At 39.9% G+C, this 494,988-nt stretch overlaps 11 protein-coding genes and 4 long non-coding RNA genes across 32 annotated transcripts; 9 read left to right on the forward strand and 6 right to left on the reverse strand.

Moving 5' to 3' along the window:
- Positions 1–19,713: 19,713 nt before the first annotated feature.
- On the forward strand, positions 19,714–21,965 carry LOC107218387. The gene is made up of 4 exons (XM_046743122.1): positions 19,714–19,772; positions 19,907–20,006; positions 21,115–21,174; positions 21,574–21,965. The coding sequence occupies exons 1-4, from the start codon at positions 19,714–19,716 to the stop codon at positions 21,637–21,639; spliced, it is 285 nt and encodes a 94-aa protein (XP_046599078.1). The 3' UTR covers positions 21,640–21,965.
- Positions 21,966–26,227: 4,262 nt separating this feature from the next.
- On the forward strand, positions 26,228–27,838 carry LOC107218397. Its single transcript, XR_001525568.2, has 3 exons — positions 26,228–26,363; positions 27,335–27,391; positions 27,590–27,838. It is a non-coding gene; the product is annotated as an uncharacterized LOC107218397 (long non-coding RNA).
- Positions 27,839–29,248: 1,410 nt separating this feature from the next.
- LOC107218398 lies at positions 29,249–32,281 on the forward strand. The gene is made up of 2 exons (XM_015656256.2): positions 29,249–29,464; positions 29,785–32,281. Exons 1-2 carry the CDS (start codon positions 29,423–29,425, stop codon positions 31,912–31,914), a joined length of 2,172 nt encoding a protein of 723 aa, XP_015511742.2. The 5' UTR covers positions 29,249–29,422; the 3' UTR covers positions 31,915–32,281.
- Positions 32,282–41,962: 9,681 nt separating this feature from the next.
- LOC107218388 (polyamine-transporting ATPase 13A3) lies at positions 41,963–57,325 on the forward strand. 3 transcript variants are annotated; one of them, XM_015656241.2, is made up of 18 exons: positions 41,963–42,389; positions 43,781–43,895; positions 46,864–46,934; positions 47,107–47,274; positions 47,427–47,497; positions 48,175–48,435; positions 48,508–48,712; positions 48,877–49,075; positions 51,055–51,166; positions 51,389–51,578; positions 51,769–51,969; positions 52,171–52,356; positions 52,836–53,210; positions 53,444–53,585; positions 53,874–54,022; positions 54,911–55,139; positions 55,799–55,880; positions 56,000–57,325. In XM_015656241.2, exons 2-18 carry the CDS (start codon positions 43,880–43,882, stop codon positions 57,060–57,062), a joined length of 3,720 nt encoding a protein of 1,239 aa, XP_015511727.2. In that variant the 5' UTR covers positions 41,963–42,389; positions 43,781–43,879; the 3' UTR covers positions 57,063–57,325. The 3 variants fall into 3 exon arrangements, with proteins under 3 accessions (XP_015511727.2, XP_046600418.1, XP_046600420.1); XM_046744462.1 differs by having other exon boundaries at positions 41,963–42,385; XM_046744464.1 differs by lacking the exons at positions 41,963–42,389; positions 43,781–43,895 and adding an exon at positions 46,181–46,337.
- LOC124295218 lies at positions 49,073–51,200 on the reverse strand. The gene is made up of 3 exons (XR_006905131.1): positions 51,067–51,200; positions 50,837–50,977; positions 49,073–49,551 (listed from the first exon to the last, which is right to left on the reverse strand). It is a non-coding gene; the product is annotated as an uncharacterized LOC124295218 (long non-coding RNA).
- Positions 57,209–61,892, reverse strand: LOC107218392 (testis-expressed protein 10 homolog). Its single transcript, XM_015656246.2, has 5 exons — positions 61,181–61,892; positions 59,926–61,087; positions 59,505–59,742; positions 59,227–59,381; positions 57,209–59,116 (listed from the first exon to the last, which is right to left on the reverse strand). The coding sequence occupies exons 1-5, from the start codon at positions 61,385–61,387 to the stop codon at positions 59,013–59,015; spliced, it is 1,866 nt and encodes a 621-aa protein (XP_015511732.2). The 5' UTR covers positions 61,388–61,892; the 3' UTR covers positions 57,209–59,012.
- A 456-nt stretch (positions 61,893–62,348) lies between these two features.
- LOC107218390 (ATP-binding cassette sub-family B member 6) lies at positions 62,349–70,202 on the forward strand. Of its 3 annotated transcripts, XM_046744467.1 has the most exons (13): positions 62,354–62,501; positions 62,839–62,997; positions 64,919–65,327; positions 65,615–65,814; positions 66,224–66,386; positions 67,097–67,308; positions 67,527–67,673; positions 67,761–67,984; positions 68,175–68,455; positions 68,613–68,713; positions 68,799–69,142; positions 69,336–69,493; positions 69,673–70,202. In XM_046744467.1, the coding sequence occupies exons 3-13, from the start codon at positions 65,019–65,021 to the stop codon at positions 70,063–70,065; spliced, it is 2,532 nt and encodes an 843-aa protein (XP_046600423.1). In that variant the 5' UTR covers positions 62,354–62,501; positions 62,839–62,997; positions 64,919–65,018; the 3' UTR covers positions 70,066–70,202. The 3 variants fall into 3 exon arrangements, with proteins under 3 accessions (XP_015511730.1, XP_046600423.1, XP_015511731.1); XM_015656244.2 differs by lacking the exon at positions 62,839–62,997 and having other exon boundaries at positions 62,349–62,501; XM_015656245.2 differs by lacking the exon at positions 62,839–62,997 and having other exon boundaries at positions 64,973–65,327.
- A 224-nt stretch (positions 70,203–70,426) lies between these two features.
- On the forward strand, positions 70,427–76,321 carry LOC107218393 (pelle-like serine/threonine-protein kinase pik-1). 2 transcript variants are annotated; one of them, XM_015656247.2, is made up of 5 exons: positions 70,427–71,166; positions 71,680–71,822; positions 72,015–72,635; positions 72,837–73,276; positions 73,631–76,321. In XM_015656247.2, exons 2-5 carry the CDS (start codon positions 71,711–71,713, stop codon positions 73,970–73,972), a joined length of 1,515 nt encoding a protein of 504 aa, XP_015511733.1. In that variant the 5' UTR covers positions 70,427–71,166; positions 71,680–71,710; the 3' UTR covers positions 73,973–76,321. The 2 variants fall into 2 exon arrangements, with proteins under 2 accessions (XP_015511733.1, XP_015511734.1); XM_015656248.2 differs by lacking the exon at positions 70,427–71,166 and adding an exon at positions 71,173–71,364.
- On the reverse strand, positions 74,065–79,630 carry LOC107218396 (NEDD4 family-interacting protein 1). 5 transcript variants are annotated; one of them, XM_015656253.2, is made up of 7 exons: positions 79,356–79,623; positions 78,917–79,113; positions 78,611–78,775; positions 77,633–77,782; positions 77,429–77,570; positions 76,931–77,116; positions 74,065–76,720 (listed from the first exon to the last, which is right to left on the reverse strand). In XM_015656253.2, the coding sequence occupies exons 2-7, from the start codon at positions 78,941–78,943 to the stop codon at positions 76,617–76,619; spliced, it is 774 nt and encodes a 257-aa protein (XP_015511739.1). In that variant the 5' UTR covers positions 78,944–79,113; positions 79,356–79,623; the 3' UTR covers positions 74,065–76,616. The 5 variants fall into 5 exon arrangements, with proteins under 5 accessions (XP_015511739.1, XP_046600430.1, XP_015511740.1 ...); XM_046744474.1 differs by having other exon boundaries at positions 78,917–79,217; XM_015656254.2 differs by having other exon boundaries at positions 78,611–78,772; positions 78,917–79,627.
- Positions 79,631–80,664: 1,034 nt separating this feature from the next.
- LOC107218395 (putative oxidoreductase GLYR1 homolog) lies at positions 80,665–119,210 on the forward strand. The gene is made up of 10 exons (XM_015656251.2): positions 80,665–80,763; positions 80,859–80,895; positions 83,780–83,868; positions 83,951–84,077; positions 84,324–84,425; positions 85,058–85,249; positions 88,647–88,820; positions 114,921–115,031; positions 115,169–115,613; positions 116,129–119,210. Exons 1-10 carry the CDS (start codon positions 80,729–80,731, stop codon positions 116,326–116,328), a joined length of 1,512 nt encoding a protein of 503 aa, XP_015511737.1. The 5' UTR covers positions 80,665–80,728; the 3' UTR covers positions 116,329–119,210.
- LOC107218389 (leucine-rich repeat and immunoglobulin-like domain-containing nogo receptor-interacting protein 3) lies at positions 93,357–103,915 on the reverse strand. Its single transcript, XM_015656243.2, has 3 exons — positions 101,353–103,915; positions 99,962–100,244; positions 93,357–99,741 (listed from the first exon to the last, which is right to left on the reverse strand). The coding sequence occupies exons 1-3, from the start codon at positions 103,104–103,106 to the stop codon at positions 99,094–99,096; spliced, it is 2,685 nt and encodes an 894-aa protein (XP_015511729.2). The 5' UTR covers positions 103,107–103,915; the 3' UTR covers positions 93,357–99,093.
- A 6,033-nt stretch (positions 119,211–125,243) lies between the features above and the next one.
- LOC107221296 (AF4/FMR2 family member lilli) lies at positions 125,244–331,665 on the forward strand. Of its 9 annotated transcripts, none has more exons than XM_046744522.1 (18): positions 201,915–202,103; positions 205,997–206,458; positions 226,345–226,522; positions 266,467–266,952; positions 269,207–269,266; positions 273,934–274,032; positions 279,002–279,038; positions 305,508–305,541; positions 319,940–319,994; positions 320,230–320,285; positions 321,700–322,189; positions 322,426–324,036; positions 324,662–324,798; positions 325,068–325,262; positions 325,522–325,599; positions 325,686–325,782; positions 325,891–326,185; positions 326,311–331,665. In XM_046744522.1, exons 3-18 carry the CDS (start codon positions 226,394–226,396, stop codon positions 326,418–326,420), a joined length of 3,969 nt encoding a protein of 1,322 aa, XP_046600478.1. In that variant the 5' UTR covers positions 201,915–202,103; positions 205,997–206,458; positions 226,345–226,393; the 3' UTR covers positions 326,421–331,665. The 9 variants fall into 9 exon arrangements, with proteins under 9 accessions (XP_046600474.1, XP_046600473.1, XP_046600477.1 ...); XM_046744523.1 differs by having other exon boundaries at positions 206,041–206,458; XM_046744518.1 differs by lacking the exons at positions 201,915–202,103; positions 205,997–206,458 and adding an exon at positions 125,244–127,686 and having other exon boundaries at positions 324,665–324,798.
- Positions 331,666–345,311: 13,646 nt separating this feature from the next.
- LOC124295108 lies at positions 345,312–346,374 on the reverse strand. The gene is made up of 3 exons (XR_006905010.1): positions 346,348–346,374; positions 345,688–345,770; positions 345,312–345,337 (listed from the first exon to the last, which is right to left on the reverse strand). It is a non-coding gene; the product is annotated as an uncharacterized LOC124295108 (long non-coding RNA).
- Positions 346,375–352,326: 5,952 nt separating this feature from the next.
- Positions 352,327–421,184, reverse strand: LOC107217447 (zinc finger protein rotund). The gene is made up of 6 exons (XM_046743587.1): positions 420,840–421,184; positions 419,408–419,659; positions 401,982–402,050; positions 401,843–401,894; positions 391,749–391,924; positions 352,327–355,530 (listed from the first exon to the last, which is right to left on the reverse strand). Exons 1-6 carry the CDS (start codon positions 421,167–421,169, stop codon positions 354,403–354,405), a joined length of 2,007 nt encoding a protein of 668 aa, XP_046599543.1. The 5' UTR covers positions 421,170–421,184; the 3' UTR covers positions 352,327–354,402.
- A 33,098-nt stretch (positions 421,185–454,282) lies between these two features.
- Positions 454,283–456,281, forward strand: LOC124295104. The gene is made up of 3 exons (XR_006905007.1): positions 454,283–454,349; positions 454,992–455,089; positions 455,158–456,281. It is a non-coding gene; the product is annotated as an uncharacterized LOC124295104 (long non-coding RNA).
- The last annotated feature ends 38,707 nt before the right edge of the window (positions 456,282–494,988 follow it).

Raw genomic sequence — 494,988 nt, forward strand, 5'->3', positions numbered from 1 at the left:
AAGCCTCGATCCATTTCCGTCCGGGTTCCATCCGAAGCACAAACAAACTCACTCACTCACTCACTCGTCAACCGGGCTTTTTCTGATATTCAACCCCGGGGCACCGCGTTCATAAACCGGCATTTCACCACCAGATTAACGACCACTGCACATCAATGCCGCTTTCATCCTTCGCAAAGAGCGAGAAACGGCATGTGTTCGTCACTAACATGCATCCCCGCTGATTGTGACATCCTCGACCGACAATTTAATTACTCGGTTTTGATTCCAATTCAAAGCAAATATTCACTCGAAAGTTGGTACAGTAATGATGACTATAACAGTTCGATTGATCGAGGTTCATCGAGCCAACTTTGACGTACTATGTCCAAATTCTACCAGACGTTGATGATCGTCACGATTGACGTGTGCTATGTTTCTGTCTTGCAGAATCAAACTTGATACAAACAGCACGATTAACTTCGTCGTACATTGGGAGCGATGTGAAATGATTGAGGTGCGAAACGGAAGTAATCGAGTCTTCCGCTCGACGTTGGTTTATAAAAGAATGCGCCGGGTTAGCAGAAAAGTCGGCAGCTACATACGGCCGACGAAGCACCTATCTATTTGTAGCGTGACATGATGGCCAAGGTCAAGTGACGTGACAGTAGAACGAGTGTAGAAATAAGGGGACTCGGCGGAGAGTATAGACTTACGATCCATCTTGCGGTGTGACCGGTAATCAGCGATGCGTCACATTCGGAGGTTGACACGATACTGAACAATCTGTCCTTGAGTTGGTCGAGAAATTGACCGTTGATCTGTGTCGAGTTCGCTGAGGGTGTTGATCGACACACTGTAGATGAAGGTGAATCTCTAATCTGGAAAAACAAGACACAACTCAAACAAATTCCCTTCTTCATTGTTAAAGGCGGTCTGTGAAACCGAGGCCAGTATGCCTCGATTGTAACTCTGCGTTCGTACTTCGTATAGAAGGTGAGAAGGAGATTCAAAGGTAGATATTCCGCATGTTTGTTGTCTGCAGATGTATTATTGGAAGCAGATGAATTCAAACGATGCCTCTGGTGATCGGAACGGCACCGCGCACCTCGACTTTACCATTTCACGCTGACAATTAGCAAAGTTTCATACTTGATACACGCTCGCAGTGGCAACAATTTTCGAGTAACGACCGGCCGGGGAATCCGCAAAGTTCGTTCCTCAGTATTATCGTCCGGCGTAGCATGGTGCCGTATATCCGAGGCTAAATAACTAATTCGCACACTCGCTGTTTCTGGATCGAAGAGGAACTACACGGTGATCGATAGTGAATAAAAGCGGATGGTTACCGAGCTCGAGAAAATTGCTTCCGGATTTACTTTTCGCTCAAGGCTCGAGTCGATTCAACCGCTCCAATTTCATCCCCGACTAATTGTGTAAAGTACCATGTTACACACGCGGAAGATCCTCGATCGTTTGAATTCGATAATTTAAACGAGGATCGTCGAGGGGGAACGAAGGCAATGGGGAAAACCGGTCGTTTGCGGCGTGCTTGACGACGTGGAGGGACAGAAACGAGCCGCGGGGCGAAGGCAACACAAATCAAAGACGCGGTGACAGTTAATTCATAACCCGTACGAGCTCCCGCCGCAACCCCGTACCGACCCCTGTTTCAATCTGCAGGCCTCCCTTCGGATTTGCGTGCAGCTCTGTTGCCGGAGCACCGTGCACGAACGACATGCAGACTTCCCACCCCGTTCGCCTTTACACGTGAGCGAATTGACTTCGAATCCAGGGAGCAGGAGGTCGCGTGTCGGCAAAAGCACCGACGACGTGCCGATTAGGGTTTTGCATCAATGCGGAGAAATTACAATAGGTACATAGCGGCGACTCGTCTTGCCGAGGAGATGGAAGTTCCGGTAAACACTTGGCGACGACGTCTTTGTTACAGGGTTCAAGAATTGAGACTTAATTCCGCTGCGTGCATCCCGTTTGCACGAGGAATGCACGCCGTTCGCCGCGAAGAGGCAAACGCCGGTGAGCGTACAAGACCGCTTTCTTGATGGCGTACCCGAAACTTTTACGGGATTAATTCGACGTCTCCGTACGCGAGCCGGAAGTTGTTGCGCAACCGACACCGGTAAGTAGTTTACGAAAGTGGTAATTTGCAGCGTATACATCGTGCAGGTATGCATGTATGCATGTACACACCGCCGACGCCTCTGAAACATTAATTCGGTATTCGTCGTATTTAGGCGACCGAAATTGTGCCTATATACATTACATATGTATGTTCTACCGCAGCCATGCCATTTGGCGGATTCGAGTTTGAAAATTTTACCGCAACACTGAGAGAAATTTTTAGTTCCAGTTACCGCTCAGTACTTGACCATTTTCATTTTTTACCACAATTGAAAAATATAGTTCTAGGTAGAAAATGAATATTAGTTTTCTAGCCGTTACCAAAAAGTCTAGTATCCGTTACTATTCTTTCTCATTACGATCACTGTTACTATATTTTCTTGTTGCTGTTGCGAAAATTTAATGCTTGTGCAACGATAAATTGACGTTAAAGACTTATTTAACTAAAAAAGTAGAGTAAACCGAACAAACTGATTTTGCGTTGCAATTACCAAGAAAGGATCGACGATAGCGCAAAATGGTTACGCGTACCTCGTTTTTCGTAATCCCAACAATATTCAAACAGTGTTTTCAACGATACCTGTTTCACTGAATTTTTCTAGTTACTGTAACAAATGTAATTTTTCTCAGTGAATATTGGTAGACATCGTTTTCAGATATTTTGACGTCGGAAAAAAATGTCAACCCCTACGTATCTGCTGAATAAAAAATATTTTTACTTGTGTCTTCTTATTTTTTTTTCTATTGGAAAAAGGTTATTTCTAATACACCAGAATGGGCCTGACTGATCGGCGGTGATAGTTGGATATCTTTCTGATGAGGCATGTATGAGAAATCTGTATTAATTTTACAAGGTGGTTATACAATTCTACACTATTGTTTCGATTCTTTGGTCCGTTAAATTAAACTAAATATACTTTTACGTCTGAAGCTGGCTTTTATAATTTGATTTTAGCGCATATTCGATGCGATGAAAATCGTAGTGTATAGTTTCAATCTTGTAAATACCAATAATTTCTTTTTTCCGATAATCGTTGTCCGGCTCTAATTCAAACACGACAATCTGTGTTTATGTTTCAATAAATCATCTTATTTGTATGTATTATAAGTACTTTATTTGTATATGTATAATAGTAGATTCTATCGAATCATTTACGGAAGAAACAACTTCTCGATTCTATCATTGCAAACATTTCACTGGCACGTTTCAAAATTTCAAGCCGATGTATAACGATTACAATTGTTCGGCAGAGAGATGAAAGTCCTGTGAAACGTAGCCACGAGGAAGAAAGTTAAGTTTCACTTAATTGCTTAAGAAGGTCACCTGGCCAAAGATAGATACTTTGTGATAACTTTTTTTACGAGACAGTCGCACTTTGAGTATTCACGAAATTATTACGTTCATAAATTACGAAGATCTAATTCGAAATACAAAATATCAAATATTGAAATTATTAGCAAAAACTTAGGTATGGATGCTTCGTTTCGAATCGCTTCGGAATATTTAAAAATCGAGTGGATCTGTTCGATTTCAAAAGTAAGTAGGGTTGAACTTTTAATTTTTCATTATTGCATTGATATTGACTGTGACGAACAAATAGCCATAATAAGTTAACTACGGATAAAGAAAAAAAAAAATCGGTCCGGCGCCTTTATGAAAAATAGTCTCTTGAATAGAATGAGTCATTGTAGAATAAAATGGAACGAATTAACCAGATTTTTTACCATTTTAAAACAATTTAAAATTACGCATCGAAATCTGAGGTTTTGTGTATAATCCCCCTACTTTATATTTTTGCATTCCTTCAGAGGCACTTACGAACACAATAATTTTATCGATAAAGACTCAACGTTCTACTAACGTAAGTCGTAACAAAACGAGTGAAAAGTATAATCGCATTTCGTCCAACCAACCTCCTTAATAACAGGTATAACAATTAGATTTCCTATATAGAGACAGGTTGCATTACATTTCCTCCTGCAGCTGGTCACGAATCGCTACTGAAACATGAATTATACCAACGAATAAAGAACTCAGCATAAATTAACCGCGTCTTTTCTTATTAAATATAAATCTTGATTCGAAGAGCTCGGTGAGGGCGAACAATTTAACAATTTGCAACAATTTCAGTAATCTTCTTAATTGAGGCAGCGCACACCACGCTGGACATACACCGATACACTCTACCAGCATACTTATAAATTCCAGCAAAACGGGAGCAGTCGTAGACTCGAAAGGGGTTGGTTGGCACCGTGTACGCAGATTGCCGGTGTTAAGGTCCTAATCAGCGCTCTGATAGGCTGGTATTAAGTAACGGCCCCCGTGTCAGAGCGGCCCATTATCTCACCCCGCGATATTCCATCGGCGTACGTTACACCCTTGTGTCACGGAATCACGCTATTTCTGTAAACCCGTGTACGAATTACTGTTCCAAGGATTTGAATCTATGGGTAGTTCTCTTCGGGTACAGCACACTTTTCGAACTCCGTTTTTCGTTAGTCGACGATTCCGCTCAAGGAATTCCCGGATATACCTCGAAGTACAAAAACCTGAATGTGTGATCTTTTGGAATAATGCAAATGTCGTTCAGAAGGGGTGGACTTTCAAAGGATCCTCCGTATGAAAATCCTCAACTGTCGAATCTCGCAGTACGGTTAACGTATTAAAATGTATTGTAAGGTCCGGATTCTTAATTACGGTTTGAACGGGTAATTCGTTTTTTTCACCTGCACTGCAACATCAGTAGGGAAAAAAGGATAAGAAAATTGCACAGATACTTTTCAAAATAACTTTCTTTACTTTCTACTTGGGTTTAATTTGAAAGATCGAAGAGTTTATTGAAATCATTCGTATTATTATAAATACGGGTATAACATATGATGGTATGATCGAATTGTATCGAATGCAGCTTTCTCAACAAGTTTCATTAAGTGAAGCAGTTGTTATTAATATACCCGAAGGAATGAAATGCAGATTGTAAATCGATATTATACAGATAAGCCGATGAGTGCGCGGGTATGGCAAAAAATCAGCCGTATTATGCTACTAAAATGCAATCGGCCGCAAACCAAACGATACAATCCTGTTATAAGTATAATGAAAAGGCAATTCTGACTAATTTGCGTTTATTTGGTAAATTCTGTATGATTCTGAAGAGGCATTCATTCGTTTGACAGTTATTTCTCTGTGTACATACTCGTCGTCAAATTTTTTATTTTTTTTTTGTTTATTTATTCCAACTCATTCGTTCAACCCGACGACACTGTGGCCACGTATTATTGGCGATGAATCAATGAATTCATACGAACGTTATTATACCTACAGCGAAATTATTTTGGCTCATTGTCAGCAAAGTAAAATTCAAAATTCGGTAAAACGTACGGTGTAGATTTTACCAGTCATAAGTTTCCAAGAGTCGATGAAAAAAAATTTTATTTATTTTTCGCTTGTCAACAATCGCAAAAATACGTCGAATGCCGATTATTCGAAACTAACGCATTTCCGTTGTTGCACACCTACAAGGTAAAAAATTTGCGCCTATAACTGCTGTACACGGGTGATTAAGAAAATTATTAAACTCTATTTACCCGCGAAATACGCGAGGGTGTTGTTTGCTTGTGTGTCGAAGTGTTCGTCGGAAAGACTCAATATTTACCTACATACGACGAAAATTTACCCGCGTTGAAATAACTATAGAAGTAAACATACTTATGTGGGCACACTTTTCGTGTTTACGCTTTCCTTGTTCATTTATTACTCGTTAAGTAAACTTTACAGTTAGATTGTAATACTTGTATATATTAAGTGATATTTGAAAAATTTATACGACATTATGAACTAACCTGACCAATACATATTTATAAATTTATCATTCATTAGCTCTGAAATCGCAAAAATCGTGCCGCTATAAGTTTGTCTGCAAGTTCTGGACAAATTTTCAAAGATTCAGTGCACATTTCGGAATATACAAATGGACCTTAAGAACACGAGATGGAAAAAATGGCAATATAATCTTTGGCTAATTGTAAAATCTGCCGAAACGTAGCCAATGTAATCGCCTCGAAGGGTTACAGGTCACGAAGAACGGCTACGTTCGGAAATTTGACAGCGTTTTTTTTTTACTCTCTACCGGAGATGCGAAATATATTCCTCAAATTTTCGTGCATAATTCCCGGCATTTGAGGTGCCGCAAAAGTGGCGTTAAAGCCGTCGGCTATTTGCGTGGATAATATCTCGGCGAGTAAAATAAACGAATTTCAATGGAAGGTCCATACCCGCAGCATCATGAGGGGGTTTCAATTACAACATTAATCGGCCACTTTTTGTTATGCATAGAACGATCGCGAGGCACGGGCTAAATTGGTGGGACTACCCCCTAAGCCAACGGAAATTCTGGAGCCAGGGAGCAAAAGAATTAGCATTTCATCCGCCCCGTGGATTTGGCCAACAATCTTGCGGGAATTGGCTGGGGCCCCTCGCCCCTCACCCCCTCCCCACCTTCCCGACAGCCACGTTCTCCGAGAATCGTCAAATTCGTTCTTTATTCGGTGAAAAAATTTCGCGCGAATATATCGCATCCATCTCACGTCCGCGAATTAGCATCTATAAACATTACACTTATAAGTAGCCATAAAATGTGCCGGTTTGTATATATAAAAGATTGTATATATATATATATATATATATATATATATATATATATATATATATATGTATGTATACAAAGCTGTCTTATTTATACACGTTGTACATTTGAAGATTGGATTTTAAGATATGGCCTAGTGTGAATGTTATAACTGTCGGACATTATTTTTTCCTTTTTTCTATGTTACCACAAGTTTTATCACGCGCAACTTTGCCAAATAGAAAACTCGCAGTTGCATGTGTCTGACAGTTTCTTCCTGATCGTTTTAACCTTTAAATCTATTTTCTTTTTCTTTATCCCTCACTTTTTCTATCGATCTGTTTAGTTAAAAATAATACCGTCGGCAGTATAAGTATGAACACACTGTCTGTTACAGAAGAAGAATTGGCTAAGCTACAAAAAAACGTGATACCAACAAAATTTGAAATGAATAATTAAACAAATATTTGAGGGGAAAAACGAGCTGCGATGAAATTGGTTAAAAATATTGAAATAGTTGTGAAAAAGAAGTTGTAAAAATTCTTCCGTATAGCACTAGTCTTCGTTGAAAGATTCTCTGTAATATTGGTAAAAACAAAAAAAAAAAAACAAGTTACGACGGTGGAAAGAGTTAACGAAAATCGCAAAACCATAGACAACTCACAGCAGGTGGTGTATGAAAACGTGAATCGTTTTTCCCCGTAAAGTGTTTTAATGGAGTATAATTTGCGATCGAGCAGCGGTGCGAGGGGGTTAAGCGAAATGAGAATGCTGATGAAAGAGAAACACTCGAGGAGAATGAGTTTTTAAAATAGTTCTTGACGAGGGGATAAAAAGAGTTTTGCGATCACGTGTGGGACACGCGTGTGTGTCACGGGGTGGACGAGGGAGGGGCGAGCCAAGGAGCGGGGGAGAGGAGAGGAGAGAATCCTTGAAACGCACGTGCCGTTGACTGAAGTAAGGGGCTCAGAGGGCTCGTGCTTCCACATTGATGCAAAAAGCATCCCACAAACATACGACCTTCTCTCTTTCTCTCCGAGCGTGGGAAGGAATCGGGAAGAGGGAATGAAATAGCGTTGGAAGAGAATGAGAGAGAGAGAGATGGGAGAAGGTATCGAGTGGCGGAGGAACTGGGGGTGGGAATGAGATGGGAGGCAGCTTTGCCTAATGGCCTGGATCACACACCGCAGATCAACGCTGAGTACCCGTCGCTTAAACGTTACTTCATATTTGAATAATCATTATATGCACCGTCGTTCTTCGCAAACGAATTCATTATTCCCCCGGCGGAGGGCACACGGAGCTACAGACTTCCATAGACGTGACAGTTTATAGGTACCCGATATTCCAACCTATGTAACACAAAGTTTGACGTTATCACGTAATATGTTCTATTACGTGGAAATTATCGCGATTCGCCGAGATTTAGCAGGATTAAACTGTTCGTGTTCGGTCGAATTTTTCCAGCCTTGGAATCAGGATCGGAAAGTTGCGATGAAAGAATATGAAAATTACTTCATGCTCTGCTCGAGAATACAATTCTAAGTTATTTTTACCGTCAATTTACGATCGATAATAGTTTGCGATTACGTTGAAAATTTCATAAAAAATTATCCCACGGAATTCTTATATGCCGTAAAAGAAATAAGCTGGGCGAAACTTTTCGAGATAATCAATCTTGCAGAAGCTCTACAACCGCTGGAATGAATAAAAAATCAAATTTCACAAGCTAAAAAACAGCAACTGATCCGAAACTATTCCCCGTGACGAACAATCGATTATCCCAATCAGCACAGGCAGCTGTATTCCAAACGATGCTAAACTCCTGATAACTGAACTATTATATATGTACAACCGTTTCTGAAACGGCTTTGGTTGCAATTATCAAAAGACCGAGTATCGCTTATTTCGCTTATTTCACCGTTCCTAATGAACGAGATACACTTGTAAGGAACGATTATCCTGGAGCTTGCAGGCTGGAGCTTTTGGTAGGAAGATATTAATGTTGATTTGAGGGTAGTTTTGCGAGGCAAAAGGGGTAGATATTTCGGATACAGAGGACGGAGGGTGGGAGTGCGGGGGCGGGCGGCTGGCCGCGTCGGTCGCGCAATTTCAGTTTGTTTGGTCGTTGAAAAAGGGCGCTTGTGGAAGAGGGTTTAAGAGGAGCCGAAGAGCCAGAGCTGGAGAACTGTTAAGAAGCTTACACTGATGACGGTGGGCCCTCGAGCGAGAGACGTGATCAACAGAAGTACCGACTATCTTCCCTCAGACGCCGTCACTCCGTTCCCACCATGCTCGACCCTCCTGGCCTGCGACTGGTATTAATAATTGATACCCTGATACCTATCTTGCCTCGAGAAACTTAGCAGAGTCTTAACTGTATCTCGCGTCCCGCTGCAGAAGAATAAGTCTTCTGTTTCGGTGAGGGAATCGGTACAACGGAACGGGACACCCCGAACGGGAAACAAGGGCTCCGTTCATCCTTGTATATAAATCCCGAAGAATATTGTCCTGGCGAGGTATATAAACGCAATATTGGATCCCCGTTACTTTGCGCGACTCTCTGCAGGATGAAAGGCGAAACTTGAGGCAAAAGTAGCCAGATGGAAAAAGATCGAGTCGCTTATTCACCTCGCCAATTCCCACAAGTTTTCCTTCGATTTCGCGATACGTGAAATTGATCGAACCGAATTCGAGCGACTCGAAATGAATTTGAGTAAAAATTTAAGGCGTGCAAAATTTGTTTTTATCACTATTGGAGTCGTTCACTGAAGAAGAGGCCGAAGGTTAAACGGGAAGAATTTCTGGTCAGATTTAAAAATATATCGAGAAACGACGAAAACGTTTAGAGCAATTTGAGTTTAAGGGCGTTATTATTTAGAGTTATGAGAATCTTTTAAACAATTTTTTCATTGAAATTAATAACAAAATGGTGGCATGGCGCATATCGGTAGCGAACGACACGGAACTCGAGGGCTTTTGCGGTATCGCATCTCCTGACGTCACTGCCCAACTTGTAACAGATAGAAGAAATTTATTGAGTTACAAACTCCTTTTCGGGTTCGACCTCGTAGCCCAAATGTTAAAAAAAAGAATTTAAATATATACTATTATGAGCAAAAAATTTCATTTTTCAACCGAAAAATTGTTAAGAAAATTTTCATCAACAAATTTTGGGATTGAAATGAACTAATTGTGAAACGTAAATAGCAAATACGAGTATACTCAATAACATCGTAGATTATCAGCTATGAATGTAATTGCTACACCTATGCTTCAAATTTTCATAGTATCTTTGAATTTTTTCAAAATGCCGTACGATATTCCAATAGGATGTATTCAGTGCCATTTTAAGCTCTCCCTGTTTTCTCTAAAGAAGAAGCTGATAGTTTGATGTTATAATTATTTCGTTCAAAGACGAATGAATAATTATAAGAGTATAATTTTTGAAATTCAGTCTGCGAAACAAAGATCTCTCCTGCAATCCCATCAACCACAATAACGCGACAAAACAATCATGATTGTATATCGCGCTTGTATTACGTCGAAATTTCATTTCTTACACTTACTAGAATACTTGCATAAATTTGTATCGTTACAAATACCGTTCAAATATTGTTCGAATTGCAAGAAAATATGATACAAGTGACTATTCGATGTGATTATAGCTGTTATTACTATATTTCCCGCTTATTCCAACATTAAATCTATTTGTTTATACAGGGATATTTGTTCAGTTAAATACGGCCTTGAAATAGATTTACTGATGCACTAACACAGAATTATTGCAATTGTCACAATGAAATATAGTACGAGTGATCATAATGAAAACGAGGAGTATTATATACTAGTTTTCCCGTTACAATAACAGAGTTCATTTACATATTATACGAAGAACTATGCATACTATTCGATGTCGATAGAAAACGAAAATAGTTAAGAACTGTACAGTACCTACAGTCACACTCTTTCTCTCTCTTTTTCCCTCTCGTTATGAGTCGGGTAAACGTATGAGACAAGAAATTGAAAACCGTCCTTACAGAGCTGCAGAGTTACACGCGTATCGGTTAGTTAGCCATAACTCAAGTAAGTCGCCACGGGGGGTAGTGCAGAATTTAATAACCATACCTAAAAAGACGGCGTAAGGAGGATATGGGTAGGGGTGGAGGTAGGGGGGGGGGAGGGCCGGGAGAGGGAGGGTGGGGACAGAAGTTGGTCGGTACTTCCGGATGCCTGCAGGAACGGCGCACTTGGTAAGACATGGATGTAATCTTGGTGACTCGTACGTTAAGACGGGACACATTCCAGGGACTAACAAATGCTACCCCACCCCGAGCAGCGCTTAAAGCTCGCCCTCGTCATTCCCCCTCGGAAATTTCACCCCGCAATCCATCCCCTCGCGTCTCGTTTCCGCAGAGCCTCTACGACATAATTCTAATTTTATTGCTAGCGCGGGCGGCAGTGCCGGAGAGTTTTGGAAGGCAAATTTATGGGCAATTTTTCTTATTAATTTTCATAAGTTCGACATGTGAGCCGCCCCCCGATCCTTTCGCGACAAAGCGCGGGCTCCTCCACCTCCTCCCTCCCCCTCACTCTCTCTTCTCGCCGTCCAACTCTCGGGGAAAACGGTGCTGTGTCCCACCACCCGTCGGTTATTGAAAGATGCTAAGATCTGCCAGTTTTGCCTCGCCAACTTTTTACGAGAATACTTCGTCCCGGAGTTTTCGCATCTAGTTACCACAGTATGAATCAGGGACCCCCGATCTCCGGGCTCGCACGCTCCTTTTCAAACTTCCTAAATTAAACGATTTCCTCTCGATCCATGCCGCCTTCGCTCAACCCGGAAGGACAACATCCCGGTACATCGACGATAAAGAAGTACAGACTGATGTACACGTGCGGTGTATACCTGTAGGTACCCTTGTCAAACAGCTTTTGAACTGTTTAGTCAAGTCGACGGCACTTCGTACCGCCGCTTCTTCATCCTGAGATTTTTATCACCCCAAGTCTAATCGTAAAAGGTTCCGAGCCAGCGTTATAAGGGGATGTTAATTTTCAGCGTACTACTGCGACTGTAATCAGCAAGTTTGATTCGATCTAACCAATGTCAAGTTGAATCGGAAAAAAGTTCCACCAGCAAACGAATCGTAACTAAATCTAGGAGAAGAAAATATTCCAATAGTCTTTGACGAGTAATTAGCGTTCATCGGTTTGAAACCATATTCGGTTTTCGACATAAACACGATTTTCATGATAAGAAATGTTTTCTACCTCAAATGTATAAATAATCGTTTCCAACCACCGAGTGTCCGGAAATTTTCGCTAATTGCGGCTTATTTTGCTTTCTCGTGGATTCCTTGCTGTATGGATTTCAGACAGATTTCTTCAACAAAATTGTTGTATAAAACAGACGATGAATCAATACATAAACAAGCGAATAATCAATTTTCAGTAAACCTTAAATAATTTCTAAAGCTACCGAAAATCTCAATAACTATATACCTCTATTTAATCCAGAGAACGGGGAATCAGTAGAAAATTACGAAGGTGTTGAGACCAGAAAAATTGATGTGACTTCCTTGTAGCTCCGACGCTCACTGCGAAGTTGGTTTTGAAATACTGTGATTTTTGCGCGGTTTGAGAAACAGGGCGAACAATAAATCTCGCCCAGAGGATTGAAGAATGGGGAATGAAGACGTCGACGTGGCGATGTGACGTTCGAATTCGGAGAGGCGCCGTGACGCACGGCGTGGGAAAGAAATGGTCGATACAAGTAAATGTCGCGAGGTTAAAATTGCATGCCAAACTTTGCCTGATTTGTTTGTAACGTAGCAAATTGGGAACAAACAACAGAAACGGAGGCACTGGCATAGAAACAGACAAACATACGGGCTGTTATTCAGGTATGTTCACCCCCTTAGATAAACGCGATGCAATGAATAAAAGAATAAAACTCACGTCGAACAGTTGCGATAACACAAAAACTTGTCGTGCAAAATCTTATGAATTTCAGGGAAATAAGGAACCGCGTACAGTATTGTTAGACTTTTCTAACTTCAATATACCAGCATTCCAAATCTTTTGAAAGTTTTGCAGTGACTTACTCACTTAGCAGTAATACTTAACTACTAAGGATAATGATGTCGTGAAGTTATTTGTTATCACCACGTTCGTCGGCCTGATTTTGTTCGCTAAGAAATGTTCACTCCCTGATTGATTGGCTGGAGATTCTTTTGCGTAATAAGATCGTGAAAGTTTTCCATAAAACCGACTAAATGGGGCCAACTGGCAAATTAACTTATTGTGAATCGGACAAAAACCACCACTTTATTGGGTTAAAATAATCCGGCAAATGTTTGCGTCATTTGATGTAACAATTTGATTTTAACAAACCCCTCGTACCGATCAATGAACGCACACGAGTGAATTAGAGCTGTCAGTATCGGGTATTTAATTTGAGTCTTTTTCATCCACGACTCTAATGACAAGAGCCAAAATCAAAAATTATTACACTGGAACTGAAATTTTACCCAACTTAGTTGACTTTAAAACTTGAACTGCTTGGTGCAGTTGACAGATTTTGTGTGATTAATGTTTGATTCACAATAAAATCTTTCATTTTATTCTCATTCAATGTATAATCGAACGGGCCTCGCGTCTATCCAACCGTTCGTGTCTTGAAGACTGCATGCACTTACCAGTCTTATCACGTTATTTTTAGACGAGAGCTGTAATCTGCAACTAACAATAAGTGAATAAAAGAAAATAAGTCACAAAAGTTGTCGAAGGACTTTTAAAAAAACTTTTCTATCAATTACCTGATCAATAAAGAAAAATCTTCTTCTTTTTTAACCATCTCGTGAATTGTCACGGGCTTTATTGTAACTCACGGTGCAGATGTGAACCAATTTAACCTCGTCTAACTGACGTTTGAAACGTTTAAAAACTTTCCGAGTCACGTTCAGGTGGATTTTATTAAATTTCGCCGGTTTGCATAATTAGCCGCGGGATTATCCCGTTCCAACTTCAAACGGTGCAACAGCGACCTTCGGAGAGCAAAACGAAACGGGTAGGAGCTGTATAATTATCGTATGCATTAAGCGGAGAAGGGTAGCCGAAAATTTTGGCATAGTATTTCAGCCTGCAGCCTACTCAGGCACCGTAAAGTCGACACCGAGACTCAAGTTCCTAACGAGAACCTAATTAAACAGGTGATATAAGTCGCAGAGCACCATAAATGAAATATTTTATTAACTAGAGGCGCAACCTCGAGAGATAATCGCAATGGAACAAATTATCCGGTCACGTGATCGTTCTCTGTTTTCTCAAGTCGTTTTCATCCTCTATCTCACTCCTTCTTTCTCGTCATTTTCCGCATAATCCAATCAAACCATAACTCCTCTTCTGTCCCAAGGATTAGCCGATAATCCGCCGAGTGAAAAAAAAGCCACGAGCTCTGTGCCACTTCGTTAAAATACGCCGTACTCTAGCTCATAGCTATTAGGTTCACCGGAACGGTTGGAAAACTTGGAAATGAAGAACAGAAAAAAACTACCTTTGGTAGAATGAAAATATCATTCGGGAATCAACAGCGCAGCTGTTGCGTTCGATAATCGATACACGCAATTTGAAATCCCTCAGCGAATGAAAAGACGCGATTTAAAAATTTCGTATCAAGTTATGACGCATAGAATATGGATTAAGCTTCTGCGATTCATCGATTAATCGTTATAGACTTCGATTTATTACTCATTCAACTGATCGGTCATCCGTTTTATTCAAATTTCGGTAAGTCGTTTCTTCGATTAATCTATTAGTAGCACAGAGCTGCGATATTGATTAATTGCTCAATTTTCGGATTCACGCATTTCTCTTTCCTTTCGAAATTGAATCAACTTTTATCACGTTTATTTCGAAATTACGGCCATACTAAATTAAGCTCGCTAAAATCCCGCGTGTGGTGGATGAAAATTGCCAAGAAATAAGCTGACCAAATTTTTTCTGAACAAGTATTTCATCGCCGAGAACCAAGGAGAGCTGTAAGGTTCGCAAGATTGCTCGAACAAGGGGCCGAAGGGTACTCGGACGAACGGGAACGGGCGTATAATTTTTGCAAATTTTTCTCCCAACCTTCGCTGCAGCTTTACGGCCGAGTCTGATACCCATGCACACCGCCTCGTGACACGAGAGAAGTTTACGTCCCGCGTGTGTCTAGTATTGAGCTGTCAGCGCCGACTGTGTTCGGTCATACATCACAAGAGCGCTTGTTCGCCCAAGTCGACCTCCTCATCCCCGGAGGTCTCGGAGAGGTCGCCGAGGTCCTGGGGGATACCCGAGAGGGCGAGTATTGAGAGTTTGAGCGGGTCTTGGCGCCCCGCATTTTCCTATAACGGATGCGCAGCGTCCGAAATCGTCTTACGACTCTTACCTTGTACCAGAAAAGGAAGCGATGGAAGGATTTAAAATTATCCTGGCTTAATACTTGACCAAAAGGGCAAAGTTTTCTCGTCGCTGTATCAGCGAAACGCGCATTTCGCTATCCTCAAATTATATTTATTCAATAGACTACGAACTAGTTGCTCGAATTTCGAGGTAACAAATTTTGAAACGTATCTATTGCTGAACCCAGTAATTACAGCTCGGACAAGATTTTTTTTAACAATTGCACTGTAAGCTAGTCTAGTTGCGTTCAGCTAAAAAAGTTCCCTCAATGTTTGAAAAAAATCTAAAACACTGCAATTTAAGTTAGATTTTGAATAATAATAATAATGTATTTCTTTATAAATAACAAAAACGTCGCCTGTAAATTATAATTATTGAATATCTCGACTTTTTGCAACCAGTAACAATTTCGAGAAATAATCCGTCTCGAACGGTTTTCAGAAAATCCAATTAACGATGAAATGATTTTTTACTAAAATCTCTCAAACTGTACACATTTTCCGAATTTCAAAAAATAACCAAAAAATCTGATGTCGATCGCCATTGTTAAAAGCAAGGTGCTTACGGTTGATACTGTGTGTTTAAAATTTTTCCCCGAAACACAGATAATTTTTTAATCATTTAACTCGATTATTTCTTCAATTATACTCTGAACTTATCTTTCGTCTTATCATGTTTTTCTCGCGACATATTTATGACTCGGTTGTACGTGTCACGTAGATACCTAAAACAGTCAGAGGCATCCGATCGTATCAATACCTAGGCAATTTCTTCCTCTGCTTGTGAGATTTTGCGATGTTAAATCCGCGCCGGTGATAACGAATTCAGATTCCGATGCAGGGGGGGAGGATGACGAAAGGGAGGCTTGAATACCTCGAATATTTTCTTCCCTGACATTTTTTCTTCTCCTTTCGATCCTCGTTTCGATAACATATACAAGCGAAAGCAACCTCGTGAATTGTCGACAATTCGTGGCAACGCGTATAAATACATACGGTGTGTTCTCACATGCAGCACCTACACGCGCGCACGTAAGTTATCGTAGAAAAAATACACGGGGGAAAGCCGTTCGCTTTGAAAAAGAGCCGATTCAACGGCCCTCGTTGTACGTAAGGCGCAATTGTCACCCAACGTTATCAGCGTTACGCGTCGTTCAAGAACTTCAAACACCTGCGACAAGCAATGATGAAAAGACAATGTTACGCCCCTGTCGCCTATCGAACACACGGCCGTACTTCCCCGAACTTATTCTACTTTCGGTTTTGTGGTTTTAACCCTTCGTCTGAATACTTTTTTTTTCCATCTTTTGTCTGTACACTGTTTCGAAGTGTTCTAGGCTTTCAAGAAATCAGAAGAAATTCAGGGTTTCTTCTCAAAGTGTTGACTACATTATCTAAAAGTCGGTAGAATCAAAAGTTTGGAAGTATTGTTCATAAAAATTGATACTTATAAAATGACTGTTCCCTATAAGACTCGTTGTTCACACGGAGGGTTAAGATAAACATGAGAATCACAAAAATTATTCTAATAATTGGTTTTCGTAAAAAAAATCACCTTTTCGTTGGCACTATGAGTGTTCAAGCTTGCGGTAAGTCTGGGTATAATTTATCCACCGTAAGAAATTTTTGTGAAGTGTTACAGATTTCTTTGCATTTCCGTTTTTTCAGTTTTCCTCCGTTTTCAAGATACCGAATTTTGATTTTTTTGATGTTCAAACTTTTCAAACAATCGTATTTCAAAATTAAGACCTTGTACGACAAAAATTTATGCCACAAAACAGTTGCCTTTTATCTTACCTATATGAAGAAATATTTACAATTTTTTGGACTCACTTAATAGATGATTAACGAAATAAAACCTTTTAAAAATTTACATATATTTACATGAAATTTTGTAAATTTCATAAGACAGACTTTTATGGATAAAAATATTATGCTTATAATTATTTAATTCAATAAATCAGTGGGTGAATCTGAGAGGAGCATCGTAAACGAAAGCTTCAATATCCATTCTACTTTTAAAATTGCTTCAAAAATTTTTAATACTCTAGTCGATTCGTTCGATTTTACTATAAGTTTTCTGCACCTGAAACACTTTTTTTTTATTCACGGTGTCGTAGTTAAATATTTAATTTTACAACATCACGTACATCTAAAGCTCTTATTTATAATTCCATTATGTATTTCTTATCTTTGTATTACCTACTCAAGAGATCTTCGTAGTTCACGAATATCCTACCTATCTCGTAGTGAAATTGTTAAATAATAGTATCGACATTTGAGTTATCAGTATCCTTAATACCACAGTTTCGGAGATATTTGACTATCCAATTTAAAGAGGGACACCCTTTGCACACAAGTAAATCGTGTGCAGTCGTGAACACTGAACTTTAGAGCCCGTTACGCCTACGTGCGTGAAGAAGTGAAACGCAGTTAAATCCGTCTATCTCTCCGCAATAACCTTTGGGGGATGGTTTGTGATGTATGGAAATGAATAAAATAGGATCTGGCGAGGATGAAATATCATCCAGACTTGCGCACTATTTCATTGAAGTCTTGCAGGAGTTTACTCGATTTTGCGGAGGAAACGGAGCACGGCGCTGGAAGACGAATAATATCAAGGACTCTACGGCGGATCATTTAACGAATTAACAATTATAATCACCCATTAGTATTCCGATAGTTAGCATAAGGATTTCTAACCAGTCCGCGGGCTCGGTGATGGGCACTAAAAACTTTTGGAAAACTAGCTAAATCTTTGGGCAAAATCATCCGGCCAGAATGTTTCCCACAACTTTGATAATATCTTAATTTGTAATCGGCCGCTGAGACAGTATAATTACAAATTTAAAATACTTGTACCGAAAGCAAACAAGCTTGCGGTTATACTGGCGCTTCATCTAGACTGATTAACATCAATTATCTAATCATTCGACGCATTCGAAGGGAAAGTTTAAATCGGGATGAGAAATCCGTTGATTTACTTTTGTTTTTCGTCTTTGTCCAAAGACGAGAAACGAAATCACAATCACTGTCATGACACAAGCAATTATAATAATAAATAATCGCAGCCTAGCTGATACCGAGTCGAAGGTCCATATGCTTGAAGGTGAATTCTGTTCCCGAAAAGGTGAACGGAGGGTTTAATTTTTTATCAACGACGAGAGATGAAATTTTGTTATTCCGACCCATGGAAATGAAGGATCGTCCACGAATGAAAAATTCCGAACCTTCTAGACCGATCCATTACTCCAGAGAGAGGTTGAGTAAATAATTACCTTACAGCGCCACGCAAGTAATCGAACCAAGCGTATATTTCACGCGGATCTCTGCGAAATACCAGAATTATCGTGCTGTTATCGCTACGACAAGATCAAATTTTTGAACTCAAATATGACGGTAGACGGTGCAGAAAAGAAATATCGCTGTGAAATTTATAAATGACAAAGATTGCCCATCGTCGTTTTAAGTCTCGAGATTGTTGTTCCGGCAACGCCGATATCTTCTACCTTCGACGCGTGACATCTGCCTTACCATCAACCAAGTGGCGTTGTTTGTCTGCATGTACCTACGACCCGCACGAAATTCGATAACTGCCAAAATTCCTTTGCTTTATTTTACCTACAAAAGAAAAGCAGATATTTCCGAAGCGACTTCTTCGTCTCCGCAGTCGGATGATCTTTGGAGGGCTTAACCCTCAGTCCAGTTGCCAAATACTGTTCGACATATCCTGTAGTTCGCGTGGAATTCAACCGTTTCGTGCAAACTTATCTCCTGCGAATGCAACCGGTTTTCACGTCGAGCATTCCGCTGATATTCTGCAGCATCGAATACGACTTTCTGCTGAGCCAACTGTCGGCATTCCCTCTGCAATTCGGAGTCATTGATGACCATCTGAAAACAAACAGCGGTTGCATGGAGTCCTGCCCATGATCAGCAGCCAGTAAAAGAAAATGAGATGAAGCGATGACCACCTACAGTATCTTTGTTTTCACTGATCATGCACTGTTATGTAAAATGAACGTAATTAAAAAAATTTCCATCAACTTGCGATGACTCTGAACTATTGCAGAAAAAAAGTCCGTTTCCTTGTACCAAGCTCGACTGTAATATAAGATCATTATTATGAGAGTAAGAACAATTAGAAATGCATTCTTTCAACAGCGGTGTCGTTTTGAATTTTGTTTCCTTTATTATTATTATTATTGTTGTTTGTTGTTATTATTATTGTGCTCCATTGGAGATAAAACAAGGTGCAGATCACGTTCGGTAGTTTCTATTATACACAAACAATGCAAGGTTGATTAAAATCAGATCAGTTGTTTCGCGCCAAGTCGAAACAAAACAGAATACCCTGAAATTTTTATCACTATGTTAAATATAGATTGAACAAAGGAGTAGCTTGTAATTGTCTTTGAATTTTTCACTGAGAAAACGTGCACGCGACAGCATAATTAGTCGGATTCTCGCCATTGCATCGGTGCAAGGACTTTGTCTCGGACCGTTAAGCAATACGGTTTCATATCATGAGGTGGCACCGGCCAGTTTTATCGCGGTTGTGTGTTCTCGTTACTTGCTCATCCGAGTTGGCCGGGTGAAGAATGATAAGCGTTGCGCATGGCACGTTTCGAGAGTTGCACACGGCCGTGGAACGGCAAGAAGAGGGAAGGGATTGCGGTTCGATAAAAGCGACACCTTCGGCCGGTGCCACATCAGAAGCCACCGAGAAGCAAACCGACAGTGTCGCAGTTTCGTTCAGCTACAAGAGGAAAACCGAGAAACACATCAGAAATGCCGGGTCCCAACGAAAAGTGCAAAGGTGCGTAGACATATACATTTTCCTTTATACGTGTAACCATTTTCAATAACCGTTGTAGTTTTTCGTTGAACTAAAACGCCGACCAAGTCTTTCCGCAAAGGAATTCAGCTGCAAGCATTCTTCGTTGCACTGAGAAAAAAATTTATTTCCCGGTAACAATTAACATGTATTTGAATATAGGAAAATAAATGTTTTGATATCAAATTTTAGTTGAGTCAAATAATGATCTGTAGAAATTTGTTAATAATTATTTAACAAATCATATTTGGCTCAACTAAAATTTGTGAATGATAACTAAACATTAATTCAACATATTCAAATATACGCTTGTTAACGGTGAATAAACTCTTTTCTCAGCTTACTTCATCATAATTTTCAAATTCTTAATTGATAATTATTTACGTTGTAAGATTTCCGTGAACAATCTTTGTAACCGCCTTGCAGGATATTCGGTTTAGCGATAAGAACAAACGCGCATTTATTTCGGCCTGCTACCGATACACCAAACCGGAAAAAGCATAAACTTCGTCTTTGAGGGCAGTCGAGCGATCAAGACAATGTTTGTTCGAGCGAAAGAAACACCTGTGCTAAGCAACCGATTTTGTCTGCAACTGTTTAGCTACGCCTTGCAAGAACCTTTTGTCGAGTTTATTTCTGTACAAGAATTATTTGCACGATTCGATAAAACAGTATAAATTTAACGAAATTCAATCGTAATGATGTACGAACAATGCTGCCTTTATGAACGAGACTGTTCGTCACCGGATAGCGTGACTATTGATCTGTTCGCGTTTCTGGAATGTCCGGTTAACGGAATGCATGCAGGATGCAGGCAATCACTTGCGTTGAAATGATGACACGATCATCCTGTATACTGCTTTACAAACTCGCAGCATCAGGGTTGGGTACTTTTTGATTAATTATTTCCGATCTGAAATTTTATTATGATACTCTGTCTTTATGATGCCGAATATTACTAACTTTGGTTCGTAGATCTTTGAACAAGACCCGAAAAATCATTAGCCAAGTTTATTTCATTCGTATTTACCAAACTTACGACACTTTTTTCAACAAACGCAGTTTTTGATATTTTATTGTTATTTTTCAGGTGACTGCCAGGGGTCATGCAAATGTGGATCAGACTGCAAATGCTGCGATGCACCCGGAGGTAAAAAATAAAATTCATTCATCCAATGAAGTACGTCGTGAACTATTGGCGAAAATAATCACTGAAATTACCTGCCACGATTTCTTTGCACTCGATTATTTCGCGAGAGCATTCCAGCACCTTACAAATTTTCAGCGAAGAGCCAGAAGCAAAGCAATTGAGTTTTTGTCGAACATACGGTTGAATTGTGACGAATAAACGTTATAAAAGTTCTATTTCGTCGTACCAAGGCGTAAAAGAGAAACTATTGAAAATTAGATAAGATAATTTTTAAACACTCAAATATTTACGGTGGCAATATAATTTTCTTTATTATTCAGAGGTTCATAATTGCGTTTCCTTTTTATTAATTCTTACTCCCACAAATATTATACGAAATCGTGAATTTTCTCTTTTCAGACAAATGCGGCTGCAAGTCCGGCAGCGACTGCAAATGCCAGGATTGCAAATGCACATAAGAAGTAAGAAATAAAATGTCGATGACGGATGCCGGTTGGATTGAGAAAATGGATTTGAACATACTCGCGCTAACTCAACACAACGTAACATAGTCTTAATATGTACGTCGATATGGTCTTTACCTTTTTCATTTGTGCTTGTATTTCTGTTCGAAAAACTTCTACCAAATAATATGCTTAATTTTATTTAACTGGCCATGAATCATGTTGTCTAAACATTATACTTACTTCAACGTGATTTCACTTGAATATCACAAGTATCACAATAATAATATGTAATAAATTTATCTACCCTGAACATTATGTAAAACTAAAATAAAAGTATTCCACTAATCGAATGGTTAGTCAATAGAGAAACATCACCGTCATTGGAACCCAACAACTATGATTATTATAAGCTGATTAAAAACAATCACAGCTATGTTGACAATTGCGATACGCAATGCTAGCTTGTTGTAGATTAAGAGGAAGATAAACAAATAGGAAGGTAAGGAAGTCGTGCTGGTATAATGAACAATCGACTATCGAATAATGGCCACAACTTAACAACGATACGAAAGATAAAACGTATGCTTACTGTAAAATTAACAGCAAGACCGATCGAGCATCTCAAGTGATTTCAATGAAAGATAGGAAAACTGTATGCGGAAGCCTTGAAGGCGTCAAAGAACCGTAGCATACCTTGAAGAAATAAAAAACAACCGTGCATAAATACGTTTCTTTCAGTTTATAAATAAAAAAACCATACCCGCTCCGCCGACGATTGACTCGTGAAAGAATCCGTGTATCGAAGTCAAGATTACAGTTTTTATTCCGAGTCAAACGGGTGCCGAGCTGACCGGTAGATTACACACGAGTTCAATAACCGTACCTGACATCATTGCGCGGAATATAATGGGCGGACATAAAAAAAAATTCCTCAAGCAAACATCGTACTGGACAATGAATACAGCCATTCAGACGATAATGCCGAATGTGGAGTCACAGGGTAAACGTAACGGTATTGTTAATCAGAGAAAAGGTTAAAACTTGAAATCCGACTGACTTTCCAAGGTCCTCAATTAACCTCTGTCAAAATATTTATACACACAATTGCTTCCGGTAGAGGAATGGCTAGGTATTGGATTCGTTGATGCACATTTGTACTCCAAGCATATAGAGATTCATGGCCCTAATGAATGTCGATCGATTCTGAGTAGACGTTGGAAAATTGTACAATTTTTACGCTGACACAAGAACGCTGAAGGACTGCAATTCTGTCCGTTGAAATATGCTACACAACTGATTGTGAGAAACACAATGTACTCCTCTAGAACACCTGCCGTTCGTCTTGCCTTGCTCACATGCCGATCGTGGATTGAAAGGATGCTATAATTTATGTCCACCTCATCGATCATGCTTCAATGAGAAACACCTCGGTACACTTTAATTACATCATAAAAAATTCATTATACTATTACTTTTTCACAAAAAAACCATAATTCTTGTGTAATTCTGGTGAGTAATCGCTGGTTTTATTCGTCAATAAATTCTGCACAGACCGTCTAAGTCAAATTGTGAATGAACCACAAGTTTAACATATGAAAATTATTACGTTATCATTATGTTATACATCGCACATGTCGAATTTTCTTCGCCAACTGACAAGCTCAAGAAATAATCTGTCTCGGACAATTTGTAGGAAATTCGTTCGCCGATAAAATTAACTACTTTTCAACTGAATCGTTCGAACTGTGAGGATTTTTATGTAAAAAAATTAATGGAATGATGTGATTTCTCTGAGACTAGTGTTTATGCATAATAAAAATTGAGGGTTGAAACATTTTTTCTGAATCACAGACACTTTCTTGGATCAGATTCAACTTTCGATTTAATGCATTTTTACTTTAGACCTTTAAATTTCCCGCCAATTCTGTGTCTCGCGTAGTCGCGGATATATCCATGTTATCCGCATATCTTTAGTATCGTCGACGGCTTCAAGAAACCACTTCAGCGAATTGTGTGCTAAACTTCAGTTGATAACTACGAGCAATCGATTGCTGCTGCGGTTGGCTGTGTTATCGGTAAACGGGAGTCCGTGCAGAAAGCTCTTCGATATTGCCCTCAAGCTTTCGTGGCGCCGATTGCGGATTCCTCGTGGCAGCTAAGAAATTGTTAATACTTGCCCAGCGATACTGGCGATAATTCTTCGCTGAGGGTGAAGGTCAATTTTCCGAAAAACTAACGATAAGAGATCGACGGGTCGAAATCCCGAAAGTCGGAGGGTCATAAATACGAAAAATAAAAATTGAGAAGACGAATATGTAGAAATAAAATCATACCAAACAGAACTCTTGAGAATAAGAAAAATTACGAAGGGAAACGTATCGATTTGACAAAAATATCGAATACTGGAAAAGTTGAGTGTACAAGTTCCAGAGTCGTACTTTTTAAGGAAATTCACAAACGCGGATTTTATCAAAGCAAAAGATCAAAAACTCGAGAGGTCAAAATACCGAATCTCATTTATTGAGAAGTGTGAAGGGCCAAAATAGCGAAAGCATATCGGCTAAGAGTTTCAGTAAATAGATGGCGATGGTGTCTACCAGCACTATACTGGGCCCATCGGAATCTTGGTCATTCTACGTTTTGGGGACCCAAATTTTACTTGTTTCAAATTTTTACTAACGACACATTTCTTTCAAGTCATTGACTTTTCAAAGTATTGGCCGTTCTAAATTTTCACATTCATAAATATCCATTTTCTATATCTTTACATAATGTGTTTCGTTAATTTGGAGTGCAAACTATTCTGAAAAACCTTTTTCGGATGAAAAAAAACCGTTCGGATAAATGATCTTTCGATAAAACAGTTATTCGTCTGAGCGATTTATCAAAAGTACACGATGTCAATAAAAGTGCACACCGATTGGAGTAAAATTAAACAACATCGGTGTAAATTGTTCGATTCTCGACACCAAGTAGTCGTAAAATCAACACCAAAATAGTGTGAATTTCTGTAAAATATTTTCGGTTTTATATTTAACACCGCATTTCTAATAGTGTAAAATTTTCGTATCGCTGATCTTCGGTTATTTTATAATTCATATCTTCAAAATTTTGAGTTTTCGGCCAGTCAATTTTTTGATCTTCAGAAAATTTGACCCCCATCCAATTATTGTTTCTGCCAAAATTTGAAATTTCATTTTTTATCATTAGAAACTTTTGTAGAAAACAAATTGTCATATTTTCCAGACTTTGATGTAACGCGTTTGAAACAGGTGCTTTTATTCGAATATGTGAGCAAAAAATTGTGGCACGATCAACAAACTGACAAAGACAATTTGTAACGCTGTAACGCTCAATTGTCATTTGCCCATTATATATTTTTGATAAGCCTATACCATCGAAACAGTAAATCTTCATTCTCCGGAAGACGAGTGCTAATATTTTCGAAAGCTAACGCGAACTACGGAGACAATGAATTTTTAATCACTCGACTCGTGACCATCGGTTCGCTTCTTTTTCATTTCTCTCAAAGTAGGCTAGGCGATCGAACTTTCACCACTGCAAATACACATCAAGCCACAACGAAATGTTATGCCTTATACTTTACTGCGTTATTATCCCAGTAATCTATTCCGTAGAATTGATTCGAGGCGTAATATTAAAAAAACTCAACATCGTATGGTTGTTAAAATGAGGCCGATATCCTTCATTCTGATACGATGCCTATCTGTATGGAGACGATTCGTCCAATGGGAGTAATTATAAAAGCGGTACAAAAATACACGCTACTAATTTCCCGCTGTCTGTATGGGAACCACTGCGTATGATGTACACTCACATAATCATTCGATAGATTCGCAGCCATATCCGTTCGTACAGCGTTTACAAAATCAATTCAAAGGTCAATTAATAGGACGGTAAACCTGTATCTTCGTACAGCTGGAGTTCTCTTTAAGGCTTCTCTTTGTTAACCGTTACTCCCATCTTCAAAGACGATTTAATCTAAGAGGGTCAATAAGAATTAACTTGGGTTGACCGGAATAATTCAACTTCAGCCGCCTTGTGTCGACGCTCTAAAGAACGACGCATTTTCTTAAACTGAAGAAAAAAGTCAGCGAATCGAAGGAAGCTCCTATAAAAGATTTGATAAATCTTTTGATTACGCGTAGAATTCAGTACCTTTTTAATTCTGATTCAATATCCATTACTGAATAATTTTCGCCCAACCTTCCTCTATTCTTAGAATTTCAGTATATATATATTGTCATCGCCAGTGATAAGTAGATATAAATCAAAGTGATTTTTTTCAAAAAATAATTCTCTCGACAAAGAAATAAATTTTCTTTCTGGAAAATTACAACAACGTGATTGAATCTGTATTTTTCAATCTATGGCCTTCTTCGGCAAACACGGCTGTCAGGGTGTTATCGCATAAGCAAATAACCGTACAAATAAATCCTCGAATAAGTTTTTTTGTAAGTCAAAGTATACCCAGGTATGTGCAACAGCACAATGACGTGTTCGAGCAGATCATCGCGCGTTGCACTGCGGTCAAGTCGTTGCACACGAGACGATTATTCTCAGCCGAATGGAGGGGGGGGGGTCCGCAATATAAATACGATCACCGATCGCCAGATTCGTCAGACGCGGAAGTAGAGAAGTGACTCGAACGTTTGTTGGCGATTCTAAACCGAGTCTAAATCAGCATCAACATGCCGGCACCGGGTTGTGACAAGAGCAAAGGTAATTATTTGTCCTTCTCATTCGTACGAGTTGAATCAGTTATGGAAATAGAATTTGCTTGAAGTTCGTAACGATGATGTAACTATTGATTTTTAAGGGTAATCATGATATCGCAACTTTAGAATCGTATGAAATTCGGTGTAAACAGCGATAAAGCCAAATATTACTCATATCTGGCTTTATCAAACACTTCAAAGTCATTCCCAAGTTGCAAAACGGTGAATTTTTGTCTCAACGTTTCGTTGTTTCAACGTTACTAATTTTTGCATAGTGAAACAAACTGGTTCGCATACGTAGAACTGATTGTGAGAATACTGGAACCCGAGCTGTTCCTCGTTTTGTTATTCCATGTAGGAATACAATTCCTAAATCAGATAATGTGTTTTTGCGATAAAATATTTTCAAGATACAGAAAAGTTTCATTGAAATTATTTTATAGACTTCAACATTCGTATATCATGTTATCAATATTGTTGGAGACAAAAATTATTCGAATAATTCGAAGAATAAAGATAATATTATGTGGGAAAATTCGAATTCAGTACGATACGTGACGGCCGAAAAAATGGCTTGTTTTAAATAAATTTTTATTTAACGACTAATAAAAAAATTTCCCCTCCATCGTGACAATGATATTTCGGTGAAGGGTTATCTAAAAATAATAAACAAAATCTTATCAATATCTGTACAAATGTAACTGTCGTTGGGCGTGGCTGGTTTTTCTTTCTGGATTATTTACAAAATGGTGACAATTAAAATTTTTTTTCACCATTTGACAAAGTTAACGAGTGACTGTTGTAAAGTGAATTTGTTCAATTCGCTCGTCGTCAATTAAAAATGAAAACGTATTCTGAACTCGCGATAGTGAACAGTGGTTAAATGGAATGGAATTGAAATAATATATATAAACCTCCCGTTTACCAAATCACTAATGAAATAAACCCTAATTAAAAAAGTATCTTCCATTCAAGGTTCGTGCCAAGGCTGCAGCTGTGGAGGCAGCTGTAAATGCAACAGCGGTGGATCAGGTACATATTGAAATTTGTTTCACTTCATGGATTCATTTTTCAGAGATTAGACCGGGTAACTCGAAGTACTGAATCAACTATAAATATTCGATGAAAAGTTAACAACGCGATTATTTACTTCACTATATCGACGAGCGTAATTTCGTAAGTAAGCCAACATTATACTATTATTTATTTGTATATTTGCGTGCATTTCAGGCAGCTGCAGTTGCCCACAAGGTGGAAAATGCTCCTGCACCGGATGCAAATAAACGACCCTCCGAGACGTTTTGGAACAAGATTTTTTCTCAACATGGATGCTATCACTAGGATATCGATTAAACGCAATGGCCACATTGTATAGTAAAGAAACCATATCAAAATATATTATTTGACTAGCTGTATACAGATAATGAAGAATTATTATTCTGTGATGTTGTTTAAAAATAAATGATTAAAACCACATAATACTCCATCGCTTCATCAAATTCTACTGTAGTTTTTTTTGTTTTTGTCTGGTAAATAATTGTATTAATAATTGAATGTTTAATTGCACACATTACGCTGCAATTTGCCTATTATATGTATAATTCCCCAAAAAGCACCTCTGGTGCAAAAACCTTTTGCCAAGTACATTAAAAATCTGCTCTCATCCTTTACCAAAAAAGATTCAAATCACATATTAGTTCCAAGTCTGTTAATTCATAATAAAAGCATGATCGACACTTAATCCTTAGCTTTCACGTCACTCTGGAATCACACTGCTGCCACACTGGGATCAGACTGATCTTAAACTATGAATAAAAAACAAAGTAACTCGTGAACAATAACAATGATGAAAATTGAGAAAAAAAAATTAAATTAGTACTTGAAACTTGGCAGGCCTCTTTCAAGGCATGATGCATACATAAAACGATAATGATAAAATTTATTTATTCCTCAAGGTAATTTTCTGAAAATTTAATTTTTTTCTGGCTTTTCATCACTGCATGAGTTATTATTTATTGAGTATTAACGATCGCAGATTATCCATGGAAAGTGTCAATTGTTAAAAAAATCTTACTAGTCCAGATGGCAGCGATCAATTGTCACTTATACACCGTGTAATTGTTGATTCGTGGAAAAACGAACTAATAGAATCCCTTCAATTATTTTAACATGCATGGCTGTAACGTTGAATTCTGGTTTTCAAATTTTACAAACGCCGTATTCTGTCAACCGGTAAAAACATCTTCTCAGGTTGAATAATATTCCAGTAAATGTCAAAGAATTCATCCGGGACGCAAATAAGGCACCGGATGCAATCACAACTTAATCGAGTTAAGTTTTAACAACAAAAAATGACGTACAAAGTATTCAATCAGTTGCATCTCAATACAGGCATTGATAACTAAACTTAATTCATAGCAGATTGTTGTCTAGAGGTTCAGACTATACATTAACGTTATTACGAAAATCAAAATAGTGTAATAACTACTACCTAAATTACTGGCATCTTTAGTTTCCTTCACGCAGATGCCTCCGAGATTTTCGTCAAGAACAAATTCTGGTTTTTCGTCGTCACGGAGTTGACGACAAAACGAAGCCGATCGAAGGATTTCCAAACGCTTATTATCGCCGCGCTTTAACTTGTATCTCTTTAATCATACCGCGCACTTTAACGACACACAAAAACCTATTATTATCTGCCTGCGACATGCCGATTATAACAGATCAATGCTCGATTGAACAACGCACTTAAAAAACTGATTTTCAACTTTTTTATCACCTCCCCGAATGCAGCAGCGAATCGTTGTTGATAACTTTGAATTTACGCCTGACGCCGCTACCGACGACAACTTCACACATCGTTGTTTGCGCATGCGCACAAGTGGCGTCACGTGGGGGAGCAAATAACAGAAGCAAATGTAAACTTGAATCAACGAGTGGCTAGCATTCTTTGATTCACCGCTTATGTTCTTGTATCATATTCACAACGAATAATTTGTCTTCAAAAGATGATGTGACGATTTTAAGGACGCTGGGTGTCTCGTATATTGAAGTAACACAAATATGTTTGAAGGCGAAGATTTCGATCTGGCCGATCTGGACGAGGTAACTAACCCCAAATTTATTAAATTTCACATGAAATTTTGCACACTCGCGCCATTCAGTCCAATTCTACTTCACTTGATTAATAATCTTACGCATTTTCTTTACACTCCGAGCACTTCAATGCTACCCATATTTATTAACAATGACAGAAAATTTACGACTGAAATCCGGATAAGAAGCTAGGAGTTAATAAATGCTTCTCATAATATAGTTTTCAATGGTTTTTTTTATTATACGTATTTTTTTCACTCCTCTCTCACCAAACGTTTTTCCAATAATGGCTGTCGTCAAACCTTGGCTAATAATGTTTTCAATTCTAGGACTTCCTAAACGACGCATCGCAGAAAGTACGAGAAAACCAATCTGAAGCCACATCCGATAAGAAAACAATCAGTTTCAAAAGATTCAAGAGTGACGAATATCTTCCAGTGGATGGAAAGTCTGAAACTACTGAATTTGCAACAACCAGTACCAGTGTCGTTGGGGAGGACAAGACGGATAGGACAAGCTTGCTACTCGAAAGACTCAAACAGCGCAGAAATGTAGCCTCGGATAGAAATACACAGCGGAACACAGCTGGCGCTGATAGCCAAACTTTACGTTCAGAAAAATCAAATTTGTTCAAAGAACCACTGTCGCATCAGACAAACACTGACTCTAAACTGAACGCAATTTTAGAAAGACTTGGGAAGGCCAACCCGAAAAGCAGTAGATCCGGGAGTTTGTTCAGCTCTGTAGAAAGATCTAAACTTACCAATACCAATAACTTTGACACGGTAAACAGTTTCAAATCGAAACTACCTGATACTGCTGTAAAATCTCCAATGAAAGTGGGTAAACCGAGTTACAACAAGCACGTCACTTTGGTTAGAAAATTTCCAGGACCTGCCGGCCTACTACCAGATTCGTCAAGCGAAACAATTGCACCGTTTATCCCTGATTCGGCTCATCTCGAAAATAACAATGATAGTATAGATAACATGAAAGCAGTCGATGACAACACATCTGTTTTCTCAGAATATTGCTCACAGAACACCACGAATTTATTCTCCGAAGGCGCATGGCAATTACTACTGAGCGATGTGACTGAGGGTTTTTTCGACAATCATGAAATATCAACTATAAAAAAGAAGCTTTTGGCTAATTCGTATAAAAATTGTAAAATACCATTTCTAGCAGGGGTGGTACAACGGGTTGACTTTAGTCGACCAGATCCTTTGGTAGTTTTGAGGGATTGCACCGGTACCATCGAAGGAACGATATCCAAAGACATTTTAGTCAAATATCCTTACTTCGTAGACATTGGTACTGTCCTGTTTTTGGGCAATGTTCCATTCCTGACTGTAGGAACTTACCTGAAAAAACATCACTTCATTGTTATGCTGAAAAATGTTATAAACGTGTATACAAAAAAGGCTAAAACTTTCACGACGTTGGAAATGAATGCTAGATTAGAAAGTTTGAAAAATCAAAATCATTCCTTGAAATCTGTTGATAACCGAGCATTCAATAGTTTATGCTCTTCAAATTCTAATATAGGAAGTAGATTGTATAATGATCGTGGAAAGACATATGAAAAATCGAATCCACAATCTTATTTCAGCAACTTGAGAAATGGCACTAATCCTGATGACAACTTAAATTATACTGCCAAGCACAGAAATAACAATGTTAGACAATCAGTAGAAACAAGCTATTTTTCAGCTGTTACAAAAAAACAAATAAATTCAGAGGATGCGAAAAATTCGACAAGTAAATGCGAAAATCCACCTTATTTAGATAATGAGGAAAGTTCTCACACGATGAAAGAACATCAAATTTCTTCTAAGTGTATTATTAACAAAAATGTCAAGTTTGCCGTCGAGTCTAAAGACTTTGATGATGAATTTTCTGCTTCCTTTCTTGATATTGATGACGAACTGGTTTCGCAAGCTATGACAAATATTGATTCAGTTGCTCATGAAGAAATCGAAACAAAAAGTACAATTTCAAATGAACAGCATACAGATGGATCGAAAACAAATTCTGTACAGTGTGTTACTGTGCAGTCAAGTGCCAACTCAACTAGAGAAACTGAATCTGTTCCAAAAGCTTTCAGCTCATGTATTGATAATCTAGACAAATCTGTAACAAACAGCGAAAAAGTAACAGCTTTTTCAACAGTTAATGGAAAATTAAACGCCTCCAAAGTTTCTGAGACTAAGCTCAAATTAGCCATGTTTAGAAGCAATGATGACTTGACTCCACCCGATTATCAAAATATAGATATTATTTCAATTCAAAACGATAACATAAGAAAATTTCAAGAAAAAAATCCGGAACGAGATAAACCAACTTCCACATCTAACTTTATGTCCGGTATAGCAGATGATTCGGACGAAGAATTTCTTTCTCAACTGGACGTGGAATCTATTGTTTCTCGCTACAACAAACTGAGTAACGTGAACTAATAAAATGGAGACTTGATTAATTATGTCAGAAACCTTTGCAAATAATGATGATGACCTAAATTCTATATTAAGTACACAAGCTATTACAGACATCTGGAATGATTATTGTTAAAGATGACTGTAAACTCATCCTGAATGCAGGAAGCCTTACCAAATTGTGATACTAGAAAAATAAATACCACGTAGGTTACTTTCATATTAATATTATGCCTTTGTGTACAGGTTTTTCATACAACTAGCTTTTATTTATTCCTTCAATTTCAGATGAATCTGTTCTGTGGTATGAAATAGTTCGATTATTTGTAATCATAGCTATAGTATTATAATAAGCTTATTATTCTGAGAATGAAAATAAGTAGATACATTCGCAAGAAAAAAAAACAATGAAACCTAAATCCATGTCAAAAACAGCGCAAAAAGTCTAATCAAATAAAATGACGTAAAATTTATAATCGAACAGCACTAACGGATTAACCAACCCACATACAATTTATTCATGTATGACAGATATTGTCATCTGTCTTATACTGATTTAATTTTTGAGTGAAATATTGTTAACGAATGAAAGGATAAGTGATCAAAGTGTTGAAGGATCAGTACAATATCGAATTTTAAAAGAGGCGAAAATCTATTTCAGAGAATTTTAAAATGTAGAAAGTAGAAGTACAGACAGGTCAAATTGTATAGAATTATGCGAATAAATAGAAATAAATCAATCGAAAACGTAGAATCCTCAGAATTCAAAGAAACTTGGGTTTTCAAAGTATATTTTTAAGCAATAATTCTTTTCTTCAATGTATTTTTTTATGGAAACCGCGAAACAGTCGAAATGGGACAAGTTGTCGCGAAATTATTGTCACAACTTGCCCCAACCCGCGATTTTGTTTAAAAATGTTCACATCTTGCTGACCTGCTAATCAAATATCAAATAAAAGCTCAAGAATCACCTTTCCGATTATCTTACTGCGAAATATTCCAAGGCAGCCAAGAAAATGAGAAAAAAAACATATTTAGAAGATGGAAAATAATTACTTACCACGTTCAACTTCACTTTTTCAATCATTGCGAGGCCGCGTATGATGCGATATTCTAATAAACAACATTCATTTTTTTTCAAACAATTGAACTACACTTCGATCTACAGCGCTGCCATTCCGACATCTAGCGGCAGAGATATGAATCTTGTGCCACTATCCCCGGTCTCCGTACATACATACCATACATAAATACAGCAGAGCGTCAATTATCCGAACCTCAGTTATCCGAAACGGCAATTAGCCAAAAAATTATTTAGTTCCTGGTTTTTCGAATAACAGGCCGAGTTTCCGTGGTAAAACAGGAAAATTGTGGACTTTGTTCCAAAGAAGTAAACCAAATGTGTGCACACACTTGCCACTTACAAAAATATATCAATATTAGTGTAGACACTTGTTTTTCAATACACACATTTTATACACGATTATCCGAATGCTTCGCGATCCCAATTAGTTTGGATAATCGACGCTCTACTGTACATGCATAAATGCGCAATATATACGCACACATAGCTATTCATTTGAAAATGATTGGAGATTATTCCTTAAACTTCAAAACGTGGAAATCTAGTGAAGATTCAACTTTTCGTTTTCGGGATGATTACAATAACTTCCTTTTTTTCTCTGAAAATAGAGAAACGGGAAGTTGGAATAATAATTAAAATATTTTGATTTTGATAAAAATTGATACTCCGAAGGTCTTTCGGGTCCCTGATTTCGAATCTAAAGTCAGATTTACCAAATTCTGACTATTATTATTATTATTATTCCAGCACGAAGCGATGAGGTTGAAAATGAATAGTTTAAAGGCAGGCTCATGGTTCGCCGAAACCCGCTTGTTAACAATGGTATATGGGGCATTCCACGCCAATCGGTAAACAAAAATGTTTTCAAAATGAAACATTTTCACGCAGTATTCAGAATGGGACCTCGTTGTTTTCTATTTTTTTACCTGGTAAAAGTCTACTATAAAAATTTTGAAGCAAGTCATGAGTGTATTGTTGAGCCAGAGAAGAAATTAAAAAATGAGTAATCAAATCGGATATGCGGTATTTACTATAATAAATTTTTTAACAGGTATACGAAAATATAAAGACCGATTAAAAAAACAGTAAAAATGGTTTAAAATATAGAAAAAACCAAGTCCCACTCTGAATCTTGCGTAAAAATGTTTTATTTCAGAAACCAAAAGTTTTTTTCTTGTTTGAGTTTTTTTGAGATGGGTTTAAAAAATTATACGGTAAAGACGTGGTGAAATTAAAAAACGTAGTCGTTAACCGTTTGCTGAGTTCACGAGGAATGCCCCATATATATACATTAGAGTAGTACCAAGGGCTAGAAGCATAGCGCAGTTATTACATAGCAAGCTAGTTTCTCTTTTCGCGCAATGGTTCAGCCGAATGAACTAATCGTAAGCCGAGTGTCTTCTAGGGCGTGAACTTGAATCGCTGTATCAAGTTCCCGCATCCGTTGACGTGAAGATTAAAATATCACGGATATCCGTAGTCGTTCATTAGTCAAGATCAAGGGGAAACCGGTCTTTATAAATTCTGCCGTGGATGGTGGTCCATGATTGAAAAGTTTCATGTAACACGAGCGCCACTTCAATTATCAAATTTACATTTCAAATTGTCAGCGTAAATATAGAGACGTAAATGGCCAATTGACATACGTGTACGAACGTATTATCCACATATAAACCTGCGCAAAATTCGACGTGTAGACGCGCCTTGCACTCTGTGATAACGAAAGAGTGATTTTCATGTACATACGCGTGGTCAATACTGCGTAAGAGATCGCGTCGGAACGATGAATTTAAAGCTACTCTTTTTCTTCGAACAGGGATAATAATTTTTAAGAACTCAATTTTTTCATTCTTTGCTTAATATGTAATTTAGGATATGAATGCGAAAGATTGTCCCAATTCGAATTGAAGATAATTCGGCATTCTGTTCGAAGATGACGAGACAAGCGTACTGCGATACCTACATCGGGACATCGTTTAACTCGGGGATTTCCTTTTACGATATGAATTTATGCCGACATGACAATGAGTGTGAGTGCTGATATTTGTAATTCCCCGCAAATATGCAGAAATGAGCTGCACACGTCTCATTGAAATGTAGTAAAAATTCTTTCGACAAAAGTTTCACCGTCCATCGACAAAATTAATGTTTGTAAAACATTGTTCTCAATTGAAATTGCTACAGTCAAGCCAGCAAAGGATGGGTTTATCCTAATTTTGATAGCGATGATTCGAATTTTAGCTGGTTCTATTATCGTGATATTAATATTTCCTTCTCTCTATATTTAATTCCTCCAACATCTTTGAAATAAGTATGAAACTAAGTTATGACTTATCTTTTTCATCGGAAAATAGTTATTTCAAAATTGAAGTGTTTCAAAATGTTGACAAGCCACAGTTTTGCATTAATTTGCTATAGCAATACGTCGGCTAAATAATTTTCTCATTGACAAAGCTATACGTATACTGATAATATCCAGTATATTGTAATATTATATCCGCAATTCCGCCGACAATTTTCGTGTACAATTGTCCAGCAGTTATCGCGATCTGCATGCTTTCCTGACCGTGGATAAAGTGCAGCGAGCAACGAGCCGCGACTAGCTATTCGCTCTCATTTCGCCACGTACGTACAAAGCTGGCTTATTGGTAGGCAATTAAGTGCCAAAGTTGAGCCAAATGAATCCCTCTTCGCAATTGCATAGATGTATTTTCAAATGAAACGTGCATCCAGTTTGTTTCATTGATCTCGTGCGAAAACGAGAACATTTCTTTAGTCGTAATTTTTCCTTCTGGGGAGTTCTAATAAATAAATCCTAGTGGGAACTAATTGCTCGTCGAAGAATTTATTAATTAACCAAGGACAAATTTTATCTGATCCGTGTAACCGAACGGACTTTTGAACGTGGTAATTTATGTCTTTATTGTCAAATTAACCGATGTGAAACGAACACCGTTAAGCAATTTTTTCTCACCGTTCTAACATCCAGTACTACGATATTCTTTTCGCAATTCCCATGCTGTCGAACCTCATAATTCTTGAGATCCTCAACGTCCGCCAGATTTACGGTCGTTAATTTAGTGTCGGTTGCATATTACACGTGATACCTGCATATACAATTCCTAAGCTCATAATTGCGACTCCCTACTTCTTGCTGTGCGATTCCATCAATGATGCAACGCTCTGCAATATCCGCAATGATTTAGCAATTACCGCTATGTGTAATAGAGTTCTGTAAAAAAAAAACCTTATACATGAAGAATAGAGCATAAGTATATTGTGAGCTCTGTAATTCGTGCCGTAAGTGTCGTAGAAACACAAAAACATGACTGGATTTTGAGATTGTTACCAGAATTGCCGACATTCTACAAAAACGGTTATACCAGTATGGTTTTATCCTGTGTTTCAAGCCCGCAAGATATGTCGATTTGGTGCGCCATCATCGAAAACTCAGGGTCAGCGGTGAATACAGATATACAAGCCTTTCCTTGTTTATGAATTTAGGATCCAACTTTTATTACTTTTGTCGCGATACCGGGAAATGGTTGCGCATTTCTGTAACATGAAATGTAGAAAAATATGAAAGTGTGATTGCGGTTAGTTGATAATTATCAACTGCGGCATAACTCCAATTCAAACGACAGAAACAATAAAGTGATATGGTAAAAGTAATCTTATTTGCTATTCGTGCGAGTTTTACGCATCAGCAGCAAGTTGTACCTTCCTGTCTGCGTTATCAGCTCGGTATACCACGAGGTCCATAATTTAGAGGACATTACAATGGAATTAGATACGCCAAGCTTGCGAGGTACGGATGTCTGGTGCAAATTTTTTTCTACGTTACAGCGATAAAATAACGATCGTTGCACTCAATCTGCAGTCTGGAATCTCCGTAAATCGGGTTCACCTGTACACTCTAGCACCGACAGATACACGGATTCTGAGTATCGCGTGTTGCATCGCAGGTGTGATACAGATAACGCAGACGCATGCAGTATTAAAATGATAGCGTGTCGTCCGATATTCGGGTGTAAGTGCGTTAGGAATTAGTGCTCTGTTTGTACGACAGGTAGAAACGTACGCTCCGCGCAATGCCGTTCAAACACCATGATCATGTCGATCCTGCACTTATGCCTCGCTATACATACTAGCGTGAAATAAGCTGATTTGTATTCCTGTTAGACACGGTTACCATCGAGATTTCACTTTCAAAGCTTCATTGTCACCAAGTCGAACACAAGGTTGGATCAGCTTACGTGTTCACGGGAAGTTTGGAACCAAGGTCACTTGATATTCAGTAGCGAACTTATCGGTTACCTCACTTGTCGCATCGACCATCCGGCATATCTTCCAAAAGTGAATAGCGGCTAACCGCATAACAGTCTCGGATGGTGCTTTTCCATAAGTATTGTACGGATCGTTTGGACTTACTTATGAACACTAAGCACCGGTGTGTATGCCTGTATCTGGACAAGTGATGGCCTCAATTTTCCTCATATTGGCCTGGATCAAGCCCCTGCGACACATTGACGTCAGTGGTAATTCGCCGATTTATGAGTCTATCGGATACGCCTGGAACGCTAGATCATTCCCCAACGCTTTACGCCAATGACGGGATCTATTAGGGTATTAGATCAACCTTGGCGAGCGCTGATTTCGTTCGGGGGATATCTGTACCCTGCACCTACCTCGCTTAATCATCACGGATGACAATTTGCTCGCAGGCATATATGTGCAGAAATATATTCGCTGCGAAATGTCTGAAAATATTTGCACATTATTCTCGCCGTCAATTTCGTTTCTCGCAGGTACTCGAGAGACTCCTCGACACCTGGCACACTTCAACTTTTCAACAAACCCAACGACATGTCAGCTGTTTCGTACTCGATCATGCTTCAACCGCACCTAGGTTCCAGTTAGCTCTCCCCTGTCTACCAAAGTGCCAAAATTTGAATCGAGGCACATTAAGTACACTTAAAATTTATACTACTTAATCGCTTGTGGAAAAAACCGTTCTTATCCCCTGACAGGCAAGCAATTCCCCTGTGAGTCTATGCGCGATCACTCGATTTTCACATCGAATTCAAATAACGGAGTGAAAACTTGGTGCTCACCTTTTTTTTGCAATCTGAGTAAAAAATTTATAGCGGTGAACACGCTTCCGACGTTTCATAAGCAAAACCATGGCTGCCCGGCAATTTCTACGTGGCTGACCACGTCGATTTAACTTTACCTTAATTCCAATGTTCCGCTGAAAATGATTGCGTACTTTCATATTTTACACTTGCATCACTTGTTCATGGCTTGCTGTTACCGAAGCGATAGAATTCTTCATAATTACCTTGTCAAATGGCGAATAACATTACCATTATCAGACCGAGGCGCGTTTATGTTGCATTATATGATTATGTTGAGAATTACAGTCTGCCGGTCGCATAATACTTAATTGTGCTGTTATATCGAACCTAAGGTCATTTAAGAAGTTTTCAACGCGATAAAAAATCCTTATCCATTGGTGCATCTGAAAGTATTTATTGAAGGTTGCAAAAAATTTATACAAAAAATGCTGTGATCATTTCGCCGTAGTGAATTGTTGCAAAACCGATTACGAACCAAGTAAATGTCCAGCTTGAATGATTATTGGCATCGCTCGCTCGCCTTGGCGTTTAAATATGCAAGTTCTGCGCTAATTAATTCCTAAGTCAAAACGATGAATCGAGGTTTACTATCAAGTTCTCGACGCGAACAATGAATGATATTGAAATTTTATTTACGTACATTTTTCTGTCACAGAGTTGTACAACCAATCTCTAAGCATGCGCCAGTGTTCGGTCTACATGGCTGTCAAATCGAGCAAGGACGCTCGAATATTTCGATATTCAAAAAATAATACTCGGCTTAGTGCTTTATCGACCGGCGTGAATTTTTAAATGAAGGTTTTAGAAACGCAATTGATTATGTACCAAGAATTTCGTCACGTGTCTTCAGTCAAATTAGGCGCTCGAGTATAGGAGTTAAATACAGAGTTACTACCTTTCATTTCATATTCTCTCGAGCTTTCTTCACTAACAACTTATCCTCAATCCAATCTCACAATCAAATTTGTCCTCTCAACGCAGATCTTGATTAATAGTACGACGCTGAATATTGTAATATAATACGAAGTGAAATTGCCACACGTGGAACACGGGCATTCACCCATGAACATACGTCAAGTGTTTTTACCGACTCGCATCCCGCGAGTTCGAGTGGCAAGTGGAAGCAAATAGCTGTCTCATACCCGGAAGGGAATTCAATGTTGCCAATGAACTTACGAAATAATCGCACATGGTGTACACCCGTCACAGTTTCAGGCGCATGATACTTCAATTTCATTTCCTTATTTTTATAACGTTCCTCGCAAGCGTCAGGCCGTTCATTATATGCAAAAGGATAACGGGCGTCTTTTTATTCATTCCTGAACCTCTCTCTTTTTTGTCATCGATAAGCACAAGGAAATCGAAACGAATTGGCTTAACTTCTGAACGCTTCAAAGCTTGTCGCAATTGTTGAAGTAACCTCATACAACTGCTTAGTTTTTTACCAGAAATGTACAAAATATATGTTTCGCAACACCCGGTAGACGTCAATGTTTCGATCCTGTATACGTTGTATTTTGGTGTTCTGCCTGTACTACTTACGTGGCAAAGAATATTTGGGCTCCTTTTAAACATAAGTCTTACACTTTACAACTTACATTACGTTAATTTATACTTGATCCCTGTAATTACTTGGCTTAAGGACACGGGTCACTTGCGACTGGAAACCAGTCGAGCGGGAATGGCGTCCATGTTTTAAAACTTCCGTAATGTCATACTTAGTTGCATACAGTTACGTAGAATTATACCGCAGTTTTTCCCTGTTAAAATTAGGTGTGATATGATTAAACATAACTAGTGTCCGACCAAAACACAATTTTCAACCGCAACCGAAGCCGAAACTTGTGTGGTTAAGTTAAAATTTAGTTTAATTTTCATTACACCCTGAAATCTAGTGTTTTCCCTACCTTTTCAACAGATTATTCTATTAGATTAAATAATTGACTTCAATTTGTTAGGAAGCCACTTTATTTTCGGAACGCAACGTAGATGCAAAATTAATTTCGAACATCCTCGACGACACGAGCGCTAGTTTTGGCCAATTTTTCGCCAACACCAGCATTTTTGGCCGAAACTGGCCAAAACCGAAACCGAAACCTCGGTCGGTCTTTTCACTGTCTGCACTTTTATAATATCAAATAAAACTTCGTATCAATATACATAATTTTGCAACGATTTATTTTTCTTGCGTACTTTCTGAAGCTAATTTTAGATTGCTGGTGTGACAATGAACATCACTTACGTACATACATACATTGACGTACGACAGCATAACATACGGCGATAAATACGACTGAATAGTAGATATATGCCTTATATATTCACATGCAGATATCCCTGACTCACTTCGTTACGGTTTAAAAAATTAGGTTTTTTCCAAAATGATTTCACTACGACTTATTAATTATACCTACTTATTCCCATAATGTATTTTCCATCGTGATTATTTCAAAAGGAGATACAATTATACGGAATATAATTGTAATTTGATCTGTGACAGGATCAACAAACGTTGGTTCAACAATGCATTATAGTTGATATTGAAATATTTTAGAATGTGTGAGAAACGTGTTTTCTCGAAAACTTTATAAACGTAGAAATACGACATCCGTAAATTTTATCCACGATATTCGGCAGGTCTTCAGAGTCAACGCTGCGAACGATGTCTTCGCGTGTAATTATTTTACGAACTCTTCCAGCTGTGGCGAGTTGACTTTACCAAAATAGCGCAGAAGGAACGGTAAATATATATCTATATCCATTAAGTTACATATTTAATTATCTAATATTTCTTTTGTTGATTTTTCATTTTTTTTTTTTGCTGTGTTATGTCGTAACGAGTTAATGACCTTATTATACGCAGACATATATTAGTTGAACAATTATCGGAAAGTTTGTAACAGAGCTAAATAGCATCGGAAACTATAATCCGTTCACATGTCATTTACAACGGAATTTAAAAAAAAACGTTGAAACGTAAACGGGGTATCGATATGCTGGAAGTAATTGTCTACAATTTTCACTCTTCTCATTTATAATTAGAAGCAAATGCCTTACAGCAGCTACATGCAAATTATCTTGTCTTATATCACATCACGGTCACAGAGATTATCGTAGGGCAAAATGTTACATGTTTTAAACTTTTTCATCTACTTGGTCCCAAGTCTTGAGATTTTTAGGCCAAACAAATATAAGCAATTAGACACGTGTGTCAGAAATGTTTTGCTCGACAGTTGGAACTATTAAAACATAACTACACCCGCTCTTCACTCGTGATAACTGCAATTTATTGTTATTATCTTGTAGACTCTTCTCACTTTACATGTTACTGAAAGAGAATCGTAAGCCATGCTGGTATGTTAAGTACTAGTCGAATCATTTTGAAATCCATTGATGTACTTTTCCTCATTTGCGGATCCAGCTTAACACGTTAGTAAACGAAGAATCTGTCAAGATTGCGGTAAAAGGTTTTTCCTGTACACGTAATAAACGTCGATGATAATTAGATGGAAGATCTGTCGTACCATGAGATAAGGTTGGATCTTGTTTAGAGGGTGATTAATCGATCAACGAAGAAACGCACAATATTATTTTTCACCAGGAATTTAGTCATTTCCGAAAGTCAAAGTGGACGACTGGTTATCGGTCGTCCTATTTGTCGCGGTCAAATGCTTTTAGCTGTAACGATTCGTCCGCATCGCGACACACGCTGAACCTCTACAAGCAAGCACACAGACACACACAAACACGCGCAAGCACACATTCGCAATGCCACGGGAAAACCAAAGAGTGGGGCTGATTTGAGATGACAGTTAAACAGTTTGGAGAACAGTTTGAAATGTCAGTTTTACGCGGTCTTCCAAGCGCGACAGGAGCACCAGTTTGACTTTGAATTCGCTACCGCTGTCAACTCTCCTCGGACGCATTTTCAACGCTTTCACAAGTCAAAAAAACGCTCGTATCACCGGCACCGTGCATCGTCCTTTCACCAGTGGAGCAAACAACACGTTTTGAAAGACGAAAGGCACGCGCAAAATTCGCACAAAATATAATTGAATCGAATTGCAATTGTGTCCGAAGTGTATAAAAATTGTTTGCATTTTTCGGCCGGTTCGCCACTAATTGCAATTGCCAAATCCCCGGAAATTTAATCAGGAATGAAAAGAGTGAACGTGACAAAAATCTCCGAACAGTTGGCCTATCCTTGTTGCAAAGGATATTATTAGCCAAGAAGAACTAGGATTACGAACGACGATCACTAATTCTCGTACACGTAAGTGAGTACTGTCAGAATTTGTACACTTTTCGAATATATAAACATGTGGCAATTCGAGTGTATCAGAAAAAAAAAATCTTCCTTGCTTCCAACAATCGTCAGACACTAAACAAACGTACCTGTGTCAAACGTCTGCAACACCAACCGCGAAGCGTTTTACGAATCCACGAAATGTAAACACGTGCGGTACAAGTGGTTGTAACGTACAATTTGTACGATCACTGAAAGAGTGATAAGACGCGTGTACCACGTTCCACCCCGCCACACTTCGATAAGTCCAATCTTCCATCCGCGGCTCAAGACATTGGCTTCAAGGTTTAACTAACGCCTCTCTTGACCTCCCGTAGCCACCGTAAGGATCGTTGTCCGCATATTCGAAATGGGTCAAAATCCGTGGTTCGCCAAAGAATTAAACGCGTCGGCCGAGACGCGATGCATTTCGCAATTGAGATGCATGCATGCGGCTCGGTGTTGCACAAGGAAAGCGTGTTTCCAGTGGGAGTGCACGCATCGGGTTTGTTGTGCAATCCGAGGTCCCCGACTGTGCGACTCGCGGGAACTCCCATCGGTGATTAATCCCATTGAACCTCGTCGGGAATCGTGACTGATACTCGCGATCGTGTAACTGGATAACGGAGGACCCTTTGTAGAATCGCGGTATGACACACGTGCCGTACAGGGTGATCCATCTGTGACGGAAACTTGTTTACCGAGGATACGTCGTCCCGTTGAATCGCGATTTCCGTGCGGTAGAATGATAAACAAACGCGAGATTTCGCGGACCAAGAATCGTCGGAAAATTGATATGAATTGATAACCATTCGTTGAATCCCGGATGAAGAGATTGACGTTTTCCTCCGAGGCGTCACGCCTTAGAATTATACCGAGCTTAGGGTCTGATCGGACAAGGTACGGGACAAACCCCGTTGGTTACCAGTAACCGGATTAACGAGCAGGACGAGTGATAACAGCTGGCTGCTCGGTACAGTGGACGTGGTTGGATATGTATAAGAGAACGTGTGATAACACGGAATGGTGTCTTGGTCTCTCTGCAATCACGTTTCGCGCAAGTTAGTTGTTCAAGTTGTGGCATACAATAATCGTAGACGCGGAAATATAAACTCCTCTATAGCTGGCGGTAATCGAGGTGTCGATTAATCTTTTGTCACACTAATACGAATTTTTTTGGTACATGTAATACCGGAATCTTTTGCCACATGATTTCGCGTGATAAGATCTGAAAGATTTTTATAATCGGTTCGTGTATTGTTATATTTTGTATTCACAATCGCAGTGAAATTAATTGTATAAACTGAGATAGGTAATGCATTTCTTGTCAATAATACGTACTCGCTTAAAATGTAAATTAAACAACCATAATTTGTTGAGCAGCCGTACGGCGAGTGAAAGTCTTCTGCAACACGGCGGTTTCCTTCTGCAGGGAAGGTTCACCGACTTCACAGGAGATTTTTACCGAGTAACTGTGGAGTTATGAGCAACTCAAATGGTAAGCGGGAAGAAAAAAAAATTAAACAGTGATTAAATTATATTTTGACAGCCGTAATGTGAATACTTATATTCTCGCCTAAAGCGGGTGAAGCAACGATGCGAAAAAACTGAATATGCATCGAAAGTTAATTCGTACGGAATAGTGCAACCGTCTTACTTGCGATGATTCGAAGTCGAACCGTTCATCAAGAATAAATCGGTCTAGCACTTACTTTGTGCACACATAAAATGTCTGGTCAGATGTCCTTCGAATAATACCTTATACCTCGTGTTGTGGATGTCGCAAATATAGACACCAGTGCGTAGTTCATAATGAGTAGGTACTCGAGATAACGCCAAGTGTAATTTTACACGGGTAACAATTGTCCAATTATTGGTATACAATCATATTCCGTACCTTGCCAGTTACTCGTTGCATGAAATTTCTCGCGATGAATTCGTTTTTGAACGTTCTTTATTTATTCATTATTCCTTTCTTTCCTTTTCTTTTTCTTACTTCGAAACCATTGCGTGTCAGCATGCTTCGCACGTAATCGAGGAACGTGATTTTACTAAAAGAAACAACTCCGCCACGTAAGTGTATTTACGCGTATGACACGAGCTACAATCGGCGCACAAATTGCTTGCCGTTTATACATTTTTTTTTTTATACCACCTTGTTATACATTGAGTAATAATTTTTTGTCAAACACGCGGACCGTTGGGTTGTTTTTTCAAAAAACTATCAAGTACATAGCAAATTACTAAGTACACTTGGCGTCGGTTTGATCAAGCGTGAATAAGATATTTGCGGTCGTGAAAGTGTGCCTTGGAAATATATCAGGGCAGAGTGAATGTTACCCGGTTATCTTATGATCACGACCGTTGCAATTTGCGCCGACCATCTAAATCGGGCGAAATCGATGATGATTTAAAAGAAGCAATCGATCCATCGCATAACGATTGATCGAGATAAGTTCTCGTTGTTCAACCAGTGAAGTGAAAATCTTAGGAATGACTCGAAACTTCAATGGGATAATTATGTGCTCGCGTCAAATATACGCGAGTGAAACTATTGAACGATATCTTGAGATATTTCCACCTATATTTTACGACAGCGTAATCGAACCGTTGCGAACGTATAATTTAATTTGAGAGATTAGCCAAATTAATATTCAAGGGCAGTTTATCGGAAACTGTCCATCAAGAGGCTATAAAAGATACTTGCCAGGCTATCTAATTGTAAGTTACACGTATCATAAAATAATTACCCACTTTTTGCAGCCCGAGTCGTGTAATATCGCGCGAGCAGTAAATTAATAAAAGAGACTCGATACTGATTCGTTAATGAGTTACTAACGATTTTCACCGCATCATTTGTGTTCAACCGGTTCAGCGGTTCCAGGAATAAACAATTGCTAAATAACTGCATATATTTGTTTTTGTTTACTTGTACGCGTTACTCGAATGCGTTCCATTTATCTCACCATAAATTCACACTTCGTATCTTCTTTTCACAATATATTATATAATGCAATTGCCGGATGTTACACAATGAGCGTTATAGTCGCAGTGCGTCGATATAGTTGGGCGCGAAGTGGATACAGTACCATTTCATGATGGAAAACCTGCATCACAGAGAGGTGTTGCACAAGTAGAAAATTGCTCGTTTAATCAACTTCTAAACGCGTCAAAAGTACCCTGGCTATGCAGGCGCCTGTAGCGTAAAGTTAATTAATTAAACCAGAATTACCTGTTTTCCCTGGAGAATATACCCATGCATAGGTATCTTACACGTTCACCGTGCACTCGAGCCGAAGTATTTTCTGTTCTACTTCTCTTCCATTTTTGTCATTTATCTAACGTCGCTTACTAATGACCAGGCTGCAGTCCGCTGCTGCAGTTTCCCTTCCTTATCCCGCAAACTGGATTTGCATTTTGCATCCGTGGAAGCGACGGTAAAATTATTGACGGCAAGTTATCAGCCTCGTTGAAAATTCGACGATTTTAAAAGGACACAGATACACGGATATATAGAAACGATTCGTACCGGTAAAGAATACGCCGTCAGTGTCATCGATGATTTAATATTTGCACACACTCTGTTTGTCTACGTGTATAATGTTTCTCCGTCATTGACTGTCAAGCTGTTTGATTAGCTGTCCATTTATCAATAAGATGCGGAACGGACCGTGACAATTTATCATCCACATTTTCCCACATATGAAAGCTGATTTATAGACACGTGTTCAGGCGATTAGGTGCATGCACGCTGTCTGCGGCCAACACCAAGATAGCGTCGACACGACGAGTAATTACCTGGTTGAATAGAGCACGGTTTGCTTCAGGGTTGCGATCTTACGTACGAGGCCTGTCTAGATAATTTATACGAGTTTATTCGTTCGAAAGAAAAATTGTGAAATCACGATAAGAAGATAAATCAAGTTTGATCTGCTCACACGTAGGTACATCTCGGACTTCAAGGATCGAATAAATAATTCTCCGCAGTCTGTCAGACAAGCGAAATGTTCGCGCGATTAGTTGTTCATCCTGACGGGGAATATTAGTTGTTAAAATCACAAGGCTCGCATTACGCGTGTACTAATTTTAAGAAAACAAATCTAATGTTCACAGACGGTTGCGCAGATTCTGCATTTTATCACCTCTAAGCTTGGAGCATATTTCTCCGTCACGCTTCGCGTGTTACGCCTGAAGCAGCCGTACGATGTTGTTTCTTTCGGCCAATTGTACAAAAGCTATCTCTGCCACTTCCGGGAATTTGCTTTTAATATATAAATTCGCAAATTATCGATGATTTGATTGCATAATTATTGATCCGGTCAACACATTGCAATATTCTAGACTATTTAAATTTACTTTCAATTTCAGCATCGATACCTGACCTTTAATTCGCCTCTGATGAAATAAAATTTGCTCCTCCGACAGGTTCCTTTTGATATTTATGTAACGAATTTACTGTTTTATAGACTTGAAAAAACGTAAATATCACTCTGAATCTCACCTTCAGACACTCAACAGCGGGCATGATGATGAAATGGTAAGTAAAATTAATTTTGCTACATGCGGTACAACGATTATAGCCGCAATCACTTTATCACCTTGTTTTGAAGGTTTTTCTTTTTCTTTTTGTTCTTTTCGGAAAATTCAATGATAACGAGTCAACAATAAGACATCGACGATATTCGTTAAAATCCCTTTCACGTTTTCAGCAAGTGCTCGGTTTCGAGAGGAGCACGGTGGGGAGCTTCCTGACTTACGTGACGTTTATTGTAACTGTCGGTTGCGTTAGATTACTTTTTCACTGGTATCCACAGCTGTATTTGTACGCAACTCATAGAAAATGTCCTCTGAGCCGAGCTACGAAACTATTGATTATCGTAAGTACGACATTACGTAATCTCGTCGTAAGATGTTCACCTATTTTAACAGGTGTTACTCGTTAGGAGCACGTGAAAAGCGCGAACGTCAACTTATATCTCCGAATTCGAATGTATACTCATTTACTTGGTATTTTTCTCATTTTCCCCAGGACGATTATCAGGGAAAGTACAAATCGTACTTTGTCAAAGATCTGAGGACCGTCTCTACGAAGAATTTGAGGTAACGTAACGAATGATGTCACCTTAATTTTCACACATTTTTTTGATCTGTTCGATAAACCAGGACCTATTCGAGTTACCTCCAAACGAGGTCTTAATAAATACTTGTTTATACTCAAACTGTTTTCCGGAGTATCTGAAAATCATCATGTAAGAACAAAAGTAATTTACGCAAGGAATTGAAACACGTAGTGTTGAACAGTTTGGAATGGTTATTGACAGCTTGTATTAATTACTGGATCAAAAATTTTATTGAAATAAAATTTCAAATTCATAAACTATATTTTCTAGTCTCTACTAATTAGTTCTTCGTAATCTTAGCTTTTATGCCATGAAATGATGTCACTTCGAATATTGCCATAACGACATTACATTGCCTCCGTAATGACACGATACGGGTTTACCTAGATTTAGTTACGATTTACTTCCAAATACTAATAAGGAAATTCCATATGTCATTATTTTGTTTTGCTCTCAATCTTTTTGGCACCAATCTTTACATTCCTAGGCCGAATGAATAATTTCTTTACGTAATCATCAGTCCAAACAGAACCCTGAAATTTTGAACAAATTTAGAAAATACTGGTGTATAACTGGGTGTCTGGGTGTATGAAAAAAAAAAATATATAAAAATAACACTCCATCAGTAAGACAATACTGTCTTTTGTACATCCATAGCGAAAAATCGGTGAGTGAGACGCTGGGTAAAATAGAAGAAGATCTGATAAGAAAAATCGAAGGGCGAAAGTTGACAATAAAATTGGAAAATGGCACATTACGAGAAGTCGAGGAGTACAAGGCATTCTGGTGTAAAAAACAATGCTACATTTGGGACACGAAGAAGAGTGAATTCTCAAAGCTAATCGGCCTAGACAAGCACGTACTATGCGCCGATCTTCACGAGGCCAAAGGTTTATCCAGAGAGGAACAATTGTTGAGGTAATATGCAAGAATGTTTTATTATTCAAACGACAACATTCAAACGTTCAAACATTTTTTCTGTACAATCAGGAGGATCGTTTACGGCAACAATGAAATACTAGTACCAGTGCAGAGCATAGGCGTTCTACTATTGTTGGAATGCATAAACCCGTTCTATATTTTTCAAGTATTCACCTTGGCAGTGTGGTTTGCCGAAGGATACATCTATTACACGATCGCAATTATCGGCATGTCTTTGTTCGGTATAATCAGTTCGATAATTCAGACGCGCAAGGTAAGTTTCAAGCGTGTTGAAATAATTTTTCAGCCGCGAGCTACCGGAAATCTGATCACTTCTGCTGTACTTTAATTATTATCGTACATTCCTGCTAATTCTAATTACAAGCCGCGGCGATTAACGTTTTATCCGTGAAGTTTTAATCGCATGTTTGGTATCAGAATCAGAAGAATCTCCATGGCACCGTCGCTTCCTCAGAGAATGTGAGAGTTTGGAGAGGACCAGGAGTGTTCGAGACCATTTCGAGCTCGGAACTGGTCCCCGGGGACGTTATTGAACTGCCAAAATATCAAGGGATCGTTGTCTGTGACGCGGTTCTACTCACAGGGCAATGCATACTGAACGAGTCCATGTTGACAGGTGAGCAATGACCCATAAATGCACATAGGAGGAGCATCGATTCAGATATCAGGTTCAGACTTAAGGAGTTGAAATGTAATCGGAGCGAGAGATCGGTGTTGTCAATTATCTACGACAATTATAATCGACATTTTTTAATTGTCGAATTGACTTTGAATTGCCGGTTTAATCGAGAACTCGCACTTTAATAATTGAGCACTTTGGTATTTTTATCTGATGATGATAATTCCGATCTAGTGTTAAGTTATTGACAAAAAACTTCGTATCTTCGCTGTGTCAAGTGTTTCGTATCTACAATGGCAAACGGGCATTCATGGAAATCAAGATGTTTATGAAAACGGTCGTTTTTTTACTCTCCGTCTGGATTAATTACTGCACCCCACTCTTCCATGACACACCGTCCCGCTCGATAATAATGAGGTACTGTTACTTAGCGGTCCAAGACGAGTACGCCGGTGTCTGCTTCACGTTAAATGCTGCTGACAAAAAATATTATCGTTGCGTTATTCGACGGTATCTAGATGTAAACATGGCTGCACACTCGCTATTGTATGAGCAGTTCCACGATTGTTCTAAAACTGGTCCTTACGGCAAGCAATTTTATTTAAATTCAGTAAATTTTCAGAACTGCAGAAGTTATTCTCCTGGGAAATTTTCGTTCGATAATTTCTTAGAAATTCGTATATGCGAAACCATTTATCCGAATCTCAGTTAGGTACTGAAATTAGTTTAATGCACAAAAGTCCGAAGTTTGGGGAGAAAAATATTAATATAATAAATATAATATATACTCATGCAAGCTGTGAAATGTTGACCGAATCATGCAAATAGACACTAATATCCAGTTTTCAGTGGTATTCTCTCACTCTGTAAAATTCCGAATAAGTATTTGTTGTTCTATATAGTTTTAACCTTATCTTGAAGACCTTCGAAAGTTTAGTGTACCATCTACTCTGCAAGATATTAAATATTGAAGCATGTGTCGCGTGCATTTATGCCGCCTGCGGTAAAGTAAGCGACGAATTTATCGCGTGCCTTTTATGAGTATATTATTCCAGTACGACACGCTTTTGTAAGTATTCGATCGTTGCCCACGTCAATCGAGGAAAAATATAAACGGAAGAGAGTACGATGAAACCGATGATATCTAATCTTTGTTGTATTCTTGCTACATGGCTGCTACATAATTCTTGAACTTGTCGAATTTTTCGAAGTAGAACAGATTTCGCACAGCACGTGTACGGTACAAAAAATGGCCTTATGGCGATCGGACCTTATCAAGGCACTTCCCCAAGAGAATTTCATGCGCAGCATATTAATGGGCAACGAAGATCGCCAAACACATTCTAATAACGTGTTTAAGTGAAATAATGTATTCGAAGCTTGCAATAAGTTACACTGTGCCTATACTGCAGGGGCAAAAGTGTACGCGACAAGCTCCAACATTTAATCCTTAGATTGCTCACTTTACCAGACCAGAATAACATATAGACTTTGAACTTTTGCCTGTTAAAATAATTCGGGGAACTACGAATGCAACAGATGGTTACGGAGATACAAATTTCTTTAAAATCATCAAACAGAAATTTTGAAGATACATAACTTCAACGGTTCTGAAAATCTTTAGATATCGTTTGCAAATATTTTTTTTTTGGAAAATTCAACGACGTCACTATGTCTGAATAAAATCACTCGTCATGCGGAACAGTTGACGTGGAAATGCCCATATAGTAATGTAAAACGTGGCAACGTTATACGTACGGAGAGGTGAAACCGGAGAAATGTTCATGCAACTGCCAGATTCCAAAGATACCGATACCTCACGACAATGCGAATGGCGAAATGCTCGAGTATTTCCATTCAATGTGACTCCCTCCAATTAATCGGCGTTTGACGGGTTAGCTAAAAGCAGGAACGGATGAACAACTGCATTCTACAAATTGAATATGCAAATAAAATGGCAGTGACTTTTTCTTCAGGTGAATCCGTACCCGTTACAAAGACACCTTTGCCTCGGCACGCAGTTATCTACGATCCAAAAAGCTGCGCCCAACACACGCTGTACAGTGGAACGTTGATAATACAGACAAGGTAAACAGCCATCAACTATTAACAGCTATTGAAATTGTGAGCAGTATAATTTAATGCCGGGGATTAGACTTTTTTGCTGTCGCGATATTCCGTATCGAGGTCCGTAAGATCTTTATCTTCTGACCATTAGACCATCGGGTCAATTTCTGTTCGTTGACAAAGGATCGACACGACCGACTAATTACCGTACGTAGCTCGCTGAGTATGATCCAATTATTAAAGGTACTACGGCGGTGGACCGGTTTTAGCCAAGGTTGTCAGAACTGGACTAGAAACGAGCAGAGGAGCCCTGGTAGCGGCTATTTTATACCCACCACCTGCAGATTTCAAATTTGACCAAGACTCGTACAAATTCATCGCCATTCTAGCTGTCATAGCAACGTGCGGTTTCACCTACACCATTGTCAGCAAGGTAAGCCGGTCTGCAAGGTTTTGCGATATTATCTTTATTATTGACTACCGAAATTGTCATTATATTATTATTGGGTACAGTAACTCAGGTCCAGTTGCGTGATATTCGAGATTTTACTCTGTAACTGTACTTGTAAAAATTTAGAAGGGACAACTTGCAAAAACCTTACGCTGTCTGTCGTTCGATTCAGATATCCCGTGGAACGACCGCCGGAGATATTGCGATAAAGGCGTTGGACATAATTACGATTGTGATTCCACCTGCGTTGCCTGCGGCAATGACAGTCGGGAAGTTGTACGCTCAGGCGAGATTGAAATGCGAGCAAATATACTGCATTAATAGCAGAGTCATCAACGTTGCCGGGAGCTTGAACTGCGTTTGCTTCGACAAGGTACGAACGTATTAGGGTCTGCATTTGACAACGGTATTACATAATTATAAAGATTAATTTTCACTTCTGAGATCAATTTGGACTTTTTTTTTGGAAAGAACGAAGTCAGCTGAACAGCTTATGGCGTACCAATGCTTGATCCAATCATAAGAGTGTGCGAAACAGAACAAATGAACATCAATCTTCTCCATCTCTGATCAGACAGGAACTCTGACCGAGGATGGATTGGACATGTGGGGAATCGTGCCAAGTAAGGATGGAGTTCTCGGAGGACCCGTCAAGGATGTGCCATCGCTGAAAACTCATCCGATATTCGAAGGCATGCTGGTCTGTCACAGCCTAACGTTGATCGGGGGTGAGCTGTGCGGAGATCCTTTGGACGTCAAGGTACCTAACACCATGCAGAGCTCAGCTTCTCGAATCGCAAAAGGCGGGCTCCAACCTATCAAACGCAATTCGCCGATGGGGAAGTCTTTGAGATCGTTTGATATCTCTGAAATCCAACGGTGAATCGTTTGAATCCTTGCAGCTCAAAGTCGTGTTCAGATTACAAGTTTCTGAGAAGCCGTGAAGTTACTCGTCTGGTAAACGATGTTAAGTAATAATTCCTGGACTGAAGATATTCTGGCACATTTAAAAATTACATTCGCTCGCGCCTCGGGTGGTATGAAAATAGTATGATAGATCATTTTCGAGGATTGTGTCAAAATTTTGTTTCCTTAATCGCATCTGAATCGATATTACCTCAACCATTGAAATCGAGGGAGGAGGCCAAGCCAATGATCAGCGCTAATTGGAATGTTCGTATTACAATGAGCTTAAACACATTCCCGTAACATCCTTTTCTTCCCTTTCTATCTTCGCAGATGTTCGAGAGCACCAGATGGATTCTCGAGGAACCGGAAATAGAGGACATCAGCAAGTACGACCAGCTGGTGCCGACCATTGTGAGACCTCCAAAGAACGAGAACCTTACAGAAAATATAAACGGAATTTCGGAAATAGGGATCGTGCATCAGTATCACTTTTCTAGCACGTTACAAAGGATGTCGGTGATCGTCAGGGTGCTGGGGTCCGACCGTTTTTTGGCGTACACAAAGGGATCCCCCGAGATGATACTCAGCTTGAGTAAATCCGACTCCATACCAAGGAATATTACCGAAGCTTTGCAGCGGTACACCGAACAGGGGTACAGAGTCATTGCTCTTGCTCGTACATCCGTTGAAGGCAATTACGCTAAGGTGAATATAGATAGGACGAGGAAAGGAAAAGGAGTTTGCTGGTCTTCCAGATGGATTTTTCACAAAAAACAAATTGAAATCCAGTTTAAAAGAAAAGAATCAATCTTTAAAAGAGTCAACCCATTATGCTGCAGTACAGTAGGCAGTCGTGCATAAATTCTGTCGATTTGTTTTCTTTTTTCAGTCTTGGTATAATACACAAACGCATATATTCCTATGCAATGGTTTTTTAGATTCAGAGAATGTCAAGAGATCAAGTGGAAAAAAATTTGGAATTCCTCGGGTTGGTTGTACTGGAAAATCGTTTAAAAAAGCCGACGGTCGAGGTCATAAAAGAGCTGAGGGAAGCCGAGATCGGCGTCGTAATGGTAACAGGTCAGTTTACCTATGGAACAAAGCTTATGTTTGCCTATTTTTTTTTTTTTTTAATAAATATTTTAACGTCCAAAAAAATAAGATTTTCTATGATGCTGCTTATTACTGTGAAACATGATTGCCACGGCGAAAAAACAGCAATTACAGGATCAAGCAATTTTTCAATGCCGAAAATTATTTGACAATGCTGATATTGAAAAATTAATGTACGAAAATTTGCTCGTGGGACGTATTAAATTACGTTAAACGTAGAATAATATAACTTACATAGTTTTAACAAACTTTCAGGAGACAATATCCAAACTGCTGTCAGTGTTGCGAAAGACTGTGGTATATTATCGCCTTTCGAAACTGTAATTGACGTGACCGTTGTACCAGGAAATTTGAAATCTCAGCCTGAAATATTTTTCAACGCCCAAGGAGCGCCCGCCAAAATGGTAAGGGAGAAAAAAAAACTCACAATAAGAATAATTACAGTAACGTCCATTCGGCAAAGTCCAAGAACAATCTTATTTTTCACCCAGCGTATACTTTCCATAACAGGAAACGACTTAATTTGCTCCATGCATAATTCCTAGCCTTGAGATTATGTTACACGTGTCATAAAAAGAGCGGAACCAGCGGTGCGAACGCATAATCGCATGTTTAGGTCGAAGAATCGACGGTAAAAATGACAGCTTTCGTATTCTCGATATCCGTAGCAGCGCTAGTTCTTGCTAGGCTACAAACATAACACAGCATCATTTGCGCTGCTGCTAGTGAAAGGCTTTGTTTAATCAACCGAATCGGTTCGGTCAAGTAAAAAAGAATACTCGCTCACATCGAGCACTTCTCATTACAGATCGGAATAGAACACGAGAAATAGCCGACATATGTACATAAAATCCAATTTCCGAAAACCATCGGTTTTTCTTTATAGAAATGCTGGATTTTGAAAATGCCTTGTAGTTTTCTTCGGTGATTCTCAATCTTCAGCAAAGAACTGTACGTGCAAAATTTTTCGTGTTCTATAATTTTGAGAAAAAAAATAGATCGCTGCGTTAGAGTGAATATCGCTGTTTCAGTTTTCGGATAAATTAGCGTGAAATGTACTTCTGAAAGAAAAGGAAAGCTAATGACGTGTTTGCAATTTCTGTTCCTTCTATAATTATTTGAATCATCAAGTATCACAAATACACAAACAGTGCTTGAAGAGTCCAGACTAACTTTGAACATGCACCGAAACTGTACGCTGTGAAACCCTATCCAATTTCCAATCCAACCGTTAACAATGCAATAGTTTGGCCAAACATTTAACAGTGAATGATCATTTTCTTGTGATGCAGAAAATACAGAATAAACAATTGATGATACGAACACTGGATGCAATCGAGCGAGGAATCGACGTTGATGGCTACAGATTCGCTTTAACTGGTCAAACTTGGGCCCTACTACGAGAACACTATCCCGAAATACTTTCACGAATATGTGTCAGAGGTGCTGTATTCGCTCGAATGACCAGCGATCAGAAACAGCAACTTGTCCTGGAACTGATGCAACTCGGGTACTACGTTGGTACGTGACTCAAATTGCGTTACGCACGCGTATTGTGCTTAAAAACTTATACATCCTTAATCGAATATTTTCCAGTCGCGTCAGTATTTCGCTAATTATTTTGCTGAAAAACTCCGCAGAGAATATTTTAGAAAAATTGTGATTCCAGCAGATAAATTCATGGGGTCCTTTTCGAGATATTTTCGCTAGGAAAATCTTTACACGTTCATTTCTCTGAAACATACTGCATTTTACAAGCGATTCATTGTCAAAATTTTTATATTCATACAAATTTTACCTTTAGAGTGAGACCCATCGATGTGTGAGGTTGTTGAAAAAATTATTTTTACTTATAATTAGTTACACATGTGCAAAGGAAAACTTGACTGGATATTGAACGCTGTTGGTTATTTCATAGAGTTGTTAAAAAATAATGATGAGTCTGAAGTTAGTAACGTTAACGTAACGTAACGAAACATTGGGGGGAGAAATTACTATTTTGCAAGCTTATAGTGACTTTGAAGTACCTAGTTATATTTTTAAATAATGAATACATGATATTTCCTTATTATGATTTACTGAATTTCAGACAGGCCTGCAACTGTAAAATAACGATTTTCGATAACTTTAATCACTACAGTAACGTTACTAACTTCATTCTCATGCATAATTCGTTCCAGCAATGTGCGGAGACGGCGCCAACGATTGCGGAGCTTTGAAGGCAGCCCATGCAGGAGTGTCTCTTTCGGAATCCGAGTCTAGGTGAGGAAATTTTTCTCCCTATTCTTTCCACGTGACATCGAGGTCGATTACGTTATTTTTCAAACTGGATGGACCGAGAGTAGATTTTTATTCCAATGGTATTTTCCATGTTTTTACAGCGTTGCGAGCCCGTTCACATCACGCACACCGGACATAAGATGCATGCTCCAAGTGATAAGACAAGGAAGAGCAGCGTTAGTCACATCGTTTGGGATATTCAAATTCATGGTTGCCTATTCACTGACGGAATTCTTGTCCGTAGTAATACTGTACTCGATCGATTCCAATTTGACGGATTTGCAATTTTTGTTCATCGACATTTGCTTGATAGTGAACTTTGCGTTTTTCTTCGGCAAAACACAGGCCTACGAGGGCAAACTGGCGAAAGAACCACCGAGTACGAGCCTGCTCAGTTTTACACCCTTGCTATCTCTGATATTCCTGATGTTCATTATGACCGTGTTTCAAAGCGTCGCGTTTTACGTTGTTCAACGCTTCTCGTGGTTCGTTCCTTTCAAGTATTCCGAGAAAGTCGGCTACACGTGTTACCAAAACTATTCGGTCTTCTGCGTTTCCATGTTTCAGTACATAACAATGGCGGTCGTGTTCTCGCGTGGCCAGCCCTACAGAAAACCGATTTACACGAACACGGCATTCACGATGTCGATATTACTCCTGATCGGCGTATGCGTTTACATAACTCTGTATCCGGCTAATTGGGTAATAAACGCGTTACAGTTGATCTTGCCTCCGAATTACGAATGGCGGTTTGGAATACTGGTGCTCTCGTGCGCAAACTTTTTCGTCTGCTTGTTCTTCGAGTCATTCGTGATCGAATATCTTATCGAGAAAAAGCTTCGGCCGAGATTTTACCGACCCGAAAAGTCTAAGAAACAATATTTGGCCATCGGCCACTATCTTAGGAACACTTTAACGTGGCCCCGGCTGAGTCCACTGCGCCCGGTCTTGCCAATCACTCCAAGCGTCGGAAATATTTCTGACATACCAGGTAACGAAAGCATTTCCGGTGTTGAACCGATCACGAAAAACGGTAAATCTGGTACTTTCACCGCAATCCCTGCTGCGCAAGACGTAAAAGTCCAAAGTGCTAACGGGATAGAAAATGTAGCATTTGTCAATGATGAAAAGGAAGATAAGGAAAATATGATGACTAAATGCTGAGCATAATTGTCATACTAATTGTGGGAAAATCCGACAAAGTGAATACGACATAATAAATTTTCACCCACGAAGAATTTCTTCTTTTTTTTTTTTGCATCAACGCCTGGCGTTGTTACAATACGATTGTACTTTTTTGCTAACTGCAGCCGGTGATGACTGGTGCAGTCTTACGATAATACAGGAGTCACACCGACATACCCAGAATGCAACATCATTAGTCGAAAAAATGAAAAAAAAAGTCATCATATTCTCAATTCGAACCTACTGGTGGATAAGTATATAATATACGCACTGTATATAAAAGAGAGAGAGAGTAATGTATGTACATCATGCAAATATAAGATCTCATTGAACTGTAATTTTAGTTTATCAAAGGCGAAATTTTATTTGAATTTCATTTTTAATTCATCATGAACTTGACCGATTCTTTTTTTATAACTAACTAAGCCAACATCACATTGCTCTTTACAACGATGAGTTTTAAGGGACAACACCACTGTGACCCCCTGTTTTTTTTACATTTTTCAATAATTTTTTTTGTGGGAAAAATAAGAGATATTCGAAAAAATTTTTTTGCGTTTTTTTCCTTGTTTATTAATTCTTCAAAAAACATTTTTTACACATTTTTCAGGTGCTGTTGTCTCCACAGTGGTTCGCGGCCCGCAGAAAAACTCTCTTCAACGTCGACTTAAAAAAAATTCGCAGTGTTTTCGTTATTTTGAAGTGAAGTACATAGGGATTTGGAAAAAAATTGATTTTTAAAAAATAGACACGCTTTTGAAATTAAAGAATGATTTTTGAGCAAAATTTCTCGTCGAAATAGGCTATAACTTTTATTATTATTGAAATATCGAAAAAATCCTATGTAGTTCATTAGATGATCTATTTTCGTTGATACAGTAAAAATTTGAAGTCGATCGGATAAAAATTGCTCGAATTTTGCTGCGGGCCGCACTCAAAAAAGTGGTTTCGAGAAAAACACGTTCAAAGTTTTAGGTTTGTTAATTTGTCCAACTCTGGAGGCAAAAAAATCGTTGATATTGCAACTGATATCGCGGTATTAGTGTTCAATGTTGGCCTGAGAAGCCTCATGAAAGTTCTGGAGACGTTGGGGATAATCATCGGCCCAAATTGCTTCAACTTTTGCGTTGAAACCGACGCAGCGCGGAGCGCTGCACCGCTCCGCAAATATTTAATATCTACGAAAATAATTATTTTTTGGACCTGGGTCCAACGGCATCTTAATCTTAAAAGTATTTTAGATTTTTTTAAATGGTTTTCAAAAAATCGATTTTTTGAAACTGTCACAGTGGTGTTGTCCCTTAATTTTGTGCTATTCAATATAGCACATTGCCTACATGGTCAATGAGATGCACTAAATATAATTCACGCGTAACTCAAAAGTAATTAATGTCGGTTTATATATATCATAATTTATTGAGGAGCAGAGATGATTGAGTATTTTTTAAATTAAGTATATAATATACGCAGTCTATATTATAATGTAAAAATTATAGATTTCGATATAATTTTTGTAAAATTGCATTAAGAAGTAGTTTTTGTACAGGTAAATGATGTGAAAAATATTTCTGGTTATACTGTAAAGATATACAGAAAGAGTAAGCCAACGGAAGATATTTAGAAAATAAAAATCTATTTATTTATACTCGTCGAAAATTTCTCTCCCAAAACAAATACTTGCCATCTACCAGACGGGGAATATACTTAAGTCACAATGATTAATTTTAATATAATTTTTCCACTCTTGCAGTGCTAAGATGAATTACTCAATGGAAGAAAAGCTGTACAAAACGTTCACAAGTGTGCATTATTTAGTATTTCTATTCAAAATTTGTACAAAATGATAATGCCACTATATGTGTATCGAAAATAATGTATATCACGTCGATTACCGACTATCGATGTGAACGAAATAACGGTAAGTAGGTTTCAGTAATACACTTGTCCATCTATGAAGTAAAAGAGGTTGCATATTGAAAGACGGGAACGTTTTTCATCATCGGATCCAATGATTTCAATTTTTTTCGCATTTTCTGCAAAGAATAATTTCGAAAACTCTCAAATAGATGTTAAACTGAACATCGTGTTATTTTCTGTAATAAAATTGATCACAGTAATCGAGTAGAAAAAAAAGGTTGCTTACCAATAATTTCTTCGTGTTTATCTCGAAGACTATTTTCAATCCATTTCCTGTATTGCAGTACAACTCTGTTTAACATCTTCAATGTATCCTCGTGGATACTGTGTTTGAGCAAAAAATTTGGTAGCGAAGCAATAAACTCCTTAAATGCAACCTCACTAGAATACAACAAATGTACAAAATCTATGAAACACGTCCAAATTGTGCAGTGCAAGAGTTGCGCTGAACGTATGGATTTGGAATTAGACAGCATTTGCACAGAAGAGAATTAAAATAAGAACCTGTGTAATTCCGTAGCATCATGATCCAGAATAATTCTTGTAAGAACTTCAAAGAGCTGAGATCGCAACTCTTTTTTTGCATGCTTCGATTGAACATTGACCATAGCTCGCAATATTGATCCCAAATTGATTTTGTTATGATACCAAACCTTGCTCGCTCGAAGGAGCAAACACTTTACAGATCTGATTAATTGCAGAAGAGCAAAATTATCCCCGCTCGACCAATCTTCCAGTCTCTCTGCCAGGTATCAAAATTGTTAACATGATAGAAATGTATTCATTATTGAATGATTCACAATTGTAGAATTGTTGGTTACTTAATTACACCTTGATTTTATAATTACCTTATATTTCGTCGAATCTTTCATCCATACAGAAATAAAAATATTGTCAAAATTAACGATGCAATTATGGTACGTACCAATCATATATTGAAGGACACGCAGAGCCGGATCTTTAGCAGAGTGAGTGTTACCGTTTGTGAAGTTTTTTGATGATAACCATACGTATACGTGACAAATAGCCAAATTTTGTTCCAAGCATTTGGCATTTATATACACTGGTGTAAAATCGTCTTGTCTTTTCTTCAACTTTGTAAATGTCTTTGTCTCACAGTAAGGGAAATTCTCAAGAATACTTTTTTCAAACATATTACGAAAGTTATTGTTAAACCAAACTCCGATTGTATTTTTACCTAATTCTACTTCAAAGATATCCACATATTCAATTAACAATTCCATTATTTTCATAATCGTATTCAATAAACTTGAAGCTTCATTAGTTATGACGAGATTTGACTGTGCAGTTCCATTTTGCTTCGGTGCAACTTCTATCCAGCTTTCGATCATCAACAGCATCAAAACTTTAGTGAATTTTTTCATCTCTTCAAGGTCCGAGCCATTGCCAACTTGTATATTCATTTCCTGCCCTCTAGTAAGATTTAGCTGATGTATCCGCAAATAGTTTTGTCGGAAAAGTGGTACGTGTGTTAAATTTGTGACGTTTATCTCTTCCGATTTATAAGTGAAATCGTTGTTTTGTCGTTGTTGACACTTGTTTACACTGATCATAGACGTCAAAATATTGCCCAATCTACTAAGAACGTTAATTCTCCATCTGATACTTGTCTGCTTAGAGTTTAAAGTTGTTGTCAACTGTCTTTCCAATCTTGACTCTGTTCGCAATTTGGAAATCATGTCCATGAAATTTGGTAAAACTTTTTGACTGCTACGAGCAAGTAGTACTCCACAATTCTCAGCTAAAACATCCAAAAACAAGAGAGAATCTTCCTTAATATTCGGATCAATATGCGTCATGGCGCAACTCAGGTACGATATTAATATATCGAAAAAAGGTTCCAGCTGATCATTTGATACTGGTTTTAAGATTAAATTCAAAGCTTTCAGAGAATCTCTTCGAACGCTCTTCTCTTTGTCAAGTGACAAAGCGGCAATGCTTTGAAGCAAAGAATGGAGTTGCGAGCTCAAAATCTTTGAAGAGTGGTGCGACAAGATATCTTTTAAGCCCTTTACTGCCTCCAGACGAACAGAACTGTTGTAATGATGTAGTCGTGTTATGAGTTCCTGTAAATTGCATTAGAGACAAGTTCTTCAGTGATCAAAAATAAAAAGAAAGAGCTCGAAACGGATCAAAGTAAATATAATTTTATAGCATACCTTTATATTTAAGTTTCGTCGACTAACTATATCTGTTTCATTTTGCGTCTTTAACTGGTCTCGAATAAGAATCTTTTTAACTTTAAATGACGTATCTGTAACATTGAGGCCTTTTGGCAGGTGCTTAGTCTTAGTCGTCTTAGTTTTCAATTTAACTTTCGCCTTTTCTGACTTCAAATTTTTCTGATGCCTATGGCCTTTTCCCATTTTTTGGAATTAATTTTCAATTTTTACGTGCGCAAAAGCAAAATATGAACAATCTCGCGAAGCTCCACTTGTGGAACACGTTACACGTGGTGTATGTTGACTATTACAAGTTAAGTTAGGTTAGGTTACGTTAGGTTAGGTCTGGACGTATAGAATTTTTTGTAGACTTATAAGAGAATTTTTCAGGTTCACCCTCTCACGTTGAATTAACGAGATTAATTTCACACATTTGAAAGTTGTTGAAAAAACTTTCACCGGACGGAATTTTGAATAATGTGAGGTTAATTATTACTGCTGACAATTCGCGTTATCAGCTGTGTGCGATAATTCGATGAATTCGATTGACTAAACCTTATCCCCGTTCTCCCCGTTTGGCCGAAGGTTGACTAAATTTAGTTTTATATATTGACGTATCATAATACAAGTATTGAACCTAAAGCTGCGGGTTTACATTCGCAAAACCGAGTTATCTTATAAATTATCGCTGGCGGCAAAGGTGATGAACGTCACTTGGACCAATCAGGAACAGCTACACGCGTTCGCCGTTATTAAAATGCAGGTATGCATGTTTGAACAATGCACCGACGGTTAGCAACATTTTGAATTATAAAATGGCTGTTTACCGTGAATTGCAATTGAACTAATTAATACGGGACCAAATATTGATTCCCCATTTACGGTGGCAACCAATTAAAAAAAACTGTAATGAGGGTAATTTTATATGGTTGCGAACCTGCCTTATCATCTGCGATAAACTCAAGTCATACCTGTAAGTCATACCAACACACAACCGTAATAATACATGATTGCTTGTGTATTTGCAGGTAAACATGGCGGACCAATGAATGAGTCCGATCAGTGTCGCTGCGATAAATCCCACCAACCGATGAACGGTTACCGCTCGTAGCTTCACGTGGCTTCACACGCAGAACTACTAGGTAACTGAAAGTTACACATGAAGCGTATCTTGACTTGACCGATACGTGTGTGAATTATCACAGACACATGCCTACGTGCGATCGCTCGGAAGATGACAATTCGAATGTGCTTCAGAGCGAACTGCGAGGCTATGATCACAGTTGATTTGAAGTGTCGTGAGTGAGTGCGTGAAAAGGTAAACTTCCAACATTGTATTTTTATTTTTACAATTACGCACTACCGAAATAACGTCTTATTAGAAATTGTTGGCGAAGAAAATGAGTGAATAAATGTACAAAGAGCGAAATTGAACAAACTTTGAAAAAGTGTGGTTCATGCACCTGAAGTGCATAACATTAACACTTGCTGTATTCATGCATGACTGGTGTGTTAATATTTAAGAATTTGCGCGTATTTGGTATGCATGGACAAGTATATTAAAAGGAAACATGTCATTACACCTGTACCTAATAAAAATAATTGAATCTTCTTTTTAACATGATCGCTGCAATTGAATTCGCTGCCCGCTTCAGACCCGTCTTGACTTGTTGCGTAATCGGTGGTCAGTGATTGTGCTACATGTGCAACTCTTCGATTAAAGCTTAACTTAAACTATGTGGATTATTATCACCTTGTCGTCCCTCCGAGAACGTTATTGACTGCTTCTATTTTGAAAATAATTACCTTGTAAAGTATGATACGCTAATCTTATATCTATCGATTGTTTGAAAGTACATTACGAAGCGAATTATTCTGGGTTTTGTTATAGAATGTATGCAAACACCGACAGAATTAAATGAAATGATACGATCCGTTGGATATATCTAATTGAACGGAGCAAGGGTCAGGCAGTAAATAAATATTCATACTTTGATTTGTATTTATCTCAATTCGATATGACACAATACCCGAATTACATGACATAAATATTTTTCAATATTTTCTAAGATTTGATAAATCAATATATACTATCGATAATATACAATATTCATCGCTCACATAGATATATTTGAATTCTACTTTGTAAATTAATTATTTTAGAAATATCAGAATCAAATTCAGCATTTGACCAATCTGTTATCTGACAGTCTGATCCTATTATGACTGACGATAAAGAGATATAAGAACTCATTATAGAAAACTTCAATACTTTTCAATACTTAATCATCATGCCTACCAATGTATTATTTTACAGTCAAGTTTAATCTTTCAAATTATCAGGTCCGTACTTATATTTGAAACAGATCACACACAGTCTTCAAATTCATACAAATTAGATAATATAGATAAAATGGAGACATTTGGCATAGCATAATTTGTAATATCACTTATCATATGAAATTACTTGTTGTAGCATAAATGATATGGACAAATTTGATCTTTAAATTTCAAAGTATGTGCAAACAAATATTTGGTAGTTGGCAAAAAATAGTTTTTACTTGGGATAAAAAAAAGAGTTCCTTGATAAATTAAGTAAAGTATATCACTAAAAAAAATATGACTAACGGCTGATAAGTTGTTACCAGTTTTGAACTTGAAACTATTTCTTATGTCGAATATATTTTATTTGTACACCCTCGTTTATATGCAATTATAATATTTCATTGTAGCATCTTTAAGCCGATTAATAGAAATAACAAAAAATTTAATTCTCATAGACTCAAAAATCTTTGTCACCGAATTTAAAAACCCGGAAAGTCAAAGTAAAGAAAATTAAAAATATAGAAAATCGAAATACAGAAAGAGAAAATATATAAAAGTTGAAACATAGATCAGCAAAATCGAGAATCTGCATACAAGTCTATATCATCGTGAGGAATTCTGACGATTCTGCAGTTTGATATTCTATATTCTAACCTTTCTGTTCTTTTGCTTTACTATACTTTGAATTTCAACATTTTAAAATTCTATGAATTAAGTTTTCATTTCTTTGGAAATTCGATTTTGTGGTCCTTCGATTTTTTGATCTTTCTATCTTATTACCCCTACCAGTTTGTACTTGGAGTTGGCTTACAAAATTATAATACAATTCACTAACTTCCAGTGAAGAACATCCAGAATCGCAAATCAATAAACTGATAACTCTGACCTCTGTTCCCAAATTACGCAAAATAAATTGAAATTTTTTTCTTATAAGTATGACTTTTTCCTTACATATTTGAAATTCGTCGCGAGAGGCACATTTCAGACTTGTGTGTATGACTTGTTGACATGTGCACATTAGACATCTGTATGTGGCTATCAATGTGTCTATATCTAAATTGGCAAAAATAATGTAATGTACGATGATATACGCACATTAATAGCCACATACAGAGGTCTAATGTGCACATGTCAACAAATCACACACACCGGTTTGAAATGTGCCTCTCGCGACGAATTTCAAATATGTATATATTCAAGGCACACGAAAACAAAAACAATTTCGAATACAGGTGATGAGACAAATTAATGACAGTATAGTCAGGGCGGCTCGGTGGTCTAGTGGAGTAAGTCTCCGGTAAAGCATCTCTAGATACCAGGTTCGATTTCTGGCTCCGTCGTTAATTTTTCAATTGACCTGAAAATTTTCGAAATTGTACTCTTTTTATGACTTTTTCCTCTAACTTTCAGATGGCACCAAAATGAGGCACACTGTTATCACTGGTATTTGAATAAAATTTACAGCAAAATACAGCATTGGATCATCTGAAATAAGACATTCCATATAATCATGAATGCAACAATGACCTTTTGCCCACCAAACATTACCCTCAATGAAATTTGGGTAAATCATGGCACTTCAAAATGTTTCATGGACACTGTCAGCACCTGTTTCATATCTTCGTATCTCATGATATTTGGGACAATTCAATTATGGATGTACAAAAAATATTCGACAGAAATAAACGAAAATTTACTGGGAAAAAGTACATTGTACAATGTTCAGAAATTTGCCTTATACTTCTTACCGTTTCTCAGCGTGGTTAGAATAATACTTCAAGCCACTGTATTGGATGATAAAACAATATATGGATACATGGTACGTATAATATGGTTGAATTTAATATTACCACAATAATGATGGACAAATCATTTTATCGCTCCAATACCAATTCATTAACGATTTTACTGATTTTTTATATTAATCCGTAATAAATTCATGAAAAATCTAAAATGCCAGAGATCGGTGCCAGTTTAGTGTTCAAAAAAATAAAGTAAATTAATTTGTACCGTTATGTAGATAAGCAGTACATTCAGTATTTGAAATTTCAATCTTTAGTTTGTAATGTGGATACTTGTTAAATTCGACTGCCATACATGTTTCAGATATTATCCACAGTTCTGACCGTCGTAATTTATCCATATTCAGTTCATATCCTGAGAGTGGAGCGCTACAAATTATTACCCAGTGTTCCAACTCGAGGTCATGGATTGGTACTACTAGGATTCTGGACTCTAGCTTTTGTATCGGAGAACTTAGTCTTCATAAATATTGGTAGGCTGGAATGGTGGTTCCACTTGAATTCGTAAGTATTCGTACATGCTGCTGAACATATCAAAGTTCTACTTTAATTTGTTGTCCCATTATGTCATTGGATTTATCTTGCATCTTTGGTTTTGTTTATTCGTTGCATTATTCTAAAATATTATTGGGATAATGCCATGTACTTTTTTTTATTAGTCAGTTCGTACAGAGTGAGGTGTTTGAATGAAAACACTGATATCTTTTTAATTACTATAGATATAGAAAAATGATGAATCTAATGTTACACAGTTTATTTTATCACGAAATTTCATTAAACACATCTTATCGTTAGTTGGTGTTTTAGAAAAATATAATATCAAGGGTTATTGGCAATATAATTACAATGAAAAATATACATAAATCGACACATTAATGTGTACCAAGGTGTGATCACATCATTTTATTTGCAGGTTGACTGACCAAATAGAAATGTCTCTATTTGTATTACGGTACGTCACTAGCTTGGTAATTTTTGCATTGGGACTGAAAGCTCCAGGAATAACTGATATGGTTCAAAATGATTATCGCACAATCAATGACAATGCAAATGTACGACCAAGATTCCGCCAAAATGTAAGTTGTTCAAATATGCAAGATCTTTGTCATCAGCAAGTATTATTGTCACTATCAATAGCTTTGTAAAAGATGGTGGATTAGATGTTCTTAACTCTCATACTGTGTGTGAAAAGATTAAAATGTAACAAGATATGCTTTTTTTCTTGTGCTGTATCTATCGTTGAACATTGTTTTCAAAGAAAAATCTAAATCTGAAGTATTAGTGTGACATGCCAGTAATGTCAGATATTCATTTTTTATAACATATTTCTAATACGTCAGTATATCTCATATCCACCTCTGTAATCACATTTCACAGATTTACAATTATATTAACCGTATATTTATTATATTATAATAAACGTTATTCTTGTCGGATGATTTGTTCTGTAGTCTTAGCAAACCTTTTATAGAAGCAACATACAGTTCAATTTATACTAAACATATTGCCAGATCTGTAGCACACGCCAAAGATATGAAATATCTAATTTGCAGAAAAATTGACCATGCCACTTGTTTTATCTCAGCAAGAATTCCATTATTGAAACTTGTTGATTTTTATGACAAAAAAAAATCAATACTTATGGCACCAAGTTTAACATTAAGTGTGTAATCACTGAAAATAATACATGTTGTATATCAAATTATATAGCAAATAGCAGCAATGTTTCTATCAACTTATTGTCCCTCTTGTCACGAACATCCATAAAATTGACGTACCTTTGCAGCGCTTAGATGACAACTCGTCGACATGGAAAAATGCATGGCACAAGATCAAAACACTTGCTCCGTTTCTGTGGCCAAAAACAGATATTCTTCTACAATTCAGGGTGTTGTTTTGTTTTATTTTGCTTGCCTCTGGTCGAGTGGTCAACTTGTATGTTCCAATATACAACAAAAAAATTGTAGACAGTGTTGCGGAAGAACCAGTTATATTCAGGTCAGTGTTCTAGAGCAATTTTATGCGATATTGATTTTCTCGTTCGCCAACAAGCCGTATAAAAATGGAAACTGATGAAAAGTACCGGTCAATTGTTATGTGAATAATTACGTGAATGTAGCTAATGTCTCTTTAAATCAGGTACATCTATTTCCATACTTCGAAAAGGCTTCAGTCACAAATTATATATAGTATCAAAAATTTTCATTCATTTTTAGATGGGATTTGGTACTCATATATGTTGGATTCAAGTTCTTACAAGGCGGTGGTACTGGAGGCATGGGTTTGTTGAATAATCTCAGATCATTTTTATGGATCCAAATTCAACAGTATACGACCCGTGAAGTTGAGGTCGAATTATTCAGGTAACCTTGATTTTTTTAATATAATTTTTCTATAACTCGTTTGAATAAACTGCATATTTTTATTGAACACATAATTTCCGATTACAGACATTTGCACAGCTTGAGCTTACGTTGGCATTTGGGTAGAAAAACTGGAGAAGTTTTAAGAATTATGGATCGTGGAACAGATTCTATTAACAACCTATTGAACTACATTCTTTTTTCAATTGTACCGACTATTGTTGATATTGTAATAGCTATTGTATTTTTCATAAGCACATTTAATAAGTGGTTCGGTATAATTGTTTTTGTAACTATGACGTTATATATTGGTAAGTTAACAGTCAGTTCCGCATACCTTTCGATTCACGTTTCACTTCAGATTTTCTGGATTATCATATTAATCCCTTCATAAGTAGTTTCCTAGATTTCTGTCACAAGACACCTATGTAAATATTCTGCTGTGGCAATCGAAGCTACATAACAAGTTACAACTATTAATGACATTCATAAAAATTTCAGCTGCAACCATTGGTGTGACGGAATGGCGAACAAAGTTTCAACGTCGAATGAACCTTGCTGATAATGCTCAGAAGGCGCGCAGTGTCGACAGTTTGTTGAATTTTGAAACTGTCAAATATTATGGTGCAGAATCTTACGAAGTAAAGAGCTACAGAGAAGCTATCTTGAAATTTCAAACTGAAGAATGGAAGTCCATGATAACTTTAAACATTTTGAACACAATGCAGAACGTTATTATCTGCGGTGGCTTACTCGCAGGTTCCTTACTCTGTTTGCACATGGTAATTGTTTTCACTTCTCTCCAAATACGAATTTGTATCTTACTCAAATTACCTGTTATTAAACTTTTTCACTTATTAATATTATTAATCTTATTAATGGGTCACTATTATTTACCAAAGTTTCTAGCTATATTTATCCACGCTCGATTTATTATAGGTTGTTACTAATGACGGATTGACTATTGGTGATTACGTGCTCTTTGCTAGTTACATTATACAATTGTATGTTCCTTTGAATTGGTTCGGTACCTACTATCGGTAAGATTTTGAATACGAAAAAATTTTAGGATCACTGAATATAGCTGTTGAAATTGGTGAACTGATTCAAATATTTTAATTGCAGAGCAATTCAAAAGAACTTTGTAGACATGGAAAATATGTTTGAACTTCTGAGAGAAGAACAAGAGATCATTGATGCGCCCGGTGCTGGACCTTTGGTTATTAAGCGAGGCGGAGTGGAATTTTCAAACGTGTCATTCGGATATACACCTGAAAGAGTTGTTCTACGAAATATAAGCTTTGTAGCTCCACCTGGTAAAACCATAGCATTCGTTGGACCATCTGGAGCAGGAAAATCAACAATTATGCGATTACTGTTCAGATTCTATGATGTAGAACAAGGAGCTGTTATAGTCGATGGACAAAATGTCAAAACTGTTCGACAAGATACATTGAGAAGTGCCATAGGTAACTATTTCAGACAATTCAGACGACATTTGAATTACAAACCTTCATGGAATTGTCGTGACATTACAAATTTCCAAAATTGTACTTATGTTAATACAATTATTGTAATACATTGATTATAAGATTTTCTATCTATTATTCATCATTATAAGATTTTGGGTCTGTAATCTGATTGGCGTATTTTTATATTTAGGTGTTGTGCCGCAGGACACTGTATTGTTCAATAACACTATCAAGTATAACATTCAGTATGGAAAAATTGAAGCACCAGAAGCTGATGTCATTGCAGCAGCTAAGAATGCAGATATTCATGAAAGAATTCTAAGTTTCCCTGACGCATACGAAACAATGGTTTGCTTACTTTAATGCTTGTTAACAACATTACAGAAAATGTCTTTGTATAAAATCTTTGGACTTTTTAACAAAATTTCTGTAGAATGTTTTGCTATCTAAAAAATTTTCCTTAAAATATTCGTTAAAAATCTCAGGCTTTGCTGTAAGACCAATGGGTATTTTTTATTTCGACACAGGTTGGCGAGAGAGGATTGCGATTGAGTGGCGGTGAAAAACAACGTGTTGCAATTGCTCGAACAATTTTAAAATCACCTACGATTGTTCTCCTCGATGAAGCTACCAGTGCTTTGGACACACAGACAGAGCGTACAATTCAAGCAGCATTAAATCGCGTCTGTGCAAATCGTACAACCATTATAATTGCTCATAGATTATCAACTATAATTCATGCAGACGAAATTTTAGTTTTGAAAGATGGGGAAATCATTGAAAGGGGTAAACATAACGAATTAATTTCGTACGGCGCAGTGTATCACAACATGTGGCAAGCGCAACTACAAAACAATCAAAACGGTGAAGTTGCTGTAGAAAATGGTGATATAGATGACGATGATAAAAAGGCATCCTAGATCCAATAGATCAAAATTGATGACATAACTTGTACGCATGTACATGTACTATGTGTATATTTGTACAAGTAGATAATTATGTCATGCCTATGTATACGTATTTATCTTAGAGCTTAATATAGTATACTCAAGAAACACTTTCTGATTTCTCATTTGTAGATTGTATTTTCTGTCACCTTGAGATATACATAAAACATTTGTCTACATATGTTCGTACAATATTTCCCGTTAACGACAAAAGTTTTGTTCGGGTTAAAATTTTGTGTCAAAAAATTATCCACGTGTAGATCTTTTGTTAGAGAACAGACTTTTGTTATTTGGCAGATTGAATAAGAATCGATGACGAAAACGAATACTTATGGCTTCCGGTAGCACAACAAACTACGATTTTTATCTTCCACTTTCCAAAATCTGTTTCTAATGTGCTCTTAAGTTAGTTAAATCCTATTAGAGGAAAGTGATATTTGTTCGTGATATTCATTTCTTAAAAAGCCTTTCAGAACTGATTTGAATTCAAAGTTGAATGGTGATTTTGTGATGAAATATGTTCTACAGATCACTAGATGATCTCCCTTTATTCTTCAGCTTTGATACATACAAGCCTTGGTTTGAATAGATTTTTATGAAGTTGCCAAGCAAACTGACAATATGTAAGCAGCGATTTCACGACAATCTTAATATGATCCAAGTTTGGAATATTTATGTAAGTCATTAAAAAAAACTGACTTCTGTTTTAAATGCATTGTTTTCGGTTTCTTTCGTCACACAGTCGTCTGTACAGTTGATAGATTTTCACTGAACTCTAATACTTATGCATGCATGCACAGCGTAGTTACCGGTCGGATGATCTCTGCAGGGTGCAGTTTTTCACGCGGTCGTCTATTTCCTCAAGTCTAAAAATAGCACTGTGGAAATTATGGGAAAGAACCAGTGACTTCATCATCCCCGCTTGCCTGGAAACCAGCCAATCAGGCTGCGACTTGCTAGTTGCAAAGGTCGGGGTTTTTGGAGACTGAAGACGTTCGACATTTGTATAGCAACCTGTTACGCGTGACGTCACAACTAACTGTCTTCAGTCAACGTCTAGTGTGTAATTGGAAGGTAAAAAAAATATGTTTTGACGTGAGAGTAAACCAGGATTATTTCGTTAATTCTATTAGATTAGTATGCAAGATATAATATCAGATATTAGTAAAATTTAAACACGCAATGTAAAATTAAATTTATTTTCAAACATTTAACCATATAACGAAATCCAGTCTGTCGCGCGAACTTCTAACCTATCTGACTATTTCTAGGGTAATTAACTCGCAAAACACTTTTATTTGATTCTTGTGACACTTTGTTGAGATTCTTCGCAGTTCATCGTCATGTTCGCCTACGTAATCAACGCAACTAACCCAACACAACCATCTTTTATCTTGTTTCACTTGCCATGTTATTGTTTGTAAACAATAGAAACTGGCACCAGATATTGCTCATGGCATTAACAGCACATAAGGCCTCCAAATTCCAATAATTGCCCACTGGCAACTTGTTACAAAGATGGATAGTTTCTCAATCCAAATACAATCCCTCACATTTTAATTCAATGTAATTTTCATCATGATCTAGTGCTTTTGGCTTTGTCATCGACTATCCTGAAATGGCTGTGCAGCATGGACAGACTAATCTTTATATCGATGATTTGCCTTGGCTTGAAAGAGAAGAATTATGCAGAATTCTCAATCAGAACAATGAATGGGAAGAGCTAGCAGGTAACGTTTTTACCCATAAATTTGCTATAAATCAGGACCAAGTCAGGTTTGGCTAATTTTTTATTAACAGTCGGAAGCAGCGTATCAATAAATTTAGACTCGATTTAAGATAGAACCGAACGGCTGAACTTGATACCATGTCGTACTATAAGTTAGAGTGAATAGTGAAAAACAATATTCGTCTTTCTTTAGGCAAATGGATGAAATTTGATGTATCTACTGTTCAATGTTTAAGAAAGAACGAAAATCCGACAGATAAGCTTTTGAAAATGTGGACTACTTTCAATCATACAGTACAGGAACTGTTCCTTTTATTATATAAGATGCAACACCATCAGGCAATGCTACTTCTGAAAAATTTCGTCAATCCCAAGTACAGCAAGCTTATCACCAACCGGAAAAGGCCTTCAGCACAATTATTGAATTGCCATGTAGCTGACGAACATTCAAAAGATCTGAAAATAGGAACTAACAATTTCAATCACATTCAACCAGCTTCAAGCGATGTGCAGAAGCTTTGTATTTATCAAACAATGTACGAAAGAGTGGCAAAAATGTTAGACAAGTTCCCACTGCCGAATGATCTAGATCCAAGCAATTCGGATAATATGCTTGTACCAACTGGTGTAAATCAAAATCTTGCTCCAGTTCCAAGACCTGTAGTGGATGGTTCTAAAAATAATAATCAATTGAAGATATCACTTATTGATACCGACCTACCTCAACCATCTTATGAAGAATTAGCAAAAGCTACGCATAATTGGAGCAAACACAACATACTGGGAAGAGGAGGTTTTGGAACAGTTTTTAAAGGTCAGTGTGTACCGTGTTATGCATACATAATTCAATTCAAAACAGATAATTCTTAGGTGAATGATCTCTGGACAGTTGAAAATTTTACTAGAAAATAAATTCGTATACATAGGATTCAAATCAACTTACAAAAAAGTTTTAAAAATAAATCATGTAACTAATTTGTCAACTGGTACTGACTTTAACACTTCTCAAATCTAGGTATATGGAAAGGCACCCCAGTAGCCATTAAAAAAATAGAACAACGAGGTTCTGATTCGAAGGAAAGCTACTTGATCCAGGTAGAACAGTCTTTAAGAGAATTGAAAATTTTGTACGCCCGGAGACATGACAATATCCTGCCACTGTATGGTCACAGCATAGGCGGAGAAGCCCCATGCCTAGTATATCAACTCATGCCAAATGGATCATTAGAAGATAAACTTTCCTTGAGACAAGGATCCCAACCCCTAAATTGGTTGCAACGACATAATATAGCCACGGGTACAGCTGGAGGCTTACAATACCTGCATACTATTGGCCACAAGCCACTCATCCATGGAGACATAAAAAGTGCCAACATTCTGTTAGATAAAAATTTTGAGCCCAAAATTGGTGATTTTGGATTAGCTAGAGATGGACCTGAACAGGATTACATGAAGGTAAATTTTTAGTTGAATAGATGTGTAATCATAGCGATACAATCGTCGTTAAGCTCAAGTAAAATAGTGAAAAAGGTCTTGGGGTGACATTTTTTTTTTTTGTCAAAACCTGTATTCTTGTACTGCCTATATATATATGTACACCAGAGTGAGTTTGATACTTGTGCTTGGTTCGATCATTTACCTGATGTAAATAGACATTTCGAAATAATAAACTCTACTTTGTAAAAATCCAGCCCACTAAATACATAATTGAACACAGATATGATAAAATAAAGTATTACAAAGAATTGCCCCCATTTGTTCGACTAAGTTTAACCAATTCACTAATATACAATTGTCATTGTTTTACAGGTAAGCCGAGTGCAAGGAACCAGACCATATTTGCCTGACGAATTTTTGCGCGATAGGAATTTGTCAACAAAAGTTGATACTTATAGCTATGGTATTGTATTACTAGAATTAGCTACTGGATTAGGAGCATACAGTAACGCAAGACCAGAACATAAATTCCTAAAAGCTTATGTGGACAGTTTCGAAGAAAAGGACATACGTCTATTAAAAGACAGTACCGCTGGTACAGAAAAAGATAAAGTTTTCGATAATCTAATAGTTTTAGGAAAATGGTGCGCAAACACATTGCCTAAAGATCGGCCGCAAATGGTTGATGTTCACCGCAAGCTTGAAAGATTATAATGTTTCCCAAAGCACGAAAACGAGTCCTGTATTTCATTTACTGACGCTACGAAAGCTGTTGATAACGCAGAATAGGATTTTTTCCTGTATGCTAGAGTTTGAAAGTAATAACCAACAATAACAAACGTGACTGTCGATTTAAAAGTGTCTCTTACTATGAGAACTTTATATAAAGGCAACACATTAGCAAGGCACGTCAAATTTTTTAACCAGAATTCCGACGAGACTGTCAAGATGTAACTAAATATACCAATATGTTTTGGTATCAAGTTGCTAACGTTCCTAGGTTAAGAAGAATAAAATATAAAACTCACGAGAATTCACAGTGAACTTAACTAGATCGACGAGGTAAATTTCAAATAAGCGTATTGTAACACCGATTGTGTATGATTTTGTTTCAAGATGTATGTATTAATTCAACTAAAATAAAAATACTCAGGAAAAACTGCACAGTTTCATGACAAACTAAATTCTGGTACTGATAAATATCTTGATTTTATAAATATAAATGTCATCGATACTTGAAGAACTATGGACAATCATCATGCTGATATCGTTACACAAAAAAAGTTGAAAATACAGGTCTGGACTGGCAAAACGACTAACACTACTATTCTACTTCACTGTAATTACATTTAATTTGAATCTTCACTGCCATATCGAATAGAAGATTTTAAAAATATTTTATAAAAAGCTGAAAAAGAAGTAGCTTGTTACTATTGAAAGTCTGGAAAAAAAGGCCAGTAAAAGTACGTTGAATTTCTGTTAGAATACACAATATTGCCTGTTGTTTTCAGTTGACTTTCTAACAATGTTTTAATATACGAGTTATGTTAATGTGTTTTCATTATATACAGCAAAAAGTAAAGAGGAACAACGTACAAAAATTTCAATCTCAATTATCCACACTGTCACGTATGCACGAATGCTCATCGTAACAGTGTCAACGCAAGTGAATTTTTTATACACCAATCACCGGATAGATGAACATCTTTGGTAATAACAAATATGTAATTTTGATACTAGGAAAGACTCGATTTCATTTTATCCGATAATCCAAACTAGGTAATGGGAACAGTGTTATACATACATTGACACTCAGCTGTTGCCATGACAAGTAGAGGGACCCGTACTTATTTAATCTTGCAGAGCCAGATAGTGGGATCATCCGTGACCTTGTGTCCATTCACAGTGCATATATCTTCAATCAAGTCACATTGACCTATATGAGATCCTGCATAATTATCCGGTGTTGACCATTACTATGAGCGCTATTAGCTGGACAGAACTCCCGTCCAAGGTCACAATACAGTGAACATTTTGAAATACATCGTAAGACCCGCTACAAATAATATATTTTTTACATCCATACAATATTCTTTCTGTTTCTTCTCTTTTCACATCTTATGCGATAATTAATAATTATTATTTATGAATACGTAGTTACACGTGAAATTTGAATAGCTTAAAGCCCACCTATTTTTGATTTGTAAAAACAACCGAACGTGTAAACAGATAATCATTTAGCACTATATTTTGTATTTTCTTCTATTTGTAATTAGTTTATGCTTCTCGTTTTTGTAGAAATCTAAAGTGCAGAGTACGATATGTACTAACAGTAAGCTCAGCCTGCACGTATACATGTAATACATAGGGAAACACATTGAATGAGTTAAACTATTTTACACGCTATATAATAATATATGTATAATAATATACCACAGGAGTAGCCAAATGTCTAATCATCTTTGTTGGTTGTTTAAAATATACAATTGTATGCGCGTAGCCTGCTTTTCTTAGACAAAGTATACGCTGTAAGTATACAACAATTAGATTCGTTTTCAACAAACTAAAATATAACATATCGCATTGCACAATACATCATTAACATTACTAATAATAATAGTAATAATATAATACATATATTATATCATTCGCTTAAGCCTAAGGATTTTGTATAATATATTTATATTTATATAAATCAGTTATCATGTGTGCACAAGCAATTTAGGATATCCACATTCCAATTTTTGTATACATGGATTAGTATCTAAAAGCGTACATTAACGCTATAAAAGATATCGTACTCACAATTATAATTCAATATTTATACACATGAATAGGTGAATTTCTCACAACTTTAGGCAGGGTTAATGCACCAAAAGCAAAGGGCCACATATCTGATAATGTATTGAAACTCAATTGTTACTTGTTACTCGAATAATTACTGTAGATAGTACTGCGCCTCAATATGTTGGTATTTTTATTGATGTTTGAATGACATTAGAACGCAAGAAACTACGTTCATTTCTAACTTTGAATTATAAATCAATCTATCTTTTACTTTGTTTGCGCAATAAAAATGTATTTACCTGTTTTCGGTTCAAAATTAAAAATCACTTATTGCAATTCCAACGGATGCCACAGTTTTTTGTCTTCGTGTTTATTTTTTGTTCCATTATAACGCTGATGAAGTGTAGCATAATCTTTATAGACTGACTTTCCTATTTATTACATTTACAATCATTCAACGATCTACACATGATGTAGATTAGATAATCTAAAATTTTATGAGAGTAGATTTTCTTTCATACAATTACAATCTCCAAAAATCAGGTAAACTGCGGTGCAGACGTGTGAAATATCAATAAAAAAATAGTAAACGCTCCTGAGCACTGCCTGACAAAAGTCTCCATCCTCGTTTAATATTCAGATATTGAATAATGGCACGTACACAGATTAAGACTCCTGCAATATCAACAACAACAATTAGGGTAGTAAGAAATTTTTATCTCAAAGTTTTATTTTCTCAAATATTTTGTTTGTAAGCACTGTGACAATCATAAAATAGTCCCAGTTTCTCAATATGAAAGATTTGTTTTTTTCTGTTAGGTACCAATACAAGCTTTGTTTGCGCCGGTTTAATCTAATAATTAATATGAGTAATACGTTACATACCGAATGCCATGATTAGCCACCATAACCATGAGTTTTCACGTGAAGCTAAATCAGTGGAATGTTTAACAATAAGTGTCCATTTCGCCAGTGACAGGCCGAATCCAGACAATGCTCCATACCGAGAAGCGATTGTGTGACAAAAACACATCATCAACAGGAATCCAATCCAGTTGAAAAGGAATGCAACTGTAAGAAAATTGTTTCACCCAAAATTGAGTGATTTAATCCTTATCAAGCATATTTAAATATGTAAGAAACGTGATTATTTAGAAAGAAAAGAACACAATATTCGATACCTCAAGTTTTAATATGGGTTACTGTCCTCATAGTTAAGTGAACTTGACTTATTCTAAAAATTTCAGAAGGTAAAATTGAATATCATCACAAGGTAAATTGACTTAAACTGAAATATCCAATGATTGAAATATACGAACATGCTGTGAAGAATGTTGTCACTAGTGAAAATAACACTGATCAGACAAAGCATAATTTTCTTACCCATGAAAGCTGTGAAGAACATAAAGTCTGTGCCAAGCAAACCACTTTCCGAGTCACCTTCTGCTGCTTCTGTGTCCAGAGCTAGAAACACCCGTGGTTGTTGTGGTGGTCTCATGCTCCCTGACTGAAATAATTGTCCAAACTAACTTTGACTTCGTATCGAAGAATTGAAGAAACTGGCAAAGAAATATATACTCAACCAACCACTATTTGTGGGCGAGGATGTGGCGTGGTCTCACCCTGCATAGTCTTTTCCCGCTGTACTTCTTCATAGCTTGGTAATTTGGTGGCGACTTCATATGGCGGTGGTGCAGAGAAATCTGGCTTTGGCGGTGGTATTTCGTCAACGCTCATCTATAAGATTTATATTATAATATTCAGTACCCAAGATTATCACAATAACCAATATTTTCTCTATTCCAACTGAGAAAGCTTTTTTGCCAATATATAGGACAAAGTAAATATATTTCTGCTGCTTCACTTACAACGTGTGCATGGATCTAGACTCATTCTAAATAGAAACAATAAAATTTAATATTTCATGTCCAAGAGAAAGACAAGTTATAACTTCAGTTACTTCGATAAAATTCCCTAAGAGTTTCCAATAAAGGAAAAATTCCTAGTTTTTCAACATTTCCGGATGTAAGTAATATCAAAGTTGCAAAACATTGGTATTACTCAGGATTGAGATATCTGTCTGCATGTATGTGTGGGAATACCACATTATCAGCCTATCCGGTACAATTTAACTTCATTAAGCACAGTATAATAAATGTTACAATACACACTTGTTACTGAAATTATCGAATTTGCAGCATGACTTAATATTACGTGTCATCATTTCAAATATGTTCTACTGAGAACTAGCATTCAGCAATTAAATTGGCGTAAAAATTACAGCAATGTGTTTTAGATGATTTACCATAAGACAATCGTTATACTGACCCTGAAAAAAGATATGACAAGAAATTTACATTCCATAGAATTCAACACTGCAATACATTTCAGCTCTCCAGTCATTAGATGCCCTGTAAATATGAAATTACTAAAGGCATTTAACACAGGGAGCAAGAATCCTCATGTCGTCAAACTTGAAGCGCGAATGACGGCAGTTTCACAAACAGCAGAATACCACTACAAACTGTTTTCCCACACAAAAGCAAAGAAATGATGATTATTTACCATGACTGGAGTGGAAGGTGCAGCTTGACCTACAGGCACTACACTAGTCCGATTAATACTGTTGTTATGGGGGTGTACTTGGATTGCTGGTAGAGCTACTGTAAGTGCAGGTACTTCGCTTGGGACTGATGAAACAGCAGAAGAGTCATTTGTGGCCTGCGGCTGCTGAAAACATTATATTGAATTGGGTTTAATAATATGGAAGTGTCTAAACGGCTACGTATGAAGAAGAAAGTGTGAATATCCTGTGCATATATGATGTGGAAGTGAAATATTAGCAACATGCGAAAACGCCACTTAATTTACCATGTTGTAATGAATGTTGTTATCCATCCCCGCGCGGAATCACGCACTGATGTTTTCAAATTTATTTTCTCGATTGCTCAATGAAACGTCGAACGTGCCAAGACGATATGTTATTCGGGTTCGCAACGGCAGCAACGGCAGCAGTAGTAGTAGTAGTAGTAACAGTAGTAGTACTTCATACAATCGATGGCTGACAGCTGCAAAAATTGCTTCTCCGGTAATTGGTCCAAAAATGCTAAATCCACGCCGGCGCTTTCACAACGAGTCTAGGAACGAGTCTAGGCTCAAGGCACGGACTTGCCTACGGTGGATAGTGGTTTTTTTTTCACGTATGACTCGTTTAGCGTGATAACAGAATTTCATTCCCAGGATGAGAGCTAGGTAATTCGCTACCACTCAGATTGTATAATGTGTCATATGATTCATTGCGTATGCATACCTGAATCAATCTAATTGTAAATATTCCTAAAGTTGGTTACTGTCACTTATGATACTACGTTGAATGACAGCGGGTTTACTCCAAGATTGGTATAATCACCATTGACGGTATACAGCAAAATTTCACGCAAATTTCTAAACCCGCGATACTGGAATATTCCACGACAAACGAAAGTTGACAGTGATCGTAATGGTGTACACATACAATAATACATGCGGTCACACGCAACGAGGTTTCGACTGCCACCTCTTCAGTCAACGCCCATGAAGCCGAACCCGCCGATATTTAAATAATTGTCAGTTTGAGCGGATGTAGAAAAAGAATACTGGGGGAATAAACTTTTGTGTAACAGATGAATATTGAACTGGTGGGTGAACGTTTTTTCATACTAGATCATTGATTTACTTTAACATTCTTGAAAATGATTCGCGTAATGTTTGTTCATTTTCACTCAGCTACCGGTTGTACTTTCACTAGCTTACATCGTTACCGACCGTCGATGGATAAGGTTAAACGCTGTCAATTAGCAGATATTGTTCAATTAGCTACAGCGATTGCTTTATATATTCTCATTTAACGAATGATTTCAAATTTTGGTCAATCAAGTAGGTCGTTTAGCTTCATCATTTCGAGAAGTTTCCATGAAGAAATTGTGGTCTTGACCTTCTCGTACTTACCAATGCAGCAGATTAGTCCTATCATACCTACCGAAACGGTGTTCGTAGCATACTTTTAAGATCGAATGGTAACTTATCGACAGTGTTGATTTTAATACATACATACGTAAAGTGATAAATTTAAATCAAAGTTCAACTAGCACTTAAAGCTGTGATAACTACGAATGCATCATCTGCCTTCATATAATTTATTACTATAAACAATAAAAATAACTAGCAATTTTCTCAGTCGCACCATATGATCAATAGGTCTGTTGGATTGTACCTTTTAGTCATGTTCGAGCTAGCTCCATTCAACTGTTGCTGAGTAACCTTTCGGCTTACTTTAGACCAATCACAATCACAAGAAAAGCAGAGCTATAACGGAACAAGCCCAGTGGCTGACTCGACGGAAAATATAAGAAATGAGCGCAGCCGGAAGTTGTCCTCCATTTATCAATCCGTATTTATTATTTTGACCTCTTACACCATTATAACAATATGCAAAATATGTTTGAATTAGTAATTTTTACAATTATAGCCACCCGGACAAATAAACATGCCATAAACAAAGAATAACTTCCAAATAATGTGAGATTTAGTTGATCGCTTGAGTTTTGGTTCGGTGGTGTTAATTTGAACCTAGTCGTCATACACAAACGACGCTGTCTCTTCAGTCGCTTGCCGATCGTCAGTGGAGAGTGAGGTTTTGTCGAAATGGCTGAAGTGTTCAAACTTGGTGATTTAGTATGGTGTGTATGAACTCGTGATAATACAAGTATAATTATCAAAAATAGCAAGTAACCATAAAATAATAGTGTGTAATTGTAATGTTTCTCAATTTCAGGGCAAAGATGAAGGGATTCTCGCCTTGGCCGGGCCGGGTAAGTTGTCAGGCGTATTAGTAACGGATTTCTTTCACTTGCTGTCCCGCCGCTCCTACATTGCAAGCATTTTGGCGGGATATCGATAAACCGTCTTACCCGACGCGATTCCACAGCTTTCACCCTTCCACGACAGTTGTTTTTACGCTCAACCTTTTTCCCGCCACACTCGTAACCAAATTTCAAATTGGCGCGCAAAAATTGAAAATATAACCTAAATCCAAAATTTCACAATTCTAACCTTCTGCTGTTTTATCATGCCTCTATTTCTACGATTTTTCCTTGAATCGTAATTACAATCAGATCACGCTGTTTTTTCACAACCAAATTGGAATATAGATATTTTTTTGACTCAATCACCTGTAGTACACGTTATAACACAGCATCGGATTTCTTTGATCACTGTAATGTGCGCGTGATTCTATTCTCTTCTAAACGTAATTAAAGCAACCAAACTATTTCGTTCCTATTGCATATCCATGAACCTTTCGTTCATGCTAGATATTTTGATGAATGACTCATAGAACTTACCAATTATCAAGCATAAAATTTTCTCGATGATGTTCCAAACTGCCTATTGCATGCAATAATAGTTCAAAACCACCTTCACAAAATACAGCGTCGTATTTGTTCAATCGTAGTTACGTGTGAATGAGATTTTTGTATCTATTTGCGTGATTCCACATGACGATAATATCCTTATAAATGCACAATGTGGAAGATCAAATTTTACTATGTAATACCGACTATGCAAAGTATTACATCCATTTTTATTGCGCTTCCAAAACCTTAACGACATTGATTCCAAAGAGTTAATTGATAATAACAAAACAAAATCTTTCGTGATACATTGAAATTGCGTAATGTGAGCATTCTTTCGTCGTTGGGTTAGAGTATCTTATTAAATATTATAATCTTATATGGAATTGCCTCATCCCAAAATACTATAATATTATCAAATGCAATTAGATATAATACACTCTTTTAACAGTCCATTTGCGCTAAAAAATTTGACAACTGCTTATTAACTCTTACGCTGTTTGCATGGCAGAGTGACTATATGTAAGCCACACCTGGGTCATGTAAAAATGTCAGGACGATTCCAACCATCCATTGGCAATAGAAACAGATATTTACAGCATAGTTTGTACCTCATATGCGTGTTGTTTTTTCTGATAGAAACGGAGTACAATAACTCAAATATCCTAGAACAACGGTATAGTGGAAATTGAACTCGTCCGAACTTCTGCTACTAGTATGACTTTAGTATGACTCTCATACAGTCAGTTGGAGTGTTTCGTGTATATTTCCATTGCAAATTATAAAGAAGCAAGAATTCATTTTTCAAATATCAGCACCATTTAGATATGCCTTGGGATGATAATTCAACACAAATTCGAAGCGTAATGGTTTAAAATGAATCAGAAAATTGCATTATCATAAATGCGACAATTTTACGTTATATTTCGTCTTTGATATTTTCATAAATGTACATACATGCAATTGACATTCTTGGAACTGGATAGAATTCTACTGCTGTGTGATGATTTACATTGTCTTCATAATCGAAGCATAATTGAGAACTACCGTTTTACTGCTGCAACTTTATGATTTTAAAAGTTTTTGTGTATAGGTAATTTAACAGATATTGTATGTACAATAGTCAAATCAAAGAAAACTGTAGCTATACAAAGATTCTATCTTTTGAAGGAGGTTAAAGTTTTTTACGTTGGAGCATCTTTAGAAAAACTCGTTATTTCGCAACTCTAGGATTGTCGGAAATCACTAAACTGCGATATGGTATTAAGAAGCTTATATTTTGTAAATTGAACCCCTTCGCAGTTACTCTGAAACTGGAAAATAGTGATTTTTTTTCCAACGTGTTGTTGCATTAACGTAACCAATTTCAACATTATTGTTTTAAAAAGTCCCACTCACATTGTACCATGCCAACTATGCGATAAGCTTTTGCAAAAACAATTCACTCATCTATGATTCAGAGCCCTTAACTGGATGATTGTATTAGAAAAAAATGTGAGAAATTTCTACATGAGAGTTGATTTATATTCAGCATCATGTTACGCGTGTGAGATTCTTTGAGTAACGAATACCAGTAAAAAGACACTTTTGTGGAGAAAATAAATGTATTGGAAGTTCCGATTGATCAAGCTTTATCCGAAACTCAATTTTTCACTTTTGTCTGAGTCCTGATGATGAACAAATATATATCAAGATTACCCTGCAACTAGCAGATAATACAGGCGGAAAGATTCCAGGACATGACCAATCGAAACTTGGCAGGATTATTCAGGGAACTCTTTCAAATATATTCTTTGATATTTTATCATTTATATATAGGCTCCCTCCCTGGAAGCTTACCAGACATATTACCTGCTGGATATTAACTTCTAGTTTCAGTGTCATTACATAAAGTAAATACTTAGTCTTAAGTTTGCCGTTCCTTAATCTTGGATATTATAGCTGGCCAAGTTTCATTTACACTTTCAGACCTTATGATTGAGTTTTCAATCGAGCCTGAATGATTGCGAATTTCAGGTACATGAAAATAATTACTAATAAAAGTAACTCGGTTCAGTTAATAGATTTAAATGTGAGATTTTGCATTACAAACTTCCCAAATAATATAATCTGCTTATTTCTCGAATATGATCGAGAGTTGCATTAGTTTTGTTGAAATAGTCAAAGCATACAGAAATAATCAGTTTAAATAGCCCAGAATCAGTAAGTATAGAATTAATTTTGCAACTGGATAGACGATTCTCGACTCGATGTTTGTTTATTGAAATCTGATATAATCAGTCCTTTCGTCAAGTGCAAAGGCTTTCGTTTCAATGTCAGGTATCCTAATAATAATTTTCCGTAGGTATCAATGCCATCGAAGGACTTGAAGAAACCAGCTAACGCCAAGAAGAGTGCCGTTCAATGTATATTTTTCTTCGGAACAAATAATTAGTAAGTTATCCATGCAATCATTAAACACACTGGGAATTCATATTGTTCTCGCATTTTTTACCAATTATCTTATTTTCCCCAGTGCTTGGATCGAAGAAGCAAATATTAAACCGTACCACGAGTATAAGGAAACGCTCATCAAATCCAACAAATCCGGAGCATTTAAAGACGCTGTTGAGGCGATCGAAGAGTTTATTGCAAAGGGAGAGGTGAGCGCAGTCGTTTTCTAGGCTCATAATCGTGTTTGTAGTAATGAATGTTACTTACTTTAAGAAAGTTTAATCTAATTGTCTAGGTGTACACTCAATAATCTTGACATAACACTCATTAATTGTATCCTAAAGGTAAATGAAGATTGGCTTTAAAAAGTATGCTTTAAATCAATTAGCACGTGAATTATTTGCAAACATACAAATCAATTTCCATCTAAATGTTTTTTTTCATTTCTGTTCCAGGTATTCGAAGATGGTTTGGATCCAGATTCTTTATTCGATAGGCTTAAAGAAGACTCGGCGATAGTGGTTGAGAAAAAAACACCTAAGATCAAGCTACGCAAGGTTAGTTTGGCAGAAAATTCATTACACATATTGATATTTTTTATTATTCTATAACATCGCTAAACTTGATATCAAAATTTGAATTTTTATTTTTCAAGCTGATGATGATACAGTAAAAAGTCTTAATCACTACTAAAGTTATATAGAAAAAAAGTTAGAAAAACGCCAACATATAATGCATTGAAAAACTTTTTATATCATCGTATACCTATACTGTTTATGGGCACTTGACAGGTTTTGAAAACTCTGAAATTTTACCGGTGACTCAGTGTTTTGGTTTTTTTCGGTTCACTTTTGAAGCAAGTTATCGTTTAAACTATTCATAACTTGACATGACACATAACAAATTGTGTACGGTAAATAATAATTTCGCAAACTCACACGCAACTTGTTAAGCATATCACAGCTGACTATATCAGTAATTCAAAATATGAGTAACAGTTCTTACATTTTTTTATTAATACATAATGAAAAAATCGCTAGAATATAACGGAGCAGTGTGCAGAAGTTTGTTTTAGCAATACATCATAAATTGCTACAAAATTTCTATACAAGATTGAGAATTGAGAATTGATTTACCATCTATTTCTTCTAACTAATATCGTTGATAATAGAATGGTAATGTTTTTCAGGAGACACCAAAGACCAGAAGATCGGAAAGCAGTGGCGGAGATGGACGCAGATCTGCTAAAAAGCAGCGTCGAGAGTCGAGCACCAGCAACAGTAACAGAGTGGGCAGTGTCAGTCCTGGATTGAACCATGCTTCACCTCCCAGGAAGTCTGCCTCTACGCTTCTTGACAGGCCTGCAAACATCGCCAGACCTGTAAGTTGTTCAATCATTTCTTTAATACTGCCGGGGGATGCGTGTTACTTTGAAATTTGTGAGATTCGGGTTACACTCTTTCAAAATCAAAAAATATTTCGCCAAACAAAGTTTGCCGGGTGTTCCAAAAAACGAATATCATTTTATTGTTCGATCTGGAATTAATCTATACAGAGAAAGAGAAAAAATTTTATATGATAAGTAACTTCACGATCATGAAATTTATAATGCTTTGATGTGAAAAACTTGACGTCAGATTCACGTCTGGAAATATAAATATCTGCTAAACTTGATAGAGAATAAAAAAAATTACTTGTTCCATGCGATTTTAAACTTTCATAGAAAATTTCAAACGCGTAAGAATCTTCTGTTGTAACAAAGTTAATTGACCGAATCAAATTAATCGGGCCGATCACGGAATTATGAAAGAGATTTTAATTCCAAATTCGAGAGCCTCATGAGTAGACGTTGCATACTGCTGCATGGCTGTGGTTCCTGAAATCATAGCGTTTTAAAATATTATCAAAAGTTGGATCAATTTCTATGACTAAAGCAATGAAATTGAGTAAAATTATTAAAATACAAATTATAAAATGAAAATATTATTCAAAGCTGATGGCTACCCTTTTTAAAATAACATATCACCATCTAAATTTATAAACAATTGACTTCGACGACTTTGGTTGAAATGTAACGTATAGTTTGGATTATAATTAAGCAAGCTACTTAAAGTGACTCTGTGTGGTGAACTAACCGTTGTGAGTTGACCCCCCACCCTCAATATGAGTAGCTCACAGCACTGAATCCTCATTATGAAAGAACTCTGCATTTAAATGCAGACTGGAAAAAGAGCTGCTGACTTACGAATTCGAGTATCTATATCTGCTCGAAAATTTCGAATCACTTCGGCGGCTTTTTTTTAAATTTATTTATTTATTTTTTTGTTTTTTTAATAAAGAATCTCCGTTTCTTCTTCAATTTTTACAATCGTATATGTACGCATATGACCTATGAGTACACATATATATATATTCAATCCAGTTTTACTGTTAACATCAACTCAAAATAGTTGTGTTCATTTCTTAAACGTTCTAAAACGCAAGTAATCTTGAAGCATTTTGTAATCGTCGATTACACACTTTGTGTATACAGTAGAGTGTCGATTATCCGAACTAATTGGGACCGGGAACCATTTGGATAATCGAAAATTCGGATAATCGAACAGTGTGAAAAAAAAGCTAATTCATTCAATGCGTATGTATTTCAAACAGATGAACTATCTTCTTATTCGATACATAGTACTTTTGGTTAAAATTTATAACGCTTATGTAATAGAATATATAGCGTATAAAATATATGTATTGACAAACAAGTGTCTATACTAATACTCATATTTTATAAGTGGCAGGTGTATGTACATATTTGGTTTACTTCTTTGGAAAAAGGTCCACAATTTTCCACTGTTTTATAACGGAAGCTCGGCCTGTTATTCGAAAAACCAAGAACTAAATAATCTTTCGGACAACTGACGTTCGGATAATCGGCGCTTTACTGTAAATTAATTAGTTTGCTACTAATGTTTCTATTTCGCAGATTTTCGGCTTAACTATTGTAGGTTTCGTTATTGTTATAGAAGTATCCGCGTACAAAAGAGTTAACAATACAGATGCGCTGTCGTGCTGATTGCAGACTATAAATTAAATTTGACCACTTCTGCATGTTTTTTTCACGGTTTTCGTTCACTTTCTTTTTGCTTTTTTTGTATCCAATCCTCCATTGTAATTTGCAGTCGTCAAATCGTTCACAATATTATTGTTGTTATTAATTTAAGCCGGATAAGTCGACTTTTTCGAAGTTTTTTTACTTTACTTAACTAATTTTTGGCAATAATTTAAATGATACAATTAAATACTGACTCGCGAAAAATAAAATCCACTCGGTAGTGATCGGTGCGTATATTCTCTTATTCTGAGATTTGGCATATGCTACTGATCGACCTTGTATATCGTTACGAAACTGTAAATATATGTGGATAAAAAATTGACTCATTTATTTGATATACGTCGTTTATAGTTACTTGAATAAATTTGAAAACACGAATAAATAACGTAATAATATAAGCACTAATTGTACATTGATATTTTATAAAATGACGATAATAACGGACATGAGATTTATTTGTTGGGGTTTGAAGTTGCGTTCAATTTTTTTCTTCGACTTTCATTCCATTATATTGAAAACCTGATCCAAACTAAATTTTCAGAACAATGCATTATTGTAGTACTTGCAGTTTTGCTGTTGGATGTACAAAAAAAGTTATGAAAAATTTTTCCTCGGCCATAATTCGATTCACCCCGTACGCGTTTAAATATTTCTAAATTCTATTTTAATTACAACATTCTATTATTATTGTTGTTTTCGTTGTTATCGGTTTTACGGAAATAGATTTTATTATGGAGACGGCAAGTAAATTTTCTCTGCTTCGTAAATTTCAATTTAATTCGATGCACTGTTTACAGAGATCGTCAATTTTTCATTTCATCTTCGTTGCAAGTCAGAATAGTAAATTGATGGTTCTGAATCGCTGATTTATCGAAACGAACGTATCATTTGGTAATATGCATAGCCATGCTTATCGGTAGAAAAACAACAGTCCCAATATATTAGAAGCTGACCAAACACCAAAACTTAACGCGTATATGTCACGGTAAAGTTAAAAAAAAGGCCGTGCGTTTATCGCGATATTGAATGAAGCACAAACCGCGACTCCGAAACACCCTAAACTTGCAAAGTTTGTCTTGGAATTGCTCTAACATTGCGAAAGAATGTATAAAATCCCAAAACCGCAACTGAAATAAATTAGGCACGCTATTAAATTTGAAATTAATTTAAAATCGGTAAAGTCATTTTGCCATTTCGATTTCCGCACATAAAAATTTGAACTAAATTTCGCGAATATTTACTGAAAATTGCAGAGAAATTACCATTTTTTTAGCGCAAAGCTTATACCATTTCTATTTTACGACCGAATTTTTAGATTTTTTTTTGTTTATACTAACAAATCCATCGAAATTCTCCAAGTCATTTCTTACAAACGAAAAATGACCTTGTACGAATGATTTCCACTACATAAATTAATTCTATATCGCAGTACGTACGCTCAAATATAATGAAAACTGACTTAAAAATCATCAAAAAGAAGATTTTTCTCAACCGCCAAAAAGCCCTGCCACTGCATTACTACTGTGTTGGAGGCAAATGTTACACAAGATACGTATTTGCCCCACATTACCTGACGATCCAACACTTTGTTTCATTTCTCTTCGTCTCGTTGCTTTGTTTTCTCGCATTCATTCCGTGATCCGATTTTATCTAACAAAATTCGTTGAACCGTCAGGTGACACCGCCGTTGGACGTGGAGACGCTCTCGCAGACTTTGAAAGAGAAGAACATCCTCCCATCGACGTTGAAGTTCGGATTCCTTGGGCTGGGAATCATGGGCAGCGGGATAGTCAAGAACTTGATAAATAGCGGCCACACTGTGATCGTCTGGAACAGAACACAAGAAAAGGTACGTACCTTCGTAAATTGTGACAATATCCTCGATCGTATCCCAAGGCTAAACTCAAGTGTCGTTACTACACTTGTTTCTCGCGTTTGTTTACCGTGCCGTCTACACAGTACATCTGTCCACATTTAACTATCCGTCATCATAACTTGACCCCACTTTTCCCGTATCTTCCGCGAAGAAAAGGGGGAACAATAAATCTTTGTTTCTCTCCTCGTTTCAAACCGTAATGAGCGTAATGTTAAATTAAGGTGCAGGCAATTTGTACTGCCATCTGCAACCAGGATGGAATACAATTGTGCCGAATATATTGTCACTTTTTTCTTCTTTTTTTTTCTTTGTTGCTGTTATCGCACCCTTTTTACTTATTGTTTTTCTGTTTTCCCTACAACCGTCAACATTAATTAATACGTATCATACATTGAACGATAGCCACAATGCTTAGCGTTACGAACCTCAACTTTTGTTGCCTATTTACAACATACGAAACATGACTATTCTGGTGGTCGCGATTATCTATACTGTACTAAGTGCTTGGGGTTTCTTAATCTTATTGATAATATCTAAAGCGTCGTGTTTAGTGCCAAGGAAAAACACTGAGGACCAGAACAATGACTGAACAGTTTAGGGAATTTCACACTTTACGGTTTATGTGAACTTTAACATTGAAAAATCACTGGTGATTGTTGTAATTTAACGATCGCGTTGACAAACACTGGGAAAATGATGCTATCCATACAGTCGTGCACGTACCGAACAGCATATTTTCATATTAGGTCTGAAAAGTATTTCAAACAATCTCTCGTTTCGGATTTTCGATGCATGTTTTGATTAAAATTGTTTTTTTCTAATCAAACACGGCTTGGTCACTTTCGAATATGAAAGATGTGGATCAAAAAAACTTGCAAGTAAATAAATTTTTTAGTAATGCGAACTAGAGTTGATGATGAATACTCACAATCAGTGGGAATTGAAAATCATGAATAATGTATAAGAAAATCTGATTCAAGTTCTGAACGTATACGCGTATACTGCCAATTGACTGCTGATTGTGAGTATGAAAAACGTTCGGTATAGGTGAAAAAATAGCATGCAACGAAAAGACCAAAAAATCTTTGCCTGAAGCTTGAAAATCTACAAGAAAAGTAAACCGTGAGAAATGATCAAATGACTGAAATAACAAATTTCGGTTCTACAGCAATCTTAAATAAAATGTATTTCCGCGAATTACAACGATACTGACTTAGAATTATTCTCTGAGCGCCGAGACGAAAAATAATGAATTACAATGATAAAAACTTGTGCGAAAAAGTTACTTTTTCACGGGCGATATACGCATGACCGTTACATTACTCGCGTAGCGTTTTCACTTCCCGTAACATAAGCGTAAGTGAAGTAAGACTCACCTTACTCCGATATGGCTGGGAGGCATCCTACCGGAAAGGCTAGGCGTTCGTTAAGCCGAAACCCTGACGCATACAACTCTATCTTAACGTCGCGTTGTGTAAACTGTCTGTACTTACCATGGCGATATAAATGCAAGTAAACGCATTAATAGATGCCTCGTCGTGCCGCTGGTTTGAATATATCTATATGTACGTGTGTATACCTAGATAGCAACGGATTCTATTTCTACTTACGCATGTGTCAATTGTATAAGATTATCGGAATAACGTGACATGCCAAAGCAATTTGAAATCTATACAATTCACAGAGGTTTACGATTTCCAGACTTTGATCCACTTGGGTCAATTTTGCTTCTTCCGATCTGCTTGTAGAAAATTATCAACAATAAAAACTTAACGTTGGACAAAATTTTCTTCCTTTCTTTCTCTTTCTTTTCTTCCAATGGCTTTTGAAGATATAGATAAACAAACCGCTGGTTTTCGCCAAACGGATGAACATCTTTAAAGGAAATGCGACTTCAACTTTATAGACAGTAAAACAAATTCCTTCGAAAACTTGTTGTAGTCGACATGTTGCTGCTTGTTACAGGGAGGGGAAATTAATTTCACAATACAATTGAGAAATTTTGTGAAACGGGTAAATACGAAATAAAAATACTGAACAAAACCAATCATTTTATCACCTGAAATTTTTTTCTCCAAGAATTTCTCACGATTAGCTTGACGAATATATACATTTCTTTATTTATTCTGGATAATAGTTTTATCGTTGGCATGATTCGATTCGACAAACTGCACGTTTCGCAATTTTGTAAAACTGCAGTGAGTTCGTTAGCTCGTGAATGAATCCGGCACATGAAATTTTGGTACAAAAGATTTAAAATCACTGATCGAGGGGAAAAAAATCTAAAGGAACAGAAAATAAAATGATTGACATGTCGATTTTCTTTCGTGGACAAACACCGACTTAAGTTTATTCGTGTAATAAGACACGGTATACCAAAAGACGCTTTACGTTGCGCTTCTTGCTTTTACAAGAGATTTTCACCGGGTATCGAAACACAGGCCAAAGCATTTTGTGTATTGTGCCGTTGTTTTTTTTTTTTTTTTTTTCTTTTTTGGCTGTCACAAAAATTAACACGGCTATAGTCTGTATCTGCACATTCTAAAAAGACACTTTGAAAGCGTCGGTGGCTGTTTGAATTTGCCAACACAACGCGTGTTATTAAGTATACGCTATCACAACCGTTTCCGGTCATGCCAATTCAGCTAATTTGCCATCCATCCGTCTATACAATTGCCGATTGTATGACGCGCGCTTTCTACGACTTTATTGTAATCAGTTATTAATACTTTAGTATTGGAAAAATTTTACATAGGAAGCAATTCGAGCTTAGACATTTTTGTTCTATTTATTATCCTCTTCAGTTGGTGTTATTTTTTTTTTTGCTTTCTATTAGTTTATCCGAAAACGTTTTAAGTATCCATTTATTCTTGCAGATATACAAATCGATGGAAAGGTCGCGATGTACGTATTTCATACTTAGTAGCAGTGAAATTAACATTTCTGACCAACAGTTCTTGACAATACTACAAGTTGTACGCCTTTAAATGATAGTTTGAGATTCAATATTTCCACTTACAGAGTACCGAAAGGGAATCAGTCGATCTGCTGGCCATTGATTGGTCATTAAAACGATCTTCTAAATTTAGGTGACGCTGAAATTCGACTTGGGGAAATGTAATTGGAAACTTTCTCTTCGTCTTGACTTACATCGTACTTGATAATTGAATTTACGTCATACAGCTGACTTTTATCGCATCCATATGTTTATTCAGAGGAAATTTGATACAACAAAAAGGAAAAAAAGGAAAATAATGAGCTTGATCAGATTTTTATTAGATGTTAAAACGAAAATTCCATAGATTAGTTTTCGAAAAAAGAATAGGGGTTAAAAAATATCGAGTTGCGATTAATTTCACGGTGTATAAAACATATTTACGCTCTATTGTACGTTTCTTACAGCATATTCGAGAAAACTTGAAAAGGTTAAACAGAAAAATCAACGTAGCACATATATATCATACAGTAATATTTATTTATTTATTTATCATTCTCCCAAATAATTACGTCATTAATATGATGGCAGGCCTCAAAATTCGTTGCCAACGCACTGCGGCACGGTGGTCTTTGCTTCATTAATTACAACTATTTAACATCAGCAGGTATTTTCAATGTCTGTGTCCGTTGCAGCATAAACTTATAAAGCTTTTCTCAAGCCACGTGTGCAATCTATTGTAGTCTAGTCCTCATACAAAAAAAAAGAATATTTACAAGTCGTTTTAATAATATTTACTAGCGGACATGAGACGTAAATTTACGAGATCACGTCTTCGTGTCTGCATTACATGCATAATGTTGTTTAAGTTTCATTAAGGCATCATATAACGCATTATATATTTTTTTTTTTAAGAGACTTCTGAACAGCGAGAGCGAAATTATTTTATTCTGTATATTTATTGGAAATACGTATTATTTTTTGATTTTTGCATTCTCCGTAGGTATGGGCTCGCTTTTGCAATACATTCTTTCGGATAATGCAAAAATTAAAAAATTGAAAATACATATATATATATATATATATATATATATATATGTATACAAGGTGAACTTGTATATTTATGTAATGCGTGTGCGCCTACCGAAGTATCGTGATAATTAACTTCACGGTTTTTCGTTGAAAACGATGATAACATAAAAATGCAAAATAAATAAATAACACAAAAATTTTTGGTTAGATTTTCTGAAATATCTTTTCACATTCGCATTCAGTCGGCAAAGTTTGACCCATCACCTTGTATTTCAATAACAAATCAACGGGTACGATATTTTTTCTGCTTTTAATTACAATTTTACGTCTCCGATAATTGAGATGCCTGAGATCATCTACGTGCGGAATATTACACCGCAGTGTATTTTGGTATCCTTTCAGAGGCTTTATACATAGATATAATGTAAGTGCATTCTTGTGCTATTGGGTACTTTTTTTTTTTGAAATTCTTTCTCATTTCATCCGTCAGTCGAAAGTCAAAGGTCAAAATGTTTTCAAGTCGCTCGCAGCGAACTGCCTACTTTTTCGTACAGACAAACAAGTTCCAACTTATTGATCTCCGCTGTCCGGTTTCTGGACGGACTAGTATTTTTTTTTTTTTCATCCGCCACGTAGTTCTTAAGTAATTCTCTTCCAACCTACTTCCATTTTTTCAACATCTCACTACTGATACAATTTGTGACAATTACATAAAGTATTCCGCAGAATTATTAAATCACAAAACGATAATGGACAACCGTGAAATTTCGAGAGAGGAAATTATGTACAGTACAAATACTGGCATTAATCAAGGATCGTGTTGTCGTTCGTTCATTTTCCTTAATTTTTATTCAACTACAACAATATATAGTATATATGAATTCCATTTTAACAATTTTTTTTTCCATTTTATGTTTAAACTTGATGTACTTTGATTTAGATGAGAGACCAGAATTTGTCCTCTTTAGAACACTTTTCTGCAGCACGCAGCACAAAGTATACAAACAATCAACCCATATACATATGTACATATCTATAAACATCTGCTAATGCTGCAACGGACAAGAAATATATATTATTAAAAATATTATATATAATATATGTAAGTTCTCACATTGAAGTCGGAGATAAATAATTTCTTCTGAATTTTTTTTCCTACATAAAATACATATAGTTTCGTTGCCTATACAATATTACATATTACAGTATTTATATTTATTCATTTATTTTTGATATTCCTAGAATTTTTACTAATTTGGCTTACAAAAGATATAATTGCTCTCCGATTCGTTTATTAGACGTTGCCTGGAGTAATCAGAAAACAATATATCATGATGGCAGACAATACAGTGATGCGATAGTGATAATCAATTTCTTTTTCTTCCGTTTTTTCTTGTCGGGGGGGAATTGATAGCATCTCCAATTTCGTGTCAAGATTTTTTCCATTGCAAATTTCCCTACAAGCTATGTAATCGGATCTCGAAGCAGAATTTTTTCAATTTTTCTTTCTCGCAAAATTTCATCTCGCTGTGCACGCAACAGCTTATGCGTAACCTAAATAAGTTCTACCCCCGGAAGTTATAACCGCGCGTAACAATGAAGTTTCTAAAAATACCGTAAGTCACTGTACTGTCGAAGAAGTTTAAGACTGAAAGGAAACAGTTGGACTCTGGTTCTGATTTTTATCAATTCTTTTCTAATGCTGAATTCTTTCCGTGTTTTCGGCATTCAGTTTTTACAGGCATGATAATCTTCGAAATGGAAAATGAAACATGTCTGATTTAGAAATCGCGTCGTGTAAACTAAAAGGAGGTAGATATGGTTTCCAGTAAGCACAAACATTTGCGATACTTGTAACACTGTGAGATTAGTCCCACGTGTACAATCATTGTATATCTAACATATCAATTAACGTACATAATTGCGTTAATTGCGATCTGCAGTATCGAGTCCATACGTAATGCGAAGTTTCTAATGCATTTAAATAGTTCGCATCTTCTATTAAATTGGTGTTACTACGTAGGTATAATGGAATTCTTAATCGATTAGCTATTTATTTTTTTCGTGTATTTATATATATATATGTGTATACATATGCGTATATGTGTATGTGTTGAGTTTTCACACACATGTGACTTTTTGAAAGCTTAGTACAGGACCATTTTTCTCTGCCATTTGATTGTGAAACTCTGATAATTACGTATTACACCCGTTCTTATGAAAGTTGTGTAGAATTATTAGAGTCCTCTTTATGCGTACTTGCTCAAATGAAACTAAGCCTCGATCATTTTTTTTTGTAGCTTTTTTTGCCTACCTGATTTTTTTCATTGGTTCCGTTCGCTAACAAAAACTGTACAATTGTTTTTAATTTATTTATTTTTTCAATCCGTACTTCTAAAACCAACCAAATGATAATGTTGTGTGGTCTGCGTTGGCTGAGCGGCTCTATTCATGTGACGAAATTATATTTCAATATTGTGTAATCTCGATTTCCAAAGGAACACTCCGGAGCGATAAGTCTGATAACGGATTATTAAAATATAACGTAACGTACCATTGAACGTATGAAACCATTTTTTTTCCCTTCTACTCTTTATTTTGTTTTTACATAACAATCTTAGGTACGCGAACAGTCCATAAAATTTTTTTATTGTGTGTGCGTGTGCGCGCGTGTGTCTAAATTTACTGTACAGTTATATTAATTAAGTATGTACGGGTGTGTGTGTTTGTATATATATATATATATATATATGACATATAGTAACTTTTAGTCAATTTCTGGACTTTGTTGTTGTTTATTTATTTATTAATTTTTTTGTTTTTGCAAAAAAATATTATTATCAAAGCGACTGTTTGTCTTGTATACGCAGTTTACACCATTTAATTGATTTTTTACTACATATTATGTATAACTATAATTGCAACTTTCGATACTACATTGGACAAATTTTTCTACTTCACGTTACGCTAAACACGTGTAGGTATGGCTGTTATATAGTTATGCTCGTTAAACGATGATAAGAATTTAATCGCACGTATTTATAGGAATTATTTTCCGATATATCACGGGAATAATAAAAATTAAACAAAAGTAGGCTTTTTTTTTACCATTTTATCGGAAATATAATAGGGTGATAAATCTTATCGGTAAACTATTATGTTTTATGCTTTACACGGTAAATTTGTAAAAATAACGAGTAGAAAAGAATACGGAAATTTTGTTTTTTTTGCATAATCGCGTACATATTCGAAGAATTGACATGGTTTTTTTTTTCAATATTCCTATCTGTTGAGTCTTGGTATTTCGAGGAGATATCAAAACTGTTGTTTTTGTATGCAAAGAGCTATAACAACAATACATCATTGTGGTACTTGATAGTATTCTCTAGATGAATTTGTCACACAATATATCACGATAGTTTTTTCACAGACAGTGGAATGTATCGTGATATCGAACATACTGAAAGCCGTAATTTATTTCAATCTTATAATTGTAATTTTTTCTCTCGATCTAGTTTTTTTCTTTCCTTAAAAACATTGAAGAAAAACCCATCTAAGATGGTTAACTTGTTGAATTGATTGTTTATTCAATTATTTATGTGCATAGCACAGTGAAAAAACAATCTTTTTAGGTACTTTTGCCGTATCATTTTTTCTAATTTATTTATTTATATATACATATAATATATATATATGTATATGTACTAATTTCATTATTCAATAGAACAACATACGAATTACTATATTTGTAATCGTACAATTATTAAAATTTAAAACATCGAACTACCAAAAAAAAAAAAAAATCCCGCGTTGTTTACCAACTACGCAGCAACAAATCGCGTAACTGAAATTTCTGGAAGCCTGTAGACTAAACAACGGGGGCCCATTTTATTTTTATTTTCTCACTTGACACATAAAGTTAGCCTATATACTAAAGCAGTAAAATAGACGAAACTCACGAACGTATGCAGGAGATGGATTATTAATTTCGATATAGCGTCGAAATCAGTAAATCGAGACCCGAGGATAATTTAAAGTGTAAAGTCAATAGCTCGCTGGACACACATTCGCGTTTCCAAATTTTTTTTGTTTGTTTTTACATGGGAATCGATTACGTTTGACGTGAGTGTATAGGAATCTTTGACCTTGCATATACGTATATGCGTGTATATATGTATACTAGGGTGGCGCCGATTTAGGACTATAACGAATTATTCATCAGACGCCCTCCACGTCGACTCGCGATAATTCAAAAAAAAAAAATCTAATTTTTCCAGATTTTTATCTCTATTCTAACCCCTCCCTATAAGAGGGTGGATTTTCCTATTCAAAATACACGTGTTTCGATTATAATCTCAAAATATATTTTATGGTAAGTTAAAGCAATAATTTTCAAAATGATCTGTGAACTACAGAATGAAACATTTACATCATCATTCCAGGTAATCTAGTCGAATTACAGACCCTCTAAATCTAACTTTTTTTTTTTCATTTGGTGGGCGTGCAATTCGTCTAATTTACCTGGTATGACGATGCGAATTTTTTATCAGATAGTAGCATTAATGCCCACTGAAATCTCGCAGTTACCAATTGTTTTGAAAATTATTACACTTACAATAAAATATATGCTGAGAATATAGCCACGTGTATTTTTAATGGGGAAATCCACCCTCCTTACGTGCAGGAGTTGTAGTTGAGATAAAAATCTGTAAAAAAAAAAAAAATAATAAAAAAAAAAAGAATAGAAAACTAGGGAATTGTTTTCCAATTATTTGGAGTCGATTCGGGGGGCGTCTGATAAAAAATTGGCCCGAGCCCTACATAAGAACCACTCTAACGTTTACATATACCCATAAGTATGCATATATTTGAAATTGACACTGTTATACGTGAGATACAAATATATTAAATATGTTATCTGTAAAGGTTTCATGTAGAAATCGTTTAATAGTGAAGAGTTCAAGTCATCAACAATAATACTGCATGCGGTCGGTTTTTTTTTTCCAACTCGATGATAGATAGTTATAATCGATACATTGACTCTCTGCAGGATGATTATAAATGAAACTTTGATATTGTATATTTTAATTGCGATTCAACTCTACACAAATATAAGGAGTTTCAATTCGAATAATCTGAAGAGTCATTATACTTGAACTCACATGATTCCTATGGAATCTTTGGTAATTTTTTTCTTTTTTTTTTTTCTCGAAGTATTTTAAGTTCACCGATCAAAACCATATATATGTGGCAGCTCGTTTTTTTTTTCTTCATTTTTCACTTTAATTGCAAAATTAACATATTTTTTAATGTCTTTTCGAGGCAGAAACAACATCATTAATGTATTCCACTTCAAATTTCAAAGATTGTTCGGATCAAAACTCCAGGGTCCATACATTTATATACAAAATATCACACATGTAAAGTTTATTATTACAAACCGTTCTCTGTGTATCGAGAATCGACTGCTTGTTTTACAATTTCATTTATTAATCTATTATTATTATTTTGTGTTGACGTTTCCAATTAATTAATTCATTCATTTATTTATTTATTCTTCATACTTCCTTCAATTACCTATTTGTCCTCAGTTTCTGCAATGTATGGTCTCTTATTGGCACTCCATGCAAAATCCGTTTTTATATGAAAAGAACTGTCTCGCAGGTAACTGCCGCATTAGGTATTAATCTCACACTCGACTTGAACAGCATCTTCATCTCTTGCTCCTCGAATTACGTTCTCCTTTACATTTTCGCGAACCATTATTTTCTTCGTTCTTTTATTTTGTATCCGTCTTTTTTTCATGTTTATTTATTAATTTTTCATTCCCACACTTGTTATTTCACCGCTCATTTCTGAGACTCAATATTGCAAACATTACTTTTCGTACTCTAATTGAAAACACAAACGAGCGCAGGAAATTGACTGAACCAGATCGGAAAAAAAAAAAAATAAATAAAAAATAAAACAAAATACAAATCGAAGCTCAAAGTATATTCCTCACACCGCGCGCACATGACGGAAAAAACTTGGAAAACCAAAATAAAAGAAAAAAAAAGTAATAATAATATACCAATTTCAGTCCCTTTTCGTATCACGAATATAATCATAATCATCACAAAGTCTCCGACCTCTTCTGTTTCGATTACTACCGCAAATCCATCCGGAGACAACCTTGGCACCGATTAACCGCCCGAGGATCGTATCGTCCGCGGTAACGTAATTATTACCGTCTGCACGACGTACTTCGCCCCTTTTCAGTCGTCCCGGATGATCGTCCTAGAGCCGAGTTTCCCGTGGTATGTCAGGCAGGCTGGTACCACTCGACAACAGTCCAAGGCCTTCGACGATGTCGCGTGGCTCCCCGGCCAACGCCCCCGCACTCGCACCGCGAAAGACTGGAGCGTCGGTGCCGTCGCCGCGTTCGCAGTTCGACGAGAATTTCCTCAATCCGCGAACGGGAGTTGAAAATGTCGATATATCTAGGGGCGGATGCATCGGGGGCGGAGGACCGTGTTCTATGTAATTGATATGGAGACCGTCCTGCAATCCACTGGTGGCCTGAGGGCTTGTGGAGTCTGATATTTCGGTCGGAGTATAGTAGACGCTGTTTATGTCGTCCAAGCTAGCTCCACCCTCCACCAGCTTGTTTATTTTCGCCTTGAAGTACGTGTCCATACCGGTAATGTCGTTGGGGTCGAACACTATCGAGTCACTCTTGCCGCAAGAACCGCTTCTGCAATTGTCGAGGTAAAGACTCGGCAGGTTTTCCAATACCTTGTTCAACGTCTGCTGCTGGTATTTGTAACTCTCCCGGAAACGGAGCACTTGGTGCGCGCTGAATTTACGTATCTTGTTCCGCTGGAAGACGTAATTCTCTCGTACCCAGTTCAGTTGACCCGTTGAATAATCTCGGACTCGTTTCACCTGCGCAATTCGTACACATAAAACGGGTTTAGTTGAACGTTTGTCGTTTTGCGTTATTTTCTTTGAAGGAATTCACGTAAAATGATACGTATTAAGGAAGGAAAGGGATGAGTTCGTTAACACAATTTCATGAAAAAGTAACAAAAATCAAATCTCCTCTGCGTCTGTGGAGAGAAGAAAATGAACTACAGGAACTTTGATCGATTTTACGTCTACGTACCTGATCGTAGTACTGTCCGCGAAGTGCTGTCAGATGGCTGGTTCCGTAATCACGAATGTCTCTGATGTGACGCATCTGTCCCTCGTAGCTGTCCCGTATCCATTCGACCTGCTCGGCGCAATTATCCTTTATTCTGTGCACCTGCTGGGTGTAATTCTCCCTCAGCCTTTCTAGCTGCTGACTTTTGTACTGTTCTATATTGTCGAGCATCTGGTGTATCTGTTTGGCACGAGGCGTAACACCCACCTTCTTGCAGCAACAGCACCAACGCTCGCATCCGCATCTAACAAACAAACGACAGAAAAAAGACGATCAGTTATTTAAAAAAAACGAACATTTTTTTCTTTCACTTTCGGTACGGTTTTTCCTTCATCCTCAAATTATACCACATTTTACGTCCAGAGTCAGTACGGACTCGGAAACGGTCGGTAAAACTAGTTACAATGGTAGAATATTGCAAGTAAAACGTCGAACGCTGGTTATATGATTTGCCAGGCTGATATAACTGAGACGATTCAATTTTCCTATGAAAGTAAAATATCTTTGAATTTAGTTGAAATATCTAAAATGATATCAGTTTGATTTTTATCACCACAAACCGTTTCCCAGTCCGGATCATTTTTCTACGCTATTAATACCGGATAAAATCAAATTTTTGTGAGACTCGATAACCGAATGTATACATTAACATGTATACGGTATGACTTGAGTTGGACCTAACGTGAACTCCTCCGCGTTTGAAAGGTTGAAAATCAAATGTGTTAAAATTCCATTGTCTATCGAATTCGTTAGTACCGGTCAAGTCCTAATCGCGTGTGAAATTTTACCATCGATACGGAGAAACATTATCGCCCGCGATTTTTTTTTGTCAAATAGCACACCGCCAGCCTCCTTTAACAATAGACATATGGAATAAATTTTATTGTGAAGCATGAGACTCGACATAAAGAACATATTTCAGTGCGTACTGATTAGGTGTTGGTGAAAAAGTATCAACGTTATCTTTCGGTTCAGGTTAATGATATTCCAGGACTGATTCTTAACATTCGTGAATGAGATTCATCCAAAAGGCGCATATACTTGAGATTTGAAAATTCGATTGCTATAGAAAGTATCCGGGCAACCGATGTTCTAAATCGCCGTTTCCATGCATACTTTTGTCTAATTACTGATTCTCCTGTGTTTCATACCGATGTACTCGTACATATGTGCATGCATCTATTATCCTTGTTGTTTTTATCCGTGTCTGAAAGTGAAACGTGCACTTGACGGGATGTGAAATGCCGCGGCAATACTCTTACACATGTGAGTGTGTTTGCGTATGTGTGTATACATGTATATCCGGTTTGAAAATGCACGTATAGAGCGTCATCGGTTCTTCGTGTACTCACTTGTTGAAAAGGTACCGAAGGAACTGTACGAACAGAGTGATGATGAGAAATCCGGCCGCGCACGCAGCGCCGACCGCGATGCTGAGTATTTTTGTCTCGTAGTAGGTGATCCGATCCATGTGAAGAGTGACGTAGGTTGTAGCGTTGGCTATGGGATTTACCGCGAAGCATTTGTAGACGCCGACGTCCTCGCGTAGCAGCCTTTCGATGTACAACGAGCCGTTATCGAGCACCCTGACCCTGTCGTCGACGGTCTTTACGTCGGCCCTGTGCGAGGCGGGATGACTGACGAAGGCGTCGGGAAACGAGGGATCCGGGTTCCAGTGGAGTATCCGCAGGCTCGGGGTGACCCAGGTTATCGAGGGAGCCGGGTTGCCGTTGAATTCGCACTCGAGGAGCACGGAGCTGAGAAGAACGTACTCGGCCGGGGAAGTGGCGAAGGCCAACGTAGGGGCTGTGCAATTGAGGTAACGAAGGGTGAAGAGCATGTCACCGTTGTCGACGGTTTCGGTCCCGCATTTCAGTCCCGTCTCGAAGGCGGCCGTGTGCTCGTGGCTCTCGGCCCATTTTACAAACCAAAACATGCGGCAGTCGCACGCCCACGAGTTATTCGCAAGGTCCAGTTCCTCCAGAGGAAGGGACGCAAGGGAGGCCGGGAGGAAGGCGAGGTTGTTGTGCCTCATGTCGAGTTTCCGAAGAGCCGGCGTGTCCTCGAACGCCTTTGAGGCGAAATCCCGGAGCGAGGCGTTGCTCACAACGATGCTCTGGAGGTTCGACAAACCGGCGAAACTCCCGTCCCGTATCTCCTCGATTTTTGTACCGGCCAATATCAGCGATTCCAGACCGCTGACCGGTTTCCATATGTCGCGAGGTATCGAGGATATCTGAGTCCTCGCCAGGCTCAGCCAGCGAAGATTGGCCAGCCCTTGAAACGCGACGTTCGAAAGATTGGCGATCGGATTATCGCCGAGATCGAGTCTCTCCAGATTCTCGAGGTCGGCGAAGAAGCCCCGGGGAATATGGTGGATGACATTGCCGTCGAGAGCGAGGAAGCGGAGTTTGCGAAGATCGGAAAACAAATGGGAAGGCGGCCTGGTCAGCCGGTTATTCGACAGTATCAACTCTCGTAGAGCTTTGTTGGGCGCGAAGCTGTGATCAGGTAGAGAGACTAGACGATTTCCGGCGACGTTGAGGTAGCGGAGATGTTTCACCGGTGAGAATAGTTGGTAAGGTATGACGCTCAGTTTGTTCCGAGCTATGTGAAGTTCATCGAGCGATTCGAGACCCTGAAAACAGTTGCCGTCGATGCTGACGAGTCTGTTGTGCGTTAGGTTTAAAAATGTCAAATTCGCCAAAGATCTAAACACGTTGCCGGCCAACGACGCGATCTCGTTGTCACCTAGATCCAATCGTTCGAGAAGCGTAGCGCCTTGAAATGCCCCCGATCCTAAACTCTCTATGCCGCTTTTCCTCCACGTCAACATTCGCAGACGCTTTGCCGGGGTTAAAATCGTCGCTGTTATACTCGACGTTCTTACATTCACAAGGGAAACAAATCCCACGTCCTCCGACAGTCCCAGACCGCCGAAATTTCGATTCGAACACGACAGAGCCGACGTTTCGTTCGCATCGATGCCGCATACGCAACCCTCCGCGCAATTTCTCGTTGATGCTGCTGCATCGGCGATGCCGACGATGACGGATACCGAGATAACCGTCATCAGCCAACCCCAAACCATCAGCCGCGACATCATCTATTCTTCCCCTGATACCTGCAACGTGATGGTGTCCGATGCAACACGCCTCTTCCATCTCCTATCGGCGACGGTTACTGACTCTGCGTCACCCCCTCTACCCCCTGACCATGGCTATATGTCGCCGGGATCCGCGAACGTCTTATATATTTTAGCGTTGCGAAAAAATTTTGCTTCCCTCTCCCCTCCTCCTCCTCGCAACCCCGCTCTTCCTTTGTTATATCGCCGTTTCGTTTTTATTTTTTTATTATTATTATTACTGTTATTCCATATTGACGGAAGTGTTTGGTTAGAATTTTAATTGATCGATTTTCTTTTTTCGAGTTTTTTTAAAATTTGAATTTATGCAACGTTAATCCCACTTGCGTTGTCGTCGATGATATTTAATTCACTGTATTGTTAACGTTACCGGGAACCGGGTTTACTTCCGGTTAAATATCAATAACGCGTTTACGCCAGGTGCATTGCGAAGGTTGTGTGACGTCGTGATAAGAGGAACCGCGATATAAGATAAACTTGCATCGCATACGTGTATACTGGACGTGCATATAAACTACGATTTTATTGTGTATCAATCGAACGGCGATATGTCTCCTTTTTTTCCTTCTTTTCTTTTTATAATGTATGTTACGTGCAAACTCGACCGTCGCTCGCGCGTGTCACATGACACGCTCCTCGCTCATTGCGCCGGGGATAACAGCCGGCGGTTAAACGTGCGTCGCGTAGCCGAATCAAAAACTGACTGCACGTCGACGGCGGCGGCCGCGGCAGCACCGACTACGCGATCATGGCCGCCGAGTCTCTCCGTTTCGCGCGGCGGCAACACCGCCGCCGAACCCGAACCCTCGGAATACGGTGAGAACGGCGAGACCGACGAGCGCATGGCCGATGCTGACGCCGACGGCCGGCGGCCGCCTTCTTCTCTCGCTTACATATGTGTATACGTGTTGGATTGTATCTATAACGCGGAGAAACGACCGACCGAACGTACTCGAAGGTACGCGATGGCCTCCTTCCGTTCAACTCTTGATTCTCAGTGAAAGAACTCTGCAAACTAAATCGCTACCGGGATAGACAGAGCGAGGAAAGATGAAGGGAAAGGGACGCGATATGAAGAAAAAAATAGAACAGGAAACGAGCAAACGACCCCGGGTTAGGCTAGCAAATACCGTTTCAGGGGCATAGCAGCTTGCTGGAAGTGTTGCAGCTGGTCTTTTCCGTATTTCCTTCCTTTTCGTGGTGCTGGGAATGAATACATTTCACTTTCTCGGTGAGAAGGCGACGCGTGCTAGCAGCAACGGTTGCGGTCCTTTTCTCCTATCGATCTCTTTCGAATAATAACTTACATTGACGAATTTCTGAGCTGGTGTATAAGAAGGCAGGGGAAATTTTATCTAGGTGCTATAGTATGTTTATAATTTTATACCGAAACTCGACGTAGTCTGCAATTTATTCTGTTCATATGCCTGCAAAAATGTAAAAGTAATTATATGAATTTGTAACGACCATGTGGTTGCGATTTCTTCTTCTAATCAACGATATAGTCGAACTACCGAGCTGAAATCTTTTTGCGATACTCTTAGACCTCGATTAAACACGTTTTAACACAATTGTACCTGGTACGACGTTGTTCTTGTTTCTCTATAACCAACTGCACTTCTGTAGAGACTTTTTTGATTCTACCATTCTGTCGCAGTATGCTTGCAGGGGCATTGATGAGCAAAATTTTTAATAATCATACTTTTTTGTCTCCGTTATTTTCGAGATATTTTAATCGCTCTGCAGTTTTGTATAATTGTACTTTTAAATTTCCACCTCTGGTAGGTGTATCAAACAAACACGTGGCAGCCATTTTTGCACACAGTACCCGCACGGAGCATATGATAATATGTACATACATTGTATACGTTACCAATTTATCGTATAAGGTGATTTATTTTAACAATTATTGTTTATATTATCAATGGAATTGCTTAAACTTTATGCAAAGTGACAATCTATTTTTTCCACTAGCCTTGTACCCTAAAAAGAGTTTACAAATAAAATTTACAATTTGTGAATTATTACACGATTCCGCAAGCTCGTTGCGTGGATTGTTTTCTTAGAAAGGTGGCAAAATATATTTCCACACGGACATAGACAGATCTGTATAAGATATTACATTTAAATCGGTCACCTTATCGAACACCTAAAACATCACGCCAGTCTTATCGCGATAGAAGTTCATCGAAATAAACACAAGTGATTATTGTATATTTTCAAGTTGATTCAACCCTATCGTCGAAAATCAACGTTTCGCATGTCTGGAAAGCGTAGTAGTCAACGCTGGCGTTTCCTTCGGTTGAACTTGGCTAATCTGTATGTACAGGAAGTTTTACCGAAAATTAGCAAGATTATTCACGAATGGTGGAAAAATTCTGTAGAATTTTTACGTTCTTAGGTTTACCGCGCTTCATTATTACTTGCTCCTCGTCTTCAACGAAACCAACATAGAATAAATATATTTCAACTTTCGCGAAAATTTGCTGATCGAGGGAGCGATTTCTCTCGACACGACTGTGAAGCCTTACAGACGGTATTGAGTTACAATTTATGTACAATCGGCATTTAATTACAAAGACTCGTATTCGCGTATTTCCTTCATTTATGGCGTATCGTTACAGCCGCTCGGTCGAACATAAAACGAATGTTGTCTCAAAAAAAAAAAAAATCCCGGCACCGGTATCGTTAACATTTCGGCAAATCTGCAAACAGGAATTTGACGATGTCAGAGCCTCGTCGGTTTATCATCGTGCAAAGTTTGCGTTGCGTAACGCGTCGATAAACGACATTTCGCACTCTCTCGATTCGGCGAACAGCTGTGTTCACGACCGAGGACAACGGAAAATAATCCGTCAAGTATGTAATTCCGAAGCCGGGTTCTGCTCTTTCGCATTCCGGCATCGCCTCGATCCTCTTTTTCTTTTTTCGACCGCTCTCTTTTTCCTTTCCTCGGCCAAAGTTAGACCGGGTCGCGTCGGCACTCGGTAATTTTGATCAGCTGTGTGAGACGCGGCGTTGCCAAGTCGCCCCTGTGACCCGGGATACCGGCGGATCAATACTCGCCGACTTGGCAACTCTGCAGTCAGCCATCTCCCACCGCTTTTATTTACCAGCCTTGTCTGGGGACGAACCCGGTTGCGGAGCGGAGAGCAGCCGTTCTGCGAGCGACGGATAATAACACGCCAGCCAACGAGCGCCGAGTTTATTCTCTTTGTTCCTTCCCGTCCAACCCGTCATCCTCTCTCCTCGTTTCTCCTACGCAGCCCGCCTCGCTTCGCCGGCTTGAATCTCTTTGGAAACCGCGATTCATTGTCACCTTATCAACGATCATATTTTTCGCCGATTTACCTTTCCCGCCCACGCCGTCCGTTGACCTTCTAAAACCGTTTCTTTCGAGGATGATCCTTATTTTCGCAAGGCAGCTGTTTATACCTACTCACGCGCATTGCGTAATTGCCTGCCCATTTCCGAGAGTTGGCTGGTACATTAGCAATGGCCGATGTAAACGGGTCGGAAGGGTTTTACACGACACAGGTTTCCAAAAATTCCCTGAACTTATTTATTGCCTCTCGAGTACCAACATCGTGTATCGAATGTTGTATCGCACATTTAATTAATCGTGAACGCTTTCCATGCTGAGTACGATGAGATGTCTATCTGAAAAGTATGTGTAACATGCGTTAGTTGTAAGATGTAAACCAGTAGATTTCCCCATCGCCAAAGGCACTGCAATAAAGTTAATAATATAAACAAGTTACTAATTTCTTGCAATATTTAGATATAGTTGCCATTTCGCAACCGTTGGTGTGATTTAACGATTTGATACGTTACGTAGCATTCCTTTGCTGTTCATTTTTATTTTGCAATCGGATTTCATTTAAATTGACTAAGTCATTCCACAGGAGTTGAGAATCTTCGGGCAGTGGTGTTTTTTTTTTTTTAACACAATTCCTGTAGTGTATTCAACATATTCTTTCCCTGTATCAGCATATACCTGTGGTCTTCTGAAACTTTATTACAAATACTTGGAAACTCCCGAAATGGTTCTAATTGTAAATGAAAATTATCAGGGCATTGAGATTTTAGATTTACGCTAGAGATGACTAGTTGAAAAACGTAGCCTGGTCTCAATTTCCGATCCCGATCGATACTTTGCGGAATACCCCGTAACTTACATGGGATACAAGTGATTAGTTCGAAATGTTTCATAAATCTAAAAGCGAACGAATCCGTACAGCCAGAAAAGTCATATTTGTCGATTAGAATTAATATAATATCGTGATAGGCAAAGGCTAAGAAACTGCGCGTTTGGCTTACTATAATTTTATTATGGTAATTCATTTTTCTACGTTTCTTGTTTACTCAGCTTTATCGTTTGGCTGCGCATTTCATCTGGGTTGCTTACGTACGTGTCAACATACCATTGGGATAACCAGTTTTAAAAATAACCTTCCGAATCGAACGATGGAACAACATAGTTGACTCCCGTCTGTCGACTCTAAGGGAGTCCTATAATTAAACGAATTCTCTGTGGAAAGTGAAATTACCAAACGAACGTGGATGAGCCGCATGCGGATGTGCCCACTGTCTATGCATGTGTTCCACGTATAGAAATAGAATGGACTCACGTCAGCATTGATGCCGTAACGGTATTGAGAACATTCGAAAGTTTTCAGAATCGTCTCTCCTTGGTTGGGCTAGGTTAGGTCACGTTAAGCCTGTGGGATTAATCCTAGGTAAAATCGATCGTCCAGCCCAGGCACGTTTTCAACTTTAACACCTTCTGACAAGCTTTAATCAACGAACTTCCGCAAATAAATGACAATCGTGTAACCGCGTGGCAGGTATAACAAGTCGCTACCAGAATGTATTCGAACTAATAGAAAATACTGAATCGTCGAATTGTGGAGGAAATTCTTTTGAAAACTCAACACCTTCGTCGCCGATTTATCTTGATTCAGATTACTTCAGAACCGAAGTTTTGGGAATTTTATTAAAACAGAGAGTTTAAATAATTCGAACGTTTCGCGTCCGTCAAAACTATCTATAATGAATTGCATCTTGTCAGTTTGAAAAACCTGGACTCGTCAAAAAATTTCACTTCAACTGGAAACCCTGGAACTTGGATTAAAAAAAAAAACACACAAAATAATATGCTGACTAGGTTATTACATGATGTTGAATATGCTTTATACCGGTCAAGGTTAACCCGCGTTACGTCTTATTGCGTGTTTAGCGCCGACTCTTTCTCTTCATCATCATCAGCAATACACGTATGGTTGAACTGTGACAAATGGATTGAACTCTTTTTGATTAATCGTGGCTGGTAGACATGTATAAAATTTTCGCGGCACGCGATCTGCTGCCTTAATATTGGTACCCCCGAGTTTCGCATATTTTCTCCGTAATGGCCGTGGAGTTGTATTTTGGACCACGGCTGAAAGTATATTGTACCCCAGGAGAGTCGCGGCTGCTACATCGACATAGTCATTGCAAATATATATACAGGCGTAATCTAGGTCTCGCCTACACAAATTTATCCTAACTACAACGCATGTGTACATTTAACACGAGAACAAGCCCTCAGGGTTGAGTAAGTTGCGGAGCATCGAGTCCGAAAAGCAGACCTTGAAATGGGCGAGGAGTGAAATGAATCTTGTGCGTGTGGCGATGTATGGGACGGTTAATTTGTTGAATTAATACGAAATGACGAAAAATAAGGCGGGCAAAGCTTTCTAACAGCCAGAATCGATACTAATGCGGTAGAATGGAGGGGAGCCTTTTCTCCCAGGTACAACCAAATGCCAAGGACTTCGCAAGGGCAAAGTGTAAAGACAATTTTGTTGTAACCGAGTGGACGGGATGGGCGAAATACCAAGGAATCCTACGACCAGGTAGACAGCAGCATACCTACGTGAACAAGAAAATGAAAACTATAGAAACTGTTTGGAACAGATCATGAATCGTTACAGAAATAAATTTAGATTTTTGTTGTTGTTTTAGTCTTCAGTCTTTTTCACGTATGCTTGTTGGCTTGTCCTGCAAATATTGAGAAAAACGATTTTTCCTCCACGTGTCAAATTTTGAGCTATCCGACAATCATAATAGTACCCATGCAGGCAACTCTAACAAAAATAACCATAACTGCATAACTTGTGTATAATGTACATCTACATGTACCTTTATCATACTCCATACTTGACTTTTTCTTTTCCCTGCAGCGATCAATAAATCGTGATCAACGAACCGCGTACCCACTCATACTTTACGAATACCAATTTAATGGACTGGGATGTCCGTTACTCCTAGTCTTACGATAGATGATAGTGTACACTATGAGGTACTGAACAAATATTTTTATAACCGACTAACCTCAGCTCGTCACGAATATTACAACAGAGTTATTGTTACCGTGGGACAGATTCACAACTAGGGTATGTCTGTCCGGGCTGTTTCTGGCTCGTTGGTCTCTCCAAGAATTGAACTAAAATGTACCGTTCTTTTCCTCTATTTATCGGATACGATTCTCGACGGTGAAACGTCTGGTTATTAGTTTGACGATTTGTCGGACGGGCGAAAACTGTTTATCGAATCAGATCCCTCGGGGTCGTTTCCTGGGTTATCACTGGGACGTTTACCTGCCCGGTAAAATTTCATAATCTCTTACAGGATCAGGGTTCAGTACATAGCGAAATACATTTATATGATGATGATTACTTGGTGTCGTTCCACCATCGCATAACTTGTGGGTGTGTAATCTTTTTCTTGGAAAAATTTTCGGTGGAGAATATGAAAAGGCAAAACCGCTGTATGCGACTGTAAGAATTATGCTTTAGTCACTGGACAGTATTGGGAAAAGTTTGGTGAATTTATAAATGAAGAATACTATTATTTCTGAACGGGCGCATTCGACTAAAATATATCATGAACATTACTATATTGTTATTTGCTGAAAGAAATGATGATCACGTACCATTTCAAAGATCAAAATCCCGGTTAGATGGGCCGTATATTTGTACTTAAAGGTCACTCGGTAAGGTCAGTCGTTTTATGAAACAATGTCACCGAGTGCCAAAGCTCGCAGGTGGTGGTCTAAATTCTTAGTTCTGATTTCGGTGGTTGCAGGTTACGTAAGCTTGCACCATGTGGGTAAAGTTGTTTCGGCAATGGAGAAAAAAAAGCTAACTGAAATGAACCGTAAAACATACAACGTATACAGATAAGATTATATGACATGACGTAATTGCGATTTTCAACGGTTTTGCGCCGACTGGAAAAATAACTTGAAAAAATTCTGTTTCCTCTTTGGGTCTTGGTATCACGTGCAGAGTGTATATTCGTCGGGAATTGAACGTGAAAGTTTTACTCAACGACCTTGAACTCTCACGGCACTTTTAGGGTCTCTATATACACAGCCGTAGGTGTGTCCGTCCCTTATACGGAAACTGGTGACACGGTAAACCGTAAATTGGATTAGCGAACATGTGACGAATACGCAGTATGTATATGATTCTATACCAGAATCTACATGCCTACTCGGAACATATTCAATGTGGACAGCTTGGATTTTGCAGACACTGTGTGTTGGCCTGCCTTTCGAAAACTCGCGAAAATGGAGATTTGCTAATCATTATTAATCCGAGGTCGTTCAACGTCGGTTTTTGTACAATTGGTTTTAGCACCTTGTAAACAGCTGCCGACTTCAGTACTATAGTCCTTTTTGTATGAAAACCATATAATTGAACGAAACTAAACCAGGTCAGCAGTGAAAATTGTATTTATCGAAAGCTCCGATTATGCTAAAAAAAAAAAATTACGTTAGAGCGAAACGCAACCAGTTGATCATTTTTCATTTTATTACTACAAAACATGCTCCAAGGAATACTCAATTATGTCAACACACATCCAGTTATGACAATTTCATCTGTTATTGCCAATGAAATAGCAACGCGCATTTTCTCCTTACACGTTATAAGGCTGTTACGGGGCTGTAGGAGAATATGAAAAGGTTAAGTGCAGCTCCGATATTCATTTATACCGTACCAATCCAGGCGTTAAAGTTTTCCCATTTTCTGTAGAATTTAACCTGACTCCGTTAACTAATTGATTCTGAGATATAGTAATCTTTGCCGTGTAACGTTAGGAGTCACATTTAATTTAAGGTTATCAAACTCATGAGTGTCGAGTGTTCGGTTGTGACCTTTTGCTTCGATCGAACGATTAGGTTTTCTTTTTCTTGATTTTGTACATTAGCATATGCAAATGATCATGAAAATTTTTGTGCGATGCAAATTAATGAGTTCGAAAAAAATTGATAAGCCAATAGCATTATATAAAAAGCAGTGCTTTGGCAGAGGTTTTCATTATAGACTTTGCGCAAATTAATTCATTCTAAACGAAGTTGTACTGAGTTCTGAGAAAAGTGAGAAGATTGTTACGCATAAGTTGCCGTGATTTAAATGAATATCAAAGATATCCAAAATTGTTTTGAACATTCCTAGGAGTCTTCTTATTTTAGCATTGAAAATCAACCTAGCGACTGAAACAGTCAGGGCCGTTAAGGTGCCTTGATATATCTAAATCGATTAAGATAAGCACCGAAGTCTTGTATGCATATACACACGTATAAATGTGTAATATCGATGGTTAAAAAATCACAAATTGTATTAAAAATGTTTCCAATCATCGTGTAAACAAAATTCCCGACACATTTTACCGTAATGACTTACGCTTGTCGTAATCTTTAAAAACGTCTTGTTCTTATCTGTAAACATTGAACTGACGTACAGATTATCCGCTAATGATGCTGTTGCTCTTTTCGAGACGTAATGCATGGTAAGAAAACTTTATTATCCATATACGTATACAAAACTTAAAAATACAATGTACAGCCATACTTTTATAAACAATAAAATTCACAAGAACCAAGATATTCTTTGAATTCCTGGATTGTGATGTGTGTACAACATTCACCAATTACATCGTGACTCCATACTGATCCCTATACCACTGTGGAGGTTAACGGTGATTGGATTATGCTTTAACGACACGGTCACCAAACCACAACGAAGTTAAACCCCGTAGTAACACGCTTCGCGATAAACCAGTTACGATTCCTGCGACCCCCCTCGAGTATACCGACCTTTATTCAGATCGTTCTATCCGACTGAGCTTCCGTCAGAAGGGATCTGATTACTGTATTCCTAAATTAGACCCTTTGATCTATCGGATCAACGATTCCGCAAGAGGAAAAAAAAATAATTAGTGATCAATAAATCAACTCGATCTTTCCCGTGAATACAACGAAGAAAAATATTCGTTTTCAACAAACCGAATTTGCTCTGTGGAACTTCACGACCGATTTCATTATAGTTTGAAAAGATCGCTACACTCAATGTTTCATTCAAGGATCTTCAACTAGATTGAATATTTTGTTCAGTCAAATCAGATTTTCAATTTGCGCCGTAAAAAGGTATACCGGTAGGTCAGCTACGAAATTATTGACCTAATGGCAACGTTGTAAAGCGGAAATTCTTTATCTTTAATTCGTGTTGAAGATGACTTAAACTCCAATTAACCGAATTGAAGTGTGACCCCAATTTCAGTTTACAATAGACAAACATCCCACCTTCGCAATATTTTATTATTCTCATCCAAATTTCTTATATACTTATGTACAGAATCACATCTATCTCCATTACGTGATCTGACAATAATTAAATTCCTCCAATGAAGATTGCATTATCAACTAGCAAATGAGAACAAAGGCTAGGCATTGCTGGTGACTTTATGGAAAATACCTATACGCCAAAATGCATAACCAGAATTCACCTACAGTAAACGTAGATTAAATTACGTTCACTGTTTCAAGGTACAATTTGGTAACCAATACTCAAGGGTAGCCACATATATCTTGCCTTGCAACCGACCACGGTTTTACACATATTACATACATGTGTAATATGCCGAGCTGTGTCAGTCACTCGAGTTTCTTGTTTACTTTTGTGAAATTCTTCGGTTTGAATCAATACCATCCTGTTGTTGTATAGTATAATAAGTCGGTCGAACTTGTGGTTAACTCGAATAAAATATGACTGTTTTCTTTCAACAAAGAAAAAATTCAGGCAACGAAAATGATTTGCCAAAACTACGAAGGTGTCGGTTTCGCTGCTTGAGTATGATATCTCGCTTCCTTCGTCATTCATGCATACCTATATATGCTTTTATACGCACGAAGGCGGAGGATTTTGTTAACTGTTTGCGCTGCAGTCGACGTGGCATCGACATTCATGTAATTGACCAGATGGATGTCGCATGCACGTTACCAACAGCAACAGACACATTTCGTTCGTCATTCTGGTCGCTGGCTTTTTTTATTAGATTCTTCAAATCTAGAATTTCCCTATTTCCTTCATTTTTTTCTAATATTTGTTTTAATGCTACTTGAAAGTTTGGCTCTTTTACATGGGTGATACACCCACATATTGTTTCTCTATTGCTTCGTTCCATTCTCTGGAGTGGAACGACTTTCGGTTCCTGACTTCGTAACGTGTATAACGACCACGCACGGTAATTATGACGGTTTCTGGTACACTGATACGCCGACGCTACACAACCGACGCCATTCCTTGTACCATATTCTCGAGCTAACGTACTATTTAATATGCTTACTCACGTATATGAATATATTTACACAAGCATGCAATCGACTTGCCGAAATTTAATCACCTATTCGTTGACGTAGGCAGCTTTCGTGTATATTATGAAATGTATGAAATTTTATCGGACACAGCTGATGTATTCAAGAGTTGTTGAAGATGTTAACAACGGAATAGCGGTTTTGCATGAGTGTTATTTTCAATATTTTCTTCCAGTTAGTCGCTCAAACTCTCAATAATATAAGCATATTTTTTTACTCAAAGTCTATCGTTGAACACCTTTGAACGATGACCTTTTATAATAACATGTCCCGGACTGCAAAATATGAGTAAATATTACGCTGCAGATTATGAGTTGTCTACAAAAAGATATTGAATTAAGCTGCTGTAATAATTACGTATACATTTTTTTCCGTTAAATATATTTGAAAATGTGAAAAAAAATGTTATCGTAATTCGGTTTCCTTAAGTAATATCTCAACGATCGAGGGGGCGAGACTGCATTTTCTTCCTTAAAGCAAATTCAGGTTTCGTCAATATCATCATGGCGTCGTTTGCTGATGTGGCGGCGTCGTTCCACCTCCTTCGCAAACGGCTGGAAAGAACAGCTGCCTACGTGACTGAGAGAAGCAAATGGCGTCCGGGTATCCGCCCTGGCGCCATCTGTCTGTTGGTTTCGGTACTTGTTTCTAGTGTGGAGAAACCCTAACAGGTGTCGCCTGCACCTCGCCTGATCCCCGTGCTAGGACCGAATCAACTCCGCGACGAACCCTTATCAATAAACGAATGATTCCACTTGAAATTTAAAAAAATTTAAATTAAAGAGATATAATTTTTAAAAAATTCAAATCATTCCTCTCATGAAAAACAATTAATTAGCATTTATCAACATGGAAAAAAAAGGTCCAGATTTTCTAGCTACTAATTTATTATATCAAAAGCCAGAAATAATCAGAACAAATTAGCATTAAAAATTGTATTTTTAAGTACGTAGGTGTTCTAGAAAATAACGACATGATCACTCGTTGAAGGAAACAATATTTTTATAAGCATTTTTAATATTTACTAATTTTCATGTCTTTACCTAACAGAATTCTGTTTATATTTTTTTCAGTGTACAGATTTTGTCAAGGCTGGCGCTGAACAAGGACTAACACCATCAGACGTAGTTTTGGCAGCCGACATTACCTTTTCTTGCGTAGCTGATCCCCAGGCTGCAAAAGATGTAAGTATACGATGATGTAATCATATAAGGAATCCATTTTGCGCGACCCAAATATAATGAAAATCTGGTGGCAAAGTATGAAGGCTGATTATTTGAAGTTTTTTTTACTACGTTTAGTGTACTTTTCTTTGTTTCAGATGGTGTTTGGTAACTGTGGAGTTCTCATGGAAATATCACCAGATAAAGGATATGTTGAAATGACAGGAATTGACGCTGAAACATCACAGGACATTGCAGAGGCAATAAATGCAAAGGGTGGACGATATCTCGAGGCCCAAGTACAAGGTAGCAAAACGCAGGCTCAGGAAGGCACACTCGTTATTTTGGCTGCTGGGGACCGTTCTCTATTCGACGAGTGTCAGTCCTGTTTTGAAGCAATGGGAAAAAACAGTTTTTACCTTGGCGAAGTTGGCAATGCCTCGAAAATGAACTTGGTTTTACAATTAATGGCTGGGGTTACTTTGGCTGGTCTTGCCGAAAGTATGGCTCTTGCCGATCGTGCTGGACTCCAGCAAAAAGATGTGCTTGAAGTATTGGAACTCACTTCTTTGGCTTGTCCTGCTGTCCTTGATAAAGGGAAAGGTAGGTAGATGATTATTGGAGGGTTTCTAGTAGTGGGCATCAAACACCTTACCCCCAGCCTGATGTAATTTCAATGAACGAATATCGATCAATTTTCTTGACCTGTTCCGCGCAGCCCACAAGTTACAACGAATACAAATGATTTGAAAGCATAAAACTTTTTACAAAATGGCTAGTTGAAAAATTATATTTTACTCTACTATGGCTTAATCGTCCTTATAAAATGTAGGGGACACTTCATGTCCGTTCTTGAAAAAATTGGTTAAATCATCATGAAATGACAAGCGTGCTTGATTAATTTTTACAAACCACCTCATCTTATCCACAAATGCACCAATTCTCAAAACTTTCCACGTATAACATTTGAATTCTAACGCATACAAGATAAATGTTATAAGTAACTCTTTAATCACGTTTCCAAAAATACGTGTCCACTACCAGACTTTATTATACTTCCGCGTTTGTTAAAGCGTATAACTATGAAGATATGAACACGAGTATTCTTTTTTCCACAGCTATCATTGAAGGAGGCTTCCCAACACAGCTACCACTTCAGCACATGCAAAAAGACTTGAGACTTTCGCTGGGAATGAGCGATCAATTGGAACAACCTTTGCCGTTAGCAGCAGCAGCCAATGAAGTTTATAAACATGCCAAGCGCCTTGGTTATGGTGAACACGACGCTTCGGCGGTGTATATTAGGGCCAGGTTCTAACAGGGTCTTGGTATTGTTGGATCGTGGGCAATTGATAATTTTTATTTATTGCAATATACCTACTCTTTGTGTCTCTAGATAAAATAATAAACTAATGCTCGCGAAAATCGACGTTTTAAAGTCTTATTTGAACGACAAAGGTACTTTTCAACACGCGGATGATATCAGTGTACGCATTGAGTAGGAGACGCACATTGGCGTTTACTGTCTACTGACTCGAGCGAATCGTTACATTGCTTTTGAACAATTATTGGAAGTGAGACCAGGTATGGAACAGTTGTGAAACAGGAGAAGAAAAGTGTATTTTTTTACGACAACTAAATGCTGAAGCAAACGAAGTAAGAAATAAACATACATTGCACGTAGTTATCAATCTGCAGTTATCAATCATAGTTGATGAAAAGTTCTTATTTTCTTTTTTCTTATTTCTCATTACCATTATCTCGAGCGCTGACATGAGTTAGGCCACTTCCAAGGGACTAATTTAGTCTCAGTGTATTAAACCATCAAATTGTGCAGATTGATAAAAGTCTCATCTTCGTGCTAGATTATCAATCCTTGAAAAATATGGGTCATCCGCAGTACCTCAATTTGACCGTGAATATTGTGGTTAAAAGTGAACAGCTTCAGTTGTTGGCATTATTATTATTACTATTGTTATATTTACGTCAAAAAATTAATGATGATTTTAACAGCAAATCGCTTCATTGATTAAGAATTTTTCTAAACAAGTATCAGAATTGTGTGACCTGACGAGGTACAACGTGTGGCTTTGTTATGTGTATATCTCAACGACGTCTTAGCGAGGGACGAAAAATCCGGCGTGTTTTACAGTAATGTGGTATGATCTCACATGTTTAAACTATTATAATTGATGCCTTTGTAATATTTTACTAATCAGGCGTATACATATCTGTATGTGCCAGGCTGCAGTAATTTTTGCATAACATACTATCCCCAAAATCTATCTGACACTGCATAATATAATTCTTAGAGCATGAAAAAACCTATAGTCCATATTTCGATATTCATATGAACCACGAGCATTAGAGTTTTCCAAACAGCGTAATCTGAGCGTGCAGAAAGTGAGTTGACGTAGCCACTTAGAAGTTGGTTTAAAACAAAAATGAGACTCATTTTATTTTGCACAAATTTAATGTACGTTAACTATACATTTAAAAGGGGATACATGATTCTTGTTTCCCTGAAAAATTTAATATTCGTATACAACATTATCATTATAGAAGGATAATATTTTGATTAGATACGACAATTTGAAAAAATTTAATTTCTCACCTTTTTTGTTACATTTTTCGTGCCAGAGAGAAAACGAATTGATCATATAGGAGCGTTGAACGCCTCAGGGTCTGTGATTATTCTTTTACCCATTGTGCTAAACCATTTGGCAGAGGGGCTGATTTGATTTGACAGTTTGGGACTGAATAATAATTTGCAATTATTTGACTATTTTGTAGATAATTATAAGGTCTTATAAAGGTTTAATCAGAAAATTCAGTTATTTAATAATTTACGACTTTGTTAATCCGGATGAAAATATCGTTCCTCACAAATCATTTATGAAGTTGCTGTTGTACTAAGATAGTACAATGATCTGAATTCATATGATAAATACAGCGAATTATTTCATAACCCTTTACCTCGTCGTAACTGGGACTAAGATTGTTTTTTTTGTTATTTTTTTTTTTGTTTCTAAGATTCACGTATCCTTTGACAGAGTTGTTCCGCATTGGAAAGAAAGGAACCAGCGCAAACGTTTAAGTGACAGTAATTTTTTATTCATATGCCTAGAATACAGGGATATTGGATAGGGACTACCGTGTTTTATTAAGTTTGTAATCATAAGAATGAATATATGAACAAATAAATTATCATGCGTGAAATTTCCCGCACGCTGCGCAATTTTCGTGATTTTAATATCAAAAATCCGTGAATGATTTAGAATTGATTATTGTATGATATACTTTACTGATCTTAGTATTGAGTACATAGAAATTTTTAGGAATATTTTCCTTATTTTACGGATGTAAACCCTGCGTGTATACATATAACCGGATTTGTTGAATACAATTGCATAATTGTACATGTACGTACCACTTATACATAGTTCATAACGTAAGCTAAAACATTAATAGGAAAGTTCATTTTTAATTTTACTAAACGTTTTTTTTTTTTTCTCTCTCTAATCTTTTAATCACGGGATTAGGACTGGTGTCCAAACTTGCGAACCTCGTAACAAAAAAGAAAATATTCCAAAATTACTAACAGTATATAGAGCGAAATTATTCAACCATTCTACACTGCCATGTACGATTGAACGAGCTCTTTGGTACGATCAATGTAAACGGTCAATGCGTATAAACACAAGGATATGATGCGATACAATATAAAAGGTATAATAGGGGGACACGCTTTTGTATTCAGATTTTGAAAATTGATATGAATGGAGAAAAACGCGGGACAAGTTTGGTATAATCGAAATTACAGAAAAGTCTATCATTGCATGTAGCATAGCAAACAGCAGTGTTTATTTGAGTATTGGCTATACGCTATGTATCATCATAATTTAAACTAGACATATTCAACAGAATGATGAATAAAGAAAAAAATATATTCAAAAAATAACACAAGAAATGGAATAAATAATTATTATAATATGTACAATGTAAGAAACAATAGCATTATCAATACAATTCTATAGACAAACATATATAATATAAATATTAAGTGTAAAAAAAGAACACAGAAAATAGTTGAAAAGTGTGTGTGTGTGAGCATGTCAACGTCATCATCGACTTACGGCCTACACACACGTATATGTTTTGTCACGATATGTTTTTGAATAAATATCTATTTGAATTATACGATCATCTCGTGTTTATTTATCACTTACACCTACCAAATGAGAAGTAAGAAGAAATCTTTGTGTTACTAATTCTCCTCAATTTTAGATCAAGTTAGTACCGTATCTGGGGTAAATATTATGTCCAAATTTCAAATGTGAACGCAGAGTATATTGGCACTAGATGAATTTTTTTCTAAAGTAACTCAAAATTACTCACGGTCGGCAAGTCCAGGTTACATTTCAGTAAAATTATATATTATTACATTAGATGAGTAAATGAGTATAATCGCATTTGTGGAATACAAATAATTAAATTTCATTTACTAACAGTAAATAAACAGACAGATGGAACAGTCAAGGTACTTGTCATGTAATAACCGATAATCATGAGTCATCTTTTTAGCTTCTGTAGACTACCCTTTATCTTCCATGCGGGTAATTGTAATATTTCTAAAATTTAGAACACATGCTAAAACGTCAATACTCATGAGCTGCAAAATATTAGTTTCGAAATTTCCGTCTTAAAATTCATTATTAAGAATATTTAAAAAATGTCCATATTTATGTGCTTATTACAGGCTTTCGTCACTAAAATTGTAACAGGCATAAATATAGTAATTATCTATAATGTAGTAAATTTCACCAATGACGGCAACGGTGCGATTAGCGACTTTTTACAGCCTTTGACAGCAGCTTACTAATTGTGTAATGAACGAAATTTTACTGAACCACATCGCGTTGCCGTCTGGACGCTGCAGCGCTGGGATGTTCCATAATGGTTACGCGGATGAGAGTGAGAATCTCGACCATCAATTTGGACGGTTTGACGTCGGCGTGAAAAATCCAAGTCTCACTCTTGTAGAGTTTAAATTGCGGTAAATTTCATACGGCTATTTACACCTTTCGATGCTCTCATTCCCATGATTTTTAATCGCGAGTACAACATTACTCGTGTAATCCTATTTCTTCCGTTCCACATAGGCATGTGCTGGAAGCCGTACCTACTTTGAATGCATAATTCAACAATTTCAGTGTTGGTGTACGTGATGATGAGTGTGAACACTGCAGTGAGTCGGAGTTACGACATAAACGAACGCGGAAGGCAAACACATTGCATTACGTTATTTTACTTGTTTATTTATTCTTATTTATTCCCTTTACGTTTTTATTTATCATATATGTCAGCGCGTATTCCAATTTACCCCCGTCGTTTGGTACACTTTTGGTAGCATCTCTCCCCCTTCGGTGTAATACCTGATTACAGTCCCGATTCTTACTGAATTTGCTTAATAACTTGTCGCTTATAATCGCGTAATGAATCAGGGCAACGATGCATTCCACCGATAAGTAGAGGACTTTCTTTTACCGTTGTACCCGCACATACTTATAAAAGTCTTCGCGTTTTATTGTACCCGTAACTAATCCCATGTCTACACGGTTTACCCGACGACATAGATCCTCGTGCTCACCTCGTTATATTTAATCAAAGATTAGTTACATAGCCGGTAAGGGAAACAATGAAGCGATCAATTCAATGTAGATACTTTTCAAAAGCAGTTCGTATCCCTTTTTCTCGTCTCTGTCCGCCGGCGCAAAGCAAATTTCGCAATTCGAACGCGAGTTGACGATAAACTTTGAAACCTGCGAACACCGATAACTTCGGTATTTGATTCTGGGCCTAGTATCGGGAAGTCTAGCTTTCATTTTAGAATTCATACAATACACAAAGCAGCGGTCACCACTTTCTGTTAAACTAATTGACAGTTCTCTAAAGTAGGATTATTATTTTGCCCAGTGACTGTTCAGCATTTCCGCGGGGAAGGCATTGCTCGCATGGTTACTACACGCTGGGTACAACCTGTACGCATATTGCGAATCGTAAAGAGCTGGGCAGTTAATCTATAATATGTAAGTTACATAAGAACCGTCTATGGCCTTCGATTTCCAATACTCCTCAGAATCCGTCGAGTGTGCAGTATATTTGGAAAAATCTCGACGTGGAGATAGACTGAAATTCAGGTTTGAAACGTATAACTGCACTGTGGCTTTCAAATATCTCTTATACATTTTAAATCCACGCTAATTAACTGAGATCCAATTAAGTACAATGCTATTTAGAATCTGCGCCTCAAACACATTATTGAGCATGCGACTTGTACGCGAAAAAATCTGTGTACCTAACAAAGAACTCAATAAAATTGGTGAAATGATACAAATTATACTTTTGGCGTAAAGATCTGTTAGAACAAAGCGATCTATCTGTAATTGTTCAAACAAAAATTATGAAATTATCGAGCATAAAATTGAGGGCTTTTAGAATTTCTTTCTGTGATTACCAAAATTTTTGTAATGCAATTCAACGCGAGTAACATTCGGTGTATTTTATCCATTATTTCGATGCGGCACTTCTTTGAACAGACTGTTACACGCATCACGATGTCCAATACATTCGTACCAACAACATATGCGACTACTGCTGCACGTTACGTCCCCATTAGTTTAATTTAAACAATTATTAAGGTATAATAAATGAATATCAAAAATTAGCGGACTCGGGATTGAATACTTAGATAAGTATTGCGGTAATTATGAAGATTATTTTATAATTGAGCAGCGCCGCAACTACCGGTCAATGAGAATAGTAGGTGAACAGTGCGTAACTGTAAAGTCACGTGCCTGTTGTATGTGTGTGTCTACGAATTTCCGTGGAAGATATGTGCAATATACAGCGGCCATGTTTTTGAGACGCGTTCGAGGCTGGGAGAAGGTTGATAATGCACACAGACGAATACTCGTTTTGTATAATTAATTTACCGCAGCAATATATATATATATATATATATATATATACATATATATCTACGTGTATCCATGTAGCGTAGTTGCTGGGCCTATACCAACAAGCTAATTGTTGATTAGTCATGAAAAACCACTACTTTTATATGTACATACAATGATGACTTTTTGTGAAAAGAACCGGTGAAATCGGTTAGACTTTCCACGGAGCTATATTTCTATTTAAACTGCAGACAAATTTAATATATTTCTGTTAATTCTATTCGGTTAAAAGTTTCCATCACGCCGTGGACCCAGTTGTTCATTTTACATGGCTCTCCAAAAGTAAATTACGCCATCCCCTGCGCCCGGGTGAGTCTGCCCTTATGCCAAACTCGTCCTTAAATTCCAATACGTATATTTTTCTTTTTCGTAACTGCTTTTATTACAGCTATTGTCGGAGGATTTGACTTCAGAAAATTCTGGAAAGTATATAATAATATAAATTATCTGTCGCTTTAATAAAGTAACCTGAACGCAGATGCAGCAATTGCATAACGTACGCTACTCATGTATCTCAGGTACCGCTATTTTGTGCAGTGAAATTTGGCATCACCTGTAACGTCGCTCGTCGTACGAGAAATATCTCGTGGTAATAAATTAATGACGCTTAATTTTCGTTATCAAATTGACGGTAGCGGCATACTCCAGCAGCACGGCATATCTTATACTTCTATTGCTATAAAAATGAGAAAAAAATCGTCGTGAACAGCGCACCCTACTCTACATAAATAAAAAAAAAAAACAATATCAAAGTAAAAATAGTAAATAAAAGACGTTTACAAATTTCATTTTAAACCAGCAACCATTCATAACATTTTTCAACAAACGAATTTATTGCAGGTTGTCTATCTATTCGTAAGGTCGTTAGAGATGTATCAACTGTTTCGCGACTTGGTTTCATTTACCTACTACTTATTAATAGGCGTAACAGTCGTCGTATGCATTCATTCAAAAGCAAATCGCTGCACTGTTAGAAAGATCTAACTAAACACAATGTCCCAGCAGGGCCACTTTACATGTGTGTTATTTGTTATATTTCTGTTAATGAATACTACACACATTTTTATTATTTTATCATTTAAATTCTCATATTAATATTTAATTTGTAATCTTCAGGTTTGTTTTCTCGTTTCGTAGTACATCAAAAAATTATTAATTCAAACCAAAAATTTTAGTGGACCTGCTGGAACATTTCTTTTCTAACCGTGTGCGTTGCTTCTCGTAGCGGCTCACCTGATTCGGGAATTTCAAAAAAATATATGCATTCAGCTTAAACAAAATTTATCTTTTTGAATGGAAGCGACAAAACTTTCGATTAACAAATTTTCGAATTACAGTATTTTCGTTGTGTATTCGCAGACTATTTTTACTCCTTCAACGTAAAAAAATACTGACAACAAACGGAATAAGTCCCCGCACGAAAAACAGTTAATCGTTATGGTAATAGTATATTGTGTCACAAGTGCGGAAAGTGGGCGAGTACCGATGAGTGTGAAGTTTGCAACGGAGCCGCAAAGGCGAGTGCAGCATATATGATCCGCACGTGTGACATGTGTCATTCTTACCAACATTTGCGGAGGAAAGTTTGACTTTAGAAGCAAACGAATGTAACATTATCCAAAAGAAGTAGATCAAAAATAATGCAGATGCCCGTTGGGATAGGCCCGGCTTCATGAAACCTAATATAAACGAGCAAACTTCAGGTTGGACTCACAATTAACCATCACTGGCGGTGCGTAAAGTTCGTACGTAAAATTAAATTATCGAAAAATGCGAATGCGCCAAGAAAGGCCCAGTATGTAAAATTAAGAATCTCCGCTGAGCACATGCGCCAGCACCGTTTTGTTGCATTATTCATAAATGGGTCACTTTACGCAAGCTCCACAGGCGTCGAAAATCAAACTTTCCAAATATGCGTTCGAAACATATACCGATATTAATAATAGGGGACTAATCGTGATTTTCTTTTGCAGTGAAACGTTAATCAAGTGACGTTTTGTCGTTTTTTTTTTTCTTTAATAGTGTATTGAATCGTCCGGCAAATAACGCCAATTTAAGCCCAGGAGCGCCCCTAAGCTTCGGAAAAGAAAACGCCCACTTTTCTGACGATACAGCATACATAAAATGATAATCATGCATCAAAAATTATTCAGGCAAATGGATATGGCTTCAAAGTTGCTCATTTTATTACTCTGTATAGTTACTCGTGCAATCGACGATTTGGGTAGGTCAAAATTTATGCACTGGAGGTTTGAGGCTTGAAAATATTATGTGATCTTAATTCTTATCCATTCGAAATATTAAAAAATATTTTAAACAAAGAATTATTGTTCCTCGATGGTGTCTCCTGATTCGCGGCGGCCTAGGATACAACCGAGATAGCTTGTTACTGGTGGATACGCCGATGTTTAGTGGATAAAGTCCGCTATTACCGAATCGAGCAGCAAAACGAGGCTAGTGCATGCGCTAAGCTGAAATTCGTAGTTTTACGCACTAGGGTTTTATTTGACGCACGAGCACTTCCTGATAATTTAATTTTGTACACCGCCAGTGACTTTATATGGCTGAGTTCTAAGCTTTACGCGTTTAGGTTAGGTTTCATGAGGTCGGGTCTATCCAGATTGACCACTCGATTGCTCTTGATCTACTTCTTTTGAATCATATAACATTCGTTTACTTCTCAAATCAAAGTTTCCATCAGTTGAGGTTGGAAAAAATAGCGTGCGTCACACGTGGGTACGGGAGATATCTGACTTTGTCTTTACTGCACTCGGCTTGGCTGATACCGCCAACTTCACACTCGTCGGAAATCGCCCACTTTCCACACTCGTAACACGATACACTAATTACCGTTCGTAAATATATGGCAAGTTTTGAATCGCTTTCGTTTCCTCGCGTGCAACAGTATAATACCGGCAAGTGGCCAAATATCTTCTCAAGAAAGGTACCTACATATTTCCTGTTATTCAATCAAGCCGTATCCGACCCGGTGGAAGCTAATCTAACCCCGATACCTCAACACCCAAGGCACTGGCACCCGGAGGTGTCGATCGACAAGAATAAAAATCGCCCCGGGTGATCTGTTGGCGAACTGCGCACGGGGTGATGCGCGAGGTGCGCGCGCGCTCTCGTGCGGCGATGGATGACACCTGTGGCTCGATCCGCGATCAGTCCCGCGACGGCAGTCCACGCGCGACTATATTGTTGCTTAAATATCGCACGTGACACCCGACGATATCGTTGCCAAGTATCTATTGTGCAGGCAGGTTGAAGGGACGAGAAAAAGCGACCTTGACTCGGCCACGTCACGGATATTCGATACTCCGCAACCGAGAAACGTATCTCGGCCGCCTGCCTTCGTTCGGAATCGAACTACTGACATGCCCCGTTCGACGTACGCAGCTACGTGCGCAACGAGACCCGATCAATCGGCCTTTGCGGCCTGCAGCGATCAACGAGTATCCGCATGTTGTGAATCTTGTTGATAGGGTGAACGATCCGCTTCCTCAATCGCTCGCAGAACATATGAGTTTTGCCTACTTATCCAAACCGCATCGAGCTGCGCGAAACCTCCATATTGCACGATACTCGGTGACCGTGTAACACTGATTGCAGTTTAAAATTACGCGGGGACTCTGATGGGAACAGTTTAAAAACCAGTGTGTCTCTCTCTCACTCGGCAGCCTCTGATCTCTCTCTTTCTCTCCATCTTCGTTACTCTCGAATATATGTATATACATGTATACACGTATGTATATACATATATCTTCTTCGCGTGCGGACGTGGTGTGCAGCCCCCCTCGGGTTTCGCGGTGTCACGGTTCGAGATCGTGCAAGTTCTAGAAAGTCGCGAGTGCAAACGGATACGCACATGCATACCTAGACACACGGAGTCGGATCGCAACGTCTGACAAACAAGACTACCTAAAGCTGAGAAGGGGCAAAAAAAAGAGGAGAAAAAAAGTATCGTCGAACATTGGGTACGACGAGTAGACGATATAGACACACTCCTATCTCGCTTGTACATCGGATACATCGGCTGAGAGACCCGTCGCCCCATCGCCGAGGTGAAAATCAGCGCGTGTGGACGATAAACGGGCGTCGAAAAGAGCTGCTCTCCCAAGCAACGTCGAGGAGGTCGCCGATGATCGGCGAGGGGCGGGAGTATCGCCGAGACGAAACGTCGCGTTGACAAGTTGGCGTTCTTTCCTGCCGACGGAGGGAGGTGATCGCGCGCCGTCGACTGCTCGCGGAGGTTGCACACACGAATACACGCGTACCGCGCACACACGCGCGCGTAATACGCGTACGTTATTTACGCATTCCGAGTCGTGAATTCCAGAGCCACACGTTTTCTTCGATAAGTAGAACGCGTTACGGTGTTACACAGTGTTTTCCCCATTACGACGTTTCGAAAAAAAGAGACTCGGAGCCAAAGCAGACACGGACTATCAAGACTCAAGCCGATTGTTACGATCTTCGGTTCAACCATCGCTCGTGGAAATCTCAGTTTCGCGTGGGTGTCGAGGGGTGCAGCGGCGGGACAGGGGGAGGGGAAACGTCGACACGGTATTTTCCTTCATTACCCACTGTGCCGCCGCAATTTCGGGGACGTCCGACCTTCGTAGCCTCGTTTTTCTATCTCCGTCTCAGCTTGCAGGCGGCGCGGCGCGCGCGTCGTTAACGGTTAACCGCGATCGAACCCCTCCCCCCCCCCTCCCGGCCCTCCTACTTTCCCCTCCCCTCCTTCTCTTTACCCCACCCTCAGCTGCGGCTACTCGAAGAGTACACACAATATCTCTATTCGTCGCATAGTAAAGGCACGCGGCGTCGTTTCAGCATGTGTACGCGGGTGTGTTTACGTGTGTGTGTGTGTGTGTATGCGCGCGCGCGCCCACGCGTGGGTAAGTAAATCTTGCCCGTTGACATCCCTCCTTCTTGCAAAACGAGAAGAAGCAGAAGAAGAAAGGATATGAAAAAAGGAAAAACAGTATCGTCGTGTCGTTACTCTGACATTCGTACTTACCTCGCTTCGTGTCACGTGGGCAATGGTGAGAGCTCGTATACGGACCGAGGAATCGAACTCGAAACAAAACGCTAACGCAACACGACTCGGAAGTTGCGCGTTATATGCGTTTCGATATTGATACGCGTTCGCTGTTGTTGTTATACTTATAGGTTCGAAAATTGAATTCTTCCCGCGCTGACAGGGGGCGACGGTTGTGTTGGTGCGACGCTGCGAAGAACAATTGTGAAACAAAACGACGATCACGGATAAACAAAGTGCAAGTTTACGAGTTTAACGATTCTCCGATTTTCACTCCTCTTCTACCGTAATTATATCCCACTTGTACCATACGCGACGTACGATATACGCGTTGTGAAAAAAGAAGTGGCCCACGTTGACAGCGAAAGAAGTTGGTTAAGAAAATCGTGTCGCGAGATATATACGTGCGCAGTGGTGGAACTTGTATATACCATATGTATATGTGTAACGGTGGATGAAAAGCTAATACCCTGAATTAAAATAGTGATGCAGTGCCGTATCATCGCGTGTGCACAGTGCTTCGTGCCTATTCCTTGGATTACTTGAAGATGTCTTCGTCGGTGGGATATTATGACGATAGGAATCCGCTCCTCAAAGGCACCTTATCAAGGTGAGTTTTTACACACCTCGCTCTCCCGTATTTTCGGCCTGCGGCATCCCGCGGGCTCGGCAACTAAAACCTATCTTACAATTAGTTGGTTATCCAATTTTCGAGATTACGCGTAGTTTCTATCCTCCTGCTCGCTAATCCGTGACCGTTGCTGCCCGTTGTGTTGCCGTCGATTACGCCAGCCTTTCGCAAGGCCGTGCTGCACGGGCATGACCAGGTATTAAAACTTTTTGCGAAAGATACGTTATACTTAACTCTGTGTTTACATGTTTCAAACTTCCTTCTGCGCCTGTGTGTGTGTTCCTGTGTTTCTGTATATGCCTGCCGCGCGCACAAACGTACAACGCAAAGCGCAGGCGTATAATTTGTCCCGTTAAAAATCGCTCGTTCGTTTCTCACAATATGCCTACGTAGTCTCGTAATAATTATATTGTATGTACTACCTTCGCGGTATCTCGCTTCAAAACTCGCGAAGGAAAGTATCGCGCGGACCGGATGCGTTACGGCCGCGAACACGAAGTTACTTTCGAATATTTGACTACCGTCTAGCTTGTAATATGCCCCGTTTATCCAGTGTGACTGTCCCCGCGAACCGAGATTCGCAAAATGTCCATTTCAAACATTTGGCATCTCGCGGGTTTTCCGAACTTCATTTTTTTTCTTACCTCACGTTCGTTTGCTTCTTACTCGGTAATTTATGTTTTTCGCATGTCGAAACTGGTAACGTACAATTTATGGTATTCTTACTGTGAAGTATAAACTGCTTCATAATTTATCAAAAACGTTACCGTTTCATGGAAATTGACAGCTTGAATCTTTACGAAAATAAATAATCCAGGTTTTTTCATCTCGAGACTGAAGAAAAATCAACCTCATATTCTCTGAGGACACTTGTTTTAACGAAGCTTAGATTTTCATTTAATTTCCCGAGGCTGAAAAATACTCGCGTGCACGTTGAGTAACGAAAAGAAGTCTACGTTGTTGCATCGTAGTTTCGAGTGATCACTGCACGTTATAATAGACTGATAGGAGAGTGTTGCTGGAAAGATGCAGCAGCAGCAGCAGCAGGGATTGCATCGTCCGTTCGCGGTGTTACTCGAAGCGGCACAAACGTCGTTATACCTGTTTAATAAATAGCGTTATGGATGCCGGTATTGTTATTGTTATTATTATACAGGTATCTACAACACGACGCCGGTTCGAGCAGCAAGAATTTAGCAATAGTAGGTCAACTTCGACTACTTTCGCGGCGGCGGTTGGCCTTTAACGATATTTCACGAAGGAAATGAATCGACTCCGTCTCCCCTCTTCGCGAATCGCGCAAATTCTCCCCGGTTTATCGTTACGCGAACTAAACCTCGATGACGGAGGCGAAGGCGTAATGACCGTTCTACTACGAATTTGGCCAGCTATGCATGTACACTGTACTGTAATCTGGAACAGGGACGAAGAAAAAGAAATGTGTAACAACAACAAAGTGAAGAAAAAAAAGCGTCAACAAGAACAAACACACATAGAAATCGCGTGGTTATTTGGCGTGTACCTATTATACGCGATATACACGCATACCTATGCATTGGTTGTTTCAAATCGTCCTTTATTAAATTGACATGCGGCCCGCGACGACGAAGGTCGCTGTTCTCTACCCATACAAGCCCAGCTGCATTTATATTATGTCTATACGTTGGATAAAATCTGCTTAAAAACGTTCCCCAGGCAAAACTAGATTCCCCTCAAGGTCACGCGGTTCCGCCACACGTTTTTCTCTCTCAATCCAGTTTTTAAAACTCCCGCCGCCCGGGGCGCTCTGCTGGAGTTTACAGTTTATCACCGATACCTTTGAAAAATTTTATTATTGGCATCCATTTTTCTTTACTCACAACGAAATTATGATAACTTCTTATTTTCGTTATAGCATGATCAAATTTATTGATCGAAAAATTCGTTTCCATATAGTTGATTGACGATAAAAAAACAAAAATTCACCAGTATTCGTACATAACTTGTAAAGCGAACATGCGTACGTGGCTTTATTTATCGTATTTTGCACATGGTCTGCAAAATACGATATTGTGGATGTATTGTGAGGTACAGCTATATGTATAATACGTTCCATACGTGTATGAGTACGGCACGGGGAAGGGGGGGGGGGGGAGGCAACTGATCGATACTTTCCTCCGCTCCCCGCCGCAATCGACGCCATATTTGTTTACCTCGATGCCATGCGATTGGCGGATCACGTGGTTAAATAGGCCAAGTTTAATATAATACATACATGAGGCGAATTAGTGTACGCATAGCAGCAGCAGAGACAATCGACGCTTCGATTTGTATTACTATTCAAGTTGATGAAAGGTGCGTGTGTGTGTGTGTATATTAACAATTATCTAGCTTTTATTGTCAGCTTCAGGGAAAAATTTATTTTTTTTTTTATCACGAAACAGACTTAATTATTTCAGAATAACAAAGTGCTGCAGCTGATAAAGTTTCATATGCAATACGTTGAGTTCTGTTTTCGTTAACTTTTTATAAAGAATCTTACGATACAGAGTTGGGAAAAAGAACATTATCATAAATAAAGAGTTGCCACATGAAAGATTTGAAAATAGATTACTGAAGGAGATTTTTTTTAATATCGTAATAGAATCGTGTAGATTATGTTAAACAACCATCTCCGTCAGATTGACGGATATATAATATTATAGACTAAGTTCGGTCGCTGGAGGAGAAATCTTTCGTTCAGAGGAGTGGAAGAAACTTTCGGTAGAGTCTTTCAAGAACTTTGTTCTTGCGATTTCAAATAGATGTGATAATTTTCTTCACCTTAGGTTGAATATAATGGTGATTATCGTCTTTTTTTTTTGTTGTCTCATTTTATGTATTGTACAAGTTATTCTTTGGTCTTTACTCTTTCCAATTAAACAAAATTACCAAAATCTTTTGTCCTTTGCACCGTTTCTCGACGAACATTACCTTCAACACGCGTGGTGGATAATTATTTATGGAACATTGTGTAGTTTTTTGTGGTTGAATGTTGCAATCTCGGCGTTTGGCAGTCCCGCATTTTCTGCTTAACCTGCACCGTTGCTCTGGGTTGGTTGAATATCTTCTGCATACCTACATTTTCATCGTCGTTCTAAGCGGAAGGAAAAGGATCATGGTAAATTTACGCGTGCGTGTGGATATCTTCGATTTTGACAATTTTTCGTGGAATCTCAACTGCTCGTACAGCAGATCATAATTATGCAATGATTTATATGCAAATTATATCAACGGCAATGTTGACCTTATATTCTTGCTGTTTACGTTAAAGTATTCCGGTGATTCTGGATCGCTGAAAGGTGCGAGAAATGTCTGAAAAATTAAGCACACGTTTCAAGGTCATTATCATTATTCTATCGAGTCTAGTTTTTTTTTTCACAAGATTTCACTCGTCGTCGCCGATTTTCACAATGTTGGCTCCTTTCCAAAATTACAGCTTTGGAAACGATGGTCTAAAATAAACAATTAAATATGCTTCGGAGTTTGCGTATTAGGCGGGAGTCGGAATCCGGCTTTTTACACCGAGTCACACCGAGGAATCACATTCAAGTTACACGTATGTATTAGATTTTTGAATTTCTTTCTCGATTTCTGTTATACATACTTGCAGGAGATTGGTAATAGTTACATGTCGCTGAAAAGTTTTCGGAATCTCAAATTACGTAGATGAAAAAATGATAAAGGCACTTATTTCACCGAAATCCATCTTACGTAATTTCACAACTTTTAGCTCTCGTGAAGATATAATAATCGTAATAACAAAATCTTTCAACGGTGTACTTTTTTGTATTTATTGTTCGCTATAAATTGTTACGCAGGTTCTGCAATTACTGGTAGCTAAAAATTGCACTGCAATGTTCATATATCCGACGTCAATTACACTCGTGCCAATTTCTCAACAACAAAAGCGAAAAAAGGAGATTATTGTTCGCCAGGGCCGGGCGGGCGGTCTGATTGATTGGTTAAAGGGTGCGGCACTGCAGTGGCCCAAATCGCCACTGGGGATGAACCGTCGCAGAATCAATTCGCACATTAAGCGACGACGTTTGTATATAACAAATTTCATCCGCAGGCTTGTAATGTACTCAAACCCTAAACCACCGATTGCGATGAATTTTTTCAATGGTCAAATTATTCTCGGCAATGGAAATGACCGACAGATATTTTGTGCTAAAAAAAAAAAAAAAAAACAATCAAATGCACACCTACTTGGGTTGTAGGTACGTGATAGATATCTGCTGAAAAACGAAGGGGGAAAAAGCGGAAAACCGTTAGGTGGTATGTTTGATAGACAACATCGGATAAAACAAGGGGAGAGAATTGGAACGAGAAGTTTTTCATCTCGTCAACAATTTAACAACTATATATGTATATACAACACATATATAAAGTCGTCAGATTGTTGATGAGATGAAAGAGTTAGGCCTGGGCGATCTTTTTATTAACCCTATGTCGTAACAAAGTTGATGGCTCAGTAACAATAATAATGGACGAGGTTTATCGATGTCACATAGAATTTTTATGCCATTTCTTACAGCTCTGTGCATGTGGCTAGATTATATTAATTGCTGAAAGCTTTTTACATGTAACGATCGCTGTGTGAATTTGGTGGTTTTATATTCTTATGAAAGTATCAGAAGGTCAATTAATCATTACGCCCGCGTTGGAAAGTGTATGTAGAGTATTTTTGAAACAATAGCTTGGAAAGCGGTTAGTAATAGTAAATTGATGAACAATTTGCAGTTTCGTTCCTTTGATTTGAGCCAAATTTATTCCCTCGGCTTATTCATTGGTCAGAATAAAACATAATACGGGATAATTTGATCTCTTCGAAATTGTTCGCTACTGTATTTTTTCTCTTTTTTTTCACAAATCTATCGTACTGAACAATACGTCGTCTGTAAATAATTATGTTAAAACCTTTGCTGAAACAGACTCGGACACGTACGCTGATAAAAGAGACGAGTGAAGAAAATGAAGTCAACAAACAAATGGTCTGCTTTCGATGTAAGCATTGAAATATTTCAGCTGCGTTATTAAATTAAAAAGAATAAATTAACAAAAATAAAAACAAAACAAAAAAAAAAGAAAAAAGAAAAGAAGAAATAAAAAAGCGACCCCGACATATTTAATACCCGCTACGAACTTTCCGTATCGCAGAAATGAAAGTATAAAGCAAGTGTATAATATGCGACTCGAACACTTTCGCGAGGAGGTATTATGACCTGTAGGTGTACGCTACACACGCCTACACACTCAATGTGGAGATATTTCTGTACACACAGTCCCGGCATTAAATGGCTTTGCCAGGCTGCGCGGCTCAGCTGCAGCTTACACCGCATGCACCGAACGTGCAAACTTCCGCGTGCTGTTTACCGCAAGTGCAAGAGAGACGGAATCCAGCGTTACACGCGCGAATTAGCAGCCCGCGAATATTTACAGATGCTTCTTGTCCCGAAACTATTGGACATAGCGATATATGCTGTAGGGAACTTTTTTCCAGAGCTCTTCGAGACATTGAAATTTCTCGAGCACAACTTTCCTCGATCTCCGATACGTTGGTCATCGTTCGCCATCAAGCGACCGATCGATCCTCTTCCGAAATGGCTTACAAATGTCGTTACATCTCGAAAAATATTGATCTGGTTGTAATGAAATATAGCCTTCTAGGCCAGACGTTGTAGCTATCGGCATAAAAAAATAACCATAATCGATTGGGTAGTTCTGGAGCAGGGATAGGTATGTTTGTATACTTTTCAAGTCCGAAGTACCGAGGTACTAAATTACTTAGTACTGATCAAATTATCAATTACCCAGTACAGATGGATTTTTTACTGAGAAATGCAATCGGTACCAAGTACCAATGTACTTTGTATTTATATTTCTGATAATTACCAAATACTACAGTATTGAGGTATGTACAGTTTAGTACTTGACAATGCTGTGATTACATAAATCGAAAAATAGGCTGAATTATGTGATTTTTGATATGATTTGAATAATCCGAATATTATTTAAATAAACAAGACAATACTGTCTTTTTCTCTGAGCTAAAATTCTACTTCATTATTGTTATTATTTCATTTTCGTATCCTTGTTTTTACCGTTATATTTTTCGGAAAATAAATAAATTCTTTCCCAAAAATTGACGTTGCAACTGTAACGTTTTCACACAAAATATTTTTCAGGTACTTAAGAATGTCACAAAATGCTAAATTAGCACAATACGTTACATGAACGATAAAACTTTAATTAGTATTTCCTATTTCACAAAATACAAAGTACATTCGTACTTGGTATTTTCTATTTCAAAAAGTACGAAATAAATCTGTACTTAGTATCTTGTACTTCACAAAGTACGAAGTACGACGGGACTTGATACTGATCGCGAGTCTTTTAAGTGCAAATGTACTTAGAGGCCGTCCATCCCTGTTCTGGAGCTATAAGCGAACATACGGACGTTGAGTTTTACATACGTGGAGAAAAGAAGAGATGCGCGAGTTGCAGGGTAAATTAACCATTGATGTTCCATCCGTTGTTTCAATGATTTTTATTTATTCTCTTCAAGAGTTTAATATCCAGTTTCTAAGTATATGTTTAGGCAAAATTCTTCGCGCATTTAGGGATGTTTGAATTTTAGTAAACCACGACGAACAGAACATACTCATACATGTATTTCGAAAAGTCAACTTTTTAAAAAAGTCATTCCGAAATTGCACGATGGCGATTTTTTCCTCAGACGTTTCGTTACGTCAACGTTAGAAAATCAGCCTCGCGATTCGTTCAGATCGGTCAACGACTGGGTAAAATTTGACGCACGCACCATGCAGCTTCTCACAATGAACCTGCGCCGCGCTTCGCTTCTTCTATCATTCTCAAGATCGCACGCGTTCCGAGAAAGTATTCCTCGCGTGCTGCGGCTCTTTGCGGGTTTCCCCCCTCCGTCGTGCATGTATAAATATGCACATAAAAGAATAAATTGGCGTCAATTTCGCAGTAGCTTACCGCCTATGTGTACACGTGTGAGCAACACGCACGCACCCGCGTACGTATGCAACGCTTACGTGTATGGATGTACGTACGCATGCGATGCGCGGGAAAATGTCGGTGAACTTTCGGGGTCAAATTACGTTTAAAGACGCGCAGCAACGACAGCTGTGAAAAGGAAAAGGTGGGGAACGTGCGGAATTTTTCGACGACAAATTTCTCCTATCCGCGAACTCTGTACTGAAGCAATTCGATATCCTCTAATCGCATTAGGTGACTTCGGGATCGACGTTTTTAATCACATAATCAAATTTCCTTCTGACAAATGAATCGTCGAATGAATTACATTACATGTCTTTCATACACAGGGAACGGCTATTCAACTTGAATTCGGCTTCGGCTTAAGGATGCTTAAGGAGGCTTAACGTTATTCATCGTCAGCTACGTTCGTTTAACGAGACGATGAAGTTTGTTCAAACGTTAATATAACGCTGCATTTGTGTACTAGGGTGGCTCCTTATTTAGGGCTCGGTCGAATTTTTTTATCATTTGCCTCCCCAAATCGGCTTCAAATATTTTATTACTAATATGCCGGATTGAAAATGTGAAAGTGATCGGAATGGTTCGAAAAAACACTCGGGGGTTATTTGGGACACGAAATACGGTTTCATCGACCCAGAAAATCCCCGAGTGACAAATTGCGAGCGAATAGGATCAATTTATAGATTTTCAGTCCGCCATATTGGATTCGATATCTTGAATTTTGAAATACCGATGTTGGATTCATTTTCAGCGACCTCGAAAACCCGCGAATACCGAGTTCCCCTTTTCTAGTCCCCGTAACCTTCCCACATTAGATTTATTCTGTAAAAACAATCATTTTCAACACAAAAAAAGAAAAATTACAGCGATATCTCAAAAATTTAATGTACATTTTCAACAACCGATTGAAAAAAGGTGTCTTGTATGAGACGCTGTGCCGTAAAGTGTTAAAATATACTTCTTGGGCTATATTCTCAGTACATTATTTTATTGCGAGAGTAATAATTTTCAAAAAAATCTACAACTGCGAGATTTCAGCGGGCATTGGTGCTACTATTTGATCAAAAATTCACACCGTCGTACCAGGCAATCTAGACGAATTGCTCACCCACTAAATGGAAAAAACTCAGATTTAGAGGGTATGCAATTCGTCTAGATTGCCTGGTACGACGGTGTGAATTTTTTATCAAATAGTAGCACCAATGCCCGCTGAAATCTCGCAGTTGTAGATTTTTTTGAAAATCATTACTCTTACGATAAAATATATCTGAGAATGTAGTCGAAACACGTGTATTTTTAATAGAGAAATCCACCCTCTTACAGGCAGGGGTAAGAGTTGAGATAAACATCTTCAAAAAACTAGGGACTTGTTTATTTATTTGGAACCGATTTGGGGGGTGAACGATAAGAAATTCGTCCGAGCCTATTTGTTATTATTAATAAATTCGTAATAAAGGAAAGAATTTAAAAAAATTTTTATTATACTTGATGTCTTATGAAATTTTTGTCATCCATATTTTAATAGTTTAGAGAAAAATGATTTCGGCATACATTTTTTTTTTTATTTCAAACAAAGTTGAAGCAGATACATCAGGTTGACAAATAGTATTGCGTGCAGATGTCACAACCATGCTAAAGTATATCCGTATATACATTGTTTATCAAAAATAGCGAGGTTCGTTTATTCGTATCTTTTGTAATTATCATTTTCAACGAGAATTAAAAAAGGACCTAATCATCTTCAATACTTATTCGGTAATGAAAAGCTGAGATTTCTTTTCAATTATATTTTTTCATCATCGTTCCGTTAATCGTAAATTATAATGTAACTGAATTGAACCTCGTGATGTAGCACATATTCCTTTGCCTAGGTAACGGTTAGGTGGATGATTTCTTGTCGACAATATCGAGCCGATTCACCTGCCGATAACAATATTAGACGACTATTCGTAGAAAAAATAAGAAATTACAATAGTTGTATTATAAAACCTTAAGTATAAAAATAAACGTGGCTTTTAAAACTCAACACTGGGAGTTCATTTGAATTTTATGAATGATGAAAAAATGCGTAGGTACATTGAATGGTCTATTTGCACGAAATAGAGTAAAAAATACTTCTCTTCTGTCACAATTAGTTTTGAACTCGATCATTTACTTAAAAAAAAAAAAAAAGAAAACAAATTAAAAAATGATTTGGCGAGTAATTCTCTTGTTACTCGAATTACTCGATGGATCTCTTCTCATCTCTTAAGTTGAAGAGTTTAAATCTCGTTGGGACGAACAATTATCCACGTACTTTTTTCTTATTACTTTTTATACTCGTTTATATTATTCGCGTAACTTCAGCTTTCTCCCCAAACATTAGAACATTGAATTTCCGCGAGGAGCAATAAAAATTTTTGAATATCATTAACGGAGTTCTCTTTTACACTTGTTACTAAAATCACCGTTGATTTAGAGATAATAACTTTTTATCGTTAAAAAGTACGAACAGAACCTGTTTAAGGTTCGAAACTTCGTCCTTCGGTGTTTTTCCAAGAGCTTATGTTAATGTCGATTATTCTTTATCAGTTTAACATGCCAAATTTATCAAGCAGGCTCTTTGAATAACGTGATTGAATCCAGCCAAATAACAACCGTTGAAACAAACGTGTAAAATTAACGCCTCAGGTTCACAAAGAAATGCGGTCTTTTTGCGGATTGGAATACAACGGTGAAATATTTAAACAATTATACATGCGAACAAGTATCGAACAAAAATATTCTCCGCAAGCCTAGACAATTGCGATCACAAACTTACATAGCCGCACGCATCAAAGTCCTACTGATTGTTATTAGCAACAATCAAAGAAGGGTCATTCAACTCAGGTTAACCCTGACGTGTATACGTAGCTGTATGTTGTTATTATTACCACAGCTGTATATTTCTCTATACGAACATGAATGAGTTTTTGCAAGTTTTTCCAAACACGTGCATTCGCGTATATTTTCAATGCCGACGAACGGAAAGCGTACTCGGAATTGGATTTAAAAATGTACAATAAATACGGTGTGTTCAAATTTTTGCAAAAAAAAAAAAAAAAAAACGCAATGAATAAAACAGCTTCGCCTTCGGATTAAGGGCCACGAGATCGGTACGGGTCCCCTATAACCTACGTTTATATCCCCATTGAATTGAAAAGCGCGTGAAAGGTCCGGTTCACAATCAACTTCTTTTCCTGCACACTGCACACATCCATGCGCACGTGGACATAATCCACTATAGCTATTAACCACTTCGCGTATTTACACGTTTCTATACTAGAAATCCCGTTTCTCTATGTTGATAGAAAACCCGTCGATTTGAAAGTTTCTTCTTTTTGCAACTTTTTTTTTTTTTTCACTCAGCTTGTCATATACCTACCACCAGAAACCTGATTTGACGTCCTGAGATTGCAGTTTCAATTTTATGCGTATAATAATGTACGTAAATCGCTTTTTCAAAAGAATATGGAAATCTTGAACGGAGAGCAAGAAGTAAATGATATTCTTTAATCTTCAATCTTTAATTCTGCGTATTAAAAAAAAAAAAAAATGTTTCCCTCTGTTCTTTACCTTCTACTTTTTTAACTCAACGATCGAAAAATGTTACGATAAGGTTTACACGTATGTACGTATATGATACAAACTTACAATACCTACAACAGAAAACGAAATTGGCACAAACTCTGCACGTCAACCTTAACCTACAACTTTGTTGTTTTTTCTGATCCGTTATTTATATTCCATGCATTATATAAACACGCAGTGTTAACTTCGATACTGCAGTAAAAGAATGATCAAACAATGATATCGTGTATCCAGCTAGGCTGGATTAGATGTTTTCTAGAAACTGACTGTGAGAAACAGCCGGGCAGGTGAGAAGCTCCGAGAAAAAGTAAACGTGGCGAACTAGCGTACTCCAACCACTTCTACTACTCGTTTAGCGATACTTTGCGCGCATCTCGTCGTCATTGCACTTCTGCGTAGAATATATAACACGTCTATAACCACCTATAGCGCACTTTTAAGATTTAGTATAACTGTATCGAGTATAGGACTGCACTCGTTTCGGTTACAGTTACGCTTAACGGTCACGTCGATTAAACATCGAAGAGTAAACGCACTCGTGGGATAAATAAATATAATATTCACGCGCGTATACGCGTTAAATCCGATCAAGCGTCGAATTATACACGGATTTGTTAATGTTATACATGTCGTATTAATGATTCTCAGTCGAGGTAGTCACATGAACTTTTTTTAGTATACGTAGCTATAATCAACCGAAAATAAAATGAAATAGAAAGGAGTTTACGTGGTTTAACGGATTAACAATTTATTTTAACACGCCACGTATTGATTTTATCACAGATGAAAAACGTCCGTTTCACTTTCGAATTTGATATTGCGGTTTAAAATAAATCTGCAACATTGAGTTCGGTCGGCACCTGACACAGGCTTTCTTACGTTCTAATTGCAAGCTTCGGCATCTTTCACCTTTGACTTACAAATTAATTATACGCCCGGTTGTCGCAAGATTCAGCCATTATGTACAAGGTAGAACTCACCGGACGAGAAGCTCTCATCCTATTCTACGAGTTATAACAACACCAGTTGTTAATTGCCCGGACAACGGAGCACGTAGTAATCAAGATATATCCGGCTTATGTTACGCCGACAGCCGGGCTGCTATACACACTTTGTAACGTATACCTAACCTACTCGACAATTCACAATTATACCTATATCAACAGTACGGCTTTTATTGACACGGAGATCGGCGATAAACTGACAATACCATCAATTTTGTAAGTTTAATTAATAGTTGAACTATCGCTGTACAGACGCGCACGTATGTCGTACCCGAAAGTTTACTGTTTTTAACTCTTTCTTCTCTTCTCTTTGGCTTCCATTATCATCCTTTTGTTTTCCAAGGATAGCGCTACTTGTTCAATTAAAGTACATACATATAGAAAACAGGAATAAGAATAAGCGATTGATTATTTTGATTAAATTTCTGGGCGTATGATTCATGACTCGATGTATGTACGTGCGCACACGCATATATATATATGTGTATATGTATACACAGGTGCTCAAATGACTTCTTATCAGGGAGAACTTTCGATGCGAGGGCAATTATTTAACGAGCGTGCGTTAAAATGGCTTGAATTCTTCTTTTTATCGTTCGTCTTGTTTTTCCGTTTTCTCGCCCGACGATCTTCGCTGTTCATCAATGTTACCACAGCTGTATGCCGCGCTGCGAAAATGTCTCGTTTGACGATCGTTTTTGCAAGTCACGATCATCTTCGTCTTACGACGGCAGATCCTTGAGTGCTTACAGACGTGGGTACACCTACCTATACGCGGCTTCTTACATATTCTCGTTGGGTATCATTCTACAGCGTGGCATGTCACGGCATGGCCTGGGCCAGCTTCTAGCCAACACTTTCACCCAGCGATTTCTACTGCTCGCTGCTAGACGTATAACTATATACACCTACGGTCGCGGTCGAATTGCTGCTTCGCTCCTCCCGTCACCTGCCGTTCGCAGTGCCGCCAACGAAGAATCGCAGTCTTTGTACGTAATCCGTTTTTATCAACGATCTTCGTTATTTTCATCGTGGTGAAAAATATTTCCGAAGAATAGGTCAACTTTGGTCGTTTAGGTAACTCTGGTCGCTCTGTATCTACGGAAATTCTAACCCGATTCTTATACGCTTACTCTACACGCCATCCATCCTGTAATGTGACGAACCTTCGTTAGATGTACAAAGGAAATTTGTCAAATTTTACTTCTAGACGTAGTTTTATACGACATTTTATCTCGCTTGTAGGTCAGGGAGAGAGAGAGAGAGAGCGAGTTCGGGGAATGTTTGCTTCAGAGCGATCTTTTGGTGCCGGTGTTAGCGTTCGCCCAGCTCGATTATCACCCAAGTATAACAATAAAATTGAAAATTGGTCACCTGCAACCTGCGATATGAGTTCATTCGAAGAAAAAAAATCAAATTGCTCTTGTGCAAATATTTGTTATTGATATCTTTTATCGAGCTTGTTACAGCAATGAATCAAAGGTTACGTTAAGTGCAGTTTAGATGCAGAATGACAGTCATTACTTTTTTTATTTGGTCTTCCTTTTTCGTTTTGTTACCATGTTTTTAACGCACCGAGATCTCATGGCGCTTTCAAATTTCCAACATCTTAACATCCCCGAAGGGGCTATACTATACGTGATATAGTATACACCTTTTGTAAAACAAGGAAAGATACAAGCAGGTTGAATTTCGACCATTTTTTTTTTGTTAATGTAAGATGTTTTTTTATCAAAAATTCATCGTGCATATGGTTTTACACATGGTAGATGCATGTTAAACCCCCTTAAAAGTTAGTGGATGGCGTGCGGGGCTTGCAAACATTGGATACGTATACAGGATACGGGTATAGGTAAAAGTTTATCACTTTCCGGAGCTATACGTGAAAAAGAGAACGAACGTGAAGTAAAAATCCGATCGATTCCAAATATGATTGCTTTCCTATCTTGCGCATGCTTGCTTTCTCTTCCTTCTTCCTCCTGTTGCGAAGCTAGTCCCAGCGAATCTCTTGTCAGGTAAATACCTAAACCATTGACTTGGTACACAGAGAACCTAAATCTACTTGTTGAATAGCCATTTTCATTGTTCGCCGAAACGTAGCAGCTGTATAAGTACTCGTATAAGGTGGCAGAGATGCGATGCTTGATTTCTTGATCGTTTCCGCGTAACTCGACCGATTCCATTACTCCTCATAGTAGGTATGTGCTCTGTTGCCTCTGCCGACTACCGCGTACAAGCACACGGGTTAACCAGAGCTCCTGGCTCTGTTTGGAAACTTTCAGTCGCTGTTAGAGAGTTGCGAGGAGTTTCATCAAGGACGTACAACGTGCAAGCGGTCGAACGGTAACTGGAGTTTATACAGATTTGATGACTTCCGAATGTGAGATTTTACAAGCATAGGACTTCGCACGTTATACGTTATGGGTGAACAACCTTACCGAAAGGTAACGTTACTTATGGCGTACGACGCCGTTATTTTCAATGAAATTCAGCAATTTTTGCAGCGGAACGTGGAGAGAGTCGTGATGTTAAGAAAAAGAAAAAAGAAAATAAAAATAAAAGTAAATAATAATAATATAAATAATAAAAATAATCCTGCAATAATTGCAGATGTTTGTGTAGGACGGCGGCTAAGATCGTCGGATTTATTTTATTCCGCGATGGAATCGCCGACTGGCTACCAAAGGCGCTGTGCTTGGACACGGTGGCTACTTATTTGAATCAAGGCCTGCATACATCGACCCTGCCTCAGCATTCGTGATTTTATTCTTCGCTCTGCGACGTTCCCTCTGTCCGTGTGTTGGATAAGAATATACGTGTACAGTATACCGATGTATACTCAACGCGGCGTAGGCATACATGTGTGCAAGGATTACGCCTTGCCGTTTTCGCACCATACTCGTATCTTTATGCAGTATACAAATACTATAAACGCAAATATATTTTACAATAACTGTCTGTACCCGTAACAATAAGTAATATTTAACTGTCAAATATTTCAGGCGTTTGAAAAACGTCAAACGAACTTACGATTAATCGTAATATTGATTATCGATTTCTGGTATGTGTTCAATATTTTGTTGAATAACATTTTCTAAATTCCGTTGATTTTTTGTTTAATTATCGTTTAAGCGACATGGAGGAGTCCGATTTAGCGAATCTTGATGTTTATTTATTTATTTGGTTTAGTTGGAGGTAAACTTGCGTTAGTCGATTCTCTGAAGTATGCCGATCGCGTGCAAATTTGACAAAAGCACGCAACTTTCAATACGACAACTACAAGTATCGACGGATGTTTTACCGTCAACGTGTTGAAAAATGTCAAGATTGCGCCGTTTCATTAAAACAGCACAAAATTTGGGTTAACATCGGGTACGATGAATGTTCGAGTAAAAGTATAGTTCGAGTAAGAGTTGAGAATTGTAACAACCTTGCAGGCGACAGAATGTTTAAAACCACTTTGGATTTTATTCGACATCTGTTCGTTCTCTGTCGCATTTAGTTGTAACTTTTTGCCGTAAATTCAGTCCCAAATAATTATCCGACAATTCTTTACCGATGCGAATTCGCCTTTTAACTTTGGTTTAAATCGTATTTCAATGAATTATAAATTCGCAGCGAATCCTTTTTGCCAGAATGAAAATAACTCTGAAATCTTGCCGCATCGCCAAAACCCGATAACCGTGGAATCCATGCGGCAAATCTTTTAATACGGTGTTGAAAATAAAATGAAACCAACAAATTATGTACGGTTGAAAGTCGTCGGTGAAATCGTACGTAAGAATCGTTACCGTTCGTCTCGCCGCCCCTGGAGATGTGAGATTTATTATTTAAATTCCGGTAACACCGAATTCCTCCTTCGGTTCCGACCAACCGAGAGAATTTCTCACAGATCGTAGTTCCGCGTTACTACAGCTGCTACGTGACGTTAGTCAGTGAGCGAGGAGTAACGTAAAATGCCACAGAGTTCCGTTACCGTTTCATTAGTCGTGGTTCTTTGAGTGTAATCGGTGGTCGAGGACAACGTCAAAAAAACCTCGATGTTATATACGTGGTATTTTTCACCTTTATCATCTACGTACAAAGTGAAATTGACGATTTAACGGGAATGAAATAAATGAAAATATCCAATTTTCTTGCGTTCATGTTCCTTTCGCACGTATAGATTCAAATTTATTCTTCCAACCTTCTCAATTCCGTGTTACTATTCGTTACTGTATTATACGTTAAATGTTGAAAAAAGAATCGAATGTCGTTTCTCAATATTGAGTGCAGCTGGACACGCGTGATGATCCTTCTAAAGTTAGACGCTCGAGTATCTTCTATTCCTGAAGAAAAAAAAAAAAAAAAGATAGAGAGAGAGAGAGAGGAGAAAATAAAGAAAAGAAGTGTGTTCAAAGCGAAGCTTCAGCTTTCTCTCGACGATATATGTAGTATAGCTATGTATGTATAATATCAATGCAGCACGCAGTTGAACAGGTGTATATATACATACATATATATATATATACACACACACACACACACACACACACAATTTTTTTTGGCATTCATTGATCGTCGGAAACAAATCTAGAATATAATACACCTACCAGAAGGCCGTCGCGTTCTTCGCCCGCGTTGAAATTTAATGCGATAAAATGAAAATTCTATTCAGATGAAGAAAAATCTTGCTTACAGTTGGGAATATTTGAATGAAGACTGATAATATCTGTGACCTACCCCAAAACCGAACCTAACCTAACCTAACCTCTATATGTAAGAGTTTAGTAAGCGTTCGCATAAATGTGAGATCCCGTTCCGACTTGGCTTACAAATATCGTTCTACTTCTCCAAAACTAGCAATCTGGTTGTAGTCCGAAATGCATTGTAAAACCTGGTCAGACGTTGTAGCTATTCGCAGAAAAGAAAAAAAGAATCAAATTCGGTTCAGTCGTTCTTGAGTTATAACATACGAACATACGTCGGAAAGACTTTGAGTTTTATGCATATATATATATATATCTGCTGACCGTGACTTCGTTCCCGGCATTCGTTGCAACGCCACTCAAAGAAAGAAGGTCTTTTTGAAAAGACACCAACTCCCGCTAAACTATAGTATGAAATACTCTCATTTGTTGAAACGACTCACTCGCCACCTATTGTAAAATATTCGTACCAATTCTGAAACCTTCGCGGGCGTACGCACAACAACACATCAAAGTTTCATCGCAATCGGATGAATGGTACAGAAACGCGTACGGGACAGAGACAAACAAAGAGACAGTCATTTTTAAATCATATTATACTTTCACCGTTAACAATTGTAATAACAGGGGGGAATTCCTTCGCCGAAGAAAGAAAAACCCGGTCGAGAGTATAATTTTCACTCCTGACGTTTACTATCAACGCGCTAAATGGATTTTTTTTTTTTTACAATGAAATATTTTTTCCACGCATCGTGTGATTTATTAGGTATTACGTATAGATTTGAAACAGGCGTGAAAAATTCTAAGGCTGCGCTGTCACATGCTCGTGAAAATAATGTTCACGTAATGGTGTATCCAAAAAATCAAAAAAAAAATGACAACGATGGCAACAGTAAGAACATCAATCGACGTTGGGCGAACTTTAGTTTAACTCGCGACGCAAGCCTAATGTGCAAAATCAAAGTCTAACCGTGTTAGGTTGAAAACGTCAGGCTGCGAGACTTCGCGTTGACTCGTCTGCTCGTCCGCTTACGGCCAGCTATTCACCACTCTCAACAGGTGCAGTAAAGGAGATTAATCAGGGTCACGAGTCGACGCCTCGGAAAGTAAGGAAGACTGGCGGATGGTGATGCCGTTTAATATTCACTCCGGTAGTTGAGCAAAGGTGCAACAAGCAGCAGCGGCACTAACGGTAGAAAAGAACGGCGGATAAGTTAACCGGGAGAAAAATAGGGGATGAAAAATAAGCAGATAAGAAAAGAGGAAAAGAAAATCATCTCTCTCTCTCCGTCCGTCGTACCTTCCCTGTTTCTTGGGCATCTCCTCGAGGGCTCCGCGAGAGCAGCGGGAACGCGAATTATTTACACGTAGATGTATGTATAATGTATATGCATATGCATGGGCATATATAGGTATGTATACGTACGTATATCGAGGCACACACGCGGAACGTATATAAAGAAGCTGCGAACGGCGGCGAGGAGGCGACGGGAAGCGCTTTGATAAGGCGCCGCATTGATCCAAGTTCCAACTTCCGAGTTCCCCCTTAGCCACCCCTTTGTCTACCCCTCGACGATGGCCGGGTTACCGGGTCTTGCTTCCCCGTATCGACCACGAGGGCAAATACTAAAGGCACACAATACGAGCACTAAATTACACCACCGGCGAAGGAACCACTTGGAGGATTAGATTACGTTGTGACTGGGCCTAGATTGCCTCATAAACACTAGCGGAGACTCGGCATCTATATCCCTTACCCTGTCTCCCCCTCCCTCTCTCTCTCTCTCTGTCTCTCTCCTATTGTAAGGGGACGGACGCGAATTTTTCAAAAATCTATCCCTATGCATTTCCTTGCATCTTTCCGGCGTCTGATTAATTATGCAGCAAATATAATATAGGCGTGTGTGTGTTTACCTTTGTAGAAGCATTTGCAAGGAATAGGTATCCTTGTTTAAAATTGTCATTCATTCAAATACTCTGGCTGGGTTAGGTCAAGTATTATGCGTTGGTTATCGGTAGAATTCAAAAGAATATATTCAGGCCGTTAAACGAAATACGATAAACGTATTTTAATTGATATTATGCGCGAGAAGGAAACCGAATTGTTCTATCGTTGTTTAACCTCAAATACGTCCACCTGATGTATCGGTTTTTCAATACCAATGACTCGCAGCTCATTTACTCGTAAATCGAATCTGTTTTTGGAGGTTTTGAACGGCGGTAAAGATCTTCTTAATAACAACCGAAAACAGTTTTATTATTTTTTTTTTTTTTTGTTTTTTTTTAAGACTATAACAAGGTCAAGAAAAAATTTACGTCAAGGTGATTTGTAGAGAAAATTAATCGTTAACGACTACAAGGAGCTATTGGATATTAGCGTAAATCATAATATGACAACGCGATAGAATAATGTGATTTCTCCGATATTCTTAACGATTGAATCTATTCGAAATTATATGATCTTCGCAACTTTACAATTTTTTTTTATACAAGATGGTACAATTTTGAAAGATACGCTTCAGTTGCACTTTTTAAACGTTTCATTCCCGATTGATGTACATCGAAAAATGGATTGCTTAAATTTAATACTCAAGTTTCGTAATAATTGAATATTTTTCCAAATCCTCTTATCTTCGCAATCTATCGAAACGAATTTGATACAGTCGAGATGAATAAAAGTGGTTGTTGAATCAGTATCGCGTCGACTTCTTATTGATTATATCGTAATTCGGAAGGTGCAAACGAAATTAACGCTTATCGGACAAAGATTATTTCATACTGATTGGTAATACATAACTGGGCATTGGTAACATCAGTTAGTACTCTGTACTAAAGAGCTATACCGGGTTGAATCCGGCACGATTTTCAAGGTTTTCCAATTAGCTGCCGGAAGTTATTACGGGTTGAAAATAAACGCCATTGACACATGTACGGTCGACTATCCATCATTACGATATATTTTGTCGTGACTTGTAAAACTACAGTGTATACAGAAGTCGTTGGAATTGTTGAGAAAAATTAAAAATCAATCGAAGGAATCAGGTATCGTAGCTTAGATGTGAGTGTCAAGTAGATTAATACGTTGAAACTTATTTTTAGCTCTACCTACCTATCATTTTTTCTTTTTTTTCCCCCATTCTTCTCACGCATCCAGATAAATGCAATATTCCGCGTCGTTGTCGTTGTAGTTGTTGTTGTTTGCGGTTTCCCCCTTGAAAAATTGTCAAACCTTTTAAAGACCCTGCAGATTTCGACGCATCATCGGTATCCCCCTTTGACAGCTGTAGCCTTGCCGTATTTCTGTAATGGCGTACGAGAGATTCTCCACTGAGGCAAGCGAGATCCCGGTATAAATTGCTGCCCTCAAGGTGACATGTTCGCACGCTGCCAGACAAGGGGGTCAATAAACCCGCGGTAAACATCTTACTAAATATAGTACGGATGGATAGATAAAGAGATACATATATAAGAGATATATATAAGTAGATAGATAGATAGGTGGGTCCACGGATGGATGGATGGACGGATCGATGGATGGATGAATACGTCATGCTTTTATCGCACTATAAGTCAGATTGCTACGTAAAAATCGCAACACTGGCAGTCCGGTTTTTCTGGCTCCTTATCATTATGCGATAAAGAGATATAACATAATATTCTATGATAGGGGTAATTTACAGTATTATTTATGTGTGATGATAATTGCGTTAAACGTATGCGTATTGTACCCAGTGCACAGCTGTCTCTGGAGTATTTCGAGACTAACCTCGTCGAATGCACCCAATCATATCATTACTCAATAAATTGATGACACCTGGTGGTATTATAGACACAGGATATCGCACGAATTGTCTTCTTCCATGTTCCGAGACAAGCCGAGCTGTGCTGAATGACACGCGACAGTATTATCTTTGCATTCGTTATTCGTCTTTGAACGGATATTGTGTAACATAATGTCGTAAAATTATTTTAGCCGCGAAATTGCGACGCTGTATACCAGCCATGTAAGCCTGCACGTGGAGAGACGACGATATCAATGATGAGAAAAGGAAAGAAAAAAAGAAATTGTCACATCAAAGTGTCGGAAGATATTTTTTTTCCGCAATACAATTAACAATTTCGCGGCAAAGAAATTTACCTACAAATAGAACCAAACTCTGTTAAATCGCACGACTTTATCGATTTATTTTTTATTTCTGGTTATTCACGTACGTGGATACTTCCGTACGGGACTAATTTACGTACTCGTCACGAAGTATGTGTGCGTAGCCGTCAAATACTTGTCGCGAATTATCGTTTCTGGGCATGTCGACGATTGTAATATACCTAACGACTATAACGCACGTTATCTCGCTTCGCGACACCGGCAGGGACGAGGGGGGTCGGGGGATTTCGGCATAGCTACGCGGGTGTCAATTTCGAGATACCGAACACGCGAGCATTCGTAACACGTTGTTTTTTTCCACCCGTTGCATGTACAATCCGCACTGCGGAATACGCGTCTCGACGATCCCAGGATTCATTATTACATCGTTTCAAGTTACTATTCCTGAAACGATTGTTGTTGAATGGAACCAGGAACCGATCCCGGGGGGATCGCCACCTCCAAAGGCTCGTATGTGTATAATTATTTATCTTCGGGGTCACTTTGACGAACCGATATTCCGAGAAATATTTTTCTTACTTATCTAACATTGCTTAAAAATATTTCAGACCAATAAAACAACGATCGTGGGGAGATAAACAAGATAAAAATTTCTATCACGAATATCCGAATGATATTTTATGGATAAAGTAGGTACGAGTTAGGAAATTGAGGCTGCGACAGCTAATTTTTCCTAACATGTTTCCGGCTGCGCTGAAATTTTCGAATTGCAATTCAATACCAACGTAACTAGCTAGAGAGAAAAAATTAACTGTTGCAGAATTTATTTCCATATGTGTACTATTCACATACTACGACCCTAAAATGATCAAACCTCAACCTGTTGATTTTTGGGGGAAAAAAAATTATAAGAGAATGAAATAATTTTGTTCTTAGGATTGACGAAGTTTATTTATCTTTATGCTTGAAAAGTATCACAGTGAGGAATAGAAATTTGAGAGAAAATAATGTTTTCTTATCACGAATTTAATAAGCTGTCCGTTGTGTCTGTAAAAACTCTTGACTTTCTCGATAGCATAATTACTTTTGAAATAAATCGGTCTGGTCAGTCCTGAAAAAAAAATATTTTTCATTATTTATAATTTTTTTTCTCCATATCCAATGGAGATGGAGGTCTGATACTTTCAGGATCTTAGTATCTTAATAGTACTTACTCATGTACTATGTAAAATATCAATCGGATATTCGCAGGAAGCGTTTTTTCTCTGCTTTCCTCCTATGGACTTTTTAAAACTATCTCAAAACATGTTGAAACGAATATTTTAATTATTATCTCAATCGATCTTATCATTTAAATAAATAATTAATTGAGTATCAAAAACATTGCTCGCAATATACTGCACTATGTAAATAAGCGTTCAAAATTGATTTTACATAATTGTTCATTGTTCAATTTACATTACTTTGAAATACATTCATGAAATCAATAAAAATCTTGTAAATGCAAAAGTTGTTGAGGGATCACGAAATTACGGAAGACTGTGGCGAGTTGGTACAGGAAGCGTGTAATTACATCGTGATTTTTAGAAAAAACGAACATTTCCACTTTACCTGTTGCTTCTCCAACACACAAGCCTTGCTTCAAAATTTCTATCTTGTGATTTCGGAATTTTTGTTTCAATTCCTAATTATTAAAATAAATTTGTCCACATTGCTTTTGAATTTAAGAAATAAATAAATACATTTGTGTCGTATAAATGTCATTTGAATATCGATGGCAAAGATAATTTCTACTTGATATAGTGATTTTTGCACGTGTTAATTATTGAAAAATTACTCAGAATTAATTTTGATAAAGGAAAACTTTGATTTAAAGTTTAAAAACGGAAGGTATGAAATTTTGAAATACAGTCACTTTTTACAGTATTATTACTTAATGCGGCCGTCTCGGATCCGCACCTGTCGGTACATATGCGTCAATTACTTGAAAACGAAATAATCGCACACTGTCGGAAATGTTTATTGTATTATATAATATACCTACCCACTGTAACGGATGTCGATAGTTGTTGATAACAATAAATATCTTACGGCGCAGAGTATGCATGTATGTAATATTGTATAACGATGAGCGTTAAATTGTAGCGACGAAGTCTCGGTTTCAAAGCGATCAGAAGCCAAGCACGCAGTTACCGAAAATCATTGACCCTACCAACTCTGAAGTAGCTATCTCATGAGATCCTGGATTCCCGAATTCCCTGATAACCCTGATTGGACTGACCCCGAGGAGTAATTTTATAAGTTGACAACATAACGAAGAGTTCGTTACGATCGTCGTTGGGGTATAATAATAAAAATAAGCGAACGATTCTCTCTTATCATAAGAGCGTGAAATTCGTGCGCCTTGTGTCAGCCTTGTCGGTTATTGCGACGAGAATGATTAATCGTCGTGCGTACCTCGCAGTGATTCAAATTCCTTCTCAGGCCTGACGCGTGTTGGGAAAACTTTGACGTCGAATAGTGAAATGAAAGTTTGGTATGTATATCTACCCATGGCCGTGTATTATAACAGTGTATACGCAACGAATGCGTCCGGCCCGAATGTGAAACGTTTAAAAACGAAGCGTGGAACCTGCGACAGTATTCGAGGAAGACGGCATGTATCTGATTATCTGAATTGCAATCGGGGCCTACCGAAACAGGTCGTAATCGTTAGGAGAGTTTAGGAGATTTGTCGCCTGCGTTGGCCGGATGGAGCGCCAAGACCCGGTTGTTCCCCTTGTCAAACCTCGTTAGAGTAATTGCTCTACGGTCAACTTCGTTCGTTGAAAAAGTCAAGGACAGGTATAATAATATGTGCATCGTCATAAGTTGAATATCGGAAATTCTCACCGCCAGTTACTCGGATTTCGTTTTTCCTTGTTATTTTTTTAACGTAAGGTATTCCAACGTCGTTATCGTCACCTCACTTTCATTGTAGGCAAGTGCCCGGATGTTTTATTCACTCAATTGATTATCGATCTACGTGTTATAATTTCGAATAATCCGTCTTGTGTCGCGCCGCAGGCACCGGGTTTCACGAATTATCAAATACTGTGCGACAAATGATAACTCTTATTTTTCAAGTTCAGATATCACAGAAACCGAATTTCAACAAGCGGCAACATCTAAAAATACAGGCGAGAATGTGAAAGTACTCCGTGGGAAATAATGTGGAATTTTAAATTTGCGCGGTAACTGGTGGAAAAATAAAGTTCAAATGATTTTTTAATAATTTCTTTGCGATCAAAATAACCAGGATTTAGTGGAATTTGCCTCGAATTGCAGTTTAATACCTGTAACATCGTTAGGGGCTTACAACTGAGGACTATGTGACGGAGGCACAACAGGCCGAAGGCCTTATGTCAATGAACCTGCCTCGGGCCGAGTGAAAACGGTCGGAAAATTATATCGGATAATTAATTTCCTGTACTATACGCCATGCGGTTATCTACCGCAGGTCCTTTTACATATTAAAGATAACGCTGACGTCACCGGGCCGTAATCTTTGGTACCAATGCCCGGTTTTCTTAACAAACGTAACGAGGTTTCTTTTTGCTCCTTCGCATTTTCACCCGGAACTTCAGCTTGTAAGGAAACTCGATTGTCAATTGTTGCAAAGAAAACACTATTTGTAGAATATTTTTTAGCGATCGAATTCATTTATACGGGTTATAAATGAAACATGTTTTTGATGGGTTCTTGATATCTTGACCTCGATAATTTATAAAAAATTTCGGAAATGTAGGTTAGGGTGACGAACTAATGATTTAGCAACGAATGTGATATTTATTTAAAAAATTCTTCCTCGCCGATATCGAGTTATGTACAATATGTGATTAGAAAGACATTAGACGAACGATGTGTTTTCAGTATTTATAATAGATGGTAGTACACTGATATTGTGATATTTTTGAAACTTCGTAAGAATATCTTACACTTTGATCGGTTGAAATTTTTGTGGGTCTACCGATATATTCGTGTGCTGCAATGATGTTATCTTCATAAAATTTCAATTCGATTACGTAATCAATTGGACTATTTTCAACGTCTTATTAATAATTTTTCTGATACGCAATGGGGTTTTCATGAATCTTAAAATATTCACCTTTCGAACATTTGATATCATGAACAAGAAATCTTAGATGAATTTCACAAAAACGGTTATAGTATTCTAACGACCAAATATGTGAAGTGCGAAAAGTGTGAAGTTTAGCATTACTATTTATAACAGCCGTAAGTAGTTCGCGTTTCTTCTATCTTGTTCATTCCATTTCTCTCTCACTCTCCCCATAATTTACGCTCGTAAGACGTCTTGCCCACAGTTCAATGGAGTCGAAATTTCAAGTTCAATTGCGTTATCGTTCCGCCCCCCTTCCTCGGTTCCCTTGCATCGAGAATTATTAACCAGTTGGAATTTATAAACACGAATAAATTGTGTAGAAAAAAAATTCGCCGTCTAGGTGGTGGGTCTGTTTGTATATTTACATGTAATACAGAACTCTGTGATTAATTCGGAACGAATATAGCTTAGCATTGAACTGGAATTAATGTAGGTACGTGAATTTGACGAATTTTTATCATCGCTCGTTTAAAATTGTTAACAAGTTGCAAAATATCATCAGACTTGTGATAATTATTTGATTACTCATATCTTGTATTATTTATGCACCCAAATTGCGATAGGGACGTTGTAATCATTTCATTACAATATTGCCTCGTCCAGTATGTGTATGTAGGTATAATAAGCTTGGGAAGAGCATATAAATGTTTACATTTGCAATTTAAAATCGTGAAGGACGCAGGCTCGCTTATCGCTGCAGCTTGTCGATCTTCTCGATTGCTAGTGATTAGAAATTAATATTTCATACCCGGGTACATGCATTTGCGACACGTTATACGAGAAAAAGTTGACCGATCTTTTAATATTGTTCTCGTTAATATTTAATCACGCTTAACGCTAATGAATTTTCGGGTAACGATCGAAGATACCTTTGTGCAAGATTGATATTATGTCTTCAATGCGAATAACAAGAAAACGAGGTCGTACAGCGACAGCGGTAAGAGATAATCGTTGAACCGTTGATAACGGCGCCGAAACGCTCTCACTTTCCCAGATCAAACAACAGCCGTCAGATTCGATCGATGTTACAGAATGGCAAAAACGAGCGATTGTTAAAATAATCCGGTATCTCCGGTATAGCATCCACAGAATGCACCGTTTCATTTGTTCGATCGTTTCTTTCGCCTATCGCAAATTTTAAAAGTGCATTTCCGCCGTGGTAAAGACAGACGCGGAGCAAATTGTTATATGGGTATAGAATCACAAGGAACTTGTTGAATATTGTTGGCGATGCAAATTTATTGGTGAAACCTTGACGATAATCAGAGTTCAAATAGCGAGCAGCACTTCCGCTCCGTAAGTGTAACAGCTGGAACGTTTCAATCTTGTCACATTCAACGCTTGAACTGCCGAGAACATAATTGTGTGTACGAAATTATGATTTTTTTTTTTCTCTTCTGGATTGACGCATTTTTTTATGTCCCTCATATTTGAATGGTTTCAATATTGGTTTCATACGACAAAATAGCGAGAAAAATTTATCCCAGTCTGTAATTGATTTCGTCCGATAAATCAATCCTTCGCAAACCCCGACGCACATCCAATGCAATATCGTCGTTATACCCGAATATAGCATCGGCACTTCAGGGTGCACCGTGATTAAAATTACCGTGTAATAATCACTAAAGGGAACTCGATGAATTGACTGAATGAATATAAATGACCTGGAATTTCTTTAGATGGCATTATGCGTATATTAACAAAGATTAAAAGTGATGTAGTCATTTACGCCCGTGCAACGCGGGGTAAAGAGAACGTTCGTTTTATCGACTATGCTGACGTATTGCTGACATCAGTAAAACATCACCAGGACAACAGACATCGTTGTTGATGTACGCACCCTGCATACGTACGTCCAAGACGGTATACACGTATGATGAAACGGCAAGTAAATTTATGACGATATCGGATAGTTGAAAACAACTCAGTAAAGCTAACAATAACAACGTACCAATTACATGCGAGGAATTATTATTTACATGCTGAGTTGAAGTGCTTCAAAGACATTGGACTATTATAGGACTACGCATAGGAGCATCCAAAGTTTCGATAGTTCGTCGATGATCATGCAGAGCGGTGTGTATCGACCAAGTTTTTTGAGAATCGATGTTCACCCGCTGCGAAAGAATCTCAAATTTTGTCTAAAAATTTTTAATTCAACGAACCACAAAGACTCGTTAACTTTTTCTTCGTTTACTTATACCCAAATGTTGTGGTGACATCGGAATGCTGAGGCAGTGATGCGTAATTAACGTTTCGAGTTGATTAAAAGGCGGAATAAAAGTTGTATAATATAATTAAGACCGTTTATGAAAAAATTTGGACATTTTTTTTCTCCAATACTTGGAGCGCGTAGAATGTTTGTAACGGTTAGAAGGACTCCGTTGAATATTTATTTGTTTTAAAAGGCTTGGTAAATATCTGAAATAAACCCTTCTTCCAGCGTGTCATTGATACAGGGTAAACTTATCTTGACTCAACCTAACCTAAAAAAATCTATTTCAAGTTTAGACAGTTTGGATTGGCAAGCCTGACGAACGTGCAACACGAAATACTTGGCGCGAATTGAACTGATCACCCAATTGGATAGAACTATTCAGCGCGTGCGCAGCTAACCACGGTATAATTTCATGCGTTTATCACGATACACATACCTAAGTACCATAAAACTTTAAGACCCGGTGTTATGGCATAATAAACGATGGTTCCGCGTCAGCTGTATTGCTCTTCCACTATTGCAATTGCAACATAATTATTGTACAGGCATGTAACCTGATACGATAGTCACAACTGCTCGTATAACTTCGTGACGGCTGTTGCCTGCAGACGAACATTCGAAGGAGAATCGCGTTCGTTCCATTGTATAATTGAAATGGCCGAAGCAATTTTGGAGTATTTCGTTAGAACCGCTTATCTCTGCGAAGTGTTCTCTTTCGTTTCGTTCGATATGTCAAATAACATCCTGCATACAGATAATTGATCTATTAGCGTATCGATGGAAGAAGCAGGTGGTCAATCTATATTATTAGATTTCAATCGAAGATGCGATAACTCGGTTTATAGATAAATTTTTCCTGCAGTAAGACTGTTGCTTTTGTGTTTTTGTTATAGTATATCATATTTGATCTTTGCAGGTGACGCGTGCGAAGTTTCACAGTCATTTTGTTTTGCCGTGCGTGCATGTATTAATTTGTGTAATACATACTTACAGTCATAAAATGTATCAACGACTCCAATCTATGACTATCGATACTTTCAAACACGATTTCAAGTATTCAATGGTATTTGAAAGTTTGAAAAGATTCCTTATTATTGAATTCAATGTTTCTTTTTATCTCGCCGTCGCGCACGGGTTTTGCCCTCGATAGTTGTGTGTATGTAAGTTTGCGGGATTTCATTATCGGATAATCGTGCCTATTGTTTGAAAGAAACGTCGATCTGGACCGGCAGAGAAAAGCGATTGGTTTGTTGTTGTACTTAATATTGTCTACATTCTCCTGGCACACTCGATATCACAAGGAGAGGAAACAGTCGCTTTCCTTGCAAGGTGCCGAATCGCCTAGACCTTGTTCCAATTCAACTTAATTATACGCCTAATATACAGCGTTGAAAGATAAAGTCTGAAACGAAAACTAATCTCTCGTCAAAATGTTTCACGAATACAAATTTTTACGAAGTAAATCAAACCATCGTTCAAGAACACACGCCGTTGCACTACGAGGCCAAATAAATAGAAACGTTCGTCGATAAGAGAATTAACGGCGATGTCTATTTACTCTATCTGTATCTATACACTGTCTATTTATCGTTAGCAGGAAATTAACAGTGAAAAATCAAAAAATCCGACAATCGTATGTTTCTCTGATTCCTCTCGTCAATTATTGTCTTTCCTGTTTTTTATCCGCGTCGTCTCCTTCCTACTCTCTTTGCCGGCTCAATTTACGTAAGATATTCATAATGGAACGTCTGACGGTCAACAGAATGCAGACAGCAGTAGCAAGGCTAATGGTAATGATGTTTTAATGGACCCGCCTACCGTATTTATTGCCGTAGCGTACCCATACCCAATTTACGCGTATTGTAATTAAACGTGACCCTTTCATCGCATCACCTCAACGGTGCTGACACCGTTCAAAACAGAGCGAAAGTTTAATGGTGAAACGACTAGGTCACGATATTACGTTTCCTACATCATTGGCGCTGATGCGTTCAACGGATAGTGATTTACAAGAGCGGGGGGTTTTTTCTACGGACTACTCTTGCTCACGGAGAAATATCCGCACTTTCCGCACCGTGCCCTTGCCCTACTTACGACGGTCAGAGAGGGTCCCTCCCGGGTCCAACGTTTCCTGCCTCCTAGTTGCAACATTCCATGCCAACTTTGACGCGGGTACATAATCCACGGTATAAGGGTATTTGGGTGTATGAAATGCATGTAAATGAGACACGGACGACTGTAAGTTGCCTACGCGTTTCTCGACTTGGCCACTTATTTACTCCTTCGTCCATTTGTCTTTAACATCGTGTAAGTATTGAGATCCTCGTTGCGGGTGTTTTAATTCAGTTACGCAAATCATTCGCTTCCGGATGCTCGCGGCGACGTTCTAACCGTTCGTTTTTTTATCCTCGTCCAATGGTCGACCAATTAATCGTTCAAAATTCGCCTCCTCCATCATTCGCTTTCATTGGTGAATAACCGCTTGAGCGAGGCGCGACGCACTCGTACCTTCATGCTCGGTCGGTAAGTACGCTCGGTACGCTTGTTGAAGTCACGTTGAAGAAGAAGGGATTGACTTGCGGGTAGATGGCGGGAGTCGCTGATCTAGCTACCGTGCAGCACAGAAATCAGACTCGATGCTTTGTGCAGATTTCAAATACTCTCGCGACTTGTTCGGTATCCTCACTAATCGTTCCGACGATAATTGATTGTACAAATTTCAATACGTAATACACATTTACGTCAAGTCTCTGAAACGTCGTTTGGACCCTGAATTTATCAAAGATGCTCGATAATTTTTACCCACTCAAAGTGTCAACTTATCTTGAGAGCGATGTGTTAAAGACTACTAACAAGTTTCAGTTACTCGATTCGTAGAATGGAAATCGTTAGATCAGAGAGAATTCGAAGCTGTAATAACCTCTGTGACTTGAGTCCTAAAAATCACTACGAAGTTTGGATTGCACCACTCACATATTTGACATTGAGTAATTTATATTTTCAGTGCCAGGTCGGTAGAAAACGAAATCTACACGTATCGATAAAATTCATTCATTTTATTTCGCTTCAGTTTTTGAATATCGACAAATGGTTGTTGAAATTTCGCAACGAATCCGTCGAACTAGTTAACTCTGAGAGACGTAAGTTCCGCATTTCCGTCAATATTATAAACAAACTTCAAATTTGATCTATCGTTAAACCTCTTCGTCGACTCTTGCCCTCCTTTATTCTTCATAAAATGAGAAGTGTGCAAGAACAAGTCCCTTGACCACGTGCCTACATCAGCGCAAGCTGTAGCTGTGGGTATCAACATAGCATTATGCTGCTGTAACTGTCGGTAATTATTTGATCTAGGACGTGAAATGCCCAGCTGAAGATACCATCAAACGAAACGCTGTTGATCGTGAATCTTAACCGTGACGAGCCACGTGTTGAATCAAGGAATAACGGAGGCCGTTCCTCAAGACGTCGTATCTGACTGAGAGATGTGTAGGTAGACGTAGAGACGCATCCATTCCTACCCACACATGCACGAGTCCGTGTTTTTGTGTACCCATTTAGATACGTATGTATGTACACGGACAATTCGCTTCTGCTTTGTAAGTATGAACACGAGAATTCCCTCCTTAGTAGTCGAAAGCGCGTTCCGCGTACATCGGAAATGTTTTGTTTCCACGTTTCCACTTATCGCTAATATGACATTAATTTACGACTATGATACGATCGGGAAGTCGACACATGGTCGTTAAATGTGGCAGAGCATCAACTATCGACGATGCGTACGTATAATGCATATATACGTGTGCCTCGGTGCCTGGATAACCGTTTGACGGTTTGTTTTCACTGGACGATTGGTTTTATCTTTTACTCGTAACACTTTCCTACAAAGTAGAATTATAGTTTGATTATCGCGTCTTTGACAAGTGACGGTTCTGGATAAAAAAAAATAAAATAAAATCACTCTTATTATACAGCGAGAGAGGAATAATGTAGATAGAAATGAACCGATATTAAGAAATGATCTCTCGCTTAATTTAGACATGGGAATGATTTGACTGTTTCAATTATTAAACTGGATGAAAATTTTCTCTGTTAACGATAATTCGGGATCAGCTGAAGTTGAGACGTAATTCGGAAAATGATCATTAATTTGTTGAGGTTTAATGTCCGGATTGAAACAAACTCATTCTTGATATCTCGGTAACAGATTTGATTGCGCAACATTGTCGTTATGTAACGTATCTAAATATTCATCAAACGTATCTGCAGCTATTGTTTTTTGACATTAGTTACCCGGCTGGAATTTTCCATCATGTAAATTTCAGTGGGTGCAGTTCATGTTTAGACGCAGATTTGCATTTCCGACTATATAGTTCGCGGTTGTTGTATGAGAAAAAAAAAATAATAATTCAATTCAGTATAGATAACAAAGTAATACACGGCTTGTAGGTATCAGCCATCGATTTAGAATCAATTTGAATAGCGCGCCCCTGAGCGGTGACCTCCGCTGCACCAAACCTGTGCCAATTAAGGATGCATCAGGCGTACAGTCCTGTAAAAACAATGTTGAAACGAAAAAAAATTACGAAATGAATACTAGAAAGAGTAATAAATAAATATAGAAATGAACACTGTAAATATGCAACTGGGATGTGTCAATGAGGTTTGATTAGGCGAAAAAAATATACCATCAATGTATAATGAAAAAGCAATTGAATTCCATAAGAAAAAAGCTCCGAGTTTTTTTCAACAATTTTTGAGACATCGTGCTATTTTGCCATTTTTTAATGACCAAACTGTACCATACATTGAATTTCGGTAACTCGTAGCTCATTTTGTTTGCAAGTGGATTTATCTACAAATCGGCTGAACTTGAATTTATACACATCGTCTCAATTGACCTCAAAGAATATACAATTCGTACATGTATTATAAACCAATAAATTGTTTAAAAATATATCAGGAATCCATGTCAGTTGGACTGTGTAGAATTTATTTGAACGAATAAAATGAGCTAGGCATAATCTATCCACTTAAATTGCACAAACTACACGAATTTTGCATTGACAAAAGATGCTTGCTCGGTAATACGTAACGTCCTCATCGCGGATGAATTATCACTGAATTATGTATTGCGAACAAAATTTACGATTCCCGATTTTTCTACCCACGTTGAAACTCAGAATATAGTTCAGTTCTAGATTCTAAAACTCTGTTAATCTTCTCAAATTTTCCGTACTAGCTCATTTGCATCGGAATTGTACATCGGATTCATCCTGAATCCGTCTTGTTAGATTCGGTTTTTCGTTATCCGCTTCCACATGGTTCGCGGGTGAACATTTTGACGTTATTCGCCACAAATTCAGCTCCAGTTTTCATTTCAACACTGTCAAAAATTTCTGTATGGAACTTCCTACACTGTATCGAAAGTTTTATTCGGATATGGAGCAGTGAATTCACCATACGTTCATTGTTTATTCAATTTACAAATACAATAAATTTACTACACAGTTTACTAAAATTACTAAATTGAAATGACTTTTTTTGTGTTTTTCTTATAATTTTTTCGTAAAATCAAACATTTTTATCACAATTCTAAGGCAAATTCATAGCAATTCACGTCGCTACATCAACTTTGTAAGCGTCCAAGCTAATTTCGTAATTTTCCAACTTTTTTGTACCCTAAATATACAGCAAATTCGCAATCATTTTTAACAGCTAAATTCACCTCAAATGTTCAACCAGGCAGCATATGAGTACCTAGCCCTTGACTCTCAACCGTTTCCGAGATGTAAAAAGTTTTCAAAGGAACCGGCTTATCGGTGTCCAGAAAAGATACCGCGTGCGAAACGGGTAATCGAAGAAACGAATTTCACTAATTGTTCGATCGAAGGAATCCGAGAACGGACCGACGACAGGCGCTCAATTAACGGCAAGCGTAATTCGCCTGTATATAATATGTATAAACGAGGGCGGGCATTTTGCCTGCGAGATAAGCAGGAAGGGCACCCACCACTTTTTCAGTCCTTCGAGCCGGCGGCTTGGGTTACACGCGTGGGTTGTGTATATAGGATACATGCAGGTTATACGGTGTGGCGAAACTCGGGGCTCTTCTATTGATTTCCCGGGCCAACGAGATTAGGATTCCCTGTCGCCGTGCCCTCCTCCTCTCCGCTCCTCCCGCGTGTCCGACACCCTTTCCTCAAGAGGAAACGCGTTCAGCGCCAGTCAACCGACCGGAAGGAGCTTTTCCACGCGCCGTTCTACGCGCGCCCACCGATCTCTTTGCCCCCCCCCCCCCCCCCTTCGTTCCGCCGCTCCCTCGCTTCTTCCTTCGGCATATGGCATTCCGGATCGCCATACGCGTACACCGCGTTACAAAATAAACCGTTCTCGAATCATGGAGAAAAATTCAATTCTGCGCATACCTTGTTCGAACGATTGGTTGATTGGGGGGGGGGTGTTCATCTTCATTTTCAACTTTGTCGTTAATATTTTATGTACTTTTGTAAAATTTTGTCGAATTTTATTCTTTGATTTCGTTTTTTTTTTTTTTTTTAAGCTTTATCTCAAAATGGAACAAAGTTGCTTGGGATGATCAATCCATCGTTGAGATCTTTGAACGGATCATCATTCTTAGGATTTAACAGAGCGTGAGGATAGTCAAGTTCAAGTTACTAACGTTAATGTAACATGAAAAATTAGGATAAAATGAATATTTTGCAATTTTAGATTGACTTTGGAGGAGTATAATAGGTCTTCAAAGTACTAGCATGTACTTCGCTTTATCATGATTTACGGAATTTCAGATTATCAGTGAACTACCAAATAACGGATTCTCCTAACATGCATTGTTACAATAACGATATCAATTTTAACCCCATTCAGGATACGTATATTGCATGGACGTTTTGGTAATCTCTAAAATTAGCATCAATTATATTTATACCGCGCAGCAAAGGAATGATGAAATAGCAGACAATTTTTACGCATAAACTTTGTTTACCATTCCTGAAATTTTTTGGTAAAATCGTGTGATAATCGACGTAAAGTATACCTATATAATTTATATTCACCTGCAGGTAATTATCATTCAACATTTTATTTCAGATACAGTATAATTACGGATTTGGTCATAAAGGTTTTTGATTATCGCAGAACAAGTCCCATTAATTTTTTTCTTATTGCGAAAAGCCGCATTTAAATATTATTATTTTGTATCATAAAGGCAAAAATTTTACGATTGAATATTACGTATATTATAAATGCAAAGAAGTCGATGTATACCTACTACCTACAGATAGATTCGAAAGTACCCAACCAACCGATTCAAAGAGCCTTTGGTGGGTTTGAGAAAGGAAGAAAAAAAAACCTTTGCCAACCCTGCGGCAATTTTGGAACATCCGTGGTATACACATCAGAGGTTGGTGTATAGAAAAAGTTCAAACGGCGACGTGTATTTTATAACACGGGTCACTCGTTCGGTAAATGAAGAAATAAAAATTTACGGAAATAGAGGTACTACACGGTTTGCACATCGTATAAACGGAGATGTCGACGAGTCGTATTATACGTACCTGCGCAATATCCGAGGCTGTGTACGTACATTTTTTTTATTTCACAAACTCGCATGAAAATTTTGGTAGAGCATTTCACACGGTATATCTCGTCCAAATACGAGCTCTTAATGTTGATATTTAGAGGTGCCTACATTGTTTTTTCCATTTTCCATTTAAATAACACGTAAAGATAGTCGAAAAGTATTTGAATTTTTTTCCCTTGCAAACGGCTTGACTTATAAACTATCTAAATACGGATTCTTGTTGGAAATTTTATGCTCCGTCAGAAATTACTGAGATAAAATTTTCCTAACTCTAACCGATTACGAGATATTCGCCTATAAACATTGAGTCATGTGCAAATATCTCTTAATCGGTTAGAGTTAGAAAAATTCTATCTCGGTACTTTTTTACAAAGCGTAAAATTTCCTATAAAAATCTGTTTTAGATAGTCTATAAGTAATATATATACGAAACGACCGTGATCACCGTTATAAAACGGCTGTAGCTGTAATCTTTCGTCGAGTTCTACACAGCGACCTTGCCGAGAATCACTTTCAGGCAGTTGCATGAGTGAAATTCAACGATCGGCTTGTTTTCTGTAGTCATACATGAGTCAGGTGCAGGTGCCCGCAGACGTTGGAAAGAATCTGGTCAACGATGCTCGCTTCTAACAATAAGGCAGATTAATTAATCGTATGTACAGTGACGATTAATAAGACTATCCGGTGATGATAATTAATTGATTATCGAAGGAGGTTACTTCGCCAAAAATTTGTAGTCATCACTTTTCCTACGATATGGCTGTGCGACATTGCGTATGTTACGAAAATGATTTGAAAATGCGTAAATAAATAATAACTGGAATTACAAACAGAAGCTTGGATATCGTTTATTTGTTTCAAATCGCTTCTGAGTTGGTAAAAATTTAGTAGATGGGTTCGTCTTCACTTCACGATGGCGTATTTTATTCGGAAAACGATTTTCTACAATTCCACTGAAGCATTGTTTTTTAATCAGTTTAGTAGTATCGATTCGCGTTTAATTTTACGTAATTGCGCCGATGTTGATCGTGACCAACAAATGGCAATGTTGAATAAACTATTGAAAAAAGGGGAAAATTTATTTCAGTGAGTTTGTAGACAATAGTCTTTCGAATATAAAATCAATCGTCGTAGAGTTTTTTTCAACAATTTTCAAGCGTTTCAAAATAAAGCATCGCGATATATAAACCGTAAGCTTTTATTTTTAATTCCAATATTTTCCATTTTCGCATTTGAAAAACATATCTACTCAAGTAACAAATACAATGACTTGATAAATACTCAACGTGCAACAATCTTGTGCTACAATTAATAAAAAGTTTATATTTTTGGCTAACCAACCTTCTTAACTGTAAATAATCATCGAATCCTTATTCTTTACATTTTTGTATTCCAAATCAAGATATCAATAACTGCTCGGTACTTTGGGCGTAAAAATTGCTATCCCGATTTTGTGTTAAATTCGAAAGAAAATTAGGCTACACGATTTTCTCGTAAAATATTTTATCCCTGCATTGCGAAGTAAAATCATACGGAATAAAATATTGATTATTGCACGCGTTTTATTTCGGTAAAAAAAAAAATTTTACCCGCTGGTAATATTCTTCGTACATTGGCCGACATTTAATGTCTTGAAAAAATGTGCGGTATGTGGTTACGCTCCAAAGTTTAGACCGTACGAGGCGGATAACGACTCGGTGGGATATTATCATGTGTCCCCGTGTAACGGTTCTGGGGTTAACAATTTAATACCCCCTACATCGCCCAATGTCCGGGAATATTATACCTAGCACTGGTTCGTGGGACTATAAAGGCGGCTATAAATGCGATGGAGGCCGATGAAATTCACGCATAGGCTCTGCACGTAACCGTCCGTCTTGCGCTTTTCTCTTTCCGTTGCGCAGGTGTTTTCTATTTATGCGGACCTTATTCCACGCCTTATGCCTAATTTTGTTTCTACGGGTACAAGTATAGGTCTACCTGCAACAAGCTCGCGGAACTTTCCCTCGAAAATTCACGCTAATCATGCCGAGTAAGATAATCGCCATTTTTACAACGTTTTATACTGTATTTTTGCGTGTTTAATACCGTATCGAGATTTTTTTTTCCAATATATGGTAATCAAATACGGCGTGAGAAATTCTGTTTCGACTCGACTACATGGATCATGTGGTTTGACTCGATAATACGGAATGACGTTCTGATCACTATTTTTCTTTCCTTCTTTTTTTGAATAAAGTAAAACGAAACAAAAAAAGTAAAATAAAAATTCTTATTGCTACATTTGATTATGAGGTCGATAAATCTTTTCTTCGTGTATACATAAACTTTGCGTGTATATACACGTATATCTATACCGTATATAAGTGGGAACGTGTCGATGAGATAGAAAGGCTAAAAAAAATAAGTCGGCTAATTTGAAATCGCTTGGACGCTGCCGTCGTTTGATCGAAAAATTATACAGATTACTGTACGTATAATGGTAGAAGGTATCTGGCTCCACGACGGCTCGGCGACAGATTTCGAGGATTTCTTCAAACGAGGTTAACCAATCTGCATAGTGATTAAACGACAGTCGGGATTACGGTAAGAGAAGAGATCGCTGACGAGTTGACGATTTGTTTTTTTTACGGATGTTGAACGGATGAAAAACAATCTGTAGATTTTCATGATTAATTATTCCGGAGTAGGTACATAGTTTGAAAGTGAATCGTTTCCAGAGTTCCGTGGGTATAATGGTATTATATGCATATAAGGTTATGCGATCACCTGACACAGCAGTGGCGGCACAAAAGTTGTTGAAAACTTGATGAGTTTTGCTCAGCAGAAAGTAAAATTTAATTTATATGTTAATACATCATTTCATTTCTTACGTAGGTATTTACAAAAGGAAGAGCAAAACTTGCATTCTTTAGATACATGTAGCAAAATACACGTCATGAAGTGAAATTTTTTCTAGACCAAGTTGTAGTTAGCACGTCTCGTGGAAAAAACGAGTCCAAATTTTTTATTCTGTAAAACTTTGTTACAGTCACCACGGTTATTTGATGCTAGATATCCTGTCGATTGAATCATCGGCGCCATTGATCCCGCGCAGTAAATTGTGATAATGTGTAATCAGAAAAAGGCATTTCTGCGTTTGCAGGATATTAAGATTAGGATTACAAAAACAGTATCTTGTCCGGCGGACTAGACCACCATACACGTAACGTGATTTTGAACATGCCGAGTCCAAATCCGGTGTCAGAACTGCTCCACCACCTCCAGATTTTAAATTATGCATGGGTTTATTCCACTCTTAACTTGCGAATCGAAAAATCATGCATGTTTAGGGCAGGAGTACTCAAAATCTGAGGTTGATGGAATATTTTTGACACGGGATTCAGATTCAGCATATCCAAAAACATATCACGATTACGGTGGTCTGGTAGCGTCTATCGAAAAAGAAACTTTCTGCTCGCGCGCCTGTGTAATCTAAATACACACGTAGATACAGGGAATCGCGCGTGAGCTCAGGTAGGCGAACACCTTACAACACACCCACAGGATTCATCGATCAATCGAACCAGCTCCGTGGGTAAGGACGGTGGATAAAATGACTGTCGGAAGTGCGTCACGATCTCGAGCAACAAGTTCTCGTCGGCGATAACGGCTTCTCCCCCTCTTCCCTCTCCTCTCGCCTTTCGCCATTCTCCATTCTCATTCTCAGTCTCCTACTCCTCCAACGGTTAGTCCGTGACGTCATTACAGTGACGCGGTACAGCGGCGCTGCTGTTCCATCTGATGGAATCGCGCGTCGCCGCGTCACGCCTGCGCAGAGAATGCCCATCCATACGTCTACGGTGTACATACACACGCTATACATGGTCGTTTTTATTTACCGCACGCATGACCCCCACCAGCCTATACGCGGGTAGACGTAGCTATGACGTCATTTTAACACGACAACCGTTCTGTTGTGTATTGAAACGAAAATTACGTCACGGGAGCGCACCTGGAACAACGTCATTCGCACATCGATGACGCAGATCTCGCGTCTCGGTACAAAGTCGCGTAGGTTCGACGTATAGGTATAATGTATTGAAATATGTGGGCGGAGAAATTTACCTGTGAATGAGGCTCGGCGAAGACGTTCAGTTATTATACACGTTAAACTATTCGTTTGGCCTTGAATTGGAAAGTTTTTTTAACCGATTGGAAATTATTCTTCTTTGATCTGAAATAAATTCGTTACGTTTGTCTCGGTAGAGAAAAATTAAATTCTACTTTTTCGAAATACATGGGAATTAATTTATTTGACACGAGGTTTTGTTGGTTTTTTTATTTTTATTTTTTTATTTTTCCATTATTATTTGTTTGTATGTTTTTTTTATGATTTTTTTTTTTTTTGTTTTGCTTTCGTCACACATTTGTGCACCTTAATTTAAACCTGTTTTTCTTGGAACTACGTTTTTAAAAATGGTGTATATGATATCTCGAGCCACAACACAGGTCTACAAAAAAATATTTAATTTCGGCTGCATAGGATGTTTTTTGTAAATATTATGTTTTCGAGTGTGCTGAATTTAAAAATGACTTCCATTTCCCTCCATCACGTACAGTATTTTCGCAAAATACAAGGTGTTTGCATAAAAAAAAAACACACACGCACAAAACAATAATGAAAAACCACCATTTCATTACAATGGACTAAACAATATTTCTTATAAAATTAAACAAACAATTTCTTCGTGAAGTGTACTTAACATTCCGTGTTCATTCTTTTCACCCATGCAACGTTTTCTTCTTCTCTTTGATACACCTCCGAATGTATTTCCGCTTTCCATTTTCTGTTTCCCTGTTTGTACTTATTCTCGAGTCTCACTCTAATGCATATTACATGGGAGTATCACTTTTCCATAGGACTCTGAGAATCAAAAATAGGATACCAGATTTGGAATTAAACGAGAGATTAACTCTAAATGAAACTACAAACACGAGTTTGAGAAAAAATCCGACGTGATGGAAATTTTCGAGTATTTATCCCGGTTTCGGTGAGTGAAAATCTGTAAGAAAGAATATTAAAAAAACTGTACAAATTTTTGGTTGCAGACATGTGTTGTAATCGATGAATCGACTTGAAATTTGGTACACGTATACAAAGGAATAGTACTTTTCGGCCGACGGACCATTTTATCGTTTTCAGTTTTTGTTAAATAGTTATAAATAGAAATACAACGTGTTCTTGAGCCGAAAAGGTCGAAAAAAATTTAAGAATATTTTTTCCTCTTTATGGGCCGTCCGTAAAGTACACCTTTTCAGTCGTGTTTTATGACCGTAAAATCGTACTTCACGGCCGGAAAACACGATCAAAGAGGCGTATACTTTACGTATACTCGATCAAAAAATATTGTTCGCACCTCGGTCGTAAGATTTTACGGCTTCGTGAGGATTGCGAGTCCGAGGAACGGACAATGCTTACTCGGTCCGTGAAGTCCTACTTTACAGCCTAGGTTTGAAAAATATTATCCCGGTGTCGCCAAATAGGAGAAGAGAAAAAAAAAAAAAAAAACCGTCAGCCAAAAGCCAATAAATTGTACGTAGATAATCAGTATACTTTTTATTTTTGTGCCAAACCACCGATACTTTTGATATCATGTAAACCGTTTGACCGCAATTTTTTTCCGATAAAACTTTTTAAATGTGTTGAACATTATTTCAATTATTTAACTGACACGACCCCCCCCCCCGTATTTACCGCCCCCAGTGCTGTTCTTAATTCAGTTACTGGCCTTCCGGTAGTTAGCGAGCATCTGCAGGAAGAATCTTTACTTACCGTCACTGGATTAACAAACCGAGCGCGTGCTGCAATGAAATTCTATAGTTAATAATATTAGTCCATTTCACTGAGGGTGACAAAATGAAACAAACGTAACAAGCTGATACCTATAAAATCGCTGAAAATCATACATTTTTAATTTCCAATCATGAAGGTTTGGAGTATTTAGGTATTTCACTATAACGTTATTCTCATTTATATACGTCAATATTGCCATACCCCTTGAAAAACGTATAAATGCAGTTTCACTCTGTATATCCACTTGAAAGTTGATTCGGTCTGCTGAATCGAAACTCCAAATCGAAGGATTTGATTGCGTCTATCTACGGAGCGAAGGATCTAGACGCCGAAAACCACGAAGCGCAGGATTAGGCTATATTACGCATTTACGGGCGCCCATTTTTACTTATTTCGTGTCGCATTTTCGTAAATCGTTTTTTCGGTAATACCGTCAGATAATGCGTTCGGATTCAATTAAAAATCAATAGGCTTCAAGATTTTTAAGGCATGTACTTCTTTTTTAAACTCGAAATGCAATACGTATAGCGGTTTGACACATATTCAAATCCCAATCAGTGTTCTTTGCCTAACGATTTTATTAATTCTTCCCTCCCGAGTGCAAGTTCGGATTCGCGTCAAAATCAATAGGGGGCGAGATTTCCATACCATTAACCGTCTAGCATTAACTACTCTTTCAAATTTGAACTCAAGGCGTGTAACCTCTCGTCACTCATTGAGGTCCCAAGTTCCTGTTCTGTCGAGCAGGAGCGGAGAAGAAGAATTTTCATTTTACATCAACTTTCACTGTTGATATGTTAGAAATTGCAGTAAGGATTTCAATCAGATTTATCGTGAGTCTTGTTGAAAAATATTCACTCGTTCCAGAGATATGACACCCTGATTTAGGGGAGAAGTTGGGCCGCGTAAATAATTCTTTCTCAGCTAGCGCTTCCCGGCATACGGGCAATTGGCGGCGATTTTGATTTCATCTTTACTACATTTAACCCTAAAACACATGTTTCTTTTTAACTTCCAACTCGTGAATGGGACCGATAAAGAGCCAACGCGTTTCTTGTTCGTAAGATCGTTCCAAAAAGTAATAATGATACTCGTAAGTACATAAATCTTTTTGTTTTTTAATAAGGAAACGAATGGTGAGGAGAAAATTTAATTTCATTGAAGTATAGTTGTAGTATTAGGGTCATGTAGTACTCCTGCCTTTACCGAGCGAGCAAACTCACCCTTTCTCTTCGTATATTAAATAAACAAACGAACGAAAAAGATTCGAATTTCGACGGTGCTTCGCTCTTTTGTAGCGAAATTTAGAAAAATTACTCATGTCCCGAAAATCGTCTAAAAAAATTGGGGTTTTTTGACACGTGTTATTATTTCCACATTTCCCGAATTTCAGGGGCCAAAAAGTAGATGGTTGAGATACTTTTCGCCATTACGGTAAGAACGAGGAGTAAAATGAGCTATCGTGAGACTGTTTTCACGCAATATTGAAGTGGCTGGATGAAAACTAGGAATTACAATAATTTCGTAAATAACAGACGCTCTTAATATGATCAGCTGGGTGCACGGCAGAGCGTTCCTTAGTTGGCAACGTAAGTATTAACGCGATAATGTCTTTCTATGTTACGAGCGCAGTTTAAAAGTCGTAAACGACCCCGTGCACGTATCCTAGGTATAATATACAACAGTTGGCACGAAGCTTTAATTCTGAATGATCAACAAGTAGTAACTAAAGATAATATCTCAAGTAACTGACAGTGGTTGATATCGCAAAACCAACATAAGTTGAAAAATCTCTATGAGAAAATTGTTTGTAACAGATGTATGTATTAGTATATATATCCACACACGTGTAATTGTTACCGCGACAAGGTGTCGGAAGAATAAGGTTGTTGGGTCGTAACAGAAAAGCCCACGAGTCTTTGTCGGCGGAGTGTTTGAGAGGGTGTAAGGTTGTAAGGTTGTAAGGGTGTAAGCGGAGGCGGTACGGAGAACGGAACACATGGCTTCATATGTAATAGTCGGGGCTTGTAAGCACAGTGGAAACGCGTGCGTGAGATATAGATCCGCGTATATGGTGCGTTACAGGGTAAATACCGGTCCCCCATTTCGGTCGGATATACGGTGCAAGTGGCTAAATATTGAGCGACGGTTTCGTCAGCCTGTGGAGGATCCGAGACACGTGCATTAGGCTAAAATCCGACGGACATTCACCACCCGACAACTTAACACACGCGTGCTTTTAAAGCCGCCCCCTTTTTTTTCTCCCTTACTCGGAGCAATCAATTGCTGGAATAAACCCTTCAATTTTCCGCACCACTTGTTCGTGTCTGCACACCCCCTTCAAATTTCTATCCCGCGAGCTGCGCCGAGCATTTTTAATCCGATTGGATTATTTTCAGGATCGATAATCACCGGAGATATTCATCACCTTCGGTATTTGCCTCTTTTTTGCTTATCTTTCACGCATTAATTAGCAGCTATGTTTTATCATTAGCATTATTGTTTTTGCTGCTTACTTTATAGGTAGGTATAAAAGTTATATCAATTATAAAGCAACAAATATTTTATTGCTGTTGAAACGGAATCCATGCGGTTAAAAGTGACTACTGACATATTTTTTGAAGCTACTGTCTGGAAAGAAAATTTAATTTAGAGCGTAAGATCGACAGAGTCAATATTGTTGAAAAAAATTACGCGACTCTTGACACGTCGAATGATATTTGAATTTCTGAATAAAAGAAAACGGATAAAATAATATTCATACACGACGATACTCACGAATGATTGACCGATTAGATGCATTGCAAATATGATGAATTGTCCGCGAGACGGTAGAATATAAATTATCCATACTTGGTCGTAAATTCTATCCGAATGTAAAAAGCTGGGTAAAAAGTTTCCTTGAAAAATACCAATTGGCTTGGAACATTTCAACGGCGAGTAATGCAAAAACCTCAAGACTTGTTTTGTCCCGATGAATTATACCCAAGTATGTGAAAAAGCTGCACCGTGCTTGCCCCTTCGTTATTCCTCTTCAAGCTAATTTTCAACTCATCACTTAAAGGCTCGTGGCTGATGTTTATCGCTTATCCGCTATACCCGTTATAGGTAAGAAAATCAACAGCGCTGGATTTAGAAAAAAAATTTACTTACCTTTCCGTGTAACGTGTCGACCTGAAGTAAGCCTGAGAAGAAGCAAAGGCGAAACGTCGATAAATCACGTTAAAGAAACGAACCGATCACGAGATGGTCCAGATAATAACTATGCCGAGATGCTGTTGTGGGTATAGTAAGGCAGTCGATGATGATACAAAAGGAACGTCTTCGAGGGGTGATTGACTTTGTGGTGAATAAACTACACAGCGCAAACTCTACGGACGTGACGGTTATTTAATTAATCCTGAGACGTAACGCTTACGTTATCGGTTACGTTACAAGAACAGAATTTCCACAAGGCCGTGTCTCGATTATGCCATTATTATATAAATTATCTTATACAGCACCCGAAAATCCCCAACAGGAACTTGTTTATGTCTGGGATGCGTCATTTTGCTGTGCCTGCGAAACGATTTCTTGCTGACAGTGAGTTGTCGGATTTATGTGCAATTATGTTGTTTACTCGACAGTATTACGCGTCAAGGAAATATGTAAAAGTAGTTTGCCAATCGGCCGACCCATCTTCAATTTTCCGGTTCGAGAAGAACCGATTTTGAAGAAATAAAGTTCACCGATCGTCAACGTGACTTAAAGCAGATCAATTTTATTCTCTTTACTTCTCTATTTGATGTCAACAAAATCTCATAATCAATGCGATCACATCGCAAATCATCGCGGTTATACGGATAATCGAGTTAATTTCGATCTGATTTGTGGAATCCTAAATCACTCTTGGGACACAGCAGCTGCACGGCACGCTCGGATCTCTTGGTGCTTCGCATGTACTCCATTGTATACGTATATTTACCCATGTGACGTATGATCCATGGGTGTATATGTAGGCAGATACATTATCGACCGGACAAAAGGGCGATAATCCTGCAAAGTGCTAATTTCTTTGGATTCTTTTACTTCTTGCGAGGAGTTCAGCGACCCTTCGTGGATCTAAATATAACTTGAAATTCGCGCGCTTGTGCGTACTTGAAGTATTGTCAAAATGTTCCTCGACCGTATTGGATTAGTCTGGAATTTTTCTGGACCATTCTCTCAGACGCTTTCAATATGAGGAAAGAAAAGTTTTGAAATAATATTCTTACATTCCTGGAATAATAATCGACAGTGTAAAATCGACTTCCTTAAATTTCTTCGAATATTGTGATTCATCGGGAAATTTTACGATCATATTTTCTTTGTAAGAAGGAAAAAATGCAAAATTTTGGTGGAAATTTTATTAATTTTTTTTGCAAACGATAAACGCATGAAGATCTGAGAAAGCTTCGTTCTGGTTATGTCGACCGATAAAAAGATGCTGCTACGTTTTAAGAATGACCAAAACATTTCTTAGTAAAAAAAATAAAATAAAAACAAAATACAATAACACTGTAAAAGGATGTTTTGCAAAGTTTAAAGTATCCGAACAACTAAGGAAAAAGTTGAGAAATAATTGTCATTGCCAAGTTAGCTGAATACCGAAAAATGTGTCGCAATATTCTGCGGATAATATAATAAATAGCAGTGGGACTTTATTTTTAAGCGTCCAATCGAGTTATGCGTGTATTTTGTTTCTGACCGCATGAAAACTTGTTAGATAAATATTGCTTGCAATTCGTTCGTCGTAACTGAACAGTTACTGCTGTTACATTAACTACGCTACTCTATACAGGATATGTGTAAAAAATTGTGCATTCTAGAACAACGAAAATCAAGATCGCTCAATATGCGTACAGAAATCCTAATTTTGGGAGATTTTGTAGTTACACGTAAGATTGCCGGTAACATCTCAACCTCAGCTTCATTGAGTATAATAAAACCTCCTCAAAGTCATGCGCTTACGTACGATGAATGAAAATATGAAGCGGAGGTAAGTAAAAAACTTTAAGCATTTTCGACACGTTCGCGAATATACGCGGTTTCCAGAATTCGGGATGATTCGGCTTTGTTCTCCTAGGTCACTGTGTATTACGGATTTATCGTTGGTCCTAATACTGCGTCGTGTTTGAAACGAAACCCTGGACAACTCTAACCTGGAGGAACAAGTACTCGACTGTTTCGTTTCATTCAGCTCTGTTTCAAACCGGTTAACAAAGCGATTTGAATGCTTCGCATTGATTAGAGTACAATCGACGTTTCGTTCGTCCAAACTTTTTCCGATGTTCAAAGTGTCGCAATTATCTTCCCACAACCTTATTTTTTAACGCGCTCATTAGGGGCCATTCAAGTATTAGCTAACCATGAGACACGGTTAGGCTATTCGGAGAAAGGTTATCAAATGTTACCTTATAGTATAAGGCATTATCGGCAGGCGTTAACTAACGTAATGAATTCCCGTTTTACTGGAAGTGTTAATGTGTGTTAATAATTAATAATGATGAACATTTAATAATGTAAGAATAAATTGATCAGAATGTGACTATAAATGATCGAGGGGGAAATAACTTGAGATTTTAGTGAAACGATAATTTTTTGACCTGAGTTAATTCAAATTGAGCCACGTAATTCAACTCAATTTTTTTTTTTATTTCAAATTAATTTTTTTTTAATTCAGATAGATTTTTGTGATTCAACTAAATTCGTTTCAATTGATGAATTTCAATTTTTTTACGATAATTCACTCTAATTCTTACTCCAAAAGAAAAAAATCAAATCATTACTTTGTATTTTCTGTTCATTGAAATTATTATTAATTTTTTTTTTTTGGCTACTTCAACTCAAGTTCTTATTTCAATTAATTTTTTTTCTCTGCACACAGATAATTCTGACACGAATCGAAACTAATTCAAACCAACTGGACATAATTTTCCACAATCCAGTTATTTCTCAGTCAATTCTCAATATTTTACTTAATTTTTAGTAGTACAGTCAGTATTCATTAATTACGTGAATCGTCGTTGATCCAGATGAATTACAATCAATTCACAAACCAATCGACACGTCAATTCAGCGAGTTATTTCCTCCTTCGGAATAGATTTGCCGTAAAACTATTAAAAAAGCGTTAGCAAACGTCAAAAAACAATACTGGACAAAACAAGCAAAAACGTTACAAATCCTTATCACCAGTAGTGGTAGGCAAAAATTTGCAAACAATACGTCAATGCTAATCCTTGAACGGCGCCTAAATACCGACGATCCGATAAGGTACGGGTAAACCGTAAAGCGCGGTAAACGTTAATCGTGAAAGCTAAAAGTAAAAAGAGATCGTCGAAGGATGTCTACTATCATCATCATTAACGCAGGATCAACGGGTGTACGATCGGCACCCGCAACGAAACGCGTTTCGGTTCTTATTCGAGTCGTCCGTCCTCTTTGAATTGAGTATTTGAATCATTTTTTTTTTTCCATATTTAGGGGTGCATAATGCAGTGCAAGCAAAAATAATGAGGACGTATTTTTTGTTTTTCGTTAAAAATGATAATGTTTCATGTTACAGGTGATTGAATTTCACTGATTTTAATATATACAGATATACCTTAACATGGGTCACGTCGCAATGTTATAGTTTTCAATCCGTTATATTAATGGCAATTTTGATTCAATCGTAAAAATAAAAAATACGTCGAAAATATTTTCATCCCAATATACAAGAATACGAAGTAAAAAAATTACATTCAAGTACTCAATTTAGTCGTCGTTTGGCCGTAGGCGCGGAATAGCCGGCAAAGCTTCTTTCCTCCTCGGAGGTTCGCGATTCGGCCGCCAGGATTCGCCTCGAGCGGTTTTGTCCGGCCGTCGGGCAGCAGCAGCCGACGACTCCTCCCCCTTTTCCGTCGTCAGTACGGCGATCACAATATGGCTTCCGCCACCGCGAGCAAGTGAGAGTCAAAGTGACATTAAATGGAGGAATACCGCGACGTGTTTACCTGAGGAGGATATTACTTGTCCGGACGTTGCGAGGTAGATAATTCGATTACGGCGGATGATGAGGAGGACTGGGGGGGTCGCCGTATGAACTCGAGATCGAGCGAGTTGCCGGTGTGAATCACGGGATCGCGGCCACCGCGATGGCCTCGATCGTTCACGATTGTTTTACTGACAGATTCCCTGCCAGAACGCGAGTGTCGATTCAAACCACGTATCTACGTCTGCGTTCGTTATCGTCCGTCGATACCACGGACCGTATGTCCTCTACGTACAATGTCGAGATACAACCACCCAAGTGTTCCTTCGTTCCGTCGTCGTCGTCGTCGTCGTCGTCACCTGCGCTTTATAATAACGCCGTTCCAAACAGTGGATTATATCGTGCGACGATGAATGCAGTCTCGTTTCTCGATCGTTGTTTGGCCTAGTCTTTTGCCGAGGAAGAGAAACAAAAGACTCGCGGCTACGTGTCGGCGTTTGTTACTGATTCAATTTGCGTAACTCTTGTTCGTTCGTTCGTCGAAAACCGCGTGTGTATCTTTTTTTTCTTACACCTTTTTTCGATTTCTCTCTCTCTCTCTTTATCTAATATTTCGTTTCGTGCCTACGTTTGTGGTGCGAATACGTCGTCAGATGAGTTTGACGCGGAGTGAGAAAGGATAAGCACACGAGAGACGGAGATAGGATAGTGAGAGAACAGTGAAAAACGTTACGACAAAAAATTTTTCTCTCCTCGAATCGTCTCGTTCTTCGTCTGTTGTTTGAAAACCTCCTACGTTTCATCGTTATTAAATTGCTTCGCGTCGAAACGTCATGAGAGGGGCATCATCCCTGATCGACACGTGACATCGCCCCAAACTGGATAATCGCAACACGCGTTCGATCTCAGTCTGGATATCGTCATGAAAAAACCACCACGGTGAGTCTTTTCTCTCTCAAAGTTATCACCCTGTTTTATCCTTAATCCTACCTTGTTTTATACACGCTACACGCCTTCTCCCCCAGCTTGCTTACCGCCTATCTGTCTCTCTGTTTGTCCGTCCCTCCGTCCCTCCGACACCCTACGATTGCCCTTCTTGTTCCTTCTTTCGGGTCACGGTATATATTTCTACGCACACACATGTACGCATACCTGCATACCTGCATCCACGCGCATGCTTTTTCTTTTTCTTCTTTTGAATTTCCATCGCCTGCACCACCACCACTACCAGCTGCTGCTGCTGCTTCGTACTCCTTTTAACCTCAGGGCAGAGAGGCTTCGGCTCCGAAAGGCTGCCTCTGTTATAGCCGCGTTTAAGCAGCCCCGTAATTATACCCCTGGTATTATGCTCACGGGATACGCCATCTCGAGGCTTTTCGAAATTTTATATAAAAAAAAATATTGATACGTCTTACAGAATTGCAGTGTTTTCTTATCTGCTATGAATTTAATGTATTCTGCAATGTATCGTGTCGCGCACACGCGTGATAAAGCCGAGGTCCGATCATTAATGTACCGATGAAATGCGTGGGGTGCATGGGTTGTGCACGTTGGCGCATAGCTGATTGCGAAGACGAAAAGTCTCTGCGTGTGCTTGCACAATTATTATTTAAACTGGCAGAGTGATTGAACAAATTAGTCAGGACGATTGTGTTTACCTTCTACTCTTCGGTTAACGACAGTTTGAAAAAAAAAACTCTGATTTCCTTACACCGAGGAGTCACCGACGTCATGCTAAATATGAAAGTGACGAAGGTTTGAAAAGTTTTGTCGCATGGATTCGTATCTGAATTTTGATACCTTCGGGTCTCTTTCTTGGATAGTTGATAAATAACCGTTGTGTACGGATTCGTGCCTGTTGGAGTCAAGCAGGAAAATATACCTAGTCTGTGTCCCTCGCTCACTCTCTCTCTCTCTCCCTCCCTTCCTTTTTCTCTCTCGTTGCCCCCTCTCGCACGCTTCTTCTCCGCTCTTCTAAATATACTTTTGTAAATCTAAATACCTGAGTGAGAAAAGAATGGTGGCAGGAAAGCAGGCAGGCAGTCGCTCGAGTGCCCGACACTCTCCGACTTTCTCACTCCTTGTATTTTATTTTGTATTTATACACGTAGCTTTTGACGAAGAGAACCGTTCTTACGTTTTTTCTATTACGATAATCGTCGCATTCGAAGGCCGATTTAAAAAAAATAAGAAACACCTACGATAGAGATAATTTGATATTTTTTACCGCGTACGTACTAAACTTCGATCGATCGACATTTGCTGCGGAAGATATGACGAATAATGCACTTCTCTGATACTCGTATGCATATATATATATATATATATATATATATATATATATATATATATATATATATAGTAGTATAAGTATATATATAGTATATGTAGTATAAGTATATATATATATATATATGCATACCGCATCCGAAAGTCTATACAGTAATGAAGAGCGGAGTGTCGGTGCGAAAGGCTTGAAACTCGTTGCAATTGACAAAGTTGAGAAAATAAAAGAAAAACGCAGCTAAGGAAAACGACCAGGCGGCTCCAAATGTCACAACACAAAACTTTTACTTATTGTTAGCTACACATATTATACGTATATACGCCACAGATAATACATAGATACGTGTCGTGACGAACAAAATTCGGCACCGTTAATTCGATGTCAAACGAGGATATTAATTACCTTCGATATTAGCGGGCGCCGATATGTCGGTCGTCGCCGGAACAGCAACGTTGCCATTTATCTGTATTTACTACAGTTTCTACGTTACTTGTTGTTAGCGGTAGGCTCGCTTTGGCAGCGTGCGTAACTTCTTGTTACAGGCATGACTAACTTTACGTTAGCCAACTGTGTTTTCTTTTCACGCCAAGGCGCGTTTGCCGTTCCTACCCGGTGGCTAAGTAACTGCTTTCGGTATATAATAAGTATATTACTTAGGCCGAAACACTGTGTGGGTTCGAATCGAGCGAACCTCAAATTCAACGTAAAAACCTGTGGAGGAGATATCGGACTTACGCAGGTGCTCGGTAGGCGTGTATATTCTTCTCTGATGTTGAGCTGTTCAACGTATTATTGCAATTTGTTTGCTCCTCTCTTTGCCGCCTCTTCTTCTGCTTCTTCTTCGTATTCCTTTTATTTTTCTTCTTCTTCGCGTTGGTCTAAACCGTCCGTCTAGATGCGTCAACCTTGAAAAACGTGGAAGAATGTGTGTATGGTCGTCTAGTCACGTGAAAGCGATTGTCTGAGTTTCAAGTTGTTGAAAAATAATAACGATGAAAGAAAAATAATTAATTTTATTTACAGTAACAACGACACTTTTTCGGGTAAACTGCGTGCAAGTTATTTTGACAAATGGATATTTTTTAGAAATGTGATTCGGTTGAGGTGCGGTGATTTCAATTTGACAAATCGCGAGTATGATTTCAATTGTTGAAATACATCGAATAGAAAATCAACTCCAGTCAATTGAACCCGGTATGCATACAAATATTCAGTTGGAAGATAACATCGACCTAATTAAATTCAACGAAAATTGTGGTCATTAAAATATTTACGTTCTTTTCTAGTCGATCTAATTATGTAATATTCTTTTTATAGTAACGCGTTTTCCATGCTTTTTTCCGTACACAAAGTACCCGTTTCTATGACAGTCGAGTGAGTCTGCGGATGCGCACGCACGGAGTACTGAAAAGACCATTTTTAAGTCCTAGGAGTTCAAAGTGATATTTTCTACACTGCGCGCATGCGCTGTGCGAACAAATCTGACATTACGGGAGCCTGACCTCAATTTCGTGTTTCGTGAAAAAAACGCATAACATATTCTTGTTACGTAAAGAATCGTGTGCAACAAGGAGGTAACGACCTTTTCGCCTCGCGTATTTTCGATATTCGTCTTCGGCTCACCTACGACTCGTATTGCAAACTTACGCTCGGCCCGAAAATACCGAGTTTGCCTCCTCGTTACACAACATATTATTAATCGATTAGAGAAAATGTTTACTCCAATTAAGCAGATACTTTTTTCCTCTGGTGTATTCAAGCGCGCACTTTTACTTGATTGACGAGATTTTGTTTCAACTGAAAAGACCGACTTCCTTTCTAATGTACGACACGATCATTATCACGTCACTCGTTACGCGGTGCATAGCTGAGTAAGAATATTTCAGTTATAGTACGCGTAGGGCGTGCAGTGAGAAAGAAATAAGAAGACAGGATGACAAGTATAGACTTACAGTTTATTAGAGTCGAATGTAAGGTCGAAATGCAGTACCAGACGTAAAACTGACACACCGATACGAATGTATAAATAAATTTTCTCTGCTTGAACGAGAAGAATTGTCTGTGTTTTCTAAACAATCGGAAACACAAAAAAACCAGTGAAATCAAACTTGATATTCGTGTTATCGACTCTGTTTTTTACCCGCTAGTTTCATAAATTGATTTTTTTTTTTTCTTAGTAAACAATAATGCCACCGTACTCGAGTCTGTGAACACTTTTATCGATTTGTGAAAGTCGGCCTTACGGATACTATGTACGAGCGAAAAACTGGCGAAGGTAATTGAAATTGACGATCTAAGGCTTTGACTACCGGGCGCGATCCAATCTTGTCTTACGACGATGAACCTTTTCAGCTTTGAGAGAGAAAATCACACCGCGGCACGAGCATTCAACGACAAGCGAAGAAGTGTTTGCGAGACGTTTTTCTCTCTCCAATTCTGAGAGCTTCCTTATTTATCATTCATTTTTCAATCAGCAGCAGCAGCAGGAGACACTAATACTCCGCAATCTCGATAACTTTATCGTATCTCGTGGGTCAAAGATCGTTAAAGATCTCTTTGACACGCCTCGGCGAATTTTCGAGGAAACAGTTTTGGGATTTCCGAACAGGGTGCCGCCCATCGACTCAATAATGTGACAATCTTATCCCGGGGCGGATTTCCTTCGATTTTCGGCTATTCACAGCGGTCATCGGATTTCCCTGGGGCAGCAAGTCTCTATACGTGTACACGACGATGTATTATACATGCACCTAGTCGCCATAATAGCCTATTTTCAACGAACGAAACACACCGATGAAATGTGGCGAAAGAGATATTTTTTCTTTATTCAAAGTAACTGTTTCTAATTGATTTATTATGTGAATTTAGAGAGAAACATTTCTTTCCTCACGTTCGGTAAATCTTGGTAAAAAATTAATTTCACGCGCGCGCGTGTGCGTGTCTATTATTGTAGCTTCTAGGACTTCATTTGTCTCATTTCGTCAAATTTTTACCATCAGCCAGAAATGTTATCGTCGCATTAATATGCCGCGATAGGGCGGCGGGTAGAAGCCATATCAGATCGCGTTATCCTGTGAATTGAGGCCGATCCGTGACCAAAGCAAATGTTTGGTACACCTCGCGAACAAACGGGGGACACCGTTAATTTCGAATCTAGTGAAATAAACTTTGCGGTTGTTGTTCTCGACTGTAATTATCATTGTGTGGTTCGCGTTAATTATACCTTGACCAAACTCAGTGAATATTTTCATTAAATATAACCCGTAATATGTATGTACCGAGGGGCGATGAGAGTTATGTGTTGTAACAAAAATTACATAGTAACGCGTTTGATTATTCGGTACGTGTTGCGTATTGTGCAATCGCAGCTACCGACGCGTAAAATTTGACATTATTTTATTTCTCTTTTTTTTTTTGTATTTCTTGTTCAAACATATGCACACGACGAAATTTGAAAATCAATAATAAATCGGAAAAACGATAAGCAATTCGATTATCCTTGTGCGAATAAATTTATTCCCTGCATTATTCATTTGGTCTTCTTGGATTACAGTAATATAAATATTGTAGCAATTTCAGACATATCGATAAAAATTTGAACTTTATTCGTATTGATTGGTTAATTTCGTTTTAAAATCAATAAATAAACATTATAGTTTCTGTTATCACAGCAGAATGAAATAATAGTTTCTATAACATTTCTACGTATAATACTTATTAGAAGAATCTGTAGTTTTTGGAAAATCAATTTAAAAAAAAAAAAAAATGGTAGACTATCCCCTTAATCAAATACATGCATAAACAGGGTTTTGGTTAATCCATCCAAGAAACTTGAATCGGCCGCGATAATTCGGAGGGAAGAAAAGATTGAAATGAATTCGAAGATAGAACCTTTTTCCTCTTCGAGATACGCGTACTCTTTTCGTTTACACTCTGCATGCCAAGTGTCGCAAAATGAGAGGATTTCGCTTTGATTTTTTACAAGTTTAAATTATAGCTCACGTCGGTACGTACGTACAACGTTCGCAAAACGTGAGTGAGGTAGATACGTCATGAACCTACCGTTTTAGGTAGGTACATCATGAACTGTGGTTTAACTTGCACCGAATGTACGGAATTTACGGCCAAAATCAGATCTGCTACGGTATATAAATTTAGGAGATTAAGGGATGACGGATAGCCTCGAGCCTCGGTCGGCCAAGGGCCCCGGGATCAACGTGGGGGTCATTCCACGTTCGTCGTTCTTGGCAATTTCTCTCCCGCTGCTGCAGCAAGGCGAGCTTATTTTATCGAAAATCGTGTACCCAGAGGTGCGGGTGTGATATGTACAAACGAACCAACCGGCCTGCGTCGGATTCCGGAAGTTCTATTCACGCTAACTTTGGGTTAGACGAGTCGTCCCAGGTTTACCACCGCCTCGCTATTCTTCACCGACTATAGTGTAACATTGATTGGCCCACAGCCATGGCTTTGTAACGACGATAAACTATCGACGGTTCCTCTTTCCCACGGCTGTGTCTCTGTCGTATATACTTAATGCTTAGCAGGAGAATCAGAGCTGCGTTGATTTGATTTTATCATGTCCAACGTTACTATGCGATGATCGAAAATCTCTAACGTATTCATCCTACGGTGTTTCCGTAAAGCCGAAGCTACCGGCCAAACTCACTAATGTCGATCAAAACGTGGCAGTGAAACCCGATACTTTTACGAACGATACTACTGTATTGTTTTATTCAAAGGTTTTTTTTCTTTTTTTTTTTTCTTTTTATTCGCCGTGATCGATATCTGGCTGCGGCCGCTAACTTTAGCTGCATATCCATCCTCATCGTTTGGTATCGTCATTGACTAGCCGAAATTCTATTTTTTCGAAGTTTTCCTCGTCGGTTCTCAAGTATCGCCAACGTCGAACGAATCCGAGGGAGGTTTGTCGAACCCGAATTTCATGAAACTGCATCGTCTCCCTGAGCGTCTGCAGAGTCGTCTGTTCGCAGGTCCTTGTCTCTCCGTTCGTTGTGAAATTCCGTTAGGTAGGCCGGTGAGGCTTGGATGGTTAGAATCAGACGGAGAAAGGGGAATTGAAAACGGAAAACGGGGAACAGGGGACAGCTGGGTCGGTTGACCCCACGTGCGAAGGACGTATACTTGTTCGCCTGCAGGGAGCAACTCCTTTACCAGTGATTCGAATCACCCCCTGGTGGTGACGACTTGCTTGCCGGATAGTCGGAGAGCGGAAAAGACACGCTTAAACTCGGATGCGAGGAATCGTTGCCGTTTCGGTACTCGCTCTATTATTATTATTCTCTAACGTTTGATCGTCGTGTCAATTATTGATCAAAAATTGGATATAAGGTTATGTTTAATAGACTTGGGGATAGTTGGTGAATATATTTGATCGAACTGCTCTGCGGTAAACGTTTGAAATGATTAGTTACGTCAAAATTCAAATTTTAATCTTGGGCGCAGTAATTACTGCGTAGAATCTATTCTTCACTCACGGATTTTCACGTGCTTTTTTCTATCTCCACTCGAAACGTGGAAAGGAAATTTTCAAATCCACGACTGAGACTGAATTTTTAAGTTACTTTTAGATTTTTCAATCACGAGTCTAGACGACAAGCGCTTCAACAACAACATGCTTACTCTCCGGTTCTTTCTTCACTTTCAATACGTTGTTGTTTACTGTAGGAAGAAAACCTGAAAATTTTATCGATTTGACTTGTCGCCGGTTTTGATACACGCTCAACTTTTTTGCTGCGGATTTCGTTCATCGCCGTTTTAGAGAAAAAAATAATTCCTAACCGATACGTGCCTAGTTTAGCGATCTCTTGTCGCATTATTTTTACAGTGCCGGTACGTGTGCTACGAACCGAGGGTAGCGGAGTGTGTAAATAGCAAATTAAGGCGAACAAGCTGCGTTTCGAGTGCCAATAACGTTTACCGTGAAACTAGGACACGTGTTCGGTAATCGTGAGATTTCAGCTGAAAAATACTGAAATTTATTACGCTGCAGAATTTTTCCTGTTATCGAGTATTACGAAAGTAAAATTAAAAGTGACAGTTGTAATTATACGATTGAATTTTGTCGAAGATGTACAAGACAAACTAATCTGTGAGTGGTCTTTTCGGTCGTATGAAAGCAGATGGCCTTGACCTACCGAACAGACGTAATATTAATCTGAAGTAAACAGTTTGTGGCCTATATAAAATATATAAACAGTCTGTGTACGGTCGTCTTGTAAACTGTCTTGAATTATTCGTCTACCGTAAAGCTTGAAATTAAAACGAAAAGTTCTTATCCGTTATTGTGAAATTTCTTCGAGCCTGAAATTCTTTAGCAATTGTTTATCGTTACTCGTGAATTAGTTGCGCACTCCGACGCGCGGAGTGTGCGGAAGAGTCTTATAATATTCCTCGGCGTCACTGGGATGGCGAAAATGCCTGCTGTTTACTCATCTCGCTAAGCCTGGATATCGTTATTGGAGTTTACCACGATTCCCAACTCCACCTCCACCTCCACCGCCCCCACGCTCGCTTCCAGTCGTCTCATCTCGGTGCAGAGGCGAGGATTCCGCCGGCTAGGATTTAGGATTAGCGCCAATCCACCGGGGCTCTACCTTGGCTTCGTCTTAAATCGGTGAACAACATGCTCTGGTTCCGTAACGCCATAAGTCACTGTATAAGAAGTAAATTTCAGACAACCGTATTCCGCAGGTAGGCCAATTCCTATGACGCGTGAATTCGAGTCTCTCGGTTCGCCTCGTCGTCGACTTACCTCCGCATATTTGCCACTTTCATGACGTACTCTTGGCGCTTAATGTCGAGTGCTTACTCGATTCATTCATCTCGATTTTCACCTCGTATACCGTAATGTATATGGGCTATGTAACCCGCTCGTTATACTCCTGCAGGAGAGTTTACGCGTGCCAGTTTCCCTCGTCTAGAGTTACACCTCAATTAATTAAGGGGATTTGCGTACCTACTACGAGTTAATCCATGAAATATTGAACCGTGTGTTTGCTGCTGTTGCTTTGAGGAATTGAAATTTTCACGTCACGTGTCTATTTATGGTAGAGAGCTGTATCTTGGTCAAGACAATAACACGTGTCGGTATGTTGATAAATTATTTTGTTTCACAAATTCTGGTCAGATTTAAGTTTTATTTTGCTAAATTCAATTCCAACGTCAGCGGATATGAGAACGGCAAATATAACTACTCACGATCAATACGGAGATTATTATAGATAATTGATTAATTATCGATTAATGCGGTATGATGCGTGACGCAATATACCTACACATATCCTGTTATTGGAGAGTAAATGTCGAACATGGTGGAAAATTTTTACATGTGTTAAAATGAAAACGTTATACGAATTCTCGATAGAGATCAAGACTGAGTGTTGTATGAAAATGATTATGACTTTCGAGATGTTACGTTGCCTGTAGTTTATTAAAAAAAAGAAACGCTTGATTTCGTACGATCAGTTCCAAATAGTTACTAGATGAAGCTTCGTTGCGCCTGAACTTCCTCGATCCTACGCAAATTGCCGTCGTTTGTGTTTTTTCGCGGTTTCTTTTTTTACTGATCCGACAGAAAAAGATGAGGATTAAAAATAAAAAGAAGACATATCTGGGATTCAACAACGTTGGCTTTTGACCAAGATAAGACCAACCAATTGTATTTCTTTTTTTTTTATTTTTACATAGAATCCGTGTATACAAGAGTTAGGATCCAATTTCGACGATAATTCGAATATCTCCAAGGTCTTGGTGCGTATAAACTTTTCTCTGATCATTTTGCATGAATTTTGATATGCACACCTACCAGCTATCCGCGTAAGTTCGAAGAGTAAGATCGATTGCCGGCTCATAAGTGAAATATTCAACCCGTTCATCGTCCATGAATGTATTCAAGTTTATAATGTAATTAAATACCGTAATAATTGTTGCAAGATATCACGCAATTACAGGACCACGTGAACGCTGGAATCAATATCAGGAAATAGCTTTGAAGAATTTTAAAGCCATGCTCTTGAAATTTGAATCAGTGAGAATTCACCAACTCCCAGTTACACTGACGATTCGGTGACTTTTCACTGTTATTTCATTGTGTCTTCCAGTGTACATACTATGATTTCCTCCAGTGGTATACTTGTAACTGATTCGCGTTTAGAGAGCATGCAATTTATATACTGCCAGTGAAATGTCGCGATTATTGTATCATGGAAACCGCAGCATTAGTCCTCCGCCTTGCTGCACGGGGATTTGGTAACCCTTCAACCGCGACACGTGACGATTATACGGAACATGAAGGCAAAAGAGCACATTTTGACTGCGGTCAGGCGGCCCACCGTGGACCTTAATTCTGACGTTATTATTTCGCACCAGGGTTTCGAAACGAGGATCGGGATCTTCGTTTATCCCATCGCTTATGGGGACTGAATATTCTCGACGTTTAAGCTCGCGGGAACATCGATTGGTCATTAAATCGGGTATCGCAGGGGGGGATTCGACGAGATAATCAATCTGTCGCTCATAATTACAGACGCTATTGGGATGTAATCAAAAGTTATATGTTGCTACATTTAAAAAGTTATTTCTATTTTCCAAAATAATCAGAAAAACTAATCACGTACTACATTTTTCTATATTTCGTAAAGTACCCGCGGTATTAAAATAATTAAAATACCTTACGAATTAGCAATTTAGTTTACCCAAATGCGAGCATTAAAAAACTTGGATGAACAAAGGCGGTTCGAAACAGCACCAAGCCATCAGCAAACGAGCGTTTCGATATAAACTCGTCAAAGCTAACGGAGGTTTATGTTCATTCATTCACCGTGATTAATCGTTTATTCAGCGGTGACTTAATTAACCACCCTATGCGGTAGATATTTTCTGGGATTGTATGGTATGCTCGGATCGCTGAACGATACACGGACCTGCGGCAATGTGCGAACTGACGAGCCTGTGTGGATACACATTTACCACGGTGCAAGTTAATTAATCGCGCAACCTTTGAACTGTGAGGTTTAAACTTACGAGCCACTGCAGTATGGGTATAGACACAGTTATATAACGTTAACGAACTATCCCTACCTTCATACCTGTGTATGTATGTATTTATGGGATTGCACGATAAATGAAAACCTTGGGATGGAAGAAGATCTGACTTCTAATAAGACAAATTTTTTCGTCATTTACTTTCATCTTCATTCTTTTACGAAGAAGATTCACCAATTTAATTTTATTTAAATTTTTTTTTTAGTAGCTTTGAGGTTGATATTTTTGATTTCTGATAGTTTTATTCTGTTCAATTGACTTTGGAAAGTCTATTCCTTTGTAAAATTCAACGGTTGATCGAGTCTCTCAATTGCGCTTTTTTTCTCCCGATGAGGAATAGTTGGGATGGAAAAACTTTCTTTCAGATAAACTGATTTCTTTATATAACTAGTTGTTACAGAATTAATTGTTCACAAAAAAAATTGCCTTTATTGACTCGCAGAATGACTTTCTCCCTTCGTCATCTTTTTTCAACTTTCCTCTTTTCCAAAAATTTCGAAAATAATGAGCGGGTTGTTTAACAAATCTGAAAATTAATTTAGCCAATCAATCAATCATATCGAAACTCCGCACAAACTTGTAACTATTTAAATTAGAATTCTGGATTTTTTAACTCCTAATAAAGAATTTAATTACAGAAACGGAATGTAAATAAAGGTGTACATAAATTATACCATAATAAAAATCCCTCCTTAACAACCTTCGCATTCTTGTTCACGCTTTGACATTTTTTGTGACCATGGAACTTGACATCTTTTGGCATAAACGTCTTTGCTCGGTGATTGAAACAACTTTATCGAACTCGGGTAATGCAACCTGATTCAAAGAAGACAGATCTTTTTTCTTCACAGTTAATAACGTGAACGAGGTCAGTTCACGTGAATTTTCGTTGATAACAGAAAGCGATTAGAATAGGCGAAAACGCACGCTGTCAGATCATGGGCTGGGCATATTTGGACAGCAACGTGACATCTGAAATGAATATCGTATCACAGTCCACTGCTGGCACAAGCGTAATTCAAGTCTGGGTTCGCAGCCACGCGCGATTCTGCTGTAAAGTCCACCACGTGTAGGTCGTAGGTTAACGGAATGCAGACACTTGTGACCTTTACAAGTTCAGGTAGCCTCGCCGACGACGTCGCATCGTCCGTATCCTGCGGCAACTACCACCAACTAACTTGCGAATAAACAACTGGTCGATGTCTCGCGGAATTCCCGTAGGTTGGAGCATATACTCGTCACCGCCAACTCTTCCTCCTCCTCCTCCTCCTCCTCCTCCTCCTCCTCTTCCTCATACTCATCCTCATCCTTCTTCTACCGGACGACTTGACTTCGCAGTAGTATTCACGCCGTTGTCACGTGGAGTAGGACGACACAATTATATACCTACCCTTTGAAGGTACTCAACCGTCGAATAAAGCCCAGGGGAACCAAAGCTCATCGTCACTGCTCGTATCGCCCAAGCGCCTGCCTCGTTTCTCTTTCTCTCTCTCTATCTCTCTTTCGCTGTCTTTCCACCTCCCGTTTCATGTGCGAGATGGATCCAATAGTAGAATCTTGAAGGATTCGTTGTAGTACACGCTGATGGCACTTTGATATATTATATCGATGCGTAACGATTACGCCGTTTTGTTCAACCATTTGCTTTTCCTCTTCTTTTACAGTGTCTATATTCCAAATGTTCCCCAACAGATTCAAGTATATTTTTGTACATATCTTGTGATGTAAGTACGAAAATTGACGAGCTTGAAGTTCGTAACGTTTACATAACGAAACGGTGCTTGTTTTTTTTTTTACAAATCGCTTTGCGGCAATTTTAAGAATTCCTTATCTGGGGACGGTCATAGAACTGAAGTTTTTGAATTTAGTACCTGTGCGAATGACGGTTGAGGCTTCTTGAAATTCGTTTCAGTCTATCGATCGTCGGCAGTTAACGATAACAGAGTCACACGCGAGGAATGAAAGAATGACAATTTTTTAACAAGATAACACGGTCGAGATATCGACTTACGGTCTGAAGCCCCGACGATGCTCTTTGGTGTGTATTGTTCAATAGCACGCACGGTTAAGCCTTTAGTCGCAGGGACGACTGTCTTTTTAGCAGTTCCCGGCTAACCGACGCTTTTGGATAAATACTTTCTTGACAGAATAGCGTGCGTGCCCGTAAGTTATGCGTATCTTACGTACGTATTGTTCTTTTTTCGTTTTTTTTTCAGCTGGAAATTGTTAGCACGTTTAATCAGAGCACTTGTGGTGAAAATAATTGAATCAATAGTGTTCAAAAAGTGGGAAAATGGAAGCTAGGTAAACACGTTCTTTCAACGTTCGCGTAGGAATTTGATTACAGTCGAGAGGAAATTCAAGGTACAATAAGAAAATAAACAAAATCGAGTGCTTTCTATTTTGTTGGAATTGTGTCGTTTATTGTTTACTCATAACGGCTCGGAAAATAAATACCAATCCGGACTGCAAGTTTCCAGAAAGTAATAAAATTCAGGTGTCGTACTAACATGTTTCGGATGGTACTACGTTATAATTAAATGCAAAAAAAAAAAACGTTCTTTTCGACCATTCAATATTGGTAAAGTTCAATATGATACACGATCTTTCACTTGAATATAGAGAATCAATTGGTGATGAGAAATCGGAAATTTATAAGATCAAAATGAAAAGTTGATGCTTACAGTTTCTCAGAGTTTATACGTATAAAGGGTTGGAATATCCGACGTCCAGGATGAAGGAAATACCGATATGAAAATTTCATTTTGCGAGCAACATCTAGCATTACGTTTGTCACATTAAACAGCTTACACTGCTTACACACAGTTTCGCTCTCAAATTAACCGACGCATTTCCGTCAAGCCATGGCTCATCGTCAGTCAGGCTTGGTGCTCGCAGCTAGTACGTACATATATATATACCTATATATATATATATGTATGTATGTATAATGTATATGCATACTACTTAGGCTGATGCTGTGCCGCCCGCTTCGGTGCCCAGCGAGCAACTTGTTAATTAACCTCAATTGCAAGGAGAGACTGATCAACGACGAGCAATAACTTTGAGCTCCTCCTGTATTTACGGGCGAAGGAAGCTGTTGAAGCTCGGCGGTTTTCACTTATCACGTGAATACTCCTTCCACGTACCTATATACCTGAAAAAGTTTGGCCGGAGCTGTGGGTATTTGAAATTATACCTAACGTCAATTTTTTGGAAAACTTAGGTAAATGCGTACAAAAATCGAAATAATGAAGGATGATTCAGGCTCTGATGCAGTGTCGTGAGAGTACGTCAAAATACAGAATATATACGTAAAACTGAAGACAAATATTCGATTACAACTCTCGTAGAATCAGGATTATTATTGTCGAAAGTGGCTTATCATTGTTTTTTCATTTATTTCGGAGCGCAGTTTATATCTCATGAGACTTGCAACGGTAATAAATATTGTACCAGGTCCGGTACTTGTAGCGGTTGGTTTGTGTCGTCGGCATACCTTTATACGCGAGCAAAACGGTTAATTCTGCCTTTCCCCCCGTATCTTGCAAACTTTTTCCTTCCGGTCTACTTTGAAATAAACTTTGTGTTCTTTTTCTTCTTCTTCTTCTTCTTCTTCTTCTTCTTTTACTACTTCTTTGACGGTATGGTTTTCTCAACTCTTGATCTATTAGATTTACTTGTGTATCCACTTTCAAGAGAAACACACAGGCGTGTAGGTATGTATTTTCTTGAAATGAAATCGAGACAGGGATGGGTGTGTTTTGCATGGGAAAGGAAGTCACAAACACACCTCGAAAATGTAACCAAGATCTCGTCTAAATACGCTCACATACCTAACCACCTAAAAAACCATGCTTTGTAGAAAGGAATCTGCATCGTTTAATCGGCCGCGCTATGCAAAGTGACGGAAGAGTTTTCAACCGTAGATATTCGTGATTGCAGATCGTGCAATGTTGACATCTTTACGATAGCCAGGCTAAAAAATTAATTCACCCAGACTTCACTTTTACCCGATCTAATATTCACGCCGAGGTCAACAGTCGAGAGGCAGACTAGTTTGTCAGCGTTGCTTGTGTTACACCATCTACTTCGCATAAACTCATACATCTATAAGTCGCACACTTTCAAAATACCGTCGACTTATTGGGCCGGAGTTGAAGTGCCTAATGTGAAAAGTTCCGAAAGTCCCAAAATTACGAATTATTTGTGCGGCGAAACTTGTAGCAAAGAAATCAAACTTTGAAGAAACAACCAAGTTTCTAATGGTCGGAGAACCCGTAGGCTCAAAGTCCCGAAATTCGAGTTACGATAGAGCGAAATTCTGAAAAATAAAGTTTCGATAGAGTAAAAGTCCGAAAGTTAAAATATACTCACTTTGCGTAGTTCGCTCAACGAGTGCGTGTAAAAAATCAGAAAAATCGAAAATCAGAATATCCAGGATCCCGAACGAAAAAATATCGAAAATCCAAAACAAACAAAGATTAAAATGCTGAAATTTCTCCAAGCCAGAAATTCACAGATCTGAAAATCTTCGATCATTCAGAATTTCGATGTTTCAGATTTTTGAATATTATCATTTTCGCACTTTGACTTTGAGCATCAGATTTCGGACCGTTTAAAACTTTGATGTTTCGTCAAAGTTTGATTTCTTTTACGTTAAGTTTCGCCACCAAAAAATTCGGAACTTTTGAAATTTGGAATTTCAACTCCGCCCCGACTTATTATATCCTGTCATATCGCTATCCAGTTACCAATTTGTTGTTATTTTTTGTTTTTTTGTTTATTCACTTATTCATTTTGTTTTTCAACTCTGTCCAGCTGATGAATTATGCATTTGTTTGTTTAATCTTTGTAGTTCTTAATCGAGACAAATCTGTTTCCCGCGGCGATTTAATTAAAGCGTCAGCGACGGTTGCTCGAGGGAATGTCAGCTGCTGACTGACTCAAACGATGATGGGCGATTCGTGGTCCGCAATCACTCCGATGATACTGCAACTTCAGCAGCAGAGGTGCAGCTTCGACTTCGTTCCGCGTTATCGTACATATATTTAGCTGTTGACAAAGTAGGATTTTACCATTTGCAAGCTCTTCTTAAGAGGGACACGCTCGTACCACGGTGAATGTTCACGTTGCGCGATTCTCTCGCTTCGCCCATTTCTGATGGCGCTGACGGAAAACCGTTATAATACCCGGCTCGCGTCTCCGGATATACTTAGGAAGCCAGGGGGCGTTAACTTTGACAAATGGGGTGAAATACAGATTTTCGTGAATAAAAAGAGTGGTCGTTTTTTTTTTACGTAAACAAGAAAGAATCAGATTTTTCTAAAATTGTTTCGAGTTACTTGTCATCATCGCCAACTAATCACCATTTGCTTTTTTCAAGGGGTATATAATGACAATATTGACGTATAAGTGAAAATAACGTTAAAGTGAAATATTCCAAAACTTCGTGATTTGAGAATAGAAAATTTATAATATTTAGTGGTTTTTCAGGTATCATCCTATTAATCAGAGCATTTCACCGCAACGCGTTCTTATTGTTCTAAAACAGTAATTCTTCGAAAAATTTTCTATTTCCAAATTTTTTTCATATTTATTACTTATTTTTTCATACTTCTAAATTACACGATAACATTATAAGACAGTGAAAGTATATTCCTGAACTTTTTCAGGTTGATCGGACTCGCATATTTGAAATGGTAACACAAAACGCCAGCTGTAATAACGTATAACTGAATAGAGAACAGCGCTAGGGAACGGAATAAGTCGCGTACAAGTGGGAAAAACGTACAAACGAGAAAAGTATAAGTGAAATATTTTCACACGGTTTATTGGCAGAAATTGCTAGGACCGAGAAAATTCAACGTTTATATGTAAGGGAGAAAAATGTACAAGTGCCCATACACGTGTTCGTATAACTGAGGTTTCACTGTGTTATTATTCTAATTTAAAACAGTTTTTGTTTTTTCAAAATTATTACCAACGAAATGTTTTGCATAGCGTGATTTACTATGTTCATGATGGAAAGAACCTTCTTCTGACGAGTCAAGAGAATCTTGTAATTAAAAGAAATACTTAAAATTAAAATTTCGTACAAATATGTTCATTTAGCTACAACGTTATTATTTAATCTCATCGTAATGTTCACTAGCATAAATCATCACGATATATTGAACTTTTTGAGACAAGCAAAGTGTTCAAAATTATATATTCAAATCGAAGTTACGCTTCGTTGTGTCGTATTCAATTAAAGATTGAACGTTGCTGCATTCTTTGTTGAAAATACGACCTACCTTAAAGATATCGCTGCTCAACTTTGAACGTTGAATTATACCGGATCATAAAATCTCGTAAACGCTTCTAATCTTTCGCATAGCTGCACGCGTGCGATAGAACAGTTAACGACTTGGTTCTTTTTTTTTTTTTTTTTGCTTTTCTACAAAATCCCAACATCTTCACACGAGCTTTTATCCGGTTACACGAAAATTTAAAGATGATAATTCTTCATCCTTCGTGTATACAACCAACGAGTTGCACACGATTATATACGTATTTTCACATCCCTTTTCCGACGCCCACATGCTTCCTACACGCTCGCATGCATATGTATTTCACGCTTGTGAATAATACATAGTATAATAGCATATACGTATATATCATGCATACATATACCTTTATGGATACACAATATCGTTGTGGGTAAATTTATACCTTATACTCCACTCGGAGGAGGGCGCATCGCGTAATCGATATTCATCGCAACGCCTCTGCAGTTTGATGGATTAACGATTTCCCATATACGTGCTCGTTCTCTTTCTTTTTCTACCTTCTCTACCTTGCTTTTTTTTTTTTTTTTATTTGTAATTTTATTCTCTTTTCTACCGATTTTTATTTTACTAGCTCGCTTCCTTCCCCCCCCCCCCTGTTTTTAATGTCACGCGGTTGATGCGACCGGACTAGTTGCACATCTTTCGACGCATAGATTCCGACTCTTCAAACAAATTTACGCTTTAAAATGCGACTTCTGAGTTTTCTTGGGAAGACTAATTTTACAAGTAAAGGTTACATATATACGTATATACATATATAAAATATCTATATTGAAAATCAATGAAAACTATATTTCTCTTTCGATTTTTCCGCAACCTACAATACGTTATAAAATCATATCTCTGTTATATAATTGGAAGCATTCATGTGTATATATATTATACACGTGTATAATACTTTATTATACATATTTGTGCCTCGACAACATAGGCGAATGGAAAGTATTACATATTACGTATGCGTACGCGGATTCGATCGGATCGGATATTTGTTCCTCTCACATTATACAACACAATTCCCGGAAATCCGTTGGCCAATTTTTTTATTTTATTTATTTATTTATTTTTTTATCTATTTTTTTATTTTTCCAATTTATTTTTCACTGGCACACTGCCGAGCAGCAACCGCGCTCAACGCCAAGATATACGCGGCGAGAATTACTGCGGGAGAAACGCGACGCGACTTATTCGAAGCCGTGGAGTGTGCCGTTTATGTAGTCAGGTGGAGCAATAAAACGTAGCGGGAACGAGTAAAAAGAAAAAATAAAGAAATGAAATGAAATAGAAAATAACGCCGCAAATTAGTCGGCTGGTTTTCCAATCTCACAAATCTGTCAATGGTTTATCATATGAGTCTGTGTGTGATGATGTTTAATGATTTTACGTATAATCACCTAATCCAACAATAAATGTCAGGGCTTAAAAAACGAGGGAATAAAATTGTGAAGAAATTTAGGGTGAAAATATAAGGCAAATTTTATTGTTTACTATTTTTATATATTACGCCACCAACTTTGATTGATCCATGCGTTGCTAGTGATTAGGGAATGAAGAATTGGCAATTACGCCGAATTGCAATTGACTTGAAACAAAATAATTACCTGAATAAATTGAAGCAGTTATGTGTTACAATATGTACAAAGTTGTATGTAACGCAAGTGAATTGCTTATTTTATGCAAATAATCTTTCTGTTCAATTATTCGGAATCAACCAAAATAAGTGAATATTTGTATTTCAGATGATACTACATTGTCCAATTATTTATCTTATGCGGGAATTAAATTTCTTATTATAAAGTTAATTGTAAAATTGAGAAAACGAAATAATTTCAATGCATTATTGAATAGAATTATCCAACGGTTAGATGAACTTGGAAAAAAACACTTTAATCATATCTTCTTTACAATTTACTGTTTCAGGTAAGCGACCACAAAATGAACGCCGTTTCTAGTTCCACAAGGCGGATCGGCGACTTGTGAGTATCATTTAATTAAATAGCATAATATAATGCAAATTGGGGTAATCATTGCATTACTGTAAATACAGTTGGTTTACTAACAGCAAAGTTGACACCGAGGCGTAGATATTATATCTTGGCACCGCAGCTACTCAACATTATTATTAACCCTCGACGCATGAAAGCTAAAAGAAAACAAAAGTACAATTTTTTCAGAGAATTGAAAGTTTCAAATGTAATTTTCCACTGTAATGTCGTACAAAGTACGACGTTTCAATTCGTGCCTAGTTTCGCATTTAACGTGAATTTCAATCGATACGTGCAGTAATTACACCAACGTTTTAATTGCTTGTAAACTCGACAGGTGTTAATTTATATGCACTTTTACGCATGAGTCGTTTTTATTATCAATAATTTGAAAGCCCGTTGACAGATGTTTTGAATACAAAGGCAATATGGATGACTAAAACATCAAGGCAACAACGTTGCTGTACAATTTTTATGCAAAACTATAATTCATCTGTTATTTCAAGATTTACACTAAATCGATTTTAATCGGTTTTAAAGGGATAACTGTAAAATACGTATTGCATGATTGATTTGTTTATTATTATCACTATTATTGTTATTATAATTTTTATTATTATTAGCTGAGGGAATGATTTGCTAAATTTAATACAAAAGATCATTGTATTACTCATTTACTACCGAGATTCCTGTTCTCGCAAAAAGGGGGCTGAACTTGGCATAATCCTAGTGCCAAACTGTTGCTTCGACGTATACGTACGCAGTATAGAGAGGAGAAGGAGAAGCCTATTTCGGCTAGCCGAGAACAGGGCGTGAAATAGGTTATGGAGATGTAAAGTGTCGTTTACATGATTTCTCCCGATGGTATGAATGTGACGCCGTGCGTAAACGCGGGGTCTGCCCGCGGTTTGGTGAGCGAACGAAACTGAGAAGTAGAGAGGGGGGGGGGGGGGGATGAGATTTAAAAAATAAAATGAAAAAAAAAATAACACGGAACGAAGGAGGATGGAAAGTACCAAAAGGCGAGAAAACGGAAGGGACTAAATCAGGCATCAGTATTCAGTAGAGGTCTCGACTCTTTTCTTTTCCCTGCCATTTATTACCATCACTCTATACGTATACATCTACGCACAGAAAGAAACTCTCGACGTGCTTATATGTATCTTCTTCTTTTTTCTTTTTTTTAAAATCGTTTACACATTAAGAGAAAAAATAAGTAAAGGAACGAAAGAAAGAATGGGCATGGCTAAAAGAGTAGTCTGTGTGGTCATTCTTTTTTGTTCTTCCCAAACTCTCATTTCTGTCCGCTTTAGATCATTGCGTTTTTACACGGATATGTAAGATGGAAATATAGCAAAATATTCATTGAGCAGAAGAGTTCGTTAATTTTATTTAAATGATTTAAAACACATCATTGACATCCAAGCTTTTTCTTGTAATTCCACTATTTTCAATTTGCGTATTTTTCAAGACATTTTCCTAGTCTGACAATATAATAATTTCACCTTCCTCTGCTCAATGTATAAATAACCTGTGATAAAAATCAATAAACAGTATCAATTTTTGGCCAAACAAACCTCCTTAAAAACAGTCCGAGTGAGTTTAACGCGGGAACGGAGGCGTGTTACTAGCAGTTAATAACCTGTAATTAAGTTTACGGGCACCGTTCGAGTCTCGTGAATAATTTTTTTCTCATACTGACAATTATCGTGAAAAATATACGGTAGGTACTTCTGACGCAAAAAAAAAAACAATCACTTTTGCAAACCATAAGCATAGAAGCAAGTGGCGAATCTTTACGACTGCTGTTGCACCTCTTTTTCAACCTTTCTTCGTTTTTATGGGCAGCATCGTTGATTTCGATAGGTTTCACCCAATATTATCCAATAGAAACCTTTCAATAATTGAAAGAAACTTACGAGCGTGTATAGAAAATTGGAATCTAAGGAGTGTGTGTGTGTTGTATACGCCTTCTTGAATTTTGAATCATTTCAATGATTCGAAGAATCAATTGTCCTCCATTCATATCCCATTATTAGTAAAATATCGTTCAACTCTTTTACAGTTATTCATTTATTTTGCCATGATCGAAAAATTCGTACAAACGGGCTAAATAGTCGCGAAAAAATTATGGTAATCGTTTGATCGATTGAAGATTCGGCAAGTTAAATAAAGAAATGTGCTCTTCGTGGTTTCAACTTGTTATAACATCTTATTTACATCGATTTTTTAGCACCTTCCTTGTAATTCGGTAATAATACAGTGGTTTTGACAATTTTTCTCTCCTTTAGCTCGTGTGATTGAGATATGATTCTTGTAAAAACTTGGCGAGAATTAGTTTTTCAAACGTCTCGCTGTAGCTTGGAGTACCCAAACGGCGACTGTCTTGCGGGTTGTAAGCGTCCCTATCGGAGAGTTATCGAAGACCGAGATGTTGAATGATGCTGAAGTTAGTAACGTTGCTGTAACGACTAACGTTTCGGAAAATCGTTATTTTACCGTTGCAGGAATGTCTGAAATTCAGAAAATCATAAGAAGGCAAAATGTACTCATATTTTGAAAACTTGACCACTTCAAAGTCACTGTAAACTTGGATAAGCATTAATTTCTTCCCCCCAGTGTTTCGATACGTTAACGTTATTAACTTCAGCCTCATGATGTCGTGTGGTTCGCCCGAATAGTTACCCCAAGTGTCTTGCGTTTGAAGTTTGGTGCAGCTATGCAAGTATATCGTGACTAAGTTGTCTGGTGGATACTCGGCGGTGCAACTTTCGCACGGGTACCTACAGGAGTTGAAGGAACAAGCAGAGGAGAGATTTGCCATTACTGTTTCCTCCTACGCATACTCAGGTAATGTAAAAAATCGTCTCACAGTTGGACACTAAAAAGATTTTTCTACTTTATTTCTCGCAAAACCCAAATCAGCAAGGAGAGAATTTGGTTGAGATTATTGACAAAAATCGTTTTTTTTTTTTTTTAATGTCTTGCACGATTAAAAACATTCGTACAAAAAAAAAAAACAAAAACATCCTTCCACCAATTTTTAGGCTACGGTATCATATGCATTGAAAAAAAGTTTCAACCTCCTGCCATGAAAATGTATGCCCAAGAAATCTTTCCGCACCGTTGCGAAAAATTCTTCAATTCTAATAATTGGTGGATGGATTTTTTTCTATACGACTTTCAGTAACGATTCTCTCAATTCTTCCTCTCATCGTAATTGAACGTCGCGAAGTGAAACCGCCATTCTGTGAATATTTTAATCTTAACATCTGTAAAGTACATGAGCGAGTTTTGAGTCTTTGAGGTGTCGGTGACGTCAGTCTGTCGTTTTTGCCGAGAGCTTCTGTACACCACGGAGGTATGTCGGTACCCAGGTACGCGTTCCTTTGAAGGAAGGTCTTACCTACCTGCCCCTCCGTCGGGGAGAGTCGTAAAGTGCATTTTGTCCTTCCGCGTAGATGCAGGTAGATACGCGAGTATCTGCTTGCAGCAGACGACAGGCTGGCCGGTGCTTCTCTTCGGTATTTTTCCTTTCCTTTTGGTCCTTCCTCGTCTCATCGTCAACGCGACCTCATTTTCTGCCATCGCGTCACAAGATCATTTCGTCCTTTCACATCGGGCGCGAAATCGTGACGCGTCTTATCCGCTATCTCCGTGTTATTATGTATTATACCGGCATTGTTAGTTTTCGTGAACAATTTTTCAAACTTTCGTGAACAACGCAGACAAGTAAGTAGGTCTGATCATTACCGATAAAGCGTCAAGGGGTGGTGTTGATCCTACCGCTTCGGATCGATTAAGAGGAACTTCCGGTGCTGAGGAAATCCATAAATCTCGGTGCTTCTCGCCTCCTACACTATCACAGTTTCTAACAATACCAAACAGCAGTTATATCGAATACAATATCAAGTTTATCACTTGATTTCTTACCGCTTCGGATTTTCACGACCAGATCGCGTTGGGTTTGGTTACGGTGATGGTTAATCGCCTCAGTTGCTCGTTTACCGACATTCAGGAAGTTGCCGGAGTTAACAAGGTGGACATAATTTTTTTTATTTGCTAACGTATACCTGTGCTGTAAGTATGCAAACACACTACAAGGTTCCTTCGTTCCGCAACCTCGAAACTGGATTCGCAAATTTTACCGGAGCAATATCATCTTCTCATTTGAAATATCAAATACCCAACCAACCCAGGAATTATTCAAGGGATGTTGGTCGTAGGGACAGAGGGAAAATAGTTTACTTGAAAGATACGAAGGAGTAGGTCAAATTTATAACGCTGAGAAACTTCTGCACCCCAATCGGAATATTACAAACATTTAGAGGCTCGCGGTAAAGGGAAGGCTCGTTGCTTGTCGGGTTCCAGGGCTTGTCTTTTCTCTCCCTCTCTCTCCCTCTCCCTTTCCCCCTCGCCCTGTGGTTAGAAATTCCGTCTGTGATATTCGGCTGTGTGGGTTACTACGGGCTCTGTTCTACCAACGATTGTACGGTATGCGCCTCCCGCCGTACGGCAGACAAAATCAATATGCTGGATCGAGCACGTGGTACTTTGACCACACCACTTCTACACACACTTTGTATCCTCCGTCAGACTTCTGTATCCACGCGATGCATAGAAGAGAGCCTCACGCTTCTAGCATTTTTATTGTTCCGATGTTTTTTTATGAAAAAAAATTCACCAACTTTCATGTTTTCAGAGTCCAGTTGAGTTGTAAGGAATTTTATTCTTTGTTTTTTTCTAATTGTTTTTTTTTTTCAAATGTTTTTCGAAATTTCGTACAATCAAGTAACGTTAGCAGAAGTTTGTTCTGGACCAATGTCTAATGTTTAACGTCATAATTATGCTTGATTAATATTTCGTAGGATTGTTTTTGTGAGTGTGTTAATGCAATCGAAATTTCTTTTCGTTCTTTTTTTCGTGCAATTATTGTTGCTTGCAGCTACTAGAGAAGGAAAAAAACGAAATTAAATCGAAAATGAACCAAAGATGTAAACATTTTTTTTATACTTGTATAAAAAAAATAAAATAAAATAACGACTACATGTCTACGACTAAAGTACGAATGAATCTACAATCTATTTCAGTTTCCCAGTACAGTCGAAGCAACTGATTGCAAATTTGCAAAGTTATATCGTCGTTCGTACGGTATATGCATATTTGCGACCGAAATGTGTCAACGGAAATTCAAGCGACTCGAGCGAGAGAAATCGATGCGAATGGTGTAGTAATTGACGGAATCTCCTTGAGCCCAGTTTATCGCGATATGGCCGAGCGCGATCGCAAAGTACCCATAGAAATGTCGTTTGTTAAACCCCTTTCGGGTTATCGCTCGACCACATCAACGTATGACATGCAGAGGCTGTTGCGAGAGGACGCGAAGATTTATACACAGCACGCTTCTCGGGTGTTCGTTATTTTTAGTTGTGAAAATTCTTACCTCTAACTTACTTTTATTTTCTTAATTTACATCATACAAGATGTTGTTTCAGAAAATTACTGTGTGTAATTATTTCGCGAGTTTATTGTTATCGTTGTAGTTGTTGCGATTTATACCGGTTATAAAAAATTTGAAAACAAATGCTGAAAATCGATGGGGTAAATTTTTTTATAATTGATTCGCCGACGTTCGTGAATTACAATAGTCAGTTTCGCACTTTTGCGAATAACCGTATAAACGCTGTGATCCCTAAAATAAACGCTTGGGTGGAAATATTTCTTCTTCGGAGGCAGGATGACTCATATACCCAACAAATGTATCTCAGAAACGAGTGTATAAAATTAAAACTAACAGTGCTTGGTGGCCGATACTTTCCTTGACGTTACAGTCTCTTGAGATCGATTTTTCGAGAAATAAAATTCGTATTTATATCAATTCTCACAATCACGGGTCTTATAAAAGTGTGTTCCGTTAAATTTCCGTTACGGTAAAATACCGTGATCAATGCACGGTGACTGTGTTCGGAAAACGAGGGTGAGACTAATAACATTCAATGAACAAAACATTGAGATAAAAGTCATCGTTTTGCAGAACCTGAGGATTAACGGAAGGAATTGAATTTAACAAATCCGACAATGAATATATTCACGGCGCATATTACGGTTTACCGAATTCCATAAAATTCTAAAGTTGCGAAACAACGAGTTTTTCTAAAAACTCACCGTTACAATAACGTTACAAACTTGAACCTGATTTCGCAAAGTATGTTATCACATGTAAAATAAATACCCCCCGTCGAGTGGATAATACAACGCGTATAAGAACAGACCAACGAGTAGCGACTGAAACTCGAAAGGAATCATCGTCCGCGGTAAAAGAGTAATTAAATATCTCCAGCGTTCCAGTAAAACGTATTGCTAATTGTACGCGCAAGCAACACATTCTCCAAGAGTTATCGAATACCCTCGATCGCGGATCGATACGAAAAAGTGCAAGATAAGATAGCAAATTGCGCAACGAATCGGAGATAACGATAACGGACGAGCACGAGAAAACTCGCAGTAGTTGCGAACGAAGTACGAAAAGATCGTCGACGGAGTATCAATTCGTCCCTCGACTCCGAGGGGTATTTCAGCCTCGTGTGCCGTTTCGGACGGTTCGACGGCTTAGCGGGGGCGGTCGGGGGGAGGCGGGGAGGGTCGACGGACTGGTTAATGAAGAGAAGATGGCGGTAGGGCGCGTGCCTGCGGCCATCCTCGACGAGCCGGTCGGTCCGTCCTCCGGTGACATCTGCATCGCGTCGCTCGTACTAGGAGGATGTTGGCGGGTAGGTAGGTACGTAGGTAGGTAGGTAGAGGAGAGAATCGTACCGTTCGTCGCGTGTCTGTGTGTGGGCGCTCGATCGGCTCGTGTCTCTCTCCCTCTCTCCGGGGTGTGCAGTGGTGTTGGCGGCGGTGGCATGCGCGCGATATCCAGCAGCGGCAGGCGGCGGCGTAGAGTACGCGTCGTCATCGCCCGTTCCTCCGTCTCTGTGTGAGTGTTCGTCCGTGCTTTCCCCTTTCGTTGTGCGCGCGTTCGTACGTACGTCTGACGCACAACCACCACCACCACTACTAACTGTACTACCAGCATCGCGGCACTGACACACGTAGACGCTGCGAGGCTCCATCCACCTCCATCCCCCTCCTCGTCCTCCTCATCCTCCTCCTCCTCATCCTCCTCCTCCTCCTCCACCATCTCGTCGTCCTCGTCGTCGTCGTCGTCGCGTCGTCGTCGTCGTCGTCGTCGTCGTCGTCGTTGCCGTGTGTAATTGTGTGCGCATGCAGACAGAGTGTGGTGCTCGACCGAAACGCCATCTTAGTACATCGCGGCAAAATACCGTCTGCCAGTGTTGAGTCCGATCGCCAACTAGACGGACACCGGGCGGTCCGTTTTACTTACGCGATTATATGTATATCCGTTTAGAATAATTGTTTTCGACGCGCGTTAACGTTATCTTCGTTCGTTAAAGTTTCCGTGAGTTTGTGGGATTTAATTTTATAACCTGTGTGTGTGTGTGTGAGTGTGTGTTTTTTTTTTTTCAATTCTCATTTTTTTTCCCCACCGTCTCTCTTATATTCTTACTCTGCGTATAATATCCGTAACCTTGTCGCTGTCTTTCCTCACCTGACTGTACGATGATTTCTTTTCCTCATTTAAATACCCTAGCTTTTTGGTATCTTTTTATCCCCCCCCCCCTCCCTCCGTCTCCCCCCCCCCCCCCCCCCCTCCATCACCCACAATTATCCGTAGATGTTTACACACTAATTCCTACTGGTAGTAAAGAATAACAACAACGTATCGTCGTCGCAACTTTGGAAAATTACCCCACCGCGTACTCCGCGCGTTAGACTTTTAACTCTATAATTTATTATTTTAATTTCTTCTTTTCTCTGTCCAACTCCATTTCCAAAGAGCGAATACTTGGGTGACAAACGACTAAGGATTAAATCACAAATAAAATTAAAAAAAAAAAAAAAATGGCGAGCAAAAATGTGTTTGCGTTTCGAACGGCGCAAGGCCGACTTAAGGCGATTCGACATGCACAAAAATGTACGTGTAACATTGCGCGACACTCTGTACGAAACCTACAGGCGGTAGGTGCAGTGACGGTAGGTCGTGGTCCTTCTCCGAAACGGGATCCCGTCACGGTCGGTGGAGGGGGTGGGGTGGGGAGATGTGGCGGAGGTCAGGGAAAAGAAGATTCTCCATTATGCATTCGATACGATTCTTTCTATTGTTAATTAATTCACAATTATAATGCTTAGCTCCGCCGTAGAAGATATCAGCCTGATAAATCTTTAAATATTACATATATATATACATATATATATGTGTGCGTGTGTGTGCGCACATAGTTCGAGATACTAAATGGATTAATTTCTTTCTTGCCTTTGAAATTTTGTGAATTTGTCAATGTCACACAAAGACTTTGGGTCGGTAGTGATTATTTTATCATTTCCTTATCATCCGGTGCTTTTAATGTCAAATACGTCATTCGGAGTCGGAACGAGGAGAGAGAGAGAGAGAGAGAGAGAGAGAGAGGGGGAGAGGGGGGAAGAGGAGATTTGTTAAAAATTTTTTTTCGATCGCGGGTATATTTTCATCGTAAGTTTTTCTTTTGTAACACCGCGGACTCGCCGCGGCTGCTGATACTTGTCGTGTTTGCTTTATGTAAGATATCGCTATTGGTTCTCGAGTAGCTTCGTGTCTCCGCCCCCGGGATTGGTTAGGCCACGAGCACGGGAGGGCGGGAGGACTCGCGATTAGCGACGTCATGCTTCATACCGGACCAATTTATTTACACGCACGTACGCACGTGACCTAACAGATATTCTTTCCATGATTTCAGGAATACTCTTTCCTTACCTCCCTCCCATATTCTTGCGCAAAACATCTTTCGACGACGAGGACGACGTCGTTTTATATCTGTCCACACATGCGTGAAATAATAATTTTTTCCCCACACTGTTTGCAATATAATAAAATTATAGTAGAGATTAGCGAAGTTTTCGACTCGTTTTAGATTGTTATTATTAATTTTATTATCGTTATCGTCGTAGTTACTCATATTTTAATGAAAATGTCGCGTCGTGATTATTTTATTTTTAACACCGTTCATCGGTATGTTAAATTCTTGCTACTCTCTTAATTTTCCTCGGCTCGGGGTTCATGCGACGCGTTACGGAGGTGTACGGGGCGGAGAATAGAAAGAGATAAGATATTTCTTATTCACTCTCCCTTTCTCTCTCTCTCTCTTTATGCTCGGCCATCCATTTGCTCGGTAGTACCGGTGGGGGGTAGAAGCTGATCCCCTCGAGAGGAGAAGTTACAGAGGGGGTTAAAATAAAGGGGGTTAACACACTGTATCACGTTATATCATCTACACGATTACGAGAAAACGAAAACTTTTCACAGAGGTGCGCATGAAGTTACGTTTTCGATTCTGGTTCCTGTTTTTTTTTTTTTTTTTTTTCCCCCTTTTTCTCGTTAATTATTCGCCATCGTCAACGTAGTTGTTCAACCGCTGCCGCGCGGCGATTTTATCGCGTAACCGATAGATACGTAATTGTTGTTGTATTTAAAAAGGGACAAGAATAAAACTTGAGAAGATGAGCATCGCAAAGTTCTCGCGTTTGTGGGCGTATGAATAATTAGACCCCGTATTATAAAGTGATTGGTTTTAAACGCGGCGTGATTCGTTTATTAACGGACGTATTCAGCCGTCCGTCTACAGCGGGTATGCCTAGTATCTTTTTTTTTTTTTTTCACAGATATCAGCACATCGTCGCGTCGGTCGCGCCGATCGTTTTTATTTTTTTATTTGTTTTTATTTTTTATTCGTTTGTATATCCTTGTTCCGACGACCGACGCGTAATGTGACAATATACTTGTATCTTTTTTTTTTTTATATCCAAGTACGCACGTATAATACATGTTCGTCGTTTTCTTACTCTTTTTTTATAAATTCATTTCGTTTTCATTTGCTCAGTTGTTTTCCGCTGTCTATTCTTCCGTCTACTTTTATCATACGCGTATAGAATTTGTAAGCTTGCAGTGCGTATACATGTTACGTTTATGCCTATATCCTTAACGTAACGTAACGTAACGTGACTTAACGGATCGTCCTCAACGCGATTGTTTGTTTGGATGCTTGTTTGTACGACTTGGAATCTTATTGTTAGGATTGGACAAGTTAAACGGATACCGAAGATAACGCGAAACTGACTGTAGTGTACTTCTTGTAACGAATATACGTATAATACAGCGATTCATTTTCTTCGTGTTGATACAAGTCGCGCGCTTTATCCTTATTATTATTGTTATTAATATTATTACTATTATTGTTGTTGTTGTCGCTGCTGCGTTGGATTCGGATATCACGTGAACTCCGCGTAATATTTCGCAATTTGAGGATTACAGATGCTTTTAGGTTTGAATGAGACTTGGTCGTGATTAAAATAACAATAAATATATTTAACGAGTCGATGTGGTGATAAATTAAATATGTGATCGGTTTATAATACGAAGTTCTCTCGTTGGTAGATTTTTATACGAGTATAGATTAAAATTTTTTTGATAATAACTCGCGGAGTGAATAATTGAAAGAAAAAAATTGAAAGAAAGGTAAGACACGGGTCATAAATTTGTAGGATGCGGACGTGAGCGGAAAATACGCAGCTAGGTACTTGTGAGGGTTGGACGTAGGAAAAGTACGGATAGAAAATTGAAAGATCCGGCGAAAGTCAGCAGAAAAAGTTTCGGAGCCGAACGTGTGGTTGTTAATTATCTCTAATAGAGTCTAACAGCGAGCGTTTTAAGACGTAACAATTATAGCAGCACGCTTGGGGATTTTCGTTGTTGCGACGTACGCGTGCATGCATACATTAGTACATACATACATACATACATTCATGTATGACGGTACGAGTTTTTATTCTTATTTTTGTCTTTATGTGGTTACAGCTCTTTAGAACGTGCGCAAAATGATGGAAATGCATAATTAAAACGAAAGAAAGTGTGCATTAAACACGCAAAAACCAGTTGCAGCTGATACTGCATAACGATTATTAGTAAATATTTATTATATTCGCGTATTTAAGTGGAAATTTTAAAACTCAATCTCTCTATCCAAGTTTATATTATAAATTATATAGGTATATAGAACGTATATTGTGCTTGTTGATAATTATTATCATACGTTATTACACGTTCAACGTATATATTAATATATTCATCTCGTCGTCGTTGTTGATAATAATAATATTATTAATAATAATAATAATAACAACAACAACAACAACAATAATAACAATAACAAAACTGTTAATAAAAATAATAATAAGAATTATAACAACGAGAATTGATAGGAAAAAAAAATTGTAACAACGAATCGTGTAATCGTATTTGTCAGTGACGAAGGTGAAATGAAAAAAAAATGAGGAGGTGAAATGATAAAAAGTCAACGATAGTGAATTACATTGTGCATTATATATTGATGGTAATTACACATCTGTCGTAAATTATTTACGAAGTATGATCAAGTTATACCAAAGAGTGTCAAGTTGTACGTGGTGATACAACATCATTATCATCCTGTGCTTATACATGTATGTATATTACATGTATACATAAATATAGATTTATACATATATATATTATATTATATATATACATATATACGTGTGACAGTGCGTGATTAGTGTTTTCCCGATGACACGACCTTCTTCTTTAAACCAGGATTATACATTGCATACTTGGATAATACTCATCGCTTCACTGTCGTATCCCGTTGTCGCGAGGCTGTATTAGACAGTTGCGCTGACTTTTCGGTAAGTCTTTTAATATTTTTACGAAAGTTGTTTCTTACCCGCAGTTGTGTGTTGGTTATTTCAGATTTTACCTTTACGCGCACTGTTGGAAGAAAAAAATGAACAAGTAGGATTTAGTCCAGTTACAATGAAACGATACAAATTTCAAGTACAGATGTAACACGGTGATGTAATATCTTGAATGAATTTTTTTTTTACTCCTTACTCCATGGTTGAAATCCGTGGTAAATAATCTCATTTCAATATTTCAATTCAATTGCTGGTTTTGTCTTTCGTTTTGAACGTGTTTAAAATTATAATGTATTTAATAATTAGACGATGATGTTACAGATTCTTAAGAAAAAAAAAAGAAAACGAAGATCGCTCGTTTGAAATACACAGCTATTAATAAGAGTTTCACCTAAATCAATATTAATCGTTACTCGTGTATATAATGTGACTGTAACATCGCGCTGTGCGTAATCGTTATCGGCGATAAATCGATAGGCGATTTCGATATCTACCTGTCGTCGGTCTTCCTCTTCCATCGACGAGGACGCGAGTGACGTCAGGCATTCGGGTCAACGGGCCAGAGGTTACAACCGTTGTGTTTTATCATCTTTGCAGAAAGCAGCGAGTGTCTTGCCATTAATGCCCCCCTCCAATTCGCATATCCCTGACTTATCTATCGTTTTCGCTCACCGCCCGCCAGCCGTCTATCTCAACTTATACGCTGTGCAGAGCTGACGTTACGTAACGCTGACATACAGCAGTCTACCAACCGGCAAATATACATACGTGACTGGAAGCCCGTCGCGGCTCCGCCCGTGAATATTTTCAAACGATCCTTACGGCGAATTCTATTAGACACAGCCGTCGTATGCTTTCGCGGACTTTTTCGTAGAGTTCGTCGAGACGTTGAAACTTATTCGACGTTCACTTTTCTCCATCTCTAGGTGTGTTTTGTCAGCGTTCTCATACGAGTGTTTGATTCCCCTGTCAACTGGCCAACAAATATCGTTATAACTTTGAAACTATTTAACCGATTGTAACCGTGTATGTAGCCTAAATTTTTTCCAGACGTTGCAGCTGTCCGTAGGAAAATAAAGAAGAATCTAATTCGATTTGGTAGTTTGAGAGTTATAAGCGAACGTACGGGCAGGTAGACAGACGGAGAGACTTTCGGTATTATATGTAATACACATGTGTGTATTATATATAGACGTGTTAACGCGTCTAATCGTAAGCCAAGATTTCTTTTGAAAATGGCTGCTCGCGATCAGCCGCGATGAACGACGGGTGGATCGTACATGCAGATCGGTGACGCGGATCATACGGATGCGCAGTAGTTTGACGATGAGCGGTGATCGTACTTTGCAGAGAAGTCGGAGCGTCGCGTCGCGTTCTTACTTTTGGTTGTTCGTTCAAGGTTCGCAATTCCACACATGCGTACGGTATGCGCGGATTTGGAGAATCGACGTTAACGGATTGTTTATGTGCGGTCAGGATTTTTAATTCGATTTTACTTCGAATCGGTGCTGCGTTTTTTCAAAAATTGATTTATTTCATTTTATTTGCAAGAAGAAAAAACAAAAATCGTCGAGGGTCGGACAGTCGCGTTTGTCGGCAAATATGAGAGCCTGTATGTTTCTGAGTAAATGTAAAAATTCACATCCGTTAACTTGTTTGGTTTAACGGAGATTATGTGCTCTGTTGTTTATAAAATCTTTTTTTTTTAATTATTTTTTTTTTTTTGCAAGCGTGTAAAGCGAAGCGCACGAATTCGCCAAAGTTAGTTCGGTAACGCGAAATCGAGTTGGTGAAGTTATTGAAAATTTTTACTTTTGTTATAATTAGACTTCACTTTTAAATTCTCGTCTCTGTGTATTTAATAATAGTATGCAACGTATAAGTATTTCGATTTTTTCTTTCTTTAACGGAAATACAAGCATCGCAAAAGTCGTGGTTTCAAAAGAATGGAAACGTCGTATCGGGATTGGTAATTATTATTGCAATGTTAGTACGTTGTTTCGCATGATTGAGATCGGCGGATGGTGAAAAAAAAAAAAACAGATTGACGAATCCAATATTCTACGCTCGTGGAATAATTCCGCGAACCAGTTTCAGCATGAGTAACGTAACGCTAGATATTGGCGATGGAAATTTTATTTCTTCCTCACACCGTCGTCGTCGACATATCGCCTTAAAGAGTTACTCCGTTTCCGGTCTGTGACTCACGTTTTTTTTTACATTGTATGTCTACATGTTTCGCAATAATCGGGGAATTCCCATAGATTTTTCAAAGAAATTCTTCGTATTTTTCTGATTCATATTTATGTACGTTGCGTAATTGATGTACGAGGCAATGCAGACGGATTAATGCATGCTTAAATATAGGAAATCTGTGAAAGTCTATGTTTTCCCCCAAAATCAACGGCGTTACGCCCATTAAATAAGTATAACGTAAGAATTGAAAAGAGGAAGAAAATAAGTGTAGGTAGAAACAGAAAAATCGCATGCTTTTTTCCTAAACATATTTTACGGCTTACATTTGCAGAGCAATAAATTTTGCGGTAGTGTCAAGTTCACGTGTTATAATCAGCAGCTACGCAAGAGCATACGTGCGACGTTATCGTATAGGTAGTATAATTTTTCTTAATTGGTAGAACGTTGATAAAATTTTATCTCTTATTTGTTACGGTCGGAAAAAAGCAACCGGCGAAGATTGGATAACAAGGGGAAAAAAGATTCTGTGACAACTCGCTACTTGTAGCTAGGCTAGCACAAGCTGCATGTGTGTCTTCGTTGTCCCTGAGAGATCCCGCGGGATAGTCTTTGGGACGATGACTTCGTCTCACGATATTCAGGCGCAAGCTGTGTGCAAACTGGTTTCAAGTAATTTCGCGTTTAAAAGTTACCGCAACGTTCGGATTTTTTTTTTTTTTTTTTTTAAACTCACCGATATGTGTCAAGGCATCAACGTCCTCTGGGACTGTCTCGAGTCTGGAAATTTGAAACGATTACCAATTGTTGTTACGAAAAATCCTTAACAGTGGGATGTACAATAATTTCTCCCCACTGTTGCAGATTTGAGTAAAATCTTGACGATCTTAATTTCTCCACCGTATTTTTCTCCTTCTATTTGTCGCGGAGCACGATATAAAATGGAATTTAATTCAGGGGTGGGGTGAGAAAACAATTTACGATTTGCCGATTTTCATAAATTATTTATACTTCCTTCAGTTACAGATACAACAACTAACCGTATTGTATAAACGTATATACATGTATAAACGACTGGTATTATTGTACCACGTTAGAATGAGTTCAATGTCTCCCATGCAGGCACGTGTATGAATAACGTGAAAAGAGAGACTGACTTTATTCCTTACCATACCTATAAGCGTGATGAACCAGCGCTACGCTACTCCGCGTTACGCATTCGAAATAAGATAAGGAGGAAGAGAAAAAAGGAGATTGAGGAAAACGGAAAGCGATTTTCTCCGAGCCAGCCTTAAGTATGATTTATTAAGGGTCGTGCAGGGCGGCGTCGCGGCGTTATATATATATATATATATATATATGTGTGTGTGTATATATGTACCTATGGAATAGTATTCGTATACATATATATGTATGTGTAACAGATGAGTATGGAAAGAAGGAGGGACGAATCGACATCCCTTTTGTGATTCTATAACTTCGCTTGGAATACTATCGATCCTCTTTATCCCCCGTGTTTCCAACTCTGTATATAGATTATATATGTACATACATATACACCGCGTAAACAGTAGGAGAAAAACACCGCGCTAACTCGTCCCTTTTCAGCTCAATCCTCTCTCATCCCTCTGTCAGCTATTACATACGCAATTATAAGTAATCAAACTTTTATAACTGTGTGAATATTGCACAGGTGTCATCAGGTATTATACCTGATGCATTTTCCACCCACGTCTACAGCTACATACTTAGGTGTTATTTATAATAATACACGAATTATATCGTATAAGATCGTTTAAACTTCCCGCGCTTGTATACAATTATACATACTATTGTTTATATCCCGTTGTAGTTTGCCTTTTCGTATTTTAAATTATACTCCTGACGTTCAATTTTCAAAGCCCGTGGTTTTTCTTTCAATCGTTTTTATCTCAAGGTGCCGTTTGTGCCGCATGTGTGTATACGATTATTGAACGAATCTCTTGTAGATTTTTTATTATAAATTTTACGAAACTTTATCGTCGTTGTATAACGATCCGAAAATTCAACTCTCCTCTTCGTTTTCCAAACGCGTATCGTCTTCCACTAACGCCGATTCGACACGCGTTAATTAACAACGCACTTCGAACGTGACCGATGCGATAAGAGTCGAGCCTGTCCCGGATCGGCCTACGGATAGAATAACGTTGTTGCTTCTATCGCGTATTATAACTTTGACAGGGCAACGACCAACGATACCCATTATGGGTCGTCTGTCCGTGCACAGAGACTAGGTTTTATCTGTTATACAATGTGTCATAAATACTCTTCGTAAAAATAAAGCAGTTCCGTTGCGTATAACATCGATGCACCTTGGATCGATTGGAAGAGAAAGAAAAAAGAATGTATCCTCTTTTTATTTATCACGTCGCCTACTTTGTTAGAAACTATTGACATTTTCGCGGTAAACGTTAACGCGCGATTGATATATACTTGAGAAATATTTCAGTTTCGCAATGTTATTGATGCGGTTCGATTACGTTATTCAGTATATATTATACGATGCAAGCTGTGATTTCGGAGAAGCTAATCGTCAAGCTCAATGCACGAGTGCTTCTTTGTTCCACATACTCGACGAGCACTGTGTTCAATAATAATTACTGCTCAGAACAATGTGTCGATATGATAATTCTGCGAATTTGTTGAAGACAGCAAATGTAATATGAACCGTTCGCGTTTCGTTATTTTTTCTTCTGGAAGTTTTCAGCTCTTCTGTATCGCGTAACACGCGATATACGATTAAATTAGTCCGGGTGTTTTTTTTTTATTTTTTTGTTTTTGCCTACTCCGTACGTATGTACGTTTTCATTTCTTGTTTTTAATTACCATTCGACTCGAATCGGTTATATAAATTTCTCGGACGAGAAGAATAAAAATTTGTGAATCACGAACTGCAGGCGCAGATCGTGTCCAGCAAGCGACGCGACTGAAGTCGGTGACTTGATGTAATTTTACAGGTTTGATAAGAAAATGGCTATTTTGTTACTTCGGTATTATCCCAGTGTTAAATTAGCACGATGTACGGAGTTTGTTGTGATCCTGCATCACTGGAAATCTCTGGAATAACCAATTCGTCAGTCAAATTCATAGTTACAACTGCATTACGAACTTGAATCTTGCAACATGTGACCCCACAGATATGAGTTCGATAACGAGTCTAATTGCAAGAGTATAATAAAAGTTGTTGTTACGAGTTCGTTGGTTGCCTGTTGCTACGCTACATCCGAGAGCCTGAATAATATCGGTGGTAATTTCCGTTGATATCGACTACAAAACAATATTGAATCAGGTCGAAGTTTGGAACGTCGTTGTACCGATCCGTCTTTGGAGAAAGTCGTAATTTTGCTACTTTAAGATTATTTGAAATTAGTAAACCGTCGACACGGAATCAACAAACTCAGATTTTGTAAATTCAATTTCTTCAGGTAATCCAAAGGTGCAAAATAGTAATTTTTGTTTCAACGTTTCGATATATCATCGTCACTTCATACTCGAACACTACCAGCACCTGCGCCGATGAACATGGATTTGCAAAATTGGCGTCTAACAGAAGACTCCGCGGGTAGGCGCGCGTATTTCACCCATAATGCATTAGTCGTCGTTACGCATGGCGCAGGGAAGGTTAAGGACGAGGAGGAAACGGTTCAACCTTCGAGATGTGAAAATAGCTCGGGCAGTCGCCGCTACGACACGAATCGCACCTTCACCCCGATACTAGATGGCGGTGCTTCGACTACGGGCAAGGGTGTCGTAGTGGTGTAGTAAACTCGAGGCGATTCAATAACTGCCGGACGCCCTCCTCCAACCTTCTCGAACGAGTCAATAGACGCTAGCCGCCGTACGCTGTTGATGCCTTGACGATGATTATGATAATTATCGCGATGGTTATGATAACGACGAGTTACGCGCGCGATTACGATTTGTTACAACGGAACCGGCCGATATGTATTACGTGTATAGGTACGTTGGACTGGTTTGTTCAACTTTTTTATTTTTTATTTATTTTTTTTTACTTATTCTTCTCACGTGCCCTTTGAAAAGATAGTTTTTAGCCTGAAACGAAGCCTCGTGAAACCGGAACGCGGTTGCGAGTCAGCCGGTTTGAATTTTTCATTAACTCTAAACCGAAATATCTCGAAAATTGTACAAGTTTGGATGCTGTTTTTGGTTTTATTTTGTAGATGATTATATTTTTTATAAAAAAGGTCGAGATGTATGTAGTTTGTTGTGTTATATGTTAGTTTTATTTTCACTCTAGTTCGCACCTGTTGACTCGCGATGTATACTTCATGTTCGTATTGCACGTATACGTATAATAATTGTATAGTAAGCTAGTTTAAAAAATAAAAATTTCGCATGTATCATAAGCGCAATACATTTTGGTCGTTTATAATTGTGCGATCAAATTATCGTCTCAAGTCGTCGTCACTTAGTGTCGTCAAGTACGACGAATTCCTAATACGTTGTTTTCCTGAGTGAGAAATTTTTGTCTCATCGAGTTGTAATACGACTTGAGACTTTATCCATCTATCGTATAGAACCTGTTTGATCAAAGATGATACAGGTTTTCAATTCAATAAAAAGTCTTGTTCAGTTTATCGTACAGTCGCACAACTTGGGTATCTTTTTTCTCCTCTCCGTCTCTGTCATTGAAGAATATATGTATATATAATATGTATAATAATTCCATATTCTACTCAATTATCACTTTGATATATTATATTAACACGGAGGTGTGATATCCCGATACATTGAGAAACGAATACAGCGTATGTACAGGAGGTATATGTATGAAACTTATTTTTAGCACTCGTTAATCAATTCTTTTTCTTCGTCTTACTTCATCGTCCAAACTTGGGCTATATATTTTTACCCTATATCGTGGCAGACGACAATTGCCGATTGAAATTGATGCAGCGACGACGGTCGGCTTACGTGCCTTTTTTTACAAGATCGACGGTAGTAGTATGGAAGAAAAGTAGGCAGAAACAGAAAAAGGAACAGTAACAACGGAACCTAACATATTTCATAACTTGCGAAACTTTCGAACATCCCTACGTAACGACAGTTCCTTTGTACACGCGGTGTATCATACATGAAATTTAAAAACCGTATTATGTACATTGACTGCTGATTTTCATTTCATTTATTACATGTGTATACAGGTGTATACCTATATATCGAGTTGCGTAACATTGCGCATTACGATTGAAAATCTTTTTCTTTTGTTTATTGTACGCGCATTTTCAATAATTGTCAAAATATAATCACTTGCATGCGTTAGTAATATCGTACACAGACGTCATAAACGTCATGTATCATCGTTGTTACGGAAAAGGTACGATGATTCATTCGGATTCTATTGCGACTGAACATTTTATTTCGAGAGTTTTACAATTATCCGCAAAAGTGAGGGAAACGGGAATAAAACAAAGTCCTATAAAAAAAAATAAAAATAAAAAAACGTGTTGAAAACGAAAAAAAATTGTTACACGGATAAGTAAAACGCATGGAATCCGTTAACCGCGTATTCATTGTCGTGAAAAAGATTATGTGAATGTCTGACTGAACGAGAAGCAGCGAACCAGTAAATTGTTATGACGGAGTAAAACAAAGGAAAGAAGAATTGAGAGGAGGCGAGATAATTGGACGAAAAACGTGAGCCGTCGTTCCGTTATGTCGGACGATGAATGCAAAACTTGTTATTATATGCATACGTAATATATGTATGTATGTATGCGTTTTATACTATTTACGTCGGAGTTATTGTCATGACATCGCAACTTCTACGCAGCTGCAATAGTAAAAGTCGCGACGAAATTTCAAAGAACTCATTAATGGAATTAAAAAATTAAAAAAATACAATCAGCGAGTTTTGTGTTTGTTGCGCGAGTGTCACATATGGGGAAATCCCTGGAGGAGATGCTGATGACGTTTAAGTTGCAATGTATGTTGTATATTTGTTTATCGAGGAACGAATATCGGGGATCCAGGCTTCTTCGACGTTGCTGCGAAGATGTTATGTAGGCCAGGGTAGGCGAGTGACGACGACGATGACACGGGTCTTATTTTCGCCATAGCGTATACTGTACATACATACATAAATGAATACTCGTTACTCAACATACATTTTATAATCCTTCGTTAGATATTAATCGAAATTATTCCCTCGTACAGAGGTGAGTTTTTTTTTTTAAATCTTTTTATTTCTCTATAACCGGTCGTCGTTATTTGCTTTCGTACAAAGTCCCTAATCGTACTAAAAAACAGTATTATCATTTTCGTTTACCAACTTCCTTGTATCGACGCTGCAAACCCGGCGTGCTTTGAGTATTTTTATTTACTTTTTTTTTATTTATATCGTTTATATAGCAAAATCAAGGAAACGCAGCGATAATAAAAAGTCTGCTTGGATATATACATACGTATACGTAAGATGACTATTCGTTATAAAGTATAAAATTGTCCGAATGATAGTTGATTAATTGCTTCACTCATTACCCGTATCCTTGAGTATTCGAATTACATGTGCAGACGTGCTGATTCAATGACGAGTTATTTACAAATCTCGAGAAAGAATCGAGAGCTATGCGCACGGAGTGAAGAGTAGGTTTTACTCAAAACTGTAGGTAAAGGAGGGCACGTCACGTTTATTGGGAAAATTTACTTCTTAAAATGCAGAATTTACTCTAGAAAAAGTGAAATCCGCTGTGTGCAGTGTAAAATCTGCTACATTTATAGTAAAAAGTATAGTTAGCATACTGCAGTCGTGAGCAAAATCTGTTCTTTTTCCTACTCTCCCTGTGCGTATAAATAATAAGATTTAAACGTGTAATGAGAGAAAAAAAAACGAAAAAGAATTTTCTAGTATAATTTATAAATATCTGTCAATACTTGATACAATAACAAGGAAAATGCTTCGAGATAATTGCAGTGGCGATACGTGGAAATACATGAAAATAAAAAATATCATTAAACAAAAAGCGAACAAATAGGAACAAAGAACAACAACAGGCAATAGTGCTTGATTTTCATTTGCCGGTGTAAGCGTAAAGCTATTTTACCGAGCGGTTGAGTTCATTCATTGATACATTCTTCGATCTCTTGCACGTGGCTGCTGCATACGTATTGTATTATAGACACTTGCCTATTCATAGGTAACCACAAGTATGTATCAAGTGTTGGGTACACACGTCAATTCTATACGTAACATGGTATACGCCGCTCGTACTCACTGCTTTACGCGAAATAATATCGTCAGCTTCTCGAATTGAATCTGAAGCGATTCTGAATAAAAATGCCTGCAAACTTTTTTAGTTTTAGAAAAAAATTTTTTTAATTCCTTGCGCAATGGAAACGCAAAATGAGAAAGTAAGTGTTTATGTTTTTAAATTAAATTCGTTTTCTAATTTTTGACGCTTTTAATTTATGAAGATTATGTCGTGACGTCGATTTGCTCGCGCTCTGTTTATGAATCCAAATTTTTTTTTGTCACATGTTTTATCCTGTATCTAATTTTTTTTTGTTTCCAATTCCTTATTGCAAACGTAGAAAATACTATTATGCAATAACAATTGATAGCATTACATTTTTTTAACATTCAAGTAGGTTTGATAGTTGACTGAAAAATTGGTTACAACCTATTAAATGTCCAACGGTTAGTATTTCAATCAATTGATGCGTTATAAGTATACGTTATTATATTGCAAACACAACAGCTGTGTGTCAAGAAGATTATCATGTACACCAAAAAACCGATTATATTCTCCACCGCGTGTGATGAGTAGTTAACTGAATTTCTGCGCATCGCTGATATCGGTGCTAAAAATAATTGAGATAACGCATACATGTATGTATAATATATGTACACACATACGTTTTATATGCACTTTAACGATACGATAAAACTGTTGCAAGCAAGGTATGGAAAAAAACTTGCATTTTTTAAGGTAAACGTTATTTTGTTTGGGACAAGGTCAGCTGACCAATGAGTATCTCTTGATCCAAAATAAAAAAAACAACAAAAAAAGAAAACACCTTATTTTGTCTGGAGTACCGTTATTCGTAATACGATTTCGTCTGGTTTGTTCGGCGTCATCGTTAAGTTAAAGTAAGAAAGATGGATATGGAAAATAAAAGGAGTAAAAAATTCGTTGAAATAAGGTGTTGAAATTCGCGGTACGTGTATTTTTCGAACGATAAATATAAACTCTTGTTGCGCTAATTTATCGCAAATCAAATGCGAATGAGACGAAATCTTATTTTAAATTACACACCATACGTAGATGACTGATATTTGTGATGTATACTAAAAACTCCCTGCAGTTATAAATAATCACGTCAAACGTTACAAAACGTCGCTGCTAACTAATTATTCATATCGCACCGAATATTACGCGAGCAAAATAAAAAGTCGTAATTTGATTCGCTTTCAACGCTTCAAACTTCCTGTGTCTTAATTTTGTCACATTTATCGGTAAACGAAATACATATTTAGGAGTAGAATGTAATAGTGGTAATTTTGCGCATATTTACACACGAGTGTAATCTGTGGATGAGTTTTATTTTTTTTCTTCATTATTCGTTAGCAGGATTTACAGTTACATTGGATAATTTTTCTACAGTATTGCAACGTTTGCACTTTTGTTTTTATATTTATCTTCGGATTAAACAGAGACGATACAATGAATAAAAAAAACACTTCAGGAATACGTGAATCTTACATGCAATTTGTCAGTGCCTTGTATCTAATTTCCAGTCCTTTAAGGATAATGGTTAAGTCACTTCTTACCGACCGCGTCAAGTGTCGGTAAGTCTGCAGTCGGTAACTACCGATTATAAGTATTATCACCTTATAACTTTGCAACTATAATTTTCAGCGCGTTCGTATATTTGAGGAAATAAGTTAGTCTTTGTCGAACGTTTGAACTGCCGTACCAGTGTCGTCGGTTGCCTGTGGAAACACTTCCCAGGTACTTTCCAAAAGTATGAAATTGCAAACTTCTGGCGGATCCTATCATCAAATACTTTCAGCTGTTACACAGATTTTTTTCTTCGGTCATAGTTTTCATTTTTAACATTTATAAAATTTAAAGCAACAGGCGATAAACAGCACGACGCGTCATCGATACAGTTTTTCATCCTTGTTTATAAACGTTTTAAGACAAATTCTCAGCTTCAAAACATTCGCCAAAGTTTATTTACACGTACGCGATAACAACCGTTAAACTATTCTTGCCACTATTTTGCTTCGGATGAATCAATGCTCGATACATGTATTATTTTTTATCGCATACGGTAACAATTGTTGCAGCCGAAGCGAAATCGCAAGCGTGCGAGCGGCGGCCATACTGAGATGTTACGGTATGACATAACCTTCAAATACAAAGATTGAGGCTGAAATTCTCCTCAATCGCCGACCCCGAGTGTACGTTGCTTATTGTTAGGTATGCCTCCGAGTTTATTCCCCCCCCTTCTCCTTAGGTTCGACGTTATACAAGAAGGCCGGCCGGATTGCTCGCCTCGACCGACGTCGCGTCACGTCTCGTCGCCGTCGTTCCACTTAACCTGGTTGTACCGCCGGCTGCGGGTTTTGCCGCTCGTGACGTCACGGCATCCTCGATTACGTCGAAATATCGACGCCACGCGATAAGCCGCCGCTGTGTACGTACTGGAACTTCATGCACGCCTATCGTGGTGCGCTTACAGCTCTCGACATATCGTATTTGAATATACAATTACTTGCGCACGTTGGTGTTAACAAGAATCTGTAAATATGTACACGCAAGGATATTGCTAGATTTATCACGTTGTATCTTGTTCGTTGTCGTATTGAAATTACATTTGAATTTGAGAGAAAAGAATATATATACGAAGATGAAACATAACATTTACAGTATATCAATTATGCAATTTCACTTGGGCCAGATTTATATGATATGATAAGCTGAAGTTGTATAGTTGTTGTAGAACTGTAGGAATTTATTTACTTGGAATATCGACCAGTGAGTAATTTCATTAATACAGTTTTTCACTGCTGCGCTGTAAGAAATTATCATGGATTCGGTTGAATTAAGAGGATGTGCTGTAATCAGTCTTCACCGACTGAGTAAAATGTCACTCATTATTCGATGATAATGAGATAAGATAATTCGAATATTTGTATTCGACTTCGCATGACTGCAGCGCTTATTTTAACACCAGTGACGCGTAGGTTCGATATTAGTCGAAATAAGTGACATTTAACGTAATCGGTAAAAATTTACGGTAGCATCATCTTGATATATCAATTTTAAAACTGATGTATAAAATATTAAGGGAGGGGATCTTTGTTTAGAAGGTTCAAAAAATCGTCTTTTTTTTGTTTTTTATTGCCTACGTCGATAGATGAACTGTCCGAGAATATATTCACAAAACCACAGATGCCAATTCTGCAGATCGTGTAAACAAGACATTAAATTTCAGAAGTGCGGGCATCGAGGCTTAGGTTTAAAAATGGTCTTATCGTGTGTATGCGGTCGAAGAGACATTAATTCAGGACCGTTGATAATCACCGGTTACGAAATAAACAGAGGGATCGTGTATTCGTTATGAGGCTACTTGATTTGAAATGACTTGATATGTCACGAGAAGGCACGAATGTATTTTGTGACTTCGTGGACCTGTGCCAAGGTTTGGCGAAATCAACGTATGATGGAACTGTGCAGCAATGTTTAAAAGGGTCAGCAAGAAAGCGGTAAAAGAATGTTTACAAAGGTAGAATCGAAACTCGTTTGAAAGTGTCCGGCGATGGAACGTGGAAAAAAATGTCGCTTTACCTCACTGTTCGACGTAACAACGCTCATTGCGTACTACTACGGCAAAGTAATGGACCTTATCGTAAAAAGTGCACAACGGTCACGCGTGTGCCGTATCAAAGAAAGCGTTAGACGATGAAAATCAGGAAGAATCGTTACATGCTCCTCAAATCACAAAGGTTCAGCAGGGAAGATGGAGGTGGTTTTTATCGTAGAAATCTTTTCGAGATCCGAAGAAAAATTCGGGGTGATATATGCGAATTAAATCGACGGTGACGGTGATTCCAAAACTTTTCCAGGTATTTTAAAAGACAATTCGTACGGTGACGATTTCTCTGTTACAAAATGTTAGTGCGTGGGATGTAAAAAATATAAAGATAATGTAAAAAAACGAATGGGTACGCGAATCTGAAATATAAGGAAGACAGAGAAGCTCGATGTTAAAAAAAGATGAGGACTTATTATGGCTTGGCATTTAAAAGAAATATTGATTCTCTCCAAGAAATGAAAAAAGCTGTAATTGCTCCAAAGGCAAATTCCCTCGACGCGAAAATTCTCCAACAGGCGTCGATAGCTGGTGTGAACGGCGCAAAGCCGAATGCACGAATCAACTACGATCATCGAAGCATCCTGCTCGATTGATTGATTGACGAATAAATTTCAGAAGCACACGCTAGCACGATTTATGAAGAACTATCGAAAGAGGACCTTTAACGAGATGCTTAGATGGTCACGTTCAAAATTCAAAAGCAGTCGTTCAACTTGACTATCTGGCGCATTAATCCGAAGCACCTGCCTTCCGGCCAAAAAGTCATTGAAATTGCCGTCTAGTTGGCTGCAGGCATGTTCAACGAAGGGTATTCGGTCATTTTGAACACACCACGCAGTTGCTGGATTCGAATATTGGTCAGCAATGCAAAATATTTTCTGATACCGCTGACGCGCAACGGATCGGAAGAAGCGGCGAACAGGCGCCAGTCGGTCACTTCCAATTAACACTAAAGAGGATTCTACGGCTCCTAGACTCGAACAAATGCAGCGGAACGAGTTCGAGGAAGGATAAGGACACTACTGTATGATCCAGGTATAGCGCAAGCAATTAAAAATCGATATATTCTCAGTTTAAATTTTTTTGGACTTTTCTAAATTAGCGGAAATGTGTATAGAATGGGGCTGTAAGTCCTCTTCCCGTTCGAGCATAACTATTTCGAGTTTCTAGTTATCAGGACTCGGGTAGGTTACACACATATAATTGGGCCATAAAGCGCCGAGTCCCTCGTATCTAATTGTAAGCTGTTATTCTACGAGTTTTTCTACCTGCATCACCCTGGGGATATTCAAATATATACGTACGCCATCGAATACGGATTACTCAGTGCCGCACACATTTATCCGTTTCGCCGTTGCTCTGACTGTACTTGATCCCATTCGAACTTTACGAAAGTAACCAAACGTATCGTCGGATAAGAGAACAAATAATTTGCGCTTACGGGAAGTGGTTCATTTATTGCCTCGTTATTATTCTGGACTCATCGTGGAGTCATTCTCAAAAGCGAAATAACGGAAATATCCCAAGTGCGAACAATGAGTTTCCGAAGAACAATTTACCTACCCTTTTACGATTAGAGCCAATCGTCAAAGTCCAGCCAGGCAGGCGGTTTGCTCTATGTCATCTACTCCCATATCGTAATTAGTCACGGACGCATTTTGTTATACATTCTGCACCTCCTGCTGAGCGCTGGCCGGTTTGTAAATTTACACTTACCAAAAATTGGGTTCAATATAACGTCGGCGAAAGGAACAGGATTATCCCCTGATTAGGATAGCTCGAATCCCGTTGCTCGGCTAAGCCGTGCATCGGTGATTACTTTGCCGTCTTGGTTGTGTACTTGCCGCTGATCCCAGTCTAGTAAAGTCAATAGGCGCCGATTCGTGTATAGTGCGTACTTCTGAATAAACAGTTTTAATTGTGCATTGGTTTTATTGATGGCCGAGGAGCTTAACCCCAGACAGGTAATGAGGGTAAAATGACCCCTCCCCGCCCCTCCAAAAACTTTGTACTCTTGGAGCAAACCGTTAGGGTTAAACCCCGGGTTCTTCGGTCCACTGATATTTTGTTGTGGCTTTGGGGAAGCGTCCTCACTGGTAGTTATTTCGATTCGGACGCTAGAAAGCCGTGAAACAGAAAGGTTGTGGGTACCTTTGACACCGTTTGCCGGTTGAGCGAACGTGAAAATTTTCACGGCTTTTTTTGTTTTCGAAACCTACGAGTGTTTTTCGCATTTTTCACGGTAAATAATTAACGTTGTGAATTCAATTTTGTACGAAAAAACAAAAAACAGTACGTACGTATGTGTATCATATGTAAACATATTTGTATGAGGTATTTTTAGAGGCGTCATAGATAGCTCTATGATTGCAACGGTTTTTTTTTTTTTTTTTTGTTTTGTCTATAAAACAAGATCGTAATTTCAATATGCTCGTAGACAGTGAAACATCCGATGATGAGATTATCGAATATATCAAAACGTCGATGATGTGGCCACCGCTGCGAAAAGCGAATGTGTAAAAGAAATCGATGCCATATGTGCGAATTGTTTAAATATTAATTTAAGAAGAAAAAATAAATAAAAACCAGCTTTATTAGAAGCTGAGATATTTGAATTTTATTTCTACTGGGTATCTTTTACACTCATTGCCACGAGAGGTGTACGGTTTGGACGTCTACCTATCAGGAGTTAATTTAAAAATTCTGCGGTCACACTTGTGTCGTGTAAGTCGCCACATTAAGAAGCGGGTCTTATATCATATATCAAAATCTGTTGAATTTAGAATGAAAAACATACAATCCGTTTTTGTACATAATTAGATCGCTCATTTTTTTTTAAATTTCAAACTTGTTTCAATGTAACTTACCGTTTTTTAATTACAGTTTGTTCGGTGTCGTCAAATCTTAAATTTTCCTCTGAAACTCCCTTAAAATTCGATTTACTCAGAAAATTCCTAGTATCTTTTTTTATTTATTATTAATCTTCGGCTCACACTCGGCCCGAAAAGATCGATTTTGCCTCCTTGTTACACAATGTACTTATTAGTCGTGGTACGTAACATTTTTTTTGGATTGTTATGCATTTAACCGTCTCTCACTCATACTTATATCGTATGTGTAAATCTTTAATATTTGCGCAAGTTTTTGTTCTAATCATTTTCATCTTATATATCGCTTTTGCGATATGCGGAAATCTTTCACGCAATGCAACAAGCGGCTTCTATACCGCCGTTTAATTCTTCGTAGTCACATCGGGTAAAATCGACCCGTCGATCACCATTGGGCCTAAAACTCAACCACTCCCTGGCTTTGAACTTGACTTCAGCCGCCGTATACCTGGAGGGGTAAACCAAGTATCCCCTGTAAGCACTGACTGGGCGACTTGGATCAAGGTTCAGTGTTGACTTGTCAATCGACCGGACAACATCGGGTGCCCTGAATTAGTACGGTTTTTGTCAAGCGGCATGTGACACTATTCGTCAAATTCAAATCAATATCCAATTTTTGTTGAAAATATAAATAACTAACAATGGTCTGATTTTTCTTGAGCGAAAGTGGAAAGTGTTCTTTTTACGAATCAGCCTCCTTAGGAGTTTTTTTTTTTTTAATTTATTTATTTATTTTTTTTTTATTTTTTTTTTTTTTTTTTTTTGTTCTTCCCTCTCCTTTCCTCCCCCTTCACCAACCGGCTGGACCTAATCGAAAGTGTGACTACCGTGAAATTATTTAACAGTGTGGCTACGAAGTGTAAAATTGTGAAAATTAATTTTCCCTATTGTCTTTGTTTTTTCAACATGCGTTTCTATTCGCTCATTCTCATTCCCTCTTGCTACGATGTACAAACCATTTGTCACGAATGGCGCGCTTCAAGCAGAAATCGAACAGTGGAAAAAAGTCAGGTACGCATATCATATACACTCGCTCCGTTAATAGTACCCGTGTAATGTAAATTTGAATTCTAAAAAACGATATTTCAGTGTTGAAAATTCTCTTCTTTTGCGTATTTTTGTCATTATTTATGTATTTTTTTTTTCTTCTTCCTTTTTACCTTTATTCTTCCTCAATTCACGGTCCGCACATACAGGCACCACAGGTATACGATTTTCGTATCATTTTTTTTACAATATCCATACATATCGTACATACTCGTTACTTATGCTTATACACTGTGTGCGGAATGTCAAGTATACGAACACGCTCTATTGCAGAAGTTTATTTATTTTTCCGTTTTTTCTCAAAAAGTCAAATATGCGATGACGAATTTTGCGCAAAAGACTTTTTTTTTCCCCTCCAGCTGCTATTCCAAGGTGACTTGAGAAGATCGTCTCGATCTGTTTACCGTCACGCTGCCGCTGCTGCAGCCAGCACTTTTTTTTTATATCTATGTACATATTTTACGATTCTCTCTGTCGTTGCGCTATGGAGGCATGCACGCATATCTTCGTACATAAATACTCGACACTTGAACCTACTGTTCGTGCAACGAATTGCATACGTGAACATGTTCTGCGATACTTTTGGCGGTAGAGAGGTTGTACAGTTTACACGGTAAACACAGGCATGTAACGTTTGTTGGTTTCTTCACTTTGTGCGAAAACTCACTTCTTCCAATATTTATATCAGGGTCTGTTCTTACTTTTTTTTTTCTTAATCTAAATTTATTTTCACAATCACGTATGCGGTTTATCGACGATGAGTATGACCGACGATAATACGCCTAACTCGACGTATTATGTAACATTAGGAACGTTTAACGAAATTAACACTCACCTCGCGAACGTCATTGTACCTATGACAATATTCTTTCTCGTGTTCATACACTTACTTGACTAAACAGAGCCGACTTTTCACCTTTGAAAAGATAGATCCTGCTTTTAGATTCCAAATATTTCACGTCCAAGTTCTAACCAGTTCTAATATCGACGATACTCTAGATGCACCGGAGGACTGCAGGCTTCGGTTGTATGTTTCTTCTTCGTTTTTTTTTTTTTTTTTTTCTTATTTTACACGGCAGAAGCAGCACTCACGGACTAAGTGCAAACAGAACAGATGAATTTTGTGGAAAACGTCACCTGTATCGAATAGCAGCGATCGATGTTTTGATACCGATATCGCTACGCCTCTTCTTCTTATCCGATTTGATAACATACCGTGTAATGGCCTTCAAGGTGCAATTAAACTCGAAACGGAACGCCTACATCGGATTGTCACTTTACCGTTCAGTGTTCGTGCCGTTGTTTCACAGGCGTGCATTTATCAGCCGGCATGTTTACCGCCGGTTATCTGCGAGAACTTGATTCTTTGTTAATTAGTTATATTTAATGAATAAATTCGGTGAGATGTTTTTATCCGGACGCGATATAATCGCATGGAAGTTAGTTTCTTTTATCATTCTCAATTAATACTTTGGTATAAAGTGGACGATATAACCTCTAAATTGTCCAAATTCGGGTCAAAGAACTCTAGGAGGACAGTTAAAAGAAAAATGATGCTATAACAACAGCAACGATAATGAGAATGATGAAATAAATAACAAAACATATTAATTTTTTTTCCGTGTACGCCATGTACCGTATCGCAGTGCAGGGGAAAATGAGGGGAGGGAATACATATAAACAGGGAGACTTGTAGGAAAAGTTTGGTATTCAAAAAGGGAAGTTCTTTCTCGCGTCGTCCGCGCCCTTCTCATTCTTTCTTCGGCTCTTCGGCTCCGAGGAGTTTTTCGCCTCAACCTGCTCCTGAGTAAGTTTTTACAAGATTTGTTCGCTGCTCTCTATCTTCTGAAAGGATCATCTCTCTCGTCGACTGGATATGTATGATTTCGACGTTTTACTTTTTTCTTCGCAGGCTTAACCGAGAGTCAAGTTCCACGCATATCTTGTTTTGTTTATAAGTTCAACCCATATTCTATTCGTTGAAAAAGTGACTTCTAACGAACCACACAAATATAAACATTTTGGGGCGAGGTTGAAGTTCGAAAGTACTTAATTCCTAATCATTTGCTGGCGAAACTTGAAGTTGGTAAATTAAACTTTAACGAAACAGCAGTGTTTCAAAATGGCAGGAAACTCGACGGCTCTAAAATTCAGTGACGCAAGATTCCGAAAATTCAAGTTACGATAGCGTAAGATTCCGATAATTAAAATATACTCACCCTGCGTGGTTTGCTCAGCAAGCGGGTGTGAAAAACGAAAAAAAATTCAAAAATCAGAACGACCAGGACTCCGGATATAAAAATATTGAAAATCTAAAACAAAGAAAGATCAAACGTGGCGAAATTTCTCCAAGCCAGGAATTCGCAAAACTGAAAATCTTCGATGTTTCAGAATTTGAAATTTTCTCATTTTCGTAAATTCGGAACTTTGCACTTTTTGAGATTTAAGCGTCGCGTTTCGGATCTTTGATGTTTCGTCAAAGTTAGATTTTTTTACTTTAACTTAAGTCCGATCCCGCTCCAACATCTTCTCATTGCTGACTAAGATTAGGCTTACATATTGTTTGTTTCTTCTTTTTCCTTATTCCATACACAATGAAAGACCTACATAAATATGTGTGTTACAATATTTATATTTAACGCATCTGTAGATGCTCGACTATTACGTAGTCTATTTTATATTTATTGAAAAAAGTTAAAAAAATTTTCAAAATTGTTACAACGAGACGACGTGAAATATGAAATTCGAGTGAAAAATTGTAATCCGAATCCGCTTACGGACAAGTTGTCGAATTTATCCCGGATTCGAGACCTGCCACTTACATCGTTGACGTCTCTAATTATCTTTGCCATTGTTGTTTTTCAGCGTGGAGCGGGACCGGCTTCGGGAGCGCGAGCGACAAGCACGCGCAGCGATGTCGGTCCAAGCTGAACAAGCGGCTGCTGGAGGTGGCCCGGATTCCCATCATCATCATCACGGACATCACCATCACAGCTCCAACACGAACCCGGCCTCCTCGCTCTTCCCCAGAGCACCAGTCAGGGTGAGTCTTCCCGCCTGATATTCGAATGATTCGTAATTTTTTAACTGCGGTAAACTTACTTCTCCGTACACGACGATGAGGGCGATTTCATCGACACAAATATATTTAACGGGAGAAATTTGAGCGACGCGTGATCCGTGAATATTGTTCGAATTGAAGTGATTACGTTCAATAGTAAAACAAGTTGGAGACAATGTACGATCTGGAGTTACGATTAATCGAGCTTCATTTGAAAATTCAAGCTTTCGCTTATTCCGCGTTCTGTGTACGTAAGAAACGCGATTTCATTCGCAAGTTTACTATTTTGTACTTTTTATTCATTTCGTACCTAGAACTAGATTTTTTTGGTTTCGATAAAAAAGAAAAGAAAATAGATAAGGACGGTACAGTAATCGCAACTAGAGACTTGCTCTCAACGTTTCGAATTTACGGAATTATTTGTGGATAGAGTTGATCGACGATTATAGTCTGCAATAGTTTTTCGTCAAATCTACATATTAGATTTGAAGTAAATTGTCTAATTAAGGACACGCGTCAAACGGCGAAAAACGTAACTATAATTTATCCCTGTACAACTTGGTATTAACACCGTGAAATCTTACGACGATACCGCAAGAGCGTACAAGTATATAAATACATATTATAAGGTCCTCTAAAAATAACAATTTTGTCACCCACACCGCGTGTTATCGAAACGTTTTTATGTTTCTTCGTCTATTTTTCCTGCTACCTACCTACCCCAACGACAACATCCATAAAATCTCTCTTCTTACTCGGTTAGTTCCCAACTGCATAGAGACGAATGGCTCGCATCTGAGGGTACTAGAAGAACACTATATAGAGACTTTGTTGAGACTCCGGTGGTATAGATAGAAGACTGCGCATCGCGATGCACGAGTGTAAAACACCCTCTTCTCTTCCTGTCAGCTGCTTGTATCCCCCGTCTAGTTTTCCATTTCTCCACTTTCTCACTATCGCGCTACGGCGGTATTCTTTTTTCCCTTCGTTGAGAGAAAACTACTCTGGTGTACATATGTATATACACGTACAAGCGATTCCGATTGCGAAAGTATAACACTTGTGTGTCTGTAGCGGAAAAATCGGTTCGGGCAAAAATTTTTGTTTCATCGATAATATGGGAGAAAAAAAATTATTTCACCTACAAGCTTACGGCGCGTATGGAGTAGGGGCGGATTTTTTATTTCGAACTTTTTCTGCCCCCCCCCCCCCCCCCCCCCCCCCACACAGCCTGCAGCAGCGTCCGTCATCTTCGAAGACTAGGCTTTGGTAGTACGAGAGTCACGTCTTAACACGTGAGCCACACGTGTTTCGCTTCTTTCCTACGTGTCAGTGTCACTTACTATTATAATACCCCAGCTCTTCTAATGCTAGTGAGAAACGAGCACGTGGCGTGTAAGGTAACATTACGTACGTATGCATAACGTGCATACTTGATTTCGAGACTTTCGGTGAATAATGGACGCAAATTACAGACCCGACTTAAGACAGCTGCGATAATTATTATATGTGCACTCGTACTTTATACTACAAGATTCAATAATCTTGTTGGTTTTTTGTTTTTTTTTTCCGACGCTCCTGCGTATTTTCCTTTGCGGCGTAAAGTAGGAAGAGCGGTTTTAGACAATACGAAACCTGCGGTGGTCAATTAGTAAGGGAGAAAAAGTGATGAAAAAATTTCTACGTTCTTTCTTTCTTTTTTAATTCTACATTCATTTCTTTTTTTTTCAATCCAAATTCTTCAGTCCATCGTCATCGGGGTTGTTGGTTTTTTCACTTAAGGAAAGTTCAGGAGGAGAAATGAAAACATTCCGCAGGGAAGAATATTGACGAGATATTTATCTCGATGTTATATTTCGATAGCCACGCGTTCCAAGTTTGAACTGGTAGTTTTTTTTTTTTTTCAACACGGAATAATATATATCAAAGTTATCGCACGTTGGCTGTTGTACCTTGTAATCCAAGTCGATCGTTTTATTACATTCCACGGTTTACAACGCGTTTCAATCGTTTGGCAGGTTATTACAATTTGCATAAGTCAACTTGATTGAATATTCTGTGCCCTATATATTATGCGAAGAAGAGAAGCCGAATCGTCGTACCGTAGTTATAGCGCACGCGTATAAATATTTGTACGATAATTTTTACGTAGGTATTCGCTTCCACGTAGATATCTGTACATTATTTTATATTCTTTATCGCATCACTTCCGTCGTCTGGTTACAATTGCACAGAATGAGACATTGTCGAGTGGCGTGCAGTCGGTTCAATTCTCATCTCTTATTTCGATATACGTGCATATATGTTACGTACGTAAATAAGTGCTGAGTACAAGCTACCAGGTCTATAAATAAACAAGTACACTCATCGAGCTTACAACTTTGCCAATTATTACTATGCATGCGTTACGTTGTACATTTTAGAATATTTCTCTGACTGATATAAAAATAACGTCGACAAGAATGACACCGAAAATTGAAAAAAATAATTAATCCCCCGCATGAGATTGATTGCATACAATTTTACACTCTGGTAAGATTCAGAAATATATTTTCCTAGTCTCGTGTATAACTTTTCATCACTTATTCGTGTCGAATGCAAACTAGAGACTGGAAATAAGTTATCTTGGTATATTTAAGGGTGTGCGAGCACGTGCAGCGAGACGGAAGTTAGCTAAAAGTTGCATCTTAGGTTATATGTATAATACAGCTGTGGTAAAGATGCCTTGGGTATAAATTATACGGCTGGAACAATTCTCCAAGTTACCTCCTCTCATCATCACGCGCTCTATCTTTTTCTCCTTCTTTTCTATCTCTCGAAAATCGTCCCGCAGTAAGGCGGAGTTGTTGGATCATTCCAGACGGTTAAAAACTGAACATCGCTAGAGATAGAGATAGAAGATACATATATATATATATATATATATATATGTATGTATGTATGTATGTATGTATGTATATAATGTAGCGGTTATCTCCAGAGACGAAACGCCTTGCCTTGCAGGGTTCACGACGAGGGTGCCGACGGAGTTGGAGAATAAAAAAAAGCGTTGATCTACCCTCAGGATCCTGACAGGCTATTTCGCTCCTCTGATAAGACCGTCACTGACAATGAGAGACTCTCGATGGTTTGGCGAAGCTCCTTTTTTTTTTTTTTATTTTTCTTTGGCTCACGTTTCCGTGCGGTTGGTAATAAATTGCCAGTAAAGGTGTATTAACTCCTTTTTCTTCTTCTTACGCGACCTATATTGACTGGAATGCTTCTTTTTTTTTTTAACCGCACATTATTTTTCTCACTTTTGAATTTGCAACAAGTCAGGGTACGATACAATCAAACAAGGAATATTCTATACAGCTAATATAAATATATTACAATGCGAAGAATAAAAAAAGAAGATTTAATTTAATTTTTTTTAAATAAAACTTACAACGTAACGCGCGATAGGCAATATACAAATATAAATAATGTACTATCTGTATCGACTTGACTCGAATCTCGATGCTAATTGTGCACAGATTCTTTTATTGCAACTTACGGGTAAACAGATTTTAAAACGTTATCAAGTTAAGAGTAAACGAACACCTGTTGAATCGCCTGCGAGAGTCGCCAATCGCGCGTATATATATTTGGAAGAGAGAAAGAGAGAGAGAGAGAGAGAGAGAGAGAGAGAGAGAGAGAGAGAGAGAGAGAGAGAGAGAGAGAGAGAGAGAGAGAGAGAGAGAGAGAGAGAGAGAGAGAGAGAGAGAGAGAGAGAGAGAGAGAGAGAGAGAGAGAGAGAGAGAGAGAGAGAGAGAGAGAGAGAGAGAGAGAGAGAGAGAGAGAGAGAGAGAGAGAGAGAGAGAGAGAGAGTTATGGCGGTAGTTTATGTAAGTACAGTAGTTTGAAAGTATTGACTCACCTCGGTTCGAATGATTAAATCACAAGCCCGTGGCATATCATTAACGAAAAAATATTGAGAAAAAATTTGTAGAATAATCATTAAGTTTACTTCATTATCCAGGTTTTGCCAAACAATTTGTTTACGTCCGCATAGTTTCTGAGCCGCGGTCGATAACGTCGTGATTTCAAAATACAATAGCATTTGAAAAACGTAATTATTATTCATTCGTGGTTGTGAATTTTGTCTTTTTTCGTGGAAATTTAAAATTAAAAATAACAATAGTAGAAAATGAAATTTATCAGGTGTAATTTAGCGCCTGATCTGTAAGTTGTCGTTTTTTTTTCTGTTCACTTTCTATACCGATGGTTGTGACAAGTTCAATTGTATATTTATACATCTATTTCGCTAAGTTGAATATGTACACGTATGTTTTATGTATACACGCAGTTATCGACCTAGTAGAAATTCATGAAAACCAGCATGACCGGTATGCTAATTGATTGATCAAAGTTCGGCCGGCGATTTTCGCGTATGTTTTGCGCTGCTTCTGACGACGTTGTCTTTCTTGACCTTCCGAAATATTTCAAATCACGTATTGCCGTATCATCGCTACGATCTACCGAAAGCGAGTGTTAAACTACTGTTTGCTTTACCGTGTCAAGTCCTGCTTTACACGGTTGAAAAATCGTATCGAAGAACTGGTATATGTTACTATATTTATATTATTTATAGAATAGCCATTTAAGGAAAATTTTCTTATTCTAGATGTTACCCGAGATATTGCTAATAGTAAAGGGAAACTTCAACGATGCAGGCATAAAACAGGTAAAAGTAACCTTTGCAAATCGGAGTCGAGGTGTACCGGTAAAATTTTGTATCTTTGTAAAATTTGAGGTTTATGACACAGCTTGTGAATAATATTTATTCTTCTACATTGTTAGAAGGACGAAGAAAGCTTTCGTTCGAAGGTCAGAATCAACTTACTCTTTCAAATTCCTCTTCAAGGGGTGCCGTGTTTGGCTTTGACGTGACGCATGTAATGTATCTGTAAATATCGAAGTCTACGCTATCAACCCAATTACTTGCAATTCTAAACAAAAACACGTCACATATTTTTGCCTCAAATGAATACGTGTCGAAGTGGGTTTGTTCAGAATCGCACGTTGAACGGGGCTGTTGTGCTCTTTTTGCGCTTGAGATACGTAGGCTTTGATAATTTGAAACACGTATGTTAACGTCGAAATCGACAAGGGCACCTCCTTCAAATATTATAAAGATGAAAAGAAAAAGAAAATACAACACCCATTGACTATTGATAGTTAAAGAAATTTTCACCTGGAAACGGAAAACAATACGGACAGTCTAAATAAAATCCTTACTGATTTAACAGTGCATCTTAAATCATTGTTTCTGAAAATAGTTTCATTTTTTTATTCAGACAATTTTACTCAACTTCTAAGTATATAATCTCCTTTCAATGAGTTCGATCGAAGTATAAAAGTCGCGCAGGTTTTCCTTGTATCTTACATGAAATTTCGGCATCATTATCCAGTTTATAATCGTTTAAATTAATCTCTTCCTAGCAACGAAACGTGTTGCAAAACTTGAGAATCCGTAATTTATCGGATTATTACATTCCGGATGAGTGTGAGTTTTCTCTGCGTTAAATTATTCCTTGGGCGTAGGGCAGTATTTTTCGGGGGCATAAGCGGGGCCCCTTCTTAATTATTCGTTGATCAGACTGGCTCCTAGTGATAATTAGTTGTAATTTTTAAATAAATTTTTTTTCACGAACCGTGTTGCCAGACACGACCCATAAAAAATCGCGGTTATGAAAATTCTTTTGCTTGTGATAATTTTCAAAGTTTTATCATCATTACGATTTTTGCAAGCATAGGTCAGTTTGTATCGGACATCTGGAATTATTCAATGTATAAATTATTAAATAGAAATGTGCCCAGCATGTCGTTTCCGTAAAGTGTCGTATAAATATAACGATTTTCGAAGTTGTCATTTTTTGATAAATGTTCGGTAACTTGGCTTGAATTTTTTCCAATTCAATGGGGCATGTATTTGTACTTTATTATAGCTAAAAATTGGAAAAATTGTAAAATATTCCGGTTCGCGCAAGGAATATCTTAATTGAAGCAAATAAGGCGTATCACAAGGTTCGCGAATACTCTGAAGTAGAGTGAGTGTACGTAAATTATACGAGTATGGATGTAAAAGATAAGCACCGACGTATGTCCGCCGATACACATATCCGTTTACTTGTATGATGCACGGTAAAACGTATGTACATTATTACATTACAACACCACACGTGCAACGCGTTCGGTAAGATCTTGTTCTGCGCACCAGAATAACTTCGTCGTAGCAACGAGTCATGCGCGTCAGCGAAGCGAGAAAGAAATTGAGAGAGAGAGAGAGAGAGAGAGAGAGATAGAAATTCATCGCGAGTCTACTCACGTATATCATATTTTTTTCGCGCACACTTGCTGAAATTATTTATATAATACATGCTGCACTCTCGCGGCGACAATCGTCGGTAAAAAGATTTTCTGACATTATTGGATATTCAGAGAATTATTATTGTTATTGTTATTGTTGTTGTTGTTGTTATTGCCGTGACTGTTTTTTCACGTCCTTCTTTTTTTCTTTTCCCTCCCGAAGACGCGAGTAATCGATGTAACCCGACGATTCGTTCAATGTTATCTATGAGACGGTTTTTTCCAAAAGTTTATCTACAGTGTACAAATACTGTGCAAGTGTATAAGACGCTATCATTTTTTTTTTACTCGGTTTATTGTATAATATTTTGGCACTTGCGGGTTAACATTGATAATAATAGATCCGCACGTGCCAGTTGTTACCGTTGGTTGAACAAATCAATCCTTTTATGGTTTTATAGCAATTAATACGACCCAGCGGTATAACTGCTAGTGTGATAAGTGACTTTTTTTTTTTTCTTACATTCGCATCGAATGTTTCACGCAATTAAAAATATTGTCACGAAAATGTCTTTTTCTAATCGAATTGTAAAAAAAAATACCGTGTTCCGCCGTTTATTAGGAAAGAATCGTACAGCTTGTTGCGCAATTTGGTTTTTCGTAAAACGACGCGTCTAGTTTCACGGGCGTCGAGGTAACTCGAGGTAACTCGAGGTATACGAGTAAACCTCGTTCTATCCCGGCGGGCTGCTCGCCGGAGTCCTGAGGGGTCGAGGAGGAGGAGGACCCGGGTCATAAAATTATCACGGACGTCAGCCAAGAACCCTCCGCAGGTTCATCCTCTTCAAGTAATTGCTGGATTACAACGTCGGTTGTGCTCTCCCTCGGACGTGACTTTAGCTGACTCAACTAACCGGCTCGTATCGGTTCTCGCGGTAGTTCGATGAATAAATTACAATTATTGTAAGAGACGCGCGCGTTCGACAGTTTGGACGGAAATACCACTTCCGCCATTTGCGAGAGGCACGCGGCGGTGTTTATTGTACGCACACCGTGTATATGGCCTTTAATAAATGTTTTCCGAATTTCGATCACCGACTACCGACTACGACGATTCAGGATTCAATTTGGTTTTCTTTCTTTTTTTTTTTTTTGCTTTCATCTATATTTTGTTTTTCTCTCCGTGTAGTTACTGTAAATCGTTTTACCATTAACGGATTAAAATTTATACATACGATCGAATTATTTCGGAGAAAGTTTCACTGGTACATTCTCGACGCCTTACGGAGGGGTTTGAAATAAATATGGTAAAGATTACAAGAAATGTAATTTCTGTATTATTATTGTTATCGATTGAGGGGAAAAAAGTTTATCGCTTCGCGGATTTTCTGTAGGATTTTTTGTTTTATTTTTGTTCATCTTATTTACAATTTTACTTACATTTTGGAAACAAAGCATTTATTACCCGCAAAGTATTGAGTCATTTTTATTACGTATTGAAATTTACAAAATAATAAATTATCATCGGTTTAGTAAAACGTGTATATACAAATACAATGTGTATAACTGTATAATATAGCTATAATGTATACTTGTATAATATTTGATTGCGTAACAGCTCTACGTGTTACATGCAATAAATTTCATAAATGTCATACTTTTTGTAGCTCAATTTAGCGTTTCATAGTTTAGAGAAGGTGTTTATTAAATAACAGATAGCTATTATCTGTGTGTGTGTGTGTGTGTGTGTACATATCTTCATCTGTGCGAAGTATGACTAAAAAGTAAAGAAAAAAAAAAAAAAATTAACCGACCACGCAGAAATTTCGCGATAACTCGTCAACTTGAAGAAGTTATATGAATTGAAGGGAAAATTTGTTCTCTCTTCTGTTATCAAAGTTGCAGATACGTTTTTTTTTCCCCTCGTTCTAATATATCGCATATAAAAGTAGAGCTCTATTCTCGCCGATTGCTAGTTTGATCGCGAGGTGACTGTGACGATATTTATCTGGTGCGTGGTGTGCGTGCGATATGCGTGGATATCGATAAGACAGCCGGTGGGTCGAGAGTTATTCCGAGTTTGATGTAATGAAAAATTTGCTTATTCGTTTTATCGACGCGATTTGATTTTTTTTACCAACGCTTACCTTCCTATCTCGTTAATTAGATTATTCCGATTTATTTTTATTTTTTTATTTTCACCTTTACCTGTCGTTTCAAGTTTTTGCAACAAATCAACACGGTTGTTATAATTAAACTTCGGGATGCAACGAAAGGTCGCTACCTGCGTAATATTATTAACTTGACTCTCGTCTTCGTTTCGCGTTGTAAGTTGCAAACTGTTTACACGACATATCGTATACGGGCTTGGCGGAACGTGAAAGCAGCGACAAAACAACACTATCACATACGGATAACGATACCTATGGCATTGATAAAAAAGAATTGGCATCAAAAACGCACGTGTAGCGTGATCCGCAAAATTACGTAACGCGATAGCGAGGAGGAGGAAGGGGGGAAGGGAGGGGATACAGAGATTTTGTTGCGATATTTTTATCTCCACTTATTTGCATCCTCTTTTTCTTCACCTCTATGCTCCCCTGCACAAAAAAAGTCTACGTTCGTCACGTTGTGTGCAATATTGTAAATATCTTTTACCGATAGCGACGATATCGTATAAAGATAGCTAGGTATAGAATAAACGTATAGTTTCGCATGTTTCCGTTTGATGATTCATTATAAAAAAATTTTAAATACTATTTTTTATTTTTCATTTTATCTTTAAAATTTAGAGCGAAGTGTTTAAACCGTTCTTAAGAATTTATAATCGTATTTTTCGATGCATTTTATTTGCTTTTTTTTCACCTCTGAGGATATATCTCCTAACTGTCATAATTCTAAGAACAATACAAATTGAAGAATGGAAATTAACGAAGAGAAGTGAAGAAAATGACATGCAAAATACAGTATTTTGAAAGTATACCGAAGGCGTGAGAGATGAAAAATGAAATGAAAATTTTCATGTGATGAAATAAGTTTATTTGAATATTGTCGCGGACGAAGCGGCTAGAGCTAGAAAGAATGCGACGGGGTGACGTATATAAAATGACGTCTTCCGGAATTTAATGAACCTAAACTGAAAGCTATTTTTGGATACAATAATTCTCACCTCCCGCGCTTCATTGCCTTGTCTTTTATCGCTCCGATAAAAAACAACACGTATTATATGTACCAACCAGCAATGTACGAATTGATGCGTATGCTAATACCGTATAACAAAACGAGGGAACAAAAAAAAAAGTAGAATTAGTTGCAAGTTCGTTTTCCCGCTCGGTATGTCGGTATTATAGGTATTTGTAATATACTCGTTAACGCACATAGTTTGCGGGATTTATTACACTGTACTATGAATCAATCGACCGATCAAGTTCACGGACTTTGAAGAGCCTCCTCTTCACGGACTCGAGTGTTGCAGCGTAACGCGTCGCTTTTTTCGTTGTAGATAAAGCTCGTTTCACGTCACTTTAACGATCATTCTTTCAAATTTTCTTCCTTCGAATCTGCAGAACGCTTTTATTTTCATCGAATTTCATTCAATTGGGATAATAATTTTTTTGCCAATGGACAGTTTCGCAATTATATTCTCATCGATTAATTAAGAAGAAAGTGCACGTTGAATTGTTTCCAGCGGTTATAACGTAATATTTTTAAATAATTTTTACCCTGTTTCGATAGAAATTTATAAACATGTTAAATTCAGAGGAATGCGGCGGAAAGAAGTAGAACAACGACAAGTTTGACGCGTATAATTACTCAGTATAGAGTTACGCAATTTCCCGAAGAGAGAGATAGAAAATCGTCGGCAGACTGCAAGCGGATATAGATTTCTCATACAGGTATTCAAAGTAAACGACGAGCTCAACCTCGTTTTCGATTCTTTATTCGTAATCCTTGTAATCTGTGCAATTTGCGTCATAACTATAATACGTTACGACAATTGAACTTTGTCACAACGAAGGTTGTAAATTTTCCTTTTCTCCGAAGGTGACGAACGGTTTTCCTTGCATTCATTTTCCTCTTAAATCACTAGGGTGAAAAACGAATATTGTATCACAGCACGGTGAACGATGTACGACAATTGATTCCTGTATAACAATACACGGATAGGTGGGTGTATTGTAATATAGAAGGCAAGGTTTCTGCGGGGAAAGTTATCCGTGCGTTGGTGGCCGTGTCGGCATCACCTTTTTGCATTTGGGCCTACAAGTTATACAAATAAGTTACAGACACGTCTGGTAAATATCCAATTTTAGAGCCTAGGGCATCATTGTCGGCAAAAATTTATCTAAACCTAATGTTTCAGCAGGTTCACTTTATATTTATGCTATTTATTACATTTCCTTTGGTAAATATCACAAGAATTTTTGTAATTGTATCGTTCACGCTTAATTTGTAATCATTACTTTTTTCTTCAAATGGTCGTATACCTACCCAAAAATGGTTGAATCAATTAAAAAATTTTAGCGAATCTGTTGGGATATTTTTTTTTTTAACCGTGCAATGAATATAGCCGACGATAAATGCGACTCGCAGGATTTTACCGGTAATAACCGCGCGTTTTGCGATATGTTGAGTATAAAAAATTGCCTATAATGAGCTGTGTAGAGTCAGGCGGTATAAACAAAACTGCGCACGAGGTGGAATATATTGCTGGAGTAGGGAATGAGATGCTGTGAGGATCGAGTATCATCCATCCGCAAATTCCCTACTCGTCGAATGGCTTCGTCGTACTTTTGTGAATGTCAACGAACGGATTACATAAGTTTGAGATGCCCGCGAGACATCGAACAACGCATATCTTTTAGTTTCGTATTCCATGTTTACAAACGTGTATATAACAAAGGTTAAGGTACCTACGTATAATGATGAACCGATCTATTCCATCGGATGACGCGTCAAAGATATTGTTTCACAATCAGATGTACCGCAGTTTCATACGCATCGAGTTCGTTTCACGAATCCGATAACTTGTAATATTGGACCTGTGGATTGTTACACAAAATTGTTATTTGACGAGACGATTTTAGTTTGATTTAGAACGGGAGACGTTGACGGCAAAAATAAAATAAAATGATATTCACCGTTGTTCTCTACTCTTCTTCATTTCAAACTCTGTACAAACAACGCGTTTTTCTCTGTACTCGGATAAATTGCTGCATCCACGGAAGTGAATTCCCTCGGGGATCGAGAAATGCTCGTCGCCTCTGGTTCTCGCTTATTTTCTAGGTTAATTCGCGCCCCGGTATAATATTACGCAACGCAACAACGCGCGGTAAAGTATATTATATATATATATGTATGTATGTACAACTATTATGCATCTTGAGCCTCGACTACGGCTACTGCCTGCTGCTGCTGCTGCTGCAATGGCGACTTGAATATTAGGTGTCTTCAGCGGCGAAATGTCATGGCGTCGTGATACCGCAGCTATTACGCCTTTTACGTAATACTTCATATAATACCCTGCTGCGCGCTGCACTGCTCAGCTTCAGAAGCACCAGCTCGAGGGAAACTGTCGGGAACAAATTATCCTCAGTCTGCAAGCTGTAATCTTTGCGCCCGCGCGGCTAACCTGTAATAGTATATAAGTTTAATAGGTGGAGAATTTTTTTTTTTTTATTTTTTTTATAAAATAGTTACTACCGGAATTTTAAAATTCCGTAAATAAGAACACAGGGGTTTCACTCTGTATTCGGTTGAAGTTTAATTAACGGTATAACTTTGTGTTTATCTTCCGAACAAACCTTCCTTCTCTTTTTAGTGTTAATAACGACCTATTCAACGAATCCAGGGTTTTGTAGAACCCCTGAAATTTATCTCACCAATTCTAAGTATACGTAACTTTGGGTTTTTCACGAGGTGCCGAGTTCTCTGAAAATAATTACGTCTTTTAAATACCTATCGTAAAAGCTTATTTTCCGATAATTCATTGTCAGAGATCGTATAAGAACGAATTGGAATAAAGACCATCGATCACATTCGAACTCGGCTCATTGTTGCGATAATCTTCTGCGTGGATGTGATTGCGAATGAAAGGACAGTCGTCTGAGGTATGAAAATTTGATCGTGGGATTCGAGACGGTGTTGCTGTATCGGCGGTGGTGGTAACGCGAATCGAAACCGTTACGGAGAATTAACCTTGGCCGAAAATATCAAGGATTGGAACTTTGCCGCGCGAATTCTACTCGCTTCCTTTCATGGATAAGAAATGAAACTCACGTTCCTGCAGAAAGTATCCTACCACCGTCTCCCTTCGTTCAGATATGCTCAAGGCTCAGTCGGCCGACCGACCGACTGACTGACTGACTGACTGACTGGTTAGATACTTAGAACGGCTAATCCTTGACCAACAGATCCCAATTACAAAGGCTAACGCGAATCGCCTGCGCGAGCGGGAAATTCGAACGGAGCGTTTCGCCGACAACAGCGCTCTTGGTGATTTATCGAGGCAAGCAAGCTGACAGCGGGATTCCCATACTGGGTTTCACATTTATCGTCACGGAACCGCTGGATCTCGTGTCCAATCGTATTGTTTACGGTGTTTTCGGCCCCCGGTACATGTTAATATAAATTGTCGAGAATCTTCAACCCGACCTGATGTGCCTGCTATTTTATGCCCTGTAAAGTTGTACACTGTCAGTCGAAAGCGCCGATACGAAAAAATTCACGTACCGTTTTACGGTACCCTTTCATATGTGCAAGGTTTTTATCTTTTCTTTTTTTTTTTACACCTGACTCGTAGGTTTTTGCGAGGAGTCGGTAAATGATTTGCAAATGTTGGGAAAAATCTCGCGTTGATTTTCTTACAAAGATTTTTTTTTCCACATGTTACCCTAGTCTCATTTAGCCTGATATTCAACAGAAATATTTTACAGTCAGAATTGAAAACAACTACGCAACGCTGGTGTTATGAATGCCAAACCGCGTTATTTGCGATCTGTTTGGAGAAAACGGTTTTTTTTTTTTTTATCAGTAACCTTGAATCTCACGCAATGCGGTTACAACGAAGTTCATGGAGAATGATTGGACTTTGAAAACAAGAATGTCTAGCCCGCATCAAGTGATCTGCAACACTGAGCAGAATCGACTCTCGATTCATTTATTGTTCATGGTGTATGAAAAATTGTGAAGATGAGAATAACCGTATAATACAACCATTCAACTGTTGCGCTGCGATTGTTGTCGAGATTTATATAGGGCAATTTGTTCCTCGTGCGCCGCAAGCCTCAAGTCGCATTTCCCCATCGTCTCAAGATACTAAAATCTCTGTTTGTCTTTCGTTGAACCGGAAATAACGCTCGGCACGACACTGCTAGGTAAAGATAGAGCGAATACGACAAACAAGAATGTGAACAACATAAGCAACTTGCGGTCGCGGTCTGCCAAGTATTCACTTGTACCGCCTTTAGTCCCGTTCCGTCATGCGTATTGTAACAACACCGTTTATTTTGACTTCACTTTTTCTCTCTTATTTTTCATCTCCTTTTCTTGTCTCACTCTCTATCCTTTCTTACACGCGCACACATTATCATCGTCTCATTGCGCAGCACGGTTGCTTTTTTTATGTTACATCAGCAACTGTAACGCAAGCCGACAGTCCTTTTCGAACGAAAATCATCCTTAAGACGTAAAATTCCACGGAACGACACGTTTACCGTAGCGTAATTAAACTAACGTTTGGTTCACGTACCTGTAAAGTGGCGGTTCAATTATTTGAGTCGTGTGGTTATGGGATTCAACTGTCGTCGTGTTGAAACGAAATTCGCCAATGATGTAAATGCGACTGCTAATCTGACAACGAGAAATATCTATTGAATATTCAGTCGACATTTGTTCGTTTTAAATCAGACGTTCAGGCAGCTACAACAATGCCGCCATCTTCTCTTGTACGAACGGTATCTTCATTACCGATCGAAGTACGTACCTTTCCACAATACGAACACTTGTAGACATTGCTATATTCTTTTTACACTAACGACTGCCCGTTAAATTTTACGAATACACTATCCAGTGACTCGGATCTGATTTCTTCGATCGAAAATTTCAGTTTCAAAATTGCGCGTGCAGTGTGACCATATTCATTGAAAATTTTTATCCTACCGATGAGATTCTTCTTCGACTTGCATATTGTTTAAATCTGTGTTTGGGTACACATATGTATCCTAATTACCGTGGTAAGCTACGTCGTCCGCTGCCGTCGTCAACGCTTATCTCAAATGTATATTCGTATGAAATCTCTACGTCGTAGAAAACAAGCTGCTCGTCATGATCGTCATGCGGTAGAACGTGTACGAAACTCGCGACACGTTCAGACCGACTATATCCTTGTACTTGGCTTGGTCAACTTGCTTATTATACTTGATGATATTTTGTCACTCGCCACACTTCAGTGACGTATTCATCCTACTTTGCGCTTCCGCAGGTGACCCACTTTTATCTGTTTTTCTCTCTCCCCCTCGTCACATTTCTTTCTCTCTTTTGCCCTCTGTCGGAGAAACGCCAAGTTTCGTTTTCTCTCTTTTCAACTTGGGGTCTGCACGCTGGCTCGTTCCAGCTCACTCACTCACTCTCTCACTCTCTCACTCACTCTCTCACTCCTCACTCACTCACTCACTCACTCACTCACTCACTCACTCACTCAGTCACTCACTCTCGCACCGCGTGCAAGGCGATCGGTCAGCATCAAGCAGAGCTTCCTGCTTAATGGCTGCCTCGCACATTTTGCGATACTTCATCGTACGGTGGTGAAAAATGTTTCTTTTTTCTTTTTTTTTTTGGCCGATTATTTTTTTCTTCTTTCCGTAGCGGTGGTTGGTCACGGTTAGATTAGATTATCAACCAAATAACGCAGACTTCTGTGGCCGGATTTTATTCGTACAGAGAAAGTGCCTTGCATGATTTTTGACCAACGTGCGGACGATAAATTTCAATATTTAGGTAGGTAACGGAGATTTCTAGTTCCGGGATATACAGTTTTTAATAAATATATAAATATACGTATACGTATTATATTTACTTGGAATGTAATAAATTAAATCCGCTTACCGTCATTTATATATATGCTGAGATTTCTTTCAACCTGTAGCATTTGTCATATACAGTGGTAATTTATTTTTCTAGTTTTATTCATTCTTCACGATATCTTTTTTGAGTGATAAATTTTACTCTTCCGACGTTCGTAGGAAGGTAATTTTATAATCTGCATATTGAAATAAAAATAGTTTCAAGAGCTGAATGTTGTTACGAATCATTTTTTTCTATAAAGTGATATTTATTTTGTTTTCTCTCTCTTGCATTTATCAATTGTCCTTTAAATGCAATCCGTCGTTTTTTGTTCGCCAACTTCTTTGTTTAAGTGAATTGGATTTTTAACCAATTATCATTTGTTTTTTTCTTCCGTTCAGGCTTTGAAAAGCATCTCCTCGTCGCATCGGGCGTTATCCGGGTTAGATAAGAAAAGTCGTTTGAACAAACGTGTTGCGGCTGCGCCTGCTGTACATAGTTTGCGTGCCCTAAATCGCATTGGAACATGGACTTTGTTTTACCGTCCTTTATGTACTCTACTGTTTATCCGCTCGAAACGACTATCGAGGTAGATAAAGAGAAAAAAAAAACAAATTTTGAAACGAAAAGACTGTAGATACAAAGTTTGACGATTTAAATACTCTGTAAAATTAAAATATCATCGACAATGGCTTACACGGCATTTAGCTCGTTTTGGGAGACGTTTCGTGTACAGCAGAAATATTTTTCCATTTTCATATAAGTAGAAACGTTTGTCAATTTTCATATAACCATGTGATGCGGAACAATATGACATTTAGTTTTTTGATTTGGTAAGCAATTCGATTGGTTGGTTATTCTCGGTCAATGGGTAGAAAGCTACCTTGAGCTCTTCTCGCACTCACCTTCGCGCGATACCGCAATGCGATACATTATCTCGTAAGTTTGTCTTTTTTTTCCTATTCGGCAATGGCGGTGATTATGATTGATTAGATCTGTTAATAGATGTAATGTCAAGTCGTGTGGATCTCCTAAGCTGGAACTTACACATATTTCAACATCATTCGCTAGAGGAAACATTCGAATAACACACCTAACTCGAGTATTATTGTAACTCCCAGAAAAACTTGTGGCGACCGAGCTACGCCTCGTTGCGGTCAGTTCCATTTTATTTTATCCGGCTAAATAGATAAGCATCACCTTTTACTCGAGATTATACCTGCACTCTTGGCCATTCGACCATTTGAAGTCGCGTTTAACTAGCTATCGTTCAGAGTTGGAAAAACGAAAAATGAATCAACAGGTGTTTTTAGACTTTATCGGGTCAACAGAGATTTCCTCATTCATTCGATCGCGCAGTTTCACTTTTTTTTTTCACTTCCCTTTATTTGAACGTTACTGGGATTGGAATATACTTTGGAGAACGGATTTCTTACATTTTTTTTTCATTTCTACTGTTACTGATAGGTACGTTCTTTCCCTTGGAATTCCTTTCTATGTGCCTGTGAGGAATTGATTTGTTTGGAAAAGAAAAGTTCAATTTTATGCTTGATCTTTTAACGGTTTACCATAAACCATTGCTGGCTGTTATTGACTTCAATTTTTGGAATTTGAAGACTCTGTTCACCGGCATATTTGCGGATAATGATTATGAAACAGAATTTGATCTACAATTCGGAATTCTAGGTGGCTTATTTTACTAATTCTGAAGTGAATAGACAAAGTTTTTTCGACATCCGTTTTCGGTAATTTAAAAATTTTCACCTGTATTCGTTGTTTCTGCCCCCCCCCTTTTTCTGAACAATTTGATCACAAGCTCATCACACCGTGTAACTAAACGCGAGTCATTTGCTTCTCTGCGGGTGCCAACACTCGACTTTGAAATTTGTCGCATTCCTCACTAGGATTATGGGATGGATTCCATCTCCCTGCGCCAGCAATGCCTACTCTTACATAGTCGTAAACTTCCGTTGTTATACGACCAAATTAAAACCAGTCGTCTGCCGCCATGTGTCTTAGATATTAGACCGTGTATGACCTCATTTCCGACTCACGCCGCAACTATCCTCGATACTATCGCGTTACACCAACCACCACCACCATCTCTCTAACGTCCACCACGACAATATTATAAAATAAATACGGTGTAATACTCTTCAAAAGTTGGAACTAGAAAGAATACTACAGAGCTGAATATCTTGAACTTTGGCATGAAGTTTTCATTTTTCTTCTTACAATTCAGAGTTATTACCTACTTATTTACTTATTCTTTATTTGTTTTCTTTCGTCAGATACGAGTTCAACTCGGGTGCAACGACTTCTATTCGCTTTTAACGTGTACAGTTCATTGCCTGCATTCTTTGTTGCGCGGTTTTTTTTTTCTCATTCGAGTCCCTCTGTAGCGTATAATAATGATGAACCGATATCAATAATGATTTTTTCAATATCCAGCGATGTGAAACTTATTATTCTCTTTAGAAATTGACCCCCCCCCCCCCCTATTACTATTATTATTGTTGTTACTATCATCAGCGTGCTTTTGGTATTATCGCAATAACGTAGATAGCGAGAATGCACGAAGATGATGAGTGTAAATGAGGACGACGGTGCAGAATTTTTGTGAAATGCTCCTCCGATGTAGGTACATACCTTGGAAGTTGTTATTTTTGAAGGGATTCCGCCGTGGAACTTGGGAAGTTAGAGGACAGTTCGGAGTTTGCAGGGGGATTGGGAATAGAGCCAACCTTATTCTCCTGCATTATTCAAATTTGTTCAAAGTATACTTGCGGCGAGTTTAAAGAAACTCCGTACCTTGTGAAAAATTCCCCCGGGACTGAAACATTGCCCGTCCACTTGTCCCATATTAAAAAAAAAAGAGAGAAGAAAACAAAACTTTATTCAGTTTTTGTACACAAGCAATTGTGACAAATGTTCTGTATTTACACGACTGGGTGAAATGTTTTCATGAATGCATTTAAAGTGGTAAATGGAAAATGAAATGCTTGCGAAATATCGTTTAAATCTTAAACAGATAAATGGAAATACTCTTGTAATTATGTATCAAATTAAAAATGTAAAATGGGGACTTGAAACGATTTTCAAAATGTCAAATAGTTAATTTATTTATTTTTTTACCAATTGAGATACGTCTTGTTATGTTTGTCGTTTTATTTTATTCTGTTGGCATTATTATTCTTGACAAGCAATTGCAGTTGATCATATTTGGTCTTCATATTTGCAACATTGTAGAGATATTTATCAAATCGCTGCTTCGTACAAGCGAAATAATTAATCGATTGTTAAACAGACTCTCTTTAAGTTGAAAATTTGAAAGACTCCTTCTAGAATGTTAGCTACGAAATTTTTGGAAAAGTGTAAAATCCATTTGCAACGGAAAATAGAAAATGTATGCAGAAATCTATTTTAAACAGAAAACGCCAAATTCCATTTCACATTTTAAATGAAACCATCTGAAATCCTACCCAGCCTCGTTTACTTATTTATTTATATTTATTTGTTTTCTCGTGTTCTTCTCTCCGAGGAAAGAAGGTTAAAAAGAAATCGTAATGTTTTACAGAATCGAATTAGGCCACGACGTCAACTATATTCGACCCTGTAATCTGTAATAGCAGCAGTGTAACCCGCATGCGACGAAATATAGGTATAATAATTACAGCGGGCGCAATATCAATTCCAGCGTTGATGATTACATCGTGAAATCTTACCTGCCCCCACATGTATTATAGACACAAGGAAGACCTTGATGGAAAAATCCAGAGATTCTCGGGGGAAACTTTTTTCGCCCTTGTTCTCCTTGTCTTCCTAATCTAATGATTATAACTCTTGATTCCGAGAACCGTATGAGCCATAATATTGGATAAGAATTCGTTGACCTACATCGACTATAATAATAAGAGAAAATTTGGGGATAATAGGCGGGGCGGATTCCTAATTTCCTACTTTTATCACAATTGTAGAATAGAATATCAAATCACAGGGTCAATCAATTTCTAAGAATTTATTCAATGAACGTTTTCGCGTAGTAGCTGATATTGGTTACAATTTTATTTATTTCCGGAGTACAAACATAAACATTGATCAAATAGATATGCAAAGTTTTACACAGTGTACAAACCTGTACGTACAGCAGATTCGCGTATCGATATCGAATTGATTGTAGGCTTGGTGTAATTTAACAGCAAGAAAAAGACGACAAAAGAAAAAAAAAAAAAAAAAAAAAAACAGAAACTTCCATTTATCCAATTAACCGAGTAAAAGCGTTAAACTCAAACTCCTTTCATTTTGCGGCAGGATTATGCGGAGGATGGAAAGAGTATAATTATGGTGAAAAATATTGTCAAATACACGCTCAGGCGACCTGTACGTAGGAGGTACACTCACGTATGCGTAGGTATTATAGACAACCTGCAGCGGCGTTGCTGCGACTCATTCGGTGGGCTCCCCTTTCTTCTAACCCCGGGTTCGCGTTCGGCGTAATTTATTAAACTGCTCCAGGGGTCTCTTCACCCTCTTTGACTGTAGGCCTCCACTGCACCGGTATACATACTACTCGGAAAAAGCTTCGGGGCTCTTACAGGTATACCTACCCGACTCTGTGTATACTCTGTACCTAGACGCGTTTGTGTGCGGCGGGTTGGTATACTTCGCTATACACTCAAAACGTTGGGGAATCAGAAGGTGGGCACAGAAGGGGGGCACAATCAATACCTGTGTCAGAGAGAGGAAGAGAGTTGGGACGGGATAATGCGGTGGTGGGCTTGACGAGAGTTTGTGAGGGCCTGAACCGAGTCTGTGCGCAAATTAACAACTCCTCTTTTAAATAAGCATCGCGTTCTTTTACAATACGTGCGCACGCGTTATTCGTCAACAAACTTTTCAACCCCTGCGTCTGCGGCAGCTAGAAATATTTATTCACATTTTTTATTCGTATCTCGATATTCGTTGGAAGAATCAGGAGACTTTCAATGAAATCTGAACAAGTAAAATATATGGTTCTTATTTATCGTCGTTATCGCGATTGAATTACATTCCGGAATTCGGAGGAAAGTTGAATATACGTGTATCTGGATGAAGTTCGGTTGGGTACAGGGAGAAATTACGCGACAAACGTGTTTTGAATGCCATGAAGTTAGTTAAGTGAAAGGATTTGTCTGGAAACTTTGGCACTTGGTGAAAATTTTTTCTAAACTTCAACCCGAGCTCTCTTTGATTTGATCGGAAAATAAGAAGTAACGGTATTCAGCTTCGAATTAAAGAAAAATTACGGGTAGTAGGTGTTTTTTTATTTTGATTGACAAATTGGGCCGGTTCGTATTGAATAATTTCCACATATCTTGTTATTCTAGAATTCATTTCAGGTATCTAAGAACGTTGTTATGAATTGTTTTATGGACTTGAATTTATTAGTCGTTTAGATTATTAACAATGCAAGGCCGGATCTCAAATCCTTCGATAACCGAGGGACTAACGCAATTGCCGTTGTATTATCGGAAAAGAGTATTTCTTCAAGTGCAAATACGGCGTTGAGTACATATACCGGCGAACTTTTTTAACCCTCAGCAATCTTTGCGAACACGGTTTTATACGGGCTGCCACGGATTTGGAAAGTCTTTACTTTTCGCCAGATTTCTCTTTTCCCATCTTGGGATGGTTGGGGGAGCTTTTGGTCGGGATATTCATCTCTCGTGCGGTGCGGTGAAAGGGGAGAAAAGAAAGCAGGGTCGATGGATTTGCCAGTGGAAAATCAATTAGAGAGACGAGGTTGCGGCGAGAAAATGTTGCCGAGAAAAGTCAGGAGGCTGTCAAAAGTTTGACGCTTTTCCGTTTACTACTCTTTTCAAGTACATATATCTACACACCAAGGATATCCGGGCTTCTCAGACGTATCGCTTCTAAATTCTCTCTCGCATTTCGGCTTCGCGAAACTCACGTATACTCGCAATACAACGCCACTGACAGTCTTGAGACCAAGGGAGATGAAACAATACTCAATTTTTCGAGTGATTCGTTCATTCGTTTATTCGTTTATTTATCTGTTTACCTATTTATTGCTCCTTTGCCAAGATTCGCTGCACGCAAGTTTCAAGATGCTCTCCCCGAAGTTGCATCATAATAAACGATTATATTTCTAACTGAACTCTTTACTTATGAAGTTTCAGCAAATTCCCCACGGATCATTTCTTCACTTTTTTTTTTTTTTTTGTGTTTTTCGATCATTTTACACGGTATGAGTAATTAGTCTTTCGACCGTAGCTATCAAGTTACCGAACGGACGCTTCGGTCGGGTATTCTTCGTCCTGAAATTGACAAAACAGTCTGAATATTCATATTATTTAACGTTACGAAATTGTTTCTTTGCATTGCCAATTAAAAAATTGGGGTCACAAAAAGTCAATCTAAACCACTTTGAATACTAGCTCGGCAGAATTTTAACCAGACCTTGAATTTGAAAAGCGATCATTTTTACCAGAAGATGTTGCGTGCGTCTATAAGCTTACGCTCAGCGCCATTTCGGAATTTTACTGCTTCAAGTCTCGTCTTGCTTTTATCGAATCTGGTATATATCTCACCGTCGGTCGGCATCGGGTGCGCTTGCCGTCGAGACGTGACGTTACGTCGAGTCACTGCCTCGTCGCGACGCGACGCCCCGAACCCGGTGACCCACTGTCACCTTTGACCTCTCCGACGGTTCATCTCTCTACTCAACGTTCGAAAACGAGGAGGGATAATACGCGTAACCAGACTGCAGACGCCGTCTAAAATCCAATAATTGCAAAAGTTTACCCAAAGATTTCAAACACGCGATACCCACGTTAGTTATAACGGGCATTAGACTTTATCAATATATACCTATACTATGCTAATTATAAATTAGCCAATTTTCCGGAGTAATGGCGTGAAATTCAGTTGGATGAAACTGAACGAGCGCGTAAGGGGGTTCGAAAAACTTATGAGAGCGAATTAGGACGAAAACGGCGTTGATTAATCGGGGTGATCTTTTCGTCGGCAGAGACTCTTTCGCTAGGATAGATTCGGATACGAGACGGGCGTATTAATTACTGCAAATTGCTAGAGTAGAAACGCCGGTACTACAGTGCGTATAAATAGTAGCAGTGCTAACAGTAACCGTAACAGTAACAGTAACAGTAACGCTGGATCCTTCCTACTTGAAATCTATGTGGGCACGGAGAATTTCTATCAAGGGAATCGCACGAATGTTGGAGTTAATCAGGAGGTGAAACACAAGCTGGACCAAAAATCATCGCACAACAACCGTGCAGCGTGTATACGCTCGAATTTATTCCATCTACACGAGGATTCATCGGTCAGCGTTGATTACCCGAAATACGGACTGTGAGCATTTGAAACGCGAATATAAAGATGCGTAAAAACGTTGCGAAATATTCGTGTAATGCGAAACAGCGGGAACGTGCAGTTACGATTTCTGGTGCACAGCGTAGCGTCGTTTCCTTCGGCACTCGATATTCGTGTCACCGCATCGCTTTATCTCACCACCCCTATATCTGTACCGCGGCTTTGAATTTATACTTGATAATTGGTAATCGCCAATTAGCGGAACACGCTTTGACTACCGTTAGACAATTGGAGCTCGAAGTTGGCTGCGAAGCTCAACCGTCGTTGTGCAGGTGACATATTTTAGCTCCGGTAGGAATTCACCTCGCTTTATTATCGTAAAAATCATACAAAAGACCACCCACGTAGAAATCGTACACTTACCCCCCGGGCGCCATTTATTACCCTTCTACAGAGCGACCCTCGTCGTAATCTAATTCCTACTTTCCTCCTCCTCCTTCATCTCTGATATTAAAAGGCTCACTTTACGAAAGCGTATGATTTCAGAAACGGATCCTGCTTCAGTATTTGGATTGCCTTACTAATGAGGAATGAATTTCACATATCTTTAAACTATTTTATTCTTTGAAACCCACGCTTGACTGATGTTATTCAATATTCTTCGGTTTTATTCTATCGGTCGTTTCTTACCTATTCTGCTGCCCGTAACTTGTCGGTCGGCAAAGTAATCCTACTGCAACACGGGCTACCGAAACTAGGTCATAGCTGGTACATACATAGCTGGCGCACACTAAGACGATTTCAACCCTTCTCTCTGCAAGCGCGAACGTCAGGTTGGATTGAAATTCATATTGTTTTATATTATCTTCTTACGACCAACCAAGCTACTTATTAGTTGGAGGAAGTATAATCGAGTGTATCGTTTGATATTATTTATTTGACTTGGCGACGAAGAGTCGTTTGAACGACTGCAAGCTTACGTGTGATAGAAACGACAGATAGACCGTGTCGTTGTTTTTAAACTACAGTAAAATAGTGAATTTTCGAAACTGTTTGTTTAAATGCGGTTGTTTACCTTGCGCATATCAGTCGTCAAATATCGTACAACTTACGATCGAAACGTTTTTCGTTTCGATGTTCGATATTGAGAAGACGTGATTAGCACATTTGTCTTCTCCAATTTCCCTTTCTTTTCCCTTCACATGTTTGACTATCGATCGATAGGAGGGACTTTGCAGCGTCGTGGGCAAGAGGTTATTTCATCGATTAATATATCTTTGATATAATAATTGATAGGACAATTTTTAATAGACGTTTGTGTGTGTCAGACCGAGGCAGACGTGCTTTCAGCTTAATTCACGGCGTGGCGTTCACCCAACGGGGTGACCCTTTTCGCTTTTACTAGTAGGCGGCGGCGGGCGGCGGGCGTCTAGGGGTTATACAAGGATACAGAGGCGCGACGCGAGAGAGAACGACGTCGACCCCGACCGACGGAGTGAGACGAGATTCGCCCCGTCGTCGGGGGCGTCGAGGGCGTCGAGGGCTGGGGCCGTCAGGAGAGTGAAAAATTATCGGGGATGAACGAAAGCTCGATAGAGAAACGCGGAGCTACCGTATACGCCGGAGTCTCGACCTTAAGGCGATTAGCGAGTTAGCCAGATGACGATCGACTTTCGTCTCTTGATTCTTTTCAACCTCACCTTTGAGACTTCGTTTCGTCTTTCCGTTTCCCGATACACTGTAACGCACTGATTAACCATATTCAGGTGGAATTGTACCACATTACTCCGAAACGAGTAAAGTACCCGCGTAATAATATCAATGCCAAACGACGTTCAACTTCAAAAATCTCGGAAACACTTGCGTAGCCAGTTGAAAAGACTCACCTCGACTTCTTCGAGATGTTGAGAAACCCGCTTGTTCTCTGTTTACGTGATCATTACACTTGTGTCTGCAAAATACCTGTGCTATTCACAAGAGGCACTGATTTGAGAAAATTAACTCGACGATGTTGTGAATTATTTTATTTTCGCAATTCAAACGATTCATGGTAATCTGTAGTTACAAGCTTGTCGTGTAATATACTTCGGAGAAAAATAACAAAATTTTCATTGTAACAATTGCGCATTAATAATTTTACTGTACTTCGTCTTAGTTCAAATATTACCGCGTAGCTATTGTAGGTAGTTTTCTTGGGTGGATCGATCGTTTGAATCGTCGAGTCTAACAAAGTATTGATTTTTAGTGGTGTTCTTGGAGGATAAGCGAAAAGTCGGTACATTCGGCAGTTAATCGTTAAACTCTGGTAACCGGCTTCGGCACAGCTTATTGTTAGTTAGCTGCAGCGGTGTTAACTGGGCTTTTAGGTATGGATTATTCGACTAATTGAATTTGGGTGTTTTCGATGCCGGTCCGCGAGGCGTTCTCTAGCCCTCCAACGCTGTCGGTAAATTTAAGAAACGTGTGAATCGGGCTACGAAGAGCGTGAGTTTGTCGTTAGACACCTGATCGAGGAGGGATATTTGTTGCCCCGCTCATTGTTGGACTAAATTGAAGTTTGGCCAAACCTGCGGGCAGCTAGCTGCCTGCTTTCGAAGAAGAAGGCGAGGCGGTGCAGCCCCGTCGTTTCTACCCCCCGAAGCAAAAGGAAAGAACCGAATACCTTTGTCTCAGCGTCGCGACGGCTCCCTCGTTCCTCACCCCCTCGTTCGTTCTGCGCGGCGGCGCGCGACAGACGGGGTGGCCTTTTAGATTCAACGACGAACGGGGATGGGAAATTCATCTTTATTCTACCTCTGCCGACAGGACTCTCTCCGCCACGGTGGAGGGTCTCCTGCAAGGTTGGAAACTTCAAACGCTATTTTCTCGGTTAAAATGCAAATTTGTATTATATGCTGAGGGTGAGGCCTTTTTCGTCACTTTGTCACGGATGCGCTTCGTTTCTACGATATCAGAAATATCGACTTATTCGTGAAACGGCGTTAATCGACATTTCGCATTTCGCGGTGAAATTGCTTTGGTCACCATCGCTGCGAGAAAAGTTGACGATATATTCAGCTACTTCTGTAAAATGTTTATTCTTGTTTTCGAAGACTTTCATATGTATATATATATATATATATATATATATATATATATATATATATATATATATCATTTATGGATATATTTGATGTTTACTCTGCGAGATACGTTTCAAAGGTTGTTTAGATTTATTCGCCCTCGTTCTGACTTTTTTTATATCAAAGATTTGTTGCTTTTGTACTGATTTATACCCATATACAATGATGGCGAAACTTTTTCATTACTTTACCCAGCTGTTTGCGTCTCTTTTCCCCCAACCAACCGACGATCTATCTACGCTTATTGAATCAGTCATACCTACGTACAGTGTCGCATAGATCTACGTTGAAGCGATCAAAGAGAAAGATAGCGGCGCACGCGACGGTTGACGTATGGGGAGAAGAAAGTATTCACCGTGTCTGATAATAGCTGCAGGTAGTTGGAATGCGAAACGTGACCGGCACTTGACGATGTCACTTGAGACTCGGATCATCTTTGAAACGTCACTTTCAACGAGATCACCGGCAAACATTCAACGTTTGCCCAGCACTTTGAAAATGCATCGAGCTGCAGCTGTAGACGATGGTGTTTGGCGCAATCTTGACTCTGTCATCGTCGCGTTTCACAAGGAAGTGCAGAAGCTGAGTGCGACAACCCAGCGGGCTTCTTTTCAAAAGCACTTTGAATTACTCGCGAGTTTTTCATCGCTTCGGTGGCGCATTGAATCGAGGAGAAACCGGAAAAGAGAGAAAAAAAAAAATTTACGAAACAAGGAAAAAGAATTTAATATCTTGTCTGGACGAGTCAAGCAGTGAAAAAGAAAATATACGCTTTATAGAACTTGCGAAGCTGGTGGGGGAGTCTCGTTTGAGAGACGTATTAATCTCAAGTAGGTAGGGTATTTTTTTCTTTTTATTTATTTTCCTCGAAGCATTTTATTGATTGATATACCTCCTCGGAGAGAAGATCGGTACGTATCACGGTGCAACGCTGCAGGGACAAACACTCATTGGTTGCTGCAACCACTCGCGAGCGGTAGAATTGTCGAGGTTCTTCTCTTCGGTGTGGCTTATTTGTTTGTACCTGGGTATTTGTTGTTTCCCCGTCGACGCGTTAATTGATCCTACCTCGCTCTCTCACTTGGGCTCCTCCACACTCGGTGGCACGAGTCTCGTCTCGTTGTCGCACTTGAAGACTTCGGCATGGCAAAACCCCGGGCAGATCCTTCGTTCTTCTTCGAAGTTACGAAGCGGACTTGTTGAGTAGAGCAGATGCCATGCTCGAGAGAGTCGCGGATGGTAATCGGCACGTACACAGTCTCCAGTGAAACTTTACCACCCTTGATGAGTTTCGGAGTCGACAAGCACTGTTCTATTACTCTCTAAAGATCCCCTTCGGGATTGACCCGAAGCCAGTCGATGATGACCGGCTCAATTCTAAGCGATGCTGCTCAACTTCATCCGCTCCATTTTATCTCATTGACACTCCACTCGAAGGAAGGAGGAACGCCATTTCTCCAACGCCTCACTGCCTTGCCCAACTTTTTTTTATACGAAGTGTCCGCTTTCGGCGAAGAAGGATGGAGAAGGAACGAGGGAGGAAAAGCTCCAAGGTTTCAACGCGTGTCTAACATCAATTTCTTTATCAGTCCGTCCAAGGTGATCTGGCTCGTGCTATACCCGTACAATTTTTTGTCGCAACCAAATGAACAGTGTTTCACTGTCCTGAATGGGTTCGAGCCATTGAGGTGAAAAAACTCCCAGCCTGTTTGTAGCTTGGAACCTAGTGTAGCTAAGGATTTAATCGCGTGTCAGAGATATGTCAAACGGTAGACGTTACACGTAAGACGACGCCTGTCAGATTTTAATCACTCTTGAATAATAGTAATACCTTGTACCTTCCTATACGTTGCAAAAAGTGCTTCAACTCAGATCGCGAATTTAAGATGCGCGTGTCGTTGTCGTTCTTTGGCAAAATGTACAGAAACGATACGAGATGCCAGGCACGTTGGCTCGAAAATGGAAAGCAGGAGAGGTGGACGGGTTCCCGGGGTTCGTGCAAAGGATCATTCCGCGACATCGTCTCTCTTTCTCTCCCTCCCACTCTTCTTCATATCACATTTTCCCTATTTTCCTCCGCTCTGTTTCTCGTACAAACGAACAACACCGTGCATTCGGACGAGCTCGTTACCTTTGGACAACGTATTTGAAAAATTTTCAAAACCCACCGAATGGTCGAGGTAGACTCTTTACTCTGTAGTAAGAAAGAACCCTTCAATTTGCATTAGCATAAAATGATTCATTCCGGCATATATGTGGCAGACATTGCTCGACGTTTTTATCGGCTCGAACAGAGCAGAGACGGAAAAGAGAAGCAAAAGAGAACCAATTTGCTCCGTACGACACGGATTTGTTGCTTTTAACCACTGCCGTGATATTTCTTTGGCACGTAGCAACCGCGTCGTGTTCAACGTGAACAACCATGATTGTTTCGACATTCGCAAAGAGCCCCGGGACGGTGTCTCGACGCTATGCGCCGGATATGACGCGCAGATAACAAACCGAACTAAAACCAGCCCAGCTGGAGTCAACCTTAGCGGATGTTTATCTGTCTGTCTCTCTCTCTCTCTTTCTCTCCCCTTTCTCTCTCCCCCTCAGCTCGCTCGCTCGAGTGCTAATTAAGCTCCTTCTCTCCTCTCCGCTATACGTATAACAGTGCTTGAATTTCCTCGAGCAACGATAGGGTTGAAGGCCCTGTCATTTTTCCTCGAACAAGAACACAAAAATCTCTTGGCTAATTTCCTGTTCTCTCATCATACATTGTCAGAAGTATTGCTTAACTTCCATCTTCCTATCTGATTATTTAACAAAATACACTGTGCGAATCCGAATTATTATTATTCGTTGCCATTGCGCACGCGATTGATGTCTTTGTGATATTCTTCATAGATATTTATACCATGAAAGAAAGTGTCCCGATCTAACGGGTATACCGTTTGCCATCAACGATCGGACAAAACTTTACAAGACGCAAAGAATCCCGAAAGCGAGAAGAGCTTACTCAGGCTTTTTCAAGTCGTTTGAAATCTTTTGCGTATCCTGTAATAAGTTTCAGACTCTACAAATTGTTCGCCAAAAGGGCGGATGGCGCATATACGGAAACTAAGGAGAAATGCAGTCGCGATTCGGCGTACAAAGTCAGTCTCTTGGGGGTGTGCGAAGCCGGTCAAGTACCGGAAGGCAATCTTAGCAATGTATATTATCAGCTTACCCAACGTCCGTCGCACGCCGACACCGGACATTTGTGAAACGGTTCTTGTTTTTTTTTTTTCCCCCCTCCTCTCATTGTTGTTATTATTTTCCCGAGGAGCGGCTGTGGCCCACCAGAGGTAAAGAGGTTACGAGAGGGTGGCCGGGAGGGTTTCGTGCGGTGAAACAATTTCCCGCAATATAACCTCCGAGCTGCTCTTTCGCAATTGGGTAAACAGAACCAACCCCACCTGCCTGCCTGTCATCCAAACTACTCCAGCTGTGACCTCGCTGGATTCCCTGCTTTATTCAGGGCAGAAAGGTGGCGCTGTTTTTCAGTAGTAACGGTCGCGCTGGGTCCGACATGGCGATAATAAATACAGAGTCGAGTACTCTAATACGTACTACCGCAGGTATACCCTCCCACGACTAACTGTGCGCTCTACCGACACGCGTTACCGCCCCATCTCGGGGCTCAGGGCTTTATATTACCTTTAGGGAATTGACAAACGAGCCGCTAGAGAAGGGAAGGGTGATGAGCGAGAGAGAGAGAGAGAGGGAGGGAGAGGGGGATCACAGTATTAGAGGGAGAGGCAGACGGTGCGGACGTGCCTCGGATCACGCCGCTCTCGAATCTCGGCATCGCGGTGTCGCCATGTCGTCGTGTATTTTCAGCTGTAAATCAGCGCCAATCAGACACAGTCACTGATTTATCCCGATTCACTGGGCGAGATCGATGATCAACGACGTTGGCATCAGAAAAAGGGTTTTCAAATATTTTTCACGGGTTCAGGGGTTCAGGGGTGTGTTCAAGCAGGTACCGGCCCAGTAAGCGAATTTTGTTACATAATACTGCACTTTTTTACCTCTCCGATTTGAGTTTGAAATCGTTTTAAACTTCGGCAAGCGATACATTTTGCAATTGTGCTCTGTACGGTGTCTGCAAGGAAAGTTAAAAAACAAAACAAAAAAAAAAAAAACACAAAGTCGCGGATACACCGTGAAGTGTACATATCATACAGATTTGCAGGTGATTTTTACTCGCTTTGAGGTTATGACTTATCACGCGCTACCCTACAGCTGATTCGCATATTTTTTCGATTCCCTTCGTTAACTTGACGAACTTTTCTTAGGGGTCACACAAGCGTGATTCAATCGCACAGGATAATCGGAAAGTTTAGGAAATGCAATCTACTGAATTTATCGGTAAAACGTCAAGGTCCGATATCACGAACCCATAAATTTGGCGATCGAGGTCTTGTGATCAGTGCTATGCACCGCACTGTTGTATAGCAAGTAATATTTTTGAGGTTGTAGTTTCGTAGCGTTAACGTCACTATTACACATTTTTCGGAAAAATTGCGTAATCTGACGAAATAAATTATAATTTGAATCACTTTTAAAGTTATAATATAATGCAAACATCGTTCTCGAGCATGAAACACATTTTTTCAATTCATTTTAATTTACGAAAAAATCACATCGAAAGTTTCAATGTTTTCAGCCCCTCGAAATTTCAATCGCCCTTCGGCACGTGTTAATATGTTTATCCCCCCCCTAATACGAACTTATTTTTGGGATGCAATCGAAACAATTTCAAAACTACCAAAACAATGGACACCCTAATTTCGGTCTATTTGTTCAGTGCTGTGAAAAAAATAACTGAAACCCTAATACCACCCTATTTTCACCAAAAATTTCCCCTACTTCCCATAAAATTATCCGATGGCTCAAGTATTGCGAAGCCTGTAACATACATGCTCTGTTTTTTTGATTTCCTCCCTATCGAGCGACGTTCCCTGATTATCGGAGATTCGATCGGTATAGCCCGTTGGAACGTTTGTAGGGGAAGGGGGAAGAAGAGCGTGGAACTGCGGAAGGCGGACAGGCGACGTGGGGTAGGTAGGTAGGTTGGTTGGTTGGTAGGTTGGTAGGTACATACTTGCCGACGAGTTCCGCACGGAGCTCACCTTTCACTTTGTCGGAGATACGCCCCGGGGTTCTCGGGCATCACGGACGAATCGGGTTCCCGGCGCTTGCTCGCGTATACTCGCTGACCCCGCCGATCCCCAGGTCTGACCAAGATTGAACGGGGGTGGTCCCCCGGACCCGGTGAATTAAACTCGGGGAAACTGCGCCGGGATGCTGTCCTTTCCCCTGTTCTACTCTTACCCTTACCACCCCCAGCCTCTCTGTCTCTTCACTCATCGCGCGATTTTTCTTGTTTCACCGATGCTTCCGGAATTCCACACACTTGATTAAACGATACTCCGATCTTTTGGCACTGATGGGTTAAACGCTTCGATAGATCCGTTTAAGATGAAATAATGGAAAATGCCCTCGAAAGTACAATTTAAATGGGCAAATATGTGAATGGTTACTTTGAGAACGTTTAAAATGTTAAATGCAAAATGTCATTTACATTTTAAATGGGACCATTTTAAATATTAAACAGTAGTGCCTCTCGGATACCCTTCCGCTTGTGTGGAACGATCACGGCATGTGGCGACTGATTAATTAATTATTTTCTTTCGCGTGGTTGTATGCTTTTTTTTTATCTTAATTATCGTGTTCCAAGTAATTATTATTCTTTTTTTGCGACAGGCCTATAGAAAAAGTAGAATTCTTATTTGACCCTGCACTTGTTCAAAATCTCGTCATTTTGTCGATGCAAATTTTGTGGTGTGTTACTTATGTTCAACGAGTAAGCTTCGTTGTACGTATAAACGGTTGGAACAGATAGAACGATGAACGTTGATCGATAACGTCTCACGTCACAAATAAACAGTAAAAGTGTTGAGATATTGTATATGCGGAAAAGGAAGAAACAATTTTGCGAAAAATTAGCACTGCATCTTTAACTGGATGAAATCGTTTCAGAGACAATTCCATTCGCTTGGAGTCTGTATTTATACCCACACGCAAGGCGAAAAAAAGAAAATATCCCAAGACCCGACTGATTCTTTGCGCGTAGAATAGCCTCTATATATATTAATGTGAAGCATATATACGTGCTAATTACTTCATTCGCGACTTGAGCTACTCTCCTCGTGTTAATTAAACCGAGTACCGACCTCTACTACACGTGTTACAAATATAATATACACATAGGTATGCGCATTTTCATATTAAATTGCGTTGGCTTAAGTACGAATGGTTGTCCAAAAAGCACGATGGTATTACGCCTGTATTTTATATCCCCCGGTAATTCGTTCATCGACGTTAATGTGAATACGTAGCATACTACCGTGTATGTATAGTTGCAATACGTGATGCTAATTGATTCGAACTTTGTATCCAGATATTACACCGTGCAGTTATTAAAACGTGACCCTTTAAAGGGATTATCGTTATAGCGGATATATATTCCAACTGTTATTGAATCCGTGTTTCAATTAACTGCATTTCAGATATTGTACAATTTCGAGTATTAATCGAAGCGGTCATTTTTACTTGCACTTTCTTTTCTTAAAGTCAGCGGAGTTATTCGTTGAATAAAATATGAATATAAACGATAATCTCTGGTTATGTGACGCAACGTTGCGTAATCTGTTCTCTCCGTGGAAGATGGGAGAAAAAAATCAAGTGGACTAACGATTACGAAATAATAAAGAAGAAAAAAAAATAAAAAATACTCATCAAGATATACTTCAGAAGAAATGAGAATGAAAAGTGAAGTATAAGCTTTACATGTACGTGTGGAATTAAATCGCGCGAGTCTTTTCTCTCCTCTGCAGCGAAACGCTAACTTTTCATGCCGCATATCGGCTATGGAGCAGAGACTCACAGAGCGGTAGATACGTAGTATAAATCTGCAGTCGAAACAGATTGGGCGAACCGCATTGGTTGAGTAGGCTCGTTGATCTTACAGCTGTAAGAGGAGAGAAGAGAAGAGAAGTGAAGTGAGGAAAGGAGGTTGCGGCAACTCTCGCGAGTTCCGAGGTTTGCGAACGGCAAATAACGCTACAAAAAAATGTGCAGAAGCTCGATATATCAGGGCTGAATTCCGCAGCACCGAGACCTTTCTTGCCTGCGTTGCTCTCGCCGCGATCCAACGATTTTGGCCAGCTCCTCAGCCGCTTCTCTTTCTCTTCTATCATTGCGAGCTATTTCACGTCGTATCCTCCCTACTCTTCCTCCGCGAGTTTCATACGGGAAAATAATCCGCAATATTGTGAAAAAAGGCGTACGTAAGATTTCTTCCGTTTGCGAAAGTGGCAAATACCAATTCTCGGTGCAGTGCCTTTTGCCGTACGCCGAATTAGGGAAAAAGCTTCTTTTTTTTTTTTACAGTTAATTTTACAGTTAAATATGCATCAATTGTGGTAGATCTACCTAAGCATATTGTAACTCTTACTATTGGTTTTGTAAATCTTGCCACAATTGCTGTATCCATATGTATTCACCGCAGGAGATGTAAAATCGACAATACTTTTTTCCATGTACGGATGCGTCTTGTACCAATTGATAATTATACATAATATATGACGTATTAAATTTTTCCTGATAATTACTCAAGTGTGCGTTACATGTTAGTGTAATATGCGGAAAATCTGACAAATTAATGTTTCCGTTTGCAGACAGGGATTTGTAAGACGAAGGGTTTCATTGAATAAGAATTCACCGTGATTAAAGTGCCGGTAATATTTCTCACGTGTCGAATTACTCGCAAGAGTTATCGCGACTTGTCGGATAGCCGGATGAAGTGGAAACCTGACTCACCTCCGGGCCAATCTGGTCCGTCCTCGAAGAATATATATGTATATCAATCAACTCGTTTCTCTTCCATTTCTCGCTCTTTCTTTCTCTCTCCCTTTCCGCTGGTACTTGACACAATTTACCGCGGTTCTTCTCAGCAAGTATAAAACTCCAGTCTCGAGTCGTCTTAATTGCCAAGATAAAAAAGCGAAGGACCGTACTAGTTGTAACGATAAGCCCTACTACGTGTATGTGTGAACGTCTTTATCGAAGAACCGAAAACTCGGTCGAAAGTAATGTGACTGTGTACATTCCAAAATTATAAAATTCTTTTCACAATTCGGGCAATAGCAGAATACAAACTACAGCCATTAGTCATTAGCATCGCAGGAGAAGATTCCGCGTAATCATCGTCGTCGCTGCTCGATGCAGCGCGATTACGTACACAATTTCGTAACATTGAACGGTACGAATCGAAACACCCCTCGGATAAATCTTAGGCCGGCCATTGCACCCACAGGCACCCTCTTAGTTTTACGTATAAATAATTGATCGTCCACCTTTCCTCGGGCCGGCTCTTATCTTCAATTTTTAAGGACGAGAAAAGGAAGTTTGGTTTGTTGCTCGCCGCGCCGGGGTGGCGATTATTAACCCCGAAAATCACGGTAATCTTGTCCCAAGTCGGGGGAATTTTAGGCCGTATTTTATTCATCGAGGTAAAACCCGCACGAGAAATGTATTGTCGATTTTTTTTTTTCGTTTCCCCTTTGGTCACGCGTCGATGACGTTGACGACTTTGGAACAACGCTCGCGTATATTTATAAAAATATTTATACCAACAATAATAAATAACCAAAGCGAAGTTTTTAATTCATCTTTTTTTCTCTCGCTTCTTAGGTGTACAATTTTTTGGCTTTGTTGTAATCTTTCCGGGATCATGGATTACTTACGCGTTGATCAGCATATTTTAGTGACGTAAGACCGTGTTGTTTCCTTTTCTTATTTATTTACTGTGAAATTGAATAACATTATTTGCTCGTCGATGTGTACGCGTTGGAAGCGACCGATTGAAATGTCAATATACTCGTACGTGTTGGTAGTTGGAACAGTGGTTATCTTGTAAAAACAAGTCGTGGCGCGGTTTTCAATCTAAAACACATGTACTATACACAAACTGTATAAATATGTGTGCGTACCGTACGTCATGATCAAGTTGTGCACTCAACCGTTCTTTCTTGTCATTCCACATTGGACCAGATTATAATCAACCTACTACGCGTACGTATAGATATATTTTACATGTTTCACGTTCGTAGATAAGACTGCACGTAAGTCGGACTAACCGCACACTGTGTTGTTAACTTTCATCGAGGACTGTAACAAACAAAACAGCCCACGTGTTTTATTTCTACACCTCACGTGCATACGTATTTTCTTTCTAAAAATACCATTGGGAATGTATGAATTCAATCGGCTGTTGGATAATTCATTTAGCGTTAGCGAGAAGCTTTTATCCGTTTATTAGATAAAAATTTATTCACTTTCATGCGATTAAGTGAATTTTCCTTTTCGGAAAAAACGATTCTGTCGTACCTGCACGGGTGGTACATATTTGAATGAAATTCTGTTCCGATATCGTGCTACGTTGCGAATAAACAAAAATCTATGATTTGCTTCTACGGCATAATTTTGTTTCATCGTTATCGTTATTAATGCGTAATATTTAAGTTGCAATATTATTCTTGACAAATTTGTCGAAGAATTTCTTATCTTGTTGGACTTTTCCTCCCTCGCCAACGTTCGGCGGTTATTCAGTGTAACACTAAACTGACGATTTCATGGGGCAGATAAAATCCTCCGCTATCATCGACGAATAATAATAAAGTCAAAGAGCAGAACATTCGGAAAGTTGAGATATGAAACGCAACGCGGAACTTTGGGGCTTGCCGGCTAGAGGGGGACGGCTGCCATCACGGCTCGGCCATGTGTTTCGTATAAATTTCAGTTAACTGCCGCTTCGGGTCGCATTTGCCTCTCTCCTCCTCGCACAGGCATTCGGGGGAAACTGAGCGGCGCACAGTTACGCCCCAAAAGCACGCAATCCAAATGGATGAATTCGTGTTCAGATTCTCTTATCTGCGGAAAGACGACCGACCTTTCATCTTGGAATTTTTCGTTCGAAGCTTAAAGTGCTTCTTACATCTAGAACCGCTGTTTAGGTGTCGATTTTTCTAATTGGCGAACGAGATTTTTAATCACGCGTAAAGTCGTCACCGCAGATTCGAAATTACAATTGAACTCATCGCCGAGGTCAGTTGAAATCGGGAACCAGTGGTTTGAAATTGGCGCAAAAAGTTTTAACCAATCGTCCGAAATCACTTGAAATCGAAATCAACGATTTGAAATCGCATACGTTATTTCACATCATTCCAAGTCACACAGGATTGGCAAAAAAATAAAAATAAATTAAAATCATCCAGAATCTCAACAAAGGTTTGTAATTACATATGAAAAAAAAAAACACGATTTGCTGTTGTATTTCGGTTCATTCTTTCAAAGTTTTTATTCTAAATCGCGCGTTTACTTGACTATAGGTGAAAGATTCCGCGGAATTCGTCCCCCCTCTGCCTTCAGCATTTTATTATTATCTGCAAACGAAATAACTTCCCAAGCTTTTAGCTAATCAGTCTCTAAATTTTCAACTATGCTCAGCCGCACCTGCAGCAGCCTCGTGTTCAAAACCACACAAATATTCTTCTCGAATATATTCAGAAAAATCGCAAAAGACAGCCGGTCGACAGTAAGCATTCTCCGTGTAACGAACTTGACGAAAAATAGTAGCTTTTACGCGGCGAATGAATCTTGACAAGATGTCAAATTTTTGACAATTTTGCTTCACTTCTCTTCTCGCATTGGTATCTTGTACAATAATAATGTCCTAAATATGTGTTACACGTGATCCCTTATAGACGTGATAATTTACTGTACAGTTGCAAATTTTTATCATTCAAATGTCAAAAGATCCGAAGGAAATATTAATATATCGTCGACGATTTTCGCGGCATTTTTTACTACGGAAACAAGACGTTGTGCGAAGATCGTCGAGACGACGGCTACGCGTCTGATTCATCGCACTGCGACGCAAGTTGCGTTGGCGTCTTGTTACTATACGTTTAGTGTGTCGGTGGGATATTTTTAATTCACCGTTTTGGCAAGACTCGTTTTCGTTGGTAAAAAAATAATGGCAACAACAGTAATAATAATAATGACAATAATAATAATAATAATAAGAAGAAGACGAAGAAGAAGAAAACGAAGAATAGTGCCACGCCTTTACAGCACTCAATTTACACGTACTTCTTTCTCTTTTATTTAATTGAATTTTTTTTTTCCTCCACTATTACGATGCGATGCGAAAGAGTATCACACGATTTTTCATCAACGATAATACGAGTATTTTCATGCCGTGATCACATTGTTCAAAGGACGAAAAATATGAAGCAATTTTCGCGAAGGGAATTCAAAATTGCAAGTTATAAGTATAAAAATTCAACTCTTGGACAAAAATCGAAATAACAAAATTTCATTTAACGAATCATTGCACGTTGCACAGAATAGGCTTATAGCTTATATCCGCGTGATTTACCGACTCATCGGGTGTATGTACACAGGTATATACTTACTCACGTTACCACGCATGCATCTATGACGTACCTAGGTATCGTACCCACCTGTTCGTAGATTTGCACCGTGCAGCGCGCCGCCCAACTAAAGATAGAAATCATCCGGCCCTCGTTTTGCGACGGTATAATACCTAGAATTGATTACAGGTGTCGGTAAATCGACCCTCCGCATACGAAGCGTCGAATAGCTAATACGCCAAGCAGCAAATTCATGCATTTCGTCGGCAGTAAAATAGGTATAAGGCAATCTCTCGGAGCAGCTCGAATGTTTCGCGCGTCGATGTTGGTCCATGCACTGCGGATCTCTTGTTGCGTACACGATCTCGGGCAGGAGATTGGATCGGGATTAACTCGTTACTACACCAACACCTTTTACGTATCTATCTGTACACGTATGTATGTACTCCGAGCTGCAACGAGAGATGATTTAAAGCTCGATTATTTATCGGTCCTCCCTCTTTCAGAGATCTCCGAAGTACGTATTACGAGTGTGTATATTATGTATGTATACGTCAGAATTTATCACCGGGGATCGATGCCGTAACCACTTGAACTCCGTGCTCTTCTCTTGTCGTTAGTCGAGGTTTATTTTATAACCGGATATTTGCTGAAATTTTTTGCCCGTTGAACCTCGTATATGGTATATATTTAAATATATTACAATATCGCAGATTTTTTTCGGAAGAATCTTGAAAAATCATAGCGAGACATTGAATAATTAAATTAAAGTTTGATTTAGAAGTGTATGTGATTTATCGTATGGAAATAGATTCACCGCCTTGTCTATGATTGTTAGATACACCAATTTTCTTACCAGCGACGGAACGAATTTCTTTTCCAATATTATTTAACGAGGAAAAAATGTAGTGTGCAATGATCTAACAATACGCATGTTTTCAACACAAAAATTTAAATTCATCGAATATCAATATTTTCGCATGAATTGTCAATTTGAGAATAGAAAATCGATATCGAGCATTAACTAATTAAGAGAACCAACATAGCTGTTAGACGGACGTTGAACGTTATAACGCACCTGCAACCTAGACGTAAGATTAAATTGGATCGCAAATTACGCGGGGTACGATCGTGCAGCGAATGATTATGACAATGTTGTATATAATCGGCCATGTATAAACGAAGCGTGCTAATGAACTGCGAAGGTAAATATAAATAAAAGTCAAGCGTATCGTAAACTCGAACGGGTGTAACTAATGGTCACGAATGACACGTTTGACACGCGATAACGCATCGCGTGGTCGCCGTGACGTCGTCGACGTGCGTAAACAATGACAGACGGAAGGATGCTTCGCGATTTTACATTACACGCTTCGTCTATAATCCGTCTATCTCTATCTGCAGCCCCCGATCCTCTGTCACTTGTCAGCTTGATCGCGAGACAAATCCAAGTGCAATTTGTTTTCCCGTCGTTATGCCGGTGGTGGTGGTAGCTGATTGAAATTTGTATAACCGCGTTGCGATGCGAGCGTTTTAAAATGTGGTGTTGTTACTGTGCATTGAGACGGAATTAAGAAAAACAAAAATTGAATAAACATCTATTTCGTAACGTCGACAAAAGTTCATTCGCAACATTTGGTCGCATTTATATTCGTTGCACATATGCGAATGTGAGTTTAACCTAGATATTTCATTCCAGTATATCCCTTTCGGCCCCTGTTGCGTCTGGCTTTCTTCAGTCACTTGAAGCGGATTAACGGCACGCTTTCACGTCTTTGCAAAGCCTCAAGGTTTCGGCGAGCATCGAAAAGCTCGGGCTAATCTTGCCTTGTTGTTTGGTTCCATCTTTCAAATTGGAACTAATTCTTAGTGAGCTAGAATTTTGAGGAAGTCGATCTCGGTAGCGGGGTCGATCATCAAGTTTCGAACTCTAACCTGTAATTGGAATTTAATCCTCCGCCTAATCGTCGATCGAGACAATTTCTACCCGTGGCAACCAGTTGCTCGAAGAGCCGCGTTCATTAATCTCGCCTCACTGACGCCGAAGTACCAAAGTCAGCAGAGATTCAAGGAAGATCGTTCTTCTTAGTCAAGAAGTTGCATAATACAGAGAATTCGGGATCGCGTGTATAGATGAGAATCACTGGTATGTTTTCGGGGTTGCCAGTCGACCTGGAAACCTGGAAAAATCATGAAATTGTGAGGGAATTTCGTTGAACTTTTGGAAAAATCGTAATTTGAAAGTCGAACTTTTGTGGCAACGTTGCAAGTGTCGCAGTTTCAGTGAAACTCTTACTTGGCATAACAGCCTGTTTATCCGTTAAGAAATTCAGTTTCCAACGAACGGGTTGAAAAGTAATCGAAATATAACGAGCGTGTAGAACAAATTGAATATATTTTATAACAATCGTTTTTATTCGATCTTATCGTTTATTATTTCAATTCCAAGCTACGCAATAAAAGTCTGAGAATTTTAACGATGGAAAATCAGTGTGGGAGCCCTGCGGAATCGCGTAACGCAAACTGAGGTTGAATCGGTCTGTTTAAGGTTAATCACCCCGAGGATCCGGCGGCCCGACACGTCCAGGAAACGCTGGGTGATTTCCACCTGGTGAAACACCTCCTTGACGACTCGAAGAGGCTGATTGGAATCGAGGGTGTGCCGCGGCTCGAAGGCGTCCCAAATTCCGGTAGTCTCGTGCAGCGGAGGCCGATGCCTCAAGAGTTCAAAAAGCCCGGAGGATTTCGTCCGAATTCCGGCGGGACGCACGCCGCTCCGAACAATGGCGGCTACGTGAAACCTGCTGACGGAAAACCGCCGTACATGGGGAGGGGTGGCTACCCTGGACAACCCGTAAAGCACGGCGGCGGCAGCAACGATCATCGAAGTCACGGCCTTCTGCCGGCCAAGGGGCCGCCGAATCCTCTTTCCAGGGGCGGTGGCTCCGGTGGAAACGGAAGTAACGTGTCATCTTCCGGTTCCGGGAGACTACAGAACGCCGGCATTCATCTGTCGCGGTTACCGATGGACAACGTGAGTCTTACCGATAATCCTGATTACTTGTTTTAGCAAAATTCTCCACTAGAAGAATTTTATTAGTCAACCAGGAGCCCGTTTTTCGTGAAATTATTAAAAAATTTTAACGTAACTTTTCGCTGTCTGTTAGAGTTTACTCGGAGTTCGCACGTGAGTGTCCGGATCCCCTTATCACTCGGCTCACAAGTATCTGTATATCTGAAAAATTACTGATCCGGTTGTAACGATGTATAGCCTAAAATCTGGCGAGATGTCGTGGTTATCCATGGAAAAAAAAAAAAAAACGTAACTGAAATCGGTTCGGTAGTTCTGGAGTTACACGCGAACATAGGAACAGATACGACGATCAGTTTTGTGTATGCAGAGATACCGATAGAGGAGAGATACGTAATTATGGGAAAATTTTTTTTCAAGACGACGATATTTTTCATGCAGATACGTCATTCCGACAATAGCTGAAATGAGTGATATTTTTTTTATACATTCTGCATTATAAACGATGCGATAATTTTGTTCATTATTATTAGTTGTCAAATTCTGTTCAATTTCTCAAATCGATTGTTTTGAACCTTCGGATTTTTAACCCAGGTACGAAGAGTACTTACTTTTCATTTGTTTTTCACCGGTATTTGAGTAAACTCTGTATCGATATTTATAATACACATATAACTTCAACATTGGCTTATATTCATTTTGAGACCAAAAAAAAAAAAACACACAAACTAATGAAAAATTAGTATAATTATAGTGAAAAAAGGTTCAAAGGGGAGAAAGTACTGAGTTTTGAATATGTGAATAAAATCCCACTGTTTGGGGCAATTAACGAAAGTGGCTTGACGGCTAAAACTACGATCACAGAAGTACCTACGCGTTATCAGATAATCGTCGAAGGCGTAGGTACACGCCCAAGATCAGTACGAACTCAATCTGATCTAGCCGTATACAGCTATACAGCTGTACGATAACCTGCCACGGTTGAATTACGACCAAAGTTATACAGGCTCAACATTGCTCCGTGTTGTGTATCATACGTTACACTTATGTACGTATCTACATTCTACACATACGCCTGCGTACCTATCTAGACGGTTTTAGTACACCAAGGTTTAACTACTTATTCGCCGATCACTCTGCTGCATTGTTTTCACTTCGTTTCGTTGCCATTTTTAAAAGCACAAGTGTCAAGAAATTTTTAACCGAATAACTTGAACGTCGTCCGTTTAATTATTTATTTAGGTACGTATTTAAATCACAGAATTTTTTTTTTTTTTTTCTTAAACTCGTACTCGAAATAGAAAGTTGTCAAAAAAATAAATTCGGGTGATCCGTAATAAATTTATCCAATGTTATTCGAGCAAACTTGTAAATTTATGCATCATTATACGGGGATTAACATCAAATTTGTTTTCAACAGTAATTTTGCTGCAGACGAAACGAGTTGAGTTTGTTTGCGGCAACGAAAAAACAAAAAAGTCGACGAGATGAACGCGAAGTACCTTCACATTTTATACGCGGGTGTATCTAAGTATTCGGTAAATTAAACACGCCGGGGAAAAAAAGTTCAGAAGGGGACAAAAACGCCGGCGAGAAATTATTAACGCCTCCCGCGAATAGAAGAAGAACCGTGTCAAAGCAGTTCTGGGACTTATATTTACGACTTCACAGTCAGCAGTTCCTAGACGGCATTCGCCATTCCGAGAAAGTCGCATCACGAAACGAGCAGCTTTCCCTGAGCTATAAAATACCTGTAATTAACGCCCGAAGCGACAGGTGTGCTGCTGTTGCCTTGCGTTTTAAAAGCAATGCCAATTTTTATTAAAGAAGGAAAAAGAGAAACACACATGGGCAAATCATTTCATAAGTTTTATTTCGAATTTTGAAAATTTGCTAAACTTGCAGCGAAATCTACAGAGCTTAAGTTGCATTTTTTTTTTTAGTGAGAAAAATTAGACGAATAAAACATCGCTAAGATCATGTTTTTATTGTTGGTCGACTAGTGTTTCAATATAAAATACTAAAACTTTTTTACTTGTCGTTTTTCCATGCTTTGCTAAATGTTCAGTTAGTGGACTATTGCAAAGAATTTGGAGAACATCCTGCAGTGTTTGTTACTGTTTAAAAGTAAAAAAAAAGGTTTTGATTTTATTTCCAGCCGCGTCTAAACGTGGGTTTCTTTTGGCACGCTAGTTTTTTCACTCTTTATTTTATTTGCTAGCTTTTATCTGAAACGTTTATTCCTTACGTGTTTCAGAGCTCAATGTCCCGACTTTCTGCGACTGAAAGCGCTTCGGACGTGGATCACATTCTCAAGGTACGTACTGTTCATATATTTTTTTTTTTTTTTTTACCCTAAATTGTTTTACCATCAGATTAGCACACGATGATAATTTCATTCGATATGTCTGTCTATTATTTGATAATCAATTTCGAGTTGAAGCAACATGATAATATAACATGTGAATATCTTTCCTTTCAAGTCATGATTGACGATCAAAATTCTTTAAATTGAATATCAGCTTTAAGAAGATTCAATTTAACCTTGTTGATAATACTGTGCCAGTCTTTAAAACCTTTTTTTCACCCCGAAATCGCTTCGAAATTAATTGATTCTTGGAGTTTATAATTGAGAGCCCCGCAATCACGGTGCGATAATTATCAGTCTGTACGTAAGTGTAAAGTAAAGTAGCATGAAAAATGTCTGAGGATTAAATATTCATACGTTTAAAAGAATACGTCGAACATATCACATATACACAATTTTCGAGATAGTTACCGAATTATGAACAAATGTTACCGGTCACTTTTCGTAATGTGTAGTTGCCAACACTTGCTAACGCGATGATTTTGAAAAATTTTTTTCATCAGGTGAAAATAATCCTTAGAAAAGTACGTCGAGTGTAAAAACCCTGCGCCAAGTCCATTGAAGTGAAAAATACCAATAAAAATTTACTTTGCAACTTACGGAAATCACCGAATTGATGACGTACATTCAAATAAGTACCAGCAACAATATCGTTACCTACGATTAATATTCAAATCAAAATCTTTACTGCCAAGTGCGTGAACTTGTTCGCAAAAATAAGAAATAAATACGAAAAATAAAGGATTAGGGAGAAAATGACAAATTCGGAGTTTAGAACTTGTATTTCGAGGGAGTAAAAGAGCGTACAATAACAAAAGGTCATCGTCAATAAGCGGGTGTACAAGAGTTAGGCAGGCCTTCGTGCGAATTAGCAGATCTCTATCAGCCGTTCCGTTCGTAGTTATTCGTCGACACGCGAATCGTTAACTCGTTCTTGATTCGCGATAACAACTCTGTCGGTGCCGGTCGTGTTGGCCATGCTTCTACAGTCGACTCTTACGGTAAAAAGTTTTATGCAGAAACAGGGTGGCCGCACACCTGGAAAACCTGGAAAACCTGGAAAACCTGGAAATGTCAGGGTATTTAAGAGAGGTCATGGAAATACTGAAAATATTAGCATTCTGTCATGGGAATTGGAAATAATTTTTTGAGGTAACAAGGTTCCTTTTTTTCGTCGAGAAAATAAATTCGCTTAAACTGACTTTTTTGTATATTGTACAAAATTAGAAAGAAAACTTCACTTTGAATTGAATTCGAACCGAATATAGAGTTGATGAGCTGAACGATTTAGGTTTTAGTAATCTGCTAGAACGGGGAAAATGTCAGGAAAAACTAACGTTTAGGTTCTGGAAAATCAGAAAATGTCATGGAATTTTTTCCCCAGCAATTTGTGACCACCCTGACTGAAACCGTCTTCGTTGATTTTCGTTTGTTTTTCCGAATCTGTGTAATAAAAAATAACATATTAATCAATCGCCAACAATATTTACTCTCTGCCATTTTTCTCTTTCTCTCTTTTCTACACATTCAATTTTCACGTACGATTCGAATGAAACAAAAAAAAGTAATAATATATGTTGAGCATAATAATGTTATAACATGTAATGAAAAAAAAAAAAAAATATCATAACAATACCACGCGCTGCCAGCTACTGCGACTAAAATAAAAAGCTTTGTTTATTTCTCTGTACAAACAAGCTTTTCATTCATCTGCGTAATTCTTTATTTCATCCTCTTTTTTTTTTTTGTTTCCTCAAAAGATACCTCACCGTGTGTTTTGCGGCTTATCTCATCTCCGCGGACCTTTCTCACGCTCCTGTAACATTGTGTAGTATACGGTGTGTATATAATATAGCTGTATATATACACGGGACACCGTATACGTATGCATACCCTTCGTACGCGGGCATTATATACAAATTTTCACGACCCAAGTGCCTTAACCCTTGCCTTATTTCTTCCTCTCTTTCGGAGATCCTCGTTGAACTCGAGACAGCTCGACTTTCGACACAGAGGCGGCTTATTGCGATCGGTAGATGTACCTAATATTGAACTTTTGAGGTCCTTGATTACTTTTGATCAGCCGAGAGATTACGTTATTATACACAGTTGTTGGGCTTTTATTCCGCTGCGTTGCAAGGCGGGCTAATGTGTCTAATTTGTCTTACTAGAGTGCGGTTGTTGAATCAAATGGCTTGTTAAAATTGGTCAAGTTTTATACGACGATGGAGGTAGGTAAAAAAAAAAAAAAAAAAAAACTAAAAACTCTCAGCCCAGCTTAACTCTTTGAATTTAAATAACACGAGAAATTTATGTATACCGGGTGTGCAAACGTCGTCGTCATGCATATGCAAACTTCGTCTCTCTTCCTTCTCCTCTTCGCTATCCTCGTTCGTTTAGAAATGCGAAATATTCAGGACCTTGGTGCAGCTTGTTATGCAAAGTTCGCATCAAAAATAAATTATTAACTGCGGTTGTACACGGAGACAAACTGTAATGATAATCTGCGGTCGTAGAAAACCACCGTGTAGGTATAAAAGCTATATTTTATTATGAGTGATAACTTGTCGGCGTAACAACCTTGCCGATTTTCCCTATGTAAATGTATATGTATATTTTCATACACCTCACGCGTCTCTTTTTATCGCGCTTGTAATTTGTATTATATAATGCGTATATTATAGATCATGTATTGTTAACAACGTGGGAAATCTAAAGATCTCATGTGTTTTTTATCTCTCCAATTGCGTATGCATTTCAAACCCCAAAAAATAGGTATCAAATATGTTAGAATTCGTGAAGCACTTGTACAGATTCGATTATTCGTCCGTTAATTATCACTTATACTTCCGCGTATGGATTATTCTTTAAGCGATTTCCCGAATGAAAAAAATTATACCAACTGTAATTTTTCTGATCGAAATTGCATTATCAATACCTAAAATTTTATCACGCGAGACACGCAATATTTCTGATTATTATTTATTTATCACTATCCGTGCGCGAGACTGCAATGAATTGTGTCAAGTGAAAGGAACTATAGAACTCGACGATTATTCGAATTGTTCTTTGATCAGAGATTAACTTAACCACGGAATATCTATTCGCTATGGATGATAAATTGTTACGTTAGCGATCCACGTACACATTTTACAAGCCAAGATAAACGTTCTACGCACAACTATTAACGCTCAGATTTATAATTGAAACTATAACAGAGTTTATCTCAACCTATCGCAGACCGATATATTATTATCATTGACTCGCGACGGTTGCAACTGAACTTGCAATCAAGAGCATCATGTAGACGGCGCGGCGTTAAATTAATTTTCGGAGTGACATTAGTTACACTTTGACGTGTAACATATACATATATATAGATCAGGGTGGTCCTTAATAGGATTTTTTCGAATTTTTATGCTCCCATGGGCTTAAACGCCTTCAAATTGTTAAAAAAAAAAAAAAACAAAGAAACAATTCCCCGAACATTTGCGCTCTCTATATCAATTCTTAGATATTCTGCTGTGTGATCGAAGTATCTCATGGAAGTAACTTGAGAAAAACTTTTGTTGCTTTTTAGAAGTTTATAAGTCGTTGACGAACATTGTAATATATTTTATGATACAGTTTGTTTCGTAGCTATACTTGACAGAATGATAATTTTATATAAATTAAACTATGAACGTTGATTAGCATATGAACGCTTTCATTTACGAATTTTATGCATTAGACTTTGTTCGTAGATCGTTCAATTCTCTACAAAAATATGTATTTTCCATTATTGTCGGTATATTGGTCAACGACTTGTAAGATTTTAGATCAGTTTTTCTTTGAAAAATTGGAATAAAAAAAAGGGGGGAAAAAGAAACAAAAACAAAAAACTGGAACCTCGGAGCTTTTACAGCTTCGTGGCTCTTCTTTATGTATATACCGAACTGTCAAAACTACTCAAGGAGGCGTAGGAAGAGTTTTACATACCAAGGCATGGCCCACTTCTCGAGGAATCCTATTGCGTAAACATACGATATGTAATGCGTTTTTAGTCTCTCCGTATAAAAATGCAGATTTTTTCCCGCCCACTCAGAGTGCAGCGCGGCAATTTCGCCAATGCAGAAATTGACTTTTTCTAAGTTTAAAATTGTGCGCTATTCTTTTGAAAAAACGTTTTAAAACTCGCGGATCACTTCCGACGTATAGGTATAAATGTTGTTACGAATGGTAATTCCGCGTACGACGAGTTTAATTTTGGCCCAGGGACACGCCGGTAGTTATGGTCGAACGATGAGATACTCGAAGCGTGTCGGTAATGGCGGAAGTGCGCCAAGTTCTTCTGGTATTATAATTTTTACGACGAGTTTTTTCACTCTTCCCATGTCCTGCGATTTGACGATTTCCATCGAAATTCCGAACCGCGAAAGTATCTCCGACGATTGATTGATCATCCAATCGTATTATGTATGAAACGACAACCTTAAAATTACCATTCACAAGTCTTATCGTGAATTTAATGAATTATCCTTGTCGTCGAAATGAATTAATCGGTGAAACAAATTGGTAACCAAGGAAAATGATGAGAATATTTGATGTTAACCCTCGATTATTATTTCTTCTTTCAGGAGATGACAGTACCTATCACACCTTTGACAGCGATCGCCCAAACTCCGCGGAAAGAGTCGGAATCAAAATTTACCTTCAACCCGTACAGCATTCCCAAGGTAAGATTAATCACGGCTTACAATTCATGCAAAAAAAAAAAAAAGACGTGAAATAAAAGAACCATGCGATCTATCTTTGAAAATACTCGACACCTCCTCAATCTGGATTCCGATCCGCATCCGACCTTCGTTCGCAACGTTGTCCTCATTTTTTTGTTATGCCTCCGTTTAACGATTCAATTGAACGGATGCGATTCGTTGACTTGCAATTACGCGTAAAGTTTAAGTACGATTATTAAAGACCGGAGTGAAGGAAAGCGAAGTCGTGAACATTTTTTCCTTTTTTTTCACAAGTATTAAAATCCTTGCGAAAACATTTGATCGTATCTCGTCGCTTATGCTATGAAACAACAACACTTGACGCGTTTATTGCGACGTTACGTTCTCGTTTCGTCGTCGTCAACAACGACTTGGAACTCTTCTTGTCTTGTGAAGATTATAACGGAGTTGTGTGAAATAAAGTAGGGAATAAAAATAGAAACTAAGTCGACTTCAATTCAGTGTGATAATTGAATCGCGCGGGGCGAGGATTGTGATTGAATTACAACGGTCTGTGATTGTCGAAGAAGAATAAGAACAAATAGAATAGGGAAACGGAAACCTTGTCTCGTTTTTCTATGAATTTAACATCGGTCCGAAATCTAACGATACGAATGCTGACAATGAGGCATGATTAGTCGGGAAAATTTCAATGTTGGGCTTGTGCAACGAAAGATTCCCGAGTAACAAGGATCGCGATTTATACCTTTGACCGGCTAAACGTCATCGGCCTGTTTAACTAGATTCCAGTACGAGTTAACTTTGACAATGAGGACACGTTCGTCATATTTTATTGTAACAAAATATTAATATTTCGTATCAAGGAACAAAGAATCGATGATGTTGTTTACGTTTGAATGAAAAAAGATCGTTAATTCGATAATATAATATTTCGATGAAATAATATTTTCACGTAACATAATATTTGAAATTCAAATATCTTTGCGAATATTTTTATCCGAAATTTACTCCGCTCGTACGATAGATACAGACAGAGACCCTGACCATTGAAATTAGGAGTCTTACAAAAATCTCGTCTCTTCGATACGATTTCTTCGATTTAGTGCAATCATCGTTGATCGCTGACGGTCGATGAACTGGTACAGGTTTGAAAAGCTGGAACTTCTTCCATTAAGCTGTCTCGAGTGATTTTATTTTCCAGTCAATAAACTAGAATACCAATACCCGTGTACATTTCTCACCACTGATGTCAAATTTCACGGGCACAAAGGGGTCGTTACAGTTTTTTTTTTATTTTTGTTTGTTTATCATATTTCAAGGTATGAAAATTTGGAAAAGTAGTTGTTTGACATTGTCCAAAATTCTTGGGGTAAAAAGAAAAAAGACGACTGAACGACGAAAGTTGCACACTGCATTTTCATCCCTCATCTCCAATCGTCTGTAAAGAACAGCAATGAACCTAGCCTTGGTTGCTATTGCACTTGCATGCCTACTTACTGCCGCTTTTATCGATCGAAGTTAGCCTGTCTGCTTGCTGCACTGAATTAAACAATACACGGACGGTGAAAAAGGAGAATTTGTCTTTTCGCGTACGTGTATTACAGCAGGACAGGGATCGTATCAACGTCTGAGTTGCGCCCCTCGCGACTTCCGCGCGCATCGCATCCCATTGGGCCACCGACACTAACGGTTCTTTGAAGTTTTCTCTTCACCGTCCTCTCTCGGTGAGTTTTGCTTCTTCGTTTGCCTCGTTTCATGACCGCTGCCTGCGGCCAAGAGGGGAATTCGCTTTTCGCATTTCGCATTTCGCCTTTCACGTTTCGACTTTCGACCCTACGCGACGAAGGCGACGACCAATTCTATGAATAACTTACTCATTTTCTTTTCCTTTTTATTTATTTATTTTATTTCTTCACTCACTCCCGTCACCTCTGTGTGGGCAACCGGTAGTGCTGTGCCAATTATTTTTCCGATTCGCTACGTAATTCCGATGTAACATAACGTGTATCACTCTGTTAAGGTATAATGAACAGAGAACTCGTTCATTCTTTATACGCGTTCAATATTTCACCAATTTACCTGTTATTCGGAGCGAAGAAACGATCCGAGAATCGAGGACTCGTTTTTCACGATTTTTTACCCATCGTATAAGATTCATTTCGTTTTCATGCCAATTTTCAGTGAGTTGGGTTTACTGAACGTTTTTTTTCAAATCAATCAGGGGTCGCATTTGGTATTGTTTTTTTTTTTTTTTTTTCGTTATTGTTCTCCATATCGGGTTTTGCGAGTACAAACTTATCTCTCACCTCGAATATTCTAAAAAAAAAGGTTTGTGTCATGACTAAATGTCGGTAAAGGAATCTGCGTTCAGAATTTTACTAATATCGTACAATTTTTAATAAATTGACACAAATAGCTTTCCAAATCGTATACCTATAATTATCGTGTGAAGAAAGTAAGCGATAAAAGCAAAAAAAAAAAACCGCGATAAGAACATTCTTCAATGGCACTATCCTCTCCAAAATAGTTTGAAAATTGTTTGAATATTGAACATTTTTATACGGATAACGAATGAAGGTGCGAAATGTTTAATAGGACCAATAAACTGCATTGAAATAATCGCTAACTGGGCGAGTGACGCGTAGAATTCGATCGCAGTCGACGTATTATGCAGGACCGCAGTCGGACGATTTACTTGGCGTTATTTTAGTTTATATCGCGAGGACGGGTTTCAGTGCTGCTCGTGCATGGAACAGAACGTTGTCGAGGAGCGTTATACTTGGCAGTAAATAGTTCGTGCTAGTTGGCTTCGAGTCAAGAAGAGCAACTGGCAAAGACCAATACCGAAGCTACCTGCCCCCGAGTGGCTTGGGAATGAAAAATTCCTACGAAATTGGGTCGGCCACGTGGGGAGATTACGCTTATTTCAATTCGTCGCCGTTTAGTCCTGCCCCCTGGCCGTTGTGCGCTGCAGCTTGTTGTCTCATTCGTTTATCACTTTGGATAAACAGTTTTTTCCCACTGGTTTCAAATTTCTAGCGTATAAAAAGTATACATATTTCGCGGCGCAAAGGAATTGTCGACCCAGATGCAAAAACTTACGAGATGGACAATTTTGAAACAGTAAACATATGAATTATTGTTGGAACATTTTAGCGAGTAGGTTTCAATGTTCTTCCAAATTCTGTGTGTTGTGCTTATAACGACAATAATCTAATATTTTGTCGCGTGCACTATGATTATCGGTATAATGGAGCGCAATCGATTTCGTACGAGACGTCTACAATCTTTGACATTCGACGGAGTTTTTTATTCCATCTAGTTTGGCTAAATTTCACAATATCGAGTAAATTCTACCAGCTTTACTCGGTAAGCGAGAACTGTAAACAGATCGTAAATCAACCATTTCGAATTATCCAATTTACTCTAATACACGTCCACGAATAGACGAAAATTATAATACCATGGTGCATGTATTCGTTTGTTTTCACACTGCGAGAAACCGCGAGCAAGCAATAGAAGCTTAAAAAGTAAGTCTGTCTGATCGTGATTTCGTTATGGATAACCGAATAATGACCAAGCCGATTTGCTCAGTTTTATATATTCGGCTGTGACCTTGACTCGTCCCAACCTTGACCCACGCGATTAGGAGGCGATTTTCGATCGCCATTCCTCGTCGATCGACTGGAAATCGTATCACGACCATTCGAGGGCGCAAACTGTATTTGTCCGCTGATCTTTGACATTTACATGCAACTGTTTACATGTAAAACGTCGGTTTCGTGCATTTTGGTAACCTTGTAAATTTTCTGTTCCTTGAAATTTTTTTTACCGGTTCGTCAGTCACTTGGGGTGCATATCGGGTACATTCAAACGTTTGAGATCCCGACACGCGAAACGAAACGAAACGAATTATTCGATTCACTTGAAATCTGTGAAAATCGATGGATATAGAACAGGTATTTTGGAAAATCAATGGCGGCAAATTGTACGTAGAAACACGTCGCCGTGGTTGTCCAACTTCCGAGCGAATAACCTTATCCCGCTAATTTCCGACCGTCTGAAAATACAGGCTTCCGGTCAGAGATTTTGGCTCGGTTCAAATTCGCCAGTCGGATTATCTCGTCAAGTTTCTCGTACCGTTATATTCAAGCTCTTGCAGATACAGGTATTTTTAACAGATGATACATCTGTAACCTGTAACGAGTTGCTACGTACGTCTCTAACTACCGCATGCCAAGATTCATCGACACTGCTGCGAACCCGGCGCATTCGTACAACGGAATAATTATCCAAATATATATAGGCGGGCGTAAAACGATTTTCAGTTTTGGCAAGACTGGTGCTGTTGTAATTAGATATTTAGTTACCTAGTTTTCTAGCCACGGTTCAGGCACAACGCCTCCGAGACTGTAATTTGGCACCCCCTGCATAATCGTAGAGTGTGAGTGCGCTAATAGCCGGAGATTACACACTTTCGCGTCGCTCGGTCGGAGCAAACACTAAAAGCGGGTCTGCATAATCGCTTTTTGTTTATCCTAAAATACCGAATAATAAATCCACCGATATTAATGAACAACTTTGCCATAGCGTGCCGCTGATTAATTCATTTTTCAAATCAGACTCAATTTTCAATTGTGTTGCGATATTCAACGTCGATATTATCTGGCGGTGTTATAACGCCGCTCGCGTAAAAAGGACCAGGGCAAAAAGGTGTACTCACTTAGCGTTTGGGCAATCACACAAACAAGCCATTTCACTAATTAAACACTGAAATTCCTTGGACATTATCAAGACTGTTCCATTTGTTCCAGTACAATTGTTTGAGATATCGTATTTCCGATATTCACACATTTTTGAGAAGTGTAATTACTCCGTCTTGCCGCGGTCTGCCTACCCTGTTAAAAATAGTTTAGGTGAAATTTTTTCCAAAAGAACTATTTTGTATTTTGATGGTTTTGTTTTACAGCTGACTGAGGCTCCTCCGCCAGAGTCCGGGAAAACTCGTAAGTACAATAATTTTTCTTAACTTTTACTTGAAATTTACTCGATTGTGTTCACAATCGCGTATATAGATATCGCATGTCTAATACGCAATATCATGTGAAAATGTAAATCTGAATACTTGACGTGGAGTGAAAAGAAAGTCATGCCTTTCAACTTCCTTTCTACACGTAAATCCAAGGGCATAACGTCTGGCACCATATAAGTTGGAGAGTGAGTAATTCGTGAGATTTTTTCTTACACACCGTAGAATGTTGCCGGGCTTAAGGCAACGACCGGGGGTGAATAATTCCGTTGGCGAAATGGCGGTAAGGATGAAAGTGAGATATTCAACCGCCTTATTTTTGACAAATCAAATCGGTGCTTCTCTCAGTCATATTTCCGAACGATTCGGGTAACCGTTACTTTAACAGTGATAATATTGGGAAAAGGGAAGGGAACGCGTTGCGCGTACGTACCTCTTATATGCGGTACACGTGTATGCGTCATCGCTGATAACTTTGCTGTTTGGATGAAGTTGTAACGCGATGGTTTGAATATTCTCTAATCATCAGCCTGCCAATTACTTTAGAGCTGCTAATTAGAGCGAAATCATAAATTAATTGAAAAACTCATCGCATTTTGAACTACTGTTGTGACCTATTTACCTATCAGAAGATTCGTTAAAGGATACCAGGCAACACGCAAAGTACATTGAATAATTGATCTGACAAAAATTCAATATCGGTATAATTATAGACACCATACAGGCACTATACACTATAAAAAATCAACGATTGAAGCGAGTAGTTCGAAATTGAATCAATTATTGCACGATTCAAAATTCAACTTCATTTTTTATCAATGAAAAATCCATCGACAAAGGTTAAATATTTCTAAATAGAAAATTAGATCATAATTGTGCCAATTGTTTTTGATGTAGAAGAATCGAAAGGCGTTTGAATTGAAATCGCGTAAAGGAAAAACTTATATATCGCGTTCATTTAAAAACAAAATAACGGAGAACGTCGCGTTATATAACTTCAACGGATCATCCGTTGAATGGAATTAATTGTACGTATATTGCATGAAATAAGTTTTAACAATAGCAACAAAAACGAACAAGCTTATACCGCTCACATACTATATTTGTTTATGTCTGATCAATTTCGAAAGTCAGCTAAATCACGACGTGATTGATATTGTGGGGGAAAGAAAAGGAAAGAGAAAGTATCGCATTGGATCGAATCCACATTCTTCAGAATTTCACCCTTTTCATATAACATAATCTATCAACATCACAAAGTATTCGCTGGCATTTCTAACTTTACTTTCGTCATCGGTTAGACGTATACGTATGATTTCGGTCTAGGGCGCAATAACGTACAGCCAAATCCCAAATCCTAATATGTTTGCGATTCCTTGGCGTCAACAACCTCGGGGATGACTGTATCGGTCAGGATTGAGCCGTGGATGACTCACGGTCTTCTCTCTCCACCTCACGTTTGAGATAATTTAATTTACCAGAAACACACGAGTGGGGCTGCAGGCAACCTGCAGCTCCCTCTGCAATAGACGGACACCCACCCTATCAACCAACCAACCAACCAACCAACGATGGTGGGTGATGAAATAGCTCCGAACTGTCGCACGTCCGAATCACCAGCCATTCGCACGCCTCTCAGTTTCACCACCCCCACCCCTATTATATATACGTATGCCCCCGGGGCGATCATTAGCTCGGATTCGCACGGTGTGTGTAATAATGCTTTTTTCCGCCACGCGTCTCGGTGTAATTAAATTGGTTATTTTTTCTCTCTTTCTTTCTATTCTTCGAACCTTTTGTTTGTGCAATTTTGATTCTTCTTTTTTTTTTCTTGTTTTCCAATCACCCATAACGATATATCACCGTCAGACAATTAAATATTCGAGTCTAACCACACGGACATCGTACTTTATTCACATTTTTTATTTATTTTTTTTTTTTTGTACCGCTGTATTAACTTGGAAACCCTTTACGCAACATTTGTTGCTATTGTTGATTTATGCATTTTTACTTCTTGTGTGTGTGTGTAACACGATTTGGTGTAACACGTAGGCAAAGAATTATAACAAATTCGATACCATTCGACAAATTTATTTTCAAAAATATGCATATATATATCAGCAATAAGAAAAATGAATCAAGCAATCGTGGCTATTAATTATCGCATAAAGATCCATCGATCCAATTCTACATATATATAATCTCCACCGCAATGCGATATCAGAGAATTTATGTATAAAAGGCGGTGTGTGTGAATTGGGGGGGGTCAGAGTTTTCGTGTTGAGCAGGTATAAGAAATTTCTCCTATTAATAGGGGTGACTTACGGAAAAGCTTGGCAAGATTCCATCGGGAGCAAATTAACCGACGTAATAGAATTTAAACTTCATATTTTATATCGGCGTGAAATATTCCGGTGAGTTGATAACGGAATTATTCAACGCCTCGAGGTTATTACGAGACCAGCATAGCCCGACGCCTCCTCCAAACACCCCCTCCATCTTCCGTCCTCTTCGACCAAGGCTGCTGAGAACTTCCGCCACGTAAAGTATGTACGAATGTGGGTTACGCACTTCTTACAATTATTTTTTAACCCGACTCTTCAATCGCGCGTAGTGAAATTCATTCGGCAATTTGGAGATGTTAATGTCGAATGAGAGAGAGAGGGAGTAAAGGATGTAGAGAAAAAGTGGTGGTGTGATTCCAACGTACATATTCGATCCATCGCGGATGTCATATTATATTAAGTTCGTTTTATTAAATTTCTATCAATTTGAAAATCAACATCGTATTATACGAAAGTTACGCGCTTGTAAGATGTGACGCGAAACGGTTGTAGTTATACGAAATTCAAAGTTACACACTGTTTTATAAGGTATTATAACATTAGGTAGTCGGCGCAAGCTGGCCGTTGAACTATTGCATCATGCTGCTGCTGAAATATAACGCGTCAAGGAAAAGGAACGTGAAACTAAGAAACGTGTAGAGGAAAATGAAGGAAGGGCTGCAGGCGTAGATAAACCGGGTGTTTCTGACAGCTTCAACAATAAAACAAACTTGCGTTTCCTATTCTTACACGTATACAGACATCGTGAGTAGATGTACGGATATACGTATATACATACGTCTGTATTACTAGGTATAACCTATGAACACACCCGCGCCATTGTTAGCTTTTGTAACTTATCATATATATTCGCTCGAGGTAATCTCAACGAAATATTCTTGAACAACGTGTTATTATCAGAAATGTTTTTCCTTTATTTCATCACTATAAATCGAAGAAACCACAATCAATCACTTCGCATGTATTTTATATCGGTGATCTAACAAAAGTCTAGGAAACTACAGCAGATTAAAACCCATTTTAAGATGTACTTGTATCTACTACGTATATCACGAAATCGGTGAGATTCAATTTCTTGGACCATCCGCGATTACCTGTTATTGATAAAAAAGAAATTATCAAATCAGACCTGGTTAGTTTTCATTTCATTGAATCAGAATTTATCACGCGAGGACGTCGGTTTGGTCATAACGCAGGCGAAATTCTTTTCACTGGTACAATATCGATTCCCGGCGTCGTAGGTATTCGGGCAAACAGCAGATCGCATATATACAGAGATACATTGGTACGTGCAGCGCATATTCGGTACGCGACGCGATTCGTCAGCTTTTCGGTATTTGTAGGAGGCTGAGATTAGAGTTGTAACAACAATAATAAAAATAAAAATAATAAGAAAAACGGAAGGGAAAAAAGGGCCGGAAGAAGAGAAAATTTGCTGAAAGACGAATATACGAAGAATGGAGAAGAAAAGGGAGAAAGGTAAAACGAGGATAAAAATATGGCAGATTAATATTTCATTCGAGGAAAGGGGGCGGGAAAGGGAATGGAGGGGGAGCTACGCCAATTCCCGTTAAAAACCGTTGCTCTGCCTTGCTCGCGTAACGGGGGCGACGCTGGATGGCGTCGCGACGCTTCGTGACGTTCGTTCGCTTGCCGGCTTGAAAGAGGGTGAATATTACACCGAAGCATCCAGACGGCGAAGTGGATGGAACGGAAAGTTCGGAGACGTCTACTTGCGTAATTCCAGCCTCGCTAACATTCTATTTCGACCCGTTGAAAAGTCCTTTGTTTTATCAACCTGCGACCGCGTGTTCGATGTGCTGTAACTGGTTAGACAATAATATAGCGGTTACATCGTCGCGGCAAGGCGAAGTAATCCTGGAAAAGGGATAATTGAACGAGGAAACAAGGACATCGGCTTTCTTCGATCTCGAATCCGATGGTTAGTTTATAATTCTGTTGCCTCGGCGCCGATGGATTGCAGGCTCGTGTAAGTTGGAAATTTTGTGTACATAGACCGGTATGGTTAGCCAGAAGAGAAGAACACGCTTCGTTTTTCCACCGGATCCTATGTCAACAAAGAGATTACGATTACAACCTGACACTTGGCGACGTATATTTCGAGTTTGATGAATTTTCGATGTATCACTGCGTATGTGTACATCATCCTCGGCAATGGACCGAAATTTTCAACGAAGACAAACAGACCGGAATCGAGGCTTCGGTTATAGAGCCTCGATAGCGGGTCCTTTATCACGCGCTGTGATTTAGTTATAATCGTTGCAAATATTTGGCTTACCTCGCCTCGCCGGCTTCTAGCGTTAAATTAACGCAAAAATCTTGGAACTGGGGGGGGGGTTGAAATTTAATCGAACGAGATGTTCGCGTTTGACGTACGGGAAAACACGAATCCGCGCGTTTTAACGATTATTTTTATATCCTGCAGATTGACCAGAAATTTGGCATATTTTGGCGACGCGTACGCGTTCGTAATTCTAAGATCTCTACAGGTAGGTACGAATACCGACAAATATAACTCTGGGTGTTGTCTTTTACACGCGCTTTGCAATCAGCCGAAAATAGCCGAGAATTTTGTGAATCGTTTCACCGAAATATCGTCTCTGTAACCCCAACGCAGAGCAGAATCCGTACGCACATTGAGTCAGACCGTAATTCGCACACTTGGATTATTCCCACTGGCGGATGATGTTTAAAGAAATTGTCGTTTCTACGGAAAGATACTTCACCTGGATACTGTATCGCTGTGTTACAGTTGCTTTCGAGACAATTCTGAGATAATCATAGAATCATCGTCGCAGTCAGCTTGACGTTTCGTTTCGATTAAGGTAATACGACAGGATGAATTAAAACTTTTGAAAAATTAATTATCGTGAGTTTGTTCCCGGAGTAAAACTTGTTATCGGATTTTCCTTTCTATGTCATATTCAAGTAACCGTGACATTGTTTCAAACCTGCGTCACGAAACATTTTCTTATTCGTGTATATTGTAACGTAATCCAATCCGTCAATAGGCGTGATATTAGAAATTTTTTATCATAATCAGCAGTTGAAAAACGAAGCGAAAAATTCGATTCTATCTCGTCCGTAGGTGGGAATTCCTCTGCGCACAATACATCGACGCCTCTTGATCACGCAATATATGAAGGAAATAAACGCTACGTGATCTAATAATAGGAAATTCTCGCTATTCATCGCTCTCCGCCTCGGTCGACGCGACTCTAACGTGGTTATATAGAAAACCCTATTCCCGGTGCAGCTTGGCACTTTGGCCGCGTCATCGTGTAGTAGTATCGTGACGTCAAGCCCATATCGCGCACGGCATATACCTGTCATATACATTTACGATACGTATAATATATATAAGCCTTGCATTCAAGCTGCGTATGTTATGTAATCTGATGCGAAGAATTTTCCACAATTTTTTTTTCACTCGAGAATTTTAAAATGATTTTATTTCACCTATTATTTAACATGACGTAAAGTGATTCGCTTTGACACCTCGTTAACGCTCGCAGTTCGCAGCCTAGATCCGACGTAAAATTAAAAGATTGCAGCGAAACCGCGTGGCCATTTAGTGAATAATGCGACAGTAAAAAATTGTAATATATTTCTCGATATTGCGAACATTACAAAATTACCGTTATCGACAAAACGCGAAGCGAAGAATATAGAAAAATTATATATCAATACCATTTTCGGACAAGTTTTTTTGTTTTCCGGTTAGCTGCGAAAGGCGGAAATTCCGTCTGTCTCAATCTACCTCATTCGATAACGATCGGTTACTCAACCAACAATGGTTTTCACAGTTCTGCATACGTTTTATCGCCTCGCTGCACGTCACATCGATTAATGGCGCAATGATATGCCTTATAGACAGCACCGTCGTACCTGCGCGACGATTGAAGGAAGTACGAGCGGCTTGGTCTGATAATAGAATTTCCCGCCATTCATCCCTGTCTATTACATACTCGAACGGGAAGCGACCCTCTCTCACAATTATCCCCGAACCTTTCCCTTTACATGCAAAATTACTTCACAATGCCGCAGACGATGAATGCCGGCGTCTGCTGGAAAATTCATAGGTCTTATTAAACGCGTATTAAATTTCATACGTAAAAAGGGTTGAAGACATTATTTACCCCTGTTATTTTTACTTCTACCTTTTTTTTTTTTTTTACCTTTTTCGTTTTTTAATGTCGCCATAATATTGGGGTTACAAGTGTTATAACCCTTTAACTCGACCAGGGACAGTATAAATCGAGAGACGACGAAACGTTTCGGTTTGGAAATGAATTCTATAAAATTTCCGGTGAAATTCTGACGTTTGGCGAGTGAACGGAAATAAACCGCGAATAATCGCAGCACAGGGTAAATCATTCCGATCCGTAATAAAAACGCTTCATGTTTCACAGTCGATGTGTTAATGTTATACAATGATCTTCGAGCTCGCAAAGCGCCAGGAACTTTGCGCGGAAAGAAAGATCGGGTGATTAATTTCAAAAAGCTGAGAGATAAAAAATTGTGGATCACCGTACACCGAGATATCGCGCGTCCCTGCAAACGTATCAAGTTATATCGTTATGGATTTCGGCTGGATTTCTCCCGTGGTCGAAGTATTATTTTATAAGGGGCGGAAAGAGTAAGGAGGACGCGGACAGATTCTCGGATGAAAATACCGACCGCGATTGACACTTCGGGAGCAGAAGGGCAAACCCCAACAAATATCCATCCATCCTTTTTCTCACTCTCTTTACCGTCTTGCACTCTCGGATTCTCACCCTCGCTCTAATCCCCCCCCCCCCTCCCTCGTTTCTTCCTTTTCCCCGCGTAACGGTGGTCGGGTTCACTTCCTGCAGTGTTCCCCCCTAGCTAGCCGACATGGCACCATCCTCTTCCTCTTCCTTCTCCTCCTTCGCCTCCGACTCGTGGCCCCTTTCTCAACCCCTCTACAACCCTAGGATGATGGTTTCCATGGATACGCCGCCACCCCAGAGCTCACCATCTGTACAACCTCTTAGCCGTCTATCTATATGGATATAAAACCGAGGAAAATCCTACCTGTTATTTTGCCCCTGTTGCATTGCGCTGCTGGTTTTTATAAACATTCGCGATTCAAGGCGCTGTCTTTATCTCGCTTCCCAACCTTCGTTTGGTATAAAATTCGCTCCAAAATATTAGAATATTAATTGTAATAGAACGATTTTTCAAATGTTTTCGTATCATTTAGATCTAACCTCTGTGAATTTTCCAACTTTTTCAATCGTATGGTTTCGCAACTCGGAGGGAGGGAGTTATGAAATATTCGAGTCGAAGTGAGCGTTGTATCGCATTGTTAATTTAACATTTATCGCAACAATTACACTGTCAGGAAAGCATTTTATCGAAATGAGAATCAACGGTTGAATCACACTTTGAGACTCGGCAGAGACTGAAAAGTGAAGGAAATGTTCCGGGGTTGTACGGAGAGGTGATGTCGGGTTCTTCGTTTGACTGAGGTACTTGACTCGGTAGATGACGAGTAATTCATTGAATATTAAGCGTTCCAAAGTTTCGGCATAACTTTGGAACGGTGGAGCCGATGAGCGGCACGCGGACGAGCCTCGTAAGGGCGGAAACCCTGCCACGAGCGATTTCAATAATTAATGTCGAGGGAATTGCTTTGCCGAAGCCAGCGCAAACTCCTCTCCTCTCCTCTCCTCTTCTCTCCACCTTCCTCTCATCATGCTCCCTCATTCCTCAGCCTTCGGCGTCACTCTAATTTAATACTCTTCTCGTCGGGCTGAGATTTTCTTTTTTGTTTTATTTTTATATCACAAAACTGTCTACTCTTTCTCTCTTTATTCCTCTATCTCATTCTCTCTTTCTCCCGCTCATTACCTCGTGATACTCTCGAATTTGGAAGGATTAAATTTTGTTGGAAGTTTAAATTAAAAATAGCTTCGCGTCACACAACTTGACTGTTAACGAATTAAGCCGTTAGTGATATCGATTCTGGACGTCAATCGACGAATGATCCCTTACTTTTTATACGAGGAAAAAGGATTTATGCACTAGGAGAAGAATTCTTTTGAACAAACAATATTATAGTTTAAAGTGCAAAGAGCGGTTTATATGTATCCTAATTAAATTAACCCTCGATAATCCCGTCAGATTTTACACCTGGAGGTTTGTTTTAGATACCGAACCGCATTTTTCTCTATTAAATTATGAAACGTATTCGAATCGTTATCACTCAGATCTTTAGTTACAAGAAATTCTGGTCAACTATATCTTGACCACATTTGTAAAGATATAAGTTCGTGCCGTCGAAGAAGAGTGGTCGATAGAAATAATAATGCTTTCTACGCTCCCGCGATTAAATTACTGGGTTGATTAGTGTAATTAAAGGCAAGTTGATTTTTTGTATATGAATTATCTCTGTAGCTCGTTAGCTGTTTTTGTGCGTATTGAAAATATGACCCTAGGTTTAGAAGAAGATAAAATTTAAATCTTTTATTCGAACCTTCGGAACTCGTCGATTTTAATTTTCATTCATTCTTACTTTCTCTCATTTTTATTTCCCACGAAAATGAATATCCTTTCGATTTTTCAAACTGTTAACGGTGTAGCGCGTTCAAATATTGTTCAATCCTGCATGGAACGATTTTACAAAAGCCCTTCTCTCGATACTCGATCAAATCGTCGTTTTACACGCCCTGTGATAACAATTCCTGCAAGAATCAATTACTCGGCACGAGTAGAAGTTTGTTTGCCAACGTTATTGAACCACTTATCGCAACCCAACCCTTCAACCCGTTGAAATCCCAGTTTTTCATCTTTCCGTTTCGCAAAAAAAAAAAAAATTGACGAAGCCAACAAAGAAAAGACGTAATAAATAATATTGTTAGTACCGCAAATTCAACAAATCCTTATCGCTGAAACGCATGAGTATCTTCAGTATAATCGCAGATCCTCTATAACCGCGACAAAAGAATATGAAATTAGTCTACAAAATGTTTGGGGCTTGAAAGTTTCCTCATTTTGCACGAAATGCGATATCCGCGTTGAAATGTATATTTCACTACAAGTAAAACGCGGGAGAAGAGAAGTTCTTATCGAGCGTCGCTTTCCTGTATCATTATATGGGTATGCATACATGCACGGCGGAGGGGGAGGGGTACTAAGCACCGGCGATGTCGTGGCATTTGCTCGTTGTGTTTAATTAGCAAAGTGGCCGTTAATTAACGGCGAGGGAGTCACGGCGGTCCGCGGTGAACGAGCAGGCAGCAGCAGCACACCCGTTCTTCTTCCTTTCCTCTGGAGGCCTAGCCGTTCCGGTCCCAACAACAACGCGTGCGAGACTTGCAGCGAGGGTGTGCGTCACCTAAGGCACTGATAATTACGACCTCCGCAGGCAAATAATCGCGCCAACACGCGAGCGATTAACTCTTCGCCGAATTACCGAAACAGGCCCAAAATATGATTGTTATACGTATACGCGTGAAAGTTGATTTCCCCCGTACTTTCATTTAATAACGGCTGGACGCGACAAGTCTAATTTGCTTTTCTTGCGACAAGAAAACTTGCTCGTTGTTTAACAACTTGACTTTTTTTTTTTTTTTCTCTTATCATTATCTTAATCTGTTGTTCCCGCGTTAGAAAGCAAATCACGGTTTAGTCGTATTTTCTGTGGGTTTGTAAATATGATATAAATACAATTTTTTTTCTACACCCCCCCTTTTTTTTGATTGTTACCGTAAAAATATACATACATCCGAAGTTGGTAGAAACGCTACCGCATTTTTTTTTTTACATTTCTTTTTCAACTTCTCTCTATCATGATTAGCTGATATAATATTGCAAAGCATTTTATTCTGGTAAATATATTTTACCTATTTGGCGAGACCATCTGAGTTAAAATTGCATAACCTCCTCCCATCCGTGAGGTAAAAAGGCATCCTGCACCATTGGACGAACAGCCGTATTCAATATACCTATGATCGTCTGATCCTCTTTGGCAATTAAGCTAAAAGCCCTGCTGCTGTTAATGCCGTTGCGTCAAACGGGCGAGAATTGGTTGTACGACGTGCCAATTAAATCCTCCTCTCGCTGCTGAAACAACACTAAATATAGAACGGTGAATATATAGTATTATCGATATTCCATGCGATCGTTGCATTGTAAACATAATAATAATCGAACATCAGCACACGACTCTTCTTTTGTCTGTAAAAAGTGTGAAGAAGGAAAGTCAAATACCATCTTTGGAGAACCGCCGCGTAAATAACATTACACACGTTAGCGGTAGTAAAAATGTAGGAAGACCAAATGGATGCATAGAAGAGTTGCAATATCGAATTTTCGGATACGGAGAAATTTGTGTCATAGATTTTCAAACCGGAGAAGGTATGAAGTGTAGAAAAGTTGTAATGTAGAATGGTAAAGTAAGTACAGCAAACTGAAGTAGTTATAGAAACATCAGAATTTTGGTTTTCGACATTTTCCTACCTCTCTACATTTTGCAATTCTATACATAGCATAGACTTTCGCGTTTTCAAACAGTCGATGTAGCAACCCTTCTGTTTCCTACACAATCTACACATTTTTACCCCCAACCCGATCTATCCTACCAAATGTGCGGAAAAATGATGGTTGAAAACGGTAAGTTTGGATCGAAAAGATACAACGACGTGACCCACAAATCGTTTTCCGTCTATGTTCGATACTAATATACATAACTGACCATCCCTATGCTGCAGCCCGTTTGCCCCGCGTTAACCAACCCGTGTGATAATAGTCAATTTTCCTAATAACCGGACTTGAGGCTTTGCCGGAGTGCAAAACAGGGCTAAGGGCGTGAGGAGGGGAGGCAGGCTCCGATACGACGGTGCGGAAACTCCGTAGGAGTTCCGTCTCTTGTTAAGCGCACCCTTTTCGTTTTGTATGCATCAGATAGCCTCGTCCTCTCCCTCTTCCCTCTTCCCTCTTCCCTCTTCCCTTCCTCTCTCCAACCCCCCGTCCCTCCGTGACCCCGTATCCTCCCTTCGTTCCCCACCCTCGCCTCGTTCAATGTTGGCTTCGCGGGCGCTCCGTTTGCGATAAATAACCAGCAGGAGAGCCTCGAGGTGGAGGTGAAGGTGGAGGTGGAGGTGGAGGAGGTTGCGAAAAGGCTGGGAGGGGGGGGGGGCGCTGGCGGAGAGGGTCGATATCAAACTCACTCCTCCGCTGCGACTAGTTCCGCACCCGGTTCCCTTCTTCCTCGTTTCCCCGTCTCTCTTCCTCTTCCACCTTCTCTCCTTGGTTTCGGTTTCCCTTGCCTCTTCTCTCCTTTCCTTTCCTTTCCTTTCCTTTTCTCTCCTTCTCGTCCTTCCTCTTCCCGTTCCCCTTGCTCCTCGCCGTGCTGCTGTCAAGCACATAACCTCGCCCGCGGAGTTACTTAACGCGATTAAACCCGCCCTCCTCCTTCGCCAGGCGATCAGGGGAGGAAACGCGCGTGTGCTTTTTGCCCTACGGAGTTGAAAGTGAGGAGCCAGCGCGGAACGATTTGATCGGTTTTCGAAAGCTGGCAAGGGGGGGGGGGGCTTAAAAACCTCGCGACAATCTTTTGTTTTCTTATATAATACAATTCGCGCCATTTACCCCGAGGAGCGTATTTAGCGATTGTGTAATTAATCGATACCCCTGCAAGTACGCGTTATGTTTTTACGCTGCGAAGAAAATCTTTTACGCGCCTTAATTACATTGTATTATCGAGCATTTGGGCGACAGGATTGATAGCCGTTGTCAAATTAGCATACGAATTGTATCCTCGACAACCCTTAATGATATTTTTTGGTAATTGTATGTGTTTATCATACGTAGGATATGCAATACATCGTGTGTTATATTATCTACTTTGATGCCAGGATGTTAATCACTTCGCTCAGTGTACTATAGGTATATGGAAAGGGAAGGGTGAAAGAGATGCCTCCGGTTGTTGTGAGAAATGAATCCAACGACCTTGAATTTGCTGTGGGTTAAATTTAACTTTATTACCCTAGGGATGCGGTGAACAGACATTCGGTTCAAACCGGATAAGCAATCAAATCACCTATCGCGTTGAAAAAATCAGAACTGGGATAAATTTCATTCGACGCACTGGGGCGAGGAGAAAGTTAACGATGAATCAACGGTGTCCCCGATATGTTTGCTGAAATTAATAAAAAAGAAGTTCAACAATAAAAATTGACTTCCATTTTGTGTATTATTACTCTGTTGTAATTGGTGGAGTCCGGAGAGATCTTGACGAAATCGATGGAAATTGACAGGGAAAACTTCCGTAATACGTATCGTCAAATTTCAAATTCAGATTGTATTGCAAGGTTCACGTGCGATCTCAGGATTTGGTTGTAATTTGATAAATGGATGCCGAAAAAGGCATCGAATCGACCGAATTTTTGCAACAATCATAATTAAATTTGCGAAAAAGAAATGCCATACAATTTTTTTGACAAATGATTTAAACGCAATTACGAACACCGTTCAACAAGTTTAATATTGCAATATCGAGCTCCCTGATTCTACACGATATTTAATTGATGAAATCAAACGGTGCCCAGTAGATGACACAAACGGGTACCATACGTATAGCTCTAAGGATAATAACGAGGTCATTCCGGTTCCACACGCAGCCAACCGCCCGCCTCGTCCCGCTTTCACGGAAAATGATCAATAATTGTACAGCCAATTAAAATCGGGCGTAATTCTCTCCCCGGCTCAAAATCTGACGGACAGACTGGTTACGTGACTCTGCCATGTGCAACAGATAAACCTTGAACACATAGTTGCTCCCCGCTTCTCTACCGCTCGTCAATTATAATCCTTTACCTCGCGTTTTCACAAGTTTTTCACACATACATACATGCATAGACACTGCGCACTTTTGAAACGTACGGCCGACCGGGATCGTTTTTTATTGCACACAGTCGCGAAAAAGGACGAAAGAAGAACAACTCAAACGGATAGAAATACAGTGATTTTCTTTCAGTTTTTCATTTTCTACCAATACGCCGTTTAACTCTGGCATATGCATGTTTAATGAAAACATTATAGCATCAAAAATTCCGTGGTCACTTGTCATTAGTCATCAAGTTCGATGATTACATATTATTTGAGTTGGAGGAATTTTTTCTTTCTCTGAAACACGGTTCGCAGTGGCTCCAACGAGATGTGTATAATTTTGTAAATATTTCGGAAGATTTAGAAAAATTCAATTCATCAGCGTATCAATCTTATTAAAAATCTCGTTAGGACTAATACGTATTTCTTTTCGGGGATTAAAAAAAAAAAAAAAAAGTAATAAAAAAATCAAGAAAAATTCGAAAACAATGAACATATATTTTACCACCATCGGCTGAAATTATGCTTTACTCTGCATGACGTTGAATTACACTTTTGTAATAAAAATAATAAAATATCGTTGCAGTCTGACAAATTCACAGAATTTCAATAATAATTTCTTGATAATAATTTCGTCACGCTTAACAAGACTTATACACCTTTCCCTACATGAATACGTGCCTCTAAAAAAATGGTCAGGATAGAATTCAACCCCCTCGAGTAACGTGCTCAAAATAGCCGTCAGTGAGATTCCAGATGACGGAAAGCGCGAGAGCTTCTAAGAAAAGGTTACAAGATTCGATCGTTTCGTTTTCAAGCTAGCTAAATTGCGTTGTAATCCTTCTCCGTATTTGACCAACTTTTATATCACGTACCCAGGTATACATAGATTTTTGTACGCGTATAGGTTGTTTTGCTGCCCCGAGTTCGCCGCGACGTAGGTATCGTATACGTAACACACGTACGTATGCACACACACACACATATATATATATATATAATATAGTATGTCGTGCACTTACTTTGCCCAGTTCGCAAATTTCCACGACGGCGGCGACGGTTCGACGTGTTTATTCGCCCGTTTCAGCCCCCGCCCCCCACCCTCACTTCTTGCAAAATACAATCGCACGAGCGCACGCTCACGTGTGTGTATCCCCCTCGAGCTGGCTCACGTACGGAGTAATGCCCGGAGAGGTCATCGACTTCCTCGGTACGAACCGACCGCCGCGACGACGATATCGCCGTCGAACTGTGCCGATCCGTCGCTGCATGGTATGGTTATCGATACGACGTGTGTGCGTCGCAGTGGGCATAGGTGAGATTGATTGAATAGCGCTAAACGGGCCGTTTCTTGTCGTTTTGGTAATATCGTCAACTCATGCCTATTTGGACGTGGGCGAGTGCGAGAACGGAGAGAAATTGCGACAAAAGATATTCGTTTCAATAGCCACTCGACAATTTGAATCCCTCTTTGAGTGAGTCGAGTTTCGTTTAAATTTAATTACAGGGAAATATTTTTGTTCTTTTATATTCAGTAAGAAGAATAGTCCTATCGCGAGGAGTGTGGCAATTAATATTTCGTTGGGAACCGAACGTTGTTTTTTTTTTTTCTCCTTCGATTACAGGCGTTGGAATAGAAAAGAAAAAAGTTTTTTTTTTTAACAGTTATTGACAGGTGAAGTCGCGCTGAAAGTTTGCGAATCAAGGTACACGTAATATTTTTCAACACGGGCTAAAACGAAAAGATTAACGCTGCAAAGAACGAACGTGAGAAATATAAATTGACCTTACCGTTGTTACGCATACGGTGAATTATGGACACTTATAAACAACTCGGAAGAAAATACTCAGTAACGTCTTAATTCCATTTTATGTTGGTTTGGCTAGAAAAATTGTGTAATTGGACATTTAGAATCATCATCATTTGCCCGAAGAATAGAGATACGCGCCAAGAGACTGCTATTGTTTCGGGAAAATTGTAAAATTATTATTTTCGTGTAAAATAAAGTACATTATCTATATTTTTATCGTTTTTCTAAGTCTTCCAAGTGTTTCGTCATTGTAATTGTCTATCGTGATGTATCCGACTTTAAAATTTTATCAAATTTTTGCTGAATTATTTCACTGAAAAAAACAAATGACTTATTTTTTGTTATTCATATTAGGAACTGCACGAATCTGCATATCTGTAATTGCAAATTGTAAATTAGCAGGTCAGAGATCCGTTGAATCCGTAGCCTTGGTTTGGACCGGCTACACGGGCGGTGCAATTTTCAAAATACATTCACGTATGTACACTTTGCACGTACGTTTCATCGTTATGCAAAATACCACCTCCCCCCAGAGTCGCACGTCGGCCCATCAATTTCAAGTCTGTGCAATACCGTGATTGTACGTACTTTACCGGCAGACGTAGATATACGTATTACGATAGAGAAAGCATCGCAAACATGCCAACGAACTCGTGTGTGTATGCGATCTGGACACTTGCACTAAATATAAATCGTGGAAAATACGAGGCTTTTACCGGAGTGGTGGGAATACGTACGCGCGCAATACCAACGTACTTTGTGTCACGGTTTCCACCTTGATTGAGAGAGCGCAATTTATCTCAACCCGCCTATGAACGAATAGCAAGAAGCGACTCTCCGCACCAGCAAAGGTGTTTCTCTCGAACATTTGGTAAATTTTTTTTTTCATAGTTTCTATACTTTTTATTTTTCCCGGTGTTTTCGCATTTCTGCAGTGCTTCAACGATCAGAGAACAGCTGATCTCGTATCGGGTACGCTATTAATTGACTTTGTGTCCGATATTGATTAGATTCAAACTATTTTATACATTTGTTTTTTATTTTCATTCGTTAGCTTCGCAGTGTCCGATGTGATCTTTTGATTATAATCGATAATTGCAACGTCCGAGTGCATAAAATATAATAACCAGAACATCAAAGAGAGCGACTATTGTTGATTTTTGTTTTTCCGCACACTCTCGCCTCAGCTGAGGGAGTTCTTTCTCATCGTCGGTGAAAAACAGCGATTTTCGCGAGATTGCAGCGCGCCGGCAAAACTGTGATTAACGGGGAGAAAAAAAATCGCGTTCTCGTTGTGCAAGGCAGTAACCCGGTCAACGGATACTAACCACTGGTAAGCCTCTCCTTGGGGACGGATTTGCTGGGATTAACCAATTGGTTATGCGGGCTCGATGCTTCGGTGGTGCCCTATAGCTACCATTTAATCTCTCTTTGTCTTTCTATCTTTCTCTCGATTTGCAACAAGTTCATCTGTGTACACTTAACGTGTTGAATGAATAACATCCCGTAACGGGGTATAAAATTCTTGAGCTGATGGAATCGTTTTCCACTAAGTCGTACGTTACAATTGACATTCTACTGAATTTTTTTTTTTTGCAATTCGTATTTTTTATGACGCTTTCACGGTTCGGCAAAAAATGCTCGATATGCGATTTGAACGTGAAGAGGAAAATTGACGATCGTTTTTATCGCAAAATAATGATTCGAAACTTTTTTACATTCCAGCGAGATGGATAGCCAGCTTGATGTTTACAGATATTGTTAAATCATGAAGGTGCGCACCGTCTTTATAGTGTACGTAGGGATTTTGCAGCGTCTTGTCTGGAGAAAAAACGGACGTAAAGGGAAACCCTTCGCAGGAATTTACTGCCGAACCTTGCACGCTCGCTCCTACGGTCGTAGAAGTGATCGTCTTAAATCGTCGGTAGCCGTAGCTAACCTCTTGAATAAAGTATGCTCTTTCTTAGCTGGGAAGATGTACGTTACACTTGCGCACACACACACGCGCTCATACGGATGTAAACGAGAAAACTCGAAGCCGAAGTATGCGGTGTGGGTTGCTTCCGGATCTTCTCCACTCTGAGAAAGGGAACGAACGATATAATAACCGCAGTAAAACTCGTGCTAGAAAGCAAACCGATAAATTGGAAGGAAGGTAGGTACTGTGAGACAAACTCGTTCCGTCTCTAGTAATCCGCATTCGTTGAGATATCTTGTCACATTCCTGCTTACATACAGGAAGGACTACTGCGTGGATATTGTTCGCAACCTTTATCGCATAAAATTTTCACCAAATATTTATTTCGTCGAAGTCTCAGAGGTTGAAGAAAAGTGTAGAATCCTGGATACGCTTCGGAGAAGATGTTTGGTTTTGGGATCAAGTAACTTCATGCACAGCGAAAGTTTCAGTTGAGAAGAAAAATTGGTGGGTGAATACGAATAGTGAGAGAGATAGATAGATAGATAGAACATGTTTTTATTATACTAGGATAAATATCCGTGGGTACAAACAGTGATTCATTGTGAGAGATCAGGTTTACTTATAATTAACTTAAATTTAGTTTGTGGCAATTATTTATTTATATTTCTGTATAGACGAGTGTAGTGTAGAAAGAGAGAGAGAGATAGATAGTGGAGGGTTATGCAGATAAGGCGAATGAATAAACGAATAAAGGGGACTGACACAGGAATAATTGCAGATCGGTTTCTCGTAGGAGTAGATCCCGAATGACGTTTGGAGGGATGCTTTGCACCTGGCGTCGTAAGTTAATTAAGACCTCCTACGGCAGCTAATTGCATTTGCCTGAGTCTCTCACTCGTTGACTAGAATATGCGAGTTTCATCGGCGGAATGGTAGGATGAGGATGTGGAGGTGGAGGTGGAGGTGGAGGTGGAGGTGGAGGTGGAGGTGGAGGTGGAGGAGAAGGTGGACGGGGATCCTTCCTTATTACAGACATGGTTAATTAATCGCGTCCGTCTGCAGGGATCTCCTTCCGATAATTGATGCAATCAATCACGGGCCTCTGACGTTACGGCATGGTAACCTGCTTCACGATTTTTTTTTTCAAGAATTTTTCATCCCGTCAGTATGTGTAGCAAGTTTTCAAGCAATTCGCTGGAACGCCTGTAGAGGTACACTGGATTGGCAAAAAGCGCGATTAGTCTTTCGAAAGTTGTACGGAAATTGCCGTTTTCATCAACAAAATTACTCGAGTTCACAACCTGTTCAAGGTTATTGTAATAAACGACATTGGAATGACTATGTCGAAGCGGACGAAAACAAATCTGTGCACGAAAAAAGACTAACGATGAACGAGCCTTTTTCTCGTTCCTATGCAGACATCTAAAGAGGATGGAAAAACGAATGTTCTTCGTAATATCTTTGGCAAATTTGCACATCTAGAAACATCCGATCGACTTCGGTGTTTATCGGAGTTGAAAGGAAAAAAAAAAGTTGAACCCGTCTTGCTGCAACTCTGGCTTTAAAAAGCAATAAAAATTTTGCACGTACAGACAGACAATAAAGTATGTATTTCAATCCGGCAAGGAGAGATGTTTCAAGTTGAGCAAGGTCGTAGTCGTCAGTCGTCGACGATGTATCCCCCCCCCCCCCCCCTCCTCTCGTGTTTTCCAGTCCATCACCCGCACCTTGTCTACATATACATACACGCACGTAAGCAAATTCGCTTTCGCGCATGTTTGCCCGACACAGAAGAACCTCTTGCGTCACTCCAAACTCACTAGGTGATGACGTCGCGTATCTTTCCACGTACCCAGGTCAGTTCGTCCTCGCTCTCTATATTCCAAGCTTCTTCTGCGCGAGCCGCGTATCTCTTAGGATAAATGATAGTCGCGTGCAAGCGCGCGCATCACGATTGTGCGCCGGTGTTTATAGATGTATTAGTAAACTCCCGAGGAAATTTTTCATTCATTTTTACTCGTCTGGTATTTTGTCACAGTCATCGCCAACGGGCCTTGAATAAATACGAATGCGGAGTGCGGGAAGCGAGCGACGGGAAGAAGAGGTGGAGCAGAAAATAACGATGACTGTGGTAGCGAAATGCTTTGTTACTTTGATGTACCCGGCATCGTATACTCGGCTTATTACAGAGCACACAAAGGCTTTTTACTTAGTTTCTTAACGCAGATAGTTGATTCAACCGCAACTCCGATGGCGAAAAAAATAAAAGAAGAAAATACCTCACATTCTCATCTATTGCCGATGTAATTTTTTACTCCAAAAATTATTTCACACGAGCTCTTTCGAGTTTGATCGAGTCACCGAAGCGCGGAAGAATCCTCCGTCGGTGGTTAAAATTTACCCAGCTTTCAACGATCTAAAGATTTACAAACTGTGGAGGAGTATTGAGCCTGATTGGATTAGTTTTCGCGCAATCTAAGTACGTACCAAGTTTCCGACCATACGCGGGATAGACCTTTGATCGATTCGGTTTGTTTGAAACTCGCTTAGCTTCGCACGTCCCTGCATTTTACGCAGTTGCAACGGTCTCATCGTTACGAGGCACGGAAAAGCTTTAGTTATTAAAGCAAAATAAATTCAATGAATTGATTAACCTTTGATCTGTTTTCTTCTCCGCATTAATTTGCACAGGTGTGGAATGAGATCAGCGAGTCACCACCTTCGGCACAATTGTATACGTTGCTTCGAAATCCGGTTGCACGCCACGTTATGTGCAGGTTTTAAAGATAACAATAAAGCATGAAACGAGCTTGTGCAGCACGGATAGCCCGGAATTATTATCCAGGTTAACCCGGGCAAAGTTACCTTCGGCTATAAGGTCGGGTTAACAAGTACGAGGTGATATATGCATAGCGGTAGCCTCTGGCGGTGGCAAATTGGGTTGCAAAGCTCACCTTTATGTAATATGAAAAATAGGGAGGAAAAGACACTCTCTCTCTCTCTCTCTCTCTCTCTCTCTCTCTCTCTCTCTCTCTCTCTCTCTCTCTCCTCTTTCACCAATTTTTTTTTTTTTTTTCTTGCACGCGTGCAAAACATTATCAAAATTGACAATCCGCACGCGGCTCAGTGTCGTCGAAAGATTTTCATCTACTTTTACCGAAAACGCTGCGTGATTCAAGACTTGAGATTCCATCTATTATATTATATACCTACACGTGCAGGTGTCTTTCCTGTCCGCAGACGCTCGCTCAAGGCGAGTTGATATTATGCGATCGGGAAACAGTTGTTCCAATGGTAGACACAGCTGTCGGTTCTTGGATCGAGTGGTCTGGACAACCGTAAGATCAGACGCGAGTCGAGCCGTTACTGTAGTTGGTCAGCAGTGCTGAAAAAATATCGAGCAAATCTTTTCTCGTCCTCCTATATCTTACTAATTTCAGTACGTTCCGAATCGCGATTCGATCAACCATGAAGTCGGTTCAAACTCGACTCTTCTTCCTCCTGATTAGCTTAGCAAATTCGATTCGAGACAGACGGCTATAGTCTCTCGAAAATTGTTCAAATCTCTAATCACACGAATTATATTACACCAGGCGTCAGTCGGTATAATAATTTATTACACTTGAGTAACTTGCCGTTAACGCGACTAGCCGGGTTCTATTATTGGCATCGATAATTGCCAATTGCCATCACGCGAGGTGAGGTAGCTGGTTACTCGTTGTCGGTAAATTTCGTTCCCACAACTCGAGATGCTGACGGTGTAACAACCTTCCAATGACGCTATACCGCCAAGGACCTTCATTGCGCTGCTGCACACTGAATATTCCTTCATGAGGTAGCGTACACTTCCATTCCTCGGTACAACATACTCACAGGGTGACGGTACAGTCCGGTACGACAAAGTCTCCATTATCAAATCGATATCAGACTCCCTCTCTCTCTCTCTCTCTGACGTTCCGGCGCTCCTTGCCTTCGTGGGTACACCTGTCGGATGCTATAATTGCGGAATGCAAGGTGTTTCGTACCGGTTCCGAGCTATCGCTCATTAATAACAACGACGTTATAACGCCGCAGTGTCTTTCGGTCTTTCACGCTTTTCGCCGTCGTTCGCAACTCTGGCTCGGGGAAAGACGACGATGCTAGGTGGACGCTGGTTCGACCAGATCTTAACACGAAACAGGTGCTGTGCTCACGGTTCCTCGCACGCTTGCCTTCTGCCCATTGGCGCGTGCCCGTATTACACACACGCGCGTTCACCGGGATGAGAGATGAGGCGCGTGCCCGAACCCGTGCCCACGGCTATGAGGACGATGCTAATAACACGGGACAAGGATAATTACACCGCGAAGCCCACGGCTCGGTGTTCCTTCGCCTTGGCGCGCCCGGATTGTGTCCCTCGCTTTCTATATGGATTACCAATTAGCATCTTGTACCTTGACGACGACGACGACGAGGAGAGGAGGAGAAGGAGGAGGAGGAGGAGGAGGAGGAGGAGGAGGAGGAGGAGGAGGAGGAGGAGGAGGAGGAGGAGGAGGAGGAGGAGGAGGAGGAGGAGGAGGAGGAGGAGGAGGAGGAGGAGGAGGAGGAGGAGGAGGAGGAGCTGGTAGAGGGATCGACGTCGCCCGTAAGATCGTAACCGATTGACCCGAAAGCGCGGAGTATTATGGGCCGCGGATTACCGATCTTCGATTCGTAAACTCTGCACGGCGACGATTGCCGATGATCAGAAACGTTGCCGACGTAATCGATCACGATGAAAGAAGCATGCTGCCTTGTTGACCGTTTGTCGCTGCGCTCCGGTGCGGGATGCCACCTTACCTACCGAGTGATAGAGCGTTGCGGTGTTCCAACCGATCTTTTTACTACGAGCTTCCGTCACTCTTGCGTCATATTTTGCCGTTATCTCGTTCCGGTCTTTCCTCTTGTCTACCCCTCGACATTTAACGACGATGCGTTTCTCTGGGAGCTGCTGCGGGCTTTGCCTAAATAAACTGTAACGTAACAGCCAGGGTATTTTCATTCCCTTCCGGCCTATAACGATTTTTTTTTTTTTTATCCTACACTGGATGCCTCGGCGCCGCGCTGATAGGCGTGAACACGGCTCTTTTTCATCTGTGCTGCGTTCTGGTTACGATAAACTTATCTTAATATGTGGCACATTGTTTCGTGACCTGTTGAATTTTCGACGAAATCGAAAGTCCACCGTTTCCCGCCGAGCAAACCAGTCCCACAACATTGGAATGTATGGAGCTGAGAGTGTTGGGTTTCATTTCGTTAAATTATTCATCTCTGTATCTGTATCACATTCTACGGAAAATACTTTATCTCTTTGCCAAGTGACTCATCCCTGGTATAACTTTGATACATTTATATATATTTTTTTTTATTCCTCATTTCGTTGCAGCTCGTAATTTTTATTCTTTTGAGCGCAAAACGTTGAGCAGGAAATTCGAAAAAAAACTACGAAGGATTCTACCCACACATACCAAATATCAGTAATTGCTTATTATATACACGTTGTGTCAAAACGCGCGTATTAAAATGAGTCAAGGATCTCGAATTGCTGTGGAAAATTCATATCCATGGGATGGAAAGAATGTCCAGGAAAATAGAGGAAATTATGACGTGTTAAAATCGATATAATCTGTGAGACGAATTCAACAACCGTTTTCTTACGACTCAACAATCTGTGTCCGATAAGAAAAGACACTGCAAGGGAGTTTGAACGAACATCGAACCGATGTTTACTAGGTACACCGAAAGGAAACCGGTAATTATATACGATGTCGAATGAAACGAAGACGAAGCACGTACAATCTACCGGCCACACTTCTCGAAGAGTCTTCCGCACTTTCACACGATGCGGTGATGGAAGTAAAAGAAAAAAGAAAAAAAGAAAAAAAAAAAGAAAAAGAGTCAATACCGTAAATTCGATTTCAAGCGTACACTTGAACATGATATTTCGTAATAGTTGTGTGAACGGCGGGTAACTATAGCCCGGGTGTGTGTACAATGGTGTACGGTGCTACTACGAAGTGCACGCTCGTTGCGCGATGTTCGAGGGGACAGAGAGAGGACCCGGTGAACAAGGCGCAAGGGGGAACACGGTCGATGCCTCTGTGTTCGTGCGAGTCTACTTGCGTCTACAAATGCACGCAGCCGTGCCACGGGACTAGCTATAATACGCAACAAAGCAGAAGCAGCAAGCAGCAGCTATCGCTACGCAGGTGAACCATGCCGCCGTCTGGTGTGCGGCTGGCCTGCTGCTTGCTGCGTCGCTTCTCTCTCCCTCCCTCCCTCTCTCCCTCTCTCTCTCTCTTTCTCTCTCGCGGCTCTGTGCGTACATTCACACAGGCCTACTCGGCACGCACACGATCGAAGGACTAAACCGGCGGCACGTAGGCACAACACACGCACACCGCGCCACTACCGGGGCCGATGATGGGGTTCGTGGCCAGCCGGCCAACCAGCCTCAGTCAACCGATGCTCGTCTCTGCGATTAAACGTATCGCCTCGATATTCCTTGGCTCTAGCCTGCTGCACTATATCCGCACGTATCTCGGTGTATACGGTTTACTCGTAACGTGCTCTGTATCCGCTGCAGTTTAACCGCGTCGCAGTGTCTCGCATCGATTACCGATCGCGGTGAACGTACCAACCCTCTGACACGCGGTCGATACTGTATATTTCGGGCGGTTTTGTTTTGCCGAATACTCATTCTTACATGGACTACTGCTTCGATTACGAGTAACGAACCACGCGACTCAAACTCGCGAGTCTTTCCAAGGACCCGGAAGCGGGTTTTTTCGTATGAATCGGAAGTTACGGGATGTAGTGACACCGATAACAAACAACCGTGTGAAAAAGTGACGTTTTCCTCGGGTGTTGTTCGCTTTCTTTATCCGTCTCCTTTCGTTCGCTCCATTCACGCGTCTGTTTGCCGAGAACTTTCTCATTCCGCATGGTTCGCCACTCCGGGATGTACACCAAGTTCGAAGTGCTGCAGGGTATTGTCAGTTACCTACTAGTGTCAGGTGATGATAATTCGTGAGAAAATCTGTTTCATCGCTGTACAGTTAAGGATACCTCGATCAGCGGTGTGCCTGCCTATCCTCTCAACTCGTGCTCCACTTCCTACCCCGTACCGGCGATAATTTGGCGGGATTCTTCCGGCGCTAGTCGAAACTTCCGGTCCCCGTTTCGCCGCGCGCGGAAGGCCTTCGGGCTTAGGTGTATACAAGCCTTACTCACTCCACGCGTGAGCGCGCTTCCTGCCGCCCACGTGTCCGTCCCGCCGCCGCCGTCGACGTCCGTGTGACTCCTCATTCTCTCTCTCTCTCTCTCTCTCTCTCTCTCTCTCTCTCTCTCTCATTCTCCCCTTCTCCCCCTCTTACTCTCTTCATCATACCGTCCCACTCTCTCCCCCGTTGCGTCGTTCGCCATTCGGTACTACGTGCCCGCTACTATCGACGGCGTTGCCAAGTCTACCAACACGTTGCGTGCGACGCCCAGCGTCGCGTCGTCTGACGCACGACGAAACCCGCCGCCTGCCTGGCCTCTTAATTCATCTCGCTAATCGCCATCTACGAGCAACTGGTTGTCGCCTACCAAACCGTGAATTCAACCCGGTGTGCACACATATCGATCCGTTCTCGTTTCGATTATACCCCCCCCCCCCCCCTCAACCCCTTCTAACTTTTGTCACCGCTAAAATCTCTCTCTCTCTCTCTCTCTCTCTCTCTCTCTCTCTCTCTGCTCTATTCTAGCCACCGTTCGACTAGACATTGTTTCCTCCCTCCCTTCGTAGGGCTTGGGGTATGGAGCCGGTCGGGCACAAGGCCGCGGGGGCAAGAGGGAGAATTGCGTGGCTTACCACCGTGGGAGCCTCCGACAAGAAACGGGGAATGAAATAAAATACACTTTGTTCGATCGCGGGAAGTTGCGGTGGTTTACAAGGGGTACACTGGCGCCTTTTCTCTTCAATTATCATCGTGAAAAACACGTTTGACATTTGTCAAATCGACATTTATTATTCAATCTTGTCTTAAAATTGATTTTTGAAATTGGAGTAATTTGTTTTTTTTTTCTTTTCATCGCAACGATGGACTTTTGTATCCCGGTTTCTTGTTGATCGCAATAGAACACGTGTTCATTCGATTCCTGCCAGTTGCCACACGGTGTTTGATAGTCCGGCGCGATAATCGATTCCACTTTCACAATCAGTCAAATAACGTATCACGTGGTATTCGAAACAAACGAACATCTGTTGCAGCGCAGTCCGGCTACGTTGTTGCAACGAAGCTCTTATCGTCTTCTTCTTCTACTTCGTCGTCGCCGCTTCTTCCACTAACGTTGCAACGAGACACCGCAATACAGTTATCCGTATTAACGTATTACACACACAGCTGTGTGCAGCCGGAACGCAATCACGTGTACACATGTATATGCACATAACCGACCAAGCTAGGAAGCATTCGTATACGTATATCTGTATGGCACCTTATGCATCTGTGTAAAATGCCTGTTTTACCGAGTCAAAACGAGTCAGTCTTTGCCACGTGACGTGACTTCTAATTGGCCGCATATGTTTCAACCGTCTATCTTCCCTGTCCTACGATCATTCCTTTCCTGTGCCTGTATCTACAATTCTACACTCTCTAATAGCCCGCTCTACGGATTTATCGCACAGACTTGGGTGTAAAAGGAAGTAGCATCGATATGGGACTGCTCTTTGTACTACGTTGAAACTATCGTAAACGAATTGCAGAAAATTTCACGGTAACAATTTCGCAATGCGTCGATGATCGGATCGAGAATGTTGTTCGGTATAATCCAAGACAATGGATTCCAGATTTAACATAAACCGTAAGAATGGCATCGCACGCTTGAGTTAAAGTTACGTAGTAACTTTTTTTTGGCTTCATTCTTTGAATTTCAGTTTAACAATCAACGAAAATCTTTGTTGCAAGTTGGGTAAGAATTCACGTCCACGGAAAATAGTCGAATGAAAAGAGAAAAGTACACACTGAGCCCGTTGGACGGAATTTACCCGACCAAAACTCATCCGGAGGTATACGAAAATTTTCGGAAAAATGTACTCTACCCAATAAATTCGTTACAACGACGATAGGAATTCCACGCACGGATATTTGATCCGATCAAGGACAAGTTATCGTCCGAATGTGGGCCTCGTAACTCGCCTACGAGAGAGGTGAACGTATATCATAGGCCTGCGATATGTCCATGCGTGCGGATTGGAATTGCCATTGTTTGACCAGTCGGGCTTCGGAACTTGCGGAACGATTAGTGCGCGGTTGTGCGATCAGCTCATATGCAAATTGCGCAATATCTCGAGGCTCGGCGAGTCGTGGAAGATTTTGTTTTTTTTCGCATCCGTTGAACTGTAATTAGAGTACGACAGGAATATCTCTGTGATGTGTATACGACAAAGAAAAGAAATTAACATCGACTTTATGTTTTGTCTGTTGCAGAGCGAGAACGACATCCTACTACAAGGCCTGCTTCGTAAGTAATCGTGCAAGCACCATATTATTTATAGCTATTTTAAAGTCAATAAGCTTTCCGCGCGTATCGATTATAATATGGATTCGCGAAGGCAGTCTACCATTTGATAAATTCTTGAAGCGAAAGAATGAGGCCATACACACTTTACAGCTGCCCTCCTGAATCGATAAAGTCGTAGCGTATTGAGATTTTGTTTTTCCGCAGTATTTTTCTTCGCACAAAATTCTATATCGTTTTCGGTCTCACCTGTGTCGTCGACATTGGTGCGATATGACATCATTACAACGTAAACTGCTGTGATTGATTACACTAAACTCAATTAATACCGAACCAGAGGCTGGTTATTGCCAGAAATAAACGTCCGTTAAACCACCACGGTCGCGACTTGCTCCGGGCAAAGTTTATGGTAGATTTTATGCACAAAAATTTTCACGGAAGGCTCGGGCTGCGATCTCCCGCACAGCGTGACGAGTTAATCGTGCCAAGAGTTCACGTCCGTGAATGTATAATTAATTACAACTTTTGATTGATCATTTGCCCCATAGTAAAGTGCCGAGTAGCTGTTTGCGTTCGAGAAATTTCAGTCGTTAACGGGCGACAGTGAAGCTAAAAATGGCGCGGTCCCCTCTTCCTCGATATTATTGTTTACTCACCTAACCGAATATTAGACTCAACTAATTCGTTTATTCCGTAACTGATACGGAGTGTCAAATTTGTGCGATTACTTATCGCCCCTGATTTCGCGTCACCTGAGGTTCCCCGCACCAACGTATGCGTGTCGTCACGTTCAAGTATCGAGGACAGGTGTGGCAAGCGTGGGGACCGAGATCCAGGTGATGATGAATGAGCACGTACGACGTTAAAGGGATGCCGTGTGGAAGTGTATTCGTATACCCGTAAACATTTCGCAGTTGAAATTACGCCGAGAATAGTGGGGGGGGGGAATGAAAAAATATCGATAACCGTCATCCGACAATTTGGCTCAACCTTTTTTTTTTGTTTCCGTTGATTTCGAATTCCAGTTGCAATGTTGTAAGCTCTTTAAAACTGGCTTTTAATCAAATAAAAGCTTTTTTTCGTCCCACGAGACTGAATTTCGTTGCTCGGATTATAACCGAAGTTCCTGGTATGTTTATTCTTCCATATTATTCGCCTCCTCCGCGCGCTGTAGGTCCTGTATCAATTAGGAATTCACTCCGCCACCCTTCTCTCACACAAGCACAAGCTCCGCGTTGGCCTTTTGCCATTCTTCCCTATTTGCGGGTGGTTAATTTTATCCAGCACAAAGAAGCTAACGACGGGCAAGCTGACAATGCCGGTGATCCTCCCAGCTCCTCGCTAACGAGAAACCACCCGGTTACAGTAATTTATATTGCACCCTGAGATGCCACGGGCCAGAGCTTTTTGACGATGGGGAAATACCGCGTTTTCGTGACACTTCGTTTTTCTATAACTAAAAAGAAACATTTTTGGGCTAGTGACGTATAAAAACTTGATTTTTTAAACAAAAAAAGGTAATCGGCGATGCGCAATTATTTATTTCGTGCATTTACTGCTTATTGTTGAAATACGGATAAGAAAATGCGGTACGAATTTTGAACGTTCCATCAAAGATGAATGCCGAGACACGTTTCTTTACATTTTATCACGAATTTCGTTTCTTATGTGGCTAATTGTGCTCTTCTAACATAATATTAACCATAAGCAATTTCTGAGATTGCATAGAACCTAGACTAAGTTATGGGAAAACCTGGGTGTCTTACGCTACGACTGGTCTCTTGGGTCTGTCATTTGTCATTCAAGACATTGGACCAGATCGACTTTTGAGGTGCTTCGAGAGTTTGACTTGCGATGTAGAAAACGTGGAGACGTCGTGGTCATGAGAAAATAATTCTTAGTCACCCCCTGCAAGGAAGGGTTAACCAATTTCCACGAATCGCTGGCATTATCATCCCCACACGATACCTCCGCGAAAAAATGCAACAGTTTCAAAAAATGAAACGGTATCGAAAAGGTTATGAAGGCGACATCTCACATACTTAAGTAATCTAATATACATACAAGTCCATCACGGCGCCAACAAATATATAAACTTACAAGCCATAAAAATAAATTCGAATATCCATACAAATATCATCTTTTACAATCATTGATCTATCTATCCAAAAAATGGTGCCGGCCGGCAGGAAAAGGGAATTTCTAATTCAAACTAGAGGCCCCGAACATCTGCGTTGGCTCCCAAAACGTAAGGATTTGCTGGAAAAGTTTGACCCGCTACCTCCGAACTCGTACTTTAAACCCGATGGAACTTTGCCAGATAGATTATACATGGGCATCATCTGGTAGAACGTGTTTAGGTGTTTAAAACAACAACCAACGCAAAAAGTCATGACAAACAATTTCGATAGAGACTGGTGACACGGAACCTCTTGTTCAAGCGACAGCTGCCTCTCGTTATCTTACCCGATGACAAATACAATGCATATTAATTTCCGGACAAATCATGCATTTTTTTTTTTTTTTTTTTCAATCCTCTTCCCAATACCAACGAGTAAAAAGTTTACGTCTGTTTGTACGCGTAATGTACACTCGTGTATTTACGTTCCCGATATGGACAGCGCGATGTTCCAGTCGTCGTTTACTCAATCGACACTGCATATTTTCATGCTTTCTCTAAAGCAAGCCTTCGCCGCGACTTGGTAATCCTACACGTCGTATCTGTCTTGTACAAGGACGAGGATGCAGAAACGTGTCGAAAGCGGCATACGACGCCCATCGTTAATTTTCGTATTTCTTTTCCTCTAAACTTGTGTTTCCGTGGACAATTTGACGACACGGTTGAATTCACAGGATAGGGTTAACCTTTAAGATGGTCGGCCTGGCTCTTTTCGGAGTCAGCAGGTGGCTCGAAAATTCCACCGGACGTGTTGACTATTATTGATATACGTATATCATGCCTCTAAAAAATATCGAATTTCAAGGTACAAATGCCGGCCCTCTAAAGTTTAAACTCGAATGAACTTTCAGTCAGATTAATTTGCGTCGAAGAACTTGTGGTCGCGGAACGATACACGTCGTTTTGTACGTAGCACACATGCTTCTATCTTCAACTTTTGTATAATATACAGCGATTCGTGACGGCGCGATGTTAGTTATACAAATATAACTTCGTTCTAGCAGCAAAGTTAGTGAGGCGGGTTATCATTTTTGTACCAGATGCAATTATCCGTTACATAGTAATATATGCACGAGGCCGGCTACTCTGTAAGACTGCTGCTTCGAGTCGTACATACGTACTTACATACATCTGTAGGTACGATAGTGTATGAATAGTTATTCGTTTCGACCGACTGACGAAATATGACGGTACAGCCGGCATTTTCTACAATTTGCAATTTAAATACCTACGATTTCGTCGTCAGCGTTTACATGCCTTGAAACGATGGATTTTCCAATTCTGCACAAAATGCAGCACAGTGCAGAGGCTCTACGTACTTTATTATATGCCATATATCGCGACTTAGCACATCCTTTTGTTTCGACTTATGCGGTTGCGTTACGTAATTGCCGGTGTTAATTGAGGATGAAAATTTCGGGCTGTTTATTCAATAAAACGACATAACCAATTGTACACTGTGAGTGTAATTAAATTATTTGTAATTTGCATCGATAACACGACAGCGGTCGCTAATTGTTTTTCCCTAATGGAGGAGCCCGTCGATGGTAAAAGGTAAATAATCTTCGCGGGATGTTTGGGAGACTGTTAAGATACCAATTTAAAGCACACTTCGTACGAAACCTATATTTCAATTTCATAACTCCATCTTTGTCGGAGATACACGTAATAATTATTCCAATCGCGCATATTTCTTCTTTGTGATGATGCCATCTCATTCCAATTCCTTACAATTGAGCGCAGAGGATGTAAAGAGAAACTAACGAACTCAAAATTGATGGATGAGAATTGGTATCAGTCTTATTGGTCATCAGATCCTCACTGATAAACCCGCAAACCTTGTTCCCTATTGCGATAAAGCGCTACGACTATTTAACGAACCGATAACATTTTCCTACACTGATACACAGCTTAATTGTGTAAGCTTAAATGTGGGTATTCGTGTTTCGTTTCAGTATAATATTCTATTTGTGGCGCGCGTGCTTTCCCTTTCACGATAAAATTCTCGACACCATTCTGTGCGCTTTTTGCACTCGACTGTCATCGTTGCAAAGTTGCCTGTATTTTATCATCAGCCTATGAAATAACCGGTTCGACCGCTAACCGACATCTCGTGTTTACGCATAATCCATATCTGCATTCCACATTTCGATGTGTAACAAAATCACACGTAACATTCAATCTATATTTAGACCCTGATTATTGAAGTTGAGATTATTGAGAAGTTTTTTTTTTGAATTTTAACCATTATTGTTCGCATGATAGATTCTTGGATTTAAAATTTTAAAACTATATTTCAGAACTTTATCCTCCAAAGGTCATCCACAATTATCCATTAGCCTTGAATATATTTGTAAAGTACCTACATACGATCCGTTCTACGCCAACAAGAAATTTTTACCGGATAAATTTTAACTTTCCCTCATGTTTCTTCTCAGATGTATTGTGAATGTAACAATAACCGGAACTTGTAATTAAAGTTTAGTTGGTAATTATTTCAGATTATGACGTCCCGATTAGACATGGGAAATCCAATTTATAATTTTCAGTACTTCTATAAGACGTCAACTCGATCCAATGACTAATTTCAATCATGCCGCGAGAAGAATTCTCTGTAGTAGCAGCAGAAAACTACTTTACACTTGGTAAATAACTCCATACGTGAGAGGGATTTATGAATAGCCTTTGGGGATTAAAATGGGGTATAGTATAGACTAGTGGAATTCCAGATACCCAACATATCAACATGTACGAATAACCTAGGATACCTATTGAAGTTCCAATTCCCAAGTTCTTATAGTTTCAGTTTCCGACAGCCTTAACTCACGCCGTGCCCTTTACTTTAATCTTAGCGAATGAAACTCGGTCCTGTATACAGAAACGGAAGCAGGTGAACGCTGCGAAACGTTTTTCGCGGCTTTGGAAGAAGACCGTTGTATCCTCGCGCAGGTTTCCGGGGACGGGAGTGTTATTTTTCTACCCACGAATCGGAGGTGCGCAGTATCTACCTTACGCCTTGTTGCAAGGTCGGAAGAAGAGATAACGTTTTACCGACATACGCGTTTTGCCGTCAACTTAGTCACCGTTAACGGATGGAGATTTGCGCGCGCGCGAGGAGTGACTGACCGGGTAATGGTGTTTGGTCTTGGCAACGAATTACCTTCAGGCACCGCACGCCGAGTTCGTAGTGAGAACGACGGAGGACTCGATATTTTTTTACACCTCTAATTGCAAAGCCCAAAGGTACCTACTTCGTGTCGTGTCATGCGAGAGTTGTCTTCCTGTATTACCTGTGTGGAATCCCGGATGGGTATTCGGTTCCGTTAACCCATTAATTGCCGCAAACGTATCGAAAAGTCACGCAGTTCGGTCTAACTTCCGGTTTAACTTTGCTAGCAATATTTCTATCGAATTCTGAAAATCAAAGCTTGTGTACAACAATGGACAGATTATGCAACACGCATAGTTGACGATTGAGTAGATGTGGATACAAATTTCTCATTGGAGTAGGGAAAAGTGAAAGGTCCTCAGGTTTTGGTCTCGGTAGGGTTCATACACCATTGTCGTAACGATAGCTAACTTAGAATACAAATTGACGGATTCCATCCGGTATGATGGTTGTTGCGAGTGATTTTTTTATATTTTAGATAATATCAATGTCGAATTTACAACATTCTTTTTTTTAATTTAACGCGGACCACGTCCTCAACAGTCGACATGGCTGTTTATCCTGAATTGATTAATCACCGAGACAATACCTGTTCATCTGAGTGTAACCAACTCGATTGTGCTTCTAACGATTTGGAATCTTTTTATCCACCTTCATTCTTCTACAAGTTGAGTAGATTTCAGTTGCTTAGTTGTACCTGCCCAAAATCTACGTGCCGTCTGTCGAATTCAATATTTCATCTTCAAGTGTAGTAGGTACTGTCAGCTCGTCAATTATCGAGTGTCTGTTCGAGTCTCCGTTATATTTTTTTCTCGTTTTAGTCTCTCAATCGTCCATTGTCACTATCACAGCAGGCGTAGTTTCTGCAACTCTGCAGCTTAGTTTCTTTTTTTTTCCCCCTTCGATCATACCAATTATGGAAAAGGCCGTTTTACGCGCTTCACAGAAATGCATCAAGGCACGATGAAAGCCATACTCCTGTTTTTCTCGTTTACAACTCTCTCACGGTATCGAACGGTATTTCGTTTGATAATACCTACTAAGTGCAGTGTAAAACGAGCAAAGCTTACTGTTTTTCTTCCAAGGTTAAACTGCTGTATAGTATAGTTCTGCTTAACTTACAACGCTCAGGAACATATTTACGCTGTTAAAAATACTTTCCGTTTAACGTTATTCCTGCGTGACGTATTTATGTTGATACTCTCGATCCGTTAGGTAAAGATTGACGTACTTGATTGACTGTATTGTATTGTTTAAACACGAAACAAATCCATCCTGTCTTCGGTAGCGGTTTTCAATTAGTCCGACGTACGGGATTGTAAACATGTATAATAATCGTATACATCTCTCCCCTTCTGTGCAAAGCCGCAAAGTTTGTTGAGTTCAATTTTCCACCACACGCTGAGAATGATATCGTATTCGATTCTCTGAACGTTTACAACAGCTGTCAATACCTGCCGGCTTGCCTCGTTTTCGTCTCGGTTCACTTGGAACTTAATCGTGAAAGCACGACTAATCGTTCGTTCGGCTGTAGATAAATATGACAACTATTGTCATCGTCAGAATTGACTCACATTTCGATATTGGTTCATCTCGCGGACATTCACCTTTTCAGCGATCGGATGATATGCGCGTACATCTCAGTAGACTTCGGATTCTGGAAATCGTATTAAATACTCACAAAAGAGTCTTCGTGTTCAATAAATGGGGCAAGCTGAATCGAAACTTATAAACACGCGGTAATTTACTCATGAAACGTGAAAAGCACATTCTTGGTTGAATGTCGGTGGATTTTCTTTCTTTGTAACCAAAGTAATAACAAGAAATAAACAACTCCAATTGATAACAGCGAGCGGTTTATGTATGTTTCTGATTTTATATGCACGATGCGCCGTGTATAGTGGGTATTTCAAATGTGGGCAAAATCGCGTCAGATCTAATGATGAAAGTTTAATCTCGCCGGCGAATACTTTGAAGTGTCGGAAGCAAAGGAAAAAAAGGAGCAATAAACAAAAACGAATCTAATTATCGAATGACCGCCACTCCAATGCAGACCCCCAAATCCCTGATATAAAGCAAAATGAAATCACCATGATTCTCCGAATCGTTTCAGCGCACCGTCAAATTAGGATGAAATTACCGATTACCACGTCAACGGGCTCGATTGAAGTCGAGGTAACGCCGAGAGGATACTTCGCCGGTCCATTCTTTTCATTTTGTCTTGTTTTGTTCGTTGCATATGCGGACGTCGTTCAGTAAAGTATATATATATATATATATATATATATATATATATATATATATATATATATATATATATATATGCGCACCTGCTCCTTGGTTCATTAGAAAATTGAAAAAATTAGGGCACGAGACGACTCAATCGATGTAAAAATGATAATCACTCTTCACGTCTTTGTTCGACAAAGTAAATGAGCCACGTTCGACTGATTCAACGGGCTAACAATAAAATGAGATGCTTGTAATCCTTTTAGACCGTATTGCGTCGATCAACTTCATTATCATCCAGTGAAATCAGAAAATTAGCTCGAATTTGAATTTCATCCATTCTAGATTAACTTCGTAACCACACACGAGAGTGGAAGCTCAGCAGACGTCGATTACTGATCAAAGCAGAAACTCGGAATTGTTCGTTTGTGTACACAAGGCGTAGGAATTAACCGCGAAATCCGGGGTGGCGGAGTATTCCAATTGGCAATGCGATAATATCGTTGTTAATTGAAAGTCATTAATTAATGCGCTGCAGCTGTGATTTATACGGTTCACGCGTGAAATCATTTTTGACGAAAAATTGGAATGAGTAAAATAAAATAAAGAAATTATGCTCGGATGAATGCAAGAAGTAAACAGTGAAGTACAGAATTTTCTCGTTATCTAACCTGGCGGATTGCAAGAGAGTCTAGTCTGCTCTGCGGTCGGGAGAAGAGACGGATTTTATCAATATTATACACTTTTGACGATAACCAGCGTCGCCGTTCATCCGTGGCTGAGTAAACCCGTGGCAGCAGAAATTCAAAGCTTGAACTATACCGGTCCGTGTTTCCGTGCAAGCGGGTATAAGAGACAGAATTATTGCCGCCACGTTATAGAGGTGGAGAAGGAGGAGGAGGAGGAGGAGGAGGAGAAACGGAGATGCGAAGAGGTCGGCGATTGAAGATACTAGACCGACCGAAGCGGCTTTCGCTTCAGGGCGAAGAGGGATGCCGGAATTTGCGAGAGCGAGCGACAAAGACGGAGATGATGAGACAGAGAGGATGAGGATGAGGACACGGGGCGAGAGAGAGAGAGGGGGGCTGAGCATATCGAGCGAGCTCTATATAGCAGGACGGTAGTGTACCCGTCCTGAAACTTCCGAAGTTATTTGCAACAAGCAGGTTGCTGCCGCGGCTGCCGCTGTTCCTGATGGCGGTGGTGGAGGCAGCGGTCTGGTCTCGTGGAATTCTCTATTCCATCCGTTCTCCGCCCTCCGCTCGATTCTCAGCTATAACCTGGGAGGCCCGGCGGCTCGCCCGGTTGGCACCCTGGTCCCCCGACTATTTGCTGGTGGTGGTGCCACTGTCACTGCCATCGGCATCGGCATCGCCTATCTCGTTAATGGACGCCAAGAACTCGCCGGTAGAAAGTGATTGCTACAACCAGCGAAGATCGGTCCTCGGATCACTGATCCATGGTGAAGGAAGAGCGGAAGAAAACGAAATAAAGGGAAGTCGGAAGAAAGAGGAATGAGCGAAGTAGTACTTGGACTGGATAGAATCGAAACCTTTGAGGCTACTGTATATTACCGACATTTCGTAGTTACGGAAGAGAACGCGATTTGGACGATGTTCGTTTGACAAGCATGAGACACGTGTAACAACAACGATCCAAGGTATAATGTGCAGCTGAGGAGTGAATTTGAGAAGCGGCAAATTTTGACACGTCTTTGGCGATCGAAAAGATCCTGCTATACTATCTACTCTGTAAATTTATGACTCGAATGTCCTCAACTCGTTCCTGAATGACTATAGATCCAGTTACTGTACCAGCTTACTGCTCGTAAAATCGCGCTAGGACCAGCCAAAGTGATGCTCGTGACAGAGACAATTTTGTTGAGATTTATAAACCAGCGCACAGTTATGAAAAAATCCTGGAAACGTAAGGGAATTTAAAACAGGTCAGGGAATTCAGGGAAATGTCAGCGAATTCTATTACTGGTCAGGAAATTTTTTTCTCTTTGGTTGCGATAAAATTACTTGTTTGTCGTATTGTTATTTGTCTGACAAACTCATGCCATTTTTTTACTTCTTACGAATCAAATGAGTAAAACCCACACCGTGTAAAGACATTCCGTGACAGAACTAGAAAAGAATGTATTCATTAAACGACAGTGTTCAAAAGTTTTTCAAAATCGAAAACGTTCGGTGTCCATAGTTTATGCCAATAGAAGATAAACGTTATCTTATTTTAAACATCTTTTCACGTTTGTTATCTATCTCAGTTATTCTTATCCACCTTCGTCAATCTCAAAAAACCCAATTCATGTGTGTCATGTTTTTGCGTATTGGTCAGGGAATAAATAAATTTTTAGTCAAGGAACTCAGGGAAATGTGGATCTATTTTTAAAAATTGTTGTGTCTACCCTGGTACATGAGGTAGAGGTAAAGAAGCAGGAAAATTGGAAAAGCCTGTCCCGGTGAGTTGGAGGCCGCGCGGGCACCAAATACACGAAGAATAAAATTGGTGTAGGTATTTGCAATGTACGATACGTGTCAGGCTTCATGTGGTGATACAAATTTTTTACCTTTCTCTGCTCTCGCTTTCATTTTTCTTTCAATAAATTCTCAAATAGGTAGAACTAATTATTTTTCCCCCCAATCTGCCATGAAGTGTCGATGAAAAACTGACTTCTCACGTTGTTATCAGACTGTGATATTGCATTTCAGCATCCTTTTGAGAGTCAGTCAGTCAATCAATGAATCATTCTGCCAACAGTTGAATTATCTCAGTGTGCATCCTTTTCCACATTCGAGGAAGACTTAACCTTTTTCATCTCTCCGTGTGCATTTGATGGTTGAATCAACGTTACGCTGGACTTGAATATAGCTGATAAATCATGTAAATTACCATCAGCTGTGGATTACATCTGCAAAATTTTAACCTCTCTCAATCAACCGACAAATTACCCTATCCAAGTTATGAACACGTCAAACTGTACGTATCTCGCTGCAAACTACCAATTATGAAGGTTTAATTATTCGAAAGCTGATTCACCTACAAACCATGTTCCTATAACCCTCCACTGCCTATAATGTGAGGTATATTTCGATCGTAGATGTCCTGGTGCGACGAGGCAGGGAAAGTCAACTTGATTACGTGAAAAAAAATCACACCTACAGATTCAATGGTGTTCTACTCGGTATTGTTAACAATTGTAGAAAACAATTATTGACACAAAACAAATTGAGCCAGGAGTCAGTAGTATTTGCACGTGGCTCTCAACCAGCGTCAAATAAATCGTCAAATAGACTAATACATACGGTATCGCAAAATTGAACCTTTCCAAAAGGCCGTTCATTTTGTACAAGTTTTGCAATTTGGCAGTGTATAAGTTTTTTGTTCGTATGCAGTACGGCAGCTTATACGAACAGGCGGTAAACGCTTAGCCATTAAAAAATCCCTGGCTCATATTCGAGATTACGTTGTGGCTCATTCGACTCGAGGAAAGAAAACAACGCACACGGAGTGTTGGGGTTCTTCTGTTATCGATTATGCTCATCCCCTCGACGCCCGGTCGTGGTGACGGTTGTTCGAGGTAGCGAAGGGGAGGAACCCCTTAGCGTCGCGACGTCGAGTGTCCCGTCAGTGTGGACGTTCGTGTGCTTGATGATGGCAGACGCCTGTAGCACACGGTTGGAGTTATACGGGTTCGGTAATGAATTTGGGTGCTGAAGTGGAGAGTAAAAAATGAAGAAATAAGAGGAGAAAACATTCGGACGCGAATGAAGTACTTTTCGTCGATCTGCCATCGGCAGTGGAAGCTTTTGTAGACGCCGGACCGTTTAGAGGGGAAAAAATTGAGCTTACACCGTTCGATGAATAAACGCTCTGTCGGGGTCTGAGAAACTTGGCAGGGATTTAGGTCCGAGGTTGTTGGCTCGTAACGGGAGGAAGCAGCGGAGCTTGCACTCCTCCATCTCTCGAGTAACACAGAAGCTCGAAGACGAAGCCAATTTCTCGGTATATACCTCACAGCTATACATTCGCCGGAGTCGACGGAAAATATCCTCATTTTAGCCACCAACAACGATGCAGCAATTCAACCTTGACGAGTGGTGTTCAAGTCGAGTTTAGCAACCCCAATTTTTTTTCACAATTTAGCTTACCCGCGAACCGCGTTGTATTATATACAATGTACCTACCCTTTTCCGTAGTTATTACCTGACCAGAGTTATCGCTCTCATGCTATTCTTCACTCTGTTTCAATGTGAAACCGGAAGTGTCCATCGTCCAACCGGAGACGAAGATAAATTGATTCTCTGCCAGGAGTGTCAGCAGCGGATCTCGTGACTCTCTGACAACTGGTCACTCGTTAAAGCCCCCAGACGCGGTGGAAGCGGTACCGACAGATTTCTGTGCAGTAACAACCCAACTGCTGCGCGATGCTTGTATCAAAGCTACAAATTGTTGATGTGTATTGACAAAAGACGGGGACCTCCGCCAATGGGGAATTATTTGGGCCATTTGGCTGGCTTACGCGAATTGAGAGATCTGGGAAAAGGGTAACAAAGGGAAGAAAAAACTTGACGGAATCGGCTGTCACGGCTACCCTCTTTCGTGAGAAAAGGGTCTTCCTTTTTCACCCAGGCAATCCGCGCTCGGGTCACTACTCCATATGTCTTCCCTCTTCTCGGTATGACTCTAGCCGGTATACTATAGCCAAAGTGCGAGAGTAGCGATAATAGGAAGTGTTCCTTCCTCCTTGTCCAAGGACAAACTGGTTTCCTCTCTACTTTATGTCGTGATCATGTCGTACCTTTCTGCAGCAATCGCTGATTCCCGGTTAGACGCGTCCGAGGCTCTTATCGTTGCTAACCTCTAACGCCTGTAGTGAACCTGTGGAATAAAGTGAAATAAAATTGTTGCATGTATCGCGAGATGAAATTGTGAATACCTGCACCACCAGCAGCAGCAGCGGCAGCAGCAGTAGCAACAACTTCTCCGCCGTGCGGTTGGTCCTTTTCAGAGCCCGTAGGGCTCAGGATATCGATTGCCGTTGAAAAATATTCCTCTATTTTCCACGATGCACTCGGGGAGGTTACCGACCTCGTTTCACCGAATATCATATTCTCAAATCCCGGTTAAACTCAATTCCATCGATGATGGACGAAAATGAATCGCGGATAAGAAACTCAACCAATCGTCCACCTTTGCGAATGTGCAACCGTAATTTATTATATGGAATAATTATTAGTTAATACCGCGTTGGCATACATGTATATCAACGAGTCAGTAATTTGTACGCAGTCAAATGATCGAACGTTACAATTTTGGCATGTGCGACCGACCAAGCCTGCAGTGACGAAATCATTCGTACCTTGGATTCTTGATGATTTCTATAAACTTGTTTCCAAGTTTCGGAATTCTTTCATAGACCGCACCAAAGCCACACCTTACGCGTACGAATGCGAATAAAATGAATTAAGGGAGTATGGCTCAGATTTGAAGGCTGATTTGACTGTGAAAGGCCACGCCTGCGAAGTACATATTAAGTACAGCATTTGAATCAGAACATCTATTCACTTTGATCCTTTCATTCTCCGCCTCTTTCTCTCGTCCTCCAGGACCAGGGGGGGATGCTTGGTCGTGGCGCGTTGGGAACGCAGAAAGGATTGTCGTCGTACGCGGCGGGTGGGAAGCCGGGATGGGATAGGATACACTCCGGGGTCGATGTACGCCCGCCTCTTCTCCACGGTGCTTTGCTCTCCTCTGCTCTCCTCTGTTCTACGTTAGGCATTATAAACTCGGCTCGACGACCTAACTTCACCCAACCCCGGCGAACCGAGCCCAACCCAGTGCGATCTGCTCTTTCTTCTTCCTTCATCTTCATCTTCATCTTCATCTTCGTCTATTCGTTCTTACTTTCTTTTTCTTTTTCTCTACACTTACGATATCACGCGTCGGTGATCGTCCCTTTTCCCTGAGAGAAAAGAGATTTACACACCCGTATCCTGCTGCACTGCTCCGATTCACGGCGCCGCACTTTGCACCGCGCGTTTATTTTATTATCCAACTATTTCCATGTACGTGCAGCAACGACTTGCGGAGTGTCACGAGGTATGGCGGGGGAATTTTCAACGATATGGCAAACACGCTTGTCCTCGTTTATATTACAATTAGGGTTGCATCAATTTATCGCTTTGTACCTACGTCCTTACTACGTAATTTAGGCAGGCCGTGACGTGATTCCTATCTATGGCGGTGTTTTCACGTAAGAGTTACACTACATGTCACCCGGTGAGTTTTGTGTCAAGCCGGTTGCTGAAAGTTGGAAAAAACGAAGACAGCTGTCGTCAGTTCTTGTGATCATTTTCGTATCTCTTTCGCTATTATCTTCAATTATAGTCCTTATTATGCAATCTCGTTTTGCACAGTGTACACGTGGCAGTAGATACTAATAAGGTGGAATGATTTGAGTGGTATCTTGACGATGGATGGAATACTCGACGATTAGATGAGACGGCACGCGCTGAAAGGTCTCATCCTTTCAAGTATCGTTTGACAAGGAAGAAACGAGAAAACAGAATACAGACGGGTTTCAGTTTATGAAAGGAATCATTAATACCTGATATCATTATCCGCTCTATATCGTTAGTTTTTACGATGTCACGAGCAAACACACAGCTTAAGTTCGTATTTCTCATCAGGCGTCATTCGAGACGTTATTTCTTACGATTAATGCCGATGGTCGTTCATAAATAGCGTGTGATTACTAAAAATGTGTGAGTTGTTAGTGAAAAATTGTTGTAATAATGCGTTTCTTTTGTTTATTCCAGAGATGTGGTGGTCGATGACCTAAGCCTTTCCGATAGCGAAGATGAAGGAAACAAGGTGCGTTATGAACGAATAGAATTGCTCTAATTAATAAGATTATCTCTGTGATCTTTTGAAAATTACTTTTACATATCAGTCGTTCAGTAGTTTCATGCACAGATTTTTTCATTTCAATTCATTCAATGTTTAGGCGACATTAAGTCCGCTGTGTGAACTAATGAATCGTAGAAAATTTATCACCCGTACAAGTCTAATCGAAATTGTTCTCATTGATGTTTTCACTTATTCACAGGGCTCTTCGCGGACGACAAGAGATAACAGAAGTCCGAACACGAATCTTCCAGTCGAGTGAGTATTCCTCCGTCCCATAGAGAAAACAAATATCCCGAACTATATTTAGCTTGGTTCCTATCTGCGTTATATTGCGAAGTTATACACTGCGCGTAAATTAAATTCGGTTCGTCATGTATCGGTTGAAGAAGTATGGAGCAGACGTGTGTTCAAAACCGCGCACGCAAACGAGTAAACATGCATATACAATACACACAGTCATACGAGTTTCCTCTCATTTCAATATATTCAGCTTCAAGTCGATTTTGTGATCCGACGAATTTCGCAAATTCAAATCAAAGTGCAATTTCTTCTTGCGTGTAGAGATTTTTTTTTACCGTCGTTCCCCGACTGACGTTACACAACAATTTGCACGATCGAGACATGTAGTCTCACAGATTTGCGAATTAACAGCTCGATTTTTTTATTCTCTCGTTATAAGGTAATTCGACGCTATAAGTATCCTTTTCGTTACACCCTCTGGTGAAATTTATTAATTTTCTGCACTTTTATGATCTTTGCACATTATACAACGTTCGTGAATTTTATTTCGACACCTACATAAAGTATGCGCGTATCCGGAGAGTAAGCGGAGATCGCGTCTAATCGGTGAAACACGGATCGGTGGCAACCCTATTTGCAAAGCACATCTGTCGCGAAACGACTGTGGGCGGGAGGCGTTCGACGCAACGACGCAATAATTGCTGGCGTCGCGACGCCCCTCAACCCTTTCTGTGTAATCAGATATATTTGCATTGGATGCAATTACTATGGACGATTTTTACAAGCCGTGAATTTTATCCGGATTGCGAGTTATTCAATTTTTTTTTTTTTTTTTATAAAATATCCTTACAATACCGCGGAGCGTTGAAATTATTACACATAATTACACACGGGGTAGCTCGATCGAGACAATTTCCTAAGCGAGTATCACGGTATCGACTACTTTAATAGCGTGGAATAATTAAACGGATTGATTATGTACAGTTCAATTCACCGTGGAAATATATATATGCCTGTGTATTACATCAATTGGCGGTGAAACTGCAGGAGTCAGGTGGCCATGTAGGATATACCTGGGCATAATTGTCATGTCCGTATACCGGCTCGGTATTCTGAATATTTTATAGACTTAAACGTCAGGCAATTTTCAGACCCGTCAGCCTACTCGAATGGCACGATACACGTTCAATATGATCGGGACAAATGTGCGCGCGTCATTCGTAATTGCCAGCCAACGAAAACACGCGTTATACGCATTGTGCCTTATTTGATTCCGCTCAGCAGCCAATAGCGATGAAAACAAAGTTGCAAATCCATTTTACCCCTGTCCTTTACGTTGTTCGATACGTTCAATAAATTCAATAAGTTCACCCCACAACCATGTTTTTCTGCAAGCCTTATTAACGCTCGATATTATGATAAATTTCAGTCTGCTACCAGCAATGACACCAGCACCCTTAGCGCCAATGTCGCCGCTAGATAAGTCGCCGACAGGATCATTACCACCATCAAGATCGGCGAGTCCTGCACCCAACCAGGTGTCACCGTCGCATCAAATTGTGCCTCTACGACCATTGTCTCAGTCACCGTTGAATCCTCCTAGAAAAGATTTACCTAGCCCCATAACGCAGAGGCCTCCTAGTCCACTGGATCAAGCACCTCAGAGCTCTCCGAGCGCAAGTTCAAGCTCAGGTTCTGACACTAGCATCACTGACACTAGCGATGAATCCGAGGATGAGAGAGATCGACCCCCAGAGAAAGGTCCTTCTACTCCACTGTCGGTATCACCGATACCCAATGTGGAGGAACCGGTACCTACCGTCGAAGAGGCAAAACCTCCTAGATGGAATCTGGAATCCTTTATCAATAGGAATGCTGTACATTCTAGTGATCAGACTCAGGAAGCAAAGCGTCTACAGGTATGTTCGAAGAAATTTTGCGCTTCCGCAGTACATATACCGCTCTCAATAAACTCCAAAATGCAAGGAATTTTATTCATAATCCAGAATATAGCATGCAGCATTGACACTTGTTTCAAATAATGGTTCACTTATCGTAACGAAATTATTTTCCCTGGGCAAGATCCTTGATAAATTTTGTTTTGTTGATATTTGAAGCTTCTCTATTTACACGTTAGATTTTGACGATTTTTCAGGGTGATGCGAGAAGAAATGGTTCTCCGAATGAGCCTACTGGTACCAAGAGGCCGGGTCATGACTCTGGAAGCGAATGGCAACTAAACGAAGCGTTGGACAAACATCACACACAGTTGTTGAGTTCTTTGAGCGACAGCGATCTTCACTCTGATAACGAAAAGAAGCCTGTTACTCAAGAGTCGGTTCGATCACTGCAACGTGAAAAATCAAAGCCACTGAAGAGAGGTCGGCCTCGAAAGACTGTAAAAAGTCCCAAGGGTTCGCGTCAACCGTCCGATAACGATAGCGGGAACAAGAAGGGACGTGGAAGGCCCCGTCTGACGAGTTCTAAGAAAAAACCAGTCTCAAAACCCACAGTATCAACAAGTGATGACGCCAGTAATGCTGGATCGCAAGGAGGTTCCAGCGACTTTGACAGCGATCATCCCAGTCTGCCGAGACAACCAGCCTCTCCCATTTCGTTAGTCAATAAACCCAGACGAAGAACGAGCGGGTCATCTAGTGAAGATGAAAGAGCACCAACTAAAGGAACTGACTCGGATGATAGCTCGTGGCGTAGATCTTCCCTTAAAAAGCGACCCAGCGATCGCGAAGATCCAATGAAGAGAAATAGACTTTCCGATTCGCCAAAGAAATCCGACAAGAAGAGGACAGTTAATAAAATGAATTCAAGTAGGAGATCTCGGCTGTCAAATACCATTGGATGTGAAAATGATTCCGACAGCGAAGTCGAGGTTCAGAAACCCAAAGTCGCCAGAGTACCGCCACGACCCAGACCACCACCAACCAGATCAAGCTCACCGAATAATTCCGACAGCGACATCAGTTCGGCGCCGAAATTGCAAGAGGAGCGAGGAAATGTTCAGGATAAAAAGAAGAGCGATACTTTGAGAAAGTTGTTCTCATCTTCAGGCAAGGGGGGTGGAAAAGGTGGTGGCAAGGGTGGAAAAGGAGGCAAGGGTGGCGGAAAGTGTGGAATTTATGTCGAGGAATACTCGGTACCAACGCCAACTGGAGGAGAAAGTCCGTATAAAAGGCCATCGTCCCAAATGTCGTTACCACCGTTGAATTATGTTCATGGTCATCCAAGCCTGATGTGTCGACTCGCATTAACCCGACTTTCACACATACCACAGAATTCTCGAGGGCAGGAACTGAGACAGCGCACCGAACTTCCCGACACGAGGCCGGCTTCGAGATTAGCCAGTCGTCTACCTCCTTCTCGTCCACCGACTCCTGAAGAAGGAGAGATAATTGACATGCCCCGCTCTGATACAAGGACACGTAACAGTGATGCTCCTATGAAATCGGAAGGTGTTGCTAAACAAAATCGTGTTAAAATCGAACAGGTATTAGTAGACAGTAAAAACAACAGTGCATCGAACAGTAATGGTATCAGTGGTGGTTGTGTTAATAATAGTAGTGCAAGTGGGAGTGGTAGTAGTATGCCTAAACGAAAACGTAACACTAGTTGCAGTTCAGTGTCTAGTTTGAGTACTGTTTGTTCTATAGACTCTAAAGCAAAAACTTCCGAGCCGAAGGAAAAGAAAAAGCGGAAACGAAAGCACACAGAGAGTCAGTGCATAACGCCAAGACCATCTTCCAGTCAGGTAAGGGGCCGTCCATTAATCACGTGAGGCTTGAAAGGGGGGGGAGGGGGGGGGGGGGGTTGACAAAAATCACGTGGGGGTAGTCTTAAACCTCACCACGTATCACCAAGGGGGAGGGGGGATTGAAAAATGCTTAAAAAAAGATCACGTAATTAATGGACGGCCCCTAATGTGTTCTTATATCATCTTTTCACCCTTACCATATTGCCTTGATGAATTGTATTGATATGAACAAGATGAATAAATCGAAGAATACAGTTCTCCGTTGATCCAAGGAAAACTTATCTAACTGCTTTCAAGATATTCATAATCAATCAAATATTACAAGCTGTTTCTCGGGGTGATTTTGAAGCAGCTGAATACGTTACATATTACACAGCTTAATTCTTGAAGGAAAAGGGAGTAGAGAAATCCCAAATTTGCCGAATCTGTTACATTATTTTTTTGCTAATATCGTGGTTTAAACGTAAAATCAATTTATGATTATTTAGCATGAAATAAATTCATGTGTATAATTTATTATAATAATATCAAAAAGTAGAAACAAACCTTACCACTTCATTTCCTGCTGTGACTTGCACAGAAATCTTTTAATATTATTAAATCATGGGTAACTTATGTACAGCAGTGTGATGTGCAGCCAACCAATCATGAGCGGGAAGAAAAATCAAATGGCAATCTTCTGCCTCCACCACCGCCACCTCAACGTGTCTACTACTCCTACTTCCACCCTCAACATGATATCTTGGAGGATCAGGATAGGTAAAACACTACAGGTCTAACACTCATATTTTTTTCTCCCTTGGATTTTATTTATGGTAAAAATCCACATATCCTTCTAAAATTTTCGTCAATTCACACATTATAAGCAAAATAAATTCAGTTGAAACTATTACACTATGTACTGAGTAGTATGCTCTTTTCCCAAGTCAATTCAGTTTCTAAATATACAGTTACGAATAGACATTGCGACTCTTGCATGTGATAATGTGCATCATGTGTTGAAATGTGCTAATAATTTTTTTTAATAGGGACCAGAACCAGTACCTGACAGAAGCAAAGCGCCTAAAGCACAGTGCCGACGAAGAGTGCGAGCTGACTGCGCAATGCATGCAATACTTGGAAGCTGTATTATACTTTTTACTTACGGGTCATGCAATGGAATCAGACCCTGTGACTGAGCGTGCCGCATTTACCATGTATAGAGACACACTTAGTCTAATTAAGTGAGTACAACTATATTGAAGTTGACCAACTATATCCAGTCGTCTGAAAGTTGAAATAGTGCTAAAATTTTGTTGCTTTTATGTGTCGGGTAATATATTCTCAGTATTATAAATCTTCCAACAATATAATAGACAATTTTATGCAAAATTTGTAATTCTTTTTCTATAATCGATATGTCGCAATGTAACAAAGTAAATAGGAGCTTGTGATGAGAGTAGTGTGGACTTGGTTTCAACTAGTTCTGCTTATTTGATTTAGGTACATTTCTTCCAAGTTTAAGAGCCAACAGAACAAATCTCCCGAGAGCAGTATACATAACAAACTGGCTGTTTTGAGGTGAGCGAAAGTCAATATATCCTTAATCCAAAACATAACAAAACAGCTTAAGCATTGGGTACTAATGGAAAATGATATAATTACAGCCTGTGGTGCCAGTCTCTTTTGTACTACAAATTATTCAAGATGCGTAAGCACGAGGTAAAGGACTGTGACAAACTACTAACGGATTATTATCAGAAGGTGAGTCACTTAATTTTTTGAATTTACATCACAGGATAAATAAAAATACATAAATCGTTTCTCGAATCACTTTCAATATAACTAATTGTTAATGTATTCTTATTCAAGCCCACACAACCTACATTAGTACAACCGGAAGGTCAAGGTACACCTTCCCCTCTGTCGCCAACTCCATCTCCTGCTGGTTCGGTTGGTTCGGTTGGTAGCCAAAGCTCAGGTTACAGCAGCGGAGAGTTGGCCAACAGGGGCGCGGTATCTGGACAAGTGCAAGGAGCTCCTTACGTAAGCGTACCTCTAAGTGTTCACAGTGCGATGCAAAAGCAGAATCAACACTTCAGTTTTCTGATGAACTGCCACGACCTATGGGATCAAGCTAATTCTTTGGTCACAGACAAGCATAGAGGTAATTAAAATGACTTCAAGTAGTCTCAGTAATAAAAACTACTGATTTCAGAAATTGCTATGCTGACTTAAAGTAACTGATGCATGGAATTCTAATTCAATGACATTTTTCATCGTGTGTTATAGATTTTTTCATCGAGTTGGATGAACAGAGTGGTCCTTTGACTTTGAAAAGTTCTCTTCGTGACTTGGTCCGTTATGTACAAGCTGGAATAAAGAAACTTCGTGCTCTCTGACCCCAGTGGCACAGCCCCCGACCACCCACTCCTAATTACGTGACTTCTCTTCCACACAACATGGCTACATATCCTACTATGCTCACATAGTGAGCTCTGGAAACTGCCAAGCACAAGAGGAGTCACCTATCGATTTTGGCAAAGTACAAAACTGTAACTGTGTAAGTCAGGTAAGGTATCGAAAAGTACGGTTGGTACGCCGAAAAGCAGTTTGCAAAGGCATCTTTGTGAAAAAAGATAATGTGGACGTTGCGTGAAGAGAAAAGGAAATAGTTTGTATCATGTAACTTTGTACATACAAATTAGTATTTTGTAAATTTGAAAGTTAATGAAATATGATTTAGTATTTCTAAAAATTGTTATATATGTACGAAAATGTATATACATACCCATTTTTACAAATTTTTACCGTTTGACTATCTATAGTGGAAAATCGGTATCCAGTTGGAAAACTATTGACATATCGAATCGATTAGATTTTCAAAAGAATTCTTGTTCGTTCGTTTTTTAACTTTAATTGCAACAACTTTTCCATAGAAGTAACTCGACGTCCACGTTATCGAATGAAAAGAATGGTTGGATACGATATCATTTTCGTGTGTTATAAAGGTTGCGCTGTATCGAGATCAAGGAATGTATTTTTTTTTTTGCATATTTGGACACCTTTGTAAAATCTAGAGAGAAAAATGTATCGTACTTTTGCCATTAAACGCATAGTTATACTTAGCCAGTGGGAATTTCGTATATTGCGATAATAGAAATGGGTTGTCAGGGATAACTTGACGATATGAGTATTTATTCCATAAGGTACAAGAATATATTGAGATTGCAGGCATAATCACGCAAGAATTTTGGTAAGATAAAATAAAAGAAGTTAATACTTATGCGTAAGAGATTTAATCACTAGAAACGCACGTGACAAAAAAAGTTGCGTTTTTAAATAAAAGTAACAGAAAAAAGATATATCGTGAATTAGCTATATTGCAATTTTAAGCATTTCGAAGACAGGAAACTAAAACCGAGGATCACACAATCACATCGTTCGCATAGGGTATCATCTTACTTAGCAAATATAGTCAATTCTTATACAACTCTCCGAACGATATAACTTAAGATCCTGCACACAATGTAGGGGAACGAGATATTGTTTATAAAAATTCATAACAATATTACCAATGCCTTGGAGCAATAGCAATGTACTGTACCATATTGTAAAGTATGTTACTTACTATAGTAAAAGGACTGAGTGCCACACGATGGAATATTAGAAAGAAAGGAAAAAAAATTAAGCAAACAAAAAAGAAACACTAAGAAATTACCAATCGTGAATAATAAACAATAATAATAATTTATCTCTATTTTCCGAGGTGTTCCGCTTTTGTAAAATGTGCATAGATACAATAAATTGGCCACGGAAGTTTCATGCGTTTCAAGAGATAAAATTAACGCAGGCTTACCTGAGCATATTTAAAGCAACAATACACAACAATGATATAGTTTATTATATATACACACGTAAAATAATAATATTGTAATATTATTGATGACGATGACAAAGGAGAAGTGAAAAGGAAAAATAATTCTATTAATAAATGAAAAAAATAACACAATTTGTAGATAAGTGAGGTTGTAGATTAGTATTAATACGCAACAACACATATTAACTTACATTATCTAGAATGTATGGGGAGTAGTGGTTCTAGAAAAAAAAACTATATATAAATAAATAAAAAATACATACATAAAAACATAGTTTAGGTATACACGCGTTCATACATAATTACATACACACATACATACACCAACAAAAAGTACGTAATATGTAAGCAGCATCGGGAAGAAGGATTATGAATAAGTAAAGCAAGTTGCTCATGTGTATATTTTTGTAAATAGATATTGTGAGTGCCGCCGCCTTGAGGGCAGCCTGATTTTGTCTGGCTAGCCCGCCCCATTTTGCTACCACACCTTACCGAAATGTTCCAGGTTATTTCTGGTAGACTGTCCACTAATTGTGAGTTTTCAAGAAGAATTTGAAAACGAGATTAAATGAATATTAACAAAACACACTGCAGAGATAATTCTTGTTCGTTTTTTTTATCTTCCAATTTACTGTATTTCTTTGATTTACTAGAACGACGACAACCTTAAGTAAAAAAAAGAAAAAAAAAAAAAAACGTTTAAAGAAAAGTGGAAAAAGTCACGATAGTGATCGTTAAAAAATATTGTTTGATTGAAGGGACGTTTTGTAATAATTTGATCATAAAATTGTTTTGACGAAAGGAAAATTTAGAAATTCATATTCATTTCAAGAAATTTGAAGAACTTATCAGAGAAAAAGACAAATCATTACAAGCTTCATCATGAGGCTTGAAATTAAGTGGAATTCTTACCAGAAGTGAACTCTATCCTTTGTAAACTCAATCATCATTACTTGCGACACAGCTTCTATACTTACAAAGAATAAATAAATGAAAATTATAGTTGCTGATTAAATGAAAATCTTGTACAACGTATTTTTATTTTAGCGGAGCGGTGGGTAGCTGAATAAATTTTCAAAAGCAAATGAATAAGAGTAAAAAATTTTTTAATCAATCAGCGCGTTAATTATAACTATTCACAGAAACAGAGTTGGAGGGCAAAAAAGGCCCTAGTAACTAGTGCGGTCCAATGGTTCATGGGATACAATTTTATATGAACAAATAACACGGAGCAAGCTTGCTATATTAAAAAAAAAAAATGAAAAAAAAATGAAAAAAGTATTAAAAATTCAATATTTTGGAGACACATATTTATAAGAGATACGTATATCAGGCCCAGGCCCACCAGCTCGCAATAATGTTCAAGTTGTGAAGCGTTATTCCATTGAAATAATCAATGTAATAGATACAAGTATTCTTCTAGGTTGTGTAACGTTGTGAGATCTTACCTCGTCGTAATATTACTCCATCATTAAATAACATTTATAGATATCAGTCACTTATAAAAAAAACGCGTTATAACCTATGTGGATTATCTGTTACATTGTGTCTATTGAGGAATAAGAAAAAAAAAAAAACAGAAAAACCACTGCTCGCGCTGTTTTGTAGTAAAGCAGATACTCTTTTCGAAAAATCCTCGTTCCTACCGGCCTTAAAAAAAAGAGAAAAATTAGAAGGCGCTGCTGAATAAACCCGACAGCAAGCACCAACATTATTAGATCGATCAACGTTTCTTATTATGAATTATTAATTTAATCACTGTAAAATTATACTAAAGCAAATAATATTATTTTATGAGATATTTAAGAGGAAATGAAAATACCTGTACAAAGTACCCCAGTAGCTGCCGTTTGGTATTTGGCAAAATAATCTTGTCAAACTCTCTAAAACAAGCAGCTTGGTTACTGCTGTTCGATTTATTATTTTCTTTATTATTATTGTAACTGTAATATATTTATATGCATATTATTATTATTATTATTATTATTATTATTATTATTATTGTCGTTATTTTGTCATGATACTACTATAATGATAGAATATCATTATTTCTACTTTGAGTAATGTTTACTGGAGCTAAACTATTCTGTCCTCGCAATGTGCCAAATTTTTTTTTTTTGGCAATACTGTAACTAATACCACTTTTTAATTTTACCGCGATTATTATTATTATTATTATTATTATTATTATTATTATTATTAACGTTACTATTACTACTATTTTATGTTTTTTTGTTTTGTTATTGTCATTAATTTTTATTGCTAGTAGCATAGCGGAATTTTAGTTTTAAAGTGAGTTATCAATCTACGGTGAGCACACAGTGTATGAAGTATGATTCTTATGTATATCGGCATGTTCTGAAATGGCACCAGGGAAGTAAAGAGACTCTTAGATAAAAAAAAGTAAACTGAAACGAAAAAACGACGGACAGGAAAGTTTAGTAGTTCTGGTTCTAGTAGAACTACAAATGCGAGTCAAGCACAATGCTTGATCACTTGATATATGTACAGGCTGTTGATTCACCGTTCTACGTTCTGATAGTAATGTGGACTGCATTCTCATGACGCGGTTGAAAAATTTCTGTTACTTTATTTTTATTTAAAAAAAAAATCGATTATCATCGTAAAGATTTATATTGATTTTGCATGTTTCGTGAATAGATACTGTTTTTCAGAAGTTGTTAACACATTATTTAAATGATGCATTCACAAATATACAACCAGGTTATGATTTTCTAACTGGGCGTATCAACTTATAACAGTCTAATTATTTTTGTCTTCAGTTGATTTATCATAAATGATTGTGAATTATGGTTCACATGTTTTTCTCTATTCAGTACAAACACGATCATCAAAGATTGCTTTGTTTTTGCTATTTAATGCCATCTCTTTCTATTTTCATTGTCATTTTTGCCAGTCAAATCACAATAATGGTATGCATAAAATCTATTTGTGTTTTTTTAAATGGAAGCTGTTTAAAATTGCTAGTGAATTTCGTAATTCACGACACAAAGTATACTCAGGATATTTAGTTATTTGTTGATTTATTTTCCATTACTCGTTTTCACCTCAGACAATATTTGTTTCAGCCTAATTTTGACGATCCGCATTGATTCCTCAAACTAGTAAAAAAATTCCTAACTATATTTGTCACGTTTAACAAAATATACGGCTGTATTTTTTACTGCAATGCCAATTACGAACGTAGAACGAAGATTTTTCGATTGTAACAACATTTCTGGCAATAGAAATAGTATCATTGTTTCGTATTATTTTTTTATATTTCAAACTTTTCTATCCCTTCACGTGGGATGTATAGTCCACATTACGTCCAACAATGCGCGTGTGGTGTTATCATTTTGTACGGTACTTTTGCAAGTACGTAATTTTGATTTATATTCACGTTGTTTAAATAATATTACTCATGAATGTGCATGGCATACCAGTATGCAGGCGTAGAATGAGTGACGAGAGGGCAACCGCACCAAGGAGAGACCAAACTCGCTTTTAACGAATGTATAACTACTCGCCCTTATTTATTATTTTATTATTATTGTTTTATTTCATTTTATCATTATTACTATTACTATTATTATTACCACCATTATCATTATTATTAATTATTATATTTATTGGTGTGGAGGCTGACACGGCCGAGCCACCGCTCTGATAAATTAAATTGTTGACACTAATCTATTGTTACTTAACTAATATTGTTCCAGTTGAAACAAATGAATAATTAAATAAATGAACAAATAAGTGATGAACGTTCTAGGTAAAATTACTTACATGCCTTCGTCGATTTTAGCAATGGTCGAATAGCTGTTAGTATTACAAATCTCATTAATAATTCAATGCAGGTTATTGAACATTATACGTGACTTTCAACATCATCGTATATCCTGGATGTATTGCAATCTTGTATTTATGGGTAGATTTCATACCTGGTAAGTTCTGGGCGAAGGAAAGAGTGTTCAAAATACGAAATATTATGGCAATGTATTTGAATCAAATTTTTTTTCAATGTCTGTTTGGAAAAATTGATTTTCGAAGCTTGTGTAGCGTGCTTGAAGTGCCCCATGTCCGAACAGTATTGTAGAATGACGTTGGCGCATGCGCACAACTGAAACGCTAGATTTTACACACTAGGACTTTCTTTGGCGCATACGTACTTTTGTGTAACTCAATACTTTGGGACTGTGTCATTGAGTATAAATGACCTCACCTCAATTCTACGAGCTTCGTAATTGAGCATAAGTAACCGAACCTCAATTTTACGTAGTGTTTGTAGTATCTACGGTCAAGCATAATAAAAATCCTGTGCGCTCGTTAAAATATTCAGTTGTTTAATTTTGATGTACTATTTTTCTTGGGAATTGGCCAACTTATGGTTAACTTTAATAATCATGTTTGAGGCTTAATGAATACCTTAGATGAATTATACAAGTACTGTGAATTCTGAAGATTGCTCCGTGTTTTTGTCACCAAACCACCTTTTGCATGTTTGATGAGGATTTTTCTTCAAAATTCAAGGGGCCTATGCCGAGGTAAAGCTGTTAATAAAGAGATTATTCTCGGTCTACTTTTTGATTCTAAAACTAAATCCATAGTTCAGTTGTAAAGTATTATTACTCGGATTAATCGTACACAAAATAAAGAAGATAACAAATGTCGACTGGTTTTCGATCAAATTTTCATGAATTCTATGGACAAAGCCTATCCGTGAATCTCTTCAACTATTGAAATTTCCGCATGACTCTTATACAGTCTTACACATGATGAAACCTGCGAAGGCTTTGGTGTAAGCATCAATGTTCTTTAGCATGTACTGTACTCAGTAAACTCATGCCGTTGACATTGTAGCAGTACTCTGCGTGTATCTCATGACAACATGTCTTCACATGTAAGAGGACATAATAGCCACAGTGATTCTGAAACAGCTGATTTTTTGCACGGGTCAGTTTCGTTGGCGATGTAGAATCAATCCGCAACGCCACCGCCAACCGGCGACGTAAACGTGACACAACCCAACAACACAAAATTCAAATCGGTGATGTGTTGACATCAATTGGGCCTGCTTCGGGACCGAGCGAAACATGCCCAACCGAAAGAAACATTAATAATGGTGTAGGCCCAGTAGCTGAAGAAACACCAAGAAATTTCTTCGTTTTTCGAGTTCAGATCTCAAACCATGTCTCCGGAAATCCCGTGTGTACATCCTTGGCTTTGATTCTCATCTTCACTTTGGCGCGCTCTAAGCAGGTATTTTGATCATTCGCACTGTCGTTGACTGTTGAATATAAAGACGGATATCCCTGGATAAATTTTTATGACCAGTTTTCGGCGGGGAGGTGAGCCCAGGTGGGCCTGGGAGCATAGAAGGTTTATGCTCCATCGACTCTACCGCGAACGGACTCGCACCGACATTCGTAGCCGCGAAAGTAGTGTCGGTATGGAAACTCGAGATTGAGTCGCTACAAAGTGAGTACGTAAGACTACTTGTCGACTGCGACTTGGAAATATCGATCGGCTCGATCATCCCCGTAAGGAGACGCATATAACCGCGTCCACCACCAACCACCGCAACAACCACCGAGCACCTGCGTCCACCACGTCCACGTCGTTGCCGTCCTCCTTCGCCTGCATCTCCCCGCTGCTGCGCCATCATCCTCGTCGTCCTCGTCTTCCTCGACCACGCCGATCACTTTCAACAACCGCCAAACACTTCTTTCCCCCTCCGAGCACCATTAAACACCCCCTGCCACCTCCTAACACCGCCAAACACCTAATACCATCTCCGTCCACCGTCTACCACCCCGCGCCGTCTCTTATCACCTCGTACCTCCTCCAACCACCGCCAACAACCTCCTAGCAACTCCTACCACCTTCTACCATTTCCGAACACCTCCAACCACCTCCTACCACCGCCGACCACCTTCGCCCTCTTCGTCCCCCTGCTCCTCCATGTATTCTATAACTTTATTATTCATAATTATTCCAACAACTTTTCATTTGCTCTCTCGATCTTGAATTTTCGTAGGCATAGAATCAAATCGCTGTTCTAGTTAGTCGCAAGTGAAGTATCTACGTTGGGTAGGGAAGCAGAATTGTTTTTCGAAGAGCGTTCGTATGGAAAGAAATTTGGAGTAACTGTAATACCTCACGGATGCGCTAATTTTTATTAAGATTGAATAGATATTTCGTATATGAGACGGTATTTAACGCAGTGTCCTGATTAAGAGGCCTAAAAAGGTGATTGTTGTAGATTTTTTCTTTCATAGGGAGAGAAAAAAGAAAGCTTCTTAAAACTTTTAGTGTATTTTAACACACACTTGAAAGGTACGAGCAGTAATTTTTATCATCTAACTGTCGCAGAACGGCAGCGTTATTAGCCGACCGTTTACTGAAGAATATAACTACAGTCAACGGCTGTCCATCGAAGGCCCTAGCCGCTTGAATCTGGATTGGCAGGAAAGATAAAGTGCGTATTTCTTGTATGAAATGTGAAATGTGAAAACTAATATCATTATACATCATAAAATATTATCATACATCACACATCTTACATCACGAGACATCATACATCACACATCATACATAGTATAAAAGTTCGAAACCAGAGTTTGGATGTTCGGATGATCAGAAAGTGACGTCGCAAAATTTTTTTTTTCTCTTGACGTCATCAACTTAAATCCAGCTAGCCGGATTCCTCAGTCTGGAAACAACCGCGCAGTAGAGTGGACGGATGAAAATCGCGCTCCGCAGATTTCGAGTGCCGGGTTCTCAGCTTCTTGGGTCCTGCGCTCCGGGTCCGCTTTCTGGTGCAACTCGAGTTCCGGGATAAGCGCTCCGTAGTTTCTGAGGTCCTGGTCCGCTACCTCGTGAAACTCGACTTCCGGGATAAGTGCTACGTAGTTTCTGCGCTTCGGGTCCGCTACCTAACGAAACTCGACTTCAGGGACATGTGGTGAATAAGGAGGAAGAGGACGAGGATTTCTGCTCAGTGAGTAAAACATTTTTATAATATTTAATGGCTATTGCAATTACATTTTATCTGAAAATTTTTGAAGCTTGTCACGTTTACGATAAATCATTTCAATTCATTTTTCGCGCAAGCACAAATTCGGTAGCTATGAATGCGCTAATGGGATTAATAATATTGTTAATTAGTTAATTGATTATATTATTCCTTACGTGATGTTTTCGATGTTTTCTTATATTGAAAATATTTATTGCTATTTCAGGTATAACCCGAGGTGATTGGAGGTGGTTGGAGGTGGTCGGAGATGAACGAGGAGGAGGACGAAGATTTGTGCTCGGTGAGTAAAACATTTTTATAATATTTGATGACAATTGTAATTATTTTTCATCTAAAATATTACAGACTTGTCACGTTTACAATAAATTATTTCAATTCATTTTCCGCGCAAGCACAAATTCGGTAGCTATGAATGCGCTAATGAAATTATTAATATTGTCAATCACTTAATTAATTATATGAATGCTTACGTAATGTTTTTGAAGTGTTCTTATACTGAAAATATTTATTGCTATTCCAGGTACAACCCGAGGTGGTTATCGGTGGTTGTTCGAGGTGGTTGTTCGATTGTTGGAGGTGGTCGGAGGTGGACGCGGAGGCGGACGAACTGAACTGAGTCTCAAAGCCCTGTTCACATAAAAGCAGCTATTCAATAGAAATTATAGTTTATAGTTTACACAGCCCATTGCATGATATTTCATTATAAATACATATGTTTCAATGTATTTAGGAATAATGTATCAAATATACAGAGGTCATGTGCAAATAATAAATGAATTGATTCGACCGCAGTTTGATGTATTCATTAGAGCTTTAACAATAAATTTAAGCTTTGTTACTTCTTTTATTTTATTATGGATAATCAAAAACATTTCCGACTATTCGTGCTGTGGAAGCATGGGGATTAAACCAAATGTAGCGAAAGATTAGAAACAGTGTATGTAGAGTACGGGTATTTTTCTAACAATGCAAACACGTGCCGCTAGCTTAGTTTTGACATATCTAGAATACCACGCCTTGCGAATTAGCTTTCCGGACAGAGATGAATGACGAATTTTAAGGACTGCATTATCGTTGTTGAATACTCTATGCCTCATGGGAAAAGAAGATCTGTAACGATAAAATTGATGCACCGGATCATCATCGACTTTAACTTTTGAAATGTCCTACCATTTCCGAACACCTCCAACCATCCTATTTACCTATATTACTAGATTAGCTATGATATGAAAAGAGAAGAATTATTCATTTCGAAATGGGATTCTATTCGACGCGCGCTCGATGTATTCCATAACATTAGTATTGATAATTATTCCAACAACTTTTCATTTGCTTTCTCGATCTTGAATTTTCATAGGCATAGAATCGAAACGCTGTTTTAGCTGGTCGCAAGTGAAGTATCTGCGTTGGGTGGAGGAGCAGAATCGTTTTTCGAAAAGTATTCGGATGGAAAAAAATTCAGAGTAACTGTAATACATCACGGATGCGCTAATTTTGAACGAGATGAAATGGATGCTTCGTATATGACACAGTATTTAACGCTGCGTAGTGATTTAAAGACCTAAAAAGGTGATAGGGAGAGAAAGAACGAAGCTTCTCAACACTTCGAGTGTATTTTAACACACATTTGAAAGATACGAGCGAAATTTTTCATCATCCAACTGTCGCAGAACGGCAGCGTTATTAGCTGACCCGTTCACTGAAAAATATATCTTCAGTCAACGGCTGACCATCGAAGGGCCTGGCCGCTTGAGTCTGGAATCGGCAGGAGAGATAAAGTGCGTATTTCTAGTATGAAACGTGAAAACTAAAATCATTATACATCATATCATATCATCATACATCATACATCATACATCATACATCATACATCATACATCGTACATCATACATCATCATACATAGTATTAAAGGTCGAAACTAAAGTTTGGATGTCGGATGTTCAGAAAGTGACGTTACCGATCTGAAATCAGCTAGCCGAATTCCTCAGTCTGGAGACAACCGCGCAGTAGAGCGGACGGATGAGAGTCGCGCTCCGCAAATTTCGAGTACCGGGTTCTCAACCTCCCGGATCCCGCGTTTCGGGTCCGCTACGTATTTCGAGTACCGGGTTCTCAACCTCCCGGATCCCGCGCTTCGGGTCCGCTACGCGGTGAAACTCGACTTCCAGGATAAGCACTCCGTGGTTCCTCGTTCGTGTTAACAATAAATTATTTCAATTCGTTTTTCGCGCAACCCCAAATTCGGTAGCTGTCAGTCCGCTAACAAAATTTCTCGACTTCCAGGATAAGCGCTCCGTGGTTCCTGGTTCGTGTCTACAATAAATTATTTCAATTCGTTTTTCGCGCAACCCCAAATTCGGTAGCTGTCAGTCCGCTAACAAAATTTCTCGACTTCCAGGATAAGCGCTCCGTGGTTCCTGGTTCATGTCTACAATAAATTATTTCAATTCGTTTTTCGCGCAACCCCAAATTCGGTAGCTGTCAGTCCGCTAACAAAATTTCTCGACTTCCAGGATAAGCGCTCCGTGGTTCCTGGTTCGTGTCTACAATAAATTATTTCAATTCGTTTTTCGCGCAACCCCAAATTCGGTAGCTGTCAGTCCGCTAACAAAATTTCTCGACTTCCAGGATAAGCGCTCCGTGGTTCCTCGTTCATGTCTACAATAAATTATTTCAATTCGTTTTTCGCGCAACCCCAAATTCGGTAGCTGTCAGTCCGCTAACAAAATTTCTCGACTTCCAGGATAAGCGCTCCGTGGTTCCTGGTTCGTGTCTACAATAAATTATTTCAATTCGTTTTTCGCGCAACCCCAAATTCGGTAGCTGTCAGTCCGCTAACAAAATTTCTCGACTTCCAGGATAAGCGCTCCGTGGTTCCTCGTTCATGTCTACAATAAATTATTTCAATTCGTTTTTCGCGCAACCCCAAATTCGGTAGCTGTCAGTCCGCTAACAAAATTTCTCGACTTCCAGGATAAGCGCTCCGTGGTTCCTGGTTCGTGTCTACAATAAATTATTTCAATTCGTTTTTCGCGCAACCCCAAATTCGGTAGCTGTCAGTCCGCTAACAAAATTTCTCGACTTCCAGGATAAGCGCTCCGTGGTTCCTCGTTCATGTCTACAATAAATTATTTCAATTCGTTTTTCGCGCAACCCCAAATTCGGTAGCTGTCAGTCCGCTAACAAAATTTCTCGACTTCCAGGATAAGCGCTCCGTGGTTCCTGGTTCGTGTCTACAATAAATTATTTCAATTCGTTTTTCGCGCAACCCCAAATTCGGTAGCTGTCAGTCCGCTAACAAAATTTCTCGACTTCCAGGATAAGCGCTCCGTGGTTCCTCGTTCATGTCTACAATAAATTATTTCAATTCGTTTTTCGCGCAACCCCAAATTCGGTAGCTGTCAGTCCGCTAACAAAATTTCTCGACTTCCAGGATAAGCGCTCCGTGGTTCCTGGTTCGTGTCTACAATAAATTATTTCAATTCGTTTTTCGCGCAACCCCAAATTCGGTAGCTGTCAGTCCGCTAACAAAATTTCTCGACTTCCAGGATAAGCGCTCCGTGGTTCCTGGTTCGTGTCTACAATAAATTATTTCAATTCGTTTTTCGCGCAACCCCAAATTCGGTAGCTGTCAGTCCGCTAACAAAATTTCTCGACTTCCAGGATAAGCGCTCCGTGGTTCCTGGTTCATGTCTACAATAAATTATTTCAATTCGTTTTTCGCGCAACCCCAAATTCGGTAGCTGTCAGTCCGCTAACAAAATTTCTCGACTTCCAGGATAAGCGCTCCGTGGTTCCTGGTTCACGTTTACAATAAATTATTTCAATTCGTTTTTCGCGCACGCCCAAATTCAGTAGCTGTCGGTGCGCTAATAAAATTTCTATAACTTTACAATCTTCTCATAATCTTTTTGGTAAAATATGTCGATAAAAAAATTATATCAAACCTCACATATTATTTTTGATTTGTTCTCACGCTGAAAATATTTATTAGTATTCGAAGTATAACTCGAGGTGGTTGGCGGTTTTCGTTGGAGGTAGTTAGGGGTGGTTGCGGGTAATCTCGGTGATTCAGGATGAGGGGGACGAGGATTTGTGCTTGGTGAGTAAAACACTTTTATAATATTTCATGGCAATTGTAATTATATTTCATCTGAAATATTACAAACCTTCACGTTTACAATAAATTATTTCAATTCATTTTTCGTGCAAGCACATATTCAGTAGCTATGAATAATCTTTTACAATTTATTATATTATTAATTAATTAATTAATATTCCTATAATATTTAATGGCAATTGTAATTATATTTCATCTGAAATATTACAAACTTGTCACGTTTACAATAAATTATTTCAATTCATTTTTCGTGCAAGCACATATTCAGTAGCTATGAATAATCTTATACAATTTATCATATTATTAATTAATTATTTAATCAATTACTCAATTATATTAATCCTTACACAATATTTTCGATGTGTTCTTATACTGAAAATATTTATTACTATTCAAGGTACAACCTGAGGTGGTTGAAGGTGGTCGGAGGTGGACAAGGAGGAGGACGAGGAGGACGAGGATTTGTGCTGGGTGAGTAAAACACTTTTATAATATTTGATGGCAATTGTAATTATATTTCATCTGAAATATTACAAACTTGTCACGTTTACAATAAATCATTTCAATTCATTTTTCGTGCAAGCACATATTCAGTAGCTATGAATAATCTTGTACAATTTATTACATTATTAATTAATTGATTATTTACATTAATCCTTACACAATATTTTTGATGTGTTCCTATACTAAAAATATTCATTACTATTCCAGGTATTACCCGAGGTGGTCGGAGGTGGACGAGGAGGAGGACCAGCTGGACGAGGAGGAGGACCAGGTGGACGAGGAGGAGGACGAGGTGGACGAGGAGGAGGCGGGGTGGGTCGTGGGAGAGGACCACTCCTCTCCTCAGAGGAGGGGGGGGGGGCAGGGAAGGGGGAGAGGTGGGTGGGGAGAGGGAAGGGAAGGGGAGGGGAAGGGGAGGGGAAGGGGAGGGGAAGGGGAGGGGAAGGGGAGGGGGAGGGGAAGGGGAAGGGGAAGGGGAGGGGACGGGAAGGGAAGGGAAGGGAAGGGGTGGGTGGAGGGGAGGGGCGGGGGGGAGGGAGGGAGGGAGGGAGGGAGGGAGGGAGGGTGGGTGGGCGGGCGGGAGGGAGGGAGGGAGGGCGCGAGAGGGGGGGGGGGGTTGTACTGCTCTATTAACTCTAACGGGCTCGCATCGATATCCGTCCTCCACTCTCTCCCTCCCTCCCTCCCTCCCGCCCTCCCGCCCTCCCGCCCTCCCGCCCTCCCTCCCTCCCTCCCGCCCGCCCACCCTCCCTCCCTCCCTCCCTCCCCCTTCCCCTCCACCCACCCCTTCCCTTCCCTTCCCTTCCCGTCCCCTCCCCTTCCCCTTCCCCTCCCCCTCCCCTTCCCCACCCCTTCCCCTCCCCTTCCCTTCCCTTCCCTTCCCTCTCCCCACCCACCTCTCCCCCTTCCCTGCCCCCCCCCCCCCCCCCTCCTCTGAGGAGAGGAGTGGTCCTCTCCCACGACCCACCCCGCCTCCTCCTCGTCCACCTCGTCCTCCTCCTCGTCCACCTGGTCCTCCTCCTCGTCCAGCTGGTCCTCCTCCTCGTCCACCTCCGACCACCTCGGGTAATACCTGGAATAGTAATGAATATTTTTAGTATAGGAACACATCAAAAATATTGTGTAAGGATTAATGTAAATAATCAATTAATTAATAATGTAATAAATTGTACAAGATTATTCATAGCTACTGAATATGTGCTTGCACGAAAAATGAATTGAAATGATTTATTGTAAACGTGACAAGTTTGTAATATTTCAGATGAAATATAATTACAATTGCCATCAAATATTATAAAAGTGTTTTACTCACCCAGCACAAATCCTCGTCCTCCTCGTCCTCCTCCTTGTCCACCTCCGACCACCTTCAACCACCTCAGGTTGTACCTTGAATAGTAATAAATATTTTCAGTATAAGAACACATCGAAAATATTGTGTAAGGATTAATATAATTGAGTAATTGATTAAATAATTAATTAATAATATGATAAATTGTATAAGATTATTCATAGCTACTGAATATGTGCTTGCACGAAAAATGAATTGAAATAATTTATTGTAAACGTGACAAGTTTGTAATATTTCAGATGAAATATAATTACAATTGCCATTAAATATTATAGGAATATTAATTAATTAATTAATAATATAATAAATTGTATAAGATTATTCATAGCTACTGAATATGTGCTTGCACGAAAAATGAATTGAAATAATTTATTGTAAACGTGAAGGTTTGTAATATTTCAGATGAAATATAATTACAATTGCCATGAAATATTATAAAAGTGTTTTACTCACCAAGCACAAATCCTCGTCCCCCTCATCCTGAATCACCGAGATTACCCGCAACCACCCCTAACTACCTCCAACGAAAACCGCCAACCACCTCGAGTTATACCTCGAATACTAATAAATATTTTCAGCGTGAGAACAAATCAAAAATAATATGTGAGGTTTGATATAATTTTTTTATCGACATATTTTACCAAAAAGATTATGAGAAGATTGTAAAGTTATAGAAATTTTATTAGCGCACCGACAGCTACTGAATTTGGGCGTGCGCGAAAAACGAATTGAAATAATTTATTGTAAACGTGAACCAGGAACCACGGAGCGCTTATCCTGGAAGTCGAGAAATTTTGTTAGCGGACTGACAGCTACCGAATTTGGGGTTGCGCGAAAAACGAATTGAAATAATTTATTGTAGACATGAACCAGGAACCACGGAGCGCTTATCCTGGAAGTCGAGAAATTTTGTTAGCGGACTGACAGCTACCGAATTTGGGGTTGCGCGAAAAACGAATTGAAATAATTTATTGTAGACACGAACCAGGAACCACGGAGCGCTTATCCTGGAAGTCGAGAAATTTTGTTAGCGGACTGACAGCTACCGAATTTGGGGTTGCGCGAAAAACGAATTGAAATAATTTATTGTAGACACGAACCAGGAACCACGGAGCGCTTATCCTGGAAGTCGAGAAATTTTGTTAGCGGACTGACAGCTACCGAATTTGGGGTTGCGCGAAAAACGAATTGAAATAATTTATTGTAGACATGAACGAGGAACCACGGAGCGCTTATCCTGGAAGTCGAGAAATTTTGTTAGCGGACTGACAGCTACCGAATTTGGGGTTGCGCGAAAAACGAATTGAAATAATTTATTGTAGACACGAACCAGGAACCACGGAGCGCTTATCCTGGAAGTCGAGAAATTTTGTTAGCGGACTGACAGCTACCGAATTTGGGGTTGCGCGAAAAACGAATTGAAATAATTTATTGTAGACATGAACGAGGAACCACGGAGCGCTTATCCTGGAAGTCGAGAAATTTTGTTAGCGGACTGACAGCTACCGAATTTGGGGTTGCGCGAAAAACGAATTGAAATAATTTATTGTAGACACGAACCAGGAACCACGGAGCGCTTATCCTGGAAGTCGAGAAATTTTGTTAGCGGACTGACAGCTACCGAATTTGGGGTTGCGCGAAAAACGAATTGAAATAATTTATTGTAGACACGAACCAGGAACCACGGAGCGCTTATCCTGGAAGTCGAGAAATTTTGTTAGCGGACTGACAGCTACCGAATTTGGGGTTGCGCGAAAAACGAATTGAAATAATTTATTGTAGACACGAACCAGGAACCACGGAGCGCTTATCCTGGAAGTCGAGAAATTTTGTTAGCGGACTGACAGCTACCGAATTTGGGGTTGCGCGAAAAACGAATTGAAATAATTTATTGTTAACACGAACGAGGAACCACGGAGTGCTTATCCTGGAAGTCGAGTTTCACCGCGTAGCGGACCCGAAGCGCGGGATCCGGGAGGTTGAGAACCCGGTACTCGAAATACGTAGCGGACCCGAAACGCGGGATCCGGGAGGTTGAGAACCCGGTACTCGAAATTTGCGGAGCGCGACTCTCATCCGTCCGCTCTACTGCGCGGTTGTCTCCAGACTGAGGAATTCGGCTAGCTGATTTCAGATCGGTAACGTCACTTTCTGAACATCCGACATCCAAACTTTAGTTTCGACCTTTAATACTATGTATGATGATGTATGATGTACGATGTATGATGTATGATGTATGATGTATGATGTATGATGTATGATGATATGATATGATGTATAATGATTTTAGTTTTCACGTTTCATACTAGAAATACGCACTTTATCTCTCCTGCCGATTCCAGACTCAAGCGGCCAGGCCCTTCGATGGTCAGCCGTTGACTGAAGATATATTTTTCAGTGAACGGGTCAGCTAATAACGCTGCCGTTCTGCGACAGTTGGATGATGAAAAATTTCGCTCGTATCTTTCAAATGTGTGTTAAAATACACTCGAAGTGTTGAGAAGCTTCGTTCTTTCTCTCCCTATCACCTTTTTAGGTCTTTAAATCACTACGCAGCGTTAAATACTGTGTCATATACGAAGCATCCATTTCATCTCGTTCAAAATTAGCGCATCCGTGATGTATTACAGTTACTCTGAATTTTTTTCCATCCGAATACTTTTCGAAAAACGATTCTGCTCCTCCACCCAACGCAGATACTTCACTTGCGACCAGCTAAAACAGCGTTTCGATTCTATGCCTATGAAAATTCAAGATCGAGAGAGCAAATGAAAAGTTGTTGGAATAATTATCAATACTAATGTTATGGAATACATCGAGCGCGCGTCGAATAGAATCCCATTTCGAAATGAATAATTCTTCTCTTTTCATATCATAGCTAATCTAGTAATATAGGTAAATAGGATGGTTGGAGGTGTTCGGAAATGGTAGGACATTTCAAAAGTTAAAGTCGATGATGATCCGGTGCATCAATTTTATCGTTACAGATCTTCTTTTCCCATGAGGCATAGAGTATTCAACAACGATAATGCAGTCCTTAAAATTCGTCATTCATCTCTGTCCGGAAAGCTAATTCGCAAGGCGTGGTATTCTAGATATGTCAAAACTAAGCTAGCGGCACGTGTTTGCATTGTTAGAAAAATACCCGTACTCTACATACACTGTTTCTAATCTTTCGCTACATTTGGTTTAATCCCCATGCTTCCACAGCACGAATAGTCGGAAATGTTTTTGATTATCCATAATAAAATAAAAGAAGTAACAAAGCTTAAATTTATTGTTAAAGCTCTAATGAATACATCAAACTGCGGTCGAATCAATTCATTTATTATTTGCACATGACCTCTGTATATTTGATACATTATTCCTAAATACATTGAAACATATGTATTTATAATGAAATATCATGCAATGGGCTGTGTAAACTATAAACTATAATTTCTATCGAATAGCTGCTTGTATGTCAACAGGGCTTTGAGACTCAGTTAAGTTGGATCTCGATTTTTGCCATCGTATGTAGGACATTTGGTTACAAGAACAAATGCGAATTACGAAGAACTCCGTATTAGAGATAAGGATATTTTAGTTCAAGTATACCCATACACAGAAATCCGTATGTGAATATACTAAAACCTCTGTGTTTATTGTAAAAATCTAGTTTCAAATATGTGCATATATGTATATACACGTCCATAAGTATACATATAAATATATACACATACATGTACATAAATAATTGCCAAGAAATTAGAAACACTCACAACTTGTCGCAAATAGAGTAAAACGTAAGGTTAATAATATACAAATTACACAAGCGCACCATAAAACATGGCAAGGGTAATCCTAGTGCAGTGATGGTGCAAACTGAAGAAATATACATTTACATATACATGATATAAATTAATAGACTAGAAAAGAGTATTTAGAGAGCTTATCTAATTCCGATCTTGTCACAATAGATCATTAACATAATCAATATACGGTTAAAGCTGTATTAGCTACATTCACTATTAGAGATAATATTTTTTATCCATTTCTATAGTTATTTAATTTCTTGTACAACAATTTTTCAAATTTCACTGCAAAATGCCCGACGAGTTCTCGTAGTGCAAACACGAGTCAAATTGCCTTACAGATGGCATTACATTGATTTTTGCCTTCTCGCGTCGAGTTATAAATACAGATAAATCTCAATGAGAGCTCATTTCTATAAGATTTATTGTAGTTCTGTATTCGTAGCTATACCTGTTATTCTATATTATATACTGTCCTAAATTTTAAACACACAGCACAACAATGGCTGAAAGCACAATGGCAAGAAGAGAGGAGCAATTTACATCTTAATAAATCTTTTCTTCTTTATACGTAGCACAGCGATGTCACGTCGGAGGATATGTACTAGTGGATCACTAGGTGGGGCACAGAACTGAAACATAATTGTGTTGAAAATCTTTAACATCTCATACAGAAAGTAGGTACGTTGCCAGACCTTATACACCAACAATGAATATTCATGGATGCTACATTCATAAATACTTACAAAAGTAAGCTAATATTTTACCCGCAATTGCTTATTACTGATAACTAGGTATGATAATATTCCCTCCCCGCCCCTCCCCGCATACATCTACTTCTACTCCTACTCTACTCTAACTCCTACTACTACGACTACTCCTATTCCTACTCCGACTTCTACCACTTCTACTTCTACTCCCACTACTCCTACTCCTGATCCTACTCCTACTCTAATGAATATAATAAAAATGTTATACTCACAGTGTACAAGTCCTCGTCATCCTCGTCCTCCTCCTCGCGCACCTTGATCACCCGCAGCCACCGCGAACTACCTCGGGTTATACCTTGAATAGTAATGAATATTTTTAGTATAAGAACACATCAAAAATATTGTTCAAGGATTGATATAATTAATTAATTAATTAATAATATAATCAATTTTATTAGCGCATTTGAAGCTATTGAACATGTGCTTGCGCGAAAAATGAATTGAAATAATTTATTGTAAACGTGACAAGTTTGTAATATTTCAGATGAAATATGATTACAATTGCCATCAAATATTATAAAAATGTTTTACTCACCGAGCACAAATCCTCGTCCTCCTCGTCCTCCTCCTCGTCCATCTTCGACCTCCGCCAACCTCCTCCAACAACCACCGATAACCACCTCGGGTTATACCTGGAATAGTAATAAATATTTTCAGTATAAGAGCACATTAGAAATATTGTGTAAGGATTAACATAATTAATGAATTAATTGATAATATAATAAATATAATTAGCGCATTCATAACTACTGAATATGTGCTTGCGCGAAAAGTGAACTGACATATTTCATTGTAAATATCACAAGTTTGAAATATTTTAGATAAAATATAATTACAATTGCCGTCAAATATTATAAAAGTGTTTTACTCACCGAGCACAAATCCTCGTCCTCCTCGTCTACCTTGTTCTCCTCGTCCTCCTCGTCCTCCTCCTCGTCCACCTCCGACCACCTTTAACCACCTCGGGTTATATCTGAAATAGTTATAAAAATTTTCAGTATAAGAACACATCAAAAATATTGTGTAAGGGTTAATGTAATTAATTAATTAAATAATAATATAATAAATTGTATCAGCTTATTTATAGCTACTGAGTTTGTGCTTGGGCGAAAAATGAATTGAAATAATTTAATGTAAACATAACAAGTTTGAAATATTTTGGATAAAATATAATTACAATTGCCATCAAATATTATAAAAATGTTTTACTTACCGGGCACGAATCGTCGTCCTCCTCGTCCACTTCCAACCACCGCCAACCACCTCCAACAACCACCGATAACCACCTCGGGTTATACCTCGGAAGTCTAGTTTCACCAGGTAGCGGACCTGGAGCTCAGAAACTACGTAGCGCTTGTCCCGGCAGTCGAGTTTCACCAGAAAGCGGACCCGGAGCGCAGGATCCAAGAGGCTGAGAACCCGGCACTCGAAATCTGCGGAGCGCGATTCTCATCCGTCCTCTCTACTGCGCGGTTGTTTCCAGACTGAGGAATCCGGCTAGCTGGATTTAAGTTGATGACGTCAAGAGAAAAAAAAAATTTTGCGACGTCACTTTCTGATCATCCGAACATCCAAACTCTGGTTTCGAACTTTTATACTATGTATGATGTGTGATGTATGATGTCTCGTGATGTAAGATGTGTGATGTATGATAATATTTTATGATGTATAATGATATTAGTTTTCACATTTCACATTTCATACAAGAAATACGCACTTTATCTTTCCTGCCAATCCAGATTCAAGCGGCTAGGGCCTTCGATGTACAGCCGTTGACTGTAGTTATATTCTTCAGTGAACGGTCGGCTAATAACGCTGCCGTTCTGCGACAGTTAGATGATAAAAATTACTGCTCGTACCTTTCAAGTGTGTGTTAAAATACACTAAAAGTTTTAAGAAGCTTTCTTTTTTCTCTCCCTATGAAAGAAAAAATCTACAACAATCACCTTTTTAGGCCTTTTAATCAGGACACTGCGTTAAATACCGTCTCATATACGAAGCATCTATTCAATCTCAATCAAAATTAGCGCATCCGTGACGTATTACAGTTACTCCAAATTTCTTTCCATACGAACGCTCTTCGAAAAACAATTCTGCCTTTCTACCAAACGTAGATACTTCACTTGCGACTAGCTAAAACAGCGATCCGATTCTATGCCTGCGAAAATTCAAGATCGAGAGAGCAAATGAAAATTTTTTTCAATAATTATGAATATCAATGTTATGGAATACATCGAGCGCGTGTCGAATAGAATCACATTCCGAAACGAATAATTTTTCTATTTTCATATTATAGCCGATTATTATAGATAATTTAGTTTGTCTCCTGGAAAATTGTAAAATATATAGTATGCGTCACGTATTAACCGTAAATGGATCGTATATATTAATATCGTACATGGACCGCATATACATTATATACTTTCTGGTTTCTGCATCATTATTACATCTGATCTATTATTATTAATCATCTATGTATACATTCTTCTCTCGGTTACCTATACTTCATTTAAGTCACTGTTTTGCTACAAATTTTTGAAGAAATTCATTCTCATTATTAATTTCTTGTATCGCCGGCAAGTGCACGTGTAGAATTTGACATTTTGCAGTGAAAAAGACATTTTATTTTCAATTTCCATCAATGCTTCTGTATTTGCTTACAATTTATTGCATACGCTATTTCATAGCGCTTCTCCTAGATGCCTGATACTATTCGTCAGTAATATAATTATTCTAAACCGACGATGCGACCATTCCGCACCAAAGCCATTCTGAAGGTACGTGCAGTTAGAATCAGAATATGAACTCCACAACCACTGCGTGACGATCCTACATAGTATTGGAAATGTTAAGGAAGGCCGAGAACCTATTAAAGGCGAATGTCAGGAAAGCAGATTAGAGGTACAGGGAAATAATTAATGAGTCGTGTCTCCTTGAGAAATCTGCTAGAATCGAGTTCAAATATTGTACGCGGTAATTGGAGTAGTAATCGACATTTTGTCCGTTCAAGAAACACGGATACAAATTTTGTTTAGTACTTCTTGCAAGTTTCTTAAGGGACTCGATGAAATGACATTAAGACGTAAGTTCTGCTATATTTGTTATAAAGGACGAACAGTTAGCGTGTAGGGTGCTTTACACAGGTTTAAATATGATCAGTGGTAAATGGGATTTTAAATTAATTCATTTTGATCATAAGTCTATGAATACAAATTGTGATTGTGTATCATTCGAAATAAGTATTATAAAAAATACTCTGTGACACTTTCGGGGAATAACATCGTGCCAATAAGCCAATTCTGCGTATCCACATGCATATATGTATAATGCACGCCAGAGCATCGAGATTCAGTCACCATCTGTATTCGCAGTAGTACCTAATTGAATTTCAATTTTTCCGCGACATTTTAACACTGCGACGAATTATTAATTCACTGCAAAACGAAAGTATCACTCTTTGCGATGTATTATTTCACATGTTTTCTTCATTAATTAATCAGATTTTCTGTCAAAGAATACTTTGTTACTTTTGTACGTTAGTTGTGCTCACGTTAAAAGAGATTAAACTTTTTATAAAATCAATAGAGACTAACTTTATCATTTCTTAAATAACGTGATTTCGTTGTATCGCAATTTAAATATAATCACTTTTTGACGTTGATGCGTACTACATATAAAGGTATATGTGTATCAATGAGCCGACATAATGTTTCAAATTTATCCATACGGTAGGTATATCCATTTTACGCGTCTCTATAGAAACAATAAAACGTCTAACGACATCAAAGACAAATTCGATTCAAGTCTATAATCTATTACGATAGATGTAATGTTGTTAGCCCCTCAATTTTACCGCGAAATGGTCAGCTTTGCTAATACATCATTTTTGTACCGAGTATACGGTTCATATACTATATATTGCTATTGTACAAAGTTAAATGAAATACTTGATCATTTTCAATTTTGAGAGCATGCTCGTTCGGTTTTAGCCTGTAGGATCCACAACATCGCAATATTTATAGTGAGCAATCAACTTCTTATTCCGTGGGCAATATAAAGTGTTGCAATTCATTCTTGCACGAAATGACTATTACGCACAATGAATAACTGTCGAAAAGACACGTGGCGAGTGGATGTTGGCATTTGACTCGATTTGACCGGAAATGAAATGGTACTACAAGTATAATCTGTATGTATGAAAATTGATTGTACGAATATCAGATTCTGGGGTTAAATTGTATAAAAATGTGCTCGACCGTTTCGTTATAGAACTGTTGAGCTATGGTTGCTTCTATATTATGCTATTACCTTTGCTACGTTTATGTTTAATAATATCTAATATCAATAACCTTTATTTTGCGCTATATTTAATAAATCTTTTATTATAGTTAATCTATTGCACTTGACGTTCGCATTCGAAATGCGGGACAGTGATGTTCGTATTCATTAATCTTGAAAATAGTGATTATTTTCATCGTAAGGGCGAGTGTTAAAAGTTACAGACAATAATTGATTACTATCTATTAATTAAAATTGTTCAATATGCTGTTGCATTTAGACAGTATTTATTTTGTTTTCATTTTCTTTTCATTCTTTATGTGAAACATTTAGTATTTTACAAATAGGAAACGATCAGACACTGAGCTTTTATCAATTTGGAAAATACAGGCTCTGCGTGAAATGCGTACTCCGTTAAAGGCGAGTCCGAGCTGACACCGCTGTATGTTTGGTTGCCTATTGAAGCTTCGACTCGTGTCAAGAAGCTGACTCAGCGAACCGAGTACACTCCGGTGGCGGAAGTAAAGTATGCGACATGTTTAAGATAAATTTTTTTCAAAATAGGTAAGAAAAAAGTGCCTTCAAAATTGTCAATTGAATTTTTAAAACTTCACAAAGAGCCTGTACACTTCTGAGATTATCGTATAATCACTCCAAAGATCCACTTTTGTAAAATACATCAACCATCCATTATCCAATTCTACATAGTTTTAATTTGTTCTTTTTTTTCTCTTTTTTTTTTTAAATTTATACAATAAAATATCACAGTTCTGTTCGTACCATCGCCATGCAATATTGTGCTTACATCGCATTGTCTATAAATAATAATCCTTCTCTCTGCTTCTCTCCGTTTCTCTCTCTCTCTCTTTTCCTCTACACACGCGCATGCGCTCTTTTACTTACAATCAGCTAATTGTTATCGATAGTACAGTAGTACATATGTATATACATATATAGATAGTATACATATATGGATATATATATATATATAGATATATATACATACATACATATATTATTAAAATTTATTCAAACATTTAAAATGACTTTTGCAAACATCCGGTTTCATGAAAATCTTTTTTCATACTTCCAAGCGATTAAAAACGTTAAATATCGTAACTGGTAGAAATATTTTTTTCTAGTTCTTAGATCTAGTCCAAATAGTAGATAGATGCTCGAGTATTGCTAACATTTGTAAAATTTGTTTCCGCAGAAATAAAGTGTGAAATGTAACGGAATTTAATAAAAACTTTTGAAGTACGAAGTTTTGTATATCAATTGTACTCGCCACAATAATGCCGTATAAAGTTTTTCCGACATCCGTCGATAACCTCGAAAATACAAAAACGAAAAGGAAATGACATAATTGATTAAGTGTCTGTTTGTATTTTATTTTTGATTTCACATTCGATTTCACCCGCAGGTAAATCGCGGAGTTTCGCTTTTTACCGTTCCGCAAGAAGACATTCCATTCCACTCTATACGGAGGCCGTTAGATGGCAACCACTGCACCGTTTAGACGTGCGTAACTTGAGTTGCGGATTGGCAGGCGCAGCCGGAAGATTTTTTTGCAGTTACTGGTTGAAAAAAGAAATAACGAAAATTTCCAGTTTCGAATCAAACATACAAACGTTACAGCTTATTCAAACCGAGAATGATTAAAAGAACAAAAAAAAAAAAGGATAAATGAAGATAAATTTGAACTAGTTCCGGAATACTAGCCGAAACTGTACTTCACCACGATGAAAACCTCAATTGGTTTGGACGGCTTATGTCTGAACGTTTGGAGAGTTTGACGTTACTGTCGTTTGGAATTCGTTTATTATATATAATACAATCTTTTTGCTTTGGGTATTGAAAAAAATGCGAACCACGTGTGGAGGGATGATACATAACACAAAGTAGTTTGTAAGGATAGCAGCTGAGGAAAGAGTGAGAAAACAGGAAATTGAAGGAAATTTATACTAAATACAAAGAACGATTAAAAAAAATTCGATTGCTTAGTTAATGATGATTTAATGCATGGATAATGCAGTTCTTGTGAAAGATGAGTCAAGGATTTTTTGTAGTAAATAATTGAAATGAAAGAAATGGCGACATTAAGAACGAGTTGGTCAGAAATTTTTCGACTCAAGGAAGAAAAAAAAAAAATGTGCAATATGAATTGTGTAGTAGATCGCAATGTGAGGCCAAGCGGATAATTGGACCAGTATGGTTTGATGAGAGTAGCGATTAGAAAAATCGAAATTACTACTAATAAAGAAGAAAAAAATCTACGACACAAGAGTGTGAGACAAAAAGAGAGAAAAATGAAAAAAATCTCGACAACCACATAAACACAATAATAAAACAAACTCACGACAAATATATAAATGAAATTTCTTTTAACGTAATAGTTTATTAAACGAAATAATAATAATAATTATCATTATAATTAATTAAACTAAAAATAATTAGACAGAAAAAAAATCACAATTAAAGCATAGGGATTGTTTCTGGTCTCTTTTACCCCCCCCCCCCCCCTGCCGCCCCCTTCCCGCTCACTTTCCTTCGTGGGAAATAAAAAAAATCGATTGGTGTTATTTCATTTGTTTTTTTTCTGTAATTGTTCGTTTCTCTTTTTTTTTTTAATGTCCACTGTATTCCTTTTTTACTATTAGGTATATTTATATATAAGGTATATGAAAAAAGAGGTTCGGTGGCGCGCGCTCTGGCGGCACCATATTATACGTACATATATATATATATATATATATGTATGTTATATATATATATACATGTTGTGTACATGTATACATATTACGATGATGCGTGCGTGTTTTTTTTTTATTCTTCGGAAATAATTAGGAAAAAAATAACCCAAAAAGTGATTATACATATAATATTTCGTAATAATATAGGTATAGATAATATTATACTTTCTTAATAACAAACTAATAATAAACAACTTGAGCACAGGTGAGGCGCAACGATGGACATACAATGGAGGAAGAGGAGACTGAATTAATTTTTATAAAATATAATTCAGATTCCTCGTCGTATAATTATGTATATATAACAAAACCCACCGTATTTTATATGCACCATAACAAGAAATTATCTACAGTGTTTTTTCGTTTCTTTTGTCTTCTTCGCTTAAGATCTACATTGTGTACGTGTGTTTGCGTGTTCGTGTGTTGGTTTTTCTTCTTCATTTGCTTGGTTTTGTCCAAGTTTTGTGTACTGTTTGCCGTTTACTCATCCCTGCGGCCAACTTTGACGAGAAATTATAGATACACACCATATACGCACCTGTTCAAATTATTCAAACGAGGGAAGAAAATAAACAAAACCTAGTTTGATAAATACAGATACGAAATAAAGGAAACTAAAACCGTTGAGTCAATAACAATAATGATTCAATTGATCAAATAATTGATTAGGTAATGGTATACCTAGAGTTTGAAAAATAAAAAAATGATAAATTCAATCGCCAATAGTTGACTGCCGGATCTTTCGACGTTGCAATGTATTCATCCTAAAGTCTTTCAGAATTCGTAATAATGGACACGGTTTCTTATTCTTTGCCTTTAATGGTAGGTACTTATAATTGTATTATACGTCTATATCATATACCTTACACACCTATTAATATAATAATTAATTAATAATATATAATATTTATTTATATATTTATATAATAGCTATTTACAAGAGGTTTCGCATACCACTTTGTGTTCAACACCATAGTTTTACTTTTCTCCCTTCCTTTCTTTTATTCTTATCCAAATTATTTTACTTCCTTCCCGCATGCAGTCAAACTCTAATCTACGCTATACGTCTTCTTCATCCTTTACCTCGCAGATGTTTTCAAACGCACGTTCGCTCGCACACGAATTGAATTTATTGTGCCCTTCTAGATATCGTTTTTTTCAACGTGTATACCAAAAATCAAATTTGGCAAAGCAGTTTCGGTACAGGTGCCAGGTAGAACCGAGCCAACGTGATGAGACACTTATTTTCGTAATTTCAACGAATTTCCCTCCCTTCCTCCCTCCTGGACCTTCTTTTCAGCACAATCAATTCCACTCTCGTTACTCGTGTCCCTCGCCTTCAACTATCTATAGTATTTAGATACCTATTTATACTTCTTCCATTATCAACACCGGAAGATACCTGCCCTCCTTATATATATACTTTCTTGGTATGGTAAGTACTGTTGCTCGTCCTTGTTTTCATAATTCTACGGAGATCTCTATATTATGTATACGCGTGAGAATGAAACGAAGTAGATTTACTGAAAAGGTTGGAGAAAAAAAAAAAATAAATAAAAAAAAATAGCAACAAAGTTTACAAAAATTTAACGTAAAAAAAAAAAACGCATTTACATTATTCTTGCTAAATCGGTGAAGTGTATCAGTGTGAATGAACGATCGTGGGTTCGATAAAAAAGGGTGTGGTAAAAAAAAAAACAAAAAAAAAAAAGCAAAGGCAATTAAAAATATCCACGACGATCGTTCTGGAATGTCCAAGACGTACTACGGCTTGCACAACTGCTCGTCACCCTCGACGAAGAGGGTGAAAAATAAATGACAATCATACCTACGTCCTGCACGTTATTACATCGTAAGACGGTTTCGCCGTCGTTTGAGCTAAGCCGAATCCGTGAGTTACTGTTTCTCCTTGAGCCCACCGAGAAGGTTGTGATTTTCCATAGTTGCGCTAAGATTGCTCAGATTGCTAAGATTGCTAAGATTGCCAAGGTTACTCAGGTTGCCAAGATTCGGTTGGTGAGCGTAGTTCCTTATCTGGTGCAAGCTGATCAGCTGATTCGGGAAGGAAGTCGCGTTCTGATTACTCGTCGTGCCGGAAGTCACGCCGGCCGACGATGTGGGCGAGGACTTCTGGGGGTTGAACGCCTCGTAGAGGTAGGGCCTGGACGCGGGATGATGGCTCCCGGGGTAGTGGAGGTGGTTCAGGGGGTTCAGGGGGTGCTGCATCGACGATATGGAGTTTATGGATATTGACGATATCGGGGTGAACGCCGACGAGCTGTTCGGGTGGTTTCCGGGCTGCGGAGTCTGCTGCCGCGAGTCGTTCTCGATCGACTCCCTGTGTCCGTGGGGCAGGATCATGTCCGGATTCTGGTTCTGGTGATATTCCGTGTGGTGATGGGGCAGCCGCTCGTGCAGGTCGGATATCATCGAGTCCGGACTGACCTTCGGCCAGTAGTGGTCCTGGTGGTGGGACATCGCGTGTATCGAGGGCCTGAGGCCGCTGCCGATTATCGGCGGACGTTTGTCCGTCCTTTCCGCGTGCTTCTGCATGTGCTTCGCCAGGTAAGTTTCCTGGGTGTAGCTCTTGCCGCAGTACTGGCATATGTGCGTCTTGAGGTGCTTCGACTCCTTGTGCTTCGGTATGTGCTCGAGGAGGCTTGGCTCGTCGGAGAAGCACTTGTAGCACGAGTTGCACTTGTACGGTTTATCGGTCTGGTGACACCTCGAGTGGCTCTGGAGGTTGCTCAGTTGGCTAAACGCCTTCGTGCATCCAGGGTGCCTGCATTTGTACGGTTTGTCACCGGTATGCGTCCTGATATGCTGCTGAAGGTGGCTCAGCTGGGTGAATTTTCGTTGGCATATCTCACATCGGTACGGTTTTATGCCGAGGTGAATCCTCGTGTGCTGCGACAGATACGACGAGTTCGCGAACGCCTTAGAACACTGCGTGCATTTGTACGGTTTTGCCTCTCGCATGTGTATCTGCGTGTGAAGTTGCAGGTCCGCTTTGCTCCCGAATATCTGTAATAACGAGAAAAATTGTCACAGTTATAAACGAGTCCAGGTTTGCGCGACATTCACAATGTTCATTTTTGCTGGTGCAATTCGACACACAAAAATTTCTCTACAAATACCAAACAGGGCGTGTTTGAATCCCTGTCCAGTGCAACTCCAAGATCAACCGTGTAGCTGGTGAAACTATAATTATTGGTGATCCGCGATTCGATGCATGTTCCAACCGACAGGACTCTCATCCGAATCCGGAATCGTTGAATCCGGGAGCAGAGTAAAACGCCACATAAAAGAGGTCTGTGTGTATATGCTAATTTGCGAAGTACTGGGTATACTCGAAAATACTAAAAGGCGGGAGAAAAGATCGAGTTTGTCGTTTCAAGCCTCAACGCTAAAACTAATCGAAAAACCGTCTCTACTCCAAGACAGCGAGCCAATATTTGCCTCCTCAACGCGTTCGATGATTTTTTTTTCTTGTTTCCAGCATTGTTTACGAAGCTGCAGCTTGCCTGGAAGAGACTCGATCGGGTGCTTAGACTTTGACACCGTTACACCACCGGGTAAATCCCTACCGCGAATATTGCCGAAATCATCAGGAGGCGGGCGATTAATCGGAAACCACTGTCGCCGTGTTATATGGCTGTAAAGGCGCTGCATCTCGAAGCTTGAGGCCAGAGGGTGGTTTCCGCAACAATGAGGACGCGTCGCCTCTGGTTTTCCGGCGGTACCAACGGCTCCTCGTCTATTCGGCGACATCGTGCGTGAGCTCCACCGACCGGGCGTACCCGCTACCTGCCTGGTTATAAATAAATTCCAAGGAGGAACGAGCGGCCGCAGCGGCGAGCACATACGTCGAGAGAGGCTGGCCTTGTCTATCATGGAATCGCCCCGGGGGCTACCTGACTGGCCGCACAGCTACCGCATAGAGACGCCTCTGCGCTCATAAACCACAGACGCACAAATAATTCATCTTCGTCACGAGATTCCGAGAGATATTAGGGATCCGCTTTACTTTGCTTTGTACCCGCGAGCCGGCCGTGCGGCCGCCGCGACGCCGATCCTTCGGACTTTTTCCCCGCCGCGGGTCTCGTGCACGCTTTTATTTCATACGTGTACGCAATAGGATCATGAGCCCGGAACGCTGAAGGGTTCGCGAACTGCACCGCATTTGGGAAAAAACGAGTTTGAAAATAAATATATCGGGTTGAAATCGATGGTTTCGTTTTTCGATACAGGAGTTGCGCAACGCGGGACGAAGACTCTGAACTAGTTTGTAACTTAATCTACTTCTAACTTCTGTAGTTTTTAAATTTATCTAGTATTCTCTACTCCATATTACTGCCTGATTACATACAAACCTCTCACCTTTTGCGGTTCTTAGGAGGTTTTTGTCCCGGAGCCTAATAAAACTCTACCTGTATATCTATCTATACGAATGTGTTTCGACGTTTCGATACTGCTACGATTTGAATAAAGTCACGGACTGATATTGATAAGAAAAAAGAAAATTTAATTAAACTATATCAGCTTATCCAAGAGAGTGCAATACTCGATTATAACTCGACGGTGTACGCAGGATCGAAGCATAATTCCGATCCGAAACAAAGCGAGTGGGTTATGCATAAAAGTAGAACGGGGTATTAAATACCAAACGGATGCAGGACGTAATTTTGTTTATTGCAGTTATTTCAAGCTTCTATTAACGCGCGAGCATCCAGCGTTAACAAAACAGTGTCGCCTGATGCCCGGTGACCCTGCAGCATTCTTCATTTTATCATTGGTCAGACATAACTAGACGTATTTATTACAGCCAATAAATATATTAGTGATCATTATACTAGTAATACAAACAATAACTCGGCGCAAATGCAAATTTCACGCCTATTTCCGGCCCAATTTCAAATACATATTTGGCTGGGAAGAATTGCGGAATTATGAGCTCTAAGGGTTGAAATGTGTTAAATTGTGTAAGCTCGAAAAGCGTGCGTGTAACTCCAGAGCATTAATATTTACGCAAACGATCATTATCAACGATGTATAATCTAAGGTATGTGTCTCGGTAAGAAAAAAAGAAAAATACTAGAAAGAAGGGGAAAAAAGCGTCACGTGTGTGTAAAGCTGGGCCGCGAGCAGGCAGGCAGGCAGGCAGGTAGGTAGGTAGGTAGGTTTATAGACGTAGGTAATGATATAATTTAACAGCTGACGGCACACGTCCTTTCGCGGTCTCATATATTGTGTATATACACAAACGCACACGCGCACGCGTACGCATACATATCTGTATATTCACGAGAGCAATCCACCAATCTGTGCAGTGATATTTTTTATTTCCTCCTTTCGAAATTTGTCCTTGCAGAGAAGTCAAGTTCGCGCGAGGCCCACGTAATCGCCTCTGGCCGCACAAGAACGCCGCAGTCCGGAGACGATGCCTTGTTACACACACCTAGTCCGCGTCCTAGAAGTCTGGATCGGACTCGCCGTGAGATGGAGGGAGCCGGAGAGAGGAAAAAAGCGAGAAAGAGAGAGAAACCGAGCCGAGAGAAATACGCGTAGGTTCTGAAATACGGACTCGAGTATATCGGTAGGTAGGTACCTAAGTTCTTTTGCGCTCGCACGCGATCCTTCTACAAATTTATTCCTAAAATCCAGATGCGTGACATCGCGTTTGGTACATATTTAACGATGCTGCTTTGGACGAAGTTCGAGTTGCGGTATAAGGTATACCTCTAGCTATAATTCCCCTTTGGATAAAAAGCAACGTCTCTCAAAAAGTCCACACCGTAGACCGACTGCACACAGTGCCGCTGTTTGAGATCGCAGATCACCGATCTTCGGCGGCCCTGACCTGCGCGTCAAAAAATTCCGCGCACCCGTGTTGCCGATGTAATTACCAGCCGTAACTCTTTGATGCCCAGTCGAGACTCGATTTACGCGGCTGAAGCGCGAACGATAGCAAAAAACTCAGCTGAGAAGAGACGAGAGAGAAAATAAGTAAATAAATAAATGACGCCCATCGATTAACGAATCGAACGATGCAACAGCGGTATTAATGGTCGTTCAGAGGGAGATCGGAAGAAGAAACTACCGCACGCGTCGGTTGCGATGCGTTTCAATCGCGTGTCCTTCCGCAATCCTGAGGATCCTCGGATCAACCAACGCAGACCCGGTGGAGTCCTCAATTTTTTCTTCCATTTAAAATTATTTTTTACCCTTCCAACGAATTTCCGCACTGCGGTGAAGCGGCTGAGCTGACCGTCGTAATTGCCCCGGGTCGTTCGGAACTTCCGCCTAACTAAGCTTACCTTTAAAATTACGTCGTTAGAACCGAGTGGATACCACGGTGCTGCAGGGTGAAGGAAGAAGCGAGCTTTCGAGCTTGAGGTGGTGCGGAAAGAGGAAGAAGCTTGGGTGGATGCAACGCGGCCGCCGATAGATGCCCCGAGGACGAACAATCGTAATAGTATTTGTTGCTCAAGTATAATAAGCGTTATCGTCTCCATGGTCCGACTGACACTTGGTTTTATAAGTATAAGCCATTCCCGGCGGATATTATACTTCGCGTTGGTTTCAAGGAACTCGATGGAATGCTTCGGCGACTGCAACAATTACCCGTCGTAAACGAACCTCGGTCCGCCGAGATTGAAATATAAAATTAAATTTTTTCCTTTCACTATTTTTTCACCCCCCGAGCCTCTCTTTTCTTATTCCTTTGCAGCCGACAATTCTTCCTCTCCCTGCCCCTTTTCTCTTTCAGAGAAATGAAACATGAAGATGGAAAAGCCCGTCGAGTTGTTCCGCCGGGACTGGCGCGTGATCTCTTTCCTCCACTTACTTCCTAATTCTTCTTCATTCGCCGAACGACTGTTATCTGGAAGCCATTTACGATACAACGTGCCTTCTAAGCCGTCTATTGTTCCATCTTATTATTTTTCTTTCGTTTACACGATAATTTACGTTTATGTTTCGCACGGAATTACACTCCGATCATTTCGACGTAGCTATCTAATTTCTATTCTCAGTTCCAGACGGAGTTATAGGTTCGAGGTATCATTTGTTATTACCGTATATTCATAATTTATTAGAGGCAGTCACGGTCGTGAAGACCGCTCGACGCGTATTCGCGATATTGCTGCAAAATCACTTTTGGTGAAAATTGAAAAATTTCTTCAAATATTTCTCGTAATATACCCGCAACTCGGGTGTACCTCTGATTAATTCATTAAGTAACGCGGACTGACGAATTAAACGTCGGTTTGACCGTGACTGTGTGTATGTAATCGAAATTCTTCTTTTTTTTTATCACTGTCTCTTTCTCTCTCCTTTTTTCTTCCGAAACTCTTTGGGATTCGTTCATTACGATCGAGGATGTGAATAAGTTTAATTGAATTCGTAAACGCTGGCCCAAGGCTAACTCTTTAATGCCCGACGCGTTCTGCAAAGGACAAAAGTATAAGTTGGACAGTGGTTGATAGCTTTATAGTGTCGTATAGTTTGGGAGCAAAGATGAAGGTAGTCAAGAGCCGATTTACAAATTGCGATTGTAATAAAAAATCAATTTCAGCCGAGTTCTTGGATTTAATTTGACAAAACTGAATGTTGAACAAATCTCGTTAGAAAAAAAGAAAAACGAAATTTGGCATGACAGAGTGTGCCTCGTGGCGGTAAGAATGTTTCGTATTAAGTGTCCGGCGTTTCGCGACCGCGAATGCGTAACGCTTGATTGGTCATTAATTTCCTACAACGTGCGGACAGCGGAACTTTGGACGAGATGTCGGAATTTTTAATTACAAGTTAGCTTCACTATCCGCCTTTACGCATTGTAGATAGGTACAAATACATACACCTGCCGAGATAGCCCGGGCAGAAGCTGGCCTTGGATGGAATTTTAGCCCAACTATGCAAATGTCTAATTTCAATAAATTATACCGATGAATACGTTTGACCGGAACCTTAGACTGGTCTCCTACGGATTTCGGAATAAAAAAGACCAACACGACTGCGGATCCTCGATTAAGATTTTTTTCTCTTCTTCGTTACAACGATACATTTCCAACCGGTCCAGAATCAGGAGTGAAAATCTAAATCGTGTTTATCTTTCGAGATCAGTCAAAGGCTTCGTTTGCACAACTGTAAATCCGGGATTATCAAGATTACGTAATCAACATGCGGTGAATCGAAGAAGCAGGAAGGGTAAAAGTAAAAATAAAAAGTCAAGATGAGCGATACATTTAAATATCCGCTATACGCGCCAACAGGTGGCAAAGTCCCATATAAGGATAAATCAAAACAGGTATCAAGATTTAAGGATAAACGACGGACTAGGCGAGGAGCCAAGTGCGAAGGACCAAATGATCATCAAGGACCAAAAAACCAGTTTTAACTCGCAGAGATAGCTGCTGTGAGAGAGAGAGAGAGAGAGAGAGAAGGGGGCGGATATAGTTAGTCAAAATGAGACGAAATGAAACTAAACGAGATTGAGTGACCGGGCGTTTTATTAACCGGATTTATTTGTTTTCGAATTGAATAACGTATTTAGCGGAGACTCGTTTCCGTGAGTGCTTTTTGCAAGTTTTCTCTTTATTTTCTCTCATCATCGCGACGCATCGTAACGGCGATGCAGTCCGGTTTAGTCGCAAGGTGTTAGCCCGAGGCGTCGCCAAATCGAACTGCTTACACTTTGACAGGCGTTATTGCCCTTTACCGGTATAAACATCGTTTGATCACGCCTGTATATACGTGATAATTGACGTCACAACGTTCGTGTTGAGATTCGAGGATTAGGTAAGCGGCAAATTATTGACCCTGGAATGAATATGTTTGCCGGGTTATTAGATAGACAATCTCAAGTGTTCGTTTTATCCCGCGTTTCAATCTTGGATCGGGTATAATACGAATTAAAATCATTCGAATACGGTGACATATGTAAATTGAAAATTTTTCAAAGTCATTGAACCATATCGTTGCCTTTCGCAATAATCTCCGATAGCTCAACGATTATCCACATGGCACTTTTGTATCGAGAAATTGTATATTCGTTTGAAACAACGCGGAATTTCAGCTCAGCATATAAAAGTAAACTTTGCTCGTTAATTTACATGTGAAACCGTTCCGATTGTATACGTGTTTAGACTCATTATTGCCTCTAACGTTGCAGGTTTTCACGTAACTTATTCATTACTATTATTATCTTTATTATTATCGATGATTAAAATTTGAATTTGAATTTTACGTCGGAAATATTGCAGGCAATGGCCTTTGGGATGAAGTTTTGTTCAATCCCTCGCAAATGTCAAATACATTGAGAACAAGTGTCAAAATGGTTTACTCAATTTTGAAAGATCGGTTACAATTTTCCAATTAATATGAAAACCCGTGCAATTATATACTACGATAAGGTATAAATATATTGTGACCTTATACTTGACTTTAAATAGCGCAACACTCAGTTTCCAGATGAGAAAAGAGTCCCGTGTGTAATTTTTCAAGTCGTGCCGCACCTTGAAATTTCGAAACGAAACGGCTGCAATAGATTTCGCGGTCGGCGGCAATCGGCCCAAAACTAATATCGTCCGTTTCTATCCTAGATGAGAAAAAGAAGGACGAACACAAAGAATAATTGTGCCGAAAAATCGCTTCGAAGATCTCTGGCGATTGTTTACTCGGGACCCCCTTAATTCAACTTGGGCAACCCTTTCCTCCCGGTATTTTTTTCTTCTTTCTTTCTTCCTCCCTTTTCTCCGCCATTCTTTAGCGTTCATCATTCGAGGAGCACGCGTCTGTCCGCACGTTTGCCTCGTGATCTTTATCCCCAAGCGCGGCGCGGATCCATGAGGCATTCGGTTGCCGGGGCCCGAGGTATAATAATATGCGTCCATCTGGGGGTAGGAATATATATGTGCGTGTACGCGTTTTGATCGACGTCGCCTCTTACGAGTTTGGTGAAAAAGGCTGGAAAGTTATATAGAAAAGGTAGGAAATCAAGGGAAATTTCTAGTTCACCTCCCCAATGCGGGGCAGGGATTTTCGAGTTTTTCGGTAAACAAGCCGATGACGGATGGGCCCGAACACAGCGCGGCACTCGTGCTTCAGCCACAGGTATGAAACAGGGGGAGACGATCGTCACTGAAGACGCAGCTAGTGTACGGTTTAAGTGCCTTTTTGAATTTTCGGTCGGAACCCCGCACCGTGGGCCGGATAGGTGGGACTCACTGAAAGGAGGCATAATCTCTATGCGATTCTTTGCCCGAGTGATCCGGCATCGCAAATTTCTCGGATAAGTAGACCTTTCATCGCTGCACACATCCACCGATCGCCTCGATCAGCCATTATTACATTTCTCTCGTCCTAATCCGTTTTGACGCGCATTATATTTTATGCGACCGACGGCAAGGCAATGGAGAAACAAAAAAGGCCCCGAAATCCATCGCCCTGGACGATCGTTTTCCACAATAAATTACACACAACGTAACTGCAAGCCCGGATGTCGACGTCCAGTCTCCGGGTACCGATATTCCCGACCGCACGGCGACGTGACGCGAGCAAAATCTCTGACCAGGTGTAATATGCCTTGTACCTACTACTCGAGAAATTTACACTCGATACCTCCACAAGTCGCTGCGGCCGCGGCAGCGAAATTGATCTATTCTTCCCCGGATGTTCACAGTTAGACCTTCGCCGCCGGACAACAACCGACTCGGGGAATGCAGCGTTGTTCGTGGATGGTTTCGACTCGTGGACGGAGAATCTTACGAATCGAATTTCAATGAAATAAGCAAAATCACCACGAAGAATCGATGCGCTCAACTATATAAGGAACCTATTGAACGCGTGATTCGTGCAGCAAACGAACGAAGAGAAACATTAACAAAATAAGAAGATGTTTGACTGAATGTTGAAACAGATTAATATCATTTCAGGCTGGTGCAAGCATTTGATTCACGATTGTCGCAGCTGTCGTGCTTTCTTCGAAATATTTCTGTTTGCGATGTAGCGCATGCAAAAGTGTCAAAAAATTGAACATGTTCAAAAATACCCTCTCAAATTCGATAATTTGAAGTGATATAAAAAATAAAAAAAAATAAATAAATGTCAACGTTTGTAGAACAATTCAAACGCGGAGGAGTAATAAATATACGCGGTCGGTGCTCCGGATAAACGAGCGGAACTTGGCAACGGATGGACGCGGGAGCGAGCCCTTAATGAAACCCAACAGGGGAAAGAGGGGAGAATTTTTTCACTCAGCATACGTAGATGACGGTTAAGGAGCAGACTTAGTACCTACCCACCACCCCAGAAGCGAGGGCGCGGTCTTAAGCTGTGATACCGGTATAACCGGAGGAAGAAATGGCACTTTTTTCGGATGTGTCTCCTTGATTTTTTTCTATAAAGCGTACATAAAAATAGAAGCAACGGTGAGGAGGAGGAGGTGGCGGAGGGAGGGGGGGGGGGGGGGATTTTTTTCCAAGGCGGTAAAGTTTTTTCATCCAGCACGGAAGAAATATGGTATCCTGTATATATACGGGGTACTACTCCAGCCAGTTAATATGTCTGCTGTTTTATTTTAAGTCGCATCCCCAAAGTCGTCAGGCTCATTGCCTTATACTTGCCGCGTGTACGTAACGCGTACCTTATACATTCGTGTTTACCATCCGCAAGGGAAGTTGACGCTCACCCATCCGCCATCCATCGAACCGACTTGTCACCCTCGGACGTTTCGCATCTTGACGCGTTTCGACGATCGGAGTAAAATTAAAAATGAAGAGGCAAAGATGAAAAAAAAAAAAAAATAAAACTGAGAGACGAGAGCGACATTTTTTTCAATATTATATCAAACTATCGATTAGCGCAGTTTTCATCGGAAAGAAAACGATGCGGGAATTCGTGGGACAATAAGAAACAAAGAATTAGCAGCGAGGAGGAATTAAACTACAGTCGCAGGTACTACGTACCGGACAGAATTGTAACCATAGACGCGTAACATTAGCGAGTTGGTAAGGTCCGCGTATACATCTATGTACAAATACGGTAGTCGGTTGCTTTTTTGCGACGTGTTCCCCCGGTTTTTACGATTTAGGCGAGAGACGACAAATTGAATGAATGAATGAACGACCGAACGAACGAATGGATGCGAGAGAGACAAAGTTCGTTTGAATTTTTTTTTCCAAAGTTCCATCAATACGAGAGCTGTACGAATTTATGCAACGCGGTACATAAAACGACGATACGTACGTAGTATTATTACCGTACACATGTTTTTCTCAAATTTTTTCTCTCGTCACAGATTTCTTCCGTTATGTTTTGCTCTCGGATCATCCGGTCAGACGCGTTTCGCGACGATAGAAAATATCGTCACGGTATGAGAGTAAGGAAGTTGGATTAAAGAGAAATAGAGATAAAAACAGAATTTAGCCCTGAATTTTATTTCAACAGTTTCTATCGAAGTGGGTTAACATGTTAGACACGGTCGAAACTGGTTGTAGAAAGTTTTTCCCTTCAGGAATGTAAAGAGACGAAGGGAACGTTTACCGCATAATTATATTAAATTTCAATTAAGTTTTTATTAGTCTTCCCGTATGATCGCGGTAGAAAATTTGAAGAAGCTGTGTCTACAATTTGTTTCAGGATCTGGCTCACATTTTTCAATTACTTTCCACGCAGCGTGTAATATTACGTATAAAGTACGATAACACGTTTGAAAATAAATCGTTTCACCCGCCTAAAAGTCTAATTTCTTTTTCTTATTTTCACAACCGCTGTTAAGTGAAATTGATTTGTTGAGAACAAACGATCGAAGCGGCGGAAATAGTTGCGCCAACAAAATTCGGCGAGCGAAGGGTGGAGAATATCGCGGGTAGAAACGGACCCCATGCGGCAAAACGGTGCGTGGCTTTTTGTCATTCATCCGTAGCAAGTGAGATGTCGAGAGTCGTCGGTGCCTTGCTGCACAGGCTAAAAAGTTTCGAGCTTTGATCATTGTTCAGAGCGAGGACAATGAGGTCCTTAGAATCGATTGAGCAGTGGCAACACACGCACGTGTTACGAGCAGGCAGTCACGACTGGGTACAACGTAAGGCTGCAGGACTCGCGAGGCGAGACGTGAGAATGTCCTTTGGAAAAATCAGCCCTGGATACCAAGGTGTGAGCGCCGTGGAAGTGTTCGTTGTGTTCGTGGGCTCCGGACATTGTCCGAGGCGGAGGGGAGGATAGAGACGATAAGGAGAAATAATAAGGACGAGAGGACTTTTTAACAGGTCAAGTTTCCGAAATCCTAGCGGGCATTACCCGAAGACGAGAGCCGTGTGTGTCCAGGGGCGAGAAGAGGATTTCTTTTTTCTTCCTCTATTCCCTCGCAACCCCTGCAAGGATCTACAATGCACGCGCCTCCCGGGAGCCATTCAAAGCTCACAATTGTATTGACAACTGACGATTGTCATTTCTATTTTGTTACCCTGGATTGCCGATTATTTTTCATCGCTTTCATTGTCGCCATTTATATACCATTGTGCTGAAATTCCCTGCATCTTTCTCTTTTTCTTCCTCACAAGAACCCGCCGCGACGACGATTTTAAAAAATTTTTTTCACCTCTCGCGACGAAGAAATGCCCCGAAGATCGCAGCGAGCAAATCTCTTTTGGTAAAATTACCTTGAAGCTCGTCTACTCGTGTATAAGGAAGGCGAGTCGCGTATCCGGCTCTCAGCCGAGATCGCGCGGTTAGATTGTGTAGTAAAAATTTTCAATCCACCAATTATATTACCGTGCGTAATTGCTCGCCTTGAAAACGTGTGGGATTGATCTACCTCAACGAACGTGTAGAGACGTTGACTCGAGTCAGATAGACTCGCGGTTACCTCGGATTTAAAATTTTCGAGGATAGCGTCAGTCTATGATCTCGATGATCTTTCCACGCATACGTATCAAATGGCAAGGTCGCTGTACGTCGGCGAACTTTTATACGGTATATTAATTTACGATCGAAATTATTCCGGTTTGTCGATTGGTTTGAAGAAATCGGGAAAATCCGCGTATTCGTTTTGACGGACAACATATGACTCAAGTTTCGGGATGAATATACGTACGTGTATAGAAATGAACAAATTGTCATTTATCCATGTGCGTGTATCGCTTCGCTGACTTCCCTCTCTAAACAACGTTCTTCACCTTAAACACGACGAACTGAATTCGACCGAACACTTCGACTTGATCTACTGAAAATATTACATTTACACAGAGATTGCGATCAGGTCATTGTAACTCGGAGTTTCGAGGGGTTTCGGAATCACGTAATCGTAGACTTACGTATTCGCTATCTCTAAAGTAACAATCCGCGAACGGCGGAGCTAATCAAACCGTTTATCACAAGTTCACACATATGTTCATATCCGTATATAATACGTATACGTCGCGCCAAAAGCCGTTTGAATGAATCCGGGCTATGTCGTTGAGATATCGTGCAATCATCATCACTTCCGAAGTGAGTGATCGCGGCACGAAGAGCGTGTGTATCTATTTCCCTCCCCCACATTTTGCAACAACTTATATCGCCCTTTTCCGAATCCCGCTTAAAATCACAGCCACATAATATGTGGCGGCACGAACTCGCGCCTCTCATACCACACAGCTATATACATATATACACACAATTGCTCAATTCAACAGCCACGCTGCGGCGCGGTTAGACCGCGGTTTCGTTCGGACTTCTATTTCGCGCCTTGAATCAAATCGCGAACCGCCGGATTTTCCTCGTAAGACGAGGTATTTGACCGCGGCATTATCAGCGAGACATTTCGCCAATTCTCTCCGCCACCGCATCCGACATTCGTTACCTTTTCGTCCTCGTGGGGGGTTGGCGGCGTCGGCGGCGTGTACATGCGGGGCGCGTAGTCTCCGAGGAGAGACGCGCCACCAGCTGAGGACCCTTGGCTCCTGGGAGGACTCAAGTCTGGAATCGTCGCGTGATAGTCCTGCAAACCGGCGACACCCGTTGGCACCACTGGCCGGTATTCCATGGCACGGACCTCCATTTTTGTCCCGATCGAAAAACCCGAGTAAACCAGCTTGAGGCTTTTTCTTTACTACTTTTTTTTTTATTCCGTTTGCTCGTGTCTTTTCTTACTTTACTTTTTGTTTCTTTTTCTTCTTTCACGCACACTTAAGGATCAGACACGAGTGTTCTTGTGTTTCGGTACCCTTCCGTTTTGTTTGGTATTTTTTCTTTTACTGTTTTTTTTTTTTTTAATTTTTTTTTTTTTTTACACGACGATTCGCGCGTCCATTTCAAACTTTACACTATAAGGGTGGATCACCAGCCACGTGGCGGCTTTTACAGATATAACAAATAGATACAGCGATTGCAGAGAATGAAACGAATTTTCCTGCACAAATTTGTACGCGCACGAGGTGTTTTATTTTATTTATTTGTATATTTTTTTAATTTCTTTTTTCTTTTTTTATCTTTGCGTCAGCTTTAACTTTATGATTTTTATTTTTGTTTTTGTTTTATTTGTACCCGTTTGATTGACTTACATTGATTTACAACTTATCTTGATTTGTTCGTTCATTTGTGCAAATAGAATATTATAACATGTGTATAATGTGTATATATAATAAAGCCTAATCTACGTTAGGCAGCTTTGGAATATGTCACAGACGAGTTCTCGAGACGAATTTTAATTGTGATATTGGTATTTCGACGTGTCGTATGTATTGTATTTCTTTAACCCGTTTATAATACGAAATTTGCATTAAATATGAAAATTCTTTTATCCTTCCTATTCTAACAAGAAAAAAAAAAAAACGTCAACGATGTTATTAACGATAATTGATAATAAAAATAGAGATAGAAAACAACGAGATCGTCACAACTATAACGAGTTAAAAAAATAATGATACAATAAATATTATACTATTATCATCAATATCAACGTTACTTCCACATAATACATTTGTATGAAAAACCGTTCACATAATTTTCGTCTCCGTTTATCGTTTTTTTTTTTTTTTTTTAACCCCCGTTTTCTTTATCTTTCACATAACTGTGTTATTTTATGTCATTTTAGTTGAAATTTACAGTTTTAAAATTGAAGAATAAATATATATACGTCCATATATATTATACATATATATTATAACAGTCACGACAAGTGTGTGCATTTACAGCGCAACAGTAACACCAGCAGCAGGAACAAGTGTTTGTTTTGTTTTCTTTTTTTCTTTTTTTTTTTTTTTGTTCTCTGTTTAAAGTATTAAAAATAAAACGACAAGTGCCAAACGTGCGCAAAATTGCGCAAACAAACAATTTAACGAATAAGAAACGAATTAGTTGGAAAATATATATATAAATATATATATGTATATATATATTATATATCTTTTGCGGAATTCTCAACTATCTGTTATAAGGATAAGTTTTTGCTCGGTGTTTACAGTTTTTCAACGAGGCCTCGTATATACCTTGGGGTAACGCGCACCCCTTGGCTACTTTTTGCCGACTGAATGTTTTGCGCCGTGGCCCTAGGTTCGTTCGTTCGAACTGAGCGCGAAGCTCTCCCACCCCGGGAGCTTCTCTCCCCACTCCGGCTATTCGGGTGTCTCTCTCCCCCCTGCGCAACAGCGATCCTTCCACGGCCGGCCGCCCTCCCCCCCCCCTCCACCCCCCGGACCCTCCTCCTCCCCCCTCCGCGACCCTCAAAGAGCCGACGGCGGTTTCCCCCACACCCCAGGCGGCGGCTAGGAGGACGCGCGCGTCTACGCTCTATACGTACTCCTACTTACGTACGTATGCCTACCTACCGTATATTTGTATGTCCATACGTGTAACACACAGAGCTAGCCTAGCCGAGCTACCAAAAGAGTGAGATGGGTGTGTATGGAATCCCGCGCATACGAAGTGGGGATAATTAACCGAGTGTACTGTGCCGTCGTGCGTCGTCCGCTGTCTCGAGATTGTTCTCCTAGGGGAGGGGGACACGGGGAAAAAAATTTAAAAAAAAAAAAAAAAAAACAAAAAAAAACCACGAAACTGAAGAGAAATTTTTCTGTTTAATCAAAACTTTTTTTGTTTTTTTTTTCACACGTTCTGATTGATTTGACGATTTTTGTCATTGTTTTTTTCCTTTTTTCTCACTTTCTGACGGAACCCGACACACCATGACTCTTGCGGAGGAATTTTATCGAAGTTTTCAAGAAAAAGGTAAAACGGAAGGGATGAAATTCGTTTTATTTTCTTTTTCAATTCTTGTGTTCAATCGACGGTAATCATATAATATTCCTTTAATTGCAATATCTCAACAATGGCGAAAATCGAACATTTATTTTCTACGGAGATTGATTTCTCGCAAAATATCTAGTTTCGACTGTGTTTAAATTTAATTTCTCTACTTTCTATGATTTTACAAACAACATATCTAACGTGGTTTGCATAAACTGAAGACGCTAATGAATTTCATGAATTTTCGAATCTATTTTGTTATACCTACGTACATGCGGTACCTTATACTGGTTCGTCAAATACAGTGAATACATTCGAAGAGATTTCTGCTAGTTACAATTTTCTGGCGATATCCGCCAAGTTTCAGTTTCAACATTTTCTGAACGATTGAAATTATATACATGATATTTCAGCAATCACAGTAGCCGATATTTTGTCAGAATTAGACCGTCCATAGAACGGATTCTGTGAGCGAAATTTGTTGTCCGAGCGTGCAGAAGTTCAGCAAAGAGAAAGATTTTTAGAGAATAAAAAAGAAAATTACTTCCGGACGTGTAACGCTACGGCGATATAGGTGTCGTACATAAAGTGTTAAATTATGCTTACTGATAGTTTGGTTTATCGGGCTTAGATGTACATGTATTACACCGAGGGATATAATGGTGATGATGTTTTTTTTTTTCTTCTAATCTTCGTTTTTTATGTATGCATATTTACTAAGTTTCCAAGTCGCGGGATGGCTGGGTTATCGCTGTTCGAGACCGCGGCTGATTATTATAGAGAACGAACGTTTTGTATAACAAAATCTAGTTAGAACGCGAGATTAAAACTGTGTTGTCATAAACGAAGATGAGTGCAGCACGTATCACGGATTTTCGAACGCTATTCACGAGCGAAATTCACGTCTACGCGTAGCGTTAACACACGCCCGTATAAAATATACGTTTATATTTCTGTGTATGTATGCATAACACCTGAACACGAGACGTGTCCGTAAAAAACGTTAGATACAAGTGAAAGTAAATCGCCGACTAATATGCTATTTCGAATCAATAAGTAGGCACGTAGATGGATGCGTGCGTGTATTTGTATAACGTGTAGTGTATTAAATCTTCTCTACGTTGACAAAGTGTCGTTGAACCCGTGCGTATTATAGTGCAGATAATGAAAAAAGGCGGTAAAAACGATCTTGCATACATATGAGGGCGAGGGCGGGAAGGGGGGATGGGGGGGGGGGGGGGGGGAGTGTGGAAAAGAAAAAAAAAAGAGAATGAAAAAAACAATACTACCTGTCGCAAAAAGTAAAGAAGCATGAACTGATAGAGGAAAAAAAAAGGAAAAAAACCGACAAAGTTAGTTAACCGCACAATAAAGAACATATTACGTTCGTACAAGAAAATTCCTTCATCCCCCAGCACCTTATTTTTCCACGTTTGACTTTTTCTCCCTGGCGCCTGTAAACTTTTCCAGCGAATCTTTTTTTCTCTTATACTTTTTGTGCTGTTTCTTTATGTTTTTTTTTTTTGTCTCTCTCTCTCTCTCTCTCTCTCTCTCTCTCTCTCTCTCTATCTCACTTTTATAAAACCCCTAAAAAGCGTGCGCCACCGGCAAAAACTTAGGCGCGCGGGCGCGGCTGCGCAAAAAACGGCACACGGTCGACGCGCACGGCTTTTGGGCCCGCGGTTTGTACAATAACGCAACGTGTACGGGTACCTTGACTATTCGGTACGAGTGTGTATTCGCAAGTGTGTATGTGTGCAAACACGTCGTAGACCGCAAAAATCGGCGCTAGGTCGGGAAAGAAAATGAAGAAAAAAGAACTAGAAATAGCGTGTCCAAATTTGAAAGGACCGGGATACGAGACATATTTTTATGGAGACGTTACGCCGCCGGTACAAGCAACGATGTGGGCATTTTTGACAAATTTTTTTTCTTTCACTTGCGCATTATATTCGCCGTGTTATAGAAATGATAGATTGCGCATGAACCGGCTGAAGCGAGGAAAGGGAGAGTGTTTTGTGCGAAGAATATGTATGCAGGGGTAGGTGCAGCAGCGGCATCGGCATCGTCCGGAGATCGGTAAAGGGCGCCGCGATTTTTGTAAGGAAACGATGCGTCACCTCGCTTATTCCCGGTTGCCGAGGGTGTTGAAAACGATTTTCATCTATCGCTGAAGGACGTTCGCGCGGGACCCTGCACCCGGGAGGCCCTGCAGGAGGATATCGGGCCCTCGGCTGTATGACGATGCAGTTTCCCGGTGGGTGAAACTCAGGAGTCAAGAGGATCCACCCCGAGACATCCTGTTTCGATTTCCTGGTAGGCTGCGGCGATTCCCGGCCGATCCGACGGAATGCGCGTGAGATCGGTAACGAATTTTCGGTTTTCCGTTTCCCGTGTTTCGTCTCGCCTCACTCGCAGCGGCGTGGATATGGGTATGCGCACGCGAACGGCGGAAAAAGTGGAGCAGTTTTACTAAATTACGCAAAACGCTTTCTACCGCCGATTCGAGATCGGTCGCTGCAGGGACACCGAGAGTTGACCAAGAAAATGGTCGCCTCTACCGATCGGCGTTTGTGTGCGGACATGCAGCCTAGCCAAAGGCGAATGTACGTATGCGTGCACCGGCAGCGCGGCGCGGCGTGGGCAGCGGAGGCATAAGTGCCGATCTGCTTCCCACCATTGGTGGGTAATCACGCTCGAGTGAATTTTGCGACGGTGTGCCGGTGCTCAGGGCCCGATCGGCGTGGCGGGCAGGTCACGCTTGGCCGGTTGCAATGATAATAAAGGTGCCAAGGTGGCTGTTTGCGCGTATCTTATTATACCTAAAACCGATTTCTTGCCGATTTCTTGCCGATTTCTGCTCTAAAAACAGCCGGGCTACCGATAGCACACGGCGCGATACCTCGGAACAAAGATCGCCCGCTCAGCGCCGAATTGGGTCACCGCGATCTGACGATCTGTCCGTTTTTTTCCTTCTCTGCACGCCGATTTTCACGCAGATCGCGCGTGACCCACGTACACGAGCTTTTATGCTAGCTTCGTATCCTAGGAATCGGGTTGATCAGCCACGACGATACACTTTCTTGTTCATCCTCGCCGTTTACTGTTGTTCCGTGCCATGCTTACATACCGACACCGTTTTTTTGTCTTCTTATTTTTTTACCACTCTTTAGATTGGATGGCTCTTACCATTTTTTTTTCTTTCGGCAAAGCCGGAATACAGCGCGAAAAGATTGCCGCAAGAGATAAAGTTTTGGGTAAATTCGCTCGACGAAGCATCATTTTCGCCCTCTTTGAATATACTCGATTACCGATTTTCTTACTTCATTCCATTTTCATGGATCTCTGAACACTTTCGCCTCTCGAGATCTTCGCGACGGATTACGGAGACCGAACCACGTGACGGAGAATGGCTGAATGGACTTTGGCGTTCGTTGGTGTGAAAATTAGACACGCAGTTTGCAAACAGCAGGCTTTCCTGCGGAGCGTGCATTATAGATAGAAATCGGCATATGGTCACCGGCACCAAAATCATCAATTTTTCTTCGTCGATCGTCATTTCCGGAAACCGTATTTTCAAAATTCGGACACTCGATGCCCAATATGCCGTCGCCGCGCGATGCATAGTTTACACATTACAGGATGGCGAGATTATTTATAAAGTCTAAACGAAAACGATCGACGAATTATATCGGGGCTATTTTCATCCGTCTCGGCTTCGGTGACGGGTATGTATATTATAATTGCCGTATGGGAAAATTCTTCACGAGTTTATAACGGTCGAGACAACCGTCGTTACCGTTTATACGCGTATTGGGAGACTGTGTATTGTGCGTTTAACAGACGCAGGCATCAATTGATAGAAACACGAGGCTAGTGGTGAGACTGAGAAAACAAATACGTCGAACCTGCCCACCGTCTACTTAGTTATCGTTGAAGGACAGATTTAGTAAACACGAATTTCGTATCGTCTCGGATTGATGGATTCTAGGATCGTTTGTTTGGACTCAGACATCATACGCAAATGCGTCCCGTCCTAGCCGTATAATCAGGGCTAGAAGAAGAATTTGGAGAAATCCGTAACCAAAACACAGCCAAGCCACGCTACTCGACTCCTCGACACATATACGTATGATATTGTGTACAATGTTACACGGTCAGTAAATTGAACCAGAGACGAAACCACGTCGATGAGTCGCGAGCGAGCGAGACAAGAATGTTTAATTGAAACGTGATTTCGAAGCGAAAAAAGGACGGAACGAGAAAGAAAAAGAGGAAAACAGAAAAAAATAGAAACGAAGAATAAAAAACCCCAGGAACCCATTTCCTCCGACAAAAACACCCGGAGATATTTTTATTTTCTTACCAGGAGAGAAGGAGAGAAGGAGAGAAGGAGAGAAATAGAGACACGAAATTCAGGAGATACACGTACGCGCGACGAAACCGCGCAACTGGGTCGAGGGGCCTCAGCCGCGTCTAGGATAGTCTGAAAGTTAAATTTTCGGTCTCGCATGAACTCGGCTACGGTCACGGCTTGACACCCCCTCAGACCGTGGGCGAGTAACCGAGTCTGGCTCACGCACACCCACTCCGATTCATCGGGGCCTCTTTTTTTCTATCTTTCGGGGGGCCACCACGGGCCCCCGGACGAATTAGGGACGCGCGTTAGACCGTGCCGAGATCGCCTCTTTTCAAACCAAGACACCCAGTAGCACCGCAACTACTCACCTTCGGTGCAACAGATTATTGGAAGATATACGCAAGGAACTGTATTTATCACTCGGATTTTTCAAACAGTTTCTCGTTCCCCTCCCAATTGGAACGTTTTTCATTTTCCGTAGGCACATTTTGAAAGTTGGAATAGAATATCGCATACCATGGGTGAGAGGAGTTTTTTTTTTTTTTTTCTTTGCTTGACGCGGTGATGCGAAGGACGAAAAAAAAAAAAAAATTGCTGCAACGGATATTTTCAAGACGGACGTGTGCCGATTATACGGGTAAACCTTTATTTACTGACCCTCGGACGTTAAGCTGTAAGGCTCGATCAAATTTTCTCTCCTCTCGGCGAAGATCGAAGTGGACAATGGTGGTCATCACCGCAATTTTTTTCTTTTTTACACAAATAATCTTCTGGTCCTTTTCTATTTCCCTCCTTATATTTTATGTTTTGTTATACTTGGCGTAAGAAAAAAAAACCGGCTTTTTGGACGTTACCCTGCCCTCTGTGAGCCCCTTGCAGGCATCTGTGTACCTAATATGCATATGGTCCAGGTCACAGCATCCCTTGCTAGATCGTTTTTTGTTTAATTCTGTCCCCCTCCGTACGTAGCGCCCTGATTTCAACCGTTCACGGCTGCTGCTGTTGCTGCAGCGCCGACACCGGAGTGCAGGAACTCGTTTGAATGACAATGACCCAGAAATGCGGGGCCGAGCCTAAGGAGATCGGGCAATGATCGATCAAAGACCCAAAAAATGACCCGGAAGACGTCTTTGCGCAACCCGATATGCAAATATTTTGCCTACTTATCCGTACATCCGTGCTAGATAAATGACGCGGCATTCGATGCCTCGACACTTGACGATTTGCCAAACCTGCATTCGTTTCATCCTCTTTTTTTTAGCCTTTCCATTTCCCCGCGTTTAGATTTAATTTTCCATTTTTTTTTTTCCACCCCTGAGACACCCCGAGCCGTGAGAGAGTTTCGCTTTTCTTCCTCGTCGCTTTCCTACAAGTCTTCTTTTGACAAGTCTAAGTACGGGTTTAATAAATGATTCTGTATTGTACACCGCGTGATTAATCGACGGGTGTTAAAAATATCCCGTGATTAGAATTTTGCACACTCTGTACAACGTCGGGTATTTTGAACAGTTTTGCATCACTTTGCGCTTTTCAATCTCGATCGAGACGAGCGCGAAAGGGCATCGGTGATGGAAAAAAAAAAAAGAAAAAGATGAAGAAACCTTTAGACGAGAAATTTATTGAATATTTTTATATGATGACTTGGTGAAGCCGTTGCGGGTTTAATTGGCGTCTGTATATAACCAGGCAAAAACTGCTACTTGCAGCGCGTTCTGCAAATTTTCTTGCGTCAAGAGTTGTAATTTTATTGAAACTTGAAGTTTTAAGCTACGGGAAGAGAAAATGAGATATAGAGACAAAGAGAAAGAAAACGGCGAGGAGAAGGGAAAAAAATTACCATCCTTGATTTATCCACGGGTGCAGTTTTGGCTTTGACAATGCAGTTACGTTAGGTAAGCGAGCCGAAGAATGACCCTCGAACAATAAAAGTTTATTATTTCGGAAACATTCTTAAAAGCCTTACCTCCGGCTTACCGGCGTATTACCCCATTAAGCCGTGGCTACCACGCTTAATCTCGGTGTTTCTGGCTCGCACGACTCGAGGTAAAGGATAAAGAAAAAAAAGAAGAAAATGAGCTTAACCCTTGCATGCATATTGCACGGCGAAGATTCAGCAATAAAAACGCAACCTTTCGCAAACGCCATACTGCTTCAATATATTCATTTGTTTATTTCCCTTTCCCAACCCTTTCGGCTTTAGGGATTTGTCGGCCGATTTTTTCATTCCTTTTTTTGTTTCCCTGTAAACCCATCTATCTCTCTCCGTCGCCAAATCTCGGAAGAGTGCACTTGGCAAGGTAACCTCCGAGTACGGAAAACCCTTTTTTTTTCTGGGGCAATACTGCAGGTCAAGTCGTCCTCGTCGGTCTCGACTCGTTTGGTAGAGGCAGCAATTTTTTTTTCTGAGGTATTCCTTCACGCTTCACGGTACCATAAATAATATCATTTGGATAAGCTTCCTGCAGTTTCGAGAAAATATGGCACGGCTAACTCCGGAAGACGCGCAACTGCTGCCGGCTGCGACTACATCCAGTGACTCGCGTATCACTTGGTCGAAATCACCAATTCACGCCGATTTTCCTACCTTGGACGAGTTGCCGGTGTTTTTTTCCCCCTTTCATCAAACGCCGAGAGTCACGTGCGAGCGCAACTGCAACGAAAAACTAACGCGGATTAATCGTTAGCGACGTTTAAGAAAAAAACAGTAGGTACAGGCTCGGGCTTAGGTATGCGGAGTCACCTGGTGCCGTGTGACGTCACGGCATTGCGAGCCACTACGTCGTCTCGAGTGGCCAAGTTCGGCGTCTGGACCCCCATGGGTTCCCATGACCTCCACTGACCCTGGTGAAGGTGTTCGGTCCGAGGGGGAGACTTGGAGTTCGAGCCGGTCATAGGTCACGCATATGGTCTTAGCCGTTGCCTTACGCAAAATAGCCAGAAATGAGAAAAACCTGCTAAAGGTATTGTAGATGTGAGCTTGGATGGGAATCGAGAGAAGCGGGAAGGAGTGTGGGATATTTTTAAGGAAAATAGAAAAATGCCGCTTGCAAATCTAAGCATGGCTTGGTTTAAGATCACCAAAGGAGGGGGGCTTGGGATGGATTTGCGCCACTGCGTAATATATGGTAGAAAATGCCGTCGCGAGCAGGTGGTCAAAGCGATAATTTGAATTTTTTCGTCTCAGGGAATTGGTTGGCTGAAAACCGATTGTTTTCAATAATATCATTGCGAGACAGTCGCACGTCGAGTATTTAACAAGTTATTATATTCGTAAGCTACAGAAATCTGTGTTTTGTTAAAAAAAAATAAAAATTTACTCGATCGCCAAACAATGGCAGAAATATCAAGACTTTATTTCGAATCGCTTGTAAAATTGTTTAAGAACTGGTAGATCCATTCGATTTGTTCCTCGGATGCAAAAAAACGCGAGTGAAACTAAAGCAAAGTGAAGTCGAACGACTTTACCAGATTTTCGACGTTTTCGAAAAGTTTTTGTGAAAAATTTTAATATTTTCCATTTCTTAAAGTTATATTTTCATAGCTTACGAGTGAAATAACGTTTTAGCGACTCAGTGTACGATTGTCTCCTATTTAAATGAACAGAAAGTATCAGTTTTCAGCCAACCAACGTTCGTTGAGTACGAAAATTATCATTTAGATTATAATATCATTCATTACTCGTCACTCTCTAGAAACGTAAGCCGATCCCGCTTTGTGCATACAAGGTACGAGGTATGAGGCACAAGAGGTATAGGTGGCAATCAATGAAACAAGCTAACTAGGGTGTTATCCCATTGACAGGAGGACAGAAGACAGAAACCACAATAAAGAGGAGTCTAACCGGGGAATCAATGTACCTGCGAAGGGCGGACCCCTTAATATTTTGATAGCTCAATGCGCGGGGTACAATGCTATCGAAGAATCTATACCCGAGCTATACCCTTTCAATTGCAGTTCAATACCCAAATTGGTTCGTGCACAATGACGGGCTCGTGGTGTAACCCCTTTAGAAAAGGGCGTGTGCCCCGTTCGACGTTCGGCTTACACCGCACAGCAGCCGCCGCCGCCGCCGCCGCCGTTCCTGAGGGAAGGTGTTACAGATCGGGGAATATCAAAGGATTTTCATCCTCAAAGAAGTAGATCGGCAAAAAAGGGACTTATTGGTCGTATAACCCCCCCCCCCCCCCTCAAAAAGGGGTTGACGCCGATCTTTCTCGCACTGATCTCTACACGTATACACTGAACCTTTCCGCAGTAACACCCGATTATTCCTTTTTCAACAGCACGCGATCGGTTTGCCGGCACGTTTTTTTCTAGTTTTCTATTGTTCAAATCTGTGTGTGTGTGTGTTTTTTTTTTTTTTTTTTTTATTTCATTTCACTCACTTCTCTGAAGGGATTTCGATTTCGATATTTCTTTTATGTACGTCGTGTGAGAGCCTATCGTGTGCGATCGACGCGTTTGAATAGAACATCATATCGCTATTGTAAACGCATTGTTTGAGGTGTAAAGTCAACCCGCTTACAATAGATTAGAAGAAAAAACTAATCGCTTATCGTATTACACGTACCCTGTAAGTCATCGATATTCCAGGCTATATAAACAATAATTATACGCCAAGTATTTTCGAATTCTTTCGAGTTAATTACCTACATCCCTTTTGCAATTACGTTAGCAAAAACTGAATAGGGGCACAACGATCTACCTTGGAGGAAAAGAAAAAAACCAGAAGTTTTTTGTCTCGTTAAATCGTGGCATTACGCTGCACGAGCCTCGCACACGAGACCCATTGACTCGTTGGACTTTTTTCCTTATCTTCATCGTCTTGAATTTACCCCAAATGGTTTTAACCAGACTTTTTCTTTTGTGTACCGTGTAAGCCACGCGTAAGCACGCGCTCTCAACGTTTTTTGACAATAGTTTTCAAATTACGGAAAACCTGCGAACCCAAACGAGCGAACGAACCACCGCACGGGTGTGCCGTGTAACCGATTTTTTTAAACATTGATACACGAGGTGGCCACGAGCGAGGGAACGCCTTGCCGGTTTTTATACGTTGCGATTTATGTGCCGGATTTTTGGAAATTTCAGGGGGAACGAGACGGGGGGTGGGGGGGGGGGGGGGGGAAGTAGGAAAAAACGTTTCCCGTTATAGTTGGCACCCATGGTACTGCATACGCTTACGATTAGGGGAGTTTTTTTCTTCTTTCTCCTCGTTTGGGCGCGTTTCGTGCATTTTCACCCGAAAAAGGAATAGCGATGAAAAAAATAGAAAAAAGAAAAAAAAACACGCATGGAGGAGAGAGAGAGAGAGAGAATGGTAGAAAAAAATGCTCCTCCCGGCAACGCGTGTACCACGCGCCACATGGCAGCGTGGCGAGCTTTGTTTGTTTTTTCGCCATTTTTTTTTAGCACGCCAAGTATTTTATACCAAAATGAATGTGGCCTCTGTTTCCCCCCGCCAGGCAGCCCTGCCCAGCGTCCGGCCTGGACCCTTAATTTTTTTCTGCCATATATGAGGTACGATCAAGAGGAGAAAAAAAAACTTATTCAAAAATTTGCCTAACCGTGATGCTGGCCGTGTGCGTTTGGATACACAAAACGCGCGTTGCCCTGTCCGGTACACAATGGATTTTCGGGTACCGAAGAAATGAAGAAGGATCGAAAAAGCGAGAAAGAGGAGAAAAACGTTCCGGGGCACGCTTCCTCATATTTTTCTATGAAAGGAAAAACCCGGGTGAAAAATTTTCGACGGTTATGTGCCGGCGTTCGTTGATGCGGCCTCAAAATATGAGGAAATTTGCACACTTAAACGGATTACAGATGTTTGCGGGTGTTTACAATGCTCGAAAACCGATTTCTCGATTTCTCTGTCAAGCCAATAATGCCACGGGAGAAGCCTTCTGAGTGACAGCATCGAATCCCGTACGCTTAGGTAAGAAATTTTGTATAATCGCTGAGAGGCAGAGCGACGATTTGCGATTGTTGCTGCTGGCAGCTTATACAGCCATTCCGTTGATCGTTTGCCTTTGCCGTCTCGGCTCTGCCACGCTAGCAGCTCTCTAACACACCCGTAAAAATTCACCCCTGTCCCAGTTCCGCGATACAAGCTCTCGCCCCAACTTTCAACTTCATCCCGCGGAATCGAAGAACAACAAACCGAGCGGTCTCGAGAGGATATTTTTCACGCGAACCGAAATTTCGTAGATTTCGTGGTGAACTTTGAGGCTGAGCTTCTGGTGTGGTGAAATTAGGGAAAAGAGGCAGAAAGGAAGGGAATAGAAAAAAATTGGGAACAAAATTCGAGGAACCGCGAATGCAAAGTGGCAAGAATAAAGGGCACAATTTTATACGTGTCACTCGATTCTGCGAGACGCAAAGTTATACCGAACCAGCCACTGTTCGAGGGGGGCTCGACGTGGAATTTCATTGTTTGCCGAATATCCATGACAGACAAATCCGACCTGTCCAAACAGCAGGGCTTTCCGCCACCCACACTAAATCGCCCCCGGTTGGTCTCGGTATGACCGTTTCCAAGTCTCGGGGAAAGACGGCGTGTATATGCATATACGCCGTGTTCCGGCATCTCGGCGTGGCCCAAAAGTGACCGGGAGGCACTTGTTCGAGCCACTTGGGAACGTCCGTCCGCTCTCTGGAAGTTCGTCTATCTCTTCGGCCCATCCTCAGAAACACACCGAGATCAAAAGTGCCGAAAATCGTGTTTTTTTTCATTTTCTTCTTCTTCTCCTTTCCTTTTCTCTCCCGTATTATCCTTCATCGTCGTGCCTTTTTCCTCCCTCTATTTTCTACCCTGTTCCCTCTGTTTGTTTGCAAGATCGAATACTTAGCCGTCCGTGCAGGAGCCATTTAAGACCGTAAAACTTACGCGGCAACGGATGCGCAGCGTATTCAAAAGTGGATTCGGGATCGCTCAATTCATCCTTTTCCGCCAACCGGGCGTGAGTCAACTCCGACTGTAAATGGGGAAGAGCTGGTCGTTCCAACTTTTTCAAAACTCTTCGGGGCTCGGGCGTTCATTCATCACCGCGCGAATTGATGACCGTCACGTAGAAGTAAGATGTCACAAATTTTTATAAGAGTTTATACGGTTTGGGTCGCTTTGCTACCAGTTAAGTGGTCACATTAATTACTTGTAATTTAAGGTTAATGCTACAAATGGTACGTCAAGATGCTTTGATCTACGTAAAGACCGATTTTCGACTAACGAGGTATACCGGGTAAAAAAAACTTGTGTCCAAGACTTACCGAAACTCGGATTATAGTTACGAATCGAGTTATTGAAGAGATCAACAGTCAAATTGACGAATACGGAATTTTGTAATCAGGTGTTAAGAAATGATACGGTTACCACGAACGGCGCATCGTCCGAATTCAAAACTTGGTCCGATATCGATTATCAGGGAAAAAGAAGCCGGGCGGAAAATTGAGGAAGAATCTTTGTCGCCGGAAAACTGATGAAGTTGAAAAGAGAAACTGGAAGGGAGGAGAAAAAGAGAACGTGGGTCATTTGTCAGAATGTTACAGCGTAGCAGGGGTATATATACATATATATATATGTTTCGTGACCAATCGGTCAAAAAATCGTCGTACTAATTACTTAATTCGTCCGGAAATGTGGAGAATTTGAAAATTGCCCTTCCATCCGCCTTCCGGGCACGCAAGGCGGTTGATCCTGGCCTTCGGGCAGTCTTCGGACTCGGCGCACCGGACGGAAAAGAAAAAGGAGGGTGATCGAGGCGTCGAAATTACAAGTCTCCGAATGATTTCGGCCAACGGTTTCTCGAGTCGCGCCGTCGAGGGGTGGATTTCGCGTAGGTACTGTTTGCACCCGTATCACATGCCCTGATGACCGCGCGGATTTTTGGGTGAAAAAAGGCGGAATCTCGGATCGCCTGCGGAGCTGTTGCAGCTCCGAGTCTTTCTCGTGAACCGAATCTCCCTCTCCTCCTTCCCGGTCGGCTCTCCGTCCTCTTCTATTTCTCATTTTCTCCCCGTCCTGCAGCGCAGTGCAGTCGGGGCCGCCTCGCCGCATCGTCGAGGGGAGCTCGCTTCACTTCCTAGGGATGCTGCCCCTTCAAGTCAGGTTCCCATGCCCCCTGTATCTCCCGTCCTGCTCTCCGCCGGCCCCTCGAATCCCCCCGCCGTCTATAAGGCCCAGTCTGCCACCTGTCCCTGCGTCTGGACCCTATGCGATGTCTTCCTACATGTAGAACAACCCGGAGGGCCCATTGTCTCTTGATTGCAGGTTTTTCAACCGACGTTTCGTGTTTTTTTTTTCTTTATCTCTTTCTCTTATTACCATTTTATTATTATGATTTTCCACCTTTTGTTTTCAAATCAACTCGGAACCACCAAACTGACCGGTAACACAGGGAAAATCAACGCGAAACGAATACTTGGATACTCACCGAGCCTTTTTATTATATTTTTATTTTTTAATTTGTAAGAATAATTTCTTTTCAGTCTTTCCTCCGCCTCTTCAAAACTCTAATTGTAAGATTCCTTTTATTTCAAACTTGATTGCGCAGGTATGATCTCTCTTAACCCTTACGCTGCACCTCTGCAGTCGTTGGAGACCCGACGTCAAAAATCATTTCGTGGAAAGGGAGAAGTCAATTTGAATAACTCGAAAAAATTCTGGAATACTCTTTAAGTATGATATTTCAAGAAAAATCAGTTATCTTCAACAGAACGAAAGATTGAATATGAAAAAAAAAATCACAAATCAACAAAATACCGGAAAATGGATCATTCTACTCAAAAAATCATAACTCACTGTATTTTCAATATTTTGAGCTGAAAATTGACTGAGTAACTCTCGAGACACGGATATTTAAGAAAAAAAATATGTACATACTGCGCTATACAAAAAGGTATTTATTTGAGTAAGTGAATTTGAATTTTGGGAAAAAGAATGAATTTACGATTTTTACGACGTTTCATTATTTATCTTGGATCAAATCAGGTAATTTTCAATATTTTTCATACGGAATTCACGGCGAAACTGCCTCGGGGTCATTTTGACCCCGATGTGCAGCGTAAGGGTTAAACTATATATAGATATTATACGGTAGCAGTGATCGTGATTCCGAATGAATCAAAGAATTAGGCGTACAACCATTCAAGGAAGAACAATGATGAGTATAGATGTAGGACAAGTCGTGGGAAAAAAAAATAAGGGAAGGAAAGAGCGAGGAGGATGAAAAGAAGAGACGAGAAGAGAAATGAAGAAGAAAAAAAAAGGTCGTACCCGAAAGAATTATAATTATACACGGCCGTGTGGCTGTTGATAATTAATTGTACCAAACACGCGCAAAGTTGTGCCTGCGTGTGTATCGTGTATACGCCGTGTATACTACGCGGTACGTATGCAGGTATATACATTAAGTGCATGGTAACTTCCTCTCGAAAAAACCCCCCCCCGGGCGTTTACTTCTAAACTTCCTATAAAATTTTTCGTCCATTTTATTTTATTTTATTTCTTCCTCTCATTCTTCCAGCCCCAGAGATTGATTTAGTGGGCTAATGATGAACCGCCACCTTTCCCCCCGCCGTGCTCTGCCCGTCTCGATCCTCGATCCTTTCCACCCCACCCACACGCACGAATTAAGGCTCGGGGTTCTCGTAAAGGTATTTTTTACCTGAGCCCAGCCATCTGGTCAGATTTTGTTTCACAAAAAAATCCATCGGCTTATCAAATATAGGCTGCTGCGTGGTAGACTTTTCGGGTCTTTCTCTCTCTCTCTCTCTCGCTCCTGGGGCGTCGAGTGTGGGAAAACCCACCCTCGAAATAAATTTGATTACATAATGATCAACTCCGAGTCAATTCTGGTTTGACTATATAACACGCCTTGCCTCTATTTATATGCAGTGGTAAGATTTTGACAAATGCAGGTTGGCGGGTCTCGATTATAGAGAGAGAGAGAGAGAGAAAGAGAGAAATAAAAACTCTTTCGAAAGAAAGATCTCTGTTCGTAATTACAGTAAATAGTTTTTTTTTTCACTACGCATACATACATGACAACTTTTCTCTCCATTTTAGCAGTACGGCCAATAGAATTGTTCCTTGTCGATAATTTTGGAAATGTGATACAAAAATTTCCTCTCATCGCGCCGTACAGATCGCGAACGTGGAACGTACACAGTCACAACGGTGATTACGAGCAAGCCGCTGCAATAAACTCCACATATATCTTGTATGCTCACTACGCATGTAGGTATATTATAGAAGTGATAAAGCATGACGATAATTAATTTTATTACACTTCAATTCCCGAGAGAATCGGCTACCGGATCACAAGCCTGTGCGATCGTACACAGACACGGCAGCGAGGCCCATTTTCGTTAGTCCCGCCAATAAAGAAGGAGATAAAACCAGCATCACTGGGCCCGAGGACCCGGCAAAAGGGAACATTTCGTGATGAGGCCCGCCGCCACGCGAGTTTACGACCCGATCCGTCCACTTTTAGTTTTCGTTTACCGAATTCCCCCTTCGAAGCCCAACATTCGTACCATTATACAACTTTACCTGCAAACGGGATTCGACGACGCTATACTTCCTTTTCTATTTTAACCTATTCAGGTTTTTAACCCCAAAAAATGCCACGCGACTCCGAGTCTCTCTGCGTAAAGACAAATGAAAAAAGGGACGAGGAAAAAAGGGGCGAAAAATAAAGAAAAAAAAAGAAAGATTATAGTGAGGAAATAAATGTAACGAGCAGACGTAAGGAAAAATGCACCCGTAAGTTTGCTTCTAGAGGTTTGACAGTGTGAGGAAACGAATCGCACGTAATTCTTATTTTTAGATGATAATTCACGATTCTCTCACCTTTTTCTTTCGTATTTTATTCATCAATTGATTCCTCGGTTTAATTTTTGTTGGTTTTTATTTCTTTTTTTTTTTTCCCCGTATCACCGGAATTTCAGATTGATCGCATCACGATCAGCGCCCCACTTCCGTAGCTCGCAACGTTTTATCCCGCGGCGTTTCGCGTCGACCGGCACCGATTCGGCCTTCGTTATTTTTTCGCACATCTCTGATGTCCGTTCGACATGTGTGGATTGCGTGCGGTATACACAAGACGAGAAATGTACGGTGTTCGGGGTTACGTGAGTACGCATCGAGTGTCCTGCGCTGTACATATACGTATACCTATAAGGCACATCCACGCGACTCACGTGACGACAACGTCGGCTACGAGGAGAAACGAGATGCGAAGTGAATAGCTTTTGGATCAGGTGCCCGGGTGCCCGAGCAGTGCAACAGCAGCAGCAAGCAGCAGCAGCAGCAGCAGCAGCTAGCCTCCCACGCCAGACAATAGTCTTTAAGCCTTAGACTGAACATGATACCCTATTTACTCCCTATATACTAAATTTCTAAGTCCTATATGCCACATAACGTCATAGGTGTGGACACACACGAGATCCTGTACGTACACCATCCTGCGACTACACAATACGCGGAATTATGTAACCCTGAATGCCTCAAAAAGATATATATACACATTGTACGTACACGCGTACACGTACACCAGGCGTAGAGATAGGCAGATAGAAAGAGAAAGAGAGAGGGAGAGAGGGGGGGGGGGGGGGGGGGAGAGAGAGAGAGAGAGCGATGGGGCTAGCTTTTCAATACCACGTTGTATACACGATCGAAAATCTCGATAACTTTCCGAGGAGCGGTGTGAACTTGTCCTCGATTAGATCGAATCTATGGTATGCCCTTATACCTACACGATGCTTTTGCAGTGATCGGCGACCGCTCATCTATTCGGGTATAAGGATATCTTCGCCTTGTTGTCGTTTTTAACACCAGAGAATACGAGCTTCTGTATTCAGTTCACTCGGTAATCCTATTTCGAAAGGAAAATTTATCTCATGGTACACATTTTCGAAAAGTGGAAGAAAATAGAGATTATTTACGATGAAATTCGTTTTTTCATCGTTATCAAAAATCAGTGGTATAAGTAAACCTTAAGATCCTTGAAATTTATTCTGTTTCAGATTTATAATCAATAATTGATTATAGTTATGTGTATAGTATAGCAGAAAAAAGTTGCGTAAACAGTTTTGTTGACTAATTCAATGAAAATACGATTTTCAGCGATACTTTAAAACTGTTTATAACCTCAATCGAAAGTTTTTCCCAAAGAATCTCTGGTGGTCTCAGGCAAGGATGGAATTTTATTGTCTAAGAAATTCACAAGTCCTGACAATTCAACTCGGATTAACAATGTACTCTGAACTCATACGAAAACCGAGGCATTATCCTGCACAATGTATAGACTAGTTGAGTATTGTTCAAGTATAATTAATTGCTGATGACTACCGATAAACTGAATTGAATTTCAAAAAGCGTGAGTTTCGAATAACTATCCTGACGATTTTTTTTTGCAAAGTCTTCCGATCCCCTTGATCTAAAATTGATATTTCCCGTACATTTATTTTTACACATCACAATGTATAATATTATTTTTGCACGATAAAATTCTGTGCCTTAAAAAAGACGCAGAAGAAGAAGAAAAAGAGGAAGCGTCAAACTACTAACACAGATTAGTTCATAATAAAAAAGGAGAAGACAGATCGGGATCAAAAAGAAAAGAATCGAAGTGAGATAGCGTTACTATTGAAAAGTGAGACGAATCAAACATGTGTTATACGCGTAGATACACGACAAGTACACAACCCAACCTAGGATCAAAGTGAGACGAGCTGCATTCGATTAGAATTAGATCTGAGCCGATGTTTTTAGAATAGAGTACGGGCCCGGGGCTTGTCCGAGAGGGGATGCTGCCCACAAAAGGGCTAAAAAAAAAGAGAAAGAAAGAGAGAGAAAGAGAAAGAGAAAGAGAGAGAGAGAGGAAAAAAAAATTGGGTGAAAAAAATGACAGGCCTCTCGCTACCGTGCGTGATGAGGCCAGATGAGGCCCGATGAGGCCCCGGCTCGTATACCCGCCGCGGCATCGGAGGCCCTCAATGGGGCCTCACGCAACTCGCCAGCGCATCGAATAAGATCTCGAGCGTTTTTTCTCCTTCCTTTTTCTCCCCCCCTCGTTTCCTTCTCTCACAACTTGTCAGCCTATAGCAGTATTCCAGATTTTCGAAATGACCCTTGGTAGGGGGATATTCGTTCCTGTTTAATGCGTATTCTCGACGACATGACGGGCTTCGATGATTTTTCGTAATTGTTACGTGGAATACCGAGGGAGGTGAGGAACAGGAGTAAACAAACAACGGGAACAGAGAAAAAGAAACGATCGAATCCATCGCGATAGTTTAGTATCGGCTATCGAGTCCTCAGCTTACGTATCTTCTTTCATCTTCATCTCCCATTACGATCCACGGTCAAAATAGACGAGGGCCCAACGAGGGGCCAGCCAACCCGAGTACCTAGCGCGGCTAGAGAGTAAGGAGAGGCTGGCAGAGAATAATCGGGCCTCACGCAACTTGCCAGCTCATCAAATAAGGCCTAGAGTTTTATTTATGAACACAATTTTTTTTTTCCTCACCGTCTTATTTCCCTCTTACACGAATCGAGGTAGAGAATTTTGAGGTGACTCGCGTGCGCTTTTTCGATCTGCGAATTCGTCGAGGTGCCAGCGTTCAAATCCGAATATTTCATTTTCGAAAAAAGTTGTGATTTTTCTTCCTATCCCGATTTATTTGTGGTAAATTTTCAACGCGATTTTTAATTATCTACAGATAAAACGCATAAAAGATTCACCCGTTATAATATGTATTGTATATAGAGTGAAAAAAGCAGAGAGATGTCACAGAGAGAAAAGTAGGAAGTGTATTTGTACAAATCTGGGTTACGACGGTGCATCAGCGGTGTGTATTTTGTAGGTGGGTTGAGTTTTTTATTTTATTTTATTTTTTTTCTTACTTAACGTTACACAGCTAGACTCGTGTGCATTCCTCTCCATACACACATGCAGACGTTTGAGGGAACATAACCTGGAGTTTCTACATCGCCTTTCACAGATATAGGCAGAGATATAACCGCTTCGGGTTCATAGAGCATCCGGTTAATTACATTCACTCCGTATATACGTATACATACAATCTGCGGTATGTGTGTCCTTAACTTTCTGTGTAATTAAATTCCTCATTTTATTCGCTTTCATTCTATCGAACATTCGCTCGTCACTTCATCGCACAATATTCTGCGCATCCCCGCCTACCGGAACGATCGCGAGTAATTTTTCCTTAGGAAATGAGTAAATTGCTGTAAAAAAAAAAAAAAAAAAAAAAAAAAAGTGGTATAAAAAATTCCTCTCCGCGTAAGTTCCACGATTATTTGATAACCGAAAGGTGTCGATTTTGAGATGCGAAGCGGCGACGGGGAGAACACCTCGATCGGGAGTCGAGACGGACGAATAAAGAAGATCAATTGAGAAAGATGAGGACGAAGATGAAGAAAACGGTGAGGGAACGCGGCGCGGCGGTGGGGATTCAGCCCGGGACGAGGGTACAGAGGGGAGACAGGATGCTGTGCCGTCACGGTACACTAGCCCCCGGACTTGAATCCCGGCCCTCCGGCAAAGAAGGCATAGCCTTGCCTCGCCTCGTCGAAGCCTTCGTATTTCTACAAGATCCACGTACGTATATGTGTACACGTATACGGATATTCGTCGAGAACTTGCCTCGCTCGACACTTACATGCGTACGCTGCTCCTTCGCGGCGTCGGTACAACGCGCCTTCGATAATGTATGGGTAAATATACAGAAATAAACCCCTTGTTAGAGTCCACACACGCTTAAAAGCGTCCACATTTCGGTGTGAAGAGATATTTTCATTTTTCTTTCTTTTATTTTTTTTTTATTTTATTCTGCTTTACAGAATTATTGAAAAATCTCACGTTCGATAGGTCCGTTAATATTAATTGTAAGCGAGTGCGGCTAAGAATTTTGACTTTGCATATTTGAATTTTTGAGAACGAGAAAACGAGTAAAAAATTTTTAGAGAGAGAATAACATCCGAGAATCGAATTCTATCCAGTGGTTGAGACTGTTGAAACTCCCGAGGCGAATTATTTCTACAGCGATAAATATAAGCTCGTATAATCGATGAAACGACACATGTACACATGCGCGAAGAAGATCGAGGGTGGAGAAATGATTGAATTAGCTAAACATTACTTCAAGATTAGTCAAGATCAAATATTTACTTGAAACGTGTAATGAATATCGCTCGATAGAAATAAACGTCAGTCAAAATCAACTGATTCTCGTTTGATACCGACTATAATAATCCCTGGATTATGTATCGGGTGAATATTCAATCACGCGGATTTAAAAAAAAAGAATAATAATAATAATAATAATAATAATAATAATAATAATAATAATAAATAAATGAATAAACGAATAAAAAAATGAAGGAAGGCAGAGAAAATTGTTCGGCAAGTGATTAAATCGCGTCCTTTGCCCTTCGAACGTACAAGATATTGCTTATTGGGTATAAGCCTGCGGCTCGCAGAGCTCGATTGTTTCAAGGGGTAGGTCGTATAAATTCGGGGGATAAACGTGTTACGCAAGGATGAAGGAAACCTCGGATCCATACTCACTTGAGGGATTTGCTCATAGTACATACGTGTAGCCGGTTACGGCTACTGTTCGGTTCGCCTGACCTATCCTAACCTTTGAAATCCTGTCGTAAAGTGGAAAATATTTGCCCAACAACTCAATTTTCTAAAATCGCTTCAACCCTTTTAGCTACCTGCTTATAGTCGGGCCCGCAGCCAAGGCCCACGGTATATTACACCACAAGGACTGGTGTCCCGTGAATGGTCGGTGTTTTACAACAGTGGCACTAACCCCAACACCTCACCCTTCTACCCTTTATAGACGCATCTACCGAGGAGATCGTCGTAAAGGGTTAACGTACTGTAAAACAATCCATTTATTCAGATTGAGAGTGAAAAAAACAAGAAAAAAATATGCTGGAAGAGAGAAGAAAGTAAAAAATATGTACAGTTAGGTGTCGTTTTATTGACCGGAATTATTTACTACAACTTTTAACCCCTTCGTTGATATATGTTCTGGAATACTCGCCTTTTTCGAATGACGATAAAAAACTTGTTATATACCGGATGAGATTTTAGGCTTTTCGAAATTCACTCTAGTTTATTCATTCTAAGAAATCGACGACGGTAAGATTAAACATTGATCATCGAAACACCTCGATTATCCTGAGAACTAATAATCGCTGTACGCTTGTTTCCGATTTTCAGACCTTCCAACATTTTACACAAGAAATTATTCGGCAAAGAAATATTAACTTAAAATGAATAATTTGAATTTATTAAACAACGTAACCAAATCGAATAAAGTTTTATGAAAATTAAAATAGACTGATTCTAATGAAAGACTTTTTTTTCTAAAGAGTCGGAGAAATTCCGAACATTAATACTAGACTAGCCATGTGTTCCTATCATGTAACAATTTCGTCCATCGTTGATGATCGATGAAACAGCAACGGGTTAAAGAAAACTATAGTCAATAAATTCACGTCGGTAATTCGTTTTCGTTACTCCGTGAAAAATCAAGGCTCGCTAGAAAAGTAAGAACTTGAATGAAAAGTGACAGGCTTCGTATTTTCCCGACTCGTCCAAGTCGACTCGTTTCTTCTCTCGACAAAAACATCCAAGTATCTATAATCCGCTTTTCTCTATCCCTCTATTCATATATTGTACGCAAACGTTTTGCCGTATGTACGCGTCTTAACGCGTGGAAAATTAAATACGTTTCACGAACGTAATTTATAGATGTGTAAAACGTAGCTCATTTACAGGTACGAACGAAGAATAAGCGACAGGGTACCAACGTTATAGAATAGCGACGCAGGTTTTGTGTGTGGTAAACAATGCCGCCGCACGGTGTAAAATCAAAGCAAGGTATTATTCGCCGGAGCACCGGTAGCTCCACCACCCCGGCAACTAATTATAACAGACGGTTAATTAGGTAATTAACAAAAACTGATTAGCTTTTAGCGCGCGCGTACGTTATAACGGTCAGCATTACAGGTAGGTATACCTGTACCAATACCCACCGATATTTTACGACCCTTTCACAACGTATGGGTAAACGAAGTAGAAAATGATCAACGATGGAATATAAGAATAGAGAAAAAATGTCTACAAAATACGACAGCGACAGTTGTAAACGAGAATTCGCTGCACTTGCGAAAGAATCGAAATGACTATAAAAAAAAAAAAAAAAAAAAAAAAGGGAAAAAGGAAAAGCGTACAGCGTATCTGACCCATCGGCGCTGTACGAGCCGCGGTTTCCGATCACTCGACGCGTGTGACTTGATTGAGTTCTGCACGGTGTACGTCGATTTCGATACCGCGATAAAATGTTACAATAGTAAAAAACGTTACCGACGAGGATGAGCCTCGTATCCGCGATCATCTCGTTTATATAACCGGGCCCCGTTCGATACGGGCCAGGCGGCGCGAAGATCGTCAGGGACGCAGCTTCCGTCGGAGCCGAGGGGGTCCACTGACCCCGGGCCGAGTACATAAGCATACGTATCGGCTCGATGCGGCGTTATGCCTCGTCTTCGCGCCGTTTTTTAACCAATTTATCGTGTACCGTTCACCGTTACGACAACAACAAATTTACGGACACTCACCTGCGGGCACATTTTGCACTGATATTTTCGCGGGGGATGCGAATGCGGACCTCCGAGGTGCGGATTCAAATGAGACGGATGAGACGGTTTGACGGTCAGAGGCTGCGGCACAACCAGCAGACTCGCAGGCGGACTTCCGCTGCTGCTTCCGCCCGCTCCTCGATACTGATCATCTGCTGTTAAATCAGAAGAAAAATATATATTTATTCAACGATGCAGTTATAATACGGGCTATGGACTTTGACACAGATTTATATTAACAATAATAAATTCGCGTTGTAACTTTCTGAACCGGTGTAATAAATTACGTTAACATTGCAATATGTGTTGCAGAAGAATGATCATTAACGAAACGGAGGAAAATGATATTCTTTTGCAGCAATAGTGGAAAAATGCGTGTTCACGTTTAAAACGATACATTGTGTATCGTTTTATACACACGTGTGTGTGTGTGTGTGTGTGTGTGTGTGTGCGCGCAACTCGTAGTTGGAGTTATTGGCAATAAAATTGTACGTATTAGTTGCATAATTGAGAGTTTGTTTATTCATTGCCTCGATTAAACAGTAATGATCTCGGCAATTGCGGTAAAGAAACAAACAGCGTTTCTGGGCGAGGCGACATTGTGAAGGAGGAGGAGGAGAAGGAGGAGGTTGGAGGGTCAAAGGTTATTTGCAAGGAGCAAGGTGTCGGGTTAAACATACATCTCGATCAATATGTAGGTATATCGCGCCTGACTTATTCCGTAGTGAGGTTTGAGGCGTCGAGAGAGCAGATCCGAATGGGATTCAGGTGCCTACGTAATCACGTATGTAAATGATAATTATCAGGTTCAAGCTCGCTAGAAAGATCAATTAGTTGTGTTGTCTCGTGTTATGTCGCTAGAATGCCTTAAAGACCGAGACAGAGCCACGGACACAAGGATATACACATATATACGTTCGCGCATGCGAGAGATCTCTCTCGATTTATTGTACATATGTGTGAAAAGACGACCTCCCGTCACTTTACTGACGCAATATGCAAGCAGCGTGCAAGGGGCAAGGATCTTTACGGTTGCAAGGCCGCTTGAACCTCTGCACAAACCTGTGTCATTAAACATTCTAGGTTTAATGCTCAATGCACGCTGGCTGCGGTAAGCTGATCTTTTCTTAAGAAAACCTTACACCCTACGTTCCGCTCCTCATTACCACTTGTGTTAATAACCGCATTGCGTTCAAACGATATTATACACACTTTTTAAAACGACACTGTACTGCAACAGTTGTTTCCATCTGTGGGTTCGAGCGTGCGTGCGTCTGTGTCCGTGTTTGCGTATAGGCATTTTTACCACGGACTGCAAGCTATAAAGGTGATCCACGGTGCATGGACGATAAAAAATATTTCTCTTCGCGCTGAAAGGCAAATATAGGTCGGACATCCGTTCGGTTAATAATTACAACCTCTCGTCAGATTTACCTAACGTGCTTGCCTCGGTTTCGTTTTCACGTCAAGAGGATCAGGGAAAGAATTTTTCCCCGTACCGCGAACAGGGATAACGCGGGAAATAACTCGTAGAAATAAACAAAAATCACTTTTTTCAAAAGACGGTTCGACGGAGAAAAAAAATGAAAAAAAAAAAACAGTAAATTCACTTGCGGAAATAATGACACCCTTGTGCAATTCAAGGGAAACCAAAGATCAGATTTGAAATTTGCAAATGACAATCAAGTCTTTTTTATAAAAAGTCGTCGCTATATTTCATTGCCCAGTGATGTAAATTATGAAAAGCTGATTCTTCTTGCGTTAGTTCGAAAATAAATATATAGCAGGATGAAAAAGGTCCAGGCGTTTGAAAGCAGAACGCCGGAGAAAAAAAAAAAAAAATACACTTTCCAACAAAACCGCTGATTATTGTAAATTTGCAATTCATACATGTTACGTAAATTGTGTGTTTCTCAACTATATAATACTTGACAATAAACGATAAATCAATCTCACCCATGTTTAACTACGCGTTAAAACCTATACAATACTTATTATATTAGCGTACGGATGAACGAACGAACGGAAAAAAAAAACAAACTAGAAATGAATTTTTTTAAAACCCAATCAGTACACGCAAGCCGTGCATTTTTTGTTCAAACAAATTTTAAAGTTTGCAAACATTTATACATTTTACAGTCTTGGCAAATATTTACGCCGCGGTGTTATCCGTGAGTACTTTACTTTCTATTTATTTCTTTTGGAATACGCAGCCGTGTTCAGGTAAGCCTCTGCAAGTAAGTATGAAACGCGTTGCGAACGTTATTGTGAATCCGCTCGAGTGTATAATAAATACATATATAATACCCGAAGGTGTAAACGCGTTTTCAGAATTTTTCATTAATTATTTCTTTCCTTTTTTTTCTCCTCTAATATCATGCAAATGTTTTGCGGTTTGCCAACGAATGCATAATTCGCTGTTAAAGTCGCGTACCTGTAATGCGATGCAGCCTCGAATACCTAGTTGAGAATCTCATTCGCGACTCGGGACGCTGTCGGTTATCGGAAAATTATCATTTCAGCGTTGATAATCGCTGTCCGCGGACTTGATTCGAACCGATTTGAAACAGTAACCCACTGTCCGAGTCGGTCATAGACGGATTGTAAGGTGCGTGGGCAACGTATGCCATGCTCCGAAGATCGGTGTCACAGTAACACATGACGTCATAGCCCACCGCCCGCGGCTTCGTAACCAAGTTGGAAGGTTTTGGTTGCGTTCGTTTATTACTATTTATTATTGACATTCATTTTTCTTACCTTATCCTTCTACCTTTCGATTTGTTCCCAACAATTTATAACGCGAACCATTATTATACGCGCACCTCTTTTAACCGTAAATTTTTAACGTGAACCACAAAGGGATCAGAAGGGAAGAAATTTTTCGAGGCGATCAAATACGGCCCAGCGGATGTATTTTTCTTTTTTTTTTTTTGTTTTCTTTCTTGAACAAAGCAAACGTGGTTTAGTCAAAAAAAAAATTCAAAAAAGACAGCGACGAATTTGGCAATGTGCGTGATTTTTTTTTAATCGCTCATTTTTCGATTCTAATTACAAATATACCTCTTCTCCACGTTGGATCTGTATAATCTTTCGACCGAATCACTCGAGGAAGAGAATAACAAGCAATAAATTAAATAGAAATTTCTTTTACCGTCGTACGATCGGAAGAAAGTAAGATTACAAATGTCCGTTACGAATAAATTGATTTATCTTCGTAAAGCAGCGGCGGTTATGAATAAAAAATTTGTGTCAATTTTACGCGGAGTATATTGTTAGGCTTGGTAAATTTGCCCGCTGTTATATTATACATATAGGTACATCATACATTATATTGCATATACATAGTTGTAAATTATCATTGCACTGATGAGCGTGGGAACTCGACAATTATTTTCATTGTACACATGGAATTGTTTTTCTACTCTGTCACGCGTTGACGCTTATAGCGCTGTATTATATTATATTCAATGTATACACCATACAACGGAGATAATAACTATAGCCGACAAACTCTCTGGTTTGACACGAGCGAGTTGACCGTCACGACTCGTTGATGCTCATTCTATTTTCTATTTGTTCCGGCTGTTTGAAAATTTGACGTAACGTGAATTGTAACGAGGAAATAGTTGGCTGAAAACTGCATACAAGACAAACTGACGTTGCATTCGGGCACGGATTTGGTTGAAAGAAAATTCAGGGAATACCTGGCAGAGAAAAAAGAAATATGATCAAAATAAAAAGTTGATATTGTACTTAATTAACAATTATCACTGATTTACTTTCACTCGGTATATTTATACCACGTAATAAAACGAGCATAGATACATGTGTATAGTTTTAGAAAAGAAAACGATTGAATCGTAAATAATGACCTGTATAATCAAGTTGAAATTCCAGCAGCATGACGATGAATGAAAAACCACCGCACTTCAGACCTTACAGTTTGCGTGTTTTTTGTCTGTTTACTTTTTTCAAATTTATTGCCCAGGTCAGTTACACCAGTCTTTTTGCCCGTTAGTTGTGTACGATTCTAATCTCTCGCGACGAACGAAATCGATTTTGCAGAAAAAAAGGCAAGTAACAGTCGCGATTTTCGGTCAAGTCATGAAATTGTGCAAAAATCAAACCATTGATACAGGTGTGATATTTGTACAAAATGATAACCGAAAGACGAAAACTTTCATCCGAACTGCCTCAACAACGACCACGGACTGATCATTAAATCCACGTATATATTCGGTCAACCCGGAATAAGATTGTATAAAATAATAGCAGTTGAGTGTGTGTAGTGTGCTGATACTTTTTGTTTTGTTGTACTTTTTAATTTGTATTTTGTTGTAAAACTCGTTGCAGTGAGAGAAAAACTTGTAAATCAGTGATCGCTGATCAATTAACATCCTTATGTATTATTTAATTGAATCGAGTTTTTTCTGTTTATCCCAATATCAGAACAGACGGAACGTGAATTTTTTTCTATCAAGTTTACTATAACGAGTGAGAAAGTGTGCAATTTGTTTTATACCGAAACTTGTTTTTTCTTTAGTCAGGATTCAGAAATTTGTGCGGTCGTTTGCAAAAAAGAATCACACATATATATGCAAGTTTGCTGTGAGGTAAACAGTTATAATTTTAAAACCATGACCTATCCCGATTTTGCGTGGTATACGCGACGACTTTTTACGATAGGTCTTGAGAAAAGAAATAGATAAAAAAAAAATATTCCTCCATTGCCCGTGTATTGAATAAACATTTGTACGTGTGTTTCAATGGTGAAACAGGTGAATTCGTGTCAGTGTTGACGAATTGATTGGATTCCGGGATTGCCGTGTACCTCGAGATTGCGAAGAAGAAAAACGAAAAACGTGGCTAAACACAATTTATAATATCTAATGTATATGTATATAAAATAAAATTACACATAATTGTATAGAACTATTCTCGTGTTACCCGTATATTATGGTAACAACGTTTGGGGCGCAGATTTTTCGAAATTAGTCGAAGATAGCGAAGAAGATTCGTTTTATTAATAACAAAATGTAATAATTTGGTCAATACCAGTCCGGCTGCAATTTTAAATTTGGAGGTCACAGTAGGTACGTTATATAAGTTGTCGCACGTACCAGACACGTTAACGCGTCAAATTAATCTATTCGAACGTGTGTACACGTATAACCAGCCACTAAAACCGGTCCTACATACCTGCATGCAGATACTTTCAAAAATCAACAACTGACCTTGGCAATCGGGCAAAATCATGGAACACATGACACAGCGTATATACATGTATATATATATATATATACAGATACACGTCATACACCCGTCGAGTGCCTTTTACGTAACGATTTTCGGTATCGAATTTATCGTGGTGGATATAGCGTATTACTAACCAAACGATCTTAGACAATCGACAACGAAGAATACCATTCCATTCTCTTTGTAATCTCTTTGAGTCAAACGAGTCTGTTTTTTCCCGCCATTTCACGTCAATTGTTACGGGTAATTAGTAGATAGATTGAGCCACTGGGTTTTGCAATTATTACATAAAAATGGGACATTTTTATCGCGAAACATGCAAGGTGGTGTTTGAAAAACGGAACGAAATTGAGCTTTATCTTGATTCGATGTAGAAAAAAAAAAAATAAAGCCAAACTTGTTTGTATTTCGGTGTGTGGCTAAAGTAATTCATACAACTATAATTAGTTCGAATTAGTTTATGACTACGCTAAGATTTATTTTCTGTTTTGGTCAAATTCGCGTGACGACAGAACTGGCACGATCCGTTTAGATTGAATCTGACGAAGGCGAGAGTTGAGAAAACGAGGTGAAAATGTTAGTAAAAATTGCTGAATCTAAAAAAGGATACAACTAAAATTGTTTTTTTTTTTCTTTTTTTTTTTCAAAGACACCCAAAGAAAACAGTAAAGTGCCGATAATATTGAATTTCCATATTTGCCGAGCGGCGCGGGGTAGCGATAGAGGTTGAGGAGGTCCCGGGAGCAAAGGGGACCTTCGCATCATCAGGGGACCCACAGACAGTTTTAATTGGCAGTAAACTTTGCAGTAGACGCAAAAACATGAAATACTGCTACAGCCCAAGAGAGTGACTCTCCGCGTCTCGACCGGGATGGCATGGCGTGGCATGGCGTGGCATGGTCAGCAGGAGAGTATGAGAGGAGCACCATCCTTGTGTCCCGTGACTGGTAGCCGAGACGGTAGCCATTCCCTCCGTGGTGTGCACTTGGCAGACGAATCTCGTTCGTGCCGCGTTGGCCGGCAGCCGGCTCTTGCTCTTGCTTCTCTTTCGGAGTGTTGCCGGTTTTCTTCTCGGCTACTCCTGCAACGTCTCGGCATAACAGGTGCATGACTTTAATGCACCGGCCATCATCATAGGAGAGACGCGGTGTCCTTTGATACGGATTCGAGCGTTTTAACGTCCCCCCTGTGCCTGCCCCCCCTACCCTTACCTTCCCTTCCCTCTTTCTCCCCGTTTCGTAAGTCGCGTCGCGAGGCGGGTCATTCCCTTCGCGAATCGCAACCTTCGAGATAAAAGGTGAGTTGTCCCGGGCAGCCGAGGAACTTTCAGAGGCATTCCCTTGGCCTTTGGCGTCCGACAGGCTGCAGACTATTTTTCAATATTTAACTACTCGTGTTACCGTATATTTATATGTTGTACACACACTTATATATAGGTATTGTATATATATATATATATATATATATATATATATATATGTATGTATATATATGTATGACGTGGCTAATTAACGAGATGGAATATGCATACATTACTCTGCGATATTTCAACCGGATTTTATACAACACGTCTTCCTCTTTTTTCTTCTTACCTCTTTCATTTTCGCTCGACTTCTCACTCGTGTTCGCCCCGCGGGATGTTGGAATGGATTTTCCACCTTTGTGTCTAAATCCTGAATACGCCGGTCTCTGATTATAAGCGAAATAATTTATCTAATCAGCCTTTTGAGATCGGGGATATATTCGTCCATAGTCATTTCTCGACTTTTTGAGCTTTGATACGCAACGCAGGAAGGTAGATCAAAAGTCCGGCTTTAATATTCTTCTCGGTAATGAAATCAGCTTTGGTAGAGTTAAATTCGGAATATTTATATAGTTATCTTCTACACCTATTTGCAGTGGTATACTTTTTAACCTCGGGAACGTGGACAGCCAAGGGGAAACCTCTGCCATAAGTCGGGTGAACTTGCTCGGCGTCTGGGTAACGCCGCGGCGCGTTAAGACTTCTTCCGCCTTTCAGCGTTTCAAAATTACAAGCCTTATAAACCGCGTGCGTGGAACGAACGAACCCGTCCGTACGTCAATTAAGCAAGCCCGGGCTTGAGGTACCGAGTTAAGTTAAGTAATTACCATCGAAGAATGAAACCGTCCTTTATACGAAAAAGACGAAGAGAAAAGAGAGAAAGAGAGAGAGAGAGAGGGACAAAATGGTTCAGGAGTAAATGTAAAAAGAGGGGCTGCAAAGTGACGGTCCCAGGATCGATTTCGTCATTCTGCAATCGATTGCTCCGTAACGGCGGAGCGTGTAGGTGTATGGGATAAAAATCACGGGCCAACAAGCCGAGCCTGTATGTGCGCATTAGCATTGACCTAGGCACTGCACGGCAGGCAGGCGAGCAGGTATACTGCCCGCCATTTTTTCTTACGCGCCTAAGAGAGAAATTGAGTAATCAGAGTCTATGATCATAAAAGGAGAATCATGTTTCCATAACCGTTTTCACTGCCAATGCTACCTAGCGCAGACTTCTTTTTACCCTTTACGTAACGCGAGGCTGTGTGGCCGTAGGTCCGCGCATGCAGGTATTAAGCACCATTGACTTAAGTACCAAGACTTTGCGAATTGTTCGCGTTACAATTGCCAACTTTTAATTCGCCGGCTTACACCGGCACCTTAAACCTGCGGCCCAGTTCGTCGTCCCGATTCATTCCAGCTCGATCGGGTGTTACGCGTGTGCTTGGAAACACAGCGTAATAAGGAAGGAATGAATTTGCGTCGTTTCAAGATTCTGATCTCACTGGAATATCCCTCAAACTTCCTTCTGTATGTTATAATAACAGCGCGACACGTTGAGGGACGAGGTTGAAAAGGTCCAACCGTCACGTGTGACGCCAGTTAGTCGAAGGAAACGATGATTGGTACCGTGAGGTTGACGTAGACAGAATCAACGCGGTTTACGGTAATGCTGAGTGAATAGTACATAATGCTGTTTGGACATTTGGACCATTCGCTCCGAGGTGTTCTACTCTTCAAGTTCGATACCGTTAGCACAACCATTGCTATTCAATGCCACTGTTACGAGTATAATAACCCTGCAGATATCCCACGAAAATATCAGGACGACTCGAACTACCGATGCGGACGGATCATCCTCAAATTTTATCATCGATCGTTTTAACGGTGACAAAATTTCACCTTTATATATATATATATCCCGTCGTTTGACTGCCAAATCAAATATATATATATATATATATATATCACTCTGTCGCGCGTAGCCTCGATCGAATCGAAATTGAAATTAGAATTCATTCACAGCCAAGCCTATTGGCAAATATAAGAAACGGACGAGCATGGAACGGCAAACTGGAACCGCGAGTGCCATTTTGGGTATCGTATGGGCATCTCGTAGGTCCTACTATTTATTAAAATTATAATTTCGGACTCCTATTTCGTCCGTGGCTAGCATGAATAGCCGAAGGCGCTTCAAGGCATCTGAGTTCATTCCCAGTTGCGCAAGACCTCGGACTAGCGCGAGCACGAGACGAAGAGAATAAAGAGGAAGGGGGGGAGAGAGAGAGAGAAGAAATAGAGAGGGAGAGAGAGAGAAGGAGAGAGAAGCTCAAGATTGGGGGGAGCCCCCTTAATGCACAGATCGCATGATGCCCAAATCTACGTCCCATCTCGACTCTATGCCCTGGGCTATTTTGCCTCTATTATTATAATCGTCTACCAAATAGTACAAAATGCCTGCACGGCGATGGAATTTAAACATTTTGAAATTTTCGTTCTATGTACGAGGACCGTTCGTGGAGACCCTACGATATTTCACTATTCTATATCGGTTAGTAGCCTTCTGAAAACAATTCCACATCACGGTGTCAAAGTTTTAAATACGATCTCGTCGTTTGTTCGTCAATGCAAAGGTATTGGTAGGTTCGGAAACGAGAATTGCGCTGGTATCTTGCACCTTGGTAAACAGGAAAGATTTGTGGCTGGGTTAGTCCTTCGATTACTTCCTGGATTCAATATCCTAATTAAGGATGACTGATTATCTGGTCCTGCTACACGCGGAGACTGCATAAAAACAAACAAGGTGCATTGCAGCATCTAGACAACCTTGAAATTATAAAACGCAGATAAATTTTGCATCGTCTGGAGTAAAAATTTTTAGACGAAACGCTCTCAAGTGTCCATTCGCTAATTCTTGGCGACGGGACTCGACCAACCGACCTACCTACTAAAAAGTAGACGGTCATCCGAGATGCGAACCATATTTTATAATCAAACCTCGCTCGGTGAAGGCGGTTCGAGATTAGGTATGCAGGCCCGTGACGTTCCTATCCGTAGTACACGAACACATGAATATATAGCACACATACACGCGTCTGCTCGAACACCTATATACGCGTCTATGTGTATATACATTCATACGGCTGTTAAAAGAACCGGTTCTGATTTTGCATTTGTGACGTCATGCTTCCACGATTAGGCGTACAGACGACAAAAACATGTGAGAACACACGATTCATTATATCACTATCGTTCGGTGCTCATTACACACACGAACGCGCGCCACTCGGCAAAATGCGAATTAATTCAACAGACCGAAGAAGAATCAGCAGAGACAAAGAGGTCGAGGAAAAAATCTATACTCCTGCGTGATGTTTTCTCGTTTTATTTTTTCACCGCCGTCATCGTGACTTATCTCGCACCCGTTTCATCGTACGCTTAGACATACCTTCGCCGAATGTGTAATATATTATTTCGATATAGACCAGCGGTTACGCTAAGGAAACGACAAATTTTCCGGACTCACCTTTCTGCAGCTGATTGTGATCGGCGTTCATCTTGGCCTGTAACAAAAAGTGCTGGGATTGACCAAGTAGAATGAACAGATATGAGCTTAGGACTAACTGAGCGGGACATTGATTGAATTTTGGAACGATTCAGCTTACCTCGTAGCCTTGTTTCGCGGTGCGTCCGCCGCCCCAATAATCTCCGTCTTTCTCGTGAGGATTGCATTGCTGAAAAAGAAATACAAAATTGTTATTATCGTATTCGGATGATCGTAAATCAGAAAGAACCGCGGTTTGCTTCAGGGAAATTCACGCAATACGTTCGCGTGTTGTTTCAGTGCTTGCGACATGAACGGAAATGTTCGATATTCCTTGACGAACGAAGTCATTACGATAATAGCCGTATACCCGTGAAGAAAAATAATCGCGAATCATGTAAAGATGCAATTATCGCGGTTATTCAGCAAAACGAAGTGGCTAATCGAAGCGATACGCAGCGAATGAATCGTAATGATCGATAATTGGCACGATACGCGTGTAACAAAAAACATACCTATGTGTGTAGTTAGCAATGTCACCTTTCACCCGCGTCGGGGAATTGCGGTGAGGAGAGAAAAGCTTATCGGGGAAAATGAGCGTGCCGGAGTGCCGAGGTGAGGTCTTCCAGAAACTCGTCAGGTGGCAACGAGGTGTTAAAGCCACGATCGACGATGAGAAGAGAGGAAGACTGTCTCTCTCCAAACTAGCTTGGGAAAGAAAGGAAAATCCTTTCGAGGTAAAAAAAGGATGAAACGTGAAAACCGGAGACTGAAAATTGATTCGAGATCCCTTCACCTTGGAAGTAATCAGCTGAATAATTGCTTCCACGCATAAACGAGAGGGATGTTTACCGCCCAGGTTTCACGGGGTGGGCACAGGATGGTCTAGACAAAACACAGACGTGCGCGTCACGGTGTCAGCGGGCGGGACGCGAGGGTGAGGGAGGCGGGGGTGGAGGAGGGAGGAGGGCAGAGGCTGGGTCGGCGTTGGCGGGGGTGTGACCTTGAGCATCTCATCCCAATGTTTCTATGGTGATGAACGCGCCCCGACCCAGCCTGTGCTCCGTTCGGTTCGACCGAATAAGTTTCAGATTACAAAATCTTTTCTCAAGTATTTCTTCTCTCGTTATATACATCGCTCTCTCTGTCCCTTACACCTAGTTTACTCGTCGTCCACACTGGGACGGAGTGAAAACGGACACGGGGTGTGCGTTTTATTTATATAACAGGAATTTGCGTCATCGTCGACAGTGGCTCAACCTCATCGACCGAATTTTAGAAAGGCAAAGGATGTTGTTCAGAGCCAAATCTAGAGCTACTTGTTTGGGGAGTCGATAGGGGAGAAGAAGAGGAATGAAAATAGTTTCGTTTGTACAAACGTAATCGTACAAAAATTTATACGATCAGCGAATCAAGCGAACGCAGTTGTTACATTTTTTACATATTTTGCCCCTTTGTTCTCCAATTGATTAGAAAAGACTTGGCCCAAGGAAAAAATCCCTCTGAAACGAGAAGTTTTGAAACTCTTGAAAGTCAAGGCAAGAAGTCTTCGCTAGCTTGCATCAACCCTAATAAATCGTTGGATCTCCGAGAACGTGTCCAAATCCTCGTCGACAAAGAAGACCAACTCGGTATTGCTAAATTTTTCTAAATCGCAGGACGAATCCCAGTAATCACGAAGCCTGAACGATAAAATCACAATACGCCCTAAAGATATCCGACACCTTGTATTTTCCATCCCGATATGTGGTCTCTTGAAAAATGACCTGTATACGCTGTTCTCACAAGCGAACGTCGGCCACCCCACAGCGCGTACGGTCCCATGGGCGAACATGCCGGACCACACGCGTGAACTAAACATATACGTGGTGTTTTTAATATTTCGGAAGCAGTAAATGTACGCGGGGGAGCGAGCGGAGCATGTCTTCGCCTACGTGCCGATGCACTCAGAGACACCAGGTCGGGTGGATACTCGGTCAACATGTCGAAGAGGGAGTTCGCGTCCCGGCTGGCGTACAAACGGACGGACAGACAGACAGACAGACAGACAGACGGACGGACGTACGTGCGGAGGGGTCCTGGGAAGGGAAATGGGGGTCATCCTTTGAGTTTTTCTCCATCAGCGCGGCTACCCCGGTGTTTAAGCAAGTGTGGTCCTTGACCGAGTGGGTACACACCGCGGTTAGGATGACGGGGAGGACTCGGGCAGTGGGAAAGTCCTATATTTAGATCAAGGATGAGGGGTGAAACGGCGGGGGCTACAGGTGGCGAGTGCACGAGGAGAGAAGTAGGTCCGGTGGATCATCCTTGTGAGAAAGCGGAGTCCATCCGTCGGACCGTCGACGGAGAAGGGGGATGAGGGCTCGTCGGATGCAACACTGGATGTCCCACGCACCCCGCTGCAGGACTTTTCAAGAAAAACTAGGAAGGATATCGTTTTTTATAACGGGCAGGGGGGGGAGGGTGAATGCCGGGGATGGACCCCTCCTTTCAGCAGGGTGTATAGACTTTCGGAAATTGGATGAATGACGAAAAAATATATTAGACGCAAAAAGATAGCCGGTGAGGTTGAAAAAAAATTGTTCTTCCGGCGGCTGCCCCGCGCCCGAAAACTCGGACCGTCTCTATTTCCGTCGACCTCACCGAACTCGACGTGCGAAGGACACAATGTCCGAACAAACCATTACGGATTAAGATTAAAACGAGGATCTGACCACGCGGCGCGGTTCTTTCATGAGGAAAAAACCTTTTACAAGCCTTCGGTCCACCTGTATCTGTTTAACCTTCCTCCATTCACTTCCACTTTCCGCGATGATGAAGAAACGCTGGTGAAGAAAAAAAAAAAAACCCGCATACAATAGGTGTGAGAAAAATCTGTACGATATTCCTGTTTCTTGTCTCTTCTCTACTTTCGGATTTAATCCAGGCGTCGAAAACGGTAAAATCCTGATGATGTAACAACGAATGAACAGAGTTACGCTCTCTTCAAGACGGATGTGTCGCACAGGTGCGCCGGGATCGAAGATCGCACGAAACGTGACGAAACCTCGGTTCGAATACCCTCGAATCTTAACCCTCAAACGCGTGGTGCAAAAAGGTGTATCGGATTTTTTTCTTCATCCAATCCGCAGAAAGGGGGTCAAGATGACGGCATACGGTGGTTGTGAGGGGCCCGCGGAGTGAATGTTCCCTTTGTCGGCCGTACAGCTGCAAGCGTACAGGTACATCATGATTCAACACATTGTAGGCACGAGGAGGAGAATTGCGATTAAATGCGGTTTGATCGCGTCGGTCCGCTACATCCTGCACTTTTTATTCCCAGTTTGTCATAATACCGGATAGACGATTTGTGATTTATGAGTCAGACGAATTATACAATCAAGCGAAATTAAACAAGGTTTAAACAATGCAACGAAAGAAATCGATTGGCTTTCGCGGTGTTAGTATAAAGGTGAAAGAAATAGAATATCCCTGAAAATCTCATATAAATTTTAAGAAATCTAACCAGACTTCGACAAATTGGAATTAGCATATCGACCGAACTTCGCCCGGCCTCGTTTCGTTCAAGTAGGTATGATAAAATTTTTTGATACCTGCGGAATTTTCACGGTGACCGAAACGCAACTTTGAATAAAAATTCTGAAAATATCCTCTCGTTGTTCAATCTTTCATCGACGATGATACGCTCGTAGCCAATACCCTTCGACATTCGGCCGTTTCTCTCGTCGTATCAATTAGTTCTGCAACTCATTGCAAGGGCTCGTTCACCGCATGGCCTGATAAGGTCATTCAATATTTCGTCTCGAGCAATGCGCGCTAGGCGTATATCAACTCGAAATCTATCACTCGCAACGGCATCCAGTAATTAGATAAGAAAAGCTCTTTAGATACGTTTCTGCGTGCGAAATATGCCGAGGGAGATATTTTAGTAAAAATATACCCATGAATATACATCTGCGCGTCGTTCCTCATTTTTTATTTTTTTATTTATTTTTTAAATTGTATTCGGATAACCAGACCCGCCAGCCACGATGAGAAACTACATACATTTCACTATAATTATTATAAAAGGAATTTGATTGGTCGGTTGTGTCAGGGAGTTCCAAGTACGCGGGGACGTCTCGTTGATCAGAGAGCCGGTACAGCTTATAGCCTTGCGTCGTCTAGGTATGAGAGCTGCGACTTGCATGGCCATGCAGATATAACCGAGAGTAGAGAACATGTGTGTATGCGTGTACGTACCTACGTGTATCGGCGTTGGTCGCAGTACGCAGGTATGATACGATACAGTACGACACGTTAATACACGTACAGAGAAAACGGCGTACACAAAAGAACGCGGTAGGTGGAAGGTGGAAGGTGGAAGGTGGACGAACGTCGGGGGTGGATGGTGAAAAAAATCCAAAAAGCATAAAGAAACGGGGGAAAAAAAAAATATCCAGGAATATAGAAGAGAAGAGAAGAGCAGAGAAGAGAAGAGAAGAGAAGAGAAGAGAACAGAATAGATAAAAGAAAGCGCGAGGGAACGAGCGAGAAGGAGACAACGAGATCGAGTAAGAGAGAATAAAACGTGAAAAAAGTAAGATAAAAAAACACACACACACTGGGGAAAAAAGATAAATAAATGAAAAAAAAAAGAAAAGAAAAAAATAAACGAAAAGAAAAAGGAGAAAATTAGGAAAAAATAGTCAACGACGAAAGAAGAGCCCTGCACATGCGTGTCCGTCGGCGTACGAGGCGGTGTATTGATCAGCCAAAGAGCGCCACGACGCCCGGCGTCCTTTCTGCGAGCCTTTCTTTTTTTTCGGCACGAAAGAGAGGCGATGGGGCTGAGGAGGGGGCCGAGGATGGGGGGAGGTTGGATGCCTCGCCGGCGGTGAAGGTGGGGGCGGAGGTGGAGGAGGACCGAGGGCGCCGCGACCTAGCCCAACGGACGCGATTACGTCATCGGCGACGCCGCCGCCGCCGCTATATATCAACCCCGTTTACACAATATCTAAATAAATATATATTCTTGCTTACCTACACCTCTGTAGGTTGAAATGTGTGTGTGTGTGAAATTCGTAGCATAAATTGTGTGACCCGATAAGGTTGCTCGGGTCTTGAAAAACCGGATTTACTACATATTTTCGTCCAAAGTCGATCGTTGATCGTTGATGGTTTAGCGCGTCTGGATTCGTCGCGTAATTTGTATAATTGAAAATTGGACTAGTATAGTTGCAATAAGAAAAATTACTTCTCGACTCATACCGGATCGTGTGCGTGAGATGTTTAATTTTGTGTGGTAGGTATCCTGTAACCTTTGTGTTTGAAAGGTTAAGTAAAGACGCGAGATGTAAGGAAGACACCATATATAAATGCAACGAAACAAAAAAATATAGCCGCGAGGACGGATATCGATTGGCAGTTATAAAATGATTTACATTTAGAACAGGATAAAAATCGTGCACACGCTATTAGTAGATTTTGATAAAAATTCACCGAGGAGCACAACTTTTTCACCGAATCGTGTATGCGTGTATAAATACACGTTATACGCACAAAAATACAGTCACGCACACTCGAGCACGATTTATCGCGGATCATTTTGCAGTCAAAATATGTTTTCTTAGTCTCGTTTTTTCTTTCCTTTTTTCTTCTGCTTGTGTCACGGGTTGTCCAGCCCACGTGCAGCCAGTATAGGTAACCCTTAAACGCTGGCTGGGGCAGCTGCGTTCAATTTATCACTCACTCTTTTAAGATTTTGACTCAAATGTCGAAAACCCTATCCACCAGGCAATTTTTCAAAGTGTCCCGACAAGAAATCTGACTCCTAAGAAGGCGCGGTCGGGATTTTTGAAACGGGCAAAGATTCCACAAATTGTTTTCCAAGATTTAAATTTCTCAGGTCCCCTAACAGACTCTGGAGACGTGCTCCGCGCGACTCGACGACCCGTTCTCTCCGCCTCTGCTCGCCTTCATCCGCACGTAAAGTGAGATGCTTCGTTAATCTTGCATCTATTCTCTGTTATTTATTTTTTTCACCACCTTCCCCAAACGCAGATTTGCGCAACGATTAAGCAAATATTACTCGAAAATATACAAAAGCGGAAGAATTTTCACACAGCTCAACTCTAATAAGCGATGGCGAAAAAATAATAAAGATAAAAACGGACGTGCAATAAAATATTCAAACACGAAACGTGGAGTCGTTAAGTTTAATTTTGACTTCTGGTATCAGGGGATCCCGGATAGTCGGTTTGTGACGGAGCTAAAAGGCTGGAGCATGCAGGCGAAGGAGAAGAAGACACGAGAGGAGCCGGGTTCGCTCCGAAATTCCCCTCAGCAGCGTAACAAACTCGGCTAGGAATATATCCATAACACATGTGTTCCCACACAGACGTCACGGCCTCAAAGATGGCCGCGCTATCATTTTCGGTATTTTTTGTCAACACCAGACGAGAGGAGTAAAGACTGCGCGAAGGGTGCGGGAAGGAGACACATGTGGCCTATCTCATGCTCTTGGGGTGATAAAACTCAACAGTTGGCCTCGGATCGTGGGGTTGGTTGATCTTTGCTCGCCCCGCGCGGCCAAGATTGTCTCGGGGATAATACTCGAGGCCTCGAAACTTGTCGCGCATCGAAATATCGCTTCGGAGGGATGAATTTCGGACCTGGCACCGGCACCGTGGCCAAAAAACATTTTTTCATTCGTGAAATCCCTTACGCGCAGTGGAGGGCATCGAAACGCTTGGCCCAAATAATAAAACGCCTGACCTAGACATGTTCTCTCCCTTTTCCCCCGTGCTTTACTCTCCGTTGTTTCTTTATTTTTATAGTCATAATACCGCCAGTCTAGGTCTGCAGACAATTCGCAGTAAAAATTTTACAGTCTCCGCCAGCATCCACCAGCCGCGGCTGCAGGCTAGACGGGAAAGTCCATAAACTGATGGATATACAGAGGTATACCCTACCTAGTTTCTCGTTTATCGTATAAACCCAGATAACATACACGTATCGAGTAAACCTGAAATCAGTTTAATTCTAATCCCAGTGGTCTGTCCGTGGATCGGCTCTTCGATGAGATTCTATGACGCAGTTTTCGAGTGGTGGGTAAATTTGACCTCTTGGGCGAAAGGACCCAAGAGACCTAGAATACAAATACCCTTTGCCAATTCTACGCTCGCTCGAAAAACCAAGACTGCGATCTGAATCACGAATAATTTCATTCAACACTTCCCCGCTTCCAACGAAGGCTGAGAAACTGAGGATGGCGCGAAGCGAAAAGGATGCGTCCGCTTAGAAATTCCCTACATCTTGTATGCCCTCAGCTGCTAACTACTGTAACACTATCTTTTGTACCAACACATAAACACAGTCGTAACACTCGAGAGAGTTGCTAGGGTTAGGTTAGGTTTGCTTGGGTGGTAGTGCGGAGCACGGCGTCTAAGGTACGCGTTTGTGTATACTCGTATGCTCCAGACACTTGACTGCAGGCTTAGAACGGTCACCACGTGTTGCTTAGTCGTCGCCTAGACGAGCGAGCCGATGATACCGAATGCGAGGGAAGGAACGAACCGAGACGAGGCGAGACGGAGACAGATTACTTTCTTCGAGGGGACTAACTGACCGAGTGTCGGTTCGAGGGGGAGGAGAGAGAGAGAGAGAGAGAGAGACAGAGAGAGAAATTTATTCGAGACAAGAAGTGTGGGAGAGGGCACGGAGGTTACACTTGGCCCAGATAACACATATGTCGTTCTAGAACTTCCCGAAAACTCTGCACTGTACTACCAGATAACTCTTCGACAACTTACACTTTTCACATGTTGGTAGGCGTTACTTTGTATTTCCAATAAAATTGCGAAATGAGACAAACCGCTTTTCATGCCTCCCCCAAATTCTTTCCATCGTTCAACGTTCGTGAGATCTGCAGTAGTCTGAAGTTCGATTCAAGCTGCGCACAAAATATTACAAAGCTTCCAAGTCGTTGGCAGCGGTTAGTGCGCCTAATTAAACCTCGCGACTTTATTTTTTCAGTCTGACTTTTTTTATACACTTGTACAAGGTTCCATTCAGAATCACCAGATATCTTACGGATTTCGACCGTCTATCAATGACGGTTCAATTTCGGACCACGGCACGAAGTTGGTCTCGACACTTTGTTGGCACATCGCACCATTTTTCATATCGATTATATACGTATCAGTGTTAGGGGCATGGACTTAATGACATTAGAAATGGTCAAGCAAACGAGAATCTGGATGAGGGCACGGAGGTTATATGCTTGGCCCAGATAGCACGTGCCTTGGTTATACTTTGTTCAGATTAAAAAATAGCTACTACGTTAGAACGAGTTCACATTTTTTCGAGCGATGTCATCGTACTAAATAAACTCTTTTAATTACTTTTACTGTGAAAATGTAGTTTACCGTTTACTTGTCCCGCCATTTCGATGTAACCGATAATAACCTTCAACGCGATTGCGGAATTTCATGTATTGGAAAAGCTTAAAAATTACTGTGGAAATATAGCCGCGCGAGTTTACAGTTACTCAGCTACTTCTGTTATACTCTTATTTTCTTAATCACAATCCTTCAACTTTACACCCATTCAGCGTGACCCTTTACCAAGCCACGTGTGGTGCTCTTCAGCTGTCGTGAAGTGCCTCTCTTTCTCTCACTCTCTCTGACACTCGCTTACTCAATAGCATGCTTATTTAAGGGGGGGGGTTAGCATAATAAAAAGGGTTGAAACCGAGCAAAATTTATTACAGGTTAAATTTCCCCCGATTAGACGGTACTGAAAAAACATTGAATTCTGAATTGCAGCTTCGACAGCGGTAAAAGAAAGCTGGAATCATGACGGCTAATGCTCAGTTACCTCGATGTCATTTATAACTAGATGTAAGCCTGCCATCGTTTCGAAAAAGGGCAGAGAAAAAAGTAAAGTCTATCTTAGAAACATTTTTACAGTAACAGACAGCTTCGAGCAATTATCGATCGGTTTGCAAATATCCGACTCACTGGAAAAAAATTTGCACTTATAACAAAGGAAAAAACTACGAAAAACGTAACACGGCAGAAAAAACGAACGTAAATAAAAAAAAAAAAACAGAAAAAGTCTTGCAGTTATATTCGTTCAACGGACTTGTTTGCAGATAAAAAGTTTTTTTTCTTTTTCTTTTTTTTATCTTGCAACTATCAGGCGTGACTAATTTACTCTGAAATAACGAATGACTCAACACTCGCGGTCTAGTCGTTTTATTCTTAAACAATTTTTACACCTATTCGTTGTCGAACGCGCCTGCATCTGCACAACACCGTCGATTGCGGGGGTGAAAACAAGGCTGAACTTTTCCGTGACAACCCGTTCGGCACGGGTGGCTGAGTAAACGATATACCATCTCTGACGAAATTACGAAATTTCATCCCGTTCGGTGCAGCGATTCTTTCCTCCTCGTTTAGCGAATAGCCGGCTGAACGCGTCCGTCTTCGTCTGGCTCGTTCGCGAGTAAAACAGCCCCTTAAAACTGTTTTACTGCTCCGAACGGGGCGCAACGACGTCTAGACGCTTCGGCCGTAAAGTTTGACCTACTCACCCCAGCCCCTGCATTTCCCCGTTTCCCCCACTTCACCCTTTTCCCTTTTCCTACCCCTCCTCCCTGCTCCCTAGAACCCGGCACAACACAAGCGTCCCTTAAATACGCGCGCGAACCAACTCGGTCCATGATCCAAGGGTTTCCTGTTCTGGTTTAAACCTGTACTACCCCCATCGCTCTGACCGACGACCCCGACTTTGGGAGAAGAGAATGTACAGGAATTTGCGTCCACGTGGAGAACGCAGAGAGTCCATGGTGGAAGATGAAGATCAGTTTAATTCGATCCATGAGCAATGGAGAGGGCAACTACATATCTGGAAGCTTTCAAAGCAAACTATAAGCTGAATGTTCACTGCGACGCGTGAGCACAACGCGCGGCACAAGAAAACACAAAGAGATAGCGTCGAATCTAACTGGTGTTGAGTTTACCATTGACTGATCCAATTTTACGGATACAAAGTTCAAGGGTAGTTTCCCAGTACATGATAGTTGTTCAGTCGATATATGGACTGATTTGGCCAAAAGTTGGCACGAGCGTTGGCAATGTAGGCGCACACGTGGTTCGCGTTAAGATCACGAGCGCCAAGTGGGTTCATTTACAACATTTATTTCGCCAAGTTGATTAAAATCCTGACTAGATCCCCTAACCAATCACACCTTGAGCACAAAAATTTCTACGCGTTATAAAATCCGCGGAGAATATCCGGCAAAATGTTCAGATTCATCTAACCGAAGTAAAATTTTTCGTTCCACTGATGTAGAAGGTGATTGATCGGTACTTGCGAAGTGAGATACAGTCATATACCCACGCCGAGCAGAGAGACTAACCAAGTTATTCCTGGAAGATGTAACTACTTGAAATAAAGCCGACCGAATATACGTATACATATGTGAGTAATGAGTGAACGTTGAAAGGAGGGCTAGTTCTTCATCTGGGTAAAATACGAGGATGAGGCAATCTCTGTTGGACTGTAAAGGATGAACTGCAGGCACCTTTGAAGAGTGGTCATATTGTGCCACCTACCGCGCGCGCACAACGTCAGCGGTGAAATTTTATAAAACTGTCGACGCCTTCATTACGATATCCAGATTACCGTGTCTTGACACTTCGATTCTCAACAAATCTTTCATTGCCACTTGAGACTCGGCAAGTCTATCTTTCCCTCCTTCTCCTTCTCCCTCTCTCGCTCTTTCTCTTTCTCTTTCCCTACGACGGGCAGTACTTGTATAATTTCAAATGTCTGCCACCAAACAGGCACTAAAAATTCTTCAAATAATAAATGAATCGTCTGTGTAACCGATGATTTCAACACTGTTTTTCTACCCGGTAGGCTGGACTGTCAAGTGCCCACCTACTCACATGCACACGCGTTTAGTACGTTGGCGTGACTCGTACGAAAATTCGTCTACTATTCGAATACCCGTGGCAATCGCGTGAATAAACGGTCTATTAAGAAGCAGCCTCAGGGCCATAAAATTGGAAATAAACCACTCGCGAGTGGTTGTCGAGGGCCGCATCGCTCGGGTCCAACCCCAGGCTCCTGCAGGCCAGTGTAAACGCTAATTGATAATCAACGCGGTCAAACACACTCCTAGATCTGGTATATTCAAGCACGATTTTCTCCGGTACCAACGCAAGCCGGCCGCGATAGTACCTATATACCCTCGGCTAATGGGGTGGAATGGAGATGGGTTAACTCAAGGGTTGTCCTCGGGGAAAGTCGGTTCCCCACTAGGTCACGCGGACCATTTAAGCACGAGATATCGACTCCATCGTGCCCAGTCCATCCTTCTTGCTTTTCGGCCACCGCAGGACGCCGTGAGCGTTTGGTGTTCCCCTCGTTCGTTCATCCCGTAATAAGCCATATTGTGTGGCCTCAACAACCGATCGAGGAAATTGTCCTTGATATAATCACCGCAGTCGAGGATCACTTCGCCCGAAGAAGACGGCGAAAAAATTATATTATACTTAGGACCGCAGCGATTCACGGTTTTTTAATTTAAAAAGAGCATCGTCCGCAGACGAGAGTCTTCGAACGGTTTACTTACTGTATTTATTAATTTCCGTTCGGTGATATTATGCGCTCCGTGTTCACCGTATCTCTCTCACGTCACGGCACCGGCACGCCGCGTTATACGCTATACGAGTACGTTTTAGAGTGTGTCATAAGACAGTGAGCCTCATTATTCCCAGGCCACGTGTTCGTTTTGTGACATGAAGCAGACGCGTCTTAGCTTGTGCCCGATTCGACTTCAGTTTGAAAAGTGATATAACACAATTTTACGAAAGTTCAAGCCGATGTGAAAAAATTTTCGTTCATTTCAAACTTTTTTTTTCACATTCCTGTATAATTTTTACACATCCTTGAAGAGTGGACCAATTTTTATTAAATACTGTGAGAATTTGTGGTAAAATTGTTGTGTGCAGACAACCCTCGTCACTTCCGGTTTCAAATTCTCAACGATGTTAACGTAGTCTCTCGCTGTTAATAAATGTCTGAAAAAAAATCATATTCTTCATCCCAAGAAATGAAATCAAGATTGATATGCTCCGGGATTTGAACAAAATATCAACTCTTCCAATGCAGAAGCACGAGTTTCTTTTTTTTTTTTTTTATTTTTGTTTACCCAGCTGATTTTCTTCGATGTATTTATTGACTCGGGTTTATATCCTCAAAGACAAATATATATAAGTACATTAGCATTGTGCTGTGTGACATCAGGTATTTTCGAGCGGTGCCGACGAGGCTGATGAGACTTCACCGAAATTGCAACAGAATTTTAATGAGGGCGCGAACTTTGAATGTAACGGTAATAAATTATTGTGAAAGGATCGTTTATGCATCTGCATGTGTGTGTCTGTGTGTGTGTGTGTGTGTGTACAAAACGGCGGGTCACGTCGTCTGAAACGATATGCGGGTTCGAGTCAACGTTTGTTTTTTCAAAAGTTAAATTACCGAGTGTCCGTATAACGTGCATACACGTACGGATGCAAAGAAAACAAACGCATGCCTGCGCGCGCACACACATTCGTACAAAGGAGAAGAATAAAGGAAAAGGACGAACATTCGAAAGGCTGATTCGAAAGGGCGAGAGAGAGAGAGAAGAGGAGAGGAGAGACAGAAAAATAAAAATTTCAATCTGAAAGGAGAACACTCGACGACGTGTTCTCGAAAGCCGAATCTTATACAGGAGGACCTGCTAATCGCGGCTGCGCCGCTGCAGTTGTCTCCTTCCGCAGGATCTCCATCAAAAACAAGGAGTCCTTACAATAGCAAAGAAAACGATTTAAATAATCCGTGCTGTATGCAAATCGATGGCTATATGAGTACGAGATTCTCACGGGACACCCCACCATAAAAAGCGGGACCCACCAAAAAATCTCCCAAGACAATTGCTCAATCTACATATGCGCTCTAGGCCTCGAAGCTCGCGTTTAGCAGCCCCCCCGCACCTTTTTCCTAACCCTCTCGGAAGAAGAAGAACGAAGGATAAAAAAATAAAAAAAAAAAAATCAACAACGATTTCAGCCACGCAGCATCTTCTCCGCACGGTGAAAGGGTTGAACAAAAAGACTCGAATATTAAATAGGCAGTATCCTCGACCTCTACGCTCCTCCGGTTAGCCAACGGAGAGGCGATAAGGAAGGGGGAGGGACGGGGGTCTCGGTGACAGCGAGCGAGCAAAGGATCACCTTGCCAAAGTGGAAACGCGACGCGAGGTGTGCGTGTGTTCGTGAATTCACCGCGAACCTCGTTTAAATATCGGACTCAATATTTGCTCTTTTTTGTTACCGGTAGAAATCCCGGCCTTATTTTTTTTATTTTTTTTTTTGCGCGCGCGCGCTCTTCAAGGGATTCCGGAAGCAGTTAGTCGATAGACGAAGCTCAGACCGAAAGTTCAATGACTTTGCCAAAAAAAGGGGTTTCACTTTTTTCCCCATTTCTTGTTTCCCTCTCGCCTTTTTTGGCCCACAGCGTGCCGTTGACCCGAGGCTCATCTTAGATACGTATAACACACCACGTTTTCTGGTACAGGTTTCAAAAAAGTGATCAATGAATTTCAGGAACGAGAAGACGGGCGAACAGAAGGTGAAGGAGCAGGGAAACAAAGAAAAAGAAAAGGAACAAAATGCTCAAAAGGTTCATACCCGAAAGTTGGATCGGTGGGACACTTTTCTCCCCTTTGTTTCTCTTTTACACCAATCATCCCCGGCGGCTAGGATCCCTCGAAAAATCTGGCGTCCGCAGCAGGAGGATAGAAAAGGCGTCGAGTCCCATAAACTTTCTTGGGGGACAAATGTTGTGACACGGGTTAGGCGATGGGATCGTGGTGACAACACCATCTTTTGTTTGTCGCACCGATCGTCTTTTGTTTGCTGATCTTTACCGATCACCGCGGAAAACAATAACGCGGTAAGAGAAAGAAGGAAGGAAGAGATAAACAAAACCGAAAGCACAGCCATTGGAGGGAAAGTCGCCCCGCGGGATGCTATTTTTCCAGTCACAATTCTCAAGCCAAGTCATCGAGCATGCATTAGAGCACGTAATATAGACCCAACGAAGAAGTAAATTCACATGCCAGTTACGACGCTCACGTGACGCTTGGTATCTTTCGACGATAAAAAAGAGCAACATTTTTTCAACACCACGCATCACCGGTCGCGAATTTCGTTCGAAAGATCACTTCTGTATGCCATTCTTTTATTTTTTTTTTTTTTTTGCCTCTATACGGAGGACTGGCGACACCGTTACGAGAGAAGAAACCCCCAGAAAAATTCATTAGCCATTCCGGTACCCTGTGACCCTTTTTTTCATCATCTCTGCAGTTAGACAATGACAGATTTTTTTTTTTCCTTTCTAGACAAATACCGTTGCAACGCGATTTGCATGGCCCGAAGACAAAAAAACGTGATCAAAAAAATGAACGGGGTTTTCTTTCTCTCTAAATTTTTTTCCCGTACTTTTTTTTGTTCCCCCTTCTCTCTCCTCCTCGCGATGCAATGGTACAGTGATGGTGATGGTGGTGGTGGTGGTAGTGGTGGTAGAGGAGAGGAGTGGCTGCTGCAGCGTTGACGCTTAGCCGCGAAGAGTGGGGGAACCATTATTTTAATTTCTAGAGAGTGCAGGCTCTTTTACATAATCTTTGAGGGTTAGCTGGATGGCGGTAGAAAAAAAATTCTCTCACACGTAACGCTGCTGCTGGGCGAAAGAGCATTTTGCATTTCACCTCCTCACGTGTATAAGTATACGTATAAGGGTATGCTGCATGGTGCAAGAGTAAGAAAAATAAGGGGTGAGAGAAAGAGAGAGAGAGATGGAAAGGAGGAGAGATCGAGCGGGGTTCGAAAAGAAATTAGCCTAAAGAGCTCTAAGCGTTTTAGAGGATTATAACCAAAGATGCGTAAAAAATGCGCGCCAAGGCTTAAAAGGGTTGACCACCCGCTGGGCAAATGGCAACAAAATGGGAGATTACATCCTCCGAATCCCAGGCCCATATACCCATACGTAAGTAACCACGTACAAGATCATCTTCGTGCACCAGTGTATCCTGCATCATGCAGCGTAGACCGATACAGAAGAAGCCCGCATCGAGCGCACGTAGCATCCTTACCCAGCCCGTTATATCTACATGTGCGTTTCCTACCGGTTCATAAATTTAACCGGTTAGAAGCGATGAAAAAAAAAAATACGGACAAAAAAGTGTCCGGAAAAATAAAAAAAAAAAAGATGCAGCATCGCACAGGAGTCAATTATCTCACTTTTTGTCTCTCTGTCTTTCTAAACTAAGAAAAAAATCTTATCTTTAATAAAGATAAAAAGGATGAAAAGAATCAGCTACCGCAGTTACCCAAAATTAATGTAAACGTAGAAACGGTAAACGTGTCCACGGTAGCCGGTTTTGTCAGGCAGGAAATTAGCGCCCGTTTCAGTTTCATCACCATTAAATACGTATCGGGTTGTTTCTCAGCAGCTCCCAGAGGTCCCATGGAGGTAGGAGACATCGGTCGAAGAATAGAAAAAAAAAAAAAAAAAAACAGAAGGAGAGAGAGAAAGAGAAAGAGCAGAAGGTGCGCCCTTAAAAAATGGCCACAGGGCGTTATGCAGATTCTTATAGACAGGGTGGCGGCGCACTAGTCTATGCTGATGATCCTAAGAATCCTAGCATAAAGGGCCCATAGTCTCACGCTATTATGCCCCACAGGTAAGATAAAGGGGTCTTACCCGCACGAAAAAGAATCGCTAGGGGTGCCGTGATCCGCGCCCCTGAGCGCGAGAACAGTAAAAAAAAGGGTGGCCCTTGATGTCTCTTTAATTTTTATTAATGATTCGAAATTTGAATTTTTGCATTGCTGATATGGGAACAAGCCGTCCAAGACGTGCCCGAGTACCTAGCTCGTGTACTTAGGCGAAATTGAAGATCAGAAAAAATGAAAGAACAAGAGGTCGATCAAGGATAAAGAACGGTCCAAATCTATCCGAAACTTTTATACAGTCCCACAGAATTTCCCCTGCGGCACAACAATGCGGCAAGGAAACGGAGAAATAAAAAATTTAGAAATGAAAACGATCCGAACAGAAAAAATATGGCAAAAAAAAAAAAAAGAATCAAAGACGAAAAAAATGAAGTAAAATTCAAGCCGACTCGTTACAGACCGTAGAAACGAATCGAAGGTAAAAGGATCGAGGAGTGACAAAAGAAAAATTTGAAATTTCAATATCACCCGGGTCACAGAGGAATCGACCTAACGAGAGAAAAGTGAAAGAACAATCGAAAGGAAATGTCGATTGTTCAACGCTGCGAACATCCCTGTATAAAGAGCGGTTTTGCGCGAAGGTATAAACGCATACATAATTGTACGTGACATGTGTATAAGCGTATGATGCGAACGATAGTCCGACGATGCAACAAGCATATAAGTATATAACGGGGCGCCCATTACCGATCTATTCAAATGAGCAGCAGCGACGCTGCAACGGGTCTTTTTTGCTGCTCGACATTTTTTTTCCCTCGTCCGAATGTTTTTTGCCCGGGATCTTTTTCTTTTTTTGCTCACCTCATAGTTTCCGGAAATTTTTTCCGGCAGATGTGTATACCGGTTGTGCCCGCACGGTGTGTAAGTATAATATGCAAAACAACGCTTCACGCAACCCTTTTTTGGCCGGTGGAGCGCTGACTATCTCCCTTTACTTCTTTTATTTTTTTACCTACAAACGCGACTAATCTGTTCCGTATACACTTCGCTGGAGCATCTAATCCCATAAGTTATGCAGGAAGGAAAAACCGGCGCACCCTGAACGACGTACGGTTAACCATAGCGCGAGATTCTTTACTTCTTTGCACTCTCAACTGACGACGCCTTTAGTCTGAGGCTTGCTTTTCTTTTTTGTCATTACTTTTTTTTTATACAAAAATTTTTTGCCGCGAATCATAGTCTTCGGAATAATTTTACCCACACCTCTCTCTGTCACGGAACATCCTTAAGGATGAAAACGTTAGTGAAACTCGAAGTTTCTTTTTCCGTTGACACGCGAAACTTCAACCGCGGTCGGTAAAGTTTCGCGAAACAAGGACTTTTCCGCCTGTTTGGATTTATTCTATTCAGTGTGTCTGCTGTGAATTAGAGCTCCTTGCGTTGTAATTATTCTAATCAAAATATGAAATAATCTTACACCAGCTGTCCAATCGGTAGCACGAATATCAAAAGTTTTTAATCCGACTGCTAAACATCAAACTGTGCCACTTTAATTCGAAACGAGAACAAAAAAAAAAGGAAAAATCTAGTGTCAAAATTGATTCCAAGGTCAATCTTTTTTACGAAATCGACATCGTCGACTCACTCGAATTGAATATTCATGGGAATATTTTCGTTAGAACTAATATTTCGGATCACGCTGAATACAATCAATCTGGCAAAATAACGTGTTTCAACCAGTTAAGAAAATAGTTTATTATTTTTGTCAACTTACGTCCGCTGGAATCCCGTTGTTCCAGGGATACGGCGGTTGGGGTGGCGATTGCTGCTGATGATGAACACCTCCGACGCCGGTCGTGCCATGAGGGTTGTGGATGTGCTCCGCCATGACACTGACCCAATGGGCCAGACCCCCGCCACCAGTGCCGGCCCCAGCTCCTGGACCCCCGGTGGTTCCGGTTCCGCCGCCACCCCCGCCACCCCCTCCACCCTCCTCACCCCCTTCCGACCATGCGAAGGAAGCTTTCTGCAATAGGATGTAAAGAAAAATAATAATACGGTGAATATCGCATGATTCTTATTACAACTGTGTTATATATTCACGTGTATAATGTTGTATTTTAATTATGATAAATGAATTTCTTTTATAGGGTAAATGACGTTTGTGCAATATCATTCTTTTTGGCCGTCGCGTGTGTAACGCGAATTCAACGCTGCAAGTATAATAGCATATATATACCTATGTGTGCGCGTGTGTACAGTCGAGAGAAAGATATACGGAAATGAGACGAACCCGAGCCGTAAACTCGTCGGTACCTATTTATAGTAATTAGGGAATTGAGTCCGTCGAGCCATTAGCTGCGTGTGTAATTAAATGGATTTTGATTTCACGGAAGATTAAGAGATGACGGCTGAATGTATTCGGTCCTCTCGCGTCACGGGTGACGGGATCATGCGAGATATCTTCGCTCCCTGTATGATGCATTATTAATTGCATCAATAAAGAACAAGGTTTCGTATGATATGTGGTACACGAAACGAGGGGATGAACTTGGAGACGACGAGATGAGTAATAATGTCACCTGCGATTTCTGGGTTATTCAACTTGTGTGCGCGGTCGTCCGTTCAGGGAGGATAAAAGGAACCAAATTGAATGAGATTCAAAACCAACTTTCGAACGTACAACGAAGTTTACTTAAACTAGAATACATACGACCGCGTTTCATACACCCGGACAGAATACAAGTCGGTCTCGCTTTTCGGCTACTTTATGTTTGTTTTTTTTTATTTTTTCTACCTAGTCCCGTTTTTATTTATTCCTCTCGTCTCTCGTGCAATTTTTCCCGCAGAATCGGTTCCGCCATTAAAAAATCACACCATCTTTTTCTTTCGTTCTATATCTATCATTTTTTCTCCACTGCTCGTGTCTTTAGCCATACGAATCATTGAAATTTTTTCGACACTGAGACGGGGTCGCTCTCCTACGTTGGAATGTTTTTTTCTTTCGTACGAGTTAAATTTAATTTAATTAAATAGGCGTGTGTTTGGAAATAACCAAGCTTACGAATGATCGATCTCTCGCGATCTTACGATGATGTGCGAAGAATTGATTTTCAATATCGTGAAAAAATTAAAACGTGATGTTTTTTTTTTTTTTTTTTTTGCGAATAAAGAGTATATTAAGGAACCGCTGCCACGGTCTTAACCTCGTCATGATCTTCTCTGTGCAGCGCCAAGTTTCTCGGAAATGCCGGAACACTGCTGACCGTTAATCCTTTCAAATCTTTCAACTCCTTGAGAGCACCGAGAGCGTTTAGATTGTCCTTCAGATTGGCCAGGTTATCTTTAAGATTGAGATTTCTGTTGAGAACCGTTTTTCCCAGCACCGCACTGGCGAGCAGGCTCTTGTACAGTTCGTTCGGTAGTATAAATTTCTGATCTCTGTCACCGCTGTCCGTCATCACCGGCATCATTTCGCTCGATGAATCGGAATCAACGTCCACCGACGAATTTGATACAACACTGACCGTAGACATGATGAATTTGTCGTGCGAACGAAGGAAGGGGACCTCGGACAGGCCGGGTTGCGTTGATTATCGAAATTGTTTATCTTACTTTTACTCTTTTCGTTTTATTATACTTGTTTGAAGTATTCGGATTGCTTCGCAGTTAATGTTACACGTTTTACGTAGAAAGCTCGTTTTGCACTCAAACTCTCTTTACCTTTGGCAAACTCTTTCTCTCTCTCCTTTTCGCTTATTATTATTATTATTATTATTATTATTATTATTATTACACATACGTTTGTATTTCATACCGTGACGTGTACATGCGTAGGTTTATAAATATTGATTATACATATGTAAGTGTATTTAATAGGCCTATGCTTTACAATTTAAGTTTTACAACAAACGAATAGCGTTGGTTAAATATGAGTCTCTACTGAGTAGATTTATTTTATGTAATAATATATATATATATATATATATATATTTATATTATATTATTATCCCGTCCTCCAATTACGCATTGGATGCTAGATTATGCTAATCAATTCATTGATTGTAACATTATATTTAAAATAACGAACTCTCTCGTGTATTATATACATATTCCATATTTTACTATATTATTGCCGTAAGACACAGTACGTTTTATTTTTCTTTCTCTTTTCGCTTTTAAATTTCTTAAGAAATAAAACGGTTATTATTAAAACTTTTAATTTCGTTTAAATTGCTTCGAGTTGTTTCATTACTGTTAATACTTGTTTTTTTACACACAGAATATATATATATGTATAGAATTAAAAAAAAAACGTATTGTGTCGTGACGCGAAAAGGATGAGCGGCGTTCCGAGTGTGTGCATCGTTTAAAACTCAAAGTGTGCGTTAGGAACTTTGCGCGCGCAGCTCATTACGCAGGGTGGTTTCTAATTGGCTGACTAATTAAAGCGGGAAACGCTCCCGCCACGAGGTTACAACGTGCGACTATTTTCTAACGTATACGTGTATACCTTATAACAAGAAAGACGCGACAGAATTCCCGTATCTTTTCCCCGTTTACGATATATAATTTCTCTTCGACTTTTCTACATTAAAAAATAGGAACTTTGGTTCGATTATTACATTTATTATACAGGCTTTAAGTTCCAACTGTTGAAACAGGCGAAAATTAAAACAAAATGAAAAACAAAAACGTCAGCGACCGTTGATTAACCCGGCTCTACGAAGATTTTCCGTTTCTCTCGTCAGATCTCCCCCGACGCCTCGCACCCTTTCCCAACCTCGAAACTCCCCCCTTCCCCTATTCAAAATATACTTTCAACCCTCGAACGAGACGGTACGCGAATGCATCCGTATATGCTACGGCCGATTGATTTTACGAATTCCGACGGAATTTATCGAGTCTGCGAATGAAAACTGAATATTAGGGCTTGGCCTTTCATGTTCGGCGGAAGATTTTTCATTCCAATCCGGTTTTCGGATCTCTTCGTCATTGTACATACAATATATATATGTATATATATATATACGTGTATAACGTATGAGTATGTATATATTTATACGATACACAATTCTGCTTGGTATGTAATATTTTATTTTATCTCCCCAGAAACAACTGATCCGAAACGTTGATCTCCGTTAAACGGAGCTTTTCAATTTCCTATCCATATTTTCCATGCCCGGACAAAACAGTAATCTCCGCAAGGGGTTCCTCCACTGTTCCAAAAGCCTTCCTCACGCACGGTCTTATATTTTTCCTTCCCAACCTTCGCCGCCTCCTCGTTCTTCCTTTTCCCGATGTAGCGTAACTTTTTCCTTCGTGTATTCTTTCCGTTTCCGTTTCTCAGCTCTCTCTCTCTTTCTTTATTTCCATTTAATTTAATTCTCTATTTCCCGTCTGGCGGCGGTGGTGATGGTTGTTGTTGTTGTTATTGTTGTTGTTGTGACGATTGTCTCGACCGACGATGAGTATATATACATATATGTACATATATGTATATATCTACGTATCTCGTCGACGATGCGTTTTCGAAGAAAGGTTCCGGCCGCGAGTTATCCGTCACTCGTCCGTCTTCGTCTCGGCCTCCGTGTCTCGGGCGATCGAAAACCTGCGTTCACTTGTTTTCGGGGGGTCAGTTTCTTGTACATGAGCGCGACCGGGGTGAACCGCGCGACTGATGGTGCACTCGGCGCCGGGGCCGGGAGGTATAAGGAAGCGGAAAGACGGTTCGCCTGGAAGGCGCACGCTTCGTCCATCTTTTCCTTCCTTTTTCGTCGGAGCTCCCGAGTAAAAAACGAGGAAAAAGACCGGCAAAGAAACAGATAAATATAGATATTTTCCTTGGCGCGCGAGCGAATTGGAAAAATGGAAATAATAAGACGGGGGCGGTTGAGAGGGAGGCAAAAGAGAAGGTAGGAAGGGGGTGAAACAGCGGGGGTGGGGCTGTACCGAGGGTTACGCGAGGAGAGATGCAACGGTTCGGGCGAAGCATGGAGCAGAGAGAGAGAGAGAGAGAGAGAGAGAGAGAGAGAGAGAGAGAGAGAGAGAGAGAGAGAGAGAGAGAGAGAGAGAGAGAGAGAGAGAGAGAGAGAGAAAGAGGGAGGAAGAAGGTTCGAAGTGCAGAGCGAAATGGGGGTAGAGCACGGCGGGGGAGGGGGGGGGGGGGGGGGGGGGGTTGCATTGCGCGGTGCAGTCTGCGCGAGGGGGTGGTAACACTGGTAAAGGAAGAAGAGGAGAGGAGGAGGAGGATGAGGATGAGGAGGGTGGGGGGGGGGGACGGTGAGGATTGAAGGGGGTACACATCGATTGCACGTGTGTGCAACCGCCTTCTTTTTGCCGGCGGGGGAGGTGAGGGGTTGGTAAGGTGGAGGCAGCGGGGTGGAGAGAACCGAGGGTGGATGATTCCCTCTTTTCTCTTCGCCGTTGCACCGCCGCCTTCCCCCTCGCCCAGCCCCCCGCGCACCCCCGCGAAAATTCCGCGGAGAGAATCGTTGTTCGCGCGCGGTGACCAACTTATAACTTTCCTGCATAACGCGTGTGTATAAATACACGGAGACGCGCACGCGTGCGTAGGTATCGTATAAGTGTAGAAAGGCGTGTACGAGTGTGTGCGAAATTACTCGGCGCGGACTGGCGAGTTTTTTTTTTTTCTTTTCTTGTTCTCTTTTTATCCTTTCTACGTTCGTTTCATTAATTTTTATTAATTTTTGTTCCTCTCTTTATTTCTATTTTATCACGTCGCTTTTTTAGATCTTTATTTTTCTTCTGCCTATGACACGACAACGTCGACGACGACGACGCAGGGTGGACAACGTGTAACCTGGCACTAACCTGGGTCAATGTATATAGTAGAACTGGGCAGAACTGCTATATCGGAACGAAACGCGATGTGTGGACTGTATTGTAAGAGATGGGTTGTACGGAGCTTTTGAAAAATAAGAATATTATACGAAACTGGTATTTTTCGATCGATACGATGTACTGTATATATACCTATACACACGTAGGTACGTATAGACACGTCCGCCTGTGCACCTCGACTATACATATAGTTCCATACCACTTCCCACTTCTCTCAGATACATACGTACAGCAGTAACTCAACTTACATCCTATATATGTGTTACCCGGCACACGCGAAGATATTGAATCGCGTAGATGACTTTTTTTCAGGTACGTCTACACTTATAACAGATGTGGACAAGGTAAGTGCGGACCGTTGTGAAAAAGTTGAACCCTCCTTTATCGGCAACGTGTACAGAATATTGAAGAACAAACTAGAGAAATAAAAAATTAAAAAAATAAAAAAATACATTACATTTCCAAAATAATGAATTTAATTGGTGTTCGTAGATGTTTTTGCAGAAAATGTTTTTCTTTTTTTATTATTACTTTTATTTTTTATTTTTTTTTTTTTTGCGTTGCCGTATAGTCGCAACGCTTCGGAGAGAAAAATCCCGGTAACGAGGCGGAGTAATTTGATCATTGCTCGAGTGCACCGCGCGTGTGATTCTTTCTGTGTAACGGTGGACGTTGCGGTGGTTCTGTTTTTTTTTTTTTTTTTCTTTTCTATATACATTTCCGTTTACTTCGTATTATATGATAATTTTTTGTTACCGAAACGGCATTATTCCATCGGCATGCAGATGGGTTCACACTCTCTCGACACCGCAGGGTCTTGGGACGGGGTGCCGAGGCCCTACTAAATAGCCCTACAAATGGGTTTCCTTTACTGCACGGTACACATGATATTATTTGTGTTTTGGTTTTTCGGGGCGGCGCCCGGAAGCGCCCGGAAGAAACGCACCGTCTTACGACAATTGCCCGTATTTCGAGATCTCAAGGGCGTCGTTCGGTCTCTCTATTTCCACTTCTTTCTTTCTTTCTCTCATTCTATTTTTTTTCTCTCACCAAGGCCTATATCTAATACGGCATACACTTGATCGTTTATTCTTAAATGTCTTGAAAGACGAAGCCGACAGGACAGAACTAAACCGCTCTCATGTCGTGAGAAATAATTTCCACCGTCACACGCGTTTCTCCCTTTCCGTCCAAAATATTGTTCCAGACATTGCGGGTGAGAAAAAAAAAGATTCCACAAATTACAAAATTTAGAAAAGGTTGAAGAGAAGCAAGTCCACTATTTATCATTCCCAGTTTAAGCCCAGCAAAAGCCAACCAGCGATAAAGAACAGTACCTACGTACAGCTGGGTTCGCGTATCCACGCGTATCGCTAATAAAAAGGCTTCGGTAAAACTTGGCGGGAAAATTAAGCGTCGGGCGTTAAGCCGAGCGTGAAAGGGAAGTGAGGAACCACTTGTTGAACGTTTAGCGCGGGTGCAACGAGAGGGTTGTCGAGGGGCTTTTACGGGGGTGTAGATATGCAGATGAGGGGACACCGAGTAACTAACTTTAACTTAAACTTCTGGATTCCCCCGCTACCTCGCCACCCCCTTTCGGTTGGGCGTCGTGAGGCCAGCCGCTTTTCTCTCACCTTGACTCGAATACCTCGATGGTGTTGCCGGCATAGCGCCTTCGCGTTGTTACATATATCTGCAGCCCTGAACCGGTGTCGCCGCTAGAGGGATGAAGGGCAGGGCAGGGTTGGAGGGGGAGGGGAGGGGGAGGGGGAGGGGGGGGCACGAATAGGCAATTAAACGGCGAGTAGAAACCTGGTGCGTACAAGAGAGGGGGAGGGGGGGGGGGGGATTTAATATTTAATTTCTTAATTTTTCTCACAATCATTAGCTCGTATTTTTTCAACGTTCGTACGTGCGTTTTTATTGATAAGCGTGTATAATTTTCGTTTCTTCAGTTTCGGCGGTGTTATTTTTCGTGCATACATCTCAAACTTTCTTTTCGTGATACGGGAACGAGGGTAGGGGGCACCGAAGAAGAGACGACCGGCGCCTCCGCGACGCGGCGGCGACGCCGAGTCTCGTCGACCCAGATATCTCGTCTCTTGTACGCGAGTATTTGAAGCGTTTTTCATTTTTATTTTCGTTTTGCAACTCGGCTTGGGGTAGGTTTTTCCGCAAACTCCAACTTCCCAGCACCGCCGCCGCCGCCGCCTTCGTTGCGCTGCACACAACTGAGAGAAACACACCCGATCGCACGGAACCCTTTCCGTGCACCTACCCTTATCCTCCCCCCCCCCCCCCCACCCCCCTTGCCCACCTTTTTGCCGTTCATCCCCGCGTGCATTTTTCTTGGGTGGCCCACTTCGCCCCTATTGGTTATTGCCCGGGAGCGGGGGACTTCCCCCCCCCCCCCCTCCCCTCCCCCTCCCCCGTTCAACCCTTCAAACGTAATATTGCATTTTTCACTACCGACGTTGTACGTCACGGGCACAGCTAGATCATGCATGTACATTCCAATCTCCGTTGAGATATTATTCTCGATAAATTCCATAAGGGCTCGTGTTATGGACGGAAAATCTGCAGTCCGTAACGATAAGGTGTTAATTTTCAGATCGAGAGAGTCGATACTTATGTAAGGCGACACGGGGTACGTTGATGTGATTTGGAAAAATTGATATTACAGATTTGTTAGAAAATGTGGAAAACGCCTTTGTTGAGGAATATTATTTCTGTCGTACGTACTGATTTGCGTGAGAATATGCGAGATTTTATAAAGTTACAAAACGGGAAAAATAGCTAAATACCTTCGTTATGTAAAAATGACTTCTGATCACGGCACGCCGGAAGTGCGAAACGAAATAATGGGACAAAACAGACCGAAACGTTGAAAAGAGGCACCGGAACTGGATAAAACTCGTGCGATCGATGCGACGAGAAAACTGACAATGAGCCATATACGACGTGACGAATTTTCATCTTCATCTTTCCCACGAGTTGCGATTCCAATGGAATTAGCAGATTGGAAGTTACGACAAACATGCGGTCGTTGCTACTGCCGTGAAAATTAATAAAATACCCGATGCGGCCGAATCGTGACGGTGTAACAACGCTGAGGGCGGCCATTGAAAGGTGGACGAACACGCACGTATGCCCAGCCCTGTGTCTGTATTAAATATATAACGAAGACCCGGCGTATAATGTTATACATATCGCTATTATACGCTGCGGTATGATGTATAATAAATTAAGCGAAGGAAGATAATATCTCGTTAGAGGAGTGAAGTGACTTCATTGGCCGGTCCCGCAACGTCAGAGAACCCCCTTTGCAAGTTTATCGCATAATGAGAATCTCACCGCTTTACCCGAAGACAGCCATGTTGAATAATACGGTCTCCATAGCGTCGTTTTCATCCGCCCATTTCTTCATCGTCTAATTCGTTGCGTTTCTCTCGCACTATTGAGCGTGTGCACACGCTTGTATCTTTCTTCGAATGTGAAAAAAAGTTTTTTCGTTTAGAAAAGGAAATGAAAGAAGAATAGTGCAGAAAAGAATAAATCGTATTTTCTTTCACCGTCTAAATACCATATCCGCATCGACGGGTGAAGACTCGATCATTATTTTTTGGGTTTGAAATTTTTTGAAACGCGACAAGTCGACGAAAAATGAATATGTATATTACGTAAAATGAAACGATCAATTATTGAATAATAATTGAAAAATCTCAAAATCGTGCTACTCGATGATTTTTAAACAACACTGACAAATGAAAAAGTTCTAATAATTAATTATAGAAAGAAAATATTGTCACATGTACGTCGTTATACAGTATAATATGCAAACGATATAAGCCAACAGCGTAGTACCAATGATAAGAGCGGTAAATGAATGAAAAAACCACTTCAACATATTGTATAAAAATATGGGTATAAAATTCCATTACGCAGGATCACCGACACATACAAGAGTAACAAAAATTGAATCAATAACCATTACTGTGTGCATAAGTTTTTCATTCGTTATCATAAGGTATCTCCTTGATTCTTTACTTTTCATTTTTCATTGTCACATTTTTTCCTAACAATCATCGTCTCAGCGAAGATCTACGCGTGGGACGACGTTATAATGAATAATACAGACGGATACTTCAAACGAAGTGGTGGTCCCACTCCTTCCATCGCGCATCGTTATACGTCAAAACATTACAGGCATTAGGTACATTACGGTCCGTATCAATACGCGGAGTGGAACAAAAAGATGAGAGAATTATTCAGATCTTTGTTTCGAGACATTCTTCATCTACGTACTAAAAAGATCCGGATTCATCTCATCCGCGATTCTATTCGCAAGTTAGGTATCTACTTTTTCGTCGACATCTAGGTATCTGCATTCCGTTCATAAACCAAGCTAGGTAAGGTTTCTCCTAAGCGTCCAAAATTTTCCACTCTTTCCCCTATCGTATCTAAATTCGATTCTGCGTAAAGTCTCGATTTATTTCACAGATCTGTAAAAAGTCGTCGAAACAAACAAACAAAACAAATGACATCGATTCCATCGAACAACGATTACGACTACCCCGTAAAGTGGTAAAATTCTTCACGCCAACAGGAAAATTTTCACGCGTGTACGCGTACACGTACATCACGGCGTCAGATTGTTCACGCAGGTCAAGTGCGTGCACCATATCGTATGTTGACACGGCGCGGCGCGGCGAAAAGCTCGCCTACGCACATAGAGTGGGTGGCGTCGCGACGCGGAGGTGTCGAGGTCGGGGGTGCCTTAAGGTAAGGCAAAAGGTTGTCTGGGGCGGCGTCTAGCCATGTCTATCGATTATATTCTCCCTCTCTCTCCCGCCCATCCCCGGCGTCTCTCTCTTTGTCTCTATCCCGGGGTTCTCGCGCACTCGCTTCCCCTCCACCTCCCACCCCCCTCTCTCTCTCTCTCTCTCTCTCTCTCTCTCCTCTCTCGTTCACCCACCCCGTCGGCACGCAATCTCCGTCCTTCTCCCTCCCTTTATCGTCCTCCTCTCCTCCCCTCTCTACCCCTCGACGTCCCCTTTGCTTTGTCCGTCGCAACGGCGCTCCTGACCTGTCGCAACTCACCCGTTCACGCACTCGCACGCATTTTCCCCCGCATACATACAGGATCGTATAACCGTGGTACGAAGTGTAATGTACAGCACAGCTCCATCGCGAATACCCGTCGAGCCTCTCTCGCGCGTCGCAGCATCTCTCCTCTCCTCGTTGGACCTCTGGAAACTTCCAAGGTCATAACGTTTCTGACGCGCTTCATATACCGCAGGTATATATACCTACGAGTGTCCGGCTCAATTCGTCACTGGTACTATAAAATTCAAGGTGATCAAATGAGCTTCTTTCATCTCGAATCTGCATGACGTTATGGCGTAAGGATCGCAATGACGCGGTATATACTCGTACGTTGCTTGCGGTGGATAGCTTGGTACCAGCTATCTTCGCTGTAGCAATCGTTACCAAAATCATCGTGCCTAACTTTCATCGTCGACTCAAAGTACGCACGTAAGAGCATAGGCATACATATCCGCTGTACCGCTTTACCTCTCGAGTACATCGGTGGACGACCCGGTGTCCCGATGAAATCTGATCAGAGGTCGTCACAGTTCTCAAATACTTTCCGAATCGCTCAGCGGTCAGAGATCGGTAGTTACCATTCAACGGACTATCCTTGGTACCGGTACACGGAATTTGAATTATACTTGTTTCGATGGAGCAACAGACGCTTGAACTTTTATCATGACGTGAAAATCCATTCGCGCATGGGTATGGTTAATCATGTTAGTATTGAAAAATTTCTGTCAACATTTTTACTGGATATTTGAAGAATGGATCTCCAGCGTCCTTATTTTTGTACAAAAAAATTGAATATCACGTAAACCGTATACATGGCAGCGTTAAAACAACCCCGTCAGGATCAGCTGTTGCCAGCTGGGTTGGTTAATTCAACCTTCGGATACCGGAGCGTTCAGAGCGTGTCGTCTCCAAGGGCTGGCGAATTTCAAGGTTACCAGCCAGGCAACCCCGTCCCACGCGAATCGGGGTCCCGTCCCTTCTCCTCGCTCTTTCCCTCTCTCTCTCTCTCTCTCTCTCTCTCTCTGCCTCCTCCGCCCTTCACGCGGATCAAGTTGCGCGAAGCGAACCCGGGGTTCTTGGCTGGTAAAAATCGTACGCCGAATCTGACCCTGTTTCGATGCGAACAAGCGTACAATGTCCGTTCACCCAATTTCTATACAACACCTAGCCACGCTGCTATTCCGAGTCTAATACACTTGAAAGGCCGTTATTTTCTGTTTCTGAAAAACTAACGCGAAGCCGATACTGTCTTAAACTCGATATCATTGTCGGTTTTTGCTTACACCACGATGTAGAAGTGGCATCCTGCGCCTGTTCGCCGAATACGTTTATGCCGAATTGATTGACCGGACTGCCGCTTAGTGCTTGGAATGAATATTTATAGCGGTACGATAACAAGCATCCAGGCGCAGGACAGACAGCACATCATTTCTACGTGGCAGATCGCTGCAGTGAGAATTTTGTTGCAAAGAAGTTGTTCGGAAGACAGCAGATCCTATCATTTTACCTTGTCAGGTGTTTAGGTAGAGAGTACGATAGGAATCTCTTACAATCAGTGGACCTTGTAACGAACAGTGGTCTTTTGCGTCCTAAAATATGGTTTGCTTGTATAGCCATCGCAGTATGTCAACTCCCACGAATGCCGTCGTTACAACAATTCGTCGCTGCTTCGATATTTTATCGTCGTTTCATTTCTTATAGGTAGTATGTAAATAGAAATCACGTTGCGTCGCGCGTACTGTGCAACGAATCGGAGCATAAAATTTGGCCTAGGCGCCGTGGTTGGCCAGAGGAACGAGTAACTTCGCAAAAATCAATTTATCAATGTTTTTCAACATGATCTCTTGGCGGTGTGTCTCTGAGCCGAATTTTATCCGGATAGTGGAAATGGTTAATTAGAAAATTCAAATATATCGATTTGAATTCTCGCAAAAAGTCGTTGTTGTGTTGAATTTGTAGAGATGTTTTTGTGAAATAACACGTCACAGATACTGTTCATAATATAAAATAACCATAATAAGTCATTCTGATAGTTTGGTTTTATATATACATGGCGATCCGGTCGTCATTCATTCTTGAAGGTCGATCACACACATTTGTATTCACTTTCTCCAGAATAAATTTACACCCACGTTTTATCATGAATATTGAAAAAATTAGTGTTAGATTAAATATCATAAACATAAATATCCGGTGATTCTCAACTGACTAAATACCGCGAAAAAAAAACTGTCCAAGGTTTTTTGAATTAGAACTAACGTCTAATTTTAAACTCGTTTTAAAAGTTGTTCGCCTGCATCATTCAAGTCTAAGCGCCTGTTATTTTTTTTTTTTTTGTAATTTAGACCGCGTAAAAATTAGGCCGTAAATTTTTTTCGGCGTAATAATATTAAAGCCCTGCAAAAAAAAACAGGTATATAAATTCATATTAAAAACTATATAGAACAGGATAAAACGAAATCGATACGAGGGGATAATTAATTCGATTTATAACGATCGAAACAAACTGATTTCGTAATAATCAGGAATATTTCAGCGTAAAAATCATCCCTCTGTATTATTCAAGACCACGGCAGCTGATGTACAACGCAAATCATCTGCGAAGAAAGACGCGTAAGGAACAATTGTCCCTTTGCGGCACCCGTTGCGTTTCGTTAATATAGAAAAGTTTTTCCCTAAAAAAAAAAAAGATATATATTAAACAATAATAAAGTATGCAATCGAGCCATCGAGGATAGAAATGAGCGAGCGGGTTTATACATGGAGTTGAAATAAATGCAGGGTGATTTTGGCATCAGACGGTTGATGGACGCTCCGTGACCTAGGCCGTCTTGAAGGGCAGACATTTTTTAATCGATAACCACCCCCCGGAGGCGGAGGGCAGCGGCGGTGGCGGCGGCGGCGGAGAGGTCGACGGGTCGGCAACGGAGGCACAGCTATATACACCCGAGTATAACGGCGCCCCCGTCGTACCACCGAAACCACCCGCACCGCCAGCCTAAATAAAGGCCCATCCCTTAAAGCAGACGGCATCGAAAACATTGTTAAAGCTGATCCCGCCGCCCGACGCCTAGGAGAACAATTTCTCGCCCAAAGACGGGGGATCGAACGATTTGAAAATATTATCTACCACCGTTTCGTCAAAGATGGTGCAAAAGTTGCCCGACTATTTTCGTTCGTTAGTTTCAACAATAACCAAATCGATGTAAGATTTTTTGAGAATTTCAGGAAGCTTGCTTGCAAAGTAGATCAAATTTTTTAAACGCCTTCTGACCCATTCGAAGAATCTCTCGGTTCGTTATAAAAATACACGAGGTGTATTTCTAAGGTTCCGTAACTTCGAACCAAGTTTTGTTAATTTTTCTTAACGAATTTTTATTTTTATTTTCATTAATTACTCAGCGGTAGAATGGATCTTTTCGACTAGAAAATATTTACTTTTTGCGTAGGGACATCTTCTATATTGAGTTTCGACTAGATGTAACCATTTTTCGATTATTAGATTAATCAGCTGTTACAATAAACTGTTCTGAAAATTAATCGATTACCCGATTAATCGCCAAGTCTTAGTTTAGATTCGGAGCAAATAGGATGGAGAAGGAGCAAACGTACTATTTCACGGGGAATCAACTTCCTTAACAGCGATTCGGAAATTTTGGTAACGATAGATCATGCAGGATGACACAAGTTCTGAATAACAACAAGTAACACGATACTCATACTAAAAAACGTGCGTTCGAAAAAATTTGTCATTTATATATATATATGAAATATATATATATATGAAAGTCCTACATATCGATCACTCGGTAATATCGTGGAGTCGATGTATACCTATTTCGTAGAAATGACGAAGTCAGAGTAATTCGGTGACAGGTTATGGACATCGTGGGCTACGAGTCAATTATCGTAATAGATTTATAATGTTACAGACATTTAAGCGATATTCGGATACGTCGAGTGTCGATACATGTTCGATATATCTGGTAGTTATTTTAGCGGTTATGACGTCGGACGAGGCCGAGATTGACTGGGAGGAATGTTGGACATTGGTGGACTCGCGAAAGGTTAAACGGAATTTCAAACTCCAAGAGCAAGGTGTACACAAAACGATTGAATTTTCCTCCTCCTGCCACCGCGTATATCAATATTTAACATCAATTAATATTATCTCAACTTGGGACTCGTCGGTGAAATTGGACGAGGTTCTTGAAAATTTGATTAGTCGTTCCAGCGTAAACTCGCTGTTTTGAGATAACAGACGAGCCCGGTACCATTAGACGGCTCGTGTTCCAACTCGGAGGAAAAACTACGGCGAAAGGCGTAAAAAAAATATTACCCGTATTGTAAAAATATTGTTTTTCCATTCTTTCCTGGGACATCCACCTCACCGCCCGTAAGACCGACGGTATTTTCTGAAAAAATATCGCCACCACATCTTCAACCGGTCCTGTACGCCTTTTTTAATCCTCGGGATTCGATAATTTTCAAGTATCAAAACAATAAACATAACAAGAGCCGGAGCAATAACGGATACGGTAATTAAAAGAGAACAGCAAAGAATGATGTTTTTTCAATATCGATACAATCAACGTTATCTTCAACTGCAAATATAAACAATTGGCAAAGCAGTTTGTAAATATTTATCGATGGAATTTCGAAGTGTGTAACACGTGTTCGGTATGCAATTACAGGATAGGCGTGAAATATAATATAAACCGGTAGACGCGAAACAAAAAATAAGAAGAACAAGACGAAGAAGATTCTCTTGAGTCTCGGAAAAGAATGAGTAACCGAAGCGATTGCTTTTTTTTTTTTTTATCTTGTATCACGTTTGCATCTACGTCTGATAGGCGTCTGGATGAACGGACAATCGCGTATATACACCGAAAATAGCATAACCAATCGATTGCTTTTTTATTTTCGTTGTTCGCGAGGTTGTTTGTACAATTAAAACCGCAAAACAAGACAACCGATTCCAGGTTCGAATAGAACGTGACAACGTTTCGCATACTCATACAGTGACTCGATCTGGTGCGTAAAATGATTAAATTCCGCGTCTTGTTCGAGGTTTGTTGAATATTTTTCAGAAATTAATTATAAGCGTGAAATTCTGTTACATCGTTGCAATATTTGCAAAGCTACGTCAGCAGAATCCATTCTGCAGGATATTCTATTTCAAAAAACAATAATATCGATATAGAAAGCGAACACCGCGTGTATAAATCGATGCGAGAAATGAGTAACAGAGTGAAATTGTACAATATATCATACCTCGAACAAAAGTCAAAATGCATCTTAACATCGTCTGTGTCACTTTTCAGGATCGGAGAATCAGTCGATTATTGATGAACATTGCATAAACGGAATCGAGAACGATATTTGGAACAAGAGTCGCATGTTGGTGCCGTCATATCAGCTGACCAGGCGGCGTTATAAATTGTTTCGACACTGGCTGAACGAGGCTCATTTCAAATTAACACCTTTTAACACTCGTTATTCGGTTGCCGAAATGAAACGGCGATGCTTGATTATTCGGCGACTCTTGAAACTGACGGTTGTAAAGATTTGCAATAATTTATTACGGGGCGCGTATTATTGGCGTCCGGTCTCGTTCGTATTTTGATTTGACTGACGACAGTAGTTCCAAGCGTCGCCACCGCGCGGCGCTCTGCCCCTTAAGTTCCTGCGCACAGAGCTTGCGATCCGTGATACGAATTGGCGTAGAGGCGCATATGCATGGGCGGGAACGCGAAAAAGCTCAGGGGAAGCGGAGGCGGGAGCGGCTTTGATTGCGAATCTTTTCTACTTTCTTTCGACAGGGTGATTAAAGATCGAAGCGGATAATTAAAATTCCGTTTGGCGTGAACCGCAATAAATAAACTCAATGTGTTAATGAAATAAACAGGAAAAAAAAAAAACAAAAAACATATCGAAAATTGTATGTAATAACCGCACAATTTGAGTTCAAGGTGAATTTTTGAAAATTATAATTTCCTCGATTCGTTGCCGGAAGATGTTCAGGAATGCGATCTTTGTTTCGAAACACTTTGACGGTTCGCGAATTGCAGGGGTTGCTGTCCGGGATAAATCAATACGCTTTTCTGCTTAACCCAGTTTTGGCCGGGGCAAGGTTGAGACTCTATCTTATCAGCGGCAGATAAGGAGGCTGCTCAGCCCCCGAAACCACATTCGGTAGGGTCGCAAAATGCCTTCAGACCGACGCACGGTGGCGATTCTGAATGCGGGTATACCTGAGTAAATTCCTTTACTGGTACTTTGGCAGAACTTTGAGCGCGCGGATAGGAACCTGATGCACCGGAATTACTTCTACATTCCGAATGACGTTCCGTGAATTTTTTCAGAATGTACACAATCTCCTTTGTACCGAAATACCAAGGGAACATTCTTAATACGTACTATACGAATTGAAGTAGGTAAGATACGAATAAAGTAGAAAATAAAACGAAATAATTGTAACAAAGTAGATGATGTCAAATCGCCTCAAAATCGATAACGTCAATTTTGCGACAGTTTCATCTACGAGTGAATTAGAATAGAAAAATTGATTTTCAGCTCAGTTCTGAGAAAAAAAATCCCGATGGATGTCGGATTTCACTTTCTGCCATATTCGCTAAAATTTTCGCTAAATATTCGGTGTAAATCGAAACTTATCACAGTTACGCAGAAACGAGGTAAAAAGAGGATAAAAAAAAATCCCATCTACTCTTCTGAAACCCCTTGAAGTTTACTTACATCGAAATTTTTTTCTACAAACGAACGTATCGCATCGTACCTTTCACAATTTCGAAAGTAAATTCTTCCATCCGTATCACAAGTTGATAATAATATATCGTATAGTAGTCTGTCGCTATTTTTTTTATTTATTTTTTTTTTTTTTTATCTCTTAAATTCGTAAATCATGTAAACAAAGAAAATACCTCCGATCGATGAACCGATCATCGAACTATCCGATAATAACGCGAATTCGCTGCAGCAAATGCAGCGCGGACGGCAAAAGTCGATATGACGAAGAAGGTCAAGAGGAATGAGGAAAGATGAGTAAAAAATAATAGAAACTGACTTAATTCGAAAATCGGCAAACGCCGATGGCTCGCCTTGGGGAATTTTTCACGTACTTATGAGGAGCCGGGGGTGGTGGAGGCTCCGCGTCTTCGGCGGCGTGCGTGTGGCGCGAGGGGGGCGGCGGGGGAGGAGGAGGGGGGGCGGTGGAAATATTTTCGGTTTTTATCCGGGCGCAACAACTGAGGAGATCGCCGACGTTCAAAATTCCGGGCGGTGTCTTTTGTCCCCACGGAGTCGGCGTATCTTTTTCTTTTTTTTTTTGTTCTTTTCCTTATTCCTACGGACTGACTGCTCGGGGTTATTCCTTCTTTTGTTCGTCAGCATCCGTGGTCCGCGCGCGGCGTGGATCAAGCATCAATCTCTCGTCAAACCTCCGCCGCCCTGCCTGCTGCAACGAGGCGACTAGAACTGCAGATTCTCTCTCCGGCGCGTAGAAATGTCCCCGTGATTCGATTTTCTTACTTTGTTTTTTTTTTTCTTTTTCTTTCTCTCTCGCTCACCTTCATTTCTTCCATTCTCGTATACGCTGCGAGGAATTTTAGATGTTTTTTTTTTTTTTATTCTAATTTTTTTAATCTTGCCTAGCTTGCGTACGATCCAAATTATCCACTTGTCTATTCACTCGCTTTAGGTTTCCGGATTCTGATTTTATATTTACATAGACAAATAGCGTGTAACAGGTTTCGGCGGGAATGATGTAGGATTTTTAATCTACTGATTAATTTAGTCAATTGTATCTCGTAAGCTGCACAGCTGTGGAATTTCACGGAACTCAGACTTTAGCTTTATCTTGTCCTCCAATTATTATTGCACTATTTGTACGGTATTATAATCGAAACCGTGTTAATAACATCGTCAAAGTGTAAGCTAGTCGTCCTTCGACGATTCTTAAACGGGAAATGAGCATGCAGGTACAACTTAACACGATCAGATATGTGACTGCTATTGATTAACAACGTACATGTATAATTAATCTCACGTATACCTAAATTGAATAGCAAAGTATTTATATAAAGACGAACATGTACGAAAAAAATTTTACCGAGTGATATTATTAATTATAATATATCGTGTATATGCGTACATATCAGCGTTATGTATATCATGTTGGTAATATTTGCGTCACTATTTTGACAGACAGTAGCTATACGTATGCATTAACCAAGTGTGTATGAACTGGACTGATTTATGGACGCTACTCAGCAAATTTGACGCGTATTCAAAATTCAGAGGTTAATTGGAAAATATGCTTCCCGGTAAAAATGAGCTAAACGATTGCTCCTTTTTTTCAACACATTATTCACTCGACAAAACTGAAAAAAATTGAGTTCCATATTTGATATTCGTATACAATTTTGTGCGAAGGGTACCGTCATTCTCCTTGATCTTTTAATCTCTTATGTTACAATTAATAATAAAATCTGCTGGCATCGTTCTGAAAATTTATATAAACACACGTTTTACAATTCTGCCGATCTTTCATGATAAATCTGGTTTAATCCGCTTCGATTACCTACTTACCCTGCACGCGAGATGTGAAAATCGTCAACTTTCAGAATATGAATGACTTTATGAATAACTTTTAACCTTTTTAAATATATTTATCAACCCAGTATACTATACAGAGTGTTCGAGCTTCAAGCGCAAACTGAGTCAATTACACACACACACACACACATACATATATGTATACACCCAGCAATTATTTGTCGCCCGTTGACATCCTCCAGCTCGCGGCAATGTATTCTGGTATTCCCCTAAATCCTCCCCATAGAGATGGCGTCCAGGATACTACTAGTCAACCAGTTTGCGTGGCGTGCATGGTTCAGAGGACACCCCAGGGACGCGGGAAATACTTCTTCCGGAATCCGGAACTCGGACGTGACTTAAAGACGTACTTTCTTTCTTTCTTTCATTCTTTTGTTCATTCCTTCTGTCCTGGGAAAACTTTGGCGAAAAAGAAAAAAAAAAGAAAAAAGAATCACACGATATCACCGAAACACGTTTCCCGATCTACGAATTCATACGAAATTTTATGACGATAAACAGACCCCGTGACGAAGTTTACATCGCGGCTATACATCACGGGCTAAAAAAGGTGCACGTGAGGTGTAATGAATATTTTTCGAAAACCGGGTGTACGTACATCACGAGTATTATACACACGTAACATTTATTACCGATAAATAAATTACCGTCTTTGACAATTCACGGCGTATATTTATATACTTTTATGTATTGTTTTAATGGCCGGCATACTTCCGAGAGTCACGCAGCCGGTAAAATATTTAACTGACCTTATGACCTCAGATATTCCAGCATAGCAACTTTGTACCCGAGAGATGACGAATTGCTTATTGGTACATGTGCGCTTCCGTAATTTCACTATCTATTATTATTTTTATTATTCTCCTATTGTCTTACGTAAGCGAAATCGTCGGACTCACGGATTCGCTACCGACCGTCGCGAAATACGAAAATCCCGTCATAATACGCGGATGAAAATATTCGTCATCAAATGATCATTTCTTGGCAGAATGACTTCGTTGTCTCGCGAAACGCAAAGCTGTTCGTCACTGATCTGATTTCAATTTCGAAAGTCTTTCAACTATCCAAAAATGATAAGCTTTCACAGTTTTAAAGGAAATTCTAACGGAGACATTTTTCGGTAAGGATGCGGAGATTTTTTCCTTGAAATAAGGCCTGAAACAACTCTTCCACAACATTAAGATAATAGCAACGAATAAAGAAATTATTTTGGTTTCGGCTGCGTTTCCGTATCTTTCTAAACTTTTCATATTCAACTCGTTATACAGACGAAATTTAAGAATCATGTTACAAGGAGACTAGGAATTTTATGATGATAATTGAAGAGTTCGGTGTAAATATATATCTATGGGTATAATATTATACGATATTCAAGTGATTCGAGAAACTGAAATTTCGGAATTCACTGAGTGGTGACGGTATCGATTATTTATAGCCGTATTGAATGTCGTTACATACTATGTCTGTACTACAGGTACATATGCATATATACATATATATTTACATATATACAGGGGGGCTGTATTGTTATTAGTTATTACCGTTGCTTCAAGCAGGACGTAAACAGCCGGCATAAGGTTCAATGCTAAGATGGTGATTGATAGGCAACTTCTAACCTTATTTTGCATCCACGATTACACATCACGATATTAATACCAATGCGTATATTGTGACCAAAGAGTCATCCGAGTTATGTTCCCCTTATTTGAATGTCAGACTTGAATGTATAGTACAAGTTTTCTCGCCTCTCTCATTTCATTGTTTGACACCTGACGATAATTAACGGTTTTTCGCAACGCTCTTGCATACAGCCACCTATTTCCTATCCCATCCATACATAATATTAAACTTAATATATTCGTGCTCATGCCCACGATAAATCCCATTAAAAATGATCAGTATTTACTTAAATTTCAAAATTTTCCTAACATTCTTAATAAATATATATGTATATATATATATATTGTATTTTTTCTTCCTACATAAAACTAAATACGCGGGCGATCTGTTAAAAGCATAGTTAACGATTTCAATTAGTTAGCATAATTTCGTGCCGTTTCATAATGTACATAAATTAACCGTCCGTATGAATGACATTGAAAGACTCGCTTTAAGCGGTTCGATTACCGTTCGCTCGGCTTCCGCAAGACATGCAGAATCGGTCTCGCAGCATAGTTTATTTCTGGTTAACGAACCTTTTTTAACGCTTGCGCGGAAATAGACATACGTATTTTGAAAATAATTCAAATCAATTTTGTCGTTCGACTCGTATTTCGACAATTTCAACTCGCAGTGCCGAACCGTACATACAGTCAGACTTTTGCTACTGCAAATCCGCAGCAAGCCTCCAATGATGATGATAAAAATAACGGTAAGTTATTCCACTATACAGAGATCGCAGTGTAAAGATCATTCGATTCCATGGAAAAGATTTACATGGAAAAGGAAATGAGAAAATATGAAGTAAAGAAATCAATCATGGCAATCGATTAATCTTGTTTTACGATAGAGTTTAAATCTTCTCCAACCACACGATTAAGTTTCGCGTTATGCGTATATTGATTGCCATGTTGCGTGAGGAGTAACTCGATAATTTCAAGTTGCGAAGGTTTATAGATGGCTAACTAATTGACACTCGATTCTGCATGTTACATTCTTCAGTGTATACTTTTGAGGTTTCAAGTGTAGTTTCACCGTTGCATCGATCAATGCTACGCAAATTTTTTTTTTTTTTTTTCAAACGTATCTTTTGCTATCAAGAATAATGAATCAATCCGTACAGTCGATTATGGATTATGTTGCATATAATGCAACTGCCGTGGGAAAGAATTTGCGTTATTATAATACACCGAAGGCGTATAGAATGTAATGTTTTCAAGCCACGCGAGTTATCACATAATTTAATTTTTTTATCGGTATACTCGAGTATCAATGGAACAGAATGACGTACTTTTTACGTATATTTACGACGTGATACAATGGAAATTAACACACAGGGAGACGGGAATTATACACGTGCGTAATAGAAAGCACATGGTTAGAAAAGGTTATTATCTTCCAATGACAATTAACGTTTGTTCTTTTACTGGACGATAAAAACGACGTGAAAATAATGTTGACAGTAAAAAAGTGGCGAAAAAAAGACAGGCAAACAATTCAAATTGTACAATTTCATTCACTGCAGGCAGGAAAAAGCATTGAAATATTTTTCTATTATCTATACGCATGTGTACACGTACAATTATACCGAAGCGATCGCTGCGGCATGGTTCGAAAATATTTTGGCATCTGAAATATTCCATCAACGAAAGAGTGAGAGTTATTTTACGTGGCCGCAAACACGTAAAAATGATAATACGCGTGCGTTTATCCGGGAGACGCGTCGTATTTACGGGTATAGAGAACGTACCTACCCACCTCGTGTTTCCGGTAGGTTAATTGTGATTTCGGGGGCAAAACGAGCCGTTGAGGACACGATAATTACGCGAGCGGCTCACCGTGACCAACGAGTTAAAATTATATTAAATTGAAACGGGCTTACGAGCAGTGTGTGGATCGCAGGTATGTAACAACGTGCGTTACATGCGGCGCAGGTGCAGACGCCTCGGCTGCTAGATAAAACAGGTAATTATCAGGGTCGCCGCTAATCGGTTAGCGTATTACATTATTATTATGGGATATAAAAGTGTTGCGCGTGGGCTTAATCAGCGTTTACCTCTTGCCGCTGCACTCCGATCCGCAAGTTTAGAATACATTAGAACGAGAATCGTCGGTATTATTCAACGCAGATATAATTATGCCTCGTTATAACTCGGATTATTACTTTATCATCGACAACGTCGCTGCGATGATACTGGTTATTGTTTTGCACTTCGTGACACGTCGCTTTCTAACGATACGTAATGACGTAGGGTACGCTTGGTCGCGGCGATTCTGAGGCGATTAATTTGTTTTAACGTTGGCAACGAAGAATCGCCCGCAGCGCCACCGTCGGCCGGCCGCGAAACAAGTTCGAACCTTGTAAACATAACATAACTCGTGACCGTCAAATTTAATTCCAAGAATACAAAATTCGACGATCATTGGTTACGTTATGTATTACATTACGTAAACGCTCAATTTTCACCCTTTTCTTATATTTCGCCTCTATGAGCAAACATTGATACAATCTTTGACTGCCATTTTTAATTTACTGCATATTTCATTCGTCAAACAACACTTGGGTAGAAAACGGCTGCGTTTCAAGAGTGTTCCGAATTTCCATAATCACCTTTCTAGCTCACGATTTCTTGACGTACGAGAGACAAGCCTAAGGGAACTAATATTTTCAAATATAATTATATACACGAGTGATCGCAAAACATCTTACAACTCACGATTCCTAGAATTATTAATCTTCCTCCTTGCTTCGAGATCAGTTAGCGAACTATGCAAGATAACAATGTATTATTATTGTAGTAAAACTGTAACGATATCTTGCAGGAATATCTTTGTATACGGTGTTTTGTCGTCGATGTAATTAAAATCAAGAATCGAGAGTGAGAGACAAAAAAAAAAGAGAAGAAACACCAAAACAGTCGCCCAAAGATTTTTTTGATAATTAAGTACACACCTATTATTCAATCACAATGTGGAGACGGGGTATAATGGTGCTAATTTCTACGGTATCTGAACTCATCACAACAAAAAAAAGAATAACATTTGCATTACAATATTAATATCGGAATCCATTTATCGGTACTCGCTTTACCATCGAAATGCTACTGATAACGCGTAAGGCGCGTGTAAAAAAATCCATCATTCAATTTTTATTAATAAATTTATGCAGTGATATTCTGAGCTTAATGAAAACTAATTGTCAAATTACAAAGAATGGAGATATTTTCCGCATTCGCCTACTCATATTAAGTGGATATTCTGCACGACGCTCATCAAATATCATACTAGACTACAATGCAGATCAGCGAATTGTGGAATCCAAATGCGTAACAGTATCAGTTACAGCTGAGAAAAATGCGCCGATAGATCTGCCGGTGCATAATTGCTTCGTCCAATTACCGCGAGTCAGGTAACTCTAATTGATGTTGGAAAATGGAAAGGATGCAGAAATATTTCCCGCAGTTACGTCCCGCACGGTTTAAAATCTACCAGTTCGTAACGTGCAGAATATATGGAGCATTGTAACATATATCATCTCGACCATCATAATTTTAAACTTAATCCTGTTCATAGTACGTTCTAGAGCGTTGCAAAAAAAAAAAAAATGAAACACAATTTTCAAAATTTCAGATCATTCAAAAATATTGCTAGTAATCACTCGGTCAGCAAAATCACTGTTAGCCATAATCAGTTTTGATTTATTAGAGAAATCAAAATTTTAATCCCAAAATGAAGATGGGTGTGCATTTAGTTTGGGAGATACGAGTAAATCAATCGCAAAAGAGAAGAATTTCAACCAAACGGAAGAAGGAACAACGAAGATTAGCAGGCAGCGATTACGCTTAATTGAAATTACAACTCGGAGCACAATATTTATTCTCCCGCTGACTTGTTTTTTTTTTTTTTTCTTTTTGTCTTTATAAGTGAACAAATTTCTTTCTTGGCTTCTTCTTTAACGCATTTTTGCTCGTATCTCCAAAATTAAATTCAGGCCCATCTTCACTCTGGGTGAAAAATAATCGTTGTTTTACGAAGAATTTATTGATGTTTAAACTTTGTGAAAATCGATTATAGATAATACAGTTTTGGTTAATCGAGCGATAGGTAATTAGAAGAGTGATTTTTTTTTTTAAATACGATACTTTGCTAATCGTATTTTTACGTATTACACTAAATCATACCGAGACGCGAATAAAATTAAAAACAAGAGGCTTTAGGCTGGCTGTGCGCCAGCCATCGAACTTCCCGTTCTGACACTGCAGGTTCCAAATTCAAAGTGAAAAAAATATTAATATCCAATTTGAATTTCGAATTACAAATTCATGAAAATGTAACCATTTTTTTTTTTATTTCGAACCACTGTCATGAATCCACCGTTACAAATTTGGAATTCTGACCTTGGAATCGTTATCGTTAACCCAGAAACCCTCCGAATCCTAATTTCTACCAAAATCCGAATATCTTTTCACTTGTTTTTCACCATATTGGATTTGCCGAATATGAATTTTGCAAATTTGACTTTAGATTCGTAATCAGCGACCCAAAAATCTTACTACCAATTTTCATTCGAATCCATTCATCCATTCTCAAGATATCGTCATTTTTATTTTGTTCTTTAGAATGTTGTTATCTGAATAATTAAAAAACTACTAAAACGATCAAAGCCAAAATCTAATCAGTTCTAGGTTTGAAAAAACCGTCTCGAACGAGACTAAAATCATCGAAATCCGGCTAATCGTTCTCAAGATATCGTCGGACAAAAAAGTTACACGGACGTACGTCCAGCCGAAAATGGTAGGCAGAGCTTTTCTAGACCTTGAAACGTTGAGATCTAGTGGAAGCTCAATTTTTACATTTCTAGGTGATTACAACAGATAAGATCCTTCGTTCTCTGGAAACAGAGAAACGTAAAGTTAATAATTAGGAATCTGCACGATGGCGAGACGTATACCCGATTCTCCCGAATTCGCGTCAGTCGCAGCAGGTGGATGCGACTTATTCGTCACGCCGTGCATGCACGTTGTAGGTGTTGCGCACACACACACACACACCTGTATACACATACCTACGATGCTATCGCCGATAACGTATCCTGTACAGCGAACAGCGGGAATATTACGTTACACGTCGAATGCTCGTAGTTTTGCGGCGTATACAATACAATGCCTCGAATATAAATTCCGTCTGTTAAATGTGTGGGGTATACAAAACGCCTTTGCAACGCGGGCACGTGTGCCTGAGTATATGGAACAGGTGAACGCCCATAAGGTGGAGCTGTCCGCACCACGCCCTGAAATAAGTACCTACTCTTGTACATATTGTTCGATTAAAAATAGAGATACCAAACGACACTTAATTATTCCTCGGAAGGCGCGAATGCGAGCCTCGGGCTATCTCCTCGGCTTTACTGAAACGTCGGACGGCAAAGGCCGAGAAATATTTAACGTGTATGTTTAATCTGACAGGTTTGCACCCACCGAGTTTGCGATAATTAAAATCACGCGAATCTTAACGTCCGGCCTTGACTAATCGATTAATACATGTCTCGTAAAAAATTTACTCCAACTCAACATCTCGCTGATTCTTCAATCATTAAGAATCTTCCAAGCATTTATTTCGCACACTTTGCTAACGATGAAAATTTAACGATCGAACGATAGCGGATAAAAAATTCAAAGTTGTTTTGAAATCGTTAGCATATAAAACTCAATCTGTGAATTGTTCAAATTTTTTCTAATCTGTAAAAATATATACATACAAAAAAAGATTTCCAGAGAACCGACCTGCAATTATATTCTTTTACTCTATGTAGATTTTTCGCCAAAACTGCAGGCTTTTTTCAGGACGGTCTTTTACCTGAAATCCTCAAACTTTGTTCCAAATTTTTCATTTTTTATTCCACAACTGTCTCCAGATGGCAGAAACGCAGGTAGATCTACATGTTATAACAAGTGTATATCATCGTCAGGCGTAGCAACGATATTGGCCCTCAGCTGTCACGGTAAGGCGAGATCTTTAATCGTTTTCACAGGTTTACCTTTCCTCGAGCATCTCGTGTTACGCGGTATCGGCAGGTATACTTCGTCGTGAATTTTACAAGCTGTATGCGGCACTCCGTACCATTCGCCGAACCAATTCTTTATTCTCGTATCGTTCATCCACGTAGTACATACCGTGCGTGCATTGCGCGTGACGCACAATTCCGAAGAATGGCAAAATTTTATACGTCCACATTTTTTAACGGGCAAGAATGAGTTAAACCGTTGCGATTAAAAAGGCGGCACGCGTCAGGCGATGCAAATTCTTTTCTCCCGACTTTAAACTTGGAACGGAAAATTTTTTTAAAGGAATGAGAGAAATTTTCGAAATAACAAACTTCCACCGATCGTTCGATCTTCCTCGAGGCTTGACCCGGCTCGCCATGAGAGTACGTTTATCGTGTACAACGTATAGTCTCCGGTAATTATATTCCGCGAAACTACCAACCCCCCTTTTCCTCCCTTCTTCCTCCCGCTGTTGCCCCTTTCCTCATTCCATGCCCCCTTTTTTTACAGCCGAGAGTCGGTTCTGCCGCCCCGCAGACGCCATGCCTCGTCGCAACCGGAAGTAGCGCACATCTATCTTATCCTACAGCTGAGCCGTGCACTTCCGTCCTGTGAGAATCCGAGGAAAATTCACCGCAGAGTGCCTTATAGATACGCGCTGGATACGGTGGGAAAGAAGAGAAGGAGAGAGTGAGGAAAGTCACGGATAAATATAAGAAGAAAAAGAACGCACACACGCGCGGAAACTGTAATGCAGCCAATTTCTGCAGCGTAAAAGACGCAGGATGCAAAATGGGGTTGAAAAAAAATTCAGCCGGCTAAGTACGGTGTCTTCATAATTGCACTTAAAATTTGTCCGTGTAATTGCGTACTTTATAAACTTCATTGAAATTATGTTTAAATATAAACAAAGGAAAAACTCTTTGATGGAATCAGTGTAGCTATTACATCGAGTTTTTAGTCTCGATAAGATTTGATTTGTCGGTTTTTTTTTTCTTTTCGATTTCTCTCCTTTTAACGTTTTCGCGAACCGACGACGAGCCGCGTACTCGGGGTTCTTTGGCGTAATAACCTGCAGCCTATACCTAAGTGTACAACTAATTACACATAAAATGAACCAACGACCAACTTCTTAACGAGATGACTGACCACTGGACATACACCGCGTATACGGGATTCATTTGAATAATTGACTATGTTTAAATACGAAGGGGATGAGAATTAAGTTAAATCGGTACGTATGGAGAATAATTTATCGAGCTTAAGCTTGGAACCTACACCCATACGAATGCAGAGAGACGTAGGTACGCGTACGTATTTTGTGTAAGCATCGCCGACTTCTGCAACGCTCAGGCGTTTTCGCCGTACGTATCGTGAGTGTAATTTTAGCGTAACCTACCTGCCGTACAGCGCTACGTCGCGTCGTACGTAAGGATCGAAAAAATCCTTTACGCACGTTAAAGTGTAATATTCATTAGTTGAGGATAATTCGTCACCGTCAAACGAGTGAAAAGCTGCGAGTCACGCCGAAGGCAGCTTGAGTTTCGGACGATTCGTGCAATTATATTTTCAATTTCGATATTTCCGCGCGAAACTCTTCGCCATATAACACGCATTAATTAACAAGTACAAGTTACGTATCGACATTGCATTTCTTCAGCGAAAAAAATCTTCCCTTCATAAAAAAATCGTTGAGTATCATACCTATTTTACAGTCGGCAATATTTTATTTTCTATCTAGGTATTACATGGTAAAAGAGAATCTGGATAAAATATCTGGTCCATAGGTCAACCTCTAGGACTATAAGTCAAAACTATCGTTGAATCACGTTGTGTGTACCTTATATTATACGCGGGAAGCGGTTGACGGATAAAAGGGATGTCCCGGTGCTCTTGATTCCCCTCTTTCTCTCTCTCTCTCTCTCTCTCTCTCTCTCTCTCTCTCTCTCTCTCTCTCTTTCTCTCTCTCTCTCTTCGTCCGACGAGACGGCGATGATTAAGATATCGCAACGCGAGGTTCCCCCCTGCCGAAAAGATACCGAGTAGAATCCCGCAGGATAGCAGCAAGGACACCAAAGACTCCCCCAGGTCTAGCCTCTAATGGTTAGAATCGTTCCGGACATTAGCTCTCGCTCGCTCGCGGACGGACCGACGGAGAAGTCGCTGTAGTTGGTGCTGCTTCTGCTGTTGCTCCTGCTGCTGCTGCTGCTGCTGCCGCCGTCGCTGTACGGGGTTTTGAAAAATGACCCGCGTCCCCGAGAAATAAGACTGTCATCATCATTAGCCTGGCGCGTTACACGCGGACGGCAGGATGGACGGATGGACGGATGGACGGATGGACGGATAGAGGTGCAGGGAAGTGTGTGGCTGAGCGTGTCTTTGTGTGTCTGTAAGTAAGTACCTCTTCGCCTCCGGTACGCCACACACGTACGCAGAGACAGACGAACACGAACGCTGCATTCGCGTTCCGAGGAATCGTCGTGAGGGGGGGGGGGGGGAGAAGATGAGAGAGAAGGAACGACGCCGGGAGATGGGAAAGGGATGCGAGGATGATCATCCTCGAGGAGAGGAGATCTTTTGGGAAAATTGGAGTCGATTAAGACAACCGTCGTTGCATTAGTGCTGCGGGAGACTCGAACCGGGACTCGCAATCAGACCGAAGTAGGTATAGGACGTGCAACGGAAGGATGTTTAAAATTCATTTTAACCAGTGTCTTTTTTCTTTATTCTTTTGCTCGGGGTCGTCTGGAATCGATCAGCCGAGCCAAGGATCTTGGATTGGATCACGCCTTCGGACTAATAGACTCGGGACCGTCAGCTTCTGGAGATGATTTCTAGAACTGTGTTGCATGACTTCATCGCATGGAGGGATACCGAGAATATGGTGTTCAAGCCTGGCTCGTTCCTGCGCGTGCGGTGGAGGGAGTAAATGAGACGAAATAAAAAGACTAATAATGAAAATGAACAAGCGCGCGTTATGCCGCAAAGCTTCTTAACGAGTCTTTAAGCACGTCGCCTTCAGCGGCAAGCTTCGGATGAACCTTACGAGCGAACGCGAACGAGGAATTTCGGTTTTAAAATATGCCTACGACACGCGTTCGTCCGATGCTAAATTCAAAGTATACCCAACACCTTGTAAATTTAATCGTGAATGAAAAGTTGGGAAAATAAAATGTTTGAAAAACCTGTAACAGTTATATCTGCGCCAATGACACGGTGATCAGGAATTGAATAATATCCCTGCTATGTGATGGAAATGAGTATCGCCAAATTCCATAAACACGGGTTCAAATAATAATTATTTGAGAAAGCACAGACGCAGTAAGAACGATTAAGAATGATTAAACTCGGCTGTCCGAAGTCCGATTGTAATATTTTCGAATTGATTTTATTCGTTGACCGAAGCGCCGGAAATTTTTGCGAAAAACATTCCAAAAATCTTATATTATGGTATCGTTATAACACGCGAATGTAATTCTTAACGTACTTGTACAAATTCATTTTCACCTACTCCGGGAATAACTGATCGTGAAATTATTTGGGCAGTTCTAAAAATCTCTATGGCGAACAAAAAAAAAAAAAAAATCCCGAAAAAACATTAGAATTATATCAAAACAAGAGAGTTTAGTAATTTAAAAATTTCTAACGATGCAATTATTTCTCAAATTTTTGATACCTTAGATTGTATTGTTTGTTTTTGCGATTTTTCAGATTCATTTCTATTATATACGTACCGTCATCGGTGCAAACGATATCGCTGTAAAATTTTTAAATCGTTTCGTATCTCTTAGTCACGGGCAGGATCAAGAGAATCGATGGATTGTCGAACGTGGAAGACAATTTCATCCGCAAGTACAAACGCATATCGGCTGAGCACGTGTCGTGAGAGATCGCTAACTTTGAATACACATCACGGCGCGATAACCGCTGTATATCCCGTATGTAAGGTTCGACAAATGTGGGTATGAAAGAAGAATAAGAAAAAAAATACGCGAAGTAGGCGTCGTCTCCCACACTTGATCGCGCTACAGTAGCTATACCATTTCCTGAAGTATCCAAGGTTTCGTCTTGATTTTATTTGATTCCGCGCCGGTTGGTGTGATACTTTTCTCGGTACGGAGAGCCGCGAGTCCTTGGACCGCGGAGTTGCCTTAGGGGTTAAAATCCCGCCCAGAGCAAACACGCGATGTTACAGCATGTTCCAAAAGCACCGAGTCTACAAGTTATACTCCAGTCGTCGTATATTTTAAGGAGGATCACGCACGCTATTTTATATCATCCTCGACTTTCTCCGCCTGAAAATCAGCAGTGAGATAGGAACGAGTTGAGTTCGGCCACGGGATAATTTTCAGTAAAAACTGTACCTTGTACACCTAGACACCTATCGCGCGGTCGTCTCTGTAATCCGTTCGGCAATCACGACGATGTTTCGTTAACGATTGCCCCGAATTTAGTGGTCAATTTACAGAAACGCGTAACGACTATAGAAAGACAATGTAGAGGTATTCGCGTACACCTGTGCCAAAAATTCAACTCGGCTAAATTCGCAAGAGAGAAAAAGAGACGGAGAGCTTAATATAACGGATGTAAAAACGTGCGCTTCTCATAAAATGTATCTGGACTGCTTCAATGTCATCGGACGATGCGTCGGTGTAGACACGTTATAATCCAAAGCGCAAAAACACTTAGTCGGTCATCGTATCGTACAGTTTTTCTGGCGAGATGATCACTCGTCTCGGAATATCGTAACGGTTAGTGCAGCGTTCGCAACTTCTTACGTTCAATCTGCACTCAACGAGCGATCACGTCACGCGGCTTTGGACGATTTCTTAAAAACAAAAAGAAAAAACGATCCGTAATGGCACGTGATCTGATCGACCCCTTACCGGACTTGGACTCCGTAACTTCGTCTGTCCGATCGGAGTCCGAGGTTTGCAAGCCAGTCCGTAATATCCTGCCTGGTAGTAGTAGTAGGGAGCATTTTGGCGGTAGTAGTTTTTCAGTGTTTTAAAAAATAACTCGTGACCCTCGGGCGACTGTGAAGGAGATGGACATCTGCCCTCCCCGTCACTTCCACTGGCCGACAGATTTTTTGCCAAAGTCATTATTCAATGAATATTAAACTGCATTTCGAGTGATTTCTTTTCCTCTTCACCGATCGATCGGAGGTGTGAACATTATGGTCAGCCGATAAGGACAAGTTTTTAAGTATTCGAACCGTCCCAGAGTCAAAGTCGCGGGATGGTGAGTGTCTGTTTTTTGACATTTCTGTGCGTCCAGTTCAAGTAGATGGACATTATTCGTATAGCAGCGGCCGAATAGCGTGGATCAAGAAAAACAAGAAAATAAACAACAATACGATATCACTGTCCGCTGGACACGTTAGAAACACACGCGATATGCGGACGATTTTGAATCGCGTCGACGTAAAACAAGCTGTGTATTACGACTGGCTTATCAGCAGACCGTCAAAGCCTGTTACAACTCAAAATCAATATAATCTTAATTGTTATCTAACTGTAATTGCGCTTCAAGGTATACAAGTACGGCACGTGCAGAGCGGGAACGCATTATTATCTTTTTCTTCATTTATCACAAATTATAAACAGTGTACGGTCAAAATTAGATATAAAGTATAAAATAACTATTTGCAAAGCTAATCTCTGCACTGCACGCGTCGATATTATACACGTAGAGGTGTAAAAAGTAATCGTTAAAACTGAAATGTTACTGAAACGGTGATGTTGCACTTCTAATTTTCCCCCCATTCACTGCAGCGACGAATAATTCTTTTGCAGCAAGGATAAAACGTATATTTTATGATTTTACGATTTTACGGTCGTGTATAAACGTTCTCCCGTGCGACAAGCTAACTGTAGTTTGAGCAAGGCTTAAGATAACGTTCGTTCTTTAAGGGCTCGAGAAGAGGGGTCACAGGTCATTGACGATAGCCGAGTATCATTGATAACGAATTCAAGTCACACATGCCGATAAGGCAGCTGCTTCGGAACCTCGCAGGTCATTCTTAGAGGCGAAGAAAAATTGGGTGCTGTTGCCGCGGAGAGGAAAATCAACAATGACGTCAAAAGTTGAGTGAGAATCCGGTAACCGAATGATTTTTTTATCAAAAACGGATAAGCGTAAGTGTGAATGGGATAAATATTGATTTACCGTGAAGTATGTGACAGGTATATTGAATTTATACGCAAGATGTGTATTGAGAAAAAATGAAGAAAAAAAAGTATGGAAAAAAGCCTGGGCGGTGAGATCGCGATATTGCGCGATACTGAATTATTCTAAGCAATGATTTCTTGCCTTGCCCGGCAGCGTCGATAAAATACCTATACCATCGCCATCGGTCTGCTCTTATCGCCGATCGATTATATTACTATCGCGATTAGCAATAATTAGAGAACGAACAAGTATTCTTATGCGAAAAACAGGGATCTAGCTTGACCGACTTCGTCGTGATAATTGTACGTATGTGTGATCGAATAACAATCAACGATTTATCACGTCGAACGATTCGTACAAGGCTGTTATAAGAATTTAAACACTGCGGTTGAAAATTTGACGAATTTCACAGATATTGGGATTGTGCGTTTAGGGAAGAATAATTTGGTGGTTTTTTTTTCTTCGCGTTTTAAACAAATTTACAGCAAATTTTCAACACCTTGTAAAAGGTACTGTATGACATCACCCAAGATCGAGTAGGATATCTGTGTTACACGCACGTTATATCAAACAGTGAAATTAAATTACATGTTAATTTTACAATTATCATTTGTAACGCAAATTGAAAATATATGATTCAGTTATTTAAAAGTACTCTACTTTATGCACGGTATATGAATTAGGTAGGAATCTTATTCCTATGAATATGATCAATAGTTAGCGAATTTAACACAGACAAATTACTATCCTCCTTGTGAAGACGATGAGAAAAAAAAGGGTAATCGCAACTTTTTTGTTTTTGAAAAAAGGTGGCAATGACAGGGCTCGAATAATAAGATATTCTACCTGGAAACCAGAGAAACGCGAAATAGCTAAAGGATTTTGTTTTGCGTAGAAGAATCGTGAAAAAATCATAAAATTTTGTCGAACCTGGAGAAAAAAATGAAATTTTAAAACTTGAACTTTTACATCGTTGTAATTACGACAGTTTCAGCAAATCACATAGCATACGTGTGATCACATACCTATGCGTGATTTACAGTTTTGATCAAGAAATTCGAACAACACGATTGAGCTACGACGACCTTAAAATAAATAAAACAATTTGTCTAAGTCGATAGAATAATTATTTATTTTTTTTTCACAACTTTAATTCTTACAGCGCCAAATCGTATCTGAAAAATGATAATTTTTGACCCAGAAACACGGTAAAAATCATGACATTTGATAAAAAAAAAAAAAAAAAAAAACATTAACGACGTCCCTGATCGAAGATAGAAATGCCGTTCGGATGAAACTGCACGGATTGTGCATGCAGCCGAAAATGGTGTTCAGTGATCCCGAATATCGTGAGAGGGAAAATTTCAGGGCCCATTGATCGCGGGATGAGAAAGGGTAAGAATTTTGAGCGCAATCAAGCCGTGTTATAGATAGGTACCTCGGATAATTTGGTGCGGGTATAGCATCCGAGGTGTAGGTGATCACGCAGCATACTGCGGTGGTTGGAAGGGATGGGCAGAGGGCAGTTTGTGTTGTTGGTGGTCGGCGCGGTGTTGGTCGGTTAGGTTGGGCCCAACCCGAGGCTTCGGGGCCCATTCACCGGCTGTAATGAGGTCCTCGCCACCGCGCGCAGCATGAATGAACTCCCAGAGAGGGAAAGCCGAGGTGATAGAGAGCTGGAGGAATGAGGGAGGGAGAGGGAGAGAGGGGGAGGGGGGAGGGGGGAAGGGGGGAAGGCTCGGGTATCGCCCTGCAGGATATTGGAAATACTCGAGAGATGTTGTACACGGAGCTATTTAGAGCCCCGGGCCCTCTTTCCATGCAATGTTAATCGACTCCACAACGCAACGCGACCAGTCAAACAAGACGAATCAGACCGGTAGCCTCGTGTATGTGTGTACGTACGTATATAATACGGCATGCGGACGCGAGACGACCGGCCAGAGATCATCGCGGCTACCGTCGTCCAACATTATACTAACCATGTTCGAACGGCACTCGTCGAGATATATATATATATATATATACATTACACACACACACACACGTATAAGAGGAGCCCATCCGTAAATTACGCAAGGTTATTTTCCACGATTTTTTACCCCCACCACATACCCTTCCAGTTCTTATGCAAGATTGTATTTTTTGCGTTCTCTGCAGACGCGAAAGTAAAATATCGCGAATAGTCGCATTGTTTGGTATTCTCGGGATGAGTTCGGAGTGTTGGTTTGAACGGTAAGTTTGACGATTGCACAATAAGACTATGCGTTGAATAATTAGGTACATGGGCGAAGACGCTATGTTAACAAAATTCAATTGAATATGAAAAAGAGAACCATACGTATGATCGTTAATGAAAAATTCTAGTTATCACCCGCACTCTGCGATTAGTCTTTAAGAATGTAACTTTTAGTTTTCATCGTTATCTAAGAAACATGTTCTCTGTACCTTGTTTCGCTTTTTTTCTGACATAAAGCCGACTTTGTATTAAAAGTAATCATGCGTTCCAGTTTATCCTTACTGTAAATAACAAGTAACTTTATGATAGATCATTTTACACCCTATTACCGTCACGAAAAAGAGAAAAACCCTCAACTTGGGTGTAAATTCGTACCCTCAACTTTTTTCTTACGGGGATTTAGCATTGTCTATGAGTTGAGGGTACGAATTTACACCCAGGTTGAGGGTTTTTTCCGTGAGCTTATCCCTATGGCTATATTTATTTACGATTGATTTATTGTACGAAAATATATTTCTACTTTACGATAAAAATGATTATTCAGGCCTCGTAGGTGCGATAACAATTATTGTTAGAATATGCTGAGATTTTCTATTTTTCGACGTACCGTTAATTTCTATCTTGTATCCGGAAGTTAGCTGATCGTAGACGTGCCGAGGAAGCGAATCGAGAAGAAGATAAAGAAGCAGAAGTAAAAGAATAAAAAAGGATTAGTTAACGTGGGCGAGGCGCGAGTGTAAGTATAAGCGTCGCATATTTTTCCCAAAGAGCGAGCAAAGCAGCATTAAGGTTTGTATTAATCAGGAACTGTCAGTGATCCTCTCTTCTCCTGGGTGACACAAAGGAGGGTTCGGGAAGCCAGGAAGCGAGCCAGAAGGAGACATGACGTTTTGGCGCTGGGGTTCGTGGGTTGAGAAACGTGGTTGTCTGCTAGGAGGGGTGGACGCGGGGGTGTATCTGCCAATGACGTCGAAAAATGACGCAAAAAAATTACGTCCAGACTCGGTGTCTCCTGATTTTGTCTCTCCAGGGTGCGGGACTCGGGGCTAAGAGGGGGGATCGCGAGATGTGCTGCAGGCGCTTCTGTGTCAACTGACAGAAAGAATAATAGTGCGAGGAAAAATCGTGTCACAACTTACGCTATCGCCGCACCTACGTACATCCGTACTGCGTATACCTATATATATATATATACACATCTATATATGTGTATATGTATGTATATATATATTATATATGTATGAAGTATATACCTTATTACTCGTTGTGTCACGCTTAGAAGAATCCAATAGATTAAATTTGTAATCCCTCGAAGTTGTTATTTTCGGAACTGCAAACTCGATTCGCGTCTTTCCCATCGTAACTTTTATGAAAAAATTCAATAAAATTCGCATTTTCAAGTAGTTTGAAAAGCAATTTCAGATTCGGAATATTCATGTATTGTTCTCGAATGACAATCAGGTTGTCTTAATGTAACGTAACGATAACATTTCGCTGAAATGTTAACTTTACAATTGCAGACGAGGCCGAAGTTAGTAACGTTAACGTATCGAAACGTTGATACAAAAATTATTAGTATGCACTTTTAGAATAACTGAAGTAGTTTAGTATACAAAACCTGAGTTTGTTGATGCTTTATTAATGGGTTACTAAATTTCAGATAATCCTAAGGTTGCAAAATAACGACTTTTTCTAAATATGCATCGTTATAATAACGTTACAAACTTCAGCCTGATAGTTTCTGTGGGTCTCGTACGTCGCTGCAAGTCAGTAGAGCGATTGTATGTTTTCTTTGCCCCCAAAAGCATTCTCAACATTTTCAAGGTTCGCCAGATTTTAAACTTTTACGATCTTAGTTCTAAACATCAACAACGTCGAGTCTTCTTGTACATATTACTCGTGTATACAAAGAGCAGTGAAATATATTTAAGGCAATTATACCATGTGACACGATTTATACGCTTTTTTGAACACAAAAGGCTGATTCATTATTGTTTCAGTTTTATTGAAATATTTTTAATTATTTTGAAATCTCTTTGATTGCCGGGTTGAAAGATACGAGCTTGGGCAAAAGTGGAAAAGGTGAGTCCGTCGTTAATTGGTAGGTATATAAAATAATCCAAATGTGAATCTGATCTAATCGGAACATTAAATTTTACATCATCATCTTTCGTGTCATTATCAATTGCAAAATATTATGCTACCTGAGCTGAGGAAGTAATATTTTTACTTACAATCACGATATTGTTATTAATCTCTCTAATTCCACTGAAAATGTAATCATTAAACACTTTTTACATGAACAACTCATCGCAACGAACTATAAGTACGTACATGGTTTTGAATGTGCTGGAAGATGCGAGAGTTTAGTTGAAAGAGAAAGAAGAAGAAATTGCAAGAATTCCAGAAGCTTTAATTTGGCACTGATACGAAATGTCTGATAAAACAAAAATTAGATTCGCGATATATATTTTTTTGATTGCGTGAAAAGAATATATATACAGATATTCAGATAACAACTGGTTTTTGTCTTGTATATTTTTTTTCCGAACGAACTCGCACCTGGATTGATTTCATACACACTGTGTAACAACGTTCAGAATAGCGAAATGTTTACTTTACTACATTGACATACCCCAATACGCGTATCTCTAATTGGCTCGAAGCCAATTTATCAAGTTATCTTTCCGGATTGATGTTTATCAACAAAATTATTGACACTGTGATACGGCCATAGACATTTGTTATAATTATCAACGAGACCGTTGGCAATGAATAATCACAATTACAAGATACGTATATAATATACAGGTGTGTATTAGACTGGGCCAAGAAAAACGAAGAATTTTTTTTTTTAACGGTACTGTAAAAACATTGTTCATGACGACAAATAAAAATTATCCTGAAAGTTTGAGCCCTTAATATTAATATTAAGGGGTGTATCGTTACAGCTATTGATTTTTTAACAGTTACCGCATTTTTTTTACTCAAAATCCGTCAATTATCAATCTGAAAATTTTTATCAATCCATATTTTTGAAGGAAATTAAATTTCCTACAAAAAAGCTCTCTTACTAAATTGACGTAGATCAAGCCGTTTCCTTGTAATCGTGCCTTAAACATTGATTTGTTTTTTCAAATTTTTGTTTGAGTTTTTGATTTTTTTAATTACCAGAAAAATCAATATTTTCATAGATCAAACCATTATTTTTGTGGGAAATTTGATGCTCTACAAAAAAAGTCTTTTAACATTTTTCATGAAATTTACTCCTTTAAAAGTTATTCGATATTGAAATTACTTTTGAATACAATTCGTCATGAACAATGTTTTTACAGTACCATTAAAAAAAAATTCTTCGTTTTTTTTGGCCCAGTCTTGTGTGTATATGGTACCTATACATAGTTTGATATTCTGCGACGCCGCGAGCGCGATATCAGTTATTGGTGGATTCACGCTTGATCGTCGAAGGTTGCCAAATTCGATCGATTTTGCAACTTTTTCCCAAAAACTATTCTCACAATAATCGTCAATTTTGATATTGATAAACGCTGAAACAGATTGGAAATTATTTCGTCAGTACGCATTTGTGTTAGACGAACCGAAAGAAATAGAGGATGATGACAACCTTTGGCGATTAGCTAAAACGGGACGAAATCCATCCTCAGGTATTATTAAGCAAAGAACAAAGTAGCCCCGACCTTTAATCCGAAGATCGCATATGTTTAGTTGTACCTTTTCTCAAAATATCGCGTTCTCCTCTTTTTCTCGAATCGATCAATTTCGCCGAGCAATCCGACGGCTACCGGCGTTAGCCGCGACCGGACTGTAGGAGTTCCAGCATCATCGTCGCATTATGGGACACCATGCGCGGTGGCATTAGTACAGTACGGTGGAATAATTGGGTACACTATTCCGGAGCCGCTACTGTACGCACCGTCGGCTCCTTTCAAGCTCGCCTTCTCATCCGACGAAAAAAGAAGTGAAAAAAAGGGTTGAGAAAAAAAAGAAGAAGAGAAGAAGAAGAAGAAGAAGAAGGAGAGGAAGAAGATGAAGAAGATGAAGAAGAAGAATGAGGGGGCAGAAGGAACGGGAAGAGAAATGGTTGGGGAAAAAAGAAGGAGAAACTCGAGCAAAGGGGAAAGGAGAATGAGGGAATAAAAGCGAGGAGCGAAAGGAGAGGGACGGAGCAGACGGAGCAGAGAGTGGAATATCCTCTTCCTCGCTGTGGAAACAGGAGCAAAACATACACGGCTATCCTCTCTCTATACACCGCGGCGCGCGGACAACGGAGAGAGGATCAGGGGCTTGAAACAAAAGCAAATCGAGGAGTAAAAAACAACTGACGAACGAAGGGAGAGTCATAACTGTCTTGCCGTCCACAGTGGCGCGGAGAGCAGGAGCAGAGCCACCTTCGCTCCTTTCGATCCTTTCGCTCTTTTCGCTCTTCGTCTATGTATTTATTGCACGCAGGCGTGCGTCTTCGTTCTTTTCCTGCAGGTCCGATTGTTCCTTCGGGAGTCGCGAATTTTTGTATCCTTCGAGGAAACCGTCGGTGTAACGATTCGTGGCACGATGATCGACGAGTGGCTTTTCATTTCTTGGATGTATGTACACTGCGCGTGACTCAATGCCTTGGCGTTTCTATTTCCTAACTTCCCGGTTTCGGGAAAATGGGCATTTGGTAAAAACGTGTCGCAGCGTATAGCTGGGATGAAATGATGTTTCGCAACAAGTATTTCCGCGCCACTGCGTTTTAAATAGCTTGTTTTATGCGACCGAAATGAACCCGAAAAAATCAGCGGAGCTCTCCTCTTCTTAATGGAGTCGTAACTTCTGCGCGGGATGCAACGAAGGCAGAACGCGACGGCCGCGTCGGCGGAAGCAGCAGGCCAGCATCATCATCGTCTTCTTCTTCTTCTTCTTCGTCTGCTTTCCCTCCTTCTACTTCATAACGCGTATATAATACGGTCACAATGCGAGCCACTGTTTAGTCAAGAGCCATTAACGCTCTGCTCTTTAGTCTTGTTTCATCAACAATTAAAAATGTATATTTGAATTTCTGATGATTTCTCCCCGCTGTTGTACAAGGTACAGGCTTTATTCGGTTAACATTTTTAAATCTCTCTCATCACGACTTACACGTGTATCGGTATTGTAAAATCTTACCAAAGTTTTAACTCGCATCCTCACCAGCACGCACGCTGCAGTTTAAAACCCTTCTGATAAGATTTTACGACGCTGATTATATTAACCTTTACAGGTCGAACAAGCGGTACTTAGCAGTCCATCGGCTCGTTGCGCGAAACCGTCGCAACACGCTCAATTTCTTTACAGATTATTGTTTATTCGTAATCGATTGACCGTTCAACAATTACATAAGTATAAGAATGATTAGGAGAAAACTGCACAAATATGCGGATCGTTTTATACGAAATAATTTCAGTTAATTCGTCATCGCAACTGCGTAGTTTAACGATTAAGAATTTTAAAAAATGTATCAAATACTTTTTTTGGTCGTTTAAAATGATGTATTATCTAAATTTAAATTAATGAAAATTCCAAGAAAAATTCACTGATTCCCAGTTACAAGTATACCACTGGAAAAAAACGGCGCACATACGCTAACGATCCATTGACTTTTCACTGATATTTCAGTGTTTTTTAACGTATGTGCATTGGTTTTTTCCTGTGCTATACTTACAAATGATTCGTATCAAGAAAGTACCCTTAAATCGCAGACATGCAGTCAATTATTGTTAAAAAAATAAATATACATATAACATCTGAATATAATAAGGCATGATTTTATACTGAAATGAACTGAACGGCATCAGTTGCCGTCGCTTGGGAGCTCAGTTCGATCGAGTTGCAGATCGAGAAAATGTGGAGTAGGATAAGCGGTGCAAGTGAATTGCCGTTGAAATAAAAGTGTGTAACTTGTTTTGTTTGACCGTATACCTAGACATCGTCGGTTATAAGATATCCCCGAATTCTGAAAACACGTCTCAAGAATACGAGACAAAAGATGAAAGAAGCTGTGACAAAAATTGAAGATTTTTTACTTCGAGCGGTGCAACATTGTAAGAGCGGATTAATTCTCATTTAATTATATTGTCTAAACAGCCGTGAAGCAATGGAAGATCAAAAAACGAATCCCTCATGAAATAACGGTTTCGTGTCTATATTCATCGCGAATATTTTCAAATACTTCTTGTGGCAAAAGTATCAGATATCTAAGCCACATGTTCTCGCAGATTTTTTGTAGAGTTCGTCGAGACATTGAAAGTTCTCGAACGTGAATTTCGTCCATCTGAAGGAGTTCAGTCAATGCCCGCATACAAGTGTCTGATCCCGTTCGGCTTGACTTACAACAAATATCGTTATATACCTCAAAAACTACTGATCTGCTTGTAACGAAATACAACCTAAATTTAGTTAAAATAATAACAAAAAAAAAAAAAACAATCAAAATCGGTTCGGTACTTCTACAGTTACGAGCGAACATACGAACAAAGAGACGTTCAATTTTTTGGTACGACATGCGGAGATAATATCCGCAGAAAGGGAAATCCCGGTACGTATTCCTCACCTATTTCCGCGTCACAGACAGGCATCATCCGTATTCTCATCGAGGATGAGGAGGTTGTAATACCGCCATCAGGTTGTTTTCATCGAGCAAGTAATTGCTAATTATACACCGACCGAATGATTAGTTTTCAATAATCGAGTCTCGCTCGTCGCCCGTCGAACGGTTGCCTCGCTTTCCAGCAGGCGTGTTTCAAACTCGGAACGATCGAGCAGAAGCGCGAGGCTGCTAGCGCCACGCTTTGGGAAAACGGCCAACTTCGCAGCGTCGAGATCTCGTCTGCGGATGGTACAGGGTGCGCTAATATTCTCACTCCGGCACAACAACGGCACGACACATTATACAACAGTTTTTTTTTCCCTAGCGTTTTTTCCTCTCCCTCTTCGGTCGTCGCCTATTTTTCTCTCCGTCTTCCTCTCTACCTTTGCCTCCGTATGATCTATGGTCAAACGTCATTTCAACACGTCGGTTAACCGCTGTGCACGCGGTAATATATATTGCTTCGAACACTTGGAAAGTTTCGTGTCAGGCACGGCACGCATTGTTGTAGGTACGCTGGAGCGTTGAATCATTTTACCGTCGCAAGCGAAAAGAAATAATACTTCTTGCTCTCGATGGTTTACCGCACGTGTGCGAAAATGATTTGAAAATCAAATACGACAATCAGGGGATTATAATCAGATATAATATGAATGGAAGAAGATATTTCGTTCGGTATTTGCGTATAACACAAGTCTGCAGTAAAAAAACTGCACAGGTTTTTTACACTGGTTCTTATAAATTTTGACTCAATGAAACCGGGAATTATACTTGAAACGTTTCACTGTTTCAGGTTTTTTTCTTGAACTCGTGTATACGGTTTCATTTGGAGTTAAACTGCCGTTTGCTTCGAAATCTGGTATCCCTATTTTGATTGTAAAAATCCTATACTGCAAAAGTGATGTCTTACTTCCATTTGATATGTTTTAGAGTGAGATTCAAGAATAAAGACAAAGAGGGAAGTAGAAAATGGAAAGCGGAAGTATGTAAGAAGATAAGAAGAAAAAGTTTCACAGGCGGAAAGAATGGACACGAAATGTTAAATACATTTCATAAAAAAATTGTTTGTTTTATTTTATAAGAAATAATCATTAGTTCAATGAAATAAAATGGTGGTTTTTTTCATTATTGTTGTGCTTTTTTTTTATGCAAACACCTAGTATTTTGCAAGAATACTGTACGTGCTGGAAGGAAATGGAAGTCATTTTTGGTTTCAGCACACTGGAAAACATAATATTCACCAAAAACATCCCAACTATCTAAAAAAAAATAAATATTTTCTCGCAGACCTGTGTAATATACACGATAAATTCTATCGACATAGTACACAAACGAATACGAAGTTGAACCCAATTGTAGGGCTAAAACTGGAAAACTGGACTGGAACAAATTGAAAGAAATCGATTTCATTACGAGATTATGACCGGAAATAAATAATCTTTAGCACTTTTGATCCGTAAATAATCAATTTAGCTCAATTCGTTTTTAGCCTGCGTTTGTCAATGACAAATTAGTTTTCGTTCGGTTATATTTCACGTGTATATATCTATGCAGACTATAGGAATCAAATTCGCATTCTGTACAGAAAAAATTTCTCAATCCTTCCGTGATGTATAACTTTACCAAGAATTCAAGCACCGAGATCACTGTAAAAAAGATACAGCAGAATTTTACTATCAGACAATCTTCCAATTTAACCTACAGCCTGGAGAGTTTTTTCATGGTTCAATTTTTTATGAAGCTGTTTTTGAATGTGTTCCAAAAATAAACTCGACAGTATAATAAATAACTAACACAAAAATTGAAAGAGAAAGAAAGCGTATCTTTGTTCAAAGTTCCAATAGCTGCCTGCAGGGGAAAATCGTTTCGAAAGATGTTCCCAAACACGGGTGAAAATCGTTCTCATTACACGCATGAGTTGTATTAAAATTCGCAGGATGCAGGACCGAAGGCAAAATTACATCACTCAGAACATCGGAATGAAAGCAGCAAATACTTAACGTTATTGTAATGATTAACGTTTCGAAAATTTTCGTTGTTTCACAATTGCAGGAATGTCTGAAAGTAAGTAAAACGTAATAAGGCAAAATGTATTTATATTTTGACATCTTGACTACTTCAACAGGGTGGCGACAATTTTTCTCCAATAAAATACCCTGACTTTTCCGGTAAAAAAATTCCTTTTCCCACGAAACTTAGGTAAAGTTGGGCAGCTTTTATGACCAAAAGCTCAGGAAGTTGTGCATCTTGAATATATAAATTTGAATCTAAGCAACACATATTATCGCTCTGTTTCACAAAAATTATTAGAAATTGAACGAAGCGTAGCTGAAATTTAAAAAGATTTATAAAAAAAAGTACGTTGTTCCCCACGATCCGTCCATAATTCCCTGACTATTCCCGACTTTCCCAGTTTTCCCATTCTCTCGCCACCCTGTTCGGTCACAATAAATTTTCAAAGTAGCGATTTCCCCCGCAATGTTTCGTTACGTTAACGTTACCAACTTCAGCCTCGCGACTGCAATCGGTTCGAAAGGGTCAAAGCGGGTGCAGCCAAGAAATCGGTGCAGAGCCGCATTAATAGACGTATATCAGATCGATTAAATCTCGTCTTATCGTGCGAATCTAACAACGCGGTGACCGAGGCATCGGCATGCAGGGAGTTAATCGAGTATAATATGGAGGCGTACCGAGTGCCTTCGAATGCACACCAAGACGCGGGGATGAAAGATCGGGGGACTCGCGCACTTACGCAGCGGTTTTCACCCACACTGTCCTCCTCCTCCTGCCGTGGATGCTGAGACCCTGCGGCGCATCTCGCATCTCGCTCTTCGTCCGCCGCACCGATGCAACGTGGAGATGCTGGCAATAAGATTACGGCTCCGGGTTCGACTACCGCTGACACTTAACACGACCCAATTAAACCCATTACACGATTAATTATCTAATTAATTTATATCGGGGACCGAGTTTTGCTGCGCGGTTTAACGCTACGCGGTTATACCTGTACGCCTACCTCTTGCCTCGACATACGTGTGTGTGCGTGTGCGCTGTTGCCTCCGCAAAGCCGTCGACCAATATCGTCCAGCTAATGAACTCACCGCGACGAAGGACTTTTCGTAAAAGCGAGTTAATATAATTTATTCTAAACTTTTCGTTGCGGCATTTATGTCACCGGCATCTCTACATTCGTGCACTATGAAATTCATTATGACCTCAAAGTTTATGAATTTTTGTAAACAAGTACAAATTTCGAATTGCGCATGTCGAATTGATTATATGTATAATAAGGGTAATAATAATAATCAGGTCGTCGATTTGTGAAAATTAAACCACCGATTTTACTCTAACGATAATCAAATTTTCTGAAATTTCACCGTCTCTTTGATATTAACATGACCATGATGTAGTTATACTGCAGAAATGCAGTTTATTTATGCGAAGTTTGCGAAATTATTGGTACCTGAATTTTTTTACCAAGCAGGTCGATCGGTGTTAAAAATTTTCTTACAGATTCGGATCGATTCTATAACATCAGCGATCCAGTATTGCCTGTATATGCTCCTACTCGGAGATCATATCAGAATAAACGAGAGAAACTGACACCGGATAAAGAATGAGTGTTAATGTTATTTCGCAAAAGTAGGTGTAGTAACAATCGTGGTGAATTCATTTTGTCCTAAATATGAGAACGTAGATGACGAGATCTATATATCCGTGCGGGGTCAAATTAGCCACTGCGTTTGATTTGTCGTGCGAATAACTACGTAGAACTACGGACTGCGGCAGAGCCGTTAAAACAAGCGGTAAGAATAATAACTGCGGACACTGTAATTCATCTTGTAATTCTAACAAGCTATAAGTCACTTGTACGTACAGCTAATTAATAATTTGCATGGAATATTCAAGCGGTCTGCCTCCTCCGTATACCTGCGGTGCAATAAACTATTTCTGAACGTTCATGCATGTACAACTGTAACTGGGCACATGATACACGCTTGGCTAATCGAGTTGGCTCTCAGCTTATGTCTCAGGCGCAGGGCATTGCGCGTAAACGGAGTACACGTACCTAGTTCAGGACAGGCAACTCAGGTGATTTTGGAAAGCTCGCTCTTTCCCTTTCATTCGAATAATCATTGGCGTAATATGTAACCGTACCTACATGTCACGTGCATTGTTATAGATCCATTACACGTATAATGTACGCAAACTTGCGCAGAAGGTGCAAGGTAATTGCGCGTAACCGAAATAACAAGTCATCATCCATCCACCCATCAGCTTGGGATGGGGAAAAATAAAAAGGGCCAACCAAACACAACTTGGGTAGATATTCGAGGGAAAACGATATAATCTCAGCTAAATTGTAACCATTTGAGCCTCTGCCGAACATGAATTTCGATTCTTTGTTATTGCGAATATATTTTTTTTATGGTTGCAGAGCTAACGTTTTTTTATCAAACTTTTCACACCCGCTCAGGAAGTCGTGATATGAAAGAATACGCGATCGGAATTATAATCTTTTTTCGCGTAATTGCATCGCTATAAAACTTCTTTTTTTTTTATTCTAACACGTTTCTTATACTAAACTTTCTTTAATTTTCAAAAATCATAGAATATTTTTGACAAATTCGTTTATTATCGCATTTCAATCACTTTATTCGGGAATAATTTTTTTTTTCCTTCTCTCTATAAGAGCAAAATACTTTCTGATATTTCCTTTCCTATAACTGTAACAGTGCTGTAATACTTTCTCTTAATGCTTTACTGTAATGGAATACATTCCGATATACATGGGAATATTACGATTACATCAATCTGTAAACAATCTGTTCTACGATGAAATTTTTGTTACTATAATTTGTCCAAAAATTGAATTCTTGACCCTGTCTCAGAAATACTCTATTAATTTCAGACATTTTCGAGGTTGTTTGTCGAATGGAACGAGACACTAAAAAAATTAGGAACTATTTTTGATCGGAATCTTCGGCGAATCCGCCGCAAATCTTCTCTTTATTATAAACAGATGTTGATTTCAGTGAGTTCATGTTTAATTGCAGTTTATGATACAGTCGAGTCGCTGACAAAAATAATAGCAAATATTACGTTTACATTATGCCGGGTGTAACAAAATTTTTTTTCGGTTTTCCTCATCCAGACGAACTCAACACTGTGTTCCACAATTACCAATTTTCATACACCTTGTATATTAGGCTTGTTTTCGTAATACTAAAACTTGTTGGTTTCAATTAATAACCATTTCACGCCAAACCAACGTAAATCTTAGCCGTATCCATGAACCGATTAATGTTGACGATACAGTTGCGACGATGGATTGGAATGATTGACAATTCGTGCGACTATATTACATAAAGGAGAAAATTCAGATTATCAAGCAGTGAAATTCGAAATCGATTTAAATCGATCGGTCGAGCTGAACGGATTATAATTCGAATCAAATAAGATACATAATACGCATGCTAAAACTATCTCAGTGAAGTAAACCGACTACCAACTACGAATAAAGCCGTGTTGTTAAATGCAGTTCATTCTGACTCAACCTGACTCCGATCATGTTAATTTATTATTAAAAAATCAAGAGAGCCCACGAAAACTTACACAAATCTTATAAATGTATGGATTTAAAATTTATATAAAATGAACGACAAAACTTTTATATGTAGCATCTTCAATTTATATTCGCTAATACTCGCTTGGCTATACATTGATGTAATGTATTTGTTAAAAAAAATTCAAAATCTCTATAATCACTAAAACTATACTGCGAGTGAATTTATGTGTGGAACTCGATACGCATCCTAATCAAAGTCAATATAAGTACGATTGATATAGTTTATAAGGAGAAAGAGATAAAAAAAGAAAAAAAAAAAAAGTTTACGGAGAGAATTCGCGTCCCCGTGACTTTGGGAATTAACTAATCTCTCTCTCTCTCACTCTCTCCGTGATACAAATTTATAACTTTTATCGTGAGAGTCCGACGCAGGGTCGAGGCACGATGTACCCACACATATAGACGCCTTACATACCTGTGTGAGGCTCATCGAGTGCCGGTGAAACCCACGAGCACTACGAAATGTCACCTGGCTACTTTTTGCAGGTCGAGGCGATGCGATATTGTTTTTGCACACGCGAGCTGCCCCCACTTCCGGTCTAGGAAGGGGCTGGCCCAATGAGAGGAAGCCGACCACGCCTCCCCACCCACGCGCACCTGCGGTACGCCTACCAATGAGAACCAGCAGCTCCCCGATCGTGAAACTTCTTCTTTTCTTCTTCGTTGCTCGCCTTCCTCGCGTTGATTCTCCGGTTCCCCGAGCTTTATCCTCGACTCCCGCCCCCCTCGAAAGCCCCATGCGATACGTCATGTTTTATTGATAATTTTTACCCCGCGGGATATAAAGTAGTGTTCGAAATAAGAAATCGTGAAAATAAAGCGATGATTCCCATCGTGTCTTATTGATAGTTCGTACGTAAATTGTATTTACGTAGTTATTGCGAGTATCGAATCCCGAGGGATTGAGGAGGAGATACTTTCCATCCACTGCGCCGAAATCGCGCCTAATCCGTTTGTTAGAAAGTTTCAAGACATGTATTATTTTCCGACAGCTTCGCTCATAAGCGCTTAGCGTGCTGCCAGTTCCAATATTCGATTTTACAAATTTACCACATTGCTATTATCAATAAATTTACCATGTGCGTCATACCGTGCATTCCCACTTTTGTATTGTCAACGCTGGTAAATAAGTACAAATAACCATAAAAAATAGACGCTGAAAATAAATATTAGACACGGTATAATATGGTTAAAAATCGTCCTGATTCGCACCTACGGTGTTAATTGACCATGTCGCGTGATTTCGTGCGAAATTTCACACGATTCTAAAATCTTTCACCAATAAATTTAGAGCCATAAGCATTATACGTTCTTCTACGTACATCATTTCCGTATACATATACGCGTAATCAATTTCTGTAAACAGGTTCGCGGGTTTTTTTTTTTTCATTCTTATCTGAACTAAAATTGCAGAGACGAAGTCGAGCAATCTATAACTTGAAACTGTTATCCTAAATATAACCTGAAAAGTTTGGGTCAAAAATTTTGAAAAGAACGTCTTGTTACACGCGCTGAAGGATCAAGAGGCATATTTGTCCTCCTATGATTATCATAGCTGCTTTCCTAGACAACCGCTCGTTTAGTAGCGTGATCTCAAGAGTTTGCCTCGAGAGTGAGAAAGCGGAAAAAGGACGAGAAAAATAAATAAAAATAACCAAGGAAGAGGCCGACGGTCCAACGGATTGCGCAATATGTACATATCTATCCATCCACTTAATATACCTGCGGTCTAATGCCTTCTGGATTGAAGAAGCGACGTCGGACGAAGAGCGAGGTGTATTAATATAGATAGGGTACACAAATGTTACGCAGCTGCAGCTTGTAACGCAAACCTTGCATCGACGATCTTAGCCTTGGTTTGCAGCGCGCTCCTGCAGTGGTACGAGAGAGGGTGGAGCTAAGACCATTTTTGAAAAAGTATACAAAAAGTAGTACAGCCGTATTGACAGATTTGGAAACCCGTTCGCGGTCCTTTTACGGATTATCGTATATATATAGAATCGCCAATGGCTGCCTTCAACTTGACATCCGAAGCTCGGCGACACGTTGCTGCAATACTGCATCATACATCCGTATTACATGTGTAGTGCAGCTGCACCGACTGACTGCGATATCGACCGGAAACTGACGGGGGATTTTCAAACCGTCACTTTCATTTTTCCCGTATCAAAATTTCGGAAAGATCAATCCGAGCCGAGCTCGTTGCCGTGACGAAAGCGTGATAAAGCAGATTCTAACGTAACTCGCACTTCGAAGTCACCCGAAAGTTGGAGAATCGCGAATTTTACCACGCATGAAGTTTTAGTTTCGCATCGTACGCTACGGAACTATTGATATACGTTGAATATTATTTTAGATTTCAGCGTCTATTTTTCCTCCGTTGTTTTTTTAAAACTTACCTACGTATCGGCGAGCGAGTCGTAACCATCGCCGTACCGACTCTCGTGTTACCGCGGCTTCGTAAGTACCTTCAACGCCGGTCGTACGTACACCGCAGACACACTGCACGATGTCGAATCAGTCCGCGGAGCGGAAAAATCAACAGGGGTTCTTAATTTTATTCTGATTTATGAAAATTGATATGAAACGTACAACGACGATCCGAGCTTTCGATAAATTTTCAAGGAACGGTATTTAACGCTGGACTTAAACGCTTCGAGAACCGACCATTGCTGTAACCATTGTTAATACAATCAGTAAATAACAAACACGGCATGTAAGCGTTGGGTGGACGTCAAAATTTACACGTAACGATACACTTAGGTTAAATTTATCAAACATAAAACTTAAACTTACGATGTGAAATGACAATAAATTGCAATCGTTATACACGATTTAATTCATTCGAACGACTAACGTTTCGTTTATCATCCGCACTGCACGTCCAAAAACTTATCCAAAGATCCGCGCGATCACACAAGATTGTTGTATGAGGTACAGATGTGATAAATTTTCAACCGTCGTTATATTCACCCTGAAGGACATTTGAAAAAGGTCATTGGGATTTCCGCGATGCTTAATTTGAAGCTTTCAACGATTCAGTCTCGTGTTCGAGCTCCTCTCGACAATCGACTATCTGTTCTCCTTATTTTCTGGGCCTACGCTACTCTCGAATACAGAAAGAGGATATTGTCTGCCGAGTTTGGGCGATGTAGGCGCGAATGCCTGCAGTGGCTGTATCACCAGACGGGAACTTTGGTTGAGATACTTTCGGTGAATGAGACAGTACCTACATTGCATAGGTGTAGGTAGCGGCAAGTTTGTTTCAGCTATTACAAGCTTTTATTTCCACAGCAAAGAATTGTTCGTCATTTTTCTCACAACGCGCCCTTAACTTTTACGCTCTATAATTTCACTCCGTCGTAATTTTTGTACGAAGCTCTTGGGGCGTGTATTTCACACTTTTTAAATAGGAATAGATGTAAACTGCAAAGTTGTGTAATTAGTTCGTGAGATACTTAACTCTTCGGAGACACGATCTTTATACCAGTCAAATCTAGCATTTTTTTTTTCTATCTTCCAAGTGAAGTATCGCTTATTTATTTCTCCGCATAAACTATACCTACAACGATCGTCAATAAACTGAAATGAGTTTCCAAGTACCTGAATCTTCGTTATTTTCATTAATCTTGTTCGTTTTTCTGACAGCTGACTAGATAGGTATGTTTATAAGCTTTCTCTTGATTACATGAAATTATTACAACCTCCCGCTTCTAAATTTCACGTCAGGTTTAATAATGTGAATGTAAAACGCTTTTCCGTTAATATATACTCACTTTTTTCATATCACAGCCACTTAGAACTTGCTGCGATTAGACATATACCGTTTGTTATCTAGGGCCCGATTTTCTCGTAACAATTACGTATATAGCGAAAGAACAAACGTAATACCTATATACCTATGCATGTAATCAAAGATTGCGAAATCACAGTTATGATTTATACAATGAGCGAGTCATTGAGGTGAGAATAGAACAGGTGAAAGAAAGTAAAAAAGAAAAGAGTAAAAAGTCAAGATAAAAAAAAAAAAAAAAAAAAAAAAAAAGGATGAAAAACAAATCTGCGTTGAAATACGATATCGTAGAGACATAATAAGAACGCGCGATCGTATTTACAAAGCGATGCAAAAACTCTGGATAGTATGTCGTTTGCCGTAACTGCAAACGCGCTATTAATAGCTGGTTTGTAATTTTAACATGTATCATGGTAAACATTGCATAATTCTGCATGACCTGCCTACCTACTGCACTGTACGTTACCTATATTATAGGGAATACCGATATCCCAATAACATAGACCGCACGTTAAAACTCTGCCACATACATGGAGATAAATGATAACAAAACGCTACGAAACACGGACGGTGTTCAAAAATAATTATCAGATCGATCTGCAATTCTGCTATTATGCAGTCGTAGCACGCGACCATTCGGCAAATGCGACAGATTTATTCTTTCATCACACGAGTAGTTCGTGAATTCGTCTGTAATAACTGCGTATCACGTGATACACGAGGTTGAAGTCAGTAACGTTATCGTAACGAAACATTGGGGGGGAAAAAATCACTACTCTCCGTATTTTACAATGACTTTGAAGGGACAAAGTTTTTGAAATATGAGTATTGCTGTTTTATTACGGTCTACTGAATTTCAGACAATACCAAAATCGCAAAATAACCGATTTTCCCTCAGTACGAATCGTTACGATAACGTTACTAACTTCAATAAGATTACAATACGCACTTGACGGATGGTAGGAAAGTGAATTTACGAGACGCGTCGTGTATTGCAGAATTTTCGATGATTTGGTAAGCAGACCCGAAAAAAAAAATCAAAAAATTGAATCAAACGGAATGTCAATAGGAAAAATTGGACACCGGCATCGAATTACCGAATTGCACGAGCGCCTATATATACGTACGGCTCGTATAACGTAATCGTAAATCACCCTGCATCCGTCCACGAGGTGATTAAGGTGATTATACACATATACACATGTATAGAACCGATAATTGTTTCTTCTGCAGCCACATCATCCGAGATGTGCAGCAGGAGGAATAAATCTGCTGGAGGAAAGAAGAAGAAAAAGAATAAGAATAAGAATAAGAAGAGAACAAACGGCTGCACCAGCATTGGCGTCATCAACGCGTTGGGTGGGTATAGGTGCGGATATCAGAAGTGCAAGAAGAACGAGGCACGAAAGTGCAACTGCAACATCATTGCAGCGCTAAAGTTGTACCGGAATTACATTCACCGTACGTACGTCGCCTGCAGTCCGCGAATCGCTCTCTTCTTTCCCTTTCGACCCGTTTTACTACTTTTATGTATTTGCAACGAGTGCGGGACTCGGCACCGAACTCACAGCTGATCGACACTCGTCGTTTGCATACAAACGAGGGGGAAAACCACCGTCGGACATCGTGTAAAACCCCAAAATTCACTCGCGCGCAAAACACGGGGAGGGAGGAAACGGTTTTCGACACGGTGGAACGGGAAGAGTCGGAGGCGAGAGATATATTTTCAGGGAAATAACAGCCTGGACTTGAAGCAAACTTCGGATTCGATCGAACGAAAATCAATTGCAATGACAATCATATTATACTTCGTTTAAGATATGTAAAATATTGGCAAAACATTCGTCGAAGATACGCAATGGAAATAAATTCGCTTACTAAATTTCTTTTGATTCTACAAGACGATTATCGTCTTTTCATTTCGACCCGTTAAAATGTCTCATTTGACTCGGACGATTCTTTACAATCGTTAAAACTTTTGTTGCAGTTTTTATAAATTGATTTCGTTAGAACGTTGCGAATTTTTCCCATAACTTCATTTCTTTGACGAAACGAGCTGTTGTGATTTCTTCGATTCCAACGAAGCGTTTCAAAGTCAATAACCATATTTACGGGCAGTAGTTATCAGGACGGTCAAAATCACACGTAGCCTCGTTATTTTCTCAGTCGGAAAAGTAGGGATCGCACATATACATGTCGCAAGTTACGTGTGGCATAAAAATTGCTCTGACAATAAAATAACAAGCAAGCTCCGAATGGAAACAAATCTCACCTTGCTCTGCACGTAGTCGAGGGCCAGCATGCAGTCGGAGTAACCGCTCTCGGTCTTGATGGTGGTACCACCTTGGCCAGGGGTTGTCGCGCAGAAACCGGAACCGACGACGCCCACCGGTCCTCCAAGGCCGGCGGCGGCAGCCGCCGCGACGCTCTCCCGGTACCAGGGGTACATGCTCAGAGTCGGTGCAATTTTTTCGATATTATTTTTTCGGTTTCACGAACGATTCTCTCCCCCTACCGATGCTCCACTAATTTGTAATATTATTTATAATATTGCACGAAACGATTCTCTTTTTTTTTTCTCCCTTCTATTCTATTCTCAAAAGAAAACCAAACTCGGGTCACACTCGAGTCGTTATATATATATATATATATATACCACGTTAATATGTTTATTTATTTAGTTTTATTTAATAAAATTATTTTACCGTGTGTATAGGTTTAATATTGCACGAATTGTCTGTTTTTCTTTATTTTACGGCTTTGCACAAATTTTTATACACTTTTAGTGTTTCACTATGTATATATATGTATAGATATATACATATATATACGTACATGCATGTATATATTTATTTACGATTTTTTGTTTGTATTTCAACTAACCTGAATTCAAACAAACTTTTCCCCGCTTTGAATTATACACACTGTTTTAACAACGAAATAAATATTATTCAATTATTTATTTATGTATATAATGTGTTGAGTATTATTCAATTTATGAGTAATAATAAATTTTTTATGAAAAATTATTAACGTGAAATGTACAACTCACTTCGCACAATATTTACACAATGCATTTACGTCTATTTTCACATACGGTACCTATAAATAGGTATTTCTTGTATTTCTATATATTTATATACATGTAACGCAGAGACAGTACGTCGCGAAAGAAGAAAGACCGAAAAATCGTCGAGGCTCAATCCGATTCCGATATGCAAGCGAATTGGCGAAGAGCCCACGCGACTTTATTCGGCGACAGTAGAAGCGGCCCGTATTGGGTTAGACGCCAGACGGCAGGGACCGGAGCTTTCAAGCAGGCGTGGCGGTTCCGGCTTCGGTGTTCAAGAATCTTCGTAACTACTCCGTCCTCGTCCACGATTTTTACGCGTTTACGCGCAAAGTATATTCTCCGTCACGCGGGAGTCAGCTTCGAAGTTCCTTACCGCAGAGGTCGCAAGCTCCGTCTGTTTTTCTCCGGGGCATTTGAATTCCGCCGGCGTGTTTTCCCGACACGATCGTACACAATAAACTCTCTACCCGGATGGGGGAATTTCGAGTAAATACGCGTACCAGTCAGGTGGTTGAATTTGACTAGACTTTGACGCGAGGGCGATTATTGCGAGACGTATTGCACTGATCGCGAGGCTCGGAATCCTCGACGCTGTTTCTCTCTTCTCGCCCGCTCTCTCCCCCTCTCTCTCTCCTCCGAGTGTCCGATTTTTGTTTACGCGATTATGAGTTTCGCCCGTGCGCGCTTAAATCGTCAACCGCGTCGAAAATAATCTCCTTCGTCCGAAAAACAACCGCGGGTATTACACTGAGAGAATAATAATATAGGTATGGGGTTAAGGAGTGTTAGTCCACGTTGCACAGCTTATAACGGCTTACAACCTTATATTATACTTCCTCACTCGACAGTCCTCAGGATAAACAAACGGCCACGCATATTCGTCAGTTATTATGCTCGTCTAGGTGATCTCCGATTGTTGGCCACGAAATTGTTTCCTTGTCAACTTTACCACCTCGTGTTTATTTTTACTTTAATTACACACATTCGTTGAAAGAAATTATTATTCATTTGATAACCACCTGTTGTTTCAACATTATCGTTATTACTATTATGCAGCAAGAGTTATCAATGATTGTTTTTTCTCGTAAACTATTCGCGTCGTAAAATTATCACGTGATTTTCAATGTTTTCCTTCCTTGTTTTTTATTTATCCCGAAACAATTGTTACAGCACTGTGATTGCGTAGCGATGTTTATTTAATCCCCGTTTATTGCCAGCTGACCGAGATCTCGTCCACGATCATCGAGCGTCAGATTCGCGTTTCGATTTCCTCGTCGAGTATAGAGGAAAAAACGAAATCCTCAGGTGGATACTGTAAACTTTACTGCGATTCCCGATCGTTGCTGCAGCCGCAGGATTCGACGATTAAATGTACATAAATATATCATGCATAAGTACAATATAACATCAACTTTTCTCGAATCTCATTTTAGTACACCAGGCGTTCCGATCGTTGTTATGTTCAACAACAATGCGTAATGCGCGAGGTAAAAGCTGACCCAAAGACAAGAATAAAAAAAAAAAAAAATTTATTTAATTAAAAGTTAAAATTAACAACGCGTTAAATAATTTTTAGAGAAACCAACCCGCTCCAAATTGTCTCGGGTATGCATAAAATCTGACGATACCACTCAACGCGCGGGTCCCAAAATTTTCCCGGGATAAATAGTCCCGTATTCTAATATGATCCGGGAATTCATTGTAGCGCCAACACCTGATCGACGCGTGACGTCATCAGTTGTCAGGTCGTATTAAACCAGGCGGGTTAAAAGTCGCGGGGGGTTGCGAAGAGTGTTTTTTGTTTCTTTCTGATTTTTTTTTTTTTTTTTTCAAGCTTTTCGTTCAAATACGCCGGTTGGGTAAGGTTTTTATGTTCCGCGTGCGCGCGTCGATTTCGTCTTTCTTTTTTTTGTCGGTGGTAGGGGTTTTTTTTTTTTTTTTTTATCTATCCAGCGCGTGTCTCGAATATTTTTTTTTTTTTACATCCACCCTGGGACGCAGTTCTTTTCCCCTTCCGTGGGGTTTGTTGTTTTTTTTTTTTTTTTTTTCGGTTTCCTCTTGCGGTCGCAGCGTCCCTCTCCTTTCCTTCTTCTCTCTCCCTCTCGCTCTCTCTCTCTCTCTCTCTCCCTCTCTCTCCCTGACACGCCGAAAATCACTTCGGGGCAACCCAGGTAGCAAAAAATGCGTGCATCGCCCGGAAATTCGACCGTGGGCCGCGAACGCGGTAGATACACTGAAGCGGGCACCGCGATTCGAACGCACATTCGGCCGGCTTCGGCTCGCCTCGGCTAGCCTCGCGTCTGGCTTTGACAGTCCTCTACCACTGGCGCGCAGGGCTGAAGCCGCACCGCGGGAGGAGGCAAAGACGCCGGTGTGGCCAAGGCGTCGCGGCGTTCAGGCGTCGGGGAGGGGGAAGGTAAACCGTGCGGGGGGAAGGGGGAAGGAGGGGGGGGGGGGATTGATACGACGCGACTACGTGTCTTATATCTGCGTGGATTCGGATTGAAAATTGACGCTGCAAGAAAATTATGAAATCCTACATTTTCCTATCTAAGGTACCTATAGCTGTAGCTGATCTGCAAGAATGAGATAATTTTTATTTTTACCCTTTTACGTCACGGAGAAGATTTATAGATAGTAATATGTGGTTTTTGGAAATTATTGTTTCTGAGCTTAGGCAGGCTTGCGTTTTATATCTCTTCGAACGTTATTCGAATGGTTTATCGTTTTATCGTCAATTACGTAGTCCTGCAGAGCGTCTTACGATCCTTTTGGAGCTATCGTGCAGGTTACCCAGTGTTGTATGATTTATCAAATAATTTGTGTTACGTGATCGTGAATTCATAAAGGATTTGATTTTTGTCGATGTGTATCGAGGTATGATATATGAAGAAATAATTGTCCCGTGGAAGTAAAGTTGATCATAACGATATAAAGTACACTCTACATGTAATGAATTTCCGAGGGTCGACTATCCCAGTTTAGAATTTATCATTGGACAAATGGTTAGAATCTGGCAATCCAAACATCATACAACTTATTATTTAAGTGTTACATATTACGTCTCAAGTTACGAGAGAACGTGTCAGTCGCTGTCCTAAACGTCAATCCGGTATTCTGTTACGTTTTCTCAACTCGTCATAATCAATGCGGTACCTATATCGTTTAACGCGATTAAAACGGCGTGATACTTTGACAGGGTGACCCTAAGAGTGAATCTGTGAAACATTTTCGAATTTTGAAAGCGTTTACGCACTTTCACGCGACACGTGTAGGTCGGTGTATAGTAATAAGCTGCCGCAATGGCTGAGGTTTTGAAAAGTACAATTGTACAACACACCGCAGGAGGTGTTGAATGAAAAAAGTGTTACACAAGCCACTTATGACTGCGTAATAATAACCTCGCGAGAATTGATATTCGTAATTCGGTAGCATGCGGCGATGAAAAAAAAAAAGCTTTGGTAAAAAGTCACCCCTGGAGGCTCTGCGAAACCACCGGGGGTCAACACACTCGTATCGATATGCGAGTAAAACGTCACCGTCCACGCACGTGGCGTCTTTTACCTCATGCGGATAAAATTTTCCGACTCTTGTCCCGAAGGCGATAACCCAATTCCGCGTGTCCTACATATAACACACGGATCCCGGCGGCGGCGAGGAGCATCGGACGTTTACCTTATACGCACGAGAGTCACCAAGACGCGGCCCATCCGATAGGATTGCATCCCCCTGCACCCGGGTCGAGGGCCAAAAACGAGCCATAACCACAAATCTTATCGCCGCGGGGGTATAAAAGCGGTGCAGCTTAAGCGTAGTATCCTAACAAGTAGCCAATAAGAAACGGCGCCGCGCGAGCGGAGTTCGCCCTCGACACGCGGCTGCGGAAAAACTATGACACCGTTTTTCGAACGCCGGGGCATCCCCCAAAGTTCAAGGTCGTTGACGGGGCTTTTTTTACCCCCTGGCTTCAGACTCCTCCGCCGCCGTCGCCGCGCTGCCTTTTCCCCGGCATACCAGACCATTTTTTGGCGCGGTTTCGCTACGGCACTTTTTCGTACAAACCCACCGGCTCGCGTTTTTCGACTGCGCCGTGACGTCGATCTCGGTGCGAGTCGACCTTTCAGAGTTCATTCTGTATTCTTTGCCATCGCGGATTACGTTGTACGTACCTACGGTAGAGTGGTCCTCGTTTCGATGACTTTTGAAATGACTGTCGCCCGCATCCTGGGTACCATGCAAATACATTTTTCTTTTAATTCTCAAAAAATACGAGCTCTTAATTTCAAGATTAACGCGTGCCCCAAAGCTCCGAAAGTTTCAAATACATTTAGTTTCGTTTCGCATCGATGCTATTGAGCTTATATACACAAGGAAATAATTATTATAAGAATTTGAAATTTTCAACGTTTATTCTTATCGTTATAAGCAACAACTCTGTCAAGTTCCAAATTATTCCTTTAATTTTTATCAAAGACGTAAAATAAACAGTAACCGGTTGGAAAAACTACATGTATTTTTCATGTATTCAAAACCTTCAAAGCTGTGAGACACGTGTTAATCTCGAAATGAAGCGTTCAAATTTTGCAGGAATTTTTCTGTACATATGTGCAATGTATCGAGGGGAGCTCGTAACATTCATTTCGAATATTATTGAAGTAAGGACCACCCTAATATACACGTACACCTCAATCCTATAATTCTTTAGCTCCGTCCTGCAGCTCGTCATCGACGATGTGCTTATATCGTTAGAATAAAACTGCGGACGTTAGGTCACGCTGCAGTGTCGATTCAATTGAGCGTTCTTGACAAGAACACGCCAGAGCAATCAAGACGAAAATTTGTAATACACTATATTTGTCACTATATTGCTTGTGCAATCACCCAACTTCCTAAATTTGAATCACTGAAAATTCAATGTTTTCTTCCAGTGGTTAATACTCATAACTGCGGGAATTATTGAAATTTCACCGATTCAAATTTCAGGAGAGTATTATTATACATGCAGGCGTAGACGTTGCAATTAAAATTTGCAACGCAAATATGTATAGGTATATACATAGCCTGTGAATCTGCAGATTGAGATCTCCGTAGTCGACTTTGCAACGCGGTTAAAAAACCTGTCGGATTTACATGCGCGACGGTAATTGTATGTAGTGAATTTTTTTGGAGTAAAAATAACAGGAATTGCGTCGGGAATTACTTATTAGTAACACGTTAATACATCGCATTCACCGTAATTTTTGCTCCAAAAATATTCTGTCCATGTATAAATTAACGTGGCTCGTGGAAATCCAACAGGTTTTACGAGTACCTCGCCATCAATTGAATCGCCGTAACATTATCTGTAACAATGAAACGTCGTCCAAAAATTGATACCTACTGCGATAGTCGCGAAAAAGATGCTACACATTTATACGTATATCTATACAAGGGGAATAAGAACGTGGAGGCCATCTTTGCGGATGAGCTAGGTCACGGTTAATGACCGAAAGTTTTCTGAGTAAGAAAATCTCGCGTGCAATTCTTCATAATTTTTTGGTACCCGCGGGCAAGAGCCTCGAGGAACGCGCGCCGCTGAACTCCAATGTTTGTGGTTTTTACCCGGTGAGGGATACACTTTATATATATATATATAACTAACAATATAACATATATATATAACTATATATGTATATATACATACATCGTCTATCCAAACCCACGAGGTCACACGTATCGTGGACCCATAAGCATTCGCAAAGGAGGCATGATTTTTTAATACCTGCCGCCCCGCAGCGTAACATGCTGCGGTTTTTCCGCTTTCACGCCGTATCCAATTACGTCGATTCTACGATTACGCGATACTTTTATACTTGCGTATCATTTCTATATATATATATATATATATATATATATACGCACGCCTATAATGCAGATTTTGCAAGCGGTCGTGATATTATTAACACATAATTACTTATTGTAAACGAATCGTTGCGAGAATCGTATTTGAGGACTGCTAGCAGCATCCGCCATCTTATTTATCCTTTGAGACGTACCTGACCTTCGTCTTATTACATCGCTACTCGATCGCAGCAGTTTCACGGGGAATTAACCCCTCAGGATCACGACCATCGAACGATACGATTCTGATCGACAATACGTGCGTCTAACGGATGTAACGTAAAAAAGAATATTTCAAAAGACTTCGATTCTAGCTGTGATTTAGTAGATATTACATTAAGCCAACTCTTCACTCATCCGCCATTTTCCCTCGTTCTATTTTACGACAATCCAACCGTCGTAGGTAAAACGGATTAAAGCAATAAGTCTGCGGAATTCTTAGTGCCGATCGGGTGCAAGAAATTCAACTCTTCGATTCTTTGCTTTAAAAATAATATCCACCAATATTATCAAAGGTTTAGCTAGTGTGGTTTCACTGCCTGACGTGTGATCTGTATACCGTATAAATTGCAGTTGGTCGAGATCATTGCTCGTTATAATTCCAAGACAGCAATATATGAGCATCAAATTCTTGCACTCAAGTCAGGTAACCCAATCCAACCATCTGCGATCAAATCCTGCGTGCCACACACTACATATTTCCCACTCAATGGCGTCTACTCAACTCGAGCTCGGGGAAATCCTCGAGTGTGAGACCGGATTTCCATCGGTGCAGCAGCGATTACGTGCATAGCACTAACGACTAAATTAACCCGTACACTCACGAAATAGAGGCGCAAGTGGTGCACGCATCCAGCCGACACGGCGGTCACGCGTAGTTGTTTTCTGCGGAATACACGCGTTTACGCAAAGATGATTACACTGCGCTTCGCTCGTGAGCGTATCGTCTACTCTTCCCAGCCTCAGGTACGTTAGACGATTAATTACAGAGGTCGTGATATGGCTACGCATTGCAGTCAGAGTGCTTGCTACGATAAACGATTCGATCAAAGTTTTGCAAAGTTGCAAAAATCGCGAAAAACTGCATCTTTGATGAAGGCTCGTGCGGGTCAAACGTAACGATTCTCGGCCAAATACACGGGAAGACTAATTCACTCGCATTTTAAGGCTGTGTTGTGATTTTTGCTGCTGAAATAACTGAGCGTGCTTCTCAAAAATAGCTCGCCTATACCCACCTCCACGAATAATTCGAATCGTGTTTTGAATTTCCGTCGCAGATATAATCGCTGTTTATTTCGATTTATACTCACGGATAGTGTACAGTTCTTAAATATGCTTAATTTTTAGCATACCTAATCGATAGAAGATATACAAGTTCTGGGTATAAAATTGAAACCAGAAAATCTATCGTACATGATTAACACTATTCCTTATTTGATTATGGTCATTCGCACTACGTAAGTCTCGTAAGTATTACGATAATTTGATGTTAGCGTAACAATAATTCTTCTTCGGCTGAAAAAAAATGTAGCAATCAGATTTAACGTTGCAATAACTAGAAAAAGTATTACCGACAACAATAATTATCGCACCGAATAGTTACGTCTACCATATTTACTCACGTATAATCTCACCGTTATTCAAACGGCGACTCGAATTTAACCTTTGGGAGTAAAATCTTTTCCCTACAGCCGAGTGCGCTAAAACACGAGCGATTCCAGTTCCAACCCGAGAGCGAACAGCTCCTCCGCTCCGTAAGAAGTTGAGTAAATTGCCAACCCGCAGCGAAATTACGATCGTGTAAAATAAATGCATAAACACACCGTGTGTGTGGGATAATATCGGTTAGGTGAGATACGCCCGACACGCAGAGACGTCGAGAGCCAAGGTTGATCGGCGAGTGTGGGTTCGCCGACGTCGACGCAGAGGTCGGGGCGCCGGGCGTCGGTTCACCTGGGAGGGTCGACCTCCGGAGGTCCGAGGGCCGCGGCGTCGACCTCGAGACGTTGCTCTGCTCATGCGCCTCCGGCGGACACCCTCACTCGGTGCGGAGGTTCAATACCGGCTTGAAGAGGGTCCCTCCGGCGGAGGCGTATCCCTCTCGCCGATTGGCCAGGGCCTTCGGACCCGGTGCCTCCCATCGCAGGCGCGTGAATGATAAAAAACGGCCAGCCGCCGCCGCCGCCGCCGCCGGCCGTAGTGACGGAAAACAAAAGATCCAGCTCGGGTAGCGAAATGAGCTGAGTGCATCGGCTTGCATGAGCGGAGCGGCGGCTGGAGCGGATCGGAGGGTTGCGAGAGGAGGGAGGGAGAGGAAAAGGGGGGGATGCGCGAGAGGACAGCCACCGACGCCATGACAGCTCGCGCCCCGCCCTTGACTCGCTTGATTTTCCTAATTTTCTTCCTTTTTTTGCTTTTTTCCCTTATCCTTTTTCCCTCCCCCGGCATGTGCGCCAGCCGCGTCCGTGTGTGAGCCTGTTTCCCTTTTCTTGTTTTTTTTTTTTGTTCCACCTCTCTCCTTCGATCTTAGCTGTGTCATTGTCTTCCTTTTTTTCATCAACTATATACTCGTTTTTTACTTATTCACTTATTTATTTGTCTCTGTTTATTTAGCTTGGTTAGCGAGAGCCGTCCCGCGTCCTCCTATACTTGATTATACTCTCTTTTGTATACTTCGTTTTTCGAATCCCGGACAACTTCTCGCGTTTGATTTGTCGCATTACGCACTGCACTTTCGGACGCCAATCTCGGCATTCCGATTCACTCGCAGCCTCGCTGAATGCTGTTTACATAGCGATAAACGCTGTCTAGTTACATCGATGATAGAAATTTAATTTTCACATATTACGCCTCTCTCTCTCTCTCTCTCTCTTCGATCGTTATGTTAGGTTAGGTTATGGCAAGTTGAGTTAGGCGTTCGCTATTATCGCGCGTGTTGCAAAACGATGCCGTCGGTGTTAATGGAAAATTGAATTACGTTGTGGTTACGAAAATATACGAATGCGGGCGTAGAGATATTTTTAGATGCGTCCAGAATTTTGTTAGTACGATTAGTTACGGCGGTGCAGACTTGTTTGATTCGATCTATATCTAACAGAAATGTGTATCTTGAAATTTGACGGAGATTCTCATTCTGGCCGGTGATAATTTGTACACGATCTGATCTGAAGCTAGGACGATGGGTTCAATGAACAAGTGATTGTAATTTTGTTTTATCAATCATTCTGACGTACCGGTAGGTAAAGAGTTTGATTTGTTAATAGACTCCAGCTATAATCATGAGATCTAGTAATTTGTCGTGTTTCAAATCTCCCTCTGAAATGGAGGACTTGCAATTTTCAAAATATAACAGATTGAGGTGATTATGGTAATCATTCAAATTTATTCAGAGCTCTCATACTCGTTCAAACTTTTCTAAATCTGATTTCATAAAATCACGGCCGATCGTTTTCGGTCGTAAAAATCTAATTCATTATCATCCGCAAGTGAAGTTTAGATCTATTTCATTTCTTCCTTAATCCATAGTAGTTCGCCGAATTCAAAGTCGACTGCAAAGTACAGTAGACCGCGTCAGTCAATAAAAGCTCAGAAATATCACTTCAAAACCCACAATGTGTCGAATGATGTACAAGAATATACCATATACTTGGAAGATAATTATGCGTTATAAAACAAGTGTATACCCTGATGGTCTGTGTTTGCGAAACGAGTTTGCACGAGTTAAAATAATTTTATACCCTACGGTTTACACTCGTATGCTTATTGATTGTTATATCTACAGGTACAATGGTAGAAGTTAGGATTTTATATCTTTGGTGTAAAATATAATTGAAGACAAAAACACGAACGTTATTGACGGGAAATACCGTGCGAATAATGTCACACGATTATTTTGTCACACCCTTTTTACGTAGATATGTATGTGTGTGTGTATATATATATCTTATAGATTTGTATATAGGTATAATCTATTACACATCGAGGTCGCTTTCGTTTTATTGAGTAGAACCCTGTGCGATTTTTCATCGAATACATGGGCTGCAAACAGTATCTGGGCTCGGTACGAAGTCTTTGACAGATGTATGATTTTCGTAGAGAAATTCTGCAACGATGTATCATGTTATGCGAGTTTCCCACTGGCGAAAAGAAAATGAATCTTGCATTCCGTCGAGATGAAATTCGGCAATTCACGACTACACAGAAATCTTATAATACATATTATACTAACCGAACCGTGTCAAATCGTGCAAGAATTGCTCGACCTTGCTATAAATTAAACCTGCGGCTTAAACGAACTGTGTAAGTGATTATTAAGTACTTTTTTTTTTTCAACCTTGCGAAAAGTTTCGGATATCACGTGTCGGTACTACATCAACTACAACGCGCGAATTTTTCGTCGTGTGAACAAGAACTGTATTATATTTTCGCGCCATCAGCAGAAACGAGTGTTTTTTAATTCTACTTACATACAAAAACTCACTCGTTAGGTATCTGTCGATCAATTTTTTCAGCATGATTTTCACCTGATTTCGTTTTATACTTCAGTTGCGAAGAACAAAGGGTCCAAGTTGTATCGACCACAGAAATTGAAGCGCCACCCACGACGAAGAATAGAAAAAATCGAATCACCTTTCTCTGATCATTCTGTGAAACGTATTCGAATCGCTACCAAGGCTGGTACAAGCCCGAGTCGATTTCAAATTGATGAAAATGATTTTTCGCCGAGATGGGAATCAATTACCAAAACGGTTTTATTTAAACAAGAGTACACGATCGAAGAATCCATTAACTGCCGTGTCAATCGTCGCAGTTTTAATTACCGCCACAAACGTCGATGTCCTGCTTCTAATTTCATTTTTCAAATTCATACGGATTTTATACGGAATAATGAGACAAGGCAACAACAACGACGAACGAAGCACTGTGCGCCTAACGGTTTTTCGGCGTCGCACGAGCCGCGGATTTGGAGTGATAGCCGTGAAGTTTTTGCCGGAATCTGGTTCTCTTTCCTCTTCCTATTTATTACACCATCTCGTTTTCTTTCCATTTCTAAATTTATTTACCCTGCATTTATTTGCTCCCGTTTTTTTTCTTACTTTCTAACTCTTTCTCGCCGATGGCCCGAGGCCGGGTCAGCCCGCGCCAGAATGTTTCCAATCGCGGTTTCACGCCTTCGCGCGGTCCCAGAAGCTGCGGGGGACCCAGATCAGCCATAGAGAAAAACGGATCCAACCAACCGACGTCGGGTGTGTGTGTCACAGTTTCGAGAACACGTGACGTTGAAATGCTCCGTTGGGTAAAAGTCGTATAACAGCGTGTCAACGGAGTTGGCGAGAAACGGGGAAAGAAAAATATTCCACTAAAAATTAAAGGAAAAATTTAGTCAATTTACACCTTCCATAACAGTGAAATGAGGATACGATATTCACCATTTTTCTAACGCTAAAAATGACTGTCAATTTACTGCACATTTACCGTACGAAAGAAGTGACGATTCGCGAAATCAATCGCAAATATAAAAATTCAGTACAGTGACGTCAATTACTACGTATTTATCTTGCATTTTTAATAAAAATTTTTGATTTTACTAAAATTTATAGGAAAGCCGCGAAAAAGTAATTTGAATTTACTTAATTGTGTAGTAAATTTATTCTATTTGTAAATTGAATAAACGGTAAATGTATGGTGAATTTGCTGTTCTGTATCCGAATAAAACTTTTAAAATACAGTGTAAGAAGTTCCATAAAGAAATTTTTAATAGCGTACAATTATATACGATTCGTCGACGATCTCCGTCGTTGTCACTGCCCATTTTTACCTTCTTTTCCCCCTCGCTGATATACTAATTTTTTTTTTAACATTTCTTTCCGTCGAATATTTCAATGCATAGAAGGGCGTCACTTTGGACCGTTCAACAATTGTTGACACTGCAGCTTAGTCCGGTTCTTTCGTTATTCGTGGTACAAATGATTCATTCTCAATTATATTTCAGTGCGAAAAAATTTTACCAAAAGGTAGTGGCTGCAAGCAAGGAGCAGAATCATGTTTTCTTCGCTTCTCGGTACACTGATCGAGAAACCAATTTTTGAAAACTCCAGCGGTAAAATTCGAGTCGAGTGTTGATAATTAAATATGTTTCCACGGTTCAAAATAACCCCTTTCTTCAAACTTCCCACTCTTCTCGCTGGTCGTAAAATTTTTGAATTAATCCCGTAAAACTTGCCCGTCTATTAAATTGAAAGAAAAATTGCTTTTACGATCTCGGACACCGAAGTCACGCTTCTTCCCCGGACGTTTTTTCACTTGAAAGTAACCTGGAGTTTAGTTTCTCGTGTTTTTACAGCGTCGCAAAAATATTATACATATAAAAAAAAAAAAAGAAGAAGAAAAGAAAAAAAAAGCAAGAACCACCTTGCTCTGCTGGCTATTTTCCTCCACCCGATGGCCGACGCGACTAGAGCCGTAATTGCATCGCGCTGGCAAAGAGGAGTGAGTATCTTCTTGCGATACGCCTCAAGTATCGAGCAGCACTCGCGACGAGCGTGTTTTACATACTTTCAATTGCGAGTATAAATAGAATTTTCATCGTCGCAAAACTCGCGAGGATTATCACACTTATGCGGAATAATTTTACATTTCAGCGTCGGTCGGGTTCTAAACTCTTATAACCCAGACACATGGGTTTACCTGCATGAGCCCCATCGTCTCGTCTCGTTATGCTTTTTCCGAGCAGTCAACGAGTAACCGGCATCACACCCTACCGTTTCATCTTTCGCTAATTACGGAATGAAAATCATACCTGCGGCAAGTCTGCTCGACGCCTCAAGAGGCGGCAGCCTGCAATAGTAGTCGCGCATCACCCTGTTGACGTTATGTTCGGTGGTAAATCCAGCGGCTTATTCTTCAGATATAATTATATTGATATGGGAACGGAGCCTGGACACATTGACCCGGCGCGAAAACAGCTTAATTGCAAGACCTCGGTAAAGTCTGAGAGATGTAATATTACCACGATTATTAACTCGTTTCGAAGACACGTCCGCGCGTACAATATAATAAACCGCGGCCGACTACTGTCGTTAAAAACAATTTTCAGCAATTTGTGTCGATCTTGTCGTACCTAATTCAATTTTTTTTTCCCTCCCTTTTCCTCCCTCATGCCTTTCACCGTTGTCTCTCTAACGAGACTTCGTGCAGCTTTGCGGAGAAGCTATGAAACGGAGGGAGAAAGAGAGCGGGAGAGAAGAAGAAAAAAAAAAATCAGGTTTAAGAATTGTCGACGGTTATAATAAGCGGCGAGAAGAATGAAAACAAAGGTCTAAAAAAAACTCATTATTATATCATTAGATATCATGAAATCTCAACTCTTATACCCAAAAATATGACCACGGAATTTCAGCTTCTCCTTTTCCCGCACTGCACGAACGCTTCCCATTCGTTCAGGGCAAGGACTGGATCATATAGGCGGATGGATACACGTTTCTCATCGCTATCCACTCAACCGTGCAAAGGTTCCTCAGGGTTCAATTAAGCACCTCCGGTACCTTCGTCCAGCGCATCCTTTCTTCCGAGAAATTCACCCACTCCGATCGGTTCTCGCTTCGTCTTAAAATTTCTGCTCCGAATTCGAACCAGTTTACGCGAAAGAGGAAGAAGAAAAATGATCTTTTTTTTCCATCAAAGTGTACAACGAGGAAAGTAAGGTGAACAGGTTTGCCCTGCGAAAATTTTAAGGACCGTTTCCTACGAATTTGACAAATCTTTTAAACGCTATTGACACTGGTATTTGCAATTTTTTTCAGCGACTATTGTTAAATTATTTCCGGCTGCAACGGTGACGAACGAATAACTGGAACCCTGTCTATATAGCTTCTCCATGGCTAATCGAATGCCGTGTCGAAGAAGTTAGGAGCTGCGGAACAGTTAGAAGAGGATCCGAGCATCGTTGCTTTTCCTTTGATCCGATGGCGTTGTAACGAATAAATGCGGAATGGATGGATGGAGGGGGAGAAAGAGGTTCGCTGTTTGTTTCGGGGCGTTCGATTGGCACGGGTTGACTTGATCTTGCAATTAGTCACTATCGGGGCAGGAGGCTTTGCTCAATTTCCGTTACAGTTAAACGAGAGACGTGATCGTGACACGGACGGTGTTCCATAGACATTCAAGTTGAAATTCTTTACCTCTTGATATTTCAGGCAAAAAGTACCAACAACCACACCGAGGTATAAGACAGCCGTTGCACCGGCAACGCCTGTAAGAAATTTTCGAGAAATTATCTCGTCCTTTCGATTCACTCACAATCGACTGATATTTCTAGGTGTTGCAACACGAACGGTATTAAACCTTACTCCATGAAGTTGTATAGAACGTTTTGTTGCTCGACGTAACGAATCGAATAGACTCAGAGCTAATCCTTACCCGCGACACGATAGAAATGAGGAAATTTCAATTAAAACCATCATTCGTAATAACGTATCGAATCCTTTTTGCGGTAGAAAACTTCCTCACCGAGTCACTGACGTTAAGAAGATTTGTTAGATAATTATCGTTCCTAAATTGCACAGAAATTAGATTGTGAAAACTGACAGTACGTCAATCTAACCTTGTTTTCTACGCTAAAATTGAAATAAGGAAACACGTATTTCGTAAAATTTAAAAAAAAAAATAATGCTTTAGTATAAAAATGGAAGAGGTCTCGTCTCAGATAAGGAGCAAGGTCGACAATGGAAAAAAAAGTGTAAAAATACACCAAGATGTAATTGTAGCATGTATTCTGAATATTTCAATTCCACACAATACAAATTACACCGCAGTAAAATGTTTTCTTGAATTCGATACTGCGGGGAACAAATTTCATCACGACTAACGTGCAGCATCGTACGTTGCGAGTTGAAGCACAGGGGAGAAATTGAGCAAAGTCATATTTGCAATTAGAACACGAACTAAGTTCAGTCATTTGCGGATTATGCAACGTAATCTTTACTCCGCGACCCCTGCTTTGCGCACTGGATAATTGCTTCTGGCATTCGCGTCCCCAAATACGTACCATGCGTCAACGTTCGTCGTCGAAATGAGCGCAAACATCTCTTCCGCCGTAATCACAATTCGCAAAGAATCGAAGCTGCTGAAATTTTTTCCACCTGTAAACGACGGGGGAGAAGCAACATTTCGAATAATTGATTGCGTTAAAACGCTGTCGAAAAATGCGTTCGTCATTAACGATATGGTTATACGCATGGTGTTACCGGTCTTTGGGCCTTCATTTTTTGTTCTCGTTCAGTCCTCTTTTTTCCGGTAACCGGAGGATTTATAGGCGATAAAAAACCGCGTGAAAATTTGGGTAGGCAGCAGCAGGTGCGAAAGACTTCCTGATTTACGTTTGGCTCTGCTTTAATATTAATCAAGAAATTTTTTGAACGTACACTATAACTTATACATTGTACCTACCCACCTACCCGAGTTGTCAGGAAAGAAAAGGTTTCAAATAGAATTCAACACGGACAGCTGTACAACGTTACAAACTTCTTTTTTGCAGTCATGAGCATATTGAAAATACACGTAACAAGTGAAACGTGATCCATGCGACGATTTCTTCACGACAAAAACAAAAAAAGGAACATCGGGGTATAAAATATTCACAAAAAATATAAGAAAATCTTACAGCATGTGCATGACATGATAATAATAATAACAACAACAACAACGACGACGAAAGCCGAATCATTTTTTCTTAAGGAAGTAAACTTTGATTGGGTGCCGAGGGATTAGTTTCGTTTGATATGCATCGGGTTCGTGAACCCGGATGAAAAAAGGGGAATTCTTAAGGCCGGGTCACGGTTCCGGATCAACGGGGATAACCGATTCGCGTCGATTCTTTATTCACAACGGTGTACGCAGAGTGCACGGATGGTTGTGCTCGTGTTGGGAAACGTCGCATCGACGAGGCCTTTGTCGATGGAATCTGAGCTGCTACCGTGATATCACGCCGCATCGACGGCACGGGAATTATGAATGGAGAAATAATAAAGGAATCGTTAGTTTTCTCGGGGGTTCGATGGGGCCAAGGTAGGGAGGAGGGTACGGCGGGGGGCGGTGGTAAAACAAATGAATATTTTAACCAACCCAATTAGACGTATGTATAATGCTGCCAGGTAATTATCCCATTTAAATTAAGCCGTATAATTGGACGGCGTCTATTCACACTCGTAAAACTCTCTTTTACAACCGTCGAAATGGATGTAAAAAATAAATAAGAAAAAAAGAAAACGGCAAACGAAAATAAACAAGGTAAACATATGCGTATGTATATATATGTATGTATATGTACGTATATTTGAAAATAATAAAGTAGAAAGAAATCCCGCATAATGCAGCAGCGGTATGCTGCTACCGTTTTCATTCCGTACAACTCGTTGTTGTATCTTACATAACATCCTCGTATTCGTGCCGTGCGTGGGAATTATTTAACAAGTTTTGTATAACTTCGGGGGAAATTATCCGGAAGCGGTGCCGCCGTGCAAAGTTGATAACCGAGTTGGTCGGATTTTCATTTTCCGTATTCGCTAAGCCGTGGATTAAGAAAGGGGTCCGAGTTGAGCAAGTAGGAGCGCGACTCACGGCCGTGGTATTATCCATTCCCTTTTTACCTTCCGAATCCCACTTATTAACAATTCCCAATTAAGAACGTGTGTGAGTTTAATATTCCTGTATAACGTGTAATGAGTTTTCAAAGAACACGCCACAGCCTGCCTTACACTTTATACCTTATACCTTATACCTTGTACCCTGTGCCTGTAATACCTCCATCCCTTTGGTGAAAAACTAGGAGTATATATTATCAATTATAACCCGCTACCGCGTAAACTCGTTACACGTACGACTCTTGACGATCTACCGAGTTCCGCCGCAATTGAATTCCTGCGCCTGTTGTTAAATTGGAATTAAGTACCGTTCTGTTCACGTATTCTTGAAAGATAATATAAAAGAATCTCTGGAAGGGAGGACTCGGTCTTTTTCTACCCTATGTTCACGAACGCGGTCCGTCAGCGATGTAAAGAAAAGCGTTAATAAGAATCTCACTTCTCAAAGTTGACGGTCAGAACTCACGGGACGGCACGGCGGGAGGAACGTTCAGCCCGAGGATTTGGGGCGCAAGGATCGGGGAAGCTGTAGGAGCTGGTGCTTTAATTCCAGATAGAAAAATTAGAAATGCTAATATCGCGGAGATTAGTTTTTGCGAGCACGCGCGCTGCTGCTGCTGCAACGCCGCATGGCGGACTCGCGCTCGTTTCTAAATTAGTTCCTCGCTGCTCTTGCTGGAAGTTTGAAAATAAAAGGACGCACGGAACCTGCCTAAAACAAAAGCGCAGGACTAAAGCAAAAACCAAAGCGCATCGGCGCGAGGCAGCTACCGTTTGCGGCGGTCCTCCCGCTGACTCACAAAGCCCTTTTACTCCTTCGCTCGATCTCCGATCCCTCCGGCGTAGGTATTTGTTTTGTTCCACCTCCCACCCTCCTATATTCTACATTCTCCTCGATCCCGCTGTCAAACGACTCAGCTACCGAAAATCGACTCGAGGAGAGACGACGATTTCGTCTTTCCAACCGCTGTGCGCAATTGCTCCCATTTTTCTGTTTCTTCTCTAACGATCATTTCGGATCCTCGTTCGTAGGTAAGAGATTCCCGCAGAAAATTGAGGACCGCGAATCGGTGCGGCTTCGCGACGCTCGGAAGGTACGAAGGTGATTCGTTTAAAGGACGTTTTGGATTCGAGAGCGGCTTCGGACGGTCAAAGGCTTTCCAGGAATACCGCATTGTGCCTCGGAATAGTGTGTTGGGATACCTTTACTGGACGGAGACTGTATGCCTGAACGGTTTGTAGACGCAGCTCTGGGAGTGATGTTATAAAAAATGAGAAAAAGGCATAAACACAGGGGGGGATAAAAGGTCGTCCAAATTCTCGGCGTCATCGAACCGATATCGTACTTTCGTCGAGCCCTTTCGTACCGCTCCGACGCGGATGATGACCGGGTTCAATTACGCAACCGGTATAATACAGCAGGCTGCAATTATCAATTATACCGACGATTAATCTAATTAGCCGAGCATCAATTTTCCACATCTATTTTTCCCACATCGTTTCAACGTTGTACGTAAGACAAGTTTCAAGTTCGAGTTAACGCGATAATTACAGTTTACGATTAATTGGTAAATTTATTGCCCCGCGCGAGCCGTCGTTCGGTCGTGTCGCCTGCGCTTGCGGGCGTCTAAAATAATTGTCCTGGGACAATCGGTCGGATGACGATGAATTAATTGCTATTAGATTACAATAGATTATTTCCGACGACGTATTCGTAGGTCGAATTCGTCTGGTCGCGTCTTAAAATTTTACAAATCCTAGCAACGCGCGTGGCGACTGGGATTGTCACCGTTAAAACAGAACGCGACCCTTGGTCGTCGGTGCTTTTTGAACACCGTGTACTTGCGCGGGAAGGAGCCGTAATGTCATTATAATTGACCACCGACCCAAACCGTCTGTCATTTGTACCAAGATTACCGAAAAGGAAGGGCTCGGTCCCCGAAGGAGCGGAGAGCATTTGGGCCCGGTTCCCGGTTCCGTATAAATGCGTTATCGCTCCGCAGGAATAGGAGAGATTTTTACCTCGCGCACGGCGCAAGAACTTAAGAACACGCGTTATGACGTCCTGAGCATCGACCCGCGGCAGGATGTGACTCGTGACGTGAGGATATGTGCGCGAGTAGTAGGTATCACGGATTGCCGATCTTCATGAATAATTGATAAATATTTGTTTCAACTCATATCAGCGGATATATATATGTAATAGCTGGTCATAAGGGTGCAGATTGTGTTTATTTATTTGTTTCTCCATTTTATTTTCTTCTATTTTCACATGCAACTTCACGTCTACATATATATACATATGTATACATATATGTATGTGTATATATATATATATGTACACACATATAATATATATATATTCAACTTCTCGACTCGTTGCAAGATGGCCGCGCCCTGTAAATAAGCGACTGTCATCTGACGGTCGGGCAAAAAGTAGATACGCTCCAGCAGCAGCAGCAGCAGCAGCAGCAGAAGCAGAAGCAGACTGGTCTCGTGTGCAGTCTAAAGATTAATTACAAAAAATTTTGATGCGAATTGGAAACGTCATTCTGGGAATGAATTTTTTAATTATTTTATACCTGCAATCCGATCATCGCCCGGGTCTCTTTCTAAGCTTATTGATGTTCGGAGAGACAGGATCGTTTGTCGATGAAACTCGGTTTTACGTGTAACATAGGGCTTGTACCGATTTAGGATTATCAAATTCTGGGAGAAAGCGGGTAAGGATTGTTTATTACAGGAAAATGAAATCGCGGGCGGGTATCGGATGCACGAAAGTATGAACAAGAGACGTAGATGCGAATGTTGCGAATGGACCGATACGCGTTGGAGATATAAAGCGAGACTTGGGAGAGAAGTTGAGTCAAGTTAGGGCAGTCTTAGGCCGGATTTAAGCTTCGATCGTGAGAGGGAGTTGCGGCCGAGCAAAAACCGTCACAAGTTTTGCCCGTGAAGAAAACAGAAACTGGGAGGCAAAAAAACCGGAACACGAGGGAGGCGTCATAGAAGCGGGAAAAGCGGCGCAGCCGTCGACCCTTGCGGAGTTTCGGAAGACGCTCGGCGTCGGGAAACCCGGTCACTTATCGATTTCAAATTTTTCCTACATCGTCACGCGCGCCGGCCGCCCGACGTCGCCAATTTTCGGGCCCATCGGGGCCCGACGATGCCCGGAATTAGCCACCGAATCCGCGGCGACGCGACAATACTTTCGACGCCGGCAAGACAATAGGGGAAACTGGCAAGTCAAACGCAAAACGGAGATGACAAATGAAAGGAGTCGCAAGCGGTCTGCGTAGGTAGGTATACTGTTTCATTTGTATCCTAGATGTTATATTATACGTGCCGGAGAGTGGCTCGTGTACACGGACGCCATATTGTTATTCCGGGCGAAATGTTGCGGATGGCACGATTTCTTCAGCGTCGTCGATCCTCGCGGTTGAATTTATCGCGGGCGCAAAACAGACTTCTGCATATGGACATGGCATTCGGCTCGAAGTGTCGAGAGCAAGTGAATCCCGAGGGTGACGAGGAGGTGTTAGGAAGAGAAGAAAGGACTTCTCTCTTCCTTTCGGCGTCTGGAATTTCGTCAGGTTTAAGCGTGAGATGGGGTCTGGGGGCGTGGGTTTTAACAAATTTTCAAATTATATAAACTAATTGTGTTTACTCAGGGAGTCGTATAACGCGGATTGGCGGCTTGCGGAGCGACGCGACGTTCAGTCAAAGCTAAGCTTTGCCGCATGCGGGCCTCGCTCGGGCGGACAAATTAGGGAAAAACTAAACTGGTGTCACATTTGTAAGGATTAGGTTAAGGTGAAACAAGTAAAAAGAGACCGACGAGGAGGAAAATCTAGCGCCAAAGCCTTCCACCTAATTCTTCTCGTCCCCCTCCCCTCCCTCGCGACATAAATATCCCTCCAGCTATTTTCGTTCTCATTTTTCACCTTTGGATATTCATTCCTTTTCACGCAACCTCGGGCGATGATGCGTGAGCCTGCTGCGTAACGAGGCGACGTTTTACACCGACCATTCATCCCTTGCGAGTGTGCAGCGTGTAGCCAAGCCGCTGCGTAGGTCCACGTGGCCTGTGCACGTATTAATTAGTTTCAGGACTCTGGATGCTGCAAGGTGGTCCAGAAGGCTCGAGTCATCATTGCCTCATTTACCGCTAAAACAATCTTCGAGCAGTTCAATGCGCCTAACCATATTAAACTTGGCATCGTGTAATTAAACTTTGTTGGGGGTTTCTATTATGTAGGTAGGTACATACGTCACGCGCCAGCACTGCCACCTCGGCAAAAATCATCGCTGTCCGGATCGGAGGCACAAGCTTTGACCCGGGCATTGATTCGCGTGTAATTCACCTTGCCGATTTTTATAGATAGCAAAATTACCGCGGATAACGATAATGCGAAATAACGATTTTCATCAGGTTTCCAACCGACTGGCGAGAATAATCGTTTCGATTGACAAAAGTTTGCGGTATCGTGTCTTTGAATGTAGTCGACGGTTTTTGAAACATGACAAATCATCTAACCGAGCTTTGTCGGAATAGTTTGTCTTCCGAAGTAGAAAAAAAGTCGAGCTAGAAGCTTTACGACACACGAGTCTAACGTTTAGTCAATCTATTCTAACGTTGTCAAGAAATTTGACAATGTGGTAATAAATTGTTACGTTATTTATAATTGCGGTGAGAATTGTTTTTGTTTCCATGGAATTGCAGCCCATTTCGCGTCCGTCCAAACTTATGACGTCGCCACATTCCGTATTTTAAAACTCACGTATAACTGTTTTCATTGTAAATCGTTAGAAAATGGTAAAGCATAGAGAGATTCTACCGCGTTTAATTATTGCCGAACTAATCGACGTTGGATCGGATATGAAGAGAGCTGGAAGAGGGACCAGAGGCTGGGACGGTAAAGAGGCACGTATAGCACGACTGTAATAATTGAATCAGGCCATGTAGTTGACGAGAGAAATGAAAAGAAACCGAAA

Source organism: Neodiprion lecontei, chromosome 6 (genome assembly GCF_021901455.1).
Source record: "Neodiprion lecontei isolate iyNeoLeco1 chromosome 6, iyNeoLeco1.1, whole genome shotgun sequence".
Taxonomy (NCBI): Eukaryota; Metazoa; Arthropoda; class Insecta; order Hymenoptera; family Diprionidae; genus Neodiprion; species Neodiprion lecontei.

Excerpts from the sequence above, each read along its gene's own strand:
- LOC107221296 (XM_046744517.1), top strand. The coding sequence starts at position 127,625 with ATGTCTTCGTCGGTGGGATATTATGACGATAGGAATCCGCTCCTCAAA. Across the intron at positions 266,953-269,206 it reads CGCGGTTACCGATGGACAAC|AGCTCAATGTCCCGACTTTC; the intron begins GTGAGTCTTACC and ends TACGTGTTTCAG. Across the intron at positions 324,799-325,067 it reads ATCTTGGAGGATCAGGATAG|GGACCAGAACCAGTACCTGA; the intron begins GTAAAACACTAC and ends TTTTTTTAATAG.
- LOC107218395 (XM_015656251.2), top strand. The coding sequence starts at position 80,729 with ATGGCTGAAGTGTTCAAACTTGGTGATTTAGTATG. Across the intron at positions 84,426-85,057 it reads CTAAGATCAAGCTACGCAAG|GAGACACCAAAGACCAGAAG; the intron begins GTTAGTTTGGCA and ends AATGTTTTTCAG. Across the intron at positions 115,032-115,168 it reads ATCCCCAGGCTGCAAAAGAT|ATGGTGTTTGGTAACTGTGG; the intron begins GTAAGTATACGA and ends TCTTTGTTTCAG.
- LOC107218388 (XM_015656241.2), top strand. Across the intron at positions 53,586-53,873 it reads CGGCGTCGTAATGGTAACAG|GAGACAATATCCAAACTGCT; the intron begins GTCAGTTTACCT and ends ACAAACTTTCAG. Across the intron at positions 55,140-55,798 it reads GCAACTCGGGTACTACGTTG|CAATGTGCGGAGACGGCGCC; the intron begins GTACGTGACTCA and ends AATTCGTTCCAG.
- LOC107218389 (XM_015656243.2), bottom strand. The coding sequence starts at position 103,106 with ATGATGTCGCGGCTGATGGTTTGGGGTTGGCTGATGACGGTTATCTCG. Across the intron at positions 100,245-101,352 it reads CTTCGGTACCTTTTCAACAA|ATGCGGATGCGAGCGTTGGT; the intron begins GTGAGTACACGA and ends TTTGTTTGTTAG. Across the intron at positions 99,742-99,961 it reads GCGGACAGTACTACGATCAG|GTGAAACGAGTCCGAGATTA; the intron begins GTACGTAGACGT and ends CGAATTGCGCAG.
- LOC107218396 (XM_015656253.2), bottom strand. The coding sequence starts at position 78,943 with ATGGATAACAACATTCATTACAACATG. Across the intron at positions 78,776-78,916 it reads ACAACATTCATTACAACATG|CAGCCGCAGGCCACAAATGA; the intron begins GTAAATTAAGTG and ends TAATGTTTTCAG. Across the intron at positions 77,117-77,428 it reads GTTCTTCACAGCTTTCATGG|TTGCATTCCTTTTCAACTGG; the intron begins GTAAGAAAATTA and ends ATTTTCTTACAG.
- LOC107218398 (XM_015656256.2), top strand. The coding sequence starts at position 29,423 with ATGTTTGAAGGCGAAGATTTCGATCTGGCCGATCTGGACGAG. Across the intron at positions 29,465-29,784 it reads ATCTGGCCGATCTGGACGAG|GACTTCCTAAACGACGCATC; the intron begins GTAACTAACCCC and ends TTTCAATTCTAG.
- LOC107218390 (XM_015656244.2), top strand. The coding sequence starts at position 65,019 with ATGAATGCAACAATGACCTTTTGCCCACCAAACATTACCCTCAATGAA. Across the intron at positions 67,309-67,526 it reads GAAGAACCAGTTATATTCAG|ATGGGATTTGGTACTCATAT; the intron begins GTCAGTGTTCTA and ends ATTCATTTTTAG. Across the intron at positions 67,985-68,174 it reads AACTATGACGTTATATATTG|CTGCAACCATTGGTGTGACG; the intron begins GTAAGTTAACAG and ends TAAAAATTTCAG.
- LOC107218392 (XM_015656246.2), bottom strand. The coding sequence starts at position 61,387 with ATGGGAAAAGGCCATAGGCATCAGAAAAATTTGAAGTCAGAAAAGGCG. Across the intron at positions 59,743-59,925 it reads TGTCCTTCAATATATGATTG|AGAGACTGGAAGATTGGTCG; the intron begins GTACGTACCATA and ends GATACCTGGCAG. Across the intron at positions 59,117-59,226 it reads TAAACACGAAGAAATTATTG|AAAATGCGAAAAAAATTGAA; the intron begins GTAAGCAACCTT and ends TATTCTTTGCAG.
- LOC107218393 (XM_015656247.2), top strand. The coding sequence starts at position 71,711 with ATGGCTGTGCAGCATGGACAGACTAATCTTTATATCGATGATTTGCCT. Across the intron at positions 71,823-72,014 it reads TGAATGGGAAGAGCTAGCAG|GCAAATGGATGAAATTTGAT; the intron begins GTAACGTTTTTA and ends GTCTTTCTTTAG. Across the intron at positions 73,277-73,630 it reads CTGAACAGGATTACATGAAG|GTAAGCCGAGTGCAAGGAAC; the intron begins GTAAATTTTTAG and ends ATTGTTTTACAG.
- LOC107218387 (XM_046743122.1), top strand. The coding sequence starts at position 19,714 with ATGAGGTGGCACCGGCCAGTTTTATCGCGGTTGTGTGTTCTCGTTACT. Across the intron at positions 19,773-19,906 it reads CTCGTTACTTGCTCATCCGA|CCACCGAGAAGCAAACCGAC; the intron begins GTTGGCCGGGTG and ends CCACATCAGAAG. Across the intron at positions 21,175-21,573 it reads ATGCTGCGATGCACCCGGAG|ACAAATGCGGCTGCAAGTCC; the intron begins GTAAAAAATAAA and ends TTCTCTTTTCAG.
- LOC107217447 (XM_046743587.1), bottom strand. The coding sequence starts at position 421,169 with ATGTCTACGGTCAGTGTTGTATCAAATTCGTCGGTGGACGTTGATTCC. Across the intron at positions 402,051-419,407 it reads ACAACGGGATTCCAGCGGAC|CAATGCAATCCTCACGAGAA; the intron begins GTAAGTTGACAA and ends TTTCTTTTTCAG. Across the intron at positions 355,531-391,748 it reads AGTGCAAAATGTGCCCGCAG|ATATTCGGGAGCAAAGCGGA; the intron begins GTGAGTGTCCGT and ends TCGTTATTACAG.